Source organism: Gorilla gorilla, chromosome 4 (genome assembly GCF_029281585.2).
Source record: "Gorilla gorilla gorilla isolate KB3781 chromosome 4, NHGRI_mGorGor1-v2.1_pri, whole genome shotgun sequence".
NCBI lineage: Eukaryota > Metazoa > Chordata > Mammalia > Primates > Hominidae > Gorilla > Gorilla gorilla.
This window is the reverse complement of record NC_073228.2, coordinates 147,938,412-148,515,127: the sequence shown is the minus strand read 5'-3', so window position 1 is coordinate 148,515,127 and position 576,716 is coordinate 147,938,412. Positions and strand designations below refer to the sequence as shown.

Here is a 576,716-nt window from a genome sequence, read left to right as displayed (position 1 = left end):
AATGTGTTCAAATAATATGAACTAATTTGTGAGTGGGATCAATAAAGGAATATTCCCTTTACAATGCTAAGCCCAGCAGCCATCATCAAAGGACCCTCCCTAAATAGATAATTCTTCTCATGGTCTGATTTAGTTCTTGATACTAAATATGCAACCTAAAGAGGAATAACAATTTCTGATAGATTAAATGATACAGTGTAATTCTGCAGAATTTTTAAATTTTGCTCAAGAAAGGACCTAAGAACCCTGACATTTGAGATCCCCCAATATTAGATAAGGTGACTGATATGTTTTTGCTGTATCCCCCACCCAAATCTCACCTTGAATCATAATAATTCCCATGTGTCAAAAGCGAAGACAGGTGGAGACAATTGAATCATAGGGGCAGTTTCGTTCATACTGTTCTCATGATAGTGAATAAGTCTCATGAGATCTGATGGTTTTTATAAGTGGGTGTTCCCCTGCACCAGCTCTTTTGCCTGCCACCATGTAGGAAATCTCTTTGCTGTTCCCTCATCTTCCACCAAGATTGTGAGGCCTCCCCAGCCATGTGGGACAGTGAGTCCATTAAACCTCTTTTCTTTAGAAATCACCTAGTCTTGGGTATGTCTTTATTAGCAGCATGAGAACAGACTAAAACAGTAAATTGGTAACAGGTTGTGGGGCACTGTGGTAAAGATACCCAAAAATGTGGAAGCAACTTTAAAATTGGGTAATAGGCAGAGGTCAGAACAGTCTGGAGGGCTCAGAAGAGGACAGGAGCATGTGGGAAAGTTTGGAACTTGCTAGAGATTTGTTGAATGGATTTGACCAAATGCTGCTCCTCTCAGATGGAGATAAGGAACTTGTTGGGAACTGCAATAAAGGTCAATCTTGCCATGGTTTAGCAAAGAGACTGGTGGCATTTTGTCCATGCCCTAGAAATTTGTGAAACTCTGAACTTGAGAGAAATGATTTAGGGCATCTGGCACAAGAAATTTTTAAGCAGCAAAGCATTCAAGAGGTGACTTGGGTGTTGTTGAAAGCATTCAGCTTTATGTATTCACAAAGATATGGTTTGGAATTGAAACTTATGTATAAAAGGGAAGCAGAGCATAAAAGTTCAAAAAATTTGCAGCCTGACAATGTGATAGAAAAGAAAAACTCATTTTTTGAGGAGAAATTCAAGCTGGCTGCAGAAAGTTGCATAAGTAACAACGAGCCAAATGTTAATTGCCAAGACAATGGGCAAAATGTCTCCAGGGCATGTCAGAGACCTTCATGGCAGCCTTTCCCATCACAGGGCTGGAGGCCTAGGAGGGAAAAATGGTTTCTCCAGCCAGGCTTAGGCCCCCCGACTCTATGCAGCCTCCAAACATGGTGCGCTGCATCCCAACTGTTTTAGCTCCAGCTGTGGCTGCAATGAGCCAATGTACAGCTCAAGCCATTTATTCAGAGGGTGCAAGCCCCAAGTCTTGGTGGCTTACACATGATATTGGTCCTGTGGGTGCACAGAAGTCAAGAGTTGAGGTTTGGGAACCTCCACTTAGATTTCAGAAAATGTATGGAAATGCCTGGATGTCCAGGTTGCTGGAGGGGTGGGCCCCTCATGGAGAACCTCTGCTAGGGCAATGTGAAAGGGAAATGTGGGGTGAAAGGGAAAGGTAGGGCACTGCCTAGTGGAGCTATGAGAAGAGGGCCACCATCCTTCAGACCCCAGAATGGTAGATCCACTGACAACTTTCACCACGTGCCTGGAAAAGCTGCAGACACTCAATGCAAGCCCATGAAAGCAGCCAGGAGGGGGCCTATACCCTGCAAATCCACAGAGGCAGAGGTGCCCAAGGTTGTGGGAGCCCACCTCTTGTATCAGTGTGACCTGGATATGAGACATGGAGTCAAAGGAGGTCAGTTTGGAACTTTAAGCTTTAATGACTGCCCTATTGGATTGTGGACTTGCATGGGGCCTTATAGCCCCTTTGTTCTGGTCAATTTCTCCCATTTGGAATGGGTTCATTTATCCATTGCCTGTAGCCACATTGTGTCCAGAAAGTAACTAACTTGCTTTTGATTTTACAGGCTTATAGGTGGAATGGACTTGACTTGTCTAAGATAAGACTTTGGACTGTGGACTTTTAAGTTAATGCTGAAATGAGTTAAGGCTTCGATGGGTTGTTGGGGAGGCATGACTGGTTTTGAAATGTGAGAACATGAGATTTGGGAGGAGCCAGGAGTGGAATGATATGGCTTGGCTGTGCTCCCACACAAATCTCACCTTGAATTTTAATATTCCCCATGTGTCAAAGGCAGGTGGAGATAATTTAATTTGGGGGCAGTTTCACCCATACTGTTCTCATGATAGTGAATAAGTTTCATGAGATCTGATGATTTTAGAAATGGGTGTTCCCCTGCACGAGCACTCTTGCCTGCCAACATGATCTTCCTTTACCTTCTGCCATGATGTGATGCCTCCCAAGCCATGTGGAATTGTGAGTTGATTCAACCTCTTTCCTTTATAAATTACCAAGTCTTGGGTATGTCTTCATTAGCAGCATGAGAACAGACTAATACCGTGACAACCCAAATTTGGGGTGTAGAGTTTTATTAGTAATCTAGGGCCAAATAACGTCCCTTCCTAATTGCCCTAGGACCTTTGTGAGCAAATTTCCTCTGATTCCAAGTAGCAATCAGAGATAATTTTATTCTACCCTGGATTCTAAATCTGAAAAATAGATTGATCACTTTTTCAGCTAATATTCAAGATTGGGGAAAATGTTTTCTTTCCTGACCTCTATCATCCTGGAGGACTCTGTCTCTGGGTACCACTGCCTCTGTCTATCCACACAAGTCAAGAGACTCAGAACATTTGGCCTATTTCTGAAGTAGTGTTCCCGGTAAGGTCTTTGGGAATGGAGCCCAAACATGTGGAACATATGGAACATATCTGGAGATACATGGCCTTTTAGGTAACCCATGACAAGTCAGGTGTGCCAAAACTTAAAAAGAATGGCTTCTTTGCTAGATGGAAAATGCAAAATAAACAAACAAAACACTTGGAGTCCCAGAACTAAACCTTCCAAGGTTATAAATGAATATAGGGAATATCCAGGGAATTCATCCCAGTTGCTGAAAGGCCCAGAACTTTAAAATCATGACTGAGTCTTTTAAAAGAGTTTTGAAAAAATCCTTAAGGCATGTACAACATAAAATGCTTCTTTTACATTTTTCTATAGTATTCAAAAAGTTTTAAAAACCTAAGGCCTGAGTCCCATTCGAAGTCAGGAGAGGAGGGAAGTAAGTCATTTACATGAAAAGAAAGATGGGACCCTTTTAGGGCAGATAAAATGCTTATTTTCTTGGCCTGTGTGTCTATTACCAGAGCCAGGCACTGTGCTTGACATATGGTAGGCATTCAGTACATGTTGCTTAAATGAATACATGGAGAGGAGAGACAAAGGTAAGCTGAAGATTTTTGGAAGACAATCTGCACCTACATTATTTATCATTTCCCAATCAGCTAAGTTTGAAGCCATCATGAGGCCTTCCTCTAGAAGACAATTGCTTTTCCAGAATATTTTCTTACTATGCTTATAACTCAAATGGAAACAAAAAGCAGGCATACAAGATCATTATCTTTCAAAATTTGACCTAAAACGACTATGTTCCATAGCATCCTCTCCAGGATTTCATCCAGGAAGTGGTTTTATTGTCTAATATACTATTATCCATAAAATTATTTACTTACTCAATGAGACATATTTATTGAGTGTTCTAATTTTATTCCTTTGTATATTCAAATAAGTTTCTCCCATCCTCTTTCCTATTTTCTTTCCTCCTTTCTGTCCTTTCTTTTTTCACCAATATCAGTCAGGTCAACTCATTTCTTTCCCTTCTCTATTTCTATATTTGTGGTGAAACATGTCGTATCTTTTCTGATTCTTTGACTTAAATGTTATCATGTTTCTTTGATGTAACAATTTAATTACGCTTTCTAGAAAAAACCATATCTAATTTTAATTTCCCCCTTTCCTCATAATTCAATAATTGTACATCTGGTAGCTTAATCAGTTAATTGTGCATGTGCAAAATATGCTTTAATATTTTAAAGACTCTGTTTTATTTAGTTGTTATCAAAAGGGATTAATGTTTGGGTTTAGAAGATTTGTGGGTAGATTATTTTATAGCTTCCACATCCTTTAATGGTATCAGGGGCCAATGTGACTTCTATTTTTAATAAAGGAAAAGCTTCTTATATACAGACTTTGGAAGCCTAAGAATTGAATGGAGGATATTTCTTAAAACTAAGACAATAAAACAAAACAAAACAAAAACAAACAAACAAAAAACTGTGCTTTACTGATATAGAGGCTTGTGGTTATTATTGAATTGATTATCCAAAGCAGCCACCCCCTTTTTGAAAATGGTAGAAAGTGTATAGAAAATAGGACATATCTTAGCCAAGGTCCAAACTTGCTCAGGCCCTGATTTGTAAATTTATTAAAGTTTCATGATTGGACCCTGAGGACTAGAAGTTAATTGATATCTTTTTTTTTCTATCCACCATGGGCAATATAAAGCATCAGAAATTTTTTAATGAATCCTCCAGCATTAATCTTTTACCCTAGACAAAGTTTCCTATAGGTAATGAGATTAAAGAGAACCACCAGCTACTTTACCCTTCCTTTGTTCAGTGCGTTTAAAAGTGACTTCGAGTTGTGAGTATCAGGCACCTCTGAAGAAGAGCTGATGCCCTACTATGGCTATAAAAACTCTGCCCTTCCTTCCTTACCCTAGTTCATCTCTTGTTCTTGAAGGTGCTGAAGAGGATAATTGCTCAGTTGCTGAGGCTCTGCAAGTCCTCCAAACCACAATAAGGGAAACTTAATTTCCCCTAAAGCACAGTCCAGTTTAATAAACGTTGAACATCCTTGACGACAGCACCTGTCTTATTTTTCTTGGTGTCTCTCCTGACAGGTACAGTCCTTGCTCCACGGAGATAAAGTTTCAAAATTTCATCTTCTCCTCCCACATGATTCTTCTTCCTCTTCATCTTCACCTCCTAAATTTGTCTTTCTGTCACTTGCTTAGCCTGGTGAGTTTTGCTTGTTTGTTTGATAGCTGTGTATTTACAGCTTAACTTCTGACTTGCTAGTGGGATACTTACAACTGACTGTGCACTATGAGGGCCAGAAAATGCCTCAGTGTGCAAGTAAAATTCAGTGAGCTAAGGGCAGGTAAGAAATAACTGCTACATTCATACTTTAAAACTTTTCAATGTCATATTACAAGAAACAAGTGCATGGTAGATGCTCAAAGTTAGCTATTCTTATTTGTCAATGAACTGATAAGGTAATAATGGAAGAATAATGTATGGTCACTTGTAAATGCAGATAAACGCCTACCCAAAAACATGACGTCGATGTCAAGGCTTTATCATACCACATACAGAGAGATATGAAAAAGCCTGTTACTTTCACAATTATAAGAGCAGGCAGGCCTCTCCATCGGGTTCAAAGTATCTTGAGAGAGCAAGCAAAGGTGACTGGCTCAGAGCGAGTGTCCCATCAACATAGGAGGTGCTAACATAAAACTTAGCAGTAGTCCTCCATCTACGTCTGCAGGTGACCATAACAATAACACACAGGAATACAAAGTAGTGTCAAAGAATAATTTAAAATTCATAGTTTTGTCTGAGTGCAGTGGCTCACGCCTGTAAAGTCAGCACTTTGGGAGGCTGAGGTGGGAGGATCACCTGAGGTCAAGAGTTCAAGACCAGCCTGGCCAACATGCTGAAATCTGGTCTCTACTAAAAATACAAAAAAAAAAAAAAAAAAAAAAAAAAATAGCTGGGCGTGGTGGTGCATGCCTGTAATCCCAGTTACTCGGGAGGCTGAGGCAGGAGAATCATTTAAACCCAGGAGGCAGAAGTTGCAGTGAGCCGAGATCATGCCACTGCACTCCAGCCTGGGTGACAGGAGACTCCATCTTAAATTAAAAAATAAAAATAAAATAAATAAAATGCATAGTTGGGCAATAACTCTTGTAAGGATTTAAGGAAGTCAATAGTCCCAATGAACTGAATTGTCAGGGCTATCAATAGAGAAAATATTATGCATTGGGTGCATTTATTCCAAAAGCGTCTACTGAGTAAACTTTGTGCCAAGTGTTATGGGTAGAAAGTTAAGTATGACACAGATTTCCTTCTGAAGGAATCTAAAGTCCAGTAATGGACTAAAAAAATACAAAATAATCATAATTATTACCTTGTATAATAAGCACTGTAATGATAGTATGAAGTTGGTATATGGAAGCCTAGGAGAGTGATTGATTAATTCTGTCATTTGTGGGTTGAAAAGATTTCTTTATCTACTAGAAGATGGGAAAGAAAGAGAGCAACTAATGAGAAAGTCCAGCTTAGCTACCAGACCATGGCACTAGCCCTGACTGGTCAAAACACCTATGATGAGTCCAGTGGTCACTCTGTCCACTTGGGCAACCCTTAGCCATCGACTCTTCCAGCTCTTAGGACAGAGTTAGGCCTATGAATAAGCAAAAGGAAAATAATAATCTTTCCTATTTCCAACCAAAAAAAAATATGTATGAACAACTCATCACCCTAATGAGAGCCAAACTTTTTGCTTACGGAATAAGCATCATTTGGAAATATATTATTTAACATACCATGTACATTGAATGCCAGCTCTTAAAATACCTTAAACTAAGTCTCTAACATGTGTATGTTTGTCCCTATCCTCTACTGACTCAACTCAAGTGCTCTTTTTTTCTAAAGATGGTCAAAAGAATATTATTTTGCAAATACTCTAAAATGTTCCCATGATTTTGATTTAAGCTATTTTAGATATAGACGTGGTTGCAGGTCACAAAGTCAAGATTCTGCTCACCAGCCAGCTCTTAATCTTACTATATTATCCTGTATCATTAAACAATACAAAAAAGAAAGACTAAAATGACTCCCCCTCTCACACACACACCATCAAAGTCAAAGAGAAAATAAAACATAGGCCACTTGCTCTGCCATCAATAAGCATATGAAATAAAATAATGAGTAAAAATAGTCATAAAGAGACAAACATAATAGACACCTTAACCTAATACCATGAATCTGCCAGTAATGTCTGTTAATTGAATACAGAAAGAAATCCAGTGAGTGACCAAGGCTAAGTCCTTTTGAGCATCCCATTATTTATAAGCAAAAGAGAAAAGGATCAAGGGAGATAACTGTTAAATGAGCTGAACACTAATTGGTCTCAGTCAGTCAAGCCTTGCCTAGGGAAATGGCAGTTTCTTTGCCAACTATAATAAGAAAGGAGTTTCTGACTGCTTTTCCCCCCGCTCTCTCCTTGCCTTTACCCAACACTACCTTCGGTTCAAACAATAAAAATCCATTTACAGACATATCGTCCATTTACAGACAAATCCATTTACAGACAGATCAGTGGGCAAGGATGTTTGGTCCTTAGCTGGACCATCAAATGGCTGCATAGCCTGCAGTGGCAGCTGAAGAATGGCATTAAAAATAGCAAAGTAGCAAAAGTGGCAAAACCAATTCAATGGAGGATTTCAATAAATGGTGCAGGAGCAATTGAACATCCATTCCAAAAAACAAAACAAAAAGAACTTTTACCTAAATATCACATCTTTTTATTAAAGTTAACTTGAAATAGATACTAAACTTAAATGTTAAACACAATACTACAGAAGTTCTAGAAAAAAGCATAGGTGAGAGTCTTCTGGAAAAAAGCATAGGAGAGAAGCTTCTAGATCTAAGTCTAGGTAAAGTGTTCTCACACTTGTCACCAAAAATACAATTCAAAAAAGAAAAATTGAACAGCATTGAAATTAAAACCATTTGCTGTGTTAAAGATCTTGTTAAGAAAATACAAAGACAAATTTTAGACTGGGAGAAAACATTCGGAAATTACATACCCAGCATAGTTCTTTTATGTAGAATACATAAAGAACTCTCAAAACTCAACATTAAAAATTCCTAACAGCACTGTCTTAGTTCATTCAGGATACTGCAACAAAACACCATACACTGGGTTGCTTATAAACAACAGAAAATTATTTCTCACAGTTCTGATGTCTCAGAAGTCTAAGATCAAAATGTTAGCAGATTTGGTATCTGATGAGAACCTGCTTCCTCCATAGATGAGCATTTTCCCACTGTAACCTCATGTGGCAGAAGAGGAAAACAAGCTACCTTGGGCCTCTTTTATAAGGGCACTAATTCCATTCCTGTGTCTGCTCTCAATTTGATCACCTCCTATAGGCCATACCTCTTCACAGTATCATGTTAGGGGTTAGAATTTCAACATATTAATTTTGAGGGGAGACAAACATTCAGACTGTAGCAGATGCTCAACATCGCTAATCATTAGAGAAGTGCAAATCAAAACCACAATGACATTTTACCTCATACCCATCAGGATGACCACTATCAGAAAAACAAAAAATAACCAGTGGTTGCAAGAATGCAAACAAGTTGAAACCCTTGCGTGCAGTTGGTAAGAATACAAAATGGTTCAGCCTTTATGGAAAACAGTATAGAGGTTTCTGGCTTAGTCTATTTTGTGCTACTGTAACAAAACATCACAGAAGGGGTTATGTATAAAGTAGAGAATTTTTTTTCTCACACTTCTGGAGGCCAGGAAGTCCAAGATTGTGGCACCAGCAGGCTCAATTGTCTGGTGAGTGTTGCTGTCTGCTTCTAAGATAGCGCCCTGCTAATGCATTCTTTCAGGAGACATGCTGTGTCCTCATGTGGTAGAAGGCAAAAGGGCAAGGAAGCCAATGCTGCAGAGGTTGTCTTTTTTATAATGGTCTTAATTCCATTCATGAGGAGAGAAATGTTCGTAACCTAATCATCTCTTAATACCATTACATTGGCCATTAATTTTTCAATGCCTGAATTTTGGAGGGGACACATTAATATCTTAGCAGTTTCTCAAAAAAATAAAAATAGAATTATCATATGATACAGCAATTCCACTTTTGCATATACATCCAAAAGAATTCAAAGAACTTTGAAGATATGTTTACACATTCATGTTCATCATATGGCTGATTACTCATAACAGCCAAGAGGTGAAAGCAACCCAAATATTCACTGACAGTTGAATGGATAAAGAAAATGTGGTATTTACATGCAATGGCATATTATGTAGCCTTAAAAAGAAAGACATTCTGTCATGCACCACAACATTAGTGAACCTTGAAGACATTATCTTAGGCAAAGTAAGCCAGTTACAAAGGGACAAATACTGTATGATTCCACTCATATAAAGTAGCTAAAGTGTTAAAATCATAGGCACAGAAAGTAGAAAGATGGCTATCAAGGTCTAGTGGAAGCAGGAGGCAGAATTAGTGTTCACTGTGTATAGAGTTTCAGCATTGCAAGATAAGTGTTTTAGAATCTGTTACACAATAGTGTCAATGTACTTAACACTACTGAACTATATATTTTAAAATGAGTAAGATGCAAATTTAATGTTACGTGTTTTTTAACACAACGAAAATATCCCATTAGAAAATGAGCAATCAAGAGGTTGAAAAAATAACCAACAGATTGGGAGAATATATTTTCAAAAGACATACCTGATAAGGAGTGTTATCCAAAATATACAAAGAATTCCTAAAACTCAACAGTAAAAAAAAGAAAAGAAAAAAAAAAACAGTTCAAAGACTTTCAAAGACACCTTACCAAAGAAGATATACAAATGGCAAGTAAGCATATGAAAAGGTGCTCCACATGTTGTCTCATTGGGGAAATACAAATTAAAACAACAATGAGATCATCAGAGAAATGCAAATCAAAACCACAATGAAATCCCATCTTGCACCAGTCAGAATGGCAAATATTGAAATGTCAGGAAACAATAGATGCTGACTAGGCTGTAGATAATTAGGAACTCTTTTACACTGTTGATGGGAATGTAAATTAGTTCGACCACTGTGGAAGACAGTATGGCGATTCTTCCAGGATTTAGAACAAGAAATACCATTTGACCCAGCAATCCCATTACTGGGTATATACCCAAAGGATTATAAATCATTCTAGTATAAAGACACATGCACACGTATGCTTCTTGCAGCACTATTTACAATAGCAAAGTCATGGGACCAACCCAAATCGTCATCAATCATAGACTGGATAAAGAAAATGTGGCACATATACACCATGGAATACTATGCAGCCATAAAAAGGGATGAGATCATGTCCTTTGCAAGGACATGGATGAAGCTGGAAGCCATCATCCTCAGCAAACTAACACAGGAGCAGAAAACCAAACACCACATGTTCTCACTCATAAGTGAGAGTTCAACATTGAGAACACATGGACACAGAGAGGAAAACAACACACACCACGACCTGGTGAGGGGTGGGGGATGAGGGGAGTGAACTTAGAGGATGGGTCAATAGGTGTGGCAAACCACCATGCCACATGTGTACCTATGTAACGAACCTGCACATTCTGCACATGTATCCTGTTTTTTTTTTTTTTTAAGAAATAAAGAAAGAAAAATGAGATCTCACTACCTACCTATTAGAATGGCCAAAATTTAGAACACAGACAACACAAAATGCTGGTGAGGCTGGGAGCAACGGAAACACTCATTCGCTGATGGTGGGAATTCAAATTGTACTGACACTTTGGAAGAAAGTTTAGTGATTTATAACACTGAACATTCTTACTATATGATGTAGTAATCACACTGCTTGGTATTTACTCAAAGGCGTTGACAACATGTCCACACAAAAACCTGCATATGGGTGTTTATATTAATAGCAGCTTTATTCATAATTGCCAAAACTTGGAAGCAACCAAGATTTCCTTTGGTAGATGAATTGTTAAATAAACTGTGGTACATACAGACCTCAGAATACTATTCAGCACTAATAAGAAATGAGCTATAAAGCCATAAAATGACATTGAAGGAATTTAAATGCATGTTATTAAATGACAAAAGCCAACCTGAAAATTATACATAGTGTACGATTCTAAATATATGTCATTCTAGAGAAGGCAAAACAGAGGACAGTAAAAAGACCAGCAGTTACCAGGCAATGGGGGGAGAAAAGGGTGAATAGGTGGAGCACAGAGGATATTTAGGGCAGTGAAACCACTGTCTATGGCACCATAATGATGAATACATTGCACTATAAATATGTCCAAAGTCATAGATTGTACGACACCAAGAGTGGACCCTTTATAGACACATCCACCCCTTCTCCCCCATTTCTCATTCATGACAACCACTAATCTGATCTCCATATCAACAACTGTGTTATTTCATAAATGTTATTTAAATAGAATCATGCCATATGTATCCTTTTGAGATTTTTTTCACTTAGCATAATTTCCTTGAGAGTCTTGTCATAACATAGTGAGTATCATGATTGTCATGGTGGTTACATGAAGCTCCACATAAGATACAGCTCTATGAAAATAGAGCTATAAACAGACACATGCATACACACACTATATACACACTAATGAGTGCATATATAACTGGCAATAAGTGAAAAAGCTCTATAATTTGTACTAAGTTGGACTTCCTGGTTCTGATAATGTACTATAGTTATAGAAGATGTTGACAATGAAATGGGCTGAGTAAAGGGTGCACAGAACCTTTCTGTACATTTTTTTACAACTATAATGTGCAATGTATAATTGTTTCAAAATAAAATAATCTTTTCAAAATAAGTTGGAAGAAAATTTCAGTCCAGACAAGATAATGTAGACCTGTTTTTGCCCTGTTTCTCCCCATTAAGTCCAACTATACATTCTAAAAGTGGTATAAGAGACAATGAAGGTAGAAGTCTTAAAGGTGTTTAGGAGGCGAGCTTGTTTTGGACTGCAGATCTGGAAAACAGGGCATCTAGGTACCCACCCAACAGATGGTCATACGGGCCTGGTGTCTTTTAACTCAGCAACAGTAGGCAATACATGTGGGTTATTCCTGCCCCAAATGGAATGAGAGTCCCTACAATGACATCAGGTAAGCCAGATACCAATAGTAAGGGGAGACCCATTAGGAGTCTCACCAAAAATATGCATCCAGGAAAAACACTCTCCTTCTCTGCCTGGTTGAAGATTCTCTCTTTCTGCCAAGAGAAACCCAGGTGGGTGAGTGGAAATCGCAAGAGAGATACAGCAGTTCATTCTGAGGAGCCACTTTGTCATTGGAGGCCCCAAACTCTCCTCCCCTACCCAGAGACTCAGATATAGTGGGCAGAAACAACAAGGAGGATCCAGATATAGCAAGCCTCCTGATCTGGGAAGCCTCGGCAGTAAACAAGTTAAAAAAGAAAGGAAGAAAGAAAGAAAAGAAAAGAAAGGCAACTAACAACAACCAAAAAATGGCCAGGTGTAGTGGCTCACGCCTGTCATCCCAGCATTTTGGGAGGCTGAGGTAGGTGGATCACCTGAGGTTGAGAGTTCAAGACCAGACTGACCAACATGGATAAACTCCGTCTCTACTAAAAATACAAAACTAGCTGGGCATGGTGGTTGGCACCTGTAATCCCAGCTACTCAGGAGGCTGAGGCAGGAGAATCGCTTGAACCCCGGAGATGGAGGTTGCAGTTAGCCAATATCACGCCATTGCACTCCAGCCTGGGCAACAAGAGCAAAACTACTTCTCAAAAAAAAAAAAAGGCAACAACTATAAAAATCAATAAAATTATGAAATGGGTGAAGAAAATGAATAGACATTTTACCGAAGAGGACACACAAATGGCAAGTAAGTACATCAAAATCAAAAGATTTTCAAAATCATTAGCCACCAGGGAAATTCAAATTAAAACCACAATAAGATATCACTACACTTCTAGCAGAATGGCAAAAATGAAAAAAAATAGGACCACCACCAAATGTGGGCAAGAACATAGAGAAACTGGATCGCCTGTGCATTGCTGGTGAGAATGTAAAATATTACAGCCTCTCTGATAAACAGTTTGTTATGTTCTCATAAAACTAAGTATGCAACTAAATAGGTCCCAGAAGTTATACCCTTGCACTTTTGTCCCAGAGAAATAAAAACCTATGTTTACACAAAAATGTAAACATGAATGTTCATAGTAATTTCATCCAAAATAGCCTCAAACTGGAATCAACCTGTGTATCATTCAACAGGTGAATGGTTAAACACACTATGGTACATTCATAGTATGGAATATATTACTTAGCAATAAAAAAGATTGAACTATTTATGCATCAACAACTTGAATAAATTTCCAGGTAATTACTCTGAGTTGGGAAAAAAAGCCAGTCCTAAAAGCTCATATACTGTGTATATGATTTCATTTATATAGCAGTTTTGAAATGACAAAAATTTAGACATGGGGGGCATATTATTGGGTAGAAGGGTTTGGGGCAGGGGAGGAGAAGGGAGAAAGATATGTAGGGTATATAAGAGATAGCATATTATTAATATAAAAGACTAACAGGAGAGATTCTTATGTTGGAACTTTCAGGGTCTTGATTGTGGTGGTGTATAAATTAACCTACATGTAGGTAACTGTGTAACACTGAACACACACACAAATACAAACGTAAATGTGAAAATTTGAATAAGATCAGCGTATTGTATCAATATTAACATCTTAGTTGTGATATTATATTATTTCCTCACAAAATGTTACCATCAAGGAAAATGAACAAAATTTACATGGGATCTCTCTGTACTATTTTACAAAACTGCATGTGAATCCACAAATATTGCAATAAATATTTCAACCACAAAAAAATCAAAGACCCATCATTAAAATAGAATTGGAAACGAATTCAGATGCAAAGTTTCAAATCTGCTGCGCTTTTCTGTCTCCCATGAGCTCTGTAAAGCAAGATGATCTTGAAAAGCCAGCATCCAACAACAGCGTTTTTTTTTTTATTTGTCTATTCCTAGCTATTTGAATTATGTCTTCCTAACAAACAGAACTGTAGACATTGACTTCTTCTTACCTGTCCTTGTTATTCTGTTCTAACCACTAAGACTACTTTAGACATCCCTGGAAATGCCTGTACTTTCTCACCTCAGGGTCCCTGCATTTACTGTTCCCTTTACCTGGTTACCTCTTCCTTCAGTCATCTGCACACCTTGCTTCCTTACTTCGTTCAAATCTCTGCTTAAAAGTCACCTTATCAGAGAGATTTTTCCTAAGTATGCTAAATAACAGTGCACCAGTTCTCCCTAGGCAACCTTGTCTCCCTTACTGTGCTCTGTTTTTCTTCACATCACCTGTTATATCAGGTGTACTGTGCATGTGTGTTTGCTGTCTGCCTCTCTTCCTAGAATGTGTGTTCTTGAGTTCAGGGACTTTGTTTGCTGTTCCGTCCTAGCACATGGAACAGTGCTGGGCACAGAGCTGGCACAATTAAATTCATGTTGAATAAACTGTTGAATAAATAATATTCCTTTCTTCCTGCCAGGACCCTTATGAATTGAGAGTGGTCCATCATTAGGCTGTATGTAGGTGGTGGAATTGGTGAGAAAGATCTTGGGATTTTATTGTCATCTTCTAACTTATTAATATTTTTGTGAAAGCCCATCTTTTTGAATCAGAGATCACTTGTGCCATTACTTCTTTTGTTTGCGTGGTTCAGGGGATGTCAGTTGATGGATACAATTTTTTGAATTACAAGTTTTTGTATTACAAGTTTTAAATTTACAAAGAGGTGTTATTTTAATTTACAGTATTCTAGGACCCATGTGGTACAACTAGGGGCATAGTGGGGTGGGAGGTGGATCCTGACAGTTGTCTGAGTGGCTAAATCAATAACAAAACTAAGGTTTTGGCAATAATACTGTACACTGTTTCATGATGAGTTTGGATTTTTCTCTCCTATACTTTATCACAAACTAAAAAGTGCCCTGTTAGTGACTCCTAACGCCTCATTCCTCTTCTATTTCATGTGCACCCCCCTTTAGAACTTTGTAATCCAAGTTATTTTTCCTTCTTCTCTCTCTATAAAACTAAAAAGGAGAAGAAAATTGCTTTCCTTGACACCATTTGCCTTACTCTCACCATTTAAAATTTCCTCTCCCTCTCTGTTTCATACCAGCTCAGAACAATATATGGCTGCAGCTGTTATATTGGATTTCTTGTCTCTTCTCCCTGACATTTCCTAGATTCCCGTTCCCTCTTATTGCTAAGGTCAGTGCTCTATTCTCTGCTTTTTCTGCACAAAACACTATCTTCTGCAGCCTCCTGCTCCAGGAGGTCTTTATGAATGTTATTGAGATTATCAGATGCCAATGATGTGAAAGGTGAAGACATTGTATTGATGTTCTTTTAGCTAATAAACCCATGTCCCCCGGGGGAGATTTTTTTTTTTTATCAAATTGCTTTTCTTGGGCTTTTAAAGGACAAATGAAATTAGTTGAAACAACTGCTCAGAAACTCCAGACCTTTAGAGCAACAGCTGCTGCTGATAATGAAATAGGATTTTGTTCTACACTATGTCACCATTAATCACATTTCCTAGATAAGTTCTTGACCCTCTACTCAGCCTTGTTGGAAGAGACAGTGAGCAGCACACTAGAGTTGAAAATGTAGAAGAGAGTTAACTCAGTAACTTAAATCAATTGAAGTTGTTTTTTGGATTTTATACTCTGAATATGGCAATTGTAATTGATAATGTGAGCAATTCACCTCTCTATTACAAACTTGAACAATAGCCATGTTTCTAGTCCGTCTTACCTTGGACATTTTTTAAAACGAGTAATAATAAAAGGTAAAATAAAATGATTGGATGTTTGTGAAGCAATTCTAACTTGGGTTAACTATTTTGTTATTCTTGAGAAAGTGTTTGGGGGACCTGGAATTTCTTTCTTTCTACACTTCATGTGACTAGAGGTTTCAGTCAGCATTATGGTGCAGCAAAGAGCAGACAGATCCATGCAGACAATCATATGCGCTGAACTGATTTCTTAATAGTTGGACCCAAGTGGCCCTCAGTAAGAAAGTTTTTTAATTAAAATTTATTTTTTAATTTTGTGAGTACATAGGTATATACATTTATAGGATACATGAGATGTTTTGACACAGGCATGCAATTTGAAATAAGCTCATCGTGGGGAATGGGGTATCCATCCACTCAAGCATTTCTCCTTTGAATTACAGACAATCCAATTACATTCTATTTAAAATGTACAATTATTATTGACTATAGTCACCCTATTGTGCTATCAAATAGGTCTTATTCATTTTTATAACCTTTTTTGTACCCATTAACTATTCACACCTTCCCCATCCGCCCCCCAACAAGCCACTCACTACCCTTCCTAGGCTCTGGTAACCATCTTTCTACTCTCTATGTCCATGAGTTCAGTTGTTTTGATTTTTAGATCCCACAAATAAGTGAGAACATGTGATGTTTGTCTTTCTGTGCCTGACCTGTTTCACTTAGCATAATGATCTCCAATTTCATCCCTAGTGTTGTAAATGACTGGATCTCACTCTTTTATGGCAGAATAGTACTCCATTGTGTATACATACCTCATTTTCTTTATCCAGTCATCTGTTGATGGACACTTCGGTTTCTTCCAAATCTTAGCTATTGAAAACAGTTCTGCAACAAACATAGGTGTGCAGATATCTCTTCAATATACTGATTTCCTTTCTTTTGAATATATACTCAGCAGTGGGAATGCTGGATCATATGGTAGCTCAATTTTTAATTTTTTTGAGGAACAACAACACTGTTCTCCACAGTTGTTATACTAATTTATATTCCCACCAATAGTGTTCCCTTTCCTCCATATTCTTGCCAGCATTTGTTATTGCCTGTCTTTGGATAAAAGCGATTTTAACTGGGGTGAGATGACATCTCATTGTAGTTTTGATTTGCATTTTTCTAATGATCAGTGATGTTGAGCACCTTTTCATATGTATATTTGCCATTTGTATGTCTTCTGAGAAATGTCTATTCAAATTTTTGTCCATTTTATTGGATTATTGAACGTTTTCCTAGAGTTGTTTGAGCTCCTTATGTATTCTGGTTCTTAATCCCTTGTCAGATGGGTAGTTTGCAAATATTTTCTCCCATTCTGTGGATTGTCTCTTCATTTTGTTGATTGATTGTATTCCTTATTGTGCAGAAGCTTTTTAACTTGATGTGATCCCATTTGTGCACCCTTGCTTTGGTTGCCTGTGTTCGTAGGGTATTGCTCAAGAAATTTCTGCCAAGACCAATGTCACGGAGATGTTCCCCAATGTTCTCTTGTAGTAGTTTTATAGTTTGACATCTTAGACTTACGTCTGTAATTCATTTTTATTTTATTTTTGAATATGGTGATAGGTGTCTAGTTTTATTCTTTTGCTTATGGATATTCAGTTTTCTCAACACCATTTATTAAAGAGACTATCTTTTCCCCAGTGTATGTTCTTGCATCTTTGTCAGAAATGAGTTCACTGTAGTTGTATGAATGTTTCTGGGTTCTTTATTCTGTTCCATTGATCTGTGGTGTCTGTTTTTAGGCCAGTGCCATGCTGTTCTGGTTACTATAGCTCTATAGTATAATCTGAAGTCAGGTAATGTTATTCCTCCAGTTTTATTCTTTTTGCTTAGCATAGTTTTGCCTATTCTGTGTCTTTTGTGGTTCCACATAAATTTTAGGATTTTTTTTTATTTGTGTGAATAATATCATTGGTATTTTGGTAGGAGTTACATTGAATTTGTAGACTGCTTTGGGTAGTATGGACATTTTAATAATATTGATTACTCCAATCCATGAAAATTGATGTTTTTCCATTTTTTGATGTCCTCTTCAATTTCTTTCATGGGTGTTTTATAGTTTTTAATATAGAGAGCTTTCACTTCTTTGGTTAATTCCCAGGTAGTTAATTTTATGAGTGGCTATCATGAATGGGATTATGTTTTTACTTCCTTTTTACATTGTTCACTGTTGGCATGTGGAAATGCTACTGATTTTTGTATGTTGATTTTGTATCCTGTAACTTTAATGAATTTATCAGTTGTAATAGTTTTCCTGTGGGGTCTCCAGGTTTTTCCATATATAAGATCATATTATCTGCAAACCAAGATAATTTGACCTCTTCCTTTCCAATTTGGATGCCCTTTATATCTTTTTCTTGTCTGATTGCTCTAGCTAGGAGTTTCAGTACTATGTTGAATAATAGTGCTGACAGTGAGCATCATTGTTATGTACCAGATCTTAGAGGAAAGGCTCTCAGTCTTTCCTCATTCAGTATAATACTAGCTGTGGGTCTGTTGTATATGGCTTTTATTATGTTGAGGTACATTCCTTCTATCCCCAGTTTTTTAGGGATTTTTATCATAAAGAGATGTGAAATTTTATTAAATGCTTTTTCAGCATCAATTAAAATGGTCATATGGTTTTTATCCTTCATGTTTTTGATAAGACATATCACATTGATTTGCATATGTTGAATTATCCTTGTATCCCAGGGATAGATCCTACTTGATCATGATGAAAGATCTTTCTAATATATTAGTTAAATTTGGTTTGATAGTATATTGTTGAGGATTTTTGCATCAATATTCATTAGAGATATTGGCCTGTAGTTTTCTTTTTTTGCTGTGTCTTTGTCTAGTTTTCATATCAGGGTAATACTGGCCTTGCAGAATTTGGTAATATTCCTTCCTCTATTTTTTGGACTAGTTTGAGTAGTACTGGTATTAATTCTTTAAATGTTTGGTAGAATTCAGCAATGAAGCCATCAGGTCCCAGGCTTTTCTTTAATGGACAACTTTTTTTTTTTTTTTTTTTTTTTTGAGATGGATCCTCACTCCATCACCCAGGCTGGAGTGTAGTGGTGCAATCTCAGCTCACTGTAAGCTCTGCCTCCTGGGTTCCTGGGTTCACGTGAGTCTTCTGCTTCAGCCTCCCAAGTAGCTGGGACTACAGGTGCCCACCACCATGCCCAGCTAATGTTTTGGTATTTTTAGTAGAGACAGGGTTTCACCGTGTTGACCAGGCTGGTCTCAAACTCCTGACCTCAAGTGGTCCACCTGCCTTGGCCTCTCAAAGTGCTGGGATTACAGGCATGAGCCACTGCACCTGGCTGACAACTTTTTATTATGGCTTAGATCTTGTTGCTTGTTGGTCTTTTCAGGTTTTTGATATCTCCCCAGTTCAATCTTGGTAGGTTGCATGTATCTAGGAATTTGTCCATTTCTTCTAGAGTTTCCAATTTATTGTCATATAGTTGTTCATAGTGGCCAATAATGATCTTTAGAATTCCTGCAGTGTCAGTTGTAATGTCTCATTTTTCATTTTTGATTTTATTTACTTGGATTTTCTCTCTTTTTTTCTTAGTCTGACTAAAGGATTGTCAATTTTGTGTAACTTTTCATAAAAACCACTTTTTGTTTTGTTGGTATTTTGTATTTTTTCATTTTAATTTCATTTATTTCTGCTCTGATCTTTATTATTTCTTCTACTAATTTTAGATTTGGCTTGCTCTTCCTTTTCTAATCCTTTAAAATGAATTGTTAGAGTGTTCACTTAAAGTTTTTTCCCTTTTTGGATGAGGCACGTACAGCTACAAACTTCCCGCTAAGTATTGCTTTTGCTGTATCCCATAGGTTTTGGTATGTTGTGTTTCCATTATCATTTGTTTCAAGAAAGTTTTTAATTTTCTTCTTAATCTCTTCATTGACCCACTGGTCATTCAGAAACATATTGTTTAATTTCCATGTATTTGTATAGTTTCCAAAATTCCTCGTTATTAATTTCTAGTTTTATTGCCTTGTGGTCAGAAAATATGCTTGATATTATTTCAATTTTTTGAATGTTTTAAGACTTGTTTTGTGACCTAACATATGGTCTTTCTTTGGGAATGATCTATATGCTGAGGAAAAGAATGTGTATCCTGCAGCTCTTAGATGAAATGTTCTGTAAATACCTACTAGATCCACTTGGTCTACAGTGCAGATTAATTCTGATGTTTCTTTACTGTTTCTTTCTGTCTGGAAGATCTGTCCAGTGCTGAAAATGAGTGACTGAAGTCTCCAGCTATTATTGTATTGGAGCCTATCTCTCTCTTTAGCTCGATAATATTTCCTTTACATATCTAGATGCTATAGTGTTGGGTGCATATATATTTAAAATTGTTATATCTTCTTTCTGAATCAACTCCTTTATCCTTATATGGTGACCTTCCTTGTCTCTTCTTATAGTTTTTGTTTTAAAAGCTATTTTGTTTGATATAAGTATAGTGAGTCTTACTTTTTAAAAAATTTCTACTAGCATAGAACACCATGTTCCATCCCTTTATTTTCAGACTATGTAGTCTTTATAAGTGAAATGTGTTTCTTGTAGGTAACAGATCAATGGGTCTTGTTTTTTCAAACATTCAGCCAGTCTATGTCTTTTGATTAGAGAGAGAAGTCCATTTACAATCAATGTTATTATTGATAAGTAAGAACTTACTCTTACCATTTTGTTATTTGTTTTCTGGTTGTTTTATAGTATTCTGTTTCTTTTTTCTTTCCTTCCTGTCTGCCTCTACTGAAGGTTATTTTCTCTTGTGATATGATTTTTTCCTTGCTTTTCATATCTTTTGTGTAACCTTTATACATTTTTTGGTTTGAAGTTACCATGAGGCTTATGAATACTATCCTATAACCCATTATTTTAACCTATTAACAATTTAACACTATTTTCATTAACAAACAAGCAAGCAAGCAAAGAGAAAACTAATAAAAACTCTGTATCAGTCTGCTTTCATGCTGTTGATAAGGACATACCTGAGACTGGGAAGAAAAAAAAGGTTTAATGAACCTACAGTTCCATGTGGCTGGGGATGCCTCACAATCATGGGAGAAAATGAAATGCACATCTCACATGGCAGCAAACAAGAGAAGAGAGATTGTGCAGGGAAACTCCCCTTATATAATCATCAGATCTTGTGAGACTTATTCCTATGATGAGAACAGCACAGGAAATACTTGATCTTATTATTTAATTACCTCTCACTGGGTCCCTCCCACAACACATGGGAATTCAGATGAGATTTGGGTGGGGGCACAGCCAAATCATATCAAACTCTATGCCTTAACTTTGTCTCTCCACCTATTAACTTTACATTGTTTCTATTTATATCTTACTGTACTATGTCTTGAAAAGTTGTTGTATTATTTTTGATTGGTTCATTTATTCTTTCTACTTATGATGAAAGTAATTTACACATCGCAGTTACAGCATTATAATATTCTCTGTTTTTCTGTGTACTTATTACCTGTTTGTATTGTACCTTCAGATGATTATTTATTGCTCATTAATATACTTTTAATCTGATCAAAGTACTTTAGTATTTTTTTTTTTTTTTTGAGATGGAGTCTCGCTCTGTCATCCAGGCTGGAGTGCAGTGGCATGACCTCAGCTCACTGCAAGCTCCGCCTCCCAGATTCACGCCATTCTCCTGCCTCAGCCTCCCGAGTAGCTGGGACTACAGGCGCCTGCCACCACGCCTGGCTAATTGTTTTATATTTTTAGTACAGACGGAGTTTCACCATGTTAGCCAGGATGGTCTTGATCTCCTGACCTCGTGATCCGCCCGTCTCAGCCTCCCTAAGTGCTGGGATTACAGGCGTGAGCCAGCATTTTTTTATTGGACAGGACTGGCATTAATGAAATCCCTCAGCTTTTGTTTTTCTGGGAGTATCTTCATTTCTTCTTCATGTTTGAAGGATATTTTCACAGATATACCCTTTTAGGGTAAAAGCTATTTTCCTTCAGCATTTTAAATATGTCATGCCACTCTCTCCTGGCCTGAAGGATTTCCACAGAAAAGTCTGCTGCCAGACATATTGGAGCTCCATTGTTTGTTATTTGTTTCTCTTGCTGCTTTCAGAATTCTTTATCCTTGACTTTTGGGAGCGTGATTATTAAATGCCTTGAGGTAGTCTTCCTTAAGTTAAATCTGCTTGGTGTTTTATAATCTTCTTGTACTTGGATATTGATATATTTCTCTAGGTGTGGGGATTTCCCTGTTGTTATCCCTTTCAATAAACTTTCTACCACTATCTTTTTCTACCTCCTCTTTAAGGCCAGTAACTCTTAGATTTGCCCATTTGAGGCTATTTCCTAGATCTTGTAGGCATGTTTCATTGTTTTTTTTTATTTTGCCTTCTTTGACCATGTATTTTCAAACAAAAACCTGCCTTAAAACTCACTACTTCTTCCGCTTGATAAATTCTGCCATTAAAAGGCTCTGATGTATTTTTCTGTATACCAATTACATTTTCAGCTCCAGAATTTCGCTTGATTACTTTTAATTATTTCAATCCTTTTGTTAAATTTATCTGGTAGAATTCTGAGATTTTTCTGTGTTATCTTGAATTTCTTTGAGTTTCCTCAACACAGCTATTTTTAATTCTCTGACTAAAAGGTCATAGATCTCTGTTTCTCTAGGATTGGTCCCTGGTGCCTTATTTAGTTCATTTGGTGAGGTCATATTTTTCTGGATGATGTTGATGCTAGCAGATGTTCTTCACTGTCTGGGCATTTAAGAGTTAGGTATCTATTATAATCTTCACTATCTGGGCTTATGTGTAGCCATCCTTTTTGGGAAGGCTTTCCAGATATTTGAAAGGACTTGATCTAAGTGTTGTGATCCAAGTGTGGTGATCTAAGATGTATTAGGTTGGTGCAAAAGTAATTGCAGGTTATATTTGCCATTATCTTTAATTATGGGGCACCCTAAGCCCAGTAATCCTGTGGTTCTTGTAGACTTGTAGAGGTATCACTGTGATTATCCTGAATCAGATCTGGGAAAATTATCTAAATTATCAGGCAGGGACTCTTGTTCTCTTCTCTTACTTTCTTCCAAACATACAGAGTCTCTCTCTCTCTCTCTCTCTCTCTCTCTCTCTCTCTCTCTCTCTCTCTCTCTCACTGTTCTGAGCCACCTAGAGCTGAAGGTGAAATTACACAAGCACCCCTGTTGCCAGCACCACTGTGACTGTGCTGGGTCAGACCTGAATCCAGCACTTGAATCCAATACCTGCTGTAAACACTCCCTTCCTACTGCCTATGTTCACTCAAGGCCCTGGGGCTCTATAATCAGCAAATGGCAAAGCCAGCCAGGCCTGTGTTCTTTCCTTCAGGGCAGCAAGGTAACCAGGCCCTGGGTGGGTGCAGAAGTGCTGCCTGGGAGTCAGGGAATAGAGTCAAAAAACTTAGAAGTCTACCTGGTGTTCTATCTTGTTGCAACTGAGTTGGCACTTAAACCACAAGCTGCAGGCCTTCCCACTCTTCCCTCCCCTTTCCAAAGGCAAAGGATCCGCACCCCATAGCCCCATAGCCACCACCACCCTGGGCCATGAGGAGTACTGCCAGAATACTGCTAATGCTCCCTTAAGGCCCAAGTTCTCTTAAGTCACCTTGTTGTGAATGCTGCCTTCTCAACCAGGAGGAATTTGCTCCATAGCCACTACTGCTGAGAATCCCTGGAAGTCTGCAAGCCTCAGAAGCTTGCTGTAGGACCTGGGTACTACTTCCGGTTATTCAGGACCCACAGGCTCTTCAGTTACCAGGGGATGAATACTGCCAGGTATTGGGTCCTTTCCTTCAAGGCAGTGGGTTCCCTTTGGGCCCAGGGTGTGTCTAGAAATGTCATCTGGGACCTGGGGCCTGGAACAAGGGCCCCACAAGTCTCACAGGTGCCCTATCCTGCTGTAGCTGAGGTGGTATCCAAGATGCAAGACAAAGCCCTCCCTACTCTTCCCTCTCCTCTTCTGAAGGGGACGGAAATAGTCTCTTTTGGAGCCATGGGCTCTGCATCCTGGGATTAAGGAGGGGTGAGGCCAGCACACCCTTGGCTCCCCGAGTTGGTATTTCACTATGTTGAACACCATGGTGTTATGTATCCTCTCAGTTCACTGTCTCTGGGCCTACTTCAGTACTAGCACTCGCCTAAGAGTTGCATCCTTATGGCCTAGACTGCCTTTCAAGTTGACTTGGAGACACAGAGCTATAGCCCTTAGTGACTATGTTTGCAGGCACTCAAGTTTGCACTGCTAGGATGCATGATTCCTTCCTGCCTAGGGCTAGTTCAAATGCTCTGTCCATGAGTGGGCATCAGCCGAGTTTGACCCAGGTTTCCTACCTGTTCTAACAGGACAGCACTGAATTCAATGCTTTACAATCGCCATGTTCTTCCTCCTCTAGTGCCCAGAGATGCTCTTTGTACCACGCCATGGTTGCACAAGGTTAGGGAAGGGTGGCATCAGTGATTTAGGACTGTATTTTCTATATTTTTAGTGTCTGTTTCAGTGACAGGAAGTTATAACCAAGTACTGTAAGTGCTCACCTGATTTTTAGTTCTTATGAAAGTGTTTTATTTCTGTGTAGATAGTTGTTAACTTGGTGTCATTGCAGGGAATGTAATTGGTAGCTCTTTCTATTCCATCATCTTGCTCCTCATTCTCCTTCAGTAAGAAAATTTCAGCTTGGAGCCACTTACACACACATCAGCCACTTGCCAATGCAATTCATGTGTTGACATTGGGAGAAATCCCTATGGTCATAAACTGCCACAACAACATCTAAGCCAGTTTGCTGAAGTTCAGCCCATAGTAAACTTTCCTCACTTCTGCAAAGACAGAAGGCAAAGATGATTCTGGGAAAAAAACTTTGTTGAACTACTGCTTAAGGTAGCTAGAGTAGAAAGACAATGAAAAGGGAAACATAAGAATTTAATTTAATTATTTTATTGAGATAGAAATAAAAGGAGACTCCAGAGACAACAAGTAACAGACTCTCTGAGAATGTAGTGAGCATCTATTAAATATCAGTCATTACTTTAGTGCCTGGTAATGGAGCCAATAACAACATAGCCAAGGTCTCTGTTATGTGAAGCTCATAGTCTGAGGATGAGAGAAAATATACAAGTAAATAACATGTAAATAAGAAAATTTTAAATCATGTGATGTAATTATTTAATTATTAATTATTTTAAACACTTTAAATAAGTAACATGAAGATAAAACAGAGTGATGTAACTGAGAGTAACTGTAATGCAGAAGACAGTAGGTGGCAGAGTAAACATGGAGGGTATCTAAGGAAGGGACATTTGAGCTGAGATCTTAGTGACAAGATTTCCATGGGCAACTACTGGGAAAAAAATTCCTGACAAAGGGAAGAACATGTGTGCACACCTTAAGAGGGAACAAGCTGGGTGTGTTTCAGAACTCTTATTCACACCGATAAAATATTTTGTGTAAAGAAAGTTAATATGGGGGGTAGAGCCAAGATGGCCAAATGGGAACAGCTCCAGTCTACAGCTCCCAGCGTGAGCGATGCAGAAGATGGGTGATTTCTGCATTTCGAACTGAGGTACCAGGTTCATCTCACTAGGGAGTGTTGGACAGTGGGTGCAGGATAGTGGGTGCAGCGCACCAAGTGGGAGCCAAAGCAGGGCGAGGCATCACCTCACCCGGGAAGCACAAGGAGTCAGGGAATTCCCTTTCCTAGTCAAAGAAAGGGTTGACAGATGGCACCTGGAAAATTGGGTCACTCCCACCCTAATACTGTGCTTTTCCAATGGGCTTAACAAACGTCACACCATTAGATTATATCCCGCACATGGCTCGGAGGGTCCTACACCCATGGAGCCACACTCACTGCTGGCACAGCAGTCTGAGATCAAACTGCAAGGTGGCAGGGAGGCTGGGGGAGGGGTGCCCACCACTGCTTAGGCTTGAGTAGGTAAACAAAGCCGCCAGGAAGCTCCAACTGAGTGAAGCCCACCACAGCTCAAGGAGGCCTGCCTGCCTTTGTAGGCTCCACCTCTGGGGGCAGGGCACAGACAAACAAAAGACAGCAATAACCTCTGCAGACTTAGATGTCCCTGTCTGACAGCTTTGAAGAGAGTAGTGGTTCTCCCAGCATGCAGCTTGAGATCTGAGAACGGGCAGACTGCCTCCTCCAGTGGGTCCCTGACCTCCGAGTAGCCTAACTGGGAGGCAGCCCCCAGTAGGGGCAGACTGACACCTCACATGGCCGGGTACTCCTCTGAGACAAAACTTCCAGAGGAACGATCAGGCAGCAGCATTTGCGGTTCACCAATATCCCCTATTCTGCAGCCACTGCTGCTGATACCCAGGCAAACAGGGTCTGGAGTGGACCTCCAGCAAACTCCAACAGACCTGCAGCTGAGGGTCCTGACTGTTAGAAGGAAAACTAACAAACAGAAAGGACATCCACACCAAAAACCCATCTGTACGTCACCATCATCAAAGACCAAAGGCAGATAAAACCACAAAGATGGGGAAAAAACAGAGCAGAAAAACTGGAAACTCTAAAAATCAGAGCACCTCTCCTCCTCCAAAGGAACGCAGCTCCTCACCAGCACCGGAACAAAGCTGGATGGAGAATGACTTTGACCAGCTGAGAGAAGAGGGCTTCAGACAATCAAACTACTCTGAGCTAAAGGAGGAAGTTCGAACCCATGGCAAAGAAGTTAAAAACCTTAAGAAGTTAAAAACCTTGAAAAAAAATTAGATGAATGGCAAACTAGAATAACCAATGCAGAGAAGTCCTTAAAGGACCTGATGGAGCTGAAAACCACGGAACAAGAACCACGTGACAAATGAACAAGCCTCAGTAGCTGATTCAATCGGCTGGAAGAAAGGGTATCGGTGATGGAAGATCAAATGAATGTAATGAAGCGAGAAGAGAAGTTTAGAGAAAAAATAAAAAGAAACGAACAAAGCCTCCAAGAAATATGGGACTATGTGAAAAGACCAAATCTACATCTGACTGATGTACCTGAAAGTGACAGGGAGAATGGAACCAAGTTGGAAAACACTCTGCAGGATATTATCCAGGAGAACTTCCACAATCTAGCAAGGCAGGCCAACATTTAGATTCAGGAAATACAGAGAACGCCACAAAGATACTCCTCGAGAAGAGCAACTCCAAGACACATAATTGTCAGATTCACCAAAGTTGAAATGAAGGAAAAAATGTTAAAGGCAGCCAGAGAGAAAGGTCGGGTTACCCACAAAGGGAAGCCCATCAGACTAATAGCTGATCTCTTGGCAGAAACTCTACAAGCCAGAAGAGAATGGTGGCCAATATTCAACATTCTTAAAGAAAAGAATTTTCAACCCAGAATTTCACATCCAGCCAAACTAAGCTTCATAAGTTAAAGAGAAATAAAATACTTTACAGACACGCAAATGCTGAGAGATTTTGTCACCACCAGGCCTGCCCTAAAACACTCCAGAAGGAAACACTAAACATGGAAAGGAACAACCAGTACCAGCCACTGCAAAAACATGCCAAATCATAAAGACCATCAAGGCTAGGAAGAAACTGCATCAACTAACGAGCAAAATAACCAGCTAACATCATAATGACAGGATCAAATTCACACATAACAATATTAACCTTAAATGGAAATGGGCTAAATGCTCCAATTAAAAGACACAGACTGGCAAATTGGATAAAGAGTCAAGACCCATCAGTGTGCTGTATTCAGGAAACCCATCTCACATGCACAGACACACATAGGCTCAAAATAAAGGGATGGAGGAAGATCTACCAAACAAATGGAAAACAAAAAAAGGCAGGGTTTGCAATCCTAGTCTCTGATAAAACAGACTTTAAACCAACAAAGATCAAAAGAGACAAAGAAGGCCATTACATAATGGTAAAGGGATCAATTCAACAAGAAGAGCTAACTATCCTAAATATATATGCACCCAATACAGGAGCACCCAGATTTATAAAGGAAGTCCTTAGAGACCTACAAAGATACTTAGACTCCCACACAATAATAATGGGAGATTTTAACACCCCACTGTCAACATTAGACAGATCAACAAGACAAAAAGTTAATAAGGCTATCCAGGAATTAAACTCAGCTCTGCACCAAGCAGACTTAATAGACATCTACAGAACTCTCCACTACAAATCAACAGAATATACATGCTTCTCAGCACCACACCTATTCCAAAATTGACCACATAGTTGGAAGTAAAGCTCTCCTCAGCAAACGTAAAAGAACAGAAATTACAACAAACTGTCTCTCAGATCACAGTGCAATCAAACTAGAACTCAGGATTGAGAAATTCACTCAAAACTGCTCAACTACATGGAAACTGAACAACCTGCTCCTGAATGACTACTGGGTATATAACAAAATGAAGGCAGAAATAAAGATGCTCTTTGAAACCAACGAAAACAAAGGCACAGCATACCAAAATCTCTGGGACATATTTAGAGCAGTGTGTAGAGGGAAATTTATAGCACTAAATGCCCACAAGAGAAAGAAGGAACGATCTAAAATTGACACCCTAACATCACAATTAAAAGAACTAGAGAAGCAAGAGCAAATACATTCAAAAGCTAGCAGTAGGCAAGAAATAACTAAGACCAGAGAAGAACTGAAGGAAATAAAGACACAAAAAACCCTTCAAAAAAATCAATGAATCCAGGAGCTGGTTTTTTGAAAAGATCAACAAAATTGATAGACTCTTAGCAAGACTAATAAAGAAGAAAAAAGAATCAAATAGACACAATTAAAAATGATAAAGGGGATATCACCACCAATCCCACAGAAATAAAAGCTACCATCAGAGAATACTATAAACACCTCTATGCAAATAAACGAGAAAATCTAGAAAAAATGGATAAATTCCTTGACACATACACCCTCCCAAGACCAAACCCGGAAGAAGTTGAATCTCTGAATAGACCAAAAACGGGCTCTGAAATTGAGGCAATAATACCGTACCAACCAAAAAAAGTCCAGGACCAGATGGATTCACAGCCGAATTCTACGAGAGGTACAAGGTGGAGCTGGTACCATTCCGTCTGAAACTATTCCAATCAATAGAAAAAGAGGGAATCCTCCCTAACTCATTTTATGAGGCCAGCATCATCCTGATGCCAAAGTCTGGCAGAGACACAATAAAAAAAGAGAATTTTAGACCAATATCCCTGATGAACATCAGTGCAAAAATCCTCAACAAAATATTGGCAAACTGAATCCAGCAGCACATCAAAAAACTTATCCACCATGATCAAGTGGGCTTCATCCCTGGGATGCAAGGCTGGTTCAACATATGTAAATCAATAAATGTAATCCAGCATATAAACAGAACCAAAGACAAAAACCACATGATTATCTCAATAGATGCAGAAAAGGCCCTTGACAAAATTCAACAACCCTTCATGCTAAAAACTCTCAATAAATTAGGTATTAATGGGAAGGATCTCAAAATAATAAGAGTTATTTATGAGAAACCCACAGCCAATATCATACTGAATGGGCAAAAACTGGAAGCATTCCCTTTGAAAACTGGCACAAGACAGGGATGCCCTCTCTCACCACTCCTATTCAACATAGTGTTGGAAGTTCTGGCCAGGGCAATCAGGCAGGAGAAGGAAATAAAGGGTACTCAATTAGGAAAAGAGGAAGTCAAATTGTCCCTGTTTGCATATGACATGATTGTATATCTAGAAAACCCCATTGTCTCAGCCCAAAATCTCCTTAAGCTGATAGGCAACTTCAGCAAAGTCTCAGGATGCAAAATCAATGTGCAAAAATCACAAGCATTCTTATACACCAATAACAGACAAGCAGAGAGCCAAATCATGAGTGAACTCCCATTCACAATTGCTTCAAAGAGAATAAAATACCTAGGAATCCAACTTACAAGGGATGTGAAGGACCTTTCCAAGGAGAACTACAAACCACTGCTCAAGGAAATAAAAGAGTATACAAACAAATGGAAGAACATTCCATGTTCATGGGTAGGAAGAATCAATATAATGAAAATGGCCATACTGTCCAAGGTAATTTATAGATTCAATGCCATCCCCATCAAGCTACCAATGACTTTCTTCACAGAATTGGAAAAAACCACTTTTAAGTTCATATGGAACCAAAACAGAGCCCGCATTGCCAAGTCAATCCTAAGCCAAAAGAACAAAGCTGGAGGCATCACGCTACCTGACTTCAAACTATACTACAAGTCTACAGTAACCAAAACAGTATGGTACTGGTACCAAAACAGAGATATAGACAAATGGAACAGAACAGAGCCCTCAGAAATAATGCCACATATCTACAACTATCTCATCTTAAACAAACCTGACAAAAACAAGCAATGGGGAAAGGATTCCCTGTTTAATAAATGGTGCTGGGAAAACTGGCTAGCCATATGTAGAAAGCTGAAACTGGATCCCTTCCTTACACCTTATACAAAAAGTAATTCAAGATGGATTAAGGACTTAAATGTTAGACCTAAAACCATAAAAACTCCAGAAGAAAACCTAGGCAATAACATTCAGGACATAGGCATGGGCAAGGACTTCATGTCTAAAACACCAAGAGCAATGGCAACAAAAGCCAACATTGACAAATGGGATCTAATTAAACTAAAGAGCTTCTGCACAGCAAAAGAAACAACCATCAGAGTGAACAGGCAACCTACAGAATGGGAGAAAATTTTTGCAATCTACTCATCTGACAAAGGACTAATATCCAGAATCTACAATGAACTCCAACAAATTTACAAGACAAAAAACAAAAAACCCCATCAACAAGTGGGTGAAGGATATGAACAGACACTTCTCAGAAGAAGACATTTATGCAGCCAAAAAACACATGAAAAAATGCTCATCATCAGTGGCCATCAGAGAAATGCAAATCAAAACCACAATGAGATACCATCTCACACCAGTTAGAATGGAGATCATTAAAAAGTCAGGAAACAACAGGTGCTGGAGAGGATGTGGAGAAATAGGAACACTTTTACACTGTTGGTGGGACTGTAAACTAGTTCAACCCTTGTGGAAGTCAGTGTGGCGATTCCTCAGGGATCTAGAACTGGAAATACCATTTGAGCCAGCCATCCCATTACTGGTATATACCCAAAGGATTATAAATCATGCTGCTATAAAGACACAAGCACACGTATGTTTATTGTGGCATTATTCACAATAGCAAAGACTTGGAACCAACCCAAATGTCCATCAATGATAGACTGGATTAAGAAAATGTGGCACATATACACCATGGAATGCTATGCAGCCATAAAAAATGATGAGCTCATGTCCTTTGTAGGGACATGGATGAAGCTGGAAACCATCATTCTCAGCAAACTGTCACAAGGACAAAAAACCAAATACCGCATGTTCTCACTCATAGTTGGGGATTGAATAATGGAAACACATGGACACAGGAAGGGAAACATCACACACTGGGGCCTGTTTTAGGGTGGGAGGGGGGAGGTATAGCATTAGGAGATATACCTAATGTTAAATGACGAGTTAATGGATGCAGCACACCAACATGGCACATGTATACATATGTAACAAACCTGCACGTTGTGCACATGTACCCTAAAACTTAAATAAATAAAAGTTAATACATATCAGATACACACAGTGTATGGGACATACACTGTTTTATTTAATCCTTTCTCCTTAATATTACACTGAAAATACAAGCCTGGGTAACTTTAGGAGTTTTGAGTAGATTGTATAGATATTTGGCTATTTATATATTCTCCTCATTTTGGAGCTGAAAAGGTGGAGGCTCAGAAAGGTTAAGTAACTTCCCCAAGGTTACCGACCTACAAAGTGCCACCTAATTTCCCCAAATTCTTAATATTGAAGAACTCTAATGATTCCCATTTTCTATCAACATCATTTCATTGGTGATCTCATCCAGTCTCATGACTCCAAATAACATCTGTATGCTGATAACTCCAAGTTTTTAACTCCAGCCCAAGCCCCTGTCCTACAGCTAGGTCGTGGCATGTTACTTAGTTTAGCCACTGAGATATAGAATGATGTCTTTCAGGAGGGTTTTGAAAAATAGTTTCCTCTCTGAGAGAGAGATGCATGAGGACAACTGCTGGCCCAACTTATTTTTTTAAAACATTGTTTTATATGGATTTGGTGACCATTATGTGATTCTTTCCAACACACTTAGTTTGACAGAGTAGAAAGATGGGGACGCTCTGGGTCTTTGATAATTATTGAGCCAATAAATCACTCCATGACTATTGTCCTGAAGACTGTTTATTATGTAGGAGAATGTTAAATCCCAGTTGTTTAAGTCTTTTTTACTTGAGTAGTCTACCATCTGTACCTGAAAGTAATCTTGACTACAAAGGCCATCATAATGATTATTCAGAGCCTGTGTCTAGTCACCTCAGCTTTCTCACCATTCAATATGATTATTGTACATCTTATTTACTAAGGAAAACTCTAAGAAAGTCCAAATATCTGCCACCCAAAGCCCTATCTGGAGGAACTAACCTCCAGGTGATTTTTTCTGCATTTATTTGACAAATATTCAGCATCAATTATGTGTAAGAAACTATTCAAGGCTTTGGGGCTACAGCAGCAGTGAATTAAACAGACAAGCATCCTGCCCTCATGGGTTTACATTCTCATAGAAGAATGTAACATACATGGTGTAGATTTCTAGTACTCACATATATACCATTCTCCTTTTTCTGTCCAAACACCCATACCCTTAGCAGGAAGAGTCATGTGACCAGCTCTGAGTAAGGTCTGGTGAATGGATTGTGAGCAAACCTGATATGTGCTCCTTCTCAGCCAAAACATTCTATTTTCAGTGCAACAGACAGTCTCTTTCTCTGCATTCCATGGTTGAAAGAATATGTATTAAGATAGAGTGAGTGCCACAAGTGACCCGGACTTGAAAGTCACCTAATGGAGGACAGTTGTTCTAGAGAATCATCATGTACTTTGTACTTTGCATAAGGGAGAAACAAACTTTATTATGTTCTGCCAAAAAATTCTGTAGTTGTAGTTTTAATTGTCCTAACTAATGCAATGTGTTCGATGGAATATTTGGCCATGAATCTCTTTTCAAATATAATTTTCTCAAATAAATGCAACTCGAATAAGCATTTATAAATTTTTCTCTGCAACAATTAGATTTATCCTCTTTAAACATACTTGATTTTTGGTTTAGCGTGTGTGATATGGAGACACACACATATCTAACAAAATAATTACAAGTAAAATCAGATTGCGATTCTTATGTCATTGTTCACCACTTTCCTCTAAAAACACTCTCTCCTGTTCTGAAAAATCACAAGGTAATGATTATAAGAATCCGTACATTTAAAAAAATTACTCAGGATACTGGGGAAAGAAATAAAAAGAAGCCAGAACAGATCTGTCAACTTTAGAATAGAAATTGGAACCAAGTAGAAGAATAGTGAACATAGTCTATTTGCTGTAGAATAATAAGTGACTCTCCACCATAATTTTTTCTGGGCTTTTTAATATGATTTTCTCTGAATGTCCCAGGAAACTAAGCACCCATCTGTCATTCCAGAGATTATTCTGTTGTGAAGAGTGTTCTTTTTCAGCTGTTTTGTAAGATATTTGTTCTATGATCTTTTCCATTTCTAATTATGTACTACTACAGTTTTTCTGCAAGATTTCAAGCACCAAATTCATCATGTTGTAACATGTTTTTAAATAGTTATTAGATTAACTCTCAATGTAACACATTTTGTATTTCATACTTCATCATTTTTCATATACTGGTAACCAGGATTTCCTGCCATCTCCCAAATGTCTCTAGGGAAAGACCTTTAGCTGTAAAAGTGAATTAATAGTAATAGTTTTTAAAATGCTCTTCTAGAGTTTCCTCAGTAGGATGCCCCATTGGAAGATTGTGGGCTCCATGAACATAGAGAATAGGCATGTACCATCCATTGCTGTATTTCCCAGGCTGTTTAGTGTGTATATGTGGTAGGTATTCAATAAAACTTGTTATGTACTGGCACATCTCAATTACCTTTAACCATTTGCATAAATGCCACTACAAAGTACACAGAGTTGTACTTAATTAATGTAAGTGAAATTTTAAAATGAATTAATGTGTAATTTAGAGATCTGAGTTGGAACTCCATTTGTTTGATTTCATGATATCCTGACCCCATTTTCCAAAATTAGTAGCATTTTTAAGAATAATAAAAATTGAAATAAGAATCATGCTCCACACTCCTGGAAAAATAATAATTAAAAGCCCTCAAAAATTATAACAGAATTCCATGCTTAGTTACACTCTTGATTCATTCATGCCTTTACACTTTCTTTACTTTTTTGTTTCCCTTCTTTTTGCTGAAGTTGCCAAGATAGAGAAGAGAAAGAGAAAGAGAGTGGGGGGCAGGGGAGAGACAGGGAGAGAGAGAGATCATTCACAATCAATGAATCTGGTAAAGAGCGAGTCTTGTGGGTGTTTGGTACATTGCTGTTGTAGACAGAATACTGGATCCTAAAGATGTCCATATCCTGATCCACAGATTCTATCAATGTATTTCCTTATATGGCAAATGGACTTTGCAGATATAATTAAGTATGATTGTAAAGACGTCTATTTCTTTAGTCTTGCCAATTCTTCCTTCATGTATTTTTAAGCACTGTTATTAGGTATGTACACATTAAGGGTCATTATGTTCTCTTGATAAATTTACCCTTTTATAATTATGAAACGTTTCCCTTTCTACATGTTAATATTTCTTTTTGAACTGTTTTCTCATATTCATATAGCCAGCCATACACATACACACACACACACACATGGTTTCCTTTTTTTATTCCATCAATGTCTTCCTTTTAATTGAAATGTTCAGTATAATTTTTATTTAACCTAATTGCTGATATGTCTGGGTTTCAGTATACCATCTCGTTTTTGTTTTTGTTTTCCTCCTGTCTCTGAACTCTGTTTTTCGTTTCTTTGGCTGCTCCTTACTAACATCTTTTAGTCTGAGAATTTTCATTTTTTAAAATATCTGCATTACTGGCTTATTAGCTATGGCGTCATATTATTTTTAAAGGTAAATGTCAAAATTCAATCTGAATCCTTAATGTCATTTCATTTAATGTATAAAGACACTTAAAGAAAGGAAACGTTGTAGGATTTAAAGTATAAGAAAAAATTATAACAGAATACATTCATGCCCTTTCTTCTGTGTCTTCTACTATTGTAGTTCTGTTTCAAATCTAGAGGTATTTTAAACCGATACATCATTTTACTGATTTTTAAAATTTTATAGATGTTCAATTGTCTTTTAAGTAATGTGATAACTCAGAGAAAAATAATCTTTATATTTACCATTTCAGCGCTCTTAATTCTTTTTTTGTAGATCTGAATTTTCAGTTGTTAATTTTTTCATTTATTCTGGATAAATTCCTTTACAAGTTTTAGTCTCAGCTCTTATTTATATAACATTTTCATTATTTTGTATTCATTTTTACTGTATATTTCAGTGAATATTTTTACATAATATAAATTTTCTTTCTTATTGCTTTATTTCACTCAGTACTTTAGATGGCCTTCCAATGTATTCTACCTTCGTGCTATAGCTGATGTTGTTGCTATAATTCTGATTATTATTTCCTTGCATGAGTATGTCTTTTTATTTAGCTGTTGTTAAAATATGTTCTTTATGTTTGATTTTCAGCTGTTTAACTATCATGTGTTCATGTTTAGTTTTTTGTATTGTTTGTTTTCATTTGGTTGTGTTTTTTTCTTGAGCTTTTGGAATCCATGGCTATTTTTACTTTTTGAAATAATTTTACATTTGAAAAAATTGCTAATATTTTGTTATCACTTTTCTATTCCATTTTTTTTATTTCTTTTGTGAGTCCAATTACATGTATGTTAAAATCACTTGACATGGTTTCATGATCATTAAGACTATATTTACTTATCCCAATTTTATTTTGTGCTTCAATTTGTTTAAAAATTTGTATTGGTCTTCCTTCAAACTCATTATTTCTTCTGCATTTTATAATTTGTGTTTAAACCCAGCCACTTCATTTTTTATTTCAGATTAATTATTTCTTCTGCATTTTATAATCTGTATTTAAACACAGCCACTTCAGTTTTTATTTCAGATTTCATTTTTTATTTCAGATTTCATTTTTTAATTTTGGGATTTCTGCTTGATTGTCTTTTAGAATCCCCATGTCTTTTTTGACATTCATATATCTTACTTTCATATATATTCTTTCATATATTTTATCTGTTATTTTAAAGTCTTTGCCTAATTGCCTAATTTGACTAACTTTCACAGCTGGGTTATCTGCAGGTTTGATTGTTGATTTCTCCTTATAGTCATATTTTATTGACTTTTATTGTGTCAGGTAAGCTTTGATTATAAAGTGGACATTATATGTGATTCATTGTAGAAACTCTGGATTATTGTGTGCTCCTCTGAAGAGTATGAAATTTTGTGCCAGCAGTTAATTCAATCAATGATAGTGGATCACTTTTATTCTGAGGTGGCTTGGTGTTAGGTTTTATTACTGAATAAATGATCTTAGTCCTAGAACATAGATCTTGGTTCTCCCATATACATTTTTATTTTTTTAAACTGTACATTGGCAAATTACGATTTTGCATATTTACAAGATACAAAGTGATGTTATAATTTATGGCTACAATGTGGAATAAAGCTAATTAACATATTAATCACCACAAATATTTATCAATTTTTTGTGGTGAGAAAATCTGAAGTTTACTCTCAGCAATTTTGAAGTGTACATTAGATTACATTATTTCTTACTATATTCACCATGTTGTGCAATATATCTCAAAGGAAAACATAACTTATTCTCCCTGTCTAATTGAAGCTTTGTATCCTTTAACCATCATCTCCCCATTTTCCTCACCCACCTGCCTGTGGTAATCACCATTGTACTCTCTGATTGAGTTTGATTCTTTAAGATTCCACATATTAGTAAGAACATGTATTATTTGTTTTTCTGTGGCTGTTTTATTTCACTTAGCATAACATTTTCCAATTTCGTGTGTGTTATTGCAAGTGGCAAATTTATCTTTCTTAAGGCTGAATTATATATATATAAGTATATATATATATATACACACACCACATTTTAAAAATTTATTCATTTGTTGATGTACACATAGGTTGATTCCATAACTTCGCTATTGTGAATAGTGCTGCAATGAGCATGTGAGTGCAGACATATCTTCAACATACTAATTTCAAATCTTTTGGGCAAATACCAAGATGTGGGATTTCTCGATGATAAAGTAACTCTAGTTTCTTTAAGAAACCACCATATAATTTTCCATAGTGGCTGCACTAATTCACATTTATACTAACAGTGTACAGATGTTTCGTTTTCTCCACCTGCTTGCCAACACTTGTTATCTTTTGTCTCTTTGATAATAGCCATTTTGACAAGTGTGAGGGTATATGTCATTGTGGTTTTGTTTCTCACTATTGATAAGTAATGTTGAGATATATATATGCATGTGTATTATATATACACACGTGCACACATATATACACACACATACACACACACACACATATATATCTACATGTCAAAATCACTAATCAGATTACATATATGTTGGTCATTTGCTAATTTGTATGTCTTTTTTGAGAAATGTCTATTCAGGGCCCTTGCCCATTTATAAACTGAATTAGTTGTTTTATTTCTATAGAATTGTTTGAATTTCTTGTATATTTTAGATATTAATCCCTTATCAGGTATTTGGTTTGCAAATACTTTCTCTCAATCTGTACATTGTCCCTTCCCTTGCTTAATTGTTTCCTTTGTTATACAGAAGTTTTTCATTTTGATGTGATCCCATTTGTCTATTACTGCTTTTGCTGCCTGTGCTTTTGGAATCAAGTCTAAAAAGCAAATCACTGCCAAAACAATTTTGTGTATTTTGTTTGTTTGTTTTCTTCTAGCAGTTTTACAGTCTCTGATCTTACACCATATAGTTCTTAACTCTAAGGCATGGTCCTTTAGGGATTTAACTCAAAAGCCCAAGCTACTTGGTAATCTGCCCTAACTTAATGAGGATTGTACCCCAGACTCTTTTCCCAGCACCAGAGAACCATTAACTTTTTAGCTCTTTCACTCCTAGGTTTTGAACTCCTTGAAGCTTCACCCTATGCACGTATACAGCTCAGGAATACATCAAAGATTTTGTCAGGCCTCTGAGCCCAAGCTAAGCCATCATATCCCCTGTGACCTGCACATACACATCCAGATGGCCAGTTCCTGCCTTAACTGATGACATTCCACCACAAAAGAAGTGAAAATGGCCTGTTCCTGCCTTAACTGATGACATTATCTTGTGAAATTCCTTCTCCTGGCTCATCCTGGCTCAAAAGCTCCCTTACTGAGCACCTCGTGACCCCACTCCTGCCCTCCAGAGAACAACCCCCCTTTGACTGTAATTTTCCTTTACCCACCCAAATATTATAAAATGGCCCTACCCCATCTCCCTTCGCTGACTCTCTTTTCGGACTCAGCCCGCCTGCACCCAGGTGAAATAAACAGCCCTGTTGCTCACACAAAGCCTGTTTTGTGGTCTCTTCAAACAGACATGCATGAAATTTGGTGCCGTGACTCAGATCAGGGGACCTCCCTTTGGAGATCAATCCCCTGTCCTCCTGCTCTTTGTTCCATGAGAAAGATCCACCTATGACCTCTGGTCCTCAGACCAACCAGCCCAAGGAACATCTCACCAATTTTAAATCTGGTAAGCGGCCTCTTTTTACTCTCTTCTCCAACCTCCCTCACTATCCCTCAACCTCTTTCTCTTTTCAATCTTGTCACCACACTTCAATCTCTCCCTTCTCTTAATTTCAATTCCTTTCATTTTCTGGTAGAGACAAAGGAGACACATTTTATCCATGGACCCAAAACTCCAGCACTGGTCACGGACTTGGGAAGGCAGCCTTCCCTTGGTATTTAATCATTGGGGGGACACCTATCTGATTATTCACCCACCTTCCATTGGTGTCTGATCTCTGCGGGGATGCTTGCCTTGATCATTCACCCACATTCCCTTGATGTCAAGTCAATTGTGGGTATGCCTGCTTTGGCTGCTCACCCATGTTGCAGCCCAGGGCTGCTCCCCACCCCCTTCTCCGTGTCTCTACCCTTTTCTTTCAACTTGCCTCCTTCACTATAGGCAACCTTCCACCCTCCATTCCTCCTTCTTCTCCCTTAGCCTGTGTTCTTAAGAACTTAAAACCTCTTCAACTCTCACCTGACCTAAAACCTAAGCATCTTATTTTCTTCTGCAACACTACTTAGCCCTAATACAAACTTGAAAATGGCTGTAAATAGCCAGAAAACAGCAGTTTCAATTTTTCCATCCTACAAGATCTAGATAATTCTTGTCGTAAAATGGGCAAACGGTCTGAGGTGCCCGATGTCCGGGCATTCTTTTACATATCGGTCTCTCCCTAGTCTCTGTTCCCAATGCAACTCGTCCCAAATCTTTCTTCTTTCCCTCCTGCCTGTCCCCTCAGTCCCAACCCCAAGCGTCGCTGAGTCTTTCTAATCTTCCTTTTCTACAGACCCATCTCACCTCTCCCCTCAGTCCCAACCCCAAGCGTCACTGAGTCTTTCTAATCTTCCTTTTCTACAGACCCATCTGACCTCTCCCCTCCTCGCCAGGCTGAGCTAGGTCCAAATTCTTCCTCAGCCTCTGCTCCTCCACCCCATAATCCTTTTATCACCTCGCCTCCTCACACCCGGTCGGGCTTACAGTTTTATTCCGTGACTAGCCCTCCCCCACCTGCCCAGCAATTTCCTCTTGAAAAGGTGGCTGGAGCTAAAGGCATAGTCAAGGTTAATGCTACTTTTTCTTTATCCAAACTCTCCCAAATCAGTTAGCGTTTAGACTCCTTTTCATCAAATATAAAAAACCCAGCCCGGTTCACGGCCCCTTTAGTAGCAACCCTGAGACGCTTTATAGCCGTAGACCCTAAAAGTTCCAAAGGCCATCTTATTCTCAATATACATTTTATTTTATTACCCAATCTGCTCCCAACATTAAATAATTCTCCAAAAATTAAATTCCAGCCCTCAAACCCCACAACAGGACTTAATTAACCTCACCTTCAAGGTGTACAATAATAGAGTAAAGGCAGCCAAGTAGCAACATATTTCTGAGTTGCAATTCCTTGTCTCCACTGTGAGACAAACCCCAGCCATGTCTCCAGCACACAAGAACTTCCAAATGCCTGAACCGCAGCTGCAAGGGGTTCCTCCAGAACCTCCTCCCCCAAGAGCTTGCTACAAGTGCCGGAAATCTGGCCACTGGGCCAAGGAATGCCCACAGCCCGGGATTCCTCCTAAGCCATGTTCCATCTGTGCAGGATCCCACTGAAAATCGGACTGTTCAACTCACCTGGCAGCCACTCCCAGAGCCCCTGGAACTCTGGCCCAAGGCTCTCTGACTCCTTCCCAGATCTTCTCGGCTTAGCAGCTGAAGACTGAGACTGCCCGATTGCCTCAGAAGCCTACAGGACCATCACAGATGCTCTGGGTAACTCTCACAGGAAGGTAAGTCCATCCCCTTCTTAATCAATACGGAGGCAACCCACTCCACATTACCTTCTTTTCAAAGGCCTGTTTCCCTTGCCTCCATAACTGTTGTAGGAGGCCAGGCTTCTAAACCTCTTAAAACTTCCCAACTCTAACTCTGGTGCCAACTTAGAAAATACTCTTTTAAGCACTCCTTTTTAGTTATCCCCACCTGCCCAGTTCCCTTATTAGGCCAAGACTCTTTAGCTAAACTATCTGCTTCCCTGACTATTCCTGGGCTACATGCCGCCTTTTCCCCCAGTTCAAAGCCTCCTTCACATCCTCCCCTTGTAACTCCCCACCTTAGCCCACAAGTGTAAGATACCTCTACTCCCTCCTTGGTGACCGATCATGCACCCCTTACCATCTCATTAAAACCTAATCACCCTTACCCCACTCAACGCCAATATCCCATCCCACAGCAGGCTTTAAAAGGATTAAAGCCTGTTATCACTTGCCTGCTACAGCATGGCCTTTTAAAACCTATAAACTCCCCTTACAATTCCCTCATTTCACCTGTCCTAAAACCAGACAAGGCTTACAGGTTAGTTCAGGATCTGTGCCTTATCAACCAAATTGTTTTGCCTATGCACCCCATGGTACCAAACCCATATACTCTCCTATCCTCAATACCTCCCTCCACAATCCATTATTCTGTTCTGGATCTCACACATGATTTCTTTACTATTCCTTTGCACCCTTCATCCCAGCCTCTCTTCACTTTCACTTGGACTGACCCTGACACCCATCAGGCTCAGCAAATTACCTGAGCTGTACTGCCACAAGACTTCACAGACAGCCCCCATTACTTCAGTCAAGCCCAAATTTCTTCCTCATCTGTTACCTATCTCAGCATAATTCTCATAAAAACACACGTGCTCTCCCTGCCGATCATGTCCGACTGATCTCTCAAACCCCAGTACCTTCTACAAAACAACAACTCCTTTCCTTCCCAGGCATGGTTAGATACTTTTGACTTTAGATACCTGGTTTTGCCATCATAACAAAACCATTATATAAACTCACAAAAAGAAACCTAGCTGACCCCATAGATCCTAAATCATTTCCCCACTCCTCTTTCTGTTCCTTGAAGACAGCTTTAAAGACTGCCCCCACCCTAGCTCTCCCTGACTCATCCCAACCCTTTTGATTAACCACAGCTGAAGTACAGGCCCGTGCAGTCAGAATTCTTACACAAAGACCAGGATCGCATCCAGTAGCCTTTTTGTCCAAACAACTTCACCTTACTGTTTTAGGCTGGCCATCATGTTTCCGTGCAGTGGCTGCCACCGCCCTAATAGTTTTAGAGGCCCTCAAAATCACAGACTATGCTCAACTCACTCTCTATAGCTCTCATAACTTTCAAAATCTGTTTTCTTCCTCACACCTGAGGCCTATATTTTCTGCTTCCCGGCTCCTTCAGCTGTACTCACTCTTTGCTGAGTCTCCCACAATTACTATTGCTCCTGGCCCAAACTTCAATCTGGCCTCCCACATTATTCCGGATACCACACCTGACCCTCATGACTGCATCTCTCTGATCCACCTGCTATTCACCCCATTTCCCCATATTTGCTTCTTCCCTGTTCCTCACCCTGATCACATTTAGTTTATTGATGGCAGTTCCACCTTTCCTACACATCAAGCTCAAGGATTTGCCCCTGCCCAGGACTGGCAAATTGACTTTACTCACATGCCCCGAGTGAGAAAACAGAAATACCTCTTAGTCTAGGTAGACACTTTCACTGGATAGGTAGAGGCCTTTCCTACAGGGTCTGAAAAGGCCACCACGGTCATTTCTTCCCTTCTATCAGATATAATTCCTCGGTTTAGCCTTCCCACCTCTATACAGTCTGATAACAGACCAGCCTTTACTAGTCAAATCACCCGAGCAGTTTCTCAGGCTCTTAGTATTCAGTAGAATCTTCATATCCCTTATCGTGCTCAATCTTCAGGAAATTTAGAACGGACTAATGGTCTTTAAAGACACACCTCACCAAGCTCAGCCTCCAACTTAAAAAAGATTAGACAGTACTTTTACCTCTTGCCCTTCTCAGAATTCAGGCCTGTCCTCGGAATGCTGCAAGGTACAGCCCATTTAAACTCCTGTATAGACGCTCCTTTTTATTAGGTCCCAGTCTCATCCTAGACACCAGACCAACTTAGACTGCACCCCAAGAAACTTGTCATCCCTATTTTCTGTCTAGTCATACTCCTACTCACCATTCTCAACTACTCATAAATGCCCTGCTCTTGTTTACACTGCTGGTTTACACTATTTCTCCAAACCATCACAGCTGGTATCTCCTGGTGCTATCCCCAAACCGCCACTCTTAACTCTTAAAGTAAATAATCTTTGCTGGCAAGGCTATGCTGAACCTCCTTAGGCACTCTCTAAATAGATGTCCTGGATCCTCCCAATTCCTAGTCCTTTAATACCTGTTTTTCTCCTTCTCTTACTCCGTTTAGTTTTTCAATTCATACAAAACTGTATCCAGGCCATCACCAATAATTCTACACAACAAATATTTCTTCTAACAACCCCACAATATCACCCCTTACCACAAAATCTTCCTTCAGCTTAATCTCTCCCACTCTACGTTCCCAAGCCACCCCTAATCCCAATCCCGCTCGAAGCAGCCCTGAGAAACATCGCCCATTATCTCTCCATACCACCCCCAAAAATTTTCACCATCCCAACACTTTACCACTATTTCTTTTCATTTTTCTTATTAATATAAGAAGACAGGAATGTCAGGCCTCTGAGCCCAAGCTAAGCCGTCATATCCCCTGTGACCTGCACGTACACATCCAGATGGCCGGTTCCTGCCTTAACTGATGACATTCCACCACAAAAGCAGTGAAAATGGCCTGTTCCTGCCTTAACTGATGACATTACCTTGTGAAATTCCTTCTGGCTCATCCTGGCTCAAAAACTCCCCTACAGAGCACCTTGTGACCCCCACTCCTGCCCGCCAGAGCACAATCCCCCTTTGACTATAATTTTCCTTTACCTACCCAAATCTTATAAAACGGCCCCACCCCTATCTCCCTTCGCTGACTCTCTTTTCGGACTCAGCCCACCTGTACCCAGGTGAAATAAGCAGCCTTTTTGCTCACACAAAGCCTGTTTGGTGGTCTCTTCACACGGATGCACATGAAAGATTTGATGTATGCAGAGAATATGTATGCAGATTTTGGAGTTTCTACCTTCTGTGGACTTCCTATTTTTCTGGATTCCTTTTTCAATTTCCAGCCATTGTTGAGAGTGGGGGAAAAACATGTAAATATGGATTGCAACTAGTATATTTCCTTTTCTTCAATCATTTTATTCCCTCAAGTATCTCCCTGCTTGTATCCTATGCTTTCAAATAACTATTTTATATGTCTTGTTTGACATTTATAATTGTTAGTAGCAGAAATGTTAGTATAATAAAATCTGTGCCAACATTATTCAAGGCAAGATGTCCTTAGGAAAACTTTAAAAATAAATTCCTGAAATGTAAAACTTAAGCAAAAATAAAATACATATATTCCACAAATGAATGGACTCTCAATTGAATCAATCCTTTATATCTACCTACAAGCTTATAGGGTAAAAACATAAGATTAGCCAAACCATGAGGTAACAGGTAAATTCAAAATGTGCAACATTCAGCAGGACAAGTGATCTAATTTCTCCAACAAATCAATGACATAAAAATTGAATAGAGATTTATAAGATAAAGCAGACTAAGGACACATAATCAAATATTATAACTGGTTCTAGGTTATCGTTTGAATTTTAAGAGTAAACAAAAAAGAACATTTTTGAAATAATTAGAAAAATTCAAACATGGACTAGGAATTAGATGACATCAGGTAATTACTGTTATATTTATATGCAACAATGGCATGGAGGTAATGTTAACATAAGTATTAGTAAAGTAGTTAAAACTACCAAAATTAAGTAGTAAAGTGATACAACACTGGATCATGATGTGTTTCAAACATATTCCAGTGATACCACACTGGGATATGTTTTAAAATTTAACAGAAAAAAAAACAAATAGGAAGCATGAATATAAAATAGCATTAGCAAAATATTGATGTTTTGTGGCAGACACATAAAATTGATTTTACTATTCATTTTATGTATCTTTGACATTTTTATACTAAACATAGTTCAAAATAATAACTTATTAATAATATACTCACGAGTTTTACTTAAGCCAGGAAAGGCAAATATGTGGTGTGCCATCACTTCTGCCTTCCTTGCCCAGGGAACACACTGTTAAATGATGAAGGCACATTTTCCAATAAGCAAGACTAACTTTCTCAGTCAAACTCTCTCTCTGGACAAACAGAAAGAACATAAATTGATGCTAGCATGAAAAAATAAAACATCTCTGCAATTGTCCCTGTGATATAGTCTAGATGTTTGTTTTCTCCAAATTTCATGTTGAGATTTAATCCCCAGTGCTGGAGGTGAGGCCTGTAGGAGGTGTTTGGACTACGAAAGCACATCCTCCATGATTTGGTGCCATCTTTGCAGTTATGAATGAGCTCTCACTCTTAGTTCACTTGAGAACTGGTTGTTAGAAAGAGAGAAACCCACCCCCTTTCTCTCTTGCCATGTGATGCCTCCTCTCCTTTCCCTTCCACCATAATTGGAAGCTTCCTGAGACCCTCACCAGAAGCAGTTACTGGTATCATGCTTCTTGTACAGCCTACAGAACCATGAGCCAACAAAACCAAACCCTTTTCCTTACAAATTACCCAGCCTCAGGTATTCCTTCACAGCAACACAAATGAACTGAGAAATCCTTTATTCCATTTTATTTTCTCTATCTCTCTCTATGAGCCAGCATTTCTCTGATTTTATCATGAGATTTTTACTATGTATACCCAAGAATCTACTAGGGAGAAGAAGATTGTGGAAGATATTACTAGAGCTCCTCAATACCAATTTTCCACTTCTAGGCCCACAGAAGTGTCTTCTTGTGTTCAGTAGATGGGAACCATGACAACTAAAAAGCAAGGCAACCTGTGTTTTTGAACGACAATATAAAAGACAGCTGGCCTGAGGAGCTGTTTGGAACTACAGAAGTCTTTAGGTCAACAAGAAATAATATTTCATTGTGTTAAACTGCTGTTATTTGACAGGTTTTTGTTGTTGTTGTTGTTGTTGTTGCTGTTGTTACAGCCCTGCCTATAAGGCTAGATTAACTTGATTAATAAGGAGGTAGAAATGGTAATATTTATTGTAAGTATGTAATAATTTTAAAATGGGTATTTTAAAATTGTGTACTATAGTACATTTTAGTAATGATAATAACTATTAATCAGTTGATTATTATACATTAGATTCTCTGGTTTGTGCTTTACAAAAATTACTTTATAATTGTTACATGAATTACAGTCATAAGAACATACAAGGAGGGTTTTACATTTTATATCTAAGAAAATTAAGGCTGAGCTGATAAACAATTTTCTCATGTTTACGTAACTATAAAACAAGGAAGCCAGAATTTGAAACTAGGTCTATATAACTCTGAAGCCCATGCTCTTAACCATTGTGCTATAGGCTTTTTGAGGGTAGACACAGGGCTCTGTATTTTTATTGTAGTTGTCAGTCTTAGTAAAAAATGCTAAGTTCATGTTGTATTCAACATACGCTGAATATAATAAATGAATACATTTTAATGCAGAGAGTAAAGAACACAGTTTTAGGAAATACGTTGGGAGACGGAGTTCATTAACTATTAAAAAGTCATCTTTTTCATATTTTACATCATTCATAACAGATTGGAAGTTTCTGGTATACTGTTCCATTGCTAAGTATGCTTTGGTTTTAAGGAGCTCATTTTAAACAAGCAATGTGTGTGTGAAGGTGAGAAGGGGATGGATTGGGAATACTAGGAAGAAACTCTTTAATTTTATTACTTATTCTGTTTTCAAATATTTGTTGAATATTACAAATATTATAGTAATAGAGTCATGACTAATATTTATGAAGTAAATGATAATGTGCCAGACTCTGTGATAAATACTTTTCATATATTACCTCATTTAGAGCTCAAGCAGTGCTATATGAGTACTATTGTTATACACACTTTACAGATGAGAAACATGATAGTCAGGGAGGTTAAAGGACTTGCTCAAGGTGACATATTAGTTTAGTGGCTCAAATACTGATCCCAGCCCAGAGCAAAAGTTCTTAACTACTACACTGTCTTCAGCATTGTCCTTTCTGCTTCTCCTTGCCATCTAAACAGTGGCAAAGATACTTTGTAAAAAAGAGAAACATTTCTGGTAGACATTGGAATGCTGGGAAAAAAACACAAAAGTTTGAAATTTATTCCTGTTTAGAAAATTATCTTTTTCTTCAAATGAAAAAGTCACTCCTTGGCATTTTGTTTAGGCAAAATTTATGGCTTCTTTTGAAATTCTTAACATTATTTCTGAATTTCCAGGAGCATCTCAATGGAGATGAGTAAATTTTAATAATTAAGGTTTCCACATAATTTGAGGCTCCTCTTGCAACCAGGTCAACAAGATCAAGACCTAAATTAACACTGACTTTACCTTCCCACTTGACTTGAACTTTGACCCAGAACATTTTTGACATCTGTTATCCAACTCTGACCTTTAGAAAGATTAGTTGGAAACAAGAACAAAATATTTAAGTGTAATATCTATGAATTATAGCATCTTAGACTTAGAAGACACTTTATATTATCATCTAGTCCAAACTTCTCATTTTACAGATGAAAGGAGGGGTCTTGTGACCAAAATCTCGATATGAAATCATTCTTATCTGTAAAGAATGGCAAAATAGTCACCAAGCTTAATTTTAAGCATTGGAGGATTTACATGATAGCATGATAGGAGTAGTTAAATAGAAAATAAAAAACTAAAACAGCTATAGAGTTTCCTTCTCTATAAATCTGGAAAATCCAAGTGATTTCCACCAATATAAAATAACATGTCATAAACAGACACTTTTAAAAGGAAGACATACATATGGTCAACAAGCATATAAATTGCTCCACATCACGAATCATTAGAGAAATGCAAATCAAACCATAGGGAGAAACTATCTTACACCAGTCAGAATGGCTATTATTAAAAGGTCAAGCCACCACCTTGATGTTGGTGAAGTTGTGGAGAAAAGGGAATGATTAAACACTGCTGGTGGGAATGTAAATTAGTGCAGCCATTGTGGAAAGTAGTTTGGTGCTCTCTCAAGGAACTTAAAACAGAACTACCATTTAACTTGGTAATACTATTCTTGGGCATATACCCAAGGGAATATAAATCATTCTACCATAAAGACACATGCATGTAGATCATTGCAGCACTATTCACAGTAGCAAAGTCATAGAATCAACCTAAATACCAAGCAACGGTAGATTGGATAAAGAAAATGCGGTACCTATACATCATGGAATACTATACGGCCATAAAAAAGAATGCTCTCATGTCTTTGGCAGCAACATGGATGGAGCTACAGGCCATTGTCCTAAGTGAATTAACACTGAAACAGAAAACAAAATACATGTTTTCTCTTGTAAGTTGGAGCTAAATATTGAGTACATATGGACACCAAGAAGGGAACAACAGACACCAGAGCATACTTGAGGGTAGAGGTAGGGAGGAGGGTGAAGATCAAGCAATTACCTTTCAGATACTATGCTTATCATCTGGGTGGTGAAATAATCTATATGCCAAACCCCCATGATACGCAATTTACCTGTATAACAAACCTGCACATGTATGCTTGAACCTGAAATAAATTAAACATATATATATATATATAATCCATCAAAAAAGAAAAAATGACATCCTTATACTCCCCATAATAGCCAATCTACATTAGTTCATTGCTTCACAAATGTTTACAGAGTGCTTCCGAGGGGCCCAATTGCTTTTGAGTTCAAGTGGCAAGCAATACAGAAAACATATCTGCCCTCGTGAAGCTTATGTTTTAATGAGACAGAAAGGTAAATTAAAAGTGTAAAAATTAACTAGATAAATGTAAATTAGATATTATAAAGGACATAATAGAGTGAAGGAAGAGTAAATGGGGCGGAATCACTTTATGAAGGGTAATCAAGTAATCTATTGGACTGAGATCTAAAATATAAACACAATCACCAGGCAGAGCAGGTGCAAAGAATTCCAAGAAGAAGGAACAGCTAGTGTAAAGGTTCAGAAGTGCCTTGTATGCATAAGAAACATGGCTTTATGGTCAGCTAAACAATAAAATATATTTCTCCTCTGGCCTCACTAAATCCTTATATTAAATTTCCCTACCATTATCCACTTACGTTTCTAAATTTTCTTTCCTTCCCCCAACCTGATTTATTTATTTTTATTTTTTTATTTTTATTTTTTGAGATGGAGTGTCACTCTGTCACCCAGGTTGGAGTATAGGGGTGCGACCTCAGCTCACTACAACCTCCACCTCCCAGGTTCAAGCAATTCTCCTGCATCAGCCTCCCAAGTAGCTGGGACTACAGATGCACACCAACACACCTGGCTAATTTTTGTATTTTCTTTTGTTTTAGTAGAGATAGGGTTTCACCATATTGGTCAGGCTGGTCTCAAACTCCTGACCTCAGGCAATCCACCCGCCTTAGCCTCCCAAAGTGCTGGGATTACAGGCATGAGCCACCATGCCAAGCCCCCGCCACCTGATTTCTTTACTGCTTTTATGTGGATGTCTATCTGTCCCAACCTAAAATCTCTAAGGAGATTCTAATCTTTCAATAAGCACTGGAAGTATTCCCTGTACACATTTAATTCCAGTATGTCTATACTGATCAATCTAATTTCTGACACAGGCCAAGAGCCAACATCTCCATGTGTGTAGACAGACGGAAAAGAAATGTCTAATATCCCATCCCACAGAGATACTCTCCAGTAATTCCTTGACCACTATACCCACGGGACAACAACAAAAAAAGGAGTTTATAATTTCAGTGCTGTGTTAATAGAACGTACTGATAAGCATTATTCATGTGTGTTGTCAGTGTGTCAGCTTTGATTTTCTACTCTGACAGGCATTTAACTACCAGGAATGGGCCTATTCTAGGTCCCGTAGAAATTATAAATAACATTTGGAATTATGGTTCCTCTCTTCAAGATTGTAATATTTTTCTTCTCTGAGGGTAGAAAAATGAATTTATACTATTCATAGTGTCCTATATTTTTCCTCATTAGCAAATATGTTAATTGTAATTAAATATCCTTGTGAATAATTATTTGTTTAATATCCTCCACTAAAGGTTAAATACCTTGGGAATAAGGGGAAGGTTTGTATTAATTTAATATTACATAAATGAACAGTTGATGCAGTGGTACATAGTAGTTACTAATCAAATATTCTTGGATATATGAATGAAGAAATTAATTATACTTATTTGTGTCACTCACAATCTAGAATGGTGCTAATCTATTTGGAACAGGAAGAGGCAAGACATCAACTCATGAAATTTCAACTCATGAAATCTCACTCAGCAGATGTTTTAGTAACTATTAGGTGCTCAGGCTTGTGCTGGGAATAGATTAATGAGCAAAATTAGGAATGTTCTCTGCTTTTACTGAGCTGATCATCTGGTTGTGGAAACAGATCCTAGTCAGAAAATCACATGCAGTAAAGCACACCTCAGACAAATGCCATAAAATTGCTGGATAGTGGCTCATTTAGATTTCAGTAGCTGTAAGCAAGAGGCTGCCAGTGGAAAAGTGAAGACGGTCACCTGCCCATAAGAATGCAGGTATAGTTTGGATTTGTCTCTTTACTACTCAATAGCTACCTCTTTGTTCATGCCCATAGGCAACATAGAACCTGCTGTTACATTTCACCCACTAAGATACTCTTCTTATGCTCTATATCCCACCACCCTTTTCAATCTTTCTTCCTGATTTTTATTCAGCAACTTCACTCCTGGATTCTGTCTCTTCACTTGATCGATTTAGCTAGACTCACAGTTGATCACTCTGCCAGGCTTTCAGGTTTGGTTGGATTATACATCTTGTTTTCCCCCTCCAGATCCTTGCTTGGCAGTTGTGTGGACCAGTCTCTGTCCATCCCAGCAACCAACCTATGTCTCAGAATCCCAGTCTCTGGGCTTTTGTTTGCATTGTGGGGGAGTTGTGACTTCTGTCATATACCTCCTTGCCTCTGTGTCAGTAGCCTCTTTTTCACCAAGCTGAAGGGCACGTTCCATTTTTTCCAGCTTCTCTAAATCTAATCCGCATGTTCCAGATCTGTTCAAGGCTGATATCCCCCAGGAGGTTTCTCATCACTCTGTTGTCTCTGTACTTTACACAACTTTCTGTTACTCCACTCAGAAATAAAAGTAACACTTAAAAAATGTAAGTCACTTAATGTCACTCCTTGCTTGAAACTCTCTACTGGCTCCCCTTTCTGCTCAAAATAAGACCCAAATCCCTTACCATGCCCTGCAAGGTCCTACTTGATCTGTCCCTACAATCCTCTTAGATAATGTTCAGTATTATTCCATCACTCCCACGAAGTTTCTGCACACTGTCTTTCTTTGAGTTTGTAAAACATGTCAAGCTCCTTTCCACCCAATGGCCACAGCATCTGGCATTCCGTTTGTGTGCAAAACTTTCTCAGTCTCCATATCATTGCCTGCTGTCTAGTTCCTGCCAATCTACCATTGTCTGCATTGAGAGACCTTCCCAGGGCATCCACTCCGAAGCTACTTCTACTGAACCCTAGCCAATCTCTATTATATTGTCCTAATTTATTTTCTCCATAGCTTTTATCACTCTCTCAAGTTATCTTGTTTACTTATATAAATATAAATCATTACCTTCATAAGTGTCTAAGGTGCCCAGTCAATCTTGATTATTCAGAAGGATGAATGCATCTCTATTTTGCAGGTGATAATTTACTCTGTCCATGAACATAGGCATCCATTGGTACCACACATTTTTTTTCTGCTGAAGTCTGTTGAATCTTCCCTGAACCCTCTTAGAAAGGAGTTAAATCATCCTCCTCTTTCTTGCATGTTCATGCACATTTGATCCATGGAGATTACTCAAATATTATCTTCCTCAACAAACTCAAGGACTGCAGGCTACTAAATGCTCCATTAACCACCATCAAACCAACTAGCCAACCCATCTTTCACTTCCTTATTATATACTCCAGGAGGAAAACATTCAGGTTTACTGTGTACCAAACTAAAGAACAAGCATATTAAACTTCTAGTAGTTCTTCCTCAAACACCTTTCCTTAACTTGAGATGAAGATGGAAGCAGCCACACTTGTCCCATCCTTAGAGGAGGAGATCGCACTCAGAGAACCCCAAATGCTCTCTCCAAAAATCTTCTTCTGTCTTCATATGCTGACATTTAGTTGTGCTCATTGCAGGTAAAGGCTTTTGGAGATGTAGAAATAGATTTCAACACCATTTTTAAATGTTTATATTGTGGTCTCAAATTTCACTTTAGAACATGGTATTTATGGAGCCAAGATGGCCGAATAGGAACAGCTCCGGTCTACAGCTCCCAGCGTGAGCGACGCAGAAGACGGTTGATTTCTGCATTTCCATCTGAGGTACCGGGTTCATCTCACTAGGGAGTGCCAGACAGTGGGCGCAGGTCAGTGGGTGCGTGCACCGTGCGCAAGCTGAAGCAGGGCGAGGCATTGCCTCACTTGGGAAGTGCAAGGGGTCAGGGAGTTCCTTTTCTGAGTCAAAGAAAGGGGTGATGGACGCACCTGGAAAATCAGGTCACTCCCATCCGAATATTGCGCTTTTCGGACTGGCTTAAAAAACGGCGCACCACGAGATTATATCCCGCACATGGCTCGGAGGGTCCTACGCCCATAGAGTCTCACTGATTGCTAGCACAGCAGTCTGAGATCAAACTGCAAGGCGGCAGCAAGGCTGGGGGAGGGACACCCGCCATTGCCCAGGCTTGCTTAGGTAAACAAAGCAGCTGGGAAGCTCGAACTAGGTGGAGCCCACCACAGCTCAAGGAGGCCTGCCTGCCTCTGTAGGCTCCACCTCTGGGGGCAGGGCACAGACAAACAAAAAGACAGCAGTAACCTCTGCAGACTTAAATGTCCCTGTCTGACAGCTTTGAAGAGAGCACTGATTCTCCCAGCATGCAGCTGGAGATCTGAGAACTGGCAGACTGCCTCCTCAAGTGGGTCCCTGACCCCTGACCCCCAAGCAGCCTAACTGGGAGGCACCCCCCAGCAGGGGCACACTGACACCTCACATGGCAGGGTATTCCAACAGACCTGCAGCTGAGGGTCCTGTCTGTTAGGAGGAAAACTAACAAACAGAAAGGACATCCACACCAAAAACCCATCTGTACATCACCATCATCAAAGACCAAAAGTAGATAAAACCACAAAGATGGGGAAAAAACAGAACAGAAAAACTGGAAACTCTAAAACGCAGAGAGCCTCTCCTCCTCCAAAGGAACGCAGTTCCTCACCAGCAACAGAACAAAGCTGGATGGAGAATGACTTTGACGAGCTGAGAGAAGAAGGCTTCAGACGATCAAATTACTCTGAGCTACGGGAGGACATTCAAACCAAAGGCAAAGAAGTTGAAAACTTTGAAAAAAATTTAGAAGAATGTATAACTAGAATAACCAGTACAGAGAAGTGCTTAAAGGAGCTGATGGAGCTGAAAACCAAGGCTCGAGAACTACGTGAAGAATGCAGAAGCCTCAGGAGCCGATGCGATCAACTGGAAGAAAGGGTATCAGCGATGGAAGATGAAATGAATGAAATGAAGCGAGAAGGGAAGTTTAGAGAAAAAAGAATAAAAAGAAATGAGCAAAGCCTCCAAGAAATATGGGACTATGCGAAAAGACCAAATCTACATCTCATTGGTGTACCTGAAAGTGATGGGGAGAATGGAACCAAGTTGGAAAACACTATGCAGGATATTATCCAGGAGAACTTCCACAATCTAGCAAGGCAGGCCAACGTTCAGATTCAGGAAATACAGAGAACGCCACAAAGATACTCCTCGAGAAGAGCAACTCCAAGACACATAATTGTCAGATTCACCAAAGTTGAAATGAAGGAAAAAATATTAAGGGCAGCCAGAGAGAAAGGTCGGGTTACCCACAAAGGGAAGCCCATCAGACTAACAGCGGATCTCTCGGCGGAAACCCTACAAGCCAGAAGAGAGTGGGGGCCAATATTCAACATTCTTAAAGAAAAGAATTTTCAACCCAGAATTTCATATCCAGCCAAACTAAGCTTCATAAGTGAAGGAGAAATAAAATACTTTACAGACAAGCAAATGCTGAGAGATTTTGTCACCACCAGGCCTGCCCTAAAAGAGCTCCTGAAGGAAGCACTAAACATGGAAAGGAACAACCGGTACCAGCCGCTGCAAAATCATGCCAAAATGTAAAGACCATCGAGACTAGGAAGAAACTGCATCAACTAACGAGCAAAATAACCAGCTAACATCATAATGACAGGATCAAATTCACACATAACAATATTAACTTTAAATGTAAATGGACTAAATGCTCCAATTAAAAGACACAGACTGACAAATTGGATAAAGAGTCAAGACCCATCAGTGAGCTGTATTCAGGAAACCCATCTCACCTGCAGAGACACACATAGGCTCAAAATAAAAGGATGGAGGAAGATCTACCAAGCAAATGGAAAACAAAAAAAGGCAGGGGTTGCAATCCTAGTCTCTGATAAAACAGACTTTAAACCAACAAAGATCAAAAGAGACAAAGAAGGCCATTATATCATGGTAAAGGGATCAATTCAACAAGAAGAGCTAACTATCCTAAATATATATGCACCCAATACAGGAGCACCAAGATTCATAAAGCAAGTCCTGAGTGACCTACAAAGAGACTTAGACTCCCAAACATTAATAATGGGAGACTTTAACACCCCACTGTCAACATTAGACAGATCAATGAGACAGAAAGTCAACAAGGATACCCAGGAATTGAACTCAGCTCTGCACCAAGCAGACCTAATAGACATCTACAGAACTCTCCACCCCAAATCAACAGAATATACATTTTTTTCAGCACCACACCACACCTATTCCAAAATTGACCACATAGTTGGAAGTAAAGCTCTCCTCAGCAAATGTAAAAGAACAGAAATTATAACGAACTATCTCTCAGACCACAGTGCAATAAAACTAGAACTCAGGATTAAGAATCTCACTCAAAACCCCTCAACTACATGGAAACTGAATAACCTGCTCCTGAATGACTACTGGATACATAACGAAATGAAGGCAGAAATAAAGATGTTCTTTGAAACCAACGAGAACAAAGACACAACATACCAGAATCTCTGGGATGCATTCAAAGCAGTGTGTAGAGGGAAATTTATAGCACTAAATGCCCACAAAAGAAAGCGAGAAAGATCCAAAATTGACACCCTAACATCACAATTAAAAGAACTAGAAAAGCAAGAGCAAACACATTCAAAAGCTAGCAGAAGGCAAGAAATAACTACAATCAGAGCAGAACTGAAGGAAACAGAGACACAAAAAACCCTTCAAAAAATTAATGAATCCAGGAGCTGGTTTTTTGAAAGGATCAACAAAATTGATAGACCGCTAGCAAGACTAATAAAGAAGAAAAGAGAGAAGAATCAAATAGATGCAATAAAAAATGATAAAGGGGATATCACCACCGATCCCACAGAAATACAAACTACCATCAGAGAATATTACAAACACTTCTATGCAAATAAACTAGAAAATCTAGAAGAAATGGAAAAATTCCTCGACACATACACTCTCCCAAGACTAAACCAGGAAGAAGTTGAATCTCTGAATAGACCAATAACAGGAGCTGAAATTGTGGCAATAATCAATAGTTTACCAACCAAAAAGAGTCCAGGACCAGATGGATTCACAGCCGAATTCTATCAGAGGTACAAGGAGAAACTGGTACCATTCCTTCTGAAACTACTCCAATCAATAGAAAAAGAGGGAATCCTCCCTAACTCATTTTATGAGGCCAGCATCATCCTGATGCCAAAGCCGGGCAGAGACACAACCAAAAAAGAGAATTTTAGACCAATATCCTTGATGAACATTGATGCAAAAATCCTCAAAAAAATACTGGCAAAACGAATCCAGAAGCACATCAAAAAGCTTATCCACCATGACCAAGTGGGCTTCATCCCTGGGATGCAAGGCTGGTTCAATATACGCAAATCAATAAATGTAATCAAGCATATAAACAGAACCAAAGACAAAAACCACATGATTATCTCAATAGATGCAGAAAAAGCCTTTGACAAAATTCAACAATGCTTCATGCTAAAAACTCTCAATAAATTAGGTACTGATGGGACATATTTCAAAATAATAAGAGCTATCTATGACAAACCCACAGCCAATATCATACTGAATGGGCAAAAACTGGAAGCATTCCCTTTGAAAACTGGCACAAGACAGGGATGTCCTCTCTCACCACTCCTATTCAACATAGTGTTGGAAGTTCTGGCCAGGGCATTTAGGCAGGAGAAGGAAATAAAGGGTATTCAATTAGGAAAAGAGGAAGTCAAATTGTCCCTGCTTGCAGACGACATGATTGTATATCTAGAAAACCCCATTGTCTCAGCCCAAAATCTCCTTAAGTTGATAAGCAACTTCAGCAAAGTCTCAGGATACAAAATCAATGTACAAAAATCACAAGCATTCTTATACACCAATAACAGACAAACAGAGAGCCCAATCATGAGTGAACTCCCATTCACAATTGCTTCAAAGAGAATAAAATACCTAGGAATCCAACTTACAAGGGACGAGAAGGACCTCTTCAAGGAGAACTACAAACCACTGCTCAAGGAAATAAAAGAGGATACAAACAAATGGAAGAACATTCCATGCTCATGGGTAGGAAGAATCAATATCGTGAAAATGGCCATACTGCCCAAGGTAATTTACAGATTCAATGCCATCCCCATCAAGCTACCAATGACTTTCTTCACAGAATTGGAAGAAACTACTTTAAAGTTCATACGGAACCAAAAAAGAGCCCACATCACCAAGGCAATCCTAAGCCAAAAGAACAAAGCTGGAGGCATCACACTACCTGACTTCAAGCTATACTACAAGGCTACAGTAACTAAAACAGCATGGTACTGGTACCAAAACAGAGATATAGACAAATGGAACAGAACAGAGCCCTCAGAAATAATGCCACATATCTACAACTATCTGATCTTTGACAAACCTGACAAAAACAAGCAATGGTGAAAGGATTCCCTATTTAATAAATGGTGCTGGGAAAACTGGCTAGCCATATGTAGAAAGCTGAAACTGGATCCCTTCCTTACACCTTATACAAAAATCAATTCAAGTTGGATTAAAGACTTAAACGTTAGACCTAAAACCATAAAAACCCTAGAAGAAAATCTAGTCATCACCATTCAGGACATAGGCATGGGCAAGGACTTCATGTCCAAAACACCAACAGCAATGGCAACAAAAGACAAAATTGACAAGTGGGATCTAATTAAATTAAAGAGCTTCTGCACAGCAAAAGAAACTACCATCAGAGTGAACAGGCAACCTACAAAATGGGAGAAAATTGTCGCAACCTACTCATCTGACAAAAGGCTAATATCCAGAATCTACAATGAACTCAAACAAATTTACAAGAAAAAAACAACCCCATCAAAAAGTGGGCGAAGGACATGAACAGACACTTCTCAAAGAAGACATTTATGCAGCCAAAAAATGCATGAAAAAATGCTCATTATCACTGGCCATCAGAGAAATGCAAATCAAAACCACAATGAGATACCATCTCACAGCAGTTAGAATGGCAGTCATTAAAAAGTCAGGAAACAACAGGTGCTGGAGAGGATGTGGAGAAATAGGAACAGTTTTACACTGTTGGTGGGACTGTAAACTAGTTCAACCATTGTGGAAGTCAGTGTGGCGATTCCTCAGGGATCTAGAACTAGAAATACCATTTGACCCAGCCATCCCATTACTGGGTATATACCCAAAGGACTATAAATCATGCTGCTATAAAGACACATGCACACGTATGTTTATTGCGGCATTATTCACAATAGCAAAGACTTGGAACCAACCCAAATGTCCAACAATGATAGACTGGATTAAGGAAATGTGGCACATATACACCATGGAATACTATGCAGCCATAAAAATGATGAGTTCATGTCCTTTGTAGGGACATGGATGAAATTGGAAATCATTATTCTCAGTAAACTATCGCAAGAACAAAAAACCAAACACCGCATATTCTCACTCATAGGTCGGAATTTAACAATGAGATCACATGGTCACAGGAAGGGGACTATCATACTCTGGGGACTGTGGTGGGGTCGCGGGAGGGATAGCATTGGGAAATATACCTAATGCTAGATGACGAGTTAGTGGGTGCAGCACACCAGCATGGCACATGTATACATATGTAACTAACCTGCACAATGTGCACATGTACCCTAAAACTTAAAGTATAATAAAAAAAAAGTGGAAGATGTCTTAGATATAAAAAAAAAAAGAACATGTTATTTATATCATGATGCTTCATCCAAAACTTCCATTTCAACATTACTTGGTAATTATCGATATCCATAAGTGCATTCAAGATCTTTAGTAACCAATATGGCACAGGCACCTACAAATCACAAGGGGAACTTGCTGAAAACTGGTACAACTATGCTATTTATATCAAAGTAACATTAGCCCTCTCTGCCCCCTACCACTAGAAGCTACACCCTATGAAAGCAAGAAATCCATCTGTTTTGTTCACCACTGTGTATTATTTGAATCAAAAAGAATACCTGGTATAGATTACCTGTTCAGAAAATATCAGTTAAATGAATTGAATTAACTTTTACCATGTGCCAGAGAACACTGATAAAACATTTATATTAAAGTACATTCCTCAAACATATTTATTGTTCTTTTTTAGATAAAAGGACTGAAGTTCAAAGCAGAAGAATGGCTTTTTCAAGGTCATGCTTGTGAAAATGTCTGAGCTGGAATCCAGATCTAGACAGTTTGACTCCAGCATACTTAACTCATTCTATTAGACTGTCTTTTAGGTGCAAGTCTAATAGGTGCGGTGTACTGCCAGCCCTCCATGGCTAACACTGAACCTGGTACTTCTTAGATTCTAACCAAAAAAACTAATAATAAAAACAGCACAGATAACTACAGTACAATGTGTAGTTTATGTGCCGTTAGACTTTAGGAGAAGGCAGGATCAAACTTCATTGGGTAGGCTGCCTTTCAAAAAAAGGTTCTTAAAGATGATCTTTTCTCAGACTACTCTGAAAAGAAGCATTCAATAATTTTAGAGGGGCAGTAAAAATATTCTAGTAGAATGAAATGGTAAGGTTGTGGTACAAACAGAAAGAAGATAATTAAGAGAAATTATGAAGCCAAATCTATCAAACTTGGTAACTGATCAGATATTAAAGATGAGGAGAAAGTCTAATTGACTCTTGATGTAAGGACTTGAGAGCTCCAAATTAAAAACAGGGAGGCAAAGGAAATGTTACCATTAAGAGAAATACAAGTCTAATAGTAATTTGGAACAGAAGCTAAAGGGAATATAACAAGAGTCCTTTGGACCAGAAATATAAGTGAAAGGACTAGTTTGAATCCTCAGAGGTCCACCCCAGGTAGTGAAGTTCAAAAATTTGTAATGAACCTAAAGAGCATCTTTCAAAAGCTCTAGCTTTGTTTCCAGAAAACGGACAAATTGGTTAATTAACATATCTCTTTCCACAGAAAGATAAGAGATGGTAATTGGGCCAAAATGGTCTTTGTGGTTCCTAATAGGTCTTTTATTATTTCTGGGACCCTCATTACAATGCTTGGCAGATATACAGAAATTATGTTTGTCTTTCTAGAGTCTTGTTTCCCAAAGGTTACACAGAGTCTTGCCTTTTATGTGTGACTACAGGAAACTGTATATATGACTACAGGATGGCTTTGAGAATTGCCCATCCTGCCTTTGAACAACATGGAATAGACAGAGTGAGAGATGCCAGTAGTAAGGTACATAGATAACGTGTCATTTTTCACATATACATCATTATCCAGAACCATTCACAGTTGAGATTACAGTTAAAAAATCACCAGAGATTTGTGAACTTTTATATATTTATCCATAGGTCATTCACTTCTGTATCTATCATTCCCTAAATGATGCCCTAAAATACCAAACAAGAATTAATTCCTGAAAGTGCTTGATTAATGTGAATATGACAAATCAGAAAAAGGTCTCTGCATCACCAAAGGAATGCTGAAATGATTAATATTGCTAGAATGCGTTTCAGGATGTCAAACCTTGACATGGGGACCCTTCCCCAACTTAAGAGCAATCTCAGCATGTTTGAAGCTTATTTGAATGATGACAGTAGAAAATGTGGGAATTTTCATGTGATTTGGCAATCACCTGTCTTTGGCAATCAGCAACTATTTGTCCAGTGTCTCAAGTCATGTCCATTAAAACAAGAATAGAGAGAGTAAATGTTGAATCCAAGGTTAAACCCTATGTTACTTCTGCCATATCAAAAACTTAGAGTTAAGAAAGCAAAACTAGCAACCAGAAAATGCAAGTTCTAGTTCAATATTGGCAAAGTAAAAATATTTTTTACTTTGCTTACTTCCCAAGGTAGTTCTGGGAATAAAAAGGTTATAGTGGTTGTAACACTTTGCAACAAGCAGAATAATTTCGTCTACTCACGTGTTCTTTTCATTTATTAATTTAACAAATATTTACTAAGTATGGTAATCTCCCTCTTATCCTAGAGGTATACATTCAAAGACTCACCATGGATACCTGAAACTTCCAAGACCTGAACCCTGTATATACTACTTTTTTAATCTAATAACTGAAACAGCTACTAAATGACTGATAGGCTGGAAGTGTATACAGGGTGGATCCTCTGGATGAAGAGATGGCTCATGTCCCCAACAGGACACAGCCAGATGGCATGAGATTTCATCATGCTGCTCAGAACAGAGCACAATTTAAAAATTGCATTATTTCTGGAACGTTCTATTTAATATTTTCAGAACATAGTTGACCACATGTAAGTGAAACTGTGACACACAAAACCATGGATAAGGGGGAACTACCTTCATTTATGCAAGGTACTGTACTTAATCCCTAGGTAAACATTAGTGAGAAAAACAAATTGTCTCTGCTCTTTTGGGTCTTCCTTACTAGCTAGTGGCATATTTATGTCAGACATTAGTATTAATATTATGCCATGCACAGGCTATATCCTAATCTAAGAATCATGGGTATACATATGAAATACACATATGCATAAATATTTCAAATTCTGCTCAGGGGTTGTTCACTTAGAAGGTAGGATTGGAGCCAAGCAGACCTATGCTTGTAAGCAGGCTCTACCACTTACTAGAATGTGACCTGGAAAATGTAATCAATATATATTATTCTTTGAAGTCTTTATATGTACAACGAGGGGAAAAATAATTGCTTAATCTTAGGGTTGCTAGAATTTAATGACATAAATTTTATTAAGCACTCATTTGGCATACATAGAATCCTCTATAAATTATGACTTAAAATTATATTTGGTTGAAATAAGCCAGTCGCAAAAAGACAAATACTGTATGATTCCATTTAGATGAGGTACTTGGAGTAGTCAAAAATCATAGAGACAGAAAGTAGAAAGGTGGTTGTCAAGAGTCGGGATGAAAAAGAGAAAGGGGAGATTTAATTTAATTTGGAAAGAATTTCAGTTTTATAAGATGAAGAGTTATAGAAATGGATAGTGGGTGATGGTTGAGCAATATTATGAATGTATACAGTACCAGTGAAATGTATGTATACTTAAAAATGGAGGGCCGGGCGCGGTGGCTCACGCCTGTAATCCCAGCACTTTGGGAAGCCGAGGAGGGCGGATCACGAGGTCAGGAGATCGAGACCATCCTGGCTAACACGGTGAAACCCCGTCTCTACTAAAAATACAAAAAAAATTAGCCGGGCGTGGTGGTGGGCGCCTGTAGTCCCAGCTACTGGGGAGGCTGAGGCAGGAGAATGGCGTGAATCCGGGAGGCGGAGCTTGCAGTGAGCCGAGATCGCGCCACAGCAGTCCAGCCTGGGCTACAGAGCCAGACTCCATCTGTAAAAAAAAAAAAAAAAAAAAAGGAGAATATGGTAAATTTTACGTTATATGTATTTTCTCACAATAAAAAAATTTAAAACAAAATTGACTTGCAGAGGTTCACTTTCGTCACACAGCGATGGGGGAATGGACTGTCTCCCCTCCCAGCTCTCAGCTGAAGCTTGTAGCTGAGGGCTACTTTGAGCGTTTCTAAATAATGCAGGTGGCTAGAGGCAGGCTCAGGCCTAGGTACAGGTGCTAGTTCAGCCTGCCTGATTACAGTTCATTCCCACGCAGGATTTTCAGGCCCTGGTGCTCTCATAATAACCCAAAGCTGGCGGAGGTACATCCGCTCAAAGCTCCCCTGTTGGCTTAAGGGGGATACGAGGCCCCTGCAACAGCTGGAAGCGGAGCCAAGTGAGTCAAATGTCACCTCAGGGAACAGCTCAGGGACACTGATTATTCACTTCCACTGGGAGCGGTATGCCTTCCTCAGGCAATTCCCCAGGAACCGAACGGGAAATCGGTTGGCCGCCTCTGTCTCCACCGGAGGCGGGCAGTGGAAGGAACACCTGCGCAGCCCGGAGCCTGGCAGCCCGCCCACCCCGCTGCTGCCGGCCCTTGTGCTGCAGGTGACACGCGTGCACACCCCGACCCCCTCGGAGGGCCAATTAAGAAAGCCTCTGGGTATAGTGCGGGAAGAATCGCTGAGGTAAACCTGCAAGAGTGTCAGGGGCTATTTCTACAGAGTCTTGCCGCGCACGCTGCGCTGTCAGCTCCTGCCACTTGAAAGCAATTGAAGCAGGCGCTGCATTAATATGTATTATTCCTCCTTTAAACAGCATTTGATCTGAGGGTGTGAAATGCCACGCACGGAAGCTTCCCCATGAGCCTGCTCTCCAGCGTCCTACTTCTCTCAGCGACATCCGCTACCAAAAACCTGGAGGCTGGAATTTCCAGTTAATTAGCAGAAGGCTGAGCTGCCACAGTGCTGCTGATGCAATGTTCTTTTCTCCTCGGTCTATCTATTTGGAGTTCTTTTCTGCTGGATCACCTCAAAGATGCTACCCTAATGTGCTAAGGGGTGTGTGTTAGTTTCCTAGGGCTGCTAGAACAGACTACCACTACGTGGGTGGCTTAAAACAACAGAAATTTATTCTCCAGCTGTTCCAGAGGCCAGAGTCTAAAATCAAGGTGTCTGCAGCATTGGTTCCTTCTGGGGGATCTGAAGGAGAATGTGTTCTGTGCTGCTCCCCTGAGTTCTTGTGGTTGCCAGCAATCCTTGGGTTCCTTGGCTTGCAGCAGCTGAACTCCAGTCTGCCTCTTGTCTGTACTTGAGCTTCTTCCCTGTGTCTTCTCTGTGTCTCTGTCTTCAAGTCTCTCTCTCCTTATTAAGACACCAGTCATTGGACTTAGGGTTCACCCTAATTCAGTATGACTACCTCTGACATTTATTACAATTGCAAAGACCTTATTTCCAAATAAACTCGCGTTCACAGGTACTGGGAGTTAGGACTTCAACCTATCTTATGGGGAGAGACAATTCAACCCGCAACAGGGTAGAAGGAGAGAGAACTAACTAGAATTCTGCTCTACCTTTAGAGCAGTTTCTTCAAAAAGTCTCCTGGTCTTCCATATAGTGAGTACATGGTAGAGCTAGAATCAGAATTCAGGTGGCAGCTGCTTACTCAGTTACCAGAGAAAGTGACAGGAAAATGGTGCAGTCAATTCTCATTATTCATGGTAGTTGTTCTAAAATATTGTCTTGAATACAGAAATAGCAGATATTAAACCACTGCTCCAGGGGAAAAACAGGATTAGGTTTCTGCGAGCCTCTGGTCACAACATTTTTGTCAACTGATCAATACATAATCTTGTTTTATACGTCTCTGTTTATAGACATCTTATTTCATATATATTGTTGATTCTTTAACATTGAACTCACGGCAAACACTATGCCTTGAGCCTGAACAAAGCTTACCTGACACACATATTTTTTCCTTAAAACAGTGAAATCACCAGCAAAATGCTCAAAAAATGTGAAAAATGTAGCACTAAATAGATCCCCAAAGGACACTTGTTTAAAGCTAAAACAAGAAGGCAAAGCATTGCCTTGTGAAACCTCAGCTGGGAATATGCCTGTTAGGCAGCTCAAATTTTATGCCACTCAGAACACATCTGAGTGTGACCATCAAAGCACCATGACTATTTGTTTTAGGATTACAAATATAATGAGTGTGCAAATTCACAAATATGGAATCTGAATAATGATGACCAACTATAGACTGTATGTTGCACCCATTCTCAACAGGTTTATGAACAGGCACCATGCTGGGTACTGATGATATAAGAATGAATAATACAGAAAGAGCTTAATAAGAAAGACAGACATTAAACTGATAGTAACAGTGTATACTCAATATTTACCAGTGTATGACTAAATGCTAAGTCCCTAGCATATAGTAGCGATTTAAAAGTATGTTTCAATGTAGCTGTCATGGAGCATCTCCTTGGAAAAATAATGTTTAAGCTCATACCTGAGAATGAGCTAGCCCTACAGTTTAATGAGGTGAGTGGTTTTCCCAGGAGAAGAACAAGTTCTAGATGCTAGAGAGAACAGAGTTAAAGGCATGGAAAGTTTAGTGGGACTGCCATGTATTGTTCAAGGAGGAGAACAGTTCAAAATGGGCCATGAGAAACACAAAATAAAAAATGTCAATGTCAGCAACATTAAGAAGGTTGGCACTAGAAGTATCTACCCTAAAATGGAATGTAGGATCATTGGCTTCAAAATCCAGCTACCACAAACAAAGGCAGCATGATATAACAAAGCAATACTTTTGTGGACACCAAAGTCCCCAAGACCCTTCCAGGAGGACCATGAGATCCAAACTGTATTCATAATAATAAGATGTGACTTGACTTTTTCACTGGGTGGACACGTGTAGTGATTAGGTAAAATCAATGGTGGATAAAACTACCGATTTCATTGTATAAATCAAGAAAGTGCCACCAGCAGCTCCCAGCGAGATCAGTGCAGAAGGCAGGTGAGTGATTTCTGCATTTCTAACTGAGATACCCAGCTCATCTCATTGAGACTGGTTAGACAGTGGGTGCAGCCCACTGAGGGTGAACCGAAGCAGGGTGGGGCGTTGCCTCACCCAGGAAGTGCAAGGGGTCAGAGAACTCCCTCCCCCAGCCAAGGGAAGTCATGAGGGACTGTGCCATTGTGTCCAGAATTGGTGGATTCTTGGTGTTGCTGACTTCAAGAATGAAGCCGCGGACCCTCGCGGTGAGTGTTACAGTTCTTAAAGATGATGTGTCCGGAGTTTGTTCCTTCTGATGTTTGGATGTGTCCGGAGTTTATTCCTTCTGGTGGGTTTGTGGTCTCGCTGACTTCAGGAGTGAAGCCGCAGACCTTTGCAGTGAGTGTTACAGCTCTTAAAGGCAGCACGTCTGGAGTTGTTCATTCCTCCCAGTGGATTCATGGTCTCACTGGCTTCAGGAGTGAAGCTGCAGACCTTTGCGGTGAGTGTTACAGTTCATAAAGGTGGTGCTTCAGGAGTTGTTCGTTACTCCCTTCTGGAGTTGTTCATTCCTGCTGGTGGGTTCACAGTCTCACTGGCTTCAGGAGTGAAGCTGCAGAACTTCGAGGTGAGTGTTACAGCTCTTATCTAAAGGCATCACGGACCCAAAGAGTGAGCAGCTGCAAGATTTATTGCAAAGAACGAAAGAACAAAACTTCCACATCATGGAAGGGGACCCAGGTTGCCAGCTGCTCGCTCAGGTGGCCTGCTTTTATTCCCTTATCTGGCCCCACCCACATCCTGCTGATTGGCCTGTTTTACAGAGAGCCGATTGGTCCATTTTGACAGACTGCTGACTGGTGCATTTACAAACCTTTAGCTAGACACAGAGTGCTGATTGATGCATTTACAATCCTTTAGCTAGACAGAAAAGTTCTCCAAGTCCCCACCCATCCCAGAAGCCCAGCGGCTTCACCTCTCACTGGCACTCGCTGCAGGACTTTGCAGCACCTAGCCCTGGCACTCCGGCAGCTCAGAGGGAGCTTGTCCCAGATAACCAAGAAGAAAAGAGGGGAAGTGAGAAAGAGACTGAGACCCGCCATCATGGCCAACGACCCTGTGAAGAGGGAATGGCATTCCACGCACGGGACCCAGTCTCTGATCAGGCCCAGCAGGCACCGCCAGCCGCGCTGAGTGCGGGCCGAGCCCACGCCCACCTAGAACACACACTGGCCCACAAGCACCATGCGTAGCCCCGGCCCCCACCCGTGCCTCTCCCTCCACACCTCCGCGCGAGCAGAGGCAGCTGGCACGGGCCTTGGCCAGCCCCGGAGAGGGGCCCCCACAGCGCAGCAGCGGGCTGAAGGGCTCCTCGAGTGCGGCCAGAGTGGACACCAAGGCTGAGGAGGCACCAAGGGTGAGCAAGGGCTACTGGCACGTTGCCACATCTCACCATGAGGAACGGTGAATTCCAGCCCAGATACTATGCTTTATCCATGGTCTTCACAACCTGCAGACCAAGAGATTCCCTCACATGACTACACCAGCAGGGCCCTGGGTTTCAAGCACAAAACGGGGTGGCTGATTTGGCAGACACCGAGCTAGCTGCAGGAGTTTATTTTCATACCTCAGTGGTGCCTGGAACACCAGCAAGACAGAACCATTTACTCCCCTGGAAAGGGGGCTGAAGTCAGGGAGCCAAGTGGTCTAGCTCAGCAGATCCCACCCCCACGGAGCCCAGCAAGCTAAGGTCCACTGGCTTGAAATTCTTGCTGCCAGCACAGCAGTCTGAAGTCAACCTGGGATGCTCGAGCTTGGTGGGGGGAGGGGTGTCCACCATTACTGAGGCTTGAGTAGGCAGTTTTCCCCTCACAGTGTAAACAAACCTGCTGGGAAGTTCAAACTGGGCGAAGCCCACCTCAGCTGGGCAAAGCCACTGTAGCCAGACTGCCTCTCTAGATTCCTCTTCTCTGGGCAGAGCATCTCTGAAAGCAAGGCAGCAGCCCCAATCAGGGGCTGGTAGATAAAACTCCCATCTCCCTGGGACAGAGCACCTGCGAGGAGGGGCGGCTGTGGGCGTAGCTTCAGCCAACTTAAACCTTCCTACTTGTTGGCTCTGAAGAGAGCAGGGGATCTTCCAGCAAAGCTCTCAAGCTCTGCTAAGGGACATACTGCCTCCTCAAGTGGGTCCCTGACCCCCATGCCTCCTAACTGGAAGATACCTCCCAGCAGGGGTTGACAGACACCTCATACAGGGGAGCTCTGGCTGGGATCTGGCAGGTTCCCCTATGGGACGAAGCTTCCAGATGAAGGAGCAGGCAGCAATCTTTGCTGTTCTGCAGCCTCCACTGGTGATACCCAGGCAAACAGGGTCTGGAGTGGACCTCCAGCAACTCCAGTAGACCTGCAGCAGAGTGGCCTGACTGTTAGAAGGAAAAATAACAAACGGAAAGGAATAGCATCAACATCAACAAAAAGGATGTCAACACAAAAACCCCATCCGAAGGTCACCAAAGTCAAAGAACAAATGTAGATAATACACAAAGATGAGGAAAAACAAGCACAAAAAGCCTGAAAATTCTAAAACCAGAACACCTCTTCTCCTCCAAAGGATCACAACTCATCACCAGCAAGGGGACAAAACAGGACAGAGAATGAATTTGACAAATTGACTGAAGTAGGCTTCAGAAGGCAGGTAATAACAAACTCCTCAGAGCTAAAGAAGCATGTTCTAACCCAAAGCAAGGAAGCTAATAACCTTGAAAAAAGATTACAGGAATTGCTAAGTAGAATAATTAGTTTAGAGAAGAACATAAATGATCTGAAGGAGCTGAAAAACTCAGCACAAGAACTTCGTGAAGCATACACAAGTACCAACAGCAGAATCGATCAAGTGGAAGAAAAGATATCAGAGACTAAAGATCAACTAAATGAAATGAATCATGAAGAGAAGAGAAAAAAGAATGAAAAATAATGAACAAGGCCTCCAAGAAATATAGGACTATGTGAAAAGACCAAACCTACTTTTGATTGGTGTACTGAAAGTGACATGGAGAATGGAGCCAAGTTGGAAAAGACACTTCAGGATATTATCCAGGAGAATTTCCCCAACCTAGCAAAATAGGCTAACATTCAAATTCTGGAAATACAGAGACCACCACAAAGATACTCCTTGAGAAGAGCAACCCCAAGACACATAATCGTCAGATTCAGCAAGGTTGAAATGAAGGAAAAAATGTTAAGGGCAGCCAGAGAGAAAGGTCAGGTTACCCACAAAGGGAAGCCCATCAGACTAATAGAGGATCTCTCTGCAGAAACCCTGCAAGCCAGAAGAGACTGGGGGGCAATATTCAACATTCTTAAAGAAAAGAATTTTCAACCCAGAATTTTATGTCCAGCCAAACAAAGTTTCATAAGCGAAGGAGAAATAAAATCCTTTACAGACAAGCAAATGCTGAGAGATTGTGTCACCACCAAGCCTACCTTACAAGAGCTCCTGAGGGAAGCATTAAATACGGAAAGGAAAAACTGGTACCAACCTCTGCAAAATCATAGCAAATTGTAAAGGCCATCAACACTATGAAGAAACTGCATCAAATAACAGGCAAAATGACCAGCTAAACATCATAATGACAGGATTAAATTCACACATAACAATATTACCTTAAATGTGAATGGGCTTAATGCCCCAATTAAAAGGCACTGACTGGCAAATTGGATAAAGAGTCAAGACCCTTTGGTTTGCTGTATTCAGGAGACCCATCTCATGTGCAAAGGCACACACAGGCTCAAAATAAAGGGATGGAGGAATATTTACCAAGCAAATGAAAAGCAAAAAAAAAAAAAAAAAAAGGCAAGGGTTGCAATCCTAGTCTCTGACAAAACAGACTTTAAACCAACAAAGATCAAAAAAGACAAAGGGCATCACATAATGGAAAAGGGATGAATGCAACAAGAAGAGCAAACTATCCTAAATATATATGCACCCAATACAGGAGAACCCAGATTCATAAAGCAAGTTCTTGGAGACCTACAAAGAGACATAGACTCCCACACAATAATAGTGGGAGACTTTAACACCCCACTGTTAATATTAGACAGATCAATGAGACAGAAAATTAACAAGAATATTCAGGACTTGAACTCAGCTCTGGGCCAGGCAGACCTAATAGACATCTATACAACTCTCCACCACAAATCAAGAGAATATACATTTTTCTCAGCACCACATCACACTTATTCTAAAACTGACCAAATAATTGAAAGTAAAACACTCCTCACCAAATGCAAAAGAATGGAGATCCTAAGAAACAGTCTCTGAGAACACAGTGCAATCAAATTAGAAATCAGGATTAAGAAACTCACTCAAGCACTTTGGGAGGATGAGGCAGGTGGATCACTTGAGGCCAGGAGTTCAAGACAAGCCTGGCCAACATGGCAAAAACCCATCTCTACTAAAAATACAATAATTAGCCAGGCATGGTGGTGGGCACCTGTAATCCTAGCTACTCAGGAGGCTGAGGCAGGATAATCACTTGAACCCAGGAGGCAGAGGTTGCAGTGAGCAGAGATTGTGCCATTGCACTCCAGCCTGGGTGACAAGAATGAAACTTTGTCTCAAACAAAAAGAAGAAAAAAAAAGAAACTCACTCAAAACCAAACAAGTACATGGAAACTGAACAACCTACTCCTGAATGACTATGGGGTAAATAATGAAATTAAGGTAGAAATAAATAAGTTCTTTGAAACTGATGAGAACAAAGACACAACGTACCAGAATCTCTGGGACACAGCTGAAACACTGTTTAGAGGGAAATTTACAGCACTAAATGCCCACAGGAGAAAGGAGGAAAGATCTAAAATTGACACCGTAACATCACAATTAAAAGAACTAGAGAAGCAAGAGCAAACAAATTCAAAAGCTAGTAGAAGACAAGAAATAACTAAGATCAGAGCAGAACTGAAGGAGATAGAGACGTGAAAAACCCTTCAAAAAAAAAATCAGTGAATCCAAGAGCTGGTTTTTTGAAAAAATAGACAAAATAGATAGCCCACTAGCCAGACTAATAAAGAAGAAAAGAGAGAAGAATCAAATAGACACAATAAAAAATGATAAAGGGGAGATCACCACTGATCCCACAGAAATATAGGCTATAATCAGAGAATACTATAAACACCTCTATGCAAATAAAGTAGAAAACCTGGAAGAAATGGATAAATTCCTGGACACATACACCCTCCCAAGACTAAATGAGGAAGAAGTCGAATCCCTGAATAGACCAATAACAAGTTCTGAAATTGAGGCCGTAATTAATAGCCTACCAACCAAAAAAAGTTCAGGACCAGATGGATTCACAGCCAAATTCTACCAGAGGTACAAAGAGGAGCTGGGACCATTCCTTCTAAAACTATTGCAAACAATAGAAAAAGAGGGAATCCTCCCTCACTCATTTTATGAGGCCAGCATCATCCTGATACCAAAACCTGGCAGAGACACAACAAAAAAAAAGAAAATTTCAGGCCAATATCCCTGATGAACATTGATGCAAAAATCCTCAATAAAATACTGTCAAACCGAATCCAGCAGCACATCAGAAAGCTTATCTACCATGATCAAGTTGGTTTCATCCCTCGGATGCAGGCAGGTTCAACATATGCAAATCAATAAACATAATCCATCACATAAACGGAACCAATGACAAGAACCACATGATTATCTCAATAGATGCAGAAAGGATCTTCGATAAAATTCAACACCCCTTCATGCTAAAAACTCTCAATAAACTAGGTATTGTTGGAATGTATCTCAAAATAGTAAGAGCTATTTATGACAAACCCACAGCCAATATCATACTGAATGGGCAAAAGCTGGAAGCATTCCCTTTGAAAACTGGCACAAGACAAGAATGCCCTCTCTCACTACTCCTATTCAACATAGTATTAGAAGTTCTAGCCAGGGCAATCAGGCAAGAGAAAATATAAAGAGTATTCAAATAGGAAGAGAGGAAGTCAAATTGTCTCTGTTTGCAGATGATGTGATGTATACTTAGAAAACCCCATTGTCTCAGCCCCAAAACTCCTTAAGCTGGTAAGCAACTTCAGCAAAGTCTCAGGATACAAAATCAATGTACAAAAATCACGAGCATTTCTATACACCCATAATAGAAAAACAGAGAGCCAAATCATCAGTGAACTTCCATTCACAACTGCTACAAAGAGAATAAAATACTTGGGAATACAACTTACAAAGGGTGTAAAGGACTTCTTCAAGGAGAACTACAAACCACTACTCAAGGAAATAAGAGAGGACACAAACAAATGGAAAAACATTCCATTCTTATGGATAGGAAGAATCAATATTATCAAAATGGCCATACTGCCCAAAGTAATTTATAGATTTAATGCTATACCCATCAAGCTACCATTGACTTTCTTCACAGAATTAGAAAAAATTACTTTAAATTTCATATGGAACCAAAAAGAGCCCATATAGCAAGACAATCCTAAGCAAAAAGAACAAAGCTGGAGGCATCACGCTACCTGACTTCAAACTATACTACAAGGCTACAGGGCTACAGTAACCAAAACAGCGTGATACTGGTACCAAAACAGAAATACAGACCAATGGAACAGAACAGAGGCCACAGAAATAACACCATACATCTTCAACCATCTGATCTTTGACAAACCTGACAAAAACAAGAAATGGGGAAAGGATTCCCTATTTAATAAATGGTGTTGGGAAAATTGGCTAGCCATATGTAGAAAACTGAAACTGAACCCCTTCTTTACACCTTACACAAAAATTAACTCAAGATGAATTAAAGATTTAAACATAAGACATAAAACCATAAAAACCCTAAAAAAAACCCTAGGCAATACCATTCATAACATAAGCATGAGCAAAGACTTAATCAGTAAAACATCAAAAGCAATGGCAACAAATGCCAAAATTGACAAATAGGATCTAATTAAACTAAAGAGCTTCTGCACAGCAAAAGAAACTATCATCACAATGAACAGGCAACCTATAGAATGGGAGGGAATTTTTGCAATCTATCCATCTGACACAGGGCTAATATTCAGAATCTACAAGGGACTTAAACAAATTTACAAGAAAAAAACAAACAATCCCATCAAAAAGTGGTTGAAGGATATGAACAGACACTTCTCAAAAGAAGACATTAATGCGGCCAACAAACATTTGAAAAAAAGCTCATTATCACTAGTCATTAGAGAAATGCAAATTAAAATCACAGTGAGACACCATCCCATGCCAGTTAGAATGACAATAATTAAAAAGTCAGGAAACAACAGATGCTAAAGAGGATGTGGAGAAACAGGAAGACTTTTACACTGTTGGTGGGAGTGTAAATTCAACCATTGTGGAGAACAGTGTGGCAATTCCTCAAGGATCTAGAACCAGAAATACCACTTGACCCAGCAACCCCATTACTGGGTATATACCCAAAGGATTATAAATCATTCTACCATAAAGACACATGCACACGTATGTTTATTGCAGCACTATTCACAATAGCAAAGACTTGGAACCAACCCAAATGCCCATCAATGTAGACTGGATAAAGAAAATGTGGTACATATACAACATGGAATACTATGCAGCCATAAAAACGGATGAGTTCATGTCCTCTGCAAGGACATGGATGAAGCTAGGAACCATCATTCTCAGCAGACTAACACAGGAACAGAAAACCAAACCCCGCATGTTCTCACTCATAAGTGGGACTTGAACAATGAGAACACATGGACACAGGGAAAGGATCATCACACACCGGGGCCTGTCGTGGGATGGGGGCTAGGGGAGGGATAGCATTAGGAGAAATACCAAATATAGATGACAGGTTGATGGGTGCAGCAAACCACCATGGCACGTGTATACCTGTGTAACAAACCTGCACGATCTGCACATGTATCCCAGAACTTAAAGTATAATAAAAAAGAAAAAATAGGTAAGTGGCTCCAAACTGCATTTGTAGTTTTCACTACTGTGCACTTGCATTTAAAAATAAACAATTTCACTAAATGATCTCATTGTAGAAGCAGTATAAGTCAAGTTTATTAAATCTTGATCTTGAATACGTACCATTTTAATATTTTGCGTGACAAAATGCTGAATTGAAATTTATGCAAGAGGCATGAAATACCACTGCTGCCTACCAATGGATGATTGTTGTCTTGAGGAGAAAGATTTGTGCGTGTTTGAGCTGCAAGCTAAAGCAACTGATTTTTGTGGGGGGTATTGTATAAAATATAAATTCTGTTTGTTCAGACTTGGAAATTTGACATGAAGATATATTCTTGAGAATAATAAAGTGAGCCTATCACTTCAAAGAAACAACATTTGGTGTTAAAGATAACATTTGAACCGAAAAATGAGAATTTTGCAAACCTTGTAGCTGCAATCATGAACTTGACAGCTTCCCAATACATAAAGACTTTTCTGAAAATATTGGTGATACTATTAACAAATGTGATTTTTGATACTATATAATAAAATGTGACGAATAGAAAATCTCTGTAACTCAGTGAATTAATATTTTCCAAATGAACAGAGCATAATGTCATAAAATAGTATATGGGGAAAATCTTCATTAAATTTACAAAATAAATTAATGTATTTTAATGTAACAAAGTACAAAATGTTCATTAAAAAGGATGCACAGTCAATATTACAACCAATATTTGAGAATCTATCACTTGAGTTTTGGTGTAGTATCAACAAAATATATACAATTATCTGTAAAAGGCATTAAAATATACAACTATTTCAAACCACATATCTTTGTGAGTCAACATTTTTTATATATATCGACCAAAATATCAATTGCAACAGGCAGAATGCAAAAGAAAATACAAAAATCTTCTATTAAGCCAAATATTAAAGAGAGATTTTAAGATGTTAAAAAAACTGTTCTATTTTTGTCTCGAAAAAATATGTTTTAATATAGTAATGTAAATACACACTCTTTATATTATAATGTAATTTGTTTACTAATATTATTTTAAGTGAAATGACAGATCATATTTTTAAATTTTCTCAGTTTTAAATTTTAATACAGTGAATGTCTATAGAGACAAATTTTATCAATAAAATATCTTTGGGGTCCTCAATAATTGAGATCCTGAGGCAAAACCATTTAAGAACCATTGATATAAGGACTAAGGGAAAGAATATGGACTTATAAAGTCAGGGCCTGGACTACTACGTTTCTCCTCCTACATCACTAGTAGCAGAGTAATCCTAGATAACTCACTGAACTCTCCAACACCAGGCTCTTCTTTTGTAAAACATGGGTAAACATGGTAATAAATGCTCACAGGGTCACTACAAGAACAAAACGTGCTCATGTATGTAGATGTACTTTGTGTCCTCCAAAAAGGACTGCACAAAAGTTATTCCCTTATTATTACCAATGACAATAACAATTTGTACTAAAATTTGGTGAATCATGTCAATAAAGATAACCTTCCAGTGATAAAAATAAAGTGTTTTTATGAATCAGGTAAATCGTACTGCCCAAACATTTTTATCTCATCCCAAACACGGGCTCATTTGTTTGACTTTTATTATGCTGTTAGAGTCTTTAGAAACCTCAGAAATTCTGGTTACAGATAAGACCAATTTGGAAAATGGTTTCCCAAATACTTACTTGGAAGCAAATGCAGATATTGCAGCAAAACTCAGGAAAAGATTCACACTGGTCTGGAAGTAATGAGTAATAGTGTGGGTGCAATGGCCATCCATGAGATCCAAATTAAAACACAAAGATGAGATACTCTGACCACTCACTTCCTGCTTAGGAGCACAGAATGTTAGCATCAGAAGCAATATTATTAGCAGCCTTCTTATTCAACGCCTCATCTGAAACAAGAATCTCTTCTATGAGCCTCCGACATGTTATCTCATCTATGCTTAAATATTTCTAGTTGTTGGACACATGCCATATCACAAGGCAGTTCATTTCATATGTTACAATCTTTTTTTTCATTATGCACATCTAATTATACAAAAAGTGAATGATCTTCTTGCACTTCTAAGATCCCAGCTGCGTGTCTGCTGCTGCCGTTGGACAGGGACCACACTTTGAGAACCACAGACCTAGGGTCTAACCACAGTTCCTCACACAGCTTACAGGGTAACATGTTCTGAGTTGCATGCAACGGACTTGCAACAGTGCTCGTTCAGTTTTGGGACTTTTCTGGTTGGTGAATTACGAATAAAGGCTTTGTTAATAGGAGAGCAGTGGTGTGAATAATCCACCACTGTGGATAATCCAAAAGCCATTTCAGCTTGGTTTTGGAAGGTGTTCAAGCTGGAATTTAGTTTTGCAGCAGCCCTGGATTTACCTTCATAAATAGGTTTGCTGAGGCCAATGTTAAAATTGAACGACTGTTTCCTGAATAAACACATGCTTTCCACAGTGGGGGCGGCAAGCCAGCCGGCCTAGCATGCTGGCCATGGAGATAAACCTGGCAGTCATAATTCACAAAGCAGACAACCTCCCTGAAGGATAACTGGGAGCTGAGTCCACATAAGAAACTACAAATTGTAGCTCCTAAGAATGTGTGGGAGAGTTGCGGAAACCCCTCAGTTCCTCTTAGTATACATTCCTGTACTAATTAAATTCATGTAGTTTATGACACTTAAATTATTTCTCTTGTACCCTCTGCCTAGTCCCTCCAAAAATCTATGTGTGAGAATGTGTGTGTGTATATATGTTTATGATTTGCTTTACAGAGGTCATAAAACAAAGATGCTACCCAAAAGCTCACAAATCCCAGTGTTACGAGTGATAGGCATCTCAAGGCTTGTAGTTAAAGGTAGCAACAACCTCTAAAAGTAGTTTCTAAGTGTTGGTTTGTGAATGGGCACTATCACAATAACCTGGGAATTTAAAAAATACAGATCCCTTCCCCTTCACTCTACTGCTGGAACTGTGTTAGTGGTCATGTTTATCTTTACTCTTCTGACAACCTCATTTGTCCTCTTCCATTTTAGTGTCTCATGTATAATACAGAAAGAATCGGTTATGGTAGAATAACTTGTGGATATTTGGCAGAAAATTTATTTAACGGCTTTATAAATAAAATCTAATTCCCACAGAAATGTAACATAATCCCCAGAAATGGAGAAAATAGTGATATTACCTATCAAACTTTGAGTGCTGATTAGAGATTAGATGCTGTGTTAAATGCTGTACATGAGCTGCTTTATTTAAGTAAAGCCTGTAAAGCAGGTCCTTTTCTTAGCCTCATTTCACAGGTAAGAAATCTGTGGCCCAAAGTCACATAGTCATGAAATGGCAGAACTAGGTTAAAAACCTCCTTTACTGGACTCAAAGTCCAGTCTTTTAACCTCTGTGCAAGATTGCCCCCCAAGTGGACATATGCTAATGACAGTTTCCATTTAAGAAAAATGCCTCAGGCTGTGCGCAGCGGCTCACGCCTGTAATCCCAGCACTTTGGGAGGCCAAGGCAGGCGGATTACTTTAGGTCAGGAGTTTGAGACCAGCCTGATCAACATGCTGAAACCCTATTTCTAATAATAATAGAAAAAATTAGCTGGGTGTGGTGGCAGGCGCCTGTAATCCCAGCTACTCAGGAGGCTGAGGCAGGAGAATCCCTTGAACCTAGGAGGTGAAGGTTGTGGTGAGCAGAGATCACTGCAGTCCAGCCTGGGTGTCAAAAAAAAAAAAAAAAAAAAAGTCTCCTTGTAAATTAACTTGGATGCCAAAGACCTCTTATGTGCTGCTTCAGATGTTTTTAGCTTCATCAGTCTCTGGCCCCTTGTCCCAGTCCAAGCTGTCTCTGACAAACTGGACCCGACTTCCCACAAACACAAGCCGGCAGCACCATAGCCTGTGTACGCTCTGTGCACTACTCACCTGTGTCCTCAGTGCACTGGGATGCTGAAGTGACAGATGCTGCTGGAAACTATAAGGGAATTAACGTCCTAGAGGAGTGAAACTTTGAACCCATGGGAAACTGGGGAGACCAGATAAATATCTTCCTTCTTTCATTGTACCAACTGCCCCGAGAACAAGTCCATGAGCTTCTCTGAAGATGGCCTCCGAGATGGCGCTATCAGTTCCACTTGATACCAAGTGACTGCTGTGTTGATAACATGTGTTCATACTGGCACATTCGTTCTCACTCCTTCCCTGCTGCACACCCCTTCTTCTTTTCTCAGGCTTACTAGAATTACATTCTCTTCTGAAAATAATACCTCGTAAGCCTTTGCCTAGGCTCTGCTTTTTGGGAAACTCAGGCTAAGATAATTTGGAACCCCTCAGCTCCAAGGTGCATGCAAGTGGTGTTACTTTTAGCCCTTGTTATGGGATGGGTGGGGGGATGGGGCAAAAAAGAATAAGAAAAAGAGGAATTGAGAACTGTGTTTTGTCTCTTTCGAAACTCTGATAAAAGCACTTCTGTGCTCTAAGTGATTCAACACAAATATTGCCACAGCTTTGTAAACAAAGAGGGGCACAGTTACAAATAGGTAAATAATGAATGCCTTGCTTTTCTTTTCTTACAGAAGCTCTTATTCTTTGTCTGCCTCCAGGGCTGTATAGAACCCTATCCTGGGAATCCAGTCTATTGAGGCCAGGCCTTTTTAAAGGCCCTTCCAGTGAAAGAAGAGAAGTGAGCCTTTCAATCCAACATCAGAAACTAAAATGAGCCTTTCAGACCTCACTCCAGGTGGGATTGAAAAGCCATGGCTACTTCCCCAGAAATGAAGCAGTCTAGGGAAGTTGTGGCCCAGAGCCAGGGCTAGGAATGAGCAGGTGTGTCTCAGAAGACACATTTCCAGCACCTTCCCCAGGCGAACAAAATTAACATGTGTTTCTTTTCTCCTCTATTCTAGGAAAACCTGCCCAACGGACCCAGAAAAAGCAGAAAAGATAAAGGAAAGGAAAATAGTTATTTCCAAAATCCTTAGAAAGCATGTATTTATGTACGCTGAATGAAATGAAGGGTGGAGCTGAAATAGGTGTCTAAGTAATACAAGCTTCAAATATATTGGCCTAGCATAAGTTTTCAGATGTGAAGGCACTAGATAATTGTGTTGTTTATTGCACGTTATTTTGCTTAATGCATTTTGATGGGATATGTAAATTCAGTCAAGTTTCCCATAATCATAATGACCTAAATGCTGAACAATAGATCAGATAAATGAACAGTTTCCAATGTGGTCATGCCAGGGGTAGAACAATAATGTAACTGTGTGTTTATGTGTATGTGCGTGTGCATATTTGTACATGCATGTGTTCAAACTCAATACTTATTTTCTGAATGAATGTGTAATAGGCTTAAAAATGGATGATGGGCTATCATGATATTAAGATTCAGAAAATACATATTAAGTTTGAACAACATGGCAAGCCCTATGCTGGTATTACTTTAGAGTAATAAATAAACATGCATAAAACCTAATTCCAATATCCAATGAACTCAATAAATAAACATGCATAAAATATAATCCCAACATTCAATGAACTCACAGGCTACCAGGAGATTATGGTTATTAGTATTGTTATAATAATGGTTGCTAACATTTACTGAGTACTTACTGCGATATTATATTTCTTTGGATATGTTATCTCATTTAATTCTTAGAATGACCCAATAAAGTAGATATATATAATCATTCTCATTTTACTGATGAATAAGCAGACTCAGAACAGTTGAGAATCTTATCTAAAATTACATAGGTAGAAATAAGTTTTCTATCTTCTTAACCTGGATTAAGTTTTTAACATGGATTTGTCTGTCTATAGAGCTGACTCCACTATTCCATCTTACCTTTTAAAATTATCATTTGACTTCCATAATCATAGGTAAACAGGACAGTGACTCCTTCTATTTTACATTGAAGTCACATAGAGAGATGCAATGACCCATTTCTGTTCAGACAGTTAATGAGATAACTACTACTTGAACTTTTGTTGCCTTTGATTTTAAGTTTTGAGCACTTTCCCTTATACCAACATGCTCTCATGGAGGCCTACACTATGTTTTCTATCTTTACTTCCAGTGCCTTTGACAGGGAGTGGCATCACGCCTTCCACTCAGGATTGCCTAAGGCTTTATTGTGGAAACCTGTGGAGGTATAGAGGTTTGGTTGACCAAGCATTGACCCTTCTCCTTAGAAAATGTCATGTTTGAACATGCTCCTACCCCTCGGGCTACAGTTGATTAATCTCTGAGTAAGCAACCAACTCAAGACATACTAAGTAGCTCCATTTCCGAAATGTTTATATGTTGGGCCAAAGAAAGACTGGGCATTTTCTTTCTGGAGATTGAAGCCACAGAGATAGTAAACTCAGAAGCTATTGATACCATTCTGTTGCTCCTTAAGGAGAGAACAAGTCTGCAATGAGATAGAGTGAACCTGACTTCACCAAAAAGGGAATTTCGAGAATCGGGAGGAAAGACTTGGTGGCATTTGAGTTCCTGGATCTGTTTGTTCCTGCAGGACAGTTGCTTATCTGCCTTTCTCATGGTGTGCTTATTCAACCCTTCCTTGAATTGTGTAAGTTAATAAATTCCCTTCTTGGACTGAGCTTAATTCAAGTTTTGTTTCTCTCATATATAACCAAAAATACCTTGTTTTAATACAGGATCCAATGAGAAAGCAGACCAAAAAGCCACAGGTCGGCCAGGCATGGTGACTTAAGCCTGTAATCCCAGCACTTTGGGAGGCCAAGGCTGGCGATCACCTGAGGTCAGGAGTTCGAGACCAGCCTAGCCAACCTGGCAAAACCCCGTCTCTACTAAAAATACAAAAATTAAGCATGCATGGTCGTGCATGCCTGTAATTCCATCTACTTGGGAGGCTGAGGCAGGAGAATCACTTGAACCCAGGAGGCGGAGCTTGCAGTGAGCAGAGATCACACCAATGCACTCCAGCCTGGGTGACAGAGTGAGACTCTGTCTCAAAAATCAAAACAAACAAAACACACACATCAATTATCAAAGTATATAATTATTTTATTGAGATTCATCTTTGTGACCAAACTGGACCGCTCACTTACTATCTGACTCATGGGTCTCAACCTCGTCCATCCGGCAGAGCCCACATGCTATGTCCATGTGAGTGCACACCATCTGGCAACCCCAGGACAGCACCGCCTGCTCCCACGCCAAGTTGCGCAGTCTGCATTTTCAGGGCCATCATTTTGGGCTGAGGAAAGACGTCTGCTTTGGCTCTGTAATGACAGGATACAGACCAGCTGCTGCCATTCCTGCCTGGCAACTTCCTGGAGGGGCTCGGATTTAAAATTCGGAATAAGAAGATTTCTCTCCTATTCTTTCAGAATGACTAAGGCTTAGACAGGAGAGTCCAAAGCTTGTGGGCTGGAAACGAGGTTATCTTATGTTGGGTCCCCTAGATATAAGCCTGAAATAAAGGTCTGGGGGCACATGACTTATGGAGGGAGAGCTTTAATAGACAGCATCATAGATCTTCACAGGTAGTCCCTTAGGTTGCCATTCCAGTCTCACTGACCGTTAGAATAATTAAGCTCACCTTGCTCCTGATGCTAAGTGTTGCCTCTGGCTTCTAATAATCTGTTATCTTATTATATCAACTGCTTCTAGGATCTCAGTTCTGTACCAGTGTCTCCTATCATCAGCCCCACATACAGAGTACAGCCTCCACTGAGCTTCTCACCCATCCTGTGATGCAGGTACTGTCCTTACCAATACCTTTTTATCACCTTGGTAAATAGGGTGCACTCAGCACCCCTGCCCGAAGGATATAGTCAGCTGGTGGGTTTTCTATTCTTGTATAGTAGACTCATCCAAGCATACCAGTTCTCAGAGGCTTCCGAGGCCTTCCTCCACTGTCTGCCAGGGCAGTTCTGGAATCTCTATGCTATTTAATATGGTCCACCATTTTATCTAAGCCTCCAAGTCTCATCCCAGAAATATATCAGGGCCATCTCCCAGTGCCCCCCAAGCCCCCACCAAGGTGTTAAATCGTATGATATGAGAGAGTCCCTAATTCAAAAATGGCTCCATTATCTAGTTTACTGACCCTTTGCCCCGAGAATCCATCTAAGTCGGGCTCTGCCAACTCCACTTAGTCTGTGATAGCCAGGTTCCATGCTTCTCTGGCATGGAGTTCCTCTTGCACCTCAGCAGGCCCAGAACTTGTTACCATCTGCCCTTCATTGTCAGTCTGGCAACCAGGAGGGAGGTGGAGTCAGATCAGCATTATCTTATAAGGAACCTGCCTCATTTGAGTTTTCTCCACTGCCTCCAACAAAGGGTGTAAGTGGGCAGTTGGGGCTCTATCTCCAACAAAGGAAAATGGAAGGCTTCTGCAGGCCCAGAGAGATCAGAGAATCTTACACTTCAAGTTGCTCAAGTACGTCTATGCAGATGTCCTCATCCCAATCCCAAGGTCACAATTTTTCTCTATCATGCCCTTACTTGGCATGGGTGAAGTGCCACACTGAGACTATCAGCTTTCTCTGAAATTCTGCCAGTCCCCCAGTTACATTATCTGCATGGTCCTCAGTTCCCCTACTCTCTAGTTCAGGTCGTGAGAATCTCTAAATGCTGCCTAGGAGGATCTCTGATCCTCAAGCTTTACTTTGAATTGGTTATTTATTCTGAGCTTGTACCTCTGCAAAGCTTCAATGATGGTTGGCACAACATAATCATCATAATTAGTATTTCCCTACATCTTTCATATAATATGCTACAGGTATTGCATGAGTCAGTGTACTCATCCAAGCTGTGTCCTGTACTGGGTCATCACAGGTGAAGGTCTTCACTCTCCAAGTGCACTGCAACCTCATGCTAGATCTACCACCACTCCATCTGCCATCAGTGACAGTATCCTCATTGCCAAATGGCTGGTGGGTGATCCAACTCCAAAATTCCATCTCAGCCAGCTGCTCCTAAGCCCACTCCTAGTACCAACTCTCTTAGGCAGGTTTCCTAGCAGCAGAAACTAAGATAGGATTTCAGGTGCCATATTAAGAGAGTGCTTTTTTGGTTTCCTTCTTTTTAGTATCATATTATTCTCTATTGCTGCTTCTGTTTATCTACTTAATTTCTTTCACCCACAATTCCCTCCTTCTTCCTCTTCTTTTTCACTTTCTCACTCTCAAGGCAAACTTCTGCTATTCTTGAGCCTATATAGCCAAGAATGACAGGATAAAATCAGTTTAAATCTTTTCTCTTCAAATAGCAAGCAGTCTCTTTAGTATCTCTGATTTTTAATTTCAAATGGGGAGGGATAGCATTGGGAGATATACCTAATGCTAGATGACGAGTTAGTGGGTGCAGCGCACCAGCATGGCACATGTATACATATGTAACTAACCTGCACAATGTGCACATGTACCCTAAAACTTAAAGTATAATAAAAAAAAAATTCAAATTTTAGATTGAGGAAAAAAAACCGATTGGCCTAACCATAAGAAAAGCCAACCAGCCATGACCATTGGTGTTGACAAGGTAATGGAGCACAGAAAAGACACAACTTCTTGGGCCCATATCTGTGGATAGCAGGAACTTAGAGAAAAGTGTAATAGATTAAGCAGACACCCAAAACTTGTCTATTGAGCTTCCTTCTTTAGCAATAGACTAGCCAGCTTACTGACATGAGATTAAAGTAACTTACAGAGGGTGAAATACCCCAATATTTAAAGTAACTTACAAAGAGTGAAATACCCCAATATTTTTGGGCAAAATCTTCCTTTTGCTTGAATAAATGATACAAGAGGCAGGGTAGCCGTGTGTAGATCATTAGAATAGAAGTTTTATGAGGGCCAGAAACTTTATTTTGTTCATTAATATATATTCCAGAACTTATAAAATTACCTCTCTCATAGTTAGCTGTCAATAAACTTCCTAAATTGATAAATTGATACATGTCTAATGTAATAAAGGTCTATTTTAGAGTTTTAGATCCACATATTGGATTCTGACTCAGTTTTCTCATCTTTAAAATGGGAATAATTATAGCATCTACGCTACAGGGTTATTGCGAGGGTTAAGTAAATATTGACTCTATCATATTAAACACAGTTTCAAGCACATAATAAGTATTTAATAAATAATAACCATTACTAAGAGAAAGTGGGAATGCAATAATACTGCAGTGGAAAAGAAGCCATAAAACTGTGAGTAGATAACACTTTCTCTAGACAAGATGTATTTTCCTTTTTAGGAGAATTGAGATAATAATACAGATGAGTAATTAAGCAGAAGCAAAGGCAGTCATCTCTACAAAAGTAGATCCTTCCAACTGGTCATAAAAGAATAATTAAAAACAACAGCAGCAACAGCAGGAATAAAACTGTTAGCATAAAATCTCTTCTGACAGTTCAGCCTCTTGAGAATTAGTAGTCTTTGCCCTGCCTTTTCTACAAAAACTGTTATATGGTCATGTAGGAATTATTTGAGAAAAGCAAAACATATTATAGATGCTGCCTATACTATGTAAGAGGCCTTCAGTTTACAACCAAGAGTATGAAATTGTGAGCTAATAGATGCTGGAATGAAACTATGTCTAACTCTCTTCTACCTGCTTTTTTCTTTTCTTTTCCTCTCCGCCCCTTGAAAACAGCACAGATGGGGAGGAGAAAAGCAGACGATTCAAACTGGTACATTACGTGGGCACAAACAAGTTAGGGAAAAACATCTTTGCATGGTGAGAAAAATTCCACTCCTTTCTTGGACAATTTCTGAAGTATTTGAAACCATGGCAACTAATATAAATGTAGCCAGTGCATTGTACATTCTCAGTCTGAAACAATAAAAAACAAACTTAGTATCTTCTTAGAAAGTTAAAAATAAACATAACTTGGACAACAGACTTCAACAAGTTTCTCATTTCCTTTGATCAAAACTTATAAAAATTCAGTATTTCAAAAGAAAAGTAACTCTATATTTTTGGGTCATATAAATAAATAAACATATTTGTACACATACATGTATACATAATGTATCTATAGTATATATGCAGGCAGTATATAGTATATGCATGTATATATATTTTACATATATATACATATCTTCAGGGCTAAGTATATTTTTGGAACATAGCATTGTTGAATAATGATTATATATTAATAAATGTGATATATAAGTATGTTAAGTGTAAATAATATGTAATTAGTATCATTCAACAATACTATGTGTTAGGAAAAACACTGATAATATAGGAATGGACAAATAGGATTCCTGTCCTCTGGAGGCATATAGACTAGCGGTGGTAAAGAAACATTAGTTACATAACCAACAAAATGAATAAATAATTACAAACGGCTCTAAAGTCAATGAATGAAAAGCACAGTATAACATGAGTAAGCATGACAGATGCAGGGGCCCCAACCCCCCAGGGCCACTGACCAGTTTTCATCAGTGTCCTGTCTAGGAACTGGGCTGCACATCTGGAGGCGAGTTGTGGGCAAGCGAGCATTACCACCTGAACTCTGCCTCCTGTCATATTAGTGGTGGCATTAGATTATCACAGGAGCCAGAACCCTATTGTGAACTGCACATGCAACAGATCTAGGTTGCACACTCCTTATGAGAATCTAAAGCCTGATGATCTGAGGTGGAACAGTTTCATCCTGAAACTCATCCCCTGGCCTACCATCCCCTCTTTGTACCTCCCCTACCCCTCACCTCCCCCACATCCCTCCATCTGTGGAAAAATTGTCTTCCACAAAACCAGTTCCTGGTGCCAAAAGTGTTGGGGATCATTATGACAGAGGACTTAATTTAGACAAGGGATATGAAAGTTGTTTAGAAAAATAAAAACTCATCTTGACAGCATGAAAAACTACTGTGTGCATTGTTTTGGACACAGCTGTAAAGTATCTTATGGTACAGGAAAAATCAAATTCAATTAGTGAAAGAGTGAGAAAAGAGACTAATCCCTGGCTTGCCCTCATTAGAGAAAGCTAGCAGAGGGATCAATTATTTCCATTAGAGGAAAGAAACAAGTTATGCCAGGTCTGTGTTGCAGCATGGAAAACTCTGCTTAAATGCTTAGAAAACATCATCAGAATAATTTGGTGATGGAACAAGTTGCTGATGGAATCAACTACTCTGGGGAAGCCAGAGGTGGTCAAAGGAGAAAAAGTTGCTGGAAGAAATACTTTTTTTTTTTTTTTTGCAGATCATAACAAAATAATTTTTTTTTTCTGTTTCACAAATATCACTTCATAAAACACAGTGTTCCAATATTTCAGGTGGACCCACGTGACAATTAATTAAAATGGTTCATCATCTTGCTTTTTTCTGTATCTTGGTTTCAGATCTTAAAGCCTTATATAAACCTTTTTTTTTTATTTTACTAGAAGGTACTGTTAAATGCATTTTCCTAGTCAGTAAATGAAACAAGTGATTTGCTGTGGGTTAGTCAGTAGAGTTGCTGGTTGACCCAGGAATGGAGCACATATATTTGGACTGTGACTTTTGTGTATTAATGAGGACCATGTTTCCTTCCCTACATTGGGAACTAAAAACAATATTGGCTTGAGAAATAAAATGAAATAAAAACAGCAAGTAAACCGTACACTTGAGAAATTAGCTTCACATTATGTTGAGTTTTTTACATCCTGAAACAGCCTGCTTCTTACCTTTAATAAGTTTGAGTTTGCTGTGCTCAGCATAATTGGACACAGCTGCCTGCATTTTGTGCCAGGGTATAAGGAAAAATTGAGTTATTATTAGACTTTGGTATAACGACCTGCCTGGCCAATGTAAATCTTAAGATTCAAGTGTTTATTGGTTGTGAATTTTCCATTGTAAGGGCACCTAGGAAGTCTCTTCACTAATAGGAGCCTGGAGAAGAAGACTGAAAAGCACCCAGTATACCATCAGAAAATTAATTGGTTGACCCATCTGTATGTCAGAGTCAACAATAGATACATCAGACCACAAAAAATTGGGCTGTCCTCAAAATCAGTAACTGCAGGCAGCAATTTTGAGGACTTGTAAGTGAAGTTTGTGATGCTTTAAATTAGAGGCCTTTGTAAAAGCATTACTTCCATAGAGAAGTAGGTTTGAAATCTGTCTTGGTTTGGATTTCCCCAGCAGCACACTCTGAGACAAGGATTCAGATGCAAGTAGTTTATTTTGGAGAGTCAGGGAACACTTGCAGTGAAGAGAATAGTGACAGAGGGAATGGAAAGTAGCCAATAAAGGTGCCTCATTAGGCCAGATATCATAATGAGCAAATTGAGCTTAACCTCATGGGGAAACTCTGGGAGATTTTGTTAAAAATGTCTCATAATTATCCTACCTGAAATGCAAGAGAGCTGGGGTATTTATACACCAACTCCTGACACTGCTCCCAGAGGTGTTAATTCCTTGGCATTTCTGGCCGGCTGTGAGTAGGAGGAGAGCCACCTTCAATGACTTTGGAAAAAGCCCTTGGGCAAAAGACGTACAGATACTGGCAATGGAAGTCAGCTAGAATACACTAAAAGGTTAGAAAAATAGGATTGGAAACACTAAGAGACTGTCACAAAATTCTTCTGAGTATGAGGACTTGCAGGCTAAAATGAAAAATCCACTAGGTTGGCAATAACTTTTAGGACTACTATGCTGGTAGAGATTCTGAAGCAGATGGAGGAGAATTCGGTAAAACATTAAAGACGTCTGCCATTGGCAGAGCAGGATAAACTATCAGCAAATAAGCCATAGACTTGTCGTCATTGATCTAGATTAGGGGCTGGCAAAACTTTTTCTGTAAAAGGCCAGGTAGTAAATATTTAAGGTATTGTGGGTCACATGTAGTCTGAATCAAGTTGGCCTTGCAGGCTTGAAGACTAGAGCTGTGGGGTCTTGCCTGGTACCAGGGCAGTCTCTGCAGTCTCAGCCTTTGAGTACCAGCCTGAAATCTGCAGCCATGGGGGGCTGCCCAGTGCTGGTTTTACTGCAATGGGCCTGGTGTTGGAGTCCAAAGCAAAGCCCTGTGCTTACTTCTCTTTCTTCCAAGTGAACAGTATCTCTCTCCAGGCTATGCTGCTGAGGACTGGGGGAGGCTAAATGTAAAATTGTCCTTTCTGTCCTCTTCAATGTGTCTTTTCTTATTGTGTGTGACAACCAGGTACTATGATCTTTGAACTGCTTTCCTTAGCTCTTGTGAAGGCATTTTCCTGCATAGATAGATGTTTATATTGATGTTTCTGCGGGGAGATGATTGCTGGAGAATGCTAATCTGTCATCTTATCTGTCCCTTCCGAATCTTCCTTTTAAAAAAAGTATGAATAAACATACCATATACATAAATACATATGCAATGCAGTAGTCTTCATAATGGCTATATATAAAATGTGGTTACATATATATAATGTAGTTACATATAGTTAACATAATGTGTCTGTCATTTTGACATACATATACATACATATATCATAACAACATTAGGTAACATCAATTAATATTTCTTAAGTGCTTTATCTATGAGACAGCATGTCTTGGAAGAGCTGTATATAAATTATTTTATTTATATACTTTTAAACATAAATTTATTTATATATTCATTAAATATATTTAGACCTGTAATATACACCAGGCATTGTGCTATGATTGAAGTCCACACTCAGAAGGTAGAAATTAGTATCTTGCCCATTATAAAGAGGAGAAATTGCTACTCAGTGCCATAATATGCCCCAGGCTGCATGGCAAATAAGGAGCTTAACTATGAGCACTACTCTTCTGACTGTAGGTTTTGTCTCTTTCTTTGTTATGTGTCAGAGTAAAAAGGTAAAAAGAGTTCAAAAATTTCTCCTAGTAACAAAGACTTCAATGAGATTTAATGTAGTCAACATTTTTGCAATCAAACACCAAGTTATTCAGTAATTCATTTCTGTTCACTATCCTCTCCACCACAGCTCTCCAACATTATTTTCCACTGCTTCTGTATAGGTTTCTTTTGTGTTGCTCTATTATTGTCCTCACTTCTTTTCTAGTGAGAAGTGGTTTAGATACAAAAAAAAAGTTATCTATGCTCCATTAGTCAGTTAACAAATCTATATCTAAACCACGAACACACTATATTTATTTCCATTTATTTGACTTCTATTTTTTATAGTACCTGTATTCTGGAATGCTGGAAACAGGGACAAAATAAAGTCCCCAGTGACCAATCCAAAAGAAGTGAAGTTGTATAAACTGTCCAGCAAAGAATTCAAAATAAGTGTTTTAATGAAGCTTGCTGCCTACAACAGTAAGTTTTACCTATCAATAATTACCTTGAATATAAATGAATTGAATTCTCTAATAAAAAAAAAAACATAAAGGAGAGGAGGCAGAACAACATGGTCAAATAGAAAACTCCAGTGATCACCCTCCATGCAGGAGCATCAAACTGAACAACCATCCACACAAGAAAGCATCTTTCTAAGAACTAAAAGTCAGGTGAGTATTCACAGTACTTGGTTTCAGCATCATATCAAGGAAAGAGGCACTGAAGAGGGTAGAAAAGATAGTCTTGAATTGCTAATACCACTTATCCCGTATTACCTAGCAAAAGCTGTGAGCCACAGGGATAGAATCTGTATGCTTGGAGGAATTGGAGTGTAGTAATTGTGAGACTTTGCACTGGAATTCAAGTGTTTCCCTGTCACAGTGGAAAGCAACACAGGGCAGAATTCAGCCAAATCCCACAGAGGGAGCATTTAGACAAGCCCTAACCAGAGGGGAATCATCTAACCCTTCGGTCAGAAACTGAGCTCTGGCTAGCTCCACCACTGTGGGCTAAAGTGCACTAAGATGTCGAAGGTAATTTATAGATTCAACACCATCCCCATCAAGCTACCAATGACTTTCTTCACAGAATTGGAAAAAACTACTTTAAAGTTTATACGGAACCAAAAAAGAGCCTGCATTGCCAAGTCAATCCTAAGCCAAAAGAACAGAGCTGGAGGCATCACGCTACCTGACTTCAAACTATACTACAAGGCTATGGTAACCAAAACAGCATGGTACTGGTACCAATACAGAGATATAGATCAATGGAACAGAACAGAGCCCTCAGAAATAATGCCGCATATCTACAACTATCTGGTCTTTGAGAAAACTGACAAAAACAAGAAATGGGGAAAGGATTCCCTATTTAATAAATGGTGCTGGGAAAACTGGCCAGCCATATGTTGAAAGCTGAAACTGGATCCCTTCCTTACACCTTATACAAAAATTAATTCAAGATGGATTAAAGACTTACATGTTAGACCTAAAACCATAAAAACCCTAGAAGAAAACCTAGGCAATACCATTCAGGACATAGGCATGGGCAAGGACTTCATGTCTAAAACACCAAAAGCAATGGCAACCAAAGCCAAAATTGACAAATGGGATCTAATTAAACTAAAGAGCTTCTGCACAGCAAAAGAAACCACCATCAGAGTGAACAGGCAACCTACAGAATGGGAGAAAATTTTTGCAACCTACTCATCTGACAAAGGGCTAATATCCAGAATCTACAATGAACTCAAACAAATTTACAAGAAAAAAACAAACAACCCCATCAAAAAGTGGGCAAAGGATATAAATAGACACTTCTCAAAAGAAGACATTTATGCAGCCAAAAAACACATGAAAAAATGCTCATCATCGCTGGCCATCAGAGAAATGCAAATCAAAACCACAATGAGATACCATCTCACACCAGTTAGAATGGAGATCATTAAAAAGTCAGGAAACAACAGGTGCTGGAGAGGATGTGGAGAAATAGGAACACTTTTACACTGTTGGTGGGACTGTAAACTAGTTCAACCCTTGTGGAAGTCAGTGTGGCTATTCCTCAGGGATCTAGAACTAGAAATACCATTTGACCCAGCCATCCCATTACTGGGTATATACCCAAAGGATTGTAAATCATGCTGCTATAAAGACACATGCACACGTATGTTTATTGTGGCACTATTCACAATAGCAAAACCTTGGAACCAACCCAAATGTCCAACAATGATAGACTGGATTAAGGAAATGTGGCACATATACACCATGGAATATTATGCAGACATAAAAAACGATGAGTTCATGTTCTTTGTAGGGACACGGATGAAGCTGGAAACCATCTTTCTCAGCAAACTATTGCAAGGACAAAAAACCAAACACCACATGTTCTCACTCCTAGGTGGGAATTGAACAATGAGAACACATGGACACAGGAAGGGGAACATCACACACTGGGGCCTGTTGTGGGGTGGGGGGAGGGGGGAGGGATAGCATTAGGAGATATACCTAATGTTAAATGATGAGTTAATGGGTGCAGCACACCAACATGGCACATGTATACATATGTAAAAAACCTGCACATTGTGCACATGTACCCTAAAACTTAAAGTATAATAATAAAAATAAATAAAAAAATAAATAAAATTTGGAAGGCAGTCTAGGCCACAATGACTTCAATTCCTGGGCAAGTCCTTGTGCTGTGCTGGGCTCAGATCCAGTGGACTTGGAATGCACATTACCTAGTGAGACACCAGCTGGGGTGGCCAAGGAAATGCTTGTGTTACCCCTCTCCCAACTCTAGGCAGCACAGCTTACAGCACTGGGAGGTACTCTTTCCACTTGAGAAAAGGGAAGAGAGGAATAAAGAGGATTTTTGTCTTGCAACTTGGATACCAGCTCAGCCACAATTAAAATAAAGCACCAAGCAGAATCCTGAATTCTCTGTTTTAGACCCTAGATCCTAAATGACATTTCTAGACACAACCTGAGCCAGAAGGGAAACCATCTCCTTGAAAGGAAGGACCCAGTCCTGACAGTATTTATGACCTGCTGACAAATGAGCCCTTGGACCTTAAATAAACATCAGCAGTAGCCAGACAGTACTTGCAATGGGCCTTGAGTGAGACCCAGTAGCATGTTGGCTTCAACTGACCCACCACATTTCCAGCTGTGGTAGCCCTGGAGAGAGACACCTTCTGCTTAAGGAAAGGAGAGGGAAGAATGAAAAGAACTTTGTCTTGCAACTTGAGCACCAGCTCAGCCACATTAAGATAAAGCACCAAGCAGACTCCTAAAGTCCCCAATTCCAGGACTTAACACCTGAATGTCTTTTCTAGATGCACCCTGCCCACCCCAGGCCAGAAGGGAACTTGCTGCTCTGAATGGAGAGATCCAAACCTGGCAGGATTCACCACAACCTAATTAGAGAGCACTTGGGCCTTGAATAAACATCAGTGATAGCCAGGCAGTACTCGTTATGGGCCTGAAACAGTGGTGGCCACAGGGAGAGACTCCTTCTGCATGAGGAAAGGGGAGAGAAAGATAAAGTGGACTTTGTTTTTCAACTGGGGTACCAGCTCACCCACAGTAAAACAAACCACTAAATAGATTCCTAAAGTTCCCAACTTGAGGCCCTAGCTCTCTAACAGCATTTCTTGACCCACCCTTGGCCAGAAGAGAATCCACTACTATCAAGGGAATGAGACAAACCTGGCTGGATTCACAATCCATTGATTAAAGAGCCCTTGGACCTTGAATAAACATCAGTGGTAGCCAGGTACCACAGGCCTTCAGTGAGACCCAGTACTGTGCTGGCTTCAGGTCTGACCCAGCAAAGTCACAGTGGTAGTGATGATAGGGGTATCTGTGGCACTCCTTCCCCATCTCCAGAACGATAAGGACAGAGAGAAGGATTCTGTTTGAGAAAAAGTAAGATAAGTGAACAAGACATTCTGCCTGGAAATCCAGGGAATTCTCCTGGATCTTACCCAAGACCACCAAGGCAGTGATTCTACAAGTCTACAAGAATCACAGCATTACTGGGCTCAGGGTGCCCCTTAATGCAGATATGGCTGCAGTGACCAAAGACTTAGATCACAACATTCCATTCCCTGTGAATACTTGGAAAACCTTCTCACCAAGGGCAGTTACAAACAAGACCAGACTGTGAAGATTGGAAATAAATACCTAACTATTTGATACCTAGACATTGACAAACAACTACAAGCATCAAGGCCATCCAGGAAAACACGGCCTCAACAAACAAAATAATTAAGGCAACAGTGACCAATCCTGGAAAAAACAGATAAGTAAACTTTCAGACAGAAAATTCAGAAGTGCTATTTTGAGGAAACTCAAAGAAATTTAAGATAACATAGAGAAGGAACTCAGAATTGTGTCAGATAAATTTAACAAAGAGATTGAAATAATTTTTACAAATCAAGCAGAAATTCTGGAGCTGAAAAATTCAATGGACATACCAAAGAATGCATCAGAGTCTCTCAACAGCAGAATTGAAATTAAGCAGAAGAAAGAATTAGTGAACTTGAAGACAGGCTATTTGAAAATACACAGGGGATACAGAAAAAAAGAGAATGAAGCATGCCTACAAGATTTAGAAAATAGCCTCAAAAGTGCAAATCTAAGAGTTACTGATTTTAAAGAGGAGGTAAGAAGAAAGAGATTGGGTGGAAAGTTTATTCTGAGTGATAACAACAGAGAACTTCCCAAACCTAGAGAATGATATCATGTTCAAGTACAAGAAGGTGAGGTAACACCAAGGAGATGTAAGTAAGACTACCTCAAGACATTTCATATGCATACCCTCAAAGGTCAAGGACAAAGAAAGGATCCTAAAAGCCGCAATGAAAACTAACACACAAAAGAGGTCCAATACATCCCAGAACAGACTACTCAGTGGAAATCTTACCGACCAGAAGAGAGTGGCAGGATATATTTAAACTTCTGAAGGATAAAGAAACTTTTATCCTAGAATAGTATATCCAGTGAAAATATCCTTCAAACATGAAAGAGAAGCAAAGACTTCTAGACAGACAAAAGCTGAGGAATGTCATCAAAGATCTGTCCTACAAAAAATGTTAAAGTTCTTTAATCTTAAATAAAAGGACATTACTGACCAAGAAGACATCATGTGAAGGCAGAAAACTCACTGGAAATACTAAATATACAGACAAATACGGAATATTCTAATAACTATAACTGTGGTAGGTAAACTACTTATATCTTGAGCAGAAAGACTAAAAGATAAACTATCAAATATCGTAACTACAACAGCTTTTCAAGACATAGACAGTATAAGAAGATATAATTAGAAACAAAAACCTAAAAAGCAGAGGGAATAAAGTCTGGAGTTTTTATTAGTTTTCTTTTTGCTTGTTAGCTAGTTTGTTCATTTTTGCAAATAATATTAAGTTGTCATCAGTTTAAAATAATGAGTTATAAAATGTCATTTGCAATCTCATGGTAACCTCAAATCCAGAAACCTACAACAGACATACAAAACATAAAAAGCAAGAAATTAAAACATACTAGACAAAGTCATTTTCATAAAAAGAAAGAGATGAAGGAAGAAAGGAAGAGAGGTCTACAAAACAATCAGAAAACAAGTGACAAAATGGCAGTAGTAAATTCTTACTCGTCCATAGTAACATTGAATGTAAATAGACTAAACTCTCCAATGAAAATACAGAGTGGTTGAATTGATATAAAATAAACAAGCCCTAACTATCTACTGTCTATAAGAAACACACTTCACCTATAAAGACACAAATAGACTGAAAGTGAAGGGATAGAAAAATATACTTTGGGCAAATGGAAACTGAAAAAGAGCAGGAGTAGCTACACCTACATAAGATTTAAATTTATTTTCAGTCAAAAACTGTTAAAAAAATACCAAAAACTTATTATAGAATGATAAGTGAGTCAATTCAATTAGAGGACATAACATTTTAAATATATATGCACCAAACATTAGAACACCTAAATATATAAAGAAAATATTAATGGTTCATGGATTGCTATACAATAATAAAAGGGAACACTCAAATTTCAGCAATGAACAAATCATCAATAAGGAAACAATGGACTTACACTGCACTCTAAATCAGGCATTGACTATAATTTTAGTCCATCCAAGAACTTTTGATCCAAGAACTGCCTTTTCTCCAGCTGTGGCCTGAGGCTGTAAAAGAAAGATTCCAGCTGGTGGAGATTACGTTTGCTGCAGGCCCCAGAGGTCTTAAAGCAGAGGCAGTGGTAAGCAGAGGAATTACAGCCAGCCTAAGGACATTTCAATGCCTGCATATTTTGCCTGATTATAGAAAAAGTAAAAAGTTTCAATTTTACTTCCGATGGTTTCATCCATTAAAAGGAACATATATTAAAGATTGGAAACATCATCATTTGGCTGAGTAAATGTACCCAGCCTTTACTCATGTGCTCCATACAAAAAGACCAAAAGAACAAATAAATAACAACATATTTAACAGAGTGTCTAGGGGTTATACTGGAATTCAGCAAAGAAGTGATGAATACCATCTGAGTCACGAAGATTTGGAATGGCAGTATAGAGAGGGAAGCAATGCACGTAGCCCACATCAACTTTGAAACAAGAGGGACTCCGCACAGTAAGGAAAAGTTAAGCAGGAGTCCCTGGAAGACCACATTTCCATCACAGGCATCTGCAATCCTAGCTACAGGAGAATATCATAGTCCTAGCTGGCCTTGAGTCCAGTATAGGAATGTTCCTGGAGTCCACATGACTGCATTAATTCAGAGAAAGAATTCAGTCTGTGTCTCTTCCACCCCCATGACTCCAGAAGCCACAGTACATTAGCATTTTCAGAGAGGAGTCACCACCAGAGTGCATCCTGCCCTGGAATCAAGTAGCCCCTGCAACTCCACATTCCTGAAGCCCTCCCAACAATCCATTACATTAATCCATGAGCTGCAGCATTACAACAACAGCCACACCCAGCAATGCAGCCATGACTCCAGCACCCGATTCCATACAGCACCCTGAAATTCAGGAAAAAAGCAGTCTAGAACAGAGGAGAGGCTATGCCTAGGTCATAGGGGTTAAATATGTGTGCACACCAGAACCTAATAGCTTCCTGCCCAGGGTCTGCTGCCTCTGCTGGCAACCCCATCCCCCAGAAGCAAATGTGGGAGCATAGCAGGTGGCAAAGCTATTGGGTTTGGCCCAGCTAGCATCTCTGCTTCCAGCAAGGCTTTTCCACAGCTTCCAAAACAACCACAGCCTAGGCTATTGAGGTACTTGCACACACCATTGATGTGCATTACAGTCAAAGAAATTATATGAAATGTACACTACTATGTTCACCCAAGGCCAAAACTAAAGCACTCTACCCAACCAACACTATAGAACACATTACAGAAAAAAAAAAAAAAAAACGAAAAAAATCTTCCCCAAGAAATCTACTGCATAAAATTAGAAGAAGAGACTCTTCTACCAGATGCACAGATACCAATGGAGGAGCATGAGAAATATGAACAAGCAAGGAAATATGAGACATTTGAAGAAACACGATAGTCTGTAACAATTACCCAAAGAATGAAAATATTTGAAATGCCTGAAAATGAATTTAAAATAGTGCGCTTAGGGAAACTCAGCAAGATAGAAAATAACACAGATAGGAAATTCGATAATATTAGAAAAGGAATGTACACTCTTAATGAGAAATTAAAAGAAAGAGATAAACATCACGAGAAAGAACCAAACAGATATCTTAGATATAAGGGCTTTAATGAAAGAGATTAAAAACACAATTGAAAGTTTCAACAATAGACTAGCTCTAGAATAAAAAAATTTGAGATCAAAGACAGATCTTTTGAAAGTTTCAACAATACACTAGCTCTAGAATAAAAAAAAAACATTTGAAATTGAAGACAGATCTTTTGAAATAACCCAGTTAGAAACAAAAAAAAAAGAATAAAAATAAAAAGAATGAAGGATGCCTATGGGATATATACGATACCATTAAATGAAAAAATATTTGTATTGTGAGAGTTTCAGATGAGGAAGAGATGGGAAAAGGCATAGAAAACCTATTTAATGAGATAATAGCTGAAAACATTTCAAGTTTTCAGAGAGATATGGAAATCTATAATCTATGAAATCTTCAAAACTCCAAGGATGTCCAAATACATTCAATACAAAAAAAAAAAGCCTCTTGAAGGCACATTATAGTTAAATTGTTAAAAGTCAAAGACAGAAAATTCTAAAAACAGCAAGAGAAAAGTGGCAGGTCACATCTAAGGGCAACCACATTAGACTAACAGCATATTTCTCAGCAGAATCCTTAAAGACTAAGAGAGAAGAAGAAAATATATTCAAAATGCTAAACGTAAATAAAACCCTGCCAGGCAAGAAGACTATAACCAGCAAAGCTATCTTTCAGAAATGAAGGAGAAATAAAGTATTTCCCAGACAAGCAAAAACGGAGGGAACTCATCACAACTAGATCAGTTCTACACAAAATACTTAATGGAGCTCTACATTTGGAAGCAAAAAAAAAAAATCTACCAATATAAAATACATGAAAATATAAAACTCACTGGTAGAGAAGATATACAAATGAGAAAGAGAAAGATATCAAAAGTTATTACTACAGCAAACCACCAGAATGCAAACATAAAGTATTAAATAGAAAGAAAAAATAAAGGATACAAAAAACAACCAGAAAATAATTGACAAAATGGCAGAAGTCCACACTTCCCAATATCAACTTTGAATGTAAATGGTTTAAATTCCCCAATTAAAATATACAGACTGGCTGAAAAGCAAAAGCAAACACATGTTCCAACTATTTGCCTCCTATAAGGAACTCCTTCACCCGTAAAGGCACAGAAAGACTGAAAGTGAAGAGATGGAAAATATATTCCATTCAAATGGAAACCAAAATTGGGCAGAAGTAGCCATACTTATATCACATAAAATAGAGTTTAGGTCAAAGAAACATAAAAAGGAGACAGAGAATATCATTATGTAATGACAAAATAATAAATTCAGCAGGAGGATATAACAATTTTAAATACACCCAACACTGAAGTACAAAGATATACAAAGCAAATATTATTAGCAGTCAAGGGAGATATAGATTCTAGTACAATAATAGTTGGGGACTTAGACACTCTACTGTAATCATTGGACAGATCACCTAGACAAAACATGGACAAAAAAAATTGGACACAAACTGAAGTAGAGACCAAATAGATCTAGCAGATATATACAGAACATTTTATTCAACAACTGCAAAAGATACATTCTTCTCATCAGCATATGGAACAGTTTCCAGGATAAATTGTATGTTAGGCCACAAAACAAGTCTTAACAAATTTTAAAAATCAAAATCTTATCAAGCATCTGTTCAAGCCACACACAAATATAACTATAAACCAATAACAAGAGGAACTTTGGAAACTACACAAATACATGGTAGTTAAACAACATGCTCCTGAATGATCAATGGGCTCAAGGAAGAAATTGAGAAGAAAATTGATTTAAAAATTGAGACAAATGAAAATGAAAACAAAACATACTAAAATCCATGGAATACAAAAAAAGCAGCATTAAAAGGGAAGTTAAAACAATAAATGCTTACATCAAAAAACCTCAGGGAACTAGGAAAGGAAGAACATATGCAAACCTAGTAGAAGAAAAGAAATAATGAAGAGCAGAACTATAAAATTGAGACAAAAAATTTACAAAAGATGAACAAAATAAAAACCTGTTTTTTAAAAAGATAAACAAAATTGACAAATTATTTGCTATACTATCTTAGAACACAGAAAGAAGAGCTGGGCATGGTGGATCATGCCTGTAATCCCAGCTCTTTGGGAGGCTGAGGTGGGGGAATCCTGCTGAGGCAGAAGAATCACTTGAACCCAGGAGGTGGAGGTTGCAGTGAGCTGAGATCCCACTACTGCACTCCAGCCTGGGCAACAGAGCAAGACTCCATCTCAAAAAATTTTAAAAAATAAAAAGAAAGAAGATCCAAATAAGAAAAATCAGAAACCATTAAACAGACACTATAACTGATACAGCAGTTATACAAAGGATAATTACAGACTATTATGAGCAACTAAATGACAACAAATTGAAAATCCTAGAGAAAGTGAATAAATTTACATGCACATATAACCTACCAAGATTAAACCAGTAATAAATAGAAAACCTGAAATGACAGATACCAAATAACAATATTGAATCAGTGATAAAGACTCTCCCAACAAAGAAAATATCAGTACTGGATGACTTCACTGCTAAGTTCTAACAAACTTTTAAAGAACTAACAGCAATTCTTCTCAAACTATTTCCAAGAAGTGAAGGAGACAGAAGTCTTCATAACTCTTTCCGCAAGACCACTATTACCATGATACCAAAACCGGATGAGAACAAACAGAAAAAGAAAACTATAGGGCAAATTCCTGATGAACACAGATGCAAAAATTCTCAACAAAATACTAGCAAATGGCATCAAACAGTACATCAAAAAGATTATACACAGTAATCAAGTGTAATTTATCCCAGGATGTAAGGATAGTTCAACATATGCAAATCAATAAATGTGATAGTTTTACAGAATGGATAACAAAAATAATTATATTATCTCAATGGAAACAGACAAAGAATCTTAGAAAATTTACTATCTCTTCATATTAAAAACTCTCAAATATTAAGTATAGAAGAAACATATTTCAATACAATAAAGGCCATGTATGACAAAACCTGAGCTAACAACATACTAAACAAAGAAAAACTGAAAGATTTCCCTCTAACAACTGGAACAAGATAAAGATGGCAATTTTTACTATTCTTATTCAATACAGTATTGGAAATCCTAGATAGACCAATTAGGTGAAAAGACAAAGACAGGAAGGAAGGAAGGAAGGAAGGAAGGAAGGAAGGAAGGAAGGAAGGAAGGAAAGTGCATTCAAATTGGAAAAAGAAAGTAAAATTGTTTCTCTTTGGAGTTGACATAAACTTACATATTAAAAAAAACCCTAAAGACTATAAGAAAACTCTTAGAACTAATAGACACATTTAGTAAAGTTGTAGGATACAAAAATCAACATTCAAAAATCAGTAGCATTTCCATTATATATATCAATAACAAACTAGCTGAAAAAGAAATCAAGAAAGAAGTCTCATTTATAATAGCTATAACAACAACAAAATAGCTAGGAATAAATTTAATCATACAAGGGACAGATCTCTGCAATAAAAGTATGAAATACTGATGAGAAACTGAAGAGGACAAAAAAAAAATAAAAAGACATCCCACATTTATAACTTCAAAGAACTATTAGGTTAATGCAAAAGTAATTGTACTGACTTAATAATATTGTTAAAATGATCACACTACTCAAAGTGACCTGCAGATTCAGTATAATTTCTGTCAAAATGCCAATGACATTTTTCACAGAAATAGACAAAACAAGCCTAAAAGACCACATATAACTAAAGCAATCCTGAGCAAAAGAACAAATCTGGAAGCATCATTCTACCTGGGACTTCAAAATACACTACAAAACTACATCAACAAAAGGAGCATGGTATTGGCATAAAAACAGACACACAGACAATGGAAAAGAAGAGAGAACACAGAAATAAATCCATGTATTTACAGTAAAACTGATTTTTGACAAAGGCAACAAGAATATACATTGGGAAAAGAACAGCCTCTTTAATAAATGGTGCTGGGAAAACTGGATATCCACATGTGGAAAAATCAAACTAAACCTCTCCATCTCACCATATACAAAAATCAAATCAAAATTTATTAAAGATTTAGATGTAATAACTGAAACTATATAACTACTAGAAGAAAACGTATGGGAAATTCTTTAGGATATTGGTCTGGGCAAAGATTTCATGAATAAGACTTCAAAAGCACAGAAAAAAACAAAAATAGACAAATTGAATTATTATAAATAAAAAGCTTCCACACCACAAAGTCAAAAATCTATAGAATAGACAACTCATAGAATGGGAAAAAAACTATACATATGACAAGAATTAATATCCAAAATCTATAAGCAACTCTAACAACTCAACAACAACAACAAAATAATCCCATGTGAAAATAGGCAAAGAATTTCTCAAGAGACAAAAAAAATGGCCAAAAAGTATGTGAAAAAACGTTCAATATCACTAATCACAAGGGAAATGCAAATCAAAACTAAATGAGATATAATCTCATCTAAGTTAAAATGACCATTATCAAAAAGACAAAAAGTAACAAATGCTGGCAAAGATGTAGAGAAAGAACTATTTTTATACGCTGTTGATGGATTCATTCCCACCAGCAACAGTGGTTAGCTCTGTTAATGCTAATAATTAGCAAAGCCATTATTAACAACCACACTCTCAGACTACAGCACAATAAAAACAGGAATACTAAGGAAATCACTCAAAACCATACAATTACATGGAAATTAAACAACCTGCTTCTGAATGACCTTTGGGTAAACAATGAAATTAAGGCAGAAATCAATAAATTATTAGAAACTAATGAGAATAAGGAAACAACATACCAGTATCTCTGGGACACAGCTGAAGTGGTGTTAAGAGGGAAGTTTATGGTGCTAAATGCCCACATCAAAACATCAGAAAGATCTCAAATTAACAACCTAACATCACAACTACAGGAACTAGAGAAACAAGAGCAAACCAATTCCAAAGATAGCAGATGAAAATAAATAACCAAAATCAGAGCTGAATTGAAGAAAACTGAGTCACAAAAAAGATACAAAAGATAAACATATCAAAAATCTATTATTTGAAAGAATAAATAAGATAGACTGCTGACTAGACTAAAAAAGGAAAAAAAGGAGAGAAGATTCAAGTAAACACAATCAGAAATGACAAAGGGGACATTACCACCAGCCCTATATAAATATAAACAGCCCTCAGAGAATACTACAAAAACCTATATGCACATGAGCTAGAGAACCTAGAAGAAATGGATAACTTTCTAGAATCATACAACCTCCCAAAATTGAACCAGTAAAAAATTGAATCCCTGAACAAAGACCAATAATGACTTTCAAAATTCATTCAGTAATAAAATGCTGACCAATAAAAAAAGCCCAGGATGAGATGGATTAATAGCCAAATTTTATCAGATGTATAAAAAAGGAACTGGTGATTTTTACACATTGATTTTGTATCCTGAGACTTTGCTGAAGTTGCTTATCAGCTTAAGGAGATTTTGGGCTGAGACGATGGGATTATCTAAATACACAATCATGCCATCTGCAAACAGAGACAATTTGACTTTCTGTCTTCCTATTTGAATACTCTTTATTTCTTTCTCTTGCCTGATTGCCCTGGCCAGAAATTCCAATACTATGTTGAATAGGAATGGTGAGAGAGGGCATCCTTGTCTTGTGCTAGTTTTCAAAGAGAATGCTGCCAGCTTTGGGCCATTCAGTGAAATATTGGCTGTGGGTTTTTCATATATAGCTCTTATTATTTTGAGATATGTTCCATCAATATCTAGCTTATCGAGAGTTTTTTACATCAAGGGGTGTTGAATGTTATCAAAGGGCTTTTCTGCATCTATTGAGATAATCATGTGGTTTTTGTCATTGGTTCTGTTTATGTGATGGATAACATTTATTGATTTGTGTATGTTGAACCAGCCTTGAATCCCAGAGATTAAGCCGACTTGATCATGGCGAATAAGATTTTGATGTGCTGCTGAATTCAGTTTGCCAGTATTTTATTGAGGATTTTTGCATCGATGTTCATCAGGGATATTGGCCTAAAATTCTCCTTTTTGGTTGTGTCTCGGCCAGATTTTAGTATCAGGATGATGCTGGCCTCATAAAATGAGTTAGGGAGGATCCCTTTTTTTACTATTGTTTAGAATAGTTTCAGAAGGATTGGTAGCAGCTTCTCCTTTTAGCTCTGGTAGAATTTGGCTGTGAATCCATGTGGTCCTGAACTTTTTTTGGTTGGTAAGCGATTAATTACTGCCTCAATTACAAAACTTGTTATTGGCCTATTCAGGGATTTGACTTCTTCCTGGTTTAGTCTTGGGAGGGTGTATGTGTCCAGGAATTTATTCATTTCTTCTAGATTTTCTAGTTTACTTGCATAGAGGTGTTTCTAGTATTCTCTGATGTAGTCTGTATTCCTATGGGATAAGTGGTGATCTCCCCTTTATCATTTTTTATCGTGTCTATTTGATTCATCTCTCTTTTATTCTTTATTAGTCTGGCTACTGGTCTATTTTCTTAATCTTTTCAAAAAACCAGCTCCTAGGTTCATTGATTTTTTGAAGGGTTTTCTGTGTCACTGTCTCCTTCAGTTCTGCTCTGATCTTAGTTATTTCTTGTCTTCTGCTAGTTTTTGAATTTGTCTTGCTTCTCTAGTTGTTTTAATTGTAATGTTAGGGTGTCGATTTTAGATCTTTCCTGCTTTCTCCTGTGGGCACTTAGTGCTGTAAATTTCCATCTAAACACTGCTTTAGGTGTGTCCCAGAGATTCTGGTACACTGTTTTTGTTCTCATTGGTTTCAAAGAACTTATTTATTTCTGCCTTAATTTCATTATTTACCCAGTAGTCATTCAGAAGTAGGTTGTTCAATTTCCATGGAGTTGTGCAGTTTCGAGTGAGTTTCTCAATACTGAGTTCTAATTTGATTGCACTGTGGTCTGAGAGACTGTTTGTTATGATTTCCGTTCTTTTACACTTGCTGAGAAGTGTTTTACTTCCAATTATGTGGTGAATTTTAGAATAAGTGTGATGTGGTGCTGAGAAAAATGTATATTCTGTTGATTTGCAGTGCAGAGTTCTCTAGATGTCCATTAGGTCAGCTTGGTCTAGAGCTGAGTTCAAGTCCTTGTTAATTTTCTGTCTCATTGATCTGTCTAACATTGACATTGGGGTGTTAAAGTCTCCCACTATTATTGTGTGGGAGTCTAAGTCTCTTCGTAGGTCTCTAGGAACTTGCTTTATGAATCTGGGTGCTCCTGTATTGGATGCATATATGCTTAGGATAGTTAGCTCTTCTTGTTGCACTTATCACTTTACCATTATGTAATGCTCTACTTTGTCTTTTTTGATCTTTGTTGGTTTAAAGTCTGTTTTATCAGAGACTAGGATTGCAACCCCTGCTTTTTTTGCTTTCCATTATCTTGGTAAATATTCCTCCATCCCTTTACTTTGAGCCTACGTGTGTCTGTGCACATGAGATAGGTCTCCTGAATACAGAACACCAATGGGTCTTGACTCTATCCAATTTTCCAGTCTGTGTCTTTTAACTGGGGCATTTAGCCTATTTACATTTAAGGTTAATATCGTTATGTGTGAATTTGATCCAATCATTATGAGGCTAGCTGGTTATTTTGCCCGTTAGTTGATGCATTTTCTTCACAGTGTTGTTGGTCTTTGGAGTTTGGTCTATTTTTGCAGTGGCTGGTAGTGGTTTTTCCTTTCCATGTTTATTGTTTCTTTCAGAAGCTCTTATAAAGCAGGTCTGTTGGTGACAAAAATAAAAAATCACAAGCATTTCTATACTCCAATAATAGACAAACAGAGAACAAGATCATTAGTGAACTCCCATTCACAACTGCCACAAAGAGAATAAAATACCTAGGAATACAACTTACAAGGGATGTAAAGGAATATTTCAAGGAGAACTACAAACCACTACTCAAGGGAATAAGAGCGGACACATACAAGTGGAAAGACATTCCATGCTCATGAATAGGAAGAATCAATATCGTCAAAATGGCCATACTGCCCAAATTAATTTATGGATTCAATGCTATCCTCATGAAGACCATTGACTTTCTTCACAGAATTAGAACAAATTACTTTAACTTTCATATGAAACCAAAAAAGAGCCCGTATAGCCAAGACAATCCTAAGCAAAAAGAACAAAGCTGGAGGCATCATGCTACCTGACTTCAAACTATACTACAAGGCAACAAAATAGCATGGTACTGGTACCAAAACAGATATATAGACCAATGGAACAGAAGAGAGGCCTCAGAAATAATGCCCCACATCTACAACATCTGATCTTTGACAAACCTGACAAAAACAAGCAATGGGGAAAGGATTCCCTATTCAATACATGGTGTTGGGAAAACTGGCTAGCCATATGTAGAAAACTGAAACTAGACCCCTTCCTTACACCTTATACAAAAATTAACTCAAGATGCTTTAAAGACTTAAACATAAGACCTAAAACCATAAAAACCATAGAAGAAAACAAAGGCAAATTAACTCAAGATGGATTAAAGAGTTAAACGTATAACCTAAAACCATAAAAACCCTAGAAGAAAACCAAGGCAATGCCATTCAGGACACAGGCATCAGCAAAGACTTCATGGTTAAAACAACAAAAGCAATGGCAACAAAAGTCAAAGTTGACAAATGGGATCTAATTAAACTAAAGAGCTTCTGCACAGCAAAACAAACTATCATCACAGTGAACAAGCAACTTATAGAATGGCAAAAAAATTGCAATCTATCAATCTGACAAAGAGCTAATATCCAGAATCTACAAAGAACTTAAACAAGTTTACAAGAAAAAAACAACCCCATCAAAAATGGGCAAAGGATATGAACAGACACTTCTCAAAAGAAGACATTAATGTGGCCAACAATCATACGAAAAAAAAAAGCTTATCATCACTAGTCATTAGAGAAATGCAAATCAAAATCCCAATGAGATACCATCTCACCCCAGTTAGAATGGCGATCATTAAAAAGTCAGGAAACAACAGATCCTGGAGAGAACGTGGAAAAATAGGAATGCCTTTACACTGTTGGTGGGAGTGTAAATTAGTTCAACCATTGTGGAAGACAGTATGGCAATTCCTCAAGAATATAGAATGAGAAATACCATGTGACCCAGCCATCCCATTACTGGGTATACCCAAAGGATTATAAATCATTCTACTATAAAGACACATGCACATGTATGTTTACTGCAGCACTGTTCATAATAGCAAAGACTGGGAACCAATCCAAATGCCCATCACTGATAGACTGGATAAAGAAAATGTGGCACATATACACCATGGAATACTATGCAGCCATAAAAGAGGATGAGTTCATGTCCTTTGCAGGGACATGGATGAAGCTGGAAACCATCATTCTCAGCAAACTAACACAGGAACAGAAAATAAAACACCACATGTTCTCACTCATAAGTGGGCGTTGAACAATGAGAACACATGGACACAGGGAAGGGAACATCACACACTGGGGCCTGTCAGGGGATTGGGGGCTGGGGGGAAATAGGGAGGGATAGCATTAGGAGAAATACCTAATGTAGATGATGGGTTGATGGATGCAGCAAACCACCATGGCATGTGTATACCTATGCAATAAACCTGCACGTTCTGCACATGTATTCCTGATATTTAAGTATAATTAAAGAAAAGGAGCTGGTACTACTCCTTCTGAAAATATTCCCAAAAATTAAAGAGGAGGAGGGACTTCTTACTAACTCATTCTGTGAGTCCAGCATCATCCTGATATCAAAACCTAGCAAAGACACATACAGAAAAGAAAACTTCAGTCTAATATCCTTGATGAAAACAGATGCACATAACCTCAACAGAATACTGGAAAACTAAATACAGCAGCATATAATACAGCTAATCCATCATGAACAAGTAGGCTTTATCCTTGAGATGCAAGGTCAGTTCAACATACATGAATCAATAAATGTGATTCATCACACAAACAGAAATGAAAAAAACACATAATTATCTCAATAAATGCAGAAAAAGCATTCGATAAATTTTGACACCCCTTAATGTTAAAAACCTTCAACAAATTGGGCATTGAAGAAACATAGTTCAAAATAATAAGAGCTATCTATGACAAATGCACAGCCAACATCATGGTGAATGAGCAAGAGCTAGAAGAATTCCCCTTGAAAACCACCACAAGACAAGGATGCCTTCTCTCACCACTCCTATTCAACATAGTACTGGAAGGCCTGGCCAGAGCAATCAGATAAGAGAAATAAATAAAAGACATCCAAATAGGAAGACAGAAAGTCAAACTATCCCTGTTTGTAGACAATATGATTTTATACCTAGAAAACCCCATACTCTCTGCCCAATAACTCCTTGATTTGATAAACAACTTCAGCAAAGTTTCAGGAAACAGAATTAATGTAAAAAATTGGTAGCGTTTCTATATACCAATAACATCCAAGCTGAGAACCAAGTCATGAATGCAATCCCTTTCACAGTAGCCACATAAAGAATAACATACCTAGGAATACAGCTAACCAAGGAGGTGAAAGATCTGTACAATGAGAATTACAAAACACTACTCAGAGAAATCAGAGATGACACAAACAAATTGAAAAACATTCCATGTTCATGGATGGGAAGAGTACATATTGTTAACAATGGCCATACTGCCCAAAGAAATTTACAGATTCCATGCTATTTCTATCAAATTACCAATGACATTTTTCACAGCATTAAAAAACACTAATTTAAAATTCAGATGGAACAAAAAATGAGGTTGAATAGCCAAGACAATCCTAAACAAAAAGACAAAGCTGGAGGCATCATGTTACCTGACTTAAAATATACTACGAGACTACCATAACCAAAACAGCGTAGTACAAATACAAAAACAGACATGTAGACTAATGGAACAGAATACAGAACCCAGTAATAATGCTGCACATCTACAACCATGTGATCTTCAACAAAATCAACAAAAATAAGCAAAAGGGAAAGAACTCCCTATTCAATAAATGGTGCTGCAATAACTGGCTAGCTACATGCAGAAGATTGAAACTGCACCCCTGCATTATACCACATATAAAAATTAACTCAAGACAGATTAAAGGCTTAAATGTAAAGCCTGGATACCATAAGCTATTGCAATAAAAACAAAATTGACAAATGGAACCTAATTAAACTACAGCATTTCTCTACAGCAAAAGTCACAATCAACAGAGTGAACAGACAATCTACAGAATGGGAGAAAATATTTGCGAACTGTGCAAAGGTTTAGTATCCACAATCTTTAAGAAACTTATATCAAAAAGCAAAAAAAAAAAAATCCATTAAAAAGTGAGCAAAGGACACAAGCAGACACTTTTCAAAAGAAAACATACCCACAAGAAACAGACATGTGATAAAATGCTCAACATCACTAATCATTAGAGAAATGCAAATCAAAACCACCATGAGGTACCATCTCACACCACCAGAATGGCTATTATTAAAAAGTCAAAAAATAACATGTTCTCAAGGTTTCATAGTAAAGACAACAGTTTTACACTGCCATTGGTAATGTAAATTAGTTCAGCCACTGTGGAAAGCAGTTTGGTGATTTCTCAAGGAACTCAAAGCAGAATTGCCATTTGACCCAGCAATCCCATTATTGGGTATATATTCAAAGAAATAGAAACCATTCTACCATAAACACACATGCACGTGTATGTTCATCATAGCACTACTAACAACAGCAAAGACATGAAATCAACCTAAATTCCTGCCCATCGATGGTAGGTTACATAAAGAAAATGTGGTACATATACACCATGAAATACTATGCAACCTTAAAAGAACATAATTATATTCTTTGCAGCAACATGGGCAGAGCTAGAAGCCATTATCTTAAATGAACTAACAAAGGAACATGAAACCCAAACCGCATATTCTACCTTATAAATAGGAGCTAAACGTTAAATACATATGAACACAAAGAAGGCAACAAGAGACATCAGGGTGTCTGTTGAAGGTGGAGTGAGGGAGGAGAGTGAGGATTAAAAAAAATGCCTATCAAGTACCATGCTTATTACCTGGGTAGCAAAATAATCTGTATACCAAACCCCTGTGAAATGCAATTTACCTATATAACAAACATGCACATATACCCCTGAAGCTAAAATAAAAGTTTTAAAGAGTAGAATATGAAAGAAAATACATAAAATCTAATTTTAAAAAAAAAAGAAAGTTTTCACTTTATGGATCTAAAAAAATAAAAAATAGAAATGCTGCATGGTGTCCCAGGGTTAAAAACAAAACAGTGTGGCATTTCTTCAGAAAGCTAAAAATATAACTACCATATGATCCAGCAATCTTATTGCTGAATATTTATCCAAAGGAAAGGAAATCAGTGTATTGAAGAGATATTTACACCCCCATGTTTATTGTGGCACTATTCACAATAACCAACTTATGAAATCATCCTAAGTTTACAATGACAGATGAGTGAGTAAAGAAAATGTTGTATCTATAACAATGGAATACTATTCAGCCATAAAAAGAATAAAATCTTGTCATTCACAGCAACATAGATAAGCCTGGATTACATCATTTTAGGTGAATAAGTCAGGCACAAGAAGAAAAAACCACAGGTTCTCACTTGTACATGTGAGCTAAAAAGCTTGAGCTCACAGAAGTAGAGAATAGAATTGTGGTTTTTTTGAGCCTTGGAAAGGTAAGGTGTAGAGAATGATAGTGAGACATTGGTTAATAAATACAAAATTGTAACTAGATGGGTGGAATTAGTTCTAATGTTTGATAGCTCTGCAGGATGACTATTAGTAACAATACTTTATTGTATATTTTCTAATAGCTAGAAGAGAGGATTTTTAATGTTCCCAACACAAAGAAATGATGAATGTTTGAAGAGATGGGTATACTAGTCCCTCTGATTTTATCATTACACATTATAAACATGTATAAAAACATCACTCTGCACTCCATAAATATGCATAATTATGTGTCAGTTAAAAATTAAATTAAATTTTATTAAAAGGAAATATTGAACAGTATTGCTGCTGCTGGATATTGGCAAGAAGAGGTAAGAGATATGAAGAGGTAGGGGATATGTGTATATGCTGTTGCATGCAAAGCACAATATTCATCTTTACATATCAGAAATTTGTGAAAAGCAAATTCCAATTTCCATTTCACTGGTAATTTATCCGAAAAATTTCCCCACTAGTTTATAGAGTCTGTAAGAGCTGGGATAATATCGGCATTGTTTGTTGCCGCATTATCAACCCCTAGCAGAGTGTTTCATATATGGATGTTAATTAATAATTTTTCAATGAATGAATAAATTAATGAATGGCTTGAATAGAAATTTGGGCTCAGAGAACACATCGCAACAGCAGTTACTCATATGCATTGACAGCAGAGTCTTTTACTGCTTTTGTGTGTCCAGAGTTTACAAACCTCCCAAGTTATTAGTGATTGCCATGACATAGAGGCACAAACTGATATCCTTGGTTTATAAAATAGTATAAAGACCAAACCAAGTAAATGTATCCAGCTCAAGAAGAAAGCTTGAACTAATATTAGTCATTCCTGAATATCTGTGGGCCTGGCTAGTCCTCGACAAATGTAGGGATAGAAAGTGGTTTATACAGTGAAGGAAACTGGCCAGTACACCAGGTATGTAGAAAATAAAACCTCAGTACAGCAGCATCAGTTCATACCCGGTTGCTAAATAATCAAGAAACAAGTGATATGCTTGCCAAGGCTTGTTGGGCAAGAAGCCAGGAACAAACACACAACACACTGAGCTCAGCAGAATATAAACAAGAGATTCCATATTCCTGTGGCTTTTCTGGAAGCAAAGAGCTGTCCAACAGGCCAACCCCTTTAAACGCTTCAGTCAGCTAATGCAGAGCACTCGCAAGTGTGGGACGTGTAATATATGACATATTTGATTGGTTCAACTTAATAGCCCTAGACTATTATTATTATATGCTATCAGAAAGTAAGTTGGCCTCAGAATACAGAGGAGTTAATTTGACTATGACTAAATCCTATTATTTCAGTTATTTTAGAGGCATAAAACAATAACCATTTGTTACACGCACACATTCTGTAAATTAATGATACAGACAAGGCACAGCAGGGATGACTTCTCTGGTCCACAATGTCTGGTCCCTCAGTTGGGAAAACTAGAATGGCTGGGAGTGACTTGAACACCTGGGACAGGAGTGATTCTTCATTTATGTGTAATATTGGGTCTGGGTTCACTTGAATGCCAGTATTAGCTGGGACTATTAACCACAGCTACCAACATATGACTTCTGCAGAGGGATGGGGTTTCTCACAGCAGGACATCCTCAAGTTTGCTGGACCACTTTTATGGCAGTCAGAGCTTTATGAGCAGATTTTCCATATGATAAAGTGGAAGGTGCATGACCATTTATGGCTCAGTCTTGGAAGCCAAATAACATCAATTTTACTATACTCTCCAGATTCAACAGGAGGAGATATAAACCCACACTTTTCCATGGAAGGACTGTCAAAAATATGTAGCCACGTTGAAACCACTGCATTAATTACTATCACCTAGCTTGTCATAAAATAAACTCAAATACTGAAAGTCATTGGAGCACAATGGTTAAATGAGTTCTGAGTTCAAATATAAGCTCTACTACTTATTGGTTATGTAACTTTGGTTACATTATTTGACCTTTCTTGGCTCAAGTTTCTTCCTCTATAGAAGAGGGATGATAAGTACCATGCTGTATTAGTCCATTCTCACACTGCTATGAAGAAATACCCAAGACTAGATAATTTATAAAAGAAGGAGGTTTAATTACTCACAGTACAGCATGTCTGGGAGGCCTCAGGATATTTACAATCATGGCGGAAGGCACCTTTTCACAGGGTGGCAGGAGAGAGAATGAGCACAAGCAGGGGAAATGCCTGATGCTTATAAAACCATCAAATCTCATGAGACTTATTCACTATCACCACAACAGCATTCAAGAAACCCCATGATTCAATTACTTCCACCTGGTCGCAATCAACATGTGGAGATTATTACAACTCAATGTGAGATTTGGGTGGGGACACAGAGCCAAACCATATCACAGGTCTAACTCATAGAATATTGATAAGAATTAAACAAGTTAATAAAGTGATTAACACAGTATCTGAAACAAAGGAAACACCAATAAATGTTAGCTGTTACTATGTTTTTGTTTATCAAATATCAACATAGTGGACAGCAACCAGTACCAGTAATTGTAACAGTCTCTAGGGATACAAAGATGAATAATATGAAATCAGATATGTTGAATAGCTCATACTCAAAATACAGAGAAGACTTATAAAATTACAAGAGCATTTAATATGTATATAAATGAGATAAGTTTGTATAACACCTTATACACTGGTCTTGGAATCAGAAGCTAGAACTGGAGAGACAAGGTGACTGCTGTGCCTTGATTGTATCATTAATTCACAGAATCTGTGAGTGTAACAAATTGTTATTGTTTTATGCCTTTAAAATAACTGAAATAATAGGATTTAATCATAGTCAAATTAACTATGGAGAGAAACACTGGTCTTAGAATTAGAAGCAAGAACTGAAGACCAGAATCTGATACTTTCTAGCTGTTTCACCCGCTCAAGCCACTGAAATCCCTCCAAACATGATTTTTCTTTATCTATTAATTAAAAATAGTACAGCATTTTCTACCTATATCATAGAGATGCTGCGAAGATTAGTGAAATAGAGCAGATAGAAGTATTTCGTGAACTCTAATGTGCTGTGCATACATAAGCTGCCATCATTGCCCAGGCTTCATACTGAACCCTACATAATGGGATTTAATCACTTAAGCCTCAGCCCTACACTGTGAGTCCCAGGCCCTGTCTCCAAACCAATTTCACCTACACACACACAAAAAAAGATTCTGTAACATTACAGAATTTAAAATCCCATAGTTCAGTAGGTGTATTTTTTAAAAATACTCCTTGGCCAAATATTTGCAAACTATTTCTCTCTTCTGTTACACACCAGGATTTAATCTGAATTCCAAGCTAGATAATTTTCTGGGCAGAATGGATGTTACAAAGAACTACATGAGTCACTTGTGTGCTGGCATGTCATTTTTTGCAATAAGTCATAAGAGATAAGTCCCAGAACATGGTTTTCTGAAAGTTATTAAAAATAAAAATATTTTAAGTTCATCCCTTTATACTGTTTAAATACTTACAACATTACTCTCCTGCAGTAGGAAGAGACGGAACTTCAAAGGAATGTATTATCATCATATGAATAGATATTTTTGCATTATGAAAGACTTACATGGCATGTGAATATGAGTAGCGCCTTCAGAGTGTTCGGTCATAGCAGAAATTGGTCTTGAATAGCTTGTGCACATCACTGCTTATGAGAAGACAATCATAGTAGCTTCGAGTCTATTACTCTATATGACACAAGAGTGACATGGGTGATTGCTCTTACTAAATTGAGATGAGTCCAAAGGTAGAAATGAAACTAAATACACAAATGGAAAAACTGATAGCATTTGGCTACTGGTGGATGTGGGAAGAGAAAGGGAGATTACAAGTGGGAAGAGAAAGGGAGGAGATTACAAGCTTCTGAACAATGATGCTAGGAGTCTTGTAGATAGTGCCTATCTGATAGTTGAGAGAAAAGATTATGATCTTAGAAGGATGTGCTCAAAATACAAGATGAAGATTCAAGAGCCATCAGACTAAAACTAAGAATGGAAGAATTCACCAACAAAGAGAGTATAGGGAAAGAAGTCCATCAGTGCACCAGAAACCTTAGGGAGAGGGAAGAATCAGAAGAGCCTGTCAAGATGGAAAAAAAAAATGATCAGAAAGTAAGGAAAATAAACAGGAACAAACCTAGGTCTCAGAGGTGGAAAGAGTTTCTACAACATGGAAGGGATGACTAATGATCTTACAGGCCACAAAGATTGGTAGGAGAATAAGGAAAGAGTTACAGCCCCCTTTTAGAAGTGTGACTTTCAAAACAATTATTTATTTATTTATTTATTTATTTATTTATTTATTTATTATCTATCTATCTATTTTGAGACAGAGTCTCGCTCTGTCGCCCAGGTTGGAGTGCAGTAGCGACATCTCGGCTCACTGAAAGCTCCGCCTCCCGGGTTCAAGCCATTCTCCTGCCTCAGCCTCCCGAGTAGCTGGGACTACAAGTGCCTGCCACCACGTCCGGCTAATTTTTTTGTATTTTTAGTAGAGACGGGGTTTCACCGTGTTAGCCAGGATGGTCTCGATCTCCTGACCTTGTGATGCACCCGCCTGGGCCTCCCAAAGTGCTGGGATTACAGCTGTGAGCCACCACGCCTGGCCAAAAGAATTATTTTAACAGGAAAAGCTTGGTGGTTGAGGAGTAAGTGCATGGTCATAAACAGTATGCATCATGGGTAGACTTCTTTCTCAAAGGAAGGATTTTTAGGATAAGGAATACTTGAGCAGATTTTCCATCTAGGAAAAAGTGTAAGAGGAAATTCGTTGCAAGGGGAAAAAAAGACAATTGATGAATCAAAGACTCAGAGAAGTAGGAATATGAGAATGGATAGAGATCCCTTATAAGGAAGAAAGGTTAAAAAAGAGACAGAAAGTGATATTATAATTTTGGATGTAGAAAAAAGCAAGCTAGGGGAGTTCACATTGAATTGATCTGCTCTTCTCAGTAAAGGCTCTGAGATCTTACAGTGATTAGGAGAAGTATGGAATGAAGAGAATGCATGCCATAATAGAAAGGTAACTAGATAGTAACAAAAGATTACAGATTTCTGTAAAATATATGATGTTGTGCATGTAGCATGTGTGGTGTATATATGATATTAAATAAGTGCATATTACATATTGTAATATGTTATAAAATACACAATAACATATACTATAAACAAGCTCACTCACTTTGTTGCCCCACTTCTATAAAAATTTTCTGTGGATTTTTAATAGGGAAAGTCTTCATCAGTGATTGAAATAAGGAAGATCTCAGAAAAGTCAAATAATTCCTGCTAAGATATCTGTGGGAAAAAATAGAATACAGATAGAATGGAAGACAATTGATTTCCTTCCTTATGAGAGAGAAGGTTTCCTGAAGAAGAAGTAAGGGACTTCTCCATTAAATCTCCCCTAACATTCCCTCGGTAAGTGAGGTGAGAAAAGGTAATATTGCAACACTTAAACAATGAAGGGATTATATGAGGCAGGGCTTTCTCCCAGAGGAAATAACTTAAATGGGGCAAAAAATCCTGTGTTTCTTTCAATGAGAAAATAGAGAAAATACTTCTAAACTTAAAGTGCAGTTCAAATAAAGAGAATTACATTAAAAAAAAGGTATCATAGTGGTTTTGATTTGCATTTCTCTGATGGCCAGTGATGATGAGCATTTTTTCATGTGTTTTTTGGCTGCATATATGTCTTCTTTTGAGAAGTGTCTGTTCATGTCCTTTGCCCACTTTTTGATGGGGTTGTTTGTTTTTTTCTTGTAAATTTGTTTGAGTTCATTGTAGATTCTGGATATTAGCCCTTTGTCAGATGAGTAGGTTGCGAAAATTTTCTCCCATGTTGTAGGTTGCCTGTTCACTCTGATGGTAGTTTCTTTTGCTGTGCAGAAGCTCTTTACATGGCAATCATTAAAAAGTCAGGAAACAACAGGTGCTGGAGAGGATGTGGAGAAATAGGAACACTTTTACACTGTTGGTGGGATTGTAAACTAGTTCAACCATTGTGGAAGTCAGTGTGGCGAATCCTCAGGGATCTAGAACTAGAAATACCATTTGACCCAGCCATCCCATTACTGGGTATATACCCAAAGGACTATGAATCATGCTGCTATAAAGACACATGCACACGTATGTTTATTGCGGCATTATTCACAATAGCAAAGACTTGGAACCAACCCAAATGTCCATCATGATAGACTGGATTAAGAAAATGTGGCACATATACACCATGGAATACTATGCAGCCATAAAAAATGATGAGTTCATGTCCTTTGTAGGGACATGGATGAAATTGGAAACCATCATTCTCAGTAAACTATCACAAGAACAAAAAACCAAACACCGCATATTCTCACTCATATAGGTGGGAATTGAACAATGAGATCACATGGACACAGGAAGGGGAATATCACACTCTGGGGACTGTGGTGGGGTGGGGGGAGGGGGGAGGGATAGCACTGGGAGATATACGTAATGCTAGATGACGAGTTAGTGGGTGCAGTGCACCAGCATGGCACATGTATACATATGTAACTAACCTGCACAATGTGCACATGTACCCTAAAACTTAAAGTATAATAAAAAAATAAAAATAAAAATAAATTAAAAAAAGGTATCAAAGGAGATTCTTCTTTAACATAAATTAACTGTGAGAAATAGAAGAGCATATTAAAGAATTTCTAATTTGTGTTCCAAAATGATTCAAGAAAGTATTTCATATGTGAAAATTGAGCTTAGCATTTGTTTTGGAAGAAATATTTCAAAATCAGTAAAGATTATGTAAAGATTTCCTTTTAAAATATTAGCATAGTAAGCAGAATGTTAGACACTCCCCATAAATTGATTTTGACAAATTCCAGAAATTCAAAGATGTTGATAAAATATTAACATAATGAAAAAGATGAGAGAAAAGATAAGTATATAACAAGAATCCCAAAGGAGATAGAAAAATTTCTTATTTTAAGACAAAAATAAGAAATAATAAAATAAAATAAGAAACAATAAAAGAAAACTTTGTTGAGTTGAGGAAAGACAAATGCGAATGGAGCAGATACTTTAAATATAATAAAGTAATGGATATAGACAAAAATATTTGTAATTTTAATTGCAATGATGTAAAAATATATAAAAGAAGTCAAAAAGAGAAAGCATGTTATGTGTGTAGCACCCACACATTCTTCTTAAAAAATAAATAACTTGTTGATGGATAACAGCCTTCTAGAGATGAATAAAAAATATATTTCCAGAGGAAATGGTAAGTCTTAACTATGAATAAAACTGGATTAAACAAAGTAACATTAAAATAGTTTTTGTCAACATGGCTTTAAAATGTAGTGAAAGAATCCAAAATAGTTTTAAGCTTGGACACATCATTGAACAAATCGTGATTAACTAATAGTAATTTGAGGTTCCAAATCCAAAATTATATGAATGAATGTTGAGACAAGAACAAGTGGAAGGGAGAATTAAGAATTATCCTAAAATTTCTATCTTATAGAGTCAATAGTTTTTATTTCAGTCTGGATCTTGTTAAATAAAAATAAATTCAAACACTTTTTAACTTAGAAGTGACCACAATTTGAATGAAAATATGATACATATCCTATTCCATGAATTTAGGGTTTAGATATGGTCACATCTCTTATTTTTCCAATTGTTCTCACCTACAAATGCTGCACTTGCAGGAGGTTTGATAGCTTCTACCTGATATTCGCCTATCCTCTCTGGAAATTCATGAGCCCCAAAGATTTACTCCCATCCAGAAAGGTTAATCTGAAGGATGTACATGGTAGAAAATGTCCTGGAGTGAGATGTGTCCACTAAAAGTATTCCTTCTGATTTCCACAAGGAGTTGTGATTGAAGAATGGTTATTTATGACTCAAAAAGGCTGCTGGCCCACTACTGGGAGAAATACTCAGTTCTTCAGAGAACTGCCCAAGCTCTCTTGATTCCTTAAGGAGACATGATCAAGGCAAGTACTGAACATCGGTGGTCCAGGCGTGGGTTCCTAGGGTTACAGCTCTTAGCACTTAGCTCTGTCAGTTGCCATAAAGACCTACTAGGAAGCCATCTCACCCTCCTCGGGAATACTGCTATAGGATGTGTTCCCGATGACTACCTGCTAGACTCAGAAACATTTCCCTCTTCCTGAAGCAAATTATTTTCAGTTGTTAAAACATAAAGATTCTGGTTACATCAAGTTTCTCTAGACAAATGAGCTTCTCATCTAACTTCCTATGGAAGGCCCCTAATCAACTCCAAGGTGCCAAACAGTTCTGGGGGAGCACACCTTAAGAGACTCGGCATTGGTGTACTTCCAAGAGTGGCCCTCCACGTGATCTGAGATGATTCTTATGTCCTCCTTAAAAGAGATAAAACACATAAATGTATATTTGATAAGGTCTCACTGTACATGCTTTCCTCTCAAATCACAGAAATAAAAACAAAAATATATGTGTAGACGTGTGTGGGAGGGCATAAAAGAAGGATACATCAGAAAGAACGAACAAAAATATCAGGTTGGAAAAATTACCAAAGCTTGATAATCAAGGTAAAAATTTTTTAAAAAGTCATTTATATCAACAAAAATTAAATGTAGAAAAATACATTAAAATGTGAGTCCTGAATCTTCAGTAGTACCACAACGTTGAAATATAGTAATCAAAAATTGTCAGAATTACAGAGAATAAGATTTTTAGAAACACAATGAATAAGAAAAATTTAACATACCAGTCTCAGCTTTCGACAGAAGAAGCAACAAAAGTAATATATATATATATAAATAATATATTGAGGTTTCAAATATAATGCATGGCTGTATATAGAATAGTTTTTCACATACCCAGAAGCCACCTTATTTTCCAGAGATTATGGAACATTTACCAAAACTGGTTTCATTCTGTGGCAATAAGGATGGCATAAATTCCCAAAGGTAGAAATTATATACCACTTTCTTTAATAACAACTCAATAAAGGTAGAATTAAACAATAAAAAAAAATTTTAACTTACCAAATGAAAGTGTTTTTAAAAAAGGAAAATCAAAACTATAATTATAAGCTCTTTAGAAATAATAATAATAATATAACTTTAATATAGAAAAAAGCTAAATCTAAATGAAAGAAATTTATACCTTTAAATTCAATCAATATCTTAAAAGAAATGAAAGAAAATATACTTAACTTTTAACTTTAAGCTTTAGAAAGAAAACATTAAAGCATATTTGATGAAAAACTATGAGAAAATTTTTAGCCCAGCCATTTGGGAGGCCAAGGTGGGTGGATCACCTGAGGTTAGGAGTTCGAAACCTGCCTGGCCAATATGGTAAAACCCCATCTCTACTAAAAATACAATAATGAGCTGGGCATGGTGGCAGCTGCCCGTAATCCCAGCTACTTGAAGGCTGAGGCAGGAGAATCGCTTGAACCCAGGAGGTGGAGGTTGCAGTGAGCCGAGATCTTGCCATTGCATGCCAGCCTGGGTGACAAGAGCGAAATTCTGTCCCAAATAATAACAATAATAATTAATTAATCAAAAAGATACATTCAAACAAACAAAAGCAAAAATTGATGAGTCTAAGAGGTGGTTTTAGAGTGGGATACAGGGAATCTTAAGCCTTGTAAATCAAGAAAAGAGCACAAGAAAAGAAAGGAAAATTCAAGTCAAAAATATGACAACACATTTGAGGATTTACATATTTACATACCTATTTATCTGGATATATATTATATAGATAGGCATGTATATATACATGTATATACATAAATTATGTATTATAAAAACATGGAAATTTTAAATAAAAGAGAACAAGTGGTAGAAAAATAAAATTACCAAAACTTTTCTAAAAAGAAAAAAGATATCTTGAAAAAAATGACAGCATTAGGAATAACAGAAATAAATGTTGCAGAATTTCTTCTAAAATTAGTCACTGTATTTAAATGGCTTTATAAGTGATAACCATCTAATGTTTAAGGCAGAAATAACTACAGCCTTCCATTGCCTCTCCAATAGAAAATGCAGAAAATTGTAAAACTCTCCATTTCATTTTATAAAGCAAAAATAACCATTACACCAAAATCTTACAGATGTATTGGAAAAGATTTAAAAGGGTAAATGAATGGTAGTAAATTAAATTTACTAGCACATTAAAATAATAAAATGGTGGGTTATGAGGTCAGCCAACCTGTTTAAAGCTTGAGTTTGGCATTTGCACTGCTTTGTGAACTTACACAACTTAGCTTCATCGACTCTTCATTTCCCAACTGTAAAATATTAATAGTACTGATCTCAGAGGACTGTGGTAAGGATTGAAAAAGATGATATACACAAAGTATTCAGTTATATTTATTGAGCATCTACCTTTTCTTATTTTATTGTTAGCTTTTCAGGGAAATTTATTTGAGGAATACAAGGTAGATTTAATATTACATGTGTACTAATATATTTTATTGCATCAGCAGGTCAAAGGGTAAAAATTGTGTGATCACTTTGGGATATTCTACAACAACATTATTACAATTTAATATGTGCTCTTCAAAACCACTGAATTCCAAAAATAAGAGGTGCACAAGGGGCGTTTGACAAATTTAAAATTTACTCATGAAATTTAAAAATATAGAAAAATGTCTCTTAATCAACTTTTGGTTTGGAAATAAAGTCATTAAGTCAGCATTTCAACATTTCTCTTCCAAGAAATTATCTAAAAGCAACAAAGGAAACATGCACATTCCATTTTCAGCTAAATGAAGAGACGGCTAAAGCCTCAAATCTTAAGACATGTCAAAGGATTGCCAAAAGCAATGGAGGGAAAGCAAAAAATTGTGTAGAGGAGGAATGGAGCAAGATAATGGCCTCAGAGAGTCAACTGCTCAAAGTACACCCCTGAAGCTGAGGGGTGGAACGTGTTTGAATTCTTGGTTGACAGCAGTCCAAAGAGGCATGTGGGCTCATAACAGAGGAGTCCCCAGATGAGGCTCCTATCAAACAGCTAGACACAGCAGCACCTACTTAGAAACTCATCAGATGAGCAAACCATAAGTTCATAAATTAATCTATATTTTTGGAAGCAGAGAAAAAAGATGTTACATTCTGAATTATCTGTCTCCTGATATCTATATCTGTAATATGGGAGAAACTAAATCTAAAACAAATCTCAGATCACAGGGAAAATACTGGCCTATCTTCATCATCCCTCCTCAACAGAAACTCCATTAAATAGCTGGTCCAGGAAAAATTTGCTTGTTTCAAATATGAATAATCAAACAAAATGAGCAATCCCCAAATCTGTACAAGATATTCTACAGAAACAGGAGGAATGAAATGATATGAATAAATGGCTGACCAATAAAATGCATCAGAAAATGTGACCTTGGATTCACCACAAATATTAAAACTCTTATGCTGCAATCAAGTCTATGACATGTAAGCAAAAAGCAGAGTTACAGGAGCTCAGAGATGATATGTCAAGACCATAGAAAGAAAAGGAATGCAAGCTGGAGAAATTCAGGAAAAAGTGAAATAGAAATGTAAAAATGTATTAAATTAAGGTAGAATCAGGAGAAACACTGGAGCTCTGCTAAATATAACTAGGGAATGGGGATATTAAAAAACAGTCAAGTGGAAATAAAGAGAGGGTAACAATAATTTGAGAAAAAGTTCTAATTTCCATTAACAGCAGACTCAGTTATTCAAATCAACTCTCCCACTGAAAATGTCTAAGAATGATGTCTAAAATAAACATTAAAACAAAAAGCAGTAAAATATTAATATTAAAAGAAAGTGGAAAGTCCCAAGCCAAGTTTTTAGCAAGAGAAGTAAGCACAGTATCAGAGCAGTAAAGCTGCTTCTGCTTAGAGGGCATCTTTTTATACCACAACATGGTTCTGGTTCTGTGGCTTCAATCCCCGGATTAGAGAAAAAACAGGCCAACACACAAGGCCCACTATGCTTGGAATCCTCCTATACTGAGCCAAGGCCCCAAGTGCAACTCAGAACAAGGGCAAAGTAGATTTAGAACCCTCTCTCCCTCCCCTCACTACCACTACTCACTCCAAATACTATAAAAGATGGGAAGAACTGATGTGGTGCTAAGCAGAACCAGAAAGTAAAACAGAAAGGATATGGGACAGAAGTTAACGCCTTCCCTCAGGTACAGAGCCTGAGTAATCCAGGCAGTCCTGATTGGGAGTGCCCATGGAAGTAGCAGAAGCCTCTTGGAGGAAGGAAACCTATTTCAGACCTCAGGATCATTCACAAATAATTTTCCGATGACAATGATAAGCAAGCAGTCAGAAGTTATAAGACATACAAGTAACAATACAGTGAGAACAGAAACCACAGATGGCAGCAATCACCTTTTTCAATCCAAATTAAGCCACTCTCAGTTGAGATCCACTGAGAGAGAAAGAGAGTGTGCAAGCCAGTGCACACAAATTGATCAAATATTACTGCCCTCAAAAGCTCTAGACCACAAATTTTAGAGTGAATTTCTACTACATAGTTCTACTTACATAGGAAAATTTAAAAAAACGTTTTCTGAAAATGTTTATATAACTTTGTATTATATGTTGACAAAATATAATTGTGTGCACTTATGGGGCACAAAGTGATGTTAAGATTCCTTGATTCCTATGATTCCTATGATGTTATGATTCCAACGTGGAAATGATTAAATCTAGCTACTCAACATCTCCATCACCTCAAATATTTAACATTTTGGACATTCAGAAAATTTGAAATTTACTCTCTTGGCAATTTTGAAGTGTATAGTACTCATTTATTAGCTATAGTCACCACACTGTACAATAGATCTCAAAAAATGATCTAACTGATGATAGAGAAAGCTTTGTACCCTTTCACTATCATCTCCCCATTCCCCCGACCCCAAATTCTGATAATCACCATTCTACTCTCTGCTTCTATGAGTTCAATTGTTTTAGATTCTACATGTTAGTAAGAACATGTAGTATTTGTCTTTCTGTGTTTGGCTTATTTCAGTTAGCATAACTTCTAAAATTCCACCCATGTGCATCTGAATAATTTTTAACGAAATAAACAAAACTTTGAAATCAAAAGTTCAGAAATATTAGATGAAATCAACCTATATGTCAATCTAACTTATAAATATCACTTTAAAATTCTAAATAAATAAAATCATAAATACAATATTAAGTGACAGAATCCAGAAATACATTCAAATAATTATAAATCATGGCAAAGCAGAGCTTATTCCAGGAATGAAAGTGCAGGTAAACTTTAGAATATTAATTAAAATGTCTAACATCTATAAAAAGAATTGTATTTATCTTCATAGATGCTGAAAAACTTTTTAACAAAATAAAAATTATTTCTTTAAAAATCAAAAATTATTAAGATAAGAATAAATGGTTACTGTCTAATATCATAACATATGCTATCTCAAAATGTGAGGAAGCACTTGAAGCATTCTCAGAATCACAAATAAAACAAAGGCGTGTGTAGCCACTATTATTATTTAACTTTTTTCTGGAGTATTGGAAATGCAACTAGGAAACAGAAAACAACAACAACAACAACTAAAGAGAAAAAAATTGTAAAGGAGTCAAAATTACCATTATTTGCAGATGGTATTATTACAAACAGTGACATTATATTTCCAGTTATGCAAATTAACAGGAAAGCAATTACAAAAAATAATAGAATTTAATAAGGAGTTCAGTATACACGACTAATGCAAGGAATCAATAGTCTTAATATATACAAACAACTTAGAAGTTATGATGGGGGAATAAATCTCATTAAAAATTGTAATTATTCTTCCCTCCTTCTAAAAAAAGATATAGCACCTAGAAATACACTAAGTGAGAAATATGAAGGATCTATATGAAGCAAATTTGAAGGGTCTTGAAGAATAAAGAGGGCTTAAGCTAATTGAAGATATGTCATGTTCTTGGTTAGAAAAGCTCAATATTGTAGATTCAATCCTGTCAAAAGTAATATATAAATTTAACCAAATCCTAAAACAGAAACAAAACTCACTGAACTTCATAAGAGGAGACCAGAAAAACTAATTCTAAAATTCAAATGAAAAAATAAAGAAGAATATACAGGAAAATTCTGGCCAAAAAAAAACAGTAAAAAGGGAGACCAGCTCTATACAGTATAAAAGCAAATCTTTAATATGCATAATTAAAATCCCGTGTTACTGGCACATCAATAAAGAGTTTGATAGCATGATAGTCAATGTATTAGTTACTGAAGAAATGCTAATTGAAACTCAAAGGTACTATTTTAACAATTAGTAATTATTCAGATAAAGATACTAGTCAAGGTTGGCAAGGGTTTGGGAAATTAGGAAGTCTCATACACTGTGTGTATTGATGCAAACTAATTTCTTATAACCTACCTAACACTTTAAACAGACATGAACTATTGAATCTCAGTACTTCTTTTTCTTTTTCTTTTAAAAAAATGGTTTAAGAACTAAATAGAGGTGTATACAAATGTACTGAAATACTCATGGCACCATTATATAAAGTGTCAACCAATGAATCCAATCAAAATATTCAACAAAGGAAATAGGTAAAATAAATTTTAGGGCCGGGCGCGGTGGCTCACGCCTGTAATCCCAGCACTTTGGGAGGCCGAGGTGGGCAGATTACGAGGTCATGAGATCCAGAACAGCCTGACCAACATGGTGAAACCCCGTCTCTACTAAAAATACAAAAACTAGCTGGGCATGGTGGCACACACATGTAATCCCAGCAACTTGGGAGGCTGAGGCAGGAGACTTGCTTGAACCCGGGAAGTGGAGGTTGCAGTGAGCAGAGATCACACCACTGCACTCCAGTCTGGTGATGGAGCGAGACTCCATCTCAAAAAATAAATAAATAAATAAATTAATTAATTAATTAATTTTAACACTTCCATAAAATGAAATATGTCACATTTATGTAAGCAACTGAATATAAATTTTTTAAAAGACAGAAATTCAATTGAAAATGCGCAAAGGGTATGAAATAGCAATTTGTAGATAAGGCACCACAGATGGATAAACAGAATATAAAGATTTTCATAAATTCACTGGCACTGAGAAATGCAAATTAGAATGATATCCCATTTGACACTCACAAGATTTCAAAAAGTTTCAAAACCTGGGTCATTCCTAGAGTTAGTGAAATGAACATCCTTCGGCATTGCTTATGAGAGGCTTAAGTGGCACATGTGTCAAAAAAAAACAATCTGGCATTACTTGTAGAAATTCGACTGTGTATGCCCTAAGACTGGGAAATCACACTCTAAGTACAGAGCCCAGTGAGATTCTTTTTTTTTTTTGTCACCCTGCTGTTCCATAGGTCTCAAAACATATTTCTCCTGTCTATTTTTAATTTATCTTATTTTTTATTAATATTATTATTATACTTTAAGTTCTGGGATACATGGGCAGAACTTGCAGGTTTGTTACACAGGTATACATGTGCCATGGTGGTTTGCTGCACTCATCAACTTGTCATCTACATTAGGTATTTCTCCTAATCCTATCCCTCCCCTAACCCTGCATCCCCTGACAGGCCCCAGTGTGTGATGTCCCCCTCCTTATGTCCATGTGTTCTCATTGTTCAACTCCCACTTATGAGGGAGAACACCTGGTGTTTGATTTTTCTGTTCCTGTGTTAATTTGCTGAGAATGATGGTTTCCAGCTTCATCCATGTCCCTGCAGGATGTGAGGGCAATCTGGCTGCGACATTTGTCACCCCATTGACCGCCAGGGTTGATACGGCTGATCTGGCTGGCTAGGCCGGTGTCCCCTTCCTCCCTCACCGCTCCACGTGCGTCCCTCCCAAAGCTGCGTGCTCTGTCAAAGAGGACGATCATCCCTGATAGAGGAGAACCAGTCTTTGGTCAAGGGTACACGAGTAGCTGTGCTCCCCTGCTAGAACCTTCAAACAAGCTCTCAAGGTCCATGTCCCTGCGAAGGAAATGAACTCATCCTTTTTTATGGCTGCATAGTATTCCATGGTCTATATGTGCCACATTTTCTTTATCCAGTCTATCGTTGATGGGCATTTGGGAAGGTCCCAAGTCTTTGCTATTATGAACAGTGCTGCAATAAACATATGTGTGCATGTGTGTTTACAGTAGAATGATTTATAATCTTTTGGGTATATACCAAGTAATGGGATTGCTGGGTCACATGGTATTTCTGATTTTAGATCCTTGAGGAATCACCACACTGTCTTCCACAATGGTTGAACTAATTTACACTCCCACCAACAGTGTAAAAGCATTCCTATTTCTCCACATTCTCTCCAGCATCTGTTGTTTGCTGACTTGTTGATGATCGCCATTCTAACTGGTGTGAGATGGTATCTCATTGTGGTTTTGATTTGCATTTCTCTAATGACCAGTGATTATGAGCTTTTTTCATATGTTTGTTGGCCCCAGAAATGTCTGTTCATATCCTTTGGCTACTTTTGGATGAGGTTGTTTGTTTTTTTCTTGTAAATTTGTTTAAGTTCTTTGTAAATTCTGGATATTAGCCCTTTGTCAGATGGATAGATTGCAAAAATTTTCTCCCATTCTGTAGGTTGCCTGTTCATGCTGATGATAGTTTCATTTGCTATGCAGAAGCTCTTTAGTTTAATTAGATCCCATTTGTCAGTTTTGGCTTTTGTTACCATTGCTTTTGGTGTTTTAGTCATGAGGTCTTTGCCCATGCCTATGTCCTGAATGGTATTGCCTAGGTTTTCTTCTAGGGTCTTTATGGCTTTAGGTCATATGTTTGAGTCTTTAATCCATCTTGAGTTAATTCTTGTATAAGGTGTAAGGAAGGGGTCCAGTTTCAGTTTTCTGAATATGGCTAGCCAGTTTTCCCAACATCATTTATTAAATAGGGAATCCTTTCCTCATTGCTTGTTTTTGTCAGGTTTGTCAAACATTGAATGGTTGTAGATGTGTGGCATTATTTCTGAGGCTTCTGTTCTGTTCCATTGGTCTATATATAAGTTTTGGTACCAATGCCATGCTGTTTTGGCTACTGTTGCCTTGTAGTATAGTTTGAAGTCAGGTAGCATGATGCCTCCCACCTTGTTCTTTTTGCTTAGGATTGTCTTGGCTATACGGGCTTTTTTTGGTTTTATGTGAAATTTAAAGTAATTTTTTCTAATTCTGTGAAGAAAGTCAACAGTAGCTTGATTGGGGATAGCACTGAATCTATACGTTACTTTGGGCAGTATGGCCCAATATCATTTTCATGATATTGACTTTTGATATTTCATGATATTGATTCTCATGATATTGATTCTATTGATTCATGATATTGATTCTGAGGCCCAATATCATTTTCATGATATTGGTTCTTCCTATCCATAAGCATGGAATGTTTTTTCCATTTGTTTGTGTCCTGTCTTATTTCCTTGAGCAGTGGTTTTTAGTTCTCATTGAACAGATCCTTCACATCCCTTGTCAGTTGTATTCCTAGGTATTTTATTCTCTTTGTAGCAATTGTGAATAGGAATTCACTCATGATTTGGCTCGCCCAGAGATTCTTACTCAGATTCATAGGGCAACATGTTCAGAGATATCCCTCACAGCATTGTTTATAATTATGAAGTATCTACCAATTAAATAATGGTGATAAATAATCACCATGGATACTATGAAACAGTTAACCACAGTTTTAAAAAATCACAAATCCAGGCCAGGGGCAGTGGCTCACGCCTGTAATACCAGCACTCTGGGAGATCAAGGCAGACAGATCACCTGAGGTCAGGAGTTTGGGACAGGCTTGGCCAACATGGCGAACCCCCGACTCTACTAAAAATACAAAAAACTAGCCACGTGTGATGGCATGTGCTTGTAGTCCCAGCTACTCGGGAGGCTGAGGCAGGAGAATCGCTTGATCCCAGGCAATGGAGGTTGCAGTGAGCCGAGATCATGCACTGCACTCCCACCTGGGTGACAGAATGAGACTCCTTCTCAAAAAAAAAAAAAAATCCTAAATCCATCTAAAAAATACACTATGAGTAAAAATTATTAGAAATGAGCCCCATCCTTACCATATTATGATTCAAATAGTTTGGAAAACATGAAATTTTTAATCTATATGATAACATTTGTTTCATATAAATATCCATATATCTAGGGTCATCTATCAGACACATGAGAATGAGTGTCTATAAAGGTGGGGGTGGGAGGAGTGAGGTAGAATAGGAGTGGGGACCAGGAATGAGGAGGACCCTACAAATTTTGAAAGTGGGAATGCACCCTGAATTCTCTGCACCAGAGGCTCAAAGAAAATAGGGAAAATTGTGATGCAGAAGATAATTTAATGCCATTAGAATGTGTGTATAATTTAGGTGAGTAAAAATAAAAAATACTACATATGGATATATCAATTTTGTTTAAGATATATTATGAATGCACAGATCAAAAAAGTAACACAATGTTCACAACAATGTTATTTCTAAGTTGTGAGTGATTTTGATTTCTTTATTTCTAGTTTTCAGATTTTTCACTTTCTACTAAAACCTCTGATTAATTTTATAATAAAAATAGACAGAAACTATTAGAGGAAAAATTCTGAAATAGCATGGAACTAGAAAAAACACCCAGTTTCAAATCCTAGCTCTCTTGCTTACTAGCTATATAATTAGAGACTTCACATTTTTTAAACCTCAGTCATTGCATCTAAAGAAAATGGTTGCAGTAATGCATTAATAACATCTCAAGATTATTGTAAGGATTACCCAAGGTAACACAAGGAAGTATTTGTAACCCATAAAGTTAAATGCATTCGGGTCCCCCTCCAAAAGTTAAATAAACTTTGAGACCGTATACACTTCAGAATCCATATTTTTGTTTTAGAGACATAATGACATAAAAATAACATATGTGTCATCTCAAAAATGATAAAAGGAATTAGTTTGCAATCACATATTTCTTCAGTGAAATATTAGTGTTTGCACCAAGAGAACTAAGTAAATGATAGCCCTAGGTCAGCTCAGATTAAGGGATTGTTAACAGATTAGTTCAAGCTATGTCAGATTTTGTCACCAGGTAAATCACAAAACCACTTAATTTTCGGAGGGTAGTATCAGATTTAGTATCAGATTTATAGATAAGGGATTCAGACTAATAGTCTTACTGGTATGTCTATGTGAAATTAAAATAGATTCACTCATAAATTTATCCTCTGTATTAGTCTGTTTTTACACTGCTGTAAAGAACTTCCTTGAAACTAGATAATTTATAAAGGAAAGAAGTTTAATTGACTTACCTGTATGGCTGGGGAGGTGTCAGGAAACTTACAATCATGGAGGATGCAAGGAGAAGCAAGCACCTTCTTCACAAGGTGGCAGGCAAGAGAGAAGTGTGAAGGAGGAACTTTCAAACACTTATAAAACTATCAAATCTCATGAGAACTCACTCAATATCACAAGAACAGAATGGAGGAAATCGCCCTCATGATCTAATTACCTTCCTCCTTCAACACATGTGGATTACAGATCCCTCCCTCAATTATGAACCGACATGAGATTTGGGTGGGGACACAGTGCCAAACCATATCACCTTCCCACAAATGTACTTAGCAGTAAACAAACATAGATGTTTCAAGAACATTGAGAATGGAGTTTATTCAGAATTGGAGATTGACAAATGTATTGGGCAGAAGTTAAGGCTGCGAAAACTGTGTTGGGTTATAAAGGAGGTTTAGTTGAATAGAGAGGCATGGGAACCTAGACAAGAAAGACTTGAGGCCTTGAGATTGTGGTGAGGGTCAAGATCAGGGCTTATTTGGGGTGAAGAGAAATAAGAAGATGTTGCTGAAGGGGACTTTTCAGAGTTCCAAGCCTTGGATGGACATAAAAACCAAAGAAGTTTATTCTAGGCTTACCACTCTAACCCATGTTCACAAGCTCCCCCACTCATGTTTAATTGTGCATTTATCCTCCCAAAAGTGAATCCTGGCTCCTTGTTGAGCAATGTTGTCAATTGTCACAGCTGCCAAGCCAACAGATGGTGTGGGCCTGTGTCACCAGCACTTTCTAAATGTAAAAATATAGTCATTTAGATGTTTTCTGTGTACATCCATTTCCTCATTAATCTTCTAACTGCAGCTGCAAATGGATAATTTCCATGTAAAATGTAGTGGCATTCTGGCCACCTTCATTCACATACTTTCAGGCCACCTGCTCTGTCTTCAGTACTATAATAGAATTGAGGTGTGCAAAGAACATAGAATCTTTTTCCGATTATTTAGTAAAATCCATGTTTTATCTATCCATCTATACTTAAACCTCTTTGAAGAGAAGGCCACTTTCTTTTAATTTTTTAAACTTGGATAACATAGGGCAGCTCTTAACACCTAAGAGTTAATGAATATTTCTTAAACTGGTTTTATATCAAATCTAATTTGTAAGAAGTGGCTCACAGCAAGAAAAAGAAAAAGCACACACACACATAGTAAAAACAGAAGCAAACTGAAAGAATGACTCTACAAAGCATAAAGCCAAATATAAATGGTTATGAATTGTTCCCTGCTTTTGTTTTGTAATCACTACTAGAAAGAACAATTGAAAGTTATTAATTTGTCAGTTACCTCCCACCTTGAGGCTAGCATGAGTCACAAATTAGAATCTGTGCCAGCGATGCCTCTCTTCTCCAACCCATCTTAAAAGTTCTGACCAAATGAATCTCCCTAAAGCACATATCCAATTTCTCCAGCTTAAAACTATAAAGGCTTTCTATCATCCACTGAAAAGAATTCCAAAGATCCTTGGCCTGGCAATTTTTTCTTGTCTAGTCCCAAATTGCCCTTGCAACATCATCTTATGTTACTCTTTTCATTGAAACTTGGGCACTATCAAAATAAATGCTTAAAAATATCCCTATTACCATGTACATGCATTGATATTTTCCATGCAGTTTGTCAACAAAAGACCTCATTTGTTTTCCCTCACTTTGGGGTTGTTTGCCTCGAGGAAATAACTGATATTGAGCAAGATAACTGAAGGATAAAATAGAAAGAGAATATTAAGCCAAAGATTGTACTTAAAGTAAACCACTGAAAATATTACTAAGTAGCTGTTAAAGCAGCCAATATATATGGTAGCATAAGGACATTCTGTTTGGATATTTTGTACAGGTACTACAAGCTAAAACCAAAGTACCACAATAACAGTTACAACATATAATTTTACAGCTCTTACTCTGCCCTTTGACAAGTGTTCAGGGACTTACATTCCAAAACTTCTGCAATTCTTCAATTTGCTTACCCACAAAGGCATTTCAAAATGAACAACATCCAAACAAACTTAGTATCATTCCATGCATAAATTCCTGACTCTGAATTTTCTATTTCTGTTATTGAAATCACAATCCAATCAGTTGCCACAACCAGAAACTTTCAAGTTGTCTTTCACTATCCTCATTAAAAGATTTTGGGAGTGGAGGCTTTTTTATTGTACATTGACAAATTATTCATACATATATGTAAAATGTACAAAGTAATGTTATGATTTTTTTTCGATGTGGAGTCTTGCTCTGTCACTCAGGCTGGAGTTTCGTGGCGCAATCTCGGCTTGCTGCAACCTCCATCTCCTGGGTTCAAGCCATTCTCCTGCCTCATCCTCCCAAGTAGCTGGGATTATAGACATGCACCATCACTCCTGGCTAATTTTTGTCTTTTCAGTAGAGACGGATTTCACCATGTTGGCCAGGCTGGTCTTGAACTGACCTCATGATCTGCCCACTTCAGCTTCCCAAAGTGCTGGGATTATAGGCATGAGCCACCACGCCCAGCCATGATTTTTGAATACAATGTAAAATGATTAAATCAAATGGATTAACATCTCCATCACCTAAAATATTTAATATCTTTTGTATTCAGAACATTTGAAATTTTCTCTTACTGATTTTGAAATGTAAAGTACTCAGTTATTAGCTATATTCACCACAGTTCACAATAGATTTTAAAAAAATCAAATGTATTCCTTCTATGTAACTGAGGCTTTGTACCCTTTGACTGTCATCTCCCTCTTCGTCCTACCCTTCAGCCTCTATAACCACCATTCTACTCTCTGCTTCTATAAGTTCAATTGCTTTGGATTCCACATATAAGTGAGAACATGTAGTATTTGTCTTTCTGTGTTTGGCTTATTTCACTTAAGATGATATTCTCTGATTTCATCTGTGTTGTTGCACATAACAGAATTTCTTCCTTTTTAAAGGTTGAATAATATTTCATTTTACATATACTACACTTTCTCTAATCATTCATCCATCAATGGACATTTACTTTGATTCTATAACTTGTCTATTGTGAATAGTGCTACAATGAACATGGGAATGCAAGCATCTCATCAACACACAGATTTCAAATCTTTTGGGTAAATACCCAGAAGTAGGATTGGTGGATCATATGGCAATTCCATCTTTAGCTTTTTGAGAAACTTCTATACTGTTTTTCACAATGGCTGCACTAATTTACACTCCCACCAACAGTGTACAAGGATTCCCTTTTCTCCACACCCTCATCACCACTTGCTGTCTTTCACCATTTTGACAACAGTCATTCCAACAGTTTAAGGTGATATCCCATGGTGGTTTTACTTTGTATCTCCCTAATAATTAGTGATGTTGAGCATGTTTTCTTGTATCTATTAGCCTTTCATATATCTTCTTTTGAAAATGTCTATTTAGGTCCCTTGCCCCTTTCTTAATCAGATCATTTGTTTTCTGTCTATAAAGTTGTTTGAATTCCTTACATATTTTGGACATTAATTTCTTATGAGATGTACAGCTTGCAAATATTTTCTCCCAGTCTGTAGGTTCTCTCTTCATTCTGTGTTTTTCTTTGTTGTGCAGAAGCTTTTTTGCTTTGATGTAATTCATTTGTCAATTTTTGCTTTTGTTGCCTGCACTTAAGGGGTCAAATTTAAAAAGCATTGCCCAGACCAATATTGTGTGGTTTTACTCCATGTTTTCTTCTAGTTGTTTTACACTTTCAGAACTTATGTTTAACTCACTTATCCATTTTGCAACTTTCAGGCAAATGGAGTGAGATAAGGGTCTAATTTTATTCTTCTGTTTGTGAATATTCTGTTTTCCCAACACCACTTATTGAAGATATTGTCCTTTTGCCATTGTATATTCTTGTGACCTTTGTCAAAAATCAATTGACCATAGATGTGTGGGTTTATTTCTGGGTGCTCTATTCTGTACCATTGGTCAATGTGCTAATTTTTATGCCAATACCATACTGTTTGGGTTATTACCACTTCATAGTATAGCTTGGAATCAGATGGTATGATAACTTCAGGTTTGTTCTATTGTTTTGTTTTGTTGGCTTTTTAAAATTTTGTTGTTGTTTTTGTTGTTTTTGCTCATGATTACCTTGGCTATTTGGGGGGCTTGGAGTTGTTTTGTGGTTTTGAATCAATTTTAGGAATTTTTTTCCATATGAAAAATGACACTGGAATTTTGGTAAGTGTTTCATTGAATCTATAGATCATGCTAGGTAGTACGGATATTTTAACTTTATTAATTCTTTCATGCCATGAACACTGGATATTTTTCCATTTATTTGTGTCTCTTTAATTTCTTTCATTAAGGTTTTATTATTTTCTATGTACAGGTCTTGGTCACTTCCTTAAGTTAAATTTATTCCTAAATTTGTTTTAGCTATCATAAGTAGGATTGCTGTCTTGATTCTTTCTCAGAAAGTTTGTTGTGAGTGTAAAGAAATGCTACTAGTTTTTGCATGTTGATTTTTTACCTGCAGCTTTATTGAATTTGTTTATCATTTCTAAGTTTTTTTCTGAAATCTTTAGGGTTTTCTATATGTAAGTTCATGTTATCAGCAAACAATGACATTTTTACTTCTATTCTTATTTAGATGCCTTTTTTTTTTTTTTTCTCTTCCCTCATTTTTCTGGCAAGGTCTTCCAACTGTGTTGAATAGTAGTGATGAGAGTGGGTACTCCTGTCTTATTCTGAATCTTAGAGGAGAGGGTTCCAATTTGTCATCATTAAGTATTAGTATCACGTTAGCTTTGGGCTTATTATACATGGCCTTTATTGTGTTGAATTATATCCCTTATATACCTAATTTGTTAAATGTATTCATCATGAAAAGGTGTTTAATTTTGTCAACTGCTTTTTCTGCATCTAATGAGATGATCATATGATTTTTGTCTTTCTGTTAATGTGGTGTATTGTATTTATTGATTTACAAATGTTGATGCATTCTTGCATTGCAGAAAAAATCTCACTTGATCATGATGAATATCTTTTTAATGTGTTATTGAATTGGGTTTTCTAGTATTTTGTTGAGGATTTTTGCATCTGTTTACCAAGGATATTGGCCTGTAGTTTTCTTTTCTTGTGATTTTCTTATCTGGCTTTGGAATCAGAGTGATGCTAGCCTCATAAAAAGAGTTTGGAAGTATTTCCTCCTCTTTGATTTTTTGCAAAAGTGTATGGAGTATTGGTATTAGATATTCTTTAAATGTTTGGTAGAATTCACCAGTGAAGACATCAGGTCCTGGGCTTTTCTTTGATAGAAGACATTTTCAATCTCCTTGCTCACTGTTAGTCTGTTCAAATTTTCTCTTTCTTCATAATTCCATCTTAGTAGGTCATATGTGTCTAGGAATTTATCCATTTCTTCTAGATTATCCAGTTTGTTGAAATATAATTGTTCATAGTAGCCTCTCATGATCCTTTGTATTTCTGAGCTGCCAGTTGTAATGTCTTCTTCTTTCATTTCCGATTTTATTTATTTGAGTCTTCTCTTTTATTCCTTAGTCTAGCTAAAGGTTTATCAATTTTGTTTATCTTTAACAAAGCTAACTTTGTTTCATTAATCTTTGGTATTGTTTTTCTAGTCTCTATTTTATAATTTACTTCTGCTGTGATCTTTATTATTTCTTTTCTTCTATTAATATTGGGCATAGTTCGTTCTTTTTTTCTTTCCCTGAGTTCCTTGAGTGATGTTCAGTTGTATGTGTTTGTGATCATTTTTGTTTTTTGATGTAGATGTTACTGCTATAAACTTTCCTCTTAAAACTGCTTTTGCTGCATCTCATAAGTTGTGACATATTGTGTTCCCAATTTTTTGTCTCAATAAATTTTTAAATTTTGCTTTTTAATTTCATTTATCTATTGAATGTTCAAAAGCATATTGTTTTATTTCCTTATATTTGTGAATTTTCCAAAATTCCTCCTGTTACTGATTTCCAATTATATGCCATTGTAGTTGGAAAAGGTACTTTATATGATTTCCATTTTGTTAAATTTTCTAAGACTTGTATTCTGGCCTAACGTATGATCTATCCTGGAGAATGTTCACTGAATGTTTGGGAAGAACATGGATTCTGTTCTCTTGCGGGAAGATGCTCTGTAGATGTCTTTTAGGTCTATTTTATTGGTAAGTGATATTCAAATCCGATATTTTTTATTGTTTTTCTGTCTGAATGATTTTTTCATTATTAAAATGGTATATTGAAGTTCCTTATAATACAACTTATAAATTAAAAATAGAGAGTAAGTCAATAGATTCATAAAGCAAATTGTTATTCTTATCCACGTTTCCAAAACAAAGACACAAAAGCACCAAAAGAAAAAGTGATTGTGTTGAAAATGGGGAACACATTGAGGATATGGGACAAACTTAAATTCTCAGAGTTTATATCGGTATTGTTATTGTTATTGCTGTTTTATTGAACTGAATTATATAAATGAGAAAATTAAACAATCCTTATGACAAATCTCTTTTGGAGTTTATTGAACATACTACTGCCTCTCAGCTACAGAGACCACACTTTTTTGTATGCCAAGAACAACTACACATCATGTATAAAACTAAGGTCAAGTGTGCAGCAGATTTCAAGCAAATAATTATTCCCCAAAAGATAATTTTGCATATTTTTTGAAGGAAATTGGCCTCAATTTGTTGTTTCTTTTCAACAAAAATGTTAAGCTACACATGTTTTTTAGTTCATTTTAAATTTGTCTGAATAAAGCAATCCCTCCAACATATTTGCAGCGTTTTGCAACATCAGATGTTGCTTCCAGCTGCAAAAAAAAAAAAAAAAATTATCCTTTACGCTCCCTTATGCTCTAAACAATTTAGAATGTTTGCATCTGTAGAAACAGTAGCTGCATGTGGAGTCCGGTACCCGAGAGGTGGTTGTTTCTATACACTATTAGACTATATCAAAGACAGCATTGTCAAGTACTTAATGATTGGCTTTTCATGTGGGGCCCAACATTCCAACAGAGCCTTTATTATTCATACCAATCTGGCTTTAGTTCATCTTCTACAGACACTCCAGATTAAATTTTCTTTATTATCATTACAGAACTACATAAATAAGTGGCACATCTGTTCATGAAGTGGTTTATTATCTGTTCGGATGAGGTTCGAGATGAATAGAAAAAATAACTATAGAGGAGACAAATGCACCAAGGTTTATGCCCACTGTGGAATTCAAGACCAGTTATGTTATCTCTGAAAATCCTTTGGTCTCTCCCTTCCACTGAATGGGGAATTATTAACGAATGATTTGGTACCATTTATCATGAAGAAGAATGCAAAGCAGATAGAAATCAAACCAAAACAAATGCACAGAAACCTGGCACGTGATAAGGGCCTAATGACGACCTCACATTGTTCCATTCAATTTCAAGCCCATCTCTCCAAAAGAAAACTTGAAGAACTGTAAATATTTTACCAACAATCCCATATCAGATATTTCTCATGCAAAACAAGGCTGTATAAATAAATCTGTTGATTAGGAATGCATCAACACATTACAGCTGTGCCATTCACTTAGGGCTTACAACCCATCTTTTCTGTTACTATTAGGCTTACACCATTCATTTCAGAGCTAGCATAAGGCCTAGGCAGTCTGAAGAATTTATGCCAGCCCTGATCAGGTCTGCATTCAGGTATTTGTCTGCAACATACCTTGACTGTACTCCCAGTTTGCCATAGCTCAGTCATAAAATGTGCTACAAGTGGTTCATTTCTGCTAATACCAAAATAATAGTGAAAACAGAAATAACAATAATAATAATTACTCAAACTTTAATATAAAAATAAATCACCTGATAATCTTGTTAAAATGCAGATTCTGATTCACTAAGTCTGGGGTGGGGACTAAGATTGTATTTCTAACAAGCTCCCAATCTTGCCGATGTTTCTGGCATGTAGAAAATACTAGCGTGGAAATCGACCTATGGTATTTAATAATGCTAGCCACGTGTGACTTCTGAGCACTCAAACTGCAGCTACCCAAATGGAGATGTGCCCTAAGTATAAAATATACAACAGACATCAAATGCTTACTGCTCCCCAAAATACAATGTCATTAATATTTTGTATTGATTAAATGTGTAAAAGATTTTCATCTATGATGGTTAAATAAAATATATTATTTAATTTAATTTTACCTGTTTATATTTACTTTTTAAAATGTGGCAACTAGAAATTTTAAAATTATAGATATGGCTTGCACATTTCCACAATGCTGAGATGAACAATTTGTGAAATTTTTGTTTTGTTTCTTTAACATATATATGTTAAACATTACATACATCACCATACCTTATAAGATATCTTTGACATGATGCCTGGAGGTGGGATAACTCTATTCTTGCCACCAATCAAGTGGATGAACCTATTAAAATGCTTTCAACAGCAATGAAATCAAACAGCATTAAGCTATAAAGAAAAGTATTTGTTCAGGTAACAGTAAAATAAGACTGGCGTACTTAATTTGGGACTCTGACTCTATTTCTTTTTAATTCTCTTAGTTAGAGCCAATGCTCAGGCAAAGTGGCACATCGGCAACTGAAAAAAAAAATCCAGAGAAAAAGAGATAATATATTCCTTGAGTCTCTATTTTAAAAGCAAGGAAACTTTTCCAGAAACCATTAATAAATTTTAATTTCACCTCACTGTTTCAAACTGAGTCAGATCCTCAAACTTGAGCCAGTCCTTGTGAGCTGAAAATTGACATGTTCTTATTACCTTAGACAGAGTTGCTTGTATCAATCACTGATAAAATAAATGGAATTAACAAAGTTCACTTGAACTAATCATGACATATCCCCAGAAAAGTGAAGTTGATCTTCCAAAATGCAAGTCTATCACCTGATGGGAAATAAATAGGGTGGAGGAGGATAGACTCAAGACCACAACAGTAGGTGAGAACCTTCTCCTGTTATATAGGATTACTATTTTGGGAAAAGTATACTTGATAATGGTAATTATTTTCCAAATCAACAGGTCTTTTATTGCATCATTTAAATATCACAGTTAGTTATTTGGAATCATCTGGCATCTTGTTTATGTAACCAGACAACTGTTATATCTTACTCAGCTTGCTGAACTGTCCCTTTTTCAGAGACATAGATGCCATCCAAAATTTTTCTGATACTCTTGTTTTTAGCTGTTGTGGCTTGCTGAATCAAAGCAGTTGAATTTGAAACAAGTTCAATGTCATTTCCTTCCAGGATTAAGTCATCTTTCTGGGCTTGAGATATACTGAACAAGCAACACCTGGCCTCATCTGAACCCTGTGGAAATATATATATATATATATATATTTGAGATGGAGTTTTACTCTTGTTGCCCAGTCTGGAGTGTAATGGCGTGATCTCAGCTCACTGCAACCTCAGCCTCCTGGGTTCAAGTGATTCTCAGCCATTCGAGTAGCTGGGATTACAGATGCCCGTCAGCATGCCTGGCTAATTTTTTTGTAGTTTTAGTAGAGATGGGGTTTCACCATGTTGGCCAGGCTGGTCTCGAATTCCTGACCTCAGGAGATCCTCCTGCCTCAGCCTCCCAAAGTGCTGGGATTACAGGCATAAGCCACCTCACCCAGCCTTATCCAAGAAATGTCTGATTTCAAAAAGAGACCTATTCTCAGGGATAATGACATTGATGGGGAAGTGAGCATACACAGACCTCATACTGTAATGGAACTCCAGTGTAACACCTTTGATCATGTTCTGTATGTTACTACGAATAGCACAAACAGTAGCCACTTTCTTTCTATTTCCCCCCTTTTGTCAACCTTGAGCCTCTTCTTTTCCTTTCCAAGGAGACTAAGTTCTACACTGATGTGACTGAAGTCTCTCTGTAGGTTTCCTCTGGGGCCCTTCACAAAAACTACGCATCCCTTCAGAGTGATGTTGACATTTTCTGAAATATCAACAGTCTGCCGAGAATGGTCTTCATTCTCACAGTAAATGCGGCAAACTGGTAAAAATTTTTATAACAAATATATATATATTTAAATTAGAACCCAGAATCCTATCACTTCATAATATGATATTGCTGACTCACTCCAAACAGCTCTTCAGGCATGCACATATGCATAAATTGTGTAAACTATATATACTTAACTGTAACCTTTTTTCCTATGCAATCTGCTGTAGAAATCTTTTCATTTAGATTTATATGACCATTTTTGCCAATTAAAATACCCCATTGTAAGCAAATGCTTTAGTTTAGAACTTTCCAGTAAGCATGCCATGAATGGACTTCAGGTACATCTCAAGCTGTTAATCCACTTGGTCCTCAGTGTAGCCAGGTGAAGCCAGGGGCTTCCCAGCATATAGCTTTATTAGAGCAAGATTCTGATGGGCCTGCTCAATGATAAAATTTGTAAAGCATAGCCACTAATTTCCACCAGTTTTTGATGTTTCTGTTATTTCGAATTTTTCATTATTAGAAACAAATTACTATAAATATTATTAATCATATATTTTTTCCCAGTTGTCGGTTCTGGCAATAAAATTTTAGACAGTTGTATTTTCAGCAGGTTTTTTTAAGGCTGCAAGAAATAGACATGCATAACACTTTTTAAGTATTAGAACTTTAGCATTGAGACATATGAAGATGTAGAAGGATAGTGGTTACATTCCCATCAGCTGTTTATCAAGACCCTCATCAAGTTCATTTGATATCACTTGGAATAACAATTAGAAATAAGGTGATCTGCTCACTAGACTTGCTAATATTTAGACATCCTAAAGTGGAGTAATGTCAAAGCAGTACAGAGGAGGTTGGCTTCCCTAATATTCAGCTAAGCTATGGATGGTTTGAGCCAGTACTTGTTCCATGGGTACCAGAGGTGTTTCCATTCAAATTTCCCAGGGGTGTGTGTGTGTGTGTGTGTGTGTGTGTGTGTGTGTGTGTACTTCCAGCACATAAAAGAGAGGCAGAGAAGTAGGCAGGCAGTAGGCAGACAAAAAACACAGGCAGACAAACAACATTTTCTGATGATAATGGCTGAGCTTAAAATATTTTTAAAAGGTTAGAAACCTAAAACAACACTTTTCCAAAAATTCATATTATTAGTTCCATTTTACAAAGAAGGTAGAGGAGGCTCAAAGACTAACAAAAGCAGAAAGTCTTCAGAGTGATCCTTGACTCAAAATTCTACACTCTCTATCTGAAGCCAGCTTTATTATCCAGAAAGGAACTGGTAGTGATGCAGGACAAGAAAGGCCCAAAATTGAGGCTTAGCCTGGGAGGGTTTTTGGCTCTACCCAGGGGTTCTTGGCTTTGCCCAGTGAAGAATTCAAGGGTGAACTGGTGGTGTTAAACAGCAACTTTTATTGAAGCAGCAGTGTACAGCAGCCAGCAGAGGTACTGCTCCTTGCAGAGTAGGACTACCCCATAGGCAGTGTGCCCAGAGTGGCAGCTCAAAGGCATGTCTGCATGCATATTTATACCTACTTTAAATTATATGCAGAAATTCATAGGAAAAGAGTGACAACTTCAAGTTGTTTGGTCATTATCATAGAAAAAGGCAGCAACTTCCAGATGTTGCCATGGCAATGGTAAACTAATGTGGTCCACTGGTGGGGTTTGTCTTATGGAAAGCTGTTTTCCCCGCTGGACCTGTTTTAGCTCATTCTCTATTTGGCCTGGTGTCTGAGCCCCACCTCCAGAGTCAAGTAGCATGGGCTGCCCAGTTGCCATTTTCTAAATTCATGGAAAAAGTTCGTGTTGATTTGGGTGAAACTTGAGCTTGATAGAAAAGAACAATTTGGCAAGTTCGTATTCAGTGAACTGCATGATGAAGATGCCAGATCCACATTAGCATAGCACAATCTCAAATGACTGTACAGTAGTCCTCCATGAAAAATGGCTACATTAATGATTGCTTACTGATCAGTCTAAGTTCTAGGATAAGATTTGCTAGGAACATCCCTGAGAGGCCTTGAGTTGCTCAGCACTAGTACTATACAGTATGGATTTTATGTGGTGTTCATCATTGTCTTATACATTCAGACTATATAAAGGTTGCCAATAAGCAAACATAGAATCAGCTGGGTCAACTACATCTTGATATTAAATTCTGTAGAAATTGATAAATAAGCTCTAAAGTTACAATGATTTATCAGAATGATTAAAGCCATAATTTTTACACCATTGATTTTAACCACACAGACACTGCTGCTGAAAGGAGCCAATCATGTATAGCTTACCTGAAAAACAAAATTTTAAAACTTTGTAATAATGTTAAATATATTCATGTAAAAAATGGATCTGACATGGGCAAAACATGCAGAATACACATATGCACCAACAGTCACTTTATTACGAATACTTTGTTGGCTCCTTGTTTTCTGAATAACCAAAGTGGGCAAGGAGACTCTAACTTTCTCCATAATAACACTTTTGAGATCACTTTATTCACCAAATATTGCTTCAGTTTCTATTATGTGCCAGGCAGACAAAAGGATGCAACATTGAGCAACATGGATATCCCCCTACCTTCAAAGAGCCTGAAGTCTAGAGAGAGACAAACAATTACAATTGTTTATCTGACTATTACTAGACAGTGTAATGGGAACTCTGCTTGGAAAAGAGGAAGGCATGGTTACTCCTAACCTACATTTTGGAGGAGCGACTTCTTATCCGATCTAACAAAAAAGTTAGGTAAAGAATGGTAAGAATAAGAGAATATCCTGTGAAAAGGCCAGAAGTTCAGAGAAAAAGATTCATTCAGGGAACTGCAAATATTCAGGCATGTCTAGAACATAAAGTCTAAGTGGAGAATGGTGTAAAAACCTCAAGAGGTTGAAGAAATAAGCTACAAGCACATCACAAACTCCAAAGCAATTAAATAATTTGGACATTATTCTGAGGGCAATTGAGAGCAAGGTTGCCAGATAAAATGTAGAAGGCCCAGCTAAATGTGAATTTCAAATAAACAACAAATAACTTTTTTAGTATAAATATGTCTTAATTACTAAAAACATACTATTAAAAATCATTGTTTATTTGAAATCCAAATAACTGGGTATTCTGTGTTTGTATTTACTTAATCTGACAACCTTCATAGGAAGCCACTAAAGGAGTTTAAGCAGAAGAGTTAAATGATATAATTTGAGCTTTAGAGAGATACCACTGGTTGTGATATAGAAAACAAATTCATTCATTTGTTCACCTATGACATCATTTTTTGAGCAGGCACCTTTTATTCCAGGCAAAGATTTAACTAAGACACAAATCTGTAATTCCAAAAAAAACTTAGGGCAGTGTCTTTTGAGGAGCATCCTTCCTATTTTTGCCATATTTTCCCTTCCTGTATTGATACTTACGCTGTAGTATGTAGACTGGTTGACTGTATAGCACACTGACTATGGAGCCAGAGAATCTGGATTCAGTCTCTGACTTCCTCTACTCATGAATTGTGCAAGATACTTAACCTCTTATGTCTCAGTCTCTTTATCTGGCAAGAAAGAATATAATGTTTTCTGCAAATTGTAGGGATCAAATGAGTTAATGTATGTAAAGCCCTTAGAACAGTGTCTGACACAGAATAAACTTTATGAAAGCATCCATTCTTACTCTAAGTATCAACTTACATTTTCTTTGATCGTCTGAAGCTTTCTTCTCTCAACTCGTCAAAGTTATTCTCCGTCCAGCTTTGTTCCATTGCTGGTGAGGAACTGCGTTCCTTTAGAGGAGGAAAGGCGCTCTGCTTTTTAGAGTTTCCAGTTTTTCTGCTCTGTTTTTTCCCCATCTTTGTGGTTTTATCTACTTTTCATTTTTGATGATGGTTACGTACAGATAGGTTTTTGTTGTGGATGCCCTTTCTGTTTGTTAGTTTTCCTTCTGACAGACAGGACCCTCAGCTGCAGGTCTGTTGGAGTTTGCTAGACAGTCCACTCCAGACCCTGTTTGCCTGGGTATCAGCAGTGGTGGCTTCAGAACAGCGCATTTTCATGAACCGTGAATGCTGCTGTCTGATTGTTCCTCTGGAAGTTTTGTCTCAGGGGAGTACTCGGCCTGTGAGGGGTCAGTTTGCCCCTACTGGGGGGTGCCTCCCAGTTAGGTTGCTCGGGGGTCAGGCGACAGGAACCCACTTGAGGAGGCAGTCTGCCCGTTCTCAGATCTCCAGCTGCATGCTGGGAGAACCAATGCTCTCTTCAAAGCTGTCAGACAGGGACATTTAAGTCTGCAGAGGTTACTGCTGTCTTTTTGTTTGTCTGTGCCCTGCCCCCAGAGGTGGAGCCTACAGAGGCAGGCAGGCCTCCTTGAGCTGTGGTGGGCTCCACCCAGTTGGAGCTTCCCAGCAGCTTTGTTTACCTAAGCAAGCCTGGGCAATGGCGGGCGCCCCTCCTCCAGCCTCGCTGCCTCCTTGCAGTTTGATCTCAGACTGCTGTGCTAGCAATCAGCAAGACTCCGTGGGCATAGGACCCTCCGAGCCAGGTGCGGGATATTATCTCCTGGTGCGCCGTTTTCTAAGCCCGTCAGAAAAGCACAGTATTAGGGTGGGAGTGACCCGATTTTCCAGGTGCCATCTATCACCCCTTTCTTTGACTATGAAAGGGAACTCCCTGACCCCTTAACTACTCCAAGCTACAGGAGGAAATTCAAACCAAAGGCAAAGAAGTTAAAAACTTTGAAAAAAATTTAGATGAATGTATAACTAGAATAACCAATACAGAGACGTGCTTAAAGGAGCTGATGGAGCTGAAAGCCAAGGCTTGAGAACTACGTGAAGAATGCAGAAGCCTCAGAAGCCAATGAGATCAACTGGAAGAAAGGGTATCAGTGATGGAAGATAAAATGAATGAAATGAAGTGAGAAGGGAAGTTTAGAGAAAAAAGAATAAAAAGAAACGAACAAAGCCTCCAAGAAATATGGGACTATGTGAAAAGACCAAATCTACGTCACATTGGTGTACCTGAAAGTGATGGGGAGAATGGAACCAAGTTGGAAAACACTCTGCAGGATATTATGCAGGAGAACTTCCCCAATCTAGCAAGGCAGGCCAACATTCACATTCAGGAAATACAGAGAATGCCACAAAGATACTCCTTGAGAAGAGCAACACCAAGACACATAATTGTCAGATTCACCAAAGTTGAAATGAAGGAAAAAATGTTAAGGGCAGCCAGAGAGAAAGGTCAGGTTACCCACAAAGGGAAGCCCATCAGACTAACAGCGGATCTCTCCGCAGAAACTCTACAAGCCAGAAGAGAGTGGGGGCCAATATTCAACATTATAAAAGAAAAGAATTTTCAACCCAGAATTTCATATCCAGCCAAACTAAGCTTCATAAGTGAAGGAGAAATAAAATATTTCACAGACAAGCAAATGCTGAGAGATGTTGTCACCACCAGGCCTGCCCTAAAAGAGCTCCTGAAGGAAGCGCTAAACATGGAAAGGAACAACCAGTACCAGCCACTGCAAAATCATGCCAAATTGTAAAGACCATTGAGGCTAGGAAGAAACTGCATCAACTAATGAGCAAAATAACCAGCTAATATCATAACGACAGGATCAAATTCACACATAACAATATTAACTTTAAATGTGAATGGACTAAATGCTCCAATTAAAAGACACAGACTGGCAAATTGGATAAACAGTCAAGACCCATCAGTGTGCTGTATTCAGGAAACCCATCTCACGTGCAGAGACACACATAGGCTCAAAATAAAAGGATGGAGGAAGATCTACCAAGCAAATGGAAAACAAAAAAGGCAAGGGTTTGCAATCCTAGTCTCTGATAAAACAGACTTTAAACCAACAAAGATCAAAAGAGACAAAGAAGGGGTAAAGGGATCAATTCAACAAGAAGAGCTAACTATCCTAAATACATATGCATCCAATACAGGAGCACCCAGATTCATAAAGCAAGTTCTGAGTGACCTACAAAGAGACTTAGACTCCCACACAATAACCATGGGAGACTTTAACACCCCACTGTAAACATTAGACAGATCAACGACACAGAAAGTTAAAAAGGATACCCAGGAATTGAACTCAGCTCTGCACCAAGCAGACATAATAGACATCTACAAAACTCTCCACCCCAAATCAACAGAATATACATTTTTTTCAACACCACACCACACCTATTCCAAAATTGACCACATAGTTGGAAGTAAAGCTCTCCTCAGCAAATGTAAAAGAACAGAAATTATAACAAACTGTCTCTCAGACCACAGTGCAATCAAACTAGAACTCAGGATTAAGAAACTCACTCAAAACTGCTCAACTACATGGAAACTGAACAACCTGCTCCTGAATGACTACTGGGTACATAACAAAATGAAGGCAGAAATAAAGATGTTCTTTGAAACCAACGAGAACAAAGACACAACATAACAGAATCTCTGGAACACATTCAAAGCAGTGTGTAGAGGGAAATTTATAGCACTAAATGCCCACAAGAGAAAGCAGGAAAGATCCAAAATTGACACTCTAACATCACAATTAAAAGAACTAGAAAAGCAAGGGCAAACACATTCAAAAGCTAGCAGAAGGCAAGAAATAACTAAAATCAGAGCAGAACTGAAGGAAATAGAGACACAAAAAACTCTTCAAAAAATTAATGAATCCAGGAGCTGGTTTTTTGAAAGGATCAACAAAATTGATAGACCGCTAGCAAGACTAATAAAGAAGAAAAGAGAGAAGAATCAAATAGACTCAATAAAAAATGATAAAGGGGATATCACCACCGATCCCACAGAAATACAAACTACCATCAGAGAATACTACAAACACCTCTACGCAAATAAACTAGAAAACCTAGAAGAAATGGATAAATTCCTGGACACATACACCCTCCCAAGACTAAACCCGGAAGAAGTTGAATCTCTGAATAGACCAATAACAGGCTCTGAAATTGTGGCAATAATCAATAGCTTATCAACCAAAAAGAGTCCAGGACCAGATGGATTCACAGCGGAATTCTTCCAGAGGTACAAGGAGGAACTGGTACCATTCCTTCTGAAACTATTCCAATCAATATAAAAAGAGGGAATCCTCCCTAACTCATTTTATGAGGCCAGCATCATCCTCATACCAAAGTGTGGCAGAGACACAACCAAAAAAGAGAATTTTAGACCAATATCCTTGATGAATATTGATGCAAAAATCCTCAATAAAATACTCGCCAACCAAATCCAGCAGCACATCAAAAAGCTTATCCACCATGATCAAGTGGGCTTCATCCCTGGGATGCAAGGCTGGTTCAATATATGCAAATCAATAAATGTAATCCAGCATATAAACAGAACCAAAGACAAAAACCACATGATTATCTCAATAGATGCAGAAAAGGCCTTTGAGAAAATTCAACAACCCTTCATGCTAAAAACTCTCAATAAATTAGGTATTGATGGGATGTATCTCAAAATAATAAGAGCTATCTATGACAAACCCACAGCCAATATACTGAATGGGCAAAAACTGGAAGCATTCCCTTTGAAAACTGGCACAAGACAGGGTTGCCCTCTCTCACCACTCCTATTCAACATAGTGTTGGAATTTCTGGCCAGGGCAATTAGGCAGAAGAAGCAAATAAAGGGTATTCAATTAGGAAAAGAGGAAGTCAAATTGTCCCTGTTTGCAGAAGACATGATTGTATATCTAGAAAACCCCATTGTCTCAGCCCAAAATCTCCTTAAGATGATAAGCAACTTCAGCAAAGTCTCAGGATACAAAATCAATGTGCAAAAATCACAAGCATTCTTATACACCAATAACAGACAAACAGAGAGCCCAATCATGAGTGAACTCCCATTCACAATTGCTTCAAAGAGAATAAAATACCTAGGAATCCAACTTACAAGGGACGTGAAGGACCTCTTCAAGGAGAACTACAAACCACTGCTCAATGAAATAAAAGAAGATATAAAGAAATGGAAGAACATTCCATGCTCATGGGTAGGAAGAATCAATATCGTGAAAATGGCCATACTGCCCAAGGTAATTTATAGATTCAATACCAGCCCCATCAAGCTACCAATGACTTTCTTCACAGAATTGGAAAAAACTACTTTAAAGTTCATATGGAACCAAAAAAGAGCCTGCATTGCCAAGTCAATCATAAGCCAAAAGAACAAAGCTGGAGACATCACGCTACCTGGCTTCAAACTATACTACAAGGCTACAGTAACCAAAACAGCATGGTACTGGTACCAAAACAGAGATATAGATCAATGGAACAGAACAGAGCCATCAGAAATAACGCCGCATATCTACAACTATCTGATCTTTGACAAACCTGAGAAAAACAAGCAATGGGGAAAGGATTCTCTATTTAATAAATGGTGCTGGGAAAACTGGCTAGCCTTATGTAGAAAGCTGAAACTGGATCCCTTCCTTACACCTTATACAAAAATTAATTCAAAATGGATTAAAGACTTAAACGTTAGACCTAAAACCATAAAATCCCTAGAAGAAAACCTAGGCATTACCATTCAGGACATAGGCATGGGCAAGGACTTCATGTCTAAAACACCAAAAGCAATGGCAACAAAAGCCAAAATTGACAAATGGAATTTAATTAAACTAAAGAGCTTCTGCACAGCAAAAGAAACTACCATCAGAGTGAACAGGCAACCTACAAAATGGGAGAAAATTTTCGCAACCTACTCATCTGACAAAGGGCTAATATCCAGAATCTACAATGAACTCAAACAAATTTACAAGAATAAAACAACCCCATCAAAAAGTGGACGAAGGACATGAACAGACACTTCTCAAAAGAAGACATTTATGCAGCCAAAAAACACATGAAAAAATGCTCATCATCACTGGCCATCAGAGAAATGCAAATCAAAACCACAATAAGATACCATCTCACACCAGTTAGAATGGCAATCATTAAAAAGTCAGGAAACAACAGGTGCTGGAGAGGATGTGGAGAAATAGGAACACTTTTACACTGTTGGTGGGACTGTAAACTAGTTCAACCATTGTGGAAGCCAGTGTGGTGATTCCTCAGGGATCTAGAACTAGAAATACCATTTGACCCAGCCATCCCATTACTGGGTATATACCCAAAGGACTATAAATCATGCTGCTATAAAGACACATGCACACATATGTTTATTGTGGCACTATTCACAATAGCAAAGACTGGGAACCAATCCAAATGCCCAACAATGATAAACTGGATTAAGAAAATGTGGCACATATACACCATGGAATACTATGCAGCCATAAAAAATGATGAGTTCATGTCCTTTGTAGGGACATGGATGAAATTGGAAACCATCATTCTCAGTAAACTATTGCAAGGACAAAAAACCAAACACCACATGTTCTCACTCCTAGGTGGGAATTGAACAATGAGAACACATGGACACAGGAAGGGGAACATCACACTCTGGGGACTGTCGTGGGGTCTGGGGAGCGGGGAGGGATAGCATTAGGAGATATACCTAATGCTACACGAGGAGTTAATGGGTGCAGCACACCAGCATGGCACATGTATTCATATGTAACTAACCTGCACATGTGCACATGTACCCTAAAACTTAAAGTATAATAGTAATTTTAAAAAAACTTCCATTTTCTTCAAGTACAATTTTTTTTAACTTAAATAAACTTACCTAAAAGCAAAACGTTGTATCATGATTACAAGTGGAAAATTAATTATTTCATTTGCCGTGAATAGAAGTTCATAGCATAAATTCAACTTAAAAATACAATAATAACAACAAACAATCATACTGGATTTATTATTTTACAAAATAACAATGAGACATGTTTTTTAAACCTCACTGTTGCATTTTACAGAAGTGGAAATTGAGGCTCAGAAGAGAAGAGATTTTCCTTGGTCATAGTGACTTAAGCACGCAGCAGGGGGATATATCTGTGGTCATTAATTCCTAATTCAGGGCTTTCTCCAATGTATCTGTGGCTGTTCTATCATAAAGCTTTAGCGTACATACCTGCAGAGCTGCATAGCTTTGGACCTTTAATTTTTCTAAAAGTCCTGTAGTCGAGTATTACTGCCTGTACTACCATTTCTGAACCTTTCTTTATTGTTCCCTGTCATTCTTTTCGCTGAGCTTTCTAAAATTCCATCTCACTCAGCCCTTAAGAGAGGAGTAAAATTCTCATCTCACTGGAGCAGGAGAAGAGCTCTCTAGCTGCTATTCCTGTGGTCAGGCGAGATGGACCTTCCCATTGAAGAAAGTTCAGAAGAAGCTTCTAGATACACACATACACACACACATGCACACACACACTTTTCTGCACCTATCAATACCTCTCTTTTAACATTAGATTCCTCCTCTTTACGCTTCCATTGGCTCCTTTCTTTTTCACTCCCTCTTCTGTTCTATTTTAGTTTTTCCTGGTTCTGAGCTCCTGGAGGCAGGCAAAGTAGGAAGTAAAATACATCAGCAGGCTTAATGCAAAGATAGACAAATGTTGCAATTGCCAAAATCAAAATATTCACTCATATACCACCTAAAATTACTCTGGTTGACATACATCAGAAAAGTCTGCTGAAAAGAATCCTGTCCCCAGAATTCTAGGCAAACAAGGAGTGAAGAGCTGAAACCCCAGTCGTCTGACACCGAGAAAGCAGCACCTCTCCAAGTAGACATGCTGATGACCAAGGACAAACTTTTTATTTTTCTATGGGAGGCCTTTTCACATGTAGTGATGATTTATAAGCTTTCAAAATAAACGATGCCCTAATAATGCAAGTACATACAACTAGCACCATTCAGTGGCCTGTATTTATGTGCTAGATTTTTACAAGTCAAGGGGTCCTCATAAGGATTTTGATAAAGAAATGTAATTCATACCTGGATGGCTGCAGCAAGCATTTAAAATACAAAATCCATTTAGTACCGATTAGCTCTAGAACATTAGTTATGTAATCTGCCACAATGGCAGATATTAGACAGAACGTTTTTCTCTTCCCTTTGAAACAGTTTATCAATCACCCTTGCTCCTGACAAGCCCTTAGGGGGAAAGCATTTATCAGAGTGTATTATAAAACTCAAAAAATAAAAGCTGAAACTAGTGTTTATAAGGAGAATACAGGCCGATTGCAAAGACTTGAGAAAAGACTGTTTAGTCCCCAAGTCACTTCAGGCAAGAGGAGAAGTCAAGCTTGCAGAGATGCATTGGTAGTGCTCTGGAGTAGAGGGAAGAAATCTGTTAGGGGACTCTTAAAATGTAATGTGCAGACATGAGAGAGTTGTACAACACAGTGAGTAATATTAGCTTTCAACAAGCAATGTGAAATGTATAGATAATATGGTGCTTTTTGAATTTGCAAATGTCACAGAATTCATAATACCCGGTGGAGTTGAACAAGCAATAGAAGCTTTTTATGAGGAATGATAATACTTATAACTTGCGCAATGTTGTGCTATTCTTCTTGAAGATGGGAACTGAAGAGTATCTTGTAGTTAGAGCAGCAATCTAGAAGTTCTCGACTCCAGTTTTCTTTTGAGAAGTCACTTAATTTCTTCCAGGCCTCTATGCCACTTTTGGAAAAATAGCTTCCAGGTGTATCCTCCAGAGGCCTAAAAGTAAAGTTTCTCAATGCTTGCAGCAAATTAGAATTACATGGAAAATTATAAAAAAGAATTAGTTAACGGCACCCAAAATTAACTAAGACTTGTGGATAATAGGACCCAAACATTTTTTGTTGTTGTTGAATTTAAATATCTCAAATGATTCTAATGTCCAATCAGAGTTAAGAGCCATTGGCTGAGAATAGTAGTTCTCAAAATATGCTGAATATTGGGAAGTTTTAAAAATCCAAATGCTCATGTCACACAATATCAATTAAATCAGAATTTCTGGGGATAGACCCCAATGCCAGTAGTTTATAAAGCTTCCCAAATGATTCCAAAGTGTAGCCAACTTAGTGGGCCATTGGTCTATATGATTGTATCTCAAACTTTAATGTGTATATGGATGGTTTGGGGGATCTTATTAAAATGTAGATTCTTATTCAGTACATGGGGCCTGATAACTCTTAACTTCACAGCAAACTCTTAGTTGATGCAGCTGTTGCTGCTCCATGCACTGCATTTGATGTAACAAAGAAGTCTCGAAGAATTAAATGCAAACTCCTGACATAAGCATTCAAAGCCCTCCATATTCATCAGGAACTTTATGTACAGTGCTTTGGGCTAAGACCCAAAAGTCCTTAAATGGCACATTCTCCTCCTCACAAGATCCATAAATGTTTTATTTCAGTACTATTTCCCAACTCTCCTCTTAGAAAATACAAAAAAAAAAAAAATGGGAAAATGGAAAATGAATGCTGCAACAGCTATTTGAAAAGAACATTTGGTGTCATGTCATGCTGGATCCTTTTTACCTTCAGGAGGGATGGATGGCACCAGGTTCAAGAGGCCAAAGAGGAGATCTGGAGCCAGTGAATGAAACAGAGGTTTATTTGTGGGTACTTACCAGGGTAGTCCAGTGGCAGTGGGCTGGACAGGAGAACTGCGACAGCTTGTAAAAAGCATGCTGTTTACATAGCACTTTTACTTACCACCCTCCCAGAGCCATAACAACCTCGATGTGGCAACACTCATTTCTTTTTTCTTTTTTTTTTTTGAGAGGGAGTCTCGCACTATCGCCCAGGCTGGAGTGCAGTGGCCCGATCTCGGCTCACCACAAGCTCCGCCTCCTAGGTTCACGCCATTCTCCTGCCTCAGCCTCCCGAGTAGCTGGGATTACAGGCACCCACCACCACGCCCGGCTAATTTTTTGTATTTTTAGTAGAGACAGGGTTTCACCGTGTTAGCCAGGATGGTCTCAATCTCCTGACCTCGTGATCTGCCCGCCTTGGCCTCCCAAAGTGCTGGGAATACAGGCATGAGCCACCACGCCCTGCCGGCAACCCTCATTTCTTAAGTTATTACTGTCAGGTGTATCTGGCATACAGGGTATGCTTAAGTTAACGTTATTGCTCTCAGATGCATCTGCCATACAAGATCATTCTCAGGTTATGCTTAGATTAAGTTATTGCTGTCAGGTGCATCTACCATACATCTAGTCACACCTCCTGCATGGATTCATACACTTCCTGGAGGTAAATAGCAAAATATCATGTGTTAATACAATGGAGAAGCTGTGTATAACCCAGTCTTAAGACTTGAGGCCCAAGAGCTGTAGACTGCAGGAACCACTCTATGACTCCCCCATTATAAATGGCCTGAGTGTCAGATGGGGGTTAGAAGCTGCCCCAACTTATATGTTGCAGTAATAACAGAATTGGGTGTCAGAAAAATCCTTAAAATGTATAACCATAGCAGGAAGTGTCCGAAAACACCCAGACCGTCAAGATTTTTAGATGTTTGTTATATCTGCCTCCCTCCTTTTAACTTTTATAGTAATCACCTTTGCATAGATTTTTTAAGATAACCCAAGTCTAGCACATTAATTTCCTATCTAGCCTTTCCATCTTGTGTCTCTTTTCTCATCCATTTCATTCCCCAAGTTGCTATGCAAATAATTTTTAGTAAAACACAGCTTTAATTATTATGCCACATTTTAAAAAATTATCAATAGTCCCTATTGCCAATAAGGTAAAAGTAGTTGGATGACACCAGTGGAGGAAACTCTGATGAACCCAAAAGCATGTTCCAAGAGAAGAGAGTCGGCTATTGAGCTTCCACTGTGCAGAGGACTCAATGTTGAATTGAAACTATATCAGCCTCTGAGAGTCCTAGAATCTCTGACACCTCAGTTGTAACAAGCATGATGAGTGCCCAGATTCTGGTTTCTAATATTATTATTCAGTAAAAGGAAGCAGAACTCCTTGAAGAAATGGCTGATTATTAGGGCTGGCCAGGAAAAAATACAAGATGAGCCTGCAGCATCTAGTAATTTCTAAAAGTAAGGAAGTACTCAAAAATCAAAAGGTGAGGGGATTGTCAAGGGATGCAAGTTCTGAACTGAAAAAGCTCCCAATGGCCAAAGGTAGAACAACTGAGCAACAAAATAAATAACAAATGTAGTAGTGAATTATAACACAAAGTATAAAATAAATATACATGAGTCTATGCTTATATAAATAAATTAATAGATAGATAATAGATAGAGGTGGGAAGAGACAAATCTCCCTACAGAAGAATTCCAAATAATTTATGTATTTACACCAGAAGGTGAAGTTTAGTTCTCCACTCTCCTCTTTGAGTGTAGCTTGGGCAGAGTGACTTGCTTCTGAAGAATAGCATATGGAAGAGGGAAAAAGCAACTTTGTAGCGCAGAATCTGGTAAACATTACCCTCATCATCTAATCAAGTTTCACATCACCAAACATAGGTCATGTTCACATGTTCATGGCGTTTACTTTGAAATGATGTAATGAGGACACTTTTGTGGTCTTCTCAGAAATCCATAACCCTAGTCTAATCATGAGAAACATATTAGATGAACACAAGTTGAGATAAATTGTACAAAATATCTGACCAGTACTCCTTAAATGGTGAAAGTTCTGAATAATGAGGAAAGACTGAAAAACTTTCACAGACCAGAGGAGATTAAGAAGGCATGACAACCAAATGTACATGGTATCTTTGTTGTGAACCTAGAACAACAACAACAACAAAAACAAAAACAACTATAAATATTAGTGGGAAAACTTTGAAATCTGAATAATGTGTAAAATTTCATTAATAGCAATGTAACAGTGTTGGTTATTAATTATAACAAATGTATAGTTAATGTAAGATATTAATATTGGAGAGAGCAAGTTGAGGGGTAAATGAGAACTCTCTGTACTGTCTTTGCAAATTTTCTATAAGTCTAAACCTACTTTAAAATAAAAATTTTACTTAAAAAAATACCAGCCATCTAAGACTCTTCTCTCACTCCATTAATTACCTACTTTCCTACCCCGGGTATGACTCTAAGGCAGCTAATAAATATGGAAGTAAATGGAACAAAACATAGAACAAGATTTCCAGCTACACAGAGCCTGGTGCATAGAAACCACTCAAATTTCTATTGAAGAAAGAAATAAAATTGAAGACCATACAAAGGATTGTGAAAAAAGGTGTAAAAATGAAATAAACACCTAACCTTAAACTGATGTCTTTTGTGTCCTGACAGAGAAGATATATTTAAAAAAATAATAATAATAAAAATAAAAAGCTACAATACAAAGAGAAAGTGAGTTGTGCCATCAGTTCTCTGTGAAAGTCTGGAAACATTTATTCAAACTGGATGTTGACATTCATTATTTTAATACAGCTTCACAAGAGTATCTGGACAGCTATGAGTATTTCCATTTCATAGCTGAGGAGACTCAGACACAGGAAGGTTAAGTGCTTTGCTTGAGGTGTCCTTGTGTCCTTGAACAAGGATTTCAACAAACTACAGTGAAAGTGAATTTGTCCTAGGCCCATGTCTCACTTATGTAACATAAATGACATAAAATCTCCCATTTCTAACACCTAAGAATTTATTAATGAACAAGTGTAGAAGCCGCCAGATTGTGTTGATCTAAATGACAATGAGCAGGATATATGAGGTATACCAGTCAGCAGAGAGTGTTAAACCAATCCAGCTTTTGAAGTTTAGGAATTCATAAACAGTGTGCATACATGTGAACATGATTCCCCAACACGGCAATCTAAATACTCATGACCAACTGTTGAGCCAAAATTCTAATCCTTCTTTAGACCACAACTCAAATTCAAGCATTAATTATGCATCTTCTTTTCCATCTAGCATCTCTCTGACAGGCTGACCTGTACTCTCACAGGTATGATTTGCCTTCTTTGGGGAGAAGAAGAAGGGCTGTGAATGGATGAAAGAAAAGCCCCCTTTTCTATGGTAAATGCTAGTTCTCTAGCCCTGCTGGTTTGCAAACTAGCACCTCATCTCCACATTATACATGTGCATCTCCAGAAGGGACAAACCTGGTCAAGGACTTGCAGAAATGATGTCAAGAAAAGGGGTTCATATGCGATTATGGTCACCAACCTTGAAAATTCTTCAGGTTAACTGGAAGTCTAGTTTAACACGTTTAAAACAAAACAAAACAAAATAAATAAAACTATTTTGAGAATAGGTGCACTTCCTCTATAAAAGGGTCCTGGGCTTTAAATTTAACAATTGTCTGTTTTTTCTTAAGTCTTTTTCTTCTCTCTGAGTTAAACTGTTGTGCTTTTGCTATAATAATTGTCTAGATTCCCATATTATCATCACCATCATCACATTCAATAATTGCAAACTTTTATCAAGTTTTTGCTAAATGCCGTGCAAGATGCTGTACTAAGCAGTGAATTTTCTCCTTCAGTCTTAAAAAAAAAATGGTCCTATAGGACAGGTACTATTGGATTAACTTTGTTTTACAGATGGCTAAATCGAGACTGCTACTAGGGAACGGCAGGACTCTGATATAAAGCCTGATTCAGAGCCCATGCTCTAGCCACTTGCATAATGTGCTTTCACAGTTTAAGAGAAAAATTGCATGTTCAGTTCCCCACCTTGGCTAGGTTAGATTAGATTTCCTCTTAGGGCCTTTCTAACTTTGATAATAAAATATAAGCTCCATGAGGACATAGTTTTGTCCTTTTAAAATTTCTTTTCAGTGCTGTGTCCACAGTGCTGGAAAAATATTTGGCACAGAATAGGCACGCAATACCGTTTTATTGAATGAATGCTTGATAACATTCTGTGTATGCAGTAGAATACATTGGAAAAGACTGAAGCTTGGAGTCAGGAAAACTTAAGGAGTGAATTGCTTGTATGTAAAATAAATAACATCCCTGAACCAGGAAAATGAGCATAGCATTTCCTTTCTTATAGGCAGTTCTTCAAGACAAATGAGAAAATGTAAGCAAAACATTACAGAGCTGGAACATTGTATGAGTTCTTACTATTGTTGCATGTCATCAGAAGTTTTCTTGCATTACCTGTTTCTCTCCTTTCTCACTAGGTTTCTTATTAGAAACCATGTATGTATATTTGAATTTATTCCGTGATCATGCCTGGCTTACTCAATTATTGGTCAAACCTCATCAATGAATATTCTAGAGACACTTTTGGATTCTAGTTTCATAAAAAAAAATACCATCACCAGAATCACCAATGGAATCTGTCTGAATGCAGATGATAAGTCAGTGCAATGACATTGAAGGGGGGAGAGAAAAGATGGGTCAACTTTCATTTTAGGTAACAGGGACACGTGCATTCATGGGAAATAGAAGTCATTGGATTGAAGGAAAGAGATATTGCAACAAAATAGGCTATTATGGTGGAAAACATCTACCTGCTGTAAAGTACCTGAGAGAATAGGCTCCTTATTTTTATCCCTCAAAAATGAAGCAGCATGTGCCAGTTGGAGTTCTCAGTAGAAATGTGACTGTGTGTATGTGTATCTGTTCCAATTCAAGTTTTTGACAAATGAAGAAAAACAGTTTCAGTACAGATCACAAAACTAGCATCCTCAGAGGAGGGAAAGGAAAGCTGAGGTTTTCCCAAGCATCTTTATTGCCAAGCACATCCAAAACTGTTTGCTTTCTCCTGCTTCATGAATTTTCTGTGTTCTTCTCAGCACCGGCCCAGTAGATCTGGAAACCAATTTCCCCTTGGTCAGGAGCTGGCACTTCAGTTGATCAGTGTAATCCAGGCTGCCCATGACCAGTCTACTCTCAACAGATGTTGCAAAAGATTGTCCAGATTTGCCATTCTTTTCCTGGCAGCTTTCCTGTTTTTTGTTTTGTTTTGTTTTGTTTTTTGGGTTTTTTTTTTCTTCTGAAGTCTGATGTTTCCTTGCAGTACACAGTGTCGGTCTGAGGAGCAGATATGTTACAGAGAGCTCTTTTTCTAAGCTGATTCTCCAATACCATTTGCTGATTAAATCCCTGTTCACTGTACAGGCTTTGCACAAAAATGAGGAACTAGGACATATTCAAAATTAACTATCATCTAAGAATTGGAAATTACACATTTACTTTCAGTAAAAAGTTATTGTGAAAGCATTTTTTTTTACAGCCAAAGCTGGTCTGCGATGATGTGCAAAAGAGAAAACAAAACATTTTTTTTTTTTTTTTTGAGATGGAGTTTCACTCTTGTTGTCCAGGCTGGAGTGCGATTGTGTGATCTTGGTTCACTGCAACCTCTACCTCCCGAGTTCAAGCGATTCTCCTGCCTCAGCCTCCTGAGTAGCTGGGATTACAGGCATGTGCCACCATTTCTGGCTAATTTTGTATTTTTAGTAGAGACAAAGTTTCTCCATGTTAGTCAGGCTGGTCTCGAACTCCTGACCTCAGGTGATCCGCCTGCCTTGGCCTCCCAAAGTCCTGGGATTACAGGCATGAGTCTCCGTGTCCAGCCAACATAATTTTTATATGGCTGAAAATACTAAAATTGTTCTAAACTACCTTTAAAGGTAATTTTGGAAGCCTACAAAACATACTGGATATGCCATGTATTGTTTAAAAAAAAACATGGCAGATGACACCACTTTGTCTAAACACTAATTATTTGTCCTACTTCTATATCACCTTTCTTTTCCATTAGCTTAAATAAAAGGTTTCTTTTCCAATTGCTTAAATAACAGGTTTAGAAATGACAATATATACTTTCTCTGGAAAACATAGAATGGAGAACATTTTCTACAGATATTCTGTTTCCACCTGTAAGCATTTTCATAGATACAAGCCAATTTTTGGAAAACATTGAGAAGCAATGTCTTTACCATTTCACAGACTAGTCAATAATTTCAGTTTCAATGAACAAGAGGTTAATTTGTGTTATCTTAAGGGAGAAGGGTTTATTGTAAGGATAGCCAGGGACTGGAGCAGAAGAGTGAGGGGGTCCATATCTGAGCCAACTTGAGGGACTGCCTGCTCACCTGTGTACCCCTCAGGTGCTCCACAGCCTCTGTGATCGCTCTGCTTCTCTCTGCATGACTCCTCCATTTTCTCCCTTTACTGGCTTCCTCCTCTCGTCCCTATCCTGGAGCCAAATTATATATGGATTAATCTTACGCATATTCATCTGTAAATGCTTCTCACACACAGAGAGAGGTGAGCATAAGATGGGTATCTTGAAACTGCTGTTCTCTCAGTTTCAGTTTCCAAGTGCCTCACATACTGTGATTATCTCACTGCATTGAGTGTAATTCTAGTATTTAAAGATACACATTTTCAATAAAACACGGCAAGCCAACCAACTACTTCCTCTGGTACTTTGCTGAGGAAACAATAATCTTTCCCAAAGCTATTGAAAAATCACACTATGTTTGGATTTTTCAGGACACAGTATGCTGGTCCCCAAAGTGGCACCTCTGTAAGGGATTGTTAAGGACAAATTTGATTTCCTGTAATACCAACTGCCTTTGGGGGCCATCCTTCAAATACACAGCTCCACTGTGCATTTTTTAGGCCTTCTTAAAACTTTTGGCTCTGGCACACCCATAGCATCTTTTTGCTTCCATATCACATCTCATCTTCACAGTTTCTGAATGCTAAATTCTGAAGGAGAATCTGTTTGGCTTGCCTCAATTTTTATTCCAGAAAATAGATAATAGTTTACTGACTGGAATACAGATTGCTTGGCCATAGATCAACTGTTTATTCCAGTTTAGTTTTCTGGGTGTGTAGAAGAGAGGAGTGGTTATGACAACCTAAGATCAGGAATTGTAGACTATGGCATTTTCTTTCTTTTTTTCATTGAGTTGGACTTTATCTAGTTTCTTATTGCTGCTGTAAAAATTATCACAAATTGATTGGCTTAAAGCAGCAAAAATTTACTACTATACAATATTGGAGAACAGAAGTCCAAAATTAATGTCTGTAGGATAAAGTCATTAAGACTTCAGGGCTAGTCTCTTCTGGAGTCTCCAGGGGACAATCCATCTCTTTTCTTTTCTAGCTTCTAGAGGCCACTTTGATTTCTTAGGTCATCTCATCTTTCTCCATCTTCAAAGCCAGTAGCTTTGCATCTTCAAATCTCTCCCTGCTTTCGTAACAACAATAGCTTTTCTACCTCCCTTTTACCTCTGACCGTTCTACCTCCCTTTTATAAAAGCCCTTGTGATTACGTTGCACCATTCAAAAATCCAAAATACTTTCCCCATCTTGAGATCCTTATTCTCATATGCAAAGTTGCTTTTGTCATTTGAAGTTACATATTCACATGTTCTCAGAATTAGGAGGTAGATATCTTTATGGAGTTATTAATCTGCCTACCAAACTGACCAATAACATACGTGCTTAAGTTATGGCAGTGCTATTAATCCATACACCAAGGCTCCTAAGAAGACCAACTTTCCCTTTTTACTCAAGACTGTACCAGTTTTATCACCAAAGTCCAGTGTGTTTCTATACCTCCTGTTCTAGTCAAATTGGGATGGTTAGACTAAGGCATTTTCTATAAAAGCCTGTATGGAAGGCACATGTGATATCAACCACAATATTTCAGTTTTTAAAAGTTTTTAGTATACTACCAATATACTTAGGATCACCTTGAAATGCAGGTAAGTATTTTTTAGAAAGGTAAGCAGCTCAAATTGTCATGTTCAATGCTTTCATGCCTTTGGCTTCTAAGTGGAAAAAGAAGCTCAGGAAAAGAGTAAAGTGGACTTCATGTTTAAGTGCAAATTTATTCAAAAAATAATTACTTTCAAACAGATATGAATTAGATGCTTTGGGAAATTGGGACTATGAAGATATGACTTCTAGCTGGGAAGAATTTACATGGGAAGTAATGATTGTGCTAGATTTTGAAAATAAGTAGAAATCATTCTGAAGAAGTTACAGGAAAAGGAGATTTCAGGCTAAGGCAGTTCTGAGAATAGTTAATACTGAAGCAGTGAGTGGGTAAAAGAGGGCTAAGTGAAATGAGTTTGAGTTGAAGGATATAAAATTTTGAAAGCCAGAAAAGACAAGGTGTGTATGCCTTATTAAACAAGTCATGGGAAGTCAAGAGCAGAGAACTGGTGAGATCAGAGCATGCTCCACGGTGATAAGTCTGGAAGGAATGAGAAAGACAAGCTTGCAAGTGCAGAAACCAGAGGTGGACAAACAAGTTAAGGCCCTGTTACAATTTCACTTCTGGATTAGTCCGTTCTCATGCTGCTTTAACGACATACCCGAGACTGGGTAATTTATAAATAAAAGAGGTTTAATCGGCTCACAGTTCTACAGGCTATACAGGCTTCTGCTTCTAGGGAGGCCTCAGGAAACATACAATCATGGTGGAAGGCAAGGGGTAGCAGGCACGTTTTCATGTGGCGGAGGAAGAGAGAGGGTGAAAGGGGAAGTGTTACACACTTTCAAATAACCCGATCTCATGAGAACTGTATCACGAGACGGTCTAAGCGGATGATGTTAAATCATTAGAAACCATCCCCATGATCCAATCACCTCCCACCAGGGCCCACCTCCAACACTGGGAATTACAATTCAACATGAGATTTGGGTGGGGACATACAGCCAAACCATATCACTTTCTAAGCAATCTATCCAAGAGAAACACAAGCACAACTATACAAAAATATTTATCACAAAATGGTAAAATCCCTTAAATGTCCATTAACAGGGGAATTTTTAGCTATATAATTATTCATCTGTGCAATAGAATGCCATATGGCTATTTAAAAGAATGAGGTATTTTTATATAAGAACAGATATATCTAATATCTTCCTAAGTAAAAAGAAGAAAGATGCAAACAAAGTTTATAGTGTCATCACAGTTTTATTAAAAAACAATAAAGGATGCTGTTGTGTAGAGTGAGGATAGAGTTTGAAGCTCTGGAGTTAAACAGGCAAGGTCAGAATTCTGGTTTAGCTACTTATTAGATAGTATAACAAGGGTGATAAGAGTACTGTATACACTTTACAGAGATTTCACAAAAAAAGTTATTTGAAGTTCTTAACAAATTGCTGGCTTATATTAATTGTTACATAAATATTAGTTAATATTTTGATATGATAGAGATATTGATATTTACATGTCATATTGACAGATAATGGTACATATATTTTATGGGCATAGCAAAATCAGAAAATAAACATTGCTAATAATTCCAACAGTTAAGCAGGGAGATTGATGGAAAGGAAATGTTCCATTTTTACTTTGTGCATTTTTGTTTGATTTGAATTTGTTTTCAACAAAAAGCATCCATTACCCTTTAATTAAAAAGGAGTTGAATACTGTTTTGGAGAAAATAGGTTATATGATCTGAACTTGAACTTTACTGGAAGAGAAAAGTGATAGATAAGAGAAATATCTGTAAAGTTGACTCAAGAGAAAGCACTTGTCCACTGGCTGGACACAAGGACAAAGAAGAGGAAGAAATTAAAGTTGGCATGGATAGTTTGAGTCTTGATGACTAATAAAACAGCAAAAAAGGTGGAAGAGTTTGGAAGCAAAGGTACATCAGTTTTGTACTTTAGCCATTGATGATAATGTACTGATTACATAGCCGTTTCATTCTCTTTGACTGAATTTGACACAATTTTCACTCCTTAACTGATGAGAAATCTGGAGTAGAGGAGGGAATAGTTACTAAGGTTAGTCTTTCATACTGTGAATCTTTTGTTTTCCTGTAAATATTTTAAAGAGACTAAAATCTGATCTTGACTAAGTATAAATTACTTTTAATTTCAAAGCTTTTAAGTTGTCATATAAGTCATCTTGATTCATATATTTGGTTCTATTAACTGAAGATGATTTTTCAAGCCCCAAATATTGAGAGTGGTTTCTGCATTCATCAAATCAACATGTCATCAAATGTCTAGATGTTTAAAAGAGATCCTGTCAATTAGCCAGATGTTTCTAACCATTCATTTATTTGGCATTGTGTGTACAGCTGGTTCCAGAAACATCTAATTGATTGATAGAGCTTTTCTACTTTACATCCACATGCTGAGGATCAGATAAAGACATCTACCTTCACTTTAACATCTTTACTAGTTCAATACATATAATCAAACAAACAAGAGCTAAAGTTTCCAATTAAACAATGTAAGGCTCATTGTAAGTAATCACAAATGCTACCTGAAGCCTGTTAGCTAAAATCAGATCTAGTGAATAGATTCTTCTAAATATATACAAATAAGGGATCTAATTATCATGTGTTTTTTTTTTATATTGCTGTCATTATAGTTTTACCTTCTACGAGTCCACATTCAGAATCTGAATCTCCTGCTTATGAAGTCATCACTTGACGTTGCAAGTAGTAGTAACACTTTTGGCAACCATTTTAGGCTCCAGAATCTGGAGCCTAAATGTGTTCATGCAATATCAGAGCTCCATAGATAATCTAATAATGCCATGAGGCTTTGCATAGGCAAGCTGATTTGTTGAGAAAGATATTAATGTTCAAGAATTATTAGATCATCCATAAATTAATTATTTCAAAATGTGCCCAGCATATATTTGTACATAGCTATAATGTAATGTGCTGTAGGTAAGGCGCTATAGTTGGTGCACTGGAGAAAACTACAAGTTGAGCTGTGAGGCTCTATCCCTTCCATTGCTGTGGATTATAATGCAGTTGACGTACGGAGCTGTAGTTCTGTATACTGAAGCCAATTACATATTTGAGCTGTGAAACCTAGAGCTTACAATGAAGCAGATCAGCATACAGTTGACATATAGAGTGGCAATCCTTACACTAGAGTAGATTACAATTCAGTTGACCTATTGAGCTAGTTCTTACAGTGTAGTACATTACAATGAAGGTAAAAGAATTAGACATTATATGAGAAAATATAAGCAAGGCTTGTAAATGTGTAGTATGAATCATGTATAAGAACTGAACAACCTGTAATTCCAGCACTTTGGGAGGCCAAAGTGGGCAGATCACGAGGTCAAGAGATCGAGACCGTCCTGGCCAACATGGTGAAACCCTGTCTCTACCAAAAAATACAAAAATTAGCTGGATATGGTGGCACGTGCCTGTAGTCCCAGCTACTCAGGAGGCTGAGGCAGGAGAATCGCTTGAACCCGGGAGGTGGAGGTTGCAGTGAGCAGAGATCGCGCCACTGCACTCCAGCCTGGCGACAGAGTGAAACTCCATCAAAAAAAAAAAAAAAAAAGAAAGAAAAAAGAACTAAAGAACTGAACAAATACCAAGTAAGTTGGAATTCTATCAACTCAGATTGGAAAGGTGGAAAGGTGGGAGGAAAGATCAAGATTGAATGAGTGGCAAGGCAAGGACAAAAAACCAAACACTGCATGTTCTCACTCATAGGTGGGAATTGAACAATGAGAACATTTAGACACAGGAAGGGGAACATCACACACTGGGGCCTGCTATGGGGGGTGGGGGTAGGGGGTAGGGATAGCATTAGAAGATATACCTAATGTAAATGATGAGTTAATGGGTGCAGCACACCAACATGGCACATGTACACATATGTAACAAACCTGCATGTTGTGCACATGTACCCTAGAACTTAAAGTATAATAAAAAAAATAAAAAATAAAAAATAAAAATAAATAAATGAAGAAAAGGCTTTTAGAAGATGAACTACTACCTAAATCTCAAGGGAGGTTTTCACTTCTCTCTTCTAGCTGTGGTATATACGGAACACTAGGAATGGAATTACTGTATAGAAGAAGAAATTCTAGGTGCCCTGCTCGTGGTTCACCCACACACTGCACACTTACTGATAAATCAAAAAACACAGAGTATGCACGGTAGCCCCTGTTCTCTATGTACTTTCTTTCACTCCACTGTTATTCTTGGGTCCCTAGATTTCAGTTTCTCAGTGTTTAAAGTTTGAAACTAATTTTCGCCAATATAACGTTGGTCTCTCTTTAGATGTCTATTGCTATAACTGTCTTAGATAGTTCAGCCTGAATAGGACAACCACAAGAACCATTGCATTAGTAGGTTCAAATAATGGAGGGTCACCCCTGCCTCAGTGTTCTGACCTGTGGGAGGGCTAGTGTTAGCACTAAATTTAAATTCCTGTGGGCACTACCTGCCATTACAATAAAGTCAGCCTCTAGAAAGCAGGAGCATCTGAATAAACTTAAGTTTAATTCATCCCTGGAGATCTGGGCTGCCTGGTCTAGTCACACCAGCAAAATTGGGAGCAGCTAAAAGAGCACTGAGCCAACACCCTCCTCATACTGGGCACAGTAGGGAAGACAGATTATTAGCAACATGAATATACCCCGGAAGAGCAGAAAGCAGTCATCTTGCATGGAGTGACTATGACAACGCATTAAGCAGATCTTCTATCCAAATATTCACTCTTTTGTGTGAGGCACAGACACACTTCAGAGATTAGAATATCTTCCAGTGTCTACAGCTACAGGTTAGTGAACATGTTTCATCCTCTGTGAACTGCTAAACTGGAGAATAAAGAATTATTTTTTTAATGTGAATATTCCCCTTCTGAACTTGTGGGATAACCTTCTCTAAAGCTACCTTAGACAGTAGAATATCTTATCCCTGAATGTTTGCTTAATTAAGTTTGACACAACCTCAAAAATCCCAAGGGTAAAGATAAACACAATGAATGGAGTAATACTGCAGGGGGCATATTCAGCTACTGACAAGAAAATAGAGGTGTGAAAACAAAAATCACTAAGAGAGTTGAACTTTCAGCATGTGCTAGGCACTGTAAAAAATGCTTTACATAAAGCACATCATTCAGCCCTTAAAATAATGCTGCAGTGTAAGTCCTATTTTCAACTCCCCTATTACAGATGAAAAGAAAAAAAAAACGTGTTCAGAGAGTATAACTAATTTACCTAAGGTCGCACAAAATATTGGTTTTGTACTGTGTCAATTTAGCTATCTTGGAACTATATTTCTCAGAATTCCTTTCCATGTATGGCTCCTGGTTAAGGTTGTTCATAAGACATACTCCTATTATTTTGAAGACAAAGTGAAACAGCTGCTATTTCACTTTGGAGGTCCCTATTGATTGGAAGAAATGCAAAGCATTTATTCTAGCTTTTTCCAATCTTAGTCCAGGTCTTCCTCCTGACTGGGAACCAGCAGTAACTCCAGGCCTACAATTAGATTCTTCACTGAAATCTCACTGAAGCAATCCTGCAAAGAGTCAGTAACAATTAATAGGCTTCCACCTTCTTCACAGTTCCACTCCAATAGCTGGATATGCTTAGCTTCTTGCAGTCTCCAACTCATCTACCTGCCCCACACGGGTTCATCTATGCACATGACTTTTCTCTGATCTATGTTGGACCTATTCTTCTGCATATTCACCTACAGTTAGATAAAGTATACTTCCTATTCCCTAGTATTCACAGTGGTTCTGTCTTCCTAGTTAGCCATACCTGATAGAGAGAGAGAGTTAGCAAGTGATGGAGCCAGGCTTCTAATACAGAGACATAGGATTGGGCTCCAGAATCATCCACTATTAGGTATCATGCAGCAATATAAGGCAGTATTAGGAATTATTTTTTAGAATTGTCCTGTATTTTACTGATAAAATAAGAAAAATATTTGTAGTAGGTTTCTCCCATGCATATCTAACTATATACCAAGATAGAATACATTATTTGCAAACCCAAATTTACAAGCTGTTATTAGCTTCAATTAATATCCTATGCCTTGCTGATAATTCTAACATTCAAATTTTAAAGAGAAAAAAATGCAAATTCTTCAGCTTGACATATTCCTAAAAGAGGATATTCAGACACAAGTTGAATATATGTACTCTACAATAATAAACATAGTGAAGGATTATCAGGGCAAACAATATCATGTTGTCTTGCTTTTCAAAATTCCCTTCTTTAATTGTCTGATGCAGTCCAGGTTGGTTAAACAGTCTGTTTAGATTAGCTACGCCAGTGAAAATCATGAAAACTATTACACTAGATTATATGCTAATAATTACGCAAATATTACCTCAACCAAATAATGAACTTCTCGTAAAGATTTAGGATAGAACTATTATAAAATGCAGAGAAAATGAAGATCATTTAACTTCAAGGTAGTATAGCAATATTTTCTATCACTTAAATATCCGACGTAGAATTTTATGGTACAAAATAGAAGAGGCTATTAGTCAAATATTAACAATGAAATAAAAAACACAGAATATGCATTGTGGCAATCCATAAAATATATATATAATAATGAAAGGCTTTGACATTTGAAATGTGTTACAGGACATAGATAACTGAACTATGAGATTCTTGAGTGCAGGTACCCATTCTTATGTCTGTATCCACAGATATATGGTAAATATTTTATAAATGTTAGATAAACGAATGGGATTTTAAATAAAGAGTTTGTAATATCTAGAAGACAGGGAGACAATTAAGGTGCAAAACTACACTTCATTATATAAATTAGGTAGAGCCTTAGGGATATTTGAGTCATAGGAAGTAAGAATACGATCATGAGTAAAAAAGGATTTAAACTTTAGTTTAAAAGGCCTGGATTCAAATTCCAGCACCACAACTTACTATATGTAAGATTTCAGACAAATTAAAATGTCTTTACTTCATCATTTGAAAGATGAGAAAATAGTACCTATGTTGATTATCTGCTGCTATATAACAAATTGCAAAACCTAGTTACTTCAAATGATAGTAATTTTTTTATTTCTAACAGTTTTTATGGGTCATGGGAACAGCTTGACTGTGTGGTTTGGTCCAGGGAGTGCTCATAAAATTGTAGTGAGATGCAAGCTGAGGCTACAGTTGTTTAAAACTGGATTGGGGCTGGAAAAACCTGCTTCCAAGATGAGTCATTCACATGCCCCAGAAGTTGGTGCTGGCTATTGGCTGGAAGCTTTAGCTCCTCCCAACATGATCTCTTGTAAGGCTGCTTATGACATTATTGGTAGCTTCCCTGGATTGAATAATTCAAAAACCAAGGCAGAAGCTATAATGCTTTTTTTTACCCAGCCTTATAAATCACATGGCATCAGTTCTACCATATTCCATTGCACAAACACACCAGCACTGATTCAATGTGCCAAGGCATTACAGAGGGTATGAATGTCAGGAGGTGAGGTCCAGTGGGAGCCATCAAAGAGGCCAGATACCACAGTACTTAATAGAGTTATTGTCAAGATGAATGAGATTCCATATGTAAAGTTCCTGGTTCAAGTAAATGCCCAGTAAATGGAATTATCATTATTATCATCATTAAGTAAAAAATCTGTAAGCAAGTCTTAACTTCATTTGGCATGGGTAATGACTAAAAATAATGAAGGGAACTCAAATGAGTTTGTTCAATAATATCATCAATTTTAGAACTAAGAAGGAATGTATATACCATAACCTTTAGATAATGCAAAATGATACCCTCTTTGATCAAGACAGCTTCAATTACTGGTTGTTTTATGCCCATCAATAAAAGAGGGGGAAAATGTAATCTGGCTTGAAAGAGTAAGACATTTCCTGGAAGATGTAAAGACTGGCATTTGAAAACACAAGTAATTCTGTGTAATTCCCTGAGTCTGGAGCACAGCTTTGCAAAATTATCATTTGTGTGTTCAGCCATGGAAAAAATTATTAAGTTGGCCAAGTTTGTCATTAGCAGTTCCCTCTTTATTTGTTTTCTTGGGATTAGCATTCTAGCCAAACTTAGAATATGCTATCAGTGAGTCTTCATCAGACCTTGGTGTTTTATCTATAAAACCAGAATATGGAAAACTAGAGTAGCACTTCGCAAAGAGCATCCTATAGTCCTGAGAGAGGCTCAGAAAAGAAAAGTGCTCTGTGGTAAAAGAAGTTTACCAAACATTTCATTCTATATGCTCGATTTGAATATTCAAAAATCATACTCAAATATTCAAATTCAAATAATGAACAGTAGAGATAATTTGTTAACTTTATTTATCCCAGTATTTCCCAAAAGTACTTCATAAAAGAAGCCTTTTTAATCAATCAACACTGTTTAACAACCTGTGAAAGTAACATTCTGCGTCACATAGCTTGTGAATATTTCAAAGAAAATATTCTTCATATTTCTTCCCAGACTTAATACCAGACTCCTATTTTCTAGAGGAGGCAAGGAATTGTAACTTGTACTTAGCCATTTCCATGGTTGTTAAGTACCTATTAGGTGCCATAAATTCTATAGAAAAAGGTTAAAGAGAATAAACAATGAATCAGACCAGTCCTCTCCCCTGTGAAGATCAAAGTCAAACACAGAGATCAGACATGGACAAGAATGTTAACAATCAAAACAGGAAGTATGTAACACTGAGACATATTCTTAAAGAAATATAAGTGATCCAAGAAGAAGCATATTGTGAACAATGTGGGAGAAAGATAATTATTTTTTCTAAAAAATTAATGCTTAAGTGATCATAATTTTTAGAAATTTAACTAATAAATAAACATTAAAAATGTTTTTCACTCACATTCCCAACTCAAGTTAAGAAATATTGCTATCCATTGCCCATTCAGACATGTATATATATATACGTCATATACACACACACACACATATATATATATATTTTCTTTTTGAGACGGAGTCTCGCTCTGTCGCCCAGGCTGGAGGGCAGTGGCGCAATCTCTGCTCACAGCAAGCTCCGCCTCCCAGTTTCTTGCCATTCTCCTGCTTCAGCCTCCGGGGTAGCTGGGACTACAGGCGCCCGCCACTATGCCTGGCTAATGTTTGTATTTTTAGTAGAGACGGGGTTTCATCGTGTTAGCCAGGATGGTCTTGATCTCCTGACCTTGTGATCCACCCGCCTTGGCCTCCCAAAGTGCTGGGATTACAGGCGTGGGCCACCGCACCCGGTCTTCAGACATATATTTTGTTTACGGTAGTTTACTCATTTTAAAGAGGGTGAATACCAGATACTTAACTGTGCAAGTTTCTTTCTCATATTCCAATTCTTACAAGATGTCTCTGTAGGTCATTTGACAGAGATCTAACTCACTCTCTTTAAAGTCGTATGCTATTTCATACAATGGATATATTGCAATTTATTCTACTTCCCCAGTTTATTGAAATTTGGGTTGTTTCCTATTATTCTCATCTGATAACAAACTATAGATAGAGATGTATTATCAATAAGTACTTTTATTACTATAGATGAACTTCTGCAATTAGATCATCTATGTCAACAACATATATTTTTACTTTCATGGATATTTTCAGATTACTCTTTCAACCCCCCAAATTATAGCAATTCACAATTTGATTAGAAGCTAATGAGAAAGCCAATTTCTCCAATCTTGTTACCATGTGATATTATCCTCTTTAGTCCCATTATAATTAATAAAAGGTATTTCATTGTTATGGACTGAATTGTGTCCCAACCCCCTAAATTTATATGTTGAAGTCATATTTCAGAATGTGACTATATTTGGGGATAGAATCATTAAAGAGGTAATTGAGGTTTAATGAAGTAAAAAAGGTGAGTTCCTAAGCCAATATGCCTGATGTCCTTATAAGAAGAAGAAGAGACATCAGGGATGTGCGTGCATAGAGAAAATGCCATGTTAGGACACAGCAGGCCTTACATGGCACGGGTGGCTATTACAAGCCAAGGAAGAGAGACCCCAAGAGAGACCCACTCTGCTGGTACCCTTGTCTTGGACTTCCAGCCTTTAGAACTGTGAGAAAATAAATTTTTGTTATTTAAGCCACCCAATCTGTGGTATTTTGCTATGCCAACTCTACAATACTAATACATTCTAATTATTGATATAATTTGTATTATCTTAGCTACTGGTAAGGTTGCTCTGTTGGCTCCCAGGAAAATGGAAAAAAACTAGATTGTTTTTGTCTATACATATCCAGAATTATTTTATATGTTATTCCCATTACTCAGGGCCTCTTCTTTAAAGATACATTAACATCTCTTGTAGCTCTCATATCCATTCATTTATCCATCATTCTATCTGTGTTGAGAGTCCTTTGTTGAGTTTACCTACGCGCAGGCCCTGGGCTAAGCAACAGTCACACCCGGGAGATCATCAAGCACTGGCCCCACACATATAAGAATTGTGTGGATGAGGTCGCCCTGAGAAACCAATTGACCTAATTCCAATTTGGAAAAGAAACTGCACAGGACTGCTTTATTATTCCTGGAAATCAAGATTTGATTAAAAGTAATCAAAGCACATTGTATCACTTTGTGACTGTCATACCAATAACCAAGCAGAAGCCAATTGGCTTTGAAGGTATAAATGATAAAACTGGAAATAAATATTTTTCCTAGTTGCATTGAGTAATAGTTTATTGGGTACTTCAGTTAATTTATTTTCCAACACATCCATCCCCAATACAACAATGTCTCATTAAAACAGAATCCACTTTAACCTAGAATTTGGCATAACTTAGGTCTTTGATCTTATCCAGTGCAATTTTATAGTAAAATTTCAGAAAGACCTTACTATAAAGTTACTTTTTTTCACCTATAAAATGACCCCACTGCAGAGACAGCATGCAAAGATTGCATAGACTTATCACTAAAAAAGGAATTGATTTCCAAGACACATAGCCAAACCACAAACATCATACACAAAATAACCTCAAAAACAATAGGCAACTGAGCTAAAGACATTTACACAAGCTAAAGAAAAGGATTTCTATAAATTCAGCAGAATATCTTCCTGTTTCTATTAGATCTATTGGAGAGAGAGAGAGAGAGAGCATTCCCTGCAGTAACCCAGAAAATAATGGCTATAAACAAAGAGAGGGGGCAGAATAAAATTGTGCTCTGTGGAAATTCATTTAATGACACTTCAAGTTATTTTCAGTAAGTTGGCAAATGTGTGTGTTCAATCAATCCTTAACAGGGGGCCTGATCAAATAAATAAATACCAGTTTCTTGACTTTCGTTAGTAACTCATGAGAAAGCATTTTAATAGAACATATTACGTTCAAGCCTTTGCCTTCCTGACAGAGCTTCCTACTGCTTTTTCCTTATGGTAACACTATCAATTAGCACCTGTTGAGTCAGATTCCCCCTGCATCTATGCTACTCCCTGAACAAAAAATTGGGAGAGGGGGGATCTGGAATGCTGCCAAGAAGGCAATGGGGTGACCAAGCTGATTCCAGAGGAGGGAAGACCTCAGATACCAGATTGTCAATGGTTCCTGTGGCTGCTTTACTAACTCAACTATGGAATGTTTCAGAAAAGCTCACTTAAATTATACACTGGAGACAAAGCTGATGAAATAAATTTCTGGAGTTTGGCTGCCTGGGTTCAAATTCCGGTTATACTCCTTACTAGTGAGTGAAGTTGAATTAATTTCTTTTTTATTATCAGATATTTTAATTTTATTTAAATGTGTATTTTTTTAATACTTTAAGTTGTAGGGTACATGTGCATAACATGCAAGTTTGTTACATATGTATACATGTGTCATGTTGGTGTGCTGCACCCATTTACTCATCATTTACATTGGGTATATCTCCTAATGATATCCCTCCCCACTCCGCCCACCCCACGACAGGCCCCGGTGTGTGATGTTCCCCACCCTGTGTCCAGGTGTTCTCATTGTTCAATTCCCACCTATGAGTGAGAACATGCAGTGTTTGGTTTTCTGTCCTTACGATAGTTTGCTCAGAATGATGGTTTCCAGCTTCATCTATGTCCCTACAAAGGACATGAACTCATCCCTTTTTATGGCTGCATAGTATTCCATGGTGTATATGTGCCACATTTTTTTAATCCAGTCTATCATTGATGGACATTTGGGTTGGTTCCAAGTCTTTGCTATTGTGAATAGTGCCACAATAAACACATGTGTGCATCTGTCTTTATAACAGCACGATTTATAATCCCTTGGGTATATACCCAGTAATGAGATTGCTGGGTCAAATGGTATTTCTAGTTCTAGATCCTTAAGGCATTGCCACACTGACTTCCACAATGGTTGAACTAGTTTACAGTCCCACCAATAGTGTAAAAGTGTTCCTATTTCTCCACATCCTCTCCAGCACCTGTTGTTTCCTGACTTCTTAATGATCGCCACTCTAACAGGTGTGAGATGGTATCTCATTGTGGTTCTGATTTGCATTTCTCTGACAGCCAGTGATGACAAACATTTTTTCATGTGTCTGTTGGCTGCATAAATGTCTTCTTTTGATAAGTGTCTGTTCATATCCTTTGCCCACTTTATGATGGGGTTGTTTGATTTTTTCTTGTAAATTTGTTTAAGTTCCACCTCACTGTCAACATTAGACAGATCAATGAGGCAGAAAGTTAACAAGGATATCCAGGAATTGAACTCAGCTCTGCTCCAAGCAGACCTAATAGACATCTACAGAACACACCACCCCAAATCAACACAATATACATTCTTCTCATCACCACATCACACTTATTCCAAAATTGACCACATAGTTGGAAGTAAGGCACTCCTCAGCAATTGTAAAATAACTGAAATTATAACAAACTGTCTCTCAGATCACAGTGCAATCAAACTAGAACTCAGGATTAAGAAACTCACTCAAAACCGCTCAACTACATGGAAACTGAATAACCTGCTCCTGAATGAGTACTGGGTACATAATGAAATGAAGGCAGAAATAAAGATGTTCTTTGAAACCAATGAGAACAAAGACACAACACACCAGAATCTCTGGGAGACATTTAAAGCAGTGTGTAGAGGCAAATTTAGAGCACTAAATGCCCACAAGAGAAAGCAGGAAAGATCTAAAATTGACACCCTAACATCACAATTAAAAGAACTAGAGAAGCAAGAGGAAACACATTCAAAAGTTAGCAGAAGACAAGCGATAACTAAGATCAGAGCATAATTGAAGGAGATAGAGACACAAAAAAAACCTTCAAAAAATCAATGAATCCAGGAGCTGGCTTTCTGAAAAGATCAACAAAATTGATAGATTGCTAGCCAAACTAATAAAGAAGAAAAGAGAGAAGAATCAAATAGATGCAATAAAAAGTGATAAAGGGGATATCACCACCTGTCCCACAGAAATACAAACTACCATCAGAGAATACTATAAACACCTCTATGCAAATAAACTAGAAAATCTAGAAGAAATGGATAAATTCCTGGACACATACACCCTCCCAAGACTAAATCAGGAAGATGTTGAATCTCTGAATAGACCAATAACAGGCTCTGAAATTGAGGCAATAATTAAGAGCCTACCAACCAAAAAAACTCCAGGACCAGATGGATTCACAGCGGAATTCTACCAGAGGTACAAAGAGGAGCTGGTACCATTCCTTCTGAAACTATTCCAATGAATAGAAAAAGAGGGAATCCTCCCTAACTCATTTTATGAGGCCAGCATCATCCTGATACCAAAGTGTGGCAGAGACACCGCAACAACAACAACGAAAAAAGAGAATTTTAGACCAATATCCCTGATGAACATCGATGCAAAAATACTCAATAAAATACTGGCCAACCAAATCCAGCAGCACATCAAAAAGCTTATCCACCATGATCAAGTGGGCTTCATCCCTGGGATGCAAGGCTGGTTCAACATATGTAAATCAATAAATGTAATCCAGCATATAAACAGAACCAAAGACAAAAACCACATGATTATCTCAATAGATGCAGAAAAGGCCTTTGACAAAATTCAACAGCCCTTCATGCTAAAAACTCTCAATAAACTAGGTATTGATGGGACATATCTCAAACTAATAAGAGCTATTTATGACAAACCCACAGCCAATATCATACTGAATGGGCAAAAACTGGAAACATTCCCTTTGAAAACTGGCACAAGACAGGGTTGCCCTCTCTCACCACTCCTATTCAACATAGTGTTGGAAGTTCTGGCCAGGGCAATCAGGCAGGAGAAAGATATAAAGGGTATTCAATTAGGAAAAGAGGAAGTCAAATTATCCCTGTTTGCAGATGACATGATTGTATATTTAGAAAACCCCATCGTCTCAGCCAAAAATGTCCTTAAGCTGATAATTGACTTCAGCAAAGTCTCAGGATACAAAATCAATGTGCAAAAATCACAAGCATTCTTATACACCAATAACAGACAAGCAGAGAGCCAAATCATGAGTGAACTCCCATTCACTATTGCTTCAAAGAGAATAAAATACCTAGGAATCCAACTTACAAGGGATGTGAAGGACCTCTTCAAGGAGAACTACAAACCACTGCTCAACAAAATAAAAGAGGACACAAACAAATGGAAGAACTTTCCATGCTCATGGATAGGAAGAATCAATATCGTGAAAAGAATCAATATCGTGAGAATGGCCATACTGCCCAAGGTAATTTATAGATTCAATGCCATCCCCATCAAGCTACCAATGACTTTCTTCACAGAATTGGAGGAAAACTACTTTAAAGTTCATATGGAACCAAAAAAGAGCCTGCATTGCCAAGACAATCCTAAGCCAAAAGAACAAAGCTGGAGGCATCATGCTACCTGACTTCAAACTATACTACAAGGCTACAGTAACCAAAACAGCATGGTACATTACCTAAACAGAGATAGAGACCAATGGAACAGAAGAGAGCCCTCAGAAATAATACCACACATCTACAACCATCTGATCTTTGACAAACCTGACAAAAACAAGAAATGGGGAAAGGATTCCCTACTTAATAAATGGTGCTGGGAAAACTGGCTAGCCATATGTAGAAAGCTGAAACTGGATCCCTTCCTTACACCTTATACAAAAATTAATTCAAGATGGATTAAAGACTTAAACGTTAGACCTAAAACCATAAAAACCCTAGAAGAAAACCTAGGCAATACCATTCAGGACATAGGCATGGGCAAGGACTTCATGTCTAAAACACCAAAAGCAATGGCAACAAAAGCCAAAATTGACAAATGGGATTTAATTAAACTAAAGAACTTCTGCACAGCAAAAGAAACTACCAACAGAGTGAACAGGCAACCTACAGAATGGGAGAAAATTTTTACAATCTACCCATCTGACGAAGGGCTAATATCCAGAATTAATTTCTTAATACAGAGAGGGCTTCCATTTTTCCATCTATAGCATGAGAGGTTTTTACATTATTACATGGGATTGTTGTGAGAATTATATGAGATAATATGCTTCACAGCGTAGCATATTGTCTGGCATATCAGAGGGGCTCAACAAAGGGAACATGCTTATAGAAACAGGCCTATTGGAGGTGCGGAGGTGGTGACAGTGGCAGTCATGGTGGAGGACATGGCGACAGTGGCGGTCATGGTGGAGGCCATGGTTACAGTGGTGCTAAGAATAATTAGGAGCAAATATTATTGAATTACTATGACATAGTATTAAATATAATGAAAAGGTTAAAAATTAAATCAGTTAGATGAGGATCCAATGCCTCATTTATTTGACATTTTAAAAGCACCAAGCATTTAAATAAGTTGCATAGTCTTTGAGATCCTCAAACATAGTATAGTGGTACTTAGTACCAACCATCTCAGAAGATTATAAACATTCAATAAATTAATTGATCACCTCTTATGTACCACATATTGCACACATAATATCTCATTTAATCCTTACTTCAACCCAGCAAAATGTGATCTCCATTTTATAAATGAGGAAACTGAAGCTCAGCGAGTTTAAGTGACTTTCCCACGGTCACAGTAGTAGAATATAGTAGAGGCAGGTTTTAAACTAAAGATATTCTGTCTTCATTTACATCCTGAGCTCCTCCTGCCAAGCTGCTACTCACAATCCTTAATCTTTTTAACAGCACCTACTACAGTGCATGGCACATAGTAGATACAAGTTGTCTTCCCTAACCCCATATCACTATGGGTACATGAGTCCATGGAAGACTTAATGAACATTCAGATATGGTCAACACAGCTAAGCTTACCGGGGAAGACTTCTTTTGCTGCATGTGGCAGATCTGATTCAAACTGTCTTTGTTTCCTACATGTCACTTATTGCAACTTGAAGTTATTTAAATATTTGTTTAATATTTTTGTCTCCCCTCAAAACTAGAAAATAAACCCATGAAGTAAGGAATTTGTTTCCTGTTCTCAGCTATATCCCTTCCACCCAGCGGAGTGCATGACAAACAGCAGATGCTCAATAAATCTTGATTGAATGAGTGAATACATTCTTTGAAACAGCATTTTTAGACCAATGGCAGTCTTTTTTTCAGATAACCTAAATACAACACTGTAGCTTGACATAATGTGCACGGCACCACAATTTAAAAATTTTTGTTGATCAAAGGCTATGAAACTTACTTAAAATGCTTAGTGCTTTTAAAAGGTTGAGTGAATGGGGCATTGAATCTTCACTCACCTAACCAACTAAATCTTTACTCTTTTCATTATATTTAGTGCTATGTCGCAGCATTTCAATAGCCACCCCAACAGGAAATGGTGAGCAAAGTCCTGTAATGTGTTTGTAAAATATTATCTCAAGTAAAAACCCTCAACCCTGATCATGGATCTTTCAGACAAAAGTATACTTTTATCTCCCTAATCTGTTGGAGACTTTTGCCCGCCTAGCACTGCACACCAGGCAGTTTCTCACACTCATTTTTTAAGGTCAGCGAGAAAGACAGAATTTTGTAAATAAGCCCCACTCTGAATTCACTCATTGTTCTTTCCTATTATTTACATAACTGGTATTCAGTCTTTGGCCTTACAGTGAGAAAACTACTTCTTTATCATCAATAAACCAGAGCTGTGTATTTATAGAGAATATCTAATGTATGACGAGTACTCTCTTTCTGTGGATCTATCTTGACTCCCGGCAGTCAGTTTACTGTGTATTTCACTCAACTTGATTGAGTGCAAGTAGGTGAGTATTTTCAGATGATTTGTCGATATCAACTGATGTTTTCTTGTCACAGATAAACAGCCTGTGCCATGAATCAATAGCGTGTCAGCAATGCTGTCACGATCCCCCCCTAATATGTATGTAGCGTATTGACAGCTGATACATTACCGTGAATGTCTGCAAATGTTAAACAGCTTAGCTATTTGTGTGCCGCCACTCGGTGCCTCTTTACAAAGTAGGACATTTGTTTCAGTGGTGGCCAGGGAACGTGACCGAGGTTGGTTTGCCTGAATAACAGCAGACAGCTTCATTCCATCACATTCCAGCTGTAAGTTTCCATTGAACCAATTAGCTGAAATCCATCTAGACTGTGTGGCTTTGATTACACAGCTGTGCTTGAAACAACACGCTGATCTTTTTGTTCACATCAAAGTTATACACTATCCTGAACCAGAGCCTTCAAAGTCAGCATTTTGTACAACCCTACACAACTGAGGTCATGCAAATCAGGCCAGGATGCCTCCAACTCATAATTCTGGGTCAGACAGATTTTTCTCTAAAGTCAAGCCGAGTGAAAGATCCCAGGGTTACCAGCATCACTAGTACAAACAGAGAAGTCAATAACAGGTGATTCTATACTGGAACGTGGATTGGCATTTTCAACAATCTCTACAGCAGATAGTACAGTGTAATAATTTAGAGCATGGGCTTTGAAATTAGACTAATCTTGTTTTAGTCCTTTCACTCACTACCTACATAATCCTGAGCAAATTGTTTTGCCTCTGCTTATTTTATAATAGGGATCATAATAATAAAAGCTGGTTATTATGAGGACTAAATGAGACAATACATGTAAAATTTAGCTTAGACTCTGACACTAAATATGTTCTTAAAACCTGGAAAGTTGTATTAGAAAAAAATGAGCAAGATAAAGACATAAGAAGGCAAGATTTCAGTGAATTTGTCTTATTAGGAAGATGGAACTGGTAACGTCACCCTCATATGCAAATGAATAGCCAACCATTTATATGGCTTGACTTTATTAGATAAATGCCATCTCCATTTCACTTTGTACACATAGAATTTTTAATGTGCTTTAGGATATCAGTAAGGTAAATAATACAAACCTCTTCAGAATCCTGTGCATGAAGGCCTGTCTGAATAGAAATTCCTAGCTGATTGACACTTGATATATGGTAAGAACAATATATCCTCTTAATTCACTCTCTAATTGTTTTGTTAATACATACACACACAAAAGAAATCCAGACAAACAATAAACTTTATGTTTGCAAAGGTTTCTGCTCCTTCAATACCAAGCTTCTACCAAAATTATAAATATATTTTTAAAGGACATACAAACACATTGTCTTAATTCTCTTAAGAGAAATATGAAATAAGTAGATTAGGAGGTATTATTCCATTCCTGAAATCAGAAAAATGATTTGCCCAAAATTATGTACACAATATTGCCCTTACTCCCAGGGAAGACCAAGATGGTACCCTGCTCCAGGTTCTACACTTGGAGAGAATGTGTATCACAAACATACCCAAAATAACACTCAGATCTGACACAGTGTGACCCCAAATCCTAAATATCTACTCTCCTAACTAATACTGTTCAGGCCAAAGACACATTTCTCCACCTCTGTTGCCCTGAATCCTCTAAAAAGGCATTAATGTTCAAAAACTGGGATCGTTTGTGGTTGTCTGTTGCTGCTATTAGAGACAGACACTGCTTCAGAGCAAGGGTAGGATTTGAACAGCAGAAGTTCTTCCATAAAAGAAAAGACAGTACATAGGCATGGGCAAGGACTTCATGTCCAAAACACCAAAAGCAATAGCAACAAAAGCCAAAATTGACAAATGGGATCTAATTAAACTAAAGAGCTTCTGCACAGCAAAACAAACTACCATCAGAGTGAACAGGCAACCTACAAAATAGGAGAAAACTTTCGCAACCTACTCATCTGACAAAGGGCTAATATCCAGAATCTACAATGAACCCAAACAAATTTACAAGAAAAAAACAAACAACCCCATCAAAAAGTGGGCGAAGGACATGAACAGACACTTCTCAAAAGAAGACATTTATGCAGCCAAAAAACACATGAAAAAATGCTCACCATCACTGGCCATCAGAGAAATGCAAATCAAAACCACAATGAGATACCATCTCACACCAGTTAGAATGGCAATCATTAAAAAGTCAGGAAACAACAGGTGCTGGAGAGGATGTGGAGAAATAGGAACACTTTTACACTGTTGGTGGGACTGTAAACTAGTTCAACCCTTGTGGAAGTCAGTGTGGCTATTCCTCAGGGATCTAGAACTAGAAATACCATTTGACCCAGCCATCCCATTACTGGGTATATACCCAAAGGATTATAAATCATGCTGCTGTAAAGACACATGCACACGTATGTTTATTGCGGCATTATTCACAATAGCAAAGACTTGGAACGAACCCAAATGTCCGTCAATCATAGACTGGATTAAGAAAATGTGGCACATATACACCATGGAATACTATGCAGCCATAAAAAATGATGAGTTCATGTCCTTTGTAGGGACATGGATGAAATTGGAAATCATCCTTCTCAGTAAACTATCGCAAGAACAAAAAACCAAACACCGCATATTCTCATTCATAGGTGGGAATTGAACAAAGAGAACACATGGACACAGGAAGGGGAACATCACATTCTGGGGACTATTGTGGGGTGGGAGAGGGGGGAGGGATAGCACTGGGAGATATACCTAATGCTAGATGATGAGTTAGTGGGTGCAGCGCACCAGCATGGCACATGTATATATATGTAACTAACCTGCACATTGTGCACATGTACCCTAAAACTTAAAGTATAATAATAATAATAAAAACAAAAAAGAAAAGACAGTAATTGTCTTGTCAAATCCTTTACCTCAGATAGTATGAAAGTAATAGATTTAAAGTGTTGAGGCTCGAAAAATGATACCCCAAAGTATGGCACTTTGGCATGCTGAGTGCTTTGAACCAAGAGATGCTGGCAAGGCCTCAGAAGCAAAGTCTGCCTCTGACCTTCTCCTCCCCCTCTTTCTCCTGCTCCCTCTTTTCCCCCAAGGCAGGCCATGGGAACTATGAGTTCTCTTCCCCGAGGTGGGTCATAGAAACTACAAATATTACTGTAACCTTCCCCCACTTTTCTGTGCGGGAACTGGCCATAAAGAAATTCTCTGTGCTACCCTTGCCTGGTATTAGGTCATAAGACCCTCATACCAGAAGGGGTCTTGCTTTATACCTGGAAGAAAGGAATGCTATGCAGAGGCCAAGAAGAATCCAAAGAGCAGGCCTTGCTGGGTTTCCCACTCAGGCTATTACCATTAGATCACTCCCCTTTGTTCAATCATATTTCTCCATAGCTCTCCATTCTTTCATAGAAACTGAGCATAAAAATAAAGTTTTCCCTGATTCTTTGGGTCTTCATTTCTGAGGACTTATGTGGCAGTAAAACTTTGATTAAATAAATCATGATGTGTTTTCGTGTCATCTATAACCTGTTTTATGTTACAGGAGTGTCCCCATGACCCTTATGATGACTGAGGAAAGGTATCACACCTTTATTTTCCCTCCCAACATAGCATAACAAAATGTTCTTTCCCCAGAGGCCAGCTATGTTTTTGCTTCCATTTGTTTTCCAATTCATGGCTCCAGAGGTACATATGAGTTTGCAACATGGTGGCTGAGGAGCATCCTGCAAAATATTAAACAATCCATATCACCTTTCAGTTCCCATAGCATGCTACATAATGATTTCTCCCATGTCAGCTACAAGATGGAATGCTAGAATTGTAAATAGTTTTATATAAATTAAACTAATAAGAGGTAATTAAATTTTCAAAATGTAATTAGAATGAAATTATTTAAGTAACTTTTTAAATAAACTTTTTTATTTTTAAATGCACTTAAATAACTTTAAATAGACTTTATATGAAACTATTTGATAAGAGGTAATTAAATTTTCAAAATGTAATTCAAATCAAAATGTTGTTCACTTAAATAACTTATTAAATGTTGAGGTTCATTACTATTCATTTGAGTTTTCCTTTTTAATCCTCACAATTTCGAATAATTTAGAAAAATGTAGCTGTGTGATTACACATGAAAAATGCTTTTTGACTTATTAACTTTATTGTAATTTATACTTTTTGAGGAAAATATCAAATTGCAGGTATTTTGGATATGATTTATAATTTTAACCTTTAGATAGTTACTGTTAATAATTCCAAATTATTTGGAAAAATCTTGATTATAACAGCAATGTTAGTGTTTTGGCTGAAATAAATTAAGAAAAAATTGGGGGTGGGGATAAGTATAATTCATTAGTTATACCTGTCTTTATTACTCATTTAAACTTTGCTAGCCTGTTAACAAAACACCCAGATGTATGCAATAATAATTAAATTCAGTTGTCTTTCATATTCTACAGACTTTCAGTCATATAAAAACCAGAGTTTTATGTAACTGCCCAACGATTTCTTCTTGCCTGCTGCCCAGATAGAGCCAATATCAAGACAGGGGAATTGCAACAGAGTAAATGTTTAATAGGAGACCAGAGTTTTACTATTCAAATCAGTTTCCTCGAAAATTCAGAGACTGGGGTGTTTTAAGGATAATTTAGTAGGCAGGAGGTTAGGGAGTGGGGAGTGCTATCAACTGGGTTGGAGATGAAATCACAGGGAGAAAAATATCTGAAACACCAATCTTAGGTTTTATAAGAGTGATCTTATCCCTAGGAGCAATTGAGAAGTTCAGGAATCTTGTGGCCTCTGGCTGCATGACTCCTAAACCATAATGTCTAATCTTGTGGCTAATTTGTTAGTCTTTATAAGGTGATCTGGTTCCCAGGCAAAAAGGGGTTTGTTTCGGGAAAGGACTGTTATTATCTTTGTTTTTAAGTTAAAGTATAAACTAATTTCCCCCTATTGTTAGCCAGTCTATGCCCAGTAGTGAACAATGGCAGTTTGGAAGTTAAAAGGAAAGAGAGAGTTGGTAAGATCTCTTTCGCTGTCATGATTTTCTCCATTATAACTTTGCAAAGGCAGTTTCATTTATGCAGTTTGATTTTGTTATTATGAATGTGAAGTTAGGATAATAGAATACATTTTATTTAACCATTTTAAGTTTGACTTATATATAACCTTTAAACATTTAGACATATGGTATGCTGACTTTGTGTGTGCTCTTTTCCTGAGCTTTGCAAATGTTAGGGCTGGTTCAGAACGTAGTTAGTAATTGCCTGAAAGAGGTCTCAAACCCCTCCTATGTGAAATCAAGTCCCTGTATGTATCTTCTATGTGTCAGGCCTCTTTGTGTTAGGTGCTTTTTAGATGGTTACACATGCAAAAGGCACATAGGGGTCAGGCAGGGGTCCAAGGAGTAGCAAATTTGCTCTTAGGCTAGTCCCTCCTCTCCCTCTGCCTGTGAGACAAAGGACAGAGACAAAGGACCAAAAGCGAGATCCAAGACATATTGCTTCAATTCCCTTGGCAGTAAATGAAGTCACAGCACGTTCTGGCAAAAGGACCACCTTCCGGCCGGGCGTGGTGGCTCATGCCTGTAATCCCAGCACTTTGGGAGGCCGAGGCAGGCAGATAACCTAAGGTCAGGAGTTCGAGACCAGCCTGACCAACATGGTGAAACCCCATCTCTACTAAAAATACAAAAATTAACCAGGCATGGTGGCGCGCCCCTGTAATCCTGTAATCCCAGCTACTCGGGAGGCTGAGGCAGGAGAATCGCTTGAACCCTGGAGATGGAGGTTGCAGTGAACCCAGATCACGCACTCCGGCCTGGGTGACAGAGCAAGACTCCGTCTCAAAAAAATAAATAAATAAATAAAAAAGAAAGGACCACCTTCCCCTTCCCCCCACCACACACATGCATGCATTTGTACTTGCACTTCTCACCTTCCGAACTATATATTCACACCTTATTTCTTTCTTCCTTTAAACCAAGGCAAAAGTAACTTGTCCCGTTAAATCCAAATCTTCAACCTCAAGCACAGAAGCCTGTGCTTTTCTTTACCATGGCTATTGTATCCTCTGCCTTATTGGCAGTACACTGCCAACCTCCTGACATGGAACTGAGAATTAAAACTCCTAGCTTTTAATCAAGTCCCTGCCCTTCCTAGTTGTAAGACCTCGGGCTAGTTACTAACCTCTATGCACCTGGCTTCTTGCCAAACCTAGAATGAGTATGTGCATATCAAAGAACATGATAGCAGGGGAAGGTGAAAGTATTTTGAAAACTATTACGGTTTCTCTAAATAGAGACCACGCCCACTGGATCCTCTTCTCTACCCTCAGTACAAATGCAAAATAGCTCCCAGTTCCCCAGGGATCCGCTCTAGGAAGGGACAGCTAATCTGATAAACACGGGGTTAATAGATGCTAACATATTCATGCATTTGTTGCTCCAAGTAACATTTGCAATTTAACAAGAACCTTCTATGTCTTAACAGGAGGTGCTATTCTAAGGATAGGGCTTGCTGGCAGCCCAACAGGTGTTGGTGGGAGCGGGTACTGGTGGGAGGAGGAGCTGGTGGGTTGGTTACAGAAAAATCTAAAAGCGCGTGTTGAAAGGGGCTGTCTCTAAGAACAACTAGCCCCTCAGAGTGTCTCCCACACTTCTGTTTCCCAAAAATGTATGGCTAACACTGAATTATTCATCCTCTCAGACTGGGACCATTTACTCTAATAGTTGAGAATCCCAGGAGAGTATTTTGAGAGCCTGATAACCAAGAGAGACTGCAACTTCTGAGCTCTAGCGATTGGTATTGTTAGCAGTTTCATTTACCTTCCACCTGCCTGTCAGAGGGTAGGCAAGACCCCTGCTGGGTAAATGGGGCCCTCAAGGCTGCACAGCCTTCATTTCTGTCTCCAGGTCAGAATTTCAGGTCCCAAAGCCTTCCTTGATTCAGCCAGAAAAAACAAATCAGGACAGGTTTTTTTCCAAAGAAACTTTGTACATTTGCTTTATAATTGGTGTCTAATAATGATGGAATTTAATTTCTAAGCAGATATTTTTGCAAATAAAAGGGAATTTGTTTTCAATATGCATGTCAGAATAATATAATGATAAATAATATTCAGCACTTATTAAATGTCTACTACTATTCTTTGCCTGTGTACTGTGTACAGTATATATGTGTGTATATATATATATATATAAATCTTTACAGAAAACCCATGTGTCATCTCTATTTTACAGGTTGAGGAAATGGGATCTATGGAAAGATGTAAAATGAAGGATACCAGGACACTTAGGTTGAAATCTGGCCCTATGAATTTTTTGCTGTGAGACATTGGGCAGGCGACTTAACTGTCTGAGGTTCATATGTAATATGGAAATATCAATATTTATTTTATTGAAATATGATAACGAAATGAAAGAAAGTTAGGGGAAAGTTCTAGAAAACAGTAGTTTTAAAATAAATGTTTATTTTCTTCCCCTCTCCTTTGTTTTACAAATAAGGAGAAAAGAGTTCTGGAGCTGTTAAATGACTTGCTCTGAGTGCCCCAGTGAGTCTTGTGTGTCAGCACAAGAACCCAGATTCCCTGATCCTAAGCATCATTCTTTCCACCTCTTCTCACTATCTGTTCCTTCTCAGCATCAGTTCAACTGAGTGACTCCTCTTTCTCCCCGGTTCCTTCCAATTGGCCTCACAAAGAGCTTGGGTGATGTCTGCCAAAGTACATCTTTGGGATAATTAACCTATTGATTTCCTACAAGACTGCCTTGGGTTTTGTTTGTTTCTAATCTTGGCATATCCTAAATGTATGTGTGTACTCTGAGACTGCAACACAGTGCCAATCTATGTGAATAATGCAGAATTTTGTGTCATAAATCATGATGAAATGAACTTAACCACTATCTGCCCTCCATCAAGGAAGCTTCCCCAGAGATGAAGAAAACTTGTCAGTGGTTGTTTATCTGCATACCTATTTGGAGGCCCCAGCGAAAACGGATCCCCCTAACATAGACTCACACACACACAGCCACACACACACATACACACAGCTGCACATACACTATTATCCGCTCACATTCTTAATGTCAGCCTCAACACTACTGACATTTTGGACTGGAAAATTCTTTGTTGTGGGAATCTGTCTCATGCATTGTTAATTAGTTAGCAGCATTCTGGCCTCTACCCATTGGATGCCAGTAGCAAACTTCTCCCCTGAGCCACAACTACAGTTGTCTCCACACGTGACAAATGTCCCATGGGGAGTAAAGCTGGCTTCACTTTAAGACCACTGGCTTACATGATTTCAAAGGGACTCTGAACACTATTCTTTTCAGAGCTCATGTCCCTACCCTGAGTCAGTGCATAATGGGAAATGAATGAGACCTTGTGTCACCAGTTACGTCCTCCTCTTCAGATTTTTTCTTTGGGCTAGCCTGAGAGTTGGTGTGGCTCCTAGGACTCAAAGGATGCCTCTTGTCTTTTGTATGAGTGAAGCAAATCCTTGTGGGCCAGGACTGTGATACTTTCAAAGAGTGCCTTCTTATGGAATGACCTTTGTGGTCCTAGTCAATGCCAATTTCCCTCTTTCTTTTTCTCTTTTGTAATTCCCAAACATATAACACAACAGTAAAATGTGCGAGGCAGTCTGGTGTAGATAGTGAGCCTAAATGATAGTGACTTACTTTCACTTCTTGAATAGAGTTTAGCATATTCCTATATACGTTTTCTCCCCCTTATTTATATATTTATTCCAATGTACTTCCCATATACGTCCCAGGAATGAGAAGGAACATTTGTAAAACAATCCAAGCAACCAAACAAAAAAAGATGGGATTATCAAAACCTCACTTGTGAAATACAACTAAAATAAAAACAAACCCTTCCTGAGTAAGCACCAAACTTTAACAGAACTTATCTCTGTGGCATGAAATTGTAGTGGTCATTTCTTTTCTAATATACACGTATTGATCTGGGATTTTTATTTTAATATGTATACTTTACATAGGATTACAAGAAAAAATAAAGACACTTCTAAAAGAAAGATTAGGGAGGCATATATTAAAATGAAAATAGTGATTGGCACTTTCTCCATGTTCCACAATTTCTGCAATGTAAGGCATTATTTTACAATGATTATTAAACTACCTTGTTGAAGTACATTTCTTGAGCACTTGTGTCAAGAAATAGAGTATAGTGGCCTTCCAGAAGTCCTCACCCTGCATCCTCCATGACTGCCCATCTGCTACTCTTAAATGATAAACACTATTCTGATTTCTAACAGCATAACTTAGTTTTATTTGTTTGAAGACTGCATAAATAGAGCCATCCAAAATGTATTTATCTTTGTATTCAATCTACTACTAAAGGGCATTTATACGTCAAACTATGTTGTACTCAGGAAATGTCAGTTATAACACAACATTTACATTCCTACTTATATAAAATTAATGTATCACACATAGATAATTATATATGTCTACGTTAATATATTCTACTATATTTGGCATTTATTCATGTATATTGTAGCTAATTTATGTGCTTACAAGGAAATATTTTACCTATATGAATAGTATATATACAAAAAAGTGGAAAACATAGGATGAAATATTAACTGTGATAATATCTGAATGTTGCAAATATGGTTAACTTTTATTGTCTAATTTCTGTTTATATCTAGCTGGCCAACTCTTATGTTGAAACTCAGAGTATAGCTCCTTCCACCAGTGGCGTGTTTTTTTTTTCTTTTAATTGAAATTTTGTTCATTGGGAAACTGTTACCAAACAGATCATGAATTGCCCAAGTTTACACTTTAATGGCAGACAAAGGTCAAAAACTCTAATAATTTTTTCCACCATATAGTGCTTTACTTTTTTTCTTACTGGGTAAGAAAGCTTATTCTCAATAAATACATTTGAATAATAAGGAGAGAAAAATGATTTCAGAATATGATGAATATCTGCATTTGGCAAGGCATTAGCTTCCCAGAGGCCTAATTAGGTTATAACTTCCAAAAGTTCTTCAAGTGACTCTCTGATGTTGCCCCTACTACATTTTCATGCTTTATTTCTTATGCTCCCACCTAAAATGATGCTGCACATGGTCTAGAAGCTTTTCTATCCAGGCATCCACTTTTAATTTTATTTATGACTTCATTGAAATTCTGATTTAGTCAATCTTATCTTTAAATGCAAAGTCAAAGTAGAAGTACTAGTTCCCCATTTTCCACAATTAATATTTTTAGATTCAAGCTTTGTGTCTTATGGGTTGAATTTTGAGATCCCATCCAGCAAAATTAAGCATTACTTAGTAGACTGGTGGCTCTCTGGTATAGAAATTGCTCTTGGAGCTTGTGAGGATGATTGTTGAAATGATTCAGGCCCTCAACCTGGATAAGACAAACCGAACTCTGATTTGATGTAATACAGTATCTCAAGCCTCATGCTCACCCTTCAGCGTCAGAGGACAACTTGTGAGCCTGGTCTTAAAGGACTCATTTATCTTTTACAACACATATTTTCATTAGCTTTTCTTCCATACATGCTCTTAACCCGGAATCACAGAATCCTTCCTTTTTCTCGGGTATGCTTTTGTGTTATTTTTGCATTCTTCTTCTTTTTTTAAGTTGAACATCTGTATTTTATTTAATTTTATTGTATTTTTTAAATTTAATTTAATTTTATTTTTTGCTTAAATTCTTTTTATTATACTTTAAGTTCTAGGGTACACGTGCACAACGTGCAGGTTTGCTACATATGTATACATGTGCCATGTTGGTGTGCTGCACCCATTAACTCGTCATTGACATTAGATGTATCTCCCAATGCTCTCCCTCACCCCTTCCCCCACCCCATGACAGGCCCTGGTGTGTGATGTTCCCCTTCCTGTGTCCAAGTGTTCTCATTATTCAATTCTCACCTATGAGTGAGAACATGCGGTATTTGGTTTTTTGTACTTGCGACAGTTTGCTGAGAATGATGGTTTCCAGCTTCATCCATGTCCCTACAAAGAACATGAACTCATCCCTTTTTATGGCTGCATAGTATTCCATGGTGTATATGTGCCACATTTTCTTAATCCAGTCTATGATTGATGGACATTTGGGTTGGTACCAAGTCTTTGCTATTGTGAATAGTGCCACAGTAAACATAACGTGTGCATGTGTCTTTATAGCAACATGATTTATAATCCTTTGGGTATATACCCAGTAATGGGATGGCTGGGTCAAATGGTATTTCTAGTTCTGGATATTTGAGGAATCGCTACACTGTCTTCCACAATGGTTGAACTAGTTTACAGTCCCACCAACAGTGTAAAAGCTTTCCTATTTCTCCATGTCCTCTCCAGCTCCAGCACCTTTTTGTTTCCTGACTTTTTAATGATTGCCATTTTAACAGGTGTGAGATGGTATCTCGTTGTGGTTTTGATTTGCATTTCTCTGATGGCCAGTGAGGATGAGCATTTTTTCATGGGTCTTTTGGCTGCATAAATGTCTTCTTTTGATATGTGTCTGTTCATATCCTTCACCCACTTTGTGAAGGGGTTGTTTTCTTCTTGTAAGTTTGTTTGAGTTCTTTGTAGATTCTGGATATTGGCCCTTTGTCAAATGAGGAGATTGCAAAAATTTTCTCCCATTCTGTAGGTTGCCAGTTCACTCTGATGGTAGTTTCTTTTGCTGGGCTTTGATCCCATTTGTCAATTTTGGCTTTTGTTGCCATTGCTTTTGGTGTTTTAGACATGAAGTCCTTGCCCATGCCTATGTCCTGAATGGTATTGCCTAGGTTTTCTTCTAGGGATTTTACGGTTTTAGGTCTAACATTTAAGTCTTTCATCCATCTTGAATTAATTTTTGTATAAGGTGTAAGGAAGGGATCCAGTTTCAGCTTTCTACCTATGGCTAGCCAGTTTTCCCAGCACCATTTATTAAGTAGGGAATGCTTTCCCCATTTCTTGTTTTTGTCAGGTTTGTCAAAGATCAGATGGTTGTAGATGTGTGGCTTTATTTGTGAGGACTCTGTTCTGTTTCATTGGTCTCTATCTCTGTTTAGGTAACAGTACCATGCTGTTTTGGTTACCGTTGCCTTGTATTATAGTTTGAAGTCAGGTAGCATGATGCCTCCAGCTTTATTCTTTTGGCTTAGGATTGTCTTGGCAATGCAGGCTCTTTTTTGGTTCCAAATGAACTTTAAAGTAGTTTTTTCCAATTCTGTGAAGAAAGTCATTGCTAGCTTGATGGGGGTGGCATTAAATCTATAAATTACTTTGGGCAGTATGGCCATTTTCATGATATGGATTCTTCCTATCCATGAGCATGGAATATTCTTCCATTTGTTTGTGTACTCTTTTATTTCATTGAGTAGTGGTTTGTAGTTCTCCTTGAAGAGGTCCTTCACATCCCTTGTAAGTTGGATTCCTAGGTATCTTATTCTCTTTGAAGCAATAGTGAATGGGAGTTCACTCATGATTTGGTTCTCTGTTTGTCTCTTATTGGTGTATAAGAATGCTTGTGATTTTTGCACATTGATTTTGTATCCTGAGACTTTGCTGAAGTTGCTTATCAGCTTAAGGAGATTATGGGTTGCAATCCTAGTCTCTGATAAAACAGACTTTAAACCAATAAAGATCAAAAGAGACAAAGAAGGCTATTACATAATGGTAAAAGGATCAATTCAAGAAGAAGAACTAACTATCCAAAATATATATGAACCCAATGCAGGAGCACCCAGATTCATAAAGCAAGTCCTTAGAGACCTACAAAGAAACTTAGACTCCCACACAGTAATAATGGGAGACTTTAACATTCCGCTGTCAACATTAGACAGATCAATGAGGCAGAAAGTTAACAAGGATACCCAGGAACTCAGCTCTGCACCAAGAGGTCCTAAAAGACGTCTACAGAACTCTCCACCCCAAATCAACCCAATATACATTCTTCTCAGCACCACATCACACTTATTCCAAAATTGACCACATAGTTGGAAGTAAAGCACTGCTCAGCAAATGTAAAAGAACAGAAATTATAACAAACTGTCTCTCAGACCACAGTGCAATCAAACTACAACTCAGGATTAAGAAACTCACTGAAAACCGCTCGACTACATGGAAACTGAACAATCTGCTCCTGAATGACTAGTGGATACATAACAAAATGAAGGCAGAAATAAAGATGTTCTTTGAAACCAATGAGAAAAAGGACACAACATACCAGAATCTCTGGGACACATTTAAAGCAGTGTGTAGAGGGAAATTTATAGCACTAAATACCCACAAGAGAAAGCAGGAAAGATCTAAAATTGACACCCTCATATCACAATTAAAAGAACTAGAGAAGCAAGAGCAAACACATTCAAAAGCTAGCAGAAGGCAAGAAATAACTAAGATCAGAGCAGAACTGAAGCAGATAGAGACACAAAAATCACTTCAAAAAATCAATGAATCCAGGAGCTGGTTTTTTGAAAAGATCAACAAAATTGATAGACAAATAGCAAGACTAATGAAGAAAAGAGAAGAATCAAATAGATGCAATAAAAAATGATAAAGGGGATATCACCACTGATCCCACAGAAATACAAGCTATCATTGGAGAACACTATAAACAGGTCTACACAACTAAACTAGAAAATATAGAAGAAATGGATAAATTCCTGGGCACCTACACCCTCCCAAGACTAAACCAGGAAGAACTTGAATCCCTGAATAGACCAATAACAGGATCTGAAATTGAGGCAATAATTAAGAGCCTACCAACAAAAAACACTCCAGGACCAGACGGATTCACAGCTGAATTCTACCAGAGGTACAATGAGGAGCTGGTACCATTCCTTCTCAAACTATTCCAATCAATAGAAAAGAGGGAATCCTCCCTAACTTATTTTATGAGGCCAGCATCATCCTGATACCAAAGCCTGACAGAGACACAACCGAAAAAGAGAATTTTAGACCAATATCCCTGATGAACATTGATGCAAAAATCCTCAGTAAAATACTGGCAAACTGAATCCAGCAGCACATCAAAAAGCTTATCCACCATGATCAAGTGGGCTTCATCCCTGGGATGCAAGGCTGGTTCAACATATGTGAATCAATAAACGTAATCCAGCATATAAACAGAACCAAAGACAAAAACCACATGATTATCTCAATAGATGCAGAAAAGGCCTTTGAAAAAATTCAACAGCACTTCATGCTAAAAACTCTCAATAAATTAGGTATTGATGGGACGTATCTTAAAACAGTAAGAGCTATTTATAACAAACCCACAGCCAATATCATACTGAATGGGCAAAAACTGGAAGCATTCCCTTTGAAAACTGGCACAAGACAGGGATGCCTTCTCTCACCACTCCGATTCAACATAGTGCTGGAAGTTCTGGCCAGGGCAATCAGGCAGGAGAAGGAAATAAAGGGTATTCAATTAGGAAAAGAGGAAGCCAAATTGTCCCTGTTTACAGATGACATGATTGTGTATCTAGAAAACTCCATCGTCTCAGCCCAAAATCTCCTCTAGCTGATAAGCAACTTCAGCAAAGTCTCAGGATACAAAATCAATGTGCAAAAATCACAAGCATTCTTATACACCAATAACAGACAAGCAGAGAGCCAAATCATGAGTGAACTCCCATTCATTATTGCTTCAAAGAGAATAAAATACCTAGGAATCCAACTTACAAGGGATGTGAAGGACCTCTTCAAGGAGAACTACAAACAATTGCTCAAGGAAATAAAAGAGTACACAAACAAATGGAAGAACATTCCATGCTCATGGATAGGAAGAATCAATATTGTGAAAATGGCCATACTTCCCAAGGTAATTTACAGATTCAATGCCATCCCCATCAAGCTAGCAATGACTTTCTTCACAGAACTGGAAAAAACTACTTTAAAGTTCATATGGAACCAAAAAAGAGCCTGCATTGCCAAGACAATCCTAAGCCAAAAGAACAAAGCTGGAGGCTTCAGGCTACTTGACTTTAAACTATACTACAAGGCTATGGTAACCAAAACAGCATGGTACTGTTACCTAAACAGAGATAGAGACCAATGAAACAGAACAGAGTCCTCACAAATAAAGCCACACATCTACAACCATCTGATCTTTGACAAACCTGACAAAAACAAGAAATGGGGAAAGGATTCCCTACTTAATTAATGGTGCTGGGAAAACTGGCTAGCCATAGGTAGAAAGCTGAAACTGGATCCCTTCCTTACACCTTATACAAAAATTAATTCAAGATGGATTAAAGACTTAAATGTTAGACCTAAAACCATAAAATCCCTAGAAGAAAACCTAGGCATTACCATTCAGGACATAGGCATGGGCAAGGACTTCATGTCTAAAACACCAAAAGCAATGGCAGCAAAAGCCAAAGTTGACAAATGGGATTTAATTAAACTAAAGAGCTTCTGCACAGCAAAATAAACTACCAACAGAGTGAACAGGCAATCTACAGAATGGGAGAACATTTTTGCAATCTACTCATCTGACGAAGAGCTAATATCCAGAATCTACAAAGAACTCAAACAAACTTACAAGAAAAAAACAAACAACCCCATCAAAAAGTGGGCAAAGGATATGAACAGCCACTTATCAAAAGAAGACATTTATGCAGCCAACAGACACATGAAAAAATGTTCATCCTCACTGGCCATCGGAGAAATGCAAATCAAAACCACAACGAGATACCATCTCACACCAGTTAGAATGGCGATCATTAAGAAGTCAGGAAACAACAGGTGCTGGAGAGGATGTGGAGAAATAGGAATACTTTTACACAGTTGGTGGGACTGTAAACTATTTCAACCATTGTGGAAGACAGTGTGGCGATTCCTCAAGGATCTAGAACTAGAATTACCATTTGACCCAGCCTTCCCTTTGCTGGGTATATACCCAAAGGATTATAAATCATGCTGCTGTAAAGACACACGCACACGTATGTTTATTGTGGCACTATTCACAATAGCTAAGACTTGGAACCAACCCAAATGTCCATCAGTGATAGACTGGATTAAGAAAATGTGGCACATATACACCATGGAATACTATGCAGCCGTAAAAAGGGATGAGTTCATGTCCTTTGTAGGGACATAGATAAAGCTGGAAACCACCATTCTCAGCAAACTATTGCAAGGACCAAAAAAAACAAACACCGTATGTTCTCACTCATAGGTGGGAATTGAATAATGAGAACATTTGGACACAGGATGGGGAACATCACACACACACTGTCATAGAGTGGGTGGAGGGGTGAGGGGAGGGATAGCATTAGGAGATATAACTAATGTAAATGATGAGTTAATGGTTGCAGCCCAGAAACATGGCACATGTGTATCTATGTAACAAACCTGCACATTGTGCACATGTACCCTAAACTTAAAGTATAATAATAAAAAAATTTAAAAAATGGAAAAGAAGAAGTCATATGGTCCCTGTTTGCAGATGAGATGATTGTAGATTTAATTTTGCATTCTTTCTATTGTCATTTAAATTTTTTATTTCAATAACTTTTAGGGTAGAAGTGGGTTTTGCTTACTTGGATGAACTGTATAGTGGTGAAGTCTGAGATTTTAGTGCACCTGTCACTAAAGTAGTGTACATTATGACCAATATGTGTCACCTCTCCCTTCTGAGTCTCTAAAGTCTATTACGTCACTCTATCTGCCTTTGCATACCCATAGCTTAGCTCCCACTTACAAGTGAGAACATACGGTATTTGATTTTCTTCACTTGGAATAATGACTTTGAATTCCATCCAAGTTGTTGCAAAGGACATGATTTCATTCATTTTATGGCTGAGTAGTATCTCATGGTGGATATATACCACATTTCCTTTATTCACTCATTGGTCAATGGGCACTTAGTTTGGTTCCATATTTTTGCAATTGTGAACTGTGCTGTAATAAATATACACATGAGGGCATTTTTTGATATAACTTCTTTTCCTTTGATAGATATCCAGTAGTGGAATTGCTGGATCGAATGATAGATCTACTTTTAGTTTCTTAAGAAATCTCCATACTGTTTTCCATAGAAGTTGCACTAATTAAGATTCCCACCAGCAGTGCATAAGCATTCCCTTTCACCAAATCCATGCGAACACCTATTGTTTTTTGACTTTTTAATAATTGACATCTGGCTGGGGTAAGGTCATATCTTGTGGTTTTGATTAGTGATGTTTAGTGATGTTGAGCTTTTTTATATGTTTGTTCATCATTTGTATATCTTCTTTTGAGAAATGTCTATTCCTGTTATTTGCCCACTTTTTGATGGGTTTTTTTCTTGTGTTGATTTTTTTGACTTGTTTGTAGATTCCCTTGGAGATTCTAGATATTATTTGTCAGATGCATCATTTGCAAACATTTTCTCCCATTCTGTGTGTTGTCTGTTTATTCTGATGATTATTTCTTTTGCTGCACAGAAGCTTTTTAGTTTAATTAGGTCCTGTTTATGTATTTTTGGTTTTGTTGCATTTGCTTTTGGGGTCTTAGTTATAAATTATTTGCCTAGGCCAATGAGCAGAAGAGGTTTTCCTAGGTTATCTTCTAGAATTTTTATGGCTTCAAATATTAGATTTAAGCCTTTGATTTATTTTGAGTTAATTTTTGTATAAGGTGAGTTATAGTAATCCATTTTCATTCTTCTACAAGTGGCTATCCAGTTTTCCCAGCACCATTTATTAAACAGGGTGTCCTTTCACTTATGTATGTTTTTTCAATGCTTTGTCAAAGACCAGTTTGTTTTAATTATTTAGCTTTATTTCTGGGTTCTCCATTCTATTCAACCCGTCTGTGTTTCTACTTTTATACCAAGACCATGCTGTTTTACTAACTGTAGCTTTGCAGTATAACTTAAAGTCAGGTGGTGTGATGCCTCCAGATTTCTTCTTTTTGCTTCTTTTTGCTTAGAATTGCTTTAGCTATTCAGTCTCCTTTTTGGTTCCATATGAATTTTAGGATTTTTTTTTCTAATTCTATGAAAAAATATGATTGCATTTTGATAGGAATTGCCTTGAATCTGTAGATTTCTTTGGGCAGTGTGGTCATTTTCCTGATATTGATTCTTCCTATCTGTGAGTATAAGACTTCTTTTCATTTGTTTGTGTCATCTGGCTTCTTTCAGCAGTGTTTCTTAGTTCTCCTTGTAGAGATCTTTCACCTCCTTGGTTAGGAATATTCCTGGGTATTTTTTTTTGTAGCTATTGTAAAGGGGATTGAGTTCTTGATTTGAGTCTCAGGTTGGATGTTGTTGGTGTATAGCAATGTTACTGATTTGTGTACGTTGATTTTGTAACTTGAGCCTTTATTGAATTCATTTATCAAATCTAGGACTCTTTTGGAGAAGGCATGAGGGTTTTTTAGGTATACAATCATATCACTGGTAAACAGAGATAGTTTGACTTCCTCTTTTCCAATTTGGATGACATTTATTTATTTCTTTCTCTTGCATTTCCAGTACTATGTTGAATAGAACTTGTGAAAGTGAGCATGTTTGTCTTGTTCCAGTTCTCATGGGGAATACTTTAAAGTTTTCCCCATTCATTATGAAGCTGTGGGTTTGTCACATATGGTTTTTACTATTTTGAGTTATGTTTCTTCTATTCCCAGTTTCTTGAGATGTTTTATCATAAAGAGATATTAGATTTTATCAAATGCTTTTTCCGCATCTATTGGGATGATTGTGTGTGTGTGTGTGTGTGTTTGAGACAGGATCTCACTCTGAAGTGGAGTGGCAAAATCATGGCTCACTGCAGCTTTGGCTTCCCAGGTTCCATTGATCCTCCCACCTCAGCCTCATGTGTAGCTGGGACCACAGTTGTGAACCACCATGCCTGACTAATTTTGCTTTTGAGTTTTTGTTTTTGTTTTGTCGAGATGAGGTCTCACCATGTTGCCCAGGCTAGTCTCAAAAACCTGGCTTCAAACAATCCTCCTACTTCAGCCTCCCAAAATGCTGGGATTATCAGTGTGAGCCAACACACTTGGCCTTGGTTTTTGTTTTTAATTCTGTTTATGTGAAGTATCACATTTATTGACTTGTGTAAGTTAAATTATCCCTGCTTCCCTAAGATAAAACTCACTTGATCATCATGTATTATCTTTTTGATGTGTTGTTGGATTTGGCTAGCTAGTATATATATATATATATTTTTTTTTTTGGGGGGGGGATTTTCATATCTATATGCATCAGGGATATTGGTTCACGATTTTATCTTTTTGTTATGTCTGCTCCTGATTTTGATATGAGGGTGATACTGGCCTCATAAAATGAGTTAGGAAGGATTCTGTCTTTCTCAATTTTTTGGAATAGTTTCAGTAGAATTGGTACCAATTCTGCTTTAAACATCTGGTAGAATTCAGCTGTCAATCCATCTGGCCCTAGGCTTTTTTGTTGTTGTTGGAAATTTTTTATTACTGATTCAATATCACTGCTTATTATTGGTCTGTTCAGTGTGCCTGTTTCTTCCTGATTTAATCTAGGAGGGTTGTATGTTTCCAGGAATTTATTCATTCCCTCTAGATTTTCTCGTTTGTGTGCATAGAGGTGTTCATAGTAGTCTCAAATGATCTTTTGCATTTTTGTGGTGTCAGTTGTAATGTCTCCATTTTTATCTCTAATTAAGCGTATTTGAATCTTTTCTCATCTTTGTTAATCTTGCTAATGGTCTATCAATTTTGTTTATATTTTCAAAAAATCAACCTTTTGTTTTATTGATCTTTTATAATTGTTTTTCTTTCAAATTCATTTAGTTCTGCCTTGATCTTTGTTATTTCTTTTCTTCTGCTAGCTTTGGATTTGGTTTCTGTTTCTCTAGTTCCTTGAAGTGTAAAATTAGTTTGTCAATCTGTGATCTTTCAGACTTTTTGATGTAGGCATTTAGTGCTATAAACTCTCCACTTGGCACTGTTTTTGCTGTATCCCAGAGATTTTGATAACTTGTGTCACTATTACAATTTATTTCAAAGCGTTTTAAAATTTCTATCTTGATCTCATTGTTAACTCCCCAAATCACTCAGAATCAGATTGTTTAGTTTCCTTTTGTTTGTATAATTTGGAGGATTCGTTTTGGAGTTGATTTCTAATTTTATTCTACTGTGGTCTGAGAAGAACCTTGATATGATCTTGATTTTTTTAAAATTTATTGAATCTTGTTTTGTTGCCTATAGCCTCTCTTAGAGAAGGTTCCGTGTGCTGATGAGATGTATATTCTGCAGTTCTTGGGTAGAATGTTCTGCAAATATCTGTTAGGTCCATTTGTTCTAAAGTGTAGTTTAAGTCCATTGTTTTCTTGTCGACTTTCTGCCATGGTGATATTTCTAGTGCTCTCAGTGGAGTGTTAAAGTACCCCACACCCCATTATTGTGTTGCTGTCTATTTCATTTCTTAGGTCTACTAGTAATTATTTTATAAATCCGGAAACTCCAGAGTTAGGTGCATATATATTTAGGATTTTAGTATTTTTTTGTTGGAGTGATCCATTTATCACTATATAATGACCTTCTTGTTTGTTTGTTTATTTTACTTTTGTTGCTTTAAAGTCCATTTTATCTGATATAAGAATATCTACTATTGCTTGATTTTGGCTTCCATTTGTGTGCAATATCTTTTTCCACCTCTTTACCTTGAGTTTGAGTTTATATGAATTTTTACATATTATGTAAGTCGCTTGAAGATAGCAGATATTTGACTTGTGATTTTTTTAATCTATTCTGTCAATCTGTATCTTTTAAGTGGATCAACAGACCATTTATGTTCTATGTTAATATTGAGATGTGAGGTGCTGTTCCAGTCATCATGTTTGTTAGATTGTTACCTAGATACTTTGTTTTCTTCATTGTGTTATTATTTTATAGGCCCTTTATTGTTTTAGAGTTTTATGCTTTGAAGAGGCTTTATTCTGGTGCATCTTTTGTTTCAAGATTTAGAACTTCTTTTAGCATTTTTAGTAGGGATAGACTGGTGGTGACAAATTTCCTTAGCATTTGTTTGTCTGAAAATGACTTTATTTCTCTTTTATTTACGAAACTTAGTTTTGCTGGATACAAAATTCTTGGCTGACAATTATTCTCTTTAAGGAAGCTAAAGTAGGACCCCAATCTCTACTAGAGTGTTAGGTTTTTGCTGAGGCCAGTGGTGTTTTTATTGCTCTCATGACAACCTCCACATTACCTAATGCCATGGCCCCACTTGGAAGAATCTACCTTCCGTATACCCCTTGTCTCAATCTCTCCTTTTTGCCTCTGAGGATAGCCCTATTAATTCTGCCCTATCTTATAGGCCAATATTTCTCAGACTTTAATGTGTATGTGACATGTGTCCCTGGGTTTTGTTAAAATTCAGATTCTGATCCAGTAGGACTGGAAGTGGGAGTGGTGCTGAGACTCTATAGTTCTATGCTGCCTGTTTATAGAATGGACTTTGAGAAACAAGGCTCAAGACCACTTTTCTCCCCACTCCCAGACCTATTTCACTTCAACTCCTTGCCACCTACTTTATGCCTCTTTTATAGGTACTCTGAGAAATTCCAGTAAGATAATCAGAGCAGAAACACAAGCAGTGTCAGAGGGAGGGAAATGTCTAGAAGAAAGAAAAAATCAAGAGATTGTATCAATGAAGTTGGATCTATAAAAAACGTACTAAAATTTTGTACCTGTAGGATATATAATTGTTTTACCTCTTGTCATTTCACTCTGTTTCCCAGGCTTTAAAAACATATATCATCAGAGCTCTGTATTTATGTTGAGACTTTCTCCAGCTCTTCCCTTAAGGTTGTTGGCATACATATAGGAATCCTTGAATCTGGGTCTTGTGTACTTTGGAGACCTTTTTCTGTTTTGTTGTTTTCACAATCTTGAGACTAAAAGGATGGGATCTGTATAGCCTGTATGTCATAAAACAGTAAACAATCAATTTTTCTATTCAAACAAGAAGACACCCTTTTTCCTTGTATGTTTTTGTCTTTGGTTGATATTTACTTATTAAAAAAAGAGTACCACAAAATATGGGAAACAGCTGATATTGACATGTTTGTATATTATTTTGGCTAATTTTTAATCTGCTATATTTCCAGCACTTCCTCAAAGCATCATAAATAGCAATGTAAGATACTGTATAGTTGTACAGACCTACGAGAAGTTATGTTATAGAAAATAACTAAGAGGAAAATGATGCAGTCCTTTCTAAGTCCCCAACTGTTGCTTCAGCTTTCAGAAACTATAGATGAATGAGAATACACACTGCAAACCTCAAGGTGCCAGAGGACATTGTGAACATCATTGCACTATGAGCATAAACCCTGGGCTTTGCAAAGAGACCTGCAGGTAGCAGCTCCCTAAAGAGTAGATCAAGTTAATTACCATGTTATTCATTTACTCTAGCAGGAAAAAACTCTCTTATGCCTCAAGTACACAAAACTGATTATTATTAACATCTTTTTCCCTCCTCACACTCTCTCACATTTGTTAATGTCAGATGACAGAGAGACCAGGACATCCATCTCCTTATTGAAAAAAAGAAAAAAAACTGACAGTCTATTATTTCTAGGTACTAAGGGCCACTCTTTCCCAGGGGCAAAGGGAGAAAGAATGATTTGCTGCTAACTGTGTGACTTCTCTGTCTAACTCCAATAAGTTCACTACTTTCTCACCATTTCCAATCCCTTCCCGTCTATCCATGTTAAAGACAAAACAGAAATTCATGCTGGACTTTCTGGAGCAAAGGGTGCAAGCTCTGGTTAATGCAGAAAATGAGTCATTAAACTGGGGCATGTGTGGGAATTAGCAGGGAAAGGTCTTGGGTGCCCACTTCATCCCCAGGGAAGAAACAGTAAAGTTAGCTCACCCATTTGCAATAGCTTTAGGACCACAGACCACAGTCCACCAGCATTCAACTCACCTTCTCCTTGTCTTTCATTTCCTCCTAGATAGACTTGCTGTTTTCTCTCAAAGACAATCTAAAACGGTCAACATTTGGGACCCACCAAATCCTCCCCACCTCCACCTCTTCTTTCAAAAAGGAGACCAGCCAGAGCTGAGGTAAAAATCAGTTGAGAAAGGGATGGCAAAATAGTGCAAAAAATATAACTCCTTCAATGTCCTCAATCACAGACTAGATGAAGAAATTGAGGCTTCAAGGAAAGCGTATGGTGGGGGAAAGGGGCACTGTTAGATAAAGGATGCTGTGATTTATTAAATATGTTTACCCTATACTCCAGACGCGTGAAGAACAAACAGAATAAAAAGAGAGGGAAAGAAATGTATAGAAAAAAAGTAGAACATCCAGGGAGGATGGAGAGGAGAAAAGCTTTATTTGTATCAGAGGTACCTATGTGTCTGTGATTTTGTCTCTTGGAGACATCCTATTTAATTGCTGCATATCCATCAGGAAGCAGACAGGCTTGAAGAGCATGTTTGAACTCAGACCTATCCACAGAGGAAGAGCAATACCATTTCAATATACTAGCTATCTTCCAGTTATGTAGGGTGTTTTTGTTTCTTGGTACCCTAAAGATAGGACACATGGTGAGTCAGAAGAAAGAGAAAAAGAAGTCAAAGACTGAGTTTAGTCCTCAGAATTTATTTTTGGTGCTTTCATAACATGGTAATAAGAACAAGCAATGGGTTTATGGGGTGTACCTGGAGCTCTCTGGCAATCTTAGCATTTGAAAACCTTGCCCTCCTCCTGGGCCTTTGTTGCTGACCTATTGATTTTTTTAAGCTCTGCAACATGAGGCTGGCTTACTGAAGGCTGAAGCTGCTCTGCCTGGCTAAGGGTTTTTATCATCCCCTTATTGAAATGAAGACCTATCATGACCTGTTTCAGTGGCAGCTGCCATTTGGGACAAGATTGATGTGGGCTCTGAATATTTTTTAGTCATGGGAAGGAATGCTGCCTTTGGGTTGAAATTGGAGGGAAGAAGTATTGTCTAAGCAGTTCGTATTTTTTCCTATTTCACTGTCCTCGTTGCAAAAATTATGATCCTTCTGATCAAGTCCTGTTCAATTCAATTTATCTGAAGGGTGAGTTTTTGATCAGTGGCTGTGTACAAATCTCCCCAAATCTCTCCACAGATCTCAAGAGGAGTCTTTCTCCTGGTCTACTACCAGTGTTTTCCTGGGCTCCCCATACACCCTTTTTTCCACCCATGCTCCCCAGCAAGTAGAGAGAGCCCCCTTGTGTCCTCACCACCCACATCGCAGAATCTTTAGGGAGTGTTCTCAGGACCCTTGATTTTTGGGGGAAACTAGCTGCTGTTCTGGGCAGAACAATGGTGACAAATAAATTCCTTCCTGCTGTTCATTCTGTAAGTCTGCAGCCAACTTTTTCTCTTAATGTTGGTTCTTTACTTGTCTATGTCATTCTGGAACAGTGGAGGCATAGCCTTTCCCTGTGCCTAAATTTAATGAAGTTTTGGCTCTATTTAAGCAATTTCTAAGGCTTTGGAGGTCATTAACTTCACAAATCTCCATCACAGTTGCTTTCTGTCTCTCAAGTTTTCAGAGGAAAGCCCACAGCTTTCCACAAAAGAATTCATGGGAAAACTTTTTCTCCAAACCCCTCCATCACTTCGGTCTGTCTAAGCTTCCATCCCTCTTGTGGACTGAAATTCAGCATGGTACAGCATCCTTGTAGCCACTATTGCTAAGGATCAGCTTATTGAGGCAAAATAGACTATCTCATTCCTAAGTGATCTCAGTGGTAACAGAGTTTTAAGGAGGATTACTGTAGACTAGGTCCTCACCTTCTCCTGCTTGGCCTTCTGTACCTTGTGGGACTTTTTACTTTGGGTCCATGCAGTATGGATATTGTGACTTTAGAATAGTTTCTCAAAACAAAGCTGTAACTGTTATCTCACTTACATGAGATAGTGTATGAGAAGTGTCCTAGCCTGATTCCACAGATGCAGTTCTAGACCCAGAACCATCTCTTCCTCTCTGGGTCTTAACTTTCCCTTTCTGTACAAGAAATACAAGGAAGGGAATGGGTTAAATAAACATTTCCCAAAGTGTGTTTCTCAAAACCGGAAGAAAGTTTGGTGAGACCAGTCTGGGAGATTCTGGGTTAAAGTTTGAAAGTTTTTGTTTTGTTTTGTTTTGTTTTCACTGCAAAACTCCCAGGGCTTTAAATATAATAAAGAGCATTTTAAAAGTGCAAGGTGGAATGTGTAAAAGAGATTACATCTCTCAAACTGTACATTGCCCAATTCCTTCCATTTTTTCAGTGCATATCATGGGGCAAGTATGCCACCAAAAACACTTCACAACAGCAAAAGGCTGAATTATTTCTAAAGCTCCTCCAAGCTGTAAAATTATTTTTTGTAGAATTTTCCCTTCTGATTAAAAAACATAATGCTTAACACTATTAGCAATGTCATAAAATGGTAAAGCATAAAAAATGTATTCAGATATTCACTGTTGAAGCCGAATTCCTTTTTAAAATTTGCATTTTGGAATAATAGTAATAAGAATGGATAAGGGTTATTAAGCAGCTATTTAATGTACAAGATACTGTGATAAGTGCTTTATATAGATTATCTAATTTAACTCTCACAAGAACCTTGTGATATATCCATTATTTCTATTTCCTATTTACAGATAAGGAAACTGGTGTTTCAAGAGGTTTGAAAAATAGTACAAAGCCATCCAATTAGCAAGAAACAGAGGCAAGGCCTCCGCCTATTACAGTTTAATTCTAAGTATAATAAATAACCAATTCATTAAGTCTTCTCCTTTTCTGTACCCAAACTCAGCAAGCTGCCACAACAAACCAGAAATAAACTAATTGCAATGGTAATTATATTTCATCTAAATTTCTTGAGTTAGCATGAAATAATGTTGACTCATCAGTCTCTTATGTATACTGGAAATAGATATATATAACAACTAAATGTTACCAAATGATTTATTATGATTTGTGCTAAATTACAATGCATATGAAATGGAGTCATTTATGGAAACACATAAAAATAGTTACCTATTCTGTAATTATATTCACACAAGAATCTGAAATATAGTTTCTGTTCTTCCTTTTAAAATATATCCACAGAATGACTTTTGTAGTTTTCACCATACAATTTTACAATACTGATACTGCACCTGTATCATTTACCATACTATAAGAACTAAACAGAATATGAAAGCAGTTAATAGCAAATTAATTTTTTATATCCATCAATGAATCCAAAGAAAAGAGTAGTTTGTTTCCATTGGCAGTGAGAATAGATGGTAGTAATTCGCAGTGTAGATATTGCATACATAGATATGTATGTATATATTTATATGTTGCTCAGGGCTGTTCCATCTATAGGCGGTTGCCTTCCGAGTGAACCAATGATTGCCAAAATGATGTGCAATTCCATTGCGACAATTAGTAGTAACATTTTCTGTCATGTTTTTCTCGCAAAAAGAAATAGGTAAGAAAGAAATACAGCAGGCTAAGATCTACAGTGTTACATCCCAAGGTAAAAACAGTTACTGAGTTATTAGAGTCACAGTAGTTTATGTATATTTGCTATTCACAGACTGCAGACTTTTTGCTGAATAACCGAGCTGCTGAGAACTGACGACATCTAGACATGCATTCATGTGAGTCCATAATTAATGATGTTTATACTGTAATAAGCACATTCATTTTAACACCAGTCAGTAAACAAATTCCTTTAAAGTTTGAGCTAAATCTGCTATCACAATTACGCACAAAAATAACCTGTAAACAATTTGACGTTACATTTATGTACAAGCGAACTGCATCGGAAAGGAGAAGAGGTAATTTCATTGGGTGTCACTTGTTATTCATCAATGTGCAACAAACTGACCCAAGTCATCAAGTGCTCGAATGAGGTCAGGAAAAAGTAACATGAGCAAGGCCCCAATAAGTCACCACTCAGCATTAGTACCAGCAAAATTCAGAATCCTCTATTTGTGGTGACATCACATTCACAGCATCAGAAACAGATGTCACAAGGAGCTTGATAATCCCTGGTCAGATGCACTTGAAATTTCCAGGTAACCTGATCAACAGGGTCTTTAACTTTAAAAGTGTAAGGAGTGGTGCTGATATTATGTAAAAAAGTCAATTTAATTTGGACGAATTATTTTGTTCGTTAGGTTCGACCCAGTGCTCTGGTTTTGAAAGACATGGGGAAGAGGAATTCAACTAAGATTACTAAATTCCTTCAGCCAACACAAAGATTCCTGATTTTACAGACTAAGCTGGGTGTCATTGCCAGTCTAAGGAGTGACTCATTTAAAGCAGATTCTATTAACAGATTACAGTGGGACTCTCTGAAGTGCAGCTCCGCTAAGTTTGTGTTTCTGTGTGTCTTAACTAGAATACCTTTCCAATTATTCATGAATCAATTTCCTTAGAGATAAAAACAGGGTAATTAATGAGAGATTTTGACATCCGCCACCCATGATTTACAAAAATACATTAGTTTGTCCATCTCTAAACTAAACAGTATATTTTAAGACAAATTTTCCTGATTCAACTTTCTGCTTTCGAATTAAAAATAAATAAATAAAATAAAATGACAGAGGAACATGAAGTTAGGATGATGTAAAATGTCCCCTCTGCTCCAAAATTTTGGGGAAAAAACAGTCGCTCCTTCAAATGTTCTCAAACCTAATTAGAACATTTCATTGCTTTAAAAAAATGGATTTTCTTTCTTATGTTTTTAAGACAACATCTGCAGAAGGCTGGTGAAAAAAGGATTCAGTGACCGTGCTTGATTAGTTTACAAGTGCTTCTGTTGTGTGGGCACACCTGACAGATCTCTGGGAGGAGGGATCTGTGCTAGGACTATCAGTTGAAGGCATGGGCTTGTGTGCATACAAACTGATCCCAAAGAGCAGCAGGGAATCTCTGTTTGCATAGGTTGACTTTAAGTATTTTTCACATTCCCCAGTAATATGCAAAGCATGTGGCTATGAATGAGTACACAACTTACTGTATTCTTAAGATGGCCAAAATTCGTTAATTTGGTTGTTATGTCTGTAAAATGCCAAAATAGGTAAGTAAGGTTTTCTTGTATTTGACTTACATTGTTCTTTCTTTGAGCAACTATTTGGGTATTGTATAAACAGGCTTCAAGTGTTATTTGCAGGAGACTAAAACTTTGTGATTATTACAATGTGCCCTTGACTTTTAGTATCTATTTACAATATGCATATTATAAATTATTTACTGTAGCTTTAAATAAATAAACAGATAATTAGCTCCACCGATAAATCATGTAGGGACACAGGAACCCTCATCAGTGATAAAGTGAAATTAACCAGGATATAATAAATTAACCAATAGGTAAGTGAAGCACCACTAGGGCAATAACCATTGAATTTGTGCTATCATACACCTACATTTTTCTGTTTCTTCTTAAACATTATCACTGTTCATTTGGTAGTGTTTTGGGTTTTTTCTGGTTTGGTTTTTTTTTTTTTTTTGGAATGAAGAAGTGTGAAAACATGTAGTTTGAAATTCCAACAAATGGTTTGGATAAGAGAGCCAGTTTTTACAAGTTTGGTGTTTCCTTAAATGCACTTTTTTTGGTTTATTATTCATAGATATTAAATCTAAATATTTTGTTAATGTTCTCGGCACCATAAATAAATATATCCACTTTTAGTGGAAGAGAATTTTGGAAATTAGAACTATATTAGACCGTCTAGGAAACCAAATACAAATTGTAATAATAATAAGTTCTCTAAACTGAAAATTCCAAAGTTTTAAACTATGAGCTTTGTTTATGGGTGTATACATATGTACAGCTATAGATATATATTTATATATATACACATTAAGATAGATGTACACACATATGTACATATATACACATAATTTTATACATAAACACAAAACACACATAAATACACACACTCCTCACACACACACACTCACACATGCATGCACATATTTCGGTGAAGTTTCTTTTCTAAAGCTGCCTCTCTTTTTCCCAACTTATAACAGTAACAATGAGATGCTGAGGGCAGTTAATCACATTTGGGCTTTTGACCTGTCTTGAATAAAAAACTGAGACTGTTTAACAAGCCAAAAGATGAAAATAGCAGATACCTAGATACACTCATGCATAAACACATATAAACACGCTCATACACCTATTTTACTTCTCCTGAAGCTTGCCCTAGTGACCTGTGTGCAGCACAGCAAGCAATTGCAAGTGTCATTTTCTCCAGACGTGGAAGCTAGCTTATCACGGTGAGTTTCTTAGGGTATCAGTACTCACCAGATACTTGTTCTACAATATTATTGCCCCCTTGAAAATTTTTGTGGCATAAAGTACAAGCTGTAGCAAATCTGCCCTTTCTTTACCTCCTAGGCAGATGCAAGTCACAAACAAACAAAAAAAACTGATGACTTTTAGGAAGGATGTCAGGCTGGGATCACACTTTGTTTAGCATAGGAGAGAGGAGAAACAGGCAAAGTTCAGAGGACAGAGAGAACAGATTGTACAAAGAGATGGCTAAGCCAGCAGCCTTTAGAGTCTAATAAACTCAGAGGAAAATCTGGCTCTGCCACTTTTTAGCTATGAGCCTTTATGTGCTACTTTATCTTTCTGAGCCTCACTGACCTCATCTGTAAAGAGAGGATAGTGGTAGGGCTTACTTCATTGGATTATGATAGGATTAAATGAGATAAGGCATGAAAAGTACTCAGTAGAGTTTCAGGTACATAATAATAAATCTGTAATATATATTATTTATAACTGGATATTTAAACCGTAATTCTAGAATACTGATCAGAACTACATATAGAAATAATGTTAGTCTAGGATTTGAATGAACTTAATTCAAGTTCTTTACTCCAAATTTGATTGCTTAGACATTATAATGCTCACGACAGTGACCTATATATGGTATGTACCCAACAAATATTTGCTGGATATATGCATAAACAAACAAATAAATGACTGATTTAAACTTTCTGGGTCCTTAGTTTCCCTTGTATAAAATGGAATTAGAATGACCCTACCATAATTCCATCCCTGGGATATTGGTATGATACATTAAAAGAAAAATGTCAAATCATTTCAGACACAAATTGTGTTCTAATAAAGTCAGTATATATAAACTAAACAATAAGACTCAGTAGCAAGGACTTGTGCTTAGACTTGTCACATGTTTGGAAACAAGGACATGGGAGCCACCCCTGGGTGAGTCTAGGAAACATATTTTCCAATAAGATTTTACCATCCTCAATGAGGGAATATTCAACTCAAAGTAACGAAGGGTATGATAAGCAGTTACACACAATGAAATCATAGGCCTGCTCAAAACACTTTCTCCCCCTTACTAGTTTCATTTCTGAGAGCACTTTGTGGTCTACTGTTGATCAGCTTGGGAAACATCTTTAACAGGATCATGTAAACTGAAAAGGATCCCAGAGTGCTTCACAACAAACACTTTTAGCTGTTGAAAGATTGACAACATCACTGAAGTATAATTTTTCTGAGGCAGAAAGACTGAAGTAGAAGAAGACAAGACACCTAAACTACAGGCCTTCCTCATCACTACCACATCCCTGGAAAAAGTTTCCTATTTCTGTAAATCTCAGCTTTCACATCTGCATAAAGAGATAATTATGTCTAACTTCAAATAATTTCCATACGTATAATTTCTATACACATTTAAACTGGTTCCGATTTTTATTTTTCTATTTTATCCTGCTTATTGACCTGGAAGACTTCCCGTATATGGTACAGAAAAAAAAATGCCTTGACAAATTTAAACTCATGCTTAATTTAGAGTTTCTCAAGCTAAGCACTATTGACATTGTGGGCTGGATAACTTTTTGTTATGGAGGGCTTTCCAGTACACTGTAGGATCTTTAGCAGCATCTCTGGCCTATACCCATTAATTGTCAGTAGCACCCCTCAAATCATGAAACAAAAAATATCTCCAGGCATTGCCAAAAGATCTCTGGTATGCAAAACCACTCCTGGTTGAGAGCCACGGCCTTAAATGCACATAACCCACATGAATCAAGGAGAGTTTCCTGAAATTGTTTCTCTCTGTCTCTCACCTAAAGGTATAGATAAACCACTGACCACTGGCTGCAATTAAAAAAGACTACTGATGATTAATGTGTATTCTATGTCTATCTTAGCTTTCAAAAATACATTCTTTTTTTGAATAAGATGCCACTCTTCACTATATACATGGATATGAGTTTAATTTTTCCCCAGAAATTAGTATTGTTTGAATTTCACATGAGGAGACAAGCTTTACTTAACATTCTCAAGGACTGACATCCACAGTAGAGATAAACTATTGTGCTGAACTAAAAAGCTGTTAAACTATGTAACCAAAGGCTTTTTCCATGCACTCAGATAGCACTCCCACGCACATTATCCACTGAGCTGACATAAACCTAAAAATTGCACATGGCCATGTGCACACTCACACATGAACACTAATGTAATTTGAAAGCAACTCTCATTACTTTACTAAGCATCAGTTCTGCTTCCATTTGTGATGGATGGAGACCACGTCAGCAGGAAGAGAATATAAAGTTATGTTGATTTTTCACTGTGCAAATGCAGGTAAATTATCTAAAGGTCAATTCTAAAAATAAACTGATAAGATGGAGGAGGTTGCTGGAGACAAGAGACTTAATAAACCCTCTGGTTGGCATATAAGTGTTTTACAAAGCTGATTAACAGGCAGATTACCCCCACCCTCCTCCAGGACAAGCCCTTGATAGTTGCTAGGCCAGGCACATTTTTCTTTATCCTTTTAAAAGTAAATTTCCTAAATAATGCAAGGATGACAGTCTGGGAACTTAACATTTTTTACCTAATTGGCAACAAAATTTGTTCACAAGCAAGAGAAACATTTTTTGAACATTAGGAAGCCGGGACAGAAAAGGGATCCCACTTAGGAAGTAGAGGAGAGAGGGCAACAAACTGAATCAAATTTAACCATTTTTGTTTTAATCTTGGCCAGTTTAACATAATTAGTTGCTCATGTTCATCAGTTTCATTAAACGTCCTTCACTTTCCTTTGGCAATAATATTTACTCAAATATTCACTCATGATCATGACAAGCATGATCTCTATTTTTATCTTTCTTATAACGTGGGAATTTGGTATGTATCCAGTTAGTCTGTTAAATGAATAGGGTCAATTGGATCATTGAAACCCTTTTGAATTCACTCTTTCTTGCTTTCTTTTTCTTTTTCTTTTTTTGCATTTATTCTTACACATCAGTTTGGCTTCAAGTTTTTAGTTAATGTCAGGGTTCAGGATCATCAATTATCTGAGAGCTTCATAGTCCTGGTTGAGTCAAATTGGACAAATTTAGCAGTTCAATGGCGCAGGATTTGATTGGTAAAATATAGCTGAATTCACTAATCATTCCATATTCATTTTGGTTATATTTTATGTGCAGTTAATGGAATCACCTTTGGGGCCATACACACCATTAAATTATGGATCACTTTCAATTTCCTCCCACTCATACTAAGTAAGGGCCTAGAAATAAACAACTCTCCTTGGGAAAGATCATTATTTTTATTTCTTGTTGGGTATCATTAGAATACATCTCACTCAGAGATATGCTCCCATCTACCCAGAGCTAAGACTCTAATAATGCAGGCTTTTATATTGGGGAAAAACCCATACACATACACATACACACACAATATGGAGAAAGGGTTATGGTTGACAGACAGCAGATCAAATGGCAAAGAATTCATGAAAATCTGTTCTGCCCTAGTCTTAGGATGTTTTTCTTTGGGTGTTTTCTCTTAAGATAATGAATAATGCATGCTTTGACTTATTTGTAGTGGGAAGAAAGTAAGAGAAAATGAGGAAGTGCTTCTAAGAAGTAAAGGAACTCTTGGCCTCTGCATATTCCCTAAACAGCAGAATTTTTCAAAGTAAGGTCTATAGAAAATCCTCATCAAAATTATTAAGGAGACTAGCTCAAAATACAAATTTCTTTGCCCTGCTTCAAGTTTCTGAATCAGACTCTTTGAAGTTAGGTTGAAGGAATCTGCATTTTTACAAGTGCTACACATGATTTTTGTGCATACTGAGTATTAAAAAACGCTATTAAAAAGTTTGCAATGGAGATCACTGGAAAAAGAATCTCCATTCCAACGTATACAGCAAGATGAGAATAATAGGCATTTCAAACAAATAAGCTCTGTGTTTGCATCACAAGGCTGTGATTATTAAAGTTTAAGACTCTATTCTTTCAGCAGGGGTAGAGAACAATAACCATTTTGTCTGAAACCAGAATGATGAAGGCAATATAAATCAAACCTATTCCAGCAGGTTTCATTTGGTCTAATTTCTCTGCAGAAATTAATCATTATACAGTTCTATACAAATGACATGTAACTCCATTGTAACTCAGGATACAGAATGTTCACTCTGGTTCTTTCTCTAGTGTGCTATTTTGACAATATAAAATAAAATAAATAAATCGAAACTGTGGGGCATCAAGATTGCAAGACACCAACAATACCAAGACATTAAAGAGAGAAATGGCCCATGCTAAACCTATAAACCAGCATGCAAATTGGCAAAAACATTTATCTGCCACAGAGTCACCATAAGGAAAAATAAACTCCCTTCGTTTTTCTTTTGAAAATTGGTATGTCAGGTGGAGGTGACAAAGAATTCTTCCTAAAAGTTCACAGAAAGAGTCTTATTAATTCTAGTAAAGATCATCTAGAAGACCAAGGCTAGTCAAATTCCATGGCATGGTATATAGTGGCAGAAAATACCAGCACTCAAATTCACAGATCTACACTATAGTAGATACAAAGTTGAAGGTTGGAATTGTAGCAAAGGAAAATGTATAATAATCAAAATTTGGTTCCCATTGTGGGAGCTGGTGTCAAGTAATTTTACAAAACACCATACATGCCTTCCTTTTGTCTCAGTGTAGCATGTTTTGTTTGACACCAACAAAGGATCCTCAGAGAAGAATCTAAAGCCCAGGAAAGCAAAAGTAATCCAGAAGCGCAGGCAGTAATGGGGCCCAGAACAAGCAACACACCTGTGCCTATGGATAAAGATTCCTCTGAATCTAACAAGGCTAATTGAAAAGAGAAAAATTCCACGTCAGCACCCTTTAATAAATGTGTTCCCCCAAAATGAATTGGTTGGAATAGATACAACTATGAAGGAATAAAGAGCAAACGGAACGCTTATTATTTGTGCATTGTTCCCCCTCTTATTTTAATTCACCATGCATGCATTTTCAGTAAGATAACTGTGCCTATAAATACAAAGGATAACATCAGTGCATATTTTGGAAGCCACTTGACTTCATTATTTTTTGTCAGCATTTCAGTGCAATTTTTTCCTAGCAGGGGAAAGAAAATCACAATACCATATGATCTAGTAGTTTTATATTCCTGTCTTCCCCTTTTCCTGCTGAATGCAGATCAGTTCATTTTTGATAGTGGGTAGAAGGACTTTGTAAATATGTTTCTGACTTCAGATGACCCACATACCTTTAGGGAATGATCTCCCAAAGCTCACTGGATTTTAGTATCGTGGGATTTCCCAGAAGGCAATCTAAGTTGGGGCTCTACACGTGATTCCCCATTCATTGTATCCACTTGATACTACTAACTTCTTTACATTAGCAATTTATGGCTCTTGTCATAACCAAGGTTCGAGAAGTAAACCATATATATTGTTTTCTTCAGAATTAAACAAAAAGTTCTAAAAACTATTTTAACTTCAGGGAAACATGCCCGAGTCACAGTGACCACCAGAGTTACTAGAGCATGTACTCTTATAACTCACTTACCCAGAACTCATTTCCAATGTTGCAGGCTACCTGGACCTCACTTGATAACTCCACTCAAACTAGGTACTTTAAGCCTCCTCAGAGCCTTTTACTGGCCAGGTCTATGTTCATTTCTATATAAACACTCACACAAATAAATGCCATGCTGTTGTCTTAGTTACTTGAATATTTTACCATGGGATGAATGCCAGTCGAGAGGTGGCCCAGAATAAAAATATTGCTGTTGTGATTGTTTTAAACAGGTTTTCTATTCCAGCTTTGTTCACTGGATGTATAAGGAATGTCAGAGCAGAGAAAACTCATGACACGTCAGGGGTCAGAGGAACACTGCCACGAACACTCCTTTTGCAGTGTTTAATTTCCTGTTTAAAGAATGTAGTAGAAATATTGGGTTGACTATCATCTTAATTCTTTACTCTTATAAGGGTATCTCTCTATCTTGAGGCCATTACAGTCAGGTCTGAAATTTAAGGAAGTTGGAACTTTGGCCATTTTAGTTAGACCCCCAAAGTCTTTGACAGTACTTCCAGTGACAACACAATAATCATTCGACCAAAGTGAGTTGCAGGATATTTTCCCCAAATTCAACTTCTTGACCCATTAAGCTCTGTGATTCTTTGCAAGATCTTCTGTTATTAGGATGATGGTATTGCCATGTGCTATCAAGAAACATTGAAAAGAATGAAGACATACTGGTAAGTTTACAAACAAAGCTATGTTGTAGTTAAGATCAAATATCTGCTAATATATTAACACAGAAAAGAATACCACTTAAATTCATAAATTATAATTCTCTTGACAACTCAACTCCCAAGATAAACTTTCTTTTTCACTTATGTAAAACTTTAAACTCCATTCAAACCTTCAGGACAAGGAAACATTAGCTGAGTCTGTCATCCTAGTGTGAAGGCGAGAATTACAAAAATTCAGAAAGATATTCATATACTAATCATCACTAAGAACAGAAATCAAGACAGAACATCTTACATAATAAATGTGCATCAATGAAAGATTTCAAAAGGAAGAAATTAGTCATTGTTTTCCTCCTACAGATATCATCCAATTGCCTTTATTACCTGTGATACACATACACACATGCACACACACGCAATAAAACAAATTAGGAGTGCTTGGCACACAACTATTAATTGACAAATTATTTTTTGGTTACCACTTAAATGCATGAGGAATGCTGAAAATAAAAACTGGTCTTTTAACCTTCCTGTAGCACAAGTCTATGAAAGAGCTATTGGTACCTTAGTAAAATACAGAGATACATGGATGGATGGCTATTAACAGTTTCTTTTTGGCTGTGTCTATACAGGTCAGGATGTAATTGAAAAAGATAGTTTCATTTAGAAATCTGAAACCTTAACTTTGGAGCTTCAGTTACCTTGTTGGGTTGTTACAGACATCATAAAAATGACACAGCTAAATCCTTGCATGGGCACAGCCAAAGCCCGAATCCCAAAGGCAAACAAAAACAGCTACAAGCAAGTAAAAACGTAGCTTCGTAGTTTAAAATTTTTATAAGAAATTATTAGGTTGTGTGTGGAATACAACTTTCTCTAAAACAAACAAAAGGCCGGACCCTTATTCAAGTACTGTGTGTTGTCCTTAGTTCCACAACAACACAGGAACACAGAACTTAATGTGGATTATGTGGAAAGGCCACACCATTAAACTGTGGGCAGTAAGAACTCTGAAAACACGGAGAAAAGGGTGATAATTCAGTTCAGGGTAGAGAAGGCTGAGTGTGGAGTCATTTAGCAGAAAATTTTGTGGATATGAATGTTTGATTTTTTAACACAAAGAATGTTTGACCAGCTCTCCTCATCCTCTCTTAACGCAGACAAAGAGCAAAGCAGTAAAATGGAGCCTGAGGGTATTAATTTCACAATAAGGAATACAATTTGTTGATGATGAGAGTCATTTGATGTTAGAAAGTGTTGTGAAGAAAGGCTGGGAAATCTTCCCAAAAGAATTTTAAGAAAGAGTCAGAAGCTCATCCATCTGAAATATTGTAAGAGAGGGCTGCTGGGAGCAGGAGCACAGCCCTTGGGAGGTCTAGGCCCTGGCATCGTGTGCGTCATGTGTATATACATACTTAGTTGTGCTTGTCTTGCACACATACTCATGCATACGGAGTCAATATAAACTGGCACATATAGATTTGAGTGAAAAGGCATATAAATCTGCCATTCTCCCCTAACCCCATAAACAAAAGGAAAAACCAAATTTAAAAATTCCAAACTTATGCCATTGGGCCAGATCTTTTTCTACCATACCCTCATTCAAAGGAGGGAGGTAGAAGGATGAGAGAAAAAACCCAGTTTGGGATAAACGACTCCCAAGGCCTCTCAGCTACTTTTATGTAGCTGGCTCTCATTATATGTAAGATAGTTAGCACATGGGACGAAGTAAACAAACAAATAACTAAAAAAGATTTTCTTGTACTTCCACATCTAGAAAGAAATCTACCCTGTGGATTTACATGTTAAGGTGAACTAGGTAAAGTAGGCAGTAGTATATCAATGGACTATTGTGTTCTAAGAAATGTGCATCATTAGTTGTATTTTTTCCTTTAAAATATGAATTCCTTTTAGGAGGTTAACTTCAAAATGATGACTTTTTTTTTTTCTTTTCCCGCCCCCAGCCCTCCCTTATAGATGATACTTCCTTAAAAGTTCAGATTGCCAAGGATGTTTTCTCTCAGGAAACCGATCTGGAATTTTGATTTTTAGGAAATCCTGGATACATTTCTCCAGCTCCTCCTCAATTGAGAGCTTTTCTTTAACAGCTTTTTTTTTGCTGCTCATGTTCGATTCCCTGGAGCCTGAAGTCAGAGTCCGGAGTAAGTCGCTTTTCCGCCGCATCTCTGACTGTTGGATCAGCTGGACAGGGCCCTTCTTGATGGGACGGTCCAGAGTCTGGATGTTGGTCTGGCGTGTCACGGGACCACAGATGACCGTCTCCTGGGGAGAGCTGGCCTCAGACTGGCTGTCGCAGCTAGATGTGGAGAGGTCATTGCAAGACGTGCCGCTCTCCCCTTCTTTGTCACCTTTGCCATTCTTGCAGCAGCAATCGCAGTGTGAGGGTGACCATCTGGAAGGCTCACCTGAAAAGAAAGCAAAGAACCCAAAGGATTAATGCCAGCCAGGTCAGTTGGAGTAGCAGTACAGCACTTGGACATACACACAAACACACATAAGAGAAGCATCGCGGAACCATGCTTTTAGAAAAAGTGGGGTGGCATCCAGGGTGGGCTGCAACAGGTGCACCCAAAAGCCAAGTCTACGAGGGAAGGAAATTAATGATGGCATGCTATATAAGAGGAAATATAGTATAATGCTTAAGCCCATGAGCACGGGAGTCAGAAATACCCAGCTAACATCATTTATTAAGCTTGTCACCTTGGCACATCCCTTAGATTTTCAGTCAGTTTCCTCATCTGTGGTATAAGGGTAATAATTTTCCTACTATCTGGAGTTATAGGAAGGAGTTAGATAAGTCAAAATTCTTAATGCAGTATCTCTCTCACAGTCAGCTCTCAATAAAAGCTGGCCAATTTTCCATAGCTGATGGAAAGCTCCAAGTGACAGCAGTCAGGTACAACAGGAAGAGACTATGAAAGCAGAATGACAGTAACCAGGGAAAGGGGACTGACTCTGTGCCTGTCCCTATCTGGGTACCCCTCAGCTCCTTGGTCCTTAACAAAAACTCTGTTAATTCAGTAGTTCCAATTTCAGTCTCCATACAAGGAAACTAAGACCCTAAGAGTTTGAGAAACTTGCCAGAGTTTGTACAATTTGAAAGTGGCAGAGCTGAGATTTGAATACAGATCTTCCAAGGGCCATAACCATGCCAATTAACCATTTTATTCAGTATCCTTGTTAGTAAAATCGTTGCTTCTACTTCAAAACAATTTTCAAGTTATAACTTTTCTGAATTTCTTGTTAACCTCTCCTCAGAAGTGTTTGCTTTTTTCTTCTCTCTGAATTATAGTTCTACTTTGTAAATACCTCTATTATTGCACGTGTTACATTTTGCTATATATCATATTAGCTACTAGGCCATGAGATCCTTAGTATGAGCATAGTGAAGTATCCGTTGTTGTAATACCAGCAAATATGCCAAGGAACAATGTAGAAATTCAATAAAAGACCGTATTATAACCTATAAGTACCTGGATCTAGCCACGCCTGAAGCTAGTCTTGCCAGTGAGCTTTTCATTTATATGATAAACTATATTCTGTGTCATTTTTTAAGCCAATATGAGTCCCTCTTCTCCCATTCCTCTGAGTCTTGACTCATAATGCTGCATTTAGCAATTTGAAGGCAGAGCAATGTTGCAGATGCACAGTGGCTCCGTGAACCAGGAAGAAAAAGTCCACAATCATGGCACAAAGCAACTACCTAAAAATAAATCACTGCCCCACACTTCCACCCTCTGAACAGCCACAGTCTTCCTGGAGTCATAAACTTAATTAATATTATTTACCAATCATGTATTACATGCTGGGCACTTCTACAATTCTTTGTACTTAATCCATAAAAGTAAAGAGAACAAATTCCTTTATGATATTGAGGACAAGGATAATGTAGTACCTTTACATAGTTTTAAAGGAGACCCCATTTTGATTTACACTATATCTTATTCTCATGAATAATAGGTCACATTATACAGGATGTTACCTTATTGCCATTTCTAATATAGTCAAAGTAGAGAAAGCTTAGAATGAAAACTATTAGGAAAATTACATCCTATCTTCTTGTATAAAGCCTGTTCTTTACATATTAAATGATTTAAACATACATACCAACTTATCTCCATATAATTTTTTAAGAGAAAATAAAACAAAAGTTTCTATAAATCACAACTCCAGAAGTATCCCTAAATTATACCCACTCTTTCAAGTCATTTTCTAAAATGTGACTGAGTAATCATCGTATTTATAAAGCCATTAAATTAAATGCAACAATTCAATTAGCCAAAAAGGAATCACAACAGCTGTATTGTTCTAGTTATCTCATGCTATTATACATTTTCCATGCAATACAGAAACTGTTCAGCATATACCAGCTGGTGACTGAAAATATCAGTAATAGAAAATGGTTTCTGTCTGCCAGCATACATTTCGAGGGGATCATTTTTTACCTTTACTAGGCAGAATCTGCTTCTGCGTCCCCAAACTCGGCAACCCCTATACCAAAATGACTTAACTGAGAAATGGTTCCAATGAATTGCGCTGAAGAAAAGTAATCACATCAAACCAGAGGCAATCTGGTTTTAAACCTTTTTGGAAAAGTGTAGAAATTGAATTTAGCTTTTACAAAAAGAACAGGAAGAGGGGAAATACAAAAACGAAGAAGAGAAGAAATATATGCTGGGATACACCTATTACCTTAGAGCAAGATTACAAAATATTTTGGCCATAAACCCTGCTGAACAAGTAGAGAAGCAATTGCTGTCTTTTTGTCCAAGAGTCAGTCACCTTCCCCATGGTAAACTCATTTCATTCAATGGACCCAGAAGGAAACTTGAGTCTTCTACAAAAGTGTTTGTTTGGGGTTTTTTGTTGTTGTTTGTTTGTTTTTTGAGACAGAGTCTTGCTCTATCGCCCAGGCTGGAGTGCAGTGGTGCTACGATCTCAGTTCACTGCAACCTCCACCTCCTAGGTTCAAGTGATTCTCCTGCCTCAGCCTCTTGAGTAGCAGGGACTACAGATACCTGCCATCATGTCCGGCTAATTCTTTGGTATGTTCAGTAGAGAGGGGCTTTCACCATAGCCAGGCTTGTCTTGAACTCCTGACCTCAAGTGATCTGCCCGCCTTGGCCTCCCAAAGTGCTGGGATTATAGGTGTGAGCCACTGCACTCAGTCTTCCAAAAGTTATTTTAACAACACAAACACCATCATGTGAAAAATTTCTGTATATTCATGTGGAAAGTTGCATGGAGCCCTCACTATGTGCCAAGCCAGGAACCTGGCAATGGTGCAGTTATTTCCTCCCTGAACTGCTGGGATGATCATGTATTTAAATGTCATCTGGGATCCTCCTGCTACCAAACAGAAGTATTGCTTTCCACTTATTCTGGGCACTATCACTATCAAAGGGGAATTGAACAACTTAATTCTAGTGGAGGTTGTCATACTACCATGTTTCAAGATTTTATGAGAACATTTGACTGTTTTACTTGCCATTTATTTTGGCAAGATAATTTATGAGATGGCTTCTGAAGTCTATGTATTATATTAAACAAAAAAAGAAAGATAGGATCAGAAGGGCTCCATCCAGCTGATCCAATATTATAGGATTAATAGTACTACAGCCCAACTGTAGTCCTACATGAAGGGTTGCTGTGAAGTTTGAAAAATAATCAAATGTGAGAAGATAACCACCCCATATCTTTTCTAGGAGCACTGTCTGCCTCACTACCCTCTTCCCAAGAACCTAATTACAAGCAAAGAGGTTTTAAATCAGAACACAGAAATGACACATGTAAGCTCCAGACCCCTTTGACCTTGCAGTCCCACTGTGATATGCTTACAAGTCTTGGGAAGTGTGGAAAGATCTATGAAAGGTCAGTTCTGTAACACAAAGTATTCTAGAATCCCCCCAATTATACCAAATAACGATCTCATAAATACCTTAGTACTTCAAGTTGCAATGTATTTTGCTTCCAATTTGCTGAAATTTCAATACTGGCTGGAATAATTCTCTCCATTTGGGGAGAAAATAGGTTACAATTGATTAGCCAGATGTGGGAAGAAAACCATTTCATTCCAAGAAAAGTCTGATTTATTGATATTAAAAAAGCAGGAAATCTATTGCCTGTTTGGGGAGTTATTATCTAGTTGCTGGTCAGAGAGCCTAATAGCTCTACCTTGTTTTTTAATAAGTCATTGCTGAATTTGTTGAATATTATATGATTTTTGGTGCCTGCTGCATAAGAGTGACTTGATAAATGTTTGATGAATAATCAATGAATGAGCTGAACACATATGTTGAATTGTATCAAGTTGATAACATGGCAGTGCAGGTCCAGGCGCCAGAGTCAGACTTCACAATTTGTCACCTATGAGACCTTACATAAATTACTTCAACTCTCTGAGCCTCAGTTTACTCATCTGAAGAATAAGGCTGTTAACAGCATTCTCTTCACAGGGCTTTGAAGAAAATTAAATGAGATAGCTAATGTAAAGGATGTTTTATAATTTGCGGCACACTAAGTATTCCATTCAATTACACATCTTTGTTCTACTACAATGCTGACACTATTCCATATAAGGGAAACAAATCAGGGGCTTGCTATATAATTATAATGTTTCCATCAATACACTACACAGCTAATACTTAGGTCTAGCTGGAATATCACATTAGTAATGACACCGATGTTACAGCTGGATGCATCAGGAAAATGTGTATTCAGTAGTTAGTAATGTCTGCCTCAGCACAGGAATGGTGAGTGAGTGACCACAAGCGCATACTGTGTCTGGGACATGGTGTGTGAACAGGGGATGTTTTTGGAAAAAAAGGAGTCTTTATAGTGCAGTGCTTAAAATTTCACAAATGGATAAGCCCTTCAGGATAAAGATTGACTTGAAAACACATCAAATAAACTTAAATCCAGAACGGGAAAGAATTTGCATTTTGGATTAAACAGGGAGAGGCAGGAAACTAAGTTATATTAAGTCCTTAAAGCCCTAAATCTTCAAGCATTTTACAACTTAGAAAAACTGAGGACTAATCAAGCAAATTGTATGATTAGACTTGGCCCCCTGCCACTATAGACCTCACTGTGGCAGTTCTTACTGATAAAGAAGAACTTAAACAGAAAAGACTACAGAATATTTCTCCTCTATGAAAAATTCAAACCGAGCTGAGTGAAACATGACTTAGCAAACTCACAAAGTGCTTATGCATTTTTAAAAGAGGCAGCTCTGCAATGTACCCACACTTCAAATTTTCCGCCTGCTAATGGTTGTGAGCACAATGCACATCATTTACTGCAACAGCTGGGAAAACTGCTTTCCCCTGTCTTCTCTGTCAATGATGTAGGAGCCTGCCAGTCTGGGAGCTAGGTGGCCAGATTTAATTTATCGAGGCTGCTGAAAGGCTTTCTTGGTATCCCAGTTGAAAAGTCAATAATGGCCAAATTGATGTTTTTATAATTCTGCTAACCTTGAAAACGATATTGCATAGTGGAGATTGGGAATAGGCAGGCTATGCGAGCTTCTGAAAAAAGTTTGTCTTCAAGCTTGACAATCACCATTTCTTGCTTGCAGTTGACCGTTTTTACTCATGAGCAGTTGGTCTTGGAGGGGCCCAGTGGGGGCTTCTATTGAGAGATGGTTAGTATGGGCAAGAACAGACAGTTAAACTAGCCACGCATCCATCAGAGTCAGTCAGGAACACAGGCACCTCACCAGTTACCTGAACGGGAAGAATTTAACATAAGTATTGGTTAGACAGATATGGGAGAAGTGAAAATGCAAACAGGTGACAGTGAAGAGACAAAGATAGTGGCTGCAGGAGGTGGCTACCATCCTTAAGTCTGAGGAGACAAGTAAAAGAAGATGCAGTTATTAGAACCTAAAAGCTTAGAGGAGGCATTGTGTGGAGGCTGGACCCAGACATCTGAGGAGGGCATGTGGCCTGCTGGTGCTGATGTTTCTGAAGCAGCCTGGCTCAGGGGATTATAGAGGGGAAAAAAAGGAAGCTGGAACCAACTGCTTTTGGAGTAAACAAAAGTTGGGCTGCTGCTGATAGGAGCAAGGGGCAAGCAAGGAATTCTTCCCATGTTTTAGTGTCTCCCTCTAGCACCCTCTATTGACAGAGCCTAACAGAAAGCCAGCTGGGCAAAGGAAAAGTGTAGTTAGCCTGTGTGGTTAACCCAAATCCCAGTCCTGGCATCACAAATAGAGTATAAACGGGTGTGTTTGGAGCTGAGAGACAACACCTTAATAACCAGGACACTCCCTGCGAGGGATGCAAAAGACATGAAAGACACTCTTGACCTGCAGGAATGTGTGCTCTACTGCACAAGCTAGGAAATGAAAATTAAAACAAACAAACAAAAAATCACCTCACTTCAGCTCCTGCCCTGCCAGCCCTTTTCTATACCTCAAGGTTGTGTGTGATCTTCCCTTTGCCAGCCACGCATCTTTCTACTTTCAAGCTAGTCCCAACCTCCTCCTGCCCGTTGCTTTCACAGCACCATAATGTGTAAACAAGGGTTGGTTTCTAGGTTTATTGGCTTAATGTCTGTTTTCCGCACTAGACTGTAAGGGATGTGCTTGTTTCCTTCTGAATTCTAGAGTGTGCTCCAGGGCACACACAGATCAGCATGCCAGGGCATACAGTAGCAGATGCTCATTGAATATCTGTATGATAAATGAATGGGGGAGGAGGCCTGCTGTGTATAGAAAGCAAAGTTTAGTTAGAATGTGTGAATGTGTGTGTGACAGAGTAAACCTTCCACCCAAAAAGAAAAATGGATTGAAAATTCTGACATGCAAAAGACATTAGAATGGAAAATATTTAGGCATATTGCTAGACAGTTAATATACATATGACAAAAACATACTGACCCAGAGAGAAAAATGGCAAAATCTACAGGCCTATCAAGAACTTTTAAAGTGTTTTACATATATATAATATATATAGTGTTATATATATTATATATAAAGTATACTTTATATATAAAATGTGTGTGTATGTGTGTGTGTATATATATATAAATATATATATATATAGATCATCACTCAATAATTTATTAGTATAAACATCCCTAAAGCACTAGACAATTAGGTAAAAATTAACTTTCTTAACCATTCAGCCCATGGTTCCTATTTATATAATTTCCCTATTTGATAATGATCAGGCATACCCTCTCAGTTCCGAATTTTCATCTGTTAGATTTTAAAGCAATGCAATGATTTGTCTAACTGTCTTGCTCTTTTAAGTGTTCCTTGATGACACATTTTTCCATTTTCCTAGTCATTTTTGCTTTTTTCTTGCTTTCTTCCTCGTCTTATTTCCTCATCTTAGTCTCAGATGTTTTTGGATAAGATCACACTTGATTATTTCTGCCCAAAACATATTTATTTTCCTACTTCAAGTTCTGCAGCTCATCCTGACCCCTTTTCCTACCTGGTCCTCTTCATCCTAGAGACTTCCTTTTTCATTTTTTTTTTCACTGATTTTTTTGTAAATTGGAACAAGTCTCTAAAAGCCTACAGCTCCTCTCAATCAATATCTCGGCATCTTTTGTCTCTTAAAATGAAATGTGTATGTATTAACTACAGAGTTTGTGTGTTCTATTCTTCCAGTAAAGCCTCCTTCTTTCCCTTTCCCTATTTCACATTTCCCTTAAATGACTGTCAACCATGGTGCTATGCCTTCCCAGAGGGGAACACACAGCCCATATTTGAACAGAGTACTCCCCACCCCCTCACCATAGTGGGTGATTCAGGTAAGTGCATGAGACTCGGGATGGGCGAATCCAAGTCCTCATTGGGACTGTTCTGGTGAAATATGGTGGGTCATATGTGCTCTATGATTTGGGAGGTTGCCAAGCTAGGGGTATGTGAGCTCAATGGCCATCTTCCATACCTAATGGGAGGACGTTCAGTCAGAAAGAAGCCAAGTGAGACAGGCAAAGCTGGGAAATAGTGAAGAGAGAGACACCTACATCTAGCAGTATTTAAATGGGCTCAATACCTAGGTTTATAATTTAATCTTTTGGTTTAATCTAATGGAGTAAATTTTATGTTATAACCAGAGTCCTGAACACTACATTAAATTCATGTAAACACACTTACTATTTGTATTACTTTTTATCCTCTGAGCACGTATGCAATTCTAGCACTAATATTGGTCAATGCTTTAGGGGACAGGCACTACGACTACTGCTAAGCTACTTTGTAGATAACCTGTTTCTTCTCTGGAATGGTAGCCACTTTGCTATACCAGCTCCAACATATTTGACTCACACCTCAAAAGATGTACTACAGCTCCCTTGCTACCTATTGTGCATTGTGATTCCAAAAGTGAATAAGGTAACGGTTAACTCTTCCAAACCAGAAACTTGCTGAAATTCTAATAACAGATACTATTTATTGAGAACTCCCTATGTCTTGTTATTGTGCTCAGCACTTTACATAATTTTATCTTCACAATAATCCTATTAGTGAATGGTGAATTTGTAATAATCTCATTAGTCAATTAGGATGCTATTCTTTTCTTTTCATGGAAGAATAAACTGTAGCTAAAAGTGGTTAATTATTTGATCCAAAGCTATAAAGTTGACAAGTGGTGAGAATTAAAACTCAGATCTTTTTAAATACAAAGCATCTGCTTTTTATTTAGTGGACACAATATTCAAACATGAAAATTTTCTATGAGAGATATTTAAAAGTATTAACGGAGTGAAAGAGTTTAAATACTGACATTAAACATGACTGCCCCAGTGATTCCAGCCCTTCAATAACTTCTAAAAGTAACCAGCTATTTGAACAACTTAAAAATCCAGGCTTTCTGAGGTCTTTTATCATTATATTTATATATAAAATTTAACCTCCTTTCCCTCTGCCCATTGGAAATAATTGAAAATGACTACATGAAGGACACAGTGTCAGTGGTGCTCTTCCTGATGTGTGGGACATCTTGTATCCTTCCACCATTATTCAGTTCTACCAGGGCTGCCTTGGTAGCAATCACCAGTGTGTGAAGTGTGCACTTAATTAGCTCATGAAAAAAAAAACCCCCTAGCTAGTGAACTAAGATATAATATTTGCTAATATTACTTAATGAATACTCAACAACCAATCAGTATGTGATATCTCCACCAACAGGGAAAAAACATATGGCCGGGTAGGCTGGCTCACACCTGAATCCCAGCACTTTGGCAGGCCAAGGCAGGAGGATCACCTGAGGTCAGGAGTTCGAGACCAGCCTGACCAACATGGTGAAATCCCGTCTCTACTAAAAATACAAAAATTAGCCAGGCATGGTGGCAGACACCTGTAATCCCAGCTACTTGGGAGGCTGAGACTGGAGAATCACCTGAACCCGGGAGGCGGAGGTTGAAGTGACCAGAGATTGCGCCATTGCACTCCAGCCTGGGTGACAAGAGTAACCGGTCTACAACAATCTATAGTTTATTTGCAAATGCAAACTTAAACTTCTATTAATCCTCCTGACAAAATAAAAAGTTAAATTCGGAGCAATTGTTCAAGAGCTACAGAACCCTGTGAATTTTATGAGAAACGCAGGTGGAAAAGAACTATCTTAAAACATTTATGAGTCATAAACTACTTGGAAGGGAATGAGGGTTGACCAGAAAATGTAGAATGCATCAGAAGCATGTCCATGATAAGGCCAATCAGGATGCTCATGCAGAAGCTCAGTGCTGGCAGACCTACACGACCACAGTAGTGGTTTGAAAAGAGAATCGTGTGAGACCCAGAAGAGACCTGAGAGGCCACGAGTGCCCTCATTTTTACAATGAGGAAACACAGCCTGGAGAAAGAAAGGGTGTCAGGTATACAGTTGGGAAGGTACAAAGCCACATGGACAGAAGGTAAATACAGCAAAACCCACTGGATAGTGTTTCACATCTGGACAGTCTATCATCTGGGAAAAGGAATTAAAAAGCTCTGAAGAAGAGTCCATTGTTGATTACAGTGAAGATAAACACAGGACAGGGTACTTCGGAGAAAGATTCCTGAAATATGATCACATGTCTAATGTCCAGAAAGGCGAGGGGGGGCGGGGAGAGAGAGACTATGTATGTGATAAGACTGATCTACATTTATCAAACACCTATCCTATGCTAGACATTTTACTTGTATTATTTCATTGAATCCTTGCAATCAGCAAAGGGAGGTAAAAATTACAATGCTTAATCTCTACCTCCTAGGGCAAATAGGTAGCTAGAGAAGAACAAATGTTCCCAGATGCCAGAAAGGGTAACTTTCCATCACAGGGATTTACTCATAATCAAGATCTAAAAGACTTTCTTTTTAAACTGCATATATTTTTGGCAAAAGAATAAATCTCAGACATGTCAGTGTGAATTAGTTTATCACAGTACTTGGGCCCAACAGAGAGGGAAACCTGGAAACTCACATTAGTGATCGATGCCTAACAAGTCGCAGCTATGAAGAAGAAGAAGAAGAGGAAGAGGAAGAGGAGGAAGAAGAGGAGGAGGAGGAGGAAGAAGAGGAGGAGGAGGAGGATGAGGAGGAGGAAGAGGAACTTGCTGGATTAATGAACCGTGAGCACCTATCACATGTCATGTGTGATAGTAAGTGCTTTACAAACATTTTATCTTATTCTAATAACACTCTAAGTCAGGGCACTATTGACATTTGGGCAGAATCATTCCTCGTGGGGCCATCCTCTGCACTGTAGGATGTATGGCAACATCTGTGGCCTCTATCCATTTATTGCCATTAGTACCTCCCCTCCTCAGTTGAGGCTACTAAAAATGTCTCCAGATATTGCCAGCTGTCCCCTAGGGGTAAAATTGCCTCCAGCTAAGAACTGTTGCTTTCAAATAAATATTCCTATTTTATTGATGAGGAAACTGAATTTCGTAACATTTTACTAATTTGCTTATGGCTCAGAAAACTAGTAAAACGCAAAAGTAGGATTTAATTTGGTAGATCCAACTTCAAGATTAGTGCCTGTTCCATCACTTATATTGTAATGCTCCAGAAAAATGGTGCCTTTCTGACAGGAATGTATTGGCCAAAGACCCAGCCATTATATTCACAATAACTTCCAAAAGAAGCCCAGTGAAAGTAGATGAAGGAAATTGAACTGTCATTTCACTTTTCACGAAATGGAAAGAATACCTCGTTTTCACCACACTATCTTCACATGATAACAGAATAGGAAGACTGACAAAATTTAGCAGCTGTGCCTGAACATGTATCTCTGCTGAGCAGCTAATAACAAATCGTCATTTCTTTAATTAGGATTTTTAAATGGAGCACAGATTGAGCTAACCAAATATTGTTTCCCATATAGGCAGAGCCTATGTTGATATTATATAATAATAATAGACATCTTTAAATTGAATGTTTACTACATGTCGGTTGTGTTCTAAGCACTTTCCTTACAGAAGCTTATTTGAGATTTATAATGTCCCTATGAATCAGACTCTCTTGTCATGCACAGTTTTCAGAAAAGCTAATAGGCACAGGGAGGTCAGCAACTAATCCAAATCTTTAAGAAGTGGAGCTGTGATGAATACTCTGGCAGTGTGACCCCAGAATTTCCACAGAGAAGCAGGCACTAAAGCCCAGTGAGTGGTTCAGAGCTTGGGCTTTGAATCAAAGAAACAGGAATGAGCTCTGCTGGTAACTTGCAGCTTCTTCATCAAAAAATGTTGGAAATAACAATGCTTCTCTGATAGGAGAGTGAGAATTGAATGATATGATTTGTCCACAGCATGATGACAGTGCCTAGAAAATATTCAATGTCCACTGAATAATAAGTTTTTAGAAGATAATTGATTGCTTTTGATACCTACATTGGCATGTTTAATATTAACCACAGTATGTAAACACTTAACAATAAAAGGCAAATTCAATAGAGATAACTATATAAATAATACCTTGTTTCTTCTGCTTTTCTTTCAATAGGCAGTCTACTCAAAACCCACCTTCATATCACTTAACTAATATCTCTATTTTGTACCCTCATCATGGGCTTTCTACCAAAGAATTAATCTCATTTGCATAGATTGATAATATTTAGGAAAACACCACTGATGCACAAGTCCATAATATAAAAGTCTCCTCCTCTTGGCTCAGGGACAAAGATTGCCATATTTGACCTGCAGTGACTCTAAGAGCAGTAGAATTTTTAAAAGAGGGGATAAATTGTGCATTGTGATAACAGTGGACTGCTATTCCTTTATATACGATTTGTCTTTGATTGTTAAATCACATTAATTTCATACAAATGCATAACCTCACAAGATTGCTTGATTCCCTCTGATTGGGAAAAACACCCTTCAAGTTGGAATCCACTATTATCTCCATGGTTTATTCACTTAACACAGGCTTTCCAGCGTTGACAGATATATTCAATGACCAGTGAAAGCAAGGGTGTGCCACTTGCGTAAATTTGCACTAAGAACTTCAAGACCAGACGGCATGGAACATAAATAGCATGGTCATTGTGGTAACCATTGGAAGCCAGAAAGAGATGTGTCTGTTTTTTGTTTTTTTAATATATTCTTCTATCTGCATTGATGTAATTGTTACTGGGTAATATACTCTTATTTGCTAACATTTGGAAAAATCAATGAAAAAGGGTTTTGTTTTTTTTTTTTAAGAAACCAAAAGAGAATGATTCAAAAAAAATAATAGCTCTGGTGGCTGGACTTTTTTCCCTTCTTCTCTCCCATCTTAACCAGGGAGAGAATTTTCTCTTTCTCATCAAATCATGGTGACTGTAATGGCAATGAGAATTCCTAAGAGACGGTAAAATTTTTAGTTAAAAACTCAAAGGTGGTGGAAGATCTTCTGCAGATTGATTAGCTGGCAAATATTAAATCATTCTGTTTAAAAACTGTAATATTGATGAATGTGGCCAAAAGTGGTGGGAGTCGTAGACTGATGTAGAGACAAAGGAAGTGAGGAGAGTGACGGCGGGGAACACAATGAAAACCTGAAGACAAAGAAATGCAATTACAAATACTAGTGCCATAATAATGATTAAGAGAGCAAATGTGAGACAGTAAAGGAAGCAAAGAAGGAGTTAGCAATGGAAAAGAAAAGATAAAGGAAAAAAAGGTAAAATAAAAAAATGCCAGGGTAGGCCATGACAACGGAATCAATTCCCAAGCAGAATCTGGAAAACAAATGATGAAACACCAGAATAGTATTATAAGAAAACAAAGTATAATTCTTAAGACTGCAAAACTAGGGCACCCAGTGTGACTTTGGAGAGCGGGGAAGTTCTGGCAGTCTTTCTGGAGGAAGCGGCATCTGGCTTTAGACAAAAGTGATAATTAAATAAAGGTGAGTCAAGGGAAAAAAGACCCATAAATATTGTATGAGACATTCAAAATAGTGTGTTCCGTAGCCGGGGGTGAAAGAAAACATACTGCCTTTGGGGAGTTAAGAGTAGTTCACTGGTGGCTAAAGAGTGAGTGTGAGGGTGGCAAAGGTGAGACATAAGTAAAGCCAGATCACATGGAGTCTTGTCTTTCTGTTAAAGAGGACATGAGGAGCCACAGCAGAGCGACCAGATCATTACTGTGTCTAGAAAGAGTGGAGATTGAATTGCTATAAGGACGGACTAAGGAGTCAGGGACCAGTTAGGAGATTGCTAAAATAGTCCAGGTGAGAGGAAACAATAGCCAAGGGTACTGGTACTGAAAATGGAAAGAAGAAGCCAGATTCCACAGCATTCAGGAGGCAGAAGTTACAGATATCAGTGAGAAGAGGAGAGAAGTGTTCAGAGTTGTCCCAGAGATGTCTAGCTTGGGCAGCTGGTGGGTACATGGTGCTTTCATCCTCTGAGGTAGGCGACCTGGGAAGGGAAAGAGGCTGGGAAGTGGGGGTATGGGAAGATGATAAAGAAAGGTGATGAGTCCAATTTTGGAATTGTTGTGGGCCTGTAGAACATCCAAGTCCATCAGTCTTTTCCATGCTTTTCCTGTAATTCCATAAAGATCCCTTTGTTCAATAATTCTTTGTGACATGCATGCATCCATGCAATTATATAGAGCAGCCCAGTGCAAAACAGAAAATTGACCTTAGCAAAATAAATGCACAATATCTTACATTTTTTGTAAGAAATTTAATTCTATTCTTGTGCTAATCTTGACTTTCATTACACTATAAGTTATTTAAGTTCCTGGAAAGTAAGATCCCACTTGAAAGAGAGTCCCTGGCTGAAGGTTATGTTCCTTTCATTCTGACAAAGATTTGAGAAGAGCCGTGGCTTAACAGAAGAAGAGAAATCACGGTATCTGGTATTTGTATAATAATGCTTACTAGATTATAGACCATTTTTATTAATTGCACCCCATTTGATCTTCACATTCATTCACTAAGCACTAAACTAAGATTTGATTGATCTCTGCCAGACACTCTCTAGGCAATGGTTACACAGCTGGCCACAGGGATTTTACATTCTAGTAACAAAGATGGGCCTGGTGAAATGACTCATGCCTGTAATCCCAAGATTTTGGGAGGCCGAGGGTGGACCACCTCAGGTCAGGAGTTTTAGACCACCTGGCCAACATGGTGAAACCCCATCTCTACTAAATATACAAAAATTAGCTGGGTGTGGTGGCCTATGCCTGTAATTCCAGCTACTCAGAAGGCTGAGGCACAAGAATCACCTGAACTCAGGAGGCAGAGGCTGCACTGAGTTGAGATTGTGCCACTGCACTCCAGCTTGGGTGACAGAGTGAGACTCTGCCTCAAAAAAAAAAATAAAATGTCAAGTAGTGATGAGGGCTATGAAGAAAATAAAACAGAATATATGGTGGAGTGAGTTGGTCTGAGAAGATTGCAGTTAATAGATAATGTTCAGATGCCATGGCCAGGGAAATTGGCATTTTGATTGGGACTAGAATCCAAAAGAAGCCAACCTGTGAAGATCATGTATTTAATAGAAGTCTTTACAGGGAAAAGGAACACTAGATGCAAAGATCCTGTGGTAGAAACACAAGATGGCATAGGCAAGGAAAAGAAAGAAGACTTGCATGGCTTGAATGATCAAAAAGGAGTGATAGAAGATGAGATTGGAGGCCGGGCGCGGTGGCTCACGCCTGTAATCCCAGCACTTTGGGAGGCTGAGGCTGGCGGATCACGAGGTCAGGATATTGAGACCATCCTGGCTAACACAGAGAAACCCCTTCTCTACTAAAAATACAAAAAATTAGCCAGGCGTGGTGGCAGATGCCTGTAGTCCCAGTTACTCGGGAGGCTGAGGCAGGAGAATGGAGCAAACCCGGGAGGTGGATCTTGCAGTGAGCCGAGATCACACCACTGCACTCCAGCCTGGGCAACAGAGCAAGACTCCATCTCAAAAAAAAAAAAAAAAAAAAAAAGATGACATTGGAGAGGGAGACAGGAGCCAAATCATATAGGGCCTCAGAAGCTACAGTTAGGAGTTATCATTTTTAACCAGGGCAATAAAAATGATGATTTTTCCAGGAAATTGCATGATTTAATTTAAGTTTTTTACAAGGTTCCTCTGGCTGCTATCTAGAGAATGGATTATAAGGCCAAGCACAGTGGCTCACAACTGTAATCCCGGCACTTTGGGAGGCTGAGGTGAGCAGATCACCTGAGGTCAGGAGTTTGAGACCAGCCTGAACAACATAGTGAAACCTTGTCTTTACTAAAAATACAGAAATCAGTGAGACATGTTGGTACACCTGTAATCCCAACTACTCGGGAGGCTGAGGCAGGAGAAGCGCTTGAATCCAGGAGGCGGAAGTTGCAGTGAGCCAAGATCACACCACTCCACTCCAGCCTGGGTGACAAAGCAAGACTCCATTAAAAAAAAAGAAAAGAAACTTCCAGTCTGGATTATAGATGAGCAAGAATTGAGCCAGGGAGGCCAGTTAAGAGGCCATTACAGGTGTTCAGGCAAGAGATGATAGTGACTTCTAGGAGTGAGGATGGAGAATGGGGATTTTCTGTCATAGATTTCCAGATTCCCATTTTACAGATGACAAAAGTGACGCTCATAAATTAGCCATCCCAATAAAATGATTGTTCAAATGTCTTCAACAAAGATTACTTTTTGACAGAAGATGCTCCAGCTGTCTCCAGTTCCTGTACGTCCTCTATACAGAACACTTACTTGGTTAGTCCTTCTGCTGATCTGCACCTGCTGGGGTTACTTGATCGACATTGCAAACTAGAGCCTGGAGTTTAATTCTACAATCAGGAATCATTATATTGTTTGTAAACAATGACAGACTATGATAAATATGCATTCTGGTTAATTACTGCCTTCCCATGTGCTGTCTTCACTTTCTCATTTCCATCATCCTGTCACATCTTAATACCTGATTGTGGGTTCTCTACAACAGGGAGAGAAAGTATAGCTGCAAATACATTGAAATGCAAGAAGAGAGCCCTGTACTCTGATGGGCTCTTAGGAACAGGAGGAAAGCCTGAAGCTCAAACATTATTAAAAACTAACAGGTTTTCAGTATGTTCAGGTTTATATCATTCCTTTGGTTTGTACATTAGGTTTTTATTCGAGAGTCTCTAATAGATTTCTACTGGACCCCAGCACCGGAAGCTGAATAAGTAAGCAAATAGTAAACTGAGTTCCCCTAGAGTCTAAGACATTTGGCTTTTCTTTTCTTTTTTCTAAACAACAGGACCAAAGAGTAGTTAGTAAACATTCTAGGATGGGATTCCTTTATCTATAGAACAACAGCCTCTGCGACAGAAATCTTGGAACAGAGAAAGTCTCCATATGGCTTATTAAGTACCAACAATTCACATATGGTGCAGTACAGGTGTTGAGTAAATCAAGTGGCAGTACTAAGAAAGGTGGTTTTGCCTAGTAGAATTGAGTACCCAGTTGTGAGGTCAGATGGATCTCACTATAAATCGCACTACACTCTGCTTCTTCTCAGTGGGTGACCTGAACGAGTTATTGAACCTCAGTTTGCTCACCTGTAACATGGGGGCAATAGCAGTACCTGCCTATGAGGTTGTTCGAGAAATAAATGGAAAGTGTTCTGCTTGGTGCTTGGCCTCCTACAACCACTTAAATAAATAAATTTGTCATTGTTACCAGTTCTTCTTATGACTGTTACTAGACTTCCAGTTTCTTAAGGATTTTTCTTTATTGCTTCTCTCATGTGAAAAGAATGAATTTGCACATAAAATGTGAAATGGAAATTCCTCTGACTACCCCATGTGTCAGAAAATGGCTGGCCTGGATCTCTGGAAACAGGCAAGGCCTTGAGCAAATGTGGCCTTGTTACACCAATGGGCAGTTGTATGCACCAGTTATGGTATAAGACCAGCATCCCAGGCCTAATCCGGTACTGTCAAGTTATATGACCATGGCCAAATTCTTTAAATCTCTGTTTTTCTCACCCCTAAATTTGACAGGATTATTGGCCTACACCTTGCCAGTTTCTTTACATCAAATGAGACTGTCATGAAAACATTTTGCAAAATAATAACAATATCACAACATATATATTGGGATAAAATTGGTATCCCTGTTATTGTCAGTCTTCACTTTAATCTCATTGGCACTAAATTATTCTCCTTAACAGGAGAGAAGAGGCTCTTGATCAGATATTTGATTCTCTCCTTAATCTGGTTTCCCTCCACCCCCTGTTTTACTTCTTAGTGTTTGTACATTAGGTTTCTCACCTCATTAACTTACTGTCGTTTCTGCCTAAAATGCCCTTCCAATCCCCCTCCTCCCTTAACCTGGGCAACCTGTCAATGAAGAGTCAGCTCAGTTGTTCCTTCTCCAGGGCTTCTCTTCATTTCTACCATTCCTAACTCCAGTGCCCCTAGAGGCCACCACCCTTCTGACCTCCCATTCACATGGGGCACATCTCTCTTGTGATATACAGCATTGCTTTGTAAATGGCTCCTACATTAGACTGTGAGCTCCTGACCATCTTATCAGAGACCACGCTTATTCATCTTCTCTCTTGACAGCAGAGCAAAGTATTTGGCATGTAAGGGCCACCTGGCCCGAGTCATTGGAGGGAGCAAATAAATGAAACAACTTTTAGTTGATTAAGTACCTGATCACAGATTTGATAAGTGTGCATTACATTTAAATACATATAGTTAAGGGATTATCACTTCTCCATTACAAATTTGTATTTTATTCAAATATAGCTTGTTTCCTCAGCTACCTCACTTGAAGCTTAAACTTCATTTTCCATCTATGGCAATGTGGATATTTTATTTAAAACATTTCTGCGTTCCCCCACCTTTCAGATATTTAAATACTACTTCGGAATAAAAACAGTCTGTATAGTGCTAGGTGTGACAGAATATTGAGGGAAAAACAATTTCAAAGTGTCTATCTTTTCAAATACTCATCTTTATAGTCATTATGGAAGGATTTTTATTGTTTTGTTTGCTTGTTTTTACACCCACCAGAAAAAAAAAAAAAAAGAGTTCTGTGGTATAGTCTCAAAGATAGTGTGTCAAAATGAATTCAAAAGCCCAGATCGACACAACTATAAATTTATCAGTCAAAAATACATTCACCAGTTAAATGAAGTCATTGAATCATGCATTAACAAAATGAATAATAAACCTGAGACCATAGCAATTTACCTTCCTCAACTGAATGCAAAGTAAGCAGAAGTCTGATACTCAAATTGCACTGTCAGATGGCCCTAATGAGTTTAGTTTAGGCTAAGTCCTCCCTACCCCTGACCCCCCTGTGTGTGTCTGTGTGTGTTGGGGCAGGAGGATGAAAAGGAACAAAGTGATAGAGCAAGTCAGAGAAGTAAAAAAGAGTACATAGCTCAGTGAGCTGAGAGAGAGGTTGTGTTTTCATTCAGTTGATTTAGTTTAAAAAGCATGTATGTATTTTCTTTATCTATTAATATTTTCTTTTAAATTAAAATTTTAGTGTTAAAGGTAAAAACAATAGTACGCTATTCTCATTCTATCCCTATTGTTCAAAATTCCAGCAAAATTATATTTTGTTGGGAGGGGGGTTTGTGAGGGGGGACAGAAAATATATAAAGAATTAAAGAACAGTAAATTATAAGAGCCTTTTTAGATATACCTAGAGAAAAGGGTTAAGCTCTACACTCATACCCCATTCCTATCATTTGAGGGAGGTGTGTGAATCAGATATTTATAGCTACAAGTAGAAGATCATGCAAGTGTGGTACAATTTTATTTACTTTTATTTATTGAAGTACAATTTTTAAGTGGCATAGTATGAGACACAGTAATGGCTCGCTGTCTATCTGTGAATCATATTTGCATTTTTCACATTTCAAATACTGGGCACAGTGTTCGCTTCTGTGATGCCATTGTAGAAGAATCAGGAATGATCCCAGGGCACTAGGATAAATATGCCTGCTATACTCAGACATTTGCAGACAGTCCACTCCCAATTTATGGAAGTCCTTTCTTAAAAATCAGAGGCTGTCAAGCCTTCACCTCAGTGCTTAAATGCCCTCTCTAAACTTGGCAGTCTTGCCTGGAAACATTCCTCCACCCTCCTGCTAACCTTCTGGACTGCTGCAATTACTTCTTTCCTGGTCATTCATCACAGTCAACCCATCCTTCAGTCCCAACTTTCTCCATCCCACTACTGGTTCAATTAATCCTGCCTTCATCCCATTGCTTAATAAGACTGAACACAGTAGTTGTGTCTTGCCCCACATGAAACTCTGTCACTCAAGTCTTCATTGAACTTTCTTCTTTGACTTTTCCGCTCCACTTTCTCTTGGTTCCCAAATTATCTGCCAATGTGATATTCACCACAAGAAAATGTTTTGTTATCTAGTAAAAATAAGTACTGTTGCAAAAATTGAATGTGCCCCCCTTCGTCATATGATGCTGGATACCACACCAAGTGACCCATTAAGTATGGAACAGATTCTGGCTAAGTACAGAGGAGTCTCTGTCACTTTTAAAGAGAAGGGAACATGTGGAAGCAGAAGGAAGCTGGGTGAGACTCTCCACTTGCCTCTCTTCCATTTGCTCTAAAGTTAGGGGTGTGCACACTCCTCAATGCGCCTCTGTTGGGGGAAAGGAGAAAAGGCCTGTCCTGACTCACAGACAGAAGCTGGAGGTAAGGACACCACCGATAACAGGGAGCCTGTGACCTCCTGGGGCTTTCTCAAGCACCAAAGCTTGTACCAATTATTTCAAAGCTTAAGATCCCTGATATGCTCTAGAATGTAAGCTTTAAGAAACCAATAATTTTTGTCTTTTTTGTCTGCTACTGTAGCCTTAGTGCCCAGAAGAATGTCTGCACATGTAGACACCAACCTCAAAATATATTTTGAGTAAATCAATGTATTGCACTGGATTTGGCCATTATATTTCTATCACCCTATTCCGTTTCAGGAAAACTTAAGTTCAATCGCTTTTTACAGGTCTAAATTTCTCCAAAATAGTCATCATACCTATAATGATACTTTCTTCTTTCTTGGAAAAAAAACCCCTCCTGGTAAAAAGTACTCTATACCCATAGGGTAAAGAAGAGAGGATAATAGGATGAAGCGTTTCCTTCTCAAAGTTGAGCTATCCATGATGGAGCTTTATGCATCCTGTCTTCCCAGAGAAACTGTAATGATATAAAAAAGTTTCTGATTCCAATTAGAAACCTAACCACAAACTTTAGCCTTATATCTATGAGGAAATATCTTTCAGATTTCATGTTGATATAATTCCAGAAATGTGGCCAATTTATAATTTGGAAATCTTAAGAATTTGGCTTCAAGAAGAATCAATATTCTGTATATATTATCAGGGGTGGAAAATGGTGTAGTCTTGGTAATAACAAACAGATACTTTCTGAGAAAACAGAGTTGATTTGTACCATTCCCAAGTGAAAAAAGCAAAAACAATATAAAGTTGATATGGGTGTTTCTGGTTCTATGAATGCTCTGGTTTTATGAGAGATATGGAAGGTTCTGCATAAACTTGTTACTGAAATAAAACAGCTAAAGACTGATTGGATGGGTAGCTTCCTGAATTCTGAGTTACGCAGCAAAATAATACATAGCACAAGGATTTGAGTTAACTACAGAGTTATCATACCTGTATATGTGCTTAAAGACTGTTGATTCATTGTTGATTTATCTAGCCAGTCTAGAACACTAATTAGAAAAATGTGGTGTCAACTTTCTCATCAAAAGAAATCTGAGAGGTTAATCACCCTTTATTCCATCCCTTATCTTTTCCCCATCTGCTAAGTTTACTGACTGGGCTCAGTGTTACACAGATAGTCTGAACATGAGGTCACCCTAGAGTAAACGGGGCCTCACTTCTGAAGCCGTAGAGAAATTAACTATTACAAAGGGTTGGTACATCTTTTAATCTCAGTCTCAGATTAAGGCCAGTCTAAAACCAGTAGAATAGGTAGCTACTATAAGATACGATATTAGAACTTTGATGGAGGCAGCCCTCTTCTATGTCAAAAAAATACTTCTTTCACTAGCTGGTCAAGAATTCTACTATGATGAAAATAATAACTCTGACAACAATTACTCAATGCTGAATATTAATTAGTGGATTTTATGTAACTATAATGACATTTTATTTTTTATCGTGTAAAATAAATAATTATTTCTTCTATTTGCCAAATTAATAAATTGAGGTTCCTAGTAATTAAGATTTCTCAAGAGTCTGCAGTTAATGTGGACTCATACTAGGGGCTTCTAACACTAAAACCCCTCATCCTTTCTGTTAAGGCATTTTGACTTTCAGACTCTTATGAAAATTCATACAGATCATAAAGACATCAAAGTGTTAAGGAGACACTGAAAACTCAGGCTGAAATCGCTTCTCTTCGGCATCGAGATGAGAGGAAGACTAGAGGGATGGGATCACTCATACTTAGGATCACTTTTGATCAGGGGAAAAGTGATGAGACTAAGACAGCTATACAGGCTTGTTGGGGATGTCACAAGGGACTCTGATGTGTCAGAGGTGACCAAGGGGAGGGAACCTCGGCATCACCTGAGGGAAAAGGGAGATGGGCACCAAAATGGAGGGACAAGGATGTAGAGAAAATGGCGGCCCTTCACCCTCTGCCCAGGACCAGTTCTAGTTACAGATCATGGCCCTAACCATGCCCCAAGATGTTGCCAACAGCTCTGTCCTCAGGAAGAAAGGGCTTCTCAGGACCAAACTCCTGCTTTGTATGTTTCAGATACATTCCTCATTTTCTGTGCAACAGGCTAAACGATTTTTACCAGCCACCTCCTCCAGCTCATGTATGATTAGTGAGATATGCTGAGGGTACCTGTATTGTTTCTCAAATAATAGTCTGCAAAGCACCTGGAACTTCAGAGAAAAGCAGCCTAATTCTCCACTGATGTGAGCACATGGGGAGGGTTCAGGTAGTCCTTCCCTATACTCTTGGTGTGAGGCTTCTTTTTTCCTTTCTTTTTTTTTTTTTTTTTTATTCTTGCTTGGCCTTTATGTTCTGTCTTCACAGTGATGACAGACTCTATTTTATTTTGGTCCAGATTTGGCAGCTGATTTGTCAAATGACCAAGGTCAACTGGTCATTTTCAAATGCTCAAAATGGATATCCCAAAATAATCCCCATATTTTTAAATAGAGATACTCTACTTTTATCTAGCAATGCTCTTTCTCATCCCTATTTCTCTCTTTCCCCTCTCACCTGTCTCTTGCTCCCCCCAATCCACTTCTCTCTCTCTCATATTAAAAGTAATTAGGTATATGTTCGATGTGATTCACAATCCCTCTCTCCCTCCTTCTGCCAGTAAAAAAGATTGTTGTGTTATAACTGCCACCTTTGAGTCAGTATTTCATTTAGGTTTCATTTTCTTCCTTAATTCACCAATCTCGTTTCTTAAAATTGGTTAAATTTTACATAGTATGTTCAAATATAGATTATCCTGGGAATCTGCCCCATGTTCAATCTCAGGATCTCAGGGTTATGCAACATTCAGTGCTCCTCAATGCCAAACTACCTCTTAGAGAGTGACAGGAATATATATATATATGTGTATATATATATATAATATATATATATGTGTATATATATATAATATATATATATAATATTATATATATAATATATATATAATATTATATATATATTTAATGTGTTTTGGGAGCAGCGGGGTGAGATGTAATTTTCCACTCATTCTGATCAATGAGAAAATATTTAGAACCAGCTAAAGGCTTAGATGGGAGATAAGAAATGTCTGTTTGTAACGCCAAAGAGAACAGAACTAGATAAATTAATATGCTGTGACAAATACAGTTTCACTCCTAAATGTAATATCTTTCCCTCCCTCCCTCCCTTCTGAATATTCACCCTGATAAGGAAAACGTCTGAGGTCCTTCTTACAGTTAATGAATTAGGATACTCAAGAGAAGTTTCTCAGAATACCTGCTTCTGAGCCAAGGCATTGAAATGATGAAACCTCAGTTCCAAATTGCCTCAGGAAATGCAATGCATTCATGTTCCAAGTACAAAGTCCCTCAAACTCACTTTGAAAGTTTGCTTAGAGTCTAAATAAATCAAACTGAAAGACTTAATTATGAAATCTCAGAGGTGGTCATGAAAATAATAAAATGCCTGAGTTTCTGTTTCAATAGAAGTGTTAATATTTTAGCAGCTCCTAACTGCCTGTGTTCTATTTCACAATTCGTGATTAAACTTTGATTTTAATAGAGCTTCAAAAAAAAAGTGAGACTTTTGCTTCAGTTATTTGTTTTAACACTGACTTGTCATTTTTAACCTGTAATTAATGTCTTCTTCTTAGCCATTCTCTCTTGGAGAGGCAGAAACAGCACAGTTAAGGCTGATGAATCCTGTGAGGTGACCTGGTCCATACCACACCCAAACAGACAAAGAATCACCATGTGGTCTCTTCTGTGGTGTCTCTTATATCTCAGGTATAAGATTGAGAATAAAGATAACTTGGAGAAATTGACTACTCCACTTTTTTAAAAATCTGCTCTCTAATTTACTAGAGATGTCTTTTGGATTGAGGAGTAAAAAGAAGCAGGGTAAGTTGTTCTGAGAGACTCTAGCTTCTCCAATTCAGATGAAAAAATATATAGAGGGTAATAGATTCTAAAAATTCCTCAATGGAATATTTTTAATATTGAAGTATAACTGGTATATAAAAGCAGCTGTGCATATTTAACGTATGCTACCACCAACCACAAGCAAGATAGTGAACATATTCATCACCTCCAAAATTTCCTTGTGTTCTTTTGTCATTTTGTTGTTTTTATTTCTTTTTGTAATAAAAATACTTAACATGAGATCTACCCCCTTAACAAATGTTTAAGTGTACAATACCATATTGGCAATTATAGGCATTATGTTGTACATTAGATCTCTATAACTTTTTCATTTGCATAACTGAAATTTTTTACCCATTGAGCAGCAACTCCCTACTTGCTCCTCCCCTCGATACCTAGTAACTACCATTGTATTCTCTGCTTCTGTGAATTTGAGTACTTTAGATACCTCATTTAAATGGAATTATGCAATATTTGTTCTTCTGTGAGTGGCTTATTTCACTTAGCACAATGTATTCCGGGTTCATCTATCACCCAAATGAGAAGATTTTCTACCTTTTTAAAAGGGTGAATATTGTTTCATTGTATGTATATGCCACATTTTCTTTATCCATTAATCTGTTGATGGGCATTTGGGTTTTTTCCATATCTTGAATATTGTGAAAAATGCCACAATGAATATGAGAGTGCAGATATCTCTTTGAGATCCTGATTTCAATTATTTTGAATATATGCCCAGAAATGAGATTGCTGGATCATATGATAGTTCTATTCTAAGTTTTTAAGGAAACTTCACATTGTTTTCTATAGCTGTTGCAACATTTTACACTTTCACCAACAGTGTAAAAGGGTTCCAATTTCTCCACATCCTTGCCAATACTTATTATCTTTTGTACTTTTGATAATAGTCATTTAACAGGTGTGAGGTGATCTCTCATTGTGGCTTTGACTTGCATTTCCCTGATATTAGTGATGTTGAGTGCCTTTTTATATACCCGGTGGCCATTTGTATGGTCACGTTTAGAGAAATAGCTATTCAGCTCTTTTTCCAGTTTTAAAATCTGATTATTAATTTTCTTGCTGCTTGGTTATAGAAATTTCTGATACATTTTGGATATTCATTCTTATCAGGTAAATGAGTTTTCAAATATTTTCTCTCATTTTTAGGTTGCCTTTTCACTCTGCTAATCGTTTCCTTTGCCATGCAGAAGTTTTTTAGTTTAATGTCATCCCACTTGTCTGCTTTTGCTTTTGTTGCCTGTGCTTTCAGTTCATATCCAAGAAAACATTGCCAAGACCAACATCAAGAAACTTTTCCCCTATATCTCCTTAGAAGTTTTATAATTTCAGATCTTATGTTTAAGTCTAGTCCACTTTAAGTTGATTTTTGTCTATGGTGTAAGATAGGGGTCCAATTTATTTGTTGAAAAGACTATACTTTTCCCTATTACATATTCTTAGCAAACTTGTCAAAGATTAGTTTACTCTGCATGGATTTATATCTAGGTTCTCTATTATTTTTATTGGTCTACAGATCCATCTTTATGCAAGTATCATACTATTTTAATTACAGTATCTCTGTAACATATTTTGTTTTCCATAAAATTTTTTTATTTATTTATAATTTCAACTTTTATTTTAGATTCAGTGGGTATGTGTGCAGGTTTGTTACATGGGTATATTTTGAAACTAGGAAGTCTGATGCCATCAACTTTGTTCTTTCACAAGATCACTTTGGTTATTTTGGGTCTTTTGTGGGTTCATATGGATTTTAGTATTTTTTTTCTATTTTTATAAAAAATCCATTGAGATTTTGATGGGTATAGCATTGAATCTGTAGACAGCTTTGCATAGTATGCACATTCTAACAATATCAAGTCTTCCAATCCATGAACACTAAATATCTTTGAGTCTATTTGTGTCTAATTTATTTCATTACGTTTTCTGGTTTTTAGTGTACAAATCTTTCACTTCTTTGGTTAAGTTTATACCTAAAGACTTGAAAAAGAGAACATCTGCTCTCTTAGAGGAGTACTCTCTAACTATACTTAACTTCTTTAAATTTATATGTACATATAGATATTGATTGCAGAAAATCAGAAAAGTCAGAGAAGAACACTGAAAATCTTAAAACCACCTATAATTCCATCACAAAAAGGTAACAATTTTTACTATTTTTGTGTAAATGCTCCCAGACTTTATATGATCCTCTTTCCACAACTGTGAAGATGAATCTATGATGTTATTTTTAATAATTTCAAGGTGGTTCCTTGATTGTACCAAAAGTTTATCATATATCAAACCAAGATGAATTACTTGCTATCTATTGAGACCTAATGTGATATAATAAAAGCCATTAGGAGGAAGTGGTTTCTCATTTTTCCTAAGGATGGAAGCATTAGGAAAAAGAGATTTGATTAAGAGAATATGGAGACAAGTCAAAATCTTTAATCCAGGGCTTAGCCTTTGGAATCATGATTTAATCTAAAACAGGAAGGTTCCTTAGAGCTGTCATTTAAAAAACATGCTTGCTCTTGTCTCTAATGCTGTTTTAATGCAACTGCTGATAAGAATCCACTCCTCGCAATACCAGAACCAAGCCAAGCATATTTTAAAGTGGCAGGTCTAATTTCCAACTTCAGCCTCAGTGTTACGAATATAAATCATCAACCAGAGAGGTAAACATGCTGTAGAGGTCCTGGTCAGTAACTCATCCTTCTCAACAAACTTTCCAAAGATCAAAACTTCATCTCCAAGAACTCACAGAGGTAACCAGAGAGAGCTTAAGGTTCACCTCCAAGTAGAAATTGGCTTAGACAGTTAGGGTTCAACACTGGGCCTAGTACAGAGAAAGAAACAAAATCTAGATTTACAATGAATTGACCATTCTCCTTGCTCTATGTTAAAACCAGATACTTGTAATAATCTTTAGATCTTCTACCTTCATATAATAGGGTGATTATCAGGTGAATAGTCATTTGGAGGCAAGGCAAAATTCTAGGCAAAGAGACCAGCGTAGGCAAAGAGACTACAGCATCAATGGGATAGTGAATTTTGGTAACTACAAGTAATTGGATACGACTGAAGCATGGACTATCTGTGAGCTTGTTAAATGGCATCACAATAGAGAGATGGAGTAGAAAAGAGCCAGACCAGATTGTAAAGGCCCTTCTAGTTAGTGGTCCTTAAACACTGAAATTACATGGAGAGTGTCAAAAATACTGATGCTTGGTCTCACCCTTAGAACTTCTAATTTAAGTGGTCTAGGGTATAATCTGAGCAACTGCATTGATAAAAGCACACTAGCTAATTCCAATAGAGAGCAAAGTTGGGGAACCATTCTTCTAGATCATTATCAGAAGCACGTACTTCATCTAAAGATAATAGTAAATAAAATAATTATTTGTAAAGCATGGAAGTGTCATATTTAGACTTTATACTGTGTTTCATTGTTTTGTTTTTAGTTTATATTGTATATGTATTTATTCATTCTTTCTTTTAACAAATAGTGAATATCTACCCTGTCTCAGACTCTGACACACATTTTTTTACTTTTCCTGAAAACAATCCTCCTGTAAATTCCATGCATTTTCTTTTGTTTTTTCTTTTTTTTTTTTTAAATTATACTTCCAGTTCTGGGATACATGTGTGGAGCGTGCAGGTTTGTTACATAGGTATACATGTGCGATGGTGGTTTCCTGCACCCACCAACCCATCATCTACAGTAGGTATTTCTCCTAATGCTATGCCTCCCCTTGTCCCCCAGCCCCTGACAGGTCCTAGTGTGTGATGTTCTGCTCCTTGTGCCCATATATTCTTATTGTTCAACTCCCACCTATGAGTGAGAACATGCAGTGTTTGGCTTTCTGTTCCTGTGTTAGTTTGCTGAGAATGATGGTTTCCAGCTTCATCCATGTCCCTGCAAAGGACATGAACTCATTCTTTGTTATGGCCGAATAGTATTCTATGGTGCATATGTGCCACATTTTCTTTATCCAGTCTAACATTGATGGGCATTTGGGTTGGTTCCAAGTCTTTGCTATTGTGAACAGTGCTGCAACAAACATACGTGTTTATGTGTCTTTATAGTAAAATGATTTCTAATCCTTTGGGTATATACTCAGTAATGGGATTGCTGGGTCAGGTGGTATTTCTAGTTCTAGATCCTTGAGGAATTGCCACACTGTCTTCCACAACGTTTGAACTAATTTACACTCCCACCAACAGTGTAAAAGCATTCCTATTTCTCCACATCCTCTCCAGCATCTGTTGTTTCCTGACTTCTTAATGATCGCCATTCTAACTGGCACGAGATAGTATCTCATTGTGGTTTTGATTTGCATTTCTCTAATGACCAGTGATGATGAGCTTTTTTTCATATGTTTGTTGGCTGCATAAATCTCTTCTTTTGAAAGGTGTCTATTCATATTCTTTGCCCATTTTTTGATGAGGTTGTTTATTTTTTTCTTGTAAATATCTTTAAGTTCCTTGTAGATTCTGGATATTAGCCCTTTGTCAGATGGATAGATTGCAAAAATGTTCACCCATTCTGTAGGTTGCCTGTTCACTCTTATGATAGTTTCTTTTGCTGTGCAGGAGCTCTTTATTTTAATTAGATCTCATTAGTCAATTTTGGCTTTTGTTGCAATTGCTTTTGGTGTTTTAGTCATGAAGTCTTTGTTCATGCCTATGTCCTGAATGGTATTACCTAGGTTTTCTTCCAGAGATTTTATGGTTTTGGGTCTTACATTTAAATCCTTATTCCATCTTGAGTTAATTTTTGTATAAGGTGTAAAGAAGGGGTCCAGTTTCAGTTTTCTGCATACAGCTAGCCAGTTTTCCCAACACCATTTATTGAATAGGGAATCCTTTCCCCATTGCTTGTTTTTGTCATAGACTTGTGTTTTAAAAGATCACCACGTAGGATTTTGGGGGAAATGGCAGAATTGGCAGCATTGTTTTTAACCACTTCAAATACCCACATTTAAAAAAATCAACCAACTAACTAACAGAAGCAGAAACTCATGGACATATATGACACAATTAGCTGACAAAGTATCCCCACAAATATTAAAATACAAGCAGAAGGGAACAAATCATCTACAATCACAAGACCTACATGATAATGGCATCTGTATAGAAAGAAGAAAAAACAAGAAAGTAGGACTTAAAGCACTTGAGAATAGGACAACCCCCAAAGAGCCAGCAGATATGTACTGGAAAGCATAGTAAGCCAATTTAAGACCAAAAACAGAAACTGGTAGAGTCTCTCTCTAAACTAGACTGGAAGGATTGAAGCAGTTTAGCCCCCATAAGTCCTCAATACTGACTTATCAGGACTCTTTTCTAAGATGGGGCCAAATATTGAGAAAAAATATCTACTATGAGTAGAATAAAAATTAAGCAAGATAGAGAGACCATAATGAAACAAAAAAAAAGGTCTAGGCCAAAATGAGGAAGAGGAACAAAGCCAGGAAATCTCAGGAAGCAAGCAACTATGTTTTTGAAAATTATACCAAAATAACAGAAGGGGAAGTTCTGTGGAATTAAAAAATTTCCTGAACCCCACCTTATTCTAAATGTTCTGGGAACATAATCACATATAAATAAACAACATAAACTGTTAAGTTCAAATTCTATACAAAGATGTAATAGGAAAAGAGAAACTAAGTGACAGAATAACAATTTCCATACAAGGATGTTATAAGGAAAAGAGAAAAGTGAGCATAATAACACTCTTTCAGACAATAAATGCATGCCAGAATGACATGCACATGAAGGAGACTCGAATTGCAGTCCACTGTTCCAAAATTCTCAAACGCATCCAGAATTGATACAAAACATGGAAGAGCAACACAAATTGGAATTAGAGAAGATTCAGATTTAGATGACAGTTGTTTATGAAAGAATTATAAGAAAAAGGATAAATAATTTAAGAAATGAAGACTAAACTGGAATAGAAGAGCACATAAACACAAAAGAGAATGTCTTAGAATTTAAAATTAAGAAGTTGAGATCAAAAGTGTCCTAGAGAAATGTCAAATATAAAAAGTAGGCCAAAAAAATTTCATATATTTTCACATACATATAATAGGAGTTCCTAAAGAAAAAATGAGGCAAGGGAACAGAACAAATGCTAAAAAGAAAAATTTAATTGTCAAATATATATGTGTACATATATATGCATATCATATATAATATATGTAATATAACACTATTATAAATACTATATAGCATTATGTAATATATACTAGAATTGTATATTATATATACTATATTATACACATTTGAAAGTATTTATATATACATACACACACACACACATATATATATATATATATATATATATATTACATTTTGAAAGAGCATACTATGGAGATCAGAATATCAATCTGGAATAGACGACACCAATATATTTCTAGTAAAATTATTAGACTTTTTGGAGAGGAAAGCATGTGTCTTATTAATGAAATAATATTAAATTATCATTAGATTTTTTGATAGTAAGACTTTATGCCAGAAGAAAATGTAGTATCACGTGTAAAATATTCAAGGAAAGAAAGTAGTAGCTAAGGGTTTTGTATCTAGCAAAACTCACATGTATAAAGGGCATAAACTATTAACTGTAAAATGTGAGGGCATCTTTTTTAAGAAAAAAATTTATTGAGGCATGACTGACGTACAAAAACTACGCATCTTTAACATACACAATTTGATGAATTTAGCTTAAAAGCTTTCTGGGAAATCTATAATAGAACAAGCCTTACTTAAATGAGTAAAGAGGTGTTAAGATAGGGACTTGTGGTGAGCATTAAACACATATTTACTTGAAATGATGTTTTATTATTGAGAACCATGATTTTTGATGTGGAAGAAAGGAACCCAAATGTAATATAGAAGAGCTTAAGTAAACAATCCATAGTCTTTCATTTGAATTGGAAGTATCGCTATGAACTGGTGAAGTGTTTTATTTTTGTGTGTGTGTGTGGGAGGGGTTGGGGCGGGGGTTGTTTGTGTATTTTGACTCTCTCTGCTAAAAAAAAAACATGAAACGATGGCAATCCCAGTAGCAGTGAGTATGCCTAGCACGAATATTGTAGTTTTGAAATGTTGCTTCTCAGTAAAATAAACCAGGCCTCCTTGGAGACAGTGGAATCCAGATCTGGTCAAGGAAACATACAAGATAATCCTGGAATACCCTATTACACCTGATAGCAAGAAAGTTATCAAAAATTACCAAAGTCGTGTCAAAAAGACTAAGGATAAGTGCTTGAGGGGCTGGATATCCATTTTCTATGATTTGACTATTGCTTATTGCATGCCTGTATCAAAGTATCTAATGTACCCCATAAATATATTCACTTCCTGTGTAAAAATAAAATAAGACAGCTATAGATCCTCAAAAAATAAAAAAGACTCAGAAGACAAGTTGAAGAGGCTCCCACTAGCCAAGGATAGAACAACTTGAGCTTCATAATGATAATTATAATAGATTTAAGCCATCAGATATGTTTAAATCAATGAGTTCATGAGGATAATTTTTAATGTAACTTGTCACATATGGAGGATGACAGAAAAACACTTAATCATCTTGAAAATCAGTAAGTTAAGAGAAATATCAAGCTTTCACCTACCTTTCTTATATATACTATACTATTAAGATAAACAATAGTAAAGGAAGAGAAGCATCTCTTTTTGAAAGCAGAAAATGAAAAATATAGTAGACAGAATTTCTAGAATGATGAAGTAAGAATACCACCAGACTCTTTCTCCAGAAAAAAAAATAATGTATCTGGTGAAATTATTAAAAACAACTGTTAAGGTATTTAGAAATTATCATAATTGCATACACCAAATGGAGAAACATTTATTCAAGAAAAATTTACAAACTTTTGGTAAGAACAATGGACCTATGGCGTTTAAGCCATGACCTACTCCATTACGTGCCCTTCACCTTATAAGCTCAAAGTAATGGAAACTCTACCCCATTAGAGAAGTTTATAGTAACCTCACTTTCCACATCCTAGTGTCAGGTTCCAGTTTCACCCAAGTAAGGGCAGCCTGCCTGCGTTTCTCATTCTCACTACTCCCCAGACACCTGTTGCAGAAGCTTGATTCTAGGCAAACAAGGCCAAGAGAACTTGAGCTCTCTTATTTTGACAAGTTCTATCTTGTATAAAGGAAGTTCTACTCAAACCATAACAGGCTGAAAATATTGAGGCCACAATTGCTTCATATCCAGCTTTCCCAGATGGTAGAGGTTCCTTGCCAAAAAGGAAAAAACAACAACAACAACAATAACAACAAAAACCAGGGACTTCCACTTTTATCCCTAGTATCCCTAGTACCTAGTATAGAGCAAAGGTGTCATTCAAAGAGCAGGTCTCCATGCTTAACCACCTTAGTTGTGGTTCTGTAAAGTCAAAGAGATCCACAGCTCTACCTGAGGGAGCTGAACTTAAGTGAAACAGAGAGTGGAGAGTTTGATACCTAAGAGTGTTGTCAAAAACAATGGAGATCTTGGTGAAGAATGATTAAGAAGAGGCTGGTAACTCCAAAACAAGCAGAATTACAGAGCAACCAGAAAATAAGTCAAAATAATCAAAGGAAGGAAGAAAAGAAGGGAGGGAGGCAGAAAGGGAGGGAGGGAGAAAAGAAGGAAGGAAAAGGTGGAAGGAGGGAGGGAAGGAGGGAAAGAAAGAGATAAATAGAAAGAAAGGCAGAAAGAATGACAGAAAGAACGACAGAAAGAAAGAAAGAAAGAGAGAAAGAAAAGAGAAAAGAAAAGAAAAAGAATGAGAGCCAAGAAGAGCCTTCTTAATATCACAGTCAACTCTGCTAGTCACAAGGCTGTGGCGTCTGGTAGTCACAAGGCTGTGGCATGTGCTAGGAAGCATCCACTCGGAAGCAATAAGAGAAAAGATTTAGGACAGAATCAAAGCATGTCCAAAGCTTCACTCAGACACATCAACAGAAGCTGAAACCTTGCTAGCACAAAGGGCTTAAACACTACTTCTGAGAAAATACTGGAAGACTAATAAGCTACTTTGATCCAAGGGCAGTAACAAAAACCAATACTACTAGCAATGAAGAGGGGTATTTTGTAATGATAAAAGGATCAACCCATCAGGAAAATCTAACAAATTTGAACATATAAATTTAAATTTAACAAAAGATGTGCAAGTCTTGTACACTAAAAACAGTGAAGTATTGTTGAAAGAAATTAAAAATATTGAACTTTTTAAAAATGTTGAAATGTTCATGAATAGAAGACAATACTTTTAAAATGACAGTATTCTGCAAGTCAATCTACAGATTCAATGCAATCTCCAACAAAAATCCCAGATTTTTTTTTTTTTGCAGAAATTGTCAAGATGATCTTAACATTTATATAGAAATGGAAGGGATACAAAATTGCTGAAAGAAATCTTAAAAAAAAACAAATTTAGAGAACTCATACATCCTGATTTCAAAATTTACTACAAAGCTACTACTATAATCAAGACAGTGTGGTACTACATAAGGATAGACATATAAATAAATAAAATACGATTGAGAATTCAGAAGTAAAACCTTATATCTATAGTCACTGATTCTCAGTACGATTACTAAGATAACTCAATAAGAAAAGAATAGTATTTTCAACAGATTGTGCTGGGACAACTGGATATCCACATGCATAAGAATGAAGTTGGAGTCTGACCTCATATCATAAACAAAAAGTAACTTAAAATATTGTGCACATGTACCCTAAAACTTAAAGTATAATAATAAAATTAAAAAGATAAAAAAAATAAGTCACAGACCTAAATGTAAGAGCTAAAAATAACAACTCTTAGAAGAAAACAAAAGTATATCTTTTTGTCTTTGGGTTAGCCACCAATGGTTTCTTAGATACGGCACTAAAAGCACAAGCAACAGAATGAGAAAACAGATAAACTGCATCAAAATTAGCAACTTTGTGCTGCAAATGATATCACTGAGAAAATGAAAAAGAAAACCCATGGAATTGGAGGAAATATTCACGCATCATACATCTGATAAGGGATTTATATCCAGAATATATAAAGAACTCACAACTCAATAAAAAAAATAGATAACCCAATGAAAAATGAACAAAGGATCCAAATAGATCCAAAGATCTACAGTTAGTCAATAAACACATCAAAAAATACTCAACATTCATTCTCAGCAAACTATCACAAGGACAAAAAACCAAACACCGCATGTTCTCACTCACAGGTGGTAATTGAACAATGAGAACACATGGACACAGGAAGGGGAACATCACACACCGGGGACTGTTGTGGGGTGGGGGGAGGGGGGAGGGATCATTAGGAGATATACCTAACGCTAAATGATGAGTTAATGGGTGCAGCACACCAAATGGCACATGTATATGTATGTAACAAACCTGCATGTTGTGCACATGTACCCTAGAACTTAAAGTATAATAAAATAAAATAAAATAAAAAAACTCAGCATTATTCATCATTAGAGAAATGCAAATCAAAACCACAGTGAGATTTTTTTTTTCAGTAGAGATAGGGCCTCATTATATCGCCCAAGCTGGTCTTGAACTCCTGACCTCAAGGAATCCTCCTGCCTTGGCCTCCCAAAGTGCTGGGATTACCGGTGTGAGTTGCTGAACCATGCCACAGTACTTCACACCTACTAGGATGGCTAGGCTATCAAAAAGTCATATAATAATAAGTACTAATGAGGATGTGAAGAAATTGGAACTCTTAGGCATTGGAGGTGAAATGTGAAGTGGTGCTGGCAATTTGGAAAACAGTTTTTCAGTTCATCAAAAAGTAAAACATAAGAGTTACCATATGACACAGCAATTCCACTTCTATTTTCTGCAGAAAATACAAAGGACGATGGCGCATAGTGAATTGTACCATGCATTTGCAATCAGCCACATCCAAACTGTGAGAAACTCCATAGTTCAAACAGCCTGTGTTTTCAACAGATACATTTTAAGACAAAATGATGAGGGATAAGTATAAAACTGTCAAGGAAATGTTTAGTATAAAAGTTGGTGTGGTGGACAAAGGGGTTGTGTTTGAAATATGGTGCACAGAAGGGGCTTCCAGAATGTCTAACCGAGTTCTATTTTCTGACCTGGTCATGGTTAGGTTACAAGATGTTTGCCTTAGAATAATTCATTAAGTAATGCATTTTGCTCTGTGACATTTTCTGCGTCTGTTGTTGGTGGGCTTTTTTAAATATATATTTTTTTTAGATTATGAAAACTTTCTCTTTAATCAAGGATTTTAACATGAACAGACTTCTCGAATAATATGGAAAGTTTCCAATATATTGAAACACAAATCCACAAGTCACCATACATACAACACCCGGCAGGAAAAAACAAAAACAGCAAGTTTACACGATACCTGTAACAGCCATGATCTTAATCTCAGATGCTTCCTCCAGCTACCAAGTGTGTTCTGGATACAGAGCACACCATGGCTTCTGGGGTTACACTCAGCTGAGGCTGTGGCCCACAGAGCACTCATCTCTCTGGGCTGTGGTGGTGGTGGCTCTACTGAAGAAGCAAAACTGTTACCAGCACATTCAAAAAGCGTGTTGAACATCTTTTAAATATCAAAGTGAGAAACAAGAAGGCAAAATAATAGTGTTATCAGAAAGATGTTAGGAAGCAAGGACAGCTGTGTAAAGCTCGAGGCTGGAAGGTGACTTGCCAACTTCATTTATCTGGCTTCTTGGGTAGTGGGCACTGGAATAGTAAGATGTGAGGCTCTGGTTCATGGATCATATAATGGACTCATCCCTGACTCTGCTGAACGCCAAGATTCCTCCATTCAGATTCATACTCTGCTGAACTCCAAGATTCTCCATTCAGATTCAAGTGGGTTTTAGGGACCAGCTTGGCTATGTCCTTGGGCAACATGACATGCCAATACTCAAACCCTTCATCATTGTATTTCTCCAAATAGTAAATTTATTTATGCGATATGATCGCTGCGTCTGCAAGCTTTCAGCCCCACACCGCCAACATCCAAGCAACTCCCAGCAGCACCAAATATTTTTTAATGAATTAAATAAATAATTACTCTGGAAGTAATGTGGGGAAGAGATTTTGAATTTCAGTAAGATAAGATTAGAACCAGAAAAAAAAAAAAAACAGATGAAATTAGAACCAGGAAGGAACATGTGCAAGACACAGAGGAAGTTAGGAATATATATGAATCTTCCTAAGAGGCAAATTAATAGAATTTGGTGTCTAACCGAACAAGGAGAGTGAGGAAGAGGTAGAAGATGGTGACTTACAGGCTTTTTGGCTCAGATCAACATGAGTCAAAAAACACAGGATAAGGACATCCTTTCTCTCACCCCTGACAAGCTTTGACTATTGATTTTCCCTGTCCAGTGGCCATTCTTCCTTGGTCTGGTAACAGAAAACATACTTTCCTTAGCAACCCATTCTCAGTCCATAGGCTTCAAGTGGCTGTCTCCACCTGTGCTCTAAGGAGAGCTGGAGAGGCCAGTGACCCAGCCTATGTTTTCAAAAGATACAGAGCATCCTGCATCAACCACAGTGATTGATGCAGGTATGAGAACATGACCCAAGCTAGGCTTATTAGAATTGAGTGGATGAGCCCGCCTCCTCTCAAAGCTCTAGGTTTATTACTGTGGCTACTATGAAATAGGAACTTGTCTAGGAGTGATACCCACACAGCAGAAAACAGAGCGGAGACAGATGCACAGAGTCCACACGTATGCTCATACAGAGTGTTAATGACATTGATTTAGTTTCTGGATCCAGGCAGGCCTGAAGACAGTCTATTCCTGTGCTTTTCAGCTATGTGTGAGTCACTATATTCCAATTTTTCCTTTAAAAGCAGATTTAATAAGATTTCTATCAATTAAAAATGAAAATATCTTGACTAACGCAGGATCAAGGAACATTGTACTGTTTCCAGACTTACTCATACAAATAGTCTAGTGCTGGCTAATAGAAATATAATGTGAACCACACATCTAATTTTAAGTTTTCTAGTAGCCGCATTTAAAAAAGTAAAAATAAGTGCATAAAATTAATTTTACTAATATATTTAATATACACAAAATCATTTCACACGTAATCAATATTTTAAAAATTATTACTTTACATCTCTTTTGTAATGTACATTTCTAAGTCTTTGAAATCTACTGGACAGTTTAAACTTAAAACATCTCAATTTAGAATAGCCACATTTGAAGTGTCCAATAGCCACATGCGGCTATTGTAATGAGCAGCAAAGATCTACGCCATTCCCTACCTTTTCCCAGCAAAGTCTGCCTTCTCTTGAGTCCTATTGCTAGCATCCCAGAATTGACAGGTACATTAAAAGTCCTGTGGTCAATCCTCTCATTTTATAGGTAAAGAAAATAATAATGATCTATACTAATGAAAGTAAGTTAGTTTCAGAGCTGGAATTCATTAAAAAAATAGGAAAAACAATGGCTGGATATTGAATAGTTACTACCTGTAAATGTTGATATTGGTTTGTTTGTTAGGTTTTGTGTTTGTGTTTGGCTATCCAGTATTAACTCTTTCCTATCTGGGGAAATCAATAATATTAATAGATAATATCTAGTGAGTATATTATATGTCAGATACTATTTTGAGAACTTGACGAATATTGACTCATTCAATCCTCAGAGTGACCCTAATGAGGTAAGTATCTTAATCCTCATTTATCTATGAAGAACAAATAAATTAAGACATGGGACTGGGATTTGAACCTAGGCTTTTGGATCCTGAACCCACACTATTAACCCATCCATTACTGCTGCTCTGTGGTCTTGCTGAAGGCAGCAACATGTTTCCCATTGTAGAGGCCCAATGGGACATTTACTCCTTCTCCCTGTTCTCTGGCAGCTTGGGTACTTAACTCAGGCTTGGTGAGTTGATTACTCCCAGAAATTCACACCTGAGGGAGATGATGCAAATGCAAAAGATACATGAGGATTTATTCATCATGGAGGACAGCAGCCGGGACACCTGAGTCAGATCATACCTGTGGCCTAGCCTGTTGAGGACCTGAATTCCTGCCTGTCTTCCAAAACCGAATCTACAGTTTCCTGGTTTTCTGTGAAGTCCTGATGTCCTTTCAATAACATTCTTTTTGCTTAAAACTTCCAGAGTCCATTTTTATCATCAACAGCCAAGAATGTTGATTAATACCAGTAGTACATATTATTATAGTCATTTTACACAAAAAGAAAATCCTTAAAAAGTAAAACACTTTTGCTTCGGCCGGGCCTGGTAGCTCACACCTATAATCCTGGCACTTTGGGAGGCTGAGGTGGGAGGATCACGAGGTCAGGAGTTCGAGACCAGCCTGACCACCATGGTGAAACGCTGTCTCTACTAAAAATACAAAAATTAGCTGGGTGTGGTGCCATGCTCCTGTAATCCCAGCTACTCAGGAGGGTGAGGCAAAAGAATCGCTTGAATCTGGGAGGCAGGGGTTGCAGTGAGCCGAGATAGCACCACTGTACTCCAGCCTGGGTGACAAGAGCGATACTCCGTCTCAAAAAAAAAAAAAAAAAAAAAAGTTAAACACTTTCCCCAATATTTTCTAGGAAGTAGTTGGCAAAACTGGAATGTGGACACAGGCCTAGTAGGTAGTCTCCAACTACCTGCTATTCTGGACTAGAATCTAGGTCTCCTGAACCCAGAATCCTTTCTCTTTCCGTGAGGCCAATCCTCCAAGCCATGAACAATAGCCTTACAAAATGAGGTCAAAGGGTTAAAATAAAGTGAACAGTGTTTTACATGGTCCCTAAAAATTAAATCCTAAGTGGAGCATGCTTAACACTGTTACAGAGCCATGAAAGAGGTATTTAGGGCACCAGGTCATATTAATCATAATAAGTAGTTAGAAGTCAATCCAATCTGCCACTACGCCAGGTCTGCCTGCCCCAAAGTGTAAACATTTATTAAGTCCCACAGGATTTAGCTTTAGCCCAACAGAGAGGAAGAAAAGAATTGAGACTTGGACAGCTTCCACCTTGTAGTCACATCTGCACAACAGGTCACCTAGTTAAAACTAAAGTGGTTCCCACAGGGAACTAGAAAGAGCGGCTCTATAAATATGCTCCTACAAGCACAACTGTTCTTTACCCCTTTGGTGTGGGATGGCTGAAAGCAGTGTACCAGAAAATGCTGGAGAATGGACTCTAGGCCAGTAAAATAGCAGAGAAATGCTGAAGTACTGAATGTAGGACAGAGGAGACAACATAACAGTTACAGAATTCTTGGAGAATGGCATCAGAATAAAACTACACACACACACACACACAGGAAAGCACACACACACACACAAAGCACACAAAAACCACCACCACAAAACAAAATCACCTCTACCAAGGATGGCAAAAGCACAAAGAGAAGGAAATTATCTGATACTATTACAAGGCAGTGTAAATAACCCCAACTTCTTTGAAAGACAATTGGCAATATTTATCAACATTTTAAATATATAGGTCCTTTGTCCTAGCAATCCCATTTCCGGTAATACAGAATAGTATATGTGCAAGAATATTTATTGCAGAATTTTGTTTGTAATATCTAATAATGGAAATAAAGACAATATTCCTTAAAAGGAGACTGATACTTACAGTATGTTCACATTTTGAAATATAAAGCATACTTTGAAAAAGAATGAGGTAGTTCTATATTTAAAAACATGAAGTGATATTCATGATAAACTGGTGTAGGGAAAACCAAGTGGCTGAATAATATAGTAGATAGATTAAACCAACAGATACACACAGTGATCTGGAAAGACATTGCTATCAGCAACTTATTCAGATCTCACAACAAATCTATGGGTGATACTACTGTTATCTTTGATTTATAGATAAACAAATGAAGCAATTTACAGACAGGTAAAACGCCCTAGCTAAGGTCATAGCTATTCAATAAAATGGAGCGGGTAAGGGGGCTATCAGGGCTTTTAAAATATAATCCACTTTGTTTTATATTTTTCTTGAATGAACTGTAATTTTTTATGAAGCTAAAAAGGATCACAAAAACTTTTTTAAGAAACCAATAAAAACCATGGAACCACGGGTTCTTGACATTTGCCTCTGGCCACTTCCCCTTCTAAACTTCACAGCACATCTTCTAGCTCCCTTCCTCATGCGCCTTCCTCTTCCACTTTGAAGGGACAGAAAGAACTCAGCTCCTCTTGCTTCTGCAGAGAGATATTTCCACCATCTAACAGCCTTCATCATTAGGAAATAAGCATTCATATTAAGACCAGTGATTCCTTGGCTCCCACAATGTTGTCTCCTACAGTGTCACAATTGTATTTGCGCTACAGGAAAGAAAAGTGTTTCACATGACCTATTCAGTGATAATAACCACCTCTATGATCCAGCTGTATTATGACATATTTTAGATACTGATTAGGCCAATATTCTAATCACTTCAACAAGAATGAAGGAGTAGGCTTTGGATGACTGTTTTAAAACATCATTAGGTTTGTCCAGTTACAATCAATTCCTTTGTATCATACCAAAAATGTATAATGTATAACATTACCTGAAAACTGATGGAAAAACATGGTAACTATTAATAAATGAGATGAAGCACAGAACCAATGGAGCCTAATTTTCCCTCCCTCTGGCCTTTTAAAAGGATTGCCGTAATCTATATGAGCAGTTGTGTCCCATGAGTTACACACCCCTCCCTCATTCAGGATCCTCATACTGAATATTATGATGTCTATGAATATTATTTTGTCCCTCTGTGAAATACAATTAATTTAGCTACTAATTCATCAACTAAAAAGCACGTGACTACCTCTAATAGCTAGTAAAGGTAAATCATTTCCTAGCTTGGGAGTAGACTTCCAATTCTAGAATGAGAGACAAAAACCACCCAGAAAGGTAAATCTTCCCACACGGTCAGCTCAGTCTTCAAGGTTAATTATGTCCAAACAATAAAGATTTAACAACCCTAGAGATAAGCTGTAACAGGTGAGTAATCTCCCAGCTCAGACTGGCTCAGTGGATCCTTTAGTTTCATTGAAGAAAGCAATTAGCTTTCAGTGTGCTAGGAAGTGGGAAACAATTTCACAGATTAGTAGAGCTGAGGGCTCTGTCTGCTGGTGAAGTTGGTGTGTGGCAAGAACCACTTCTCCAGTTCTTTCTGGGCCAGCATAATCAGTGGCTGATAATATAATACACAGGGGCAGCTGCCTCACAGAATGCATTATCGGAAAACCCTGATGGCAGTGACTATAACAACAACAAAAGATATATACCACCACATTGTTTTTCACAAGCAAAAGAGTATGATGTAGTATTTAGAGCAGAAAAACAAGGCTTTAAGGACTTCAAACATCATCATTATTGTAGACACATTAACTCTACCAGGCATGTAAGAAGGAACAAGGGGATATAATATAGCTGAAGTAGGAGGACCTTATCACAGTCTACTTGGGAAGCCAGTGAAGGTCAATGTGACATCACATGCTGGTTTTCTATGTTTAAACTTCAAATAGGTGATAATGCCAGAGGTCAAAAACAAATGGTTGAGAAACTTCATTTGGCCTGCATACATGTTTTGTTTGGTAAGCATTTTGCCTAAATCTCAAAAAATTGGTCATTTTAAAAAAATCAGATGTTATATGAAAATCTAGAATTACAGTTTTTCTTGAAAAAATCAGAAAATCCGGTGCCTCTGCACTACCATGGATTCATGTAGCAATTGTCTTAAGGGGAATAACGGCTGGGCCTCTAAGTCCCAGTACAGTCTGTGCCACTCCGTATTACCTCATGCCACCAGGGATGACCATCAGTTGCAGTTAATCACTGCACTTGACCTGTTATTTTCTAATAACAGAGAAAGAGTTCTCTGTTCTCAGGTCCCTATCCAAAGCTAGAAAACAGAAGGTGGCCAAAAAAGCCAAGTAATTTATTTATATTTTTTTTACTCCTGACCTCCTACACTTACTAGTCTGTCTTCTATAGGTATTTCGGTTTGTGATGCCTACTGTGGCAGGTAAGAAGATAGAAGAGCAGGCTTTCAAAGTCCCACAGACTTAGGTACAAACCTGGTTCTGCCACTTTATATTGTTTGGTCTTGAATAAATCATTTAATCTCTCCACTAATCTATTATCCCATGAGAAAAATGGAAATAATTTTGGCAATGATGTCTACCTCCTATGTCAACTGTGAAGATTAAATATGTGTATTAAAAATTAAAAATGTTTATTAAAAGATTTAAAATATGTGTGTGTATGCATACATGTACACATATATAGGTAGCTGGTACATAAAACAAACATAAAAAGCTGTAAATAAAAAAGAAAGTCTAGGGCAATTCAAGAAAATTTGGCATTCACAGAAGAAATAATAAAATTACATTAGCAGAGGAAAGGAATTTGTTTGGGTAAACTGAATAGTTTTATCAGTACTCTGTTTTTCCCTGATATACACACACACACACAGACATTTAGTGTTATGTTTTTGTCTTTGCCACTGGAATATGAATCTGATCCAATATAAGTCATTCAGTCTTGCCCAGGTGTACCACTGCTATGTTATGGTCATTGATATGTAAAGTGTTTTTCAAAGATATCATTTCAACAAGTCCTGATAACATATGTGTGCTTGAAAAAGTTTACTAAAAATGTTACAAAAGACAATTTCCCTTCTACTGGCTACTAGCTAGGTGACTTTGAGAAATTTACTTCTCTGAATCTGTTTCTTCATCTATAAAATGGGTATAATAATTGTTTCTTAAAGGGCTGTAGTGAGGCTTACTTGGCACAATGTTTGTAAGCACTTATTAATGTTCCTACCACATAAAAGGAGCTAAACACTAGTAATCCCATTTACTTTCCTTCTAGTGATTAATTTGAAAAGTATCCTACTCAGATTAAAAAGGAAAAAAGATAATATTGGTTTCATTTTAAAATGAAAATCAGAGTAAGTCAAACCCCAGTGAAATGGCATGAAGACCTAAATGTATATATTGCCAAACAGCATCTGTTTGCAAGGTGCATTAGAATAGTGGAAAAAGAAGAAAGTACCACATCATCTATTTCATTTTTATTGAATTATAGAGTACACATAGCTCTTTTCATTGTATTAGAAAATGAGTGCTTAAAATGATTTACATATTGAAAAAATGTCATAGAGGAAATTTAGTCGTGATTCCTAAGACACATGGTTTGGTGTTAACATTTTCCATTACTTTTTATATTATGGTATGCAATACTCTTCAAAATGTTTATAAGCCCAGGCAATTTTTCCATGAATCACTAACATACAAATAATTCAAGTTATTGAGTGCATGTATTATCTATTTTGTACATAGTATTGTGATGGAATAAAAACAAGTAAAATACGATCTTTGTCTCCCACTGCCAACCCTCTAGTGTAATGTTTCTTAAACTATGCTGCTGGAACCACCTGCATCAGAATCACTAGAAGAGGGCTTTAATAATGCAGATTTCTTGGCTCCTCTCACAGACTCAGGGACCAAAAATTTTGTGATGTGGACCTGGCAATCTGCATTTAAACACATTCCAGGCAATTTGTGTGCACTCTAAGACTTAAGGGCCACTCATCTGTTAAAATCAACTGAGTTAAAGAGCCAAACTTGATTCCATTAGTAAGCTGTGCACTGGTGAATTATTTAACTACACACTAGAATATAAAAAGCACTACAGCTGACATAGACTTTAAGTCGGTCATTCAAGTACCTCATTGTATTTGTGAAGAAGCTAAAGCAAGTCTCTTCATCTTGCTCAAGTTACTATGTAACACAATTATTATCATACTGAAGTAAAACATACGATCAGTTATTTAAAAAAGAAGAACAATTCCTGATTTTCTTTTACTGAATGGACTAAACATGTTAAATGGATATGCAGGTAGGCTATTACCTGCTAGTTAGTTTTGACAGAGACAACTTCATTTAAATATGCAATGAGTTTTTTTCTAATTTCTCAATTCATAATTAGCGGTATTTTAGCATCCTGAGAAAGTACTATTGCATTTAATCTCAAGGGTCCTTAATCTGGAATTCATGATCATGGAGAGCTTTCTTGGGGCTATACGTTTGGTCTTCAGGAGGACTATGGAACCCCTGAAACTGTATGCAAAATATGGAATATTTATGTTATTTAGGATAAGGGTCTGTGGCTATTATTAGATTCTCAAGGAGGCTTACGCATTAAAAAATAGCTGCACAGCACTATAAAATGAAAGACTAGGAAAGCAATGTGCAGAAAACTCATTCCAGGGATGTTGCCAGTGAAAATTGAGAGACCTTCTGTTTGGTTGGAGAGATGGGAGGCTGGATCAGTATCCTCACACTCTTTCCCAGGGGGATAAAAAATGCATCATCTGTCACATGGAAAAATCCTGGCAAACTAATTCCCACTAAAGCACTAACGACAGATGATGGCTTAACATGTTACCTGTCTTATTGCTTGAAGTCTTTCCCACTGAATCCAGACACAACCCTTCTCACTGCTAATTGATCAGAATTGGCACATGTGGCAAAACAATTTGCCATCCCTAATTTAATTCAATCTCTCTCATTTTAGCAATCAGGAACTTGAGGTCCAGAGAGGTGAATTGACTTGCCTGAGGCCACATAGCAAGTTGGTGTCAGAGCCTGGCCCAGAAGCCAACCCTTTTGGCTCCTACTAAAACGCATCTGCCACAGGCAAACTCACAAGCACAGAGAACTCATCTTCCCTCACACCACCTGAACCTTACCCTACTCCTTTCCTTATCATTCTATCCTCCTGTTCTCTGCCATCTTGATTTGACAGCAATTCCCATTTCAAATTTCTCATATTTTTATTTTTAAAAAATAATGAATTTTGTCTGTGTAATATAAAATGAAACTCATTAGTTAGTGCAAGATAAGTATGCTTGCCAAGTTGGAAGGGAAAATGAGGTCTCTGTTGTTGACTTGCTTTGTTAAGAAAAAACAATGACCACACAAGGGCTTACACAGGTACAATGCCCCTGAAGATATCATATAGATTCAGCTAGCTTGCGCATTCATATTGTACCACCTGTTCTTTTCCCATGACTATAATTCCAGTCATCTTGTAGCCTCATACATTTGTTATCCTATAAAAAGCTAGGCCTATCTGCTCTCTGCTCAGCCCATTTTCTTCTTTTCCCTTTATATTTCTCCTCCTTTCCTTCTTTTCAATTTTTTTTCACCTTTTGCTTTGGTCTTTAGATATAAAGGTATTTATGAACATGTCTGACTTCCCTGACAGGATGTAAGTTCCTTGGCGGCACTGTATATTCCTGTCTGCCTTGTTCACCTTTGTATTCCTTATTTTAGTTCAGTTGTTGCTCAGGGAGAGTTTGCCCAATATCACTCCTCACTCATAATACCAACTTTTCTAGTAATAGTTTCTTTTCTTAAGGAATAGCTTCTTTCTGACTCTAAACATTTGGCCCTCATGGTAATGTCAATCATGGTACTGCATCCCCAGCCAAGGATAGGTGTATGACTCAGACCTTGCCAGTCATAGCCTACCATTTCCCTATGCTGCATGATTGGTTAAAGAGAGGTATGTGATCCAACCTGGTCCAGAGTTCTTCCCAAGATACCTTAAATTGAGCTCTCAGAGAAAATTCTATATCTTGGGTCGCTCAAATAAAATGGTGTTAGTTCACTACCTGAACTACCTGAGGTCATGTTCTCTGCTGCTCAGGGAAGTACTTCCTGTAGCTAGAGAAAATTAATGCAACTTACAGAGGGAAAAGCAGCCATAGGGAACTCAGCTGCCTTGTTTATTCTGCAAGCCATGCCAGTATCCTCCCAATCTTTTGCTTAAGCTTGTCTAAGGTGGATTTTTGACACTTCCAACTGAAAAATACTGACAAATACATTCATAATGCTTTGTCCCAAATCAGTGCTTGATAAAGATTTACTGAGGGATTTTTCTTCAAAATCAATCTGTTCCACTTTACTCATCACCGTTTCCTTAGATTTCACCTTCTTGCCTGCCCAACCCCTGTCTTCTTTATTGTTTTCTCCTTTGGGAGTAGCTCTTTTTACTGCCACCTGCTACAGATATGTTCATGCAAGGTATCAGCAGGTAGGAAGCAGCAGAACACACAATCTTGAAAGTAAGAAATATTATTCTTGTCAACTGATGTTAAAAAACAAAAGTTGGAGAAAAGAAGATAAATACATTGTGTTCAGCTTAAGAACACCCAAAACAATTATTGAGGAACAGCATCTGCTCCTCTCAAATATTTTCTTCTCAACCTTGACTGTTGACAACTCAATTTTCCACTGCACTCTGTCACTGGTGTGTTTCTTCATCTTCACAGGCACCCTGGGAGTGTACCTCCCTCTGGAGGACACCACCTTTTGGCTTTAGCTTCCTGGACTTACTTCCCCTGCTATATCCCAACGATGTAGTAGTAGGGCTTGAAAACAATATTGCTTATTATTCACAGAGTACATAAAGAATGACTTGCCTTGAAGTTTAAAGATAAGCTAATCCTTGTAAAATGACAATTTGATTTAAGTCATTCACTCAGGCAAACATGGTTCCTGCAACACCCTGACAAAACCGCAGAAGAATTAAAGGTCTTGTGATGGATGAGGAAGCAAGGTCTAATTGGTGTTTTAATAAATGTATTCTGACTTGGTAATCTACCTAGATTTATCAACAGAAAATTCCCCTGTCTAAATCAAATTACCAAGTTATGGTATAAAAAATGACAAATGCCTTGTAATTGGCTGTTATACAAGTGCTAGCATCAGAGAGACAAACAGGATATTGGTGTCTAGAGTTGTTTTCAAGACACTGATTAACAGACAAGCAACAGCAAAGAATGGCTTATCACCATTTTATCTATTTCCAATGTTCTTGAGTTAGACTATGTAACAATGCATACTCAAACTAAGGAAGGCGTACCTAGTGTACAGAGTTTTGAGGCATATTGCCAACTAAGTCTTTGTCCTTCTATGGGGTGTAACAAAGGGAGAAGGATTCTATAAATGGAGCATGCACAGCCTTTCTGTGGCCACAAGTCAAGGGCTATGAAGGGAAAGAGGTCAAATTGTTTGAGTTCTTACTCTGTGACAGATACTGTGCTAAGCTATTTCAATAATCACAACCTATTGCTGGGGTAGTTATTATTACCTTAATTTTACTGATAAATGAACTATACAAGACTGACACTGGGTAACCTCATCCAATTCACAAACTAGGAAATGGAGTAACCTTTCCATTTTTTTTAATATCCTAATCTGAAGCCAGATTTATTTAATTTCAAAGTCTATGTTATTTCCACTGGAGCTATATCTTAGCTGCAGGAGTATAATCTAAGACAGTTATTCTCAACCTTGGCTGTGTCTTCGAATCCCTGGAAGGCACCCAGGCTGTACTCCATACCAATTAAATCATCATCTCTGGGGATGATAGCAGGAATCTGTGTTTCTTAAAATGACATAGGTGACTTGAAGATGCAGACAAATTTGTGAACCAGTCATCCAAGATGTATCTTCTCTTCTTCAATTTTTTTAAAAAGAAATAGTTGATATCAGATTCAAGAGGGCACAAGATTTTGGATGTATCAGAAAATATAAGGAGAAACCATTTGAGGAGAGTTTGGGTCCCTCCTCAGAGAATGTAACACAATAGGGGTTCTGGAGAGTAATTAAAGAGTATATGACTCTGAGTCTCTAAAAAGTGAGGTCACTGGAAGGTAGAAAAGGAGCCCAGAAAATAAAGTAGGAATGTCTATTGAATTTGATTGAGGCTAGCCCTTGATGCTAACAACTGAATCCTGAGTAGAAGATCAAGATACTCACCCCTCCCTTAATTCAAACCAGCAACCTCGTTTAAGCTGGAAGTTTATTCCAACTTCTTTATCCTGAGACATTTTCTCCCAAAGTGTCTGGGTAATATTATTTGCAATCCCATTTCCTAGAACCTAGAGCTCCTCTGCTACCAATCATACTCAGCTACATTCTCCCATTGTGCAACAGCTAACCTTATTATAAATTAGGCCAAAGTGTTCCAGGAAGAGGGAACAGAGAATACGAAAGACCTAAAGTGGGAATAAGTGTAGCATATATAGGGGACAGAAAAATGGCCAATGGAAAAAGTAATATGGTTTGAATGTCTTCTCCAAAACTCATGCTGAAATTTAATTGTCATTATGACAGTATTAAGAGTTTGGAAATGTAAGAGGTGATTAAGTATGAGGAATCCACCCTTATCAATGGATTAATGGCATTATCAAGGGGGTGGGTTAGTTACCATAGGAGTGGGCTCTTGATAAAAAGATAAGTTCAGTTCCCATCTTGTCTCTTTTTCTCATGCACTTGCTTGCCCTATGATACCTCCCTTGATGGTATGACCCTCCCCAGATGCTGGTGCCATGCTCCTGGACTTTCCAACTTTCAGAATCATGAGCCAAATAAACTTATTTTTTTTATAAATTACTCAGTCTGTAATACTCTGTTACAGCAGCAGAAAACAAGCTAAGCCAGAAAATTGGTAGTGAGAAATGGAGCTAATACTATTTTTTAAAAAAACACCTGAAAATGTAGAAATGGCTTTGGAACTGGGTAATGGGCAGAATCTGGAAGAATTTTAGAGAGCAGGCTACAAAAAGCCTGTATTTTTTGCAAATGAAGTATTAAGGGTGATTCTGGTGAGAGCTCAATAGAAGAGACAAGCTGTAGGGAAATCTTTTTAGAGATTACTTAAGTAGTCGTGATCAGAATGCTAGTAGAAATATCCACAGTAAAGGCTGTTCTGATGATGTCTCAAATGGAAGTGAGGAACAAGGTATTGGAAACTGGAATAAAAGCCATCCTGGTTATACAGTTGGAAAGACTTTGGTTGAATTGTGCCGATGCCCTAGGGCTTGATAGAGTGCAGAACTTGGGAATGATAAACTAGGACGTCTGACAGAAGAAATATCTAAGCATCAATTCATTCATTCTGCTGTGTGGCTGGTTTTAGCTGCATACAGTGAGATGCAAGAAAAAAGAAATGACTTAATTAAATTTATCAATAAAAGAGAAGCAGAACAGAAATATTTGGAAATTTTTAATCTGGCCATTTAAAGAGTGAAAGCTGTATTTAGGAGAGCAAACTAAGAATGTGGCAAGGGACAAAGAGATTAGTATGAATAGAAAGAATCAGTTACTATTCAAGACAATGGGAGAAAGACCTTAAAAAAGTCATTTCAAAGATCTCCGAGGCTGCCCCTCACATAACAGGTCCAGAGCTCTAGGAGGGCAGAATGATTTCAGGTGATGGGCCCAAGGTGCTCTTCGTAAGCTCACTGCCCAGGGCTTCCTTGGGACTCTGTTCCTTGCATTCCAGCACAGTGCTTCTTTTGCCTCAGTCATGGCTCAAGTGAGTCCAGGCGTGGTACATGCTGCTACTCCAGAAGGTAGAAGCCATAAGTCTTGGCAACATCCATGTGGTGCTAATTCTTCAGTCTGACAGAATGCAAGAGTAGCGGAGGTATGTCTACCTCCACCTAGATTTCACAGGATATTGTGGATTCCTTAGAGGTCCAGGAAGAAACTTGTGGGAGTGGAGTCAGTATAGAGAGTCCCTATGAAGACAATGTCTAGTGGAACCGTGAGACTGAGGCCCTTCAGAGACCCCAGTACTCTAGGTCCACCAGTGTGCAGCTCCAGCCTAGGAAATCTGCAAGCAGAAGACTCCAACCTGAGAGATCTGCTGGGTGGGATAAGCCCAACAAGGCTATAGGCCTGTGGCCTTGGGGAACCAATCTCTACCCCAGGAAACAGGACATGGAGTCAAAGGACATTATTCTCTAGCTTTAGATTTCTTGAGTTTCTCCCCCTTTTGGGTTTTAAACTTACTTGGGATCAGTTACCTCTTTCTTCTTGCCTATTTCTCCCTTTTGGAGAGTGTGAATGCCTATCCTATGCCTGATCTACTATTGTATTTCTGGAGTAGACTACTTGTTTCATAGGTTCATAGCAGGAAGAAATTTGCCTCAGGATGAATCATGCCTTGAGTCTCACCTGTATCTGTTTCAGATGAGACTCTGGACTTTGGACTTGTGAGTTGATGCTTGAATGAGTTAAGATTTGGGGGCTATTGGAATACAATAGATGTATTTGTATGTGAGGACATAAGTTTTTGGGAGCCAGGGATGGAATGCTATGGTTTCAATGTCCCCTTCAAAACTTATGGGGAAATTTAATTGCCATTGTGACTATATTAAGAGGTGGGATCTATTGGCAATGAGGGATTTCCTCTCACTCTCATGAATGGATTAATGACTTTATTGTGGGAGTGGCACAGAAGTGGGCTTTTGATAAAAGGATAACTTTGGCTCCCATCTTGTCTCTTGTCTGGTAGGCTCACTCACCTTGTGATGCTCTTCTGCCATGGAATCATCCTCACCAGAAGCCAAAGCCACACTCTTGAATTTCTCAGCCTCTAGAACGATGAGCCAAATAAACTTCTACTCTTTTAAAGTTACTCAGTCTGTTATATTCTAGTGTAAAAGCAGAAAATGATCGAAGACAGAGTGGCCATAGCTGAGGTTGGAGAGGTGAGCAATAGCCAGTGCAAACCGCTTAAGGATCAAGGCCTTTAGATTTTGTTCTAATTCAGCTGGGAAGCCATCAGAGGATTGTGTACTTACTGATTTTCTATGATGCAGAAGAACGTGAATGAGCTTGCCCACCCCACAGGCCTGTGCAGGGATATCCTAGTCAATGCTGTTTAAATTTCCTGGGATAATTGACAATTGTAAAAACTAATCCTGGCTGACCATATACACTGGAAATTAACCCAATTATGTTTCACCGGCCACTTAGAAGCTTCTTAGACCAATATATGAAGTACAAGAGCAGGTTTTAGGGCAGTAAATATTTAAAATGATAGGTCTGAGTTTACCATGTGTTTTCCTACCACTTACAGAGAAGCTTGATGTGGTAGAGAGCTCTGGACTTCAGAGTCAAAATACCTGAGTTGCTGGTCCCAACTCTGCCATGTACTATTTAAACTTTATCTAGCCTTTCATACTTCAGTATAAAGCATGGATGTCCAACCCTTTTAATGTGAGGACTTTCTTCCCTTATCTGTGGTGGTGGATATCATGAAAATTATGCACGGACCTTTTTTTTTCAGCTCATTAGCTGTCATTAGTGTTCATGTATTTTATGTGTGGTCCAAGACAATTCTTCTTTTTCCAATGTGGCCTAGGGAAGACAAAAGGTTGGACAGTGGTGGATAAAGCATAATTCCCAGGGAATGTTTATTTATTACTTTTTTTCTCTTACCTCCTCATCCAATCTCTCAGTGAATCCTGTTCATTTAATCTGTAGAATTAACTAAGAATCTACCTACTTGTCTCATCTCCACTGGGTTAGTTCAAGGTTTTTCCATCTTAATTCAGGGTTTTCCCATCTTAGTTTCATTTACATTTTGTGCTAAATATTTTTGTTGTTGTGAGAGGTTGTCCTGTGCATTGTAAGATACTTAGTAGTATCCCTGGTCTCTCCCTTCTAGATAGCAGTAGCAACCCCTTCCCAGTTATGACAACCAACAGTATCTAGAGACATTGTCTAATGTATTTTCTGAAAGGGCTGGGGGATGGGAGGAATGACCTGACTGAGACCCGTAACCTAGACTAAGAAGTCATTATCTCTCTCCTCTGTGCCTGTAATATTCTCTGACAGGTCTGATTGTCCCCTACAGTTCATTCTACACATAGTAGCCAGAGGAATATTTCAAAAGCATAAAACCAATTATGTCACTCCCTTGCTTAAAAGCTGGCTTCCCATGTTCCCTTAATAGAATCCTGACTCTACTGGAGCCCATGTAATCTTATGTGACCGGTGTCTTTGCTCCATTCAAAGCTTATCATCTACCACTCCCTTCCTCAATCACTTCACTCTAGCAAAATTGGCCTTCCTTCTGTTCCTCAAACATTCCATGCTCATTCTCACACCAGGTCATTTGAACTTACACTTCTCTCTGATGAGAATGCCATTCTCTTTCATTTTTCATATATGGCTCCATTTTGTCATTCAAGTGACTCAAATGTCACAGTCTTAGGAGAATGATTAGTTGCTACTTCATTATCTATCTTTGCTACTATGATGTAAGCTTATAAGAAAAAGGTCCTTGTTGGTCCTCCCCCTGTAGCTGCTCACTAAACACTTGCATAAACTATTGCATAAGGTTACTTTCAACTCCTAACATCCACATGGGGTATATATTCATTTTTGTGATCTACTGTTTTCACTTAGCACTAGACAAGGAGTATTTTGACATATCATTAGATATGCTTCTTAAACATGTTTTCATTTTAAATGGTAACATATTCTTCTACAGAATCCCATAGTCCCCTTGATAAATATCCAATTTTTGAGGATTAGGTCATTTCTTTACTCTTTCATTATATAAACTCATTTACTATTTATTCAGTAGACAAAGATGATGAGAAAATTTGACTTTTGCTGTTGTTCAATACTATCCCACATTTCCCCAACTAGACAACCAGAAATTAAACACATAGGGCTGTACTATTTGGAGACAGAGTTGAGATGGCTCTGTGCCAAGTAATAAGAATAAATAGCACTTGCTGAAAGTTTTCAGTACAGCCTGTTGTATTTTTCACACAAATAGGGGAGGACAAATACTTCTACTTGTGGATCTGTTTGAAATTTTTAAAATGTGGATGTTCTAAATTTCAAGATGCTTAAGAAAGTGAGAAGATGAATACATGGCACACCATTCCAATTCCCAAATCAACACACAATCAAACAGAAACATTTAGATGTAAATCAACAGCTTAGAAAGCCTGGTCCCTGATTCTCTTTGACAAATACTAGACCACAGCCTTGATGATTATCAGCTCAGCAAAGCTGATGGCATTCACTGGTTTTACATACTAAGCAGCCCAGAGTTTAGCCAGACAATTTGTTTCTAGTTTTACATTCTCTGCTTTGTCACTCAGAAAGCAGAGACTGTAGATGACATTTAAGAGTCAGAGTATGTGATAAGTAGATGAGGGACATTCGTTGAAATTCTGTCAGGGAACTCATACCAAGTTTTTTATTAAAGTTCTACTGCACATGTAGACAAATATTTTCCTATCTAGGGCCTTTATGGCTAATTCAACATCCCATGCCTTTTAGTACAAATAAGGTAAGATGACCCAAATTCTATATGAGTTCTGTTCACTTGTTTTGGATGGCATTAGACTCTCCCCATCAGAGTGTCCCTTATTTACTTTCCCCCTGGATTCTAAGGGTTGACTTTGGTGTTTTCGAGAACAAGCCTATTCACATTCCTCACCTTTATCATTGTTCCTACAACCAATGTCCATGCTAGGTAAGCAAGTCCGGAATGTGCCAAAAGCTGCCAATCCTAGTATTGCTGGAGTAATTGTAACGTCTGTGCAACAGTGGAGACAGTAGCCCTATCTTTGTCTCTCTGCTACACTCTGTCACCTAAGGCTTTGAAAAAACAAATTCCTTCAGCACTGAGTCACCCTCTTACCCCACTGGCATTCAAACTGAGTCCAAGGAACCAGATGGAGTACCGATGGCATGATATTCTGTCTCGTTTCAAGTCCCAGGTACGCACAAAAATATTCTTCCTACTCCTTTATCCAATGTGCCGCAGTCTCCCTCATAAATCAACCCATGCAAGTAGATACCTGACTCCCCAGGACAATAGATTTACACATGGCCCAACTACAAAAACAAATTTGGACACAGGGGAACCTTAATATAGGTCATAAATCTCCCTTTTGCAGAGAGAAGTGGGGCCTGAGAGACTCACTTGATTTCGCTTTGAGATTGTTTTTTGTTTTTTGTTTTGTTTTGTTTTGTCTGGTATGATTTTGAGAACCTAACTCAGGAAATACCCACATTAAACCATTCAAAGTTAAGGACAAAAAACAAAATTTTTCAATTAAAAATAAGCAACCAAGACATGTCTATACTTGCCCTGTGGCCTGTCACATAACAGCTGGGAAAAGGTCTGGGAAAACAGAATAACAAAGTGAAGCTTAAAACCACTAAGGTAGAGAAGGAGCAGAAAGATGCTTGAGATGCTAGAATAGAAAAGAGGCTAAGCAGATTACATAAATCTGATTTCCTCTGCTCAAATTCCTTCTATTGGCTTTGAGATGACTTTCATCAAGCGTGAAATTCACATTCGGAGGGCAATCCAAACCAATGCCATCAGAGAAGTTATTCTGAGGGTTATCTGCGAGCACAAGGCAGCGATTTTTGCCCCAGTCTCTCTCCTTTGATAGGTTTCCCAATAATATTGACCTCCAGGATATGTTGAGACTTACAAGACAGGTATTTTCTCTTTGGTTTTATCAGAGATAAAGCAAAGGGTTGAGCCACATATATGCACCTATACATGATGCATTAGACCCTACCCAAAATGAAAATTAAAAGCAGTTCCCCTGACAAAGAACACCCAAACATGGATTCAATCCTCAGCCTCTATAAAAATACAGTTGTTCTATTATAACCATGGCCTCTGAAGAGTAAAATCCATGAGTGTACACACACACACACACACACACACACACACACATTTAAATAAGTCACTTTGGACCCATCTTTGATTCCTGTTTCTTTCTTATCTCCCAGACCCAATCAGCCACCAAGTCTTGTCAATGTCACTTCCTTTATTGTTATTATTATTATTATACTTTAAGTTCTAGGGTACATGTGCACAACGTGCAGGTTTGTTACATATGTATACGTGTGCCATCACTTCCTAAATATCACCATAATCTGCCTCTTTCCTCTTTATCTCCCTTACTCTTGCCTTAGTTCAATCTGCATTCCCCGACCAGTAAACTGCTGAGGTAGAGGGCAGGGATGCTTCAAGTTATCCTATAACGCACAGAACAGACTTTCACGACAAAACATTAACTGGCCAAAAATAACGCTGAGATTGATGAACTCCACACTCGAATATAAACACCATGAGGAAGGGAATTTATCTTGCTTTCTGCTCTATCACCAGCATTGAGAACAGTACTTGGTACCTGATACATGCTCAAAATATTATTAAATACATAAATAAATGAATATAAGCTCATGGAAGAATTGTACAAAAAGTTATTTGCCTTCTGCTTCAGGAGTTCTTCCTAGGTTACTTCTTACCGAGAGCTTCTGACTCATCAGTTATCCTGATTACTTTGATCTACGTTTGCTAGTTCTGTGGTCATAACTGCAAAAAGTTGTAAGCTCTCCTATGCAACAGGGTAGTCATTAGCCACAGGTGGCTATCTAATTTAAATTAAATTACTTAAAATTAGATAAAATAAAAACTTTGGTCTATTCTTCATGAGCATTTCAAGTGTTATATGGCCATAGGTAGTCAGTGTCTACCGCATTAAATAGGATAGGTATATTTCCACTTCTGCAGAAAAGTACTAGTGGAAAGTGCTGGTCTATAGGTATCAAGTGGATTATTCCCTCTTCATCTCCATGAGTAACAGCTGGAAATAAAAGGCAATTTTACCCCAGCCTTCATGATTGCCCTGCCTCCAGCAGCAGAAGAGGAAGAAACACATGTGTTTACTAACTAGAGGAGAAACCGTCCCATTCACATTAAACATACACAGAGAGAAATATGATTGAGTTGACAAGAGTATACCTTGTTTGCAAAAGGAATGCTCTACTGGTTCAGGAGGGGAGGCCAATAAATCACTTTGTGCACAATTTCTTATGCATTTTTGTTTTGGTCATAAGAGAAAAGCAAGTAAAGTAGGCTAAAAGGTGATTTTAAAATCCAGCAACAGAATTGAGAAAAAGCTGCATGTAACAAAGCCCACTGTAAACCTTTCAGGACTGAAAAGGCAGTCAAACATAAGAACATCAGGGATGCAAATTACAATAGTGCGGGAGCATTTTCTCCAAAATACGTCAGAAACTGAGCAAGAAACATGTGTCAAATGGGCACAATGGAAATAACTTCTTACCAAGATCGTAAGAGTAGTATTTTGAGCAGCAAAGTGTTTTGATCTGACTGTATTTTAGGAAGACTCCTCCAACTACAATGAGGATAATAGCCATGAGAAACAAAATACCGAGAGATGATGAGTTGTGTAACTAAAGACAGTGTGGCTTGGTGGAATAAGCATGAGCTTTGGGGTCAAAGGTTCTGTGTTCCAAACATAACCATGATGTTAATGGGTTGTAAAAGTTAGGGTGTATAACTTGACCTCATAATACTTCTCATGGTACACTGGAGTAATGATTCTATGGGACTGTGATACAACTCGATATACATCTCTTCAAGCATGGTCTGGCACATAAACAGTCTATTAGAAAATGAAAATATTTTCAATATTAAAACATTTAACATCTCAGGCATAATTTCTACACTTGTTAAAGTGAGAAAAGAATTGGTTCCCTGTGTTTCTGCCAGGATTGGAAAAAGCAAGTAATGTCAAAAATAAAATTACTGCAACCCATATACCTAAGGCTAACTGATGTTTGACAAGAGCACCAACACCAGTAAAGAAGTACAGTCTCTGAGAGGTGAAGCCAGCTGGGCTTCTGGGTCCGGTGGTGACTTGGAGAACTTTTCTGTCTAGCTAAAGGATTGTAAATGCACCAATCAGCTCTCTGGGTCTTGCTAAAGGTTTGTAAACACACCAATCAGCACTCTGTAAAAACGGACCAATCAGCACTCTGCAAAACAGACCAATCAGCACTCTGTAAAATGGACCAATCAGCAGGATGTGGGTGAGGCCAAATAAGGTAATAAAAGCAGGCCACCAGAGCCCCCATTGGCAACCCACTCGGTCCCCTTCCACGCCGTGGAAGTGGTGTTCTTTTGCTCTTTGTAATAAAGCTTGCTGCTGCTCATGCTTTGGGTCTGCACTACCTTTATGAGCTGTAACACTTGCCACAAAGGTCTGCAGCTTCACTCCTGAAGCCAGTGAGAGCAGGAGAACCTACCAACCCACCAGGAGGAACGAACAAATGCAGACACCACCTTTAAGAGCTGTAAAATACTCACTGCCAAGGTCTGTGGCTTCACACCTGAAGTCAGCAAGACTACGAACCCACCAGAAGGAAGAAACTCTGGACACTTCTGAACATCAGAAGGAACAAACCCCGGACACAACATCTTTAAGAACTGTAACACTCACTGTGAGGGTCCACAGCTTCATTCTTGAAGTCAGCAAGACCAAGAATCCACAGGAAGGAACCAATTCCAGACACATCTTCAACAAATAATACCAAAACAACTGCATATCCATATGCGAAAGAATGAAGTTGGACCACTACTTTACAACATAGACCAAAAAAAAAACTCAAAAGGATCAATGAACATATGAGACGTAAAACCATAAAACAGTTGCAAAAAAGCATAGAACTAAATCTCCGTGACTTTGGGTTTGGTAATGGATAGGACATCAAAAGCAACAACAAAAACAAAAATAAATTGTAGCTCATCAAAAATTTAAAAATATTTTGTTCTAAGAAATTGTCAAAAAATGAAATGACAATTTACAGAATGGGAGAAAATACTGCAAATCATCTATCTGATAACAATTTTTCGGAATGTATACAGTACTCTCAAAATTCAATAACAAAAAAGGCAAACTCAGTTTAAAAATGAGCAAATAACTTCACTAGACATTTCTCCAAAGAAAATATGCAAATGGGCAACAAACACATAAAAAGATGCCTGATTTCATTAGTCATTAGGGAAATGCAAATGAAAATCACAATGAGGCACCATTTGATATCCACTAATATAAGTATAATAATATATTTTTAAAAAATAACAATTGTTGATGAAGAGGTAAAGAAATTAGAACTCTCCACGTTGGTGATGAGAAATAGAAATATTTAGCCCCTGAATGTTCAGCCACTCCAGAAAACAATTTGGTGGTTCCTCAGAAAGTTAAATGTAGAATTACCATGTGACACTACAATTTCATTTTTAGGTATATATTCAAACAAGTACCTGTTCAAGCATGATGATAGCAGCGCTATTCACAAAAACCAAAAAGTAGAAGTAGCCTAAATCTCATCAAGGAATAAATGGACAAACAAGTTATGGTATATAAATGTGATGAAATATTATTCAGCCATTAAAAAGGAATGAAGTATTGATACATGCTACATGGTAGATGAGTCTTCCAAACATTATGTTAGGGGAAAAAAGCCACACACACAATATCACATATAGTTTTGACCTCATTTATATGAAATATCCAAAATAAATAAATCCACAAAGACACAAAAACAGATTGGTAGCTTACAGAGGATTGTAGGAGGAGGAAATGGGGAAAAACTGGTTAATGGTTAAGGAGTTTTACTTTCGAGTGATGGAAATGTTTTGGAGCTTGATATAGGTGGTAGTTGGGCAAAATTATGACAATATTAAATGCCACTGAATTGTTTGCTATAAAATAATTAATTTTATGTTATGCAAATTTCACTTCAATTTTTTTTTAAGTAAAAGAATTTTGTCATCTATAAAATTCAAAGCCAACTTAATTTCTCAGTGGAGGGACAATGACTTAGACCAAGAGTATCTTTAGTAAACATATTTCCTCTCTAACACATCTTAGTTCTTCAAAGAACTATCTTAGGTGTGTCTCATTCAATCTTCATAACATTCCCCTTCAGAAACTCTCAGAATGATGATGTAACTTGTCCAGGTTTGGGCAGAGTCCAGACTGAGTGTTGGGCTACTAGTCTGCCTTTTCTATCTTCCAACTCAACCATAACAACTCACCTTAACAAAAGAACTCAATAATGAAGGCAGAACACATATACCTATTTTTCTGTTGTAAACATTTGAATTAAGAAACAAAACTAAATATTTTGGAGATGGATGGACTGAGCTTGTGTTCTGCCTATTACTTGTACAACACAGAGAATTATTCAGTATCCATAACTCTTAGTTCCTTCATCTGTATAACAGGATTAAAAAACAGTACCTTCCTTGTAGAGTTATTGTGAGAATTACAAGGATATATAAAGCATAATATATAGTATATGGTCAATGATGAGCGACAGTAATATTTTTAATAGAATCCTTTCACCCATTCTACACTGTAAGATTATCTATGTAATCAGAAACTTTCTAAAAGCAAATTCAATTTCTTTTCTCTCAGCACCCAATCATTTTGCATCACATGGTTTCCTTCAGGTCAGAGGCATATAATAACTAAGATGCTTATTTAAATATCATGGAATTAGCAGCTTCCAGATTAAGTCCTATTCCTTGGTATTATTTTCAGTACCTCTGCCAACATTTTAATAGCTAGCAGTAGTACAAGAGTTTTATATTTTACAAAGCACTTCAAACATATGTTTTCAAGTTTGATCCTCTTAATAACCATGGAAAATAGAAAGGCCTCGGAACTGACCCTGTTTCTCAGAGAGAAATTTGCCCAAAATCAAACAGTCAAGTGTTTGTCCATGGATCAGGATTTTTTCTACAATTCCTCAAAGCTTGTTTTGGGTCTTTTTTCTATGGATATAATTTATGTTGCAAGTGATAGAGATTGAGTCCCAATTGTTTAAGAGAATAAGAAAATTTTATTGGCTCATAAAATGGATAAGTGTGAAAGATGATCTAGCTTTAGGAGTGGCTCAAACAATATCACCAGGTCCCAGTCCCTCCTCATCCCTTTCCTCTGCTGTGTTCCACAATGACCTCATCCTCAGGTTCCATTAATGGTAATATGGTTGTTGCTATGGTTCAAATGTGTCCCCAGAAGAGCATGTGTTGGGAACTTGATCTTCAGTGTTATATGTTGGGAGATGGCGCCTAATGGGAGGTGCTTGGTTCATGGGGGCACTATCCTCATGTGTGGATTAATGCCTTTATTACAGAAGTGGGTTCATTATCATGGGAGTTGGTTTCTTACAAAAGGATGAGATTGGCTCCCTCTTGTTTCCTCTCTCTCACTCTCTCACCTTGCTGCGTAGTAGGGCACAGCAATAAGGCCCTCATCAGACGGGACCTTTGCTCTTGGACTTCCCAGACTCAAGAACTCTGAGGAAATACATTTCTATTCTTTATGAATTACTCAGTCTCAGGTGTTCTGTTATAGTAGCACAAAACAGACTAAGACCATTGCCAATAGCTTCAGACCAATCAAAATTCGTATGAGGATCAGCTAAAAAGGAGTGTGTGTGTCTGAGTTCCATCAGCAGTGTGTCTCAGTGTAATTATCTCTGAATCAATTGCTGCAGACACACGAATACAAGGCTCTCATTGGTAGTCTCAAGTCAAATGTTCATTATTGTGTTTTGGGAAAGAGTAACTTCAACTAAAACACACTTAAGATTTGGAGAGAGGGTGATATAGCACAAAAAAATTGAGGCATAAGTAGATGCTTATCAGCAAAAATGACAAATATCTACTGCATCGTGATAAATAAAACTTTGCTAAATTTAAATTGGCTAAGTCATTTATGCTGGAGGTCATGTACCAGCAAGATATTCTGAAATGTATTTATTCCTTTATGCAAAAATCATGCAGTAAGTGCCTATGTTAATGCAAGCCCTAGGGATTCAGTGACTAAGAAGACATTGTCCCTGCCTGAACTAAGCCCATAAAGTAAGGATTTGAGTTGGATGACTTCCTATTTTCACACCATTAGTGGTTCCATCTTTCCCACTGCAAAAATAACATGAAACACTTTGCAGGAACACACAGGCCATGTACTCTTAGTGCACTCTGAAGGATAAAAATGTCATCAGTTGCCATGACAACCTGTTTGGGTTCTGAGGGTATGTAGCACTTTTTATACTATTAATCAGAGGCTAGACTTATTTTATAATACTATACAATGTCGACACCATGGAGAGGAAAACATGAATGAAATAACAAGGGGAATGTTGAAGAAATGACAGGATATCATGCCTCCACTGACACCTTGAAAATTGGGAAGCAGAACTAAGTTTTTCTGAATATTTACTTATCTAACTTGTGGCTAGATAGATTGTTTTAAACCCACCCAGAAGTCTTACAGGTGTGAAATGTTTCCCAAGCAAATTTATCCACGGGGGATACTTACACTGACTTTTAAGGATAGAATGGATCTACAAGGTCACTTAATCCAATCCAGTTCCTTTAGCTCACAGATGAGGACTCTGCAATCCACAGAGAAAAAGTAGAGTGGCCAAGGTTTCACAGGCCTAGTGACAGACTTCAAACCAGAACCTGGTTCTCCAGATTCTTAAATCGATGCTCATTCTGCAGCAACAAACGATTAAAGACCACTATTCAAAAGAAAGTACTCAGAGATTTTTGTAAGTTATACCCTTTGTATTCATTCCAGAGTATGCATTGTACATTGAACTCACAGGAGTCTCCATCCTGACCATGGAGATATGATGAATGACTAGTGTTAGTATAATAAATACCACAATTCCAGATAACTAATGAATCGTTTTTGTTTTAATCCTTCTTATAGTCCCTGATTTCCTTCCCCTTCAAGGGGCTCTTGTAGCATTGTTGGGGGTGGAGGGCTGATAGTCTTGAAAGCAAACTGATGATACATTCCTGAAAAATACACGTGAACATTTTTCCCTAAGTCAACAAATGATATGTTAGACTAGTTCATAAATGAATGAATTCTGTGTAATCTTCAATTTATGGATTAAAAAATCTTGTATAAACCTGTATTCATTTGCTAGGGCAGCCATAAAAAATACCACACAATAGATGGCTTAACCAACAGAAATTTGTTTTCTCATGATCTTAGAGGCTAAAGTCTGAGATCAAGGTGTCAACAAGGTTGCTTCTTCTGAGGACCTCTCTGTCTTCACATGATGTTTCCTCTGTGCATGCCTGAGTCCTAATCTCCTCTTAGTAGGGGCACCAGTCATATTGGATTAGGGCCCACTCTGATGACCTCATTTTAACCTAATTACCTTTTTGAAAAAGTATAGTAATTATATTTTTGTATTGATACCTAATAGATGTCCACATTTTCAGGGTACATGTAAAAATGTAATATATTCATATCACTTGTAAAAATCAAATCAGTGTAACTGGAATATATAGCACCTTAAATATTTGTCGTTTCTTTATGCTAGAAACATTCAAATTATTCTATTCTAGCCATCTTAAAATATACAATGAAGTATTGTAAACTATATTACCCTACTGATAGATCAAACATTAGGTCTTATTTATTTATTTATTTGAGACAGGGTCTCTCTCGCTCTGTGGCCCAGGCTGGAGTGCAGTGGCATGATCTCGGCTCACTGCAGCCTTTGCCTCCCAGGTTCAAGCGATTCTCGTGCCTCAGCTACCCAAGTAGCTGGGATTACAGGTGCGCACCACCATGCCCAGCTAATTTTTGTATTTTTAGTAGAGATGGGGGTTCATCATATTGGCCAGGCTGGTCTTGAACTCCTGACCTCAAGTGATCTGCCTGCCTCAGCCTCCCAAAGTGCTGGGATTATAGGCATGAGCCACCGCATCCAGCTGAAACATTAGATCTTACTTCTTCTATTAAACTGTATATTTGAATCCACTAGTCAAACTCTCTTTATATCCCCTCCCCCTTACCCTTCCTAGCCTCTGATAAGCACCAATCTACTCCTTATCTTCACGGGATTCTTTTTTATCTCCTACATCTCAGTGAGAACATGTGATATTTGCCATTCTCAGCCTAGCTTATTTCACTTAACATAATGACTTCCAGTTTCATTTATGTAGCTGCAAATGACAGGATTTCATTTCTTTTTTATGGCTTAATGATTTTCCATTGGGTACATTTACCACATTTCTTTATCCATTTACCCACTGACAAGCACATAGGTTGATTCCATATTTTGGCTATTGTGAGTAGTGCTGCAATAAACATGGGAGCGCCGATATCCTTTCAATATATTAATTCTCTTTCTTTTGGATATGCACACAGTAGTGGAATTGTTGGATCAAACTGTAGTCCTATTTTTAGTTTTTTGAGGAAATGTTATAGTTTTCCATAGTGGCTGTACTAATTTACATCCCACCAGCAATATACAAGCATTCACCTTTCCCCACATCCTTGTTAGCATCCATTACTCCCTGTCTTTTTGATAAAAACCATTTGAACTGGGTTGAGATGATACTCATTGTAGTTTTGATTTTCATTTATCTGATGATTCATGATTTGGCAATTTTTTTATATATACCTGCTGGCCATTTGTATATCTTCTTTTGAGGAACATCTATTCAGATCGTTTGCCAATTTTTTTTTATTTTTGCTATTGAGTTGCTTGAGCTCCTTGTATGTTCTGGTTATTAATCTCTTGTCAGATGGATAGTTGCAAATGTTTTTTCCCATTACATGGATTGTCTCTTCACTTTTTTGATTGTTTCCTTTGCTGTGCAGAAACCTTTTAGCTTGATGTAATTCTATTTGCCGGTTTTTGCTTCGTTCCCTATGCTTTTGAGGTACTATCCAAAAAATTCTTGCTCAGGACAATGTCAAGAAGCATTTCTTCTAGGTTTTTCTCTAACACTTCAATAATTGCAGGCCTTGAATTTAAGTCTTTAATTCATTTGAGTTAATTTTTTTAATCTGGTGAGAGAGAGAAGACTCGTTTCATTCTTCTGCATATGGTTATCCAGTTTTCTCAGCACCATTTATCTAAGAGAATGCCTTTTCTCTATCATATGTTCTTGACACCTTTGTCAAAAAGGAGTTGGCTGTAAATGCATGGATTTATATCTGGGTTCTCTGTTCTTTCCATTGGTCTCTTCATGCATTTTTATGCCACTATTATGATGATTTGGTTACTACAGCTTTGTAGTATATTTTGAAGTCACATAGTGTGATGCCTCCAGCTTTGTTCTTTTTACTCAGGTTTCCTTGGGCTATTCAAGGACTTTTGTGGTTCCATATAAATTTTAAGACTTTTTTTCTAATTCTGTGAAGAATGTCATTGGCATTTTGATAGGGATTGCACTAAGTCTGTAAATTGCTTTTGTTAGTAGTGTCATTTTAACAATATTAATTTTTTTAACCCATAAGCATAGAATGTCTTTCTATTTTTGCATCCTCTTCTATGTTTTCATCAGTGTTTTATAGATTTTGGGTATAGATCTTATCTTTCTAAAAACACTATATCTAAATATAGTCACATTCTAAGGTACTTGGGGTTAGGACTTTAACATATGAATTTGAGAGGGTAGGGAACGATAGCCCCCAAATACTCAGCTTATAACAGAGCTGTATTTAGATGCCTTAAGAACAAAGTATCAAGTTAGCAGAATATTTACAAATTAGCACAAGATAACTTATTTTGTGCGTTTAGAGACATAATCAAACCTTCCGGCAAAAAATATATATATCTGAAATGCTATTTTCCCAACAGTATATTGCCTATCAGTCAACCCCTAGTACCATGACAACATGAGCTGAGAACTTGAGGAACTTGACACATCAGATCAAGGAGGATAAAGACCAAATGTCACAGAAGTAATGAACAAGCCCAGAATAAATAGCAAAATAGGTCCAACTTTGGAATACACATAAGATTGTTATTGGAACTTGGCACGTTTGAAAATCCACTGTATAATCTAGTATTAGTTTCTATAGTCCATGAGAAAAAACAAAACCAGAACTTCCCTGCAAGTAGTCCTCAGAAATTATCCTAGTTACATATGAGGTTACAGGTAGGACATTATCATGAAAGTCAAATGAAATAGCAAAGCAGTACTAATGTTTTCTATATCTTCTACAGAAATAGATTTAATATATTAGTGTCATGAAGAATAAATAATTTAACAGCTGCATAAACCAAACAGTGTATCCTATTCTGGACCTTTTGTTTGAGAAGGCACTAATCAAGGCCTCCTGCTTCAGGACCAGAGAACCAGACAAGCTAGGACAGCCTCCCCTTTTCTTTGCCAGAGCCCGTGCACAGCAAAGCTTAGCGACATTTCCCAGTCATCTCCTCCTTGCAACCTCTGATCCAGCCATTCTAACTGCAAAGTTACTGAAGCAAGTCATGCTTTCTGTCCCATTGAGGCTTTAGTACATGCTAGTGCCTCTTCCTGGAGCATCCTTCCCCTCCTCACCCTCACCTGAGTAACAATGCCCTTCTGGTCCTATCTGAACTGTCAAAGTACCAAGGAAGTCTCTATGGCATCTCATATTCGCATTAGATGCCCTGCCTGTGGCAGTCTCACAAAACTCCCCCACCATAGTACTTATGACTATATTGCAATTGCCTGTTTTCATTTCTTTTGTTGTTGTTGTTGTTTTGAGACAGAGTTTCACTCTCGTTGCCCAGGTTGGAGTGCAGTGGCATGATCTCGGCTCACTGCAAACTCTGCCTCCTGCTTTCAAGCGATTCCCACCACATCCAGCTAATTTTTTGTATTTTTAGTAGAGATGGGGTTTCACCATGTTGGCCAGGCTGGTCTCGAACCCTGACCTCGGGTGATCTGCCCATCTCGGCCTCCCAAAGTGCTGGGATTACAGGCATAAGCTACAGCATCTGGCCTGCAATTGCCTGTTTTCATTGCTGTCTTCTCCTTGAGAATATAAGAGCCTTGAGGGCAGAGATGGTCTTGCTCATTGCTGTTTCCCCAAAGCCAAATATTGTGCCTATTTCTCATAGGATATGTGTTGAATGAGTGATGGATAACACAATTGTCCCAAGAATTATGTCAAAGGTTCAGTCAGTAAAAGCTACTTGTATAGATGTGAGGATCTGAAATAAAGTTTCCAACCTATAATATGCTTTTGTGGCAAGTTTTTTATGCCTGTAAAGCAAAACAAAATTTAATGGAGCATAACCAATATAAAAACTTAAAGACATGTAAAAACACAGAAATCTGCTTCAAATTGTTTTCATTTTATGAAAAATAAAGCTAAAGCCTATACAGTTCTAGGAACTAACTCTGTTCAGTGATGGAAGGGATGAAACAGAACATAGATCTCTTGACTTCCAGTTCATTCAACCATTTGGTAGTATTAATTAAACATTTACATGTGCTAGATACTGGGGATATATGGGTGAATAAGAGAAGTAAGGACTCAGTCCTCATGAAGCATATATTCTCATGAGGGAAGATAGACAATAGACTGGTAATAAGTGAGTCACAAAAATGTGACACAATACAGAGCATGATACTATGTAAAGTGGCCTGGGATGGCCTCTCTGAAAAGGTGGCATTTGACCTGAAGTTAAGAAAGTGGGAGGCATTTGAAGGTCTGGGGGAGGAATAAGGAACATGAAATGTAAAGACGGTTGGAAGGGACACTAGAATAAAAGAAAGGAGGTGATAATAACAGGAGTATAGGGAGCAAAGAGGATAATCATATAAAGTTGGAGTCACAGGCATGAGCCATATCTCAAAGAGCCCAGTAGGCCAAGGTAACATGTGGATTTATTCTAAATGCCTTGGGAAGCTCTGAGAGTGAGTGATATAAATGATATACCTCCACCTTCAAGATAATTTTTACCAAAGTACTGTGTCTGTTTAAGCCAGTCATCATGGTAGACTTACACAGATCAGGGTGAAAATTTGGGGAATTAATGTAACAAATGAGCCAAAGACTCATTTCTAATGTATTTTCTGGAAACAAGAAGGTTTTATAGTTATACATAAATATACTTGTGTGAAAATTTATTCTCAATGCAATCTGACTGTACACTCAGTGCAATCTGACTGTGCATAAGTGCTTAAACCGTAACTGTGGAGCTAGGCTTTGTAATTCCACCAAGTTATAGTATTCAAAATGGAGTCCCAGTGAGAATTCTCTTTGCCAGGGGTTTGCAGAGCCAGTGATTATTTACAAGGATTATTCAAATATCAGTCCTTCTCCTCCTGGCTTTGTGCTTTTTTCCCAGTTAAACAATGTGCAGAAGAGCAACAATGAGAAAGTAATTGAGATCTTAATAACTTCTCTTAAAAATACACAGTCAATTTAGATCAACCATTGTGGAAGACAATGTGGCCATTACTCAAGGATCTAGGACAAGAAATACCATTTGGCCCAGCAATCCCATTACTGGGTATATATCCAAAGGATTATAAATCCTTCTACTATAAAGACACATGCACACGTATGTTTATTGCAGCACTATTTACAATAGCAAATACTTGGAACAATCCAAATGTCCAACAATGATAGACTGGATAAAGAAAATGTAGCACATACACCCATGGAATACTATGCAGCCATAAAAAAGAATGAGATCATGTCCTTTGCAGGGACATGGTTGAAGCCGGAAGCCATCATTCTCAGCAAACTAACACAGGAAGAGAAAACCAAACACTGCACGTTCTCACTCATAAGAGGGAGTTGAACAATGAGAACACACGGACACAGGGAGGGAAACAACACACACCAGGGCCTGTGAGGGGGTGGGAGGCAAGGAGAGGGAAAGCATTAGGAAATACCTAATGCATGTGGGGCTTAAAACCTAGATGAAAGGTTGATGGGTGCAGCAAACCACCATGGCACATGTATACCTGTGTAACAAACCTGCACATTCTACACAGGTATCCCAGAACTTAAAAGTAAAATAAAACATAATTAAAAAAAGAAAACAAGAAAAACTATCTATCAGGTACTATGCTTATTACACAGGGACAAAATAATATGTACACTAAACCCCCATTATATTGCAATTTACCTATATAACCAACCAGAACATTTACTCCTGAACCTAAGTTTTCTTAAATCAAAAAAAAAAAAAAAATACAGTCACTCAAACCCCCAAACTTTTACTTTATGTTAAGCATGAATTTAATGAGTTTAAGTGATAAGTTTCTAAAGAAACCCTAAGTGAAGCTGTTTTCTGCCTTATCTCTTCTAACATTTTCAACCTAAAATTTAGTTGATGACATAGTTTTTAAAAAAAAAACAAAACAGGAATTTTTTTTAAAAAAGATGAAAACTTCTGAGACTCTGATAAGGCTACACACATAATTTTTCCTACTCCCCTCGCCCACATCCCTCCTATCAAAGGCATGAACTTTACCATGTAATGCCTACTCAAGAGCCCTCCACCAGCTTCATTAAAAGCCTTCTTCTTGTTTGTTCCTCTCATCCCAGGGCCGAGGGAACCAAGTTCCACCTTTAAAGATCAGCCAAAAATCCTGTCCTGGTGCCCTGTATTGGAAGTGGATCAGGAATAAGATAATTTTGATCTCCAAATCCTGGAAAGATAAACTGAGAATGATCAATGAGTTTCTCTGCCTTATAGTTTCATACAGAGGCTGGCAGCAGCTGAAGAAAATACCCCAGCAGAAGCTTGCATAGATTGGCATATCACCGACTTAGTTGGAATCTCCACTGTCTGAATCTTCAGCCTTTTCCATTTTTCAGTAGCTTTAACTTTCTGTCTTCCATTACACCATACTTGCTTCTCCATTCGTTGCTGTGAATGAGTGCCGTTGGCCAAGGTTTGTGAAGCAGGTGCCAACTTCGTTATTTTCACTAATGTGATGTAAATGTTATTACGAAATGAGATAAACCATAACCGGTGCATCTCGACCACAGAATAATAAGGAAGGGGAAAATCTTGCCTTTTGACAACTAGGAGAGAAAACCTGTCACTTATATATGGACATTTCTAGAACAGATCATTGGTAAAGCATTCAAAAGACACCCTGCCATTGAGTTATTTTTAAATATTTTTAAATTATTTGCTCAGTTCAAATTATAAATAACTCTCTGACCTTTAAGGACTTTTCTTTTCCTTTGTGTTAAATTGTAACAAACTAACATCCTTCAGCGACAATAAATTTGAGACAAAGTAAGGAACTAACTAACTGTGCCTCATGATGGGAAAACATAAATCATTGCCGCTCAGCCACTGCTTAGGGCTAGAACAGCCTTTGTCCAAACTAAAACACTGCGTGCTTGCTGTGGGCTGCCTTTTATTAGGCTGAAATCACTTTGGGAATTCTCAGGGTGCTTCCTGGTTATCTAAATAAGTCCCTCGGTAGTCAGGCGCAGGGGCTAGGATAGTCATATCATTTGCTAATACAAATAGCCTTCTTTACAGGGTACTTAACAACAAGCCTCAGTATTTCACCAGAATTAAAAAGCATATCAATAGTGCTTCTACTTTTCAGCAAATCTGTTCTATAAATAGTTGATGGCTTTGTTTTTCATCCACTCCATTGGAAACTCAAAATTAACTAGGATTTCCAATGGGGCTTAGTATCACCAATGGTTTTAAAATAGCTACTTGGGAAAGATAAAACTCACAGCCTGACCAGAGAGCCCTACTGTCTTGGGTCTTTCTGGTCATTCTACTGGAGATTCCCACTAATCCCTTCTGCAATTCCAGTCAGTTTTTTGAAAAACATAGCTGTTTGCCAACAAAAGCCCAACCAAACCAGCATCATCAGGGAAGCAGCTTCCCGCATTCTAAGGCTTGTTAGAATGTTTGGCCCTGGAGCTACAAGTTCAGAGCTATCTGGTGAGCTGTGCAAAGCAGAGAATCTAAGTCCTCACCTTAGCAGGATGAGGCTTCTCATGTGTTACAGAGAAACAAAACTAAGACAGGGGTCTAAAGAAGAGTCTTCAAGCACAATGAAGGTTTATTTTACAGAAATAGTTACTGGCAGGTCTCCATCTCTACTGAAGAAAGAACAAGAGGAATGAGATGCACGCTGTGACAGCAGGGATCAAGGTATCCAGGAAAGTAATTTGCCAAACATTGCAGGGTCCTAGAAAAGTCTTTAAAGCTCACAACATTCTCATTGGCCTGAATTCACTCCAGTCTCCAGCAAAATATGGTTTGTAGGAAACCATGCTTAAACATTCCCTTGACTTTACTGTAATTTTCATACTAGAATTTACTGAGGTAGTAACAAAGCAAAATGGGTTTGATTTAACATGGATTATTAATTTACACAAGTAATTATAACAAGATGATTTAAAGCTTAGCCTTTGGAGTTAGCAAGTTGTGGTTCAAATTCTGGCTTTCATAGCTGTGATACTGGGCAAATTACTTAAGTTCAGTCTCCCTATGAGGAAAATAATAGTGTATAAAGTGCTTAAGAGAGTACCTGTTATCCTAATGCACTCAATAAGTGTTAACTAAATATTAGTATTACTATTAGTATTCATTTCTGAACTTTACATATGACATGGGAAAGATGTGTCTTAATTCCTTTCAAGATAGAATGGAAGCCAAAGTCTGACATCACAGATAGCACTCTGTATTCTTGCCAGCTCTGCACCTGCTAAAGTGGGGAGTAGTTCGGAAGTGAAATAATCTGTGTTCACCTGTGTAGATGAAATCCAGGGACCAGGAAGGCACCTTAACATTTATTTCTAGGTAAATTTCCCCACCAAGCAAACCTGCCACCTCTCTACCACAGTCAGATCCATAATAGAACACTCCCAACATGCCATGAGCCCAAATTCTCTGTTCTGGCTTCTCAATGAAGAGGGAGAAATGAACAGGCCTACTGGTTTTGCCTGTTCAATTTTCCTTTATAATTATATATTTCTGCTTTTCACTTTCCAAAGCATGTCGACATATGCCAACTCAGATGTATCATAGTTTTAGTATCCCTGTGACCCAGAAAAAGAGATATCTGCACAAATTATGATTGAGGGATATTTTCCATCACCAGGATACTTATCAACCAAGTCATATACATCTTTCTCAAATTAACAGGGGGAAAATATTCATTGAATACGAAGGCTAGTCAAGCATTCAGCATATAGGGAAAAACAGAATCCAGCTGTTAATGATAATAATATCAATATTAATTGATATTTATTGTTTGTTTAATACTATTAAGGGATGGTATTAAACTATTCTCTTTGCTATATGATTCCAAGTCAGTTCATAGGGAATAGCATGTCATTTTCCCTTCTGCCAATAGGTGAGGGGCTTGCTACACAGAAAGTTTGTAAACTCTTTTCTTCCATCCTCTTACTCTTTTTCCAGAAAGAGGTGCTGTTATTAAATGAATTGAGTAGAGCATGAGACATTCTCAGGCCATCTTTTTAAGTTGGGTGTGAGAGTGCTGTGTGTTAAAGATAGAGTTCTATGCTCCACCCTTCCAGAGGCATATCCCATGAAATAAGGGCCTGGGGGGATGCGCACGGCCTGCTTCCCAGGCCTAGCTCTCTGCCACTCATATTATTGCCAGCCCCTCCTACATGGATTTGGTGGAGTAATTAGACCCTAAGTTTGTTCTACCAAATAGAATGGGGGTGGAGTTTTCAAAAGCCTCACTGTTACTTCCAGAATGATAGCTTATGCTTTGTTACTACTTACCAGAGAGCCCTGAACTGGGGAAGAGTTGGGGAGGGAGGAAAGAGCACTGCCTATGTGTGGCAGGTACACTGACAGTGGCTCCCCAAAGATGTCCATGTTCTAATCCCCAGAATCTGTGAATATATTGTCTTACATGTTATATTAGTTTCCAAGGGCTACTATAATCATTTTTACAAACTGGTGGCTTAAGACAATAGAAATTTATTCCAGAGGCCAGAAATCGACAACCAGTGCATCATCAGGGTGGTTCCTTCTTGGCAGCCTCAGAGGGAGAATCTGTTCCATGCCCCTCTCTTAGCTTCTGGTGGTTACTGGCAATCCCTGGCTTTCCTTGGCTTGTAGACATATCACTCAGATCTCTTGCTCTGTTGTCACATGCTGCTCTCTGTGTGTTGCTTCTGTCTATGTGTCTTCACAGGGCATTATTCTCTCTGTGTGTCTGTGTCCAAATTTTCCTTGTCTTATTAGAACACCATGCATTGGATTAGGCCCATTCAGTATAATCTCATTTTAACTTTATTACATCTACAAAGATGCTATTTCCAAATAAGGTCACATTCATAGGTACCAGAGGTTAGGACTTCAGCTTATCTTTTTGGCAGACACAATTTAATCAACAACATGTGGTTAAAAGGGACTTTCCAGATGTGATTAAATTAAAGATCTTGAGATGGGAGATAACCCTGGATTATCCAGGTGTGCCCAATGTAATCACAAGAACCCAAGAGGGAGGCAGGAGGACAATAAGTCAGACAGAAAAAGGCTTTTCAGCCACAAAGGCAGAAATTAGAGTGATGTAGCCATAAACCAACAAATGCCAGCAACCCAAAAGTGGGAAAAAGTAAAGACAGATTCTTCTCTGGAGTCTCCAGAAAAAATCAGCCCTGTTGACACTAATTTTACCCCTTAAAAGTCTTTTTGAACTTCTAACCTCCAAACGGTAACAGAATAAATTTGTGGACTGTAGGCCACTACATTTGTCGCAATTTGTTACAGTAGCAGTAGAAAATGAATGCACTAGGTAATTTTAAAAACCAGATATTTATATTTTGTTTTCCATTGATATTTGTGAACATAGTTCCCTTAACAAAGGGAAAAATAGGTGATTGGTAAAATTTTAACATTGAAATCATGCCAGAAATCTGTAGCAATTAGGTTACACAACTGAGCTAAACCCTCTTGAGAGATTATCTTATGAACTCTTCAAAACAACATTTTGAAGTAGGTACTCTTATTATTCCTAATAAAAGGCTGAAGAAAATTGAGGTCAAGAAACAATAACTTGTAGCTAGTAAGCAGTGGAGTCAGAACCTGAACTCACATCAGTCTAACTCCAAGAGTTATATTCTTCCTTATCACTAAGCTGTACTCTTCTTGCACCCATCTGCAGTGAGGTAGACGACCTCACTCGACACAGGACAGAAAGCCTGGCCTACGAAGGGTGCAAAAGTGGCACACTTGCAATTTGTCTTCACACAAAGGAAGCGATCATTGCTTCCCTGGCCACCTAAGGAGAGGTGGGGAAGGAGAGGCCAAGAAAACATCTTTCTGCCACAGATGCTATTGTGAGCTAATAAATTAGCCCAGAAAAGCCCCTTCTAAAGCCAACGAACAGTTAATGGTGCCAGTATCCAGTTGGCAGAAGAAGAGTAACAGCCTTGGGCACTGCATATGCCAGGGGATTCTGGCTTGTACACTAAGTTGACCTGTTCTTCTAAAAACAGAATATGAGAAAATCAGTCCCTCTTCCCTCTTTCTTTGGTTATTTCTGAGCTCCTGGAAGATGTCCAGAACAGACTATGAGCTTCATGACAGCACCTTCTCTGTTGTCTCACTTCTGCTCTCAGGCCTAACACAGCCTCTTGGATGTAAGTGCTCCACAAATATTTGATAAATGAAGAGAACAGGAATCCAACATGCCTAGATTCATACATCCCCTTCTATCACATATGAGCCTGTGTTAATTTGAGTAATTCACTTCATCTCACTGAGCTTCTTTCCATATCTATGAAATACAGATTTAAAATCTGAGAAGCAATAACTTTACCTTATAAAGCACTGTAGACTTACAATGCTTAGCAAGATATTCTGCCTAGAAATTATTTCTAAATAAATATTCACAAGTGAGTAATTGGATGAATAGATGGATAGATGGTAAAGACAAGTTGGACATATTTTTGTTGCCCCAAAGCAATGCTAATATTGCAAACATCCATCCTTCTGCAAAATGCCCAGGAAACCCTGCCCGCTCTCACTTCTCAATGCTGTTGGTGGACTCAAGATGGCCAGAGGTTACCCAAGAGCCATCAGCTAAATCAGAGGTACATGGAAACAAATCAAAAGCATGATTGGTATGTCTTTAACTTTTTTTAATACACATTGGTTTGTGCATTTATGTGTGTGCATGTATGCTCTGTGCGTTTCAGTCTAACATACAAAGACATACACTCCTACACCAGTTGGAATTAAGGAGATGATACACCTTTCCAGTATCACCTGTACTCCTAAGAGTGGTCTCACTTCTTTTAGTTATCAATAGTTATCCATCGCTGTCAATTCTTTGTTAAAAATTTCATATGATTGGTGCTGTAATTAAATTAATTAATTAATTGTAATTAAATTAAAATCAACATATCCCATCCTTGGCAGGAATGTGAATGTGATGTATAGGTCAGCACAGGTATCAGAGCTGGCACTCACCACTCTGTTCAAGGCAGTTTGCCTCTTTGAGCTTCAGCTTCTTCATAAGAAGAGATTCACACTTGATCCTTACCTTGTCTTCAAGGTCTCATGATATGTCCCTGCCTACCTTTCCAAACTTTGGCCCGCTACTGATTTTGCCCCAATTGCCCTGGCCTTTTCTCTGTTCCCCAATATGTAAAGCTTTTGCATAGCTCCTGGCCTTTGCACTTATTGTTCCCTCTGCCTGGAAATGCTCTTCCTTCAGCTTTTCACATCACTGACTTCTTCCCCACCAAGTCTCAGCTCAAATACCTCCTCCTTAAAGAGGTCTTTTCTGATTGCCCAATCTGAATTTGCTAACCAGTTCTTATCATCTATTCTCATTTTGTTTGCTTCATTGCATTTATAAATATAATATTTTCTTGATATTTATTTAGGTATTGCTTGCCTCCTATCAGACTGTAAGATCTATGTAGGTAGAGACCTTATCTGCTTCAGTCATCATTGAATTCTCAGCATGTAAAACAGTGCCTGGCACATAGATGGTGTTGAAGGAGTAATTTCTAAGGTCCCTTCCACATGAAATGTTCTATATCATATTATAATATACTGCTACTCATATTCCACACCCCTATTTCCCTAAAACACTATGACCAATAATAACACTAAATAAATGTTGATGTGTTGCATGAGGGTTCATCTGGTGTGAGGGTCCCTGCAGCTGTGCTCTGGGCAAGAGATTCTGATGCAAGTTTTATGCTTTGGAACTCTGCCTGATTGGCTTCCAGAGAGATAGCTAACCACCTCCTTCCTCCCTCTCAGGCTCTGGATTCCTCCCTTGTTCCAAACTGGTAGAGATATCATACCTACGAGGGTCAAGAGTCAAATGTATGTGGGCATTTCTTAGGGAAGCCTCCTCATTGCTCTCCCTTCTTCCCTGCAAGGTACTTCCTCTGTCCAGCAGGCACCTATCCCCACAAGAACTGTATCCTGGTTAAGCCAAACTACCTTCCCCTGTCTGAAACAGAGATGAAAGAAATTTCTTTTATTATAAACCTAGGATTAATTTGTATCATGCAAAAATAATCAATATATTTAGGAAGTAAAACTATTGAAAGTAAAGAGATGCTGAGACCACCATCATGTCTACTTTGTGGCTGTAGCCTTTGAAATGGGAAAATAGGAGCATAACTTAAAGAAAATTCTGAAACAATTGAGGATTTAAATTCAAATTTTATATTCTCAAAAAAAGAAGTTCTAGCACCGGAAATTCCTTAATTCCCTTCTCTGCTATCAGAGATAGAATCAATCTTAGATCTTTGCTCACATCAAGCTCTAGAAAATTCAAACAGGCAGAACTGCTTTGGTTCCAGAAGGGCAGAGGATGAGAAAATGAGATGAGTGTAAGAATATCATAATAATTTTTGCTATATTCATGAGCAACTTATTTTTGTGTGTAAAATTGTTTGTTCATCTGGTATATCAATGAGACTAGTGAAGATTACAATGAATGTATTTCATGGACTAGACTAGCTATCAATGAAATATATTTTAACATTTTAATCAGATTTTTAGAATGAGGAAAGGGTATATTTTCATTACTAATCAAATGGTTGCAATTCAAAAATGTACTTGTAATTCATATGGCGGCCAAAAAAAAGTAAAACACAACCACTTTGCTAATGGGAAACTGATTCTATTTCTAAATAAGCAGTAACAACAAATTACAAAGCTGAAAGAAGCCTAATCACTGTCTATTTTTTTAAATTAATGTTCTGGTTTTGCACTAACCCTAGATTCTACACACAAAAAATGTTGAAAGAAAAAAAAATTAGTTAATGGTAGGCTGCTTATACTCAGGGAATAGAGGAGATAGCAGTGACCTAGATAACTTGGGAGAAAAACAAAATTTTATGTGAATTATCTTATGCTAGGTAACCTGTATAAGATAATACATCTGTGCCACATATGTTCCTAAAGTTCAATATGCACAACTACCGTTTTGCTTTAATATTCAGATTCCTTCTAGTACCAAGAGTCATACTTCATAGATAGTAGGAGTTCAGTCAACACTAGCTTTAAGAGAATACAAATGAGTGTATTGCTCCTCTGTATTAGCAAACGTGCTGCCGTTTCACTCTGGTACTTAGAGATTTCCCTTGGAGATTTTAATTCATAGGAACCAACTGAGAATCCCATATTTAACCTTGCAGCAAAGGTGTTAAAAGTCATGGTATATAAGATGTAAATGCAAGGAAGTACCAAAATATAACAACAAAAAGCACAGTGGGGTTTACATTGCAGAACTTTTCTAAATCCTAAAGAAATAAAAATATTCAGAAAAAATATTATAAATACACAGTAAAAACAGGAAAGTCTGTACCAGAGTCTTCCTTTGGGGTACCTTTATATAAGAGAGAGAGAGAGACAGAGAGAGAGAGAGTGTGTGTGTGTGTGTGTGTGTGTGTGTGTGTGTGTGTAATATATTCAAAGGTATTTATATTAGGTTATTTGTATAACTACTCTTTTTTATAGAAGGAAGCATTTTTATATGTAGCCAAGCTTCAAAACTTGTGAATAAATTTTAAAAACAACTTGCGGATATAAGATAACTAATATTTCTAGAGCTCATGCTGGAGGGACTTAATGGGGAATTAGCAATGAAATAAAGAAAATTCTCACTTTTTCTTAACAATCTGCCTGTACTCTAACTATGTAAATCAGCATAAGCTCATAATCATGTTGGCTTAAAATAAATCATACTGAACATACACATAATAAGATTGAGGAAAACTAGGATTTAATAAAAATGTTAGTATGTGTGTATAATAATAACAGATGCAAGCAGCTCTTCTCTTTACTGCCTGATATGTTACCACCATTTTAATGGTAAATATGAAAAATAGTAGTGAACATGTTACTGAATATTTTTTAAAACTATAAGTTAGAAAAGTACCTAGTCACTACTAGAAAATCAAAAGCCAAGCAAGGCATCATTAATAGGTTTTGCTGTGGGATTTCCACTTCTGGCAAGGCAGGAACTTCACCATATAGTCCATTAAGTTGTGGTATTAAAAACACAAAATAATCAATCCATGCTCTCATTGTTCAGCTATTTTGACTACTTGTTCATCAAGCCAGCTTACCTACATGGGGACGCAAACAGCTGCTAGAGCAAGGTCTGGGATTGAAGACTTCACCTGACATGCTCTATCCAACATAGTCATTTTATTTTATTTTTGGGATCATCTCAAGGGGGATCTGAGACATGTTCTTCTCACTAACATCAGAGATAAATTCTTTTCATGGACCATTAGCCTGTGTCTCCATCATTTCCAAGATAATACAATACAATTGCTTCCTTAAAGTGAATTCAGCCTTGTAGTATAGTTTGAAGTCAGGTAGCGTGATGCCTCCAGCTTCGTTCTTTTGGCTTAGGATTGACTTGGCAATGCGGGCTCTTTTTTGGTTCCGTATGAACTTTAAATCATCATCACTGGCCATCAGAGAAATGCAATTAAAACCACAATGAGATACCATCTCACACCGGTTAGAATGGCAATCATTAAAAAGCCAGGAAACAACAGGTGCTGGAGAGGATGTGGAGAAACAGGAACACTTTTACACTGTTGGTGGGATTGTAAACTAGTTCAACAACTGTGGAAGACAGTGTGGCAATTCCTCAGGGATCTAGAACTAGAAATACCATTTGACCCAGCCATCCCATTACTGGGTATATACCCAAAGGATTATAAATCATGCTGCTATAAAGACATATGCACACGTATGTTTATTGCGGCACTACTCACAATAGCAAAGACTTGGAACCAAGCCAAATGTCCAACAGTGATAGACTGGATTAAGAAAATGTGGCACATATACACCATGGAATACTATGCAGGCATAAAAAAGGATGAGTTCATGTCCTTTGTAGGGACATGGATGAAGCTGGAAACCATCATTCTCAGCAAACTATTGGAAGGACAAAAAACCAAACACCGCATGTTCTCACTCACAGGTGGGAACTGAACAATGAGAACACTTGGACACAGGAAGGGGAACATCACACACTGGGGCCTGTTGTGGGGTGGGGGGAGGGGGGAGTGATAGCATTAGGAGATATACCTAATGTAAATGAGGAGTTAATGGGTGCAGCACACCAACATGGCACATGTATACATATGTAACAAACCTGCATGTTGTGCACATGTACCCTAGAACTTAAAGTATAATAAAATATATATATATAAAATAAATAAAGTGAATTCAGCAATGCTAAAACAATACATAAATAATAAACAAGGAACTTGACTGGAAGATGCCACAAGTTAGTTTATATCTCGGGGACTGGAAAGCAGACTGATTTTTCTATGAGACATTAGAGCATTGATAAGCATGAGACTTATTTTGAGCCTGTTTCAGGAAACAGAGCAATGCTTGGGTGTTTTGATTTGCAATGTTACATTTTAGGTTTGATCAGAGGCCTGATGTGGACTTGAGAGGTGATTAAAATGTATTATGTGAATATGTCACGTGTAAATCTCACAAAGCTTCTGTGCTTATCTCTTTAATTGGAGGCTCTGACCCACAATTATCATCTAAGTAGGAAAAATATCAGCTAAGTTTTAATTTAGTCCATCAATAGTTTTCCCACATCTCCTCCAAATCAAGAACCAGGAATATGTTCCGAGTTTTATTGAAGTATATAAACGCAAATGTCCTTGAATGTAAATCCTGAGCTTTGACCTAAGGCAAAATGAGGTTAATGGAACAAAGTTTTGTGTTTTCAAAATGGGTGGCTAAGATCAGTTATGCCTCTTGGGCATGGACACCTCACTTACACCAAAAGGATAAAGATGTCAAGGGCTGGAAAGTAATGAGAGAATTTGTAAAGGAAATATCTGGACAGAGCTGCTGCCGTTTGGCCGCCTCTTCTCCTTAAATGTAAGGGAGGGACAGAAGTGCTCTTCAAGGAGAACACCTAGAGAGCCTAATAAATACCTGCAGTTGGTATCTGACAGGCAAAGTGGGAGAAAATGGGTCTGATTTCCCATTTTCTCCCTCCCCATTATGTCATCCACCCCCAAAATCTAGAGCAGGGTTTGCAATTTTTTTCTGCAAAGAGACAGATAATAAATATTTTAGGTTTTGCAATTCATATAGTCTCTTGCACATTGTAGTGCAAAAGTAACCATAGACTATACATAAACTAACAGATATGACTGTGTTCCAATGAAACTACTTACAAAAACAGGAAGCAGACCAGAGTCGGCCCATGGGCCAGAGCTTGCCAACACCTGATGTAGAGGCTGACAGACATCCTGAGCAGCAGAGCAGAGTGGCTGCTGCACTGCCATCAGTTTACTGGACCACAGCTGTCAGGCAAAGATGCTTGATGGCCTCCCATGGTCCAGATCAGGACCATGGTGGGAAGAGACAGCCTGCCTGGAACTGCTTGAATTCTCCCCAAAACGACTACCTGGGAGGACAATAGAACTCTAATAGAGGGATTATTGTGGAGAGAATTGCTGAAACATATGGCTGTAAGCAGGAACTGCTAGTGCTGGATAGGTGGGCTGTGAGTAAGGAAGAATAGAGAAGACTACTACAGGTTCCTGCAGGCAGCTGGCCCAGCTGCGATTGCAGAGAAGACCAAACAACTGTGCTGAGACCTATTTGCCCTTAATATATCCATAAGAACTTTATTGCAGCAGAATGCCCAGAGAAGGCCTCCAGGAGTTCTCCATGAAAGGCGGCAAGACCTCTTTTCAGTGGATACATTTTATAAGAAGCGTGAAAAACAAAAATAAACTTGCATTTTGATTGCATTACATAAGTTGTTTAGTTCAGTATATCAGACACGGACATATCGCCTCCCCGTGCTTATCTGTGAAAAAAGAAATTGATAACTGAAACAACTATCTGGGTTATTAACCCAATTAAAAAACACTCCATGATTGCACTGATTCTCCAATTTCTGGCTTAGTCCTTAAGTGGGTCTCAAACTCTAGCAAGCATCAGAATCACATGGAGGGCTTCTAAAATAATATAAATTGCTGGGCCCCACTCTCAGAGTTTCTGATTCAGTTGGACTGAGGTGGGCCTAACAATCTGCATTTCTAACAGGTTGCCAGGTGATATTGCTGCTTCTGATCCAGGACCAGGCTTTGAGAACCATTGGGTTAAGCAAGACTAGTTTCCGGCTATCACCTGTCATCTCATCAAGAATAGGACCTTCTAGTGTTAGTTGGTGTACTAATTCATTCTCACACTGCTATAAAGAATGGTCAAAGACTGGGTAATTTTTAAAGGAAAGAAGTTTAACTGATTCACAGTTCCGCATGGCTAGAGAGGCCTCAGGAAACTTACAATCATGGCAGAAGGCGAAGGGAAAGCAAAGACCTTCTTCACATGGTGGCAGGAGAGAGAAGAGCAAGCAGGCAAAATGCCAGATTCTTACAAAACCGTCAGATCTCGTGAGGACTCACTCACCATCACAAGAGCAGCATGAGGGTACCCATCCCCATGATCCATTCACATCTCACTGGGTCCGTCTCTCGACATGTGGGGATTATGGGGATCACAATTCAAGATGAGATTTGGGTGGGGATATAGCCAAACCACATTACTTGGGCATATATCAATACTTAATTTGTATGTTCAAATGGGTCATTAGTCATGTCCAGTTCAGTTTTCAGAGAACAACAATGGCAACACAATGATTCATTTGTGTTGCCAATACCACTTATCTCTTCTTATATCATAGGCAACTTTTCTCAAGAAACCTGGACTTCCCGGCTTTTTCTTTACTTTGCTAATGTATGACATGAAGGTACTTTCCATCAATATCAAGCATTTCATAAAATGTCACCAATCTATCCAATGCAAAAAAAAGTATATTGAAAAGAGTTTACTGACATATTGTCTGACATTGTCATGATCCATGAGTGGCAGAAAATAGACACCCAGTGAGGAGGTAGATTTCCATCTGGCAAGAAGATGGCTGTAATGAGTACCAATGTGAAATGACAGATAGTAATAGAAACTAGAAAGTAGATGGGAAAATTAGCTTTCCTTGTTTCACATCTGCACAACAGGGGGAGCTGCCAATCATCAACTCCAGAGAGAGAGGCTTATTTGGGTTCCCGACCATGTGCAAAGCCATGTTCTCCTAAGTTTAAAAAAAAAAAAAAAGAAAAAAAGGAAAAGCAAAAGAAAAAACAGCATGAAAAAAATAATAAAATTCAGCCTGTTAGAGAGCTTTAAACAAATGTGGAGCTGCGAAACAAGCTGTCACAAATTGGCACAGAGAATGCAGAAAATCAATGTGAAATGAAAGCTGCCTCTCCTAACAAAATAAAGCTGGCAATTAACTCTTCCCATTCTTCCTGCAACCTACAAGTCATTGAAACTACAGAATGCAGGTTGTCAGGGAATAGGCCAATGCTTTAAATATATAGCCTACTCTCTCCTATAGCATGGTAAGTGGGTAAGAAATAGGCATGCAGGTGGCAGAGAAGACTTGGCTTTCTTAAGTACATATATGTGTATGTATACATACACACACACACACACTCACACTCTCTCTCTATATATATACACACTGTATTACCACATAAAACTAAGAACAGATATTTGAGTGCCCCAAATTATACTTGTTGCCTAGGGGTTGAGTAGTATGACACAGGGCTAGAAAGTCACCTGACCAGCGTCTTAATAATATTCACATAGAAAAACACACAGATTTACCCCCACTTTAAAAAACAAGTTAGAAACTAAAACATTTCAAACTTCTCATATGTTTAGCTTTTTAGCTCTCTCTCTTCGTTGAATGACATATAAATAATAATGAGTAAAGGAAGTAACTAAAGCAATTACAAAAGTTCCAAAAAAATCTTTCTAGAAAGACCAGGATATTGATATCTTTCACTAACTAATATCACAAGATTATTGCTCTGAATCAAGATGTAGGGGCAACAGTGATGAGCTATAATTCTACCAACAGAATTCAGAAGTGCTAAGTGCTATAAAAAGGGCTATAAATGGTTAAAAATTATACTATCATTCATCATAGTATTGTTATAGTATCCTCATATGTGTAAAAATGGAGAGTTTATTTTTAAATTAATTATGATGCCTATATATGAGCACAGTATCAATTAATATAATTTTATGCTCTGCAGTAACAAACAACCTCAAAATTTCAGTGGTCAGCACACAACAAAGGTGTACTCCCTTCTTATGCCATATCTAATGCTGGCCAGCAGAGGAACTGTTCATCATAGCCACTCAGGGGCTTGCGTTGATGGAGGCTTCACGTGCGCATGTGTTTCCATGCACATCAAGAGAGAAGTTAGGGAACACAGCAAATCACTCATTTGTTCTTAAATGTTCTGTCCAGAAGTAATACAAGTTATTTCTCTCAGTTTCATTGACCAAAGTCAGTTTTGAAAGGTTCATGCCTACCCTTAAAAGGAGCTGAGGGATTAAATCCTACAGTGCCCCCAGAAAAAGGAGCGCTAGAGATACATGGTAAACAGTAGCAAGGCCAACCGCAGCCATCCACATTTCTTGCCTGGATGACTGCAATAACCTCTTAGCTGGTCTACGTGTTTCCACATAGGTCCACCTCTCATCTGGTCACACAGCATCCAGAGAGCATAATATTTTGTCCTTTTTAACACAAATCTAGTGGTCATAGTGGTCTCATGCTTCCATACACTTCAATGACTTTGTATTTAGCTTATAATGAGATTGAGCATCTTAAATGAGGCTCACAATGTAACTGCTGCCTACCACTGTGCCCTCAGATCCTTCTACTCACTATTTGAGCCACTCAAAGCACTTGCACTACACACCTCACTCATAGCCACATTGGCCCCCTTTATGTTTCCTGAATTCATGGGGCTTTTTCCATGTGCTCTTCCCCCTGCATTGCTCCTGATTCCTGACCTGGCTTGCCAGCTTACCACTGCTCATTTCACGACTTTCTGTTTTCACTAACTCTGTATCTCTCTCCCACACCTTTTGTTTCCTTCACGGCAACTATTATAACATACATTTAATATAATATAACTATTAAAACATACGTTTAATTTTACAGTTATAATTATATAGTCATTAGGCTTACCTAATACCTTTCTTCCTCTGTAAATTCACCAAGAGAAGAAATAATGGTTTTTTCCCCACCATCTATAGAGTTATACATAGCACTTAGCACACAACTTGTCATTGGGTAGGCACTCAACAACCACACAGATAAGTAAATTCAACACAATTCTACTATTAATGTCTAATAAAGATCATCAGATCAGTTAACATTTGTGTAGCAGAAAGCAGCTGATCTGGTAATTAAACAGAAAATCCAAATGTTAGCATTAAACACATCTTTATGCCTTTGTTTACACTTCACAGTTTACAAAGAATATTTTCATCCATTATTGCAAATGGTCCTTCAAATTCATTGTAGGTACGTCAGGGTATAGAGTTACCATTTTATAAGGAGAAAATGGAAGCTGAGAGAAATGAAGAGACTTGCCCAATATTGTAGTGCTGGTAAGGGCCAAAGCTGGAAGGTGAGTTAGAGACTCCTGACTGTACATGTTTCTCATTCCACAAACCATCCTGTCTCTTGATTCAAGAAGGTCAGCCCTGGAAGTATTCATGTGGGGACAGTGTTAATGAAAGGAAAATTATTAATACAACACCTGGGCCAGATTCTGAATAGATATGCAGAGGATGACCTTCAGTCTCACTATTCATTTCAGAATCTCTGCCCAAAGGAATTGATCGGGCAAAAGAACTTCATCAAGGTTCAGCTTTATAAATATATCGCTTCCCCATATCTCTAAGGACCTTGAAATCTCTACCATTAGTTCATGCCAAAGCACATTTCCGAGAAGCCTTTTGCAATACCTGTGGTGCTTGGTAGGAGTTACATATTAAGCTATGAACACATTTATTCAAGAAATATATTTTGCACACCTACTGTATGCAGAACACTGTGCATGATGCAATATGCCAAGTTAGCTGGGAATGGAGTCAGGAAGCACCTGATTATAGTGGGGGCACAACGTAAGTCTGAGTAGAATGCCATGGGAAAGGATGGAGGGGGAAATGAGCAGCAATTGGTGGGGAGGGGGGAACTGTAGGTACTCATAAAGGCACCAACCATCTTGGAACAAAAGGAATTAAGAACACAGAAGACAAATATCACATTCATGCCCTAGGTGTGACTAGTCAACTCAATCTTGCTTTGAAAAAATCACTTCTCGGCAGCCATAAAAAGAAAGAACGAGTTTATGTCCTTTGCAGGAACATGGATGAAGCTGCAAACCATCATTCTCAGTAAACTAACACAGAAACAGAAAACCGAACACCCCATGTTCTCACTTATAAGTGGTAGTTGAACAATGAGAACACATGGGCACAGGGAGGGGAACATCACACACTGGGGCCTGTCGGGGGTAGGGGGCAAGGGGAGGGATAGCATTAGGACAAATACCTAATGTAGATGACAGGTTGATGGGTGCAGCAAACCACCATGGCACATGTATACCTACACAACAAACCTGCATGTTCTGCACATGTATCCCAGAACTTAAAGGATAATAATAAAAAAAAAAATTAAACACTTCTTACAGCCAGTTTGAGTTCCTCTCCTGAACAGCTCAGTTTAATGACTGAATTTCAGCAACTGTAAAAAGAGCCTGACCCCCCAGCTCCCCAACCCCACAACCTTCCAACAGTTGTGAGCTAGACTCTCATCTTTCCCTCTCTTCTGAGATCCAATTCCAGCCTTCCCCTTTCCTTCAAACACATCACTATTTCCAGTTCCTGCCACAAGGTGCCCCCTGTGCACACTTCTCCCTGTTTTCAAAAAGATTTAAAATCACGTTAGGTAGAAGTGAACTAGAAACAAGGAAATCCACCTGGCTGGGCAGATAGCCATGATAAATTATCACATATAGAAAAGGGTACTAAATGGTTATATTGGCTCTAATTCTGTTCACACCCACATAAAAGAGCTGCATAAAATATTAAATGTGTGTAGCCACTCACTTTAGAGATGAATGATAAAGACTCATTAGTCTTGATAAAAGAAGTTTTTGAAATATGAGATTGAGTAATGAATATCCTCAAGAGCTGCCATAGAGATAGCAAACATTCAGAGACAGTCTACATGCTGGAATCCAATTTTAATTAGGTCATTGCTCCCGTGATAACCAAGACCTTCAGAAGAAAGAGAAACTAACTTTTCTTTTTCCCAAGCAGGGAAAGGGTCAAATTAGTTCTGAACCTAAAACATTTATGATCAACAGAAAGGGCAGCTTCACACAACCAAGAGAATGTTTATCAGCATGCTTGTGCATCACATTCTATCCATACTTCTTATGATTCTTCTTGCCGTTCCTTACATCAGCTGTCCCTCAACTGTTTTGGCACAGGGGACTGGTTTCGTGGAAGACAATTTTTCCACAGATTGGGCCAGATGGGGATGGTTTCAGGATGATTCAAGTGTGTTGCATTTATTGTGTCCTTTATTTCTATTATTATTACATTGCACTATATAATGAAATAATTATACAACTCACCATAATGTAGAATCAATGGGAGCCCTAAACTTGCTTTTCTGCAACTAGATAATCCCATCTGAAGTTGATAGGAGACAGTGACGATCATCAGGCATCAGGTTCTCATAAGGAGCATGGAACCCAGATCCCTTGCATGCTCAGTTCACAATAGGGTTCCAGCTTCCATGAGAACCTAATGTTGCTGCTGATCTGACAAGAGGTGGGGCTCAGGCAGGGGTGCAAGTGATGGGGAGCAGCTGTAAACACAGATGAAACTTCACTTGCTAATCTGCCATTCACCTCCTGCTGTGTGGCCCAGTTCCTAACAGGCCACAAACTGCTACTGGTCCGTGGCCTGGGGGTTGGGGACCTCTGCCCTACATGATGATTTCTACCTTCAGCAACAATTTATTTCTAATGACTTGCTCACATAGCAGAGATGTCCATCTACCCTGGGACTGACTTCATCTGCTGAAGTAGGCAACCATACAGGGAGTTTATCTGATGGGAAGGAGGGAAGGATGCTACCCTCAGATGAAGCCAAATTTCTGTGGCTCTCAAAGAAGTCCTTTATGACCATCCTTGATAAAACACCCACATAACATCACCCTTACTTACTTTTATGGCATTTACTTTCTCTTATATATTCATATACACACACATATTAAGACATATATATGTACATATATTTTAACTATTTATCTATCAGAATGAGTTTCACGAGAACAAAGTCTTTGTTTTGTTCACTGATGTATTCTGCGTCTCGAGTAGTGTGTCTCAATATTGTAGGTGTTTGATTCGTTGAATGGATGTAGAATATATATTTTTCTCCATGTTGCTACCTGTCAGCATGGCTAAGACAAAGAGTAACAGGGCTTAATCATATTGCCTAAAAACAACTTCTTTCTATCCCAAATCATAAAGTTTGAAAATGTGAATTGAGACCTTCTTGTGGCTTGCATAGACAGCCAAGACTGCATAAATTACATTTCTAGGGTTAAAATGTAGCTTTGCTTCTGTATTGATTGATTCATATCCCATGGTATCCAACTCTCAAATAAGCTTAAATTGAAGATAAAAGTTCATGAACAGTGTTACATTCAAGACAATATTCAGAGTTAATTAATAAAGGAAAACGTAAAGATTGGTAATAAAAGAAAAGCAATATAAAGTTCATTTATTTAAAAACTTGCTCTAAAATTGAACTCTGGATTTTTTTTCTGATTAATAATAAATAATTGGTTCTATATAATCTTTGACCCTTAAAAAGTGAAAAAATTAATGAAATCAGTAGAAATGCTAGCTCTGCTTCTTACTAGAGTTGTGTCCTTAGGCAAATTATTAAACAGTTCTGACACTAGACCTTGTGATTGGTTAAAAAGGGGGAAGGGGCTCTAAAAAACTCTTCAATGATAGGGTTGTTGCTAAAGTGCCTACCCCTTATAGGCTGGACAGTAGAGCTATGTCCACCTGGCAGCAAAGCTCCTATTGGGCCATTTTCTAAGTGGCATAGAAACCCATTTTGAAAGCTACAACTACAAAGTCATTCATGTAAGTGACATAAATTCTCACACTCCTGAGTTCCCTAATCCCTCAGATCTCAATACAGACCTCCCTGCCTAGCCTGGGGCTTATGCACAACTCCAACACTTAGAGGGTGGTTGATTTCTTTTCCAGGAAAGCAAAAGAGTACCTGATTCTTCCTTTATGCTTTAAGTAAGTTGAGAAGCATCATTACTCCTTACAATGAAAAATTATTACCCTTGGGTATTAGTTCTAGTGTGGAGGAAGGAATTCAGGCTTAGGTTCAGAAAACCAGAGCTTGAACTTTGACTTCACTATTAAATATGTGACCTTGAATGACTTATTTTTTCTCAAAAAAGGAGCTCCTTCATCTATAAAATGGAGATAACAAAAATACCACCACCATGAGGTTGTGAGAAAATGATAAAGACACTATACATGAAAGTGCTTTGGGTTGGGCACAGTGGCTCACGCCTGTAATCCCAACATTTTGGGAGTCTGAAGCAGAAGATCACTTGAGCCCAGGAGCTCAAGAGCAGCCTGGGCAACAAAGTGAGACTCTGTCTCTCAAAAAAAAAAAAAAATTTAAATTAGCCTGGTGAGTTGGCGCATGCCTGTAGTCCCAGCTACTTGGGAAGCTAGGGTGGGAGGATCTCTTGAGCCTGGGAGACTGTGGCTGCAGTGAGCCATGAACCAGCCACTGCACTATACCCCAACAGAGGGGGATTGTGTCTCAAAAAACAAGTGCTTTGTAATTGGTAAAGGGCTCTACAGATGTAAGCTATTTTAGTTGGGTGAGCCTGGAGTTGTCTTTTGCAACAACAATAATACCACTTTAAAGCTTACCAAGTACTCTCATGTGCATTAGCTCATTCAGACTGATGGAACCTGAGTTGTTATTGTTAGTTCTGAGTCTTTGAGGAATGGCTATTTTTTTTTGTTTTGTTTGTTTTTGTTTTACCAAATAAACCATCAAAGCACTTTGGAATGTGCCAATTTTCATTCTTTTTTTCTTCATCTACATACATTAACTAAGCACCTCTTATAAGCAGTGCATTAAGCTAAGAAATTCAGGGAATATAAAAAGATGGAAATGTGTTCCCTGTCATTGCAGACACACATATTTGTTCACTTAGTAAATATGTATTGAGTATTTACAATGGACTGCACAGTCATGAGCATGTACAGAGTCTAAAGTAGGAACTGTACAAATGAAAGAAAGAGAAAGAGAACAAATGTGACCATAGTACCACAGTACTATCCACAGTACTACCCATAGAGTGGTCAATAACTACCTAAAAAATATACCAGTCTTAAATGACCAATCATCAGTATTTTGACAATGCCTAGAAATCTCAAGAAACTCCTCTTGCTACTAACTTTATGAAAGTATTTGGGGTTCCCTGGAATTGGTTACTGTGCAACTGGGATGCTTTAGTGATGGAGCTGCCATTCGGAAGGCATGAAGTACACACCCTAGCTACACTCAGTTCACAGCAGAGGGCCCTTTCCAAGCAACTAAGAGGGAAAGTCAATAGTTATTGAGCTCTGTAGAAAAGAAGAGATTAAAGATTATTTGCCTTGCTCTTAACTTAGTTTTTCTGCCAATCTAATACATGTATCTGTTTTATCATATCCTGTCTTTACACATTTCTGGAAATAATATCTCTGAGTGGCAACAAGCTTACATGAAAAACATAAGAACAATATTTTAAATCCCAAGCAATGATTACTAGATAGCTCAGCCTCACTCTCTACCACGAATATTTTTAATGAAGAGTAGATGGCATGTGAAACTTTTAAAAGACAATCTTGATGCCTTTTAAAAATAGATGTTAATATTAGGTCCTGTTAGGCCAAAAAGGAAGTGGTAAGGAACTACTTCTTTTTTTAAGGGACCACCCCTCCTCCTCACAAGACACACATACTCTTAAATGATTTGAATGGGACCAACATATCTGTGCAGCATGAGCCCTACTTACAAAGCAGTTTATTGGTCCAGAGGCAGACATATACATTTTTGCAAATTTGGGATTGGAACCAAGAGTTGATTCAGTTTTTCCGGATGGCTGGACAAGTAATACATGAACTTGAAAGCTTATAGTGGCCATATTTTCTATTGTGAGAAGGGGAAGCAAAGAAAATTGTCCTATAGTAATGGAGTGACAATGAACTGACATCTGGGGGAAAATATTTAATGTGAAAAAGAAATATGGTCCATATTTGGTCCCTTCCACCCACTGTCAATGAAGAAACCACTCAGAAGAAGTAGAAGTGGATGTGAAGGACATGAAAAATAAATCCCCATGGCTTGGCCCCAAGCATGTTACTGAAGACTATTTAAAATTAAATATAAAAATACAAGTAACAAATGCACATGTCATGTTCTTGGTTATATTTTTATTATCAAATGATTTGTGGACATTATGCAACAATGCTATCTTCACTGAAGTCATCAGCATTTACGAGTAAACAAAAATATTTTTCTCTGAATTTTTGTGCCTTGTATTTTATTGAGGGGTTATAGCCTGAATGGAAATTTTCCTTTAGTGACAGTTATAATAGAGGAAAATAGTTTTCGCTCATATATTATTATCTTACAATGAAGCGTGAAGGAAATTATGATTTATGACTTTGCTGATTGTTTATTCCAGCTGCAGACATTATCCCCTTTAGCCAAAATACAGGCCATAATGTCCCACTTATTTGAATGTCAGACTTCCAACAGTGAGTCCAAAAGGGAACGAGCTTCTAAACATCCAAAATAAATATCACAAAATGTATGCACTTCATTACATGAAAGGGGTCATCCTACAGATTATATTGACTCTTCCTTACATGCTATTTTATACTCTTAATTACCTACTTATCCATCCTAAAACTTTAAAGAATAGCCAAGTGACCATCATTAGGAAACAAAACCTAGAAGCCAGAAATAAGACCCTAAAAATTGTCCAATATTACCACAAAAGTTCATTTGTTTTGTAGCATTTGCTCTCTACATTAAAGAAATAATAGTGCAAACATTAATGATGAATACAGAACAAGAGAATATTTGTAAAATTTGTCTTGAGTCATCAGAAAGAGGTTAAATTATGTTTACTATATTTTGTTTTAAAATGGTAGCAAAATAGGTAATGAACTTTGGAAGATGTAATAAAACTTAATGTTATAATAAATAAAATTTTATTTCTCTATAATGAAAAAATAAATAAAATTTTATGTTAAAGTTACTTAGAAAAAATGTATTTATTTTGAAAACTTCATTGTAAGGTATTAGTATATTTCAGCAGCAATGCCAATAGTGCTGTCGTTTTGGTCAGATGTCTGATGAAGACAACAGAGAAAGGATTTAAAACACAGAATGACCAAGTTCCTTTCCCACTTCTTCCTTAGCCTCCAGTTCTATCCCCTTACCAGCTTTTCAAAGCTATAAGGGTGCCAAAGAAGTGCCTGGACTTTGTCTATCCATTACAAGGAAATGATAGCAACCCATTTTGCAAAGGTTTGGATACACGTAGAAATGCTCCATCACTTGCTACCTGATCTGCATGAGAGAAGAGCATAAAATATATCAACTCACCATCTTAAATCCTCTCCCATTTGAATGACTCCCACTCATCTTGCAAATTAAGTTCAGCTTTTCCTCAGGAAAAAAACTGCTATTTATTCCATTGCACAAAGACTAATATTTCACTGGGGGAAATCATCTATTTGTAAGTGTTAATTCATAGCTGCCACATTTACTGTTGTGGTTTTTCTGATCAAAAAGATGTCTACAACTCACCATTTTTAATGAATAGATTCTTACGTATTTTTTATAATATTGGTTTTTAACCAAGTGTTTCAAACCCATCAGAAATACCTGCTAAGCCTCAGGCTCAGATGGTCATGAAGGCAAAGGACATAACTGAAACCAAATAAAGGATGAGCAAGATAAGCCTATGGCTGGTCACGATAATGCATTTTAAAATTTCCAATGTATGACTCTCATTCGGCTCTATAATGAAAAACTACCAGCCAACATTTGCTTTGCAAACACTAATCCTAGTACCTCATGGGCTATTGTAAAAGAAAAAAAAAATCTCCTGAGAAAATATTGCAGTTTTAGGAAAGCAATGTTTTCAGCTGCTGTAATCATTCTAATTACTTTAGAATGTTTCTTTTTTTTTTTTTTTCCTTCACCCTCTAGGGCCTTTTTGCCTTCAAATCAGCTACAGAAACAAAGCAATTTAGCACAGTAAAAAGCTTATTAACATATGATGCAGTTCAGTGGCATGAGAAAAGACTAGGGAGAAAACAAGAGATCCATCCCGTGAAAAAGGTAGATCTGAATATTTCAAATCAAAAAAGCTGAGCCGGGGAGTGAATAACTCAACAAAATGTGAAAAGAAAGGTCAAAACGGCAGCTCTGACGCAGAGAAATCTCAGCACTACAGGATGAAAGATGACAGTTTAATTCCTCAACGTGCCCAGTAAGTACAGTTTACAGCTAAGGTGGGCAATTTTCTAAATCGTCATTTATCATTTAAGAGAGTCCTTAGGTCCCCTTCAACTATGCGTCTTCTGCTCTTTTCAAACTTACCTGTGAGGTACCAGGGAAGGTGAAATGGCCCCATTTATCTGCAGAGAGTGAATTTGCAGGTTTCTGCTTCTCTGCAGAGGTAACAGTAAGGAAAGATATGAGTAGAAGTTAAGTGCCAAAACTATTTTGTCAGAGCAGATTAGGAAAACCAACATGAAGCTCCCTACCAGAGGATTGTGGGTGCTTTGAATAGAAAGGAAACAATGTTTGGAATAGCATGTGAAAAATGCACAAGTTGGGCAAAGCAATATGAGAATTTAGTGGTGACTTTACTGCCATGGTCTTGTTTTCTTGATCCAGGAAGAATGAATAACTCAATGCACCTCCAAATAAGAGCTTAAGTAAATTCTGAAGTAAAAGAGATGAACATCCAGAGCCTCGCAGTGGATCCAGAGATGCTTTAAATAAAAACTTCACCTCCTAAAGGACAAATGGTCATTCATTCACTACTTGGCTACTGAGCATCTACTACATGTCAGGCATGGTGCTAGTGGCTAGGTATGTGGATATGAATAAAACAAATTTCCAGTTTTCTTGTAGTTTATCGTATAATATGGGAGAAAGGTGATGTTTCTATTCCATATTCATTCATTCAATACTGAGTATGGAACAACTAACTATAGTGAGCTCAATAAGAGGATCCTAAGTATGGTGTCAGAGGCGAGGGGCATAGAATCCAGGGAGCCTTCCTGGAGGTGCTGATGTCTGAGCTTGTTTCTTTTTATTCTTATATTTTAAAATCTTTTTTCAAGTTTTATTTTAGGTTCAGGGGTGCATGTGCAGGTTTATTACCTGAGTAAATTGCGTATTGCTGGGGTTTTGTGTACAAATGATTTAGTCACCCAGGAATGACTAAAGAGTACCTTCACCCTCTTCCCACATACTCATCCTTCAAGTAAGAACCTATGTCTATTATTCCGATCTTTGGTTCCACGTGTACTCAGTGTTTAACTCCCACATATAAGTGAGAATATGTAGTATTTGGTTTTCTGTTCCTGTATTAATTTACTTAGCATAATGGCCTCAGCTACATCCATGTTGCTGCAAAAGGCATGATTTCAATTTTTAGGGCTGCGTAGTATTCCATCATATGTATGTATGTATGTATATAAACATTTTCTTTCATCCAGTCCACTGTTGATGAGAACCTAGGTTGATTCCATATCTTTGCTATTGTAAATAGTGCTGCAATGAACATATGGGCGCATGTGGCTTCTTAGAAGAATTATTTATATTCCTTTAGGTATGTACCCAATAATGGGATTGCTGGGTCAAATGGTAGTTATCTTTTAGATTCTTTGATAAATCTCCAAACTTCTTGAGATGGTTTGAACATATGTCCTTACCCAAATCTCATGTTGAATTGTCATTTCCAATGCTGGAGGTGGGGCCTGGTGAGAGATGTTTGAATCATGGGGATGGATCTCTTATGAATGGCTTGGGCCATCCCATTGGTGATAAGTGAGCTCCTGCTCTGAGTTCACACGAGATCTGGTGGTTCAAAAGTGTGTGGCACCTCCCCCCTCCACTCTTTCTCACTTGCTTCTGCTTTTGCCATGTGACATGCCTACTCCCCCTTTGCCTTCCATCATGATTGTAAACTTCCTGAGGCCTCCCTAGAAGCCAAGCAGATGCCAGCCCTATGCTTCCAAGCCTGCAGAGCCTTGAGCCAAAAACCTCTTTTCTTTAAATATTGCCCAGTCTCAGGTATTTCCTTATAGCAATGCAAGAACAGCCTAATACACTGCTTTCCGCAGTGGCTGAACAAATTTACATTCCCACCAGCAGTGTATAAATGTTCTCTTTTCTCCACAACCTTGCCAATATCTGTTATTTTTTGACTTTTTAATAATAGTCATCCTGAGTGGTGTGAGACGGACGGTATCTCATTGTGGTTTTGATTTGCATTTCTCTGATGATTAGTGATGTTGAACTTTTTTTTCATATGCTTGTATGTCTTCTTTTGAAAAGTGTCTGTTCATGTCCTTTGCTCATTTTTTAATGGGGTTGCTTGTTTTTTCCTTGTTAATTTGTTTAAGTTTCTTATAGATTCGGGATATTAGACCTTTATCAGATGCATAGTTTGTAAATGTCTTATCCCATTCTATAGGTTGTCTGTTTACTCTGTTGATAGTTTCTTTTGCTGTGCAGAAACTCTGGGGTCTCACTTGTCTATTTTTGTTTCTGTTACAACTGTTTGTGGAGACTTTGTCATGAAATCTTTGCCAAGGCCTATGTCTAGAATGGTATTTCCTAAGTTTTCTTCTGGGGTTTTTGTAGTTTTAGGTTTTCATTTAAGTCTTTAATCCATTTTGAGTTGACTTTTATATGGTGCAAGGAAGTAGTCCAGTTTTGATCTTCTGCATATGGCTAGTCAGTTATCCCAGCATCATTTATTGAATAGGGAGTCTTTCCCCCATTGCTTGTTGTTGTTGACTTTGTTGAAGATCATATAGTTGTTCTGTAACCTGTTCCATTGATCTATGTGTCTGGTTTTGTACCAGTACCATGCTGTTTTGGTAACCGGAGCCTCATAATGTAGTTTGAAGTTGAGTAGTGTGATGCATCTGGCTTTGTTCTTTTTACTTAGAATTGCTATGGCTAGTTAGGCTCCTTTTCAGTTCCATGTTAATTTCAAAATAGTCTTCTCTAATTCTGTAAAAACTGACATTCATAGTTTGATATAAATAGCATTGAATCTGTAAATTACTTTGAGCAGTGTAGCCATTTTAAAAATATTGATTCTTCTTATCCATGAGCATGGAATGTTTTTCCATTTGTTTGTGCTGTCTCTGGTTTTTTTCAGTGGTGTTTTGTAACTCTCATTGTAAATATCATTTACCTCCTTGGTAAGCTGTATTCCTAGGTATTTTATTCTTTTTGTGGCTGTTGTGAATGGGATTGTATTCTTGATTTTACTCTCAGCTTGGACATTATTGGTGTAAAGAAATGTAACTGATTTTTGTATATTTATTTTGTAGCCTGAAACTTTACCAAAGTTATTTATCATTTACAGGACCCTTTGGTCAGAGACTATGGGGTTTTCTAGGTACAGAACCATAAGTGTAGAATATTTTTTAGGTATAGAATCTTGGCAGAGGAAACCACACTTGCAACTGCATATATGTATAAAACCAGCATATTGCCGTGTATACCAGAGTACGTATGTAAGGAAAATGAAAAAAATTAAAAATATAGACTACATTTACAATACAATACATGTAAGTGTTGGAAATACATGGATGTTTGGTTTATTCTTTTATTTACATTTTGCTTTATTTGAATATAACTTTTATAAATATGTTTCTCAAGTCAGTGATAAATATTTGAAACAATAACTACTGACTCAGCCTAGCTAAAATTCTCAACATCAAATACCAACTAAAAAGAAAAAGGCATGGATGATCTTATTTGGTGCGTTTGCAAAGGCCATCTTTGTGAAACTTTAATTTAAAAGAAAGAGTGAATAATTATATATTTTCTGTCATACCCATACAAAGAAACCTATCTGAAAACTTGTTGAAGATGTTACCTTTGAAAATAAAATAACGACCATATTTAGGACTGGAACATGCCCCCAAGCTCCCAAATGAACTCCTTGTCTTTAATCTATTATAATGATATTCTTAAAGATATCCTCCAAAAGTAACTCCCAAACCCTCCATCAGTAATGCACTCTGTTCTCTCACAGTCCCTATAGTCACAAAGCTTATTTATAGAACACCTAAATTCATCTTATTACAATTATAAACCCATTTCAAGTAAGCCCCTCTTCTTCTAGTACGTGAAATATCTATTTACTAATCCTCCAATCTTTATCCAAAGTCTAACCCAATGTGTAAACACAGCCTAAATATCAAAAGAGACTCCCTCTCATATCTTTCTTGTCATCCATGGGAACATGTGGGGAGTTAGGCCAAAGAGCAGGCATAAAAATGGGAAAACCTAATGGGCAGGAGAGAAGGAAGACATGGGTAGTCGTAAAAGGCATATACTTGCCTCAAACATTTCATAATAAAAAGAATCTACTTTTGAGCACAAAATAAGCTGAAAGCAGAAAGTTCATCTGACAATTGCCAAACGTCAGTATTCCAGCATGCATCCCTTTCTCCATGAGTTGTAAATGAATATTCATTCTGAAGCCAAGGCATCTAAGAGAAAGGCCACAATTAATATCGCCAAATCCCATTTCATGGATGCTTGCATTTTCTCCTATGATGAATGTTAGCATAAGATTAATGCATTGTAAAAAGTCATTTAAGACAAAGCAACCATCTGTCTATATGCAGTGAAGCAGAGAGAAGAGGCCAAATAATACGTTGGTTCAGCTCAGTCCGTGCCTGGTACGTTAGCTGTTTACTTGAATAATTTAAAAACACAAGTCTATTCTGTTGCCTTGACCAGGGCTAATCTAATGAAGTTAACCTGCCATTGATGACACATGTGAGATGATTTTAATGCACTTTGAACATCTTATTTAAATTACACAAGAATGTAACAAAGGCATAGAAATGACATACTTAATAAAGTCGGATTCCAAAACTGTTCAAAAAAGAAGTAGCCCTGCATATTGGCCTTAACATATTGCACACATCTGAAACTAAGTAATTATTTCCACAATTTTATTATAGAAATGAAAACCACTCTTCAACTAGCTAGATACGACATTTCAGTAGAGTAAGAGAATATGATCTAGCATCTTTAGAAGAAATAAAAAATAGTATTGATTCAAATCCTGTAAACAACCTGTCAATGACCTGACAAAGCAAGAAACTACATTTGGTATATTATCTGGCAATATACACCACCTTATTCATATACATATTAGTCTAATTTCATTTCTGTGTCTGGAATTTCATAGCTGTAAGTTCTTCTATTACTTTTCACTACAGATTTTTCCTGCAATTCTAAATACACCTTCCTACCCCAACCTCCAGGCTAGTAGTGTTCCTTTCCCTGGGGAAAAAGAGGGAGAGCACAGAAGGAGGGAAGGCTGTGTTCTTTGAAATTCAGGAAAACCTCCTTAAAATCCCAAACCATGCATGGAAATCTGAATATCTGCTAAGTGTTTAAGTTCCTTTGTTTTCTTATAATTAACGTCCCCTTCTGACCAATTTCAAGTTATGATATCTATGTATATGAAAGGACAAGGACACACACAACACATACATTCATGCTTTCCCTTACTTGGAATGGAAGGAAGTTACAGGAAAACAAAGTATATAATATTGAAAAAGAGATGCAACAGATAATTACCCACCTAATTGCACAAAATCATGGCATTGTGGAAAGGGAGGTTTACCAGATGTGGAGGGATGGAGAGTTTGATTATCACTGTTCTCTTTTCCATGTCCCTAGTCATTCCTGGGTCTGAGAACTTAGTGAACCTGAAATGACACATTTAGCACAACAGCCTGCAGAAGACTTGTCAGCAGGATGTCTTTCTTGGCACTATGAAAGGGCTGATGGATTTGTAAATAATCTTCTCAGAAGCTTAAATTTAGGGAGGGCTTCTCTTCTCCCCTCTTCAACCCAGAGTCTTAAATATATGTAGCAGATTGGGTAAGTTTGGAGGAGAGGGTTAAACAAAGGGTCATAAACTGCTGGCCTGTGGACTGACTCTGGCCCCAGAGAGGCATTTTCTTTAATTGTATAATGTAATAAAATTAATAAGTATCACATACAGTTCCTAATTTGTGTGTTCTGTTGAATATCAGATCTGGCTACTCTAGCCAACTTTCATGCCTGGCAGCAACTAGCTAGAGCCGAGTCTCAGCTGCCCTTGAGCCAGGATATAAATTTACCAGTTTGCCACTGTCCACTCCATTCCTTATAGCCTGATATCCAGTCACTTGACTCATGTATGCTGTATCCAGGACCTCTATTAATATGTATTTGAAAATGTTATAGGTAAGATGATCAAGGAACCCCAAGAGAAAGTAAAAAGAGAGACAGTCCAATAGGGGATGTTTCTCCTTGAACAGAGAAGGGCTCCATAGGGATGGCTAGCATTGGAGAGCTATAATTGCAGACCTGTTGGAGGAAATGGGGTAGGAAATGAGTTTGATAAAATAGAAAAACAATCCCTAAAACACCACCTCCTCATCCAGTGTTATCCCAAATCTGAATGGGTAGATATATACACCCAAGCCTGCAATAAGGAATATTCCGCTTGGTTTCTTCTGTAATCTTGAATGGCCAACAGAAAGGCTGCTCAATTATGAATGGCACAAGGGGTGTGGCACTGCAGTCATGCCAGAGCATTCACCAGTTCTCATCTTTACAGTGTTAGTGATCACAGCCAATGAGATTGATTCCCAGTTTATAACTCTCAATATCCTACCATCCTTAAAACACGACAAAGCCCTTTAATCAGTTTCCATTAGAAAGCCAAACAGTCCAAGAATATTGTTGGATCCTTTTTTCTAACTGGAAATCTAGGACTCACAGGACGGATTCATATCCTACTATATACGGCATTTCGCTTGGAAAAATATGACATATGCCGCTTCTCTCAGTAATCTCTGGCTGCTCTGTAAATCAGAGTCTTTAATTTTTCTCACCCCATCCTTTCCCTTATTTGAACCAAAATTCTCTCCTCCATCATCAAATTATTTTATGACACAGAGTAGCCTCCAATTTTTGCATGAAACCTGGGTCCAGACTCACACCTGGAATCCAGAAACTCATTTCTCTCCAGTGGAGGTCTTATCAAATCATTTTCTCAGCAAAGTCTATCTCTCTCTACAAAGGAATTATTAGACCAACTACCGAGATTGTAACATTTTGTCCATATTATTACACATTATTCAGTATATTTCTTTTTAATAAAGACTATACCTTTCATAAATAAAGTATACAATGAATACCCTTGGACATATATCTATAATGAGTTAATTATCAACCAGCAGGAAACTAAATCATAAACGAAAAGAAAAGTATTGAGACCCAGATATCACAACAGAAGGAAAAAGGATGTATAATAAGAAAAGGAACAAAAGGTAGACATGACTCTGAATGAGGAAGATTTTATTAAGAAAAAAAAGTTTGCACTTTGGGAGGTCGAGGCGGACCAATCACTTGAGCTCAGGAGTTCAAGACCAGCCTAGCCAACATGGTGAAACCCCGTCTCTACTAAAAGTACAAAAAATCAGCCAGATTTAGCGGCTCGTGCCTGTAATTCAAGCTAGGAATTCTCCTGCCTCAGGATTCTCCTGCCTCAGGAGGCTGAGGCAGGAGAATCACTTGAACCCAGGAGGCGGAGGTTGCAGTGAACTGAGATCACACCACTGCACTCCAGCCTGGGCAACAGAGCGAGACAAAAAAGAAAGGAAGGAAGGAAGGAAAGGAGGAAGGGAGGGAAGGAAGGGAAGGAGTTTGATGTGACGGTCCTAGAATATTGGTCCTAGGAAGCACATCTTGGTTTCTCACCTCTCCATTTTCAAATGGGAACACCAAGGCAAAGCTCTCTGGAACAAAAAGACACATAAATATAGTTGCTGAAATGAGAAAGAATTTTCTCTCATACAACAGCAGGGGCAGTTCTACTCCATGAACCTTTCAAGTACTCAGGTTCCACCCATCTGGTATTTCCAGCATCCCCTGGAATACTGTCCTCTTCTGCAGGGTCAATATGGCATTATCATACTCATGTCCCAGATCACAGGAGGGGAGAAACACAGGAATTCCAGGTCAAGCATTTTCCTTTCAGGGACATGACTTTTTCTCATGTTTTTATATTTCATAGATGAGAACTAGATCACATATTCACACTTATCTGCAGAGATATGTATGATTATAGGCTCCAGTTGTTCAACTGAAATTCTATTATAATAGAAAAAAGGAAATATATTTTGGGAGAGACTACTAGCAGATTGGTGTAGACATCAAGAAGGTAAGACACTTGCCAGAGAGCATGAGCTATTCCAACCAGTTTGCTAGTAAAAGGTTATGGTAGTATCTCTTCATAATATGTCTCTTCTCAAAGAGCTGAGCACAGAAGACCATGTCCTGGAAAGCAATAAACCTTGAGATTCAGAATGAAGGCCTTCCCTATGCAGACCATGGCTCGTTCACCTGTATGTGGTCAATCCCTTTGCCAAGAATTAACTAGCATTAGAGTTAGCCACACAACTGACCTAAGAGATGTTGCAATAAATGCATAATTGCTGGGGAACAATGTAAAAGGCAGTGTGGACTGGGAGACAACAGCAGTCCCAAAGTGAAAATCCCTGGGAAGGAGAAGTCATATGCTACTTTTTGCTGAGTAGAAGCTAAGAAAATGGAACTGAAACAAACCTGTAGTTCTAAACTTCAGTGAAAAACACAGCAGAGAAAAGATGTTGTGGTAATGAGAGCTACAGGCATATCATGCATGTTAGCTTAGTAGTACTTTATCAGGAAAAAAAAAAGTAGCCATTTTCATTTCTTAGGAGTATGCAAAAGGCCACAAGATTGGCCACAGAGTATTGAAAGAAATAAAAGTCAAAGAGGTTATTGTTCAGTACTGCTCTGCTTTCCTTTCTACTAGGGACAGGCAAACACTACCTCTATTAGTAATCATGACAAACTAAAAGTTTGAGTGAGATCTCACTCTATCAAAAAAGTTAGCTTTCTAAAGAAACCCAAATTCTTCCACCTGCTACCTCCCATTTAGCCTGCATCACAACATTTAGCAGATGATACTAGGTCACCTCGTGAATCTTTCTGTCATTTCAAACATAAACCTTGCTATCCAACCTCACTGTCGCCTTCCCCTAGTAATGCTAGATCTAAATGTCTTCAGAGACCGAGGTTATCTCATCATCTCTACTTCGTCCCAGAGTACCTAGAAGAATGCATCAAACATCATTCCTTGTCATCTCTCTCAAAGCAATAGGATGGTACAGGTTCCAGTTTAGATGGTGCTTCTAATATTAATCTTTTTTACTGAAAATTTGGCATTTTATTTTTGAAATATTTGTCAGGTGATAGGCCGAATAATGGCCCCCACAAAGATGTCCAAATTCTAACACAGAAAACCTGTGAATATGTTGCCTTACATAGCAAAAGAGGCACTGCAAACAAAATAAGGACTTGAAATGGGATATTCTCCTGGATTATCCAGATGGGCTGTCAATATAATCATAATGGTCTGTACATAGAGGCAAGAGGTTCATATAAGGGAGAACTTGATGTGGTGACTGAAACAGAAACTGCAGTGATGCAGCTAGGAGCCAAAGATCTTCAGAACTGTAAGATAACACATTTGTGCTGTTTTAAGCCATGACGCCTGTGTTTCATTTGCTACAGAAGCCATAGGAAATGAAAACATATATTCTTCCAATTAGCAATGTAATCACATGGGCTAACTAACCTCATCTTACCAATTATTAAATATCAATCAAACAGGAAGATGTGATTTGCCATTTGTAAATGCCTATGCCAGTAACTTCACATCTGGAATATTTTTCCTGAGGATATTTATAAAAGATTTCTCTCATCTATTAAAAAGAATGACAAAGATCTATAAACAGACCTATATGCTGAGGTGTAGATGATATATCATGTAAAAAATAATGAGCAGCAGAAGACAGGCAGGAACTAGGTGTGCATCACAAGTGGCTTGGAAGGATATAGACCGAAAACACAAGTGTAGTTATCTCTAGATAGTGGGATTACAGGATGGCCTTCATTTTCTCCAATACTGGATTAGTCTTTTATTCTTTTTATAATGAACATACACTATTTTCACAAGCTGAAAATTGATGGAAAATTTTTTGGACAAAATAAAGGTTTTATTTCTGCACAGAGAGTTAATTTAATTAACTTAGGATCACTGTACTTGACACCCATATCTTGCTTACCACCCCTCATAGCAGGGTCCTTCATTTGCATCATATCACTATCAAAATCACAACCAGTCTATTTCATGGGAGAAAGTAGGGCAAGATCAAGAGTCAGGAGACCATGAAATTTAACATACGAGCCTCCATCCTCTCTTCAAAGACAGTCCTGCCTTCTGTCTGTCAAATATTTCGGTTGGTGGCACCACCATCTACCCAGCTGCCTAAGCCAGGATTTCAGAGTTGTTTTTAACTCTTGACATCCCACATTCCATCATTCACACCAAATTCTCCCATTCTGTCTTCAATTTTTCTTAAATCTGTCCCTTGTCCTCTGTTCCCATTATTAGTAAGTTTAGACTACCCCAGATTATTATAACCCTTCTAACTGGGTTCACTGGCTCTCTATACTATATTTGCCCAACTCCTCTCTTCAGTGGCAAAAAAATGAAATAAAGCTGTCACCCTTCTACTCTTACAGCTCTTCACAGGCTCCTGATTCTGGGCTAACAGCCCTCCAAAGGGCCTGCCATGATATTTCATTATCTGGCATTTCCATATTTCTGTCTTGTTTTTCTTACTATTCCCTGGCCAGGCCTCATACATTCAACTGTTATAATCACACAGACCTTGCCTCCCATCGCCAAGTCTTTAGACATACAGTTTCTCTGCCTGGCATGTCCACCTTGTCCAGTCAGTACCTCTTCACCCTTCAGGATTTGGCAGAGGTGAGGAGTTGCCTCCTCTGTAAAGACTTGGCTGAATCAGGCTTCTTCCCTAAACTCTCATGGAACCTTGTAACATATCATGGTATAGCTGTGAACAAAAACATCCACCATTATATTATGATTACCAGCTTATGGAATTGGCAGTCCCACCCTTATCCAAATGATGAGCCTCTAAAGAAAACACTATCTTCCGTGTATGTTTGCATCCTCCTTCGTACAGTGACTGGCATAAATAGGCAATTAATAAGTTGTTGCTAAATGAATTAACAAATAAATGAATGAATAGCCAACTTTTATTGGAAGCTTACTCTGAAACCACCATAGGGTATACATTTTCTAACTGAATCCTTACAAAACTTTTATAAGATGGGTACCACTGTTATTCACATTTGTAGACAAAAAAAAAATGAAGCACAGAGGGGTTACACAAATTTTCCAAATTCACTCATTTAGAAATTGCATATAAACTGTAACAGTCTAACTCCAGGATTTTAATCTCAACACTGCAGCAATTGAATGAATGAGCAACCTCCCGACCCTTCCTGTTAGTGTCCAACATGTAAGACTGGCCTAATCCTTAACCTGTCAAGGAGATAGACATGTCCAATCCCCTTTTCTTTATTCCTTCTTTCTTTGATAACAGAGTAAAAAATTGAGAAGGGGTGTGGTTAAACAGAGCATAAGGTTGAGAACCCACTGACAGCTAGAGGGAGAAAAGGCAAGAGAAGGCTACACGTTATTAAGTAGAATGTTAATTATTCATTAATAGTAAGTTGCAGCTCTTACCCAGCAGCTATCCCATAAATGGCATAACAGGAGAAAGGAACAGAAGTGTTTTTGATCAAGTATTTCTTAGATCTAAATTAAAAAGACAGCATCCAAGATGAATTTCAAGCCCTCACCACAGTGTTAATTTTCTTAGAGTTTTTCCATGAACATCAGTGCCACAGAACCTAAGCTAAAGATAATGTCTTCAATTGCAATGGCATTCATTAATCATTTCTACTTAGTGATATACAGAATCAGCTGCTTCTTGTCGTTGTGCATGGTGTCCAGGAACGTGGAACATTTTGAAGTCTTCCCTGGTGGGAATGTGTGAGAAACAGATAATACATACTCATCTTACAAGAGAGACACAGAAGCTCTGAGAGGTTGTCATTTGGGCAAAGTTTCACGGTAAGTTAATGTTTGGCTCTCAAATCCCAAAACAGTCTTGAATGACCTGCCTCTCCATCATGGTAGAAATGACCAAACAGGGACAATTTCCTTTATGATAGACCGTTAAAATCATTATTTCCCAAATTATACTTGAAAAAAGTGCATTTCCAGAAAGATCTCAAAAACCTAAAATGAAAGTACAATATATAAAGAATTTGGATAAAGGGAAGAATAGATATAAGATTAGTACGCCCATCTTTGCTGAAGTAGAGTGAGGCAGGAATTCTGGATTTCAGGTGGCAAAAACCACCCAAACTTAGATCTTAGACTTTAAAGGGAGAACTTAGAAGTTCATGTCACCAAACGAAAGGGAGAGGTGTGGGAGTAGCCAGAACCAGAGACTTAACTCCAACAGAATTATCTCCATCTTTGTTTCTGAAATGATGGCATACATGAGGAAATGGACCGGTCTCATTTTTATTATAGGATGGTGCAAAAGTAATGTGGTTTTTGCCATTACTTTAATGGTAAAAACAGCAATAACTTTTGCACCAACCTAATATTAGGACTGTGATTGATGGTTAATGGAGTAATGGAATCCCCTATAGCTTTTAAGCAACTCTGTATTTTCTTGAAAAGGTATTTGTTTCTGAAATACAATGGAAGTGACTCCAGCAAGCAAGGGAGTGGTTACAGGTCATTAGCCAGCTCACCCAGATCCTTATTGCTGCATAAAAGCAATTTATATTCCCACAAATAAAAATCTTTGCAACACCTTTTCCCTAAATATATGCCTAAAGATTAGTAGCAGATTCTTTCCTTTATAAACAACTGCTATGTGCCTTGGCATTAGTTATCTGTGAGACCTTGGAAAAATCATTTAACTTTTCCATGCTCCAAGATTCTCATCTGTAAAATGATGAAGTTGATCTGGTCCCTTCTGGCACCAACATTGTGTAAAGAGCATTGTTCTTTCAGGTGGAGCCAAAGTAAATTCTGCCATCAAAAAATAAATAAAGGAATCTCTCAGTGCACAGTCTGCTTTCAGGCAAAGCTATTTTGGAAACCATAGTCACTCTTTTAGGCCAACAGAAATCACACTCATTTATCCTTCAGTCTAGGTAGAACTAGGAAAAACTTTGAAGGCAGCCACGCTTGATCCAAATGATTGCAAGCTTCTCTGTCAGGAGCTTTTTATACTTTCTACCCCTTCTACCCCCTCCTTAGCTGCCACGACATTCACAGCTACTGGTACTCATTTTATTCCTCAGGGGATCAGGATCCTCTCTCTACTCTTATTCTAATGTCCTCTTTGGAAACGATCTGATGAACTGAGAAGTCACATTAAAGCAGAGATTCCCAGATTCCCAGAACCCACAAACTGCCTTCATATTCTCTCCCTATCTTTGTACCCCCATATGTTACTATTATATACTTAGTGTTAAGTATCTTAATATTAACATTAAGTAGATCATTATCTACTTACTATTTTCTTTTTCATTGACACATTATTTTTTACCTCCTACCAACTTTAGCCTCATTAGAAATCATGCACTTAATATACTACATATGTTTTCTTATAAGTCCTATTGAAAATACATAACTATTAAAATTACATGTTCACCCATGAATCACTTAAAATCATCTCACATACACTTCCTTCAATGGTACTCATTTTACACCTGGGAAATGCTATATTAAAGTATGAATCACAAATTCTTCTTACTAAGGAGATTAGATTTAGATTGAATGAAAATCCCTAACATCTTTTAAACTACTTGCTATTTCCTTATAACAATGTGTATTTCAGAGGTGTCAAGAGATCAATGATGAAGGTAAAAAAACAAATTTTTATAGGACATTAGTCTTAAAGAATGGAAAGATTCCTTAATTGTGACTCAATCCATTCTGGAGTCAGGGAGCTGTCTCCCTGCCCCTTAAATAATCATATAGTAATAGGGATGTAATAATAACAAGAATGACCACTGCATATTACGTGTTGACTACAGGTTGGGGTTGAGAGAGCCGCCCTACTTCATCTTATTTGTATTCCTGCCTCCACCGCTGGCTGCCATCTCATACGGAGGACCTGGGAGACCTTTTCCATGCCTGTGCTATTTCATCTCTAAAAACAAACAGTAGAGGGTGAATAGCCAAACCAGGCTACATGCACCATGTCTCTCAGGCTTCAGTACAAAACCCCATTTCATGCTTCAGAGCCTTGACTGTGACACGGAGCTCAGGTTGCCAAGGGAATGGGAGCCAGGCTGTGACAGGCTGACTGAGGCGAAATCGGTCCTATGGGGCAGTGCAGCCACTTTCTGCAGGTGCAGAGCTGCTGTCTGGCTCCTTTTCTCTCTCACACAAAGCAAGCAGAAAGGAGATAAGATGAATTATATACCTAGCATAATGGTTCATGACACTCACCAGGATGATGAGGCAGTCCTCATTTCCAGTTGGCCAAAATTTGACACCTATTTGGTAAACAACATTGGTTTGAGCCTCTTACAGATAAATCTGGGTTCGAGTTCTGGCTTTGCCAATTACTAAACTCTATTATTTTGAACGAATTAGCATATCTGAGCCTTGATTTCCTCCTTTCTAACTGATACAGACCTCCGTACTTCCTAAGGCCTTTTGATGATTACAGTGGAATGACTGTAAAGGACTTGGCACTATGCCTAGGACAGTGTATTAGTTTCCTATCCCTGCAGTAACTAATTACCAGAAACTCACTGACTTAAAACAACACCCAGTTATTAGCTCCTAGTTTGCATGGGTCAGAACTCCAGGTCCAGTGTAGCTTAGCTGGGTTCTCTACTCTGAGTCTCAGAAGGTCAAAATGAAGGTGTTGTCTGGGCTGGGCTTTTTTATCTAAAGGTTTTGGGAGACAACTTGATTCCAAGTTCATTTAGATAACTAGCAGAATTCTACTTCTTGTGGCTATAGGTCTGAGTTTCCTGTTTCCTTGCTGGCTGTCAATCGAGGGCCACAACCTGCTCCTAAATACCACCCACATTCCTTCTCCCATGTCTCTCTCCATCCTGAAACCAGCAATGTTGCGCTGAGTCCTTCTCAACCTTCAGATTTTTCTGACTCCCACCTCTCTGACTTTCTTTCTTGCTTTTAAGGGCTTATGTAATTATGCTGGGCCTATCTAGATAATCCAGAATTATCTTCCTGTTTTAAGGTCAACTGACTAATAATTTTAATTTCACCTGCAAATTCCCTTCTGTCATGTAATGTAACATATTTATGAGTGTAACACCAGGTACAAAGGTCAAAGGGACCAAAATTCTGCTTATCATATGCAGGAGTTACTCTCGCTTAATTATTGTTCATGGGCTCCTCTACAAGGGAGTGCAACTTACTTACTCTGACTGCTGAGAACACACAGGAGTTCAAAAACAGAATAACGATCCCTTTTTTAAATCTTTATAATAGCTCCTGAGTTGGGGAGTTAGCATTATTATTCCCATTCTACAGATGTTAGAATGTATCAGAAGAGTTTAATATTTCAGAATTTAAGGCAAGAACAGAAAACCAAATACTGCATATTCTCAATTATAATTGGGAACTAAACATCAGGTACTCATGGACAAAAAGTTGGAAACAATAAACACTGGGGCTACTAGATGAGGGAGAGAAGGAGGGAAGCAAGGGCTGAAAAACCCCAAACTTCAGCATCCCACAATGTATCTTTTGTAACAAACCTGCACATGAATCCCCTGATTCTGAAATAAAAGTTGAAAAAGAAAAAAAAAATAAATGAAAGAATTAAAAATAAAACAATTCTAGAGTGTGGGGGGAAAGATAAAGATTACTCTCCTGAGTGGGATATTTGGCAAGAAATAGTGGAGCTATAAGTTGTGACCTCCTTGGGGACACACAATCTTACTCCAGGTCTCAGTATTTCTGAAACTGAGAGGCATAGAAAGATAAATCTCTTATTCATGGTTCTCTTGGTTGTAAATCATGGAAATTCCCTTAAGAAAATATAAGTTAAAAAAAAAGAAAAACTATTTTAACGTACAATGTTAAGGGTACAAAGGAATCTCACATAACCCATATCTGGAAACTGGAACCAAGAATGAGAAAGCCTCCGAAATCCATGCCACCACTCCTGCTTCACTCTTTCCAAACCTGCTTCATTCTTCGCTCTTGGCCAGCCTGCTTGTTTGCACAGCTCTACACCCACCCTTCCCCCAAATCCATAATTTACCTGTCTGAAGTTCAAGTGGCTAATTCTAAATTCAAGGTAGGGAATTTAAGTCAGCTATCTATTACTGGTCTCATCAGCTATGACCAGTGAGGCAAGGCCACACAGGATAGACAGGATTGCTGGGTCCAAGAGTGTGTGTGAATGTGGGTAAGGAACTGTGATTGGGCTCCTGATTCTGGGCTAATAGCCCTCCTCTTAGGGAGGCAGAGGTCATGAGCTGACCCCTCCTCTAATAGCCCTGCCTCTTAGGGAGGCAGAGGCCATGAGCCAGCTAGACATTGCCAAAGTGGTTTTCTCAGATTTCTGCTCAATATGGCCAGAGCTAAAACGATCCACTCTCTCTGCACATTTTGTGAACAATTCCACTTCCTACAAGTGAGAGTCTGATTGGATCTGATCGGCATCATCCATCTGAGTGGCCCTATTATGCCACCGACTTTTGTTGAGTAGCCTTTGAGGTGATTGGTTTCCTTCACAGCCAGCTCATATATGGCTGATCTTGGTTTGCACGCCTACTTGGTCATTTGTGACTAGGATAGCAGTATTGTTTTTTTCTGGACACATAGTGCAGACACCAGGGATTATGCTTAAAAGACCACCTCAGGGCTCCGTAGAAGAGGGTCACAGGCATAGCAGCATCTTGAAGCTTCATAGATTGCCTGCAAACATAGAGTTAGCAAATGGCTGAGCTGGGTCATTACTCCAGGTTTTGGATTTCCAAACTCCTTACTCTTCCAATTCACTATCTTAGAAAAGTAATTGGAATTGATGGGAACTGATCACAACTTTATGCTGTCTTTACAGCAAAAAATGATAGCAAAGGATGTCAGGGGAGAAAAGGCTTGCTTATGTAATGTATGGTGCAAACATCAGTGGCTGGCTATTTAATATCCTTACATCCCTCTTTGGGATCCACAGATCAACAAGACTCTGAAGAAGAGTTTTCAGAGCATCAGTAATTTCTAGCAGGCATATCTTTGACAGTGTACTTGAGATTGCAGGTGTTATCATAGTTTTTGTCATAGGCCAGCTTTTTGATGACTAACAGCAACCATAATAACACATTTTTACTGAGCATTTCTTGGTATCAGGTAATCTTCTAATCTAGGTAAATATGTACATATGTATGAGTGTACATTCCAAGGAGGCAAAATATGCAAATGTAAAAAGTAAATAAATAAAACATTAAAAAGTGTATCTCCTCCCATCTCAACCCCATGATCTCCTCCCAAGGGCAAACTTTGCTACCAGTTTCTTGAGTATCTTTCTAGCACTAATGTTTATATAAACAAGCATAAATAAATAGCTCACAATTTTTACACCAATGGCAGAATAATAGTCACACATTTCTTCACCAGTCTTTTCTACTTAATAGTAAATCTGAAAATTGTTCAACTTGGTACACACAGATAGGCTAAGGTCTTTATAACAAATAATAAATAAATAAATAAGTTATCTAATATACCTTCACCTGCTCCACAAACTCTAATCCTTTACTGAGTTGTCCATTGATTGCAACTTGGCACATTCATTTGAATCATGAGAAAATTCAGCATTCTGTCTAATTGCTGTTCACATCCCACTGCCTTTTCCATTACCTGAAACACAAGGATTTCTCAAGAAAACAACAGGCTAAAGTAACCTCAAGCAACAAATAAAGAGTATTGATCCCTATTGGTTTTGTTCCTGAAGATGCATGTAATTAGGTTACGTGAATTTCAAATGGGAATAGGAAGCAAGTAAGAAAAAATGTTCAAGCAACATGTGCTTAATTAGTTTACAACCGTCTCTCTCTTTCTCTCTCTCTTTTACTAACTTGAGAACAAAAAGTTCCCTATTGATCTAATTAGAAGAGTGATTGAATAAATAAATAAATATTATTTAAATAAGTTTCACAATTGTATAACGTAAGACCGTTTAGAGGACTTGACTGTATAAATGAATTATCTTTTTCTACCAAACCCACTCCAGTACAAAATAAAATATTAGCTATGGCAAATCAGAATATCTCCAAGGGAAATCTTTTAAGCCCTCTTCTAGAAAGAATATCTCACAACAAGAAAGTTTAAGTATAAAAAGAGTTGTCCTGGAAATTATTAAAAATAACAAATTGAAAGGCTTCCAGGATAGATAAGCTCACTTCTGTAGCAATGGTAACTTGTCATCAAAGAAATAAGAGAGATATAAAAGCAAAAAAAAAATGAGGATTTGCTCTGCTCTGTATTAACTTGCACCCCATTTTGAAAGCAATCTCTAATGATAATTACTAAAACAGCCATAAGTAGGATTCATTTAGGTTCTATGAAATCAACCTACTACCCAGATTGCTTAAAGTAAAAAAAGAACAGAAAAAAAATAGCATGGAACCTGTCTTAATATGACTGCAGAGCTTCTGATAACTAGCTAGCATCACCTATCAAATGAAAGATTCATCTGTTTATCTTCTGTTGTTTTGCGTGGAACAATTCCTTTCCCAAAATAATTATAAGGCAATTACTTGCCAGTTTGCACTTTATTGGTTACTACTTTTACTCAAAGAATAGCAATTACTACATAATTGCAGTACATGGTTATCTGAACAGCCTTAACTGTGCCTACCAACCATAAATTAAACAGTCAGTATAACTCTAATTATGTATGCTACAGAGCACAAATATGTAATGACTATGTAGTTACACATTAATAAGTCCCACTTTATTTTTCAGAATCTAGTACGATAAAATGCGATTGGATCTACTTCGATGTGATAACCTGTGGAGTCATGCTCGCTTGTTGTTCTGTTCAGCTTTCTGGAACTCAGTGGACTACAATATATGTTCAGCATTGCCCACCTATTTTCAATTCATCCAAGTACACTCACTGAGGTAGAGAGAAAACAAAAAAATGAAAAGTAACTTTTTTTTTCTAACACTCCTTTCTAGCGTGTGTCCTTTCCAGTGGAACATCAGCAATTGTGGCTTAGATTCAAGAATTGCAGGTGCAGAAGCTTGACCGTGCCACCAGAGCCGTACCTTCACCTAGTCATTGCATGCAAAATGCCTGGATTCAAAAGCATAGAAGGGGCTTGAATTTGGTTTGGACCATGATTTTGTTGCTTACGTTTTTAGGATATTATTTTCATTCCAAAAGTGACCATAGGAAATCAAATGTCTGAGAACAAAGGACTTAAGAATGCAACCATCTAACAAACATTAAAAAGTCCCTTTAACTATAGAACTAAATTACACAAAAAAATCTGAATTGAATAAAATAAATATGTCACCACCAAACTAAATAAAGCCCATCAACCTGCATTACACCTTGACTACTACCCAAAATTTGAGAACAATAGATAGCACATTTATCATAACAGCAGTACAACTAGTTGCAGGGAATGTATGCCAGGAAAGAGGTTCAAAGAGGCAGAAGACAAGGGAAAAGACAGTGGCTCTCCCAGCAGTAACTGTTGATCTCTGGGAGGTGTTACACTGGGGACACAGATCCTGACATACACATGTGAGACGAGAATGAAATGAGACTAGGCGATTTAGCACCAATTTCCTACACTCCAGCACCCATCCTCTCCAGAGGCAATTGTTCTCCCTAAAAACTCCCTCCTTTCCAGTTTGACTCTGATGTTCCTGGAGCAGAGATCATTTGAACTTATCACGTATTCATATCCTAGGGGAGAATCTGTCACAAAAAAAAAAAAAACAAACAGGAAGAGGCAGGTGCAGAGAGCATCTGTGCCTGGTTAGAGAGCTCCAGTCACTAAAATGGGGCCACCATAAGCAGAAGGACGGTGATGAGATAAATCAGATACAATATTGGTCCTTGCCTCCCTGAAGACTGCCTTTGAGATATGGATTCACTTTAGCACACACACACACACACAAAACACTTTAAAAAAATTGAGACGGAGTCCCCCTCTGTCACCCAGTCTGGAGTGCAGTGGCGCGATCTTGGCTCACTGCAGCCTCTACATCCCAGGTTCAAATGATTCTCATGCCTCAGCCTCCAGAGTAACTGGGATTACAGGTGCCTGCCACCATGTCTGGCTAATTTTTGTATTTTTAGTAGAGATTGGGTTTCACTGTGTTGGCCAGGCTGGTCTTGAACTCCTGACCTCAAGTGATCTGCCTCCTGAAGTGCTGGGATTACAGGCATGAGCCACCGTGCCTGGCATATAAAACCATTTTCTTCAATGAACAAATGAGTGGCCAAATGAGAGGCCGTATAGAAGTTTTCAGTGGAGGAACAATGTAAAACAAATGGAAAGAACTTAGGGAAAGAGAAATGACTTCCAAAGTAGCTGTTATTATGTGCCAATCACTTTACATACACCATCTTCTTAAATCATTGCAAGAACTCTCTGTGGTGTGTATTATTATTCTCATTACACTGATAAGGAAGCTGAGGCTGGGCTGATGAAGTCATTTGCCTGCTATTATACCCCTAGCCAGTGGCAGCGCTTGGGTTTCAGCTCAAGTGTGTCAGACTGTACTGCCTATGCTCTTTCAATTACGACAACCACATCCACCAACACCCTAAACTAACTTTTAAGGAGTACTTACTAGGTGCCAGGTGATTTTCACACATCATTTTTTTCAATCAATTTAAATAACCCTTTAAAATAATTACCAATAATTATATTACTATTCCCAGTCCACAGATGAGGAAACTTAGAACCTCAAGGTAGTGATCGTTCTTGCCTAAAACGTTATAGTAAGCCCTAAAGCTGAGATTCAAACCCAGAGCTAATAGCAAAGCCTCTGTCATTAGTCACCCCACTCTACCACTCTTAATACCAGAGATCCAAAGGGAAGAGGTGATTTCCTGCCAGAACAGAGTTTATATCTAGAGGAGGATCTATCACCTTTCCAGAGGAATTCGTTACTGAATTATATTCAAATAGTAAATGAACATATCTTCCTCTCCATATCTGCATCACCTATCTTCTCTTTTTCCTCCAGCTATGCTAGGGATTCAGCTCCATACACCCATGGCAACCTGGATATCAACTTTGCCTACTGGGCCCTGAAATTCTTGGGGTCTAAAAGGGTAATTCTCATTTCTGTACCTACAGTGCCATGCAGAGAACCTACGTGAGAGCAGTTGCTCTATTAGTTTGAAGAGATCAATGAGTGAATGAGTGAATGGATGAATTAATGAACAAGCATGGAATTCTAGATTGGAAGGCACTTTAGAGTAAACTGATTACAGTTACCACATTTTACAGAATTACTTTCCTGGATTTGGAGAAATGTTAAGTGACTTTCCCAGAAACAAGTGCTAGATAAATATATCACACACGCACACACACACACACACACACACACACACAAAATAACACCAGCCTCATAACAACAAAGTAAAATATATAAAACGTGACTCTCTTGGGACCAGACTTTACATACATTTTGAATATTTTATGGGACTTTTTTAGCTATATAGGCCACAGATTGTGATGAGAACACACCCTAATTTGGCAAGTGTTTTGTATCCATAATGAGATTTCTAAATGTTATCTGTTTTTAGTACATAAAGATATCCTGAGTAAAATATTTAACATAATTGTGGCACTTGTCATACAGTCTTTTCTCCTTCTATACCCCAAAAAGATTGCATAGCCTGAGGTGGTAGTAAGCAACGAAGGGGTTCTGTATATTTGTATATTTTCATGCATGGATTTATTTTTGAAACACACAGTTTATGCCTCAGCAGTGAGGAATTCCTGAAATCATGGAGACTTGAAGTGGACATAATACATCTGAATCGTTACTTTGCAACTTATCATTCAAACCAGGACCAGGACACAGTTGAGAGTGAAAGGGGTTGTTATAAGATAGACGGTCTTTTTGTGGAAGACCACAAGAGGTTAAATATTTCCACAAAAACACTGTCTATCTTATAACATCCCCAACAATCTAGAACCAGAAATACCATTTGACCCAGCAATCCCATTACTAGGTATACACCCAAATGATTATAAATCATTCTACTATAAAGACAGAGGTGTTCATGTCCTTTGTAGGGACATGGATGAAATTGGAAATCATCATTCTCAGTAAACTATTGCAAGAACAAAAATCCAAACACCGCAGATTCTCACTCATAGGTGGGAATTGAACAATGAGAACACATGGACACAGGAACGGGAACATCACACTCTGGGGACTGTTGTGGGGTTGGGGGGAGGGGGGAGGGATAGCATTGGGAGATATACCTAATGCTAGACGACGAGTTAGTGGGTGCAGCGCACCAGCACGGCACATGTATACATATGTAACTAACCTGCACATTGTGCACATGTACCCTAAAACTTAACGTATAATAATAATAATAATAATAAAAACTTCCAAAAATAAAAAATAAAAAAAGAGAGGTACACATGTGTTTATTGCAGCCATGTTCACAATAGCAAAGAGTTGGAACCAACCCAAATGCCCATCAATGATACTGGATAAAAAAATGTGGCACATATATACCACGGAATACTATGCAGCCATAAAAAGGATGAGTTTGGCTGGGCACTGTGGCTCACGCCTGTAATCCCAGCACTTTGGGAGGCAAAGGTGGGTGGATCACGAGCTCAGGAGTTTGAGACCAGCCTGGCCAATATGGTGAAAGCCCATCTCTACTAAAAATACAAAAATTAGTTGGGCGTGGTGGTGTGCACCTGTAGTCCCAGCTACTTGGGAGGCTGAGGCAGAAGAATCGCTTGAACCCGGGAGGCAGAGGTTGCAGTGAGCTGAGATCACCCCACTGCACTCCAGCCTGGGCAACAGAGCGAGATTCCATCTCAAAAAAAAAAAAGGGATGAATTCATGTCTTTTGCAGGGACATGGATGAAGCTGGAAGCCATCATTCTCAGCAAACTAACACAGGAACAGAAAATCAAACACCGCATGTTCTCACTCATAAGTGGAAGTTGAAAAATGAGAACACATGGACACAGGGCAGGGAACATCACACACTGGGGCCTATTGGGGGGTGGGAGGCTAGGGGAGGGATAGCATTAGGAGAAATACCAAAATACCTAATGTAGATGACGGGTTGATGGGTGCAGCAAACCACCATGGCACGTGTATACCTACGTAACAAACCTGCACATTCTGTACATGTATCCCAGAACTTAGAGTATAATTAAAAAAAAAAAAGAATGATGGTCACACTTCTTATCTGTTCACATTTACACAGTAATACTAACTAGGTTTTCACTGAAGGTAAGGGATATGGTTCCAAAAATCAATGGGGAAGACATTCTGGGTATGGACCAGGACAAGGACAGAAGTTTTGTGGTTTGTCACCTTTGAGGAATTTGAGAATCAGATTAAAATCACAGATCTTCTCTACCAGACAATGCACATTTACACAAGGCTTTGCACAAGTTTTTGGAGGGGCACATCCATTGACTTCTAGACTCTAGAATAAGACCCCTAGATAAAGAATCCTGATTCTGTATCAGGGTTTTTTTAGCTTTGGCCCTATTGACATTTGGGGCCAAACAATTCTTTGTCATTGGAGGTTGTAAGGTGCAAGGTAGCATAGTTAGCCGCATCCCTGGCTTCTGCCTACTAGATGCTAATAGCATCCCATCCCCAGTTATGACAACCAAAAATGTCTCCAGATACTGCCAAGTGTTGGAGGGGCCATATTGCCCCCACTTGAAATCATTGTTCTAGAGATAGAAGCATGAAAATTGCATGTAACGGATTAAAAAGCAGTTATAACTTACTGTGATACCACACACAGCAAACTTCTTATTAGTATAATAAGAAGCAATGGCAGTGCAATGTAAAAATCCCCAAAACTCCCCTTTCAATCTGCCTGTGACTTTAATTCATGACTGATGTGGCCATTCTCTTCAAAAGAGAGGGTTAATGATGACCTACTTAGGACAATTTGGCTCCACTGAAGAGTTCCTACCACTTCATGCCACTATCTGACAAGTGTTGAGTGGAAATGATTCTACAGAAAACATTCTGAAGTGTTTATAATGAACAGAACTTGTAACCTAAACTGTGAGAAACATTCTGGGAGGCTGTTCCATTTATAATCAGTCCTATAGAGACAGGGCACAGTAGGCACCTGGAGAAATGTAATTTCCGATGCAGTAAGTATGTATTGGGTATGACTGCATCGTCAGTCTTTTCTCATTTGAAAAATAAGGGAGTGGCAACTTTCTGAACCTTCTGAGCCTCAGTGCCTTCTGTGTACTCAGAGTAGGCAGCTAGACAGCAAGTCCCAAATGTGGGTCTGCAGATTAGTATTTGATAAGCTGCACAGGACACCTGTTATGGTCAGATAGTTTATGTCCACCCCCTATACTCATATGGGGAAATCCTGGCCCTCAAGGTGATAGAACTGGGAGGTAGGGCCTATGGGAGGCAGAGTTCTCATGAAAGGGATTAGTGACTTTATAAAAGAGGCCCAAAGGAGCTCACTAGTTCCTTCTACCACCTGAGGGTGCAGTGAGAAGACAGCCCTCTATGAACCAGTCAGTAGGTCTTCACCAAACATCAAATCTGCTGGCACCTTGATCCTGGACTTCCCATCCTCCCAAACTGTGAGAAATTAATTTATGCATTTATAAGCCCCCAGTTTGTGGCATTGTGGTTTGGTAGCCTGAAAGGACTGAGACAGTACTTTTGTGGAATTTACTAACAGGGCCAATGGGGAAGAGGAGCAGACATTTAGTGTACCTTCTGCCCCAGGATCTTACCTTTACAAAAGGCCTCGAATGTTAACTTTGAACTATCACCAACTGAAATTCCATATACTATCATTCAATAAATATATGAGTTCAATAAATATAAGCATATTAAAAGTCAGTTTTGTTTCCCTCTGTTGGTGGCATTTCCTCAATTTCAATATGACAATAGCTTTAAAAAATGGAAATAGCTTAAACCTCTCACCACCTTTGTGTTTCTGCAAATGCCTATGTGCAACCCCCATAAATTCCATTTTAGTTGGTCTTCAACAGGGCCTAAGCCTCTGCATTTTAAAACACAGCCTAGGCGGTCAGGCAAAGTGGCTCATGCCTATAATCCCAGCACTTTGGGAGGCCAGGGCTGCAGGATCATTTAACATCAGGAATTTGAGGCCAGGCTGAACAACACAGTGAGATCTCGTCTCTACAAAAGAAAAAAAAAAAAAAAAATTAGCCGGGTGTGGTGCCATATGCCTGTAGTCCCAGCTACTCTAGAGGCTGAGAGAAGAGGAACACTTGAACCCAAGACTTCAAGGCTGCAGTGAACTATGATTGCACCACTGTGCTCCAGCCTGTGTGGCAGAGCAAGACCCTATCTCTAAAAAAATAAATAAATAAATAAAAATTAATTAATTAAAAGCATTCTATGTGATTCTGAGCAGGTGAGCAGGTGTCCTTGGAGCACACTTTAACAAGGAGGGCTTTGGCTCAAAAGACAAGAAAGAAAATAATACCTTTCCTAGGAAGTTAGACAAAGGGAAATACAGAGAATTGTGCATACTTGAAAAGTTAAAGCTGTAATATTTTCCTTCACCTCTTTCTCCACCTAGCAAACTCCTGCCTATTCTTTGAGGTCCAGCTCAAATATTATGTCCTCTGTGAAGTTCTTTAGACAGTCTTCTATTAACCAGTTATTGTGCCATCCACTGAGCTGTGAGTTTCTGGAGAGAGCATACCTTGGTTATATTTAATTTATCTCTGTCTGCCCAGACTCTACTATAGCGCCTGGCACCAGGCATATTCAATATCTTTGATGGCTAGAGTGTTTTATTTTATATCTTTTTTCCCTGCTACAATTCATCCCAGAAGACTCCAGATTTCAAGAAAGGCTCATTGATTCTGATCCTACATCGCCTAAGATTATATTCTGGAGCAACACCCGAGATGAGCAGGAATTGCTCTAGAGCTATAGAAAGGTAAAGGTCTCACCCCTACCTGCCTTGGTTTCCATGCCCTCCTACTAGGAAGCAGTGGCTGCACATGGAGCACTAGGCTGGATTTCCTCCCTTTTTAACTCTTCATCTGAATGCCATTAAGCAGGGAACACCCTGAAAAATCATAAGTGACTGGCAGCCTTGCGACGTACCTCTTTTTTCCTTACATGGGCAAAGCTGAAGTTGGCAACCTATAAGAGTATAAGAAGTTGTAACCTGTAAGAGTAACTCATCTCCTAATCCAGGGATCCTTTTCCTTAGGTTCAAAGGGCCAAGGGATACTCAAAGTGCAGTAAACTTCTAAGTATTACTGTTTCCATGAAATGGAAAAGCCACTGAGAGCTTAAATCAAATGCCAAAGGCTGTTACCTAATCTCTTTGATCTGAGTTATTTAATATACAAGAAATGTGACTGTGTGCCTTATTAATAAAATAAAGAAAAGAAAATGAAGACAAGCGAAGGGAAAAGAAGGGAAGGGAATGCAGAGAAAGGCATGAAAAGGAAGGAAAGGAAGGGGAAAAGGGGGAGGGGAGCTTATTGTCTTGTTTGTTTTCAGCATTAGGTGTTGGGGAGAAACTATGTTGTCCTTTCCCAGCCTTTCTCCCCACACGTAAAAGAGGAATAAAGGAAGAAAATTTACATTTCAATTATATCTCCAGTGGTTTGACAAGGATTAAGCTAAATGAATCACCATTAGCAAAGAAAGCAGCTTAAGTAAATAAAAACTCCTGGGATGCAGACAAATACACATTAAGAACTGGACCCCTTCTTCCAATGGGCAGTAAACCCAGCACTGAAATTCAAGTGAAAATTCTGAAACTGACCTTTCAGAATCTTTCTGAATGGTTGTCCCCCTTGTCTTCTTTTTCTCCTTGCACAATGAAATTTAGATGGGTTTCATGAAAAAAAAACTGAAGACCATTTGTTATATTGCAAATATACAAAGGAGATTAAAGGTTTGTTTGAATGAGTGGCTTTTCAACCTGTATATACTTATATATGTACACGGACACACACTTACTCAGAGAAAAAGCATACTCCTTAAAATTTCCTGAGTTGTATATTCAGAGAGATCTTTTTCAAACTCCTCATATGAGACATAAAGGTATAAAAGCTAAAATATGGACAGTGTAAAATAAACATAGCCAGGCATGTATATTTCATTGAGTGAGACTGTCGTAGCTTCTAACCATGTTATGTGGGTGTTATAAGAACAAAACATGGCCCTGGCTTAAAAATTTTGTAATCTTCTTAGGAATAAGACAATCACATATGAAACAGGAGTGCAATAAACTCAGTAGAATTCAGCTTAATTGTGTTCTACAAGCTCCAGAGAAGGGAGGTCAACAAGGGCTAAAATTTCTCCTTTCAATATCTCAGAAGCTACACAGATATTTCTCCCAAATGGGTTGACCTAACTAGACTTAAGCTGATTTACAAGGATAGGATTTTTATAGCAAGAATGGAGCAAAAAGGACATTCTGAGCAAGGGGAGTAGATAGAACAAATGAAAAAGCGAGCCAGAAATCAGCCTGGTGTCTTCCTAACACATCCCTGAGAATGCCTTGAACAAATGTGGAAGAAAACAAAGGGAGAAGCAGAGTGGAGATTGGCGATGAAGGACCAACTGTCAGAAACTATCTGTAAAATGGTAGGCTAAAAAAAGAAAAGAAAAAGAAATGATAAGTAGGAGGAGATATGAGTTTGAGAACTATGAGTGGATATTGGATTTTCTCCCTGCCTGCCATTTTACGGAAGTAAACTAAGGCCCACAGAGGTGAGAGACACTCTATGCAAGGCAGGGTCTTCAGGCTAGCCCACCATGTTCCCACTACCTGTCTCTGTCTCTTCCCAATGGGTGGTACTCCTCCAGAAGTTTCACCTTTCCTAACATCAACATTTAGTTTGAGAGTTCAGAGATTTGACATCCCTCAAATGTAAATTGCTGTCTTCTGAATATTCCTTCTGAAGGTCTCTGAACTTAAAAGCAGAAGATAAATTTTGGAATTTATTTTTCTTTTTTGATGCTGTTCATATTTTTGTTTTAATCTGCAAAGTTAAGGCCATATGGAGAGCAGCTAACTTGATAACTAAATCTCAAAAAAAAAGGTGGATATTGTTGTCATCTGAAAATTCCTCTCTGTATGACTGGAGGGCAAGCCGTAAACATGGCGGTAGTAGGTCTGTTTCCCAGCTCCAGAATGTTCTAGATGTCTGACTTTGGGTGACTTGTTTCATCTCTATAAAATTCAGTTCCTCCATTTGTAAAATTAGGTTGATAAAATCACCCACCTCCTGGGGATGTTGTGAAGACCAAATAAGACAAGGCATTTAAAGTACTTAGTAAAGGGTCTAACACATATCAAGTTCTCCATAAATGTTAGCTATTATTAGCTATAATACCATCAAATAAATGTTACCTATTATTAATGATATCTTCAAATACATGACACTCTAAATGAAAATTTGAAAGTTAAACCCTAGAATAGCAGTCTGTACTGATTTGTATGTCTCATATGAAATTCACTTAGCAACTGACTTTGCTTTCTAGTTAACACATAAAGTTTATTTTTATATTAACGAATAGATAGACTGAACACATGCTCAGGCTCAGCAAAGCAGGAACCCTCAAAAATGACATATCATTTATTCAATAAATGTATTCAGAATTTTGCAGTCGGAATGTTTAGAACTAAGATATCTTAATTTCAACATAAAATAAAGCTCTGTTTTACAGTTTATTATTGTTTTCATGTGTGTTTCTTTATGGCAGATAATAATTGCAGAGTTTAGAGGCTCTAAGGATCTTGGGCTGGCCATAGGTGGAGGTTCTAAGGATCTTAGGCTGGCCAGAGGGTGGAAGGGTCTAGGGGTGAACCCCAGGGGTAATATGAAGTTGTTGAAAATGTATACAAATCTTGGATTTTTGAAAATGGTTTTGGGAAAAGGTCTACAGATTCTCAAAGGAGTCCATGGCAATAAAAGCTTAAAATACCTATTGAACAATATTAATAAGAGAATGATCAAATCAACATGGTACACATATATAATAAACTTATCAGTAGTAGTTCTTATAGTTGGGTAGATCTATATATATATATTGAATTGAACAAAAGTCTATGATATCTTAAGTGATAAAAGCAAGTTACAAAATTTTTTTAGAGTTGTAGAATCATGTTTATGGTACATATTTTTATTATCTACTAAATACCAGTATTTCTAAACAGGCAGATCATTTCTCAATTATAAGTTGGTTTCACCCCACATTTTAATGTTTATGAAATCAGAATTTACCTTATAATCAAAATATGCATCCAGTGAAATGTTTCTTTGTTCTCTCTTCAAAAAACTCTTAGTGATATATAAGTCTTGTAATTGAGGGTGAGTTCAAATGAAAAAGATATGTATACCTGTCAGCAAACATCAATTTTGTGACTTAAAAAAAAATAAAACACCAGAGTTCATAAGTTTTAAACCCCTTTTTTCAATTCCATGTTATATTCAAATAAAGTCAGTCTCAGGAATGTGTATCTACCTATAGAAATTCATTATTTGCATATATTTGCATGTCACTCAGTATAATTAAATGCTAGTTCCTTAAACTTAGGAAAGCTCTTTACTGTTAAAATAGCACTAACAAGAAATGTTGGAAGTAGAGAGCCTTCTGTCACCTCTCAAATATCTTCACATGAACAGGAATACATGATAATATGTACATTATTATAGAGTGCTTATAATATGTGAGGAACTGCCTAAGCACTTTATATACATTATTTTAACTTTTACAATAATGACATAAAATAAATTCAGTATATTAAGCTCAATTTATAAGTAAAGATAATGAGGCTTGAAGATTAAAAATTAGGCTGAGTCTATAGCTGGTTTAAAGCAGTGGTAGGAATCTGACCCATCTCTGCCACCTCAGAGTTCATCTTTAACCACTGTACTGCTTCTCTTTCACTTCTTCCAGCTCCACTCCCTTGATCAGAGAAATAGTATAAATGTACCTGGAAAATCGTGTCTATGTTCACCTGTGATTAGCCAGAGTATTCCCCACACAGAAGAATGAGCAGCAACACAAAGGAGACCCATGTAAGGAATTTATTGTAAGATCTCTCAAAAGGAAATGTGCTCATGAGGCCCTACTTCCCCCAGAATGCACCAGTGTCTGGGTAGGGCCCCTTGGGAACAACACTATTTCCAAAGGTTCCTACAAGTTTGGCAGCAGCAGGTGGCAAACGTTAGCCCTGGTCTGCATCTAATTAAGATTTTGTCAGGTCTGTTCCTATTTAGATTACCAAGGTCTGTGCAGCCTAAAAGGCATGTTACCTTCTTAGAAGCTGAGTGGAATGAACAAAATCAAATTAAATGTGATTTACCAGTTGATTCAGTATTTATAAGCAGACAGTTTGTTGGCTTCAGAAGTGAGTGTTGGTATCAGCAGAGTCGAAGATATTCAGAGAGATTAAAAATAAATGGCTGAAAAATGAGTCTCAAAACCCATTAGTGCCAACTCAGATCATTTGTTTTCATAAATCATCTCAATGTTCTGACTTCACATGTTAAAATAATTCAAAACTAACTTTGCACCACCTTTTGATCTAAAGTCATAACAAGTGGCTGCCACTGAAGCACGTGAAAAATTAAGTGCCTCCATTTCTTCAGGAACAGGGCACAACCAAATTGCTCCATCGTAAATTTTAACATCCACAATTCAGTGCTCTGTAGGAACTGTGTTCAATTTGCTAGATTCTGCAACCACGGAAACCAGAGAACAAAGAGTTCCAGGGCAGACAAGCTGGAATGAAAGCCTTTTCCAAGTAGCACCAGTTTTGGGGGAGAGAACCAGAGAGAGAGTCTGTGTGTCACCAGTGTTTGGGGTGGGAGGAGTATTAGCTGACACCATTTATTCCCTAGTATTCATTCAGTTATCATTCTCTGCCAGTACATCCCCACTTCGTATTCAATATGAATGAACCTCACAGTGTCCTATCACCTGCGGTTTCTTCATATGTCTGCCCTTATTCCCTTCTCTTATGCTTGGTACCAGTCCCCAAGCCTAGAGAATCAACAGTCCTAGTTTGTTTGCCATTGATATTATTGCAATCCTAAGAAGAGGACATTATCATATTATGCCTCTGCTTTATTTTCTTTATTTTTAACTGACAAATAAAAATAGCATATAGTGATGTATACAACGTGATGTTTTGATAGATGTATACATTGCGAGATAGCTAAATCAAGCTATTTAACACATGCATGAACACATATACTTATTTTTTTAAGAATAGTTAAAATCTACTCTCTTAGCAATTTCTATATACAATATGTTGTGATTAACAGAAGTAACCCTGATGTACAGTGCATCTCTTGAACTTATTTCTACTATCTCACTGAAATTTTGTGACCTTTGACCAATATCTTTCCAGTTCCCCACCCCACAGCCTCTGATAACCACCATTCTACTCTCTGTTTGACTTTTTCACACTCCACATATAAGTGAGATACTGCAGTTTTTGTCTTTATGACTCTGGTTTACTTAACATAATGCCCTCCAGCTTCATGTTGTTGCAGATGACAGGATTTCTTTCTTATTAAGGCTAATAGTATTCCATTGTGTATATATAGTATAATACATTTTCTTTCTTTATTCATTGGTGGACACCTAGGTTGGTTTTATATGTTGGCTATTGTGAATAGTGCTACAATAAACATGGGAATGCAGATATCTCTTCCACTTACTGATTTCACGTCCTTTGGATATATATTAAGCAGAAGTGAGATTGTTGGGTCACATAGTAGTTCTATTTTTAATTCTTTAAGGAACCTCCATATTCTTTTCCATAATAGCCGTACTAACTTAATTTTCATGAATAGTGTGCAAGGGTTTCCTTTTCCCCACATCCTCACCAACACTTATCTTGTCTTTTTGATAATAGCCATTATCACAGATATGATGTGATATTGCATTGTGGTTTTAACTGGCATTTCCCTGATGACTAGTGATGTCATATGTTCTTGCTTTAAAAGAGTGGCTGGCTCCTTATTACCTACAGAATCAAGTTCAAATCTGTTAGCACCTTCACAGTATGATCAAGACACATTCGTAGAATGAATAAAAAAGGGAAAGATGAGGCAGAGACAGAGAACAAATGACAAAGATCAAAGGTCTTCTCCATAAAACATTTTGAAGGGAAGTAATACGTATTTCTGATTATAAGCATTCTCATCTGATTTACCAGATACATACATCCAACTGAACAACTCATTTTTAAAGCACATTTTATTTCAGTGGTGTTCAGACCTAGATTTTGAGTTAAAATGCAATTTTCTTGCTTCTTACAAATTAATGTGTTTTTACATACCTGGATTTGGGGTTAATGGAATTCAGCATGGAAAATTTATACAAGCTGCATGACAATTCTCTAGTTAAAAAAAAAAAATCTGAGAGTCTCACCACAAAATATCTGCATGTGACAGAGAAGATCAATAATAATTACTGTCTGTGGAAATATCAGAAGAGTAAAGAGAGAGAGGAAAAAAAAAGAAGCCACCAATGCAGGGTTACCTTAAAAGAGAATTATTATAATCTTATTAAAATATCAACTGCCTGATGCTGCAAAAAAAAGTTTTCTTTTCTGGACATGCACAGAATGGTACAGAACTCAGTACCAAGATTCTAACGGCCCAAACTAAAATGTCTATCATTAATTCTATAAGCAATGAAGTATCTATCATTAAGGGCTTCATTTGCTGGAGAATTATTGCAGCCAAGAGAGGCAATATGGGATTAAAAACTCTGCTATTTACCAGGGAATTTGGGGAAAGTCACTAATGTATAATTCAGACTTCTTTTCTGTAAAAAATTAACATATCAGGATGCTTTATAATTTAATATTGAAATTATTTTATAATATGTGTCTCTGTCCTATGCCTTCACTGCACCATTCAAAAGAATGAGATAATATTTATTTTTCTTCCTATAAGAAAAATAACCAGGCCTTGTGTTTGCAGTTCTGGACTCCCTGCCCTGGAAAGTAATTAATTTTTTTATGTGGCTTGAAACCTAAAAACAGGCATTACCATGAGAATGTAGGGTAACTAGGGCACTGAAGCTTAAAGAAAACCTCCACTCAGGGCTTTCTTAATGCTAGTATTTAAAAACTAAAATACCTACAGGGGTCATAACATAAATGTGCCAATTATTCTGGATAATTCTGTAGCGAGCCTGTGGCCCAAACTGGGGAGTCCAATCTCTATCTTAAAGGATTCAAGTTCAAATATTTACCATAACCTTCCTAATAAAATGTGCAGAATTTGGCATTCTGCTGCCTGTTTGGAGTGTGTTGAGTCTCATCAAGAGGATAAAGCTGCCTGCGCTACAGGAAGCGATTGGCAGCTGTGTGGTTTTGAAGTTAGAGAAGGTCAAGGTGCTAATCATGTAGGAGATCATTTGGGGGTCCAAGATTGGGGTTTTAGGATTCCATGGTCACAGAGAGCAGGACTTCAGTTGAATGTGATAGAGTGTGATGGGGAAAGGTAGTGGCTCAAGTGGGGATGGCAGCATGGAATCCTTGGGCCAGGTGATAGGACCCCAGGGCAATGCCTGACAGATGGGAAAGGCCCAGCTCTCAGCATGGCAGGCAAACAGTGGGACCAGCACAGACTGAAGACCAGGCCCTTCTCCATCTTCTAGGCTAAGTCTGGAGGTAGGTATAGGATTCAAAGAGGTGAGAAGATCCATACAATTGCCTAATATTGGACATCTTTGCCAATCTTAGTGAATGAGGGCTGATGCTGGATTTAATTCAATTCAGAAAAAAAGAAATGATTGTGACATTCCTACACTGTATAGCATCTATAACTTTTTCAGGAATGATAAAAATCATAGCTGCCATTTGTCAACTACTTGTGTATTTCACATATATTACTACATTTAATATTGAAAAATTCTACCTGCTAAATGCCATTACTGGGGCACAGAGAGGTGAGCTTCCCCAGGGTCATGTAGCTGGCAAAGGGGTAGAGTCAGACTTCAAATCCAGGTGGTCAGAATTACAGAGGCCACACATGTAAATCATGCAAAGCACCACCTCTTGGGCTTAAAGGAGAGTGCCTTCCTCTCAAGATGGTTTTGAGTTTCAATGTTTATGAAAGAATTAGGAGAGATGTATAAAACATTTTGTTTTATTCTTAAGGTCTGCAACCTAAGGCCCAACAGCCCAGATTAATATGATCCTAAACCCTCTTCCTGTGAACCAGAGGCTCCCGATGTGGACAAGAAAGAGCAGTCACAGCCCAGCTTTGAAAGCAAAAAACTGAGAAGCCCTCACCTCCACAGGCCCGTTTTTGCCTTTCCCACAGGATTTCTTTAGCCCCCTGAACCTACTCTCTCTTCCAAATTCTGGAAACTGCATTTACAATAGGAGATAGTGGGGCTGGTATGTATTAGTCAAGATTGCTGCAGCAAGGGTCGGCCTTCTCTAAACAGGATGGTGAACTAGAATAAACAAACACAAGTCAATATTTCTTAAGCTCAAGGAGTCTATTAAAAAATATACTTTGATACTCTAGAATCCTCTAGGATAATTTTTTTGGCATCTTAATTTCAGTTAAAATTTTTGAAAATAACAAAGCATGTTCTTAATTATTCAGAATACAATATCTTTGTAACTGACTCTGGCCATAGGAGTGAGCACGGAAAAATGAGAAGCTACGGGGCTTCTCAAACAGGGAAAAGAAACGATTTATTTGAGTTCCTCAAGTTCTCAAACTTGAAAGGCAGTTCAATTACTGACCCGCTCAATAGGCTGAAGTAACACGATGAGGATGATGGGTATTGTATTTTGGAAAAGCATTGAATTCAAAGTCAGACATCGTGGCTGGGCTATTTACCAGCTGGTGACTTAAAGCAAAGCACTGCATTTCCCTAGGCCTCATTTTTATTTCCCATCTATAAAAATTGGGATGATGATGGTGATGATAATAACTATGATAGAGATAATAATAATAAGGCCAGCCATATCTCAAATATCAAATGTTGTCTTGTATTTCAAGTGCTTTGTGGTGCTGTAGACAGATAACACTAGAAATAGAAACACATATATGCCTTGTGGGAGATGCTGAAGGGAGAAGAGTCTGCGAACTGGTGGGCAGAACAAATGAGAGGACACAAATTGGGTGAAGGAGGTAGAAAGATAGGAAAGTTACAGGCATCGGAATGTGGATAAAGAAAAGAGTCAAAGAGTGGAAGTAAGTTATATCCCCAGAGAAATCAGAAAAGGTTTACATGCAGAAACTAGGTTAGGCAGCAAACAGCTACTGTGCTGCCTGTGTATACCTAGGGTATGAGAAACTAAAAGAATGTGGCTGGAGGCACCAGGACATGAGGTCAGCTACCGCACCAGCTGCTGTGCAGAGAAGAGATGGCAGCTCACCTGGGGCAGATCTCAGCAGGGTCGTTTTGGTCACTCTTGAGCCTAACGTATGCTCCCAGGCAGAAGAGTTCCCCTCAGATGAGAAAGTTTGCCATCCCAAAGTAGAAGCCTTCAGCCTCGATGTGGGCCTGGAAAGGGACAGCTGTCAGCGCATTCAGTGCACTTCCGAGAAATCCCAGACTCAGCCTTTTCACTTGCTGTTTCCTCTGCCTGCAATCCTCTTCCTTCAGCTTCTCATGAGTCTGGCTTCTTCTCATGTAGAGGCTGTCCTGACACCCCTCCCTGAAACCAACCTCCCTCTACCTCTTGTCCCCCAGGCTAGAGTGCGATGGTGCGATCTCGGCTCACTGCAACTTCCGCCTCCCCAGTTCAAGCGATTCTCCTGCTTCAGCCCCCCAAGTAGCTGGGATTGCAGGTGCTTGCCACCACATCTGGCTAATTTTTGTATTTTTAGTAGAGACGAGGTTTCACCATGTTGGCCAGGTGGGTCTCGAACTCCTGACCTCAGGTGATCCTCCTGACTCAGCCTCCCAAAGTGCTGGGATTACAGGCGTGAGCCACTGTGCCCAGCCGGTTTTGCATTTACTTCTTTAAAGTCTGCCTCTCCTACCAAACTGTGTTGTCCAATACAGTAGCCATTAGTTCCATGTGGCTATTTAAATTTAAATGTATTGAAGTCAAATAATTCTATCCACTCTCCACAGCTTACGTGCTCAATGGCCACATGGGGCTAGAGGATACTACACTGAACAGTAAATCATTTCCTAATGTAATCTAATCACATCAGAGCATTTCCATCATCTAAGAAACTTCTGCTGGAAGAATAAAACTAGACCCCTATGTATCACCATATACAAAAATAAAAGTCAAAATGATTAAAGACTTAAATCTAAGACTTCAAACTATGAAACTACTACAAAAAAGAAGTGTGGAAAATCTCCAGGACTTGGGTCTGGGCAAAGATTTCTTGAGTATGGAAACAAGCATAGGAAACCAAAGCAAACATGGACAAATGGGGTCACATCAAGTTAAAACGCTTCTGCAAAACAAAGGATACAATCAACAAAGTGAAGAGACAACCCACATAATGGGAGAAAATATCTGCAAACTACCTATCTGACAAGTGATTAAGAGCCAGAATGTATAAGGAGCTCAAATAACTCTATACGTAAAAGTCTAATAATCCAATCAAAAATGGTCAAAAGATTTGAATAGACGTTTCTCAAAAGAAGATATAAAAACGGCAGACATATGAAAAGGTGCTCAACATCACTGATCATCAGAGAAATGCAAATCAAAACTGCAATGAGATATTATCTCATTCCAGTTAAAATGGCTTATATTCAAAAGATAGGCAATAACAAATGCTGGCGAGGATGTGGAGAAAAGGGAATCTTCGGTGTACGCTGTTGGTGGGAATGTAAATGAGCACAGCCACTTTGGAGAATAGTTTGGAGGCCCCTGAAAAAAATAAAAACTGAGACATCATATGATCCAGCAATCATACTGCTGGGTATACACACAAAAGAAAGGAAATCAGTATATCAAAGAGATATCTGCCCTCCTGTGTTTGTTACAGCACTGCTTTCAATACCTAAGGTTTGAAAGCAATCTAAGTGTCCATCAACAGGTGAATGGATAAAGAAAATGTGGTACATATACACAAAGGAGTACTATTCAACCATAAAAAGAATGAGATCTAGTCATTTGCAGCAACATGGATGGAACTGGAGAGCATTATGTTAAGTGAAATAAGCCAGGCACAGAAAGGCAAACACTGCATGTTCCCACTTATTTGTGGGATCTAAAAATCAAAACAATTGAACTCATGGACACAGAAAGTAGAATAATAGTTTCCAGAGGCTAGGAAGGGTAATGAGGGACTTGGGGGGAGGTGGAGGTAGTTAACAGCTACAAAAAAAAAAAATAGAATGAATAAGACCTACTATTTGATAGCATAATAGGTTTACTATAGTCAATAATAACTTAAGTGTCCATTTTTAAATAACTTAAAGAGTATAATCAGATTGTTTGTAACTCACAAGAGAAATGCTTGAGGGGATGGTTACCCTATTCCCCATGATGTACCTATTTCACATTGCATGCCTGTAAAAAAGCATCTCATGTAACCCATAAATAGATACACCTACTATGTACCCACAAAAATAAAATCTAAATTTTTTTAATGTCTGTGGGACAGCACTAATCTAGAATTTAAGTTCCCTAACAGCAGGACTCTTACCTATCTTGTTCACTGCTGTATTCCCATTCTCTAAGAGAGTGCATAGCATAGATAGGTACTCGGTAAATATCTTCTGAGTGAATGGATAAGAGGAAGAAAAACCCAAAAGGTTTACATTCATCCTGGATAAGAATAAAAGATAAATAATGTGGTTGAGAAAAACAAACTTACAGACTGAAATTACCCAGGAATTCTCAATATCTAATATGTAGGCAGACTATAAACTTGTGTGACACGCATGTTGTATTGCATTTTCTGCTAACTAAACTTTTTTAATTATTATTATTATACTTTAAGTTTTAGGGTACATGTGCACAGTGTGCAGCTTAGTTACATATGTATACATGTGCCATGCTGGTGTGCTGCACCCATTAACTCGTCATTTAGCATTAGGTATATCTCCTAATGCTATCCCTCTCCCCTCCCCCACCCCACAACAGTCCCCAGAGTGTGATGTTCCCCTTCCTGTGTCCATGTGTTCTCATCGTTCAATTCCCACCTAGGAGTGAGAACATGCGGTGTTTGGTTTTTTGTCCTTGCGATAGTTTACTGAGAATGATGATTTCCAACTTCATCCATGTCCCTACAAAGGACATGAACTCATCATTTTTTATGGCTGCGTAGTATTCCATGGTGTATATGTGCCACATTTTCTTAATCCAGTCTATCATTGTTGGACATTTGGCTTGGTTCCAAGTCTTTGCTATTGTGAATAGTGCCACAATAAACATACGTGTGCATGTCTCTTTATAGCAGCATGATTTATTGTCCTTTGGGTATATACCCAGTAATGGGATGGCTGGGTCAAATGGTATTTCTAGTTCTAGATCCCTGAGGAATCGCCACACTGACTTCCACAATGGTTGAACTAGTTTACAGTCTCACCAACAGTGTAAAAGTGTTCCTATTTCTCCACATCCTCTCCAGCACCTGTTGTTTCCTGACTTTTTAATGATTGCCATTCTAACTGGTGTGAGATGGTATCTCATTGTGGTTTTGATTTGCATTTCTCTGATGGCCAGTGATGGTGAGCATTTTTTCCTGTGTTTTTTGGCTGCATAAATGTCTTCTTTTGAGAAGTGTCTGTTCATGTCCTTTGCCCACTTTTTGATGGGGTTGTTTGTTTTTTTCTTGCAAATTTGTTGAAGTTCTTTGTAGATTCTGGATATTAGCCCTTTGTCAGATGAGTAGGTTGCGAAAATTTTCTCCCATTCTGTAGGTTGCTTGTTCACTCTGATGGTAGTTTCTTTTGCTGTGCAGAAGCGCTTTAGTTTAATTAGATCCCATTTGTCAATTTTGGCTTTTGTTGCCATTGCTTTTGGTGTTTTAGACATGAAGTCCTTGCCCATGCGTATGTCCTGAATGGTAATGCCTAGGTTTTCTTCTAGGGTTTTTATGGTTTTAGGTCTAACGTTTAAGTCTTTAATCCATCTTGAATTAATTTTTGTATAAGGTGTAAGGAAGGGATCCAGTTTCAGCTTTCTACATATGCCTAGCCAGTTTTCCCAGCACTATTTATTAAATAGGGAATCCTTTCCCCATTGCTTGTTTTTCTCAGGTTTGTCAAAGATCAGATAGTTGTAGATATGCGGTGTTATTTCTGAGGGCTCTGTTCTGTTCCATTGATCTATATCTCTGTTTTGGTACCAGTACCATGCTGTTTTGGTTACCGTAGCCTTGTAGTATAGTTTGAAGTCAGGTAGCGTGATGCCTCCAGCTTTGTTCTTTTGGCTTAGGATTGAGAAACTCACTCAAAACCACTCAACTACATGGAAACTAAACAAATGCACCTGAATGACTACTGGGTACATAACGAAATGAAGGCAGAAATAAAGATGTTCTTTGAAACCAACGAGAACAAAGACACAACATACCAGAATCTCTGGGACACATGCAAAGCAGTGTGTAGAGGGAAATTTATACCACTAAATGCCCACAAGAGAGAGCAGGAAAGATCCAAAATTGACACCCTAACATCACAATTAAAAGAACTAGAAAAGCAAGAGCAAACACATTCAAAAGCTAGCAGAAGGCAAGAAATAACTAAAATCAGAGCAGAACTGAAGGAAATAGAGACACAAAAAACCCTTCAAAAAATTAATGAATCCAGGAGCTGGTTTTTTGAAAGGATCAACAAAATTGATAGACCGCTAGCAAGACTAATAAAAAAGAAAAAAAGAGAAGAATCAAATAGACGCAAGAAAAAATGATAAATGAGATATCACCACCAATCCCACAGAAATACAAACTACCATCAGAGAATACTACAGACACCTCTATGCAAATAACCTAGAAAATCTAGAAGAAATGGATAAATTCCTCGACACATACACCCTCCCAAGACTAAACCAGGAAGAAGTTGAATCTCTGAATAGACCAATAACAGGAGCTGAAATTGTGGCAATAATCAATAGCTTAACAACCAAAGAGTCCAGGACCAGTTGGATTCACAGCCGAATTCTACCACAGGTACAAGGAGGAACTGGTACCATTCCTTCTGAAACTATTCCAATCAATAGAAAAAGAGGGAATCCTCCCTAACTCATTTTATGAGGCCAGCATCATCCTGATACCAAAGCCTGGCAGAGACACAACCAAAAAAGAGAATTTTAGACCAATATCCTTGATGAACATTGATGCAAAAATCCTCAATAAAATACTAGCAAACCAAATCCGGCAGCACATCAAAAAGCTCATCCACCATGATCAAGTGGGCTTCAGCCCTGGGATGCAAGGCTGGTTCAATATATGCAAATCAATAAATGTAATCAAGCATATAAACAGAACCAAAGACAAAAACCACATGATTATCTCAATAGATGCAGAAAAGGCCTTTGACAAAATTCAACAGCCCTTCATGCTAAAAACTCTCAATAAATTAGGTATTGATGGGACGTATCTCAAAATAATAAGAGCTATCTATGATAAACCCACAGCCAATATCATACTGAATGGGCAAAAATTGGAAGCATTCCCTTTGAAAACTGGCACAAGACAGGGATGCCCTCTCTCACCACTCCTATTCAACATAGTGTTGGAAGTTCTGGCCAGGGCAATTAGGCAGGAGAAGGAAATAAAGGGTATTCAATTAGGAAAAGAGGAAGTCAAATTGTCCCTGTTTGCAGATGACATGATTGTATATCTAGAAAACCCCATTGTCTCAGCCCAAAATCTCCTTAAGCTGATAAGCAACTTCAGCAAAGTCTCAGGATACAAAATCAATGTACAAAAATCACAAGCATTCTTATACACCAATAACAGACAAACAGAGAGCCAAATCACGAGTGAACTCCCATTCACAACTGCTTCAAAGAGAATAAAATACCTAGGAATCCAACTTACAAGGGACGTGAAGGACCTCTTCAAGGAGAACTACAAACCACTGCTCAATGAAATAAAAGAGGATACAAACAAATGGAAGAACATTCCATGTTCATGGGTAGGAAGAATCAATATTGTGAAAATGGCCACACTGCCCAAGGTAATTTATATATTCAATGCCATCCCCATCAAGCTACCAATGACTTTCTTCACAGAATTGGAAAAAACTACTTTAAAGGTCATATGGAACCAAAAAAGAGCCCGCATTGCTAACTAAACTTTTTAACATAATAAAACAGTCCCATATGTCAGATATTCACAGGAGATCTCTGAAAATAAGGTGAAAGCAATAATGTACTACTGAAAAACTTCCATGAAATGGCTTACATACAAGACTGAAACTAACTCACTGATCCTACTGTTACACAAATGTGCACTATTTATTAATGAGTGACACAGAACGAGAAAGTAACATTTCTATTTCCTATGGGGCTAAGCATATTCAATTTGTTCATTTAATAAATAAATGAGCATCTGATACTGGAAATTGAAAGTGCCTTGATCTCCCAAATCCAAACTCTATGTCCTGCTATGGCTGATAAAATATGAGCCAGGGTTGCTGAGTTCCTCTCTTGTAATGCATTGAATCAACCAGTTGGGAATCGGTGAACTCGCGCAAATGGTTCTACTTTTTAAAATCAAAAACCAACAATGAATACTCTTTTGAAGGTGGTTTTTGTTTATAATAAAATTAATCCACTTTGTCTAACATAGAAACCTGTTCATTGCAGATGTTCACATCTTTACTGAGAAAATACTGTGAATCTGAGGGTTTTTGCTAAGCCTTCAGATTCACAATAGAGAGGGCTCCATGGGATGAGCTGAGGTCAGGCATGAGGAGAACACTTTTTTAGATCCATTGCCTAATCCCCATGAGAAATTCCCCGCATGTATATGTCTGATTTGGAAAACACTGTTTCTCCCCAAGTGAGCAAGGTGGGATGGCATCCTGTTATCCTTCTACCACCCCATCCAGAAGGACAAAAGGGTGCTGCCTGCTCCTGTCAGTCATTCACAGAAGCCGTTTAGTCATGTTGTTAGAGAAATTTGGTGTCTTAGGCAGCTCGGGCTGCTGTAACAAAATACCATACATTGCATGGCTAAACAACAAAAATTATAACTCAGTTTTGGAAGGCTGGGAAGTCCAAGATCAAAGAGCCAAAGTGCCATCAGATTCAGTTTTTTTGTTTTTTGTTTTTTTGTTTGTTTTTTTGAGACAGAGTTTTGCTCTTGTTGCCCAGGCTGGAGTGCAATGCCACAATCTCGGCTCACTGCAACCTCTACCTCCCGGGTTCAAGCGATTCTCCTGCCTCACCTAGTAGCTGGGATTACAGGCGCCCACCACCGTGCCTGGCTAATTTTTGTATTTTTAGTAGAGACGGGGTTTCACCATGTTGGTCAGGCTGGTCTCAAACTCTTGACCTCAGGTGATCCATCTGCCTCGGCCTCCCAAAGGGCTGGGATTACAGGCATGAGCCACCGCACCTGGTGCAGATTCAGTTCTTAATGAGGGCTCTCTTCCTGGTTTGCAGACAGCCACCTTTTCGCTGTGTCCTCACAGGGTGGAGAGAGAAGTTCTGGTGTCTTTTCTAATAAGGACACTAATCCCACCCTTATGACATTGTCTAAACCTAATTATCCCCCAAAGGCCCTACCTCCTAATACTATCATATTAGGGGTTAAGACTTCAACATATGAAATTCAGGGAGACACAAATGCCTCTTCCATAACACTTGGACACACTCAGACACTGCTTTATCACCAGAACTGTCTCATCCAGCTCCCATGGTTTTCCAAAAGCTCACCTTCTCCAACTCTGCCTCTCAGATCATGATTTTTTTTTTTTTTTTGAGATGGAGTCTCACTCTGTCGCCCAGGCTGGAGTGCAGTGACGCACTGTAGGCTCACTGCAAGCTATGCCTCCTGGGTTCATGCCATTCTCCTGCCTCAGCCTCTTGAATAGCTGGGACTACAGGTGCCCGCCACCACGCCCGGCTAATTTTTTGTATTTTTAGTAGAGACGGGGTTTCACTGTGGTCTCCATCTCCTGACCTCATGATCCGCCCATCTCGGCCTTCCAAAGTGCTGGGATTACAGGCGTGAGCCACCACGCCTGGCCTCAGATCATGATTTTTAAGCATGACCACAGGATCTTACCTGCCCTCTGCTTCAAAATATCTGATCACTGGATAGAATGGAATGGATGAGATTTACCCACAGGCCCCCTCCCTTTCCCCCTTATTTAATCTTTGATGTTGCCCTTCTTGTCCATAGTTGATTCTGTTTGGAGTTTTAAAGGGCAGCAGTGACAAGTACTATATTACTCACTATTGAGAGAGGGGCAAGTATTGAGCAGCAGCCTCCAGGATATGTCCATTGCAGCCTGGTCCTGGATCATAAATGTGTTTTAATTAAATATATTTGCCTTTCTGCATATTTTATTGTAGCCCTAGCACTTAGCAAAGTATTTCATATAGACATTCATACAACAAATATTTGTGGAAGGAAAGAAAAGAGGAAGGAGGGAAAGAAGGAGAGGAAGGAAAGCAGGCATGAGTGCATCCCAACTCTGGAAATTTCAGCTAAAATATCCTGTATTTATTCAATTCCTTGAGGCACTAGACCACACCTAACAAGATCATGTATTTATTGAGTACATTTCTAGTAACAGGTCAGGCATTATGGAGAAAGAATAACATAGAGAAGTAAAATCACTTAGCAGAGCACTTGGCACACTGTGTGTTCCATAAACGTTGAGACATTGAGTTCATAAATGAAAGCTTGGGCAAGGGCAAGAGTAGAAGGGCAGAGAGAGAAAGAAAGAAAATGCAATGCATTTGAGGACATGGGGAATAAAGGAGAGAGGGCAGTGATTGAATAATAGTTGTACAAAGAGATAGTAAAGCTAGTGTCAGAGACTGCTGAGAGTAGTGATTTTGGAGACAGGCAATCCTGTGTTCAAATGTAGCTTCGGCACTTTCTAGCTATGGAATGTCTCTAAGCTTCAGTTTGCTTATTTGTAAAATGAGAATAAAATTGGCACTTGCTTTTAGGGTTATTGAGAAGATTGAATGAGGTAATGCACAGAATACACTAGGCAGAGTACCTGGTACAGAGTAAGGGCTTGATAAATAATAGGTGATGATGCTGCTGATCAAACGTGATGCTAATCTAGGTAGTTCAAACAGTTGTCCCATGGATGTGTCAAAGCATTTCTCTGGAACAATTCTTGCCTCAAGTTCCAGGGGATGATAAATTAAGACAGTCTCTCTTCAGTGCATTATAAAGCACAATGCTAACATCTTTTTTGTTAACTACTAGCAAATTTTTCTGTGCTTTCCAAATGCCCCTTTTCTCTGGTTCCAAAGGATCTCATAAAAGTGAGGAGAATCTGAATAACTGCAATGAATCTCTGAGAGTAACCCTTTGGCCTTTCACCATTATAGCTCAGCCTTACCTTTTCAGCTCGTTTTCCATCACTCCTATCCCTCAGCCATCCACTTCACTCCAAGTACATAATCTTCACCCCATGTTCTCCATATGCCTGCATATGCCCATAAAATAGGTTCATGTCAAGCTATACCAACTGAGGTCTCTCACTAACCCTTAAATTTGTCACTTAAGGATCTGTTCAAACTCATCTGTTGTCTGAACCCCCAGGGTTTTTTCTTTCATCCGGCAGTAAAAGAAATTCCACTTCTCAAAGAATAATCACCCCTGCCCTCCTTTTGATACAATTGTTATAGCGTATTGAATGTCTACTATGATCCATATGCACTACATACATATGTCAACTTATTTAACTCTCCTATCAAGCCAGTAGGGCCTGGATGAGGCTCAGAAAGATCAAAAAACTTGACCAAAGCTGCACAACCAGCCCAAGGTGGAGACAGGATCTGATCCCAGGTCAACCAGTCTCCAAAATCCATGTTCTTTCCACTGTGGCATGCTATTATTTAATATGCATATTTATATTTTATCCCCCAAATCAATGCCTCTGGAGGACTCATTTTTTAAGAACATTTTTTCCCAGGACGCTATAATTTATCATAGTCTCTTGATGTAGAAGATCTTGATCAATGTTTATTGAAGCATCAAGAAGAACCATACCAGCAGGGCTAGGTCTGGGAAACGATGGGGAAGAAAGTCCGAGCTTACTTTCTCATCTCTTCTCCACTGATTAAAAACTCAGTTCCATTGCCCTCTGACGTTATACTCCTAAATAAAAATAGCTATGTTTTTATTGTTTTTCCTTTTGGCCAGCATGGTTTTAAGCAGTTTGCTTATATCAATTTTTTAAATATTCACAACAATCCTAAAGGGTGGATATTATCATTTTCCCCAGTTCATATGTCACCCAAAGCTACACAGTAAGTGGCAAGCCAAGATCTGGACCTAGACACTCTAGCTCTAAAGGTCTTGTTCTCACCCACTCTTCTCCCTTCACTATGTATAGATAGATCAGGGCTACTCTCTCTAAAAAAATGGTAATGGAACAGAGAGCTGAATGATGATGAGAAGTAGGTCTTGTCGAGAGTTGAGTAAAGAACATTTCACGAAAGCAAATTATTACAGTCTGCAAATGTCTAATATTGCATATAAGTGGTTAATATCTACACCATTTAAAGAAGTCATTAAATTTATGAGAAAAACCCATAGACACCAAATATATAAGACTATAAACAATGTACATCACATAAAAAGTAAATGTAACACTTACATCACATTAAGTAAATTCTTGGAAAAATGTTTATGCTTCCTACCAATCATAAAATTTCAAATTAAGAAAATTTTCTATAATACTTTACGCCCAACAGATTAGTAGAACAAACAACATGCATTAAAATCATAGCATACTACTGAGAAAATTCTTGTGAAATTGGCATGTTCACACCCCTAATGATATAAAAAGTTTGTACACCTATTTTAGAAAACAACATGAAAATTATTATTAGGAACTATAAAATTTTTCATATCCTTTTCCCCCAATAATTCCACTCTACGATGTGTATCCTGGAGAAATCATTCTACAGTACTCAATGCAAAAATGTCCATTATAGCCTTAGTAATAATCATAAATATTTAAAATTAAAATGCCTTAAGTTAGACCATAAATAAGATGAATATGATACACCAACCCATTGCAATATTATGTAGTAGTTACTAGGACAGTAATTATAAGGACAAGGAAGAAACTTGGGAAAATATTTATGAACAGTATGTTAATATAGCAAAATACAACATTATATATATTAAATATATATATATGACTACAATTATGTATGAATATGAACACTGACACCCATCCACACAGACTTCTCTCTTAGATTTTATATAATTTTGAATTACCGGGATCTCAGCAACCTTCCATGTAGTTTCATGAATATGAGAGGCATGTATGAGTATGTGTGGGTTTGTGTGTGGGTATGATGTGTGTATCAGAGTAAGCAGGTCAGGTTTCAAAGGGAAGGAGGGAGCATACGGATGGAAGTGGATTCATAGGATGTGAATAATCACTTTCTTTCTTGGAACTCTGGTAGAACAATTTGTCTTTTTCATCCAGAAATCTTAGAAACAGGCTTACCAAGTGCCTACTGTTGAAACCTGGCAACTTCTTTCATTTAAAAACGTGGGAAACACAGAGGATTTTAAAATAATATCCTGGATGTAAGCAGAGCATAGCACTGATGATCACAGGCCATCCATCAGGCATGGGACCAGGGGCAAAGAGGTTTCTGAAGTATTTTCAAGCTGATAGAAGTAAAAGATGACATTAGAGGGAACCCACAGTGGCAGCTTGCTTACTAATTCACAGCATGCACATGCAGATGCTCTTCCTGGCTTCCGAATTGCCTCATTTGTGCACAGCCCGTTCCAGTCTTGGATTAGCAGACTTTGTGCACAATTGTGGACTGGAGTTCAGGCTTGCACACACCTTTATGCTTTGTTCATTGCTTGTGCTGCTGTTACAGGCACCGGGGAGTAAGGTCAGAAACTGTGTCTGGAACTTGCCCTATTGGCATCCCAGCTCCTTCAGCATTGGCAAATGGGAAAATGAATTAGAACTTCTCAGGAACAGATTTTGTAGCAGCTCTGCTTTTCCAAGGGCCAATGCACAAGACAGCCTGTCTGCCTGGCTTCTGTCAGTGGGAAAGTCATGTGGTCTCACAGGAAGGCCTTTTCAGCAAGATGGATGGCACTGGACATGGGGCATCTCCATTATGTGCCTCTGCTAGTCCTATCAAAAAGCACAAGAAAACCCTGCCCAACAGGGGTACTGAAGCATTTTACCATTTTAACTTTTACTTAATGAGGGATTTTCAGGTTCTTAAAATGAGCAGCTCCCATTTTCTAAGCTACATCTCCATTTTCTCAGCATGACTCTTCATGATCTGGCCCCTAATCACCTCCTGATGCTCTTTTCCCACCTGCCTTCACCCTCCAACTCTATCTCGCACCTGCCATGGACTGTTCCTCTCCCAGAGCTTTGCTCACACTACATAGCCTTTTCTGTTTCTGTTTCAATATTGGTTTTTCTTTCTGAGAGGTTCTGCTTCATTTTTTGTGATTCAGCTCAATTGTCACCTCCTGTGGAGACTTCCCTGGACTCAGCACCTGTCCCAGACCCCACACCCAAACCAAAGTTCTATTAGAGCCCTTTATCATGCTGTGTCATTGTAGTGTGTTTGTGTGTGTGTGTGTGTCTTTCACTAGAACCTGAGCTCCTTTAGGAAAAGGACAGCTTTACTCATTTTTCTACCCCTTGCATCTTTCTCATAGTAGACTTCCAATATATGGTCATTGAACAAACAATTAGAAGCCATTATCACACGTATAGTTCTCCAGTCTCCACTCAGTCCCACCTGTCAGCTGTCCTCCACCCATCCTGGCTATAAGCTATTTATTTTCTCTGGGTGTGGGTCACATTTTTCTAAAGAGTCTTTCTCTGTCTTCTTCTTATGCCCTCACTTTTAGCAGTATGCTGTACACAGTAGGTGCTTAATAAAGATCATTAATAGTAACATGTCTTCTAGTTAAGGTATGATGCTATGTCATGGAAGTTAATTCTGGGTGAATGCTTTGGAGAGTGCTGAAGGCTCACTCACAATTGCTAAAGATTGACACCATGTACAGTGCAAGAAAAGTAATTAAGAAAACAGGATCTGGGTGGGGCATGGTGGCTCATTTCTGTAATCCCAGCACTTTGGAAGGTCAAGGCAGGGGAATCGTTTGAGCTCAGGAGTTAGAGACTGTCCTGGGCAACATAGTGAGACCAGATCTCTACAAAAAATAAAAAAAATTAGCCAGGTGTGGTAGTACATGCCAGTAGTCCCAGTGACTAGGGAAGCTGAGGTGGGAGGATCGCTTAAACCTAGGAGTTTGAAGGTGCAGTGAGCCAAGACTGCACCATCGCACTCCAACCCAGGTGACACAGTGAGACCCTGTCTAAAAACAAAACAAAACAAACAAAAAAGAAAAAGGCAAGGCAAGGCTCTGGAATGTAGCTGCCAGGTTCCTTTCACTGCACTCATTTCATTACCATGTGAAATTCGGTAAGTTAGCTGACCTTTCTAAAACTCAGTTTTCTGTCAAACAAGAATAATATTAATTTCCACAGCATTTCCATGAAGATTAATTTAAATCGTGGAGACAAAGTGCATAACATCATGCCTGGCACATAGCACAGACTCAGCAATTGAAAGCTATTATTACTGTGAATGCCACCAGAAGGGCAACTTTTTGTCATAAGAATACTATAAAAATTGTTCACTGGTTTAGAATTGTATACCTTTAGATTAGTATCATCATCCATTTGTGCCATTTAATCCTTAAGTCTATGAGACAGGTATTCTTCATAAAGAATAATTACCAGTTTTTCTCAGAAAAGGAAGCAGAAGTCAAGTGGTTGGTCAAGATCACCCACCTTGAGTCCCAAAACCAAGAACTAATATATCTACCCCACCAGGACACCATCCTTTATGTGTCCAAGAATTTGAACTTCCAAGACACATCAGAGGAAGCTCCAAAGTGATTCTACCATGTCAACTCTGAGTGGAGATTTATAAATTCAGTCCCATGTTGATGAACCCTTCATAACCACACTTCAAAGAACACAGAGTCTGTTGTATAAGCTGGTTCCCTTCAACCTCTGAGGGATTTCTTTTTATGTCAGTAGCTTTCTAAGGCAAATATACTCTGGTTTCAAGCTGAGTTGTATGTTTAGTAAAGTGATAAAAAGTATACAGCTTGGGAACCTTTAAGTCAAGAGCAAATTGTTGGATAACGGTAGGCCAAAATATTATACTCCCTGAATTTCAGAGTAGGTTCCAGACACAAAGAAAAGATGGAGGGAAAAGAGGGAGCCAGATGTGGCAAACTGATGGCATTGATGGACCTAGTTCTTCATCTGTCCTGATTCTGGAATCAGCCATGTGACATGCTTTGGGCACTGGGACATTAGAAAGCATGATGTAAGCAGAGGCATGAAAATCACTTACATCTTGAGGCTTGCTTTCACTCTTGCTCCTCTGCCTTTGCCATGGACATGCCCAGACGAGAATGCTGGGGAATGAGACACATGAAACAGAGCTGAGTTGTCCCTCCTTATCCCAGCCTGAACAATATTAGCCCAGCCAACATCTGGCTGACCCCCAAATACACAGAAAGACACACACAGAGAGCTGCAGGACCACCTGCAGCTGACCACAAACAAATGAACTGAGTGAGCCCAGTCAACACCAGAATAACTACCTAGCCAAGCTACACACCCTCAGGCTACATAAAGGCTTATTATTTTTAGTCACTGAGATTCTGGGTGGATTCTTTTCAGCATTATTGTGGAAATACATAACTGATATACAACAGGCCAAATGAGAAGAGCAGAAGAACAGCCACATTGTCAAAAACATATATTATTTTTCAAGAGCTTTCCACTGGAGTGGAAGCTCCTTCTGCTCAATTGTTCAGTGATTACAATGCTATAGAATAGATTACTAAAATGTTCTTACATTAATAATCTCACCCTGGAAGTCCTAAAGCTCATAATGCAATTACTTTTTTAAAAGTCATTGCTTAGCAAAAAAGCACAAGTAGCATTATAACATATTTACTGATGGGTTTTAAAATAGTAAGATGATATGGTTTGGCTGTGTCCCCACTCAAACCTCATCTCGAATTGTAGCTCCCATAATTCCCACGAGTTGTGGGAAGGCCAGGGTGAGAGGTAATTGAATCATGGTGGCGCGTCTTTCCCATGCTGTTTTCATGACAGTGAATAAGTCTCACGAAATCTGATGGTTCCCCTGCACACATATTCTTGCCTGCTACCATGCAAAACATGTGTTTCTCCTCCTTTGCCTTCCGCCGTGATTGTGAGGCCTTCCCAGCTATGTGGAACTGTGAGTCCATTAAACCTTTTGTTCTTTATAAATTACCCAGTGTCGGGTATGTCTTTATTAGCAGCGTGAGAACTAATACATAAGATCAAATGGAGATCTGGCTGTTTCTTTGAAGGATGCCAAGTGTTAGTATTTTTAGTGCCCCTCCCCAACCCCCAACTCCTTATGGGCATATTGGTTCTCTAGATAAAACTTCTTCAATTTCTTACTGAACTATTTGAAGTTCTAGGAGATATGCAGAGAACAGAGGCTCAGGGTCTTGTCAGCCAGTGTGTAGACTTTAAATTAATCCTTCTATTTCCAGTAAAGTATCTCAGCATTGCCCTCTGTTGGGCATGTTGTCCCTGGTTCAGTTATCTGAAGACAACCCTCTCTGCTACTGCCAGGTAGAGAGAGTGGGTTGTTTGGCTGCACAAGGTGGGTGATTTATCAGGTAGCTAACTGCTCCTTATGCAGGCTTTCAGAGAATGCCTGTGTTTACAGCCCTGTTCCCTTCCAATGTATCCAGCAACCCAGAATCTCCAGGCCCCCTGCACCTTGCCTGAGTTATAGACTCAGCCTCATTTTGCTGTCTTTCCCTTCTATTTAGGTTCAGCTTTCTCTTCTTTATCAAATCAATCATTACTTGTGCATCTACTTTCTAACTTCCAAAATCATGTTGTTGTTTCTCATCCAATGTCATCTTGCAGACCATTCTCTGTTTTTATATTTTTATGACATTTTACTCCTCTTTTGTCATTTTAGAGGTGTTTGACAGGAATCAGAGGGAGAAAATAAAACCTGTTGCTTTAATCTGTTGTCTTTTGCCAACAGTCCCTATCCTTTACTTTTTAACATGCATGGGCTTTTTCTAAGAATTTCTGCCATCTTTCTATAATATCAATGGTCAAGAGGGTCACAATTATGAATGCTCTGAGTTTAAGAATTATTATTTAACCCTAAATAGCATAAAGGAGCTTTCTTACTCACTTCCTGGGTAGAACTCAGGGGTCAGTTCCAGTTTAGAAATAAGAGTTGAATTCAAGGGCACCAAAGCACTTTTATAGATAATCACATTCAGTGCATCCCTCTTCATTTTCCAGTAAGCTCTGAGACTTTCCCACTGCTCCTTAAGGATAGAGAGTCTTCCTAGGATATTGTTAGAATTCTCTCAGACTCTTAATAACATGATACTACCATTGGTGAGTGACAGTAACATTGTACCTTTAATTAAGAGATCTCAGAGTCTTCAAGTCTATAGGGAAATGGACAGACTTCCATTCCCCATCCATAACTATGCTTCACATCTAGGGTAACACATTGTTTGACAGCTGTCAACTCTCACTTATCTGCTCCTGGGTAATTATATGCTCCCTGCTTTTCAATCTATGCTACTATCTCTTGTGTGAATTAGATGATGACTTGAAGTCTTTTTGCATATTTAAGTAGCAATCCTCACATTGTTGAGAGCTAATAAAACCTAAGACCAATGCATTGGAATTCAGAGCTCAGGATACTTTTATGTGTTACTGAAATGGCCAGTCCTGTAATGGTGCTGTGCCTTGAGGTCTGATTATCATACAAATTTGAGGAGTTCTTTTTAGCTTAAAGCAAAAGACCATGCCCACAAGACCAGGCCCACTCCATAGTCAGTGCCTCAAGTAACTGATGCAGTACCAGGAACTCTACAAGGACTCACTAAACTTTTGGCGACCAAGGAATACTTTCTATGCTGCCTAAAGCAGAAACTCTTAGATGTAACTCCATGCTTTTGCTCTATTTTCCTTTCTTCCTGGAATGGCTTTTCTCTTTCTTTGCTTAGAAAAAGTTTATGGCTATTTTAAGAACCAAGTTCAGTTCCATCTACTAAGTCCAGTCCTCTCTAATTTTCCTCACTTTACATTCCTACAGCACTTCATTTATTCCGTTGTTATTAAAGTCCCTCCAGTTTATTACTAAGTCATCTGTTTCTTTGCCTGTCTATCCCAGACCATCAGCAGCAGAGCATGGGAAGAAAAAGATAACGGAAAGATTAAAAACTGTGTGCTTCGGGATCACACCAGATCTTGAATGCAGTTCAAGTATGCCATTTACCAGCCTACCTCGGATGTGAGCTTCAATTACCTTATCTGGAAAATAGGGATAATAAGATAACCTATACCATAAGGGGCTATTGGTAATCAATGTTGTAATATGTCTTAAGTTATTAACACATTGCTTGACATATCAGAAGCTAGCATCAGTAAATATTATCTAGTATTTTTATTATTGTATTTAAGAAGTAGGAATTAAATGTTACTCATTTGTATATCTATTATAGCACAATACCTGGTACAAAGAGAATGCTTAATAAATTTTAAACAAATAAATGAATGAATTGGTAATACTGTAAGAGTCAGATTATTTTTATAATCCCAGTAAATAAAGCCTTAGATGTCTTTTTTTTTTTTTTTTTTTTTTTTTTTTTTTGATGGAGTTTCGCTCTTGTTGCCCAGGCTGGAGTGCAGTGGTATGTTCTCGGCTCACCACAACCTCTGCCTCCCAGGTTGAAGCAATTCTCCTGTATCACTCTCCCCAGTAGCTGGGACTACAGGAGTGCACCAACTCGCGTGGCTAATTTTTGTATTTTTAGTAGAGACGGGGTTTCACCATATTGGTCGGGCTGGTCTCAAGCTCCTAACCTCAGGTGATCCACCCACCTTGGCCTCCCAAAGTGCTGGGATTACAGGCGTGAGCCACCACGCCTGGCCTAGATGTCTTTTTTTAAGTGATTGAACTATCCATGTGGAATGTACATATTATTTCAATAAGCTGAATATCTTACAAATTGTGACTTTATTTTGCACTCTAGATACTCAGCCTACTTTAATGGACTTGGTGAATTTAGAATTGGAGCAACTATAGCTTTCCTGGTAATTTTTGAAGTCATGGAATGCAACACAAATGAGACATCAATACCACCTATGAGAATTTCAACCTCTCATGACTCAATGCCTCTACACTTCAAATACCTTCATGTCTAAAACAGAATGACTACAAATCATGACTTCCTGGTGTTCTTCCTAAGGTTGGTGGACTGAACATATGACATATGTGAAAGTATTCTGCAAACTTGTGGGAACTAGGCAACTACTTGTGTTTCTGTTTGTTTGATTGATTGTTTACTTGTAGAAGCTTATTTCTTGGCACCACCTGAAAATTCCTATCCAACTTTACTAATATCCATATTCCTTCAAATATATTTAACAGATTGATTCAAGGCCACCAACAAAATCTGTTGCTGTTTTGGTACATAATAGAGCTTTGTGATTTCCTGTAGTAAAATCCAAGCGTCCAATAAAATGCTTTCATTTATTGCAGTGTCACTTTTAGATGCTGCAAGGGCTCCAAACAAGAGTCATCTTTTAGCACTCTGCTGTGGGTTTACTTTTTATGGTCTTGGGATCCAGTGGGCAAATACAGCTTCTGCATTAACACTAACCTGAAGAGACAAACCTCTCAGGAGGACCTTCTCCTCTTTATGCTTTTCCAACCCTGGGGCCATAAATCCTATCAGCCTGCAGAGATGAAGCATCCTAATGATTACAGTGGCACAGAGGTGTTCTTTGAGTGAACCAAGCAAATAAAAATTAAAGTTCAAAGTCACTGGGTAATCTAAGACATTCATTACACCTGTGCTGAGCCAGTCAGGCCTGATCAGCCAAATAGGCATCAGGCCAGTGAGTGTGCAGGAGAAAGTAAACACCTCTAAGATTCACCTTGTTTCCTCCCAAGGGTATCAACATTGTGGGATGCAAACAATATTTCAAATAAGTTTTCCTTGAAAAGCACTAGAGGGCTTTAAAAAACTGCTCTGAGTCTCAAGCCTGGGATATAGATGGGCAATCATATTTATAGTTCATTCAATAAAAAATTAAATACAGATTTAAAATCACTATAGCAGCCAATCTGAACCAAGAATGATTGGCATCAATGAATCAGGCAACAAGAAATCAGATGCTGATAAAAAAAAAAAGAAAAAAGCTACAGCAAAGTCTTTCCCAGCCATAAGATGAAGGAAAATGAGAGCGCTTTTCACAGTGGAGAAGGACAGAATGGTTCCATAAAGCAGGTGGGCAAAACCCACAGTAGATCTCCAGCTATGAGTAGCAGGGTGTAGCTGACAGCAGCTGGACACGCACTGGAGGCCTGTGATAGAGGGCCTTGATGTTCAGGCTAGAGAGTCTAGAGGCCAGAGAGTTTAGCGGCTTGATGTTCAGGCTATAGAGTTTAGAGGTCCTTAGGAGCCACAGTTAGTTTACACATAGATGATGTAATGCACATGAAAAACAACAGGATAAAATTGTTTCAGCACTTAATTTGGCAGGAATACACGCTCACTGCTTGCAAAAAAAAAAAAAAAAAAGAGAATATTCACTTCCTGGTCCTATCCCACACACTCAAATCAACAGGCAGAACAATTGCTAGTCTCAGGGGAAGGCCTACTTCGAAAGAGAGGAGATACAGATTGATTCTGGTAAGATCTCTTCTCCTCTTCCTCAGCCTCTAAATAAGATTAATGAGGAGATTTATGTAATTGCCTAGTGAATTCACAACCACATATGCACCTTTCCATGAACTGTCAAACTTGTCTGAGTATCATATTAATGTGTGACTTTAATATTGTCTCCAACATAACTCTGATGGTGTTAACACAGGCTAAAATATGAGCAGAACTTTTCATTCTTTATTTCTCCTTTCTAAAAATATTTATTGAGTACTGTGTTAGGTGCAGTGGGGATCCTGAGATAAAAAGCACTGCTCTACACTCACTTTTCTCACTTTCTAAGTGAGGAGAGAAAGTAAACCAATTTTTATACATAGTGTGATGTTGTTGGTGGGAGGCTAATTGATGAAACATTTTGTAGAGTTAATCTACCAATATTAAATAAACACATGCCCTCAGACCCTGAAATCCCACTGTTTTGGATGTATCCTGAAGACATACTTGCAGACGTTCACCAGGGATTCTTCACTGCAGTGTTTATAACATCAGAAAGCTGCAAACCAGCAAAGTGTTTGTAATTAGGAACCCAAATAATTATAAATTATAAAACATCCATAAAATGGAATTATTAGATAGCTGTTTTAAAAAATGATGCAAGCCTGCATGTGTTCATAGAATTATATCCTACATATATTAAATAAAAAGCAGGATGAAAAATATTTCCAAAAATATGATTTTTTGTGGGTCATTTTTTTAATTCATGTATATATTTAGTCACATGTGCATCGGAAAATGCAAAATTTCTGTTTTATGGAAAGAAACACAAGAAACTGTTAACAGTGATCACCTGTAGAAAGGGAGACTGAGGTACATATATAAAAACATCAAATAAAATTAGTTATTTCAAAATACTGTGTGGCAAGCATACACAGCTCTATATTGGATACCATGGAAACAGGAAGAAGGGTTCATGAATTCTAATGGGAAGAGATAGGCAAGATCAGGAAAACTATCCAAAAAATGTAATAGTTGAAGAGAGAGCCAGCATTAGACTTGGAGGAGCAATCAGGAAGGCACAAAGCTGTTCTAGAAGATGCATTTTTGGAAATTGACTGAATCTTCAAATCTAGTAGGTATATGTCACTCATAGCAAGGAGAAGGGCTTACTTAGAAATAATATCCAAATTCCATAGATCACTAGAACATAGGTTCTTAGCTGCAGGCCACCAATATTATGTAGCCTTAAAAAATACTATGTACTTCTGTCTGAGGAAATACTGTCATACCTGCACCTAGAGGCAAAACCTTCACTGTTGCCAACACTGCCACCGTAGCTTCCAGCAGTAAATAGTTTTGCTTCCACACCAATAAGTTCCAAATGGATCGTTTAGTTCCCGCACTCTATCAAATGCTAAATTTTCCTCAAAACTCTGCAATTTCCTCAGAATTTTCTCAGAACTCTCAGTTACTGAATTTATACTCTAATTACTTCAAATATGTTGAGGCTGGCCATAATGTTATAATATAGGGACAGGAAAGCTTTTAATTACAAATACAACATATCTGTTTTGAAGAGTCTTTCATTACTGAGGTCAAGAATTTTAAGAAGCACTTTGTTAAGGATAATTTATTTCCCAAAAGACAAAGAATTAGGTCCTAGAGGCAAATAACAGGAACCAGATTTTTCTTTCTTTCTTTTTTTCTTCTCTTTTCTTTCTTTTTTTTTGTGAATTACAAACTGATCTTTCAACTAGGTGAAAATCCAACTCCCCATAAAAGCCTCCTTGCAGTCATTTTCAGTTAAGAAGAGAATAGTGGGAGGTATTGAAATGAGAAGAAATGATTAGTTATAAGGTCCAATTTGTTTTACGTGTGAAACAGTATTTATTTTATTTCCATTTTAATACTTTGAATTGCACAGATTGAGTGGAGTTTCATAAGGCAGATGGCAAAATATTTCAACTTATCATAAACTAGTATACTTAATGGAAAAGGTTACAAACTTTTTTTAAAACTTATACTATCAATAGATCTATTTGTTCCTCGATGAGATAATTATTTTCTATTTTTCTCATGCTAGTTTCAGGCATCCACTGATATTCTATATGTACTATTACCCTCTCAGTCAATTTACTTCACAGACTTTATTGTCACAGACTTAGGCATCCATGTTAGAGATGGTGTTCTTGAAGGGATACCTCCCATGGTAACTGATGAGGAAAAACAGTCACAGATTTGTTTCATTTTGATGTCTTCCCTTTTATAACTGCCAAATATTTTATAAAATATACTTGTTTTCATGGATGACCTGAGTTGAGTTCTCTGAGAAAACAAGACATTTTACATTTTACATAATTAAAATAATCACATTAAAAATACCTTTTACTGAGTCCACTATTATTATCATTAATTATTAATCTTCTCCTGATAAGGTGTTTCATAAAAATGAAATGGAATACATATTAACATATTTACATATTGCAGAGCCCCTACATGGAATCTTTTACTAATTGAACGGGGTTTATTAAATGCCTACTCTGTACCAAGAACTGTTCTAGACACTGAAGATTTGGCAGTGCACAGAGGCAGTTCCTAAGTTCACAACCAAGGGGTGAGGGGAAACAGGCAAGTCAAGAAGCAATTAGGACACAGTGTGATGAGGGCTTTGCTGGGGAAGGTACTGGTGCTCCAGAAGCTTGTGGTCAAGGTGCCTCTTCAGGATGTACTGCCAATGAATGCTTTCAGAGCACGTCATACCCAGGCTGAAACTTGAAAGAGAAGTATAAATAGCTAGGCTGAAAGGAGAAGAGAGAATAAGAAAAGAGGGAAGAAGCTTCCAGTCAAAGAAAATAATCTGTTCAAGGCCCAGAACTGGGAGAGCACATGACAGTAGGTTGAATGTAAAATCTAATGGGAGGGGGAGAGGGCAAGTGAGGAAGGAGGAGAGGGTTCGTCAGGAGGTGGAAGCAGAGAGCATGAAAAGCCTTTGATTCCTGTTGAAGAATTAGACCATATCCTGGGGGCAATGGGAAATCACTGCAGGACTCTAAGCAGCCTTGTGACTTGATCAGATGTCCTATTAGACACAGGGAGGTTCTTCTAGAGCCAAACAGGCTAGAAAGGAGTCCATCAGAAATCTTGATAAGAGACAAGGGTAGCTTGAACTATTGTAGTGGCAGGTGGTGAAAAGATTTGTGTATATGTGTGTCTGTGCATGTCTATTATAATAGCCATCATTTTTTGTCCAAAAAATCAGAGGGAAGAGATCTAACCTATAAAACTCTTTCGTTGCCATCATGGATAGCACACAAAGACAGTCTTTTTTATTTTATTTTATTATAAGCTCCGGGATACATGTGTGGGACATGCAGATTTGTTGCATAAGTAAACGTGTACCACGGGTTTGCAGAACCTATCAACCCATCACTTAGGTATTAAGCCCAGCATGCATTAGCTATTTTTTCTGATGCTCTCCCTCCTTTCACCCCTGCCACAGGTCCCAGTGTGTGTTGTTCCCCTCCCTGTGTCCATGTGTTATCATTATTTAGCTCCCACTTAATAAATGAGAACATGCAGTGTTTGGTTTTCTGTTCCTGCATTAGTTTGCTGAGGATAATGGCTTCCAGCCCCATCCATGTCCCTGCAAAGGATATGATCTTGTTCCTTTTTATGGCTGCATAGTATTCCATGATGTATATGTAACACATTTTCTTTATCCAATCTACCATTGATGGGTATTTGGGTTGATTTCATGCCTTTGCTATTGTGAATAGTGCTGCAGTGAACATACGAGTGCATGTATCTTTATAATAGAATGATGTATATTCCTTTGGGTATATACCCAGTAATGGGATTGCTGGATCAAATGGTATTTCTGGTTCTAGGTCTTTGAGGTATGCCACACTGCCTTCCACAATGGTTGAACTGATTTACTTTCCAATCAACAGTGTAAAAGCATTCCTATTTCTCCACAGCCTCACCAGCATCTGTTGGTTCTTGACTTTTTAATAATCTCCATTCTGATGGGTGTGAGATGGTATCTCACAGACAAAGACAGTTTCTGAAAAACTAAAGCCTTCTTGGTGAATTCTCTAAAAGTCCATTTGACTGGTTACTGCTGGTAAATAGAATTATCAGATTGCTTCAAAGGTAGAAATTAAACATGCACATTGACTTTAAGGCTGCTCAGAAAATACTGGCTGGAGTCTGGGGTACTATTTAGTTACATCATGGTAAATGTAGGAGATGGAAGGAGGCAGTTGAGAGAGAAGATAGTGTGTTTCCTGTGACCTTTTTTCCATAAACTTTCCACATTTCAAGCAATGGGAAGAGATTGAATTTGGAAGCAAGTGAAAAACAAAAGGCACACAGAATTTGCTTGTCACTAATGCCAGGAAGCAACTTAGAGCCATAACCAAGTATCTTAAATCTCCAAATGCTACTGCTTTCATTTCAATAGTAATGAGTCCTTATAGTCACAGTACATGAAGATGCAATTGTAAAACATTAGTGAAGCAGCTCCTACATCTTGAATTCAAGTGATCTGTTTATAGTCACACAGCTAAGCAGTAGAGCTAAGGTTTTAATAGGGCTGATCTAATTCCCAAGTCCATGCTTTTTACTACACTGGTACACTAAATTGATAGTATTTGGAAGAAAATCTTTCTATATGTGGTGGCTGTGAAAATGTGCCTCACAGACCTCCAACTATGGGGAGCAGAATTACCCAAGGGCCCAGCTGCTACCCTCTGAAATCTACAACTCTTTTTGTGCAATGAGGTCGTACTTTCCATGGACTTCCCCCAGTCAAGGGCTGAGGTCAGCTGCCATACTAGAGCAGGCTGATTCCTAAGAGACATAGGACTCCTTTCATACCTGACTTTGGCTTAACGATTTCCTGGTAGCCTGGCAAAACCTAGTGCACATCTACCCATTCTTTCTTTCTCTCCTCTTTACTTGGATTTAGATTTGCATCATGATCTAATGTTCTCCCAGCCTTTCCTGGCTTCCTACCAATTGTCTCTCATGGGCATGTGTCCCTAATGAAACTTGCACATTTTATTCTGTTTTGGCATCTGTTTCTTGGAGAACCCAGACTTACATGGTATTCAATAAACACATCTATAGCCAAAAAGGCTGATAGAAAAGAAAAATATCTCAAGGTTTTTTAGCACCCCAGTTGGTCCACTGTCTCAGTTGGTAAAAGTATAGTATTGAGGTTATAGATGCTAATCCATTGATTTTTCAATCCATTTCACACTATCAGTCTCAGTGTCTCTGGAACAGTCTTAGTTTGCACTTGCATTTCTATCATAATAGCACTTCCTTTTTCTGTTAGTTTTATTCAGTGAAATGATGTCTGGAAAAGACTTCAAAATAATACTGGGAGGAGTTGATGAGGTGTGAATGAAGAAGAATTGACCAATGGATCAATGGGCTCATAGGAGTTCATTATGTCATTCTATTTCCTTTGTGTCAGTTTAAAATTCTCCACAATAAAAGGATAAGAAGGAAAAGTCTTCTAATTTGGAAGATGCATTCTATGGTTACCTTACCCCTAGCCCAAACCAGCTGCAAATCCGTTTTACTGGTCACAATGGAGACCTGAGAGAATGCATGCACAGCAATGCAAACTCATTCCTATTCTTGGAAGCTCATGAGTTCAGAAGTTTTTTTTTTTTTTTAATAAAGTTTATGTCCTTTTGTTGTTATTGTGACAAGCACCACCCACAATGGCTTAAGCAAAATATAGAATATCTTGATTGCATAGTGGTTTAAAAAAATAAAACAGTATTAGGTGATGTCGGGCATGGCTAGATTCAGAGATTTAAATTATTTCATCAGGAGTCAGTCACACAGACCCTCTCTTGGCCCTGTTTTGTTTTTTGTTTGTTTGTTTGTTTGTTTTTTCTGTGATGGTAAATTTTTCTTTCATGGTGGCAAGCTGGGTGTCAGTCACTCCAAGTTCATGACCCCCATTCTCAGTACATATATTTCCCAACTGCTCTAGAAAGCCCCAGGATTAGCTCTGATTAGATCAACTTATATCACATGTCATCTTTATACAAAACAGTAGGATGGAAGATGCTGATTGGTCAATCCTGAGTTGACTGCACAACTATGGACAGTAAAGGTGGTTCTCTCATAGACTTGTGAATGCTAGGCAGGTAGATAGAACAGGTGTCGACAACATTCTCTTCTGCCTAGCTATCAACTGCTTAATCATAATCTAAATAAGGAGCAGGTGATGAACTATGATTTTATGGCTACTCATAAACTCAGGACAATAAAAAAAATCTGCTTTTAGAATTATTCTTATCCCTTGAGATCAATCATGTGATATAATTTCACAAAATTTATATTGCTTCTACACTTTCTCCATCTGTATTAGCAAATACTTTATTTTGATTTATCTGTATTTTTTCTTTACTCCTTTCACCCTCGATTTACCTGTATTTAAAAAAAATAAATAAATGTAATTTTTACCTGATTAGTTAGGTAAAATATATAGCTAATTTTGATAGCAAGGACAAAGTTAAGAACAGAATAAAGGACAGGTTTTTCAATACATGTATTATTCTTTTTGCCTCTGAGAAGACATGCTTGAAACTGAATTTTAAACACTTCACCACTGGTGAAACAAATTAATAATGGCTCAGACACAGAGGTGTTGCATATTATTCATGATCTTGAAATTATTAATGTAACACTGAGCCATTATTATCACATATTGCCATCAGGGTAATTAACACATCTTATCTAATAGAATAAGGCCGTCAAATCAAACTAAGAAGTAATTAAGTTACATAACTACACAGCTGAGACAGAAAGATGCATGTCAAGTGAATTAAAACATTGCAGCTAACCTAGACGGTTTTAAACAGCCAAGAAGAGACGTTTGTTATTAACTGCCTAGTTTGCCATTGATAAGTCACTTCACTGTATCATGCCTCAATTTCTATGTACTACGAAGGGATCGAAGTAATTACCAAACTCTAGGGTTCATAAGAATTGCCTGGGGAGCTTCTGAAAAATTTATATTCTCTGGTCTCCCTTGGAGATATCATGCTGCAGAATGGAGACTAGGAATACACATTTTTAACACCCTAGGTGATTTCGAAGCAGGTGATTCATGACCTACATTTTGAGAAATTCTAGAAAACAAGGTTTCCAAAGAACCCTTCCAGTTTTAATAATTAATGATGAGATCATTGGGTTTCCCAATAGGGTAGCAAAGTTTTCATCAAGAAGTGGTATTTACAGCTGGGCCTGGTGGCTCATGCCTGTAATCCCAACACCTTGGGAGGCCGAGATGGGTGGATCACTTGAAGTCAGGAGTTCAAGACCAGCCTGACCAACATAGTGAAAACCCATCTCTACTAAAAATACAAAATTACCCAAGTGTGGTGGCGTGTGCCTCTACCACTTGAACCCAGAAGGTGGAGGTTGCAGTAAGCTGAGATCACGCCATTGCACTCCAGTCTGGACAACAAGAGTGAAACTCTGTCTCAAAAAGAATTGGCATTTACATTACATATGAAATGCCCATAATCCCCATTATCTACTTATGGTCTGAACCATCTATTCCCTAAAGTTAGTGTGGAAAAAGTGAAAAAAAGAAAACAAATAAAAAGAAAAATAACCATTTTCAGCTTTTAAGACTGTCACTAAGCTCTGAAATTATTCTAAACCATAACACTCATATCCTATCACAGGTAGCAAATGAGTTGCACCAAAGAAATCACAAATGTTTATTATTATTAAAACTTTCCTTTAAACAGTGTCACTTTCAAACTTGTATTCCTACTTTAACCTCCCTCTAAACATTAAATCACAAGTTTTATATGCCAGTTTAATTATTTTTAATAAAATAAATATGTAGCAATTAAAATGTGAACCATGTAAACCCATCTCAGTGGTAGGCACCTCATTTCGGGGAACATTCCAGTGAGGAATATAGAGACAAGCTACCTGTCCCCAAAGAGCTTTTCTTTCTTTGCCAAGTAATTCCACAGTCACAGAGGGCAGGCTTAGGCACTTGCTAAGAATTTATAATTTTAATGAAACTAAGAAAACTCTATAATACATTCTTCTTCCCAATACCTTTTTCCTTTTTAGCCCTCAGATTTCACAGAGGGGGACTATGCATAGAGAATGTACATAGTGCTAAATTTTAAAAGATTATAATTGCAGGAAATTAGAAGCTACTGGTATTCTGAGATTCCCCAAAGATCTGAGAAAGTCTTTTGAGACTGTTACCCGGTTTTATTTATCAGGTTGTGAGACTTAATCAATATTTAGCCCATTTCTACTGTCCTGGCTAATAGGTCATTGTACCTGGTACTGAACAGACATACTCTAAATATAAAGCAATGGTAAAAGAGGAGCTTTCAGTCAACTTGAATGTATAACTCTTTGCTAATATAAGTGAAATAGACAAATACCAATTTATAATATTTATAAGTATATTTATACCTTTATATATACAATTATCAACATAAAATAGCGTAGCAATTTTGAAAAACTCATTTCACTCACGGTCAAAGTTTTCACAAGCACCTTTGGTATTCATGTCTTGATGATTATCAGAGCCATTTTTACTCAAGCAACCCAGTTTTCCAAAATAGAGCATAGTCACTGCCATTAGACTTATTCTAGAAAGACTATGGTTTGGGTCGGTATATGATAAAATCCACGGAAATCTTAAGCCATGACATAACATTCTTACAACATTGACATTGAAACTGAAGAAAAGTTCTTTACGAGAAGACAAAAGAAGGAACCAAAAATTAGGCTTGTGCAAATACTTAAGACTTCAAAAAATGCATGTTGTTTAACCAGGCAAGCTCCAACATAATTTATCAAATGTAAAATATTGGCAGCACACTCATCACAGCAGAGTTAATTGAGCTAACCTTTAACATGTTGGAATATTTTTAACACCTTAGGGAAGCCAGGTGGAAATGGAAATAAAAAACTCATTTTAACTTATAATATTTGAGATGCATAGAAGTACACTTGTGTGCATGGGTTTGGTAGCAGAGAGTAGATCTCACACAACTAGCTGTGTGAGCCTGCGTAAGTTATTTTATATTCTTTAGTTTCTTCATCTACAAAATGTAAATAAAATGGAACTTTTCCCAATGGATTCTGACTACTAAAAGTGAGAATCAAATATAATATTGCATGTAAAACTTCTGGAAAAATACCTGGACACAAAACAACCATATAACAAAATTTAGTTATTATTAATATTTTTATTATTTATTTATTCATTCCAATAAATTTATATTAAGCACTTACTATGTATCAGGAACTATACTATATCATAGTACTTCTCATGCATTAGTTATTTGAATATTGCTTTAATTATTTTAGTCATTTCCTCATCTTATTTTTAATACTAATTTTTAAAACTTTCCTTTAAACAGTGTCACTTTCAAACTTGTATTCCTACTTTAACCTCCCTCTAAACATTAAATCACAAGTTTTATATGCCAGTTTAATTATTTTTAATAAAATAAATATGTAGCAATTAAAATGTGAACCATGTAAACCCATGAGGTGGTGGGCACCTCATTTTGGGGAACATTCCAGTGAGGAATATAGAGACAAGCTATCTGTCCCCAAAGAGCTTTTCTTTCTTTGCCAAGTAATTCTGCAGTCACAGAGGGCAGGCTTAGTCACTTGCTAAGAGGCATTTAAGTTCTAGCGGTCAGGCAGGGCCAATGAGATACACGGCCTGACGAAAGTTGACCTCAGGGAAATAGTCCTGAATGAGAAAAGGACTAACAAAACTGATGGGAGATCTCAGGCTTTTCATTAATGAATCTGCAAGTAGCAAAGTAATGCAATTATTTTACCCTAACAAAAAGTAGCTGCTGTGGCACTCTAAGAATCACATTATGCATGCAAACTGGTATCTGCTGAGAAAACATTACTCCTAATGAAATAAACCCATACGTTTCTTCAACATCACCTGGCTGTCACACAGACATTCCCTTATTGCATTATATGATAGTCTCACTGGTAACAACTGTGAACAAGGTACCTTGCACATCAACCAAGGTAGATCAAAGTGTGTACTAATATATACATAAATTCCTCCTCTTAGTCCCAAGCTGCAAAAGGAAAGTAATAACAAAGGTTTGAACGGCCACTCGGGGTTGTGCCTTTGATCCCTCTTTCAATAACAAAAAGAGATTTGCAAGAATGGTCACCACAAGAGGCCCCCTTCTCCTTCAGTCTCCTCAACTTGGAATTGAAAGGAAACATTGCATAGCCAGGATAATGCATCACAGCAAGAGAACATTCATGCTTCCAGGCTAGTATGGTGGGAGACTGAGTGGAAGGCATGCTTCCCCCAAATCATTTGTTCATTCTTTCAGCAAATATTTGTTACCATTATTATTTGCCAAGTGCGGGCATAGACTCCGGGGAAATATAGATGAATAAATCTCCATCTCTGCACTCCTGGATTTCACAGTATAAAAGGAGCACCATGCAGGTAAAAATGTAATTGCAATTCCAGGTGATGCATACTATGATAGAAATACAACATACATGTCAGTGGGAGATGGAGTGACAACGAAGTCAGAATGGAGGAACTCCCCAGGTCTGCTTTAGGAGATAAGCCATCCAGGAGGGAATCAGAAGAAGGAGACCCAACCAAGGATTTGAAGGGATTTTCTTAGTAGGATAGGAAAGGAAAACATGAGGGTATGCATTCCTAGAAGAAGAAATAAGGGCAGAGGAACTGACACTAGAAACAAAATGGCACGCTCATTTGGCTAAATGGTGGGGCAGGGCTAGCTTATATGGCACCTCATAGACCACAGTAAGAAGTTTGGGCTTTCTCCGGTTGACCAATGGTTCACAAATTTTACTGTGCCTACACTAGTATGGTGATTCCAGGAACCATTCCCAGAGAGTCTGAGGCCCAGAAATCTACCGTTGAATAAGTAGCTAGGTGATTTCTGATAGCAGGTGGTATATAGACCACACTTTGAGAAATACTGCTATTGATAAAACTAGTGAAAATAACAGCACCTTCCCTCCAAAGCAGTTCATATTCAGTTCTATTTCTTTTTTTTAGTGCCGGCCCAGTCTCAAGGGAGTGGCTTTAGAATTTTTCCTTCCTGGGGAAGTCACTGCACTCCTTAATGTTTATGTTTTGAAGACTTGGTTGCCAAAACAAACTGAAATTAATCAGTTATATGAATTTACATTAAAAAGATGCGGCCGGGCCGGGCTTGGTGGCTCACACCTGTAATCCCAGCACTTTGGGAGGCTGAGGAGGGCAGATCACGAGTTCAAGAGATCGAGACCATCCTGGCAAACATGATGAAACCCCATCTCTACTAAAAATACAAAAATTAGCTGGGCGTTGTGGCATGCACCTGTAGTCACAGCTACTTGGGAGGCTGAGACAGGAGAATCGCTTGAACTCATGAGGTGCAGGTTGCAGGAGCCGAGATCACACCATTGCACTCCAGCCCAGTGACAGAGTGAGACTCCGTATCAAAAAAAAAAAAAAAAAAAAAAAAAAAAAAAAAAAAAAAAAAAAAAAAAAAAAGATGCTGGCCAGGGCCAGGTGCAGTGGATCACACCTGTAATCCCAGCATTTTGGGAGGCCTAGATGGACAGATCACCTGAGGTCAGGAATTCGAGACCAGCCTGACTAACACAGCGAAACCCCTTCTCCACTAAAAATACAAAAATTAGGCAGACATGGTGGCAAGCACCTATAATCCCAGCTACTCAGGAGGCTGAGGCCGGAGAATCACTTGAACCCAGGAGGTGGAGGTTGCAGTGAGTGGAGAGATCGCGCCACTGCACTCCACCTTAGGCAATAAAAGCGAAACTCCGTCTCAAAAAAAAAAAAAAGACAAAAACAAAAATGGGAAGATGGGGGAAAAATTACGCAGGGCAGTAGTCTTTGATAATACATGCTCTTAGATATCGCTGAGGCATAGAAAGAAAGAAACAAGTTCTCTTTGGCAAATGACTTCTGCATGGATGCCTCTTCACATGCTGGATAATTCCACGTTACCTAGTAGGTAGAGTTCTCTTCACTGATTTTGACTTTACCAATTCACCTACAGGCTCGGTTTCCCTCTGTAAGAAGTCCAGGCAGATGCCCAGGGTAGTGCTGAATGCTTAGAGCTTAGTAAGTCCCAGGCACTTCCAACCTCACCTGCTGCATTGTTTGCTTACCAAGAGTCTGTGGATTTTGACCCCAAACTGGTTAAAGCTAGTTTGGTACCTGTTGTTGTAACGACCCAGTTTATTTTAAAATTACACAACTAGTAAAACATAAGAACAAAAAGAGTTGTTCCTATGAAAACGAAATTAATTGTTTTAGAAAAACTCCATAAAGCTGACTTTAAAAAAAAAAAAGGCTTTGAAGAATTTATTTACCCCACTATAAAGTTATAGCAATTGAAATTTATATTATAGGTGTGCCTTGGTGTTACATCAATGGTTAAGGAATGAATTTATGAATGTACATTTTAAGTTAAAATAAAATCTTAAGTCATGTGTAATTCATCTTCCATAATTTCTTTAACTTTTTAGAAAGTGCTTCCAGTGATCAGCCCTTATCTAGTTAAATATAGTAATTAAGACTTTACTATTTGAATATAGTAATTAAGTTCCAGTTTTTCTACTTACTACCTGCATGGCATTACATAAATAACTTAATCTTCTATCCCTCAGTTCTCTCATGTACTAAACTGGGAAATAATAGTACCCGTCTCATAGACCTATTATGAGAAATATATATGCTAATGCATATGAAAAGCTTAGCTCGGCACATAACACTTAAAGATGTTATTTTGATTTTTATTCTAATCATCATTATATTTGGGATGAGATTCCAGGGAACTTCCATTTTCTACTTTATGTATTTCTCCATTGTTTTAACTTTTACAACAAGAAGTATATAATTTATGCTTGGCAAAAATAAAAATATTTATATTTTAGAAATAAGTGTAAAGAAATGTTTCTTTAGCACAGATAAATAAAAATGTTAGGGCACTTTAGGAAATTGTTTCAAAAGAAGAAACGATAGAAAAGTGAAACAAATTTGTTGTTTATACACCGTTGGATTGTTCAGGGATAATCAATCACAGTGGGACTTACTGGAAGAAAGGTTTGAGAGAGGGTGCTTAGGTGCAACTCTAATGCTCCAAAGTCAAAGGCATGATGTAAAAGGCAGTTCTCTGGTCTTCACAAAACATGGATCTTGCCATCAAAGCATCTCATAGTGTGGATATGCTGTGTCTTTAAAATACCTTTGAATATCAGAAACCCAGAAAGACAGCCCAAAGTGCAGAACAATTAGTCTAATAAAGGACAACGGTTGGATCCTGTCTCTTAGCCACAAAGACCAACATGATCTTTAGAACATCCATCCTGAAACACTACTGCAGTTTATCACAGGTCTCTACTGAAGCTTCAGCAGGACAGAAGTCTGACCAGTAAAGTGAGACTGAGGAGTAAATATAGGCAAAGATGTGTGATTTAGGTCTTTTTATTAGCCTATCAGATTTTGGGGGCATGAAGTTTTCAAGGTTTAAATGTACTGTCTTGTTTTCCATTTCATGTATGCGTGTGCACTTCTTTACATGCATTAAGAGCAGTTCGGTGGATAAGTATAATAATAAAGCTTTGTGTATTCAAATAAAATAATGAAGTCCCTATTTTTAAGGAAGTATAACTAAGAGAAGAACATAGCTGGATTCCTTTTATACATAATCCTGACATCCTACCATCCTCCAGTCCTCCCTGCCTACCCCCAAAAAATCCTGAAAAGCTGGATGATAAACAGAGGTCTGGACACAGGACACTCTCTGTGTTTGTGAGCCAGCCTTCAGCCACAGTTTTATTACTGGGCTACCTGACCAACCTCTCCTAAACTAGAGAAGAACATACACTTTTGTAGTTTCTTGCCAAGCATGTAGACTCCATAAACAGCAAATGATACAGCCTAGGAACTCATTTTGTGAGAAATTTCCCCTGCCTGAGCTTTCATTACTCCCAAGACAGTTATGCTTTATCTCAATTTGCTGTGACAGAGCATTCCCCAATGTTCCAAGGAATTCATATCTCCCAGTCACAAAATAAAAATTAAAAAAAGAACAATGTACTTCCATTACCACCCAAATACTTTGGGGTATGGTTATAATATTTGTATTGATCTCGTGCATTGGTTAATAAACCTGCTAATTGTCAAGGCTCTTTTGTTCTAAGTGAAATGAAAGTAGGAGGAAATTATTCAAACAATTCCATTCTGTTGTGTGATTCTTGTAAATGGGGTTTAGCTATATAGTGCCTCATAGTAGACTTTCTAAGTCAAATCCACTAGTTAGCACTGTATGGTCTTAAATTAAATGACCTCTTTAAACCTCAGTTTCTGATCTCCAAAATGCAGAAATAATACTGGTATATTCATCAATGATAATATATACTAAATCCAGATTCTTTTCAATGTGAAAATAATTGACAGTGCCTGGCATACTGCAGGCTTAATAAGTACTATTACTACTACTAATACTAGTATTGTTAATACTGATAACACCACTGCAACTACTACTAAGAGCAAAAGTATTTACGGGGCTCTGGATATTCCAGATTGACTACCCATGTATATAAATTGTATCCCAGAAATTGTCAGCTCATCACTGTAATGAAGGCATAATTGTAAAGAAGGCAAACATCACCCCATGGTTTATAAGCAGAGGAGAGTAGTACTGTTTATAAAATTTAACTACATCTTAAGTGCCATTAAATTAAAGAAAAAGCATTGTAAATCTGAATCAGTTGCTCTGTTCTCACAGTTTTAAAAAAATTGTAGCTGCACTTTCTAAACTCTAAACTTTAATCTACTCTCTGATAACAAAACCTTACGATATTTTAGTATTTTCATGTCCAATCACAGGTGACAATCTAAGGGTTATTCATGAAACAGGGGCTCCAAGATGTCTGGTCACAGTAAAAGTGCTCATCTATAAAGTGCTGCAAACAGGGTGTGTTTGGCAGAAAACTGAAGCTGGCAAAAGTTGAGATCTTTGTGAATGGCTGGTTATGTCTAGCAGGAGATGGATGCTATATGAATCTGACCCATTAATGCTAGTGTGCTTTTTTATCTTGCTATATTTGACATTTCTGCTTTTTGTTTTATACTGATCTCTCATATCACAGTCATATAAAACAAAACCCCAAAACATTCCTGCTCACTTTTACTGCCAATTTAAATAATGTTCATCAACCTTTCTCCATATCCTAAAAATGCCCTGAATATAGGCTGCAACTATACTGCTATGCTTTTAATAACTTTTTTCTTCACTCTTCATTTGGTTTTTTCCATCTTTTACTACCACTACCACTCTTCCTTTCCTACCTACACTTTTCAACTCAAGGCTATTAGCGGAGATATAGTTATTAAAAACTTTCCTTAGAGACTATTTAGGAGACATTTATGTGACAGCTTTTCTTAAGAATCAAACAAGTTTTCTTCGCCTTGTCACTTCCCCTTACAGAATGTTGCCATTGTATTTTTACAGGGAGTTTCAACACCATTCCAAATACCACGAGAAGTGCGAGGGAAAGGGATAAAAAGGAACCCTTCACACCCTTTTCCAGTGGAGGTTCCTCTAGCACTTTGCCAACGATACATTATTTTACATTTTTCTTTGTGGCAGACACCTTCTCATTGGAAGAAGAGCAAAATCAAGAAAGAATTTCCTCTTCTCCTTTTTTATGTGCTCATTCTAAAAAATTAGACTGCAAGTGGCATTCAGTTTTGAGACCACATCCTTGTAGTGAACAAACTGAATTTATATACTTAACTACTTTACTTCAGTTAAATTCTTCATTTATTTTAAGTTAATCTAAAATAGACTTGGCTTCCTTCCACAAGTACAGGCAGCTCCAGAATTTCTATATAGGAGGGGCTTAGGGACAGCCATCAGATTAGAAGGGAGGTAGGGAGCTTATCTTGAAGCTGCATTGGAAGCCACTTTTATTTTTCCTCCAACTGTATATGTTTAATCAGAGTGATGAATGCCAAGGATAAAGGCTCATGGACATTACTAATGGGGCCAAGCACTTGTCCTGCATGGTCTGTGTGCCATGGTCTGTACGGCAGAGTAACACGTATAAACAGAATCTCCAGTTCCTACCCATGTCAAGAGGGACACCCGAGTCAAATGTATTTCCTATTTCTTTGATTTGGGATAATTCGGAGCAGTCTTTATTCTAAGAGAGCAGTCTGCATATGTTTTTGTGAGCCATCTAGCAAAGTGCCTGGCACCTAGAGGGCCTTTCATAAATGTTTGCTGAATGGAGCTAAAAAAGAGTCTCAGAGGAAATCTGGAGCAAATGGCTTTAACAATGTTCAGAAGGAAGAAGTTTTAAAACACTTAGTAATAGAAAAAAAAAAAAGAAATCACCTTTTAAGATTTGAAAGTTATTTCTCCAGAATATTCATTAACTTTTTGTTAGAAACATTAGAGATGATTTTATTTCCTTCTCTAATATCTGTATTTTTCCTAGATTAAAAAGTACAGTTAACTGTGTATGGTAGAGTGTTTAAAAGTCTGTAATATTATAAAGCATCGTTTTGCTACTTTTGGTAGATATCTTGCCTGACTTCATATACCTGTATTTATATTTTTATTTGTAGTTGTATTTATGGAAAACAATCTGCTGTTTATGACAGAATATATCATAAACTGCTTTTCATTTCACTAAATAAAATTCTACCACATAATTTGTAATGGCTTCAGAGTATTCTTTGAGGTAAAGACTTCATTGTTAACCATTCCCATATTCTTGGATAATTAGGGTTCCTATGATAAGTAATAGTGTAATAAACACCTCTTGATATCTATATCTATATATCTTTGCATCTATTTCTAATTACGTTTTCAGCATACTTCCTAGAAGTAGAGTGCCTGGATCAAAAGTTGGGCAAATCTTAAAGAATAATAATTATCCTTTCACTGAGTGCTGCTGTATGCCAGGTATTTACTAAGTAATGACTCACATAATCTTCACAACAATCAATAAGTTAGATACTACTACTATTGTCTCCACTTTGTTTTTATTATACTTTAAGTTCTACGGTACTTGTGCACAATGTGCAGGTTTGTTACATATGTATACATGTGCCCTGTTAGTTTGCTGCACCCATTAACTCATCTCCACTTTATAAGTGGGACAATTGAGTCTCAGAGGGACTGGTATCTCAAGAGCTTCAGGCAAATCTTAGAGACCAAATTGGTCTAGGCTATCCACACCTAAAGCAAAGAGATGGTAAAGGAGATGGAATTACCATGATTGGTTTGAGTGGTAAAGGTCAGACTTCAATGGGCATTAGGAAATCTAGCACAATCCAACCTACACTACTCTTTAAAAAATTATTACTGCAGTCCCATGAGGAAGAGTGAACCTTAGCACTGCGGATAATGTATTTTCCCGCTCCTCAGAGCTGCCTGATGGGAATGAGCATTGAGTGGCAACAGAAACAAAGGTGGGAAGAAGTAAACAGAACCCTGAGTTCTGTCAGTGAATTTCAGTTTGGGTAATTTTCCTTTCTCACCAGCCAATTAAGAATTAACCCCTCACAGCTACATAAAGTGAGAAGCAGAAAAAAAATAGTGCCAACTCAATGAGCTCTAAGCTTATAGAACAGCTCTGTATGTTTGAGAAATAAATCATGAATCAGACTTTATTATCTAGGTTGTTTGGGTTTTATTTTTGATTAATATTATTGATATATAATATTTTACATATGTTATATTTTCTTGCATACACAGATTGTATAATAAACTCATACCCTGTTTGTAGGGATGTAAATTAGCATAGCCACTATAGAAAACAGTGTGGAGAGTTTTCAAAATAGCTAAAAATAGAGCTACCATACAATCTGGCAATCCTACTACTGGGTATTTGTCCAAAGGGAAAGAAATCAGTATATCAAAGGGACACCTGCACTGGCATGCTAATTGCAGCACTATTCACAATAGCAAAAATATGGAATAAACATAAGTGTCATCAACACTTGAATGTGTAAAGAAAATGTGGTACATATACACAGTGGAATACTATTCAACCATATAAAGAATGAAATACTGTCATTTGTAGCAACATGGATGGAATTGGAGGTCATTATGTTAAGTGAAATAAGCCAGACACAGAAACACAAATTTTGCATGTTCTCATTCATATGTGGGAGCTAAAAAAGTGGATCTCATGGAGATACAGAGGAGAATAGTATCTAGTTTTAATCATTAAGACTACACAGTATTTAAAAAAAAATTGCAGCACTATTCACAATACCAAAATATGAAATAAACATAAGTGCCATCAACACAATGATTGTATAAAGAAAATGTGGTACACATACACAGTGGTATACTATTCAACCGTATAAAAAATGAAATCCTGTCATTTGTAGCAACATGGATGGAACTGGAGGTCATTATGTTAAGTGAAATAAGCCAGACACAGAAAGGCAAACTTTGCATATTCTCATTCATATGTGGGAGCTAAAAAAGTGGATCTTATGGAGGTAGAGAGGAGAATAATATCTAGTTTTAATCATTAAGGCAACACAGTATTTAAAAAAAAAAACAACTTGTGTTTCTGCTGGCTTAAAACAAAACATACTTGGAAAGAAAGAAAAAAATTATAAAAGACCAAAAAAGATTTCACAGATTATGTTTTAAATATACACAATGACACCATGTAAAACTAAAAATAAACTGTACCGTATACAAATTTTGCTGCCGCCCACCCTTCTGCTTCCCTGTTCCTCAGTAAGTCTCAAGGAAATGAATTCGTTCAAGTAACTGTGTCTCTGCATCTCCAACTAATAATGTCCCAAAATGGTCCATCTCTTATAGGATTGTCTTGGGAGTCTCTCAAACTTAGGACCAGTGTGTGAGTTATTTAAGAAGCTACTGTTTTAGGACTGGCTAAGCAGATACGTAGCTTCTAGGTTATGCCTTTGAGGTCTATTCTGCCATCTGTATCCAGAACTCCAAGGGATTGAATACTAATATTTGGCCCAAAACAGTAACAGAAGTTTGTCTGGTCTCTCTCATTAGGATTACAAATTGCCCTGGCCCATTTCCCAATCTCACAAGGCTTGGAAGACTCAAATATTAACAACCAATGAAGACTTCATTCAAATATGCCAAGAATGTGTCAACTCATTTTGCACCGCCTGAGTTTTACAAGCAATTGGCTTGACCTTGAACTGCTATTATCTTTTCGGCCTGAAAAAAAAAAATGTGGAGGAGATATGAATGCCCTGGGTCTCCAGTCAAGAAAATGTTACTCTGAGTAGTTGTCTTCCTCCTGGAGTCGTAGGACGTATTGATCAAGAGTTTCAAACTTGGGTATTCTAAGAGTGCATAAAGTCCTTTGAGCAGTTTGGCACAGAGCTGTCCATTAAATACAGTAACAAAGGAGAAAGTACTGATTCTGTCTAACCTTTCACCTCTTCTCACTGCTAATTGGTTTGTTTCAGAAAAAAGGCAGCGTGAAATGTGACGAGAAATGTGATAGTTCAACACAGCAGATGTAGGTGAGCATTAGGATCCAATTAGCTTGTGTTAGATCCCAACCACTCCACTTAACAATCTGTGTGGCTTTGGCTCTGTTGCCTGCTCAGCTCTCAGTCTCCTCTTCTATAAAAAGGGGCTATGAAAGCTATCTCAAAGCCCACGTGTGAGGAATGAGACCCCATGCTCAACACTGAGTAGGTGCTCAATATAATACTCTTCGCTATTAAAAAAAAAAGTGGGAGGGAGGGAGAAGCCATCACACTTTGTCCTCTTTTGCTTTCACTATTATTTTATTAAAAGGTTTCTGCACCCACCCTACCCCACCCCACAATCTGAGGATGGAGGCAGGTTTATCTGTCTTTGAGTCTAACTAGGTTTGCCCATTAAGTTTAGTGGGCCTCAGCAATGCAGACAGACAAACAGATATATGGATATCAATACCAACATATAGACATATGTCTCCACAAATGATAGGTCAAGGCATTGTCAGTCAAACCAGCATAGGATGGGATTCATCAAGACTCCAGATCCTCATAAAATGGAACTTGAGTTTCCTGTTGAGGTAATGACAGCCTGGTATATCTGGATGTCCTAGCAATTCAAGCAGCCCAGTCACAAAAAAATCAACACCTGCCCACCCGCCTCAGGCGGGCTAAATTTTGCCCAGTTCAAATTAGAATCTGCCCACTGAGCCAACGAAAATAAAGCCCAAGGGACAGCAAATTACCTCAGAATGAGCGCTTACCTGACTGGTTGGCGGTAGCCATTTTCAGTGCTATGTGTGAAGCTGTAACCATCCTGGGTGTGCAACCAGAATGTGAGCATATATTTTAACTGTACTAACAGGAGTGGGCTGCTATGACAGAAAGAAAGGGTCAAGGTCCTGGGCAAGCTACGATAAAGGCAATTAAAATTTCAGAGAGCCTTCTCTTTTCTTCTAGCTATAATAAGGCTGCCCTGGTACCCCAACCAAGCCCATATCTTATATTATTTCCTTCAAACTAATAGGTACGCAGCAGTAAGCTTGTGAGATAGAAAGAGCCTGTTTAAGAGCCCAAGCCAGGCAGACCATCTGTCAGCATGATTAATGTGCTGGTTAACATTCGGCTGTTCTTTCCTTAGCATGGCAAATGCATCCAACACATCACCTTTGTTCAGCTACCGCATGGCTGGGCCAAGATCAGCGATGTACCTTGATCCCTAATGACACTCTGGGGCTCTTAATCTCCCTGAGCCTCTATTAGGCAATCTTTTTGGCTAAGAATTTCAGAAAGAAGTTAGTAGTAGCAGCGGCAGCAGCAGCAACAACAGTCCATGAGCTCACCTTAATGTACATAAATTCTTAAAATTAAATGGCTATGTAATCTGAATCAATTCAGCATACATATACTGAGTGCCTAGAGGCAGCATTCTAGACTAGTGATGAGAAGCATGGACTTTAAAGTCAGAGATAAATGGGTTCAAACTCTGTCTCCATAATTTGCAAACTGTATAATCTTGGGGAAGTTATTTAATCTCCAAGCCTTAGTACTTCATTTGATAAACACTGACTACTAAATGAAATAATGTATGTTGAGCACTTGGCATACAGCTTGGCACATAGTGAATACCCAATAAATGATCATTATTATTCTAAAAGCACTAGATGGGTGCTGAGGGTGGGGGTATGGAGGAAAGCAAGATGCTGTCTCAGTCCTCAAGAAGTTTAGTGGAGGACTCCAACTGAAACACTTTTAATGATGATAATGCTGCTGTGAGGGAGGCCACTGCTCTAATGGAGTTAACAAAGACTATACGATGATAACTCAAGAAGAAGGAATTACTCCAATTTGCAAGTTTTAGCAGTTTCTATGGAGGAGATCACACTTGAGCTAGGCCTTCAAAGATGAATAGAATTTAGAGAGATAGGGATGAGAAGAAAGGGCACCTTGGAAAAGCAAAGGCATGGGTAGGAATGATTGAACAGCAGCAAGAAGACCTGTGAAGCTGGCATGCAGGTATGGAGAAGGCCAGAAAGGTGGGCTGGTGTCAGATCAGAAACCTTTGGGTAACCAACAAAAAAACTAGGGCCTCATTCTGTAAGTGGTAGAAAGCCATAAACTATTTCAGGATAAATAAATTACCTGTCCAGATGAGATCAGAGGAGAGAGAATTTTTCTTTGGTTCTGGTATGTGTTAACAATAATTATGGAATTGAATGTGTTGTCCCACAGTACAGCAACGAAGTTCCCAGGAGGAAGAAACTCTGACCTCCATAAATAATAACTGGAGTATCTAATCCTGTTTTCAGGAATTTAGAAAGGTTCGTTAGCAATGAAAGAGATCCTGAGGGATGGTAGAGTTAGCAGGTAAGATTTGCTAACACTCACAGTCCTCTCTACACCACCAGGTGATCCCAAGGTAGGTCTTAGGTCTTCAGAGCCCAAGTCAAACAGAGCACTGAAGAGGTAATGTGAGCCAATGAGGCCCAGGGGAAAGTCACTTAGTCCTTATAGGTTGACACCTGCCAAGAAGTTTGTAAAGCCCACTGCATGATAAAGACAGTCTCAGAAGCCATCACTGGCATAAAGTGGGATGTGTACTTCCTGGCCCTTGAGCTTAGCTCCACCAGTGGTAGTCAAAGGCAGGGAAGCAGAAAGAGAAGAACAACTCTTGCAGTGGCTGGGCTGCTGCCAGGGCAGGCAGTGGGGGTCATGGGGAAGGGAGGTTTCACAGTAGAGACTGTTCTGGTAAGTTTTCCTAGCACAGCAGCCAGGGTTGCAAAAGCACAAACTGCTTTGACTTTTCCCTTCCCTAAAGTTTTTGCCCAGGCAAGTACACAACAGAAAACATACAGAATGATTTAGGAGTGAAGTCAAACTGCTACATTCTCTGCTCAAGCCCTAGAACGGTACAATACTTGGATCCACTTATAAACTCTGAGCATGGGAGGACTGTAGCTACATAAATCTCTGTGTAATCATCTGCTATTGTTGATGTAGGTCATGATAATGATAATAGCAGATTTTGTAGGATATCTGGTTGGCTCACAACAAACCTCATTGCTCCAAGAGCTACACTGACCATCTGTTTTAATTTTCTAGGGCTACCATAACAAAACACCATTGAATGGATGGCTTAAACAACAGAAGTTATTTTCTCACACTCAGGAGGCTAGAAGTCCAGGATCAACATGTCCACAGGATTGCTTTCTTCTGAGGGCTCTCTCCTTGGCTTATAGGTGGACTCCTTCTTATTTTTTATTTATTTTTTATTTTTATTTTTATTTTTTGAAACAGAGTCTCACTCTGTCTCCAGGCTGGGGTGCAGTGGCACGATCTCAGCTCACTGCAACCTGCGCCTCCTGGGTTCAAGTGATTCTTGTGCTTCAGCCTCCTGAGTAGCTGGGAGTACAGGTTCGCACCACAATGCCCTGCTAATTTTTGGATTTTTAGTAGAGATGGGGTTTCACCATGTTGGCCAGGATGGTCTCTACCTCCTGACCTCATGATCCACCCACCTAGGCCTCACAAGGTGCTGGGATTACAGGCGTGAGCCACTGCACCCAGCCTACTCCTTAATTTATCCTCATGAGGTCTTTTCCTAATGCATATGCCTCTCTGGTTTCTCTGTCTGTTCGAATTTCCTCTTCTTATAAAGACACCAGTCAGATTGAATTAGGGCCCATTCTTATGGCATCATTTTAACTTAGTCACTTCTATGATGATCCTATCTCCAAATACAGTCACATTCTGAGGCACTGAGGGTTAGGGCTTCACCATATGGGTTTTAGATGGACACTCTGCAGCTTATAACACCACCTTTGCTGGTAGACCTTCCTATCAACATTGAACCAAGTAACTCCCACCCTACTCCAAGAAACAGTTCATTGGATTGAGGTGAACACTCACTCTAAAAAAGATATAACAGAATCTCGCCTGGGAATTTGGGATTGAGGTTAAGAGAAGGTCTTAACCTTAATCAGTTTTCTCTCTTGCTCTAAGAAGCTCTAAATGTGGAGTGTCCCACATGTCACGTGAATCAGACAGAGTAGGCAGCCAGGAGACTGAAAATGAGGCAAAGGCCCAGGAAAGCCAACTCAGAAAAAAAAAAAAAAAAAAGATTTTGATATTCTCAGTGGCTTCGAGGTTTCTGTTTCCAGTACCACAAAAGGGCCTTTGGCCCTAGTGTTCTGTGATATCTACCTGTTATGGTTAAGGGAGGCAACCAAAAGGTGGTGCTAATGAGAAGGATGATGATAATGACATTAGTCAGGACAGTGACAGACCTGCACTGCATAGTAGTCCCCTCCTTACCTTCAGGACAAACAGATCAATCACTTGCCTTTTCTCTACTTGATGATCTCCTGGGACCAAAACGTTCCAACATCTCTCAGTAGATCGTCCTAGCATTTTGCCACTGGACGGTGCAAGTCATTATTCTGCCTCATCCCCAATCATGTCTCCATTACTTTCCTTTGAACTCACTTCTTCCATATAATGTTTTTACTCACAGACAGAAAGGAAACTGCTTTATACCCTCAATGAAAAAATGCAACCTGTCTGTGAAGCGTAATTAAGCCAAATACTTTCCTTTTCTTCTCCAGGCTGATCAATTCAACTTCTTTTAGGCTTTCCTCCGAAGAAACAATTTCCCATTCCCTTAAGCTCTAGGTGCTTCCCAGATTCTTCATATCCATTTTAAGGGCCACTGACCACATCTGGACTCCCCTGGAATGAGAGTCAGACTAAAGCTAAGTGCAGCAGAAAGACGACTTATTGCTGCTATGTCACATGTGCTTCATGCTGCACTTCAGGATCACACTGTCCTTTCCTTTCCCCACAGCAATAATACGCACACTGGCTCATCACAGTTAACTTGGATTTAACTATGACACCCTGGTCTTTTTTTATTCTATCTAAAATAAGTGAATTTTTATCCTCACATGATTTACTTGTTTCTTTTTTCTTTACTATAAGACATTTCATTTAGGTCTTTCATTTCCTCTTTTTATTTGAATATTTTTGCAGAGCCAGAAAATGTATACCTAAAGAAGGGGAAGAGTTTAGATTATATAGACATGAGTGGTAAAATGGCAATTATGGGCCAAAAAGCGTCATGGATATATATTCTGTGCCAGGATATCTTTAAGTGTGTTTAAGGCTGTGACATCTATAGGCCAGGTTGATATGCACTCTCCAATGACCACAGAACTAATTCCTGTCTTTTGTCTTAAACTCTTTTTCAGGCCTCTAATGGCATTTAAGTTTGAACTCCCAAATCCAACCAACTTATGAAACAGAAGGTGAAGGCAGGAGAGGAGAAATGACCTCCCCAGCCTCACAGAGCCACTTACTGGAGAGCCTGAGCCCCAACCTGGATCTCCTCATTTCCCACCCCCACCTAGTCCTTGCATTATAATATTTGTTGTTTCCTTATAGTGGCCTGAAAAATAAAAAGTTGATAATGAAGAGTTTTAGATGTTTTAAATGATATTTCTGATAACAACTAAACAGGTGCAGGTCACTCTGAGATAATGAGCACAAAAAGCTTAATCATGTTTGAAACTTTTGACAAGAGACTGAACCTTTGGTAATTTCCATTGCTCTTGCCACACAAAAGCCAAGGGTTCTATTTCCATCTCTGAACAACCCAGCCCAATCTCAAGGTCCTAAAGAATCTTAAAAGTGCTATACTTGATCTTTAACAAATCATAAAAGATTTTACAGAGATCTCAGAAGCATATAAAGCTATTCATCTTTGTTCCTAAGTCTAGAAAAAGAATCACTTCCCCAGCTTAGGTAATTAAGAGTCAGCTGAAACATAGAGGGCTTGCATATGAAGTGATATAATTCTAATAACACTTGCAGAAAACATGAGTTAACTAGAGACAGCCAGCCACCCTACTGTGTAAAGAAAATTTGACTGCATTTGGAGGTCTTCTGTCCTTGACACGTCTATCAAGATTGCTAATGGCCAGCAAACCACAGGCCTTTTGAAAGGAGGCACTAACGCTCTAATAATGTCAATTATACAACCAAACACTCAACAAAACAGAAGAGAGGAAAGACTGGATGAATGATCGATAGAGGTAATTAGATTTCCCCTGTACAATATAGAAATGATTTCCATATTCCACAATATCCTGCTGCTCATTCTATAGGCTGCATTTCTTTTCCACTGCTTACAGCCAACCCAAAGGGATCCAAATTTAAAGAGACAGAACAATGAGGAAAGAAGAGGCCAAGTGGGCTTTTTAATCATTCTGTCTGTATCAAATTATTAAAAAATGTTTTCATCACATACAACTGTGGCATAATCTCTCATGCAATTTGAAAACATTCTATACAGTACAGCAACTGATTTTTCCAAGGATGTTGAATGTCAGAGCTAGAATCAGAAAAACAGGGTGTTTTACAGTTAAGTTATTCTTTCTTTGATACTGTATTTGAAGTACGATAATAAATATTCAGGAAGCTAAAAGTCATTTGGGCTGATTCTAACCAGAAAGAAAAATCAGTGGGTGAAGATTTATAAATTTGTTAACAAGTCTAGATATCGCCAGGGATGAGTGAAGCTGCAACCTAGAAAAGCAATCATACTTGAAGTCTGTAGTTCTTCTGTACCAAAGATAGAACCCAAAGTCATGGTTGAACACCATCTTCTACCACCTGCCATAAAATCCTCCTTTGTTTTTGTCTTTCATATTTCACTTCATTCAAAAATATTTATTACACACTTACTGTGACAACATATATTCTTGTTTTAAACTTATTTCTCCTTCTCCTTTTGTTTCTTTTCATTTTTTTCTTCTCCCTGACACCTGCCCAGAGTACTTTGAAATTCATAAAGTGATGCTATTAAGCTTGAAGACACTTGACCACTGTGCAGTGCTAAACCTGCCTGTCTCTTCACTTTTTATAATGATCACCTATGAATGTGCTCTGGGGCAGAAAAGCTGGGTTTGAAGCTCTACTGCCTCTAGCTATTTGCTCTTGGGCAAGTCACTTAAACTATCTTCACCACAATCTTCTCATTTTTAAAAGGGGATAGTAATAAAACCTAATTTTTACATAAAACTTACTTAATTTTGCATAAAATTTAAAAAAGAAAATATCCCAAAACTATTTAGAAGAGTGACTGCCACAGAATAAGTATTCAATAACTGAAATCTGTCATTATCATTAGAAACAATAAAATAAAATAAACATGAAATAAAATTATTTTTCTGAATTTTCTTGTTTCCACTTTCATGAATCCTAAAAGTATCTAAAACATCAAAAGCTACTATGTTGAAGAACCAAAAATACAAGATTTTGGATGGGCAAACTGCTGAGCGCTTGGTTGCTAAGGGAAGCATCAAGACACTTTTTTGTTCATGGGTTGATTAGCAAAGTGGTAATTTCCATGTTGTTAAAAATGACAGAGCGTTACCAAAGATATCCTGTTCACTATGTCGAGACGGCATTGTGCAAGTGAATTTTTAAAGTAGAGATGGATTCTTAATCCATTCTTAAGGCAAGAATTTTCCAAGCACCTACTATATACATAGAATTTCGCTAGAAACAAAGAAAGATATAAGCACAACAAAAATTATGTTTAACACAAGGAGCTTAGAGTTTTGCTGAGGAGTCAAGGCATACACACTTGTCTTATTTAAGAATTCACCATCTCTCTTCTTACCTACTTATATAGCCCACAGTTTTTCTTCTTACCTCTGGTCTTACTCAATTCAATCTCTATGCAGCTTCTAATCCATTTCTCTGCCTAAAATCCTTCCCACTGCCTTCCAAAACATTCCATTTCCTATAGCATTGCATTCAATGTCTTTCACGATCTTTTTTTTTTTTTTTTTTTTTTTGAGATGGAATCTCGCTCTGTCACCCAGGTTTGAGTGCAATGGTGCGATCTCAGCTCACAGCAACCTCCACCTCCCAGGTTCAAGGGATTCTCCTGCCTCAGTTTCCCGAGTAGCTGGGACTGCAGGCGCTCACCACCACGCCCAGCTAATTTTTGTATTTTTAGTAGAGACGGGGTTTCACCGTGTTGGCCTGGATGGTCTCGATCTTTTGATCTTATAATCCTCCTGTCTCAGGCTCCCAAAGTGCTAGGATTACAGGAGTAAGCCACTGTGCCGTGCCCGTAATAATCTTTATGACTCTACCTTACTTGCTTGTCTTCTCCCATCCTTTTCATCCTGTAGTCCAATCAAACTCCCTGCCATTTCTTGAGCATGGTTTGTCCTTACTCTGTACCTGTGAGGTACATCACTTGAGTATGTCTTTCTCCTCTTATCCTAGCAAACTCTCATTTAGTGCTTAAGACAAAGTATTTAATAATGTGAAATCCTTTGGGTGGACTCTCCTGTTTTGCCCAACCACATTGTATATCAATTATGAGTTTATATGGCTGTACTCTTCAATAGAGTGTTATGTCTTCACTAGTGGGGCATATTTTCTTTATCTCATGTCCACTATAATTACCATGATCTCTGGGATGAGTTGGATAATCAACAAGTATTCATTGCATGATTGGTGTATAAGGTCAGTTATAACTTGTGTATTGCATATATGTAATAAATACTATTGCAAAATACCCTGTGAGCTACAAGATACTTTCTACTACACTGTCTCAGTGAAATAGCATGAGACAATTTGCACCCTATTAAATGGTACAGCTGGTACGTTCTGAAAAGTGGGTTTTCAAAATTAGCAGCAGCATTCAGGACAGATTGCAAGAATTCGGGAGAAGAGATATAGAGTGAGAACTTGAAGGGTGACAGTGAAGCAAAAATGCTTTGTGATGCCAGATACAAAATATCTTGATCTATTTTTGCAAAAGAGTAACTGGCTAGATCAGGGACTCAGGAGATTTACTTCCCACACTTCACTGAATATGTCTATATCTCTTTTGATTCAATGCTCTTCCACCCAAGAAGTGAAAAACTATTCTGGTAATATTAATAATACAAACATGTGCTAAGGTCATATCTGAATGAGGCAGAATAATTCCCTTAGAGTCAACCACAGCTACTAGGCTCAACTGGTTTAGAAGCAATGCAGATATACTGATCATAGGATAATCTGTATCGATTTCTAAGATAGACAGCTATAAATGATTACTGACAAGTTTTTCTGGGTTGCAATCCAGAAGAAGAAAATGGGTCTTTTTGTTTTTTGTTGTTTTTTTTGTTTTTTTTTTTTAAATGATTCTGGTGAATCAGATAATCTAATGATATGTGAATGCTTTGGTCCTAGACAATGAATTTGTTAAAAGTAAGGTTATTCATACTTAATTACAGGTTTTCCAATTTTACCCTCCATAAAGATGTTAAAAATCCTAAAACATATTAAGGAGGCCAAATAACGTAGTAGTTAGTACCAACTGTGTTGCTTTCATTAAGTTACATAATGCCCTACCTTACCAAAACAATACAATGAAAGTAATAATAAGGCCAGTGTCCAAGGCTTTCATTAAGGTTACATGATATAATTTATGTGAAATGCTTAGCACACCAAATTTTTGTGTGTTGTATCACCTTTGCCTATACTCAAAACAAAACAAAACCTATTTTTTTCATTCCAATATTGGAGGGAACTTCCCAATTACTCCCATGGAAAAATACTTTCAAGCAGACACAGTCTTAGATAAATGAAAGATAGAAAATAGAGAGTATGTTTAAGATCAGGGGACCTCTTCCTTCCCTGCAGTTTTGTCAAACTATTTTTATGTATGTCGTAAGTTGTTATTCTGACAGAGAAATGCTTTCAGCAAAGCAGGATGGATCATTATTATGTACAGCCAAGTGGACTTGTTTCCCTTCTTGGTTCTTTTTGAGGAAAAGGTTGAAAATGAAAGAGGTTGAAGATTTTTGCCAAAGTGTTAGTGGTATATTGCACAGGAACTCCGGGCAACATTAAACAGCTCAGTGACAGGTTTAAAAAAAAAAAAATATATATATATATATATATATATATATATATATACTGATGTATTTTACTTATTCATAGCATTTTGTTTTATTCCTGGCCTCTTTAGAGAATTCTTTCTTAGCCTGCCCCATTCCCGAGACTTTACTATGCTGATCAGGATACTGGGTGAAAGAAGCCTGGAGAGGCTAAATTCATCTACATAATAATAAAGCGCTGCATCTGAAAGGAGGAAAAGAGAAAGGACTTAGAATAAGCTGGAGTTGGGGAGAGACCAAAGTGGAATGGAAAGAAGTTGTGATGATGAGAGGACTTCAGAGAGATGAAGGTAAATCAGTAAAGAAGTTTCAGATATTTCTCAGTCGCATCAGAAACAATTACCTTGTGTCATTTTTGAGAGACATGTTAAATGTTCTCATGTTTGTCTAGATGTTAGACTGGCTTTACTGTGGGGCCTTAAACATGCTAACACAGTAGAAAACCACCTCCCAAGGAATTATGTCTCTGAAGGCATCTTGAGACCAGTTACCTTACAGGCACAGTACTAAGCGCTTCACTTACCAATATTATTTCATTTCACTATCACAATTGAGTACCTACACCTAGGCCTGTGTGTCCAATAGCCACCAGCATCCCTTAACCTTCCATCTGGCTGGCAGAACCAGCTTCTCTCTATAAAGGCTGAATATAGCTGCTATGAACAATTCTCAAGCTTGCCTTACTTCTTGAGCATGGCAGGTGATGTAATCCTGGCCAATGTGATCCAAAAAGAAGTATGCTGGTGTTACCGGGGGATCCTTGCTCCCAGAGCTCCCAAGATGGTGGCAGGCCACTTCCAAGATGGTGGCAAGCCTCGTGTTCTCTGACCTGGGACTCTTGGCCTCACAGATTTCAAGGAATGGGATCTTGGGCCGTGTGGTGAATGTTATAGCTCTATTAGAAGCCATGGGTCACGGAAGAGAACTGTGGAACCCAGTGACTAGTGTTCAGCTCGATTAGGAACCCGGGCACTTAGCCATGCAGGAACAATGGCAAGCCTTTAGCCCAATCGGGAGCGGCAATGGGCGCCTCCCTGGATCAGGAGCACAGCGGACACCCTGCCGAATCCAGAGGGATGAAAGTCAAGGGGGGTCTGTGACGGCAGCAAAGAGCAGTGAGCAAAAGCTCAGCTCTAGCCGAGTTGGATCAGAAGAGTGCAATTTCAAGATTTAATAGAGTGAAAACAGAGCCCCCATACAAAGGGAGGGACCCAAAGAGGGTAGCCATTGCCTGCTCAAATGCCTGCCTTTATATCCTGATCTTTGTCCCTCCCGCTGTGCTCTCAGGCGATAGATGATTGGCTATTTCTTTACCTCCTGTTTTTGCCTAATTAGCATTTTAATGAGCTCTCTTTACTACCTGATTGGTCGGATGTGAGCTAAGTTGCAAGCCCCATGTTGAAAGGTGGATGCGATCACCTTCCCAGCTAGGCTTAGGGATTCTTAGCCTGGGAAATCTAGCTAGTCCTATCTCTCGCTGCGATATGGTAGGAATATCTTGAAAGTGTTTTACTCCATATTAAAAGGAGACCTACTGAAGTACAATTCTTCTGCAACATATGTAGTATATATCTGATGAAATGTCTGAACCTCTGTAGCCAACTTGGGACTATAAGGAGAGACATCCGGCCTTGTAGAGTTGTCCTTGATTGCATTGCTTAACCAACCCTGAACCCATCCTGACTCCAGACCTTCTTCTTAGAGTCAATAAATCTTTCATTGCTTAAAGCTGTTTTGGCTGTATTTTTTCTTACTTGCAGCCAAACACATTCTTGCTGATGTAGCATTTAAATCAAAGAGGGGCACACCCATGGTAGTATAGTTTCACTTTTCCTACAGCAAGAAAAGTATTACTAAACATTTTATGAAGGAAAAATGAAGAAACTCAAACATGTAAAAGAAGGGGAGCTAGAATCAAAGGAAATATTGATCTGATACATCTAATAGCATCTTCCAGATTGGCTCTTATAATCTCATTTCCATTCCTATTACTTTTAAAGCACATCTTGTGTTTAGGTGATCTGAAACCATATAAGTTATAGAAATCAGGTTTCAAAGTTCAGGACATGAGCAAATTCAATTCAATTATTTTTATATTCTAATCAGCTGTTTTTCCTTGGGTATTAAATAGACAGATGTGAAATCCATTATTCACATATGTAGATTTTCTTCTAAGTTATCCACAAGAAGAACAATTCATCTAGAATTCTTGCCCAGGTACAAAACGTAGGGAAGAGAAAGTGAGAAGGAAAGTTAGTAATTGAAAAATGAGAACTATTTTTTAGCCTATTTTTTTTTACCTTGATTTCTCAAAACATTTGCTTCTAAAGGCTGCTCTTTTTCCATATCTAGTAGTTTTGTTTTGTTTTTCTGCTAAGCACCCAAATGCTCCAGAGGATGATGAATTCTCCAGCTAGTTAGTTACAGTAGTTTACAACTCAGGCACTTAGAATACAGTGAAGTTCTCCAAATAATTGTTGAATTTTTTAAAAGGATTCCTATAGCATAGACACAGCTTTAAGATTTGATTATTTTATTATATCTATAGAACATTCTTACTTTTCTGATCCACTGGCCCCCAGAGAACCGGAAAATAAGAAAGAGGCAATTGAACATGGGAGAAAGTCTTGATTGCCAAATGCTCTGTTTGAATGAGAGTTGCCAACATGCCTACCTCTAATTAGAAGCCATTTCTTACATAATCTTTCAATTCCAGTAGTTTACATAAATGTATTTATTCATTCATTCATAAATGCATTCATTCAGTTAATAAATTCTTACTGAGCACTGCAGCAGATGCTATTGCTGGCTCCCCAGACCTCCTGGGGTCCTTTTATTTTTTTTACCATTTCTGGGCTCTTTCTACTTGAGTGCACTTTTGCCTCCAACTCCTGTACCTGTAACTGTTCTGTAGAGAAGTTTCCATGAGCTACTGAAGTTGCTTTGCATGGAATAGCAGAAAGCAGAGACTCTGAAGTACCGGGAGTTTGTCCCTATGTTAGTTTTCTATTGCTACATTGACAAATTATCACAAACTTAGTGGCTTAAAACAATGCAAATTTATTACCTTACAGGTACTCTATAGGTCAGAAGTCAGACATGGTTCTCACTGGATATTGCCAGATTATGTTCCTTTCTGGAGGTTATAGGGGAGAGAGTTCATTTCCTTGCCTTTTCCAGCTTCTAAAGACTTCCCACATTTCTTGATTTATGGCTCTCATCCTCCAGTTTCAAAGTCAGCAGTGTCACTTATCTATCTGATGCCAGCTAGGAAAGATTCTTCACTTTTGAGAACTCATGTAACTAGATTGAGCCCATTTGGATAATCCGGAATAATTTCCCTATCTAGAAGTCTGTACCCTTAATTACATCTGCAAAGTTTCCTTTGCCATGCAAGGTAATATATTCACAGATTCCAGGGATAATGGCATGGATAACTTTGGGGGCCACTATTCTGCCCACCACAGTCCCCAATGGTGGCCCATAGTCAATGACCGACAGGTACAGAGGTGTGAAAACCTACCTCTCCTGTCAGACTGCTCTGAGAGGTAATTTACCCTCCAGAAACCCCTGAAGGGTCACACTGCCTCCCCTGGAGTTTGTCTGAATCTCACCCTTGCTTGATTTCTTCTGCTTTCTTATTCTGCTTTCCCTGATTCTTTACAAGTTTCTCCTGGGAAAACTCTTAATTCATTATTTGCACACACATTCTTTTCTCAGAATTTGTTTCTAGAGAACCCTACCTAAGACAAGAGCTTTACATATGCCAGGCAGTATGCTAGGCACTGGAGCAAATAAATGGTGGCTCCAATACACTTATGTACCATTAAACAGGACACTTACGTGTACTGCTACTGCTAAAATGCTTACCACTTATTGAGTTCTTTCTATGCATCTGACACTTTGCTTGGCACTTTGATTAAAAGCAGTTAACTTGCATAAATTTATGTGACAAATACTGTTATTATCCTCCCTTTATAGGTTAGCGCCATCAAGTCAAAGACCATGCCTATCCCCAGCAGTTTACCTACTGCTTTTTGTATAGAATATGCTCAACAATTGATGGTTGAATGAGGGGATGAACAGTACGGATAAAGGTCTAGATAAGCTAAGTTGGCAGACACACATTATAAATATTGAAGCAGTGACAGGAACCCAGTTCTGTCCACTCAAATGCTCATGCTCTAACTGAGCTACTTTGTCACCTAAATTCACTTCCATACAGTAAATGCTCAACAACTGGTAGTTTAATGAAGGGATAAACATTACTGATAAAGGTCTGGAGGGGTTAAGTTGGCATATGCACATTGTAAATATTGAAACAATGATTAGAACCCAGTTCTGCCCACTCAATTCTGTCCCATGCTCTAACTGAGCTATTTTGCAGCCCAAATTCACTTTCAATCCAAAAAGAACATTGTGATGAAGACACTACATGGAAGGAATGAAGAACAAGCATATTTAACACAATTCTATAAATTGTTGATGGATACACAAACTATGAGTCAAATAACATGCTAATATAACAAGTACAGAAAAAATCTCTCCCACAAGGAAAAAAAAAAAATAAGTTTATATACAAAATGCTCATATACACGCAGAGAGTATCTGGGAACATGAGGACCTTTAAACATGTCTATGCATCTTAGAAAAGATACACCTTAGACATCTAGTTAAAAAGCAAACTGTACTGAATTATAGAATTACCACCATATCTTTGATTAGTATCAACTGAAAGTAAGTCAATAGCTGTTTAAAAATTCATTAAAATGTGTTTTGAATTATTCTACCATTATTTTCATTTTAGTGTCAGCAAAAGCAAAATAAGATATGATTTATTGGCATTTATTCAAAAAACACTGTTTTTTTGTTGCTGTGTTTTTTGTTTGTTTGTTTGTTTGACAGAGTCTCACTCTGTCATTCAGGCTGGAGTGCAGTGGGGCAACCTCGGCTCACTACAACCTCTGCCTCCCAGATTCAAGTGATTCTCCTGCCTCAGCCTCCTGAGTAGCTGGGATTACAGGTGTGCGCCACCGCACCTGGCGAGTTTTTGTATTTTTAGTAGACATGGGGTTTCACCATGCTGTCCCGGAATGGTCTCTATCTCCTGACCTTGTGATCCACCCGCCTTGGCCTCCCAAAGTGCTGGGATTACAGGCATGAGCCACCGCACCCAGTCCCTGCGGTTTTAGTTAAGGGGATGCATGGTTTATAGTCTAGTTAAAATACTAGATAATTTTCTAAAAAGCATTCAACATTATATGCAAAATGTAACTGGCTTCTCATTTAATTACATCAAAAACTGACTAAGAAAATGAAATGGATATTTTGTCTTATTAAACTATGCTTTTGTGGTTAGTTCATCATTGAAATTGTCATGGACCTAGGGGAATTGGAATTCCAGATGCAGTCCACTAAGTAGGTTAGCATCTTCCCTGCTTAATATGAATGCTTTTGAAGGTCTCTATAGATGGATTAAGTTTCAGTGAAAATTATAAGATATTTCAAAATAGAATTTCAGCAATGGATATGGTCAGAGAGAGTAATGCCATAAGAATAAAACCCCAGTGCATTTTTATAAGAACAAACCCTTTATAAACAATAATTTAAATTTCTAGAAAAGCCATAATTTTAAAAAAGAACTATAGAGACAATGAACATGGACCATTAAATGATTGGGGAAGTGTTAAATAGTAGACATCTGGAAGGTTCCTTAAACATTCACAATAGGAACAAATTAGGGAAGCAGCTAATTTCAGAGGTTTGAGGATTTCCATATCATAACACAAGTTTTTAAAAATTTCAAAGAATTAGGATAGACTGTAAAAGTAGACAAGCTGGAAAGAGCCACAAACCATCAAATAGAGAAAGGAAAACTTCCGAGAGGAGAGTGCAAGGGAAGAGAAAAAGCTATCAGTCAGAGAGTAGCCTTAGAGCAAAGAAGAGTAGAATTTGGATGCTGTGAGAACTGAGGGAAGCAAAGTTCAGTAAAGATAAATTACCAAGTTTCTCATGAATTAAGTAACAATTTGCACCAGACTTGGCCTTCAGTGTCACCAAGTCTCTGTACAAAAAGGCAAAGAAATTTACGCCTTGTGCTTCACAGCTTGAGGTCAACGTGGGTCCTTGGTCACTGCTGAACTTTGGCCCTTCCTGGGCAGCCCAACTCTCTTCTAAAACATGTGCAACCCGGAATCCTAGCTCTCTCTCTGTGGATTCTGGCTTCTCAGAGGGTAAATACCAGGCAAAGATCACTGGTTGCTCTTGAGGGGTGGGAAGTTGAGAATTCTCTATTGATCCTGAGTTTTTTCTCCCTAACTCTCAGCTTCTTCTCCCATTCAGCAATTTCCATTGATAAACCACTTTGTTCTTTTGATTTTTGCCTCATCTCTCCGTAGTGATGGCTTTCAAATTCCTAGCTTCATGCTGAATCTCCAAATATGCACCTAAAGTTACAGAATTTTCATGTTAGTTCAAACGTGGTGTAATCCATATTGAACAGTTTCTCTTTCTTTCATTTCACCTATGTGCAATGAAAAAAAAATTCATCTTAAATCCTCATGGCCACCACCTTTGACCTGGCCTCCTCATCTCTTACATGGGCTACAATAAATTCCTACGTTGCTCTACCTTCACACCACCCTATACAGAACAGCCAGACCTGTTTCACTACAAAAATGACTTCACCAAACCATGCTCTGCTCAATAGTATCCTGGGTTACTCAGTCCTCCATTCATTTTCATAGCAAGGACATTCTCACCATGTCCCAAAATACCACTCCCCTGAACTCGGTTTGCAGGAACACTGCCAATGCTCTCACTGGCCCTGCCCCTCCTGGGCTTAAAACAAAAGTGCTCTTAAGTATTTTTGTGCCAAATATCCCTTCAGCAATCTGGTGAAGAGCCCTCCAACTTTTTCTCATAAGAAGATTTTTAAATGCATAAAATAAAATACAAAAGAAACCAATTATATTGAAAAATAGTTAAAATAGTTTGAAAATCTGTATAGAAATATGAGTTCCTTCATTAATGCAGTCTAATTAAGATTTAGCAACAGTCTAATGATTACCCTAATTTTGAAAAGGTAATTTTAAACAATATTTTGAGAATCTGAAATAACTGACATGATGTGCAAATATTTGTCATTTATGTTGATGCCAAAAACAAAGATACTGCTAATATTACACTGTATGTGGTAGCTGTCATTCATAATTAAAATAAATGTGTAATTTAAGATAGTAGTTAATAACAAGAAAGATGCAATTTTTTCTCATTCAAGTTCCCAGATGCGCTGAATTTTATCTCATGTTACTAGTCCCTGGTTTAATGATTTTTAGGCGTACCTCATTGGAAGCCATTCAAGTAGACAAAACTTTCCTCCTTAAAATAGTTTCCTTTATTTTCAAACAGGTCCTCAATGCAATTTAATAAAAATGTTCAGTGAACAACTACTTACCATATATAAAGGACAATATTAAAGATATACAGCCTGTCTTTAAAGGGTGCATAGCCTAATGAGGGTACAAGATCTTTCAATAAGTCATAAAATAATATGAATAATATGTTGTGTGCCATATTAGTAGTATATGCTGAGTTCTAAAGAGGAACAGAGAACAGAACTATAAAATTGATCTGGGAGAGTTGAGGAAGAAATCATAGGGAACAAATAAGCTGAACAAAAAGTCAAAGTGTATACCAGTATGGAGGTAACTGATACTGGCATGGTAAGAATTTAGAGTGCTTTAAGAAAGCAGCAGGAGGTGAATGTGATGTCTTGGTGTTAACCAGATACTGTGGACATAAGAATGCTAACCCATGAGGCAGGGTTTTAGGCAGGGCATGCTTGAACCCATGTCTTTGCTCTTTCTGCTCCATCAGCTCAGAGCACCATTCCCCTTCCCGTGTGTTAACTCATATATTGATGCTTTTTGGCTTTAGACCCAACTCTTTTATACAAAGTCTTCGTTCACCACCCAAGTTCATATGGTCACCATTCTCTTTCTCTTTTTCTGGATTATTTTAACGTCTTGCACTGTTACATCTTTGTAATCCATATTAAAATACTTTTGAACCAAGATGGTTATAAATAAGTTAATAAATTATCTTTAAAATCCTTATAATTCTGTATAACTACATTTGTAGCTCTGTATAACTACATATAGAAAGATAATTGCTTCTCATGAAGTCAGAGTGCAAGGGATGCTGCATGGAATGATCCAAATGTGATTTCCAGGAACATCAGCTGAAATTATGAAAGGTAAAAACTACCCTTCTTGACAGGCATTAAGAGAAAATAAAAATGGGACCTTTGGGGAAGCAAATGTCTTGGCTATGTTACATTGCCAAAAGAGAAATTTTGATATCTGTCAATAAGGGACATCATTGATGGATGCTCCGCAGGAAAGATCTTATTGATATAGAAGAGCAAGGGATCTTTAAAAATTAAGTCATTATGGAAACTGCCTTTCCAGGGACTTTCACTTTTCTTGTAATTGGGAAGAATTTAAGCACAACAACTCAATCATAAACATGCTTAAGATTAATAAATTGAAGAATACCTATCATTGCAAAGGAAGATTCCAATACAAAAAGAATAATTTTAATGAATATATCTTAGTATATCTCAGCCACTTCAGTCCATTCGGAGAATTTTCCCCAAAGAAATATGATAGAGTTTTTTATTGAGTGTTTTTTTGTTGTTTGTTTTTGTTTTGTTTTTGAGATAGGGTCTTGCTCTCTTGCCCAGGCTAGAGTGAAATGGTGGTGCCATCTCAGCTCACTGCAATCTCCGCCTCAGGGACTCAAGCAATTCTCCCACTTCAGCCTCTCAAGTAGCTGAGACTACAGACATGCGCCTCCTTGCCTGGATAATTTTTGTATTTGTGTATATATATATATATTTTTTTTTTTTTTTTAGAGACAAGGTTTCACCATGTTGCCCAGGCTGGTCTCAAACTCCTGAACTCAAATGATTCACTCGCCTCGGCCTCCCAAAGTGCTATGATTACAGGCATGAGTCACCACACCTGGCCTATTGTTGGGTCTTATGCACCTAATAAATGTTTATTTAAAATGTTTATTAATAAATGTTTATTAACAAATCCACTTAGATTTGTTTAAATTGTATTTCTTTTTGATAGCTCTCTTAATTTTATGGTATAAGATGCATTTCCAGAAATAACAGTTTAATTTATAATATTTTGCTTATTGGAAACTGAGATCAGTATTAAAGATACCTTAATGTGTAATCATAATCTAGTAGCCAATTAGGTTCTTAAGGAAGGAGTTGCCTCTATCTTATCTGATTTTCATTGAAATAGATAGGTTATTCAGCTTCCGTTTGGTTGTGTAAAAGAAAAAGGAAAGAAATAGAGCATGTGTTATTACCTTCAAATTACAGATAAAAAGACAGAAGCTCAGGAAGGCTAGGTGGCTTTATACTTTGCTAAGATTCTTGGCTCAAGAACATAAGGTGGCGGAGGAAAGTATGAGCATGGAATCAGTAGAAGGAATGTGTGTGGCAGTGCCCTCTCAACAGGCAGCCCTCTCCTACCAGATGGTGTTTCCCAGGCAGACAAAAGAAAGGTAATGCAAGACGAGTGATAAACAATCTTTACAGACAGGTAAAACTTATTAATGACAGACGCATCACTGTTTTAAACCTCAGTCCTCTTAAATCATTAGAAGGCAGGTATTTGAGCTGATCCCTGCAATTTGCTCTCATGGGGTGTCAGAACATTAAATATCCCAGGGTGAAATGCAGTAGGCTTCAGATTCTGGGCACATTCTGGTTCCCATAGGAAGCTTGAGAAAGAAACAAATCATAAATGATAATTTTTCTTCATCTTCCAACACATTCTGATTTACTACCATCGTTAATTTTTTAAAGGTACAAGTGGCTATGCCATGAAGAAAACACCAATGAAATGCCTTTTTAAGGATCCCATTCCTGAGCTTCCCACATAACCAGGATGCTTGCTTGCTTGTTTGTTTGTTTGTTTGTTTGTTTGTTTTTGTTTTGAGACAGAGTTTCGCTATCGTTGCCCAGGCTGGAATGCAATGGCGCGACTGGCTCACTGCAACCTCCGCCTCCTGGGTTCAAGCGATTCTTCTGCCTCAGCCTCCCAAGTGTCTGGGATTACAGGCATGTGCCATGATGGGATTACAGGCAGCCTCCGGAGTAGCTGGGATTACAGGCATGCACCACAGCTAACTTTTTGTATTTTTAGTAAAGACGGGGTTTAACCATGTTGGCCAGGCCGGTCTCGAACTCCTGACCTCAAGTGATCCCCTTGCCTCAGACTTCCTAAGTGCTAGGATTACAGGCATGAGCCGCCACGCCCAGTCAACCAGGATGCTTTCTAGAGACCTAATGTAACTTACTGCAGAAATAAAAGAGGAATGTATCCTCTGATTTATTGGCTGCCTAAATGTCATTCCTCTTTTTTCTCACCTAGATTCAAGGACAAGTACTAAACTTGCCTAAATCTGAAGTATGTGATATACCCACAAATAGCCAGGGTCCACCAACCATCTGTTGGAGCAATCTGGTGATGCCATTGGTGATAGCACTCCTGCAAGCAGGAGCCATCCTAACCTACATTTGTCCAATGCTCCCCAGGGTGCCAAGCAATGCTCTCACATCTCATCTAACAGGGAGAACCCACAACACGTTGATGAGCCCTGTGGAGTTAATTATTGCTGTTAGCATCATCCCTATTCACAGTTTTGCAAATTTGAGTTTCACAAATTTAAGCAATTTGTTCAAGGTCTTACAACTAGAAATTGGCACGATCAGAATTTAAGCCACTCTTTCTGTCCCCAAGCCCAGATTCTTTCTCTAGGGCAGCATTTGTAAAGGTCTGATCCAAGGATCATTTGAAAAGGATCACCAGGGATGGCTTTTGAAACTGTAAATTTTGAAGCCCTACTCCAGACCTGTGAAGCCAGAATCTGTAGAGTGAGGGGCTATTCTGCACCTTCAATAAATACCTGAGTGATTCTATGCACACTAAAGTTTAAAAATCAATGCTCTAGATCCTCATATGGTACTTTACAGTTTGTAAATCACCGTAAAGGTTTTTGTTTTAATAATATTAAAGGGCCAGGCATTGTCTCATGCCTGTAATCCCAACACTTTGAGAGGCCGAGGCAGGGGGATCACGAGGTCAGGAGTTCGAGACAAGCTTGGCCAACATGGTGAAACCTCGACTCTACTAAAAATAAAAAAATTAGCCAGATGAGGTCGTGCGAGCCTGTAATCCCAGCTACTCGGGAGGCTGAGGCAGGAGAATCACTTGAACCCGGGAGATGGAGGTTGCTGTCAGCTGAGATTACGCCACTGTACTCCAGCCTGGGCGAAAAGAGTGAAACTCAGTCTCAAAAAGAAGAAGAAGAATATTATTATTAAAGACTATAACCTTGTATCAGGTATTACCTTGGGAGTTGATCTCGAGATTAAAGCATAGAACCTGACAACCAACTGCATGGTTTGGAATCTTGACTCTCACTTATCAGCCATTAATCCTGGATGGATTACTTATTGATATTTTTTCTGTTGTTAGTTTGCCTGTCTATAGAATGGAGTTGCTGTAAGGTGTGGTGGCTGTAAGAATGCATGAACAGTCTTCCAACCATAGGGAGCATAACGATCAATTGGCCAAGGGGCCTGGCAGCTGTGCTCTGAAATCCACAGCAGCATTTGCACTGGTGTCCCGCCTCACACCAGCTTCTCCCCACTGATGACAAAACACAGGAAGATCATTAAGGCAGGCCTGTTTGTGGAAGACACGAGCCTTCTTTAATGGCCAATTTTGACTCAGAGACTTCCTGACGATCTTGCCTAATCTTCCACAGACCGATGGCAATCTAGGATGTTTCCATCTAACCTCCTTCCCTCTCTCTTTCACTTGAGGTGAAACTTGTGTCATGGCCAGACAGACCTTCCAGCCACTCCCAGCTCCTCCCCATTTTCTCTCACAGGCATTTCCTCTAACAAAATGCTTACATGTTTAATTCTGTCTTGGATAATATTTGCTTCTGGGAGAACCCAAACTAATACATAACGATTGTGTGAGGTAAATCATAAAATGTATTTAGAATCATACATGGTACATAGTAAGTGCTCAATAAGTGTCAGGCCTATTATTATGATTGTTCTTACTATTGCTACTACCACTGGCATTACTACAATTATCATAGAAGATAGATTTTTTTCCTCACCAACCATGCTAAGTAACTTACCATGATATCATTAATGCAATTCTAGGTAACTTGATATGTATGAAAGGACTTTGCAATATTCTTAAAATTAATCATGGAGACATGGGCATAATTCCTCCTTGTAAAAAGTATTTTAGAGTAAAAATAAATGACATACTCAAAAGTACAATGCAGAATGTCAATAAGTGATAACATCTGTTTCTCCAGCACCAGCCCCCATGCCTAAACAATGTTTAATTCAACTTCACAGTAGTAACATCCCTCACAGCAGGTGGGTCATGGTGGATGTTCATGACTATTTGTTGAATTGAATTGTTAAGTAGTGCAGCTCAATTTAAGGCTTGCAGTATAAGCTGTAGAAATATATATTATTTGTTAAGTGACTTTTCTTCCATCACAAATCTTAGAGGCTTTTGAGAAAGGACATACACTTTTATAGATGAAGTACAGCCTGATAATTCTCAAAAATGACAGTGGAAATTACAATGATGCCTCTGTCAGAGAATCTATAGGTTCACCCACACCTATAACTCACTAAGTTGGAGAAAAAATATAAAGTGAAGATATTTTTTAGAAGGTGACAAGATATCTTCACTCACACACTTGTAATGTCTATGAGATTTGCTATTATCTCAAATAAAGTAGCAAGGGACATAAAGAAATAAAGAGAGCTATCTAAAAACAAAGCGAAACAAACAAATAAATCCTGAAACCTCCCAGTTTCAAATCAAATAAACTCTGCTGGGCAATTGGTGATGATTGAAAACAAAATAAAAAACTTTCCTGCCAAAAATATCATGATGATAACCATGACTTAAATCTTTTATCTGAAAAAAAAAAAAAAGATTAGGATGGCAGCCATTAAAATCACACATTTTTCAAAGACTCAGGCCTGTGGTTGAAACGAAAAATTCTGTGCATCTTAGAATTGTTCTGTCTGGTATTTTGAGTTTTGGAAAAATGGGTGAAAACTGACAAAGATCTTTTCCTGCAAGTGTGTTGTAGTGTCAGCTTACCAGAATGCCAATCACAAAATACCATCATTCGAGATTATAGCTCTACGTTTGCAAAATAGACAGCAATGTAGAATGTAATTTTTAATTAAAATAGAAATGCTTCTTTCATGACTCATTAGTTCCATATTTGTAGGGTGAAATGGCACATGTGCATCATCAAAGTGTTTTACATAGACCCCAGTGAAAGACCCACAGTATATTTGTGCTGTGCATAGAAAAACAAAAAACGCAAATTCAATGTGTTCCCATATTGATATCTGGAGCACACAGATCACACTAAGGCCCTTTGATGCTACATAAGCGATGGATGGATAAAGAGGGGCTGTATGACAGAAGGAATTGGCAGAGAAAATGGGAAGGGCTGGAGAAGAAACGAAAAGAGAGAACATTAAGAGGCTGGTAAGTAAGTTTCATTCTGAGATGCTTTCAGACAGTTAAAGATAGCTATGCCAACTACTCTATATGGCATACTTTGAATAAAATGTTCAAGCATTTGTGTCATTGTTATTTTTCTTTTTCTTCTTATGGCAAAGATGTTGAAAACTAATTTTAGGTTCCCAGATTTTCTCAAGTGCTAAACAGTCACCCTGGCATTTGCAGCAGGAAACTTACTTCAGTCTCTGGTCTCTTTCTTGGTTCTCAGGAAATTGTTTTGTGATGCAGCAGCTGCAGCAACAATCTTATATGACTTCTTGCCAAGACCTTCTCACACCATCCTACAAACTTCTCTGATGTGTAGGGACTAGATCTTTTGTGAAGCAATTTCTGTCTCCAAGTTCTTTACCTCCATGTGTCTATTGGCATGAAATGGTGGCGGTTTACCCGAGGTGCTTCTATGATGGCATATTTCAGGTGGTCACTTAGGGATTCTGGCTGTGACCCTCGACTCTGAATCCTGAGGAAACCAGTTTATGGTGAGAGTTTTAGAAGAGGAAAAAGAGGCTTCCATAACTTTAGAAATGCCCAATCTCCTTTTCTTCCAAATTCTTGTCTTTAACCAATGTTCTGTTTCTAATTCCTAGTGATTTTTTCCTTAGCTATAAAGATTTTGACATAAAAAGTGGATCTGATATACTTTTCATCTTGAAAAGCAGTCTATTTAACTTGAAATATGTTCCTTACAGTTTTTATAAGTAACAAAATATAGCAGGTAGCAATTAGTCTAAAAAAAGAGACACGGACTGTCTTTTGTACATGCCATTCAATATTACTGGAGAATGGCATTTACTATACATGTCAGTGCTAAAATCAATGACTACAAAAACTCAGCATATTCACTTCCTCCTCTGGATTCAAGAGAATTGTTACTGTTAGAGTTTTAGAAAACCAGCCTTTGAGGTTTTCTTCTAACATAAAATAGGCTTCTAAGCCACGCTGCGAAGTAGGAAGGATTTCTTTTCATAGTTTTCTATCCTTCTTTCAACATTGCCTACATAGTGGATAGCTCTTGTTTTGTCTTTCCAGAATCAATGCTCTCTTCCTATGCCTGCAGGACCTCAAATTTCCCGGAGCGTTTGCCCTTTTCTCACTAGTAGTCCAGGCTATTTGCAACAGCAGAATCCACTTCCTGTTTCTAGACCTAGGCCTGGCCAGTGGGAAAATAGCCCAATCCAGACCAATCAAGGCAAGTCTTTGAAATTCAATTACAATTTTCAGAAAGATATTCTATTTGCTAAAGTTGTTCTAAGGGGAGATTAGGAATCTGGAGTTAACTAGTGACTTTATCATATCATGAGAATAATCCACCTAAAAGAAAAGAAAGCTACACAGGCCATGAAAAGGAGGAAGACAGGTTCCTGGCTGAATAATTTGAGTAATTGGATCCAGCCATTTTTGAGGCCATATTATTCTTGGGTTTGTAAATATAGTTCCTTTTTAGCTTACACCAAATATATTGTTAGATTTCTGTGATCACAACCAAATGGATACTTACTGATACAACCTAGTACCTATTGATTTATATCCTCCAGGTAATGAAAGTCCTTATTTGCCCTTCATTTGCTCAGGAATGTATTTGTTCATGCCTTACCAAACAGTAGTATTCGGCAAACCAGACTCCAGGATTTCTTTCTCATTTCCATCAAGGAATTTCTGTCCCTTGTTTTGTTCTTGTTATCACTAGGTTATGATCTATGCTAGTAACTATCTATTAAGCTAATTTAAAAAGGCGCAATTGGCTGAAAATACTTGGGTGTTGCATTTTTATCCGTTATATTTGTTTAAAGTAGTACATAATATAGGGACTTCAGGCAAAATAACAGAACCAGTTAAGAAGATATTTTTGACCAAAGCGACATACAGTAGTGGGAAAGTCTTCTGAGTTGTCCATAGTATGGGATAAAAATGAAAATACAACCTAGATTATGAAATGATTATTCCAACTAAGACGGAGTAAATTCACTCCATACTTTCTCTCCCACTGATTATGGCTAAAACTGTTAGACAGCATGCACAAGGCAACTATCTGATTACACTAAAAGTAAATAATAGAGCTGGTGGTCTAACCAACAGGGTGGAGACATTCCTACTTATTTTACCTCATATCTCCTGACTTAAACTCCACAAAAGCCTGAATCCTAAGACCATGCAGCAGATGTAATTAGTAGCATTAGGAGATATACCTAATGTAAATGACGAGTTAATGGATGCAGCACACCAACATGGGACATGTAAACATATGTAACAAACCTGCATGTTGTGCACACGTACCCTAGAACTTAAAGTATAATAAAAAAAAGAAAAAAAGAGAAATCCAATTCCCCCTCTTTCAGTGGCCAGGGTACCAGGAAAGGGTACCACTGAAGGATGGATATGGTGAGGGGAATAATGATTTAGTTTAATTTTTCTTTTTATTCTCCTTGGCCGGGCCCAGGCAAGCCTCAGGCATGAGCCTACACTCCTGTACAGATTTTTAGATAATCTGAGAGGATATAGTTCTCTATTACCAGAGAACTGGAAAAAGGAGCCCCTGTGATTTGAAGAGTCTTTCTTACTTCTCTCTTTCTCCTCTGTCATAAAGTCAGACCCAGTCATAAGAGTGGGCTACATAAATATTAGACATAGTAGACTCAGGATGAGGAAAATGACCAGGTAAGAGATAGGAAAAACCAAAGTGCTTTTCCTGCTTTCTGCTCTCCACTCAACACAACACTAAACACTTCTGAAACCAGATGTGTGGAGGTTGTTTCTTCCTCTCAGTCCTACAAGGCTGCTCCCAACTTCAGATGTCAAATGCAAATAGTAGGTTGTCACCTATACTTCTGACCAATTGGCTATTAATCAACATTGTCACAGCCCCCTCCTTGGATATGATTAATATGCTAGAGTAGCTCACAAAATTCAGGTAAGTGCTTTACTTACACTTACTGATTTACTAATAAAGGATATAATAAAGAATGTAGATAAACAGCCAGATTAAAAAAAAAAATGGATAAGGCATGGCATGTGGGAAGGGGCATGAAGTTTTATGTCCTCTCTGGGGAGCCACCCTCCAAGAATCTCCCATGTTTAGCTATATGGAAGCCCTCCAAACAGTTCTTTTGGGTTTTATAGAGGCTCCATTACACAGACATAATTAATTAAATCATTGGCCATTGGTGATCAGCTCAACCTTCAGATCCTTGCTGCTTCCTAGAGGTTGGGAGGTGGGGGTGAAAGTCTCAACCCTCTAATCTTGCCTTGGTCTTTCTGGTGACCAGCCACTATCCATCAGTTATCTCACTAGCTTACAAAATTCTTATCATTCTTATCATTTCAGAGATGTTAAGAATTTTAGGAGCTATATGCCAGAAAACTAAGAGAAAGACCAAATATGTATTTCACAATATCACACCAGAGATAAAGAGGGACATTACAAAGTGATAAAAGAAGACATAAAATTCACCAAAGAGGCACACAAATCCTAGGTATATTTGTACCTAATAATAGATATTCAAAATACATGAAGCACAAATGGACGTTAACAGAAAGAAGAAAAAGACAAATCCACAATTACGGGTGGAAACTTTAACACTTATCTCTCAGTAATCAAAAGATCAAGTAGAAAGAAAATCAACAAGAATACAGAAGTCCTGAACAACACTATCAATCAACTTGACCTAATTAACCTTAGGAACTCCCCTCAACAATAGCAAAATGAATGTTTTTTTCAAGTACACATGGAAAATTCAATGAGACAGGCCATATGCTGTCAGAAAAACAAACTTCAAAGCATTTTAATTGAAATAATACAAGGTCTTTTTCTCTGATCACAATAAAAAAAATGAAAAGGAATATAGCAGAAAAATATCTGAAAAATCCTCAAATATTTGAAAAGTTAAACAACACACTTCTAAATAGTTAATGAGCCAAAGAAAAATCTGGAAGAGAGATAGAAAATATTCTGAATTGAATGAAAATGAACAGATAACATATCAAAATGTACAGAGTGCATCTAAAGCAGTGCTTCAAAGAAGATGTATACATTTAATGCTTACATTAGAACTAAAACACATTCTCAAATCTATAACTGAAGTTTCTACCCTAAGAAACAAGAAAAAGAACAGCATATGGAACTTAAACTAATTAGTAGGAAGTAAATAATGAAAATAAAATGGAAAACTTTTGTTTTTTTGAGACGGAGTCTCGGTCTGTCGCCCAGGCTGGAATACAGAGGCGCGATCTGGGCTCACTGCAAGCTCCGCCTGCCGGGTTCACGCCATTCTCCTGCCTCAGCCTCCTGAGTAGCTGGGACTACAGGCTCCCACCACCACGCCCGGCTAATTTTTTGTATTTTGTTTAGTAGAGACGGGGTTTCACTGCAACCTCCGCCTGTCGGGTTCACGCCATTCTCCTGCCTCAGCCTCCCGAGTAGCTGGGACTACAGGCTCCCACCACACGCCCAGCTAATTTTTTGTATTTTGTTTATAGAGACGGGGTTTCACCATGTTAGCCAGGATGGTCTCAATTTCCTGACCTCGTGATCCGCCCGCCTCGGCCTTCCGAAGTGCTGGGATTACAGGCGTGAGCCACTGCGCCCGGCCGGAAAACATGTTTTAAAACCAACCAAACTAAAAGTAGATTCTTTGAAAAGATCAACAAAATTAATAAGTCTCTAGCCAGACTGAAAAAGAAAGAGAGAGAAAACACAAATTAGCAATATCAGAAGTTATCACTACAGACTCCACAGACATTAAAAGAAGTATGGGAGAAAACTAAGAATAACTTTATGGTCATAAATTCAACAATTTAGATTAAATGTGCCAGTTAAAAGATACACTGCCAAAACTTACTCTAGACACAGTAGATAACTATAATAGTTATATAGCTATTTAAAAAAAACTTTAATTTATAAATTATAAACTTCCAACAAATAAAACTCCAGGCCCAGATGGTTATACTGGTAAATTCTACTAATCAGTTAGGAAAAATAATAATAATTTAAAGTCCTTACAATCTCTTCCAGAAAATAGGAAAGGAGGGAATACTACTCAGCTCATTTTATGATGCCAGCATTACTCTGATATATCAAAGCCAGAAAAGGAAATTATAAGAAATAAAAACTACAGACCAATAACCTTAATAAACATAAACAAAAAAACTTCAACACAATATTAAAAAGTCAAATCCAGTAACACATTAAAACAAGTATAGGCTGAGAAAAGTGAAGTTTATTTCAGGAACGCAGGGCAGATCCATTATTTGAAAATAAATCAATTTATCCATCATATTAATACACCAAAGAAGAAAGTCATATAAATCATATCAATAGATGGGGGAAAAATGTAAGGTTCATTTATGATTAAAATACTCTTAGCAAATAAGAAATAGAACAGATCTTGCTATGGCTTGAATGTGTCTCCCAAAATTCATATGCTTATTTATAACTTATCCCAAATGCAATAATGTTAAGAAGTAGGACTTTTAAAAGGTGATTAGGTTCCAAGGGCTATGCCCTCATGAATGCATTAATATAAGTACCACTAGAGTGGATTTGTTATAAAAGTGAGTTTGGCTCCTTCTCGTTTGCTCTCACACTCTCTTGCCCTTCCACCATCTTCCACAAGATAACACAGCAAGAAGGTCCTTGCAAGATGCCAATGCCTTGATCTTGGACTTCTCAGCCTCCAGAATTATGAGGAAAGAAATTTCTGTTTCTTATAAATTACTCAGTCTGTGGTATTTTGTCTTAGCAGCTCAACATGGACTAAAACATCTTTCTTAACCTGGTTAAGGATCTCTATAAAAACATGCAGCTACTATTATAATTAACAGCCAAAGAATGAATACTTTCTCCTTAAAATGGAGATCAAGGTAAGGATATCCACTTTTACCACTTCTCTTCAACATCATAATTGAATTCCTGGTCATTGCAATTTATACAAAAAATTAAAAAAAAAAGCACACAGATTAGGAAAGAATAAATAAAACTGTCTCTATTCATAGGCAACATATTTGTCTACATAAAAAATATCAGTGTGTCTACAAGAAAAGCTCTTAAACTACAAGAAAAGCTCTTAGAATTCAACATGGTCAGGGATTCAAGGTCCAAACACAAAAATCAATCTCATTTTTTTCAATAAGCAAAACCAATTGGAAAGCAAGTTTTTAAAAATCTCAAAGAAATGAAATGCTTAGGGATAAATCTTACAAAATACGTACAAAATCTTTTCCTGAAAACTACAAAACACTGATGAAAGAAACTAAAGAAGAACTTAAGTAGAGGGATATCTTATTAATTGGAAACCAATATTTTAAAATTTTAATTTTCCTCAAATCTCCCTGAAATTGATCTATACATATAATACAATCCAAATGCAAATTTCAGCAGGATTATTATTGGAGGTAGTGACAAGCTGTTTCTAATTTTTTAATAAGAAGACTAACAAACAAAAATAGTCAAAACAATTTTGAAAAATAAGAACAAAGTTGGAAGAGTCACACTTTTTTAACACTTTAACACGACAGTAAACAGGACAAGGTGGTATTGATAAAAGGAAAATTATATATATGAATAGGACAAACTAAAGATTCTAGAAATAGACACACACAAATTTTTTTGATGAGTCCAAAAGAAAGTCTCTAGAGAAGAAACAGCCTTTTCAACAAATGGTGTTTGACGGTTAAACACCCATATACAAAAAAAAGTTTCTACCTCACACATTAAATAAAGTGAACTTGAAATGAATTCTATATTTAAATGAAAATGTTAAACTATTACACTTTTAGAAGACAACATAAGAGAAAATTTTTGAGACCTTGTGTTAGACAAAGAGTTCTTAGATACACTACCAAAAGCACAGCCCATAAAAGAAAACATTGATAAATGTGACTCTTTCAAAATTTAAAACTTTTGCTCTTAGAAATTTAGCAAATGAAAAGACTAGCTACATGTTGGGAGAAAATAGCCACAAATAACATACCCAACAAAGTATTTATATTCTGAATATATATTTTTTTAAATCTCAAAACTTAACAAAAATGCAACAATAACTCAATTTAAAACTAGATAAAAGTTTTTAACAGATATTTCCCCAAAGAGGATATACATATGGGAAAGAAATACATGAAAGATGCTTAACATCATTAGTCTCTAGGTAAATGAAAACTAATACCACCATGAGCTATAACTACACACCTATTAAAATAGTTAGAATCTAAACATTAACAACAGCAAGTACTAACAAGGTTGGAGATAACTAGATCTCTTATTCTGATAGGATTGCAAAATACAATGTAAATGTTTTCAAAAATCAATTTTAAAAAATCACATTGATAGTGCTGGCCCTGCCACTGTCTTGCTAAGTGATTTGGGCAGGATATACCATCTCTTTGATACTCAATTTTATTGGATATAATATGAGGTTGTTAGATGGTCTGAGTTCTTTTCCAAGTTTAGTAGTCAATAATTGAAATTATATCATGAACATGCTTGTCTTTTCTCTAACTAAGCTTAGTGTGCAGCCTACAAGAGGAAGTTATTTAGCAGTTTGTGATGTTTTTCTTCAGCAAAGATTGTGATCAGCCCAATGGAGCAGTCTCATCACCATCATCATCATCATCGTCATCATCATCAGCAGCAGCATTGAGCTATTTACATTTCCTGAATTCACAAGACAATTCAACACTTCCAGACTAGGAGGGTCACCAAAAAGCGCAAAGAACTATTCAGTTGTAAATTGTTATTTCTGCCCTGCAGCAAACTTTTCAAAGAGAAATGAAACACTTAAGGGAAAAATAGATAGTGAGTTTTTCACCCACAGGGAAGAATATAAAATCTATGGATATGCAGCAACACTGAAAAAAAATGATATTAACTCTACATTCAGAGCTCTGCTTCACACCCTGTCATTTACATTGTGTATAAAACACAGGATATGACTGTCATTATGTTATAATTTATTGCAATACTGTTATTTTTAATTTACATAGATTATGGGATGGAGTTTCTTTTTTTTTTTTTAGACAGGGTTTCACTCTGTTGACCAGGCTGGAGTGCAGTGGCTTGATCTTGGCTCACTGCAATCTCTGCCTCCCAGGTCCAAGAGATTCTCATGACTCAGCCTCCCGAATAGCTGGGATTACAGGTGTAAGCCACTATGCATGGCTAATTTTTGTATTTTAGCAGAGACAGGGTTTCACCATGTTGGCCAGGCAGGTCTTGAACTCCTGACCTCAAGAGATCCACCCACCTTGGCTTCCCAAATTGCTGAGATTACAGGCGTGAGCCATCGTGCCCGGCGAGATAGAGTTTCAATAGAGAATGAAACCTTTCTTTTCAGTAAACCAGAAGTTAGTGGTCAAAAAGGAATGTTTCTAGGTCTCTGCCAGAACTAGAAGACTAGGAGAAATAAACAAATTCCTTTAAAAATTAGCATCATAATAATTCCATGTCTAAGATTTTACCCTAATATGAACCACATGCAAAAATATTCCTTGTGGTATTATTTGTAACAGTGAAAGATTATAAGTAATCTGAATGTCTACCCTTCAGGGACTGGCTGAATAAACTGTGAATATAATACTAAAGGCAAATAAGTGAACTAAAGCTATAAACATTAATATAGGTAACCTCCTAAGAGATATTGTTGAGAGACAAAATTATATAACAGAATGATGTCATTCTTTTTACAAAAAAACACACAATTCTTATAATATTGTCTATTGATGTGTCTCAGAATTATCTGCAATGATACATACCAAATTCATAACAGGGATTTACTTTGGGGAGAAGAGAAGGGTTTAAGGCAAAGGAGTCTTTAAGGGAAAATGTATTCATGTATTATTTATTTAACTAAAAATTACTTTTTAAACAAAAGTTCCAATGAAGAGCACCAAAGAAACCTGTTTATTTCATCAGAAAATTTTCCTGGGGCCACTTTGAAAAGTCCTAAAGGCATGTAACCTGGAATGACAATGTCAGGATAGAATACCCAACCTTGTCAAGAAAGGCTTTCGTCATGGTACAGCTTGTTGTAAGAATATTAATCTGGGAGCCACGTTTTAGGGATTAGAAATACACTTCACATTGTTCTTAAGAAAGCACACAGTCCTGAAATGATCTCTAACATTACATTTTCAAGTTTTTTGAGCAGATCCTCATCTCATTATTTAACTTCACTCCCACCACCACCCTCTCACAGCCCACATCCCTTGCCGTTCAGTGTTCCCAAACCAGAATGGCACGTATTTATTTTTAAATTTAGAGTAAATTAAAACTAATTTTGTTTTGAGAATCCCATGACACTCTTTGGAATAATTAGAAGGACCCTGTGGTGTCACAAAAGCAGAACTGGGAAAGCGTTCACTTGTGTTGTTGCCATGGGGATCTGCCTCTTGTAACAATACAGTTTTAGAGAGAGTGGGAGAAAGGGGAGAAATCTCCAAAGGTCTGTAAATAGGGCAAGGCAGCATTGCAGAAGTAAATAGTACCAGTGGGTCTGTAGCTTTGCTTTCCCGTATCTGTTCAGGCAACATGACATGGGAGGAAGAAAGAGAATGTGCTCTGGTTATTAGGTGCAATGAGTCAATTATGCTCATATCCATTTTGCATAATTAAGTGCAAAAAAAAGGAGGAGCAGATGGGAGGTGGGATCGTTTTTGTAGGTGTGTGGTTGTCCAGACCTGATCACTGCCTCTGACAGTGATGAGAATGCAAGAGACCAGTGGGCACTTTCTTCTCTGCCTATAAAAGCTTCAGCCCCTTCATGGAGGTGTATTATGTTTCTCCATTTTAATTTTAGCATCTACACTGTAGCAATTTGCATTTAAATGTGTTGTCAGAGAACTTCCAGAAATCTTTAATAGGAAGACCGATTTGCATTTTAATATGCAGTTAAAGAATTTCAAAATATCTTTTTTAGTGTGAATACATATTACCAGAGGAAGGGCCACCTTTAAAGAAATTATAATTACCTGGGTACAATTTAAACAGAGCTGGCTTTAAAAAGCACTGTGGCTTTGTTGGACTTTGCTAAAACTTCTTTGTAAGGCAGAAAGTCCAAAAGAGAAAGGAAACCTTCTGATCTGGGAGCCTTAAAGATAGAACTGATACCTTCAGTACATAAATCCAAGTAGAGAAGTATGTCAGTAAGCAAGGGTTGGGTTGGATTCATTATAAGAAAAGAACATACTCTCAAGGAGGAAATAGAAAGGTACAATTCTCTTTATCCTGCCTTGCCAGCACGCCACCTCACCTTTTCTTATCTACTGGAATTTGAAGGCTGAATTCAGACACAGGTAGAGTCCTTACAACATGAATGCTACTGCTCACCATCATCACTTAATAGTTTCACCAGAGTAGTCATGACCCTGAATAAACATTTCTGTTTTTCAGGATTCTGGAGAAATACTGATTAGGTCTAAATTCACATTCAGAATTATGAAAAAATGTTATATATCTTATTTCCTCTGCCTTCTCATTCTTAATGACTGAATCACCATGCCTTGGCAAGGCATTTCCAACCCTCTTTAATCTATCCCCTACCTACTTGTCCACTATTCATTGCTCTACTCTATAGTAACCCTTAACCTAGCCAAGCTACCTTTATTCCTACACACTTAAGTTTAGAGAGACCTCCTACCATGAATACCACAAACTACAGGTTATGTTGCAGGAAGACAAGAAGAAGGAAAAGGATACAGAGAAAAAGAGGGGGAAACAGTAAAAATGAAAAAGAGAAGGATGAAAAGAAAAGAGAAAAGGACAATAAATAGAAAGAGAAAAAGAGAAGAAGGAAGAAAAATTTCAGAAATTCATTCTCCTGAAATTATTTTAACCTTTTTCTTAAAATGCCCAAGTGGATTTTTTTTCTATTTTTTATTATATTTTAATATAATATGTTATGTATATTTTAATACACATAACATAAAAATATTATTATATTTTAATATAATATGTTACGTATATTTTAATACACATAACATAAAGTTTACCATTTTAACCATTTTTGAGTATACAAGTTTGTGTTAACAAATACATTCATAATGTTGTGCAACCGTCACCACCATCCATCTCTACAACTCTTAATCTTGTAAAACTGAAACTATTTTGTATTTACATAAAAAGTAACTCCCTATTTCCCCCTCCCCCCAGCCCCTGACAACAACCATTCTACTTTCTGTCTCTATAATTAAGACAATTCTAAGTACCTCATATAAGTGAAATCATCGTAAAGTATTTGTCTTTTTGTGACTAGCTTATTTTACTTAGTAGAATGTTCTTAAGTTCCATCTATGTTGTAGCATGTGTCAGAATTACATTGTGCTTATCTATTCATCTGTCAAAGGACACTTAGGTTGCTTCCATGCTTTAGCTATTTTGAATAACTTCTATGAACATGGTTGTACAAATGTCTCTTTGAGGCCCTGGTTTCAATTCTTTTGGGCAAATACCCAAAGGTGGGACTGCTGAACCATATGGTAATTCTATTTTTAATTTTTGATGAACTGTCATACTGTTTTTTACAGAAGCTGTACTCTTTTGCATTCCTACAAACAGTGCACAGGGTTTCAGTTTCTCCACATCCTCACCAACATTTGTTGTTTTCTGATTTGTTTTATTTTTGATAGTAGCCATTGTGTTGGGGATTATATAATAACTCATTGTAGTTTTCATTTGTATTTCCCTAATGATTGGGAATGTTGAGCATATTTTCATGTGTTTACTAGCCATTTTTATATCCTCTTTGGAGAATTAGTCAAGTCCTTTGCCCATTTTTAAATTGGGTTATTTTGTTTTTGAGTTTTAGGAGTTCACTATATATCTGGAATATTAATCTCTTATCAGATACATGACTGATAAATAGTTCCCCCTATCTTGTGGGTTACCTTTATCCTTTGTTGATATTGTCTTCTTATGCACAATTTTTTAAATTTTCATGGAGTATATATTTTTTTATTTTGTTGCCTATGCCTTTGATGTTATGCCCAAAAAATATTTGCCCAACCCAGTGTTGTAAAACTTTTGCCCTGTGTATTCTTTTAATAGTTTTATACTTTTGGGTCTTACATTTAGATCTTTTTTCCATTTTGAGTTAATTTTTGTATATGGTGTTGGGGAAGAGCTGGAAATTATGATTTTGCATATGGATATCCAATTTTCTCAGAACCATTTGTTGAAAAGACTATCCTTTCCCCCACTGAATAGTCTCAGCATCCTTATCAAAAATCATTTGACCATATATGTAAGAGTTTATTTCTGATATCTGAAGATTTTCATTCTGATATTCTATGGGTCTATATGTTTGTCTTTATGTCAGTGCCACACTGTTTTGATTACTGTAGCTTTGTAGTAAATTTTGAAATCATGTAGTATTACTTTTCCAGCTTCATTCTTTTTCAAGGTTGTTTTGGCTTTTGGGGGTCTCTTGAGATCTTGAAATTCCATAAGAATTTTAGGAAGGACTTTTTCTCTCTTTCTTTCCTTTTTTTGAGATGGAGTTTCACTCTTGTTGCCCAGGCTGGAGTCCAATGGTGCAACCTCAGCTCACTGTAATCTCCACCTCCTGGGTTCAAGCAATTCCCCTGCTTCAGCCTCCTGACTAGCTGAAATTACAGGTATGGATCACCACATCTGGCTAATTTTTTTGTATCTTTTTTTGGTAGAGATGGGGTTTCATCATGTTGGCCAGGCTGGTCTTGAACTCCTGACCTCAGGTGATCCACCCAACTTGGCCTCCCAAAATACTGGGATTACAGGCATGAGGAAAGACTTTTTTCTACAAAAATCGTCATTAGAATTTTGATAGTCATTGCATTCAATCTATAGATTGCTTTGAGTAATATTGGCATCTTAATATATTATGTCTTCCAATTGATCAACATGAAATGTGCTCCCATTTATTTTACTCTTCTTTATTTCAGCAGGGTTTTGTAATTTTCATTATACAGTTCTTTCACTTCATTGGTTACATTGATTCCTATGTATTTTATTCTTTCTGATGCTATTATAAATGAAATTGCTTTTGTAATTTCCTTTTCAGGCTGTTGATTGCTAGTATATAGAAATACAACAATTTTTGTGTGTTGATTTTGTATCCTGCTAAGTTCATTTATTAATTCTAACTCTGTTTGTGTGTGTGTATGTGTGTGTGTGTGTGTATTTAGTCTTTTAGACATACCAGATCATATCATCTGTAAACAGAGATAATTTTACTTCTTCCTTTCCAATTTAGATGCTTTTTATTTATTTTTCTCACCTAACTGCTCTGGCTAAAACTTCCAAGTATTACATTAAATAGAAGTGAAGAAAACAGGTATTCTTGCCTTGTCCCTACTTTAAGAGAAAAAGCTTTCAGTCTTACAGCATTCAGTGTAATATTCACTGTGGGTTTTTCATATATGGCTTATATTATGTTGAGGTAATTTCCTTCTATTCTTAGTTTTTTTAATGTTTTGATCACAAAAAGGTATTAAGTTTTATCAAATAATTTTTCTGCATTGAGATGATCATGTGCTTTTTTCCTTCATTCTATTAATGTGATGTATGACATTGATTTTCACATGTTGAATCATCCTTGAATTCCAAAAATAAATCATACTTGATCAAAGTCTTTTAAAATAATCCCAAATTTTGTTTGCTAGTATTTTGGTGAGGACTTTTGCATCAATTTCCATAAAGGATATTGGTCTATACTTCTTTGAAGTATTTTTGTCTAACTTTGGTATTAAAGTAATACTGGCCTCATAGAATTAGTTAGGAACTTTTCCCTCCTCTTCAGTTTTTTTCGGAAAAGTTTGAGAAGAATTGGCGTTTGTTCTTTAAATATCTGGTAGAATGTATCAGCAAAGCCATGAGGTCCAGGGCTTTTCTTTGTTGAAAGACTTTTGATTACCATTTAACCTCCTTACTAGTTATATGTATAATCAAATTTTCTATTTTTTCATGATTTAGTCATGGTAAGTTTTGTGTTTCTACAAATTTGTTCATTTTATCTAGGTTATCCAATTGTTTGGTGTAAAATTATTTATAGTACTCTCTTACAATCTTTTTTCTTTCTGTAGTAGCAGTAGTAATGTCATCACTTTCATTTCTGATTTTAGTAATTTGAGTATTCTTTTTTTCTTAATACACTTAGCTAAAGGTTTGCCAATTTTATTGATCTTTTCAAATAACCAACTTTTGATTTCATTGATTTTTCTCTATTTTCTATTTTATCTCTTCTCTAACTTTGTTATTTCCTTTAGTCTACTAGCTTTGAGTTTAGCTTGCCCTTTTTTTTTAGCTCTTTTACTTGTAAAATTAGGTTGTTGATTTGAGATATTTCTTATTTTTTACTGTGTTTATAGCTATAAAATTTTATAGCTATAAAATTTCTTCTTACAATGCTTTAACTATATCTCATAAGTTTTTACATGTTGTGGTTTTGTTCTCATTTGTCTCTAAGTATTTTCTAATTTTCTTTGTAATTTCCTCTTTGATCCATTGCTTGTATGTTTCCACAAATTTTTGAGTTTTCCAGTTTTACTTCTGTCATTGATTTTTAATTTAATCCCATTGTTGTCAGAGAAGATACTTTGTATAATGTCTATTTTTTAATATGTATTGAAACTGAGTCTGTGTCCTAACATATGGTCAATCACAGAAAAATGTCCCACGTCCCATTCTTGAGAAGAATACATATGCTGTTGTATTTGGATCTTGTGTCTTTATTCATTCTGCTAACCTCTCTTTTGAATGTAAAGTTTAATTCACTTACATTTAAAGTATTACTGATAAGGAAAGATTTCCTTCTGTCATTTTGCTATTTATTTTCTAAATACTTTATGGCTTTTTTCACCCTCATTTTCTGCATTACTGTTTTCTTTTATAATTAGTTGAACCTTAATACTGAAATGTTTAACTATATTTCTCATTTCTTTTCGTGTATATTCTATACCTGTTTTCTTTGTAGCTACCATAGGAATTACATTTAACATCCTAAAGTTGTAACACTTTATAATCAATTTACACCAGTTTAATACAATATCATACACAAACTATGCTCTTTTACAACTCTGTTTCCATCTCTTTGAATTGCTGAGGTCACAAAATTTCATCCTTATACATTCTCTGCCCAAAAACATAAACTAATAATTCTTTTAAATGCAATAAGCTCTTAAATTATATAGAAAACAAAAACTAGAATTAGAATCCATTTTTATGATAATACTTGCTTTCATAACGGCCCCTGTATTTACCTTTATTGAGGTATTTGTTTCTTCATACAGCTTTGAGTTACTGTCTGCCGTCCTTTAACTTCACTTTGCAGGGCTCCCTTATACATTTCTTGTAGGGCGGGTCTAGTAGTAAAAATTTCCTCACCTTTTGTTTAACTGGAAATTTATTATTAATGGTTTTTCCCTCACTTTCGAAGGACAGTTTTGCCAGACATAGGATTATTTGTTGATTGTTTTTCTTTTAATGCTTTGAATATATCACCCCCTTGTTTTCTAGCCTCCAAAGTTTCAGATTTCAAAAATCTGCTGATAATCATATGGAGGATCCCTTGTATGCAATGAGTTGCTTCTTTCTTGCTTTCAAAATTCTGTCTTTGTCTTCAGCTTGAAAGTCTGATTATAATGTGTCTCAGCGTGAGTCTCTTTGCGTTCATCTTACTTAGTTTCTTGAGCTCCTTGGATGTTTACATTCATGTCTTTTATCAAATTTGGGAAGTTTTCAGACATTATTTCTTCAAATATTCTCTCTGCCCCTTTTCCCATCTCTTCTCCTTCTATGAGCCCCACAATGTGTAAACCAGCCAGCTTGATGATATTTCTCATATCCCTTAGTGTCTGTTCATTTTTCTGTAATCTTTTCTTACTCTGGTCCTAAGACTTGATAATTTCCATTGTCCTATCTTCAAGATTGCAGATTGTTTCTTCTCCTTGTTCAAATCTGCCTTTGAAACCCTCCAGTGAATTTTTAATTTCAGATACAGTAATTTTTAGCTCCAGAATTTCTTTCTGGTTTCTTTTTAAGTCTTATCTTTATTGATATTTTCATTTTGTTCATACATTGTTTTCTTGAGTTTCCCAACATCTTTCTTTAGTTCTGTGTACATCTTTAAGAAAGTAGTTTTAATGTCCTTGTCTAATAGAACTGCCATTAGGTCTTTTTCAGGAACAGTTTCTGTTGTTTAATTTTTTTCCTTTGAATGTTTCATGCTTTTCTGTTCCTTTGGATGCCTTGTCATTATCTTTTTTTGGAAAAGTGGACATTTGAATCTAATAAACTGATAACTCTAACTCTATAAACCAGGGTCTACTTTTTAAAATTATTGTTTGGGAGTTTTATTTTTAATACTGTAGACAGTCTCTGTACCAAAAAATGGAAACCTAAGGTATTTTTAAAACTTTTCTGGGCTGTGCCTCTCTCTGTGCATGTGCAGTTACTTTCTAACTTTCCCTGTACATAAAGTTATTTGTGACTGTCCTGTGTTTGATATCCATCTCCCAACTGGGAAGAGACAAAAAGGGGGTAGAAAAAAAGGGTGCTCTAGCCCTTTAAATCCCTTAGAGGTCACCTCAGATGGAGGGGGAAGGGCTGTCAACAATAGCGAGATGTGTAGCAAATATTGCTGCCTATACCTCTGTGGTCAGAAGCAGGAATCAGCAATCATAGCACTGATCTACATTTGGAGGATAGAGTATTTTTTTTTCCCACTTTGGCTCCTTCAGGCTGTGTGCAAGCTGCTCCAGTAACACCTGCACAGCTGCCTGCCACAGAGCTGGGAGTGGGAGATGAATAGCTACTGCTGTGCTAAGAGCTGAAATTAACTAAAATTAACCAGAATTTACTATCCAAGCTTTCCCTTAGAAGTCTGAAGCGTGCAATACACTCCAGAGTTTCAAAATTATTACATCAAACACTGTTTAGGTGGGGCGATGGAGTCCTGGTGCTTACTACTCCATTAAATTCCCAGAATCCTCTCCACTCATGTAGTTTTAAATAACTAATATCTCCTTTTGTTGGGGGAAATTCCCTGTGGAAGCCTTCAGATGAGTTTATTTTGCAAATGGTGCTTTTGTATAAAGTGATATCTGTAAACAAGCAGAAAAGTGAAAATTCAAAATCTTGTCAGCTCAAACATATCACCATAGATTTGTGACTTGCAGGGAAAGAATGGTACCTCATTTGACAAATTGCTTCTTTGTTTTGCCTCCTCCATTGATCAAGGAGATCCTCTGTGGAAACTTTGTAAGAAGAATGGGAAAGAAAATGTTGACCCCTAAATACAACCTACAGATATGGAAAGCAGAATGAAAATCAGAAAAAAATGGATGTAGCCACAGTTTGGGGGTATAAACTCCAGGAAGCACTGATTCATTTATTAAATAAATATTTGCTGCTTGCTTTCTGCATGCTAAGAAGAGCCTCACATAGCAAGTGAGGCTTGTCTCACATAATGCTTAGGATAATTAAGAACAACCAGCATTTGAAAGTGCTTCCCATGCCCCAGTCTTCCCCTATGTGCCTTCCATTTTTTTGACTGAATTAATCTTCAAAGTAACCTCCATAGGTTTGAACAATCATTATCCACAGTTAATAAGCAAGGAAACTGAGGTACAGAAAGTTAAGGAAGGTGCTCAATGTCACACAGTTCATATACGGTGGGGCATAGGTTCAAACCAGGCCATCTGACACAGATCTCACTCTTGTACCACTTAGCCAATCTTATTCATCTTCTGTAAGGAACCATCATCTTTGGCAAATACTTAGGATCTATCCTTGAGAATGGTGATAGAGTTTTATAAATCATCCAACATTTTTCTGCTGATTTCACCTCATGACCAGAAGATTTAATTTTATAATTACTGCATGCAAGGTATGTGTGTCAAGGAAAAAAATATATATAAACCAGTGAATTATTTAGCAAAAATCACAATTACTTTTGCACCAACCGAATAAGAGGCTTTGGCCAAAATTCATGCTTCAGGACCAGATGAACTAAAATATCTGTATCATAGGACAGAAAAAAATAGGTCAGCAAAGAGGTAAAATAAAGGTCTGCTTCAATGAATTTTTTCCCAGAGATGAGCACAGTATCCAACTGCTGGCTATAAAAAAAAAAATAGAAATATTGTGTGATTAGCTGGGTTCATATACTTTGTGCACATTGCCTATTAAGCATGACTCTGAAGCTGTAATTTTAAACACTAGGTGGGCAATTACAACAAACTCATTTGTGTTTTACAGATTTATCTCCAAGAAGGAAGAAAACATAACAAGGTTAGGGAAGGGTATTTGGTCAAAGCCTTGATGTGCTTCTATTTAGACATTTTTTAAATAAGCCCATTAGATTCTCAGGCTTTCAGGTCAGTTGTGCAGTTCTTGATGAAACATTACCCAAGTGAATTATTTATAAAGTTGCAGGAAACTGCAAATTCTGGTGAACAAATCTTTTTGATGCTCTCATCTCCTGGAGCGTTGTTTTGGTGCTACCCTCTACTGCCTTCTTCAAATATTCTAGGCTCTCTTTGGCTACAGCTGTCCATTCACCTCAAAAGGCAGCCCAGCTCCTTTCCATACAGGTTGTGGAAAGGAGCTATCCAGTCAAGGTGTCTCTCTCAGTTTTTTATTTCCCCCAGGTGCCAGATTGGTGAGAAAAGTTAGGCAGTGACAAAGGAAAATTGAAGACAATGTACTCATATACATATATGCATGCATGCATACATACTTACATATATTTGTTGTTTTTTAACCATAGCCTAAAAGTATTATTAATGTTGTCATTCATCAAAGGCTGTCCCCAACCTCTCAGAGGCAACACACTGGGAAAATCTGTTTCACAATTCCAGAAACACATCTGGATTCAATGTTTTTAAAAGTAATGTTAATATCCTCTGACCACATGAAAGAACCTGATTCTGAATGTAAACTATTGAGTTTTCCATTTTCATACATAATACCCTTTTTGAGGCCATATATAGGAGAAAAAAGCTGAAGCACTGATATTAGATATATCTAGCTTTGAATTCCTAATAGTATCCCTGTATGAACTTGGCACATTACTTAATATTTCTGAGCTTGTTTTCTCAATGAGACAATACAAATAGTAATAACCATAGATTAGAATTGCTGTGAGAACTAGAATTGGCATATTAAATGACAGTTTCAAATACATCTTGATTATCACACATGACATATATTTATGTTCCTAAATAGTAGCTTTTATGATGATGGTTCATTCACTCAACAATATTTAAGAGTGTTCTAAGAACCAAGCACAGTTTTGCGCATAGAAGATACAGCCAACTTCGTGAATTCCTAGTCTTCTTGGAGATTACAGTCTTTAAAATTGTTAGCATTTAGGTTGAATAAAGCCAGAGGCATGGGCAGGAGTTTGTTTCAAGATCCTGGGTTGTTTCCTTAACTTCAGTGTGTTTTCTGACAAAGTATTACAAGGAGATCATATTATTCCAACAACTCTCATAATATAAAATCAAATGACGGTATAGTCATTCTCCTTATGAATAAAGAAATCCTTAGAGAGGGAGATGAAAATCAAAGTGTCAGTGGAAAAGCAGGATATTATACTGGCATGCAGCAAGTTGTTATTTTTGCTGTTTGTTTTCATTGTTTTTAACTATCTTACCTGCTTGTGATTAAGGTAATAATATTAAACCATGCTGATGTTCTTCTGTTTTGGAAAAAAAATGTAAATACACATTTCTGACACCTGTAAAGTTCTCATAAGTAGAAAATTTTCTCCTTACAACTGTTGGATTGATAAGGTAATGGAACCATTTCCTTTTACGGAAAATTAGAACACAACTCAATCTGCTATAGTTTTATTCTTCTATAGTAGAGAGTTACGATTGCTAACAGCAAGGAAGTATATGTCTCTGGCAAGAGTTTAAATGCCAAATTTCCCAAGGAAGATTTACTCATTTCTGTTGCACTTATCTCATTATAACTGATTGAAATTGTATGGAGTTTTATTTAGTAAAGATGTGCCTTAAATTATGTGATTAGTGCTAAATATTACATGTATATAAGTTTTGACTAAATTAAACTTATAAGTACACAAGGAAAAGTTTGAGACTTAAAGTCATCCTATTGTTAATCATTTCTGTTTGTTTGAGACAGGGTCTCACTGTATCACCCAGGAGTGCAGTGACACCATCACAGCTCACTGCTTCTTGACCTCCTAGGCTCAAGCAATCCTCCCATCTCAGCCTCCTGAATGGCTGGAATCACAGGCGGGCACCACCATGCCCAGCTAACTTTTTACATTTATTATGTTTTTTTTAGAGATGGGGTCTTCCTATGTTGCTCAGACTGGACTTGAACTCCTGGGCTCAAGAGATCCTCCTACCTCGGCCCTCCAAAGTGTTGGGATTGTAGTTACCACTCCAGACCTATCACAGCTCCTGACCTGTTCATTGTTTCTAATTTAATGAAAACCCACAACCCTTTTATGTATTTTATGTAAATCCAAATTTACATATGTATTAACATTTAGAGATCCAAAATCCTTACATTTCTAGAAGTACAAAATGAAAAATGTGAAATTCATATATCAAATGTGTTTGTCCCTGAATTATAATATTGTGTGATTTAAATTCTCATGTTTATTCTGTTATGTATTTTTCAGGATCATATACAAAGAGTAAGCATGCATAATCTTTATATGGAGAAAGATTGTAAAACTAAATAGAAGTACATAAATTATTTTAATTTAAATTAATTTCAGATGAATATGTTCAAAAGACATGGGGACCCCAAAGCTAAAATTCAGAAATAAGGCTTGTGTTACAGTCTAAATGTTTTTTGAAATTCATATGCTGAAGCTTTAACCCCCAGTGTGATGGTATTAGGAGATGGAGCTCTTGGGAGGAGGTAACGAGGTTTAGATGAGGTTTATGAGGGTGGAACCCCATGCTGAAATTAATGCCCTTATAAGTACAGGAAAAGACACCAGAGTTTTCTCTCTTCTTCATCATGTGAGGATACAGTGAAAAGGTAGCTGCCTGCAAGAAAGGATGAGAACCTTCATCAATAACCCAGCCATGGTGGCACTCTGATCTTGGACTTCCCAGCTTCCAGAACTGTGGGAAATAAATGTCTGTTTTTTAAGCCACCCAGTCTATGGTCTTCTTTAAAGCAGCATGGGCTGACTAAAACAGACGGAATAATTGGTCTGAACTACTTTCCCAAACTGCAGTCATTTGTACATGACCTTCATGTGTTTTGCCAAAATCTGTATACAACATTTATCATTTTTTTAATCTTCTAATACTTATTTTTAAAAACTCATTAAATGTTGAATTTTATATCCCAATTCTACCTGGACAATCACTATAATTAGCCATGAAAAGAAGGAAAGACTAAAAATAATTATAATTAACCTAATAATATTGACTTCTAACCAGATACCATTTTCTATTCAAAGGCTCCGATTCTAACATTTGTTGATAGAAAAGGAAGATTAGCAGAGGTTTGAGGAATTAAAGGTAATCTAGCACCACACTGAGACTTAATAATTATAATAATAATTAGAATAAAGAAGACTCAAACAGAGAATTTAGTTATGAAAATGTGAATCTGTTTTATTTAATCTTGATGTCCTTGCCACCAACAAACTTCTCCTGTACCATTACATCTCCCATGCTGTGGGAACTATTGCTGTAAACCAGTTTGGACAAATAGAATAATATTGTCTTATAAAAGCCTCCAGAATTAGAATGTTTACAATTCTTCTGATAATTCATTATAATGATTACTAAGGTGACCATATGTCCCAGTTCACCAGGGCCAGCCCAACTTTATACCCATTGCCCTAGCATAATCATTAATAGCACCCATTTTCACATTCAAATGTGTCCTGACTTGGGAAAATCCATTATATATAGTCACCAGGTCATAATCATTCATCTGTCTATCAGTTAGAAGGTGTCCACCAGCACCTACTCTGGACCTGGCTCTGAATTATGTCTGGAAATACTAAGGTTAGTATGGCAGTTCCCAGCCCTCAGAGAGCTCATGAACAGATAGACAGGGCAAGGGAACCACTTAAAGACAAAATAAAGTGATAAGAGTCACACAGAGGTCTGTGCTATTGGGATCACAGAGGAGAGATGAATCAAATAAACTGAAGATTTCTAAATGAGTAGGGCATGAATATTAGCTGATCAGTAATGTAAAAACTAACAAATCAGCTCCAAAGAAGTAGGAAGGTCTTTCTCTTTTAAGACAATGTTTTACTTTGTGTTCATGAGTTCAAAGAACTGGTGTGGTAAGGATTAAAATGAGAAGAGCACATAGTTTTCCTACTTATGTTTCTTCAAGTGGTTATAAGGTATAGGAAAACCTGTCCAACCTGATAAATCATCTGATATTAGATAAAGATAAAAAATGTTTGCAGAGCAAGAATATTCTTCACCATTTGCCAGTTTTAAAGCATAAATCAGGTCAGTCATGTTATTTCCTTGCTTGAAACCCTTCACAGGTTGATTATTGTTTTATCAATGAATTATATACCTTGTCCCATGGCCCACAAGTTTTGTCCTTCCTCTGCAGCCTCATCTCCTGCTATCCTTGCCCTGGTGCATGAGGCTTTGGCCAAGTTCTTTCCCAGCCCAGCTCTTGTCTTTACTTTTGCTGTTCCCTCTGCCTGGAGCATTCTTCTTTCAGTACTTTAAAAGTCTGATGTATTTTCAGGTTACAGGTCTTGGTTCATATGTTCCCTGCTTAGAGAGGCCTTCCCCGATCCATTAATTCCTATCCATCTCATCCAGCCTGCCACATTTGTCATCTTCATAGCATTGACCACTAGGTATCTATTTCTTTTTATTGTCTTTCTTTCTCAGAAAGGGAGGAACATGATTGTAGCACTCTCTGTGTCTAGCACAGTGAGTAGCAACAAATGAAGTATTCAATAAATATTTATGAAATGGATAAATAGAAGAGTTTGAGAGAAAATAAGTATGTGAAGTACTTATTTAATCAAAATGATTCTTTAAAAAAAAGTCATTGTCCTCATTCAGCTTTTGGGACAGATAAGTGAGAAGAGGAAAGGACTGAAGCTTCAGGTACATGGGTTGTGGGTACTTGATGAGGTTGGGAGAAGGCCAACTGGTGAAAGACTCACTGTAAAGATTAAAGAAGAAAAATAATTGTCCCTCCAGTCGCACTTGCCAAGGGTTGCAATGAGCCCGGATGTGCAGTGAAACTGCAAGGAATTTTTACACTTTGAATATCCATTTCCAGATTTCACAGAGGACTTCTCAGGTGACCTTGAATAAGCCATTTAGGTACGTTTCTGAGTTACTTAATTGAACCATCTCTATGGAGAGAGGTGATGAGGCTTGTTAATTTACATTTGTAAAAACACTTTGAAATATCTGGATGAAAGAATTGCTGCAGAGAGGAACAAAGGGTGAGGTAATATGCTGGGTCAAATTCTCCCCTTTTATAGAAGCAGAGAGGGTGCAGGCACATTTGAGGTGACTTAAGGGGTGCCTCTGCCACATTATTTTTCAAATTAATCTTCTAAGAAAACCCCCTACTTTCAGTACATCTAGTGTTTTAAATAAATTTATAAGATACTAATCTGGTAATTATTTTCCTTTAACATTTTTCTCCTAAAGTCCCAGTTGTGTGTAAAGGAAATCTTTAGGGTATTTTCCTGGGAGGTGTTCCCTCTACAACTGTTCCTTTTTTTTTTTTCTTTTTTTTTTTTTTTTTTGTTGTTGTTGTTGTTCCCAAAGAGCTGAAATACAGCTCCTTCTTTCATTTGTTCATTTTTAGCCTGTATCAGTGATACTCAATTCTTAAGCATGACAGCCTCTGTTGCTAAGCTAATTGGGACCCAATTGGGGTCGTTTCATCAATTCTAGACAGATATTTACAAGTTACAGTCAGATATTAAAGTAAGCTCAGGAAGGAGAAAAGTGAGAAAATTTCAAAAAAGCTGCCAGGCTATAGAGTTAATTATATCCATTTATATAAAAAATGATATTAATAGCTACTTAAGAAATAATACCAATAGAACAGAAAAAAATTAGAATAATAGTCTCTTTTGGCAAGATAAATAGAGACTCAAATATAAGACATTAATTGCTAAAACTGTCAAGGCAAAAGCCAAGCTTTAAAAAAACAAACAAACAAAACAAACAGGCAACCATCTTTTTCGACATGCTACACCAATTATACACTTGCGATTCTGCCCAAATGACCATAAATCTCACATTATAGTTTCATTTATGTCTTTTTGGACCTTATAATTCTTATTTCTTTGGGAGGAAGCAATAAACAACTTTATTACTTGCTCTCAGAAATAATAGGAAGGATTTATTTGCCTTACTGTGCCTTGCTCTTCCTTGAAGAGGACTGAAGCTCCTTGTCCCTTTCAATGGATCTAGACAAGACACTTGTCCTAGGAAACTGCTTCTTCAGAAGGCTGCAGAGCTTGGTGTTCTTTCTCCATCATATCTTTCAGAATTTTCTTTAACTACTTTACCCTTGAAATCTCTTCTTCCTCAGCAGACAGCTGGGCCCCTTCTAGCTGCTCAGAGGCCATGCAGAGTTTAATTATTTCCAGGTCAAGTCCTGCATGCTGTCAATGAGCACACACCAGCTCATTCTTGAGTGCATCCTAGACCATATCCACAATCCCAGTTACACGAATACTGCATGTGGAGCCACAGGAGAGGTTTTCCACAAACAGTCTTAGTTCTCAGGACTTTTTCTTGTCTGCTCATACACGAACTGCATGAATGGAGTGAGAACAATTGCTCTATCTCTTATTTCCCTTTTTTATGCCAAAGTTTGCTTAGCTTTTGAGCTAACTATCCTAAGAGATGCCTATCGTTTCACGCAGACTGGAAAGATGAAATGCAACCTACTTAGGGGCTGATTTGCAAACTCTTGTCCCATTCTTTGATTCATCACCTTGACAATAGAGTATTGAACATTATGACATGACAGAAAGGGGTTGAACCATTCAATTCCTGTGGGCAAGGCATCCTAAACAGAGACTAAGGTACTATAAAGAAAATGTTTACTATTTTAAAATAAGTGGCTTCTTGGTGGCCACAGGGTTTTTGCTAGCTTTTGACAGGTCACCTACTTGCATCTGTTTGTCAAAGAAAGAGCCTGACGGTCTTTACTTGAAGGAAAGAAATTCAGGGTATCAACACCATCACCCAGTCAGCCAACATCAAACATTTACTGAGCATCCACTGAGTGCAAAGCATGTTACAATATGCCCTAATAAAATATATCTTTCTCTGTAAAGAAAGGATGAATCCAAACAAATGGAAACACCCATTTCTTTAGCCACTTGTCTGAGTACAATAAAAGAAGACAGGTTTGGACTGTATAAAGTGAGCCAGCTACATGGTCTGCAAATGGGCACATCTTTGAGTCCAGGTACTGGTTCTGTAATTGTTTTCGAATGCCATACATTTAGAAATGGCATCAAAATCCTGCAAGGCCTATTGAAAAGGAAATAAAATGTACTGTTTGTTTAGAAGAACATTTCAATTTGATACTAATCAAGTAGCATTATGTTCATGTCTGATCTGCTCATTCATTGACGGTTTTCCCAAGGACATGCTTCATCCCTTTTTTTTTTTTTTTTGAGACGGAGTCTCGCTCTGTCATCCAGCCTGGAGTGCAGTGGCGCGATCTCGGCTAACTGCAAGCTCCGCCTCTCGGGTTCACCCCATTCTCCTGCCTCAGTCTCCTGAGTAGCTGGGACTACAGGCACCTGCCACCACCCCCGGCTAATTTTTTGTATTTTTAGTAAAGACGGGGTTTCACCGTGTTAGCCAGGATGGTCTCGATCTCCTAACCTCGTGATCTGCCCACTTCGGTCTCCCAAAGTGCTGGGATTACAGGCGTGAGCCACCGCACCCGGCCTCATCCCTTTTTTTATGGCTCATCAAAAATTTTCAGGTAGGAGTGTGGAGTGGCAAGAAAGTAGGATTTTGAGACAGACACACATGAGTCCACTTCCACCACTTACTGAGAGTCATTTCTCTGCAGGTAAGCAAATGAAGCTTGTTTCCATTTCCTCATCTATAAAATGACATAATAGCACTGAATTCATATAGCTGTGCAAAAGAAATTAGATCAACTATAAAAACAACATACTAGCAGATAGCCTGAAAAAATACTGTTTTCAAGAGAAATGAGCAATTTTTGTATTTTCCTGTGTTTGAATTAAAGTATATACGTCAGTGAAGAACCCAATGACTTTTATTAATTGTTATCTCTTCCTGTTCTGAATGTGCATATTGTGCTTAAGGTCTGCTTAAATTCCATTGCAACTGTACACAATCATGTATCATCTCTTGTGTTATGTCATGTTTTAATCACACTACACTTTGGTTATATATTCAACCACACTAAACATTGTCTCTTCAGCTGAACAAAAGATCGTTAAGCACAAAGCCTGTTAGCAACTTTTCTACATTCACTTTTTAAGGTACATTTAGAGTGTTCGATTTCCATTTTTTCAATGACTAACTTGAATACCATGATAAATAATTACTAGATAACTGTACTCTATATTATACTATATATGATTACTATTACTATACTATTCTAAATATTATCTAGTAATAATAATATGTAGTAGAATAATATATAGTGTAATAATCTTTTGACAGCAGGAACTACAATGCATTGGTACTCACTAAAGACTTAGAATATGTAGGACACTGTCTTTATATAGATGTTCTTTTCATCTAATTTGCTATGATAGTCTTGATATTACTCATTTCAGCATTCCTAGGACTTAGCATGGTGTCTTTTTGCACTTAGAAAATGGTTCACATGTTTGATGCATACAACAATAAATAGTCTTAAATAGTATAAATGTTGGTGAAATTGAAAGACTGGGGTATAGCTCTATAGCTCTATTAATTAAAATGGATATACATATTGTCCAGGGAGAAATATCCTTATAACTTATCAAAATAGCTTCAGGCAATTTAGGTCTTACTGAACTCTTCGAGCTTGGTGGTGCTGGTAGTTAATGCTGTGTTGTCCCAGAAATCAATCCCAAACACTGCACCACTCATTATGATAAGCTGATTCCCCAAGAATCTAATAAGAAACTATGACAGGCCAGGCACGGTGGCTCACGCCTGTAATCCCAGTACTTTGGGAGACTGAGGCAGGCGGATCACGAGGTCAGGAGATCGAGACCATCCTGGCTTACACGGTGAAACCCTGTCTCTACTAAAAATATAAAAATTAGCCAGGCCTGGTGGTGGGCGCCTGTAGTCCCAGCTACTCGGGAGGCTGAGGCAGGAGAATGGCATGAACCCAGGAGGTGGAGCTTGCAGTGAGCCGAGATCACGTCACTGCACTCCAGCCTGGGTGACAGAGCGAGACTCCATCTCAAAAAAAAAAGAAACTATGACTAAATATCTGCTGATTACTCCACGGGATGAGAAGAAGAGACACCATTGTTTGGAATTATTTTAGAATTTGCAAACCTGAAACAAATATGTCTTTCTTAGTGGTTCAGTAGCTGTAAGAGCTCTTAGATCGGTCCCACTTTGTAGATCAAAAGTGGTTGATCTTGCCATCTTGAGCATTTACAAAAAAACTTTCTCTTACACTTATGTGAAATTGAGACTCTTCTACTACAGTGGTGACAAAAGTGTTCTAGAATAAAAATGAGTCCTAGATTTCAATTGTTCAATATGTACAAAGTATTGTGCTTTGGGAGATATCAAGGTAAACAATGCACAAATCACTGCCCTCTAGAAACTCACCAGTTAGTAGGGATACAGATACATACATAAGTAATTCAAATATAAAGTAGAAAAAGTGAGATACAAAAAAAGTATCTTGGTGATTATGATATACATATTACTTTGCAAAAGAAAAAATATATTGCCACATTATTTATCTTCCACATTCTGATTTTACTACTCCCCTCTCAGAAAGACAGTTAAGGGATGGAGATTTTTAAGATATCACTAAACCACTTTTCAAATTCTGGATTGAAGATGTTGATCATGCCTTATCTGATCTGTCCTCTACTTTACCCAATATATAATCACACTGATTACTCATATTTGAAATCTGCAAAAAAATTAAAGCCCTAAAGTTTTTGGTATACAATAATTTTCCTTTAGCAACATGATGAATGGCTCCCAAACTTCCCATTTTGGTTACTAGATCTTCCAGAATGTCTTGTTGCTTTTGCAGTGCTATTAAGATGGCACCCCTCTCAGGCTAGCCCCAGGGGAAGTCAGGCAGACTGTAACATTAAAAAAAAAAAAAGAAATAAAGAAAAAAAGACTCCTTGGGGACTTTCTAGAGGTATCAGCTACTAGTCTTTCTTGATATTGTCCTTCTTAATTCAGCACAAGAAGTAATGAACCTTATGGGTATGTTTACTCTTTGTTCCAAAAAGCTAACCTATGGGTGATTCTGTTTGACAAACTCCAAACAGAGTCACACTAAACAGGTGTTTTGACCGTCTTTCTCTTAGCAACAAACTTTGCAAATTTTTTCTTTAATGGGAAAAAAAGAAGCAAACAGCCTTCAATTATTTTGGCTGAAGTCACAGTGTTTATAGTAGTGGAAGAATTTCTTTGGTTTTAAACTCCAAATAATAGAAAAAGAATGTAGAATGTGATGTTTATATCCATACAAAGAATCATCGTTGCACCTTTTTTGTTTTGTCCAAATGATGCTCCATCTATTCCCACAGGCAATGCCCAGTTCGTGAGGAAAGGAGTTTAGTTTAAGAAAGAAGGTATGTAGATCCAAAGTGCCTGTATTCAAACCCAGAAAACAGTAACATAACAGTCATAATCTCATTTTATCCAATGAAGACTTGAAAGCATCCTGGTACAATTTTCGAGATCAAGCACAGGTACGGTACTGACCTGGTATTTAAAGTGTTAATACTATCTCTCTGAGTAACTCAGTATGCTCCAGGACACTGCTTCTAGAATTGCATTTGCCCTTAAGTAGTTGGGTAACCCCAACTAGTCACTTAATTTCTCCAAATTTCCATTTTATCGTCTGTAAAAGAATCAGACATTCTCTAAGCTTTTATTTTCTCTAAAATCTAATGATTATGTTAGGATTTCTTCTTTTTAAATGCTGATAGTTTTACATGACCTTGGATTGTCTGGAGCAAAGTGAAGTAATTTCAGAATTACAATCGCTTTGAGCTCCCAGGTACTAAATTTTTTTCAAAGTCAAAGGCACTTTGGCCTTTTACTCAATATCAAAAATTAGACAGGGAAAATGGGCTAAGCACTTGAAAAGACATTTCTCCAAAAAAGATATGCAAATGGCCAATAAGTATATAAAAAGAGGTCACTTCAGAAAAATGCAAATAAAAACCATAGTGAGACATAATTTCAAATCTACCAGGATGCATATCGTTAAAAGACAAACGATAATAAGTGTTGGCGAGGATGTGGAAGAATTGGAATCTGCACACTGTTGGTAGGATTGCAAAATGGTGCAGCTGATGGAAAATGGAATGGAGGTTCCCCTAAAACTTAAATAAAGAACCACCATATGATAAAAAAAAATCCCACTTACAGATATTTGTCCAAAATAATTGAAATCAATACAATTTGAGGCTTTCAAAGAGATACCTGCACTCCTATGTTTATTGCAGCACTATTCACAAAAGCCAAGGTGTGAAAACAACTTAAATGTCCACTGACAGAAAAACGCATAAAGAAAATGTAGTATACACATACATGTAATGAAATGCTATTCAGCCTTAAAAAATAAGGAAATTCTACATCATTAAACAACATAGATGAACATTGAGGACATTATGCCACATGAAATAAGACCATCACAGAAAGATAAATATTGAGCTGGACATGGTGGCTCATGCCTGTAATCCCAGCACCTTAGGGGACCAAGGCGGGAGGATCATTTGACCCTGGGAGTTCAAGACCAGCCTGGACAATATAGTGAGACCCCCATCCCTACAAAAATTTAAAAAAATAGCCAGGCATGGTAGTGCATGCACACCTGTGGTCCCAGCTACTTGAGAGGTTGAAGTGGGAGGATCGCATGAATCCAGGAGGTAGAGGCCGCAGTGAACTGTGATTACACCACTGCACTCCAGCCTGGATGACAGAGTGATTAAAAAAAAAGAAAGACAAATACTGCATGCTTCCACTTATATGAGGTATGTAAAACACTCAAGGTCATAGAATCAAGGAGTGGAATGGCAGTTGCCAGAGGCTGTGGGAGAGGGAAATTAAAAGTTATTAACCAATGAGCATAAAGTTTCACTCAAATAAGATGAATAAGCCCTAGAGATTGTCTGCACAACATTATACTTACAGTCAACAACAATGTAAACTTAACATTTGTTAAGAGGGCAGATCTCATGTTAAGTGTTTTTAGCATTTTTTTTAAGGGCATGTAAGTCAATAAAATACAGCATATTTCAAAAAGGGAAGAAGAAGGTCTTCTGGTTGGGTGATCAGCTTATTCTCAAATGCAAGGAAACTGTTTCCCAGATAATGCAATGAGTGTTAGAATATGCATTTGCCAGGAGATCGAGACCATCCTGGCAAACACTGTGAAACCCCATCTCTACTAAAAAAACAAAAAAAATTAGCTGGGCGTGGTGGCAGGCGCCTGTAGTCCCCACTACTCGGGAGGCTGAGGCAGGAGAACGGCATGAACCCGGGGGCGGAGCTTCCAGTGCGCGGAGATCGCGCCACTGCACGACAGCCTGGGCGACAGAGCGAGACTCCGTCTCAAAAAAAAATAAAAATAAATTAAAAAAAAAAAAGAATATGCATTTGCCAACCAGACTGGTTTTCTCCAAAGACCTATCCGGGCCTTAGATACACGGGTCAGGAGACAACAAATTGTTACCCTAGAGACACTCATAATCAGCTGCCTACTTCTTTCCCAAGTCCCATGCGGGAGTCAACATGATAGTGATTTAGTAAAAATATAGCTCACAACAACCTTTTATTTTTTACCCCTGGAAAAATATCTAAAAACTTTTATATGAAAAACATATTTTTTAAAGTTTAAGTATAAAACATGGTTTCAGATTTTATTAGCACTTAATTTGGTCTAGGTATATGTATTTTTTCTCTCTTTTGGAGGCATTTATTCCTTCAGGGCTAAGTACCTTCAATCACAATTTCAATTTGTAATAAAAGACACACTTCAGTAGAGGAAAAATGCCTCTTTTAAATCTCTCTCCACTAAACAGGTAAAACATCTTTAAAAAAATACAGAAACGTGCCCAAAATGGTTTTCTTTTTCTTTAAATGATTCCGTTATTTTCTATAGCCACATGTCTGCACCCAGTTTATTTCTGAACCCCCAAAAAGGGGGATCCAAGTAGTAAAGTTATACAAAGCTAATCCTTATATTTGAAGAAGGAATACATTTGATAAATAACCTATCAGCTTGGTGAGAAAACATGAATAAAGCATCTGCTCTGTGCTAGTAACAATTCTTGGCATCATGAAGATACAAGAACACAGGAAACATCATAGCCTGTGATAAGTCTATGAGGTTCATTATGCTACACTCTCAATTTTTATATATACTTGAGAATTTTCATAATAGAAGATATTTTGTGGAAGCCTAGATTCCAATATTACATGACTAAATGAAAAGTGATACATGGGATATCTATCTGTAATATATAATTATGCACTATATAAATATGTAATTCAGGTAGATGTGTATCTACCTGCAAGTGGTGGGCTAGGGAAAAGACAACATGGTGGCCTGGGGATAAATATGACAACGAAAGGGGGCTTCATTTGGGAGAAGCATAAAATATTCTAAATGTAGTTGGTGATCCCTTTCCATATGGATATAACTAAATTATAATATTTTTAACACTACTCACTTTATTAAGAGAATTAGAAATGGCTCCAAGCAGGTCTGGCTTCAAACAATAGGTCATGGAAATCCAAAAGAGCTACTGATTTTAAAGCAATCAATTCACAGTGAAAAGGGAAAAGAGACAAAGGGGAGAAGGAGAAAAAAAAAAAAGGCAAGATGAGGGAAAAAAAAACAACCCTCCTCTAAGCTGTGATGTGATAGAGCCAGGCTCTAATTACTGAGTTAAAGATAATTAGAGAGAGATGAAACTTTCCTGACACCAGCGTCCATCCCAAGGCTTCTCTGATGTACATAATCTAGTTGCACAGTTTTTTCCAGCAAAATGTTCCATTAAGGTTTTCTGACATGTGCCTCATTATCTTCCTGAAATCCAACTAACTCAATGGAATGATTCTTAGTGATCTGGTTGAACCCCTACTGAAAAAAAAAAAAATTCACCTGTGAGACTGCAGATGCCAATTGTCACCCTAGCCTGTACTATTCAAAGGTGAACACTTTTGGCTCTTTGAGTTTTTCTAGGGAAGTGACATTTCTATTTATTATTCATCTACTTTGAGTTCTCATGAAAAGTGTTAAGGCCACCTGTCAAATGTTTGCACCGAAAGAAAAGTGACACACTGAAAATTAATAATGGCAGATTGAAATATTTGTGGATTTCCTGAAAAGGAAGAGAAATCAAGATTAACTCTGCTTTGGTTTTAGATAGCCCCAGACATGGGCTATTTAGTAAGTACTATTTACTCAGATTTATACTCATCCAAATAAATGAACACTTGGATTTTATTGTTGGTCAAAGGGTAAACAATTTCAGTTATATGCTGGGTGAATCAGTTCTGGAGATCTAATATACAGCACACTGGCTGTAGTTAACAATACCATATTGTATACTTGAAATTTGCTAAGAGATCTGTAATATTCTCACCATGTACAAACACATAAAATATTTTATAATAACTATGTGAAGCAATGAATATGTTAATTACCTTGATTTTGGTAATCATTTCACAAATAAATATACCAAGACATCACATTGCACTCCCTAAATATATACAGTTTTTATTTATTAATTATACTTTAATAAAGATGTAGGAAAAAGAAGGAAAGATGAAAAATGGGATGGTTGTCTCCTTTACATTTTAAACATTAATTAATGATAGTATTTTTCAAAAGAAAGACTTCTTCATATGCTGAAGATATTCAACTTATGAAAAACTAATGAACACCTAACTTTTCAAGAATAGATTTACTACATATACTATACTGATGTATCATGAACTATAAGCTGCCATTGGCATGCCTGTATATATAAATTGCATCTGAACCTTCCACTTTGCATAGAAATTCTTACGGTTACCTCCAGTCAGAAGGTGACTGCATAAATGGTCAGGAAACTCCTGAAGAAAAGCCACATCTTTGGAGACTGAAGAGTAGGTTTAAAATGTCACTTTTTATTGCTGCCTTGCTCAAAATTCATCAGCATGTCCATTTTAGTTATATAATAGCATTGAAAAGGTTGTCTATTGTTTCTGCTACTTTTAAATCAACTATTTAGTTCTGTTTGGATAATAATAATAGTTACCATTGATTTAATGCTTTGCCAAGCTTTCAGCTACTAATGAATATGTAATATCTCATAATGCTCAAAATAAGCCTATGTTTATAATCTCACTGTAAATGAGGAAACTGAGGCAGAGATTGCATAATTTGCCCAAGGTTATATAGCAGTAAATAGTGGAGCTGAGTGAGAACCCAGGTACTTTGCCTCCAGAACTCCCTTTTAAACAACACACCACCCTCTACTACCTTTCCATATCTGTTACATGCAGACTTTTTAGCTTGATAAGCTAAAATTCTTCAAAAAAGTTTAATTCTTCAAGCTTCGCCTTAATTGACCCTACCAGGTTTATCTCTTATATTTCAGGACTTCTCTACACAGATCCCAAACTCTGGCCAAACTGAGACTGGTCACTTCCCCATACATCCTGAACTTTCTCTCTTTTGAAATTTTACCAATAATATTTCCTCAAAGTAAAAATGTAGCTACTTATCGAGAGCAGGAGACTAGATAACGATACCATTTTAAAACATATATGCATATATATAATAATTGTAAAAGTTGGCATTTATTTTTCAATTACCATATGCTAAAAACTGTGTTAATCCACTTACATAAATATATCATGAATGCAATTATGCATAATAATACATAGAGATATTGTTAGCCCCATGTTATGAAATGACACGTATAGATGACATACAGATATTGTTAGCCCCATGTTATGAAATGAAACAAAGTCTTAGCAAGGTTAAATATCTTATCCAAAAAACTCTGACTAATAAGTGGTAGAGTCACAATTTGGACTCAAGTATGTCTGACTCTAAAAAGTAAGCCTTTAACCATACACTCTAGGCTGCATCTATTCTAAATCCTAATTTGCACTACAGTTATTTGAGAGCAAATGTAAATTGCCTACTAAACTGTATACTTCTTGGAACAAAGGCTAGATTCTGCATTTCTGTATCCCCCACAGTTCTGAGAAAAACGTTTCTGGAAGTGTAGCAAGTAAAACAAAGAATTCCAATGTAAAATGTCAATTTTGTGACTTCTGGGCTACAGATACTCTGGGATGACCCCACTTCCCTCCCCATACTCACCTCCAAGCACCACTTCTCTTAAAGTGTGCATTATTTTGGACCATGGTTAGGTTAACACAGCAGCAGATGATTGCAGAAAGAGCTAGAGTGTGGTGGGTCCCCTTCTGTGCAGCTCTGTTGGAAATAACCCAAATGGCTCACAATTCCTCACCTTGCAATAAGTAATGTAGAAAGTGCTGTGGTTTGTGGAACATATTAGAACCAACCATTAGTTCAGGCTTTTCAGATACGATAAAGCCCCCAGAGTTTCTAAAATTTGGTAAAAATGTAAAAAGAAGCATGTTTCCTGTTACACTGCCAGCAGCCGGAGTCTGAGAAATATGTATGTAAATTAAAGAAAGTTATTTAAATATACCAGTCAGAAGATATTAATAAATCTGATTTGGCTCTAAAAGTGGGCAAAGACTTGAGTCAGCAAAATTTGAGACCATTTCTAATTTTATCTGACCCATTTAGTTAAATGCTGCTCCTTCTGACAGTATCAGTGCCTGTGATATCATAGAGACCTAGCATGTTATTTGGAAAGAACATCAGACTCAAAGTCATGAGACATAGGTTCAAAGTCAGGCTCTGTCATTTAAAAGCAGAGTAACCTTGAGAAAGTTATCTGGTTCTAGTAAGCCTTATTTTCATATATAAAATATGGATAGCCTGACCTATTGATCTTGTATTGTTAATACAAAAACCCACATGAAATACTTTGCAATTTGTAAGTTCTACAACATAAAATGCATTAATTAAGCAACAGAGGCAAAATTGTAGCCAACATAAAGATAATATTAAATTTTTAAAGATTTTATTATAACAGAGAATAGGCTTTCTCTCCACCAACTCCTTTCCTTCCTACCCCCGTTAACTTATTAAATAAATATTTACTGAATGCTTAAGATGTGTCAGACACTGTATTAGGTAAACAGTGGCAAACAAGTCAGATAAGATACTTTGTGGGAGAGGGGAGGGGAAGGAAACAATCAATGAATGTATAAATAAATAAATGAATCATTTCAGAGGATGAGAAGTAATATGGAGATAACTATAATGATTACAAAAGAGCATTCTAAGGAGTGAACGCATGAGCTGCAATCTGAATAATCACAAGGAGCCTCTGATGCAGAAAAAAAATGGGAAGAGTATAAGAATATTACAGAAACAGAGAAAAGGAACTGCAAGTCCCTAAGACCAAATGATCTTAGCATGTTCAAGAAACAGAAATAAGGTCCTTATAGAAGTAGCATGAGAAATGAAGATGAGGGTGTTGCAAGGTAGGCTGGACAAGTAATACATATAGGAAGGGTCCTGGGATATGTAGTAAAGAATTTGTATTTTATTCTAAATGAAGAGGGAAGCCATTGGATAGCTTTAAGGAGAGAGTGACTTAATCTGATTTGCAAGATCAGGATCTTTGCTGAGACCAAGTAAAGAGGCAGAGTCTTTGTTATATTAGCACCTTGAGTTTTTATTTTAAGAGAAGCAGGAAATATTTACCTTTGAAAGATTCTTCCATGGTGGAAACGAACAGGCATGTCAAACTCAACATGTCCCAAACTAAGATTTCTCTCCAACCCTACTGCCCCCACAGCCTTCCCTCTTTCAGAAATAGTCATTATAGGCTTCTAGTTTTCAGAACAAAAACCACAATGTCATCCATGACACATCCAATTCATCAGCAAAGCCAGAGGCTGTTTCTCACCTTCTTCATTCCTATTATCATGGCTTCAAGTAGTACTCATTCCCTGCCTGAATGGTTGGAATGGCCTCCTAATGGGTCTCCCTGTTCCCAACCACATCTCTCTAAAGTCTATTTTCAACAGAGCAGCCAGAGGGAGCCTGTTAAAATGAAAGTCAGATAATATTCTTTCTTGCCCAAATCTTCTATTGTTCTCCCATCTTAGAGACAAAATCAAATTCCTCACAATGTCCTATGAGACTGGACAGTATTTAGTTCACTTGCTTCACTGCCCACAGTTCCTGCCAGTTTGTTTCATCCACACCGGCCTTCTTGGTGTTCCTTGAACACTCATGCCCATGAGCCAGCTCAGATCTTTGATTTTCCTGGTTCTTCTGCACTAAACACAATCTCCAGATATCCACAAAGCTTTCTTTCTTTGCCTCTTTCAAGATTTTACTGAAATTGCCTCTTCTCAATGACATCATCCTTGTAACTCTCTCTTAAATGGCACTACTGCCCCCTACTCTCCCTTTCTCAAGTCTCTGCCTCCAAGGGCTTTACTTCCTTCTCCTGTACTGTATATTTTGATTATTTATCTGACACATTGTTTAATTCCCCAAAATGGAAAGAAAGCTCCATAAGGGCAAGGTTATCTGTCTCAGTCATTGCCACATTCCCAGTGCTACATAAAAGAAGCTCAATAAATATTTATGACCTAAATGAAGAATCTGAAATCACATGCCTCCTCCTAACGTCAGAGTCACTGAGCATGGAAAATAGCCCAGGACCTGCTCACCAGGTGTTGCTTGCAGGGAAGAACAGTGGACAGACAAGATGGTGGGAAAATTAGAGAAATAGGAGGAAGTCCTGAGAGAGAAGACACCCTTGGATACCCATTGAAAACAATGACTTAGACGGAAAATTAAGAAATAGTCTACAACATCTTCTAGGCTTTATGTGTGTTCATAATCAGCAGTATTGGTTGGTTTACTTTTCTGGTAATGTATTACATAAAAATTACCCTGTAAAGTAGGTAATAACAATAATCATGATCATGGTATTAATTACTATAATTTATTGAAAACTGTTCCAGTTGCTACCAACACTTACCTACCCCACAACCAGCTTCAAACAACTATTTAATCATATTCACAGATTTTATGGGCCAGAAATTCAGACAGCACAGTGGGAATAGTTTATCTGTGCTCCCATGTTTGGAGCCACAGCTGGAAAGACTTGATTGCTGGGAACTAAAATCATCTATAGGTCTCTCCCCTCACACAACTGGCAGCTAATGCAGGCTGGTGGCTGGGATCTCAACAGAAGCTGTTGACAGAGCCTCCCAGTAGCCTCTCTGTGTGCCTGAGTTGCCTCAGGGTGATCAGACTTCTTACATGACAGCTCAGGGCCCCCAGAGGAAGTGTTTCAGTAAACAAAGCAGAAGCTTCAATGTCTTTCATTACCCAGTCTTGGAAGTCATAGTCATCATTTCCATCATACTCTGTGGTCAAAGCAGTCACAAGTCACAGAGAAGAAATAATCCCTATCTTTGAATATTAGGGTAGCTGGTCATGTTGTACAAGAGTGTATGGGATGGGAGGTACTGCAACCACCATCATTGAAAAACATAATCCCACAGAAACTAGAATAAGTGCTTTACCTAATAAACTAAGTTAATTCTCACAATACCCCTGAGAAATGCCATTATCTTGAATTTACAGTAAAAGGAAAATGAACTGCAAAAGGCTAAATGATTTGCTCAAGATCACACTGTTGACAGGTGTTGCTGAGAGCCAAACCAATGTATAACTAACTCCAAAGTTCATGTTCTCCCTGATACATCTTCTCCATGGCTAGAGGAGGCAAGAAAGAACATGATGTGGGAGGTGGAGGAATGACACAAAAATCAGAGGGCCTGAAAAGGGGAGACGATGATGACAAGGACGATGACAATGATGAAGAAGAAGGAGGAGGAGGAGAAGGAGATCAATAAAGGCTTGATTTTAATGATTATGGTACCTTGTCAATGTTGGTACCTTGTCAATGATGGTACCTTGTCAATGTTAAATTATAATTTGGTGATTTGTTGTGTTTTACTTGAGGTGATATGGAGATAGGGTACACAATACCCTATATCCAGTTTCTCCTAAGTTAATACACAACAAGTATTTAAAACTTTAATTTAAAAATTACGTGCCATAAAAGTTCTATATTAATTATTTTATTCTATTAGATTTTAAACAGAATGAAACAAGATATTCTATTGTTTGGATATTCCCAATATTTTGTCCCCTGAATAAATGTTTATCAGATGTAACTCAAAGCCAGATTTCCCTTATTTGTATCCTAATGGCTTCTGCAAAATAGCCACCATTTATTGAGCAAATGGACGTAGCCTGATAATTTTTTAATGTTACCTGGAATTATATTCAGTGCTTTTTTGATAACGCACTCCCAAACAAAAACTTACAAGCCCCACTCTGGATTGAAGAGTTCACATTAAATTACTCTTCCCTATAAACATAATGATAGAAAAGTGGAGACTCAGCTGACTAATATGAAGCTTGTTGAAGACCAACTCTCTGCCCAAACATCAGCTGATCTCTGTGATGTAGCATCCTTACTCATAACATCATTGCCCTGTACACCTCAAGAGTGCTCACTGACTGTCCTTAGGATAAAGACCAGAATTCTTACCATAGCCCAAAAAGCCCTGTAGTGTCTGAATCTCAATGCCATCTTGTGTCCCCATGTTAGTCCATTCTTACATTGCTATAAAGAGATAGCTGAGACTGGGTAATTTATAAAGAAAAAAGGTTTAATTGGCCCATGCTTCTGCAGGCTTCATATGAAGCATGGCAGCATTTGCTTCTGGGGAGGCCTCAGGGAATTTACAGTCATGGCAGAAGGTGAAGGGAGAGCCAGCACTTCACGTGGCCAAAGCAGGATGAAGAGAGAGGAGGGGGAAGTACCACACACTTTTAAACAACCAGATGTCATGAGAACTCACTATTGCAACAACAGCTCCAAGGGGGATGATGTTAAACCATGAGAAACAGCCTCCATGATCCAATCACCTCCCACCAGACCTGACCTCCAAGATTGGGGATTACAGTTGAACATGAGATTTGGATGGGGACACAGATTCAAACCACATCAGCCCCACTTCCTCTTTGTCCTCTGCTTTCCTCCCATTCTGGACCCTTTTGAGTTCTTCAGACATGTCATTCTTCTTCCTACCTCAAGACTTTTGCAGATTTTAGTCTTTTTGCCTGGAATACTCTTATTTCCTCTATGTGTCTTGTTAACTCCTATACTTAAAGTCGCACCGCAACCATAACTTCCTTGCGGATATTTTCCTTGACTTCTCTGATGAGGTCAAACCCTCTATTCCCTCATTATACACTCTTATATTAAAATAGTCTTCTCTTTCAAAGTATCTACCACAGTTGTATCTTTCCATTTATTAGTTTGATTCTTTGATTAATCTTTATCTCCCTTCTAGACTGTATGCTTCTTTAAGACAAAGATTGTGTGTGTATTTTCTCCCTAATCCTCATCACCCAGCACAATAGCAGGTCCATTGAAGATATTTAGTAATTATTTGTTAAATAAATAAATAAATGTACAATGGAATAAACAAAACATACAGTTTAAATTTCTGAGGGTCATGATCAGCTTGTAATAGAATATTGATCATTGTCTTCTCATATCTGGAGCTTTCTAATCTTATAATAATCTCCAAGGTTCACATCTGATGACAAGCCAAAATAATGCCTAATGATGTTACAGTTCACCCATGATTTTCAGCTTTCAAGGAGCTTTCATAGTCACTACTACATTTCATTTGATTCTCAAAACCATCCTAGGAGGGGATTTGTTACTGGCTTCATTTTTACCAATTAAGAATCTGAAGCTCAAAATGATACAAAGTTAAGGTTAGAATTCTGACCACAAAAGGCTCCTGGCAGATCAGTCTAGGGAAAGTGAGAAACTAGGAATTGGGTCTACTTTGAAGGTACATTGGGAAAGATATCTAAAAATAGAGATCTGTCCAATCCCAAGCAAAAACACAGGTTTAATGTGTTAAAGAGGTTATTTTGTTAATATGGAGATATAATGGATCACACATTGACCTGACCATAAAGTATATCTGATATGGAAGTGCAAAAATGAAAAGAAAAACAGTTAGTCCAATTCTGTGGAACTGACTTAGCAACCCTCACCAATTTGTCCTTTATATATATCTGTTTTGTGATTATTCTTTCTACTGCATGACAGCCAACTGCAAATAGACTTTCCTATCTCTATTTATCTATACAATGCAATTTAGCACTTTGTTATCAAATTTGCTCTTAATGCTTCCTGTGTATACCTTTAGAATCACAACTAAAATAGAAGTAGGCAGGAACCATGTCTTAGCATAACTCAGTATGTCATAATCAAGCATCTTATAGATCATTTGACCAAACCATCTCTTTTTATAGAAGCATGACAATCCCAAAATAAATTGACAAGATGTTGAGAAGAGATTTTGAGGGTCTTGAGCTACACAAAGACATAAATTACAGTCCTGAATCCCCCAAAGAGTGGGGAGTCTTAGAAACTCTCCATGCTTTGGTTAGAATACTCCCAAAGAGTTATATGCCATAAATAGAAAAGTATTCATGGGGGGCTGGACGCAGTGGCTCATGCCTGTAATCCTAGCACTTTGGGAGGCCGAGGCAGGTAGATCATGAAGTCAGGAGATCGAGACCCTCCTGGCCAACATGGTGAAACCCCGTCTCTACTAAAATACAAAAAAATTAGCTGGGCGTGATGGCGTGCACCTGTAGTCCCAGCTACTCAGGAGGCTGAGGCAGGAGAATCACTTGAACCCAGGAGGCGGAGGTTGCAGTGAGCCAACATCGTGCCACTGCACTCCATCCTGGTGACAGAACGAGACTCTCTCTCTCTCTAAAAAAAAAAAAAAAAAAAAAAAAAAAAAAAAAAAAAAAAAAAAAAAAGAGTATTCATGGGGACGGAAGTTCTTCAAGTCATCTGGACCTTTGAATTTGGGTTAAGGTAACCCAGGATAGCTAGTACCGTAGTCTTCTGCTTTAAGTAAAAATAAATCCTCTGTGGAGGAAAATCATCTTAGACTTCACTTTACTCTGAAGTTTTTTCAAATAAATGTCTGGGATTTAGTAGAAATAAGCTACACAGAAGTAGAGAAAAGAAAAAAAGGTAACAAAAAGATAGAACAGATATACAACATAAACAAATACACATGGGATCCAAATAATAAGGTCATCAGGCATAGAGTATTTTACCACATACAAAGAGATAATAGAATTCCAAATAATTTATGCTGATATTCTCCCCTTGAGGAGGAGCACAACTTCCCTCTCCTTAGGTGTGGACTATGCATAGTGACTTCTTCTGAAAGAGTACAGTATGAAAAAGAGAAAGAAAGAGTAACTTTATACTGGAGAAACGTGACAGCCACTATCTCAATCAAATAATCAAGATCCACATCAAAAGTAATACGTCACATTAATAATGTGTACCCTTGATATGATGTGACGAAAATGACACTTTACATCTATGGTCTTCCTCCCAAATACCCATAACCCTAGTCTAATTATGAGAAAACATCAGCCAAAGGAGCCTAAGGAAATAAAATATTAAATGTAATATGTTATCCCAGATGGAATCTTGAAACAGGAAAAGGTCAGTAGGTAAAAACTAAACCTGAATACATTATAGACTTCAGTTAATAATAATTGCTATGATTTAGATATTTATCCCTTCCAAACCTCATGTTTGATCCCCAATATTAGAGATGGGCCTAATGGGAGGTCTTAGGTCATGGGGTTAGATCCCTCATGAATAGATTAATGCCTCCCCTTGGGCTTAAGTGAGTTCTGGCTCTATTTGTTCCTAGTTGTAAAAAGAGCCTGGAGCCTCCTCCTCCCCTTGCTTCCTCTATGACCATGCAATCTCTACACACATCAGCTCTCCTTTACCTTCAGCCATGAGTAGAGGCAGCCTGAAGCCCTCATCCAATGCATATACCCAATCATAAACTTTCCAACCAGCCAAATCATGAGCAAAATACACCTTTTTGTCTGTATAAATTACCCAGGCTTAAGTATTTATTTATAGCAACACAAAATGGACCAAGACAATAACATACCAATATTAATACATTAATTAGTATTGACTGTATGAATTATATTGTCTGGTGAGATATAAAATGCACATAGAATAAAATATGTGACAACAATAACATATTAGTTGGGAACTTGGTAAAGGTGTTATACACAGGGAAAAAGTATATAATTTTCTATGGTTTGTGTTATTTATCCAATAATAGTAATAATAATATTTTATTACCATGTGGTGAAATGCTTATCATTTTCTACAAAAAGACACCTGCTAAGAAGTACATCTTTTTATGGACAAGACTAACATGACCTCTGTACACTAGAATGTCAGTACATGGCCCCTAGATAATTAAGGAGTTCTTGGACTTAAAAATCCAAACAATGTGTCTTGCTTTAACATCTTTTCATACTTAAAAATAATAAGCTTAAAAACAAAACATTGCAAAAAGAGCTTCCCCTTCAAAAAAATAAAATAAAACCTCTTTCAGTTGTCAGCTTTGCTTCTGAATTTATAAATTTCAACTTACAAACAACTTTCAGAGAAAGTGAGTAAAGTAGGGTACACTTGTGCACTATTCCTTTCAAGAACAGAATGGGAGTCTTCAATTCTTAGCTACACCATGGTTGCCATTTTGTATCATAGATGTGGCACCAGTTAAATGAAGCAAGATATTGAAATGAGATTCTTTTCACGTTTCATGAAACACAGGGATTTGTGTTGTTTTTTCCCAGGGGGTTAAGGTTGAATGTAATATTTCAATCATACTTGAAAGAACATGAGTTAATTTTTCATAGCTACTAATCCACTCATTCAGAAATGATAATGCAAATGTTCAAATATTTATGCTTCATAGGCAAAATATGGTGCCCTGAATTATTGCATTGTGCTCTCTCCTAATGCTTACTTACAATTCATTTCAGATCAGGTAACCAGAAAATCACTGTATTCAACAGGGGAGTGATAGCAATAAAGTCTTTATACTTACAATCCTTTCATATTTATTCACATGCAAGACTTGTTTGCCTCCTTGAATACAATTAAAATATCCATCGAAGTCAGTGACTAAGGCAATAATATAAAATATTGTGCCTTTAATTGATCTGATTGCAATTTCCAGTCTACATTCTATGTAAAATCCAAAGGGTCTTGTGAGAAGAAGAGTGACTCTACTACAATGTTTTATTATTCCCAAACATGATGAGCGCTTTCAATGTAAACTTTCAACCTCACCCATCATGAAAGCTGTGTTTTCAACATTATTTTTCAATGCTTCTGAAAAATGTTTTGAGAACATGAGTAAAGTCAGGAATTGCATTACTTGGAGTGTTTTTTACTCACGTAGTGCCCTTCTTTCCAGTGTCATTATTCCCAGGGTATAGAAGCAGAAAATCAGATTCAGACTAAAGCTCAAGACACTTCGAGTGAGTTTAAGAGTTAAGAGGAGGACCTCAAGCACCATGCATGATTTCATAGAAGAATTCTGCCCTGTTCTACATTGTAGTAGCTTCCAAGCATGAAAGATAAAATACAGGGAGGAGAGCTTGCCACCTCCCTCTTCAGTCCTGGTGTCTCGATCCCATCCTTGTCACTTCAGAGATATACTTCTTCTTGTATCTCCTCACCAGCCTAAACAATCTAAGAGCATTGAAGGATGTTTCAAAACCATACATTGTCATCAAGTACCCCTGGTATGAAGCACTGAGAAGAGCAAACCGCCTCCCTGGTATCTTGTTCAATAATTCATAATCTCAATATAATCTTAAGAAGACATCAGAAAAACCCAGATTGGAAGACATTGGAAAAAATAACTGACCAATAGTCTTCAGAAGTGTCAAGGTCCTGAGAGATAAGAAAATACTGGGGGACTTTCACAGATGGGAGGAGAGACTAAGGAGACGTGAGGATTAAATGCAATGCGGGAAAAATTGACAGGACTTTCTAGCAGAAAGAGAATATTAGCGGAAACATTTGTGAAAATCAAGTTAAGTTGTATACTTTAGCTAATGTATTATACTGAGATTTAACTTCTCAGTTTTACTAAGTCCTCTGGTTGTACAAAATATTAACAAAAGAAGAGGCTGGATGAAGGGTAATACAGGGACTCTGTACTATTTTTTCAACTCTTCTGTTAGACTTACATTATCTCAAAATTTTAAAAACTAAAAAAACAAAGAAAAAATACACATTGAAATGAAGAAAGAATGAAGAAGAGAAAGAAGAAGGAATGAAAGAAGGAAGCACAATTCGAATTTAAAGGATATTGGGAGGTTTCATAATTGCTGACTGATTCCTCAGGAGATTCCAGATACTCATTTGAAAGCATTCTGATGCAGTCAGAAAGTGACATAATATGGTGGCAAATGCCATGGACTTTAGACACAGACATATCTGGGTTTGAAATCTGATTTTACCACTTATTAGCTACATGTCTGATGTTACATTACTTAATTTTCTGAAGTTCAATTTTCTTACATGTAGATAGAGGTGTTAATAGTACCCACTCCATAGGGCTGCTATGAGGACTAAAGGGGGTAATCCAGGTAAAGATCTTAGCCTATGTCTGGCATATACAAAGCACTTAAAAAAATGGAAGCAATTACTATTATCTCAGAAGCTGACACTATGCATTTTACATTTCCAAAATTCATTCATTTCCTCTCACTTGTAGAGATTAATAATTTTCCAAATCTTATTTATCCTTCAAGTACCAGTGGAATCTCACTGCCTCCATAAACCCAAATAGATTTTCCAGCCTTAAATTCTGCATATAGTTTATGTGTTGTATAGTTATCATTCACTATTATTTTATGTGTAGTAATTGTTTTTTCATCAGACTATAAGATACTTGATGATAGGGATAACCTTGTTTCTTTTTATATTTTCCTTAATGCTGAGCACAAAGTAGGCATTTGAAAAGTCACGATAGTTTATAACTATGATATTTTATGTGTTTCTAGGAGAATCTGGTGACACCACGGATGTAGTCATTAGGAATTTAGAGGCCTGTCAAAACAGGTTTTAAAGAGGTAAACATAATTAAAAGCCCTTTGAAGAAGAAATAAAAGTCTCAGAATCTTCTTCACTCCAAATGCAAACTAAATTAGATTCTTTGCAACTGTCTCTGGGGCCTATGTAATGTGGTTTTTGTCTTGTAAAGAAGACAATTTAAAATAAAGCCTTTCGGGGATTTCAATAGACACATTTCTTTAGCTGAAATCTATTCTCTCAGAAACTTACCCAAACTTCTTAATAATGTTCAAATTCTAAGAAAGATATCATGGCTACACAGCACCAGGAAGAGCACATTATTTCTCTTCACAATTCCCTTGCATAGCATCATGGCTTCCTAAGGGCTTTTAAGTGTATTGCTTCAATTGATTCTCATAAAATCTCTGAGATGCTATCTGGAAAGTATTATTATCCCCAGTATGCAGATAAGACAACTGAGGTCCAGACTTGCTAAAAATCACACAACAAGTAAGTGGCAATTGAGGACTCTTCTCTCATTCAACAACCATTTATTGAGTTTTCTCGTGGGCTTCCCCTGTGTGCTCTCAAGCCCACATGCTGGCTCCTATCAAAGCACTGTGCTTATCACAAAGGATTATAATCATCCACCAACTTGTTTGTCTTCTCCTCTGAACTTTAAGCTCCTTGCAGGCATGCATCTGTCTTTTCCTAGTTGTATCCCTAGTGCCTAGCAATAAGGATGCACTCAATAAGCATTTGTGAATAGATGAATGGGCATAGCTCAAAAAATGATGCTGAAGGATGTGCCAAAAAAGCTCAAATGAGTTGTTTTGGATAAATGCAAATTACAGCATCCCTTTTCCATATCTTAGCATTTTATAACCCAGATCCCAATAGAGAACACAGCTGTGAAAGAGATTAATACACACTGCACTCTTAAGGAGCAAAGCCTACACTGAAATGAGTCAAGACCAGGTGATCATGGAGGCATATGATAAGATAAAGCCCGGTTACCATCACAGTCTCCAGAGAAGGCAGTTTATCTGTAGAAGTTTCAATCCTGACTCTGCTACACTTCCTAGGCAACTCTCACTTCCACCAAGGAAAAGTATAAAAGTGACAGGCTTTGACATAAAGTTACCAAACTAAAGGGATCTAATACTCCTAAATGAAAGGCAAATGAGCTCATCGATTCTCCAGGTTTCCAGGTAATAAAACACAGACTAGAATTTTAAGGGACATTGAGAAAGAAGTCCCTGAAATCTTCAAGAGGACAACAGAAACCTATCTGAAATATTTTCTTTCTTGAATCTTTTTTAGCTATAAGATTCTATGACCTATTTCTCCTGTTCTCCTACACCCAAAGTCAACATGTTGATATTTGCTCTTACCTCCTTCACTGCAACAATATCTCCTTCTCTCGAGCCATAGCCATCTGGCTGCACAAGCCCCACCTTCAGAATCAGAATGAGAAACATTTGCAGAACTTGTGGTTTTTCATAAAGTTGGCAGAGGGTTTGTTCTCCACAGTGATGGCATCAATTTCCCCATGTGGGAAAAATGCCAGTCACTAGTAATAGTGTCTGATGCTAAGCAACCAGAGTGGTTCCAGGAGGTTGTGCAGTGTCTGAGAAGAGGACCAAACTGCAATTCGAAGATGCAGTTCTGGCTTTGACTCTTCCACACACTTCAATATGACCTCAGATAAATCACTCAGCTTCTCTGGTACTCTGTTTTGTTTTCTCATCTCTGAACTTAGTGTGGGTCTTACAGATCCCTTGTGCTAAGTTCTGCTGTGAGACTTACAACTTACATGGAGGTGGAGGGTAGGAGGAGAACATGATCATGTTCCTGATCAGAACATGATCAGGAAGCCATTTTCTTCAAGACTAATCAACGACGTGGACTGTTGGTGGTGGTTGGTGTTTTTGTTTTTTGTTTTTCCCTGTTCCAGAAAAACTGGAAAGCAAATGTAATAGATTTAGGGAAAATAATCTGTGTCAATAAAGAAGGAAATGCTGTACTAATTAAAATACAAAATTTTGTCCAAAAAACCATGAGAAATAAGACAAACTATTTGAAATGACTAGGAAAAAGTGACCAAAGAGTAATGCAAAGTCATTTATGTTTAACCTGATCTAAATAAAAATTACCAACAGATAAGCCACTGTTTGGGTCATCTGCATCTGATACACATAGGTTTAAATCCTGGCACCATCTGCTCAACTTTAATATGTACCAATATGCCAAATTATAATTATGATAGCAAGGACAGCAGCCTCATGGCTCATGATCTAAATAGTGACTGTTCTTTAATGGGATGAGAAACTAGAGCCAAACCAACTTAGTTGGAAATTATTTTAGTGCTTCATATTCACCATAGGTTAAGAGCAAATAGAGGCATGTAATTGGCAAACACAAGCAACCAGAATTTCAGAGTAGGAGAAACATTCTGGGTAGGGACCCAGAATGCCCAAGAACCTAGAACTTACAAGAAGAACAATGGAGGTAGAGAATCAAAGCAGAGATACTGTAGTATTTCCAACCATCTAGAACTAATCACTGGTACCTGTCCAACCACTTGACCTACCAGTGTACATTAGTCATGGGGCATTTTTCAATTGGGAAGCAGGCAGGCCATTCAAATATAGTCCAGTGCTAAGATAGCCATTGCCAATATGATAAATCCTTAAATTCTGATACTCAAGATCACCCAGCCCAAAGCCCTCACTTTACAAATAACGAAACTAAGGCCCACAAGGTTAAGTTTCCCAAACCACCATCCAGTGAGTAACAGAAAAATCTCCTTTCTCTCAGACCAATGTTTATCCCATGATACCTCCCCAGAGCTCCAGGGCTAAATGCATTTGCATAGATCTTCCTTTCCTTGCCAAATAAGGTCATGTGCTGTTCAAGCCACTCATTCTGATGCCTTTCCTAAATTACCCTGCCTACCTTACTATCCTAACAGCAAGTTTATCTAAGATGGCACCTTTCATAATCTTTAGTCTGTGTCACAAAATATGAGTTGTGTATATCTTATATTATCTCCATATTACTATAAGAGAGCTATAACCATATTTTTTAGTAGGTATAATTAATAACAGAGTCCCTACTAAACTTTGTTCTAGACATAACAGATTACCCACCAGTTCCATAAATTTCTATGGAATCATCCCTTCAATGTTCCATGCCCCTGCATATGCTGTTCCTTCTGCCTGGGCAGCCCTCCCTTTGTTCCAGACCCCAACTTATCAGGCCAACTGCTGCTCATCCTTAAAGGCCCAGCTCAAATGTTGCTTCTTCTTCAGAGCTTTTCCTAACGTTATCCAGTAGTTAGAATTTATTTCTCCCTCTGCATTTTAATTTTGCTCTCAAATATAGCACTTATTATCTGATCATTACTTGTATATGTTTTTGTCTCCACTAGACCATCACCACCTCATGAACAGAGACAATTTTTTTATCTATCTTCCGCATCTAACAGTTCCTAGCATGCAGGAAAGCCTTGGTAGATGCTTTGTTGTCTAATGATGTCAATGCTATAAAAGAATCATTGCCAAGATCTATGTCATTTCTCTAGTTCTAGACTTCATACACTGACAATGACCCTTACATATAAACACTATCATAGTCAGTAGGTATTGGACCAATACCCTTAAAGCATGCAGTGGGATAAGATTTGAGAGAACAGAGAAGAAATGAGAATATTCATATTCTCAAGTTGTGTAAATTATTTTGGTGGGTTTTGTGCCCTTTAAAGTAAGAATCAGTTATTAAAATGCTTTCAAAGGGCATAAGCCTTATTTCCATGGGCATGAATTTTCAATAGTGTCTGAAGTTTGATAAGATATAGAGAACATTATAATATAATTTTCTATCTAAAAAGCTTTTTCAAGTCTCTCGTCTCTCATTTCTATACTAGTAATAATAATAAAAGGTAATATTTACTGAGGGCTTACTATGAGCCAGGAACTTTGCTGAGCACTTCACATTCATTATTTCATTTAACCTTCTCAGCAACTCCATAAGGTAGCTGCTGTCAAATCCTGATTTTGTAGATAAGGAAACAGGCACCAAGAGTTTAAGTAACTTGTGTGCACAAGGTCAAGCAAGAAATGCATGGTAGAATGAGGATTTGAACTCAGTCAAACTGACTCCAGCCCCTGATCTGAGTAAATGCAAACCATGGAGACAAGAGCTCAGCAAACTCATTCAAACTCCCTGGTTAAGCAGGAGATAGAGTGCTTTTGCCTCTCTTAGCTATGGATAAGGAAGCCACACCCTTGGGAGAGGCACATAGAACCTCCATGAAAAGGAAAGGCATTAGATTTTAATGAGTATCAATCTCTAAAGGATTGGATTGTTAAAGGCTGAAATCACTGAATCAGTACACCACTACACCACACTTTGTGCATAAAAACAAGATTATCACCCATGCAAAATGATTCTCCCTAAAAGCATAAGCTGAGAACATTTTATTCCATCAACTGCGTGTGCTTGTGTATTTTCATTGGGTAGAAACTGAGCTCAGCTTAGTGAAGCTAGTGTGTGTATTTCCTGGGAAATTATTTATTTATTGCTTATTGGATGGCTTTTAGCTTTCATCTAGAAGAGACAGAGTTAATGATGCATTTCTGTTTTCATCAAGAGATTGTGGGAAAGGCTGAGATCTCTTTAGGGAGAGATTGGTTTTTGGCCCATCTCAGCAACTCATTTTTGATCACAGTAACTTTTGTCTGTGGAAGGGGGCGGGACTGTGATACACACACACATATATACATATATGCATATATATGTATAACCTATAACATAATACATGTACACATAATATATACAACTCTTTCATACAATGCTTTATAGTTTACCAAGTGTTTTCCCATAGACACCATTTTATTTAAGGCTTACAACCACCAGATGGGGTGGGAAAATTTATTCCCATTTTTTGCAAGAAAATCTGAGACTCAGTTTGTCCCGTGATTTATCCGGCCTCATAAAGCTGACAAGTAGCAAAACTGGGGTATGAAACTCAAGCCTTCAAATTTCAATTCCAGGGCTTGTCACCAAACAGCCACTGTGTTCACTTGTTCAGCATTTGAGTAAACTTGCTTACAAATTACTTTACTGATTCAACACCTCTGATATCACCTAAATAACTTGTAATCCCTGGAATAGGAAGGGTATAGGTGACAGACATGATGTGATTTGACCAAGCCATAATGAATTTTTTAAAATGTGTGAAGCTATTATATATTTCAGTTCTTACAAGAACATTAAAATCTGAACTTTCTCTTATGAAGTGAGGCTGGGGAGCACCACGTTTAGAGAGAGATGGCCTGTGTCTCTTCCAAATAGGGAGGTTTGAACAATTTGTCTTGACTTTTGAATTTGGAACATCCAAAGGCAACATCAAAAACAAAAATAACTCATTTCCTCCCCGTTACTAAAACTTGGCTGCTAATACAGCACCTGTTTGACATCAGATGATTAGGAATGCAAACGCTTCAGTACAAAACCAAAGTACAGTAATTGAAGATTATATTCTTCACAATGGATCATCTCCTCCTGCGGTTCATTCTTTTTTCTAAGCAGAAAATATTACAATTGTGTGTTAATCCTTGGAGACTTTTGTCTAGTAAATAGTATGGTTTCCTAGGTGCAAAGCAGACACTGCAGAAATTAAATAGCCCAGTACTAATTAGTATTTTCTGATCCCTCCCTCTTCTCCCTCTCCTTCCTTAGGATTGACTGCCAGGGCAGAAGCGGATTTATTGCAACCAGATAAAACCAGTTGGCACAATTCAAACACCTGGGCAACTCTGCCTTATCTTGCTAGGTAAGCTGCATTCTTTTATATTCAATATCTGTCCTGTTTACGGAAGATCTAAAGGGTGTAAAACAAGAAAAACCAAACTCTAACAATGGATTCCATTTAAAGTGCAAATAATGTAATAGCACAGTCTTTTGGGGACAGGGCTATGATGGACAGAACTTAAAGTCATTATCACTAAACTCTTTGCCTTTTATGAGAAAATACAAGCAAAAAGGGTTTGGATGTGGGGGGAATAAAAGAACTGTGAGAAGGGCTGTCATGCAACTCTCAGACATTTCTTTCCTCTTTTTCTTTTTTCCAGGCATAGGAAGAAAGCTCTGGCAGTTAAGATTCCTTACTGTTTACAAAAATCAGATGGAAACAGAGTTGACCTTGATGGTATCAAGCCCTCACAGTATAGATTTCAGAGTAATAAGCCAATGAATTAAAAATGATAGCATCAGAATTTCTCCTGGTATTAAAGGAAATGACAAGGATCGCAGCCTTCATCTCAGCTGGTGCCTACCATAACAACAACCAGAAAAAGTTAACTTATGATGGAAGACCCTTTTTTTATTTAACAGTTGATGTGGCTTTCTTTATGAGCTTGCAGGCCCACTCAAGCTGAAAATATGTCAGGTAACTGTAAAGCAATTATCAGAATCTAAAAGACACAGTTCTACCATGACTGAGGGACAACTGATCTGCCTGAAAAAAAAATTCCATGTTTTCCAATATTGCTTTGAGGAATAACCTCAATTCCCAAGTCTACTGATGAATCAATAGAGGATGTCCATGAGCAGCATGAGACTCCTTAAAATGCAACCCTAGGAAACCACAGTTTTCAGGGTAGTAGCCATTAGCCACATGTGCTGTTGAGCACTTGAAATATGGTAGGTGTGACTCAAGAACTCCATTTTTTCATTTTATTTAGTTTTAATGACTTTAATTTAAAAATTGAAGCAATGAAAATATTTGGAAACAAGTTGAATATTTTTGATACAGTGGGTTAAAATATTTTATTCAAGTTAATTTTACTGTTTCCTTTTACTTTTTTCATGTGGTTATTATAAAACAAAATTAAATACATGGTTCATTTTATGTTTCTATTGAACAGTACTGCTCTAAAAACTGCAGAATCTACCTTAGGGAAAGAATCTACCTTAGAAAGTAATCGACTTCACAGTTCATTGAAAGATGTTTATTTGCCGGAAAGAAAAAGACGATTTGATAGCTTGGCCTTCTGGCAGCATGGTCACGTATCACATAGAGGCTGAGAGCCAAGGCTCTGGAAACACACAGCTCAGGTTTAAATTCCAAGATCTGCTTTTCACCAGCTGTGTGACCTTGAGCGAGTTGCTTAGCCACTCTGAGTCCATTTCTTCACACGTTCAAATAATGTGTCTAATATACTTAGCAAGTAAGTGCTCAAAAAATATTAACTATTACTGTTGTCGTAATTAGCAGCTTTGTTATTTGAGCATCATTAGAAGAATATCTGGAATTTCAAAAACAAATAAAATATTGTGATCTTATGGATCATATTTATGATTTACAAGGGAAAAATAGTCTATCCTTTGGCAAACCGTCAAGTAGCAGGAACACTCACAACTTGAGAATAGTTCTTTGTTCTTAATGAAGGGTTAATAGTATGATTGGAAACTCTTGTCCTTTCGTTGTGTAGTGCTTCCATTTCTGGAACACTCTTAACATCAAAATGGGGCAAAGGTATATTATAGAATGGGAAGGGGCCTTATCGATTCACAGTTCAGCCTAAGACAAATCTTATAGGCAGTAATCCTGGACACTACTTTAAATAAATACTGATTTGGCTCTTCCCATGACACAGTATAGATATATGAAATATGATACTGTATTAGTCTGTTCTCACGCTGCTAATAAAGATATATCTGAGACTGGGTAATTTATGAAGGAAAAAGGTTTAATTGACTCATAGTTCAGCATGGCTGGGGGCTTCAGAAAACTTACAATCATGGAGGAAGGGGAAACCAAACACATCCTTCTTCACATGGTGGCAGCAAGGAGCAGTGCCGAGCAAAAGGGGAAAAAGCCCCTTATAAAACCATCAGATCTCGTGAAAATTCACTACCATGAGAACAGTATGGGGGAAACCACCCCCATAATTCAATTATCTCCACCTGGTCCTGCCCCTGATACATGGGGATTATTACAATTCAAGGTGAGGTTTGAGTGCCCAACACAGCCAAACCATATCAGATACATTCTACATATGGTATGTAGTATCACAGACTATCACTAGATTAAAGCTTAGTTGGAAAGTTGAGACATAGACAGGGAATAACAATATTACTATAAAATAGCTACTTAACATAATATTTTTTCTATTAATGTGCCTATCAATCTATATGCTCCACTAGAATGTGAGCTTCATGAGAACATAAATTTTTTTCACCCTGAATCCCAAGTGCTTAGAGCATACTTGATAGAGAGTATGTGCTCACTATATTTTTAATCAAATACATGGATGAAGAGAAAGACTCCATAAGGCATATAGCTGAAAGGAAGAAACTGATGAAAATGGGCCCAGAAAAGAATATCCCAAATCTTACAATTAGATATCACAAAATTTTAACATCAAACAACAGTGACATGAATTTAACTAACATCGAATTAGCAATGAAAATAGAAGGAAGAAACTAAGGAGAATGTTCTGTGGTTACTAGGTGTCTACAAGTCTCTCCACCATCCAGAATAAAGTCCAGTAGTTCAGCATGTCACATAAGGCCCTTCACCATCTGCTCTCTGCTTAGCTCTCCATGCCAAGTCATTGTCTGCTCTCTGCCCTTGTGCTCTCACTATGAGGCTCAGAGAACAGGCTATGCTCTGCCTGACTTCCACACCTCAGCATCTGCTCATCCTGCTGCCTAGAATGCTGTTCCTTATGTTGTCTGCCTGACAAACTTCTTATTCTATACAACATCACTTAAGAATTGCCATCTCTGGGACAATATCCCTGATCATTCCATTCAGAATTAAGTACTTTCTCTTCTACTTTTTCCTAATACTGGTATCACTTCTATATTATAAAAGTGTTCCATATATTCATACATTATACATCCCTGAAGTCATGTATAAATATGGTCTTGCTGCATAAGGCAAACCATAGATTTACACCTTATATAATTGGCATTCCCAATTAAGAAAAGAAAAAAAAACTTTTCCTATTTACACCTGCCTTTTTAGACAGTATCTTTGAAATATAGTTCCCACATTTTATACATTTTTAACCATGCATTTGTTCTTTCCTAATTGAAAACTCACTCAACTGGCATAAATCCAATGATATCCACTTAAGGCTGAGGATTCACACCTTTCAGCATGCCTAAAGATTTCCATCTTTGTCTGAATTACATTAAGTTTATGAGATATATGGTTCTTATCACCAATATCAGCACTTTCATTTTCTATTATCTACCCATTTTTATAAGATAATAAGGGCAAGATACAATAAAGCATTCAAATAATTACTCAAACACTTTTATACTGGCAAAGACGAAAATGCAGTTGAGATTGAATTCTCAACTGCAATTCCATACAATACATTTCATCCTTGTAGCCCTGGAACATTAAACAGTGCAATGCACTGCTGATTTTGTTTTGTTTTGTTTTTTGAAGCAGAGTCTTGCTCTGTCACCCAGGCTGAAGTACAGTGGCGTGATCTTGGCTCACTGCAGTCTCCACCTCCAGGGTTCAAATGATTCTTGTCCCTCAGCCTCCCATGTAGCTAGGACCACAGGCACAAGCTACCATGTCCAGCTGATTTTTGTATTTTTAGTAGAGATATGGTTTCACCATGTTGGCCATGCTGGTTTCAAACTCCTGGCCTCAAGTGATTAGCCCGCCTCGGCCTCCCAAAGTGCTGGGATTACAGATGTGAGCCACTGCACCCAGCCTTGCACTCCTGTTTAATAGGTGCTTAATAAATCTTTGTTGATGAATGACAGATTTGGTTAGCGAATGACACAAAACATTTGAAAATCTCCCAACTCCTTTTCATTGGCCATGGCACAGAGGCAGCAGAACATACCATACATGAGCCATTATGCACAGTGGGTAAGAGAGATGATGAATCTTACAAACCAGATTCAAATCCCAGTCTACCCTCTCCTAGCTTGGGGACCTTGGACTTGTTTCCCAACTCTTAGCCTCAGCTTTTCTCTCTAAAATGTGGACAAAAGAGTCATTATTAAGATGAAATAATATAATTTGTGGCCCTTTCGATACTCACATAGGTGATCTTTGAGTACTCCTAACTCCTAACATTCAAAAATCTCATCCTCCTTTAGTCATCCCCTTTATGGCCATTCCCTGAAGTGTGTCATTATTCATTCACTGACCCTTCATAAGCTCAACTTCAAACACCACTATCTTCTCCTACATTTCCATCTCATTTCCTCCAGTACCAGATTCCAAAAACCCTTAACCCCAGAGAGATCTTCAATCCATTGGTCCTATATCTTTTCATTGTCCCCCCTCTCCTTCATGTCTTCACTGAATTTCTTAACCCACTTAAATGCAATGGCCAATCATTTAAACAATTCTCTTGCATACACCTTGAGCTCTTCTGCCTTGACTTTACAAAACCCCATGCCTGCTGGTGAGGATAAAATCTGGGCTTACTTCCACCTGCCCCCATGCAACTGGACATAGCTGGAGAAAAATAAACAACCATGTGGAATGATCTCACTTTACATTCATGGCCATTTGTTTCAAGTGAGTCCTTCAGTGCCACTGGTCAATAATACATTTCCCTAGTTTATTCGCTCTCCCACAGTCCTGGACTACTATTTTATACGGTCTTCTCTCTTCAAACTTCAAATACTTCCTTCCTCATATATGTAGGTATGCATGTATACATATTACTACATGTACTATATTACTAGATGTAGGTACTATATGTACATATTACTATATGTACTGTATCGGCTACACATCTAATCAATATTCATAGATCCTGTCATGATAGATGAACTGACAAGGCTCATAACAAATTCTTTATGCACTCAATCTCATTCCTTCTTACTTATCCAAGGATATCACTTCAGCTACCTCCCACTTATCTCCTGAATTGTTGACTTTTTTCTCTAACCACTGAATTCTTCTTATAAAAATACAAGCATGCTGTTTTTTTCTAATGTCTAAAAAAATTCTCTTTTTCTCTCACTTTCTGTTCTACCACCTAATTTCTATATTTCACTTTTTAGCAAAACTTCTTGAAAGTTCTGTCTGTACTCACTTTTCCTAGTTCCTCTGCTACGATTCCTCTGAAATACATTCCAATGAGGCTTTTGCCCTCAGCAGTTCATCGAAACTGCTGCTGTCAAAGCTATCAATGACCTCCACATTGGTATATCCAATAGCCATTACTCTCAATTTGCAAAGAATTTACTCTTTCAGCAGTATGTGACTCAGTTAATTATTCCCTCCCACTTGAAGCATTTTTATTTTCACCTGGCTTTCAGGACACCCCACTTTCCTGGTTCTCTTCCTACTTCATTGGCCACTCCTTCTGAGTCTCCTTTGTAGGTTCCTCTTCAACTCCCAGGTCTTAACACTTGAGTGCTTTAGACCTCCATTCTCGGACCTACTCCCTTTTCTTACTGCATTACTTCCTTAGTATTGTCATTCAGTCTCAGATTTAAATACATTCTACATGGTGATGACTCCCAGCTTTATATCTTAAGCCTGAACTCTGCCCTACAATCACAGACCCATATGTCTAACTCCTATTATTCACATGAATGTCTAACAAGCATCTCCAACCTAACATGTCCAGATTTTGAATTCCTAATATTACCTCTAAAAAAGGCAATCTTTCCTCAGGTTTCTTTATCTTGATTAGTAGTAACTCCATTCTTCCAAATTGCTTAAGCTAAAATTCTTGAAGTCATCCTCGACACTGTTCTTTTGCTCATACAACACACTCGTGCCATCAGCATATTCTGATGCCTCTACCTTCAAAATATATTCAGAAACTGACCATTCTCACCATTTCCACTCCTATCGACCTTCTCTGAGCCATCCACTCCTCTCAACTGGATTATTCTGATAGTTGTCTAATTGATTGCCACACTTCTTCCCTTGGTTTCATCAGTCTGTTCTCAAAATAGCAGCCAAGGTTGAATACAACAGCAGCTTGTTAAAATATATGTCAAATTTCTGACATCATTTGGCAGGCAGCTTTTAAAAATAGGCCACATCTTGTCACTTACCTGCTGAAAACCCAACAATGGCTGCCCATGTCAGCAGAGTCAAAGTCAAAGTCCTTACAAAGACCTACAAATCCCTACAGAATCTGGCTCCCTTTTATCTCTGTAATCTCATTTTCTCCCAGCCTCTTCCTCCCTTACCAGTTCCAGCTACACTACCCGTCTAAGCTTCTTCTCCAATAGACCCAGCACTCTCCAACCTCAGGACCTTGATATGTGCTTTTCCCTCTGCCTGTCAGATTCCCCATAGTTTGAAAGTTCATCTTCTACAAGCCTTTATTTAAGTATCACTGCCTCAGTGAAGACATGCCTATCTTCTACCTACAATTCCAACACACATCCCTAAACCCAGCCTGCTTCATTCTCCATAGTATTTATCTACATATCCTTGTGATATAATTTATATTTTGTTTATTAATGCTGTTTATTATCCATCTCTCCAGACACATGTATACATACACATCCTAGGATATAAGCTCCTTGAAGGCAGACAGCTATGTGTGTTTTATTCAGTGCTGACTCCTCAATGCCTAGAACACTGTTTGGCATATATTAGCTGTTTAATAAAAATAGTTAAATAAATTAATAATGCATAAAACCCTTAGCATAAAGCCTGGAAAAAATACACCACCCTCAAATGTTGGCTATTATGTATTCATAAAGAAATAGATTTGGCCAGGCGCAGCGTCTCACACCTGTAATCCCAGCATTTTGGGAGGCCAAGGCAGGCAGATCACCTGAGGTCAGGAGTTTGAGACCAGCCTGACCAACATGGCGAAATCCCAACTCAACTAAAAATACAAAAATTAGCTTGGTGTGGTGGCATATGCCTGTAATCCCAGCTACTTGGGTGGCTGAGGTGGGAAGATTGCTTGAAGCTGGGAGGCAGAGGTCGCAGTGAGCCAAGACGATGCCACTGCACTTCAGCCTGGGTAATAGACTGAGACCCTGTCAAAAAAAAAAAAGACATATATTTTTTTTCTCAAAGTCAAACAGAATCACTTCAGGTTCAATTTTACAGTGAACAACTGAAGAAACAATAAGATCAATTTTATTTAATGAACTCGTACTTACTATATTCCACAGATTGTTCTAAATATTTTAAAAATATTATCTCATGGATAGGAAAACTCTGTAGTCTATGGATAACCCAGTGTAACTCAGCAATTAAAAAGCATGTATAGTCTTTGGTATCAGACAGACTTGACTGGAGTCTGAATCCTGATTTTATTATTTACTAGCTATGATCTTCGGTAAGAATCTTCCTAGGTCTCAGTCTTCTTATCTGTAAAATAGGGGAAATAATCCCTACCTCCTAATCATTCTAATGAGAAATCTTAGTGCTCTAAAGAGAAAACATCACAACATCTGCAAAGCACTTATCACAGTATCTGCTGGGTGACTTGCACTCAATCAGAGGCATCTATAATTCATTGCAGAGAAAGGTAAACAGTTAAGTGGAGAAAAACAAAAACCATAAGAGATAAGGAAAAGCAAAAGTGTATACTTCCCTGTCTCTAGGGTTTTAGGATTTTCATCAAGATTCAGAAGAAAAAGGAGTTGAGAAAGGCAATTGGTTTTTAAATAAAGAATAAGTTTTTCTTTCTAGTTTTTTGGTTGCAAGTTTGCTGCTATAATAGGTAGGCTTCTAAAGTAATGGAAAGCTGTTATTAACATGAAATACTTACAACAAAATTATGTTCCCAAATAACTCTCCCCAAATGCAAAACTAGGCAAGCTACTAAAAAAGAAGCTCATTGTCTGAATATTTTATGATTTAAACAGAGTTTCAGGTTAGTCATAGGTTTCATGCTTAAATGTACCCTTTCTCTAGGCAAATGCCTGCTAGGGCACTAAGATTAATCTTGTTTAAGACTACTTCACTCATATTAGTCTTGCTACTGATTCTAGAGCCAGAAACTCTAATATGACTTCTTAGTTTTAAAGACACACACACACACACACACACACACACACACACACACACACACAATTTATTTTTGCTTAGGTATGTGGTGGAGCAGAAGAAGAAAATGATAAATTCTCCCTATTCTGTTTCGAATTCTTTTGACATCTTTTTTGTACTATGAAATTCTGTGCCTTTTCATATCCGTGGTACCTAGGAAATCAAATTCTTAAAAATAATGCTGTGTAGGAGTCACTGGGAGAAGAGATTGTATCCCAGAAGTTCTGTGTGGGTAACTGAGGACAGATTGTCAGATTTCGGCCCAATCTGGTTCAATTTCTTAAAAGCTGTATCATGAGAAAATTGTGTTCATAAAACTTGAAATTTGAAGAGGAAAAGAAGAAAAAAAATCAGCCATGTTAAGCACCTTCTCCCATCCACACACCCCACTAGAGGCTTTATGTGGGCTTCTCATTTTATCTTGTGAGGTGGCTCCCTTGAATAGCTCTGTTTTGGCAGTTCGAAAAAGATAGCATTGCCATCTGGTATTTCTGTGGTATGGCATGACGGTGAAGAATGCCAGAATTCGGGTCAGGGCAATTGGGGTTTGAATTCTGCTTCATCGGTCTATCCTTACCCCCATTCTTAATATGAACCTATGAACTTTTCTTAAACTTAAAGCCAGATGGATACTACTAGGTTCTACTATACGGAAATTCTGAAGCAGCCCCTAAGAGTATGATCTTGGTTAAGTTAAACTTCTCTGAGCCCCAGTTTACCATTGTGGGGTTTTGTGGGAATTAAGTGAGGAACACTTGATACAGGACATAGCGTTCAGTAGGATAGCTATGATTATTGCTAACATCACAGAATGTAAATATATACCATAGCATACCTATACATTATTTCTATCTGGAGTCAGGAGGATTTCTGTAGCAAGTTAAGGCCGCAATTATTTGACTACATTGTATCTGGTTGTTTGGAAGAAAACTTGTTTTCTCATAAAAAGAAGCGCATTACCAAGGCAAATTACAGACAGTAAAAAATATAAAAATATAGCTATGATAAAAAGAAAGTGTTCCTGCTGTGTTTTTACAGAAGAATAGGGCTGGTATGAGGGATTATTTGCGAACACACCCAAAATAGATTTTTTTGTTTACCATTAATTCTTTATGTCAGAATAGAAAGCACCATTTTAACCAGATATTTTACCACAGTTTCTGAGCCCTTTGGAGGAAAAAAAAAAAAACACATTAGATTGATCCAGTAAAAATAACATACCAACCTTGGGTTTTATTTACAATATAGAAAATAATTCCAAACTACTAGGTAAAAAGCATTTAAAGTCAGTTGTAGAAACCATCTTCCACACCCTGTTTTCAATAGAAATAACTCCTATTGTTTGTGTTGTTATCAAAAAAAATGTAAAGTGGATAATTAAGGTGACATTCTCAAAAAGATCCAAAAGATAGAATCAAAATTAATTTGTTTTTGCCGTTTAATTTTTCTAATAATTGCCTTCATGTAGACTTGTTCTGAGAACTAAATATAAGTCAAAGGAAAACAAAACAAATAAAAATGAACACACTGCTACGAACCTGAACAAAAATGCAAAAAGCCAAGTTTTCAAGAGAGGGAAATTCACCTTTTATTTAGAACATCTGGGTCGGGTTTTTTTTTAAAAAAAAACACCTACGCTGAGCCCTAGATTTCTTGGAATTGCCCCAAGGACCACCAGGATAAAAGGAAGAAATGGGGAACAGGGAGGAACACCTTACCTAATTCTCACTTCAATCGAAACAGCACCACTTTAAAAGCTTCTGTATGTTGTCTTCTACCTAGGACTTCATTTACAGCCTAGCAACTCGAAGTCAGGAAACTGAATCATGAAATCATGGAATTCCTCCCCTCTCCACCTCGGGATGCTCTAATTTTATAAAGTAAGTTGATGTTATAAAGTACGCAGCCTAGGATTAAAAAAAAACAAAAAATGTACTTCACGCTTTCATCCAGCATTGCAGTTTACAGGACTTGGATAAGGGATTTGTTTTAATCTGTTTGGCTAGGACCTAGGACCTACACACCATAACGGTACAATTATTACACAAGTCAGGAAGATCCAAATGTACCCATATCTTGGATGTATGATACTCAACTGTATAAAAATATAGGGCTGATGCTACCATTCTATTAAAACCTATTTTTCATTTTATCTTCTTTATTTCTTTACTAGCTTATTAGCTACATATCTGTGTTTTGTTACTTTAATGATTTCTTTAGAATTTATAGTACATATTTTTAACTTTCTACTATCTACTTTTTTTATTCATATATTATTTTTATTATACTTTAAGTTCTAGGGTACATGTGCACAATGTGCAGGTTTGTTACATATGTATACATGTGCCATGTTGGCGTGCTGCACCCATTAACTCGTCATTTACATTAGGTATATCTCCTAACGCTATCCCTTCCCACTCCCCCAACCCCACAACAGACCCTGGTGTGTGATGTTCCCCTTCCTGTGTCCAAGTGTTCTCATTGTTCAATTCCCACCTATGAGTGAGAACATGCGGTGTTTGGTTTTTTTGTCCTTGCGATAGTTTGCTGAGCATGATGGTTTCCAGCTTCATCTATGTCCCTACAAAGACATGAACTCATCCTTTTTTACAGCTGCATAGTGTTCCATGCTGTATATGTGCCCCATTTTCTTAATCCATTCTATCATTGTTGGACATTTGGGTTGGTTCCAAGTCTTTGCTATTGTGAATAGCGCCGCAGTAAACATACGTGTGCATGTGTCTTTATAGCAGCATGATTTATAATCCTTTGGGTATATATCCAGTAATGGGATGGCTGGGTCAAATGGTATTTCTAGTTCTGGATATTTGAGGAATCGCTACACTGTCTTCCACAATGGTTGAACTAGTTTACAGTCCCACCAACAGTGTAAAAGTGTTCCTATTTCTCCACATCCTCTCCAGCACCTGTCGTTTCCTGACTTTTTAATGATCGCCATTCTAACTGGTGTGAGATGGTATCTTATTGTGGTTTTGATTTGCATTTCTCTGATGGCCAGCGATGATGAGCATTTTTTCATGTGTCTGTTGGCGGCATAAATGTCTTCTTTTGAGAAGTGTCTGTCTACTTCTAAGTGATATTATGCCGCTTTGTGCACATAGGAATCTTACAATGGCATATCCTCATTTATCTGCTCCAGGCCCTTGGATTACAGTTGTTATGCATCTTACTTTAATGTTGAATACCCTACACCACATTATTACTTTTCCTTTAATTGATAGTCTTATAATAATTTAAATAATAGAAATGTATTTGCCCATTAAAATACTTATTTTTTATTTTGACCATTGATATATAAATGCTTTTGTAACTCTCTAAAAAAAGCAGTTAGAATTGGCAACCTACAGAATGGGAGAACATTTTTGCAATCTATCCATTGACAAAAGGCTAATACCCAGAATGTACAAAGAACTTAAAAAAATTCACAAGAAAAAAACAAACAACCCCATCAAAAAATAGGCAAAGGTTATGAACAGACACGTCTCAAAAGAAGACATTTATGTGGTCAACAAACATATGAAAAAAAGCTCATCATCACTGGTCATTAGAGAAATGCAAATCAAAACCACAATGAGATACCATCTCATGCCAGTTAGAATGGCAATCATTAAAAAGTCAGGAAACAACAGGTGCTGGGGAGGATGTGGAGAAATAGGAACACTTTTACACTGTTTATGGGAGTGTAAATTAGTTCAACCATTGTGGAAGACAGTGTGGTGATTCCTCAAGGATCAAGAACCAGAAATACCATTTGACGCAGCAATCCCATTACTGGGTATATATCCAAATGATTATAAATCATCCTACTCTAAAGACACATGCACACGTATGTTTATTACAGTACCGTTCACAATAGCAAAGACTTCAAACCAACCCAAATGCCCATCAATAATAGACTGGATAAAGAAATGTGGCACATATACACCATGGAATACTATGCAGCCATAAAAAGGGATGAATTCATGTCCCTTGCAGGGACATGGATGAAGCTGGAAACCATCATTCTCAGCAAACTAACACAAGAACAGAAAACCAAACACTGCATGTTCTCACTCATAAGTGAGAGCTGAACAATGAGAACACATGGACACAGAGAAAGGATCATCACACACTGGGGCCTGTCAGGGGGTGGGGGGCAAGGGGAGTCATAACATTAGGAGAAATACCTAATGTAGGTGATGGGATGATGGGTGCAGCAAACCACCATGGCATGTGTATACCTCTGTAACAAACCTGCACGTTCTGCACATGTATCTCAGAACTTAAAGTATAATAATAATAATAATAAAGCAGATTTAATGTCTCTCTTCTTCATTACGCATCCTTAAGACATTCTCTAGATGTTCACTCAAGCTAACATAAAATCTGCCTTAATAGCAGACATCTAATAAGCAACATGGTCACTTTACATATGTGGTAAAGTGAATGAAAGGGCCAGGTGCAGTGGCTCACGCCTGTAATCCCAGCACTTTGGGAGGCCGAGGCGGGTGGATCACGAGGTCAGGAGATCGAGACCATCCTAGCTAACACGGTGAAACCCCGTCTCTACTAAAAATATAAAAAATTAACCAGGCGTGGTGGTGGGCACCTGTAGTCCCAGCTACCTGGGAGGCTGAGGCAGGAGAATGGCATGAACGCGGGAGACGTTCATGCTACTCAGTGTCTTACAATGCAGTTACATAGATCTACCATTCCTGTCATACAACGGAGGTAGCAAAGGCATCTGACTTAGCAAAGTGACTTTGCCGACTCCTGTCCACATCTCTTAACCTCTCTCTCAAGGTTCAAGTTGCCCTTTTCTTTTTTATCTTTCACTCATTTCTTTTTTTTTTTTTTTTTTGAGACGGAGTCTCGCTCTGTCGCCCAGGCTAGAGTGCAGTGGCGTGATCTCGGCTCACTGCAACCTCCGTCTCCCGCGTTCATGCCATTCTCCTGCCTCAGCCTCCCAGGTAGCTGGGACTACAGGTGCCCGCCACCACGCCTGGCTAATTTTTTATATTTTTAGTAGAGACGGGGTTTCACCGTGTTAGCCAGGATGGTCTCGATCTCCTGACCTCGTGATCCACCCGCCTTGGCCTCCCAAAGTGCTGGGATTACAGGCGTGAGCCACTGCACCTGGCCCTTTCATTCATTTCTATAACAAGCCAGCTATTATATACACCTACATACATGTATATAGTAAGCGTGTATGTATAAACACACACACACACTCACACATAAATATACATATAACCTGCTGCCTTCATGATGAGAGGAAATTCTATTATTATAATTTATCATCATGAGGTGGGGAGAATAGAGAAAAATAACTTATTGAGTTCCTACTATGCATAAGGCACTATACTAGGTGCTGAGGATACAAAAGAGTAGGACAAATATAGCTCCTGCCCCCAGGAAGCTTACAGTTCATATATAGAGGGAGAATAAACAAGTAAATCAAGCAAATAGTTACACATGTGAACAGTACGAGGATGGAAACAAACAAGGTACTGAATAGACATCACTAGGAAAACACTGGCTACTTCAGCTGGGACGACAGCAGAAGGCCTTTTCAAGGAAAACCCACTGAAGCCTGACCTTGAAGAATGAGTAGGTCTCAGAAAAATGAGAAGTGGAAGGATGAGTGTTTGGGGGAGAGGTAAGACAAATCCCTCGAGGTGGAAAAGAGGCTGGCCTGTTGTAAGAGCCATCAAAAGGGCAATGTAATGGATGAGTGCCTAAAGAAGGGGCAGGACAGGTGAGCAGACCAGAGGAACTAAAGGAATGTGAGTTGTGATATGTTTTTTCTGTCTCCAGGGCCATGAAGTATGTGTAGTAACAGTGCAGAGTTAGACCAGTGGGTAGCTGCAGCACTTCTGTTTCAGCAGCAGGCAGCATCACTCTAACAGGTCCATCTGCTCTCAGTTTCTCCTGCTGGGTCCAAACATTTGTAAGATGAATTAAAAGAGCTGGGAGAGGCCAGGCGCGGTGTTTCACGCCTGTAATCCCAACACTTTGGGAGGCCGAGGCGGGTGGATCATCTGAGGTAGATCAGGAGCTCGAGACCAGCCTGACCAACGTGGTGAAACCCCACCTCTACTAAAAATACAAAATTAGCCAGGCGCAGTGTTGGATGCCTGGAGTCCCAGCTACTCAGGAGGCTGAGGCAGAAGAATCACTTGATTCTGAGAGGCGGAGGTTGCAGTGAGCCGAGATCGCGCCATTGCACTCCAGCCTGCGAGACAGAGCGAGACTCCGTCTCAAAAAAAAAAAAAAAAAAAAAAAAAAGGCCCAGCACAGTGGCTCATGCCTGTCATCCTAGCACTTTGGGAGGCTGAGGCGGGCAGATCACCTGAGGTCAGGAGTTTGAGACCAGCCTGGCCAACATGGCAAAACCCTGTCTCTACTAAAAATAGAAAAATTAGCCAGACGCAGTGGCGGGGGCCTGTAATCCCAGCTACACGGGAGGCTGAGGCAGGAGAATCGCTTGGACCCAGGAAACGGAGGTTGCTATGAGCCAAGGTCATGCCACTGTACTCCAGCCTGGGCAACAGAGCCAGACTCCATCTCAAAAAATAAAAAATAAAATAAAAAATAAAAGAGCTGGGAGACAAAATGCCTGGCTACTGATGAAAACAAAGCTAACAAGATGGCATGACCTTGGCTTAGTTCTCACAACGCTGCCATGAGAGAAGCTTCCTCATCCCCCTTTTATGTGGAGGGAGGTGATCTGATGTGTTAGGAAGAAAAGACACTTGCCCAAGTATGCCCTGATAGGAAGTAACTGAACTAAGGCTTTTATCCAGATGGGTTTGATGCTGTTAGGGTATTCAACCATATTTTACTGTCACTCATGGTGTATATTCGTGATTAAAAGTGAGTAGAAAGTAAAATGCGGGCAAATCTCATTTATTTTACACTTCATGTTTCCTTGCTTTAAAATGTGGTATTATTAATTTATCCATACATTCCACAAACTTTTATTGAGCACCTCCTGAGTGTTCAGCACTGTAGTAGTTGCTGCAAATGATTTGTGCATGAGATTAGCAAGGTAAATCAGCAATGTTTAGTTAAAGTTAAAATAATAATAATGGTATATATCATTTTGATAATCATTATAAAAGGAGACTAGAAATATAAAGTACTCTTAAAATCAATTACTGGTTATCTTGGTTATCATTTGGACTCTGATTTGGCTAAAGCACTATTAACAGACAAAGGTTTGAATGGGAGAGAAACCTGAAGAGTTAAAAAAATATGATATTAGTTCTTGGCATAACTATTAATAATATCATTTGCACAGCTACCAATGGAAAAAATCTAATTAAATCAGAAATAAAAGGATTGTTAATAATCTTAAAATTTTCCTAAGCCTCCTAGGATATAACTTTTATTACTTCATCCACCAGCTAGTATCTGAAAGTCAAAAAATGCAAAAAAGATTTAAGTATTTTCTCCTCTCTAAGTATTAATATTAAATCAGTTTTAATTACCTGATACCCCAAGTAGAGACTAGGAGCTATCTCACTATCTTCATATCAGTTTATACTTCCTCATCGCACTAGATTGAAATTTCCCATTTACTATTCTAATCTCTTTCTATGCCATATGCTCCATGGCAACAATGACCATATGCTTCTGTTCACAGGTGAATTATTGGAGGTTTGTGCAATCGTGGGCACACTTTAGGTATTCAATAGGTATTTCTAGAAGACATATAAAAGCCCACCACTGCATGTGGTGGATGTTGAGGAACTAACAGGCACAAGAGCAAAGGGCACAGCAAGGTCACGATGCCTGTTATTTACTCATGTGCCCAGAAAGTAGTAAACACAACTCTCAGCAAGTAACTGAGGCTAGACCTAAATCTGCCTATTAAAGAAGGTCACTCTGTCAAAAGGATGTCAAGGTGTGTAAGAAAACAAAATTACACTGCATTACTTTTTTTTTTTTTTTTTTTGGTCTGCATGTAAGGGTGCAGATGAAGGAAGGTTTGAAGTGCCTGCAGTTTCCAATCAATGAAGTATTTGTAGATTGTTAATCACTTCCCTGGCAGATTGTGGAGAAGTACTAGAAAATCATTAACGTGAAGAGCTGGTGAATCAGAATGCTGATTCTTTGCATACAGATATGACATTTTCTACCCATTTTAACTGAACAGGCCTACAGAAAAGTACTTCATATAAGACAGGTCCTCAATAAGTGTGAAGCAATAACATCTTTCCAAATAAATATTTTATATATTTGAACATCCAAAGTCGACCTAAAATTGTTGAAAATATCACACATTATATTATCCGTTATTACCTCTCTGTCCCAGAGGAGCATCTATTCAGAAAAGCCAAGTGAAACTGCTCATTTTCTAAGATATACTTTTATTGGGCAAATAAGAATTAATAAATTTTATTTTGTTGCAGCTTGACAAAATTGAACAACTCCACACAGATATCCCTCTATTTAAGGAAAAAAAAAATCTCACCTAGTTGACTAGAAAGAAAATTAGTAAAAACTGGATTCTACTTTCCATTTGAATTACTGAGTAATTTGGCAGGCATATGCCCATAGGAAAATGTCTTTAACTGATGTAAATGAGTGCTTAAGCCATAAGAAAATTAGCAGTGATGCCTGACCAGTACTTGATGTGCTTTTCAACGTGATCCAGCTCATCCTCTGTTTGGGGTATCTTCACAACTCTGAAACTCTTCTCCAAGTCAAGAGAATTCCCTTGGTTTTAATTCCATGCCTCTGCCACATTTTAATATCCATATGCCTAATTTCCTTTAGGCTAATTACTAGAATTTCTGTGCTGCTCCAGAGTCCCCTTTACAAAAAAGTTACCACTACCAGAGCTTAGCTGTCCTTTTCTCTATTTTCTCATTGTTGACCTGGACAGTCCACAATGTTGTCTAAAACAGCCAAACAGCCTGAGAGTCTCTCTCTCTTTTTCTTTTTTTTCTTTTTTTTTTTTTTTCAGACAGAGTCTCCCTCTGTGGCCTAGGCTGGGGTGCAGTGGCGTGATGACGGCTCACTGCAACCTCCACCTCCCAGGTTCAAGCAATTCTCCTGCCTCAGCCTCCCGAGTAACTGGGACTACAGGCACCCGTCACCACACTCGGCTAATTTTTGTAATTTTAGTAGAGATGGAATTTCCCCATGTTGGCCAGGCTGGTCTCAAACTCCTGAGCTCAGGTAATCCACCCACCTCAGTCCCCCAAAGTGCTGGGATTACAGGCGTGAGCCACCGCACCCGGCTGACAGTCTCTTAACTTTGCCACCAAATTATGTTTAATGAGTTGCTTTCTATTTTCATCAATACAACTAACTCCTAATCAGGTTATATCAGATTTACTCAGAATAAAAAGTTGCTGTAAATTTGACTGAGGAAATTATTATAACTTTCTTCTCTGGAATGGAACTGATGAATAAAAGGAGAGAAGTATGAATTTCTTCACATGGGGCAGTTTTTGAATGGGTCACACAGTAACAGACTCCCATCCCATTAGCAATCTTATTTCCTTTGAATGCCACATAACACAGCTACTCACAGTGTGAAGCAAAATGTCTTGTTTTCATTTCTGGAGCAATTTCAATGATCCTATTGTCAGTGACATACTCAATAACTATTTTCTGTCACCGTGAAAGGGAATACTCTCTAGGCTGATATTCACAAAAGGTTATTCTAATTCCACAGTGATCAGATATATAATTTAAGTTGTATTCTTAATTTTTAAATCCATCATATATTACTCTAGGTTCCGAAAAGCCACAGGTCGAAATCAAGGTGAGGGATAGGGGGAGGAAACCATCTATTAATCACTTCCATTGTGCAATAGCCAGAATGAAGCAAAGAGTTACTAGAATTCAAAGCTTTTTAAGGGGTTTATCTCAGATTCAGTTATAACAAATAGCTAAAACTTCTTCTTATAAAGTGACTTCTGTGTATTTTTGTTTGTTTTAACCTGTTTTAACATCAATAAACTGGGAAAAGTTTTCAAAAGGACTATTAGAAAGAATCGTATATGTTATTTAAAGGAAGCACTTATGTCTTATCCATGCCAGTATTCCCAGAGGTCCTCATATTTACTAAGGCTTCTATTGCACTGACTGGGTGTCTGGCACTGTTTTAAGCACTTTCTATATATCAACCCATTTAATTATCATAACAACTCTATGTGGCAAGTACTATTGTTATCCTTTCCATTTTACAGTTGAGGAAACTGAGGCATGGAAGCAATTTGCTAATGATCATGTATCTGGCGGTAGCAAAGCTGAGATTCAACCTCAAGCTGCCTGAGCACCAAAATCCAGGCTCTTAACCACTATGTTATGCTGCCTCTGGCATTAAGAAATGATAATTAACATTTATGGGAAGAGAAGAGGAAATGGAATACTTTGGCAGTAAGAAAATTAAGAAGGCAACCTTGTCGGTCTCACAGTACAGTTTGCCTTCTAGTAGAGCTCTTTTTCTATTGGGGATATTTATTAATTTTGCAGCACTTTTCTGAATCCTGGGTTGCTCCTTAAACCCTGGTCACATCCAGCTTCAATTTACTCCTGCTTAGATGCACCAACTAAAAGGAGACCACAGGAGTCTTTGCTGCTGGTAAGTGTTTTTCTCAGTTCCCTAGAGCTAGAATCTTTGCACAGGTGCTAAGAGTAGAGCACCTTTCAGTGAGAATTCCAACTAGTATGTAAAATGCTTAGCACTCAGTGAAAGTTAGAAAATAACATTATTATTATTATTTAAAGAATCAATCAAACCATCACTGCCCTCCAGTTCTTCTATTAAGAGACAATACAATAGTATATTCAAGACAGTAGCATCTATGACCAAAACAGAATATTGCAGTAAGAACTTTTAAAAATGCATTCTAAAGAAATATTTATAAAGTACTATACCTACATTTGTTCCAGGCACTGAATCAGGTACAATAATGAAGATGACAGATACAGCTTCTGGCTTCACAAAGCTTACAGTTGGAAAGACAGGTAAATAAACAAGTAGAATACATTATTATATGTGATGTGATATAGAAAAATAGGATCTTAAGAGGCAAAGATAAGGGGTACCTAATCCAGGTATGGTGGACTAGGAAAGTCTTCCCAGAAGAAGTAACTTCTGGATTGGGAAACTGAACATTTAGCTAATCAAAGCAGATGGAGGCAGAGTTCCACGCAGAAGGAACATCACGCACAAAAAATGAACGTGCAAGTATACAACAGTATCCAAGAACTAAAAAAGATCTGTTATGGCTAAGGTTATAAATGCAAAGAGGGCAGAATGGCAACAGTAGAGGCTGAGGAGGGAAGCAGAAGTGATTTCACAAAAGGATGTGGTTCATGTTAAAGAGTTTGTATTTGAATACAAGAGCAGTTGTAAGACAATTATGAACTTTAAGCAAAGGAGTGACATGGTCAGTCACTCCTTAGAAATCTCATCATATTTGCAGCAAGGAGGATAGATCCAAAGGGGAAAATACTGGATGCGGGAGGGGGAGAAAAATTTAAGCTCATTTGCAATAGTATAGAAAAGCAATAAAGGAATGCTCATGGCCTTTCCATCAGCGGAGATGGAAAGAAGAGGATGGACCTGAGGGAGATGAAGGAGAAGAACCAACAGGACTTGTTGGAGATTGGAGAAAGTGGGGAGAAGAAAGAATCAGGAATGTCACCTATGTTTTATTCCTCCTTGGGCAACTAAGTGACTAACAATGCCATTTAGAGAAGAAGCTTGGGAAACACAAATGGTAAGTTCAGTGGAGTTTCAGCACAATTGAAAGAATACAAAGATACTCAAATGTAAAATCAGAATAGCCAGAAGGCAAACTTTTCTACCCAAAATGATTCTCATAGTCAACAGGGCCCACTGCACATCTTGGTAAGCTCAGCAGGCTACCACTGCAGCACCTGAATGGTAGCCTAATCTAATGACAAGAATGGAAGTGCAATACTAGACCTTGAATGACTGGAGAGAAAATAAGGGACCTCTTTGAATGCCTGCTTTGTCATCAGAATCAACTTGAACAATGGAGAGAATACACCCAATCGCTATTGATTCAGATGATAAATATGTAAAAGCTAACAATAAAAACACGCCCTTACCTTGCCTCCATAACATATAGCATTTCAATCCTCCAATGCAAACTGTAAAATGGACTTGCTATCACCTGTGAAAACTTGTCAGAAATACTGAGTGAATCTGATTAGGCCTCTAAAATCTGGAGTCTAGATCTAACGAGCTTACCAAAAACATAAGGATTGAGGAGGGTGTGTTCATAATATCACGGAGATCATAGAGACGGATGAGCAAAACCCAGAATGCAAGATATTCAACATGACAACTTGATTTCATGAAACAAGTAAGTTGTAAAAAAGAGAAGAAAGAAAAAGAAAGAAAGAGAGAGAGAAAGAGAGAAAGGAAAGAAAGAAAGAAAGAAAGAAAGAAAGAAAGAAAGAAAGAAAGAAAGAAAGAAAGAAAGGGAGAAAGAAGGGAAGGGAAGGGAAAACAGAGAGAGAAAAGGGAATAGAGCAAGAGAAAGAAAGGGAGGAATTAAAAGAGATGTAAGATGGACATTTTACCACTTTGTTGCATATAAGTTACATGCAATATTTTTTAAATTATGAGAGAAAAGAAAATTAGCAAACAAATATAATATAATATGTAGATTTCATTTGCATCTTGATTCAAGCCAACTTTTAAGAACATTGTGAAGAAATCAGGAAACTTTAAACACTGACTAGATATTTGATAATATTAAAGAATTATTAATTTTGTATGTTATAATGGTATATGGTATAATACCATATAATGATGTTATGTTGCTTTTAAAAATAATTTATATTTTAGAAATATATACCATAGCATTTGTGGATAAAGAAATGAATTGATGTCTGGGATTTGCTTCAAAATAATCCAGCATCGACAAAAGGGAAAGTAAGTAGGAATATGGATGAAACAAGATTGATCTTGCTGTGCTAAGTGTAATTATTAGAGATGGGTGATGGTTACATGAAAGTTCATTATGCCATTATCTCTACATTTGGATACATTTCAAAATTTCTGTAATAAAAAAAAATTAACTGATTTGCCAAGAAACACAATACTTGAGAAAAGCCATCACAGAGGCAAAAGAAAAAGAGCAACAGTGCGTTATGATGCAAAAACTGAGCATTCATCTATCCATTTCTGGAAGACTTCTTTCTATGCATGGGACTGGCACTCATCCTATGCGTAGTCGCTCCTTTCCGTGTTTTGTGTTTGGAGGTGTTCCAGATGGAGCTTTGTGGCACATTCTCAGCTACTTCCATTTCTAATTTCTTTGATTAGATACAACCTCATTAGGCTGTTAGAAACATTTGGTCTTCTCTTTCCAATCATATATATTTTAATGTATCAGAACACTTGGGGGCAACTTCAGAGACCTCCCCTTTTCACCCATACATTGACACAATTCTTGCTGCCAAATACCTTCCCTGATGCCACAGACCCAGGAAGAAACTATTTTAATCTTCTCCTACAAGGGACTGGGCTCAGGTAACAGCTCTTGCTTGGCATAGAAGTGAAAACAGTATAATAAAATACTTCACTAACATGCTTAAATCACTGTTCTATTAAGCCCAATTCTCAGTGCACAGCATCTTAAAGAAATAAGAAAAATTATGCCTGCTGCTTCTGCCCTTTATTATCCAATATCTGCCTGAGCATGGGTCTAAACTGACTTCATAATGAAGCCTTATACTTAAACTGTGGTTTGTTTTTCATCAGAAATTAAGAAGCTTCAAATCTTAAGAACACTTTCTTCAGGGTAAAAGGATGCCTGATCCACAACTATTAAAAGTGCTCTTATGTACAAATACCCCTGGGGAAGGTAACATCATGCCTTGAAAGCATTCTAAATATAATGACAGAGCAGAATTTTTCCTGATGAGCTTTGATTATGGCATGGGAGAAAGAACTGGAGAGCAGGCATGACTCAAACAGAAGGAAAGAGGAGCAGCTAAGGTGAGACAACAGAAGGAAGTCACAGAGAGAGATGCTGGTAGTGTAAGGACCAAACCTCACATACCTTATGATTTTGGCCACTCTGGTATCCCTGATGTTTCACTTTGAATGTGCCAATACCATATGTCTATAGGTAATAAAAATTGAAATTATTACAGGTTGAATATCCCTTACTCAAAATGCCTGAACTGGACATGTTTCAGATTTTGGATTTTTTCAGATTTTATGATATTTGCATATATGTAACGACATATCTTAGGGCTAAGACTCAAGTTTGAACATGCAATTCATTTATGTTTTATATGCACATTATACACATAGCCTAATGTAATTGTATACAATACTTTTAATAATTTGGGACATGAAACAAAGTTTGTGTTGAGTACTTATATGTGGAGTTTTCCACTTGTGGCATCATGCTGGTGCTCAAGAAGTTTTGGATTTTGAATCATTTTGGACATGGAATTTTTGAAGTAGGGATGCTCAACCTGTACTTGTATCTTTCAAGTAGCCAGGAGAAAAAAAAAGCTAGAATAATTTTAGGGTAGATGCATTTCCACCTGTTTTCTTATGAAAGCACATGCTCTTATTGAAGCTTGTTAAAGTCAATCTTAGCTAAATTATTCACAGTGGCCAAAGCATATATTTCTCCCCAATACAAGGTCACACAGCTGAATTATAAATGGAAGATAATTTCTTGATCTACTTGTTTCCAACAGCCTATCTTAATCAATAATCCTGAAGATATATACTGCACCTAAAAGGTAATTTAGAGGCTTCTGTGGAAGCAACTCTAAATTTTAGGAAAATAAGTAAAGAGAAGAAAGGTTAAAATGCACTTACAAGCTGCAATTTGTTGAAAAGATGATGAATCAGTGTGTCTGTTTCCATACTTCATAGAATTCAGAGTGTAGGTTTTCAGAATAAGTGTCCTATGAATTAACCTCCCTAAGTGTGGTCACGTTATCACAGCTTTATTAGAGGCAAATGCCTTTAAATCTTAGTGCTTTCAGGCATTTGGCTGAAGTAACTCACTCATGAGTAGGCTTATGGAAATGTGCATAATTCTCTCCAACCAAGAACAATCTTCCCACTCTCTCAGGCACCAGAAGATGGCTCTGGAAATAAAGGTTCATTTATTTCCATGCACCTGTCATTTGGTTCCTAAGTGATGTGAATTGTTATTGAGTATCTAGTTCAAAATCAGGACTTGTCTTTTGCAGATTACATAGTTCTCATTTTATTCAGAGGTGAATCAAGAAGGCATTTTCTGATATTTATGACCTCACCTTCCACATAATGCTTGAAAAGTAATTATTCAGTCAGTTGGGTGGGAAAGTAGTAAAGAAACCTTCTTATCGTTTTAAATCAAAGCAAAGGACATGTCTAAAATACTTTGTAAGGCAACCCCTAGGGTAGACGTTTCTTTTCTATGTTCCTCTATCACTCATATTAACTCTTTTAGTTGCATATAAGTGAATCATAATCCATAGCATTTCACCTGTATTTTGGTGTGTGAGTGCTGTAGACACACACATTTCTTACCTGCCTCTTAAGCACATACAAACACCTGTTGACTTTTTCATTGTTCATAGTTCTACACTAACAAAACACACACTGAAAACCACCTGATATTGACCATCAACTCTAGGTCCACATGAAAATTTAAATGAGGTAAGAATCTAACTTATTCATGGTTGATAGGTAGATTTCGGTCTCCCAAATTTTTCTTGGAAGACTCAGAAGAAAAAATAGGCAAACAGGGAAACAAGAAGTCTCTCCCCATGATTATGAACCATCATGCTATGCACTAATTTCTTGCTGTTTATTTTTTACTGAGATATTGATCTATGCAAAGTGACTCTGCATTATTCCTGTGTTATTAAAAAAGACTGATTGCTTAAATTGTTAATTCCTTAGATCTAAGGAGCTTGTATATATATATATATATACATATATATACACACACATATATATACACATATATACACACATATATATGTGTATATATATACACATATAAATATATATATATTTCCCCCTAAGCCCAGGAGGAAGTTGAGTTCCTTTGTGAAAAGCATCTTTGCATGCAGCCAACTCCCTTCTTTAGAGCATCTCCCATGGTTTCGGCCCATTAACCCAAGCACAACAGCTTGATGAATTAATGCTTATATAGGCACAGTTGGCAGCTTCTAATTAAATAATTATGGCTAAACAGCTGCACGGAAGCTGTTATGCACCCTAGAAAGCCAGCTGTCAGTTTTATTGGTCCTAAGACAGAGGAAGAGTTAACACTTAGCTCTGGATGGTGGGTACAAAGGGGAAGTATATCATTTGCAAGATATATGCTGCTAGTATGAAGTTCCTGTGCATTTGTGCTAGCCTGTCCATGGAGAGATGGAGAACAAACTGTTCCTCAGCAATCTCTCAGCAATTCAACAAAGAAAGAAGAAATGACATAGTCAGGAGAATGGAGCCTGTCCACATAAATCTAAAGGGAAATCGTGTTGGACAGATGAGCCTTTGATGAACACAGAAATGCCACTGGTAGACAAATAAATTTCAGTGTGTGGGTCTCATTTATGTAAGCAAGTGACTATAAATCCAATGTGGTCTTTTTGGAGGGTAGAACTGGTATGTTTCCATTTATTTGGTTGAAGCTTCTTACGATGCTATGTTTTCAAATATTGAAAATTGGAGAACATGGTAAATATTACAAAGCTGCATTGTAACTATCTTTAAAATGTACTTCTCCAAAAAGTTTGGAGAAGATATTTCTGCTTCAGAATTATAGATAATGTCATATTCCCTTATAGAAAGCTAAAAAGCCGGAATCTTATCTCTACACTAGTGGGAAATTTACCAAAAGGAAGAAAACAATACCTGTCCACTAAGCTCTAGCATAAAGAAAGATATAGATTGTAGATAAAGGCCACAGATAGGATTAATGAACCAAATGATGTTTGTTATTGCACATCAATATACTCCTGAACTGATTACTGATTTCGTTTTTTTCCACAGGTTGTTCTGGCTATGCAATACATGTGTCTTAACCAAATGTGTGATAGCTTAGTAGAGAACGACTTGGCTTCCCACTAGCCTCTCCACCAAGGTTCCCGGCACCATTGCCAAATGAATAAACATAACTAAGGAAAAAAAACAGTCCAAGAAATTCAGTCCTACTTTTATGTTTAAAGAAATTTAGATATTTTAATCCTGAATTCTGGATTTGTTTTAGAATAAGAATAGAGGAAATCAAATGTTAACACTGGAAACATATTTCTTGTGGAATTTACTTCACCCAACTCCTAGGCCTGTTGAAAATCAGCAGTTACAATCAAGTACCAAAGAGTGCAGGCTGATTTACTCTTTTCCTTTCAGAGATCAATGGCTCATAGTTTATAGTTTAGAATAATGCCATATCATAAAATGAGGAATTGGCAGGGTATCTTCATTTAAGCAAATGAACTGACCTCTAAGAACCCCTTACTTAAAAGGCTTCAGTATCATTGTTTCATTTCTTCCCTCTCTGGCTTCCTTTTATGTCAGTAATTCTACCACCTCAGCTGTCTGAAGGTGTTTAAATGTGATTGACAATTCTCAAGGATCTAGTTCCTTTTAGATAGATCTTAAATGAAGTTCAGCTTAATTAAGTCTGCAGTGCAACTCAGGTCTCAGTACAAAAGGCTTCAGAATCAAACAGCAGATTTGTAAAACCCTTAAAAGCAAAATTTAGACTTGGGGGGAGCAGGGGGCCTTTCAGCAGTCTGTACTGCCATCTAGCCAAGACCACATTATTCACTGCAACATCCATTTGTGTTTTCAAAGCCCCTGATGAAAGCAAGTCTTCAGCAACCAGCTTAATAGACCTCAAAGTCCAGCTAAATGAATAGACACAGTAATTCACCCACTGAGTATACCAAGCTCCTGTGGACAAACAGCCAAGATGTAATATCAACCTTATTTTCCCAGTTCAATATCTGGCAAAAACAAAAAGACATACATGCTTGTTCCATTTTACATATTGCATATACCAACATCATTTGCATTTTATTATTTTGGAGGCCTTTGAATATTCTGTGACCTCATCGGATAAAAGTTGCCTTAGGTTAGACATGAGAGCTGAATTATAACCTCTAATCCTCTAACTACAACTCAAGAGTTAAAAAGAATTCCAAACCATGTTCCTTAGGTATGGAGAGAACACACAGACCATATACATTTGTGAAGAGCATTGACACACATAAAAAATTAAAACAACCCTTTGTACTTACGGTAGAAGACATATTCAGTGTAGCTTGACCAGATCTTGTCATCTGTATATTGGTTGATGAAAGATGCTGTCACTGATGAGTTACAGGCCACCATGTGGAATCCACACTCTGACAACATATCAAAAGCCCTTTCCAGGTGCTTGAATTTGAGATAAAATCTGGAGGTGTATCTTTCTGGGGCTCGATCAGGGTCTCTGCTTTCATTCAAAGTTTCTCCAAAGACTTCTTTTGCCAAGGAAATCCTTCCACAAACCAAAATCCGGGGAACTCTCCGAAACTTTGCATCTGCCTGTCCCTCTCTGCCCAAGGTGCAGGATCCTCTGTAACCCACAGTAATGAAACCCCACTTGCGGTCGACAGGGAGCAGGGAGGAAGGGGGGCAGATTCTTGTGTCGCTTCCTTGGGAGGCATCTTCAAAGTCACTGTGGCAGAATTCATCTGGGCTTTGCTTGATTTCATCGGGGGTCAGGAGTTTGACCAAGTCTGGGAGCTGGAAGTATTCAGCTTCCCTTTTCAGTCTTCCTTTTTCCGGAAAGTGATCAGGCAGGACCACCTGCCTGTCCCTGAGATAGTCCAGAATATAACGGAACAAGAATCCATCTCTGTCAATGAAAAACCTTCCCTTGGAGTCCTTGGCTAGATCATTAGCCGTGTCTCTCTTTGGGGAAAACATTTTCCACAGGAGGGAATGAGGGATGCTTATCAATGTGGAATGGCGAGTAAAATAAACTTGACCCCCGACATTCAGCTCTACCACCTCAGGGAAGGAGTTGGGAACTGCGGACCCTTGTTCTCGAGGATAATAACGACTACAGTTTCCACTCAGAGCCATTGTCCCTTTCTTCTGCTGCTGCTATTTTGATTTAAAGGTGCAATCCAATGGAGTCACAGCCTTATCCTTTGGATCAACTTGTAAGAAAGGGAAAAGGATGCTAACTTATTAAAAAATGACCTCCTCTTATCCCAGTATTTTTCCCCCAAGAAAGCAAAATGTATAAGAGTCCATAGGTGAAGTGATGCTGAAAAAGTAGTTTAAACCCTGGATGGTGGATGGTAGTGAGCTGCTACTTCATAAAATATAATCAACTCGTCTATATCCAATCTTCCATCAAGCTCACATGCAAGGCAGGCCAATTCCCCAGTTACTCAGATGTCCGTCTGAAGGAAAAGAGAAAAAATTATTTCCTCAAACCTGGAATGAGTCAGAAAAAGAGTCCTCTGGAGAGAGAGAGAGGGAGGGAGGGAAAAACAGAGGGAGGGAGAGAGAGATTATTTTACATAAGCAGCTCTGGAACTACTGATCTCAGCCATTCTTCAATTAAATCATAGCTTCTCTCATGCTATTTTGTGTCTACATGTTTATCTATAAGCCTCTGTCTCCAGCAATTAGTATGAAAAACAATTTACTTGTAAGTCTACATTAAAAAGAAACATGCAATTTTCCACTTCCAAATGGGAATTTTTTTTTCAGCTGGACAGGAAAAGCAATAAGTCTTAGAGCTTACCTTAGTGAGTGCTGGAGACCCAATTCTTGTGAAAAAAAAATAATAACCATTTGTAAAGCAATCAAAATCCACAGCCAAACTGAGTCTGGATCTTGTCAAATCCCAAACAGGTAAACGACTGAGGTATCAATGAAAAGTGCCAGAGAGGTGTGCTCTTGGAAAATAACTATTATATATATGCATTTATATAAATGCCTATTTGTATTTATGTATGTATGTAGGTACATATGTATTCATTCCGTATCTTAAGTTAAAACAAGTCACAAAAAAGTTAAGCCGTGATGAGAGGTGGTTGGGTTGAAGAAGTAAAGCAGAGAAAATATTCAACCAAAGCTTCCCCAGGGGAAAAGAAAAATGGAAAAAGAAATCTTTGGAAAGGATCCTTAGAAGAGAGTTGCAAGAGGTACCAGGACTTAGAAGCTTTTCAGAAAGCCTAGAAGCAGAAAGATGGAGAGATGTGCCCTGCTAGGGTCCCAGGTAGCCACCGCACCTGCCGGCAAGGGCAAACGGACTCCCATGTTCCCAGCCAGGTGGGAGCCGGTGGGAGCCAGAGGCCAACGCAGCGCAGAGACGCCGGCGGGGGGCCCGGGGCTCCGGCTTCTCTGGCGGCGGAGCTGGGTGGTTCCACAGTTCCCAGTGCAGTTCGGATGCTGTTGTTTCAGCAGTGCAGGCAAGAAACCATCCAGGGAAATGACTATTACATCATCTTAAAGGAATATGGCTTGGAGAAAGCGGAGGCAGCTCCGAGTCACGTCCTCCTCGGTGACAGGTTGCCAGGACTGCACGGGGACGCCGCGCTCCGGCGGTGGGCACGCGATTGCCAGGCGCGCGGGGCTTGGGGCGGGGACGCAGTGCTGCGCAGCCACTTCCCTCCCTGTCCTGTCCTGGAGTCTGGAGTTTCCGAGGGCCTTTTCCTTCTTCCTTGTCTTTACCTCCATCACCATCCCACAGCAAATCCCTGCCCCCTACCCAAGAGGTAAGTTATGAGATAAACACAACTGACTTTTTATTTGAAAAATCTACAAATCTTCCCCCCTCCCCCCTCCTCGTTCACGGAATTCCTTCCTGCTGGAGGGCAAATATCCCTCTAATGCTTGTTTTAAAACACAGACACGCACACCAAATGACCCCAGTGTTCAAACTACAAAGTGTTTTTTTTAATCCTTTGATTTAAACCATATTCACTCAAATTCTCCCTTTTTTTCCTTTTCTATTTCATCCGCCTGCCACCACAACCCCTAGCAAATAAATAAATAACTATGAATATATATGTAGATAGGTAGATACATAAACACTGTCTCTGAAATTAATGATGCTCTTTCAAAATGAAGACATGAAGCACCGGCACCCACAGAAAGCCCACAGTGTACATCCATAAGTCATTATCTTAGCTTACCTGTAAGAAATTGATACCTGCAACCTTTTTCTGGGGTTGTTTCCTTACTGCGCATCTCTTTGGACGTGCCCCCAGCCCCTCCCAAGTCATCCCAAGAGGACTCTGGTGGAAGGCACTCCTGTTAAAAGACATTTTACTCCTGTTCCAGAGGGCTCCCTTAAGTGCATCATTAGAGTTTCAGGAAGGCATTTCCAGGGCAACCTAATCCACTAACAAAGTGCTTCCAGTTGAGCCTGCCAGTCAATAATGGCCCAGCCAACAGCTTACAGTAAGTCGGCCATTTCCCCTTTAAAACACCAGTGTCTTAGGGCTCACATCCCTGATAAGAATATAGTGCTTGGTCAATGAATAATATATGTGAGGCACACGCCATCCCAAACAATTGCCATTTTTAAAAAGTGAAAACCAAAAATGGAGGTGAACTTAGGAATTATACACATTTTATGAGAAACGTGTTTATTGCCAACTCTTGCCCAAAAAATTAGCTTGAAGATACGCTCAACAGTAGGATAAATTAGTTTCTACTTTAACAATCTTTTCTTTCAATAAGCATTGGGTTACTGAACATATTCAGAGCGTTAGCTAACATTCCTACACCTGATTATGTTTGACTTTGTTTCTTTAACTAATGCATTAACCTGTTCTGGCCTCAATCATTAGGATTTTAATGCTGGACCAATCAAGAAGATGTTTGTTATGTGATGCACTTATATCGCCATCTAGTGCCCTAAGCTATCAGTGCCGCTCTGTATCTGGCAACTTAATAGGGCCAAAACATTTAGATTTTATTTTATTTTTAAGTTTTTATAGTGATCTAAGTTTACTTGGCATGCACTGCTCACCATGACAACAAAATAAATATTTCGTTGACATCAGGTCAAAGACAAAATAAATCTGAATTCAGACCTATTAAGTACTGGTTTTGGTTGTAAAGTAAGCAAATGTTTTATTTCTAAGAGAGTAGGTCAAAACGCCATGACGATAGCTTTGGAGCTCAGGTATGAAAACATTGCAGGGACAGTATGGCAGTAGGTGGAGAAACAGAGTAAGAAAAATCATCATCTTTTAGAGCTAAAACAGACTTGAGGAATGAAAATTAACTATCTCATCTTAGAGATGCTGAACTGAGAAACAGAGAGGGTCAGCACTTCCTCAGGGTCACACGATTCCAGAGTAGCAGGATGGGCTTTAGACCACTGACTCTTCAGGATAACCATCCTCATTTTAACCTTAGATATTCTTGAATAGGAATAGAGAGGCGGCAAATTTAAGAAACAAGATTTTTTTTGAAACAACAAATTTCAAGACATTTTCTTGAAATTTGAAACAACAAATTTCAAGATTACTAAACATGTTTTTAAAAAGCATGCCAATAATTAATATTAATTAATATTAATACTCTTAAAAAGAGTATTAATATTACTTTAAATTGCAGAGTTAGAAGATTTTATAATATAAAAGAAGAATATTCTGAATTTTTAAAATAAGGAGTTCTGTTCATTGGTCTGGGTTTTATAGGTTAGGTTACTTTTGAGACAAGTAGGTTCTTAACCTTTTTTGGAAAATGGACTGCTTAGAGAATCTAATAAAACCTAGGAAATGAACCCACAAGCATAAAAGTTTGCATTCACTGTCAAGGCAGAACCTCTCAGGAAAGGCTGAGTAAAAAGAGGAACCAGTGGGGGGGCCATGTGGTTGATGATTCACATAAGCAGAATTCCTCAAATTTTGACTATGAAACTTCTTTTTGAAGTGAGATTACACATACATTCACAGAGACACACTCTGAGAATTGAAAAATGGAAAACATTCACCAGACAACCTTAATCTTGCAACCCATGATTTGATCATACCACCTGAAACATTTTGAATTGGTATTTTTCATAAACACTGTAAATATCCTGTTTTGCACAATTATATTGCATCATATTGTTAATTGTTGTGTGCTAAAACAGTTTGTTTATTATAGTAAGCAGTTAAAAATAAACACTTGCTTTGCTAACTCTATTTGGGCATATCTACTTTTTAATCTAAATGGAACCTCAGAAAAGCAAGATGGTCTAGGCCTCCCTCATCTTCTGAGAGATCAGGGGTTTGGTTCAAGATTGGCCTGAAGCCCATTCATGTTGGGGTTCATAGACCTCAGGTTAACATCCCCAGATCTGTACTCCTTCTTGTTTCTTTAGTCTCAGGGATGAAAACGAATGAGAGGTGAGATTAAAAAGATAAAAGACTTAAAGGAAATAAAGCAATACACCCCACAAAGAGATTTAAATAGTGCTAGAGTAAGCGAATGTGTCTCAGGGAAGTTGTCGGTAAGCCCGGCTGTTTGGTGCCTTAACAAGAGGCGAGAAGCCAAGTCTAGGCTGTAAGTGTATTCCTAGCCTTCGTGTCAGCAAATAACACCGCTAGTGTTATTATTCTCTCCTGGCAGCTCTCCGCTGAAACACTGTGGGATGGCACTCCCGGACTGAAGGCTGAACAACATACGGCAACAGATTTCTCTTAGAGGAAGAGCAAGGAAGAATGTTCCATCCTGTTCTTTGTAATATTCAAGCATATAGCAAATCAAGACGTATGTTAGGTAAATTGTGAAATTGATAAAATATGTTTTCGCCTCTGTTTCCTACTTTCACATGCACAGCCAAATATTGAAGGGTATATTCTCAAAAGGACTATTTTAATTTTGAAATAATGTGATCACTCTCTACATTCTCACTCCTAACACATCCTTAAGTTTTCTCTGCCCTCAAGCAGAGATAGCTTTCATGCTGACAGCCTTCGCTATCAGGGAGGAAACAGACCTCATAAACTTACTTATGCTAAGATGCTGCACACTCATCGTGTTATGTGCTCCCAAGGACTCCTGCATTATCACCATTATCTTAATAGCTGCTGTTTATGGAGGGATGACCATCAAGTCCTCACCACAGTCAGTCATTACCCCTCTTCCAGTTCTGCCTGGCTGGCTGTGTGACTTTGAACAGGAGACTCATGTCTCTGAGCCAGGGTATGGTGGCAATAAAAAGACCTGCCTCGCAGGTGTGTTGCGTGGACTAAATATGAAGATGCATGTAAGCTCTCTGGCACATTCCATGGCTTTTAGCAAGTGCTTAATAAATGTCATTAGTGTTCATGCTAGTGGTTTAAAATATCTGTATTCATTGTTGTTAAACTCCAATTGAGGCATAAAGAATTACAAAAGATGCCCAAACATAGAAATTGAGTTCTACACCCAAAATCATTACTCTTTTCAGTATGAAAATTCAGGTTAAGACCATTGCTTGTTATAAATGTATTTATTATTCATGGAGGAATTTCAGGATTTGGTGAGGGAGATGGGGTGGCAGAGTGGGGAACTGAAAATAATCAGTATCCCAGTGGTTAAAAATGAAAATGCCACTGTCTTTTGCCAGACAAGATTATTTCCCTGGTACCCTTTCATTTATACTACATGGATTTATTAAGTGCCTATGTTGTGTCCAGCACAGTTCTAGGTAGTTGAGATGCAAAGCCCGATTTCATATAGTCTCTGACTCAAACACTCACATGCAAATGCACACACAAACTCAAAATCCTACCAATGGGGGAAAAAATTTAAAGTTACATTGGCTGGGTAAGGTGGCTCGCACCTGTAATTCCAGTGCTTTGGGAGGATGATGTGGGAAGATTGCTTAAGGCCAAGAGTTTGAGACCAGGCTGGGCAACAGCAAGACCCTGTCTCTACAAAAATAAATTAATAAATAGAAAAATTAGCCTGGTGTGGTGGTGCATTCCTATAGTCCCAGCTACTTGGGAGGCTGAGGAGGGAGGATACCTCGAGTCTCGAGTTTAAGGGTGCAATGAGCTATGATGGTGCCTCTGCACACCAGCCTGGGCAACACAGTGAGACCCTACCTCAAAAAGAAAACAAAGTTATAGATTCTTGGGCACTGCCTTTTATTTTCAGAAATATCCCTAGTGCCATATTTAGCCTTTGGTGTTACATAGTTCACATATGATTTTGACAAACCATTTAACCTCAGATGGCCTCTGCTTCCATATCTATAAAATGAAACCGTCTCCCCTTAAAGAGATATCATGGCCAATGACAAAATGAAGATCAAATACAGCTGTCAAATCTTCAGACATTCTGGGAAGTAATTTGCTATGTAAGAAACAGATGAAGAAGGCAGCAAACAGTGATCTTTCTTGTTAATGTGAAGCCTGGCAAGAAAGAATTTGGATTAGACTTGTATAATCTAAAAGTTGGGAGTGGAGATCCTTCGGGGTCATCCACTGCAGCCTCAGATTCAGATAAAAGCTTCATAGCAGATGTTCAGCCAAGTCATTTCTCTCACAGTTTCTCCCTGAAAATACTCCTGATTTCCACTGTCATAAAATACAAATGAAAGCAAAAGCTGTCTGTATCACCATTGTGCCTCCGAACAGAATTCTACAGGATAAAGTTCTTCTAAGTGAACTATAATTTTGAGATTTGATCTTTAAAAAAAAAAAAAAAAATTATGCTACCCTGAAAAAAAAAGTACTGCTCTTCAGACATAAAGGCAACTTTACTGACTATATTCACAGGGTCTAAAATTTTTGCGGTGTGCATGTATGTGAGTGTGTACGCAAGTATACATTTCTGTAGTAGGTACAGATGTGAAGTCACATTTTAAATTTGTCTTCAAAACGAGGAAGCACTTTGGGAGGCAGAAGTGGGCGGATCATGAGATCAGGAGATCGAGATCATCCTGGCCAACATGGTGAAACCCTGTCTCTACTAAAATACAAAAAATTAGTCGGGTGTGATGGTACGCACTTGTAGTCCCAGCTACGGGAGGCTGAGTCAGGGGAATCACTTGAACCCGGAAGGCGGAGATTGCAATGAGCCAAGATTTTGCCACTGCACTCCAGCCTGATGACAAAGCGAGACTCTGTCTCAAAAAAAAAAAAAAAAACAAGGAAGCTGTTCTGGAACAAATGGTCAAAGTTAGGAGTGCACAATTTGGCCATGAAGTCAAGTAAAGCCAACTCCCACATATGTGTTTTAAAACTGTGATCTCATCAGCATGAAGCCTAACCAACAGAAATATACTTATTTCTGAAAATGGGTTGGCAAATGAAAAACATAGCTGCACAATTAGCTGCACGATTCTCATACAATTGGTTTTACTAAATCCACATGCATTATTTTAGGAATAGCCCTAAAAACAAGACGCCTACCTTTGCCTCCCCTGAAGTCCTTCACCTACAGCCTGTTGATCCATGTCGTGTTATTCCCTGCGGGATGTTTGTTAGCTAAACTGTATTACACATGTTGGTGGAGTCTTCTTTATGTCTGCTCTATTTACTATGTAATATATCTTTCGGTAAAGCAGTAGTGTAAGTTGCAAGCCAGTAATTATCAACCTTTTATCTCCTACCTAGGGAACCCATCTTTCAAAAGATGTCTTTGTTGTCATTCCATAATATGCAACAGATACAAGTGGAATGAAATCAGAATCAGCTTAGGTGTTAAGTTCAAAAATATTTATTTTTTAAAAAATCTTCCAGAACTTGCAATAATAAATATCTCAAATGTCTTTAGAATGCATTTTAATTTTTTTCTAAATAGTTTTATATATGTGTAAATGGAATTTGTGGAATCCCCTGAAGCAACTTAAGGAAATAGAGTTTTAAAATCCTGTTTGTAAAGAAAAGAAACAGGTTTTAGAATCAGGCAGAACAGAGTTTGAAAGAGGTACTTACCAGCTATATAATCATGAGCAAACACTTTACTCATTTATGCTGTTGATGTTACTGATCCCTTTTCTGAAAGCCTGGCTCTCCCTTCTAGGAGAGGAATAGGAGAAAGTAAAGTGATACTCAGAACTCCAAGCACATTTGCCCTTGGAGATTGATAATTAGTTCATTTAAAAACAGGGCTTCTAACTTGGAAAGTATCTACACCTTTCAAAGGATGATGAATAGAAGAAAGTGAATGAACAGACTGGCTCATTCAAAACAGATCACATCATTTTACAGTGATTCAGCACAGTCACTTTGGTATAGCGATTGTTTGTAGAAGGCATTTTTCACAAATAAATCCAAACATGTCATACTCTTAGGCTGAAATGAATCTTACCAGTGGCATCTGCAGATGGGGAACAGCAGAAAGTAAGAAGGGCAAATACCAAATAACAAATGGAAAGATTTAGCTCAAGGAGCAAAATGGAATTGTTTTATTAGAGGACTTGAGGACTCAAAGCTGAGAATTGCAGATATGCTCTGAATACCACTTTTTTCCCTTCCCTTTTGAATTATTTGCAAGAAATCCATGGGGCAGGGGTCATTTTTCATTCTTGGTACCCTCAAGCAGGTAGCACAAGGTCTGGCATCTGAGAGATGCTCAATTAATGTTTGTTTAATTTAATTGCAGAACCAAGAGCGAAATCCTCAGAATGGCCCAATGAAACAATTACAAAGCTGATAGGGTCATATCAGATGGAGCTGTTGGTTAGGAATATAAGGTAGTTGATTCCAGTTTGTTTCTCAGACATTGAGTTCTACATGCTAGCAGGGATCTTTTCATTTGGTCAGGTCCGAGAGAAATAAGCTGACTGTGAAAACCACCCTCTCTTAACCCACTACTACAAAGAGGTATTCATGTCTTCGATGTGGGGTCAAATTGGAATGGAAAAAAGAGAAACCTTTAAAAGAAACACTCCTGAAAGAGTAAGAGATCAGAGTTTCCGTTTTCAAAATTTCACTGACACCAGTTTCTTAAAAGATTCATGTCTGTGCCTGTGGCCAAACAAATTAATAAAATTAACTGACCCAATTGCCAGGCAATTCCACATACATTTTCTATCTTAATTCCTAAAACAATCCTGAAATGTTAGCATTGTGGGGAGAATAAAAGAGCCTCCAAGAGGTTAAGTAACCAGCAGTGGATCACACCAAACCTGTCTGATTCCGAGGTCCTTTTTCACTACACCCAAATTATTTGGGCATACAGTTTCTTTTATTAAATATGCTCATTGTGTACCCAATATATTTTGGTTTGGCATCACAAAGAACACCAACACAATCCAGCATATATCACCACTATATCCCCAATCGCAGTTCAGTGCCAGGCTAAGAGTAAGCACTCTATATATATTTGTCAAAGGGATGTGAGAATGAACAAGCAAATGAATGAATGAAAGAATAAACCACCAATTAGGCCAGTGGTATCCAGAAGTTTCAGCTGGATATAACAAGCATGTGATCTAAGAGTGTAGCATATCTAATTTTCTTTACTCCTGAAATGTTGTTTCCAAATGTGAAAAACGAAATGTTTATGAATAGAGCATCAGAGAACTGACCCTTCATGAATCCAAAAGGATAAGTAATATATATGTTTATGTTTCAGAATTTAAAAGCTTATAGAAATAAGACACTGCTTTTAGGATAAAAGTTTACATCAGAATGATAAAATTCTAGTTTTTATTTTTTAAAAAGTGCTTATATGCTTGAAAAATATGATTTACTGAAAAAGTATTTTGTCAAGGTACCAGACAATTATAATCCAACTATTTTATGCATCAGTTACTCTGCATTCTTTCCAAACATGTGTGTAGGGTGGGTTATGGAGTTAGAATGCCTGATAATGATTGACCTACATAGACACACATACCGGGCACAAGATTTAAGGGGCCAAAGTACATAATTCAAATATGAGGTAGGAAACATCACCTTTTTTGCTGTACAATGCAGATTTGCACAGCTGCTGCCAAGGAAATTGCATGTTACCTTTACAGACAATGATCTGAGCCTCAAGCACATCTCACAATTACCCTAGGGGTCTCTCAAAATGACAGGCTGGTACCATTGCAATGTGCAGTTCCAATAGCTGCCAGAGGACATCAGACAATTGTTTGAAATGGAGCCAGTGTTGTATATCTTCCTGATAAATCTGGTTGCCATTAATCAGGAAAAAGAATGCCTATGAACAAATGGAGTGACACAAAAAAAGATTTATGTATCTGATAGAACCTGGATTCAACCTGGTGTCCCTTGAACCATCTCTTGAATTTTTCATATATTTAAATGAGGTCTTGAGAGTAGTTACATACATCTGTGTTGTTGATGTGCCATAATACAGGACATAGAAGCTGCAATTACTCCTGGATAGGACATATAATACAATTATAAATTAAGATTAAAAATTAGATGAAAGGGCTAGGGATGGAGAAATAATAAATGCTTTATTTGCCCCAAAGACAGTAATAAAATACCTTCCTTTTATTGCCATTTGGTCCAAGGTCATTTATACCTATAAGGGTAAAGAAAGAAAAAGTAACTGCCCAATGGAAGTGACTGATGGAGTTTTATTATTGTGAGGCACTGACAATAATAAAAGTGCTTCACAATAGTAAAAACTCGCTTCTCTCCAAAAAAATAAGATCACCTGCAGAGCCACTGGCCAATCAGAGCCGACATAGAGTCCTTCCCTAGAGCCCCACATAGTAATGACAGCTAAGATTGCTGGAGTCCAGCAAAATACGTTTTGAGCTCCTTTAAAATGTTTTGGCCATGTCTCTTATTATCATTCATTTACTCAAATATTTATGTATCTATTTGTACAAGGAACTATGTTAGGCTTTGTAGAGAATGTAATAGTGAATCAAACATGAGTGTTACCTTCACTAAGCTTATAATCCAATAGGGGAAAACACCTGTGTCTGACTTGGAGCCAACTGGCACACAGGAGAAAGTGATGACTGCTGTTAAGAGAAGAGGAAAAACTTCTATGAGAGCAACAGAGCAACCAAAGGCAAAGTCATCTTTTGAAACTCTAAGGAACATCATGCCTAGAACAAAGTGCCCATTAATAAATTATTGATGAACTAAAGAAAGTGCCACTTTGCATTACTATACATTTACTCGGTATGAAATCAGAGAGGCACTCATTTAGAATTCATTTAGAGCTGTTCCAGACAGGGCTGATTCATTAGAGTGCTGATTATCTCAGAAATATTTTATATGTGTATATAAATGTAAGTCCGTTGCAGCACTCTACCGTACAGCTAATCTGTATTTGGTTCTCAGCCAGTGAAGACTAAGAGCCATTTGAGTGGCCCTTCCCTCTCCATTTGTTGACTCCACCAGCTCCCTCTTTCTGTGGTTCCTTGTGTGCCAGTGAACACTGAAGCTCAAGATGGCTGACAAAAGGTGACCAAGCAACGGTGCTGGAGATTCTGCAAAAATCATGAAAGGTGCTGGATGGTAGCAAGCAGGCTGCACTGCAACAACCTCAGATGCCCCCAAGGAGGTGGTCTAAGAAACCCAGATCAGCAGACATTTGCTGCCTGGTAGAAATCCTTTGAGATTTTGAAGGACAACATAAGCCTTGCAGCAACCCAGAAAGATAAGAAAGGTAAATAGAAGTCGTCTTGGGCCAAAGGCACATATAGCATCAATCTAGTTAATGTGATAATTTCCAGGAAGAGATTCCCCCATGCTAACAGGGTATGCCTATAGTTTAACATTGGGGGATGGTGGTAGAGGAGGATTTCAAGCACTATTTCTATTTCAGATACACAGGGAGTCCTGTAATTAAGGATATCCTGAGGGTCTGGGGAAGCTGACGGTGTAAGCAACAGTTCTTTAAGGCAAGTGTGTGACACAAAGGAGATCTAATAAAAGAACAAGTTACTTTTGATCAGCACAAAATGACAACATTGAAGGATTTGTGGTCACCTTTCATTACTGCAAATAAAATTTTCCTTAAGTTCACCTAGTATTCACAAATTCATAGTATTCACAAAAAATACCAAAACACAATTTAAGTACTAAAAATGATTATTTCTTGCACAGAGAAGCAATAGAGCATCATGGTTAAAAGGGTGGGCTTTGGGATCAGAGAGTCCTGGGGTCAAATCCCACCTCCATTGTTTACCAGCTGGGAAAGTTACATACATCTGAGCCACAGTTTTCTCATCTGTACAACAGGGGTAATAATTGTACTTCCCATACAGAGTTTTGAGAGAACTAAATAAATAATGCATGTTGAATGCTTAGTTCACTAACTGGCCCATAGTAAATGCTCAACAAATGTATCATTTGCTATTACAAACATATTGCTTCGTGTCTTTTAAAAAATGAATTCTCCCCTTCCCCAAACTGTTCTAATTATTAGCTCCACAAGAGCTCAGGGTAGAGCCACATCACTAACATTGACCAATCCTTACTCTGGATCCCTTACAGATGTGAAGGGAAGGAAACAGAGCAATCATATAAATCTCCCTTGAGGATGCAGAGCCTCCTACTGAGAGGTGGTTTGGATAAGTCAAAGAGCACCATACGGCAGTGTTGTAATGTTTCCCACATGGATAACACATTTTCTACTTGACAAGTTATCAGTGTCACCATCTCTGGCCCCATAAGCGCCAGAGCTTGTTCCTCATTTGTTAGATGTCACTTGTCCCAGCATGGTGCTTTATATACAAGGATATCTGAGTGAAAGTCTGCACATTTTTAATGTTCTCTTCTTTCTTCCTAAATATTCCCCCTTGTTGACCTAATTCAGTCTCGGTGAACCATCTTCACTGTATGCAAATGACTGCAACACCTAAATGCTTGGCCTTGCTTTCTTCTCAACTTCCATACACCTGCTGGGCATTTTTACAGAGATCTACCAGCACCTTACACTCGAGTCCTAAGCTAAATATCTGTTTCCACTCTCATCTTTTTCATTTCTCCAAGTTCTCCTTCTGTGTTAAGAGCATCACAGGTTTCTCAGTCCAAGTGAAAATCCATCATCTGATCCCTCCCTTTCCATTAGCACCCAACACTCAATAATTAAGTCTACCCACTTTCTCTACTATACTTCTTTCAGATATCTCTTCTCTTTGCTTCCATTTGTCGTACCTTTGTTCTTTGCCTTTTACCCAAATTTGACTAAGAAATAATTATGGAGCCATGAGCCAGGCACAACACTAAGCTATAAGCTCTATGTGTTGGGGATCCAGAAATGAATAAAGCAGACCAGCTCTTTGCCATCATGGAACTTCCATTATAGGCCAGACACACAGATCATAAACAAATAAACAAATAAATGAGCAAGATCATTTCATATAGTGAAATGAGCTATGAATAAAATAGAATAGGTAATATTTAAAAAATCTCGTTTGGGGCAAGGAGAAGAGGATTGATACTGCAGGCTGAGACTCTGGGGAGGGGAGCCAGCTATGTGAAATGCTGGGAACAGTGTGCTCTAGGCAGGTGGAATGGCAACAGCAAAGGCTCAGCTGTCTGAGGTAAAACTAAGCTCGGCTTGTTCAAGGAACCAAGAAAGCCAGCAAGTTGGATCCCAATGAGCAAGGGTGAGAGTGCAGGTCTGAGAAGTAGGCAGGAACCAAACCACAGATTTCATTCTATGTGTTATGGGAAGTCATTGGGAATTTAAAGTTAGAAGTGACATGTTCTGGTTTGCTTACTTTTTAAAAGGTGACTTTGGCTGATATGGGGATAACAGATTGTCAGGGAAACAAAATTAGTTGTAGGGAGATCAGTGGGGAGAATTTACAGGGATTTAGTGATATATGATGATGTCTCAGACCAGAGTGAAGTAGAATACATGAGGAAAAGCTAGCGAGGATTTTGGGGGTACAGGTGGTGGTATTTCTATATGGACCTGTTAATGTTCTTCCTCCTTTCAAGTTTTTACATCTCAGTTCATTTGACACAAAGCTAACAGTGTCCTCTTTCTAAAGATGCCATTCTTTGCCCAGATATCTTAATTGGCTCACCACTGCTCATAGAATAAACTCCAAAGTCCTTGGTGTATATTCAAAGCTCTCTGCTATCTGGCCTCACCTTTTTTAGAGTTCCATACAAATGGGCTGATAAGGAAAGGGAAAAAAATGGTTACAGAGACATTCAAAAGTTCTGAGATAAATCATTTCACAAATAGTGATATTCATAGAAAGTGGTGCTGGTTTTTGATATGTGAAGGACCAGCATTCACAGCTCTTCAACTGCTCTTAAAATCTGAAAGGTTCTGTCATAAATGAAAGAGCCACAGTGCCTGAACCAGTGGCTTGCTTTAACTTCCAAGGGAAGAAATAGGAAAGCTCTAGGAACTAGAAGAAATCATGTAACCCCTTAGAACACAAATAAATAGATGAATTAATTGATTTTGTTACAATCCTTCGCTTTATTCGTTCCCTGGTCTAAAATCTCCCATTGTAATGCAATTGAAGTGAAACCTCATGACAAAACGTAATGATCAAGCGAACTATAAAAAGGCGGAACTTGATAGAATGAAATCGTGTATCACATTGAACATATGATTTCCTTTCTCTTCTGCCTTAAGTGAGCATTTCTTGGAAATCAAAAATTCATGTCAAAATCATCAAAGCCGACTTGAGACGTCATCAGGATTAACAATCTAGAGTAACAGAAGGGGGCAGTGTTATCACAGTCTCTTGCATCAACCTGAAACCTTGAAGAAGAGAAACTGAAAGTTACCCTGAGTAACACTGTTCATTTACCCAGCATCCTGAACTGAGTCCCAATTTCAATTACTAATTTCTTTCCACTTGTGAAGTCTTAAGCTCCCAAAGTCAGCAATGAGATGCCCCCTTTGGTCCACCAACTTGACATACCCTGCCAAGCCCTATGAGAAACTGATCCCTTCTCACTGTAGCCTCAAGAAATGCAAGCCTGTCTCTACATTTACCTTCATTATTAATTATTCTGCCTTTTACAGAATGAATGGTGAAAGAAATTCACTTGTATTGACCATATAAGAAAAATACTTTATATTTAACACGTTATCAGAAAAGGCCTAAAGTTTATTTGTACTGCTGAAAAAAAAAAAGGAAATACACAGCTCCATAAAGAAGCACTGCCGCAAACACTCACTGTTAGCCTGAGATGCACAGAAAAACAGGGAACTGTCTCGGCCGTTGAGATAATTTAGCAGACAAGTCTAGAGAGAGATAAGTGGAGGCAAAAGCTGGTAAACACCCCCAAAGAGGAGGTGAGATTTCTTAAAGAAATCTGAGGAAGGATAACTCAGCCAGCTGTCTTCAGGGCTTAGGGAGGGAGGATGAGAGGAATGAGAGGAAATATCATGACTAGACAGAGTTGCTATTGCACTTTGAAGGACAGGTGGAACCTAGAAAACAAAAGCTAAAGGTTCTATGTAGAAGGGAAAAGTGGTTGAAAAAATATGTGTGTAAGTGTGTCAGGGGGTATATGGAGGGGAGCAGCAGTTGGGAAAAGAACAGTCAATTATCCAGTTTGGCTGGAGCAAAAGGCACCAGTGAAAGAACAGTGGAGGAGTTTGAACTTAATTCTGTAAACACTAAGTAGTCATTGTGAGTTTTTGAGCATAAATGGCAGAAACAAGTTTCTCAACAACCACCACTTCTACAGAGTAACTCAGAACTCATCTACCCTCTCCCCAGCATCCTTTGCTCACTTATCAGGGAGGACTTCCACCAATGATTCCCATTCAATGTCCCCACTGACAGGTGTGGCTTTGACATTAAAGTAATAAGAATTTCCATTTTTACAACAGTATTAAAAAATATTTTCCCTCCATCCCCCAGCCATGAAAGAAAGGGAAATAAAGAGAAAAGCTGCTCTATTACCCATTTGGCAAAGTGAAGAATGGTGTACATTGAATGTCGCACATTAACGACAATCAGTGAGGCTCACCTTCAGCAGAGAATGAGAATGTTTTATGTGTGTTGTGGTGTGTGTGTGTCTGTGAGTGCCCATTCACTCATTCATTCAGTAAATGTTTGTTTAGTATGTTCCACATGCTGGGCATTGCTATAGGCAATGGGGATTCCACAATGAACACAAAAGAGCTGAAGCTCCTGCCTTCATAGAGCTCACATTCTAGACAATAAATGAATAAGCATATAGAATGTCAGATGATAATAAATATAGTGAATAAAAATAGAATATTAATTACTATGTTACTGGGGAGGGGTATTAATAGCAAAGGGACAGAGGGGACAAGGAAAGAGGTAGGGAAAAAGTGTGTTCTTTAGCAGTTTAAGCTAAAAAAGGCTTTTTCCAGTCAGGTGAACTATAGTAAGGAAAGGAATTTTCATTCAACAATCAATCGTAATATTAATAGATATAATAATAGATACCAATTACTGAATCACTACTACATGACTGTCACTATGCTGAGCATTATTTCATTTATTCTTCACAATAACTTTGTTAGTGTGACACTTATAGGCGCAAAGGAAAGTGAGGCATCGTAAGAAAGAGAGAGAAAGGAAGGAGAGAGAAGCCAAGGTTCAGATAAGTCAAGTAGCTAGCCCAAGTGATCTTACGCAAATGTACAGAACGTGGATTTGAGTGCAGACATTCTGACTCCAAAGCCTGCACTCTTAACCCAGACACTGGGTTGAGGTACAGAGATAAATAAGTCATGGACTCTGCCTTGGAATTGCTCATAGTCTAGTAAGAGAGACAGACTCGTAAACAAATAAATCCAGTGCAGTGATAGGAGCTATAATAGAGGTATAATAGCGTTAAGGAGACACAGAGGAAAGAGTGACTAAGTGCCTGGCTGCGGGTGGGGTGAAGGGTCATCAAAATGCAGACATATTCATTTGTGCTTATGTAATTCATTGCTCTCGCTGGGTCTGGTTACTCACAACGAATCTGCAGTTCCCTCCAAAACCTTTTCCGGTGGATTTCCCCAGTCTGTCCTCACAGGTTGTGGGTTGTCAGCCTCATCCTGAATGCAATAAGTAGTTCTGACACAGAGGCCACATAAACTCTTTAAAGCCACTGTGGAGAAGGAAGGGAAATAACAATATAGCAGTCTACCTTAACTACCTTCATAAAAGGCTAAGGAATATGGCAACCATGTGAATTAAAATGAGATGACCAATATAAGGGAAAAGAGGAAAAATGCTGGCAAACCACCTGAAAAAACTAAAGGGCATGTGTATTGTGATACAAGGTGGCTGACAACAGTTACTCAGAAAGGAAAACTATATTCCGTGAAGGTCCTTATTACCTAGCACAATTTGCTTTACGCCTCCATTCTTAACCTAGGTCTGCAAACGGGATTCACAAAATTCATGAATTCCCTGAAATTGTATGCAAAACTGTATGTACCTGCTCTGCATTTTCTTTTTTTTTTTTTTTTTTTTTTTCTTTGAGACGGAGTCTCACTCTGTCACCCCGGCTGAAGTGCAGTGGCGCAATCTCAGCTCACTACAAGCTCCGCCTCCCAGGTTCACGCCATTCTCCTGCCTCAGCCTCCCGAGCAGCTGGGACTACAGGCGCCCGCCACCACACCCGGCTAATTTTGTTACTGTATTTTTAGTAGAGTCGGGGTTTCACCGTGTTAGCCAGGATGGTCTCAGTCTCCTGACCTCGTGATCCGCCCGCCTCGGCCTCCCAAAGTCCTGGGATTACAGGCGTGACCTGCTCTGCATTTTCTAGATATCCCAAGAGTTCATCCAAATTTCAAAACAGTACATGTTCTCCAAGTAGGTTAAGAGCTGTGCGTTAAATACTTTCAGAACTGCTACTCCAGTAGATTTAAGTATAAAGAGCCTGGCATATCTTAGAGGGTCCAAAATGTCTAAGTGCATCCTTTGATATCATTGTTATTTATTGCCTTTATCAATGTGTTTGCAAATTACTGGTGCTACTTAGACACCCTACACATGAATATAAGGCCTTACCATGACAACAGGGCTTGCTTTTGATTATGTTGTGTATAGTTGATCTTTTATCTCTCTTTTGGAACTTCTTTGTAGAAAGATTCACTTTTCAAAGAAGCTGTTCACTCAGTATTGATTCTCAACTTTTTGTGGCAGGGGAGGGGAGGTGAGTATTTGATTAGGAATATTACAATGCCCCATTTGGTGTTTTCAAGCTGACCTCTCACCTGACTCTTTTCCACTCCAAACCCCTATTTCATAACTCAAGTTATTTATCTGTTGATACATTTCTCTTCATGTATATTTGGATCACCTTAGGCACAACAGCTTAAATTTTATTTTGGTTAGATGCCTCTTTATCACATTTGATTTATAGTCATTGAAAAAGTTTTGAAGATAGTGGAGAATCTTCCACCTTTTTACTGATGCTGCTCAATGACAAATTTGCCAGAGGTTGAAATGTCCTACCTACTAACCATCAGCCTAGCCACTTTTGGTTAAGCACCCTTTGTGGGTTGAAGAAAAGAGTTAGGATGAGAAAGCTTACCACCAGATGTATCATTCTAAACTCCATCAGGAGATGCATTCTTAAAACTAACTTTGACTATTTTCTCATGTACTTTCTCTTGACAGACATAAGAAAACAGATCTAGGATGAGAATGCGGCCTTAATTATTCCCTACTGCTAAATAACAGTAAATCTGGAAGAGGTACAAAGCTAATATCTATTAGTTTTTTGTAAGTACCAAAGGACAATACGCAGAGAAGGATCACATTAACAGAAAAATCCAGATGAAATGTAAGATATGGACAATTCATTACCAACCAAAACATTTGCCTAGACTCATCCCCATCAAAGAAGCCTTGCTGTTGTGATAAGAAGCAAGAAACCTAAAATGATGGCAGATTATCAGAGCCTCTTGCCAACCCTGGTGAAAAACAACTCCAGATACATAATTTTTCAGTCTACTATGTCTAAGCTAGGCTCAGACGGAAGAGTGCTGTCTACTAGATTAACCACATCCACTTCCGGTGGGGCTGGAGACGTGGTTACTGAAGCAATGGCTTGTGCAAATATTTTTTGATGAAATCACAGCCTGAAGTAGAAGAGCTGCTGGCAAAAATAATCTAAACAAAGATCCTGGCCGGTTTCCAATAAATAGCCTTCTTTCCTCAAACATTTAACACAACCTAAGACATCTGGAACTTGTAGAATCATTTTTCCAGGCAAAAGCAAAAATTTTACAGAATATTTGATTAACAGCAAGACTCTGGGGTACACAAAGAAATCCAGAGATCAACTGCTAAAGAATCAATTTAATAAACAATTAAGCAATTAAGAAGTCTACCTCCTGCCAGCCTCAAGTCATTAATGATTCAGTGAAAACAACTCATTTTCATATTTTCCTCTGTATATGCTTCATCAATAGAATTAAAATCTGAGGAAAAGGGGGAACCCAAGTGATATTTTGTTATAGCTAGAAGAATAAACAACATTTTTTCTCTCTTGCCCCCTGTGTGTATGTGTGTGTATATGTGTGTGTGTGTGTGTGTGTGAAATCAGCTCCTACCTTTGAAACTCTAAAATTTATTGACTCTGTTATTTTTTAATCCCTCCCTGTTAGAAATAGAAAGGCAGTCCTAGGAATGAATAGAAAATGAAGACTAAAATATTACCTGAAATTTGCATTCAATATGCATAGTAACAACTATTACAATAATGAGCCAGGACAATGCATTATGTCATTGGCAGGCAGAAAATTGTTATAAGTGGTTTGCAATATCTGTAGCTAATAATCTGGAAAAAAATGAGTCTAAGAAATAAATGAGATTTGTCAGATCTTTCAAATAAACATGTAAGAAGATTTGTGTTCTATGAACTATTTTTTATGTTTATGTATATATGGAATTTAGGAACTGAAAAGCCCTAAGGAGTTCTTTGACTATTTGAGGAGTGATTATTTGAATCATGTTTCTCTCCCCCAGTGACACTGTAAGCGCTGAGAGGGAAGGGATCATTATTATTTTTGTTCATTATTACATCCCATCCCCAGCACCTGGCACAGAACCTGACACATAATAGGTGTTGAATAAAGAGTTACTGAATGAATAGATGGATCAATACATCCCTATTCCAGTTTCTTTTTGTCTTCATTATTCAGCTGAGAAAACTGAGGCCAAGAAAAGCTACACAGCTAATGTTACATTTCTAGTGGTTAAAAAAGTTAATAATCCTTTACCTTGATCAGTTTGGTAATATTAAAACTTTAACATACATATAGTATATTGCCTTTGATGCTCTGTCTTTGGATTGGGCATGTGTTGAGGAGAAAATGTGGATACCTGGAAAACAGTTTGGCCTTGTTTAAACAAACTGGTTTTTTAAAGTCCTTCTGCTTTCTTTTAAGAGGTGAGAGAGCTTTGAGACAGACTTTTCAGCTATTTTTTAAAACTACAAATCTAGAATATTGTTAAAGTACATATAAATAAATGCAATGCTTATGATGATGAATAGTTCTGACTAGCAGCATGTACAATTTTTTATTTAAACTTTAAACCAATTCCCTTAGGCTCTGAACAGGGACAATAAGCCATTAGTTTTTTTTTTCTCTTTTTTTTTTAAATGAGATCTAGCACAAACTTCGTAGAATAGACTTCATATTTACATATTTCTTTCTTACATAACTGTAGACTTTACATGCTAGTGTAAACTCTAATTGTTTTCTGGGTTGGCCATATGAGAGTCTCTCCTGTCTTTCCTGGTAGCAAACATCAAGCATAACTGATGAATTATTCTGTTTCTTTTGTGGGCCACAGTTTCCATATGTGACAAGTAAGCTACCTTATGATATGAATGATAGATTATAGAAGAGGCTCTGAAGACAGGCTGGTGTTCAAATGTTAGAATACAGAAGAGATTCTGAAGCTCACTTGGAGTTCAAATCTTGACTTCATCAACTGGGTCACCTAGGGCAAGTTATCATATTCCCTTCCAGGTACACCCAGAAACTTTTGCACCTCAGGTATCTTACCAGTAAAATAGGATGATAATAGCACTTGACTTAGAGAGTTCTTGTGATGATTAATTGAGCCAATACATGTAAAATACTTAGGACAGCATTTATTACATAGTAAGTACTAAATTGATGTTACCTATTGTTATTATCTTTTTATTACTCAAATCATTCATGATAAGAAAGGGGTTTTTTTAATCTTAGTAATTTCACTCATGTATTTATTCCTAATGCAAAAAAGCTCTCTATCTCCCAAGAAAACAATAAAATGTAAATGGGTGTCTCATAATACTGCATGAGAATTATCCCTCCCCTACTCCAGGTTTCTGTGCTTCAGGCAGTATTGCTGTCACCCTTGCTCCAGGTACAGGTGCATGACTTACTTGGGTAGACTGGTCACAGCATTTTATACTCCCTGCCACCATTTTTATTACAGCAATGGACATGAAGCTCAACCAGAGCCAAAAAAGATGTGATTTGGGAACATTTTCTGGGACCATTAAGATATATGATATTGTTTGAGCCACTGAATTCAAACAAATCTGAAGCTAGCTGTACCCTAGACTTGGCATCCACTGAGGCAATGAGTATCTTCCTACAATGCTATCAATTTGCATTTAATTTTCTGTTGTCTGAAATACAAACTTATACAGAAGAGGTGTCCAATAACAAAGATGTAGGTGATATTTTAAAAGACCGAGTAGGTGTCAGAGAGGCAAAATAATGTCGTGGTTAAGTGCATAGACTCTAAATCAACTTCCTAGGTACCCATCCTCACTCTACTGCTCAGCAGCCATTTGACTTTGGACAAGTCACTTACCTCTCTCCGCCTCTGTCTTCCTCTGCAAAATGAAGATAGTTAACAGTATCCATTTATAAGGAAGTTTTGAGGAGTAAATTAGTTAATATATGTAAGATATTTAGAACAGTGCCTGACACATAAGAGCAAGTTTTGGTTATTATTTTATATTTATTACTGAGATCTGAAATAATGGTGATATAGTTTATCAAAAAGAACAAGGGAAATGGCTCTTACCATGTTGCTAACTAAAATTTTTCTGTAGACAGAGGAAGTAACTGATTAATTAAATGCACCTCTTTGTAGCAAAGGGCTTGAATAGACATTACTCCAAAGAATTTATACAAATGTCCAACAAGTGTATGAAAAGATGCTCAACATCACTAATCATCAGGGAAATGCAAATAAAAACCATAATAAGATGTCACATCACACTCACCAGCATGGCACTACAAAAAGGAAGAAAGAAAATAACAAGTGTTGGCTATCGTATGGAGCAATTAGAACCTTTGTGCACTGTTGGTGGGAATGTAAAATGGTGTTGGCACTATAGAAAACAGTATGGCAGTTTCTCAAAAATTAGAAATAGAATTACCATATGATCAGGCAATTCTACTTCTAAGTGTATATCCAAAAGAATTGAATTCAGGGTCTCAAATGGATATTTGTACACCCACATTCATAGGAGCATTATTCCTAAGAGCTAAAAGATGGAAGCAACCCAAGTGTCCATCAATGATAAACAGATAAACAAAATGTGCCATAGACTTTAACATGGACGAACCTTGAGGACATTATGCTAAGTGAAATAAGCCAGTCATAAAAAGAATAATACTATATACAGTAGTCAAATGCATAGAAATAGAAGTAGAATGGTGTTTGCCAGAGCTGGGGTGGGAAGTTTAATGGATATAGAATTTCACTTTGCAAGTTTAAAAAGTTATAGAGATTAGTTTCACAATGATGTGAATACACTTAACAACACAGAACTGTATACTTAAAAATAGTTAAGACAGCAAATTTTATGTTACATGGTATTTTACCAAGTTAATAATAAATAAAAATTGAATTTTAAAAAGTACGTCTTTATAGTTCTGTAGGCATCACAGTACCTGATTAAGCTGGTACTAATAATGAATGAATAAATGAATGATAATGTAACAAACCTAATGACAAAACAAGTAAAGGGTGAGGTAGTTCAAGGAGTTGAAATTGTCATGAAGTAAAGTAGAATCAAGTATCAAGTACTATGTACAAGATTTATGGTAAAGATAAAACATACTACATAGTATTATGTAAAGCATGAAACCTATAAATATAAGTTCTAGCCTTGATTCATTTATACTTTTATTTATAACATATAGCAAATATTTACTAAGCACCTATCATTTGCTAGGCACTATTCTTGTTCATCAATGAACAAAAATGCCCTGTCTTCCTGAGGCTTATTTCTAGTAGGGTAGGAGAAAGCAGCAATATACAATTTCTAGTTCTAGCTGGATGTGTGACACCAGACTAGTCCCGCGAGTTTTCTGGGGCTTAGTTTCCTCATGTATAAAGCGATGTGCATGTGGCAGAGGAACAAAATGGTACTTTTCCTTCTCATATTCCACAAGATTTGAAAATTATTTTTAAATATGGGACAAGGCCATAAAAAGCCACTAGAGGGCAAAATGAGCATGGAATAAACATTTTACTGATGTGAAATTGTAGAGACGAAAAGGAGAGTCATCCTTTATGCATCATTAAAAAAATAAGCAAACAGCAAATGTTGTGCATTATTATAGGTAGAGAAAGAGCACTACGGAATAGTTATCCAACTGTGTTTTATTCTATGAGTAAATTATTTTATTTTGAGACCATGTTTTTATAGGGAAGAACAGTGTGCAAGAAGCAGAATACTCCACTAGTAATTGAATAACATTTCTAAATGTATGTAATAACAGTAAAACCATATCCACAGAAACACAAAACACCAATAAGTAGATTCAATACTGAAGTAGCCCTTTACTTACATGTTAGGATCTAATATATATTTAGAATTCTTTCTTTCACGTTTATTTTGCTTTGGTCTTACTCCCACTCTTTTATTTATTTTTTATGTTTCATTACATAAAGTTAAGGTGTACAACATGATTTTTTATATACCTGTACATAGAGAAATGATTACAAGTAAGCAACTTAACATATCCATCATCTCACAAAGATACTCTGTGTATGTGTATGTGTTAAGTAACAAACAATAATAACAAAGAAATAATAATAACAAACATAACTGGGAGTGAAGAAAGGTAAAAGGTAATTAAGATCACAATTGTACTTAATCTTAAGAAACTTTTTCTTTAACCTGTCTCTGTCTGTCTGTCTTTCTCTCTCTCTCTCTCTCTCTTTCTCTCTCTCTCAGACAGGATCTCCCTGTGTCAGCCTAGGCTGGAGGGCAATGGCACCATTATGGCTCACTGCAGCCTCAGTCTCCCGGGCTCAAGCAATCGCTGGTGTGTGTGTGGTAAAAGCACCTAAAATCTACTCTTTGAAAATGTCCACTATGCAATAGTATATTATTAACTATCACCTTCATAGCCCTCCTGCTGTATTTTGGATTTCAAGATGTGCTAATCCTTATAACTGCTACTTTGTACCCTTTGACCTACATATCTCAATCCCCTTTTCCCCTGGCCTATGGTAACCATCATTCTATTCTGCTTTTGTATATTTAAAGGGCTTTGTTTCTCTGTTTGCTTTTAGATTCCACATATATTTTAGTCTGTTTTCTACTGCTATAACAGAATGCCACAGACTGGGTACTTTATAAGCAATAGAAGTTTATTTGGCTTATCATTCTAGAGGCTGTGAAGTCCAAGAGCATGGTGCTGGCACCTGGCAAGAGTCATCCATGCCAGAAGGTGAAGGGGGGAAGTGACCACACAAGACAGAGAAATGAATGGGGATAACCTTATTAGGAGCCCACTCCTGCCATAACTAACATAATCCTGCGATAACAGCATCAATCCCTTCATAAGAGCTTAACTCTAGTGGCCTGATAACTTTTTTTTTTTTTTTTGAGATGGAGTTTCACTTTTGTTGCCCAGGCAGGAGTGCAGTGGTGCGATCTCAGCTCACTGCAACCTCCACCTCCCAGGTTCAAGCTACTCAGCCTCCCAAGTAGCTGGAATTACAGGCACGTGCCACCACGGCTGGCTAATTTTTGTATTTTTAGTAGAGATGGGGTTTTGTCATCTTGGCCAGCCTGGTCTCAAACTCCTGACCTCAGGTGATCCACCTGCCTCAGCCTCCCAAAGTGCTGGGATTACAGGCATGAGCCACCGTGCCCTGCCCTGATCACCTCTTAAAGGCCTCACCTCTTAATACTGTTACAATGACCATTCAGTTTCCAACACAACAACTTTTTGATGGACACATTCAAACCACAGCAACATACAAAGGAAATCATGCAGTATTTTCCTATGTCTGGTTTATGTCACTTAACATAGTGTCCTCCAGTTTCATCCATGTTGCACAAATGGCAGAATCTCCTTCTTTACAAAAGCTGAATAATATTCAATTATACACACAAACACCACCAACAACAACAAATTTTTTATTCAATCATCCACCGATGGACATTTAGGTTGTTTCCATATCTTAGCTATTTTGAAAAATGCTGCAATGAACATGGGAGTGCAGGTATCTCTATAAGGTGCTGATTTGATATCCTTTGGCTATATAGACCCAAAAGGGAATTGCTGTGTAGACACTGCTACTAACCAACATAGGCCTCTCAGATTACACAAGAACGTTCACTATTCTTTGTTTTGTTTTGTTTTGTTTTTCAATTACATCCCATTGAGAAGTGGTGGTTTTAAAAACATGTTTAAAAATATTTGAAAATCTTTGCATAAAAAGTTGCAGTATAATTGTCTTTTCCTTGAATATGGAGCAGCTTTAGAGACACATTTTCTAGCCAATAGAATGCCTCAGAATATCATATGACTTCCAAGGATGATGTAGAAATGGTAATACAGCTTTTTTTCTCTCTCTCAGGATACTCTTCCCCAGACTACAGCCGCCATGTTTTGAGGAAACCCGTACCACATGAAGAAACCATGTGTATATGTTCTGTTTGAGAGTTCTAGCTGAGATCCCAACCTGCAGCCAGCATCAGCAGTCACATATGTGAATGAGCTTTCAGATGAATTCAACATCCAGCTTTTGAGCTCCCCAGCTGAAGTTGTGTGGAACAGAGATGAGCTACCCCCAACAAGCCTGCCCAAATTTTGGATTTTCAGGAAATAAAATGTTATTGTTATGGTTTTAATACACCAAGTTTTGAGATTTTTTTTTTATTTTTGTTCTTTTGTCTTCTTGGAGTTTTTTGTTTGTTTGTTTGTTTTTCTTTACAAGGCAACAGATAATTGGAATGAGGGATAGTTACATTGAGAAATATGGCATTAGAATTTAAGGAAATGAACTACCAGGGGATTAAATGAGTGCTTCTGTGGAGTCCTATTGGCATGGATCCACTCCCCCTTGCCCCGAACAAAATAAAAAGTTCTCAAAGTATGCTATCCCTCAGTGTCTAATTCCATGTGCACTAATGCTCAGGACTGTGGGTCTTAGAAACAGATGAATGTTTCTCATGTCGGAGCATCATTATCACTGACAGCAAGGATAGTCATTGGCAGATCACTATACCCATCTTCCCAAGCAGCAGATCTCCAAATTAGAATCTTTTCTTGGTTCAGACCTTCCAGTTCACAAAGAATGGTGATCCTGGCTTGTATGGAAGCGCAGTAATGACCTCATCAAGCTAGAAGCATTGAGGAACAGGAGCATTTCTCCAGGCAGAGGACTGATGCCAGTGAACTTGCAAGCACCCGCAGGGAAAATGGGCGAGTAGAACTATGTCAAGCTTAAAAAACCATAGACAGACACAGAATCTGTTTGTTGTATATTGTGACTGGCACATGGTAGGTTCTCAATAAATCTTTGTTAAACGAATGAATAAATACCACAAACAACATTATTTTATGTCCTAGAGTTGGGATACAAAAGTAAATATAACATAACCTCTCTTCTAATAGAGTTTCTGACATAATTAGATGGTTACAATCACTTATTTATCACCTAATCTTTGTCATGTACTAGCCGAAAGGCAAAGACAAGATTCAATGGTGAATCTGATACTAGTCTTATTAGTAAAATTGATCAAATCCCTTGTTCTGATAGTCTTCTATCTACCATGTTGGTGAAGGAAGGATCCCTGTTCCCAAATAGTACAAGATGGATGAGCTCATGATATACTCAACACTGGACAGATGAGACTGGCAGCAGTTTATTAATCACATACACTCACAGCCTGGGAGAGAGGAGCCTGCACGCATGCAGGGATACATAGTGGTTACACTCAGGAGTAGAGTGAATAAGCAGGGCCTGTGGTGTACAGTATCTACAGGATGAGTTGCCTCCTGGTTCCCATGGGGGGAGGGGGATGTAATTTGCTTCTTTGAATAATTTTACCAGCTCATAAGAAGGCAAAACTACTCGGGTTGAGGCCTGAGTGGGGTGGCTGATAGGGGAACCTGCCTGGTGGGGAGACTTTTCTGCTGGCTAGGGGACATATCTGGCAAGAGCAAGGGAACTCATGGCTAAACCTTTAGGACCCTGTGAGGGTCAGAAATGTCAAGTCAACACATGCAACTGTAGGTCTTACAATACATCCCTTCACTTCTCCTGGCCTCAGATCCTCATTTGTAACGTCAAAGAGTGGGGAATGAATTCTCTCAAGGTTCCTGCCAGTTTTAATTCTCTTTAATTCTTAATATGTGTAGCCAGTTAAACGAGGGGTGTTTCGGTCATTTTCTGATGCACGTGCTGTCCTGATTGTTCTATGAAGATCAGTCTATTCTTGTTAACTTTAGAGCTATCTCAGTGAATTCAGGCCAGTTTCCTAGGGGCCTCTCAAAATTTTAATATGAAGTTGAGACATTTAATTTCCAGGGAGTGGGAAGGGGATGTAGTGTGTTATAATATTTAGTACAGAAGTCAATTTTTAAATTAAAAGGAATAACTTTTAATTAGAGTCAAGAAAAGAAATGACATTTATAAATCGAGAATCAAATAATATTTTAAATGATGTTAATCTTTCCAAAATAACATCTTAGCAAGAGTTAAGAAATGTTTATATTCTCTTCCAGAGAGGAAAATTCATTATCACAGACAGTAGGGGATTTATGATTTTCATTAAATTGTATAAAATTAGGACTGCAGAAGAATAATAAAAAACATCTTGACTGCTTCACCTAAAATCAAAAGGAAAAAATGTGTTTATCTTTGACTTCTAGATCTAAGTGTGCAGAATTTAATTAAAATCAGACATTTGATTTCACATGTCTCTGTTTTAAAATAAAATAATCCTCATTTAAGGAAAAGAGTTAAGTATTATAATTAGTCTTAATAACAAAAAATCATATCTAAGTACATTAAAAGCATTATGATTATAATAACTTTTTCTTCTATGGAAGAAAACTGAAAAATCAAAATGCCTTCTTTTATAGTTCTACTTCATATTTTTAAAAATCATCACGAGTGAAAAAAATCAATAAAATAACATTGTTTAAGAACTGGTACTGTAGACATTAAGAGTTTCCTTTAGCAGGCTTTTACTCATTTATAAACATAATGGCCTCTTACTTTGTTTCAGAAAGTCTGATGAAAAATATTCCAGCATGTGTCTTTCTACAAGCATGAGATTGACTTTAAACCCAATGTAAAAAGTTTACTTTGGGACAAGTGTTAAACTAGACATCCAAAATGATGCAGTTGAACTCTCCATTGCTACAGATTTGATTCAAAAGGTTTGCCACTCTGCAATAGTGACAACAAATTGACATTGACATGAATAGCTGATCAAAGTGAAAAAAAATCAGATTATTGTTCTTTCGAGCATGCGTGTAGCAAAAGACTTAGTCTATATTTGGGCAAAAGAACGCAGTAACATCATAAGGCTGGTATGAATTCAACTGTACATCCCCCAAAAGACATATTGAAGTCCTTACTCCCAGGACATCAGAATGTGACCTTATTTGAAAATAAGATCTTTACAGAGATAATCAAGTTAAAATGAGGTCATCTGGGTAGGTGCTAAACCAACATGACTTGTGCTCTTAAAAAAGGGAAATTTGGACACAGAGACAGGCATACACAGAGAGACTACGTGAAGACCATGTCAAGGTGAAGGCAGAGATTGGACTGATGCATCTACAAGCTAAGGAATGTCAAAGATTGCTTTCAAAGCACCAGAAGCTGCAAAAGAGGTATGGAGCAGATTCACCCTCACAGCCCTCAGAAGGAAAAAGCCTTGCCAAAACCTTGATTTCAGGTTTCTAACCTCCAGAACTCTAAGACAATAAATTTCATTTATGTAGGCCACCCAGTTTGTGGTACTTTGTTACAGCAGCCCTAGGAAACTAATCCAGTCTGAATTCTATTTTTTCAAACCATCACTTTAGTCTCATCCCTTCCATTCGTCAACAGCAGTAAAATGTTCCTTCTTACCAATAATTTCTGCACAAATTGCAATGACATACAGATATGACAGTTACTGTGGTTCAAGCATTCACCTTCTTTAAAATAACTCTAATTGAGAGAGTTGTGAGGAATTATTCTTCTTTTTTTAATTCTGGAAGAAAACCCAGAAAATACCCTTCTCAACACTGGTCCTGGCAAAGAGTTTTTGATGTAGGTCCCCAAAAGCAATTGCAACAACAACAAAAAAAAATTGACAAGTGGGACCTAATTAAACTAAAGCGCTTCTGCACAGCAAAAGTAAACAACCTACAAAATAAGAGAAAACATTTACAAAGTATGCATCCAAAGTATGCATCTGGTTACAAAGATTTAGTAACCAGAATCTATAAGGAACTTAAATCGACAAGAAAAACAACTAACCACATAAAAATGGACAACATATATGGTCAGGAAGAATTCTAACAGAAAAATAGAAAAAGTATTCTGCCTAGAGGAACCTAAACCATAATATATCACGCTTGCAGTAATTTTCATGCTGCTCTCTTGTTGAGTATAATAAAACCTGACACATCTATGATTTTAAGAAACACTATATCTTTAAAAATTGTTATGGCTATTATTTCATTTGCCTGGGACACTGCCTTTTTCTTTCTTTGCAAATAAATATATTTTCCACAATATAAATCATCTTATGCTCTGTCTCCTGATAAATTCTGTGTTTTAGCGGAAGAGAGGAGAGAAAGGGAAGGCAGAAAGATGGACACTTTTTATAGTATTTGAAATAAGATGAAACATATCAAGAAAATCGAATATGAGAAGCACTGTTCACAATTTTCAAGTATAATTGCCCTAAATATAGGCGGTTCTTAAGACAATACTTATGAGACTAAAATTTACAATGCAGACAAGCCAAATTTGAAAAATCTTGGACAGAGATAAAAAAGCATATTTTAATACACTCCACCATATCAAAAAGTAAATTATAATATAATACAGAATCTGCAGGGGAAACAACAGAGTGAATGTTTCTAATTGATCTTAGAAGTAGTTAGCTTGTTCAAACCCAATTCTTATAGCTTTTAAAAAGACAATTTTTCCTGAAGAAATCATATTGCTTCTGTAGCTATATAGATTCATCAATAATTATTGCAAATATTTATTGAATACTTAGTACTTAGACACTTATACTTGAATACATTATATCATACAACCCTTCTAGCAATGAATACTCCTATCTTGCTTTTACAGATGAGAAAAGTGAGGCACAAAGAGTTTAAATAAATTACTGAAGCTCCATGGCAAGTATGTAGTACAGAATGTAAATCCATGCAGTCCGGCTCCAGGGCCTCTACCCTTAACTACTGTGCAATATCAATTAACATACATGACTAATGTAACATAAACTTAAACATAAGGTTTAAATATTATTTGCCCAATGAGAAGATTACAGAAAATATTTTTATCAACTTGAATATATATACATGTGGAGACACAGATGCAATTATCAAATGTCTAGTTGCAATTTTAATTTATATGGATTTCAGTAATTGTATTTTAGATAAATTAGTATATTAATCAGAATTATTGACTTTTCTACATTCACATTTCATAACACAATAACAATACAGCCTACTGCTTTAGCATAAGGACTCAGGAACAAGTTCAAAATGTCTAGTCTACTATTTTCTACCATAATAATGTTTAACAAATTACTTACTCTGTTTCAATTTCCTCATGTGTCAAATGGGCGTTATATGGCACCTACCTCATTGGGTTGTCAGGAGGAGGAGTAATTGAGTTAAAAAGTGCAAAGTGCTTAAAGAAATGCTTGGCACACAAATTCTTGAAGTATAAATAGGTGTTAGCTGTCATATTTTTCAAATGCTTCATTTTTACCTTTGGCATGAGTGGCTTTGCCATCATTAGAGCCCACTTCGAGTTCTCCCATGCTGTTTTTCATATTATCTCCCCTACTACCCAAGTTATTTGAAATACAGACTTCAGTGCTTTCACTGAAATTCATATTCCAAGCCACAATAGCCATTCACCTGACATTAGAAAGGTTTGTTACTGAAGAGGGTATTTTTGATCTCTACAATGAAAATATTTACAGTATTTACAATATTGCTTATATGTTATCTTTAAAAGACTTTTTTTTAACAACATGCAGCACTTGCAATACTGAAGTCAAGCTTCCAGGAATAGTTATAAAATTGGGGTTAAATTTCTTTGCCTTTTAAAAACCAGTTCTGTACAAAAGCATCCAATGCCATTACGGGCAAACCTGTCTTTCCAAAACTATTCATCGTTCAAAGTAAAATAATTGAAATAACAGAAGCAGAATTTGAATAACCTAGTACAGGAGACTTGACGAGGAAACTCTTTGGTAAGGGAAAAAAGATAATTTGGAGGAAATATAATTGTCATATTTGGGAAAAGAGGTTACATAGTTAATATATAGGGAGAGTAAAAACAAACACTGGCACTTACATTGGTTTTTACCATTATGGTCAGGTTTCATTGTGGAACTTGACTGAAATACACAGAGCTGCCAGATCTCCACTTTATGTGGTGCTTGTGGATATAGCTGAAGGTAGGAGAAAACTGCCCATGTTCACACCATAATTTTCTGGCACAATTTTCCATGACATATGAACTGAAAAACAGAAGGGAAAGAAAGTAACTCTAAAATATCTTAGTTTCAGAGCCATACTAAGAAAATGGAGTTGTTTTGTGTGTGTTTGTGAAGCACGTAAAAGTGTTAGTGTGTTAACATGACTGTCTAACTAAATGATATTACTCATTATTAGGATGTCCTTTCCCTTTTTGTTTTGGTGATGGATACATTAGGTCCCAGGGAAGGACTGCGCAGCTATTACAAGTCTAGCTCATGTTGCCTCATCTCTTGACCTAGGTGAGGCTTTCTACTCCTAATAAAGCCAGCTGGGTGACTTTAACAGAAGACGGCACATTTACCAAGTACTCCAGTCTCCTTTAATATAACTTTCTGGAGTCTATCCCAGAGTGAGGGAGCAATGCCAAAAAAAAAAAAAAAAAAAAAAATCCAAAAAGAAATTCCTACGTGACTAGCCATGAAATTAGTGGATGTTCTCAAAATTTCTAAGGGGCATCAGCAGGATACCTTGGCTTACATTTCAAAGTCAAATAAACAATATGCAAAACTTAATCAGGTAACTCAATGTTCTTGCTTGGCTTCTCAATTGGAGAAGAAATTCAAAGGGAAAAATTTAAATAAATACGTTAATTGCTTTCAGAGACAGAAGTAGAATTTGAATAACATCTATATCTAATAATTCATTCCTAAACAGGCAAATTTTTTAAATTTTAAGTTCAGGGGTACAGGTACAGGTTTGTTACATAGATAAACTTGTATCATGGGGGTTTGTTGTACAGATTATTTCATCACCCAGGTATTAAGCCTAGTATCTATTAGTTATTTTTCCTGATTCTCTCCCTCCTCCCTCCAATATGCCCCACTGTGTGTTGCTCCCCTCTATGTGTCCATGTGTTCTCATTATTTAGCTCCTACTTATAAGGAGAATATGTGGTATCTGGTTTTCTGTTCCTGCATTAGTTTGCTAAGGATAATGTCCTGCAGCTCCATCTATGTCCCTGCAAAGGACATTATCTCATTCTACTTTTATGGCTGTATAATATTTCATGGTGTATATGTGTCACATTTTCTTTATCCAGTCTATGATGGACGGACATTTAAGTTGCTTCCATGTCTTTGCTACTGTGAATAGTGCTGCAATGAACATACACATGCATGCGTACTTATGATAGACTGATTTATATCCTTTTGGGTGTATTCCCAGTAATGGGATTGCTGGGTCGAATGGTATTTCTGTCTTTAGATCTTTGAGGATTCACCACACTGTCCTCCATAATGGCTGAACTAATTTACACTCTCACTAACAGTGTATACGCATTCCTTTTTCTCTAAAACCTCGCCAGCATCTAAATCAGCAATTTTTAATGCTCATATTCTTGTAGCTCATTCAAATTTGAAAGGGATATCCTTTTTGATTCAGAAGAAATAGAAACATCAGAAAAAAACAAAAGAGACCAGAATTTTTTTAACCATAAGATTAATTAAATAGATAATGATGGATGATTGCATCTTATTGATGACTCGAAACACAGCTTCATGGATAATGTAGCTTAAAGAAAGTACAATCACAAAGTTTATCAACTGAATTAGGATATTTTTGAGAGTAAAAGGGAGCAACATTAATAATTATGCTGAGGGTAAGTAAAAATAGGCAGAAAATGGGACAATGGAATTGTCTCCAGCAAATCATAATATGTGGTCATTCTACCTGAAGTTGTGCAGATGATACCTAAACCAATAAATGCTAAAATGATTGATGAAAGGTGGTGAACACTTGAATGAGCGATTTCAGAAATTCAAAAATATAGTTAGAAAGCACAAAAATCTAGTGTTCAGTGGCAAAATAGGGTAGCTATAGTTAACAATAATTTAGTGTATAGTTCAAAATAACTAGGAGTAGATTTATAATTTTCTCTACACAAAGTAATGACAAATGTCTGAGGCGACAGATATATCTCAATTACCCAGATTTCATTATTACACATTGTATGCTTGTATCAAAATATCACATTTATCTCATAAATATGTACAACTATGATGTATCCACAAAAATAAAAAAAATAAATTCGCCAATGGGTAAAAACCTCAAAGGGCAGCTGCCTGTTGGTCTCTAGAGTACAATCCTAGGTTTTTTGGTTGGGTCGTTACATCCTTTTGTTGTTGCTATTTTTGTTTGGAGGGGAGTGCGTTTTCTGTTTGTTTTATTGGGGTGGGGGGTGTTGAGAGAAAAGTTTTAAGTGAAATTTTATTGTTCCTTTGGAAACTAGTCCCCAGCAATGGTCTGGCTTCTTTTGTGAGGGCCTCAGGATTTTGATCCCAGAATATAATGCAGTGGCTCATGATAAATTTTATTGCTATAAACCCTGAAGAAAGTTCTGCTCATTAGTTAATAGCATGTTATTTCGAGTCACAATATTCGGGATTCCACCATCTTGGGAAAGTGATTTAACACAGCAGCCAAAGCAATCATTTTCAAAAGAAAACAATTTAAACATCACTCATCAGTTCACAATCTTCACTTCTTTTAGAACCAACACACAAATCCCACAGGATATTTCCTGGCCCCTTCCTGTTATTCCAGCCTCAACTCCTATGTGGCTCCCCTCACTTGCTGTTCCAGTCACTCAGGTTCCACTTAGAAGAGTGGTTGACAAATTCAGGTAATGTTGCCCCCACCGCCCCCAAGGACATTTGGATTTGGCAATGTCTGGAGAGATTTTTAGCTGTCACAACTTGGTGGTGATGGTGGTGGTGGTTGGTTGGGGGGAGTACTGGCATCTAATGGCTAGAGATTAGGGATGCTACTGCTAAGCATCATGCACAGGGCAGCCCCCAATAAAGAATCATCCTGACTCAAAATGTTAATAATACTGAAGTTCAGAGCTCGATTTTCATCTTTCCTCAGACCATGCTTCCCAGATCTTGCACACATTGTTCTCTTTGCCTAAAATATTCAGGCTATTTTCCCTTATCCTCCTTTACCGTTGCCCTTTCCTCTCTTTTCTGGTCTTCTCTAACTCCCACTCACCCTTTGATAACCCTCTTATAGTGGCTTTACAGACTCTTCTTCCCAGATGAATGTTACTCTTTCAAAGAATTATGGAACACTAAAGAATATTAGTAGCAATTTCACATGCATTTGTATGTGTTCGATTACCCCTCTCCACCACCAACTCCAGGTGGGTAGATGTCACCTAGCTTATATTTACCACAGTATCCCCAGCAGCTAGCACAGAATGAATGAATACTTAATAGCTTCACTTACAAAAGGGAAATAGGGTAACCATCTCATTAGGTTGTAAAGATTAAATAATACATACAAACACTTTAGCACAGTGCTTGAATCACAGTAAATGCTGACACCGAGGCATTGTAGGCATTGTAGTGTGTGGACAGGAGACGGGACTCCGTCTGTCTCATTTTAGCGCCTCCCAGTCTTCCTCCATCACCTCGGTCTGAGAAACTCCTCCTCCTACCTACGAGTAAGCAGCAATTGCTACGCCTGCGCTTTCCTGGTTCCACCCCTAACCAGGCTGCCGGAAGCACTTTCCTCTTTCGCACGGGCCAGCCGCAGGTTGGGTAGATACTGCGCAAGCTCCATACTCGTGTCTCCTCCTCCCGCCCACCGGTGCCCAACCTGCTAACACGCCTGCGCGAGCGGGCGTGCCCCGGAAGCAGTTCTTTGGCCCTGTGACACGTAGCAACGGGGCTGGTTCAGGGTCTGAAACAGAGTTTGGGGGTTGTTTGGCACTAGTGAAGCTACTGCCTTTGCCGCCAGCGCAGCCTCAGAGTTTGGTGAGTGACCCAGGCCCGTGGCACAGTGTTCAGCTTCTCTCCACACCCGTGCAAATGGGCTTGTTGCCGTCTTTCGGCGCCGCGCCCTGGTCCTTTCGCTCAGACCCTCGCTCTCATTCAAGCCCTTGCCCTGACGCGGTCCCCTGCACCTCAGGCGCGACCTTCCAGATTCTGCACTTTCCTGGCAGGCCGCAGGCCTTATTTTGCAAGGAAGCAGTCGCGTTGTCAGCTGTAAAGCCCAGTCCTAAGGTGAAAAATCATCTTTGTTGTTATTGATATTTTAGACCGCTTATAGAACCACAACTCCCACGACCTCTCCCCTAATGGAAGGCATATCAGCTCCTTAAGGTGGAGTTGTCTTACTGGGCCGCAACTTAAAAGAATAGACATTTTCTTACTCTCTCTCCGCTACCGCCCTTCAAATGCTGCGTACTTTCCGCCCCCATCCCCCCTCCGAATTACTGAAAAAATATTTGTTGTGTTTGTATTTGCTTAAGCAGACTGCCAGGAACGAATTCAGTAGAACCTTGGGCATAAGGAATATTTGCCATTTCTCTTTTATTACAGATTATTTGCAATGTCAGGCTTTGAAAACTTAAACACGGATTTCTACCAGACCAGTTACAGCATCGATGATCAGTCACAGCAGTCCTATGATTATGGAGGAAGTGGAGGACCCTATAGCAAGTAACTTTTCATCTTTGGCAATTAATTTAGTCTACATTGCAGTGAAAACACATATTTAGAATATTTGGTTTTGCCTAAAACAATATGTGAACATGTCCTTTATCAGGAGTATGATCTTTCATGCATAATCTTCTTCCTCTAGAGAGATATGTGACACTGACTTGGCTTCGAAGGTATTGTTCTATTTAGAGTTGAGTGTCTTCTGCAGACTCTTCAGGTGTACCATGAATGGAAAAGTAGCTTGTTTGAAGAACTGTTTTCTAGTAACAGTATTTCTGTATTTAGATGATGATGGGAGCTTCAGGTACCTAGGAGATAGGCTGTTAGTTCATAGGACCAGTGAAAAATTAAAATATTTTGTTAGTAGTTAAATCAGTCCAACTCTGAGACTTTTATCAGTGCTAATTGAAAGTGCTTAGTGACATTATTTAATGATATAAGCTCCTTATTATGAATCATCAGGTGATTTTCATACAGCAGTTGATAATCATTTTTATTACTCCTCCTTACTCCTCTTTCTCAAACCCTTATGGTCAGTGCCACACGTGTTATAAGTTGCATACTGAGGAGGTTGACTCAAAGCCGTTAGCCTCTGAACATTTTTTTTAAATGATCTTTTTATAGTACCTGGTGTTTGTGACAAAAATACATGAACTGAAGGCTTCCTAGCAATCTCACCTAAGACATCATCTCCTTAGTTTCTTAGGACCCTAGAGATAATCTTATCAGCTTCGTGTCAAATAAAGGAGCTTCCTATACTAGGATTGCTTAAACTTTTTTAGATGGTTCTGGATCTCTCTGAGAATCTTATTGCAACTGGGCCTCTTTCCCATAAATACATGCATTCACTCAAACACCCAAATAAATGTGCATATATAACTTCAGACAATTCATGTGTTAAATGATGTTCATCATGGATCCCGAATTTGAAACCTAATAAAGACTGTTCCGCGATGAGGGCAGGGGAAGGTTATGTATCTGTCAGTTTGTGAGAAACATGCAATACAGGAATGTGTTTGGATTAGATTGCCCAAGAATTTAAAAAACAAAACAAAATTCAAATTCACTGTGGCTCTGTAATAGTGTCTGTCTTGGTTAGGCTATCCTTTCTAAAACATATAGTCTCTTTGAGTCTGCTTAATTTGGTATATTCTAAGGCTTTGTTTTCCCCTCTAAAACTTAACACATTTGAACAATGGGAGTGAGCATGTCAAAATACCCCGTGATTCATTTCTCTTTTCTGTTACTTAATTACATACCAATGAGGATTTATCTCTTTTGATAAATTAATGGGCAGAGTTGGAAAATTTGTATTGAGTTATTTCCATTCATTTATTTACCTAAATATGTATTTTTGGTGATTGCTCTGTGTATAGGAGAGCCAGAGTCCATCTAATAAATCCTTGCCTAAAGCAGCAACACAGCTTCAGAGAACCTGTCTCTCTATGCAGGCCTGTTTTTATCCTAATGGTTTTTATGATTAGAACTCAACAGAGCTATTCCATTTAGATTGCAGCCTACGAGATTTATCTGCCTCTGCTTTTCTTTTCTTTTCTGTCCTGTCCACGTTTGCATCACTTAAAAGGTGTGACTTACAGTCTCATTCCCTTTAACAGTCATTTCAGTTCTCCACACAGCAATTTAGATATTCTAAACAACTTGTTGCTGGTTAGCACTTATTGCTAACTGTTCTCACAGTTTCATTCCAACCAGATCATGTACCAGTAAGCATTGCTTCAGTACTAGTGATGAAGTTTTATTCTGGGTGATTATATAACCATTATTGCTATAAACTTGGGTTTATAGATGATGCCTGGGAAAACAAGAAGCCTAATGTATTAACAGTAATAAATTTGAGTTTCTGAGATTTATTTTGTAAAAACTGGACTCTTCTGTGTGTACCTTCAAGTAGATCTGCAATCTAATGACATTTTAAATGTCCATCTCCGTTAACCAAATAATATTTTGTTTGATTTGCTAATTTAGTAACAAAGATCCGCTAATAACTTTTAGCTCTCCATTGGTGAAAATCTAGGTGCAAATACCATATTACTTGCATTGTCTTTATGTTTTTAACTTGACTTGTTATTAGTACACAGTTCTGCATTTGCCATAATGAAGTCAGCTTTAACATTTTTTGGTTTCCTCTGTAGGTGTTTCACAAGTATCATTCATAGATCCATTCACCAAAAAACCAAAAACAAAAAAGTATAAAAGGCCCTTTGATCATAATCTGTTGAGTTATGTAAATGGAAAATTGGACAGGTTCCACATTGTATTCTAGATATGCTTATGAAATATATCATAATACCAAGTCACATTTTTTAAATTATGAAAGCTGTTATTTTTTTTCTTCTCTGACTTACCTGGTAGTATCTTTATGGAATATCTGAGGATTTCCATGAACTTAGGTAACCAACCCAATATGTTAAGAGGCTTTGTCTTTGTTATTGGTACAGAGTACTTATGAGAGTATTGATTTAGTATCTGCTGCTTTTCATGTTGTTTTAGCCTGTAAAGATCATGTCTGCCATACCATGTTTTAGTTTAAAACCAGCAGGAACAAGTCAGAAATTTTCCTGAATAGGTCCTGCCAGAAAAGGAAAATAGTAAAATTCTATGATATTGTCATTCTCACCTTTCCTCTTGAAGATGGAATGATGGTGCCACCTTTGAAACAATCAACTGCTTGCAGTACTTTTCTTCCTTACATGAAATTTATTGGTCTATATCAGCAACTCTCAAAATTTAGGCTGTAGACTACAGAGGGTCCTTGAGACTCTTCTGAGATTCTTTAAAGTCAAAGTTATTTTCATAACAATACTAAGATATCATATACCTTTTTAGGTATGTTAACATTTGCAGTGCTGTTGCAAAAGTATTGATTGGTAAAACTGCTGGTACCTGAGTATGAATCAAGGTAGTGGCATCAAGTTGTTCTAGTAGTCATCGTATTCTTCATCACTCTATATACTTGTTAGAGAGTTGGCAGACAGTCAATTTCATTTAAGGATTCTCTTGAGGAAGCAGTAAGAATTATCTTTTTATTAAACCCTGACCCTTTAGTACACATATTTCTTTAATATTCTTTGTGAAGAAATTTAATGTTTACTGCATACTAAAGTACAATTACTGTCTCTACGAAAAGCACCTGTGCAAGCTGAACTGGCTGTTATTTCATGAAGACCATTTTTATTTGAAAGAACAACTGATAAACTATCGTTATTCAGACTTGAGCATTTGGCAGATATTTTCTCAAAAACGAATAGGGAGCCTCACCCCAAGGAAAACAACTGACATTATGACTATAAGAATTTAAATGGGAATTAGACTAAAGGTTTTCTAAGGCTTCTCAGCTCTCATTTTTAAGAATATCTTTTAAAATAATTATTTTACATCTGTGTTTCTTAGTATATCATTAGATTAGTCCCATCAATAAGTTGGATTTTTTCAAAACATGATGGAACAGATGCTTAAAGATGTGGCTTCAGTATCCTCTTCCCTCTTGCCATTGTCACTAAAATAGCTGTGATAAGCCTTTCCCTCTAGATGCAGGGTTTGCTATAGCACATATCAAATGAGACAGTAAGTGTATAACTACTTTGAAAAATAGTACTTTGCAAAAGTACTATTCAAATGCAAAGTGTACTAAAAATCTTTTGTTACATTCAGCAAGTGCTCACAAAGCAAAAGCTTGATTTGTCCACTCTGTTTTTAAATTGATGGTTTTTCTTAAAGAGATTTGTCCGCTTGCCAAAAGTAACATACTATGAAGAGTAAAGAAGAATGATAATTCGATGGCTATCCAAATTACAGTGAAAAATTATATAACATGTATTACAAAGTCTGACATCCTAAGGTTTCATTCAGTCTTAGCCATAGATTTTATTTCATAGTGTATCTTCATATTGTATATATCCACTAAGGGAGAAAAATAGACACAATTTTTACATTTTCATTTGTTGACCTCCTAACCTTTAACAGTTTGTAAAATGCTTAGTGCTATGTAAGTGAATATTGGTACCATTAAGAATATTTTCTATAAAAATTATGATTTTTTTATTGTAGATAATAAGCTTGATCTTAGTGATCATTTCAACCATGATTTGTAAAAATTGGCAAAGTTTGTACCTGAGGAATTTCACAACTAAGGTTCTTTAGCTGTCACATGAAAATTTAGGAATTTAAGGGATATTAACTGTACAGAGTTGAAATACCTCTGAAAAATTTAACTTTCTTTCATTTATAGACAGTACGCTGGCTATGACTATTCGCAGCAAGGCCGATTTGTCCCTCCAGACATGATGCAGCCACAACAGCCATACACCGGGCAGATTTACCAGCCAACTCAGGCATATACTCCAGCTTCACCTCAGCCTTTCTATGGAAACAACTTTGAGGATGAGCCACCTTTATTAGAAGGTAAGATTTGTTGCAACACTTCATAGTGCTCAATAGTATTCAGCTGGTTAGTGAAAATTAATCTTAATTTGGAGAAATTGTCTTTTCCTTTAAAAAAATAATCGAAAAAAGTTTTCTGCTAAACAACTCATTTTAAACAGAGTATATGCGAAACCACATTGGGCCAGAGGGGACCAGATTTTTAGTAGATCTTTTAATAGTGGTAATAAAGTATGTTACTATGTCAGCATCGACTTTTACTTCAGGTTATTGACTAAATTCTGCTAGTGGAAAAAGTGAGAAGAAAAAGCGTGCTATCCATTATTCTGTGTGGAAATAAACTGGCAGAACTAGTGACATCACTAAAAAAATGGTGATTTTCAAATTGTGTTCCAAAACCTAGGAAGTGGTAGTTCTGAACATTTTTTTTTAACTAGATACTCTTTGAAAATCTAATGAAAGGTATGAACACTCTCCTCAGAAGAAATGCACACATATGCATAGAGACGTAGTTTTGTATACAGTTAAATGGGCCCCCAGGTATTCCTGAAGCCCCAGGTAAAGAACCCCTTACTGTTAACCCTTTTTGTATATTCTTTGCTATGCAGTCATACCTAAGGGATGTAATAAGTGTCTGTTTCATCAGATCCATACCCTTTTCCAGCACCAATCCAGAAATGACATATTTGTGGGATGAGCACCACATTGAAGACTGGCATAGAGAGCTCACTGAAATAATATCATCCAGGCCAGGCACAGTGTCTCAACGCCTGTAATCCCAGTACTTTGTGGGGCTGAGGCTGGAGGATCTCTTGAGGCCAGGAGACCAGCCTGAGCAACACAGCAAGACCCTGTCTCTACAAAAAAAAAAAAAAAGAAAGAAAGAAAAGAAAAAAAATAGCTCTGTGTTGTGGCGCACACCTGTGGTCCCAGCTACTCAAGAGGCTGAGGCAGGAACATCACTTTGAGTTCAGGAGTTTGAGGCTATAGTGAGCTATGATCATGCCACTGCACTCCAGCCTGGGTGACGGAAACAGACCCTATCACAATAATGATAATAATAATAATATCATCCAGTATTGCTAGATCCTTTTTTGTTGCTATGTCATTTTGTCTCTTGTTTCAGGATAGATTTTGATGAATTAAAAATAATCACAAATCCTAATTAACTTTTAAATTTTCTTTCTCTTTAGAGTTAGGTATCAATTTTGACCACATCTGGCAAAAAACACTAACAGTATTACATCCGTTAAAAGTAGCAGATGGCAGCATCATGAATGAAACTGATTTGGCAGGTCCAATGGTTTTTTGCCTTGCTTTTGGAGCCACATTGCTACTGGTAAGATTTTCATTTCAACCTTCAGGGTGCAATTAAAGAACAGCCTTTAAATTTTAAATGTTCTACCAAAAGCCGTTTTGAAACTCCGCTTTACACCTCAAGTCTTTGATGTGTTTGGAATAGTACTGAGTTGCTTGTATCTATACCTATTCATTAGTTCTCCATCTATAGTAAGTGTAGCATGTTTTAAAAATCATTTCTTTTTCTAAGAAATGATTCAATTATTAGGGGAAAAAACAAAAAGAAATAGTAAACAACAGGTATAGCTTCAGTCCCTCATTAGAATTCTGCCTTTTCAGAGTTTACTTACAGTTTTTACACTATTGCTTTTTTTTTAATGACAGCATTTTTTTAAAAATCTCTAAACCTTGGTTAATATTTTGTTCTAGTCATACTGATGATTACTTTTCTATATAATTATTTTCCCAATTTATCACCTTCCCAAGAATGTTAAGGCATATTGAAAACAGAAAAGTTGTAAAGATAATTGTTAATATTTATTTTATCTTATGTCTCTGAATTATAAGAGATAACTAATGTAATATACAGAAGATGGGATTTTTAGTCATAAGAGCTGGGCTTGAACTGAGTGCTCCTGATCAGCCCTTGGCCACATCATTTAATCCTTCAGTTTCCTCTCATAGAAAATAATCCTATCCTTCTTACCTAGCAAGATTATTTTGAAGGTGAAACAAGACAGGTTATGTGAGAACACATTGAAAAGTTAAAAACACTGTACAAGTGTGAGTTTTTTTATTACTACATGAATTAATTCATCAATGAACTCAGCTGAGCTTTTTCAAACTTCTGCATTTTTAATCAAGTATTTACAAATAATCTAATAAAAGTCCCAATAATTTTTTTTCTTAACATAATCTGTAGAGGCATTCTCCTAATTTAGTTTTTATGTGACAAAAATTGGATAAATCAATAATTTTTGAAGGCCTTTCTGTAAACTGGTTTTAGTGATAGTGTGACCTGAATACAAAGTTTGTTCACAAACTTGACTAACAGGATAATTCCAATTTAGCTAATCTTTGCAGTGCTTAAACTGTTTATTGTTGTCTTTTCTTAATCAAAGGAATGTATAAATCAGCCAATAATTTGGAAAAATAAAGAAAAAAATATCTTCCATTATATTCCTTTTGCCATTTCTTCTCTGTTCCTCACAGAACCCTGGCTTCCTGTTTATCCTGGCTTCCTTTCCCCTTGCTCCTCTAACACCCATATAAAGTGAATCATAAGATTTCTTCTTAGAAAGATTATGACTACCTCCACCAATGAGAATTAATGCTTTGGGGCATTTTTGGTGGAATTAGGTACTTTCAACTGATATAACTATTATCTAGACATTTTGAACGGCTTTCCATCTTGTCTCTAGTTTATTTGCCTAAAATCATCCAGAGTTCTTTTTAGAAATCTTACTATTTGGGGTGATTCTGCTATGCTTTTGTCTCTTTATTTGTTCACTTCTATGCCAAGCCTACACGCTAACTGGAAAATGGAGAACCAAATATCTCTGTACTTTAAAGTTACAAAGAATGTAACAAGCCAGTCTGCTCAGTCTTTTACTTCTCTACGTAAAGAATAGATAGATTAGTAGATTTTGATGCTCATGAATTATTTGCTACATGTACTGATTCAGGTGCATAAGGCCAGAAATAACTTATTTTTTGCCCTTTAACCTGTAATCTTCTTTACCCGTAGGCTGGCAAAATCCAGTTTGGCTATGTATATGGGATCAGTGCAATTGGATGTCTAGGAATGTTTTGTTTATTAAACTTAATGAGTATGACAGGTGTTTCATTTGGTTGTGTGGCAAGTGTCCTTGGATATTGTCTTCTGCCCATGATCCTACTTTCCAGCTTTGCAGTGATATTTTCTTTGCAGTAAGTACTGTTCTTTATTTTGGGGGTTGATTGACCAATTCTATATAGTAGGATTCACCTCATCTTCAGTTTGAGATAAATCACCGATTCAGCAAACATATCAGATAGTGCCTCTTGTAGTAGGGACAGTGCCAAATGGTTTTGGACAAAGAACAATGGTGATGAGAATAAATTTAAAAACCTTTATACCATCTATTTTACTCATGATCAAGAATTTGACTAGTTTTGTTTTTACTTACCATTGTCATAGTGGTAACAAATTGAACAGGGTGATTATTAAATATTACATGAAGAAGGTCAAGTCATTAGTGTTCAAATTATGCTTACCCTCTTTGATATTTTCTAGATCCCACCTAATTTCTTCAAACCATTGGACATATGCCAAATGTACGAATAATAATTAAATACTCTCTATTGGGCAGCTTTTTAACTGGAAATGAAATGTATTCTTTTTATGATAAGAGGCTGTTATCAGCCTGCGGTGTTTCTCAGATAGATGTACTTGTAAGCAGCTTTAAATATGGTGTAATTTTTAAATGATATTTTAGGTTAGCTTAAAAGGATAGGTATGGCCAGGCACAGTTGCTCACGCCTGTAATCCCAGCACTATGGGAGGCCGAGGTGGGCAGATCACCTGATGTCAGGAGTTTGAGACCAGCCTGACCAGCATGAAGAAACCCCGTCTCTACTAAAAATACAAAATTAGCTGGGCATGGTAGCACATGCCCGTGTAATCCCAGCTACTCGGGAGGCTGAGGCAGGAGAATCACTTGAACCCGGGAGGCAGAGGTTGCAGTGAGCCGAGATCGCCCCGTTGCATACTTCAGCCTGGGCAACAAAAGCAAAACTGTCTCAAAAAAAAAAAAAAAAAAAAAAAAAAAGGAAAGGTATACATTACCGCCAGTAGGGTTCCTCCTCTTGGCCACTGTGCAGATTGTCTCAATATAAAATCCTCCATGTGACTAGTGTTAGACGTTACCAGTGGTCAGGCTTTGTTACACTTTGAAAGCTGAAGTGGAGGTTTGGGAGGAGAAGAGACAAATATGTCAATTATTTGTCCAATACAAGAAATTTGGCAAGATGATGCTTTACACTATTTCTGCTTTGAATAGAAATATTTCATATTTTCAGTGTAGAAATCACTCTTATTTATTAAGAATTTATATATTCATATTTGAATTTTACAGAAGTTATTTTCTATTAAAACCCTTTTTTCAACTAGGAACAATTTTGCCTCCAAGGGGACATTTGACAATGTCTGATGGGGGGCAAGGGTGCTACTTATGTATAGAGGCCAGGGATGCTGCTGAACATTCTGACAGTGCACAGGACAGCCCCCACAACAAAGATAACATCCAGCCCAAATGTCAGTAGTGCCAAGAATGAGAGACCTTATATTTTTAAAAAGTAAAACATAGTTCTAAAAAAGCTGTTTATCACATGAAATGATTCACCATCATTGAATTTACTGTGAGGTACATTTTAGCATTTGAAAAAAAAAAAATCCTGATTATTTTTGCATATGTCTACTTGCAGATTTAAAATGTAAATTTAAAATGCTTTAGAATAGGTTATTGTAGTATTCTTACATAACTAATCTCATCTGCTTTTTTTTCTTCTCCCCCCTTTTTCCTTGTTGGTTACAGAGGAATGGTAGGAATCATTCTCACTGCTGGGATTATTGGATGGTGTAGTTTTTCTGCTTCCAAAATATTTATTTCTGCATTAGCCATGGAAGGACAGCAACTTTTAGTAGCATATCCTTGCGCTTTGTTATATGGAGTCTTTGCCCTGATTTCCGTCTTTTGAAAATTTATCTGGGATGTGGACATCAGTGGGCCAGATGTGCAAAAAGGACCTTGAACTCTTAAATTGGACCAGCAAACTGCTGCAGCGCAACTCTCATGCAGATTTACATTTGACTGTTGGAGCAATGAAAGTAAACGTGTATCTCTTGTTCATTTTTATAGAACTTTTGAATACTATATTGGATTTACCTGCAGTGTGACTAGCTTTAAATGTTTGTGTTTGTACAGATAAGAAATGCTATTTCTTTCTGGTTCCTGCAGCCATTGAAAAACCTTTTTCCTTGCAAATTATAATGTTTTTGATAGATTTTTATCAACTGTGGGAAACCAAACACAAAGCTGATAACCTTTCTTAAAAACAACCCAGTCACAGTAAAGAAGACACAAGACGGCCGGGCATGGTAGCTCACGCCTGTAATCCCAGCACTTTGGGAGGCCGAGGCGGGCGGATCACAAGGGCAGGTGATCGAGACCATCCTGGTTAACACGGTGAAACCCCGACTCTACTAAAACTACAAAAAAATTAGCTGGGCGTGGTGGCGGGCGCCTGTAGTCCCAGCTACTCAGGAGGCTGAGGCAGGAGAAAAGTGTGAACCCAGGAGGCGGAGCTTGCAGTGAGCCGAGATCACACCACTGCACTCCACACAGCCTGGGTGACAGGGCAAGACTCTGTCTCAAAAAAAAAAAAAAAGGAGACACAAGACTTACTGCAAAAATATTTTTCCAAGGATTTAGGAAAGAAAAATTGCCTTGTATTCTCAAGTCAGGTAACTCAAAGCAAAAAAGTGATCCAAATGTAGAGTATGAGTTTGCACTCCAAAAATTTGACATTACTGTAAATTATCTCATGGAATTTTTGCTAAAATTCAGAGATACGGGAAGTTCACAATCTACCTTATTGTAGACATGAAATGCGAACACTTACTTACATATTAATGTTAACTCAACCTTAGGGACCTGGAATGGTTGCATTAATGCTATAATCGTTGGATCGCCACATTTCCCAAAAATAAAAAAAAAAATCACTAACCTTTTTTAAGGAAAATATTTAAAGTTTTACAAAATTCAATATTGCAATTATCAATGTAAAGTACATTTGAATGCTTATTAAAACTTTCCCAATTAATTTTAACTGTGTTATTGAGTTTACTTTTACTAAACTATTGTTCTCTTTGTCTCTTTTTTAACTAGGCTCTGATTTTGACACCTAATTTAAGCTTTAAGAATAGAAATCAGCTAATATAGAATCAGACAGAAGGGATTAAATGAGCAGTTTGAGTTACATTATTTTATTGTATTAAATTTATTTGATTTATATTGTCATGTTCTCTTGCCAGAGAGAATCTGTAGGAAAATACTGTATCTTGTATACTGATCATTGGCTTTTTCTAGAAAAACTGTCTCTGATTCTGGACAAAGCTCAGTTATAGTTATGAGAAAGATATGGTACAGGGAGGAAAATACTGCTTTTTTTTTTTTTAAAGAGATTTTCAGACTAAATAAAAAGAAATGCCAAAATGATGTATCAGTGGTTCTTTTTTAGAACAAGTTTTCAAAGCATAAAAAGAGGTTGAGAGAAATAACATATTTATTGTTTCACATAAGTATGTTTTTCTTCATTAATCATTTGGAGAAACCCACTTGTCATTAATTTGTTTTGGGCTAGGTTTTCAAACTTACCAAATTGCTTTAAAAAAGCAATTTGGAAGGCAATTTGATAGGCTTTCCAACTTAACCAAATTTTTTATTGTAATTCTTGGATAGTATTTTTGTCTTTTTCAATTCGTCTTTTTCAATATAGTTTTTGTTAAGGCAACTGTCTTCCCTTAATATCCAAATATTGCTAATAAACGGTAGAAGATGCTTTGGAAATTAAAATTATCTAGCTGTTGGTTAGACTTAACACTGTTAATCTTCAGCCAAATATCACATATGGATCAAATTATTTTCTTTTTTGTTGTTTACCCTATCAATAACGTTTTTAGTTTAAATTATTGTAGAGATTTTTTTTTTGGTGGTTATTTTTTATTTTGCTCCAAAATAATAAGTTGCAAAGCTATTTTATGCTTAACTGTTGCTCTGTCAAACAGCTATGCAGTGGAGTTGCATTTGATGTTCTAGAGTTTGATTACATGCAGAGTCATATATAGCCAAAACTTCTCTTATCAAACTCTGTTATGTAGGCATATTTATATATACATTAAAGACTGTTGTACTGTGTCTCAAAAAGTACTATGTGGCGCTTTTTTTTTTTGTCTATCATTGGAATAGATTGGTTTCTTCAGTTAAGTACCAGGTAGATTACCTGCCTTGCTTTAGGCCCATTTTATACTAAAAGCATGCAGGTATCTTTAAACACTGGAGACACCATAGCTAAAAGCTCATCCAGTGATTGTCATTGAGGAACTGAAACTCATTGTGGGGGTAACAGACTGAAACATGCCTTATCTCCAAATACTGTACTTGTGAGTGGAGTGGCAAGTTGACTTAACACTAGTGTGTTACTCGTGCATGTATACATGCCAAGATCATGTAGTTGACTTTACATATGGAGTAAATGTATATTTTATGGCATTGCTATAATACTGTGTTTACCAATGGGTATTTTCAAGAGCTGTATAACTAGGCTTATGGAAATAGACATTCTTTTTCCAGTTATAGTTATGCAGATTATGCAAAGTTCTAGAAATCTTAAGATACTATCCTTGGATAGTGGCCACCTAATCAAAGAGAGTTTTTTAAAATGTATCTAATGACATGATTTGGTATATAATTTAGCATTGTACATTTGGTATTTTGCAAATTTGTATTTTTAACCTTAATAGGCATTGCTAAACTCAAATATGCTCCAAAGCTAGGTCAGTTGTCTCTAAAGTTAAAATTATGTGATTATGCTTGCAGTACTTACTACCTACAGAAAAAGGGAGCCTTTCTGATGTGAACTATACACTAGTTTTCTTTCACATAAATGGGAGAATTTTAAACTTTGGGTAAAGGGAAATTGTACAAGTTAAAATATTATTCTGTAGAGATGCTCTATATCATGAAGAGTTATGGGAAATCAAGGCTACATTTGCCATGCTGTTATAGAAAGCAGATCTGATGTAGTTACTCAGACAAGTTGTTTCTCTTTCTTTGTGGGAAGAAAACAAAAAAAAATTTGTATATAGCAAGTATTTAGCCTTTCATAAAGTAGTATGGAAAGTTTTCGAAACAATATAGCAGCTCTCATGGTACAGATTGTACAGTGAAGCATACTTACCAAAGACTAGCCCTGGGCCTTCCTTGAAAATACTACCTAGAGCCAGCCTCCTACCCAAACAATTCCTCATGTTAAAGCTGCCCTCACATGCTATCCACTGACTCGTTTTGTGACATGTCAAATTTCAGCTGTTATTTAGTAGCAAAAACATACTGCAGATGAGTTAATGAGAGTGTCTCTTTTTATCTTTTTAGAGTGTATTTAGGATTTAGCAGAAGCAGTGTGCCAGTAACAAGGTTTCAAGGTTTGTTGGAAACGCCTTAAGGAAGAATTGCTTCATGTGCTTTAATGAATACATAAGAATGATCTGTCATTACCCTGCCAAGCATACAGTGTTTGTTTTTATACAGTCTGAATAAAACCTAGCCTCACCACTCTCTACAATCTAGGCTATCATTACTTTGCACCCCTAACGAAGAAAGAATTAACTTTTTAAAAAATTAACTCTGCTTCTCCACCATCCAAATTATTGAAGTTTGAATTCTAGTACATTACTAATACTTGAATTTCAGTAAGTTAATTTGTTCATTAATAATTAAATATCCATTTTGTAACTGGGCAATAGGTAAAATGAAACATTAAATATTTAAATTGTCAATTTCTATGGATTGGTAGAGTACTTAGTCAAACTTATGTTATTATTAACAAATATGTATCTTAGGATGGTGACCATCAAAACCAAAGAATGCAGTTTGATAGTATGCAGTTCTGATTTTGCATCACAGGTGGAAATATTTCTGCTGCCCTTGAGCACAAAGTTCCTACTCTGGTTAATGAAGAACATTATCTGCTGATGGAGCACAATGTCCTGTGTTTGTGTAAATAAATTAAAATGATTACATACTCAAATGAGGACTAATTAAATAGAGAGCTGTTCTAATTTAAAAGCACAAATACTTTCTTGAGCACATTAGGTTCTAAAAATCGGATATTACATTTTTTGTGAGCTTAACTAATTAGGCTTACCTTGCATGTATGAATTTGGTTTGTTTCTGCAACTAGCACTAAATCTGCTGATTGCTTGCAGAGTGATTAATTATGCATTAAGGTGTTTTCAATAGCTTATCAGCACTTGTGGCACACACACGAATAAAGAAAAAAATGAGAAAACAAAATAAGTACTCAGCAGAAACATTTAACATGCTTGTAAATTATACTTTTAATCTAGTTGGATGACTTTTATTTTCCTACAAACAGAAAAAAATAGTTATTTTCTATTTTCCTAGTTAGAATATAATGCAAAGGAGTGTCTGTAAAATTTAATGACACGTTTGCTTTCAGTTATCAGTTTCATGGTCTGATAATATTGAAGAACTTGGTAGTCTTTAGGCAATGAATGGCACTAAAAGCCTTTTTGTTTTCTGTGTTTTAATTTTTAATTTTCTAAATGTATAATCTTTATTTCCTTTTCTAGGTACACTGTCATCATGATAATACCTTCATACAGCAATAAAAAGCAGATTATTGATAATCTATTTCAAAATGGATGACCCTCAGAAATATGCCAAGTAAAAAAAAAAGCCAAATACAAAAGGCCACATATCATATGATTCCATTTATATGAATATCTAGAAAAGGCCAATCTATAAAGACAAAGCAGATAAATAGTTGCCAGGAGGTGGTAGTGGAGACTGACGGCAAATGAGGCAGGAGGGAACTTTTTGAGTGGTGATGGCTGCACAACTGTATGTTTACTAATAAATTTAAGTGCATACTAAAATAGGTGGATTTTGTGGTGTGTAAATTATATGTTAATAAACTTTTTAAAAAACATGGAAAGGGGAATGGGAGGCAGAGCACTCACCAGAACATCTATGTTTCTAGAATTCAAGAGAAGGGTTTTAGGATAGATTTTAATAAAGACAAAAATATATATAGTACCTTTCCCCAGAAGAACATTAATACTGAACAAGTGAAATTGCCCCTCTATCCCCAAATTTCATTCCCCACATAACTGCCTTTAAATAGATTAGCATACATTGTATCAGACTATACACACAGGTACCCAATTCTTCCTAGTGACTTGTGTACACATTAATACATACATGCACTTACCTTTTAAGTTTGTTTTTATTGAATTGAAATTCAATAAAATACATATAACATATAACAAAATTTACCATTTTAACCATTTTAAAGTGTACAATTCAATGTTTTTTAGCATATTCACAATGTTGTACAATCATCACCCACCAGTATTTTCAGAATATTTCTATCACCCCCCACCCCCTGCAAAAATTCCCTGTATCTCTCAATTTTCCCCTTCATACCCTGGCGACTACTAATCTTTTTTCTGTCTCTGGATCTGCTTATTCTGGACATCTCATAGAAATGGAAACATGCACTATGTGGCCTTTCATTTCTGGCACCTTTGAGTTTACATAATGTTTTCAAAGTCTCTTGTTTTTAAACTTAGCATTCCATTATGGGGATTATTATATATGCTGAACATCGAGATTTACTTCATTGTTTTTAATGGCTGGATATCATTTTAGTAAATGAGCAGAGTTTAGTTTACTTAGTCTCCTATTGTTGGACAAGTGATGTCTTTGTACTTTTTCTAAAAACTTAAGTCGTGCAGCTTTGCTGTTGGCATTTTTATAACTAGAGTGTCATATTTGCTGTTCATTGTGCTCAGGTTGATCATTATTGTAAACTCAATTTAAATTATTTTCTTTTTTTTTTTTTTTTTGAGGCAGAGTCTCACTCTGTCGCCCAGGCTGGAGTGCAATGGCGCCATCTCAGCTCTCTGCAACCTCCGCCTCCTGGGTTCAAGTGATTCTCCTGCCTCAGCCTCCCAAGTAGCTGGGATAACAGCCTCCTGCCACCACACCTGGCTAATTTTTCTATTTTTACTAGAGGCAGGGTTTCACCATGTTGGCCAGGCTGATCTCAAACTCCTGACCTTGTGATTCACCTGCTTCGGCCTCCCAAAGTGCTGGGATTACAGGCATGAGCCAGTATACCTGGCCAATTTAAATTCTTAAAATGTCAATATTTTTATTTCCTAAGTGTTTTTTAGTGTGAGTATAGTTTTCTGTTAGTTGTTGAAGCATGAAAATCACATCCATGTTTGTACAAGGCATTGCTCTTTGGTTTTCAAGTATCTCAATGTTTTTCTACTACTCTGTAATAGCGGAATATGAATATTGTCAAACAGATGATAAGTACCCCCTACCTCAAATTATTCCCACATTAGAAGAGAAGACTTTATTCAAACGGAGCCGCCTTTTTTTTTTCTTCCTATTTAGAAGAGTCATTCTGACAGTGTAATTTCTAGGTCACTGTCTTTACATAGCTTTCTAAGAAATTCAGAAATAATCCCATTTTAAATTTCCTGAGTGTGTCTGTATGCCCATTGGATTTAGTCATTTCATGCTGCCCCTAATATTTGACTAATTGTGTTTGAATTGTATCAATACTCAATGCTAACGATACAGTGAAATGTATAGCATGATCTGACAGTGGCTTTGCTCAGGTTAGGCCTTATTGCCCAATTTGTTCCTATTTAAATTCCTAAGCGTTAAGTTTTACCACAGTAAGAAAACTAAAAGCAACACCCCAAATTCAGACATCTGCATAAATGAGTTTGTTATATAAATTTGTATTGAGCTTTAAGAGTTGAATTTCTTAGTCAAATGATTTAAAATGCTGCCTTTTTTGTTGTTTTTTGTTTGGATGTGGTTGTTCTGAGGGTATTCAGTTGGGTATTCTATTCGTAATGTTGTATGGCCTATAGATAGGCTTGATTTCTAATACATTTTTAAAAACTATTTTTGTATATTTTAAATGTGGTACATTTTACTCACTACATGAGCAGTTGTATTGAACAACATCCCTTGGCCAAAATGCTTATTTAGGTACTCCTCACATGTCCAGGTCTGTCACAAAGTCGTACTTAACCCAGGCTCAATTTGTATCTTCTCTTTAGACCATGTTCTGTTCTGACCCTTGTTTAGATCACAGTCTTCTGATGAGATAACTTGGTTTTGACATTTTCTATAATAGAGCCAGTCATTTCTGTGCTTTGAATAAAAGATTAAATTGCATCTCCAATGAGGTGAAGGGTGTTTAGACATAGTTACATTGATCATCTACTTTGAACCAAAGTTAGAATTTAATATTTGACATGAGTCACACTATCTGTTTTTATTCATATCATAAAATAAGAGAGAATCATTTATGAACAAACCATGGAGGCTCTGTCTTAACCAGGTGTCAGCTACAGGCAGAATGGGAGCTGAGGTGACAGTGTGAAAGTCAAGACTGGATTGAAGGCGCTAGAGAGGAATCTGGGGCCTTACAAGAACCAGCAGAAGAAACGTTGGGAGAGATTGTGCTAAGATGTGCTGGAGAATTTGTTTTAATATTTATACTATATTACGTAAACATTGATTTTAAAAGCTTAGTGTATCAAAATAAAGCCTATGTACATGGTGTAAAAACAGTAACTACTAAAAATAAGTAGCAGAAAGATATGTGAATGCTTTAAATCAATTCTCAAACTCAATTCTAAAGCAGTTTTTAAATATTCACATAACATAAGCCAATTCTTGCTGATATTAATTTAACATGTCTGGAAAACCTCTCAAAAATCCATTATAGTCCTAGTGTTGGGAAATTTTTCTTAATCACAAATTTAAATTTCTCATGTTGCAATTGGAGCTTGGTTCTTTTCTCTTTATTGGAGATGGGGTCATGTCACCATCCTCTGAGACTAAAGCAGGGAACCTGTTGTCCCTAGTCAAGATCTGGAAGAGAGTATTCATTCACTACCATCCTAACAGGCTTCATTTCATCTGCCTCCCCTCCCATGCACACCCCCCAATTTCCCCAGGCCCATTCCCAGGCTGATAGTGCTCTATTTGCTGACACTGCTCCAAAAATCATTTTATACACATTGACAATTAAGCTATTCTGATCAGAATAGAGCCTATGAATTTGAACAGTTAGAGAGCTGTAAAAAGCAGGCAGTTTATCAGGATTTTAAAGAAGAACACTATAGCTAATGCCTAGGGTATGGCTTCCATCCCTACCTCTGTCTCTATCCTTGTGATGTCTCACCCTTCTGTTTATATCTCTTCCTTCCCTTTGATCTTTAATTGACTCTAATCTAGAAATAAGATGTATTTGTAGCATTTGTTGTGCCTCTCAAAGTTTTGTCTATTCTCAGTTTTTGGCCAAAAAAAGTAAAAGAATATTTCATCTTCAAGTGATGGGAAAAATAATATCAAATATATATTTGCAAGTATAGGAGGAGAAATAAGTCCCCTGCTTGAGATTTTCCTGGTTTAGGAACTTGGAAAATGTTTTCCACCCTTGCTCTAGGAGTTTTCCCAATGCAGTTCCAAGCCATTAAGTGCCCACCATGAACAAAGCCCTGCTTTTGGCTTCCTCCTTAGCAAGCTTAATATTCTCTACTTCGCTGTTTTGTTTTTTGTTTTTTTTCCGCCCCACAACTTATTTTCTTTTTCTAATTGCCTTTGGATTAATCTCTAAATCCCTTCCGAATTCTTCATGTCTTTCTTTAATTGTATAGTCCAGATCAGGAAAATGCATGTTTCATGTATCTAATCATAAGTGTGTAAAGGTGACCTCACATCTTTTTCTTTTTGACAGGCTCTTGCTCTGTTGCCTCGGCTGGAGTGCAGTGGTGCAATCATGGCTTACTGCAGTCTTGACCTTTCAGGCTGAAGTCCTCCCTCCTCAGCCTGCCGAGTAGCTAGGACCACAGGCACACGCTACCACCACACTTGGAATTTTTTTTACGTATTTTTATAGAGACAGAGTATCACTATGTTGCTGAGGCTAGTCTTGAACTCCTGGGCTCAAGCAGTCCTCCCACCTTAGCCTCCCAATATGCTGGAATTACAGGCATGAGCCACTGTGCCCAACCATCTATTTCTTTTCATGTAACTAAGTGACACATTTCTTGCGTACTTTTGAACTGACAGTGGTAAATACATATCTTAGTGCTCACCCTGTTATGGGTAAAAAACTTGGTAAGATTTTGAATAAGTAATTTTTGTGCCTTAATTTTCTCTATATAAAATGAAGACATTGTATTAGATTCTTTAAAGCATTTCAATTCTGAAATTCTACAATTTCTGAGATGGTGATAAGATTTTAGCCATATTAAAAAGAGAATAAATACTGACATGGTAAAGTTTTCCCTGAATATATTTTAATTTTATCAGGAAGCATATATAGTATACTGTCTTTGTAAAACAAAAAAAACTTTACATATTTGTGTGTGTGTGTGCATGTGTGTACACACACACTTGCCACCTGGGACAAATATTTTACTAAATGAGAGAATTAATGAATTTATAGATGCTGTTTTCAAACTTCTTGATTGGAAGAAGTTTTAACTATACCTTAGAAAGAAAATGTAATTTTGCTACAATAACGCTTAATGTAATTTTGCCTTTTAAATATTTTGTCCTTGGCTGGGTGTAATGATTCACACCTGTTATCCCAGCACTTTGAGAGGCCATGTGCTTCAGCCCAGGAGTTCGAGACCAGCCTGTAATATAGTAAGACCCTGTCTCTACAAAAATAAAAATATTAGTCAGGCATGGTGGTGTACACCTATAGACCCAGCTACTTGGGAAGCTGAGGTGGGAGGATCACTTGAGCATAAGAGGTTGAGACTGCAGTGAGCCATAATCACACTGTACTCCAGCCTGGGCGACAGAGGGAGACCCTGGCTCAATCAATAAACAAATAAAATGTTGTCCTTCCAATCTAATTGTATTGAAAAATATAGCTATTACACAGGCATATCACCCATAGTTCAGAGTTTGACATTCTACCATTAGATTAATTTTTTTTTCTTTTTGGTTCATCAGTGCCTCTCTCAATCTTGTAGGTACCTGATTCACTCTAAAGTACCAAGGACGTTCGTCTCTATTAGCACTAGCCTCCTGGGGTGTAACACGACTCTTCACAAAAAGTCCAGTAACCATTTCCTTAGTTCAATAACTAATACGTCTTTGAGAAACTGAAAGCTGCGCTACTCTTGAAGAAAGCAATTGTGTTCATTTCAGCAACATGGAAAGTCCAGGAAAAACTAGTATGACTCTCCAAAGGCAATGCTTATAAAGGAGAGGGAGTCTTTTATGTTGTTTATTAATAGATTTGATTTTTATATTTATCATAAGATGTAATATATGCAATAAGATAAAAAGTATAATAGCATGTCCCTTGCATTTAGAGTGAAATGTGAAAACAATATTAAATTTATCTAAAACACCCTGCATATTCTTTAATTACATCCCATATCTTCCCCTCAGAGATTACTAGTTTATCATTTTGAGCATTTCTTTATATTTTTACTAGGTATGTATCTATTCTTAAAAATTGTAGTATTACTTGGCATGTTTTTGACTTTTATATAAATGATACAATGCTGTGCTTTTCTTCTGTAACTTGCTTTTTTTACTCCTAAGTTTCTGCAGTTCAGCTATGTGAGTACTTGGTGACGCTCTGTTTACTGGTCTGTATTATACCATGAGTATATCATCACGCATTGATCCATTTTTCTGCTAATAGACATTATGTTTGTCTCCAGTCTTGCTTTTACAAACAATGGTCTGTAAGCAGTGTATCTACTGTGTGTGCAAGGGTTTCCTTGGGTATCTACATAGGGTTGAAGTGTTACATTTGTATGGGTTTGTGTCTTTTTGCCTTATCCCATAGTCATAAAAGCAGTCTCGATAGTTCTTCTAAAGATTTTAAAGTTTTGCTTTTCACATTTAAAATTTTTTAGCCACTTGTTACATGGAGAAGAAATCAATTTCTGGTGTTTTCCCCCATAATGCATAGCCAATTGTTCCAGCACCATTTATTTTATAGTCTCTCCAGGATAGGTACTGTTAAGCTAACCATAAAGCATTTTTCTAGGTTAGTCCTGAAAAAAATGAAAGCTTTTCTCTCCTTTAAGGAACCTTTTCTCTCCTTTATCTCTTTAAAAAATTGTCTATATTTTTCTTCCTCCTCTAGCCTCAGTCTCTCCGCTTTTACCTTAATGGTATCTGCTTTATTAATGGAAAAGATATATGACTTAGAAGAAGTAGTATCTCAGGACAGTGTGACTCCCTATATCCTAAACCAGGGGTCAGCAAGCTTTTTCTGTATCAGGCTAGATAATAAATATTTTAGGCTTTACTGGCCAAGAGGCAAAATCAAGGATATTATGTATAATATCTATACATGTAAAATAGGTGTTATAGATGTAAAATGCATATTATATATAAGAAAGAACAAATTTCCACAAAATTTGTATTGAAAAAATTAAGAATATAGTAATTGAGTATAATTTTTGATAATGCAGGTCTACTAATGTGTAGAATGGAGTTATTTCTGGTTCTCTAATTTGTCTCCTCCCTACCTGATGAGGTAAATATCGTTAATATTTATTTTCATTCATAAGGAAAATGAAGTTCACACAGTTACCCTGTGGGTAAACGTTGGAGCCATCATTTGAGCCTCACTCCAGAGCTTGTGCTCTGGATCTTGATACAATTTTCAGAAGAGAATTAATATTGTCTTATTTTAATGATAAATAAATTGAAGCTCTAAGAGGTTAATTCAATTGGACAAGGTAATACAGATTGCTGTAGGACCACATCTGTCTGATTTCAAAGCCTCATGCTCTTTCCCTTCTACTCTGCTACTGTAAGACTTCCGGGAATCTCTAAACCATGGATAATAGCTGCAATGACAAATCAGGTCCAAGTTGTCCTACCATTTTAATTGAAATATTTTAATACAAAAACCAACAGCTTTTTAACTTTTAGCTGTAAAAGTTATAAATAGTCATACTAAAAAAAACTACTGAAGGATATTTGGTGAAAGACAAAAGTGAAAATTATTAATTCTCTATTCTCTCTTCTATGTGGTCACTCCTTATTTCTCTCTTTTCTTTCTCTGCTTATTTTTTCTCCTTTTCTCTCCCTCTTTCTTTTGTGTTATAAGCTCTGCTCAGAATAAAATAAAGGAGTCCGTGCCTGAGAATATAATTCAGATCCCAGAGAATTAGAGGTGCTCTTGTTGACCAGATATACTGGAAATCTCAAAACTTATATAAATTATTTTAATGGATGAATAGCTTTTAGTTTTCTGGCATCAAATCAATGTTCGACAAATGTTTACTGAGTGGCTACTATATGATAGATTCTATGGAAGAATACAGATAAAAACAACTAGCTCTGCCCTTAAGGAGCTCACAACTTAGTGAAATCCTAATAATTACTTGAGAAAGTAAAGAGAAAGCCTAAGTGAATTCATCCAGGGCAAGGACTGTCTTCACAGCTCTGACACCTTACATCCTTTATTAAGAGAGGTGCAAATTAATCAATATTAATTCCCAGTTGAATGGTATATTGGATTAGTTGACAAATCTGATTAACTTCAACATTAAGATAAATGGACAAAAGCATAATCACTATTTGGGTACATAGCTTTGAATATGCATTTAAAAATGCATTGCAGAGTGACATCAGCAGCAGCAGCAACTAAAACGTACTTGTCATATGCCACGTGCCAGGCACCCTGACAGATGTCCCACATGCATATCTCATTTAAATATTACAAGAAGCCAGTGAAATAGATGTTATTATTATAGTTTTAGGTTATTTTAAAGATGCAAAGTGTTTGCCCTATGATTACATAGCTAACAAAGAGTATAGCCATAATTTGACACATTTGAATGGAATTCATGTTGCCGTATAATTTATTTTTTATCCTAAGGGCAAACTAGAAAAAATAAATAAATTGCATACACAGCACTGAACTGAAGAATTACAATTTTTATTTTTCGCCAAAGGGCTTTTGGGACAACAAATGAGAAGTAGAGCTGTCTCTCAGGGTTGGATTAGTGAACTTGGGTTCAGTTTTGAAATTAACTAGAGATAGCTGCCTCTAGTTTTAAATTACAGATAACATGAGAACATGAAGCCGGATGTTATTCACTTCATTTGGAGGGTGACTGGAAAATATTTTGGGCTACTGTAGTTGTTTTGCTTTCCCTCACATAGAAGAGCTAAGCTGGTGTGCAAAATGGTTGGGAGAAGAGGGAAAAATAGATTCTACTTCTAGCTCTGCCCTCAATCCATCATACAGCACTGAATAAAGTAAGTTTTCTACTTCCCGTAAAATGGGGATAAAAATGCTTCCTCTGCCCACTTCACCAAGTAGAGGATCAAAAGAGACCGTTTATGTGAAATGACTACACACATGCAGGGCATTCTTTTGTAGATAATAAACAGATATATACTCATGAGCTGTTTACATTAACCTGTGGTTGGGGTAAAACCAGAGCCTAAGCCCGATATACTGAGGCAAAACTGTGGCCTCTTCTGTAAGCAACAGAAGGTGGATTTTCTTGGCTTCACTCAAACCAGACAAAGAGTAGGCTATTTCCAGCCGGGCACAGTGGGCCACAGCTGTAATCCCAGCACTTTGGAAGGCTGAGGCAGGAGAATTGCTTGAGCTCAGAGTTCAAAACCAGCCCTGGCAACATAATGAGACCCTGTCTCTACAAAAAATAAAATTAAAAAGAGCAGGCTATTTCATCTGCATTCAAAAGTCCTCACTCAGACTCTTCATTTGAAATTGTCAGGAGACAATATAGTGTTTAAGAGCACAGGCTTTGTAATCTGATCAACCAGAGCTCAAAAGCCAGCTTCTGTACTAGAATCATAAAGGAATTGTCCTCACTTAAGTCTCAGTTTTCTCGTCTCAGCACCCCTGTGCTGCACCTCCTTCATGAGCCTTTGTGGGATTAACTGAGGGAAAGAATGCCAAGTACTTAATATGGTGCCTTGTAGATAGTAGGTGCTATTTATTATTACGGACAGTAGTGGTCTCAGCAATACTTGTAGCAGCAATATCATGAGAGACCATTTTTTTTCTTACAATTGTGAATATAATTACTTTGGACCTAATTTGCATGTATTATACCTAAATAGTTGACCAGCGGTCTTGTGAGCAATTTTCATTTGTTTTTACTAAGTGAGGGATATTACCTTTTAAAAAATGGTCCTCTCAATATAGATTTTTTATCTTTTGTGCCAGATATATATTTCCTTTCATTTATATATAATTCATTATTATCTAAAGGCATCTATGGCAGTAAAGGTCTAAAGGCATCTATGGCAGTAAATGATACTAATCTTGACCATAACTTTTATTCTGTGAGACTGACTCATAAAATCATGTGTTCTTTGTACCTCATTGCAGAGATTTCTTTTAAAACTGCACTTGGTGTTCGTATGTTAGTTAGCATATCTTTAATGAGATTTACCTAACTTGGCTCAAATAAAACAAGGACCTGGTTACTCAATTTGATATGTACATCTGATAATAAGTTTGACGAGAGCCACTGTTGGAATTTTCTTTGTTTTCTGAAGGCTGATACAGTTGAAGAACAACATGGGGGGTTAAAAGTCCTAACAGCGTAATTTGAAGGAGTGTCAACAAGCCCTATATTTATTGTAATTGTACTTGGGCAATATTTCATTTCCACTTGAGCTTCAGAGCTATAAATAGTTCTAATCTGTTTACTTTGTACACTTACTGGATTAATTACAGTAGAACATGCCAAATGATATTATTGTAGCGGTTGGCTAAATGTAACACAAACATGATAATTAAAATGAGTACTTTTTAATTTCTCCCCTTTTCAGTTTTATGAGCTGAATTGACAGTGTTATAAGCCTTTAAGAATCTGATTTAAGAATCACTGGACTTTTCTGTCAATGCATTTCATTGTTGACATTGGATTTAGTGTTGTTCAGTGTTGTTGGGAGTTTCCTTCAGAAAGGAAACACCTGGGTCCTGCTTCCATGTGATATCTACTTGGTGAAAAGTGTATTGTTTCCATCATACTTGCATCATTGTGGAGTAATCACATGTTTCCATTTACCTATCCAAATTGATGCTGGTAACGCACATTCTCACATACACACACACATATACACATCCCTGGTAGAGAAATTGTTTCCTCTTGCATCAGTAAAAGTGATGTATGTTTATTTCAACCTGCCCTCCAGCAACCTTTTGGTGCCTCAACACTACCCAAGACAGTAATTGTGCTCAGCAGCTCCCTCATCCAGGCAGTTTCTTATTTCTAGATGTCTGACTACACCTGCGAAAGTACTGTTTTTGTTAACTTACCAGAAGAGGGCCACTGGGAAGAAAGGAAGTGAAAAATGGTTACTGCCAAAGGTATTATCCTTTCATCCTAAAAAAGGTTGCTTAAGCCCCTCTTGGTTCTCCCATTATGTTTCTTCATGGTTTGCCAATTAACTTATCCCAGTGCTCTGGGGTCATTGATCTAAACAGCACTCCTTTTGGGTTCCCCTCCCACCGATTCCTAGCAAAGTTGTTATAAATGCACTGTGCTTCCTTTTTGATTGTCCCTTAGTGGCTGGGTTGCTTTGTAAAGAATTCGATGCACAGGTTTCAGCAACCTCTTTACAAAGTGGGGACAAAAGCAAAAACAGAAGGGAAAAAGGATACTCCAATGGACTAAAATGACAGCAAACTTTAGCTGTAAACTTTTTAATTGAAGAACCTGGAGTTGCTTTTGAGAATTTTAAAACAGAGCACAAATAAGAGTTGGGAATATTTTATTTCTTCTGTGTACCTCAGGATTTTCCACTTTATACCTGGCTTCGAATAACTCTCTATATAGTCTACATTCAAAATATCAAGTAATTTTACCTAGCCTTTAGTAAAGAAGAGTCCAACTGGCAACTGCAGAAACTTGTCACCTTCAAGTTTATCCAGTGTTCCCAATACATTTTGAAGTAGTGAGTGTTTCTAAGAACTCAATTCTGAGCCCTGTTTTTTATCTTTACATCTTGCCCTCCAAGACAGTTTGTTTGCTTTTACAGATTCAACTTTTGCCTCCATGTTAGATCTATCTAGTTTATATCCCAAATGCCAAAACTACACTCATGCTCAAATATCTATTATCAATTGCCTGCTAGACATTTCTTTAAGATACCCCACTGACAACTCAAAGTCAAGTTATGCACAGCGGAACTCCTCTCTTCCTCCCTCTTCTACTCTGAACGTCTGTCCCTCCACATTGCGTGCTCTCTCTCTTTCTCTCTCTCTCTCAGTGGGTTGCTCTCTCTCTCTCTCTCTCTCTCCTTCCTATCTCCTGTTGCCCTTTTGACTTCTCTCTTCTTCTCCCTTTCCCTCTCTCCCTTTCCATCTCTTTCTCACATCCATTCCACTAACCAACAAAAATGCAGAGTCATCATTTGATTTTCTCTCCCCATAGCTTCTTACATCTCTGAACTAGGCAAGTCTTCTGTATTTCAAGTCTCACCCATGCCTTCATCCTCTACAGTACTATGGTTAATCATCCAGGTTATGTAAATGTTTATTCAATCAATGCTTATCAGTGGTCTCCACTATGCTGGGCACTGTAATGGGCACAATGAGGATTCAGTGCTGGCAAAGAAACACTTTTTTCCCTGCCATGGCAATTGTCATCGTTATTGCCCCTATATTATTACAACACTCTCCTAATTGGTATTTTGGAAGCTGGTGTCTCTCCCTCTCCAAACCATCAGGTCACAAATTACCCTCCTCAAAATACAGCTTTGGGGAATGATACATTTCTAAATATTGTGTACTTAATTATCAGTAATTCTGCTATATGTATTATGATCTAAAGCCTTTAGGACTCTTTATGTAGAACATCATAAAGAGCTACACTTCCAGGCCACCGACTGCATTTTGAATTATGACTACCGTCTTATGAATGAAGTACCAAGTTATCTTCATCGGCCAGCCTCATTTCCTTCGAATACTGCAGCAAGCCACCTCCCTTGAGGATGAGGGGCAAGGGCAAGGGCAAGGGCCTGTAGTATTGTACTGCCCAAAGCAAGACTCTCTGGGGGAAGATCAGAGTTCCCAGGCTAACAAGGTCCACGGATCAACCTCCCATCTGAAAAAGTTAGCACCATTTAGTGCCAAAGCCACTGTCTTGTAATGCCAGCTGTACACCTCAAAAATGCACGTGGGAGATTTGTGGATAGATCAATGCAGGTTTTCTGCACTCTGCTCTTCAAATATCCGGGAAAGCTCCTGAGGAAGTGACATCCATTTCTTTATGTTTCAAATGGTTCCTCTTTTTTTTATCACAGAAGCAATGCATGCATATTGTAAATTGATTCCAACAGTACAAAAGTATTTGAAGTAGAAATTGGAAGTCCCTCATGTGTTCCCCACCCTCACAGATTCTAAGGAAAGTAGGAGTTGATAGATGTGAGAAGAACATGTTGGACTGAGATTTTCACTAACGTTTTCAGCCTCCTTTGTCATGTCAACATCTCTTTTCCCCAACACCTCCTGTAACAAAGTAGAAATGGAAAGCCAATATAGGTGACACATTTTACCCCAAATCCCTGCTCTCAGTAGCATTCCCAGAAGTAGGAGAAGAGGCAGAAGCCAAGGAGGGCACCTAGACCCTTCAGTGACTGAGGCACAACACTCCCCCACACCCAGGATGACAGATTAAGCTCATTATACACACAGACCTCACAAGTCTATACTATAATACCAGCATAGATGCTCTTTCACCACTAGGTGGTTCTGTAACCTATCTGATGTCATTCCCACTTGCTGACTGAAGTAAAGAACAAAAAATTTTAGTACAGAGTTTCTGTTGTCACACCTTCCTCATTTGTTTATATCTTCATTTTCACCTACTCTTCCATGTCCAGATAGAATTTGATCACAAAGTTGATATGCACAGTCTCACCAAAACTGCCTGTGTGTTACTTGCTGGGGAAGAGGGCCATTTTCCTCTATAGGCCAGGCTCAGGCTGTGAGGCTGCAGGCTTTTTTCTAACTCTGGAGACAAGTGAAACTCCACTCTGTCCTAGTTGCAACAGGAACAGAAATCTCTTTCTCATGCTTCATTGATGGTGCCGCATCTACTGCATTTATTCATTCAATACACACTTACTGGTGCCTATTATTTTATATTTAGTGAACTTGCTCGGTCCAGAAGATAAAGAAAGTTTATTGTTTAGTCCTTGGGAGCTTAACAGTCATATGAGAGCAACAAACTAGCATCAAGAACACTTGATATTTCCCACCCAACATCCATTTCCCTTCTCCTGGATCTCAATTTTCCTCTGGAAAGCACCTCCTATCCCTCTCTCCCTCCCTCAGTACTTGGGTTTCAGGTGTCTGACTCTGCCTCTGACTTCCTGGCAAGGCATGGATTCCACCTAGGCCTGAGCGTTGCATCCTTTGCTTCCACTAATTGCTTCAGGGATAAGCATGTGGCCTGACCCAGTGAAATGCGACCTGGGGAATTTTGCTGAAACTTGAGTATCAAGTGACCTGGGAGTATGTAGGCTTGAATCTGTTGGCAGCTGCCTTGCCATGACATGAAGTCTAAGGATGACACTAGTGTGAAGAAAGGCAGTTAAGAGATGAAAAGAGACTGGCCTTAGTGATGCAATATGAGTCTTTAAATCAAAACATGCCCAAAGCTAGATCTCCTTCTGAAGTGTCAGAAGATTTCCATTTTGCTTGATCTTATTTGAACCAGATTTTCTGTCACTTTCACCAGATATAATGTTATTATAATATATAATAACATATACAACATATGTAATATATATTATACCATATATTAATATATAATATATACTAATAATAAATACAGGGATTATTACAATGAAATGTGATAAGTGGATGATATGATAGAAGTTAGTACCAGCAATAAGTAGGAGAAATATCTAACCCACAGGGAGGGATGGCTTCCATAGAAAGTTCATTTATTTAAGAGCTAAATCTTGAACACTGTATTAGTTTATTTGGATCACAATAACAATGTCCTACAGACTTTGACTTAAACAATGGAAATTCATTTCTTGTTGTTATTTTCTCATAGTTCTGGAGGCTCAAAGTCTGAGCTCAGGTGTCAGCCGGGTTGATTTCTTCTGATCAGCATGGGAGTTTTGACCTGCTCCCCTTCTGACCGGGGCCAGTTAACCCCTCCTTAGGAAATCTGATGGCCCCCCCACTCCTGGGAGGGTCACCATATTGATGCCAAACTTAGTGCAGACACTCAGTCAACATAGGGTACTACAGCCCAGAACTCCTGGACTCAAGCGATCCTCCTCCCTCAGCCTCCCTAGTGCTTGGGACTACAGGCACGCACCACTGCCCCCGACAGGGTTGACTTCTTTTGAGGCCTCTCTGCTTGGCTTTCGGGTGGCCATCTTCTCCCTATGTCTTCACATGGTCTCCCCTCTGTATCTGGGTCCAAATTCCTGATTCTTGTAAGGATACCAGTTACATTGGATTAGAGCCCATCCTAATGATGTTATTTTAACTGAATTCCTTGTATGTTGACCTTATCTCCCAAATACAGTATATTCTGAGGTCCTGAGGATTAGGACTACAACATATGAATTTCGGGGGAGGTAGGACAATTCAGCCTATAACAAATACCTAATTTGGGTACAAAGATAAATAAAAGTGGATCGTTAATCTCAATGAGTTTACAATCTACATAAGACTGGCACAATAATCATAATAGCTAAAGAAATGAAAACATACACATTTATTGACAACATACACATTCTAGAATCTTTTGGATTTATCATTTAGGATAAGCCAACAAGTCCATGAGACCACTACTGTTGAAATGATATGCTAATGGCAGCAGTATAAATTATTGAGCTTTGAAGAAAAGGTCCCTTCCAGGAAAAGTGGTATTTGAGAAGCCCTTTGAACAATGTGTACAATTTTAGTAGACAAATGGCCAAATTAGATGTGAGGGGGACCTTGGCGATGTGATACTTTCACCCAAATCACCCACGCAGGCTAAATAGGTCACTGTTTACCATGTTGTTCCACCTCCTTTCCTGTTTCAGTGTATCATACCATTTAAAGATGTTCCTAAATGTGTTTTTAAAGGTAAATTTTTAAACAGCGTTCTAGCTGTCTTGCTTTAACTAGTCCCTCATTGTTATTTCTATCACTACCAAACATGTGAAAGGGTTGAGATATTTTCCTACTTACGAGCTAAGAAGTAAATCTGCCAGAGTTTCATGGATGTTGACAGATGATATGAGGCTCTTGGGTAAGAGATAAAAGACAGCTACCCTAGCATTCTTTTCCATCATTAAGAAGGCCAGATGATCACATGCAGTGGGTGTGTTATAGAAAAACAGCCTTATTTTAGGGAACCCAGATCTTCTAGGATAGTCAGTAAGCATGCCTGGTCCATGCTCCAGAGGGAGACACCATCTCTATCTTACAAGGCTGTTCACTGCACAGATGTTCGTCAAAAGATAGTCTGGAACAAAGGAGCAGTGAGTGTCTTGCTCATGTGATGTGCAGAAACCTAAGCGGCCCATGGAGAATTATCTTCTAATAGTTATAAACAGCTTTGGCCAAATGAATTTCCTGCTGGTTTTGTCGCAAATAAATCACGAGCTATCTATATATGAAAGGAATGTTTTTCCAAGCCTTGGATTTCGACTCTGGGTTTTTCTTGCTTCCATTCTGTGATTTTGACAAGGGGTTTAATTGCCCATTCTGCAATTCTCTTCCTCTCCCTTAACAGCAAATATATAATGCTCTAACCCTTAAGTTCACCTCCTCATTACATCTTTCTTCAAATTTCTCTCAAATATAGTAATTGACTTTACCAGGGATCAGCAGACCTTGGTCATTGGACCAAAGAATTGTATTTATGCTTTAAAAAATGTTCTGAGAAAACAACAAAATAGGGCATAGAGACTGTATGTGGTCCCTGAAGCCTAAAATATCTACTATCTGACCTCTCCTAGAAAAGATTTGCTGACCCATGTTTTGAACCTCTGGAAATGCTACAATAATTGAGAGCAATGTCCCCTTCCCCTCCCCCTATCCCTTACTGTTAAGTTTAAATCATGAAAGGTTTAGAGTCAGCTCTAAAGTACCTATTGAGCTAGGCAAAATTATTCTCTTCTTATAATACATCATTCGCTGTTTTTCATTTTCTTCATAATAAATCTGGTTTTATTTTCCTCTTCTCCCTCACATAGCTGTCTTACCATCACCTGCCATGTGCAGAAAATGTAACTATCCACTATAACAACAAGCAGTATGTATTAGGAATTACTTGTTTCAGGCAGAGTCCTAAGCATTTTATGCATCCTCACAGCATCTCTTTGAGGTAATTACTGGTATCTCCGTTATACAGATTAAAAAAACGGGTTAGTTAATAACCTATCCAAGGTCATGCCACTTCTGAGTGGCAAATCCACAAACACGTTTTCCCGGTTCTGTCTGTCAATAGTGTGCCTCCTTGGGGGCAGAGGTCTATTATAATGGAACCCTCCCATCTTCACCAGGAGAGAGGATGAGAAGCTGAAAAGAAACAGAAGGAAAGATAAGAAAGATTCTTTATTGACCATCCTCTATGTGCTAGGATTCCTGCTGAATACTTTGAAAATAAAAATTAAAAAAAAACACTTTGTTTCATCTCTGACAACAAAGGTAAAAAGGCTTTCCATTTTTATACACAAAGAAAATGGAATTCAGGAAGCTCAAGAAACTTGCCCTAGTAGAGCTAGAATTTGAATGATTATTTGTTTGACTCAACATTAGCCTGTGACATTTCTGCCAAACCACTTGGAGTGGCTGCCTAGGAACCAGTATGCACTTCCTTGTGCAGTATGTTGAGTAGCACAGATTGGGGTAAGCAAATGCTCATGTAAAGCACCCATCAGGGGCACATAAGACGCTGGATGCTGGCAATACAGAGCATAGCAAGACCCACCTGCTTCCCTTCTACAAATTCCAACTCTTACTTAAGTGTAAAACACTGTATGATTTGGCAGAGAAACTAGTGAGTATTTTTTGAATCTCATACACTGTACTTAAATCTAGCTTTTTTATATTTTCGTGTCTTTTGTTTTCTGACAGTCAATAACTTAGAGTTAATTAAAAACAGCATTTTCACCTTGATTTAGGATGTAAGTACATGTCTCAGTGAAGTCAGTTTTCTTTAGAAACCGTTTACAAGTGTTTTTTTTTAGAAAAACTTTTAATAGCTATAAATCTGTATATACACATCATTCAGCCACATCATCAGGTAGATGCATATAAGTTCTGTCTCAAATAATTGACAAATATTTTAATGTTCCTATATGCCAAGCACAATTCTAGATTCTGAGGAAACATCACTGAATGAGATTTTTTAAATGTACTTTAATCACTTCTGATATTCTTTCCCAAAATTCATAACCTTAGTTTAATCACGAGAAAATATCAGACAAACCAAAACTGAAGGTCATTTGATTAAATATCTGACTAGTATTCTTCAAAAGTGTCAAGGTCATGAAAAGCAGAAAGAGACAGAGGAAACTGTCACAAATTGGGGGAGATTAAAGAACCATAATGACTAAATGCAATGTGAATCCTGAATTGGATCCTGAAACAGAAAAATTATGTTAATAGAAAAACTGGAGAAATCTACATGAAATATATAGTTCATTTGATACTATTGTGCCAATACTATGAAGATCAATTTCTTGGTTTTAATCAATGTACCATGATTTTATAAGATGTTAACATTTGGGAGGCTGGATGAAGAATATATGGGAATTATCTCTATTACCTTTGCAGCTTTTCTGTAAATCTGAAACTATTTCAGCTTCAACATGTTTTAGAAAATCCATGCCTTCATAGAGATTAAATTCTAATGGGGGAAGTAAAACAAACAAAATAAAATGAGTCAATAATATGGCATAAGCAAGACTGGACAATTGTGAACATTCTCAGACTCTTTAAATCAAAAGATACTGAAAGTTCAAAATGGCTACCCAACAGTGGCAGTGAGCAAAGGCTGTGTATGTGACTCTACAACCTTTCGTTAAAATTCCAAAAGATTTAAAGGTCAGTATTTTCAGTCATTCACACACAAAGCCTCTTTGATATTTTGTTCATCATGGGTTTTTTTTGCATTAAATTTGAGGTTGTTTTTAAATTACGTTAAAATATGATTTTGTGGCATCCACTTAAAATTTGGCTCACTGAAGACTTACCCTACTCACCACAGCCTTAGGTGTTATTATGCCTATTTTATAATTAGGGAAACTCAAGCATAGACAGGTAAATAATATTGTCCAAAGTCACATAGCTATGAAGTGGTCAAACTGGAATCCAAAATCTATGTTCTTAAATATGATACTACACCATTTTTTTTAAATACTGATACCTTTAAAGACTATTGCAGTTTGGCCATAGATAGCAGAATGTAGTTACTTGGGTACCTCTGCTGTCACTTCATTATCTGATTATGCACCTTCTTACTACCACAACCTCCAGAAGACCTTCCTGACTCATTGCTAAGTGACTATAACTAACCTTCATAGTAAAGCAGGTCATCAGACACATGGGTTTTTTGCTGGAGTCTCAGTTAGTAAACCAGTTCCATACTCCAACGCTCTTCCATGAAATAAAGGGCCTGGACTTTGTGTGAACTATTTTTCTCCTTCTTTCTTTTTTGTTGGCAGCTCGATTGTCTACAAATCAGATAGGCAAAGTAACCAAGTATAAGTGGCAAATATGGTGCATTACTATATTGATTGTGAACTCCAAATCGGTCCTAGAGAAAGGTTTTTGTCCAATAATTGGATTGACTTGTATATGGTCAGGCGTCAAGAATAGCAACAATGCATATCACTGAAATGGTTGTAGTTTTAAAAGCAGGGGGAAAAAGCCAATACTTTTGTTTAGGTAGAATAAAAAATAGATAAACCTCCCAGGATATTTATTAGGGAATTTTTGCTATCACCAATTTCCAAGTGGCTCCTACATAGTTCATGGTTAGTGTGACACATGTGGTCAAAATATACACAGGCACACTTGTGAAGATCCTCAACTCAACCCTTTCACTGCCCAAACTTCCGCAATTTCTTTCCCACCAGCTGGCTGATTTCTAAGAGTCTTAAAATAGAGTACAAAGCCTTTCCATCTGCAATAGGAGTTAAATCTAGAATGCTAGTGTCCTTGAAAAAAAGAGAGCACATGACTTTAATTCACCTCAACTTCTAAATGGAAGCTATTAGATCTTTTACAAAGAGAAGAAGAGAAACGGGGAAAGTGAGCTTTATAGAGTTCAAAAGGCAAAAAAGATGCTGACTTCCTTCAAAACATTGTCCATGATGGTTCTTACAAAGGTGCTATTTCCTGCCTAGAGCATTTGTGTGGGAACCCACCAGTGAAGGTCTGCTTAAGGTTCTACCGGCATATTCTTTCCTGGAATATTGCAATAATGTGCAAAATAAGCACATGATTATTTGCAAGGGTTAGAGGTCCGGAAGCCATGTAGAATTACTCAAGAACCCTAAAGAAGCCTCAGATTACAATATTTCTTTTGCAATAGTGAATCCAGAAGAATCCAATTTAAGATCTTGCCAACCAGAGCCTATTACAGTTTGGGGATAAGGACAGAGAGAAGTAAGTTTCCTTAGTCAGAGTTACTGTGAATCTTTTCACTTCTAATTATATCACCTTTAATGACAGCTTCCTTTTACCACTGAAGGAGATTAAATTTTCCATGACCTATAAAGTCCCGCATGGACTGGCTGCACAGCTGGCCTCTCCAGCTTCAGCTCATGTGACTTCCCAGACCCTCACTGGTTACTCTTAGTTCTTCAAACACCCAGTTTCTTTCCTCTACTTGGATCAGTCTTCTCCCTGTTCTTGCCCTGGGCCACCCCTACCCATCTTTCAGATAGTAGCTGTCAAATCTCACTTCCTCAGGGAAGCATTCTCTGACCTCTGGGGCTACTCTAGGTCTCCTGACCAAGTATGGTCATGCTACTCTGCCCTTTTCAACATGCTTAGTGCAACCACGCTTAAATAATTATTTGTCCAATCATGCATCATCACTTGCTTAAGGCTTATCTTTATCACCCAGTCTCAGTAGAGCAGAGACCTCATCTATCTGGCTACTGACTACCCGCGAAGACCAGAACCATGCCTAGCACAGAGTGGATGCTCAATAAATATTTATTATATATATAAATGAACTAAAGATAGTTTTTTAGACCTAGAAAAGTCCTAGGATAACCTAGTTCAATCCCCTAATTTATAGGAGAAACTAATGTCTAAGTAGGTTCACTGCCTTGCCCAAAGCCCTACCCAAAAGCAAAATTAGAGATAGAATCTAAATCTCTTCACTCTTCCAGTACACTTTTCTTTCCTGTCCTGATGGAAATCACCTAGTCTAGTGATTCATCACACTAGAGGAGAAAGCAATTTCTGGCAAGTTATTCAGGACTTTAATGAAGTTGCAGGCTTGTTTTATTTAATACTCAGTTTGTTTAAAATGAGTCCCATAGTCTATGTTTGTTCCACCATTCCTCATTGCTGGATCAAATGTTAATTATCAAGAAGAAGAGATAATGTGGCAGTTTGGCAAGTTTTTGCTGAACTAGCAAATGTTTAATAGGATCACAGATGGAAGCATTTGCATGTGGGAGGGATTTTTTTTCCCCAAGGTTTTGTTCTAATTAAAAGTTATCAGTTCAAACCAGGTTACCAGTTACAGCAAATAGAAGTTTGTGCATTCTAGAGCCTGAACAATGCTACTGTTTCTTCACCATATTCATCTCTTGCCTTTCCCACACTTGACAAGCTGAGAAATATTTAATAGCCACTAGGTTCATGAATAAAACAGAATAGTTACAAAGCTCTTTCATGATTGCCCCTGTGCATTGGACAAGCAGTGAGTTTTAAGGGACCAGCAAGAAGAAACATTGCTTGTATTTATTTTTCAGTCTGTGGTAATAGCTCATTTCAGGTAACCATTAACTGAATGTCTTCCCTATGCCAGCACGGTGTTCGGTGCTGGGGATGTGAAGACAAATAGGGCTCCAGAAAAGTAGGGGAGAGAGGCATAAAATTATTTAATTTCTGTACAAAGTGCTAAATGCAGGGATAGAGGTATAAAGACGATGCTTTGGGAGGCTGGATTGAAAGGGCAATGGAGATGCCTTCTTCTCAAATGAGACCATGCCTAATCCAAAGTTTAAAGGATCAGAGGAATTATCTAAGTAAAGAGAGTGGAAAATAATTTCTAAGGCAAGGTTAGAACAAGAAGAGAGGCATGGAGTGGTATGTGTAAAAAGAACACAGGCTGAGCTACCTCAGAAGAGAGTACACTGGCAAAATAAAAAGAATAATAACAATAAACAAAGCTATTATGAACTGTCAAATCTCTATCATTATTTTCAACATATGTTAAATCAGTGCTTCCAAAACTTAATTTACATTTCATCTTTACAATTCTTATTGTAATTGCATGCCACCATTTCTGTTATTTATTTACTTAATATTCTTCCATAAATCCATCCATTTTAGCCTCCCCAAGGGAAGATTATCAATTAAATCAGTGGTTTTATCTACTAGTTATATTTTTCTAATACTTATTAAGATAAATACATAACTATTAAAATATAAAAATGCACGCCAACTGGAACCATCTTAAATCCAGCTTTTAGCCAAAGTAAGGGTCACGTGCCTCTGGCTGGATTTAAGTGAGAGGTGTGTGCCCCTGGTACTAGAGTAAAGAAGAGACTGGCTAGTTCGTAATGTTATGCCAGCTCAGCAGATTGATTTGATTAGGAAGGGTGATGTGGAGTCCAGCACAGCGCTGACTTTAATGCATGATCCCCACCATCAAGGTGCTGAATGATGGCTTAGATTAGTTTTCCTGTTCGTAAATCAGTAATGATACTGACAATGACAGGAATAAGAGCTATCATATGATGAGTGCTTGATGTGTGGCAGGCACTGCACTTGGCACTTTACATTCATTTGCTCATGTAATCCTCACAGCACTTTATAAGTTCTATTGTTATACCCATTTTAACAGACTCACAGAGATTAGATGTCTTATCAGAGTTCTAGCTTTTTGGTTAGGAGAAAATATCACAAGAAAGCTGCTTCATGTAATCTAAAGAGAACTTTTCCCAGACCTAGAAGGCCAGGGCTTTGGTGCCAACTCAGTCATTCATTCACTATAGACTGCAGAAGAGTCTCTTAAACTCTCCAAGCTACAGGTTCTCTTCTGTGAGGCGTTTACACTCAATGGTCTTTTAGATTATTTGTAATCTGGAGACTCCTCGTCTATTTCCTTAGCTGTAAAGAGGAGCTGGTAATACCAACCTCACAGGATTATTGTGAAGATTAAATGTGGGTAAAGTGCCTAGCCCTATAATTGACACCTAGTAGAATGCAATAAGTGGGATTATAAATAAAAATAAGATTAATCATAATCATCTTGATAATGACTTTGGCAATCTTCAAAATAGATAATTTATCCCCAAATGAATATGAGTGAATTAATTATATCACCATATAGAAAGGAGTGGGCTAGCTGACTATCTTTTTAAGCAGGTCAGTTCAGTTTGATTTCTACATGCTTCCATATGTTTAAATCAGAGGCTGAGTACATACCCTTCACTGGTGTGGTAGTTAGCCTCCAAGATTATCCCCATGATTCTAAGTGCCCTTGGTAGTCTCCTTCTACATTAACAAGGGCTGACCTGTATAACCACTAAGATATTATGAAAATTGTGTGACTTCTGAGGCTAGATCCTAAAAGACATTATGGCTTCTGCCTTACTCTCTCAGGGATTGCTCATAAGGATACTCAAGAAGCCCTGTAGAGAGGCCCACATGATGAGGAGCCATGTGAGTGAGCAACCCTAGCTGTTGACCCTCCAGCCACAGTCAAGCTTTCAGATGACTGCAGCCCCAGCCAACATCTTGAATGCAATCTGCTGAAAGACCCTGCACCAGCACCACTCAGCTGAGCCACTCCCAAATTCCTGACCTACAAAAACTCTGAGATAGATGGTTGGGTTTTGTTAAGCCACTGAGTTTGGGGTAATTTGTTTTATAGCAAAATGAATTACTGCAAAGATTAAAGAAAATATTTTTTAACTGAAAGCATATAGTCTAAGTGGTACAATCTAATCCAGGCCACCAAGAAACTGTGAATGTTCAAAGGGAGGGCAGAAGGAATGGCAGAATAGACATGAAGGTCTCTGCAGCACATGAGGGAAAGCCCTTTGGCTCTCTAAGAAAATCTTCCTAGTGGCAGGAATCAGCAGAAATTTGCAACAGGTTTTGCTCACCAAGTGTAGGGGCTCTTCAGAAGCAGCAGGTATGGCACCAAAGGAGATGCATCTGCAAACATATCAAATCTACCAAAAGTCTTTTCAGCAGTACCAAAGTTTAAGGCAATAGTTTGGAATGAGTCTTATTTGGACAGCCAAAGCTTCATCTTACCAGCTATTTAGTCCTGATGATTTTTGAATAATAAAATATGTTAGAATAATTTTCCACTTAGCAATGGTCATTCATGAATGGGCAGCATTACCATTCATATCCCTCTGTTAAAAATAGGCTCATTTTCTTGCTTTTAAAAAATCTCTTTGTATATTGTGGGCATAGATTTGGAACACTGTGAAACCTGGTTAATTTGGTAGCACTTTATATCGTGCCATCTTGTAATAATGCCTCTTAGGAAACTGCCTTAAGGATATTATGCAAAAGGTACTTTGAAGAGGTTGGAGAGGAAGAGATTACAACTTCCCTTTTGCGGTCAGCTCCTGTCTCGGATGTGTAACCCTAGTGTCTACTGCCTGGTTTGCCTTTTTCTATATTGTCCGTGTAAATACCATCCTGGGTCTTCTGATATGAGAATCATTTTCTCCTACTGTGTTTTGGAGAAAATTGAGCGTGTGTTATATCTAGTCCTGGTCAGTGTCATCTCCACCCCCCGCCTTAGCTCCTTTGGTCACCCTTTTTGAGAACCATTTTGCCACCACCTTCTTCCTTCATTTTCCAAAGCCCCATTAACGCCAAGGCTAGTCAACTTGCTGTGTATGGGGATAATAGAAAAGTATTCACCTCAGCTTAGGCATGTCTCATTTTCATCATTCAGGCTTCCCTTTAAATACCACTTTAAAGGGCTTCTAGGACCAATTTTCAAAAGTGGATCCTGCCTAGTTATTTGCCAACAAAATACTCGGCAAATACCTTTCCTGCCATTCACTACAGCCTATAACTACATTTATTTACTAATCCTAGAGGCAGACTACATGAGTTCTAATCTCAACCTCACCATTTACTAGCTAAAGGGTCTTAGGCTAGTTAATTTTTTTGTGCTTTAGTGTTGCATCTGTGAAATGAGGAGCTCATTGTTGTGAGGTTGTTGTGAGGATTAAAGGAGTTAATACATATAAAGCACTGAGAACCGTGCTTGGTGCATATTTAATGCTATATAAATATTATAAATATTGCTATTATTATTCTCCGCCTCCTGAGAACATAAAATCCTGGAAAACAGAGGTCTTGTCTCTCTTTTTAACGTTGTAACCCCAGCTCCAAGCATATGGCCTGGCCCATAAGAAGATGTTTCCTTGCCAGAAATTAACACAGAAAGCCAGACATTGCTATTCTCAATAATTTACAGCAACCGCATCATGGGAAATTTCTCCATGGCCATGTTTTCTTGGATTCTGCCTGTCATTACTTTGCTCAGGCCCATTTGTCTCCTATGCTCTCCATCTCTCCAGATGCAGGTGCAGACCCACATTTCTTGTTGTTTACTCAGGCACAAAAATTACAGCTTTCAGCTCCCCCTTAGACTATGCTTAGGTCTATCCTTGCATATCCAAATACTGGATTTCTTTCTTTCTTTCTCTTTCTTTCTTTCTTTCTTTCTTTCTTTCTTTCTTTCTTTCTTTCTTTCTTTCTTTCTTTCTTTCTTTCTCTTTCTCCTTTTTTTCTTTCTTTTTCCTTTCTTTCCTCCTTCCTTTCTTTCTTTCTCTCTTTCTTTCTTTCCTCCTTCCTTTCTTTCTTTCTTTCTCCTTTCTTTCTTTTTTATTATCTACCTATCTAATCTTACATATATATGTATAACCATTAGTCATCAAAAATATATGAATATGGTTCATCCCCTAAGAGGAAGAGACAGGGTATTTTTAACAACATTTTTTCTTCCAATACTAAATTATTTATTTCTATTAAAAAATTATGTTATAGAAAATTACATCAAAAAACAGAAAATTAAAAATTACAGAAATATATATTAGATTATATACACAATCTACTAGAAAATATGGAATATTAGAAATTTAAAAATATAAATTGTTTTCCCATAGATCCTCCATATTTTATATATATATATATAAAATCACTGTCAACATTTCTGTATGTTTCCTCCATTTACTTCTAGTCTTTTCTTTATGGCTTTGGCATGTGTGTGTGTGTGTGTGTGTGCGTGTGTGTGTGATAGCAGGTGTATAACCAGTCATACTGTATCATGACCTTTTCCTTCAAACTTCTGTTCTTAATGTAAGTAAAATATTTACTTATATCCATCCCATAGATATAATTGTGCACCTACTGAATAGAATATCAGGCAGCAGACAGAGGTTGACACCATGAATAGGACAAGGCCTTCAGATCCCAAAGTTCTTACCCATATACCACACAGCCTCCATGACTTCGGACTAAGGACTAGTGAAGAGTTCAAAGCAGTACCTCACAGGCAGGTTTATGTGTTAATTCCACATGGAGGCCTCCCATTACAATCACAGACCGACTTCTTCCAAATGCACTCTGGTTGCTGCAATACTGAAAGGAGGTTTACCTGAAAAGTGTCTTCCTTCCTCCATGTAATGACTGTGCAGACTAAAGAGAATGGATTTTACAGCTCAGGCTAATTATGTGGTATTAACACAGTGCTATCAGGGGAAAGTCTGCTGCCTGCTTGTGTTCAAAAATCCTCCCACAGCTCTACACTGTTTGTGATGATTTTGATGTCCCAGCTTCACCCACACCATCCCCCAACTCAGAAACTCTCAAGAAGAGAGACTTTGCCTCCTTGGGTCACCATCCTCTGACTTCTTTTAGTTCCCTAATTATCCAACTCTTTCCCTCCTCCAAGCTTTTCTCTTGGCTTTTCTTCTATGCAGCTGCTTTCCCAGAACTATTCACTCAGATGCTATTCCACGGTCACGTTGAAGCTGAAATACCAGAGATCTCAGAGAAGCCTCCCCTGACCAACCTGTGCAAAGTAAATTTCTCTTATTATTCTTTCTCTTAGCACCTGGGTTTTTCATTTTGTCTTCCCATTATTGCACTTGTCCAATATTTGTTTGATTTCTTTTTTTTTTAACACCCGTAGAACTAAGGATCCTTTGGGGGCATCCATTTTAATATTTTTAATATGTATAGACTTTTATCGGATATGTCTTTTCAGAATATAAATTGTTTTGTGTGCACGTATTTTTAATTTGTGCAAGTGGTACTTGGCTATAGACCTTATTCTGTTTTCTCCTTTTCTCACTTTGTTTGTAATAATATATTTTTTCTTTATTATGACTGCTACATAATAATCAATGGTGTGGATCTACCACATTTTCCTCACTCCTTCTCCCAGTGATGGGTACCTCTAGCTCCTTGCTACCACAGACAATATTTCTATGAACCTTACACATGCCTTTTTGTGAACCTGAGAGAAATCCACTGGTATGTAGACCCTGCAACGGCACTGGTAGGTTACTGGGTTTGTGGCTTATGCAGAGCTAATTTGACCAATTTGGGCCTAGTTCCTTGCAAAAAAGCTACAGTGGTGCACAGTCCCACCAGCAATACATGGAGGGTCCTGTATTTCCACATTCCCTCCAACCTTTGGCAATATCCAGCTTCCTAATTTCTGCCAGTTTAATGGGTATAAAGTAATATTTAATTGTTTTAATTTGAACTTTTCTTGATCATCATGATTTTGAGCAGCTCATTTCTGGGTTTGTTAACTTTTGGAGTTTCCTTTTCTGTAAATTTTCTATTCAGATCATGCACTCATTTGCAATCTTTTTCTTCTTGATTTACACAAGTTTCTTGCATATTCTAAAAGATATTAGTCTTCTTTTTCTTCTTTGACATTACAAATACCTTGTCACATTCTTTCAGCCTTCTGTTAAATATGTTCATGGTATCAGTCACGGACAAATTTCAATCTAGGTGTAATAAAATGCATCACTATTTAAAACCTTACAGATTGTGGTTTTAGAGGTTGATTTACACTGTCTGTGTTCTATGTGTTGGCCTCATTTTTCCCTATTGTACATAGGCTTCTTCCCTGCAATGACGGAAGAGGGCTGCCAGCAGCTCCAAGATTAAAATGTCCTAGCTTTACAACCAAGCCATCAAAAACTCTGGGTTTGAGTCCTATTGGCCTAGCTTGGGTCCCATGCCTACACTGGGCAGCCAAGCAGAGATAGCCCTTGAGGTCACCAGCACAGTGGCTTCAAACCCACGCAAAACACAGGGATTAAGAGATGGGAATGGAGTGATATCTCATAGGAATATCAAGGCATTTTTTTTTTCAACAGTAGGAAAATGAATGCTGGGCCTGCAAAATCAAAAGATGTTCATTATAAAAAGGCACTGTCTTTCTTGTCGCTCATCAGGTAAATTAGTATTGTCACATTCTCCAGATACTTTTTCTGGTCCCCATCCCCAGACTCAGTTTAACATTTCTTAAACATTCTATAGTACCCCTGTACTCATCTGATAGTACTCGGGGATTTAATCCCCAAAATGGGTAATCCAGTCAGGAAGCAACCAAGGAGATTACCCAGACCAGTGGTTCCCAAACTAGGCTGAGCATTAGAATCACTCAATGAGCTTTAAAAATACAAACTCCTAGGCTTTGCCGAAAACCTGCTGAAATAAAAACGCTGTAGAGCAGAAACCTGGAAACTGTGTTTTAAAATATTATTTGTTGTCAGTCCACAGATGGAGAATCACAGCGAGAATCACAATCTCCTCATTTTACAGAAGAGAAAGCTTGAGACTGAGGGATGATACCCCCAAAATGTAGTGAACTCAGGGCGCCTGATCTATTCAGCTGTTATTGCTTTATGTGTGTGTTTTCTTGCTGCTGGACATCGAGCTCTCTTTGAACCTTTTGGAAAAGAGGCTAGTGAATACAAATATAACTATCTCAGGATTTATCATTTGACAAAAAAGCTCAGGCTCTCATCTCTGTGCTTTATCTTACTCAGAAACCTTGGCAGACCTGCAACCATGGAAACACGGGTCCTACAGTCCACATCAACTCCAGATCTAGCTGCCCTGGACTTCTAAAGAGCAGTCTCTTGATGCTCGAGGAAGTTGTAGAATGCTTCTCGGTGCTTTCTATTCGGCATTGCAGGTGTTTAGGAGCTGAGCCTCAGGAGTCAGCCACTCCTGATTGAAATATTGGCTCTGTCACTTACCAGGTGTGTGACCCTAGGCGATGTGCATGTCCTCTATGTGGTGCTGCATGCACCTCAGGGGCTCTTTGTGAGGATGAAATGGGATAGTGCATTTCAAGTGTAAGCCCAGAACCTCACACCAAGAAAGTGCTCACTAAACACTGGGGGGTTGGGTCTTTTTTTTTTTTTTTTTTTTTTTTTGGGACAGAGTCTCATTCTGTTGCCAGGCTGGAGTGCAGTGGCATGATCTCAGCTCACTGCAACCTCCGCCTCCTGGGTTCAAACAATTCTCCTGCCTCAGCCTCTCAAGTAGCTGGGACTACAGGTGCCCACCACCTCATCTGGCTAATTTTTGTATTTTTAGTAGAGACAGGGTTTCACCATGTTGGCCAGGCTGGTCTTGAACTCCTGACTTCAAGTGATCCACCCGCCTCGGCCTCCCAAAGTGCTGGCATTACAGGCATGAGCTTCCTTGCCCGGCCTGTTGAGTCTTGCTGAGCGTTTTCTGTGTGCTAGTTCCTGTGCAGGGTGATGGGTTACAAGGATGAGTAAAGTATGGTTTCTGCCCTCTATGAGCTTAGTCACAAGAGGTTGAAAGATTAACTGGTAATGACTGTAAAGTGGTGGCTTCCCCTGACCCGGCTCCCTAGCCTGCAGAAGGTGCAGGCGTGACTGGAAGCCATAATCTCAACATGACCCCTCATGTGTGCAACAGGGGCAGCTAGATGCTCTGGTCATGAGATAGATGCTGTGCCTCTGCAGCCAGCTCCGTGCCAACCCAGCCCACAAGCCCAGGTAGAAGAAGCCAGGCAGCAACAGAGAGGCTTTGCTTTTTTTCCTCTCCATAGATGCAGTTTGTCGTCTTTTGTTGTAAAATACCCACTTCACTTTTCCCCCTTCAGAATTCCTCTCCCATGTTGCGTATTATTTTATGTGATAATCAGTCAGGTGTGGCCACAAGAGGAGACACAGAAGAGTCTCAAATAAAAAAATATATATTGTAAGTACAGGTCTTAGAGACAAGAGGCACGCCCTGCAGGAGCCACATGGGAAACACACCGTGGTCAGGAGGAATGGTCAGGAGGCAGAAGGCAGGAGCCAGGGAAAGGTTTAGGCCACTGCCTTTATTGGCATTTCCGTGGGAAAGGCAAGGCAGAGCAGAGTGAACAGTTTAGGTTTAGCCAGTTGGAATAACTTTGGTGAGCTTTGGGCTTTAGGGGTGGTTCTGAGTTTCCTGACACTTGGCTCTGGAATGATTAAGGCAGAGAAATATTACCTCCTGTGATATACAGGCCAGAAAAAGGAGGCTTGGCTCTAGATTGGTTACTTTGCATATCAAAGACATGCATTCTTTCCCCAGCCAGAAAGGCTTAAGATGTCAAAACATCATAATATACAGACATTTAAAAAATATTTACCATACACTCCAGAGCTTAGACTCTGCTTGGCAGCAAAATCTTGATAGCCATTGCTCAATCCTTGCTGTCTTACTCTGTGTACCTTTTTGAATTGAGATTGATGTTTACCCAGGGTGTTAGAGAAGCATAGGACAAGAAGACCTCCTACAACCTGGGGGCTTAGATAGGAACTGTTGAAAGTATTACAAGATGACAGGGAACAATTTGTACTTTATGGAGTCTCTCTTTTGACTCCCATAACATAAGAGTGTGGTGCGTGGAAGTAAATAATTTTGTTAATCAGTGAGCCTCTCCAAGACAACATCCACATCTCATTACACCTTTATTAGTTTCTATGTTCTTGTGGAATTTCTCACTGAGAGTGAAAATGGATAGATTAATTCCTTTAACTATGTTCTATGTATTTGGTGTGTGAATTTGTATGTTTTTGTGGTGGAAAAATATTTTGCATGAATTGGTGTGTCTTCCTTGGTATTTCCTTTTAACCCCTTTACCTTTCCCTAAATTTGCCTAAGGGGAGAGAGATTGAATGCTCCAGGGAAGACAAGACACAGAGTAAAAGATTTTGAACTTTAAAAACCATTGCCTTTGCATTTCAAGTCATAGGATTTGAGGGGGAGCCAGGCCTAGAGAAGGTAGAAGCAAATCTTCCTAGCCTCCTAGACTGGAAAGTTTGCTCAAATTAAGAGGAAGTAAGGAGGTACAGGGAAGCAAGGAAGCTCTGACCCCAGTTTATATTCAAAAAAGTGGCTCTTTAAACTCTCTCTCCTCTGCCAATCCATGCCCAGATGGATGAATTTCTCGGAGTGGGGGTGACAAAATTTCAGATAGGTTTGAGGGATCTGAGTGAAAAAAAGAGCTGTGCCCAGCTTCTGGTTATGCCCTGGAAGGTGAGGCCCCAGAGTAGAAATAGCTAGGTGGTAGTTCCAGGAAGATGGACCTAGGACAGGCAGAGAAGAGCAGGCACCCCCAACACACCTGGCTGGGCCCGACAATCAGATAGACACAGCTCCAAAGGAGCCCTGGGCCAGGACCAAGAACCACCCAGCAACCACCTGTGGTACCAGGGACTGAGATCAGATAGGGCCAAGGCTATCAAAGCAGAGGAGAATAGGGGTTGATAAAGCCTGTCCCACAATGCCTGGGTACTACACTACCCTCTCTAGAAATGCCATTCTCTAAAGGAGGAATGCACCCTGAATTGAATACTAGGTTTTTGCCTCTTGATGTAAAGAAGCTCATAATAGAAATTAAGTTACAGAAAATTAAACTTCTTACACACCTAAGTTGTGTACTGAGATTCATACCTGCTGCACTGTGGTGGCATTTGTGAATTTAGATAATCATGGCAGTAGCGGGACATCTCTTTTGTGAATGTCAAGTGTCTCTATGTTGCAGAGTGTCAACAAAGTGATATTAGGGATTCTTAATGTGTGTGTGTGTGGTGGAGCCTATCAATTCCCTTCTTAGAATGTTTTCAAATACCTATAAACATACAGGATTACAAAGAAAGCCAATTGTATGAAAATACAGTTATCAAAAAACTTTTTTTTTTTTTCTGAGACAGAGTCTCAGTCAGTCACCCAGGCTGGAGTGCAGTAGTGCAATCTTGGCTCACTGCAGCCTCCGCCTCCTGGGCTCAAGCGATTCTCGTGCCTCAGCCTCCCAAATAGCTTGGATTACAGACACAGACCACCATGCCCAGCTAATTCTTGGTTTTTTGTTTTTTCAGTAGAGATGGGGTTTCACCGTGTTGGCCAGCCTTGTCTCCAACCTTTGGCTTCAAGTGATCTGTCTGCCTCAGTCTCCCAAAGTCCAGGGATTACAGGCATGAGCCACCACACCCAGCCTCAAAATATTTTTTAAAAAAGATTTGTGACATAATAATATATATGCTTCTTTACTCATGCATTAAATAACAAGATCTAGAGGCAAGTCAAGTAAACATTATGCTATCAAAGTGGTGATAAATATGATTTTTAGAGATAGCTATAATAAATAACATAACAACATTTGTGATTTGTATTGATAACATAGTCATGAATTTGCTTAATATTGTTTTATTACCTACATGCATAATTGAAGGAATGATTCATTTGAGTTAGAGGTTAATGAAAATAAAAATATAATTTTTCCTACCCAGTTCAAAGATCTTCAGATTCTACCCATGAACCCTTGGAATCTACAGGCTCTGTACTGTATATTTCTTAGCCAACCAAAAGATTTAGTCTGAACGTTTTCAATACCTGCCAAACTCTGCTTGAGAGTTTGTGGAGATAGGTAGTACCTAAAATAATTCCCTTTTAACAAAGGGCCCAAAAGATCTAGTGATAGAGACAGAAGGCAGCCAAGGGTGCCCCAGTGAAAATCCACCTTCAAGCCTAAAATAGCCTGAAGGCCGAAAAGCTGGACTGTGGTCCTAGATGAAGCCTGCCATTTCCCAGCGGATTCTTTTTGACTAATCCCCATCTGCACACTGCGAGGATGGGGTAGAGGCTCAGGAAGTGCACACTGTTTCAGTGAGGAGGAGCCTGGCCTCTCCTGTCCCTGTATGGTGACCTGGGATTCAATCTGTGAGGTGGGAAACCTGCTAGAAGGACTCTCTCTCACTTTGCTGAGAGTTATTTTTCCTTTTTCCTTTTCACCCACTAAATTCCATTTTTCTCACCCTTCTATGTGTCCATGAGCCTAATCCTTCCTGGCTGTGTGACAAGAGCCCGGTTTTAGCTGAACTAAGGAGAAAGTTCTGCAACATTAGAGGTAGTCAGGTCTGGACAGATCTCTCTGCAAAGATTCTCATCCTAGGCCATGAATTTGGGAGATCATAATCCTGAGCAAGTGTTGGAATACAGGTAAAAAAGTACGCAAATTGGCCAGGGCCTGATTTTTTTTTTACAAAAAGTGATTCCCTGGCTTTGTAAGCTGATAAGCTTCTTAAAGATAAATTGCTGTGTTGCCTGGTATCCTTAGGACAGTAGCTAGAAAATGGTAGAAGGCTGACAAATGCTATTAGGATGATTTAATGAATGAATGTAATCATGCAAAAATAATTGAAGTTCAGTCTGGGGCAAAGGGAGAGGTACCCAAGTGTAAATTCCTTATCAGTGAACTTGGCAAAAAGAAACAGCGTGATTAATGTCAGCTATTCTTATTTTTGCGGTATAAAGCACTCTTTTTGTATTCTATTTTGCCTGGTACCCTTAAAAAATGGATGAAGCTTTCCAAGCCGCCTCTTTTTGTCTATGGTTTGGATAGAGATTAGACAAGAATAAAAGGCACAATGTATATAAAGCACATAGCACAGGGGCTGGTAATAAGGAAATGATCAATAGCTACTATTATTAATTTTATCTAAGATAATAAATTTAATATTTGTTAGTATTAATATGATTATTAATATTAATCAAGGCAGTGAGTCAAACTTAGTAATGCATTAGAATCACAGGAAGAACATTCAAAAATACTTATTCTCCAAGAGCTCACTGAATCAGAATTTCTGGGGAAGGAGCCCAGAATCTGCTTTATGAAAAAGCTAGCAAAGTATTTGAAAAGGAAGCCAAGAGTGAGAAATTAGAGCCCGGCAGGAAACTGAGTCATTATTGCCCACCCATTAAAATATGATTTTAATGCAAACAGTGAGCACTTGTTAAGATTTGATTTTATGTATTCATGAGAGAAGCAGGTGGATATCAAAGCTAGTTCCAAAGATGATATGAAAAATTGCGATTCGATAAGGAGTAGCAAAGAAAGTAAGTAATGCTGAGACAGTAATGCTCAATTTGTTACAAAACCAGGTAAGATCATTTAGGGTAATAAAAGCATAACTAGATCAATGAATCTAGGACTTGGTTTTTTGAAAAAATTAATAAAGTAGATAGACCACTATGCTAACTAGACTAGTAAAGAAGAAAAGAAAGAAGATCCAAATAAAATCAATTAGAAATTACAAAGTGGATATTACCACTGACCCCACAGAAATGCAAATAACTGTCAGATCCATAGCTTCAATGCACACAAACTAGAAAATTCAGAAAAAAACAGATAAATTCCTCAAAACATACATCCCCCCAAAGACTGAACCAGGAAGAAATTGAATCCCTGAACAGACCAAAAACAAGCTCCCAAATTGAATGAGCAATAAATAGCCTACCAACAAAGGCCCAGCACCAGACCAATTCACAGCTGAATTCTACCAGATGCACAAAGAAGAGCTGGTACCATTCCTGCTGAAACTATTTGAAAAATATTGACCAGATGGGACTCCTTCCCAGCTCATTCTATGAGGCCAGCATCAGCCTGATACCAAAACCTGGCAGAAACACAACAGAAAAAGTAAACTTCAGGCCAATATCCTTGAAGAACGTCAATGCAAAAATTCTCAACAAAATACTTGCAAACTGAAACCAACAGCACATCAAAAAGTTTATCCACCGTGATCAAGTAGGCTTTACCCATGGGATGTAAGGTTGGTTCAACATATGCAAATCAATAAATGTGATTCATCATATAAGCAGAGCTAAGGACAAAAACCACATGATTATCTCAGTAGAAGAAAAGGCTTTTGATAAAATTCAATATGCCTTCATGTTAAAAACCCTCAATAACTCGATATTGAAGGAACCAACTGCAAAATACTAAGAGCCATCTATGACAAACCCACAGCCAACATCATACTGAATTGAAAAAAGCTGGAAGTATTCTCCTTGAAAACTAGCACAAGACAAGGATGCCTTCTCTCACCACTCCTCTTCAACAAACTATTGGAAATCCTGGCCAGAGTAATCAGGCAAGAGAGAAAAACAACGGCATCTAAATATGAAGAGAGGAAGTCAAACTATCGCTATTTGCAGATGACATGATTGTATATCTAGAAAACCACATAGCAATGGTCTAAAAGCTCCTTAATCTGATGACTCCAGCAAAGTCTCAGGATCCAAAATCCAAGTACAAAAATCATTAGCATTCCTGTACAAAAACAGTCAAGCCAAGAGCCAAATCAGGAACACAATCCCATTCACAATTGCCACAAAAAGAATAAAATACATAGGAATACAACTAACTAGGGAGGTGAAAGATCTCTACACTTATAACTACAAAACACTGCTCAAAGAAATCAGAGATGACACAAACAAATAGATAAAGAAATTCATGCTCATGGATAGGAAGAATCAATATCATTAAAATGGCCACACTGTCCAAAGCAATTTAAATATTCAGTGCTATTCCTATTAAACTACCATTGAGATTCTTCACAGAACTAGAAAAAACTACTTTAAAATTTATATGAAACCAAAAAAAAGCCCAAATAGCCAAGATAATCCTAAGCAAAAGAGCAAAGCTGGAGGCATCACACTACCTGATTTCAAACTATACTACAAGGCTATAATAACCCAAACAGCATGGTACTGGTACAAAAACAGACACATAGACCAATGAAACAGAATACAGAACCCAGAGATAAGGCTATAAACCTACAACTATCTGATCTTTGACAAAGCTAACTTGAATTCTAGATAGTAAAGTCATTCTCTCCTGGAGGGGGGTGAAGCTGCAAGCCATAAAGCTTGGGTAATGTCAACAATCATATTTCTGCTATGTGTCTTAGTAGAACAGAAGCCTCCTTAGAATCAGCTTGTGCCTTGCAGTTGTTCATAATGGAACAACTACAAGATGTAAATACCCCACCCAAACCCCAATGCTGACTGCACCAAACTGCTTAACTTTAGCACATGCTAGGCTAGATCAAAACAAAACAAGAACTCCTTCTTGTAAGGCTGAAAAGTGGAAAGGCCAGAGAGGGTGAAGGGGACAGGAAACCTCTCCTGCCACAATAAGAGCAGAGATTGAATGAAGAGTCCCCTTATTTGAAGAGTAGTGCAATGGTCTCAGCTTCTCTCCTGCCATGTTTCTGACAGCATTGAACTCAAGGCCCAATCATAACCCTCCAGGGATTCTCTATTTATCTAAAAGGAGAAATAGCTGTAGTACATACCTTTTGAAGTACACACTTGGTTCACAATTATTCCCTTAATTGTCCTGCTGTCCAAAAGAACCATGACTGTCCCCATGACTCTATCCCATGCCCATAGACACAGTTGAGTAGATGAGGAGTAAGCACTGTACGAGGGGAGAACACGTCCTCTCAGGCCTGAAACTCATCCAGGCAGAGGAAGCCCTGCCTCTACAATACCACTAGCCTCCTTCACTCCTTCCTCCAACAGAGGAGGAGCAAGTCATCTGATTGATGAGTTCCAGATGAATACATGGGTTTGCTTGGTTCAGGCCATCCCTCTTGCCTCTTCTGGGTGCTCTCTGCTTCCAGGGAGCATTTGCTGTGCCAGTTTCCTGCCACCAGGCAAAGGCTCCTGCCCCCAATTGGAATCCCACTGTTTCAGCACATTTAAACTACCTTTATTAGTAATACAGTTGATAGGGTACTTCTCCATCTCTCTATTATTTTCTCAAATGCTTTAAAATCTGGGTTGGAAAGAGGATATTTGGGTGTTATTGGGTCCTCCTAAATCTCAACAGGCGCTTGATACAACTTAGGCCAATCTAAGTCCCATCTCTGGGGGTGTGGAATTGGGACAAAGAGCTAGCTAGATTCCATTTATCTCGGGCACTGGGCACAAACATGTCAAGTTGGGTATAGTCACATATAATTATATTTTGCCTGCTATGTTCAGGGGAAGAGGAAGCTGATCTGATGAGAAAGAGTCAGGAACAATGTGAGCACACGACACAGAGAAGCAGAGGTGGAGGAGGAGTTCTGAGGGTTCTGACTGCCTTTGCATCAGCCTTTCCTGATGGCCAGGCAACTCAGCCCAGCTCATGAGATCCGTAAGACCCTGCTTATCTTGAAAATAAATGCCTCATATGGAAGTTTAGGCAAGTAGAGCTGGTTTCTGTTACTTCTCACCAAAATAGTTCCTAATACCATTTGCAAAGACCTTTTAAAGATATGACCCAGGACAAGCAATTAAAATGTATTTTCATTCCTGAAAATGCTTACAAGTGACCTGGGTTTATGTAAAGTGAACGTGTGTGCATGTAATTCATTATAATTTGGTGCACTATAGCTGCAAATAAGAGTCTGGGAATTGCCTCGTGAGAGGTCTCACAGTTTTGAAACTATGATACGTGCTTTCTTCCAACAACCTTTAGTTGAATTCAAACTGGAGGAGAAAACTGAGATGGGTTCTCTCACCTCTCTGTTACCCTATAGAGCCAAAAGTGATCTTTTGGTCTGATTCTCAGTAATAACAATGGCATAATGACAACAATAGTATACTAATGATTATTTGTTTTATTCTTTGAAAATGCTTCAACATCCATTTTCTTATTTTGTTGCTTTTTAAACTCATACTCCCAGACAGAGGTAATTTAAGGTAGTCATTATTATTAGCTCCATTTTCCAGGGGAAGAAATTAAGGATTTAAGAAGTTAGATGACTTGTCTAGGTCTATGGGAATAGGAAATGGTAATGCTGGGGCTGAATTGAAACCTTCTGACCTGGAATGCTGTGTTTTCCACAAAATCCTGTGTTGCTAGGAAAAAGGCTTTCACAGAGCTACATAGGACTATACATCTAGAAGGAAATCATAATAGCCAGGTGCATCAAACAAAGGAATCACTTTTCTGTAAAACAAGTAGAATTGCATTGTGTCAGAGCACAGAGAGCAATACTCAGCCTTCCAGAGCCTGCTAGTCCTCACAAAGTCTCCTGAGTGACACAGAAGTCATGTGACTACAAGTACTTAGGAGAGTGCATGCCGTATCATGAGCTTCAGTAAATGTTTGGCTGAACAAATGAATGAGTAAATGAAAATGAATGAAATGGAAAGATAGAATCCATTAGAATGTAATCCAAGAATTTTAACCTTACAGGGATATAGATGAGCTTTTGGGGGACCCATGAAACCCCTGAAATTTGAATAAAATTGTGTGTATTACGTACATTTTCTTTATAAATAGGGCCCTGGGTTTTAGCAGAGTCCCAAAGAGATGGATGAGCCAAAAGATTAAATCTGATTGATCTTAATGAAAGGCAGTGAAGCAAACATGGTAGAAGTCTCCCTTTTGTGGCTAAAAAGGCACATTGCTAGTATGTTTTTGGAGCTCAGCCATGTTTGATAAGAGCTGGGGTTAAGAAAGGCTGTTACATGCAGGTTTTTGTTTATGCTTTTGTTTTTGTTTTTGCATACCCAGGAAAAAGTAAATGGGAGAATTATTTAAGATTTATTCCACAGAGAATACCTACACCTTGGTTTTAGAATCCTGAATCAAATTTTGAAATGAGATAGACTTGAGATTCCACAACTCTCGTTTTATATTTCTTTTAAAAAATCAGTTTACAGCCTATCTGTTTGGAAGTTTTAGGGCAACCTATCCTAGATGCAGAAGACTAAACTTAATAATATATAGAACTGTCTTTCATCTTTATGTTTAAACATAATCTAAAAATTCTTACTAGACAATGCTCCTCAAGTTGAGTTCCTATATGATGAATTATATCTTGTCGTTATGGTAACTAATGTTCTAAATATAGCATAAACGAAAAAAGAGTATCACTTACAAGGCAACATAAAATTGTTCAGACAGCAGTAGTTTTTAAAATAAATAGATTAATGCTTGTGTTTTTCTCTTTTTTTCTCTAATAAGTTTTATAAAATCTTAGACACGAGTCAGACTTTCATTTTAACTCACAAATACAAAATCAAACAGAAACTGAGTGAGCACACTTTGAAAAGGTCTCTCCTTTAAGGGAAGAATGGTTAAATCAATTATGTGTGTGTGTGTATATACACGTATACATTATGTATACGTACATACGCATACACAAATGTATATAATGTATATATAAATATGTATGTTTATATGTAATACATAAACACATGTATGCGTAAATACATATATACATACATAAGTAAATACATACATATACAGATATGCATGCACGTGTATATATACACATATACATGCATATATGTGTATGTTTACATGTGTATGCATACACTTATAAATATGCACATATATGATCAATATATTAACATTAGAATGCATGTTTTGTATGCATACTTACAGAAAAGTCTGAATTATACACAAAAATATTAACATGATTATCTCTAGGTGGTGGTAGTAGTCACACACACACACACACACACACAGAGCTAATCTATTTTTTAAAGTTTTGTTAAGTTCTAGTTCACATACCATAAAATTTACCTATTTAAATTGTTCATTTCAGTGAATTTTAGTATATTCACATAGTTGTGAAACCATCACCACAGTCTAACTGTGGAAACTTTTATCACTTCCAACTGAAAAGAAATACTCATTTATGGTTATTCTTCTTTTCTGACTCCCCACACCCAGCCTAGTTCCTGGGAGTCAGAAAAAAAAGAAAATTTTCTTTTTGTCTCTGTGAATTTACCTGTTCTTTTCTTTTCTTTTCTTTTTTTTTCTTTTTTTTTTTTTTTACCTATTATGAACATTTCCCATAAATGAATTTATGTAACATGTGGTGTTTTGTGTTTGGCTTCTTCTGACCATGTTTTCAAGGTGCCTCGTATTGTAACATGTATTAGCACTTCATTTCTTTTTATTGCCAAATAATATTCCATTGTTATGAATATAACGCATTTTGTTTATCCATGCATCAGTTGATGGACATTTAGTTTGTTTCCACTTTTTGGCTATTATGAATAATGTTGCTATAAATGTTCATTTACAAGTTTTTGTATGGACATACATTTTCATTAATTTTGGGTGTATACTGTATTTAGCGTTTTGAGGAACTCCTAGAATGTTTCCCACAGTGGCTTCACCATTTACATTCCCACCATTAATGTATGTGTTCCAATTTACCTACATCCTCTTCAAGACTTGCTATTACCTGTCTTTTTAATTTTAACCATCTTAGCAGGTGAAAAGTAGTATCCCATTATGGTTTTGATTAGCAATTTTCTAATGGCTAATTATATTTAGCATATTTGTTTGTGATAATTGACCATTATTTCTTTATCATCTTATGAAAAATGTCAATTCAAATCCTTTGCCCATTTTAATTGGGTTATTTGTGCTTTTATTGCTGCATTGTAAGACTTCTTTATGTAATCTGGATAAAACTGCCTTGTCAGATACATTTGAAAATATTTTCTACAATCCTGTAAGGTGCCTTTTCAGTTTTTTGATGTTGGCCTTTAGGCACAAAATTTTTAATTTCATTGAAGTCCAATTTGTTTGTTTTTTCTTTTGCCATTTGTACTTTTAGTGTCATATCAGAAAAACTGCCTAATTCAAAGTCACAAAACTTTGGTCCTATATTTTATTATAAGATCTTTATAGTTTTAGCTCCTATATTTAGCTATATCTTTATTTTGAGTTAATTTTTTATATGGTATGAGATAAGGATCAAAATTCTTTTCTCTCTCTTTTTTGTTTGCATATAGATATCAGTTGTCCTAGCTTTATGTGTTTAAAAGGCTATTTTTCCCCATTAAATTGTCTGTCAACCTTATAAAAAGTCAAATGACCATAAATGTGAGGGTTTACATCTAGATTTGGGATTATGGTCCATCTGTGTATATATTTATCCTTATGCCAGTACCATGGTCTTGATTACTGTAGCTTTGTAGGATATTTTGTAATTAAGAAGCATGAATCCTCCAGTATTTGTTCTTCTTTTTCAAGATTAGTTAGACTCTTCTGGCCCCCTTGCATTTTCATATAAATGTTAGAGCCAACTTGTCAACATCTAAAAAAAAGTTGGGATTTTGAAAGAGATTATACTGACTCTCAATCAATTTAGGAGTTATTCCCATCTTAACAATTGTTATCTTAATTTACAGATGTGGAATATTTTATATCTTTTAATTTATTTAGATCTTTAATTTCTTTCAATGTTTTATAGTTTGTGAGTGTTCAAGTCTTGCATTTCTTTTGTTAAATTTATTCCTAGGTATTTTATTCCTTTTGTGCTATTATAAGCAGGGTTGTTTCTTAATTTCATTTTAGGATTATTCATTGCTAGTGTATAGAAATACAATTGAATTTCATATATTGATCTTTTATCCTGCCACATTGCTGAACTTATTTATTAGTTCTAATCGTTTTTAGTGGATTACTTAGAATTTTCAATATACAAGATCATATCGTCTGCAAATACAGATAGTTTTACTTCTTCCTTTCCAATCTGAATGTCTTTTATTCTTTTACTTGCCTGATTGCCCTGGCCAAAATCTCTGCTATAATGTTGCATATAAATATATTTGTCTTGTTTGCAATCTCAGAAGGGAAAAATTCAATCTTTTTGCAATTAAATATGAGGCTAGCTGTGAGTTTTTTGTATATGCCCTTATTAGCTTGAGGAAATTTCCTTCTATTCCTAGTTGGTTGAATGAATAACTAATTATTATGTGTTCTATTTTTTTCTAAAATAAAAAGGAATTTTGTAATGTAGAATAATTTTTAGTTTTAAAAATAATTTTATAACAATATAATATTTAAAAACAATGTAAAACTATGTTTATACCATATATAGGATTACAATTTTATAATGTTAATTATATTATATTTTTAATAATAATATTGGAAAAGGACACATAACTCTAATATTATGGGAAGAATACAGTGATTATTTTTTCATAGTATCATTAAATGTAGTGTTATTATGTTTTCTTTCCTTATTTTTCAATTTTCTCTAACAATTATTATCATGGACAAAAGTCTTACCCACCATGACAGCCACAGAAATGAACAGAAGGCCCAGATGAGCATTACCACCCTCCTGGCAACCATGGCTGGTTGAGGGGTGAGCAACTGACCCAGCATGACCAGTCAGTGTCCTTTTCTAGTATTGATATACACACAAAGGAAGAGAAATATTCACTTTTCTCTGAGGTTGTTATATCTGCAAGTTTGGGATTTGGAGTTGTTGAAAGCCATTGTCCCTGCTATTAGAGGAATCCTGTCAGGATAGGGAACAATACAGTCATCACTGAGAGGCACAGAATAGTTTCGGCATCTAGATCTGAACTTCTGAATATAATATCCAATAAGTCCTCTTTTTACTTAAGCTAGTTTTAAGTTTTTAAAAACTGTTTACTACATATTTTTAGTTGACACATAATAATTGCACATATTTATGGAATGCAGTGTGATACTTTGATACATGTATACTACTTTGATACATGCAAACAATGTGTAATGATCAAATCAGGGTAATTAGCAAATTTATCACCTCACAACTGTATTTTGTCTTTGTGTTGGTAACATTCAAAATATTATCTTCTAGCTATTTGAAAAAATACAATGAATTGTTGTTTACCCATAGAGCTACCTAAGGCTAGAACTTATATCCCCTATCTTGCTATAATTTTGTATCTGTTAACCTCTCCCTATCCACCCTTTCACCTACCCTTCCTAACCTCTGGTAACCACTATTCTACTCTACTTTTATGAGATCAACTTTTTGAGCTCCCACATATGAATGAGAACATGTGTTATTTCTCTTTCTGTGCCTGGCTTATTTCATGTAACATGATGTCCCCCAGGCTTATCCACAGTGACACAAATGACAGGATTTCATTCTTTTTTATGTCTTAATAATATTCCATTGTGTATATATCCCATTCATCTGTCCATAGACATGAAGGTTAATTTCATATCTTGGCTATTGTGAGTAGTGCTGCAATAAACATGGGAGTGCAGATATCTCTTTGACATACTGATTTTCTTTCCTTTAGATAAATACCTGGTAGTTGGATTGCAGGATCATATGGTAGTTGTATGATTAGCTTTTTGAGGAAACTTGATACTGTTTTACATAATGGTTGTATTAGTTTACAGTCCCATCAACAGTGTATAAGAAAGAGTCCCCTTTTCTCCACATCTTCTCTAACATTTGTTATTTTGTATCTTTCTGGTAACAGGTATTCTAACTGGGGCAAGATGATATCTCATCATGGTTTTAATTTGCATTTGCCTGATGACTAGTGTTGTTGAGCATTTTTTCACATACTTGTTGGCCATTTGTCTTCTTTTAAGAAATGTCTATTCAGATCCTTTGCCCATTTTTTAATTGGATTATTTGCCATTTTGCTCTTAAATTGTTTGGGTTCCTTATTTATTCTGGGTATTAATATTTTATCAGATGAATGTTTTCCAAATATTTTCTCACGTTTTTCAGATTGTCTCTTCACTCTGTTGACCACATCCTTTGCTGTACAGAGGCTTTTTAGTTTGATATGATTCCTATTTGTCTATTTTTGCTTTTGTTGCCTATGCTTTTGAGATCTTAACCATAAAATCTTTTCCCAGACCAATGTTCTGAAGTGTTTCTTTGTATTTTTTCCAGTAGTTTTGTAGTTTTGAGCCCTATGTTTAAATCTTTAATCCATTTTGAGTTGATTTTTGTACGTGGTGAGGGATGGGGGTCTAGTTTCATTATTCTGTACATGGATATCTGGTTTTCCCAGCAACATTTACTGAAGAGATTATTTTTCCCCCTAATGTATGATCTGGATATCTTTGTTGAAAATCATTTGGCTGTAAATATGTGAATTTATATCTGAGCTCTCTGTTCTGTTCCACTGGTCTATGTGTCTGTACTTATGCCAGTACCATGCTGTTTAGTGACTATAGCTTTGTAATGTATTTTGAAATCAGGTAGCGTAACGCCTCCAACTTTGTTCTTTTTGCTCAAGAGTACTTTGGTTATTTGGGGTCTTTGTGGTTCTGTACAAATTTTAGGATTGTTTTCTTTATCTCTGTGAAGAATATCATTGCCATTTTGATAGGAATTGCACTGAATCTGTAGCTCTCTTGGGGAGTATGGACATTTTAACAATATTTATTGCCCCGATTAATGAAAATGGTATGAATTTCCATTTTGTGTGTATTCCCTTCCATTTCTTTCATCTGTGTTTTATAGTTTTTATCACAGAGATCTTTCACCTCTTTGGTTAAATTTACTCCTAGGTATTTTACCTTTCTGTAGCTATTATAAATGAGATTAATTTTTTATTTGTTTTCAACTAGTTTGTTATTGGTATATAGAAACACTACGGATTTTTGCATGTTGATTTTGTGTCATGAAACTTTACTGAATTATTCTATCAGTTCTAAGAGTTTTTTTCCTGGAGGCTTTAGATTTTATATATATAAGATTATGTTGTTTGTAAGCAGGTACATTTGACATTCTTCTTTTCAACTTGGGTGTCTTTTATTTCTTTTTCTCTTCTAATTACTCTTTCTAGAACTTCTAGTTATAAGTTGAATAAGAGTGGTGAAAGTGAGCATCCTTGTCTTATTACAGTTTTTTGAGAGAAAGCTTTTAACTTTCCCCATTTAGTATGATGTCTGCTGCAGGTCTGTCATATATGCCCTTTATTGTGTTTAAGTAAATTCCTTCTATACCTAATATGTTGAGAGATTTTATCATGAAGAGATGTTGAATTTTATCAAATGGTTTTTTCTGAATTTATTAAGATGATCACATGGCTTTTGTTCTTCATTCTGTTGATGTGCTGTGTCACATTTATTGATTTGCATATGTTAAACCATCCTTGCATCCCTAGGATAAAGCCCACTTGACGGCATAATCTTTTTGATGTGCATTTGAATTCAATTTGTGGTGTTTTGTTGAAGATTTTTGCATCTATATTTATCAGGGATATTGGCTTGTGGTTTTCTTTTTTTATTGTATCCTTGTCTGGATTAATTGTGCTTTGTTTTTAAAAAATAATGCTTACATATGTGTATGTGTTTCAATAAAAGAATGCATTTTTTTTTAATGGGAAGAAAATTATCTTTTACTTTTTTCCTACCATGTCTTTCTTGGATAAATTTGTGAGTGTATAGAACATTTATCTCATTATAAGAAAAAATTAACATAACGTTCAAATTAATGATTTTACGTAATATTTTTGTTTTGAAATATGTTTCCATCATTTATTCACTGGAGAAATACTTCTCATGTATCAAGTACCAATTCCAAAATCAGGATTACCATGAGGTCAAATCAATGGCCTTTTTGTTTGTTTTTCTGCTCTTGTGGCACTTTGATTACACTCATTGATTATATGTTAAGTACTGGTTAATATAACCCATAAGGGACTTTATCCTTCTTTCTCTTAACCAAATCCCACCTTTGTTAGTTTCAGGTGTCTCTATAAGTAAGAGGAGTCTGATACCCTCACTATACCCATGTAGGAAATTTTGACTGGTTACAACCAAACCTGGTAATTCTAAAGATCAACTTAGAAATAAGTAAGTGGTCCAGTTATGGCCAATGAGAAGTAAGGGGGAGTTTTCTGGAAGGTCTTTGGAAAATAATTTTCCACCTTGATCAAAACAGATGCCCTCTTGTCTTTGGGTTCTATGAAGAAGTATTGCTTAGAGCTGCAGCAACACTTTTGTAACCATGAGGGGATAAGCCTGAAGGTAAGAGCCAAATGCTAATAATGCCAGAGAAGAAATATGGAAAACATCTAGTTCTCAATACAGCTCTCCCATCACAGAACTGATCAACCCTGGAATTGCCTACCTCTACACTTCTCATTCTAGAAAATGTTAAGTATTTATATCACATATGTTCATGTACATGTGTGCAAAGGTATACTGCTGCCCACCACCATATCTATTATGATGTAGGACTGTGTTTGCCTAGAGAACGAGGCATATTTTTAAAATTTTGCATAAAAGCACAAAGCTAGTGGAAATGCTTTTAGTTGAATGTTCTTTTCTTTGCAATGAGACCATCCTAATTTGGTACAGCACTCATCACATTTTCTTGTAGTTCTGTGTTACTTGTATGCCAATTGCTAGTAAATTCCATAATGAGCAGG

General features: G+C 37.7%; 2 protein-coding genes and 1 pseudogene across 5 annotated transcripts; 1 reads left to right on the top strand and 2 right to left on the bottom strand.

Moving 5' to 3' along the window:
• Positions 1-136,160: 136,160 nt before the first annotated feature.
• On the bottom strand, positions 136,161-147,671 carry LOC101129780 (large ribosomal subunit protein uL6-like; annotated as a pseudogene).
• A 52,893-nt stretch (positions 147,672-200,564) lies between these two features.
• Positions 200,565-515,556, bottom strand: KCTD16 (potassium channel tetramerization domain containing 16). Of its 4 annotated transcripts, XM_004042747.5 has the most exons (4): positions 515,267-515,556; positions 511,802-511,967; positions 479,409-480,566; positions 200,565-212,582 (listed from the first exon to the last, which is right to left on the bottom strand). In XM_004042747.5, the coding sequence occupies exons 3-4, from the start codon at positions 480,238-480,240 to the stop codon at positions 212,128-212,130; spliced, it is 1,287 nt and encodes a 428-aa protein (XP_004042795.1). In that variant the 5' UTR covers positions 480,241-480,566; positions 511,802-511,967; positions 515,267-515,556; the 3' UTR covers positions 200,565-212,127. The 4 variants fall into 4 exon arrangements, with proteins under 4 accessions (XP_004042795.1, XP_055245259.1, XP_030867597.1 ...); XM_055389284.2 differs by lacking the exons at positions 511,802-511,967; positions 515,267-515,556 and adding an exon at positions 481,404-481,719; XM_031011737.3 differs by lacking the exons at positions 511,802-511,967; positions 515,267-515,556 and adding an exon at positions 480,914-481,628 and having other exon boundaries at positions 479,409-480,626.
• YIPF5 (Yip1 domain family member 5) lies at positions 515,509-528,094 on the top strand. Its single transcript, XM_004042749.5, has 6 exons — positions 515,509-515,741; positions 516,309-516,428; positions 520,678-520,850; positions 522,023-522,168; positions 523,876-524,057; positions 525,704-528,094. The coding sequence occupies exons 2-6, from the start codon at positions 516,319-516,321 to the stop codon at positions 525,864-525,866; spliced, it is 774 nt and encodes a 257-aa protein (XP_004042797.4). The 5' UTR covers positions 515,509-515,741; positions 516,309-516,318; the 3' UTR covers positions 525,867-528,094.
• The last annotated feature ends 48,622 nt before the right edge of the window (positions 528,095-576,716 follow it).

Bases quoted from the DNA above. Each gene is read 5' to 3' on its own strand.
- KCTD16 (XM_004042747.5), bottom strand. From the start codon at position 480,240: ATGGCTCTGAGTGGAAACTGTAGTCGTTATTATCCTCGAGAACAAGGG. The intron at 212,583-479,408 runs GTAAGTACAAAG...CTTTCTTTTCAG, and splicing joins CACTGAATATGTCTTCTACC to GTGAGCCTTCCAGATGGTCA.
- YIPF5 (XM_004042749.5), top strand. From the start codon at position 516,319: ATGTCAGGCTTTGAAAACTTAAACACGGATTTCTACCAGACCAGTTAC. The intron at 516,429-520,677 runs GTAACTTTTCAT...TTTCATTTATAG, and splicing joins AGTGGAGGACCCTATAGCAA to ACAGTACGCTGGCTATGACT. The intron at 520,851-522,022 runs GTAAGATTTGTT...CTTTCTCTTTAG, and splicing joins TGAGCCACCTTTATTAGAAG to AGTTAGGTATCAATTTTGAC.